The sequence below is a fragment of the Lepidochelys olivacea genome (genome assembly GCF_965140295.1).
Source record: "Lepidochelys olivacea isolate rLepOli2 genome assembly, chromosome: 2".
In the NCBI taxonomy this organism is placed as follows: Eukaryota; Metazoa; Chordata; order Testudines; family Cheloniidae; genus Lepidochelys; species Lepidochelys olivacea.
In genome coordinates this window covers 42,055,255-42,594,180 of record NC_140412.1, presented here as the reverse complement: position 1 = coordinate 42,594,180, position 538,926 = coordinate 42,055,255, and the positions used below count along the sequence as shown (strand labels likewise).

The following is a 538,926-nucleotide window of genomic DNA, read 5'->3' as shown; positions in this document are numbered from 1 at the left end:
AATAATGCAGCATTAATTTGGGAAAACACTGCAAACAGAGTTTATAAACATAAACCATGAGCAAAAGACCCACCCCCAAGTAAGTTGGGCAGTGTCCTTTTCCCCTCAGGTTCTTAAGTCCAGCAACCCAAAAGTCTCTTTAACTTACCCATCCCTTCTCTACACCCCACTCACAGTTGCTGTCCTTGAACAGTGCAGACCCAGAGTTCAGAGGTGCATCTGCAGAGTTCACCTCCCACCCTAGGTGGAAGGGGGGTAAGGAGGCAACTTACTCGCTCTGCTGCTCAAGCACTTGCTCACCACCCTTCTCTGCAGGGTTCTGCTGTGACACTCTCTGCTAGCCACCGTACTGACCATACCTCTCTACCAGCCACCCTACTACCCACTCACCATACCTCTCCACCCACTCCAAGATGTCTTCAGGGCCCCCACTTAACACAGCACACAGTGATTTCAGCTGCTAGTAGGAGAGCCTCACTGCTCTCAAACTGGGTAGTCTCTTGCATCAGAGGCACTTTCCCAAAGCAGGTCTAATACTTAGACCTAGGTAGCAGTGGTTGCAGCTCTGCAGCAGGTAACAAAACTCTCAGTTAGCTCTATTATTACACAATACAGACAGAAAGGATCAAATAACATCAAAAATCCTTACAGACTGACTATATCCTCTCTCAACTCACTGGGCTTTGGAACCCATGTCCCCTGCCTAGTGAGTGCCATTTAGCTGAGGGTGAGTCCCTCAATCGGGAACTGCCAAGTACAGTTCTGCTGCCCTGGATTCACACAACAAGGATAACGACGCTTTATTATTCCTGCCCCAATAACAAGGAGACTGGGAATCCAACACCAGCCAAAAGTGACCATTGGGAAAGCAATCCCATCATGCTGAGCACCTAGGCAGGGTGGGTCTGCCCATGCAAACGAGATCAGCTCCTGAAGTCCTCTTCCACAGCTCATCACTATATGTCAGGGGAGAGCTCATTCAGACTCTGATTACACATGGGTTTGGTTACTCACTAATATGTCAGTCTAGAGCTATTCATCGCCAGCTTGAAACACTTCTACCCACCCAGCAGCTACTCCAAAGGTGTACCCCATCTCTGCTCTGTTGTGTGCTGTTGCTGACACATTTGGGTTTCCTATATAACAGCTGAATTGTTATAAACATCCTAGAATTTGCTGCAGTTGTTGCCAAGAATCCGTGAAAAATCACATACCAGAATACTCAAAAGAAAATGAAAACCATTGATCAAAACAAAATAAAATGTGACAAATCCATCACTTCCGGGACCAATCCGTCACCTCCGGGATCCACTGAGTTGGCCAATCGCACCAGCCCACGGGGCCCCCAAAGACCGCCGCCTCCCATCGGGCCTGGTTGTGATCATAAAAAGTGCAGAGCACCAATAAATCCCAATGAGTGATTAAAAAAGAAAGTGGATTTAATTAACCTTATGCCTAGTTTATATGCTGAAGAAGCTTTCCCAATATGCAGTGTTCTGGGCTCATTCTTAGTGACACACATTACAAACTTTTTCCAATTATTTAGTAGGAATTGCTCATTTTCTTTTATTTCAATTCTACATGATTGGATCAAATGGTGCATGCTCTCCTTGCTTGTATCACAGATTGGCCTAATGTAGTCCAGATGACTCTTTCATCTCAGTTCGTATATATATTTAGTTAACTTTTCTAAAACAAATAAATTCACTTGCAGGCATATATTCATGCGGAAGCAAGAATCACCTCATATCAATACCCAAAGGTTACGTTTTCTTACCACAACAGGTACCATGTATATATTTCTGTTCTTTATTGTCAGGCTGCTAGCCTCAGAAATACAGCCAATTTCTTTAGAGAGTTTACTTTGGCTCTTCCCTGAGTTTAAACAAACTAAATTTATCCTGATTACTGGATTTGCAATATGCACAGATTCTTTCATTGACCTTTCCATTAAATCCTTTTGCAAACTTTGGTTGAGTATTATCAAAGCTGTTACAATGCCCACTGGTTTGACTGTTTGCCAGTGTTATTTCTGATTGCCTTTGACTGTGGGTCAGGTGTCCAGTAGGGCTTGAAGATGGTATCAAATTTATTCTCAGGAAAATGAGAGTATGATGAAGAAAAAGGGAAGTCAAGAAGAGAAGAAGTTTGAGACAATGGAAATTTACAACTTCTTCAAAATCAAGAAGAACTGAAGGATGGATATTAATGTCCGAATTCTATATGACTTACGCCCCACTCATCCCACTGCAGTCAGTTGGATTGCAGGGTGTGTAAGTGAGATCTCAGTTTGGCTTTGTAGTGGGCAGAGAAATACATGGCAGTGGGAAAACAGATACTTCAGGAGTCTGGCAAGAGGATCTGTGCTCATGCAGGGAAAATGTTGGGGTGTGGCAAGGGGGTGTGGGAACGGAATGTTTAGCCTTCTTGGCATTTGATTAGGGTTTTTGTTTCTTGTGGGAAGAGAGACGGCAATTCCACTAGGTGTACTTACCAAGAACATTTGAAACTCCTCTACAGACCTTCATTCACTTCATTTGGTTTTCGTTTCAGTGATTAGCTGTTCAGTTGTCAATGGCAAAACCTAATAGTTGTTGCAGCTTTTCTCTTCTGCAGCTGCTTCTCTAATACACAGTGGCATCTGACTGGCAAGGTTTTGTATTATCCACTCTCCTTTTAAATAATATATTCCATGCCATTCTCTAGAAAGGAGAAGCGTAAGTGTGGAGCTGGCGATTGATTGTAAAAACTGATGATCCACTCCTAGCTCCTTTGGATAAGATGGACACAAAGGGCCACCCAATAAAATTCCAGGGCAGTAAATTATGACCCAGGGAGATAGTGTATTTTTCTCTCTTTAAAATTCCTTAAATCTAGTGCTCATGAAAGGTACCAGATTAAAAGCCTCAGGGCCTGACTCTCGGGGGTGGTTTTTGTTTTACAGCAGTAAATGACTACACCAGGTGCAAGGAATCAGGACTAGAGTGATTTGGAAAATAATTGGGGTATTTTTTTTGTTTTTTGCTTTTTTCTTCTCAAAATTTTTGTTGAAATGGTTTGGTTTTTCATCAAACCTCAAACCCCTGACCATATTCAACAACAACAGATTAACTGTGTTCCACAAATTTCCATTTAATCAAAATGCCATTTTCCAGTTAAAAATGTTGACAGTCAGCTTTAGTCAGGACCCTGGAGTCTTCTAGCCACAGAAATAAGGTAGACAGTAAGAACAAGATTCCTCGCCGTGCCTCAAACCTGACCCAAACTTCAGTGTGGAAATGGTAGTTCATTCTTCTTGCCCATTCTGTCCTTCATCACTCTGCAGGAAAGAGAAACAATTCCACCCTCTTCCCAATCCAAGGGCTTAAATAAAACTGCACCATCAGTCAGGCAGTGAAAACAGACCTGACTACAGAGAAATACGATTTACTGTCTCTCTTACTTTAAAGAAAAACATTGTTATAATATTGAATACTATATTTAATTTTAACATTTTTGCTTCTAGGTGTAATGAGGCCCAAGCAAAAACCCCAGATCCAAACAGCATGGGACTTTAAGAAAGTCCTCAGCTGAATTTCACATGGTGAACCATCTCTGCATACATGGACTTCAATGGACTGAGGAGCTGGCACAAGGTTTTCTTAGTTTATACTTTTTCATCTTCATGTGTCTAATTAATTTTACATCCCAAGGGCATTGAGGAGGTGATGCCTTGTGGCGTGAGCGCTGATGTGGCACTCAAAAGAGCTGGGTTCCACTCCTGGTTCTTCCACTGCTCTGCTTGGACAGGTCATACCTCCTCTGTGCCTCAGTTTTCTCATTTGTGAAATGGGCATAATGATACTGACTTCCTTTGTAAAGCACTTTGAGCTCTGCTGATATAAAGCACTGTACAATAAGGTATATTATATTATTATTATTATATATTGGGGTCCTTTACAGGTGGAACCACTCACACCAACAGGTTAATGCTCCTAATTGCTACTTAAGGTCATTACTTGGAAGGACTTCTGTTATTTTCATCCCCCTTTGCAGTGGGGGATACAACAAAATGGGTATTTAATATATTGAAATACCCATATGTGAATAAAAGAATGATTGCAAAATTCTGTACCATAATCCCTAAATTCCATTCATCCCTTTGAATCCACCCACACAGATTTTACCCTTGAGAAACATTTTACATTTTCACTAGGCCCAGTATTACTGAGAGTTAAAAAGGAACCTTGGCTCTATTTTTCTTTTTAAACACATGATAAACAAATGGGGTAATCAAGAGGAGGCACTTTACAGAGAATTGACCTCATGTTAACTAGAAACAAAGGAACAGTACACAACAGCACTCAACGCTGTGGCCTATGTTTTCCTTCACCAGATAAAGGCCACATGCTTATCAATATTTCCCCCCTACCCCCCAACATTGCCCTTGGGATTTTAGCAGGTTCATGTACTTACTGATCTCCAGCCCTACGCCAGGTCAGAAGGCAGAGCCAGTACAAACTCTTTGTTATCACAAATGGTAGCTGGGCAATAATGGTCTTGCCTACATCATCAAAGAAGAGCAGATAGACAGTGTTTGCTATCTAGAGAGAGAAGAAATAGGAGTGGAGGTTATGAAATAGGGAGGGATTGTGTTCTATTCTTTTAGGCCTTATGAAGCTACTTTGTTTAAGATCCTCTACTTCAAAATGTGAAGCTGGAAGAATTAATTAATGTACTTGAATTCTTGCTCTTCTAATATTTCACAGGTTAACCAAAGTCAGCTTTACATTTTAACCCACTATCTGCCCTTTTGCAGTTTCATTGGCCTGTCCATGACTTAAAGGGACAATTACTTTATCAGCTGTACTGTTATGACCCCCATTGCCATAATAACTGAGCCTTTCACTGTCTTCAATGTATTTATTCTCACACCACGTCCGTGAGGCAAGGCAGTGCTATTATCCCCATTTTACAGATAGGGAATTGAGGCACAGAAGGCCTAAGTGACTTGCCCATGAAAAGTCTGTGTTGGAACAAGAAATTGAACCAAGCTCTCCTGAGTCTCACTCTAGTGCTCTAACCACTTGGCCACCCTTCCTGTCTGCTAGCAGCCTGAAATGTGCATACCTGGTAAGGTGTCCTGATCCTGTCACTACCATATGTGAAGGGAGCCTCTTGTTTGTAATATAACATGAAGGTAACATGTAGGCTATGAAAAAGGCTCTGCTAAAGCTAAACTGCCTCCACTTGTAGAGTTTTAATATTTGCTTCATATTTATTGCATGCACCATCTGCAATATGAATGCCTTCAGTTGCCTGGCCTCATATGTGGTTAAAACTGGGACTTTTACTTTAGTCCAACTTTCTTGATGAACAATCTGTTTTTTCTGAAAAGTGTTTAAATAAAACATTACTACAGAGTTGTGTTTCAAAATTCCTCGCCCTCAAAAAGTGCCTTAGCAATCACTATGGAAATTGTGTGTCTAGTGTGCTGAGAGTTTTCCAAATTACTTTCCAATCGGATCCATTCCAAACCAGTTGATATGTTACAGAGTACAAAGCCGATGAAGCCTGGAGAGCAGTAGAAGCATTTTCAGTAACACACAGGTGTCCATTCATTAAGCGCCCATTTGGAACCTACTGTACCAGCTTTCATTATAAGTATTTCATGTGGCTCACACATATTTCCATAATGGCTCCACTGACATTTAATAACAGTTAATGCAAACTGAAAGTGAAGCCAAATTTCTTACTGTGCACAGCGTTACCCATATTATCCTAGATTTACATGCCTTTATTTCTGTGGTTTTCTTTTCTCTGTTTTAACTCGGCCCTTGAGCCTTCTTCAATCAGGGATTTAATCAGGGTTAGCATTTGTCAGTTCAAAATAACTTTTGTACAATTTCTTTTCATTTTACTTTTAAAATGGGCAGTATATGGGAAGGGGTGAGTGGGCTTTGCCAGCATAGCCAGGCCAGTCAGAGGTGTGGTTCTTTTCTTGCTCCTGACCGATGTAGCTGACAACTGACAACATTTTGTAGTGTAGACTTTACCTAAGAGGAGGGCATTGGTCATTTCTCACTATGCCCTTCGTAATACTGAATACCAGAATCAGAGCCTTCCTAATGCCTTCCTTCTCCTGGCTAGAGAATGGCTTGGAAGGTATCAAGAAGAGGGTTAATTGAAATGTGTGTGAAATGGTAATATTGTTTTGATGTGGGCACCTCTCCACAGATCCTGGACTGAAATCAATATACAAAACATATTTATTCTAACCACAGAAAATGATTTTATAGCTCAGTAGGCACACGGAGAGCTTTGACTGAGAGGCATATTTGATTTGCATGGAGCTTGATTGTTTTGGAAGGTTGAAGTGAGCAGAAGTTGCTGATGTTTTCCCCTTTTTTGGTGGCAGTTACTGAGGGTAGTACAGCAGAGAATTTGTGTTTCCTGTCTGGAAATACATTATAGACCACAGGAAATTGCTCAGCCTAAAAAAATTGGGCTATTAAAAGATAAAATCTCCCAAGACTAGCCTCTCACTTCTTGATCACACTCCCCATTCCATCCTAGTAAACATTTAATTCCAACTATTCTTACATCAGGCAGAGATCCTGCAAATCCCAACTGGTGGGCCCAGGCACCAGCACCGAATCCTACTGACTTCAATAGGACTTCATGAAGGTATCAGTGTTCACCCCTTGGACTCCTTCTGCAGAATCAAAGCTTAGTTGTTGAGCTGCATACTACAAGATTTTTTACATCAGAACACAGGACCTCACCCAATCCTATATGCTCTAAATTTTGAATTGCAACTTCTCCCTTTTTTCGTTTTTGCCATTTTTTCATTTTCCCGTTTCCCTCACTACCAAAATTAACTTCACCCAGTGGAGTTAATCACTCCCAATAAACTAGAAGGTGGTGGTTTTAATTTTCCAGGAATTGGTGGAGCTGAGCACACCTACGTCTGAAATCTAGCCACCAAATGAAATGATCTGAAAACCTTGAAAACACCTTGAAAACACTGCACTTAATTCCAGGATTGTGTTTCACTAAATACAACCTTGGGGGGAAAAGTCTTATGGAGATAAGCACAAAAGCGGGCAATAGCAGCAGTTTCCCACAAGATGAATTAGGAGAATATCACACAGATAAATGTTGATTTTGAAGCTGTTTGGTTCATTGGGTTCCTCTTTTGAAATTAAAATAAGTGAGCAAATATCCCAGAAAATATACATGAAATATACATGAGTTCAGGAATAAAATGACCTCTTTGCTTTTATACTGCGAGCGATGATTAGCTAAGAAAAATGCAACACAGGTTAATATCTAATAATAATTATCATTTGACTATTGTAGCAAACTTTAAAGCACAGACTGTAATGAGCCTGAAGGATGCTCTATGAGCCTGATGAGTGCTGCTGAGTCTAATGAGTCATTCCTTCAGCCTGAGCTTGATGAGTCTTCCCTGAGCCTAATTATCTGAGAGCTTCATGTCAATCAGCCAGGGTTCAGCCAATCCACAAGTGAAGGTCTAACCAGGTGACCTCTGAGCCAGGGATATAGACTTCCAATGAGCATAGCCACTCAAGTCTGCTCAACGTTGCTACCTTACTGGGAGTATCTCCCGCCGCTTGATGGTTCTGCCCAACGGCTCCTGCTCCTTTCCAGCCCCAGCACCAGCACCAGCCTCTGCCTACCTTCTGCTCTGTTCCAACCCTGCTCTTGGTTCCTGATTCCTGCTCTGACCTTGGGCTGTGGTCCCTGGCCTGACCACTGCTGCTTCAACCATTAGGCCTGACAATCCACTTCTCAGTTTTTGACAGTTTGAACAGACTGCCTTCTTTTGTGCCCTGCTCCAGCAGTTGAGATGGAGACCCCCTGGAATGTTCATCACTGAGATGACAGATTTGGTCCACAGCCTTCAGGACCAAGTTGCATCTGGAGAATCCCTCCCTTTGCCCTGGTAATCCCAGTAGAACCTGGCCCAAAGGTTCCACATTGGTACCTTTAGAACCTGGCCCAAAGGTTCCACTGCTGGAAAGATCTGACAGGCATCATCAGGAGTTCTGTGGTTTTCTTAATCAGTGTCACCTTTCACTCCTGTTACGTCCTGCAATGTATCCCAATGGTCAGACCAAAGTGGGGCTTATTATCAGTATATTGACGAGTGAAGCCCTGAACTGGGCCTCGCCACTCCTGGAATGGGTCACCCAATTCTCCGTAACTTTGACGAGTTCATCCAGGCCTTCTCTGTAATATCTGATGATCCAAATGATGCCTGTACCACCAAAGCCACCCTGCAGTTTCTCCAGCAAGGCCATCAGCCTGTCTCAGCCCATGCTGTCCATTTTCAGCGACTGGTCACTAACAGTGTGGAACGAGGCAGCACAGGTTTACATTTCAGCTGGGTGTGATCAACAACATGAAAGATGAATTGGCACAAGTTGAACCTCCCACTAGTTTGGACTCGTGCATCACACTGTGCCTCCAGATTGGCAGTCATTTGTTCAAACGACAACAAGAAAAGAAGAAGTTGTACCCTCAACTCCAGCCTGGTCCTGTTTCATTCCAGCCATCCCCTCAAGCTATCCCCAGAGCTGTAGCCTACACAGACCAATGTGATGTGAAGACTCCTCATGGATCAGAAGGAGTATTGGCAGCAGAATGGTCTTTGCCTGTACTGTGCGAAGCGGGGCCACCTCATGTCAGGGACCTGACCAGCTAGGGCCAGCCACTTATTTGCTCCCTGACTAACTTCGCTGCTAGGCAACCAATGAGCCCATCTGCATGGCCTTGGAACTGACAGAGTGGCCACAGGTCCTGATTGGTTGCTGGTTTAACAGCCCTGCTTATAAGGCTGGCCCCCACAGCAAATTCGTGGCTGCTCAACATGTACCACACCTGCAGCTGCATTTGCCTTTGCTCCAGTCCCTGCTCTTGCTTTTTTCCAGCCCTTGTTCAGTTCCTGCTTCCAATCCCTGCTCCTCCTCTGCTCCAGCCCATGCTCCACTCTGGCTTCAGATGTCTGGCTTTGATCCCCAGCTCTGCCACTTGCTTACAGCTCCAGTTTATCCTCCAGCTCTGGCATTTGGCTTCTGTCCCTCCAGTACTGATCCTCAGCTCATTTCCTGGACTCTGCCCACCCTGAACCCAGCTCTAACCAGTAGGCCTGATCACCCATGACCTGATTGGCTACACTTTTCCACTGAATGGACCCTTAAATCCAGACCTTTGACATACCCGGGGAAACAATCATGTCAAGCCCCATTACAGGATTTGTGGCCGGACATAACCTCAAAGTCAAATCCTCCAATCAGGCCCCCTCTTCTGCCCACATGTATCTTGGCAGCCACATCTGCAGGTCTTGCTTCCTCCCAGGATCCCAACTACCCTCTTCCTCTCTGACACCTGAGATGAATTGCTCCCAGCTTGTGCTAATGTTTTCTGGTGCCTCTAGCAATTCAGGGACACTGGATTCGCTAATGCAAATCAACTTCTGGTGCAAAGGAAGTCTACCCCAGCCCTAGTGGAAATGATCGAAGCTAGTATGCTCTCCCATCAAACTGTACCCCTCCAGGTTGAAATCCAAGATCTTCTAAAGCCACTGCAGTTTAATTTAATTAAGTCACCACACTTTCCGATTATGCTCGGTATTCCCTGGTTCTCAATGCATGATCCAAACATTTCATAGAAGATGCTTGAGACACAATTTGAGACGAGCTACTGCTGACAATCACATCTAGCTAAATCAGGGGACAAGGAAACAAGAACCAGCACTGAGAAGTCCACTGCCTTCTGTGTCCAGCAGATTGAAAGAGCCAATGGTTTATTAATCCCTGCAAAATCTCAAGAGTTTACTGATGTATTTGATAAAAGGAATGCTGATATTTTACCATTGAATGGCTCCTAAGATGCCTCACTGATCTCCAGTCAGGATCTAACATTCCATTCAGACAGATTTACTCTTTATCAGAACCAGAACTCAGGGCCCTCAGAGAACAACTTGATGAGAATCTTGCAAAGAACTTCTTCCATCCATGCTGGTCTCCCGCTGGGGCCCCAGTTTTGTTCATGAAAAAGAAGGATGGTTCCTTGCACCTTTGCATTCACTACCATGCATTGAAAAAAATCACTGTCAAGAACAAGTCTCTTTTGCCTTGAACAATGTGCTGTTGGAAAGAATTGTTTCCACCAACGTATTTGCCAAGCATGTTGCTTACAACCTAGTTTGTATTTGGGAGGGGCGATAAAGGGAAAATAGCATTTCGCACCTGTTATAGTCATTTTGAATATGTGGTTTTGAATTTTGGTCTCTTCAACACCCCTGACACATTCCAGCACTTTGTCAATGACATTTTCAGGGATATTTTAAACCATTTTGTGGTGATCTACCGAGATGACATCCTCATCTTCTTGGAAAATTAAAGTCTTCACGACCTACTTGAGCACTTCCAAGTGAATAGCCTGTAGATAAAACCCAAGAAGTGTGAGTTCAACTACCCTTCTGTCAAATTCTTAGACCACATCATGTCCCCTGATGGAATAGGTATGGACCCCCCAAGAGTGTACACAATTGTGGACTGGCAGCTCCAAGGAACATCCCCAATGTCTAGTGCTTCTTGGAGTTTGCTAATTTTTACTGAAGTTCATCAAGGACCTTTTGAAGATGGTGACCCCAATTATCCAGCTGCTTCAAAAGAACACCACATTTACTTGGACACAGAAAGCCCAATCTGCCTTTGAGTTGTTGAAGGAAACATTCCCATCGGCACCCATCTTGGTACATCTGGACCTGGCAAAACCTTTCATTGTTGAAACAGATGCTTCCGATTATGCATCTGGAGTGGTGTTGTCACAGCAGCATGGGCCCCAGAATGTGCTCCATTCTTGTGCATTTTATTCCTGGAAACTGATGCTGGTGAAACAAAACTATGAAATCTATGACAAAACTACTGGCCAACAAATCCACTTTTGAGGTATGGTGTCATCACCTGGAAGATGCATGTTTCCTGGTCCAGGTATATACAAACCATAACAACCTGGAGTACCTGCAAACTGCAAGGCCTCTCAACCAACATCAGATCTGGTGGTCCCTTTTTTTCTCCAGGTTCAATTTAACCCTGACCTATCATCCGCATACCCAGAATGGTAAATCCAGTGCTCTGTGCCACCAGGGTGAGTACCTGGACAAGAAAAATATGGCTCCAGAACCTGCCACAGTCCTGAAACCCTTCCACTTCATCAATGTGATGGGAACAATGACTTGCTGTCTGTCATATAGCTCCTCCTATCCCACAATCCATTTGCAGAAAACCATATTTCAACCAGTGCAGACTTAACTTCAGACTCAAAATTCTGTCAACAATGGGATTCTCATATTTAAGGACCGGATCTATGTCCCTGATGCTGCAATGCACTTAGCAATACTCCAGCTATGCCATGACTCTGTACTGGCCAGCTATTTAGGTCACTGGAAAACATTGAAACTGGTCATTTGATATCTCTGGTGGCTGAAACTATATTTGTCGACTGAGTCATACATCAACTCCTGTGGTGTCCGTGCTCAAACGAATACCTCCTCCCACCACCACCAAACCCGTTGGTGCTCTGATTCTGCTTCCAGCTCCATCTCAGCCCTGGCCATCCATCTCCATGGATTTTATTGTTGACCTCCCTGATTCTCAGGGCCATATTGAAGTGCTAGTTGTTGTCAACCTACTTATGAAAATGTCTCATTTCATGCCGTGCCTTAAAATTCATACCACACAGGTAACAGGACAACTGTTTTTCATCTCTATCTTCAAACTCCATGGCCTACCATCTAATATTACCTCTGACCAATGATCACAGTTCATTTCACGTTTTTGACAGGAGCTGATCGAGCTTCTGGATGGTGACCTATGTGCTTCCTCAGCTTATCACCCCCAGACTGAGGGACAGACAGAATGAGTGAACTAAATTCTTGGGCAATACCTTCATTGCGCTATCAATCTTCATCAGAATGACTGGTTTTCCCTCTTTCCCTTAGCCAAATTCGCATACATTAATTCTGACCACCAGTCAACCTGCCAGAGTCCTTTTTATGCCAACTATGTGTGACGGGGTCAGGCCAGAAGGCTATAGGAGAGTGATAGAAGGCAGGTATATTAGTCCCAGGATAAGCAGGTCCCTTTTCCCCTGGTAATTGAACAGGATTTACACCAGGTTAATTAGGACACCTGGGGCCAATCAAGGGCCTGCCAGAAGCTGTTAAAAGCCTCCCCTCCAGTCAGATAGGTGCACACAATAGGAGCTGTGGGGAGCAAGCATGCTACTGGAGAGCCGGACAGTGCAGACACTGACAAACACTGGAGACAGACCTCACAGGTACAGAGGTGAAGAGCAGGGGAAACCCTGCCCAACAGGGCGTACAGTCCTTCCAGACCCCAGAGGTTAGGGGAGAAGAGACCCTGCCCCCTGTCAGGGTGGCTGGGAGGAACCCCTGTCCAGACAATGTGGAGGCAGAAAACCCATGGGTGTGGGGAAATTCCCAGGGAGAGAGGAATCCCTCAGCCTGCCGCTAAGAGGAAGCACAGAACCCACCAAGGCGGAGAAGGAGCTCTGCCACATATGGTTTCCACCCTTGATTTCACTCATCCATGCCACAAGCCTCCTATGAACCTGCAGCCCCTGACCTAGTCAAATATCTCCACCATAAGAACATAAGAACAGCCATACTGGGTCAGACCAAAGGTCCATCAAGCCCAGTATCCTGTCCTCTGACAGTGGCCAATGGAAGGTTTCCCAAAGGGAATGAACAGACAGGTTATCATCAAGTGATCCACGCCCTGTCACCCAATCCCAGTTTCTGGCAAACAGGGACACCATTCCTGCCCATCCTGACTAATAGCCATTGATGGATCTATCTTCCAGAAATCTATCTAGCTCCCTTTTGAACCCCACATCCAGGAAGAATTGAAAACTCACCTACAGTCAGCCAGAAAGAGATGACAAGCATTACAGTGACTTTTATCAGCAGGCAACCCCTCAGATCACAGGTGGAGATAAAATATGGCTCTTAGCACAGCACCTTGACTCTACCCAGCCTTCAAGGAAGTTAGATTACTGATATCTTGGGCCATTCTGGGTCATCCAGTGGATCAACCCTATGGCCTTCAAACTCCAACTGCCTAGGGCAATGAAAATGCACCCAGTAATCCACGTTTCCTTGCCGAAAAAAGTATACTGACAGTTCCTTTTTGGATTAATATAACTGCCACCTCCACCCGTCCGGGGCATGGGGAATATTTGGTGGACTAGCTTTTGGACTGCAATGTTCTCCAAGGAAAGCTCATGTATCTTGTTGATTGGGACAGGTGTAGTCCAGCTGATAGTTCATAGGAGCCAGCCAAAAACACACATGTACCTGACCTGCTTTGAACATTCCATCAGTTATATCCCAATAAACCTGGTCCGAAGACACCTAGTAGGCACCTTTTGAAGTGGGGTAGGCGGGTAAGTAATGAGTCATCTCTGAGCCTGGTGAGTGCTGCTAAACCTGATGAGTCATCTCAGCCAGAGCCTGATTACCTGAGGATTCCATGTCAATCAACCAGGGCTCAGCCAATCCAGAGGTGAAGGTCTAACCAGGTGACCCAAGGCCAGGGATATAGGCTCCCAATGAGAGCAGCCACTCCATTCTGCTCAATGCTACTACCCACCAAAAGTATCTCGACCTCCACGCCCCACCCTGCACTGCTTGGTGGTTTTGAGAGACTACTCCTGCTCTACCCTTGTTCCAACCCTACTTTTGGTTCCCAGTTCCTGCTCTGATCCCTGGCTCCAGTCCCTGGCCTGACCACTGAGCCTCATCACTTCAATCACTTCATCCACTAGGCCTGACCATCAACTTCTCAGTATCTGATGCCTACTGACATTAACTGGTTAATTCTCCAACATCACTGTGAGGTAGGTGACTATACTGGTGGAGGAACATGAAGCACAGAAGTTACTGGAGACTGCTGTGATTGGTGATAATGCAGGTTCCTAAGAAAGATATGTTATGTTAAAGGTAACAGGACCTTTAGATCTAGATCAGAGCTGGAAATAGAACCCTGGGATTCCCAGTTCCCAGACCTTTGCTCAGCCTCCTTCCATAGTCATTCTAGGCTAGATTGGGCCTTATGCAGGTGCCTCCCGCACCCATACACAGCCCTCCCAAGGCCCATGCACAGTTGCTAAGGGCAGTGCGAGAGCTGCTACCTCGGTCCTTCCTGGTGGTTGCCTAATGCCCCAACAGAACAGGGAGGAGTGCTGGGGAAACACTACCATGATCTCTGCCCAGCCACAGTGGCCTGCAGGGCTAGAACAGTGCAGAGAGGAAGGGAGCATGCTGCGCTCTGTCAGGGAGTGTAGTGATGCCCCCCTCTTCCTTTACATCCGTGAGCTCTGGTAAGCATTCAGAATGGCTCCTGGTGGTGCTCCCCCAGGGGCAGGCACTTCCACACCATCCTCAGCACAGGGCTGTTAAAGGCACCTGTGCTACTAATAGAAGATGCACTTATTTTTGCCAGACAGCCCAATGATATTGCTTTGCACTGCAAGGCAGGAAATGAGAGTCTGGATCCTACAGCCAACGGTGGCAGTGCATTCAGCCCGAGTGCAAAGGAGGTGCAGCCTTATATCATTCAACAGCAACCTCTCTCACTGAACAGATGCAATGCTGGAGGGCTCCAAAGAGATTCTCTTCCAGCCCTCCTTGGGCTGAAGAATATTGGCCATAACCTGGGCCATCCAAGGTGCAGGATCGAAAAGCAAGGGAGTATGAGGAATTCAGAGGGCTTTGGCAGGTGTGCAAAGACACCTGAGCCCCCTACCAACAGAAAACAAGTCATTTCTGAGTCTTGTTACAAGGCCTGATTTTAACATTGACATCACTGGGCTTTGGATCAGGCTGTCGTTTTATATTCCAACCAAGTTCCATCTGATGGAAGCATCGACTCCAAGTGTTATTCACGTTCTATTTTTATTTCTACAAACAAAAGGGTCATTGCTGCCAAGTGCGTGATGCTATCTCCCAAGTATGAGATGTGCTGACCTATCTAAACATGGACATATTAGTTTGCATTTATTTTCATTGTCCGAAAAAGGAGGAGTGACTACTTCCATTTTTGCTTTACACACGCAGCTGGGAAAGAAAGCTCCCAGTACTGAGTGGATTTCGTATTCACACAAGAGAGATGAACTCCCAGCTGTGCCTTGATAATATTGTCTGTGCTCTGACCCCACCCAGAAAAAATTTCTTCCAGGATATTTGGATTGAGTCCCTTGAGTCATCATCAGCTGTTTTCCAGATGTGAAGGCCCTTTCTAGCTGTGCTTTCTCTAGGGATGGGATCTGATGTGAGTGTAAAGAATGTCATCCCATCTGGCATGAATCTTTCTATCCCTAGGAATGTTTATTTCTGTAGCTCAAATGCATGAATGTAATTAAAAGCTACATCTTATATGTATTTCTTTCAGTGCATTTTTACACAAGACAGCAGCTTCCTAGCTCCCCCAGCTTTGCAGTGCTGCCAGCAATGCCATTGTAAGACATTTTCAGGAGTTTACAATGCGGGTGTTACACAACATACTGGGATGAAAGTTAAAGCTTCATCATAGGAAGTGCTGAGTGCCCTCACCTTGCCCTGCTGTCACTGGGAGCTTGGAATGCTCAGTACTTCACAGGAAGCAACTTCACAGCATTTGTCCATTCAGATCATCCCAATGAAGTCAAGTAGGCCCTGCTAAAGCAATCTGATCTGCACTGATGGATCACTGCCCTCCTGGGGGCACCATTGGACAGTAATGCCTCCCCAAGCTCAGAGCAGTGATACACTCATGAAGATCTGACACCAGGATTCAGTGCCTTAGCTTGTAAGGTTTTCTGGGCAGAGACTGTGAGCTCAGTTCACCATTACCTTCTACCATGAATAGTCATTTAGGCCCCATTGGTGGCTAAACACCGCTGAGGAGCTGGGACTTATTCCTGTGCAAATTAGGAGTCAAATGCTACCTAGTTGAAATGGTAGCTTTCTACGTCTACTTTGGTCTAGTGTAAACGGCTCCTCAGGGTGTAGGGAACTAGTGAATTCGGCCCTGTGCATTCCTATGAGTTTATACAGTACCCAGTACAGTAGTGTCCCAAATCTGAGTGGGGCCTCTGGACATTACCACAAGAGCAATCTAATAATTAATCTAAAAATGTTTATCTCTGGACTTTAATGGGAGCTGGTTCAGATCCTCAGTGCACAAGTTTTCATCCCAGAATTCCAGACAAACCTTTTTATTTGTTTGTTACAAAATTAGTTAAAGCCACGAACTAGTAAATGAAAAGATGTATTTGAATGTAAGATTTTTGTAAAGAGCTCCAGTTATTATTTATTATTTTTGAAAGGCCACTTTCTAGGTAATTTCCATAATTATTGACATTTTTCCTCTTGCTATTCTGTACACTAGCCCTCTGGAAGCTTCACATGGAATTGTTTTCTTCCATTGTTGTTGTCATTCATCAAGGCTCTGAGCCTGTAGCTACATAAGCATGCATAACCTTACTCATGTGAAGTTCATGCTTAAGTGTGTACGTGAGCAGGGCCCAACCACTCCCAGTCACTTACAGTATTATTGAGGGTTGTTTGTGAATGCTAGGAAACACACCGGTGAACATTTTGCTGTGAAAAAGAAAAAATACACACACAAGTTTATGTAGCTGTTGAAAATGTATATAAAAAATATAAGTCAGAGGTCAGGCCCAGCAACTTTGCAAGTGTCCCCTTAACAAAATAGAGTCCAGTCACCCCTTCTGTGCACAAATGCACATAGGAAAGGAAAATTTACTAGGAAGACTCTGTATGATTCACTCTGTATTTTCCTAGTTATCATCCTCTTGGACTCTGCAGTCCGCAGGGGAAGCAGCGGGTGTGGCCTCTTGGTTGCAAGGAGAGCAAGGATTCATGAGGTATCCTGTTAATACACTAGTGCATCTTAAAGCACCCCCACACAGGACCTATCCCTCCTCACTGTTCCCCAGGAGCCTCTCAAGGTCTCCCCCTAGGGAGATGATAAGAGAGCAAACGCATGACAGATGTTTGTCACGTTGTTTAATGCACCACCAGAAGCTGCTCAGATACTAGGATGAGAAGTGTGGTATACGGACCTGCATAGAATAGAATAGAACTAAGCTCTGGCAAGATGGCTTACTCAGGAATTAGACTCCAGTCTTTTGTTCCATGTGCACATGCACCCTACTCACCTCCCCTGCCAGAGGGGCAGTGGGCCTGGAGCAGAAATTAGTGCAGCAATAAACAGCTCTGATTCCCAGTGGAGTTCCCATGGGATTGCCAGGGGATGGTGCCACGTATAGCCACTGTACCTGCCGCTCCTGGCCTCTCAGGTCTCCACCTTCTTCTGACCCAGCATACCAGCACAAAAGCCATTGCTGTCCAGCCATTATATGTTCTCATGGAGGGGTTTTGTGGGGTGCTATGTTGGCTCCACTCCCTGCCTGCTATTGGTTTGGGAACTGATATTATTATTATTATTTGTATTACCGTAGCGCCTAGGCGCTCTAGTCATGAACCAGGACCCCAGCGTGCTAGCTGCTGTACAAACACAGAACAAAAAGTCAGTCCCTGTCCAGAGAGCTTACAGTCTAAGAACCCATTCATTGCACAGTCTGTTCCCTTTCACCCCAAAAGCTAAGAACTAACTAGTTACCATGGTTCTTGCGGGATGTTTGTGTGGGAACATTTTTAGCGTTATGTAACAAGCAGATCATTGGGTTCCAAAACTGCTGGAAAAGAAGCATGTCACCTGAGGCCAGGTGGGTCTCAGAGCTGACTCAAACAACACTGAGAACAACTGACATCCATCAATCCAGCCCAGTCTTTGTTTACTGTCCAGACCAGATCCAGGCTTGAGACAAAAGAATCCCAAGGAAAGACTCTGAAGGGGAGGACCATTAGGACCAAGCTGAAGTTAATGAAATGCCCTGATTACAAAAGAGGCAAAAGCCTGGACTGTAAAAGAGAAGAAAAAAGGGCACACAATGTTATCCTTTATTGAGGAAACATTCTGCCAGGGTGAGTGTCTCCTGAAAAGTGGAGCCCAGCTCTCCAAACTAGACAAGTGTGGTGTGGACTGAATTTTGGGTGAGAAATACCTTATTAGACAGGAAAGTAACTTGTTAAGTGTTGGCTATAGATGACATGGTATGTTTTTCTTTTACCTATAACCTTATGTTTCCAAATCCATTTACTTGCTTTTATGTGAATCTTTAACTCAAGCCCTGTTAAATAAACTTCAATTTGGTTTTTCCATAGACACATCTAAATGTCTTGTGTGAGGGAGAGTGCTGCACTGAGGTGAAGCCAGTAAACTGAGGTGTGCTGCTTTCCCAGAAGCAGTGGATCTGTGTACATTGCAGGTGTCCAGAAGCCTAGGGACTGGGCACTCAAGTGGAAAAAGGTGGGGAGTGTAAATTGCTCACCTGAAGAGGGCATGAGCAGGGCTTGTGGTAGCCAGAATGGAGTGCTTATATTGCCTGCAGCTTGTAGCTTAGGGAGAACGGCCCTCTGCGGGCACAGAAAAGACTCCCTCTTGTTGTGAGCACGTGGTAGAGATTCACCCGGACACCTCAGTTAACCCCAAAAGTGTCACACTAACTCTCCAAAATAGTGTGCCCTGTGTGTGTGCCTAACCCTCAGCATTTTGCTGATGCACAAACACTGGGAAAAGGCCCAGTGCAATTTCTTTTCCCCCAAGGAGTGTGTGTGACAGAAATTGGAAGTTCTGATAGTTTTCCAGCAAACAGGTGGAGCACTGAGCCAGGCTGTGGCCTGGGAAGCCCAGTCAGTCTCGCAGTGTACAGGAAATTCTGTAACACCGTCACGGGGTAGGAAGGGAGCAGAGTGCTAGCAGTAGCTGTTACAATGCTGGGGTGCACCCCACAGTGCCGTTTTCCCTGGTGATGCAAAGCAATGTTGGTTTTGTTGTTCTAATTTTAACCACTGTGCTCAGAAAACCCCAAGAATCAAACGATGAAGAGAAAAAACTGCCTGACTGAAAGACTCTTTCTTTTCATTGCTGACCCAGCTGATTTGCTTTGCCAACTCCAGGGTGCTAATGGGAAGCTCACAAAAATGGGTGGAGAACAGACTGAAAAATATGTATGTGCAGCGTCCATTAAAGCTGGGCAACTTTAGAAGACTGAGTCCCACAAGAAGGAAATTACATTTCCTCTAACTTCTGGCATGTCTGGAACCACTTGTATGTGTACTAAATTCCCTCCAAGAGTTTGGATTAGGTCCCTCATAAATCTGAAGGAGCAAATGTCTACAGTGGAAAACAGTAGTGACAATTTTTTAGTCCTTGCAGAGGAAATGGATCTAGTAAATGGACATTGGAATGACCATTGTCTCTCAGAGGTTTTACCGTTCAAATACACGAGTCATGAAAAGTGGCTATGTCAAAGATAACTTATTTTGCTGAACAATAAGTTAGCTTAATACAACACCAATAGGTAAGGAAAGACTGCTTCTTTCTGTATGTGTCCTTTTAAAAAAAATCGTGTGACGGGTTGGACTCCTTAGGAAGCTACCTGATGTGCTGAGATACCACTGAGTCTACCTGTTCTGCCAGCGTCAGCCCCCTTTAACCGCTCTTGTTGAACCAGGCTCTTAAAACTTCCTCTAACACACACACAGGCAGGGCCACACCCAGCTGTAGATCAACTCTGGGAAGACTCATTTTAAGGTCTTTAAGACTCACTTGCTCTAGCACTCAGATGTCCACCTCCCTTGGAGTACAAACCCAAAGATGTATTATATTCATCTCTTCCCTCAATGTGGAAGAGGGTATGCACAATTTATGCCCCACCCCAGTTAGAAATCCCAAACTGGGTTATATTATAAACCAGAAATAAATGTATTAACTAAACAGGTGTATTTTAAGTAGTTAAGGAGGCAGCAGACAGAACAAGGCAGATTACTAAGAAAATAAAACAGAGCACGCAAACTAAACTTAATATACTAAAGAAACTGGTTACATGTGAGTTCTCACCCTAAAGGTAGTTCTAATAATCTTCTTCACTGGCCAGATGCCCTTCCAGCCTGGGCCCAGTTCTTTCCTCCTGTTCAGTCTTAGTTGTTTCCAGCAGTCATCTTGGGTGGCGTAGTAGGGGAGAATTGACGACCAGGATTACCTCACTCCCAACCCTTGAATAGGATTTGCATAAGGTGAGAGTCTGTTGTTTCCTAGTTTGACCTCCCTTCCCTTACAGTGGAAAGTTATAAGAAGTCCCAGGTAATGTTTTAGTATCAGGTGACAAGACTGCCTGACTCTGTAGGGCCCTTGTAGCCATACTTCACAGGAAGACAAAGCTTTTTTACAGTACATTGTCCTTGTTGATGGGCCATCCACCCTGTCTGGCTTTTCCATTGTTGTATCTGAAGTGCTGGCAGTGGGCATCACCCAAAGTAGCATAGCTGAAATACAGATACATAGTCAATATTCCTAATTTCAGATACAGAAATAATACATGCATACAAATAGCATAATCACATTCAGTAAATCATAACCTTTCCAATGATATCTCACATGAGCCATCTTGCATAAAGTATATCTCAGTTATGTCATATATCATAAACATAGTTTCATAAAGAATGTGGAGTGACACATCACAGATCTATAGCTCAAAAGTAAACTCTCCGTGATCTTCATAAATCAGGACTGTGGTGGGGATAATGGTTATGAATGACCTTGTTTTCTTTGTACAGCACCTTTATATGTGTCTGCTGTCCGCCAGCAGTACCTTCGCTTTGTGTTCAGACACAGAATGCTACTGAGGAGGGTGGGAGTTACACTGGGCCCCTTCCTGGAAACTTTACCCTTGATCTTTCTTGTTTGTTGCTGTTTTCCCTTAATCTAAAATAGATCATTTAGACTGAAACTGTATGATTGTACTTTGTGTATGGAAAACATCACCAGAATAATATTCTTTTGGCTCCAGACACTACAACTGAGTGAACCCAATACTGAAAACTGACTCATCATTTGTAGATGCTGAACATATCAGAATATGAAAATCATTTCGCTCCTTAAAATTACAATGAAAATGTCATTGTAAACGCCATGCTTTTGATGTATGAGCACTATTCCCAGGATCCAATCATCTCAAATAAATTGTTTAAATATGTGACATTTGTATTAGAAGCTATTGGAAGGCAGACAAACAGAAAGGATGTGTTTTAACATGCCATACATTTTTAGAGGGTCTCATCATCTCTTCTAGTTACATATGTGGACACGGATTGTTTATTACTTAGGGCTATTTAGCTTATAAAGAATTTTATTTCACTGTGCATACGGTGTAAAAACACTATAAGAAATGTGTTTAGCTAATGACTTCCTTATAAGGACAGTACAGTTAATAGTTGAGAAGACACACAGCTAAAGAATATAAAATGTAGAGGATTCCATTAAAAACAGACATGCAGGAAATGTCTAGTTCCCAAAACTGATTGTACACATTTGCATGGGAATAAATAAATTTACTGTACTTCATTCTATGATACATCTTTTGAAAGTAATGAAATTCTCTTTGGATCCACACGTCTGTGTATCTGGTACACTGTGCGTGTGCGCATGCATACACCCCCTAGAGAGTGATCTTACACTCATTCAAGACATTGGGAAAACTCCTATTGACTTCAGTGGAACAGGATCAGGCTGGTGGAGTCGGGGGGTGGATTCACCATTCACTTACATGGGTGTGAATTGGGAATAATTGTATAAAGTGAGAGGAAAATCAGACTCTGCATCTTGTATTTAATAACTGACAACAAATTGTTCATGACTCTAGCTTTATTTATTTATTCTGAAATGAAAATGGAGCCTATCCTGCAGTTCGTACTCAGGAAAAACTCCTCTGGGATTGTCCTCTTCCTTGGGAACAGGAAGTAATTGCCTTGCATCCATTTTCACAGCTGATGTTATGGAATTCTACATATTTAGTTCTAGAGCATTTTCATCACCAATATATTTTAAATTGGTGTCAAGGTTTGGAGCAGAAATTATCAAATATAAAAACAAAGCTCGTGGCAGCCTGAAAATTCCTTTCCCACGTTCTTATTTAAAAGGATTCTTTCATTGTAGCTTCTGGGGGCATCAAAGACTCATTTCACTGCTCCTCTCCACAAATCCTGAGACCAAACCTGAAAGCTAAGGAGCTGATTCAGTAACTCAGCCAGAGGTTATGTGTCTATTACAGGAATGGGTTAGGGTTGCCAGTTTCGGTTGGACGTATTCCTGGAGGTTACATCACATGAAAATCTTTAATTAAAGATTAATCTTTAAATCCTGGAGACTCCAGGACAATCTGGGAGGGCTGACAACCTTAGAGTGGGTGGGTGAGCTTCTGTGGCCAGCAATGTGCGGGAGGTCAGATTCAATGATCATGATCGTCCCTTCTGGCCTTAAAGTCTATGATCCCGCAGACCTGTGCATAGAATACTCCTGAAGAAGTCAATGGGAGTTTTGCTTGCACAGAGCCTGAAGAACTGGGCTCATTACTGGGAAGAAAATAAGGAAAGGAAAATAAGATGACTACCTTAAACATCCTCCTAGTAAGGAAGACCATTAGACCATGGAACAAGTTTCCTAAGGGATGCACCATTTCTTGATGCTCAAACCATGATCATGAAAGTATTTTAAAAATGAAACTAGATTGGATAAAGCAGTAGAAATTATACCATAAGGAAAAGTCCTACCCTAGCAGGATAAACGACTACATCTTTACTGCACCTGAAGTCTTTGGTTCTCTAAGAAGAATCGAGTTAAAATGGTGATGATTAAATAGTTTGGGTTTTGACTATAATTATTCATCATATACTAAAGGAACTTTAAAAGATCCTACCTCATTGCTGCTCAGGTGGGATTATATTTGGCAAATATGAGAGTTATCATTTGGATGGAAAATGTATGGGAGATTGAAAGATTGAGATTTCAGAGACAACAATTTGCCTGTGTCTGGGGCCAAAAAGGTCTGAGTGTGTGGAAAAAAAATTTTTATTGTTATACCAATAAGTCAGAGGAAGGGGAGAGAAAGCCACTAATGTAAAGACATGGGTTTGGAAAATAAAATGAAAAATTCCTTTTTCTTTTACTGGGATCTGGCTTTTATGTTGTCGTAAAAAGGATCTGGATACTACAGATGGTTTTATGTAGAACCACAGCATGATGGCTTTCATGTTGCTTGGGAAGAATTAAATTACATTTTAAAATCTAAATTTCCAGTCTACAGTTTTGTGGCAAACATAATTTATGAATAAACTTTTGCTGTAGATTTAACAAATGTTCTAGGCAAGGGATGAATAGAATATGCCGTGCTGCACATATAAATTTACAGATGTATGATATCTTGACTGATACGCAGAGGAATACTACCCTGTTCAGAATAAAAAAAAGTGAGATTAAAATAATCATACTGACATCCCAACTCTAGGTGCCACTGGGACAGAATTAATCTTCCAAATGAAGGCTCCTGTTCTGATGCCCCAGACAGTATTATGAACATTTCATTAGTAGGTTCCAAAGTAGTAAAAGGTCTTCTCCAAAGCCAATTGGGATCTTTCCATTGACTTCAATGAGTTTTGGACCCAGCCTTAACCACAGGACTTTATTGAAAAGCTTGCCACTGCTGTAGAGAACAGAAGGGCATTTTCAAAAGTGCCTTTAATTAACAAGCTTGGGGGAACATTTTAGTGGGAGACTCAAACAGCAGCAGATCTTCATTGAACAGCCTGTCTGTCTTCATGCATGATTGCTATTATTTTGATTTACTATTACTATAGCTCCCCGCAAAGCAATAAGTGCCACTTTTAAAAGTGCCTGATGTACTGAGCACAGTAGGAGAATCCAAAGCAGCAACACCTGGTTTCCCTTTTAGTTTGTAAAAAGAAAAGGAGGACTTGTGGCACCTTAGAGACTAACCAATTTATTTGGGCATAAGCTTTTGTGAGCTACAGCTCACTTCATCGGATGCATGCAGTAGAAAATACAGTGGGGAGATTTTTATGTACACAGAGAACATGAAACAATGGGTGTTACCATACACGCTGTAATGAGAGTGATCAGGTAAGGTGAGCTATTACCAGCAAGAGAGAAAAAAAACCTTTTGTAGTGATAATCAAGGTGGGCCATTTCCAGTAGTTGACAAGAATGTGTGAGGAACGGGGGGTGGGGGGGGTGGGAATAACCATGGGGAAATAATGACAGGTTTCAGAGTAACAGCCGTGTTAGTCTGTATTCGCAAAAAGAAAAGGAGTACCTGTGGCACCTTAGAGACTAACCAATTTATTTGAGCATGAGCTTTCGTGAGCTACAGATCACTTCATCGGTCTGTGTGTCTGTCTATATTCTGTCTTGGCCGGGGATAGACCAGGAATGGAGTCTTAGAACTTTTAGTAAGTAATCTAGCTAGGTACGTGTTAGATTATGATTTCTTTAAATGGCTGAGGAAAGAACTGTGCTGAATAGAATAACTATTTCTGTCTGTGTATCTTTTTTGTAACTTAAGGTTTTGCCTAGAGGGGTTCTCTATGTTTTGAATCTAATTACCCTGTAAGGTATCCACCATCCTGATTTTACAGGGGGGATTTCTTTATTTCTATTTACTTCTATTTTTATTAAAAGTCTTCTTGTAAAACACTGAATGCTTTTTCATTGTTCTCAGATCCAAGGGTTTGGGTCTGTGGTCACCTATGCAAATTGGTGAGGCTTTTTATCCAACATTTCCCAGGAAAGGGGGGGTGCAAGTGTTGGGAGGATTGTTCATTGTTCTTAAGATCCAAGGGTCTGGGTCTGTAGTCACCTAGGCAAATTGGTGAGGCTTTTTACCAAACCTTGTCCAGGAAGTGGGGTGCAAGGTTTTGGGAAGTATTTTGGGGGGAAAGACGCGTCCAAACAGCTCTTCCCCAGTAACCAGTATTAGTCTGGTGGTGGTAGCGGAACAGTGGGGTGGGAGGAGGTATTGTTTCATGGTCTCTGTGTATATATAATGTCTTCTGCAGTTTCCACGGTATGCATCCGATGAAGTGAGCTGTAGCTCACGAAAGCTCATGCTCAAATAAATTGGTTAGTCTCTAAGGTGCCACAGGTACTCCTTTTCTTCATGGGGAAATAGTTTTACTTTGTGTAATGACACTGGATACAATTAACTTAGGCTTGAATAAAGACTGGAAGTGGATGTGTCATTATACAAAGTAAAACTATTTCCCCATGTTTATCCCCTCTCTTCCCCCCACTGTTCCTTACACGTCTTGTCAACTGCTGGAAATGGCCCACCTTGATTATCACTGCAAAAGGTTTTTTTTCTCTCCTGCTGGTAATAGCTCACCTTACCTGATCACTCTCATTACAGTGTGTATGGTAACACCCATTGTTTCATGTTCTCTGTGTATATAAAATCTCCCCACTGTATTTTCCACTGCATGCATCCGCTGAAGTGAGCTATAGCTCACAAAAGTTTATGCTCAAATAAATTTATTAGTTTCTAAGGTGCCACAAGTCCTCCCTTTCTTTTTGTGGATACAGACTAACACGGCTGCTATTCTGAAACCTTTTAGTTTGTGAGTGTTTATTTAGAAAGTATAAGCAATTTTACACATCATTACTACACAAGTGTCACAGATCCTACTGAGTGTCCCTTCCTAACCACCCACTGGAACGGCTGTGAGTGAATCCATACCTCTGTGCTCTGAATCCCCAGGGTGTTTCAAGCTCTACAGCCTGACTGGAGTCCAGTCTCAGGGTCCCTAGGCACACTCGCAGGGCACAGGCTTTCTATCTGGCACCCTCCCCCCCTCTTTGAGAGTTGGAAAACACTGTCCAGCTGCCTTGCCCCTCTGGGTGCAGTGCTGACCCTTCAGACTGCCCTGTACTTAATACACCCCTATCCCAGAACTCACACCCCAAAGGTGTGAAGCTTCTGGTTTTCCATTCATCTCTCTCAGAGGCACACACTAGTTGTGGAGGATATCACACACATCACTTTGTACATGCACTTAATCATGTAAAGCACAGGAGAGTACAGATCATACAAAACAATAAACATCTGATGCTGCAAACATCCCTCACTTTCTAGCTCATCCTTCCCTTAGGAGTCCTTGGGGAACATCGGGGTCCAGGTAGGCAGAATGTCCCCTCCTCATACAGGCTGTTGCATGCTGACTGGTCTCTGCACCTCATGGAGCCTGTGATGGTATAAGGGAGACCTTTCCCCCGGGGGGTCAGAGGCTGGCAGCTGGCTGGCTTATTATCTCTGCCTGCTGCACCTGGGGAAAAAGACCTGCAACTTAACTGGCTGATCCTCAAAAAAGAAGGCAGCAGGAAAAGGAGAAGGGAGCTTCAATACCTGACAGAAAACTGAGGGGCTAGTGGCTGTGTGTGTTTGATAAACTGCAGCAGGCGTAACTGTTCTAAGACACAGATGGGCAGAAGGGAGACTGTGGGAAGTCCTGTTACCACTGAGATAAGAGCCAGGAAATTTGGGGTTGATGAACTTCTGGATGGTGTGAGAGAAAGGCTTGGGGAAAGGACAGCTTAACCTGTGTGGACACTGAGGGAAGAGTCTGTGAAGCTTTCATCTTGGTAAGATGGCTTGAAATAAAATGGGGGTAAAACTCACAACTACTAATCCTGCTGGAAACTGCCTTCCCTGGATTCTGTGAGAGGGCTCCAGACAGAATTTTGCCAGGGAAGAAGCAGGCTCAGCAAGAGCCAACTTGGGGCCTGCAGGACGAGAGTGCTATAAGACAGCCCCCAATCCTTTACAGAGCCCCCTATCCAGCTTCTGTGATCTTGCTCTCTCCTGCCCCACGCCTTTCTGTGTGGCTCACCTGTTCCTGTGTGATTTGCTATTTAAACCCTGGCTTCCTTTGTTCTGTCTTTTTGGTAACTTTTCACTGATCCTGCCTCTTTCCCCCTCAACCCCCTCTTTCAGGGGAGTTAAGTTAAAATTGGTTTTCTAAGGATTCAGTTAGCTCACGAAAGCTTATGCTCAAATAAATTGGTTAGTCTCCAAGGTGCCACAAGTCCTCCTTTTCAGTTCACCCATTGTTCAGGTGTTTGCACCTGACTAGGGATGCTGAGTCCTAAGCACCATCCCCCCATTGTATCTCTGTCTGGTGTGTATGTGCTACAGAATTTGTCAGCAATGCTTGATCCCCAGACATATCCTCACAACACAACAGATTTTCATGACACAACTTCACAATATCAATCAGAATTCATGAGTTGTACAGATACAGACCCATCACAACAGGTAGCAAACAAATGTGCTCACTGCCATTACAACAGTTAATGTTCCCCTTCTTGTTTGAGAGTCACCATCATGCAATGACAGAGCTGAGCTGACCTATTAGGACAGGTATTCCCATGTTAGAGAATAAACCTTCTCACACCAGTGAGGGCATGTTGCTTCTGCAGAATGTCTAACACTGGGGGAAATAATTCTGTTTTTACTCACTAACAGCACCAAGAGGTATTCACTGAACAGCCTTGTCCCCCCTCAATACAGCACCGAGCGTCACTTTCTCCAGTGCCCTTACAAAAAAAGAACACATGTGAGCACATGCACAGCTAAGGAAAGATACAGAGTTCCACGTAAAATGTGGATGTAAATTACTTCTGCAATGTTAGACCTAAAGGGCCAATATCCCTGCTAGTGTAAGCAGGTGCAATATCCCAGGATATTTAGCGGAAATAGACCTTTGTAGTGTCAGAGAGTCTCACTGTGATTTTTGTAGAGTCCTTGGCATCACCTGTAGTACCCCTTTTTTGTTTTGTTTTTCTCCATTCTCTGCACTCTGTTTTGATGTGCTCAGGAGGGAGGCAGCCATTTTACATGTGACTTTTGTATGGGTTGTCCTTCTGGTCCCGTGTGTTATAAACACGCAAGATGCCCGCATTAGTGGGGTCAGGAGCAAAGGGCTGGTGGGTGCTGGGATGGATTGATTCATCACAGCAAGGATTTAGAAAGGAAACTAGTAGTGGTCAGAGCTGAATTGGGTTTGTTACCACAGGTGAGGCTGTGTTTCAGTAATGGCAGCTTGAGGCTCACACAGACTCTGCAACACACTGGCTTTCTCATGTTGCCATTCCAGACTTCAGACTGTGAGCTGCCTGCCCTTCTGGGCCCTTCTCCGCCTCTGGCAGCAGAGTAAGAGCAAACGGAGAAGCAACTCAGAGATCTCCACCCTACCTACTGGTAGTGGAAACTGAGGGGGAGGCAGACTGAGTCCTTCCTTGCAAGTTGGAGAAACAGCCCTGCCTATGGATGTAAGCAGTGTCAGGATGAGCTCCACCCTGACATCTGGTGGTGAGGTGTGGCAAGTTGTGGAAAAGAACTTCAGGGGCAGATCTCATTTGCATAGACACACCCACCACGCCTAGAATGAGACCATAGCTGCCCAAATGGTCACTTTGGCTGCTGTGGGATCCCCAGTGTCTCTGTTATTGGGGCAGGAAGAATAAATTGTTATTATCCTGATTATGGGAACTGTGCTTGGAACTGTATGTGGCCTTTTGTTACGATGGAGGGATTCACCATCATCTAAGTAGCACTCGCTAGGCAAGGGTCATGGGTTCCAAAACTGTGTGAATGGAGAGAGGCTGGGGACAAGTATTAATACTTGGTGGCACGGGCCCCTTGGTGAGGGCCTTACATGCTGATTGCACTTCCTCCTCTCTCCACTGTGGAATATCAGAGCTAATTTTGATTTCATTAGAAGTCTAGTTATAGGCTGCTGAGCTCACTTTGGGCTGACAGTGCCCCAGCACTGGGGCTCCCCTACTATAAGCTGAATTCACCTAAGAGCTGAAATCACTGAGTGTTGTGTTAAGTAGTGGGGGAGCCTGAAGATATATTGTGGAGCAGTTTGCGGGACGGCTGGTGAAGCAGTTCGACACGGAGCAGTGTGTGGATGGCAGGAGCTGCTTGTGGGCCGTGGAGCTGAGTGAAGGAGTTCGTGGGGCGGCTGGCGGAGCGGAGCGCAGCTGAGCGAAGGAGTTCGTGGGGCGGCTGGCGGAGCGGAGCGCAGCTGAACGAAGGAGTTCGTGGGGCGGCTGGCGGAGCGGAGCGCAGCTGAACGAAGGAGTTCGTGGGGCGGCTGGTGGAGCGGAGTGCAGCTGCGCGAAGGAGTTTTGTGGGGCGGCTGGCGGAGCGGAGCGGAGCGCCGCTATGGAGCTATGGGGCGGTCAGCTTCAGATCACGTAAGGTGCCTCTTACCCCCGTCCCATTTCCACCCAGGTTGGGAGGTAAAGCTCCGCCGATAAACTTTCGAACTCTGGGGCTGCCCTGACCAGGGACAGAGACTTTTGGGGCATTGGACTTTTGGGGTTGCTGGACTCAAGAACCAAAGGGAAAAGGGCATGCCCCAATTTGCCTGGGGTGGGGTTGTTTTTGCTCATGGGTTGTGTTATGAATCCGGTTGGTGGTGTTTCCCCAACATAATGCCACATTGTTTCTCTCTGTTATTAAAAGACTTTTGCTACACTCAGACTATGTGCTTGCGAGAGGGGAAGTATTGCCTCTTGGAGGCGCCCAGCGGGGGTGGTATATATTTGTCCCAGGTCACTGGGTGGGGGCTCGAGCCGGTTTGCATTGTGTTATTGGAATGGAACCCCTAGATATTGAACCCGGCCCTTGTTGCTGCCAACTCTGACGGGCAGAAGGGTTACATTTTTGGGGGCTCGTCCGGGATCGCCTGGGTCAGTACCCCTCGCAAGCACCTGTTGAGTGATCCACTACATTGGGAAACAATTTATATATTTTTTTTGTTTGTGCTTATATTTTGAGGAAATTACTGTTTGTATAATGGCTAATATGTCAGGTTTGTTGGGCCCTGGCTCAGCAGCTTCTAGCTCAGAGGCTGCAGCCTCGGCTGATGATTGGACAAAAGCTCTGGGGCAAATATTGGAAAAGGTTGTGCTGCCCCATGCTGAGTCAGACTCTTGTCGTAAGTTAAGATTATTTGCTGGGGAGGAGGAGTTTGAACCCTGGTTAGAGCATACCACTGAAATGCTGCAAGAGTGGGCCGTACCAGATGCAGAAAAGCGAAGATGCCTTATAGAGAGCCTTGGCGGCCCAGCATTAGATGTGATTCGCACCCTGAAGCTCATTGACCCTGGGGTCAGTGTGAAGGACTGCCTAGAGGCCCTTGAACACAACTTTGGGAGCGTAGAGGGCCCTGAAGACAGCTACTGTAAGTTCCTTAATTCCCGACAACAAAAGGGCGAGAAGGCTTCAGCCTACATACAGAGACTGGAGAGACTGCTTCAGAGAGCTGTCATGAGGGGAGCAGTGACTGCTGAGCAGATGGATCAGACCAGACTGGCTCAAATTGTAAGAGGAACTCAGTATCAGAACCCGATTCTACTTCATCTCCGGCTAAGAGAACGACGGGAACATCCCCCAAGTTACTCCCAGCTGATAAAAGAGGTCCGAGAGGAGGAAGAAAGGCAGGCTGCCAGTGAGTTTTGGGAAGCCCAAACATCGGAGCCAGCCAGCACAACACCACTGCAAATGGCCAGTGTACTGATGGTGAGCACCAGAGAGGAACTTGCCCAACAAATGCAGGTCCTGACGGAACGGATAGCTGAGCTGCAAAGTACCGTTGACCGAGTTAAGACTTCTAGGAATAAGAAGCCTCAAACTGTGGCGATTGAGAAGCCCACACTTAGAGCCACCATCCCCCCCAGGCGAAGGGGGAAAGGTCAATTCTTCTGCTACCGATGTGGTCAGGATGGACACAGTGCTGCCAAGTGCCGTAATGAAGAAAACCCCTCCTTAGTGTATGGAAAGCTGAGGATCAGTTGGGAGAGATCCGGTAGCTGCCAGAGGGTCTGGGGACGGGGACCCCCCAGGTCTGCAGGATTTGAAGATTCCCCCAGAAAAGACTGTCCAGCTGGGATCCCTGCAGGACTGATAGGGCCTCGAGCAGAGGTCATGGTGAGGATCGAAGGGGTGGAGTGTAAAGCAGTGCTTGACACTGGATCTCAAGTGACTATTATATTTCAGTCATTCTACCAACAGATGCTTAGGCACCTGCCTATACAGCCACTGACTGGCCTTGGCCTATGTGGCCTCAGCATGGATGAATACCCCTATCAAGGGTATGTCATAGTGCACCTGGAATTCCCAGAGGAGGTTGCTGGGGTAAGAGAAGAGGTAGACACAGCTGCCTTAATATGCCCTGACCCTAAAGGGACTTCTGATGTGTCTGTGCTGATAGGGACCAACTCCAGTCTCTTCAAGGTACTCGCGGATTACTGCAGAAGGCGGGCTGGGGACCAGTACCTGAATACCCTGATGATCCATACGCTTTGTGCTGAAGCCTATAGGAAAATTGAGAGCGCTAAAAGGGACACATCTGAGCTACCGCTTGGGGCACTGAAGTACGCGGGCACAACCCCCTTAGTAGTGCCTGCAAGGACGGAGCAAGAAGTGCTTGTCATGAGTACCTGTCTGAAAGGCAGTAAAGGGACGTTAGCAATGATAGAGCAGCCGATGGGAGGAGAGCTCCCTGAAGGAGTGCTGGTCCCCAGTGGAGTCATAACCCTACCTGCTGAAGCCCAGGAAAGGGTGACTATACTGATTGCTAATGAAACGAGTCGTGATATTTTTGTGAAGCAAGGACAAAAGATAGCAGACCTCTTTGAGCCTGAGTCGATTGTAAAACCCCAGTATGAAACTCCAGTTCCGGCAATAGACCCAGCAAAGTTTGACTTTGGAGATTCACCAGTGTCCGAGGACTGGAAAGATCGCCTGAGGAAGAAACTTTGTGAAAGATCCAAGGTGTTCTCACTGCATGAGTGGGATGTGGGATGTGCAAAAGGAGTAGAGCACAATATCAGACTACATGACTCTCGACCTTTCAGGGAGAGATCTAGGAAGATTGCTCTCTCTGAGATGGAAGATGTGCGACATCATCTTCAGGAGCTGGCTGCGAATGGCATCATTACAGAGTCCCGCAGCCCATACGCCTCACCCATTGTGGTAGTCCGCAAAAAGAATGGGAAAATCCGGATGTGTATTGACTACCGCACCCTAAACAGCCGTACGGTGGTCGACCAGTACACTATGCCTCGAGTGCAAGATGCCTTAGACTGTTTGCTGGGAAGCCAGTGGTTCTCTGTGTTGGATCTTCGAAGTGGATACTACCAGATCCCTCTGGGAGAAGAAGATAAGGAGAAGACAGCCTTCATCTGCCCATTAGGGTTTTATCAGTTCGAACGCATGCCCCAAGGGATTTCTGGAGCACCTGCCACCTTTCAACGTCTCATGGAGAAAGTTGTGGGAGACATGAATTTACTGCAAGTGTTAGTTTATTTGGATGACCTGATTGTGTTTGGAAGAACCTTAGAGGAGCATGAAGAAAGACTTCTTAAAGTGCTTGATAGGTTGGAGGATTATGGTCTGAAGCTTTCAATTGACAAATGCCAGTTCTGCAGAACCTCAGTGAAGTATGTGGGTCACATTGTGTCCCAAGAAGGTGTGAGTACTGATCCTGATAAAATAGAAGCACTCACTACATGGCCACGTCCAAGTAACTACAGAGAACTCAAGACCTTCCTTGGATTTAGTGGCTACTACCGCAGATTTGTGAAAAACTATGCTACGATTGTAAAGCCTCTGAATGATCTTACCAGGGGACATCAGTCCAGCAAGAACAAATCTAAGTCCAAGAATAAGGGGAGGTCCCCAAAGCCTCCTGTGCAGAGACACAATGGCCCCTTTGCACCATTTGGGCCATGGTGGGATGAGAGATGTGAAAGGGCTTTTTGAGAAATCATTACTTGCCTAACTCATGCTCCAGTCCTAGTTTTTGCTGACCCAAGCAAACCATTTATCCTGCATACTGATGCCAGTTTGGAGGGTCTGGGAGCAGTCCTGTACCAGGAAGTGGAAGGCAAATGTAAACCTGTAGCCTTTGCCAGCCGAGGATTGTCTGATAGTGAAACTCGCTATCCCACCCACAAGCTGGAGTTTTTGGCCTTGAAATGGGCCATCACTGAGAAATTTCGAGACTACTTGTATGGTGCTCAGTTCCAGGTGTGGACAGACAACAATCCACTGACTTATGTGTTAACAAGTGCTAAGCTGGATGCTACAGGGCAGAGATGGGTGGCCGCCTTGGCTAGCTATGAGTTCAGCATTCAGTACCGATCAGGGAGAAGCAATGTAGATGCAGATGCATTGTCCAGGCGTCCGCAGGCTCCAGAAGTTGCTGTGATACCCACAGATGGAGTGAGCTATTTGCAGTGTGAGTCGCCGAGAGCCAGAGGCCCGTGAAGACTTTCAGGGATGTGTTGCAGAAGCTTTGGGCCTGCCCCCTGAATGCATGCCTTCTGCTTCGGTGAACTATATTGCATTAGACCAATCTCCTTTGCCCATGCTCAATGCGGCTGACTGGCAAGAAGCCCAGCGGCAAGATATTGACATTCGTGATACACTACTTGCCAAAAGGGAGGGGCGAAGCCCAACTGCGGTTGTCCCACCTAACCCGGAGGGTAAACTACTATTGAGAGAATGGACCAAACTAAAACTGATTCAGGGAGTGCTACACCGAATGACCACTGACCCTTTACAAAAACAACGAGCACAACTAGTACTGCCAAAAAAGTACAGAGCCCTGGCCATGAGGGCCCTGCATGATGACTTTGGGCATTTAGGGATGGAGAGGACCCTGGAACTTATTCGTAGTAGGTTCTATTGGCCCCGAATGGCTGAAGATGTTCGCAGGAAATGTGAGACTTGCGCTCGATGTGTTCAAAGGAAAACTCTGCCCACGAGGGCTGCATATCTCAAGAACATCATCAGCAACAAACCTTTGGAGTTGGTATGCATTGATTTCTTGTCTGTAGAGGTAGACAAGAGGAATGTTGGAAACGTTCTAGTAGTGACTGACCATTTTACACGGTATGCACAAGCATATCCCACACGTGATCAGAGGGCCACCACCGTTGCTCGAGTATTGTGGGACAAATATTTCTCAGTCTATGGATTCCCGGCTCGGATACACTCTGATCAGGGGCGGGATTTTGAGAGTCACCTTCTGAAGGAGGTGCTGAAGATAGCAGGAATTAAAAAGTCTAGGACAACGCCTTATCACCCCCAAGGTGATCCTCAGCCAGAGAGGTTCAATCGAACCCTATTAGATATGTTGGGAACTTTGCGACCAGAGCAGAAGGCAACCTGGAGCCAGCATGTCGCATTTCTGGTGCATGCCTACAATGCCACAAAGAACGATGCTACGGGAGTCACCCCATATCTCTTGATGTTTGGGCGAGAACCAAGATTACCCATAGACTTGTGCTTTGGTGTATCAGAGGATGGAGATAGCTATGAAACTCATCAGCAATATGTATCCCGACTAAGAGAAAAGCTGCGGGATGCTTATCGCTTAGCTACCGCTGCGGCTCGGAAGAACGCAGACCGCAACAAACATCGATATGATGCTAGAGTGCGTTCGCAGGAGCTCCAGCCGGGGGACAGAGTCCTGCTGCGAAATTTGGGTATTGCTGGCAAACACAAGATAGCTGACAGATGGAAGGCAATACCTTACCTGGTGATGGAAAAGCTGGGAGATCTGCCGGTCTACAAGATCAAACCTGAAGACGGTCCAGGGCAAATAAAGACGGTGCATAGAAACCTTTTGCTCCCTGTGGGGGAATTGGTAAGCACCCCTTGTGAGATGGGCCACGGCAGGGCCGCCGGGCAGAACAGAGGTGCTAGACCAAAGCCGCCATCCAACACAGACAGTGGGCCCCCTGCAGCTAACTTACCCCTATTCTGCACATCTGAGAGTGAGTCTGAGGAGGAAGACACAACCCTGGTGTATCCTGGGATGGAGACAAGATTTCAGTCTCGATCAGCTGAACCAAACGAGAGTTTTCCCTCTTCCGCCCTAAACCCAATGGCGGAACTATTTAGGCCCCTTTCTGATACCCCGGTGCTGCTGATGAGACCCCCCTGTGATGACACACACAGGTTATTGGACAATGGGGACAGACAGGTAGAGGATGTCCTGGGCACCTTGGACCCTCCAGCGTTAGAACTAGGAGTGCAGGGGCCTACGCCAGTAGCTGAGGGACCCTCCAGGGAAGCCTCTCCATCCGTCACTCAAGAGGATGTTCCCCTTACTTCGGCAACAGAGATTCTCAATAGACGAGACAGGGTGATAAGACCAGTGAAACGGTTAACTTATGATGCACCTGGGGTGACTAGTGAGGAGCCAATACATTTAGCACACAGGCTTGTGGAAGCTAAAGTGGGCTTCTTGAGGCTCTTTGGAGGAAACCAATGAGTTGGTATAAAGGGAGTGTGATTTGTCGGGACGACAAAGTCTCGGCTGGGGGGAGGATGTAAGCAGTGTCAGGATGAGCTCCACCCTGACATCTGGTGGTGAGGTGTGGCAAGTTGTGGAAAAGAACTTCAGGGGCAGATCTCATTTGCATAGGCACACCCACCACGCCTAGAATGAGACCATAGCTGCCCAAATGGTCACTTTGGCTGCTGTGGGATCCCCAGTGTCTCTGTTATTGGGGCAGGAAGAATAAATTGTTATTATCCTGATTATGGGAACTGTGCTTAGAACTGTACGTGGCCTTTTGTTACGATGGAGGGATTCACCATCATCTAAGTAGCACTCGCTAGGCAAGGGTCATGGGTTCCAAAACTGTGTGAATGGAGAGAGGCTGGGGACAAGTATTAATACTTGGTGGCATGGGCCCCTTGGTGAGGGCCTTACATGCTGATTGCACTTCCTCCTCTCTCCACTGTGGAATATCAGAGCTAATTTTGATTTCATTAGAAGTCTAGTTATAGGCTGCTGAGCTCACTTTGGGCTGACAGTGCCCCAGCACTGGGGCTCCCCTACTATAAGCTGAATTCACCTAAGAGCTGAAATCACTGAGTGTTGTGTTAAGTAGTGGGGGAGCCTGAAGATATATTGTGGAGCAGTTTGCGGGACGGCTGGTGAAGCAGTTCGACACGGAGCAGTGTGTGGATGGCAGGAGCTGCTTGTGGGCCGTGGAGCTGAGTGAAGGAGTTCGTGGGGCGGCTGGCGGAGCGGAGCGCAGCTGAGCGAAGGAGTTCGTGGGGCGGCTGGCGGAGCGGAGCGCAGCTGAACGAAGGAGTTCGTGGGGCGGCTGGCGGAGCGGAGCGCAGCTGAACGAAGGAGTTCGTGGGGCGGCTGGTGGAGCGGAGTGCAGCTGCGCGAAGGAGTTTTGTGGGGCGGCTGGCGGAGCGGAGCGGAGCGCCGCTATGGAGCTATGGGGCGGTCAGCTTCAGATCACGTAAGGTGCCTCTTACCCCCGTCCCATTTCCACCCAGGTTGGGAGGTAAAGCTCCGCCGATAAACTTTCGAACTCTGGGGCTGCCCTGACCAGGGACAGAGACTTTTGGGGCATTGGACTTTTGGGGTTGCTGGACTCAAGAACCAAAGGGAAAAGGGCATGCCCCAATTTGCCTGGGGTGGGGTTGTTTTTGCTCATGGGTTGTGTTATGAATCCGGTTGGTGGTGTTTCCCCAACATAATGCCACATTGTTTCTCTCTGTTATTAAAAGACTTTTGCTACACTCAGACTATGTGCTTGCGAGAGGGGAAGTATTGCCTCTTGGAGGCGCCCAGCGGGGGTGGTATATATTTGTCCCAGGTCACTGGGTGGGGGCTCGAGCCGGTTTGCATTGTGTTATTGGAATGGAACCCCTAGATATTGAACCCGGCCCTTGTTGCTGCCAACTCTGACGGGCAGAAGGGTTACATGAAATAGCAACCTTTCCCTTTCCAGGTGGCTGTGGAGCCGAAACGATTATGCCGGGAAGAGAGAAGCCCTTGTGACACTGAGGAGAGGTTTATGTTGGGCTCAGCTATTAGACTGGGGTTGTTTTCTCTACATATAGTATTAAAGCATCTGTGTTCTATTACAAAGGAGGGAAAACCCTTCATACTTAGTGGCTGGCTTGTTAAATGTACTGGGTGTGTTGGCTTATATCAGTCAGCCAGGCCTCTTTTTAACTGTAGAATTGTCTTTGATACTGGTGTGATGGTTTTATGGAATAGATTATCTTTGTGAGCCAGAGGCTGACCCTGGTAGGTGATTCAGGTGCTTACTTGCCTTAGTGCCAGCCTGGGGCAGGGGTTTAACTTGGTGGGTTTAGTTTGGGGGGATTTGCATTTACACTTGGATACTCGGTGTCAAGATGATGGTGAGGTTTTGAGTAAAGGACGAATTCTGCACCTGTGGGAGCTGCATGTTGTACACTGAGGATTAGTCACCTTAAAGGGAGAAGACAAGACTGCAGGATAGGAATTGCTGATCCAGCCCCCAAAAGGGAAGATGCGGGCATGTCCTAAACCCTAATATACAGAGTCCTGGATTAATACTCCCACTTTGCCTTCCCTCAAGAGGCAGTGAATATCAAAGACTGATGTCACGCTTATTTATGATTGCTAGGATTTGTATATGAAAGGCTGGCCAATACAGAATCCTCCTTTCCTGCTCATTCTTTCCCAGATTCACCTTGTTCATTTCATTCCCAGCTCCTAGATCTGCACAGAAGAAATATGGCATGCTGGGGAAACCTTTAGAGCCCATGACAGGATGGAATAAAGTCCTCTGGAGAAAACGGGCATGACGTAGCCCCTTAGAGTTTTCTGGCTGCACACCCACCTTGCAGGACTACTCACAGACCAGTCACAAATAGGTGACCTTGGTGGTGTATGCAGCGTGCACTTCTCCTCACTTTCATTTTATTTTTATATTCAGATTCTTTTGTCTATAACCCATAAGTGATGAGAGAACGGGATTAGACCAGGAATATAAACATATTTTAAAAAGTGTGGCTACCCCATGAATGACACTGAAGAAGATCAGAAAAATATATCCTAAACCAATAGGTAGGAGCCTAGAACATCTCACCATACAGCTTCCTGTGGGAAATCTCCATGGAGTTCTCCAGTCATCCCATGGAATAGGCTACAGGGTTGGCTCCCGAGCCTTAAGGTTCCTAGGGGATAAGCAGGAGCTTCTGCACCTGTGCCTCCACACTGACAGTGGGTCTTTGGTAGATGCCTCCATTGCTGCTAGAAGCCAGGCTGCAATAGGCTGAGGAAGCCTCCAGTGCTCCACCCTTATAGGAGAATCCCTACTGCCTGGGGTGGGGCACGAGGTCACACAAATGGTAACACCACATCTGGTTCTATCATATTTTTCCCTGGGTTCCACAGGTTTGATAGAAGGATGGTGGACAACATATTCCTCCCTGCAGGCTCCACTGTTGGCCTGCCCCCGTCAGCCCACCTGCCCCCTTCCTCCACATAGAGCTTTGGACACTGGAGAGCCCGCTGTATGGTGCAGCATAAAGGAGGGATGCTGCTACTAACGTAACTGTGGTGCTCCGCTGTGGCTGGGGGTGATCTGAGCACCCGTCAAGCCCTTTGCTACTAAGCATTGGAACAAGATTTTGTGACAGGTCACCAATGGAGAAATAATATTGGACTCTGCCTTTAGTTAGATTGCAAAAATGCCCAGATTGTGGGACTTCAGTAAAAGGGAAGGGTTACCTTAGGGACTATCTAATGAGATTAATGGATAAAAAGTGCCTTAGACCATAAAATAGCTGTGCTGATGCAAATTAGGGGTATGTGAGTCACACAGGTGTACCAGCTGCACCTTTGTGTCTCACCAGCCAAACCAGGCCCCTAGGGGACACATCAGACACTATTCTGGGTAATTGTTTCTGACATTAATGCTTAACATAGGTCAAAACCTCCCCCTGCCTTTTTGAAAAATAAGCTTAATAATTATTAACTTCAGTCTGGCTTAGCAGAAAACAAAAGTTAACTAATAACCTTGATTTCCCAATAAACAATCAATTATTCAATCCCCTTTCTGAATGTCTGCCATGATTGCATTTTTATTTGCTTGAGAAATACTGGGTCTGATGCATCACTGCCTTACTCCAGCTGTACACCAGTGTAACCCTACTGGAATCAGTAGAATTACACAGGTGTAAAACTGGAATAATGCACTGGCAAATCAAGGTCATAGGGTAAAATCCTGGCCCCGCTGAAGTCTCTGCAGATTTTGTCTTTTCAGTGGTGGGAACAAAGATTTCACGCATAGTCTTTTCCTCTGTGAATTTGCCGTCGTGTTGATTTAGCTGTAACTAAACTGATCTTTTTATGACAGGTTTCAGAGTAGCAGCCGTGTTAGTCTGTATTCGCAAAAAGAAAAGGAGTACTTGTGGCACCTTAGAGACTAACCAATTTATTTGAGCATAAGCTTTCCGATGAAGTGAGCTGTAGCTCACGAAAGCTTATGCTCAAATAAATGTGTTAGTCTCTAAGGTGCCACAAGGCCTCCTTTTCTTTTTGATCTTTTTGTGATGCAGTCTGCAGTGCTTATCACTGCCTTAAGGGTTAGAGTGGCATATATCTGGATACCCCTGAGAAAGCTGCATTCTGCCACACAATCACCATCCTCTCCTAAGCCTTGAAGCCAAAGCACCGTGTGAATTGTAGCCTTACTTCTGCACGTGAGGCTTCTAAATTACATTTCGTCAGCCTGCTAACAAAGCAAGATATGAGACCATTAAAATAAGCATTAGTTATATAAGTGTTCATGAATGTCTAAATATTAATGGCTTCACCTAATGGAAGTGCTCTAAATAATCCTCTTTAGCTTTTGTAGCTTAATCTGTATTCATATTTTATCCTCTAGTTACATTTAAATGGCATGTTTCTTCTGATAAGCAAGAGGTTGTGAATAACGCTTACTGAAATTACAGCATTCTTGACTGTGGCATTGAAAGACAAGAATGATACCACAACATTCACAGGACTATTGTCTTGGACATTTTTAATTGCAAGTCAACCCCAAGACCTGCAACAATTTAAATAAAAAATGCAAACATCACTCAACCCATCTCCCTCCTTTGTATATTGTCTGCAGAGTGGTTTACAATCCTAGCCCACTTGCATTATAAATGTTTACCTCATAAAATTCTAGTGGACAGTGTTTTATCGATTTCTAACATTTACCAAATAAATACTGTTTAAATAATGTTGAGGTTCTGAGATTCAGCAACAAAACCCAGGAATTAAAAGCTTACATGCTGTTCCTAACTAGCTGCCACAGTCCACAAGTACTTGACTATGTCAATGAATTGCAGAGTTTGAGATAAGGACACACTGATACATACCATGGGTGTTGCAAAACCAGCTACAGAATCTGAGATAGTTATTAACATTTTTATTTGTTTACAAGGGTATCCATGATGTACCAAATCAGTGTTTCTCAATTACTAGTCTGTGAACTGGTGCCAGTCCTTGAGATTTCCCTGACACAGTTTAGGAAGGTAGCAAGCTGGTCCCTGGTATCAAAAAGGTTGAGAAACACTGAACTAGATGATTTCCAAACATAAAAGAAGGCACAATTCATACCCTAAAAAGCTTACAGTCTAAAAGACACATGGGCAATTGGCAGGGAAATGGGGGTACAATATGTACATGTATATATAAAGAGGTCAAGGTGGTGGTTGACCATGTCATGGTAACAGATCTTTAACAATTGTGTTTTTAGTATAAAATACCATATAAATACATAGATTATCACTAAGTACAAACAACCTCTCTGTAATCATCTGAGCTCTCCATTTCCCAGTGAACACATTTAAAACCTCAATTGCTTAGCTATTAAAAAACCCACAATTCTAACTAGAATATGGCATTCATTTGTCAAATTTTGAAATATGCTTTGTAAACTGTTACATGGTTCCTTTTATTTAGACTTGTGTCACTTTACAAAATTATCTTTTTGTTTTCTTTTGGGAAAGTGATTTAAATACACCACCAACAACTAGAGTGTTCACTCTGTGAGCACTGATTTAGCATAGTTCACTTCTTAGTAAATGCTTATGGCCATGGCGTTTATAAAGAAACTTGTACAATCTAATCCAGACCACCATGAAAGATGTTTCTATATAACTACAGCCAACCAAGAAAGAACTCTTTTTATAAATCAAATACAATTACGTTTATGGGCAAACAAAGGGTGTGGCATAAATACATCTCTTCGGGTTGAAGTGCAATCTGAGGCTATGTCTACACTACGGAATTAGGTCGAATTTATAGAAGTTAGTTTTGTAGAAAGCGTTTTATACAATCAATTGCGTGTGTCCCCACACAAATGCTCTAAGTGCATTTAGTCGGCATTTAGTCGGCGGAGTGCGTCCACAGTACCGAGGCAACCGTCGACTTCCAAAGTGTTGCACTGTGGGTAGCTATCCCACAGTTCCCGCAGTCTCCGCCACCCATTTGAATTCTGGGTAGAAATCCCAATGCCTGATGGGGCAAAAACATTGTCGCAGGTGGTTCTGGGTACATATCGTCAGGCTCCCACTTCCCTCCCTCCCTCCATGAAAGCAATGGCAGACGATCGTTTCACACCTTTTTTCCTGGGTTACCCATGCAGACACCATACCATGGCAAGGATGGAGCCCACTTAGCTCACCGTCACCGTATGTCTCCTGGGTGCTGGCACACGTGGTACTGCATTGCTACACAGCAGCAGCTCATTGCCTTTTGGCAGCAGACAGAGCAGTATGACTGGTAGCCATCATTGCCATACTCCAGGGTGGTCTTTTAGCCGACCTCGGTGAGGTCGGTCAGGGGTGCCTGGGCAAACATGGGAGTGACTCAGCCAGGTCATTTCCCTTTTAAGTTTCGTCTCATAGTAATTCAGTCCTGCCAGCAGTCCTACTAATGAGCAGCCAGGAGACAACGATGGCCAGCAGTCATACTGTACCGTCTTCTGCCAAGCACCCAGGAGATGACAATGGCCAGCAGTCGTACTGCACCATCTGCTGCCAGCAAGATGTATAAAGAGAGATGAAGTGGATCAAAACAAGAAATAGACCAGATTTGTTTAGTATTCATTTTCTCCTCCCTTCCTCCCTCCCTCCGTGAAATCAACAGCCTTCTAAACCCAGGGTTTTGAGTTCTATCCTTGAAGGGGCCATTCTGTTTCTCCTTGATGCAAAGCCACCCCCTTTGTTGATTTTAATTCCCTGTAAGCCAACCCTGTAAGCCATGTTGTCAGTCACCCCTCCCTCCATCAGAGCAATGGCAGACAATCGTTTCATGCCTTTTTTCAGTGCAGACGCCATAGCACTGGGAACATGGAGCCCGCTCAGATCACCGTGGCAATTATGAGCACTATAAACAGCATGCACGTTATCAAGGCAGGATATGCAGAACCATAACCTGCAAGAAAAGTGAAACCAGGCGAGGAGGAGGCGACTGCAGCACAGGTGACGAGAGTGTTGAGGACATGGACGTAGACTTCTCACAAAGTACGGGCCCCTGCAGTGTGCACATCATGGTGTCAATTGGGCAGGTTCATGGTGTGGAACGCCGATTCTGGTCCCGGGAAACAAGCACAGACTGGTGGGACCGTATAGTGTTGCAGGTCTGGGACAATTCCCAGTGGTTGCGAAACTTTCGCATGCATAAGGGCACTTTCATGGAACTTTGTGACTTGCTTTCCCCTGCCCTGAAGTGCAAGAATACCAAGATGAGAGCAGCCCTCACAGTTGAGAAGTGAGTGGTGATAGCCCTATGGAAGCTTGCAATGCCAGACATCTACCGGTCAGTCGGGAATCAATTTGGAGTGGGCAAATCTACTGTGGGGGCTGCTGTGATGCAAGTAGCCAACGCTATCACTGAGCTGCTGATACCAAGGGTAGTGACCCTGGGAAATGTGCAGGTCATAGTGGATGGCTTTGCTGCAATGGGATTCTCTAACTGTGGTGAGGCAATAGCAGAACCCATATCTCTATCTTGGCACCGAAGCACCAAGGCAGCGAGTACATAAACCACAAGGGGTACTTTTCAATGGGGCTGCAAGCACTGGTGGATCACAAGAGACATTTCACCAAAATCAACGTGGGATGGCCGGAAAAGGTACATGACGCTCACATCTTCAGGAACTCTGGTCTGTTTCAACAACTGAAGCAAAGGACTTACTTTCCAGACCAGAAAATTACCATTGGGAATGTTGAAATGCCTATAGTTATCCTTGGGGACCCAGACTACCCCTTAATGCCATGGCTCATGAAGCCATACGCAGGCACCCTGGACAGTAGTCAGCCTGTTCAACTACAGGCTAAGCAAGTGCAGAATGGTGGTAGAATGTGCATTTGGATGTTTAAAAGCACGCTGGTGCAGTTTACTGACTTGGTTAGACCTCAGTGAAACCAATATTCCCATTGTTAATACTGCTTGCTGTGCACTCCACAGTAACTGTGAGAGTAAGCGGGAGATGTTTATGGTGAGGTGAGAGGTTAAGGCAAATCGCCTGGCCGCTGATTATGTGGAGCCAGACACCAGGGCGGTTAGAAGAGTACAGGAGAGTGCGGTGCACATCAGAGAAGCTTCGAAAACCAGTTTCAGGAATGGCCAGGCTACAGTGTGAAAGTTCTGTTTGTTTCTCCTTGACGGAAACCACGCCCCCACCCCCCACCCCGGGTTCACTCTACTTTCCTGTAAGCTAAGCACCCTCCCCTCCCCCCTTCAATCACCACTTGCAGAGGCAATAAAGTCATTGTTGCTTCACATTCATGCATTCTTTATTTATTCATCACACAAATAGGGGGCTAACTGCCAAGGTAGACCAGAAGGGGTGGTGGAGGAGGGAAGGACAAGGCCACACAGCACTTTAAAACTTATTGAATGCCAGCCTTCTGTTGCTTGGGCAATCCTCTGGGGTGGAGTGGCTGGAGTGGAGTGGCCGGAGGCCCCCTCACCACGTTCTTGGGCATCTGGGTGAGGAGGCTATGGAACTTGGGGAGAAGGGCAGTTGGTTACACATGGGCTGTAGCGGCAGTCTGTGCTCCTGCTGCCTTTCCTGCAGCTCAACCATATGCTGGAGCATATGAGTTTGATCCTCCAGCAGCCTGAGCATTGACTCCTGCCTTCTTTCAGCAAGCTGACACCACCTACCATCTTCAGCCCGCCACCTCTCCTCGCGCTAATATTGTGTTTTCCTGCACTCTGAGATTGTCTGCCTCCACATATTTTGCTGTGCTCTGTCAGTGTGGGAGGACAGCATGAGCTAAGAGAACATTTAATCACGAGTGCGTTTTTTTTGCCTTCTAATCTTCACTAGCCTCTTGGAAGGAGAAACATATGCAGCTGGTGGAGGAAAAATAAAAGGGAGAGTAGTAGTTAAAAAGACACATTTTATAGAACAATGGGTACACTCTTTCATGTTAAACCTTGCTGTTAACATTACATAGAATAGCACATGTGCTTTCATTACAAGGTCGCATTTTGCCTCTTATTGAGGGTATGCCGGTTTCATGTGAGAGATCACTCACGCAGGGCCAGGCAGCAGAATTCGGCTTGCAGGAAGTCATGGTAAGCCACAGTCTTTTGGATTCTTTAACCTTCATAACATGTGGGTTTCAAACAGCAGTGCCCTCATTTCCCATACAAAGTAGCCATTGGGTTGGCCATTAAAAATGGGCTGGCAATTTAAAAGGAGGGGCTGCGGTTTCTGTGTTCACATGCAGCAGAAACCTAACTAACCCCCCCCCCCACACACACACACACCCAGTTCTCTGGGATGATGGCTTCACCCCTCCCCCCACCACGTGGCTAACAGCTAACAGGGGAAGATTTCTGTTCAGCCAGAGGCAAACAGCCCAGCAGGAATGGGCACCTCTGAATGTCAGCTTACTAAAACCACCCTATTTCAACCAGGTGACCATGAATGATATCACTCTCCTGATGGTATCACAGAGAGATAAAGAATGGATGTTGTTTGAATGCCAGCAAACACCGGGACCATATGCTGAAATGCTTTGTTCTGCAATGATTCCCGACTATGTGCTACTGGCCTGGAATGGTAAAGTGTCCAACCATGGAGGACGGAATAAGGCTGCCCTCCTCAGAAACCTTTTACAAAGGCTTTGGGAGTACATCCAGGAAACCTTTATGGAGATGTCCCTGGAGAATATCCCCTCCATCCCCAGACACGTTCACAGACTTTTCCAGTAGCTGTACTGGCCGCGAATGCCAGGGCAAATTAATCATTAAACACGCTTGCTTTTAAACCATGTATAATATTTACAAAGGTACACTCACCAGAGGTCCCTTCTCCCCCTTCAAGGTCCAGGAGACTGCCTTGGGTTGGTTCGGGGGGTATTGGGTCCAGGTCCAGGGTGATAAACAGATCCTGGCTGTTGGGGAAACGGTTTCTCTGCTTCCTTGCTGTGAGCTATCTACAGCCTCCTCCTCATCTTCATCATCCTCACCCTCAAAACCCACTTCCATGTTGCCTCCCACTCCTTGCTCTTTCGGTAGGCTTGCCTGAGCTCCTTAATTTTCACGCAGCACTGCTGCAGTTCCCTGTTATAGCCTCTATCCTTTGTGCCATTGGAGATTTTTTCAAATATTTTGGCATTTTGTCTTTTTGAACGGAGTTCTGCCAGCACTGATTCGTCTCTCCATACAGATCCCGTACCTCCCATTTGGTCCATGCTGGAGCTCTTCGGCAATTCTGGGACTGCATGGTCTCCTGGGATGATGAGCTCTGCATGGTGACCTGTGCAGGTGAGCTCGCCATGCTGGCCAAACAGGAAATGAGATTCAAAAGTTCATGGGCCTTTTCCTGTATACCTGGCCAGTGCATCTGAGTTGAGAGCACTGTCCAGAGAGGTCACAACTGAGCACTCTGGGATAGTTCCCAAAGGCCAATACCGTCGAATTGCGTCCACAGTACCCCAAATTCAACCCGGCCGATTTCAGCACTAATCCCCTCGTCGGGGGTGGAGTAAAGAAATCGATTTTAAGAGTCCTTTAAGTTGAAAAAAAGGGCTTCAGTGTGTGGACGGGTGCAGGGTTAAATCGAGATAACGCTGCTCAATTCAACCTAAACTCATAGTGTGGACCAGACTTGAGAATCCAACTGTGAGAGCTACAGTACTATACATAAGAATGGCCATACCTGGTCAGACCAAAGGTCCATCTAGCCCAGTATTCTGTCTTTTGTGGCCAAAACCAGGTGCCCCAGAGGGAATGAACAGAAAAGGTAATCATCAAGTGATCCATCCCCTGTCGTCCATTCCCAGCTTCTGGCAAACAGAGGCTAGGGACACCATCCCTGCCCATACTGGCTAATAGCCATTGATGGACCTATCCTCCATGAATTTGTCTAGTTCTTTTTTGAATCCTGTTATAGTCCTGGCCTTCACAACATCCTCTGGCAAGGAGTTCCACAGGTTGACTGTGCGTTCTGTAAAAAACTATTTCCTTTTGTTTGTTTTAAACCTGCTGCCTATTAATTTCATTTAGTAGCCCCTAGTTCTTGTGGTCTGAGAAAGGAGTAAATAAGACTTCCTTATTTATTTTCTCCACACCAGTCATGATTTTATAGACCTCTATCATATCCCCACTTAGTCGTCTCTTTTCCAAGCTGAAAAGTCCAAATCTTATTCATCTCTCCTCATTATGGAAGTCATTCCATACCCCTAATCATTTTTGTTGCCCTTTTCTGAACCTTTTCCAATTCCAATATATCTTTTTTGAGATGGGACAACCACATCTGCATGCAGTATTCAAGATGTGGTTTTATAGAGGCAATATGGTATTTTCTGTCTTATCTATCCCTTTCTTAATGATTCCCAACATTCTGTTTGCTTTTTTGACTGCTGCTGCACGTTGAGTGGATGTTTTCAAAGAACTATCCACAATGACTCCAAGATCTCTTTCTTGAGTGGTAACAGCCAATTTAGACCCCATCATTTTATATGTATAGTTGGTATTATGTTTTCCAATGTGCAGTACTTTGCATTTATCAACATTTAATTTCATCTGCCTTTTTGTTGTCCAGTCACCCGGTTTTGAGAGATCCTTTTGTAGCTCTTCGCAGTCTGCCTGGGACTTAACTATCTTGAACAATTTTGTATCATATGCAAATTTTGCCACCTCACTGTTTACCCCCTTTTCCAGATCATTTATGAATATGTTGAATAGTTTCGGTCCCAGTACAGACCTCCGGGGGATAGCACTATTTACCTCTCTCCATTCTGAAAACTGACCATTTAATCCTACCCTTTGTTTCCTATCTTTTAAGCAGTTACCAGTTCATGAGAGGACCTTCCCTCTTATCCCATGACAGCTGTAGACAGATCACTAAAAAGAAAGTGAGGTCAAGAAGGGCTGATGGGAATTCACTATGCTATGTTGCCAGCTGATTCAGAGAATAGCATTAGAGTCTGTTTTCTGAAGAAGCTACTGGTATACCAGAGGGTTACCTATTGTGGTCTGCAGAGAACTTGTTAGTGAACTGATCCCATGGTGCTGTTTCTCCTTCCTTGTTTCCAATTGCTACATTGCATTAGAAGAGAGCTGAAAATACATAAATATTTCCTAATATTACTCTTCCATGTAAGTAATTGCAGTAGCTGCTAGTGGAATTTTACTGGACTGCCAATTAGAGGGAAAGTGATCCATTGGGCAATCGCTCTAGCAAGATAAAGTCCACTCTATGAAAAGCTTTGAGAACCCCTAAGTATTCAACAAGCCTGCTCTGTTGGGTTAAGGTTAGATTAGCCTCATCCTCTAGGAAGGGAAAAATGAAACCCCAAAATGAGGTCACTAACAATAAACAAACTAAACTGGAAAGGTACAGTGTTAATTTCAAGTAATAAAAATATTAATTTCACAGTACAATGCTAAAATTGTTGTGTAATGTACAGAATCTCTCTAAATCACAGAAAAGTCAAATTAGGCTTCATTGCATCTGAAAACCCACCACCCATTTCACATGATGTAATTAGTGAAACAACTCTGGGCAAGTGGCAAGGCATGTTTAAGTAAACAACTAGAACAATGCAGTCTCAAAGATTTCTGGCTTGTAGGGAGGGGAATTGCCTAAATAGAGTGTAACTTTTAAAGTGAAAAAATATATTTGGCATGACTTGTGGGGAAGCAGGAACTGAGAATTGTAGCTAATCAAGCATTTTTATGATTATTTGGCTAGACTCCAGAGAAGAAGGAAAATTTATGTAACTTAGTAGAGCAAAGACCAGCATATGGAGACTAAGAATAAAATCATTGAATTTAGTCTAGAAGTAAGCACAATAGAAATCAGGCAAGTAACCTAAAGGTGATTATGGGTAGAATAATACCAGATCCATTGGTCCAAGTTTTGCAAGCAATCGAAAAACAACAACAGGGCATTTTAGGTATGTATGGGAAGAGGTTCTACTATATAGGCTTGGCTAGAATTTCTGACACTACAGGAGATACTGTGAGCTAGATCCTCACTGGAGTAAATCGTCATATAGTTCCATTGACTAGCTATGGCACTGGCTCTGCATATTGTGACGGGGCAAGGCCAGATGGCTATAGAAAAGTAGTGGGAGATAGATATATTAGCTCCAGGCTAAACAAATCCCTGGTACCAGGATAAGTTAAATGGAAGCTGCCCCAGATCAACTAAAACACCTGGGGCCAATTAAGAACTTTCCAGAAGGCAGGGAGAATGCTAGGTTGATTGGGACACCTGAAGCCAATCAGCGACTGGCTGAAACTAGTTAAAAGCCTCCGAGTTAGTCAGGTGGGGGTGGATGTCAGGAGCTGTGGGAGGAAGTTGTGCTGTTGGAGAGACTAAGCAGTACACACCATATCAGGCACAAGGAAGGAGGCCCTGAGGTAAGCGTGAAGTGGAGCTTGAGGAAGTGGGGGCTGCTGTGGGGAAGTAGCCCAAGGAATTGTACTTGTCATGTTTCTAAAAGGTCAGCTACCATAGCTAATACTATTAGGGTCCCTGGGCTGGAGCCCAGAGTAGAGGGCGGGCCCTGGCTCCCCGCTTTGCCCTCCTCCCTGATTAATCACTGAGACTGGGAGACAACAGAGACTGTGCAAAGGAGGATAGCTTCTCCTCACCTCCTTTGCTGGCTTATGATGAAAATGGCTCAGTAGACTGTGACCCTTGTCTCTAGAGAGACAAGGGTTATGTGGAGGGTCACAGTGAGCCTCTGAGGCTAGCGAAATCCGCCAGGCAATGCAGGACCCACAGAGACAAGGACAGAGCTTTGTCACAATATGTACAACTTTGGTCACTTTATTTTCAAAAAGAAAATTGCATAGATTGAAAAGATGCAGCAAATGACCATGGAGGATTTGCAGCTACATACTTGGGATTATTAGCCAGACTTGGCCTATAATTCTAATACATTTCATAGAGGTTTAGAAGATAAGCAAAAGGAAACCCTGAATTCCTGACAATGGGTGGATTGTCATTTTACTTATTCAAAAACAAAAGGTCAAAGACTGAAGTTAAAAAGGGAAGTAAACTAGAAATCAGTCAGGGGGACTGCATCAATATATTTGTGGTGCTATTCCAACTTTGACTGCATGTAACTTTCATGAATGTTAGAGATGCTGGGGCTGATTCTCCTCTCATGAACACCAATTTTACAGTTGCTTGCAATGGATTTATTCCTGATTTACAACAGTGTAACGGAGAACAGAATCTGGCTCACAAACACAAAGACTTATAGAAGTGCTGCATGTTCAAAATGCTTAGTTAATACACACGTATCTCTGGGAGAAGAGTTCTAAGAGAGGTTGAAATATAGAACAACTGCTGAAAATAATATGAGCAAGTAGTATAAACCAGTCCAAGAGAGGGGCTGCTGTTTAAGAAAATATGAACTGCCACTACATAGATTTTTGGGGATTACAGAGAAAGAATAACAGGTTTCAGAGTAGCAGCCGTGCATAGTGTTTTTTCACTTCTGTTCTAATACTAAATAATAATGTTTACATTCAATGAAAGGCTCTCAAAGCACTTCAGGAACATTAATGAATTAATATCAATGATCTCTCTAGGAGGTTCCATAGTAGTTGTATTGCCATTTTATGGATAAGAAACTGTGGCACAAAGAAATTCAGTGACTTGCTTAAGGTCACACTGCACATCATTGTCAGTGCAGGTAATTTAACCCCCAGCTCTTATTCCTAGTTCTCGACTTTAACCATTAGAACGTGCTTCCTGCATTGTAACAAATGGAATGGGACAAGTTCTGTTCTCTTATACCCATGCAAACCAATTGAATTCAGGAGAGTTACTGAATGGCAAGTGAGAGCAGATCTTGTCTCCATGACATTATAAAACGTTCCCTCCCTCCTCACTAGAAGGCTCTTGTTGATACTGTGATGGAAGTCAGCTGGTTCTAACCTACATTAAACCCCTATTAATTCATCATGGTCTATTAGACTGAAGTAGAAGAGTCCTACAAGGAAAGTGGTGGATGAATTGTCACCTTAGACAATTGAGCTAGACTAGAAAAAACTAGGGTTATCAAGCGATTAAAAAATTAATTGTGCGATTAATCGCACTGTTAAACAATAATAAAATACCATTTATTTAAATATTTTTGCATGGTTTTTCTACATTTTCAAATATATTGATTTCAATTACAACATAGAATGCAAAGTGTCGAGTGCTCACTTTATATTGATTTCTGATTACAAATATTTGCACTGTAAAAACCAAAAGAAATAGTATTTTTCAATTCACCTAATGCAAGTACTGTAGTGCAATCCCTTTATCATGAAAGTTGAACTTACAAATGTAGAATTATGTATAAAAAATAACTGCATTCAAAAAGAAAACAATGTAAAATTTTAGAGCCTACAAGTCCACTCAGTCCTACTTCTTGTTCAGCCAATCGCTCAGACAAACAAGTTTGTTTACATTTGCAGGAGATAGTGCTGCCTGCTTCTTGTTCACAATGTCAGCTGAAAGTGAGAATAGGCATTCACATGGCATTGTTGCAGCTGATGTCATAACATATTTACATGCCAGAAGTGCTAAAGATTCATATATCCCTTCATGCTTCAACCATCATTCCAGAGGACATGTGTCCATGCTGATGATGCATTCTGCTCAATAATGATCCAAAGCTGTGCAGACTGATGCATGTTCATTTTCAAAATCTGAGTTAGGTGCCACCAGCAGAAGGTTTGCAAAAAGAAAAGGAGTACTTGTGGCAATAGGAGAGTGGGTTTGTGTGTGGGGGGGGAGAAACCTGAATTTGTGCTGGAAATGGCCCACCTTGATTATCATACACATTGTAAGGAGAGTGATCACTTTACATAAGCTATTACCAGCAGGAGAGTGGGGTGGGGGGAGAGAAAACCTTTTGTAGTGATAAACACCCATTTTTTCATGATTTGTGTGTATAAAAACATCTTCTGTATTTTCCACAGTATGCATCCGATGAAGTGAGCTGTAGCTCATGAAAGCTTATGCTCAAATAAATTGGTTAGTCTCTAAGGTGCCACAAGTACTCCTTTTCTTTTTGCGAATACAGACTAACACGGCTGTTACTCTGAAACCAGCAGAAGGTTGATTTTCTTTTTTGGTGGTTCGGGTTCTGTAGTTTCCGCATTGGAGTGTTGCTCTTTTAAGACTTCTAAAAGCATGCTCCGCAACTCATCCCTCTCAGATTTTGGAAGGCACTTCAGATTCTTAAACCTTGGGTCAAATGCTGTAGCTATCTTTAGAAATCTCACATTGGTACCTTCTTTGCATTTTGCCAAATCTGCAGCGAAAATGTTCTTAAAATGAACAACATGCTGAGTCATCATCTGAGGCTGCTATAACATGCAATATATGGTAGAATGTGGGTAAAACAGAGCAGGGGACATACAATTCTCCCCCAAGGAGTTCAGTCACAAATTTAATTAACGCATTATTTTTTAAACGAGCGTCATCAACATGGAAGCATGTCCTCTGGAATGGTGCCAAAGCATGAAGGGGCACACAAATGTTTAGCACATCTGGCACGTAAATACCTTGAAATGCTGGCTACACAAGTGCCATGCAAACACCTGTTCTCACTTTCTGGAAACATTGTAAATAAGAAGTGGGCAGCATTTTCTCCCATAAATGTAAACAAACTTGTTTGGCTGAGCAAGAAGTAGGACTGAATGGATTTGTAGGCTTTAAAGTTTTGCATTGTTTTTGAGTGCAGTTATGTAACAAAAAAACCTCAACGTTTGTAAGTTGCACTTTCACGATAAAGAGATTGCACTACGGTACTTCTATGAAGTAAATTGAAAAATACTATTTCTTTTGATTGATCACTTTTACAGTGCAAATATTTGCAATTAAAAATAATATAAAGTGACCACTGAACACTTGTATTCTGTGTTGTAATAGAAATCAAAACATGCATAAATATTTAATAGACTACCAATTGAAATTTATTGTTTAACAGTGCAATTAAAATTGAGATTCATGTTTTTAATCATGATTCATTTTTTTTTAGTTAATCACGTGAGGTAATCGACAGCCCTAAAAAAAACAGTGGAAAACATATAAATGGGAAGAATCCAAGACTTGCAGAAGTAGAGGTATAATTCAGAGAATGTGTACTTCGCTGTGCACTTCCATAACTGAATTGTCTGGTATCAGTATCCCTCTTTTTGGAAATATAGTGTGGATAAATATTCCTTATTTCTTTTCAGGGCTTTTGTTGATGGTAATAGCCTGGTTTTAAATGGGATAATACATTTTCCCTCCTTATTATCCTTATTATCTAAGATCTTCAGAGCACCATAGAGTCATGAATTAAGGCAGAAGGAGTAATTAGATCCTATCACGCTGTCTAAATATTATTTGATCTGGAACACAGACATTAAGAAACTCCAAGAAATAAAAATGCAGCTTTTTGACTTGGTATGGCTAGAACTACTGGTTGTTAACAGCAGTAAATTAAGGGCTCCTTCAGAGAATTGACACTGTCATCGGTTATGTTAAACGTTTTTCAGACTATGCACAAGGTTGCAAAATATATTTTCATAGCGAAAGCATAGTATTTGCACAAGGTTAATATTTTCTCTGTGTCTTTGTAACTACTACAGACACTCACAAAAAGTTGCTAAATAGTAAAAGAACCCTAGATGTTTGAATAAAAGCACTGTGTTTGATTTGCTATATCTCTGTGGGATTATATTATTGGATTTGGACAACTGCTTGTTGTCCAAAGTTTCCTGAATTTTAGCACTAACGTTTCTTTGAAACAAAAGTGCATTGGTTGTTCTGTGCTATTTTCTACTGGGTTTTCTCTTTTTAAAATACTTCAATCATCTAATCAGGGAGCAGAAACCACAAAACAGGAATAAGGAATAGTGGATGAAGCAAACAACTTGTGAACAGCTAATCTATAATCTGAAAAATATTTGCCCAAGCAATTCAGTGAACACATATGAATAGCAAATACATTTTAACAAAATCAGCATTGGTTTGTGAATGATCCAAAAATAAGGCTAAATACTAACTAATATATTAAGGCTAGTTGTAATATATGGCATTATATACAAGCGAAATTATTTCATCTAGAAAATAATAATTGGTAATGACCCCTTTATTTTGGTTGCCTAACACCTCTCTTTGTAAAAGACTCTTGCTATCTTTTTCTGAGAAGCTCTAACGCCTCCATTGTACTCAGAGTGATAAATCCCATGCCTGCAGTCCAGAGCAGTTCTGGTGGTGTCTTTCCATGTGGAACAGAGGTTGCCCATAACAAAGATGACTGCCACTACCATTGTTTTCAGTGTGACTGAAGTCAGGTTGTCTGCAGCGAAGACAGCTTGCCCTGATCTTTGATTAGGGGTCTGGACAGGAAACTATGAAGACACAAGAATGAGGCCTCGGGAAGGCATCTGAGACAGGTACAGGAGGGATACTGAGGGCTTGTAAGAGAGATGGAATTCAGGGTTAGGCTGGAGAGGGTGCTGGGGATTCAACCCACTTAAGTGGTTCAATGGAACTACTCCTATGAGTAAATTATTTGCACAAGTAAGGGTTGGAGCTTCAAGACAAACTTCAGACTATGGAAACCTCTCCTTTGTTCATCAATATGTTTTATGTACTGTCTGTTAAAAATACAAGTTAGGAGGGCTTGAACAGAAGGGATGTGGAGCTTCTGAATATATGTTTTTCATCCAACACTGTATGCCAGAAATAGACTTTTTTCCTTGTTGGTTTCCACTTTTTATAAGAAAATAAAGTTTAAGTGATTGCTGAAGACAAAGTATAGTGAATGGTACAAGACTAGGATATTGTGTGGAAGGTAAATGGCAAGTCTGACTTGAAAAACAGCATGAATGTGGATTGCGTAGTACCTTAGGGATCTGAAAAAGTACAATCAATGTCCACACATCACATACTTTCCACTTTCCCAATGGAAAAAAAAGTGCTATTTTCTCTTTGAAATCCTTGGAAAGTCTGCTAAAACACATTTCCTAACTCTGTGTGAACAAGTGTGATTTTTATAATCTTGGTGTTTGCTGTGAGTTGCATTACAAACCTCCATATACTTTCACTTGGAAAAAGGCTTGTGATTCAAATGCATCAAATAGCTAAATACAAATATTATTTACTTTTCTGATTAGATTAACAGCAATTCATTTCAAGTGCTTGTGAAATCAAGAACATCTCATAGATGCACTGAATAGCTACACAGAGTGCATAGCTTTAGGACCTCGAGAAACTGGTCTCTAGCAACCATGTTAATTTGGGTACAAGAAGAAGAGTGTGTATAAAAGACTCAGGAAATTGGATCTTCCATGAGGGGAAAAAAACATATTGTATGGAAAAGACGTACTTGGGTATTAAATATTTCATTGTTTTAAATTTTTAAATGGCCAGATGTTCCCATAAAGCATATTGTATGTAGTCCTAAATTAAACTCTTCGCTATAAGGTGTTTAATAGAGTGACCAAACTACCCTGAGGCAATAGGATAAAAACTTCACATACCCCTTTGGAATTAACAGTGCAGCAAGTTCCTGTAATCTCCTGACTCAGTATGTGGAAAGAGCTCACACAAATTACTCAGTGAACACATTTACAGTGTGTCACTTTTGGTTTCATCAGTCTGTGCAAATGTTTGGCAAACCCAGTTTTTTGAAAATGTATTTCTAGTAGAAAGTACTGTTTACGAAACTACATTTCCCATCTCTTTCTGTCATTTTCCCGCACCTGCTTTGCTTGACATGACTGTAACATCGGTATAGTTCTATGACCACCAAGAAATAAATGCAAAAGACCTTTGGTTTTATATAGCACCTTGAATGTGAAAGGTATCTCAAACAGCTTTGCAAACCTATCGGATGCCGGTAGCAGAGTGACGCTGTAGTGCAGGTAAATAGCACCCATTATTGCATGTTTCACCTTGTTTTACTGAGAGGGTACGTCTTTACTACCGAAAAAGGTGTCTGCTCAAACTGGCATCGAACTCAAGCTGCTAATCTCAGTTAAAAGCTGAGTTGCTGTGTCTTTACTGCAATGTTATCCTGAGTTAGTTAACCTGAGTTGAGAACACATTTATTTTTTGTCTCACTGAAGACATACCCAGAAAAGGAATCTTGACCATATTACTGGGATTAGGAATTGACTATTTCTTTCAGTAGTGCCATGGGATTGAATTTTGACCTGGAGAGCTACACAGAGACCTCAGCCTATAACCTCATTTTATGCAAAGAATCTACCTAAGTAACTGTCAGTGCAACTGCTTACCAGCACTATGTTGTAGTGTGAGCACAGGGTGTAAGCCTGAGGCCAGGCGTGACACTTGATTTTTAGTTGACAAGACAGCTAACAATTAAGCCAGTCTTCAGTAATTTCCTGTAGTTGAACCAATCCAGGGCTCCTCTGTGACTGGGTATGTACCCTACACAGGCCCTGAATGGGCTAATGGGGGCCTGAGAGGCCTTTTATGCTACTTGGCTGCAGCTGGAGGATGGGCTAAACTTAACTGGGGAAGGAGCTGGGAGCTTACTATAAAGGCAGACAATCTGTAGTGGAAAGTTACTGCAGGGAGGGGAAGAAGGAATTCTATGCTCGCTGCCTGGGACTAGGGCAGTTGTGAGACAAAAGCCTTGGGGCAGAGTGCGGCTGGGATCCTTGCCTGAGTAGAAAAGGCTGGCGAATGGCTAGGGCAGAGACAGTGGCTAGCTGAGGAGTGAGCTGCTCTACATGCAGCATTGCCAACCCCAAATGCTCAAAAATCATGAGGCAGTGTCATAAATAGAAAGGGAAGGGTAAACCCCTTTGAAATCCCTCCTGGCCAGGGGAAAGCTCCTCTCACCTGTAAAGGGTTAAGAAGCTAAAGGTAACCTCGCTGGCACCTGACCAAAATGACCAATGAGGAGACAAGATACTTTCAAAAGCTGGGAGGAGGGAGAGAAACAAAGGGTCTGTGTGTCTGTCTATATGCTGGTTTTCTGCTGGGGATAGACCAGGAATGGAGTCTTAGAACTTTTAGTAAGTAATCTAGCTAGGTATGTGTTAGATTATGATTTCTTTAAATGGCTGAGAAAAGAATTGTGCTGAATAGAATAACTATTTCTGTCTGTGTATCTTTTTTGTAACTTAAGGTTTTGCCTAGAGGGGTTCTCTATGTTGTTTTTTAATCTAATTACCCTGTAAGATATCTACCATCCTGATTTTACAGGGGGGATTTCTTTATTTCTATTTACTTCTATTTTTATTAAAAGTCGTCTTGTAAGAAAACTGAATGCTTTTTCATTGTTCTCAGATCCAAGGGTTTGGGTCTGTGGTCACCTATGCAAATTGGTGAGGCTTTTTATCCAACATTTCCCAGGAAAGGGGGGGTGCAAGTGTTGGGAGGATTGTTCATTGTTCTTAAGATCCCAGGGTCTGGGTCTGTAGTCACCTAGGCAAATTGGTGAGGCTTTTTACCAAACCTTGTCCAGGAAGTGGGGTGCAAGGTTTTGGGAAGTATTTTGGGGGGAAGGACGCGTCCAAACAGCTCTTCCCCAGTAACCAGTATTAGTTTGGTGGTGGTAGCGGCCAGTCCAAGGACAACGGGGGGAATATTTTGTACCTTGGGGAAATTTTGACCTAAGCTGGTAAAGATAAACTTAGGAGGTTTTTCATGCAGGTCCCCACATCTGTACCCTAGAGTTCAGAGTGGGGGAGGAAACTTGACAGGCAGGCCCACCAAAAACCATGGGATTGGCTTTAAAATCATGAGATTATGTAAAAGTAATAGATTTGGTGTTCTCTTTATTTGCCTTCTGCTTTTTGAGCTTTTAGGGTGCACTGGGGTCACATTTTGAAGCTTTCTCAACAGCCACAAGGGCTAGAGAAACTTATGTTTTCTTTAAGAAACGAAGGTTGAAATCATCCCATATCCACATGACTCCAGGAGCAGGGGCTTTAAGGAAAAGAACAATAATTCTCATGAGACTCATGAAAGTTGGCAACACTGTAACATGCCATGACTGGCAAGGCAGCAGCGCTCCCACAGTGTGGCCACTCTTGTCCATCCTTAAACGCATTTCCCACCCCCCTCCTTTTATCATTTAGGGCCAGATTTATGAATGTCGTGAAGCTTGTTCTCTGCTCCAGTACCAGTGGAATCTGTCCCTAAAGCCAGTGTAAGTGGCTCAAGCATGATTACCTGAGTGCTCCTTCAGTGATGTGGAGCCATTGTAAGCCACGTATGCCACTCCCCCTCCATGCTGTTGACAAAGGGGGGGCATGGCTGGAGGAAAGGGGATTGGCTTCAGACACCACTGAACTGTAGCAGCAGTGGTTGGGGCCCCTTGGGGTCATTATAACTGGTGTAAGTAAAAGCAGCCTTTAGCTTGTTCCAGTCCTAAGAAGAGGGACCAGCCCTGCATGGCAGCAGCACCAGGAATGGCAGCAAAGTGTAAAAGTGGTCTTAAAATGATGGTTGCATGTGCATTCCTGAACTGTACATGGACCCCCTCCGCTGCTGTCTGAGAAGGGAGCGGGGAGGGGTTAGGCACCTCTATGGCCCTTTCCCTGACCCCAGCAGGGTCTGTGCTGGAGCGTGGGGGTGGACATTGGGTGAACTGGGGTTGGATACTCATCATCTCCACTTTGACCCCACAGCAATCCCCCCGGAAAAGTTAATGTGGACCTAGGGCAGAAAAAGCTATGCTGAGTCTCTGGTACCACAGTTTCAGTGTGGGCCTGGTACCAAGGAGCTGAGGCTGCCAGTTATGGAGTTGCTATGAAGGCAAAGGGTTTACCCATCAATGGCCCTGGCCTTCTATGAATCCCTTTATTTGGTGTGGGCCCTGCATTCATTTCCATGGAAGGACAAACTGCATCTTCTCCAATGGGATGCTATGGGGAATCCCTTGCAGGAGATCCTCACAGAGATCTCTCCCTGGGAGCGCCCTCCAGCAGACTTTACCAAGGAGAGAGTGATCTGTGCCAGGATAGCACCATGAGCATCTAGTCCAAGTCCACAGAAGTTCCTGACTTTCGGTATTACTATCAGACCACTGTCCTGACTATTAGTTTATTGAGCAACTTCTCCAAGCTCATGTGTGATTAAGCTCCCCAATGTAATGCTGTGGCCAAAAGAGCTAATGAGATTCTAGGATGCATAAACAGAGGAATCTTGAGTGGTTGTCTTACCTCTGTAACTGGCATGGGTGCAATCACTGCTAGAATACTGTGTCCAGGTCTGGTGCCCACAAATTCAAGAAGGATGTTGATCAGTTGGACAGGATTCACAAAAGAATCATGAGATTGATTAAAGGCTCAGAAAACGTGCCTTATAGTGAGACTCAAGGAGCTCAATCTATTTAGCTTATCAAAGAGAAGGCTAAGGGATGACTTGATTACAGTCTATAAATATCTACACAGGGAACCAATATTTAATCATGGGCTCTTCAATCTACTAGAGAAAGATGTAACATGATCCAAGGGCTGGAAGATGAAATGAGGCAAATTCAGGATGCAAATAAGGGGTACATTTTTGACAGCCACAGTAACTAACCATTGGAACAATTTACCAAGGGTGGTGGTGGATTCTTCATCACTGACCATCTTTAAATCAAGAGTGGATGTTTTTCTAAGAGATGCTCTAGGAATTATTTTGGGGGAAGTTCAATAGCCTGTGTTATACAGGAGGTTGGACTAGATGATCACAATGTGCCCTTCTGGGTTTGGAATATGCTGAAATATTACTTATTTTATTAGGATAGTTATTGCCAGGCTGCTGTAGACTGGAACTTCAACCCACTAGGCATAACTTTGATGAAAATCCTATAATCCATTCTACCTCTTTCCCCCCCCCCGCACACACACACACTTCCTGCCCAGCACTCTTAGAATGTTTGCAGCCCATTTGGGATTAATCTCAGAACCCCATTAAAAAGACCTACTGCCTATCAGGTATGTTTTTGCCATCTGGTACATCTTACTAATTCTTCAAAGAGCAGGTCTTGACTTGAAATATATAACTTTTGAAGTATAGTACATAAAATGCTTTGGAGCAGTTTCACCAGGGGAGTCATATTCTTGACTTGTAATTTTTCACTTTTTATTATTTAATTTTTTTATTGTGACCGTAAAAACTTTGTAAATTCATACAACCAGTGATAGCTTACAGGCAATGTTACATCATTCACAGTACATAGAAAGCATTCATTCCACAACAGCAGGTTCAGACAGATGGCGTGAGGCCCAACCACAAAGACCATATTTTCATATTATTATGCACCCTGGCAAGAGCAATTCACAGGCTGTCACAATATCAATAGCACAGTAACAAAGGCAACCAAACACACTTTACAGTATCTAGCCAGTATGTGAATGTGAGTGCGTGGAATGTAGTTACATTCCATCTTTACAGAAAGAGAGACGGCTTTCCTGTTTGTTCACAGATTTCCTTGGGGAACGACAAATCTTATGGTGTTAGAGGTTTTATGAACCCCTTAAACTTTATTTGGGAGTGAGTGAGTCACGGGTGTGGGGGTCACGAAAACTCACCAACTTTTCCCCCTGTAATTTTAAAGCAATGCTCTTTTCTAGATGGTAATTCAAATTTAAGACAACCATGTTTTCTAGAAAAAGGGAATCCTCCCTCAACAACTCGTCTGACCTATCCATATAAAGGCCATCTATAGCAAGTCAGTTGGTATAAACTGGGGTAGCCAACCTACATCACTGAGGAACTGGTCCAATGTACTTACTGTTTTACTAGCACTTTCTTTACCCCCACGCTGCTGCTTTTTTTTGAGGGAAGAGTGGGCCTCAGTTTCCCTACCCCAAAGGTTCTGTGGCAGGGAGGGTGAGTTCTGGGACAGTGTGGTGATCCTTCTAAGAAGTCAATAATTATAGCAAAATCAGGTGAGCATCTCCCAGGTTGCAATGCCACTCACTTAAATTTGGCCCAGCCGTCCCTCCGCTGGGGGCTCACAGCGGCTCACAGTCCTGCACTCGTTAAAATTAATGGCAACTTCTATTATCTTCACTGGTTGCAGGATCAGAGCCCTTTATTTAGCTAAAGGCTCATTAACAATGGAGATGGTGGCATCCATATTATCATAACCTGAGCCAGAGATTGATGGGATGTAACATTTATTATTAGCACTCAAATGTGGCCTTCTCGCTATTGTGAGTTGAAAACCCTTGTCCTATAGTCCCCTTGCAGGAGGTTGGTGTAAGCCTCAGGGAAAGGAGCAAAAACTATGGAACACAGCACAGGGCTGAAAGCCGGTTATGTGGTCACCCTGGGCGTTCATCTGGACTCTTTGTTACTGTAAAAAGGGACATCACTGAAAGGTGACCAAGCTGGAGGGCTACAATGTGGAAGATGCTGACTGCAGTAGAATTAAAACAGCAATCAACAGATTGTTAGTTGTGGGGACCCCTGCAATGCACTGACCTAGCACCATGGGGAGCCATGCTAATGTGGGCAACTGATTAAAGTGATCTCCTGTTTGCTATTCCATTCCCAATATCTGTAAAATGGGGGTATTAATGTTTCTCCATTTTTGCAAAGTGTTTTGAGGCTATTTGATGTAAGGTCTACAGGTACAAAGTAGTAATATTAATACACATACTGAATTATATTGTCACCAGGTAAAAACACTGACATGCAGAAAATCAAATTTAATTTCTTGTCAACATTCGTTCTGATTTTTGTAATGTTTTAGCCATGAGGGAAAATAAGAGTCTTGAGAACCCAGTCAATTGCAATGATCTGGTTCCCCAGTTGAGTGGAGGTAAATCCCTAAATACCCCTCAAAAGAAACCAGTCTTAGGGCTGAAGCTATTCCGAACCGTTGCAAGTATGGGACTGAATGTTGGAAACAGTGCTCTTCTTCTACTCCTACAGAGAATTCCATGTTCTCCGTGGCTGGTGGAAAATGTCACTATTGCCTAGTTCTTTGGTGCCCTATCTAAGTGGGCTGGGGATATCAGTCCAGTTCCCAGTAAGAATGCATCTATCTCACAAAAATCATAATTGCTAGCCATTTTGGCAGTGCCACCATAGACTGGGGACTAAATGAGTATGTAGTTAAAATGGCTGTGTATTTATATCATGATCAACCTCCGTACTTCCCTGCATACCTCCATGCTTAACATCACAAAGAGAAAATTCAGTGTTTTAAGCAGATAACACATCAAATGATGGACTTAGCAAACACTGAAATGAATCCCCTGGAATATGAAGTAATATTCAGAATATCCTTAATATGGGCTCTTGTAGGGTCCAATGAATGTGCATGATTTCTTGAAACAGATAAAAATATTTGAATCCTTCAGGAAGGGAGATTCTGGAAACTGTAATAATTTGATTGTTCGTAATAATGGTTGAGTGTTCCTAGAAAAGTGGCTGTGTGAGCGAATAAGGGATTGAACTATGGCAGATGGTGCTATTCTGCAGAAGAAATTAGGTCTTAATACAGATTGTAATAGTGTGAACCAGATGCTCATCTCACACTTTATCTTTGAAAAGACTTGGGAGTGTGCCAAGCAGATCCATGTATGCATCATGCATCTGGAAAAAACATACAGCTGGATCCTGAGAGGCTTATTAAGGGAGGAGTAGCTTTTGCAAGCCACTGAGCTCTTAATTAAAAAAGAGAAACCTGTTAAGATGTGACACTCTGTCAGGAGCTCCCTTTTGTCATTTACGTGGATGGAGAAACATTCCCAGCAGAGTAAGGGCTGCAGTAATCTAGGTGTCTGGGTTTTCAAGGAAAGGATTGACTAAGATATTGATCTAGCAAATCATCACCTTGTGTGTGGACTACACAGAAAATAATCAGGGCTTGTCTGAACTACCTGCTGCATCAGTGGGCAGCAATCAGTCCAGGGGGCTCGATTTATCGCGTCTAGTATAGACAAGATAAATCGACCGCTGAGCGCTCTCCAGTACTCCATCAGAAGGAGAAGTGTAAGTGGAGTTGACAGGAGAGTGTCAGCTGTCAACTTACCGCAATGAAGACACCGCAGTAAGTATATCTAAGTACGTCGACTTCAGCTACACTATTCATGTAGCTGAAGTTGCATATTTTAGATCGACCCCATGCGGTGGTGTAGACAAGCTCGTACTGTCTCAGCTTCCACCACGATAGACAAGGGAGCCACCAGGTATAATATTTTACTTCTTGCAATTGGTACAAAATCACTAATCCTACTGCATGGTCTCACCTGATGCAGCTAGCACCCTCCCCATAACTATCTTAGGCACTATGTGGCCCCCATTCCATAGAATATGAGCACCACACAATCTCCAGTGAAATGTGTGAGGCTGGGAAGTGCTATTTATCCCCATGTTACACATGGGGAACTGTGGCACAGACTAAACACCGATCATCCAAGGTACTGAGGTGCTAAACTTCTACTGAAATCAGTGGTAGTCAGGAACTTAAATACCTTTGAGGTTTTGGAGCCACGTGACTTACCCAGGGCACTTTTGGCAAAGCAGGGAGCTGAATGCCAGTCTCGCAAGACTTAGGTGAGTGCCCTAATCACTGGCCCATCCTTCCTTACAAGCCTTCTGGCACCCTTAAAAAGTAGTTTAAAAAAAAAAATCTTTTAACTATCTCAGGCCTGATTCTCCTTTGCAGTGAAGTTTGTGCAGTTACTTACACCAGTGCAATGGGGGTGTAACTGCTGTCCCATTCTGATGTGGTAGCATTTTACACTCACTTTGCCCTGCATGCTTGCTGCATGCTTGCTGCCTGGGGAGCACAGTTTGAGGCACCATCTTGCATCCAATTCTCTTGCATACCCATGCTAAAGACAGGGATTCTCTGGCCCATACTCTATTCATTTGTGTCAAGATGATTGTAATTAATTATTGTAGTTGAGCTTTTTTCCCTTTTCATGTAGTCAGTGAGAACTTGATTCTAATGACGTTCTCTGGGTTTAATATTGTTTTACCTAATAAAACAGGGGGTGCGTGTGAGAGAGAGTCCGAGACCGTGTCTATTCATAGCATATGCAGCTGTAAAAATGTCAGAGGGTCAAAATATTGCAAACACACCGTGCAGGGCTGTCACGGTTCCTCCCCCACTCTGAACTCTAGGGTACAGATGTGGGGACCTGCATGAAAAAAACCTCCTAAGCTTATCTTTACCAGCTTAGGTCAAAACTTCCCCAAGGTACAAAATATTCCCCCCGTTGTCCTTGGACTGGCCGCTACCACCACCAAACTAATACTGGTTACTGGGGAAGAGCTGTTTGGACGCGTCCTTCCCCCCAAAATACTTCCCAAAACCTTGCACCCCACTTCCTGGACAAGGTTTGGTAAAAAGCCTCACCAATTTGCCTAGGTGACTACAGACCCAGACCCTTGGATCTTAAGAACAATGAACAATCCTCCCAACACTTGCACCCCCCCTTTCCTGGGAAATGTTGGATAAAAAGCCTCACCAATTTGCATAGGTGACCACAGACCCAAACCCTTGGATCTGAGAACAATGAAAAAGCATTCAGTGTTTTACAAGAAGACTTTTAATAAAAAATAGAAGTAAATAGAAATAAAGAAATCCCCCCTGTAAAATCAGGATGGTAGATATCTTACAGGGTAATTAGATTAAAAAACAACATAGAGAACCCCTCTAGGCAAAACCTTAAGTTACAAAAAAGATACACAGACAGAAATAGTTATTCTATTCAGCACAATTCTTTTCTCAGCCATTTAAAGAAATCATAATCTAACACATACCTAGCTAGATTACTTACTAAAAGTTCTAAGACTCCATTCCTGGTCTATCCCTGGCAGAAACCAGCATACAGACAGACACGGACCCTTTGTTTCTCTCCCTCCTCCCAGCTTTTGAAAGTATCTTGTCTCCTCATTGGTCATTTTGGTCAGGTGCCAGCGAGGTTACCTTTAGCTTCTTAACCCTTTACAGGTGAGAGGAGCTTTCCCCTGGCCAGGAGGGATTTCAAAGGGGTTTACCCTTCCCTTTATATTTATGACAAGGGCAATGTTGGCACAATACTAGAGTCAATATCCTAAGAACATGTTTACAAACACAAAAAGGCACTAGGTGGAAGTGCTTCCTATGAGTCTCATCTGAGGTGATAATTGGCTGGTGTAAAAATGTTATTTGCTCAGTATGCTAAAGTCCAGTGCAATCTGAATAGTCTGTTGTGCTCGTCATTTGCAGACAATTAATTTTGACCTTGTTTATCTAAAATAATTATTGACGTAGAAATTATTAAGCTAGATTTTTTTCACAAGATTGAAAAAGCTTTACCCATCTTGCTGGGTTTCATTGCCCATTGTTAAGTCAGCAGTCAGACACCGCTGGATTGTGTCTGAGCATATGGATTCCTCTGAGGGAGAGTCAGAGCTTCCCTGTTGTTCTCCCTCTATAACTTCTCTGACCTTTATTCAGTCCCTGATCTCCTGGCCACCAATCCTTATTTGCCATTTTCAAACTACCTCATGAAACAAATATATTAAGTGCATGTAAGACTACATGACTGCTATGAACCTGTGCTTTGGAGACCACATCACTGTAATCCAATGGGGTATGTAGCTATCAAGCGGTGATGATGCCTTTTGTTTTGTGTGTACTACACCTTTATATTTCTAGGTACTATCTGTGTGGGTAGAATTCAGCAGTCATTTTTACTACCAGAGATCTGGGTGGACTGTTAGAGGAGGCAGAGGTTTTGCCTAAACACAAAAGCTGCACCAGTTTCACTAAAATAAATGTTTAAATCCATCTTATTAAATGGTGCGAACACTGTCTGGACACACTTAAACTGGTTTACAGGTGGCTTATATTGATTGATTTCAACTAAATTGATATTGGCCAGTCAAAAATTGATTTATATGTGTCCACACAGAGGTTTGCACTAGAGTGACAGTTTATGAATTCTGTGTGAGATTATGAATTCTCTGTATGTATCATCAAGCTACAAACTCCATTTTGAATGGGCAGCTTGTTTGTCTACTCTGTGTGGTCTCCTATTCTTTGCCTCCATTTTGGACTAAAACTCTAGCATGGGTAGTGGCAAAGGCCTAACTATAGAATTGTTAAATGTTGAAGATTAGCTGTCTAATGATACAGAAGTGGCTGCTGCCCCGGAGCAAACCAGTTTGGCAAGTCTGAATTCAGGGGGGAGGTTGCCTTGGCAACTGTCAGGTGGCAAAGGTCCATGATAACCTGGGGAGGCTGATCAGGATGTCACCTGACAAAGGAAACTGGAAGTTATAAAAGGGCGGGAGCTGCTCAGGGGCCATTTTTCTGTAGCTGAAGAGGAGATGAGGGAGAAGCCGCCCAGCATGTGGGACCCTGCCTACCTATCTGAACGCAGATGCCATGCCCACGGGAAGGGCAAGCCAGCTTGAAGAGAAATATTTGTAGGGTTTTTTATTATTTGTGTAGATCTGTGTAATCTCATGTAATTAAGAGCAAATAATGTATTAAACTGGGCAAAGCGACTGTGTGTGTTATATGCTTTACAACTAACACATGCCTCCTGTCACCTAGAAGGCTCACACCTCCAGTGGGAGTCTGGCAGAGCGTATCTTTAAGCTACTAGATCTCGGGGCCTAAGGCAGGTAGGCTGAGGGGCTCCATTTCTGTGCAGGTGAAGCAGACTAAGGCTATGTCTACACGCGAAAGCTTACAATGGCACAGCTGCATTGGTACAGCTGTGCTGCTGTAAGCTCTCTAGTGTAGCCACTCTATGCGGACAGGAGAGAGCTCTCCCATTGACATAATTAATCCACCCCACAATGAGCAGCAGCAGCAGCTATGTCAGGGGGCGAAGCTCTCCCACCAACGTAGCACTGTCCACACCAGTGCTTATGTCAGTGTAACTTACGTTGCTCAGGGGGGTGGTTTATTCACCCACCTGAGCGACATACGTTATACCAACATAAATAGTAGTGTAGACATAGCCTAAGAGTCAATGCCTAGGAAATGTGCCAGAGAGGCCAAAGGAGGAAACCATGCTGCAGCTTGCTGAGACAGGAAGCTTAAAACCCCAAGGATTATAGGCTTGTATTCCCCTCACAGCAGTCTGGAGAGTGCTTAAGCAGAGCTGTGACAACTGGTGTATATAAAAGATTGATTTACAAACTGACTTTAATTAAGTCTATTGTGTGGAGACAAGGCCCACTCTTGGAAGAGACATGGGCACTCTCAGAGAGACTATATATATATGTCATCTTGTTTTGTTCTCTGAATCTAAAATAAAAGTTTTTCTCTTTTTCAAATGTGTAAAAGCCTTTTCCATGGCTTTCCCAGACACTTTTCAATAGAATGGAGGCTGAGCAATTATAACCTAGGTAGGAATTACCTCCTTGGGCAAACTATATTTAGAGGTGTCACTGAAAGCCATTAAAAGCACTTAAGTCAATGACCTATATGAGTCATGCTGAAAGTTCTGCTCTGCTAAATTCTCCTTCTGGAAGCAGAAACTAATGCTTTAAAATTTTTGTCTCCTTTTACAGAAAAGAATGGGGGGGAAATGTCATATCATCACATTAGTTTAGAAATTAGGATGAGAAGTGTAGAATTTATTGAATTGTAGCTACAGAAGCCATTTGTATGCAGGTGGGATGTTAAAATTCCAGCTCTCATGTTCTATTGCCAGGGTGCCAAGGCTGCTATTGCAGAGCTAACTTGAGTATTGTGAAGAGTCCCGTGGGATCACTAATGACCACAAATGGTTGGGATCTCAGTCTTAAGTGCCACCTGAAAGACAGCACATGATGGAATCCCCTAGCAAAATACTGGGACATTGGTTCATTCCTGACCCAGAAGAGGAGAGATGCTACCTTGAACTCAGAAAAGTGGTCTGTCAGTTTTTGGGTTTTTTTAAACAAGAAAAACAAATTAATCCCTCAACTACCTATGACTAATTGTTAGCATGGGAAAGAATCAACCTATTACAGTATGTGAATTAAAAATGTTTGGAACTAACAAGACACAATGTTCTTCACTGCTTATTCATGCTAGTTTTTGTTGCCTACCTTTCCCATCCCTGAGTTCATATGATATCTATCAAATTGTGAACTCCACAGAGCAGGACAGTGTCTTTTTACTGGTTCATAAAGTACCTAGCACATTTTATGATGAATAAATAAAATAATATGAATATTAATAGTTTTCTCAGGTATTTAAAAATGTTGTTTGTAACTTTCAGTTTACTTTGCTCTGTGTTCTATTGAAGCAGTCTGCAGCTCTGTTCAGCGTCTATGCCACCATTTTAATATAACATTGGTAGGTAGCTATGCATGTAAGTAACATTACTTGCAGATACAATCCCATTGATGGCAATGGAACACATTGTGTGAATAATGTTATTCACATGGGTGAGTGTTTGCACGATTAGGCCCTTAGCAATAAACATTGCTTTGTGTGATGGCATTTATGACAATGCTTATCACCCAATCTGAAGAAAGAGGGGGAGGAAGAAAGAACACCATTTCATCTTTTAAGTTGCAGGAGACTTTTCCCGCTCCATCACATGTCACTCTTTTTATTTATTTATTTATTTTTAATTCCACACTACTATCCTCCCATTTCCTTCCGCTACTACAAAGCTCTTCAAAGATCAAAGTCATCATTGGCCATGAGTTTGCACAGCATTTCTATTCTGACACTGGATGGGGGCCAGCTGGCATCTGTTAAAACCATCATCAGAATATGCTTAATTAATGCTCCCAATTCAGCAGTTTAATAAAACACTGGAACTGACATGATGCTGACTGGCTGATGCCCAGTGATGGGACACTGCAAAAGCGCAGCCATGACTTTGACGTTAGCAGCTGTTTTAATTTTTCCACTGTTAATCTCCCTATTGTCCATTTAAAGATGCCCTTGTACACACAATGAAAATAAACTTTTGACAATTTCTCTCTTCATTTATTATTAAAAAATCACACAGAATGCCCTATACATTTACATGGTGCTTTACAAGCAAATAACAAGACATGTTCCCTTCCCCAAATTGCTTAGAGATAAATCCTGCCCTGACTTGTATCCAAACATTCCCACTGACCTCAGTGGGATCATGCATGGTGTAACTAAGGACAGAATTCATCCCTTGTAGTCTGAGGCTGCATGCAGAAAGCAACTTCTTACAGTGCAGTTAACTGGTTAGTGGTACAGCTGGCTAAATGCACAGGTCATCGTCACAGTGCAAAATAATAATTTGCAGCCAGTGACTTAGTCCTATGCCACTTCTGCTACCAGCCTCATCTGGCACACAGTTATTTTAGAGTATGGACTGGCACCCCTACCCATGTCATTGTAAAAGATCAAGTCCTTTCCCCTCCTCTAATTGTGCAGTTGGGCAACCTACAGTGTACTTTCCCATGTGCTTTGTGCCTGACCCTGGTGACTCTATCCCCAATGCATAAGCTAACCCAGAGGGCTTACATAGCTTGATGAGGTCTTGACAGTGGTGACTCAGCAGTCAACCACATCTGAACAATGGAGAAGCAAAGACATGGTTTGGGTGGAAGATTAGGACTGCTGCTGGAGTCACATGATGAGCTCTTTCCTTTGAACTCATTTTTCTGCAATGACTACCACAAGCAGAACATTCAAAAGATGGGGGGGGGGAAGGGGAGGTGGACAAGCAACACATTATCCATGTAAATTAATTGATTGACTATATAATTAGATCAGGGTAGCCAGCATTGTAGTTGGTTGTTTCTGGACAGTCCCTCCTGGGCTTGGAGTACCAGAATTGTAGCCAACTACCGCGTAGCTCCTTATTTTTGGTTCTCAGTGTTGTAACTGATGTACAATTAGCAAGGAAAGGATGAGTGCTCAGTGGACAAGCAGAAGACAACTCAGGCTGCAAGGAGGCTGCATGGAATCGTAGAAAGATAGGGCTGGAAGGAACCTCGAGAGATCAGCTAGTGCAGTTCCCTGTGCTGAGGTAGGATCGGGGTGAAAGTAAGTCAAGTGACTTACCAGTACGCTAGGGCCAGCTCTGGCCCCTGGAAGGGGCGGGGCCTAGCACGGAAGGGGCAGGGCTGAGGGGGTCAGAGCCAGCCCCAGCCCACCCTGTAAGGTAAGTGCCCCTGCCCTTCACCGGGGTAGCAGCAGCAGCAGCCCGGGGCTCCAGGGGCTATTTAAAGGGCCCGGGGCTCCCCTGCTTCTACCACCCCTTCTTTAAATAGCCCCCAGAGCCCTGGGGAAGCAGCGGGGCTCCAGCAGCTATTTAAAGGGCTGGGGCAGTAGAAGCAGGGGAGCCCTGGGCCCTTTAAATAGCCGCCGGAGCCCTGCAGCCACTACCCCAGGGCTCCAGCAGCGGGGCTCTGGAGGCAATTTAAAGGGCCTGGGGCTCCAGCCACTGCTGGGAGCCCCAGTCCCTTTAAATTGCCCCCTGGGGAAGCCAGGCTGCCCCAGTACGGTGCACCGGCTCTTGCTGGTACGCCGTACCAGGGCGTACCGGCTTACTTTCACCTCTGGGTAGGACCAAGTAAACCTAGACCATCACTGACGGGTGTTTGTGGAATTCCCGTCATTGGAGGTTTAAGAACAGGTTAGACAATCTCCCTTGGAAGCCTATTCCAGTGCTTAAGTACCCTAATATTTAACCTAAATCTCCCTTGTTGAAGATTAAGCCCATAACTTCTTGTCCTACCAGCAGTGGACATGGAGAACAATTGATCACCATCCTCTTTATAACAGCCTTAACATATTTGAAGATTATTATAAGGTCCTCCCTCAGTCTTTTTTCTCAAGACTAAACATGACCAGGGTTTTGTTTTGTTTTAACCTTTCCTTTAGGTCAGGTTTTCTAAACCTCTTTAGAATTTGAGCTGTAGCTCACTTCAGCTTATGCTCAAATAAATTGGTTAGTCTCTAAGGTGCCAGAAGTACTCCTTTTCTTTTTGCGGATACAGACTAACACGGCTGCTACTCTGAAACCTATAGAATTTTTGTTGCTCTCTTCTGGGCCCCCTCTAATTTGTCCACATCTTTCTTATCAGATCTGGATGCAGTACTCCAGCCTAAACCAGACCTGACTAGAGCATGACAATTACTTCCCCTGTCTCACATACGACACTCCTGTTAATACACCTCAGAACAATATTAGCCTTTTTTTTTTGCCACTGCATCACATTGTTGACTCCTGTTCAATCTGTGATCCACTATAACCTTGAGACGCTATTCAGCGGTACTACTGCCTAGGTAGATATTCCCCATTTTGTAGCTGTGCATTGACTTTTTTTTTGTTCGTAGTGTAGTACTTTGCACACCTTTATTGAATTTCATCATGACCATCTCCAATGTGTCAAGATCTTTTTGAATTCTAATCTTGTCTGCCAAAGTGCTATCAACCCCTCCCCACTTGTCATCTGCAAATTTTATAGGCATACTCTCCGCTCCATTATAGAAGTCATTAATTTAAGTATTGAATAGTACCAGACCCAGGAAAAACCATTTTATATTCAGAACTTTGAGTAATTTTCATGGTCACCCTTGTCCCCCAGTGATTTCTCTGATATTCTCTCTTGTGCATTACTCAGCCTTCCATGCCCTGGGGATGGGTTTAATGATGAGAAAATTTCTAGAGGCTCTTTAGCATTGGTTTGAATAAGCATCAAAGCTTCAAACACTTGGTGAATCCTATCCAAACTTCTGGGATCTGCAAAACTGGGAGAGAAATATTGTAAGACTATGGGTGAAATCCTGGTTTCATTACAAATCAATGGGACTTCAGTGGAGCCAACATTTCATTTTCATACCAGGATTTTTTTGCAAAATTTCCAGTACTTCCTGTTGCTGATCCAGTTGAAAACACTGTCCAAGAAGCTGTTCTAATGGTAAATAAGCTTTTCTTCTTTGGACCCAGTCATACCTGGGATATGAAAGGAAAGACGAGGAGTAAAGTAAACTTTTCCAAAACTTAAAAAATGGGGTTGGCTTGGATTCAGTATGAGATGGACTAAGGTTCAGGTGATTTATTTTAGGTGATTAGTTCTGCCTCTCTGGATGTAGCGTATGGGGCTCATTCCCAGAGAAATTGGACCTTCTGAAATATAGGCTTACAGAATGCTCATCCATTTAGCTATACTTCAGTATTTGCCTTCTCTGTATTCACAAATGTGGAACTAATTCCCTGTATGATAGGGTATTTAATGAGCTTGTCTCCTGGATCCTGCAAAGAACTTAAAACCCTTTTGATGGCATTTTCATTTTAGCAATTAAAGTCTTATCACTGAGCTTTTCTGAGAACAGTGGGCCTGATTTTCCTCTTACACCATTATACACCAGTGAACTGTACTGATTCCAATGGAATTACTCCTGGTCTACACAGTGAGAGGAGAATTATGACTGTAACTTCTATCACTATTTAATTATATACCTTGAACTCATTTTGTCTGTCCTTTGCTTGGAGTATTTCACATAATTAAGTAATGCCCACATTACTGTCAGTAAAGAATTGGTCAGTGTCAGGAATGTCTTCAGCATTCTTTCATTTCAAAATGTCTGTATAGAGTGGAAGTTGCTACCAGTCACTTTCTTCAACTTTGTGGTCTTGATATCATATTGTCATTGATGCTTTTCTAATGTTTATCTTCCTCTTCTGTCTTGTTGCTGATCGTGTTGGTTAAAGTCTTTCATTATCTCAAGTTTAGGTCTACAATTCTGTTTCTCAAATTTAGATGTGTAACCTGTTTATTAGTTGTCCCATCAAAACTCTACAAGTATTAAGGTTTCCTCTAATTTTAAACTCAGAATTAAGAGATTAACTTTGACTATTGATGAAGGGTTCTCTCTCTTCCTTAGTATTAAAAAGAAGTTCTCAAACTATCAGGTTTGCAGGCAATGGATGCCCCTTTCCAGCAAACTCCAATTAGTTCTACCATATCTCTAAGTAGATACAGTATCTTTTTTTGTTCCCTTCTCCCCTATAGAACTCTGAGTTGATGAGTTAATTTTTCTAATACCAGAATTTTCCAAACTTTTTTACATCCGTCAACAGTTTTAGGAGTCTTTCCTCTCTTCTCTTCTTCTCTCCTCTCCTCTACCTTGCTGTGATAATTCTAGGAGCAACTAGGAGATCAGTGATCAGTTCTTTATGGCTTTCATACAACAAGAGTTTTCAGGCATATTAATAAAAGTCCTATGGGGTTATTGACAGCTGACACCTGGTTATCATCCTTATGGACTCGCCAATGGCTTTCCAAAATGCCTTATTTGGGGGGGCATGTCCACCATATATGAAGAAATCCTCCCATTTGATTACCTTCTCTCCAGAATTTGCCCATCCTTATACCATACATTTGTGTAATTTTAACCATTGTTAAAGAACCTTAATGTAGTTTTATTAATGGTTTTTATTGAGGTATGAGGACCATTGCTCCATATATTTTCCCATTCCTTAAGTCTATGCCTATGTCAACTTTCTGTTTATGAACATAATTATTTCCTCTAAATAACAGTTAGAGATTATTTTGTATAGTGGCAGGTAAGTCTTTGTGTTTCATGGATATACTCAGTCCATTTCTCAGTCTCAGTTTCTCAAATTATATCAATTTTCTGCTTAGGTTTGCCTTTTCTCCGAGGTGTCTTGAAAAATGTTTCAATTGTAGATATTAGTATCCTGGAATTTTGATGTCTTTTGCAAGTTGTTGTTTTCCATGAAGTGATCTAAATGGATGGTCTCTAAACAGTTGGCCAAATGTTGATAAACCTGTACGTTCCCAAATGTCTAAACATCTCAGGCTTATTGTGGAGTTAAAAATTCTATATTCTTTACTGTAGACCTGAGAAGTGCTGGGGATGGGCTTAGCTTTCTGAATAAATTATTCCAAATTTCTATTGTTCCTTTCATAAAAGGATGATTTATATTAATGATGACCTCTAAGATTTCTTTATCCAGGGGATCATGTGGAAGTTGATTACACGACAACAACTTTGTTCTATCTCTACCCAATGCTTAATAGGGTTTGGCGTTAATCAGTACATCAAATCTCTAATCTGACTAGTTTGTAATAGTGCTAAATGATAGGTACAGTCAATCCTTACATAAGAACATACGAATGGCCATACTGGGTCAGACCAAAGGTCCATCTAGCACAGTATCCTGTCTTCTGACAGTGGCCAATGCCAGGTGCCCCAGAGGGAATGAACAAGTGATCCATCACCTGTAATCCGTTCCCAGCTTCTGGCAAACAGAGGCTAGGGACACCATCCCTGCCCAAACTGGCTAATAGCTATTGATGGACCTATCCTCCAGGAACTTATCTAGCTCTTTTTTGAACCCTGTTATAGTCCTGGCCTTTACAACATCCTCTGGCAAGGAGTTCCACAGGTTGACTGTGTGTTGTGTGAAAATCCTTCCTTTTGCTTCATACAGTCTTTAATTACATGATCATTCTATATTTTCCTCAGGATCCCCTGCTTCATTTAGTGAATGGGTAGTTATTCAATATATATTTTTATCCTCCTCATTCAATCAGTGGACTTCAAGCCCATTTACTGTATGCCAGCCAAACCCTGCATTGAATACAAATTAATACATTTCCTCATGAGCAATTTTTAGGCTGTCATCACTAGAGTATCTGAGTGCTTCACAACCATGAATGCATTTATTTTCATAGTCCCTCTCTGAGGTGAGGTCATAGGTGCTGGAACTAGGGAAGCGGGGTTACAGTAGCACCCCCTGGCTTGAAGTGGTTTCCATCATATACAGGGTTTATAATTTGGTTCAATGGCTCTCAGCATCCCCATTATGCAAATTGCTCCAGCACCACTGGGTGAGGTGATATCATTATTTATGTATTTATTATTAGTAAAACTACCATCCTTCTGCTCCAATCTATGCCCCTCCCCTGGATGCTGTCCACCTTCTGGCACCTGAAAGCCCCCTATCCCTGCATTCTAACCAGACTACCTCTTCCTCCTCTCACTGCCTGGGCACCATCAGTGGAAGCACTGAGATAACAGGAGAGACAGTCTCCCTGCTCTAGTTCCTGTGCCCAGCTCCACAGCAACCCTCAGCTGCCAAGAGGAGCAGTTTCAGGTTAAAGTACTGTTCTATCCCTGCAGCTTTCGACCAAAGCATGCTCAATAAAATTAGAATCTTTGGACAATTTAGCTGCCAAATTTTAACAAGTCTCTACTGGGGATTTATGAGCTGTGACTTTTGTTTTGTTTTGTTTTGAGAATTATAATTTAGCCAAATAAGGATGAAGTTTAACAGGAATGGCAAAAGGCACATTCCCAATGCCAGGGCCACCCTCCCTGCTGAATTTCAAATCCCTGCTCCAAAGCCTGAAGGTGTTAAAACTTCTGAAAGTGGCTGGAAGAATATACATTGTTTTGCGCATATTAAATTTTTTTTCCTAATCTCATTCTTGGTCACAGCGGATCCATTTTAGCTGAAACTCTGAAGAAAAAGAAATCAGCCTGATGAATTTTAGCCGGAACGGTTAAAGTTTGGCAAAATTAAAAGCAACTGATAATAGGGTCTTTTAATGCGAACTATCTGGCAACTTTAACTATAGGTAGCCTTATCAGTTCCACCTATAATTTGTGAATCCGACACTTCTTAGAGTGAATGGGAATTACTTATGTTCATCAGAAATTGTGAATAGATAGCTCTGTTATTACTTCCATTATTGAGTTAGACCTACATTTGACTGCTGTAGCTAATTGATTTTCATTAATTTCAGCAGTGCACCTGAAAGAAAAGGTCTTTCAGCCAAGCCCTCCTGTATTTTCTTTGATGTGCTACAGGCAAACAATATCCATGATACAATCTTCCATAATAATAAGGTGAACCAACAATGTTTCATTTGTAGGTATTGTCGTGTATGAGGAGGTATGCTAATTTCTTAGCAAACATTGAGCAGTGGTTCTAAATTAAATGTTCAGAAACAAAGAATTCTCTTGTATTTTAAGGGAACATTTTGTGGTTATAAAAATTAAAGCCTAATAGCATTGGTTCTACCCAGGCAGAATGGGTAAAATTTACTCTGTTTGGAAGATAAACTGAACTGATGCATTTAAGTTCTGTGGTATTGACTATCCAGTTTCATAGTCTGGAAGATAAAGTTTACTTTCTATGCTTCATGATTTTTGGTAACTATGGCCACCGGGATACTACTTTCACTATTTCTGTTTTATTTTACTAGAGTCTCCAATGGAACACTTAGGCCCTGATTTAGCAAAGCACTTACGTATGTGCTTAATTGAAATGCATTTAAATGTTTTTCCTAATCAGAATGGAATTAAGCATGGTTTGCAAATAGGGGTTTTAGTGCGATCTTTGTATCTGGATTAGTGAATAGTTTTGATGCCACCCTCATCACAGGCCCAACAACTTTCTAATCTTCCTAATGCCCTGAGAGTATGTATTCATGACCCTTCTGCTGCGTATAGGACAGTATTTCAAAATTTCAGTTATATCACTTGAAGCATTAGCTTCCCCAACTTTGTCCCCCGTCTAACAAAACACTTAAGTATGTGGTTTCTTTAGTCAATAGGACTATTCACATACCTAAAAGTAAATACATGATGACAAACACTTAAGCAACATCTTTGTTCTTAAGTAGACCTGAATTTGCTGATCTTCAAGGCATGCTGCCAAAACCATCTATCTGAGGAGGACTGAGGGCATGGGGCTTTGGGTTGTGGGGGTGGGATGGGATGGGCATATTCTGTTGCATTTACTAGCTGGTATGTTAATTCTCTTTGCATTTTGCAACTGGATCACCCTTCTCTACCACATCAAACACAAACTATTCATCTTCATTTAAGGTTCTTCATAGCCTAAACCCACCCTACTTTTCTCTTGTACACTACTGAGATGTTGACTCTTGCCTCTGCTCTGCCATTGATGCTGGCCTTCATAGTTTATTTGTTAAATTTCATAGGAGCACCTCTGAATTTTCTCCCATGTTGCCCCCCTAAGCATGAGGGGAGCTCCCTGTAAAAACAAAGCCACCTTATAGTCTTCCTTGAAACTCTCTTTTGCCATGATGCCTTTAAAAAAATGGACAGTTAGGGAGCTGGTTTGAAGTGACCACTGCTTTTCATGCTGTCAGGTTTTGTCTGATTGTTTCCTTGTGCCTTCCCCCCGCAGTCTGCTTATTGTATGCCAAAATCTTAACAACCGGTTCCCTATAAAAAGTTCTGATTTAAGGGATGTGCACAGTATGTATTTTTTGTACCAGTAGGGTTACCATACATCTGTATTTTCCCGGGAGGAAATTTTAAAATTTAAAAATTCCTCCCGGACGGTGATTTAAGAACCAAAGAGTATGACATGTCCGGGAAAATACGGATGTATGTTAACCCTACCTAAAGTTCTTTTTTAAAAAGATGGGCCTGAAATAGAAATGAGCTCCGTTTCACATGTGTGGGTCCCCACCACTCCCTGGGGGTGTGCTAGGGTGACCAGATGTCCTGATTTTGGGATCTTTTTCTTATATAGGCGTCTATTACCCCCCACCCCCTGTCCTGATTTTTCACACTTGTTGTCTGGTCACCCTAGGGTGTGCACATGTGTGGGTCCCAGCTGCTTCCTGTCCCCCTCATTGAAGCAGGTGTGTGGGGTTACTGCCCTGGGAACTGCAGAGCACCAGTGGACGTAGGGCCAGTTGCAGTCAGGGGTGTGGGGCAGGGCTAGCTGGAGGCAGAGGGTGTGGGACTGGCTGCGGGCAGGGCAGCAGGTGCGGAGCTGGCTGGAGACAGGAGGGTGCAGGGTTGGCTGGAGGCAAGGGGGTGTGGGGCTGGCTGGAGGCAGGGCAGGGGCTGACTGGAGGTACGGGCTAGATGCAGGCAGGGCTGGCTGGAGACAGGGGGTGTGGGGCTGGCTGGCTTTGGGCAGGGCTGCAGGGGGGTGTGGCAGGGGTTGGCTGGAGATGGGGGGTGTGGAGCTGGCTAGCTTCGGGCGGGGGGTGCGTGCGGCAGGGGTTGGCTGGAGACAGGGCAGGGGGTGTGTGCGGCAGGGGTTGGCTGGATACAGGGCAGGGGGTGTGGCAGGGGCTGGCTGCAGGCAGGGGGTGCGGGGCTGGCTGGAGACAGGGCAGGGCAGGCGGTGCGTGCGGCAGGAGTTGGCTGGAGACAGGGCAGGGCAGGGGGTGCGGCTGGGGCTGGCTGTGGGCAGGGGATGCGGCAGGGGCTGGAGACAGGGCAGGGGTTGCGTGCAGCAGGGGTTGGCTGGAGACAGGGCAGGGGGTGCGGCAGGGGCTGGCTGCAGATGGGGGGGTGTGGGGGTGGCTGGAGGCAGGGGATGGTTGCGGGCAGGGTGGTGGGTGCTCATGGGGAGAGTGGCTCGGAGTGGCCCGAGGAGCAGGACGCAGCCCAAGCCCAGCAGAGCAGCCGGGGACCCACGAGGCAGCAGCAGGAGCCCCAGGGCCAGGGGTCGGGGGAGCAGCAGCCGCACCAGGCCTTGTGTCCAGGGCCAGGCGGCAGCCCACATGGCTCCCGCAGCACAGCGCCCCCAGCGGCCGGACAAGGAATTACATCACTTCTCCGCCGGAGCCTATCAAAGCCTCAGTGCCCCCTGCAGGGAAGCGGGTTAACAACTGGTTCTAAAACTGCTTCAAAATTTAACAACCAGTTCATGCGAATCAGTGCAAACCGGCTCCAGCTCACCACTGCTTAGGTTTCATGCTTATAAGGAAGCCAAAAGAACATTATAGTTCTTGAACACCTTTAGCGTTATTCATATGTTCATAGAGAAGGACTATTTTTGTGGTCTTATAATAAAAGCATGGGACTGGGTAAATTTCACAATGTTATACTAATTCCTGGGTTGTACTGAATTCTGTTATAATAATTCTTGGATTGTATTGAGAAGTTCCACTCACGGAGGGTCAGATAACAGCAGGGGTATTTTTAATCAGTTTACTTCAGATAATTAATTACTTACATTGGCTCAAAAAAAAATCATCTACTTTGTTTCTTGTCTCATACTTTATTCCTCTTTGTATAAGTTATCCAGGAGAACTTATGACCTCTTATTACTTTTAATGTGATGCCAACTCTTTTCCATTCCCAGCGGAAGTAAAGGCACCGATCATTTATACAACAAATGTTGGCTGCAACCAACTACTCTGCACCGCCTCTTTTATTGCTGCTGTGAGGCTTTCAGATCTGCTCTCTATACTTCTCCAGATGCTTTCAACCTGGCATTCTCCAGCTTTTTTATAGTGTTGGCTACATCTTAATAGACAGATTGTACTGTTGGCAGTTCCTTTCCCATTCAGACTTGTACGGATCTCCTCCCCTCCCATTTATAATTGTATAACACACCTGTGGCAACTGCAGCAGTTGACCACATGAAAAATTAATATTAGGAGAGTACTTAGTGACTTTTAAAAGCTATATTTAAATGTGATTCAACGGCTGAAGCTATGCCAGAACCAGGTAACCAGATAGCTCTCTGCGGAGTCCTAGCAAGTGTTACAATTTGGGAACCATTGATCTAAGTCTTTCACCAACTTCCTCCAAAGCCTTGTGTGTCTTTTCACAGTCCCACTCTTTATGCCATCTGTCTCTAACCATGACTATTCACTGAAATACAAGAGAAACCACTTTACATCCTAAAGGAAAAGTCCTTCAAGCCCATGTCTACACTATCAAACAACTGCACTTTAGCCTGGTTTAGGCAGATTAGTAGTTGCTTTGGTTGTACCATATTTTGACTGGCCAATGTGAATGATTCCAAGCCATGAATCCAGGGTTCATGGCCAAACTTTCCCCAAATTCAGGGGTTTGTTCCCCATATATATATATATATGAGAGAGAGAGAGAGAGAGAGATCTCCACCCACCCAAACAATGAAGTTCAGATTTAGATCTTCGTAAGGGTTGGTGTATTGGCCTTATCTCTAGTCTACAATCAGATTTGAAAACACCTTGCTGTAGTCTACCTGGGCTAAGCACATTTTAAAAATGTCTTTAACATGATTTGCCCTTGTCCCTATTAGCCATCCAAACCATGTTATAATAACCTGGTTTGACCATTACCCTTGCTACGATAATACAGATGCTAAGGGGCCTAAAAGAGGAGTGGGTGAACTGTTTTTAACACAAAGGCAACACAGTGATTAATGACTGAGGTTTGGATCCCAAGTGTCCCAGGCCTGCAGCTTTTTCTTGGCAGCTCTGTTATGTTGCCTGTCTCTGGTTACTCTCCCATTGTAGTTCTTATTACACACTTCCTTTGGGTGAAAAACACTTTGTTTCTGCTTCGTGCTGGGCCTCCCTCTTGCCTCTGTCCCTATAAAATCAGGGCGACAACAGGAGCAGGTGCAGGCACAATTGGCTATGATTATGTAGCACAGCTGTTGTGGAATAGGGCCACACATATAAATGTTTTTGTTGCAATATGGATGGAGCTCCGGACAGGATAGTGTTAGGAATGCTGGAAGGCAGCAAGTGACTCTCAGGACATATTTTTGCTACGCCTGTGACTCAAAAGGGCTATTTCTTTTCTTTTTATTTACAGTCACTTTTACCCCCCTTTCATTTTTTTACAAAATTATTTTATATCTGCAATCTTGAGCCCCAATCCTGCAAACACTTATGCACATGTTTAATTTTATGGTTGACTTCAATGGGATTACATGTGTGTGTAAACTTAAGCATGTCCATAAATGTTTGCAGATTTGGGGCCACAAATGCTAAGTTTTAGGCCCCAAATCTGTACTAGACTCTATTGATAGACACTTGGGGCCAAGGAGGAGCCCCATTACTGCAGGGATCTGCCATGAGGAGCTCCTTGCAAGATAAAGGCCTTAGTCAACAGTAGCCTTTGTTTTGGTCTGGAGTGGATTTTAGAACAGAATAGGTAAATCCCTGAGCAAGAAGGATTGGAACAAAAATGCAAATGAAGTTTTTTTTGTGTTTAAAACATATGCACATGAAGGCTAAAATAACCCACCATAGTAACGTTTTTTGTTTTTTTTTAAACAATACTCAGATTCCTTATGGCACTTCCTGCACATGGGTTTTCTTTCTTGCTCTTCCCTCTATGTTGTTTTTGTTTTTAATGTTGTATACTGCTTTTACCATTTAAACATAATGTACAGACATTACTAAGGAACCAGAGAAAATACCTAACAGTCCTGTACTTTAATTGTAGCTCCTCTTTCATCTTGTGCAAATCATTCAGGCCTCGATCCTGCAAGCTGATCCGTGCCGATGGACATTTGCTGCACCGTCAATGGAACTCTGCGTAGGTGTATGGGTTTGGCTGTGTGGATCAGCTCGCAGGATGGGAGCCTTAAACCCTCTGCCTCACTTTCCTCAATTGTAAAGGATAATACCGACCTACCTCACAGGGTTGTTGAAATTATTAATAGTTATACCGCAGTCCAGCCAAGAACTCTGAGTGGACCCCTCCATCTGTACAGAACCCATTGGCTTCATGCAGTTGCAGGGGCCTGCCCACCCACATTACATCACCAGATCAGGGCCTTAATGTTTACTGTGTGCTTTGAAGATGAAGTGATATATTATGCAATCAGTTTTTATTCAGAACTCTCCATTGATTGGTTAATGATTGTACAGCGCAAAGCTCTGAAGATGTAAAAAAAATAAAAAAGGCCAAAGTGAATTTCAGAAGGGAGTGCTATGTAAAAAGTGATGACAAGGTATGTTCTGAAAATCAGTATTTAGATGAGTATTATTACTATTATGTTGTCTCAGGATCATATCCACACACATGGAGGGGATGTGACAGTTACTCTGCTCGGTTGGTATGGAAGGGAGTCGCCCACAGCCCAATTGCCTCAGTTCCTGCCACAGGGGCTCCTCTGTGGATCTATGGGTGAGGAAGGGATTTGGTGGGGGAGGGGCAGCGGTTACATTTGTACTGTGTGAACTTTTGCGCTGGTAGGGGATATGCTCAAGGAAAGCCATGAGACCAGAGAGTAGTGACTCAGTTGAACTGGGCTCCAAGACTTGATTCGTCTGGGGTTTTGTTGCAGTGTAGACACGGAACCGTCCACCACAGGAACCGAGACAAGCATTGCAGGAAATGTGGCTACTCAACGAGACCCTGCCCCAAGTCCTGTGCAGCTGCAAGCCCCACTCCAGAGCCTGGCAGCTGCGCCATGATGCCACCCAGAACCACCTGGTGAAAGCCATCTCACCGCGCCTGGGGGAGATCACTGTAAACTGCGCCATCCTCGGTACTGACAGACAGTTGCAACCTGACATGGTAGTCACCGATGAGGCCCAGAAAAAGATCATCCTCGTTGACGTCACGTTCTCCTTTGAGAACAGGACCCTGGCCTTCCGCGAAGCCCAAGCTCGTAAGCTGGAAAAATACTCCCCCCTGGCCGACACCCTGAGAGCGAAGGGCTATGAGGTGCAGATGGACGCCCTGATCGTCGGAGCTCTGGGTGCTTGGGACCCCTGCAACGAGTGTGTGTTGCGGACCTGTGGGATCGGTCGATGCTATGCATGGCTCATGCGGCACCTCATGGTCTCGGACACCATCTGATGGCCCAGGGACATCTACATTGAACACTTCACCGGCCACCGACAGTACCAGGAGGTGTGAGCCGGTACGACATCGTGCATCCACTACGAGAAAGGGACCGAGAGACTTTTTCCATTACACCATATGAACTGGAACCATAAACTCACTGAACATTAAATCTCACCAAATGAGGGTAAATCCATCCTCATCATCGTATCCACTCATTATACTCCACACCTGAACATAGCCATTATATGAACAACATACCCCCATATCTCAATGTCTGTACTTTGACCTGTTAACCTTTTACCCCCAATCGGGGATATTGCAGATTATGTATTTCTTATGCCACTTGTTCCTAAAACGAACTTCGCACCCCTTGATAATCTGTACCTTATTCCCTGATAACCAGAAACTTCTATGCTTAAACTCTGTACCATTTTCTTTTTATTTTAACATCATCTTAATAAAATTATTATGCCCTCAGCGTCCAAACCATAGAGTGTGGGGAGGAGACACAGGATTTGTGGAAAACTCTGCAAGGAGAACCTCACTGAGCTTTCTTCTCCACCATTCTGAGTCTTTAGAGATTTTTAAGGCAGAAGGGATCATTATGATCAGATAATCTGACCTCCTGCATAATACAGGCCATAGAATGTCAACCATTAGTTCATAGAATCATAGAATATCAGGGTTGGAAGGGACCCCAGAAGGTCATCTAGTCCAACCCCCTGCTCCAAGCAGGACCAATTCCCAGTTAAATCATCCCAGCTAGGGCTTTGTCAAGCCTGACCTTAAAAACCTCTAAGGAAGGAGATTCTACCACCTCCCTAGGTAACGCATTCCAGTGTTTCACCACCCTCTTAGTGAAAAAGTTTTTCCTAATATCCAATCTAAACCTCCCCCACTGCAACTTGAATTAAGTTCCTGAATTAAGTCACATGGGGCAATTTGTAGAAGGGGGTGAAACCGTATGCTTTCCCAGTTGGTATCCAAATTACATTCCATTACATTTACAGGTATCCCATTACAATTACAGGTCCATTACAGTTCATGGATACTGTCTAGTCAAAGTACATATTCATAGGGTGCCAGGTGTTGCAATATTTATGGTGGAGCTCACTGTACTATTTGTCCTTTTTAAAGCCCCAGCTCCTGGATTTTGTATGATTACACCTGAAGCTCAGATTTCATTTTTGTTAAAGTAAATTTCTAGCCCTCAGTCATACAGAAAAGCTTGACAATCTGAACCCCAAAGAGCAAATAAAACGACCTCTAGATGCTAGTCTTCAACAATCTTGGGTTTTTTTAGCCAGTCTCATGATGTTGGAATGGAGTTGGCAATACTGCATGCCATTATGTTAACATACTGTAACATGTAATGAGGGATGGGGTAAGGGAGATCACCGCTCCAAACAAGGATCTGAAAGCATAAAAAAAAGTCAGATTGCAAAGTTATAAAAAAAAAAATCTTTCCAAGTTTATTCTTTTATATCGGCCCAATTCTCACGCTTCAAAGCAAAAACGTGCTGAACATTTCCCCCTCGGTTGCCCCGTGGCGTTGCAAATGCTTTTCATTTGTATTAAAGGGGGCAAAAAATAGAAGGGGGGAGGGCACCAAAACCAAAAGTTGCTTGGATGTGTGCAAGGAGAAAAGAGAGCTGCTGCAAATCCTCCCTCCTCCCACTGGCTGCCTGAGCTGCCAATCGGTGCTGTAATCCTGCAGGAATTTCTCCTGGGTTTAACTAGGAGTCGCACTGCTGCCTCCTCTCACACGCAGAGGCGGAGGCAGGCTCTGGACTGAGGGAGAAGGGAGCAGAGAGGGACCTGCACCGAGCTCTGCTCTCCCAGCCGCTGCCTCCGCGCTCCCAAACTTTTGCTCCCTCATTTATTGATGCAGCTGAAACGGTGTCAGGGAAAATAAAATCCACCCCGGGCAGGAGGGAGACCGACCAACTCCGCCCCGGGTCCCGTGGGATTCCTGCCCGCAGGCAGCCAACAAGTGAGAAGCGGCGGCGCCAGAGGCGGCCGCGGGAGGGAGGGAGCGCCCGGGGTCCCTGCTGCTGGTGCTGCGGGCTCCGGTGGTGGCGAAGCAGCCGGGGGTTGCTCGGCGGCTGGGTTTTGCCTGAAGCGGCAGCTGCCTCGCCTGCACCCCGGGAATAATGCGGAGCGCGTGGATACTGCTCACTTGTGGCTTGGTGGCCTACGTGTCCGGGGAGTCGGTAAGTTGGCTGGGAGTGGGGGACGGGGTTCCCCTGCGGGTGGCAGCCCTAGCCCCGGGTGGCAGCCCCAGCCCCGGGTGGCGTTCCCGGGAAAGCTGCGGACAAACAAGCCTGTATCCCCGCCGGGCACAGTGTAGTTCCGAGGGGGGCAGGAGTTACTCGGCCGAGGTGCAGCGATTCCCCGCTCCTGTTGAGTCTTTGCCGTGACTAGACAAAGTCCTGGGGGAGAGGGAGATTGTGCAGTAATTCCCCCCCCCCCATTCTGGGGGGAGACTTTTGGTGGGGGGTGTGGAGGCAGAGCAGCCTCAAGGCTGCCTGGGGGAGAAACCCGCTTCTTCCATACTGTCTCAGGAAAGGGGCGGCAGGACGAGCTGCTGCTACCTCTGCTGGGCAGGAGACTGCCGAAGGCACTTCGATGATCTGTCCAAGGGGTGTTTTCCCCCTTTGCGCGGGGCTGTACATTATGATTCCGACAGACATCTGGTGGGAGCTGGAGACTTTTTTTTTCTTAACAACAAAAACACAGCCTGGGCCAGCCAGTGGCGGGGGAGGGGAGAGTTGTGTGTGTGTGTGTGTGAGAGACTTGACTCTTCTTGGTGTGACCGTCGCACCCTAGAAGATAAAGTTTGGTGTTTTTCCGGGCTCTGCTGCCGCAGCGTTGTCGGCGGACTGGAGGCGAACGTGATGGGACGGGGCTCAGAATTCACGCAGCCTTGCACTAAAAATAAGTTTGAAAATCGTCTTGCATTTAGATTAACCTCGCTGTGTATAATGATAGGACAGTACTTTCTCTCAGAAGCTATATTTTTGGAGGTTTGTGACTTGCAAAAATGATTGCCTTCTCCTGGTTAATACATTTTGGTGGCGCGGAGAGGGGCATTTGTTGGCACAGTTAGAATGTAGAAAATATGTCTGGCTTGTGCTCTTTCCTGCTTGTTTTCCAGTCACTAACAGCTTTTTAGCTGTAGAAACCACCAGGGATTCCTCTGGGCTGTAACAATGGTGCTCAGGGCAGTGGAAGACTTTTGGTCTTTAAGTGGTTGCACTGCTGTCTCCTGCTTTTCCTCCCTCCTTCTCCCACCCAAGTAGTAGGAGTTTGGTACTCAGTTGACTCCTGTGCTCTGGTTTAAGAACGGTATGTGTTTTCTGATTTGCTCTCCAATAGACTGTCCTGCCTCTCATTCTTTCCTCTGCAGTGAAGGGAATTGTTGCCTTACAAAATAACTCAAATCCCTGTTCCTGAAAATGCCCATGTGAGTTGACGGATTCAGCTACAGCACTTACTTGCCCAAGAAGGCTGCATTTTGTATCTCCACTATCTACCATATGACCTAATTAAGTTATAACTTTTGAGGTAAAAGAAGACTACAAAAAATGCTCCCATGAGGCATGTTTGTGTTCTCTCCTCCCTCCCCCCCTTACTTTGAGGCTAGAAGTAATGTTCTCAAGTTTGTGAAATTTGGAGTCAACATGACTCCCTGGAGGGATTTGCTTGCATTCTGTATTCCCTGTGCAGCTTTCTGTGTAACACTTGCATCACAACTACTGGAAAAAAAATCAATAGCTCAGAAAAGTTGAGGTCTTTTACCCTCATTTCTTTAGCACATAAAGTGATGTTGTTAACCTCAGCTTGCCTCGTTTCATTTAAGGATTTTTTAAATAAAATTGAGAATTTGAGCTTGTCAGACTATTTTATACTTTGAAAAAAGAGCTTCCTAGTGTAGAACGAGTATTTACCCTTGAGAAACATTCCAGGCAATCTGGTATCTAAAATCACAGTCAGGGAAAACAAGAGCTCCTCTGTGAGAGAAACATACAAGTGGAGCCTCCTCAAAACATGGAGAGATTTAAGGATGACTCTTCCGCTGATAACACTTTACAGATGTTTTTCTCTGAGAAGCTTAGTCTAATGTTGCTGTGTATGCTTTCAAAAATCACAAATGTATTTTCACTAACTTTGGCCCTCTAGTTAATTAAGTCAGCTGCAAGGATTTGAATCCCTTGTAGGGAAAGAGTCACTTACCTTCTGTGTCTTACTTTCTTTCTCCATAAAATGGGGATAATAATACCTTACTAGCATTTGAGGCTTTTTCACTAATGCTTGTAAAGTGCTTTGAAATTCTCTGAGGGAAGGTGACTCAGGATTTTTAGGATCTTTAACATTTCTCAATATGAAATTAAGGTACCCTGACAATTCAATTACAATGAACTGCTGCTCCACTGTGGTTAACAATCTTACTCAAGTGCAATATCTTTTGAAAGTGTTTTAGATATTATTTAAATATGAACACAATAAAGGATCTCTTGTTTAGTGGTCAGCTGGTTGTTCATGAAAGCCATTTAAGGCTAATACTTTTTTAAAATAACTAAAAAATGCAATCCAGCATAACTAGTGATTTTAGTTTGTATTATGAAAAATAAAAATTTGATTCAGTTCATTATAGCAAGTCTTTAATGAGGTACAGTATATTTTAATACTTTCTATTTAAATTTTACAGCTATAATTGCTTCTAGAAGTTCCATAGCTGTGAAGTTCTGTGATGGTGTGGTAACCATTAAAATGCCACAGCAATTAGTAAAGTATTAAGTTTTATGTTTTGCCTTAGGACTATTGCCTTCTTCCGCTGTGAGCCATGAGGCCAGTTTGTGGGAATGTATCAGTGCTGCTTGGTTTATGGGTTAATGGAAGTGCAGCATAAAGTATCTAGGGGAGCAGTGCTGGCGGCTTGCCTTTAGTGCAGTGCCTTTGCAGCTGGAAGAAAGTTGTGAAACTATTGTATAAGTAAAGGAGGACTAATTGCTCTTTCACTGTGTTTCTAGTATCTGGCTGTAAGTATGTACTGTCCTCTCTAGTTAAGTTTTTTCTTAGAGCTATCTTTAGGAAAAGATAGAGGAGGATTTTATAAACATAGTTCTTAATAAAATAAAGGAATCTTGGAGATAAGAGGAATTTATATGGATGTTTAAAAGTCTATCAGTTCTCAGGGGGCACTGTCAAGTAGTTGTTTGTAAGTCGTATTCTAGTAGCTTTCTGAAAAAAAAAGAGACAAGAATACACGAGAACCTTTAGCATTCCTTTTTTATGGAGATAAATTTAAAAAGGAGTGATTCTGTTTGCTCTTCACTAGAAATTAACAGTATGTTTTGAATCTCTGCCCTGTGGTTTATTACAAAAAGCCCAAAGATGCACATGATTGGTCTTTAGTTTTTAGTACAAAATAACACTGTACAATGATATATCAACATGAATTTAGTAATCTCTGCAATGTGTTTTCCCTCTTTCTAGTCTGATTGCTGTGAAGTAGACATACAGAACAGACTTTGACACAGTGTGTTTCAGCCATTAGAAGGACAAATATCAGGGCAGTATCCAGTATCATTTGAAAAATATTTGACCTCTTAAGAGCTTGAATCTAAAATCTTTTCCTGTATTGACTTGTTGTGTCCTGGTTGCCCACGAGTTTTGGGCTGTTTGGTATTGAATTGAGAAGAAGGAATGATATGGACTTTGGAGACAGATATCTGAGTGAGAGGGGAGAGGAAAAAATGAAATAATGAGTCACATGTTAGGTTTATCTGGAGAGTGTCCATTTTCAGTAAATTTAGTTTAATCTGCTGGGCTACTCGGAGTATCTCACTGCATTTCTAAACAAAGGTTACTTTTAAATTTTGCTTTTCCTAATGTACATACATAGACTGTAAAGACGCATTGGGTGGACCATATTTACTCCAAACCAGAGGCTGGAGTATTTCCTTATAGTGTCTTGTTAAGTATCTGTTGCATGCTAACATAGTGTGTCAAAGCTGCTCTTTCTTACTTTAGCTACATTTCCGACTAGACCCATCCCAGTCCTTCATCCATGTATGTTTAACAAGGTATTTTAAATATCTGAAATTATTGAACCACTTTGATACTGGCTGTGCTTTGGCAGACTTATGCTGGTGTGTATTTTTAATATATTTTTAGCACCGTCATGTACTTGGAAATATTTTCATTTGTCAGAGGGTAGTTTGGGCTGAGCTAAACCTCCAGGCTTTCCTAGTTCAATACATGGTTTTTAAACTTAAAAAATATTGAAACCAGTTGACTATTTGGCCTTTGGTCATAAACCAATTTCCATTTTGAACATGGTAGCCATGAAGCCAGGATTACATCTAATTTAATACTTGGAAGTCCTTAGGGGCTGAGACATTGTCTTTTATGTCTCTCTAAACTGTAGTCACTGAATAGATAATTATTAGAAAGTAGATGAGAGCCTAATATTCAGGGACAGATTAAGATAAACTCCTTGGTGTTTTGGGATCTGGTCCCACAATTGGATGATGCTTGGACATAGAGGCAGAGATGTTACTGTGGCTTGGCTGCCTGCTGTGGTGGGTTTGGGCTGGCTAGTTGCTTCAAATGGTGTGATGAAGATGGACTTTGACTTGCATGGATCTTCCTCACACCACTGAAGAGCAAATCTGCCTTGTGTGGATCTAGACCTCATAATGATGGCCATAGTGGGTCAGACCAAAGATCCATCTAGCCCATTATCCTGTCTTCTGACCGTGGCCAATGCCAGGTGCTTCAGAGGAATGAACAGAACAGGTAGTCATCAAGTGATCCATCCCTATCGCCCATTCCCAGCTTCTGACAGAGAGGCTAGGGACACCATCCCTGCCCATCCTGGCTAATAGCTATTGATGGACCTATCCTCCATGAATGTATCTAGTTCTTTTTTGAACTCTGCTACAGTCCTGGCCCCCACAACATCCTCCAGCAAGTTGTTCCGCAGGTTAACTGTGTGTTGTGTGAAGACATACTTCCTTTTGTTCGTTTTAAACCTGCTGCCTATTAATTTCATTGGTGACCCCTAGTTCTTGTGTTATGAGAAGTAGTCAATAAGACTTCCTTATTTACTTTCTCCACACCTGTTGTGATTGTATAGATCTCTATCATATCCCCCCAGTTAGTTGTCTCTCTTCAATGCTGAAAAGTCCGAGTCTTATTAATCTCTTCTCATATGACAGCTGTTCCATACCCCTAATCATTTTGTTGCCCTTTTCTGAACCTTTTCCAATTCCAATATATCTTTTTTGAGATGGAGCAACCACATCTTCATGCAGTATTCAAGATGTGGGTGTACCATGGATTTGTATAACACTTCCTGCCTTTCCCCCCAGTTATACATGTATATCACTAAAACTCAAGATGACCAAAACAAGGCCAGACTGGATAGTAGAGGTGTGGATTTTTTAAATCTCCAGCTTGTGTTTTGCATCCTGTTTTCCTGTGGTTTTTAGTGTCTCTGAACATTGGATATTTCTCACTTTTTAACAGTCCATTAAACATAAATCTAATACCATTGCCTTTTAATGCCCTGCCTGGCTCCTGACAGATTCCTTCTTGATTAGAGATCATTTCTTTATACCGATCAGCAAAGACCTCCTCCAGCTAATTAAGAGGAGAGACATCTGAGGGATTCAAAAGACATCCATGATCCAGTCCTTCATCAGAAGAGGATTGCTACCTTAAATGTTGTGTGTAACTTGTAAAGCAGGGAATCTTGGGCATGCAGAGGAGCCTCTTAAAGGGACAAGCAGGAGACCTTAGGAACTAACTGATATATTGAACGGATTTTTTGTATGCCTCTCTCTCTTCATCACCAATTGTCTTAAAACAGCAGCAGTGGCATATGGATGGCATTTATTAATCAGATTATCCTTCCAAATTGACTTTTGCCATTCATTCACTAGTTCAAACATTTTCCTTATGGCAAAGAATTACTAGCTTTATTGAGGCTCAGACTTTGAACAAAGAGTGCTTGTCTAGTTCTGGAAAAGCACCTTTTTGTAATCTTACTAGATTTGACTGACTATATTTTTTTAACAGAGAGATGTTATTTTTTGAGAATGGAAAGCTTATTCTAGACCCCTGTAAGACATTGCTTGTATCTAAGCCATAAAGATGTCTTTTATGCTGTGCCTCTTGTCTTAACTGCAGCAAGCAATAAGTGAGCAATTTGGTCTTGGTTCAAGTCACATTACTAGAGTGGCATGACATGGTTTCCTGTTTGTAGCAAATATGGGAGAATTACTTTAGGCTGTTCTGTGAACAGATTTTGTTTAGTTGTCTTTAGTTCATGCTTGCAAAACAAATGGTAATCTTTACAGATCTGGTAATTTATGCATAGATTACATTGCATTACTGATCTGAGAACATGATTTCTCTTGTTCAGATTGAAACATGATTTGAAGTCTTTTGAATAAAGAGAGTGCATTAATGACGGACCCTGTAACAATAACCATCTCTATTTTGAGTGGTTTTATTTATTTATTTATTTTTTGAATAGCATGGTCCTGAGAGATAATATCAAAAGATATTACAGGCAGCAACCTGAAATGTGTGTGCTCTGCAACAGCAGTGGGAAAACCATTGTACTGGAGGACATACTTACACTGAGTGAATTATTTTTGTCTGGATCTGGAGCAGTGGGTTCATTTAGAGTGAAATAATGACTAATAGTGCAGTGATGAATCTGTGGAATTTGTCCTTGTCAGGAAATAAGCTATTATAATGCCACATAAGCAATGTTTAACTCAAGTGTGAGTTGGGCATTTCATTCTAAATCCCTATTTTAGTGCTATACACAATTTACTCAAATTTCCCTTTTAGGCTAAATTGTTTCAGCCCAAAGGTGAATTTATTTTGGGAAGTTTAGATAAAATCTGTTCTATCTTTTGCATTATGTGCATGAAAACAAATAAACACTCTGTACTCTCTAAAGGCGCAGCACGATTAAGTGATTTGCCCAAGATAAAACCAAAGTTCTGTGGTAGAGCCAGGAATTGAACCAAAATATCCATGAGTATTCCAATCCACTAACCACAAGTCTAGTACCACCTGTATTTTAAATATTATGTGATGTGTCAAATGTTCTTGTTGGTATTATTTCATAGGTTTGTGAAAAAAATTTTCTGGAGGAGTATGTATATAATTGAGGGTTGCTTGTAGTCTTTCAGATCTTTTCATGTATCTAATAACCATCCTTAACTTCTCACTTGCAAGACAATTCAGAAATGTTAAGCTAATGGGCTAATGTAATTTAAAAAATACTGCCAATTGATAAATTATGGGAGTTGTAGCCCTTTTCAGAGAGCATCTGGATGCTTGACCAGCCTGGCTTTAAGGGCATCAGCATCCTAAGTGAAGAATACTTTTGGTACCCTCCCCAAACCTGCATCCGCAAACAAATCAACAAAATGGGTCCTTCATCAATGTAAGAACAGTTTTCTAGAGGTCTTTTTCAATCTTCCTCTCCTTCCATGGGGAATCTGTTTTGTAGGTCACTCTGCCTCCTTCTGCTGCCTGAGTTTTAGTGACGGGTAGGTGTTCAGATTTGACAGTGGTGAGCATGATATAAATGCCTAGCTAGATAAATAGGTAACTTCTGGCTGAATGGAACACCTCAATCGAGGTTTGTGCTGGTCTGAATGTGCTTTATCTCATCTGACTTTAAAAGCTGAGCTTGGTTGGGCTTGATCAGTATTCAGATGGGAGACTGTAGAGGCAAATTACAAGAGAGTGCTTGCAGGCCTGTGGACCATCATTCAAAGTGTGGATTTTCCTTTTGCTCAGTTAAGCAATCCTACTCCTTTTTGGATGGAGAGTTCCCTGGTTCAGAGTGTTCCATAAATTGTTTCCAAACCATAAACATCCCTTTTCATTTAATGTCAGACCATTTTTGGTACGTTTCCATATTGTGTGATCCCACAGTCAAATATGGAGTTATAAATACGTCAGTTTGATGGGTTTTTCTGGTATTTGAAAAACAAAAAATCCTTCAAAGAAGGTATAGGAAAAAATTAATTCAGTGTAATGTAAACATACCATAAGTCAGGAATCCAAAATTTAAGCTTCTCACACTAACATTAAATCTGCCACACTGCACATGCATTTTGAGGCACACATTTAGCATCATAAACAGTAATGCAAAATACTTTGTATGCCTCAATGGGCCAAGCTAACATTGCTGAGTGTACATTACGCTTTGTGAATTTCCTGTGGATTAGGGACATGAAACATATTCTATGATTTTATTGAAGTGGGAATACATATGGGTCTCTTGTATCAATGGTGAAAGTTATCAGTGTAAATTTTTTTGCAGCAAGGAGAGGAAGAGTCCAGGAGTAGGATAGATGCATATAAAAAATTAGTGACATGAATAGATTGCTTACATAAAGTTGATGGTAAAAAGTTCTCCAAAAATGCAGTCGCAGCAGATAATGTGTATGGAGAATACATTTAAAAGGGGAGGGAGGGAACAGAAGAAAACATTGTCTGTCCCAAGGTAGATTAGTACAGAATGTTGGGGATGAGGTTGGGTGTTGCTGCTGCTTTATTAACTCAGTGAACGTTTTATATCTGTCTATTGTATTAAAATGTCATATGCAGCTTCCAGTCTCTGGTCTTCAGTGGGATTGTTTACAATTTCCTCAGCATGTTATTTGGTTATTTCTCAGCAATAAAGCTATGTTTTTGACTGTAACATTGAGTGGTTTATAATGAAGCTGCCATGTTTCTGCAGAAATGATGATATATTCCAGAGAGTGTTTTATATTGTTGAGTGTTGAACTGGCTGTTTGTTACACTCCCACTTGTGGCTCAAAGTTGGAAGCTGTTTTTGTTTTTAGAAATGTAGTAGATCTTTAAAGTACCACAGAAATCCCCCACAGAACATTGGAAAGACAGCTAGTTAAATAAGCCTGGAAAAAACCTGCTTTAAAAAAATTGCTTTTGGTCTTCAAAACTCTTACCTCTAGCATTCCTGGAAGTTAGAGACAGCATGAGCATCTTTCCTTTAATTCCACAAGCTAAATACACTATACACAAAGGGTAATTTCTGAGAATCTTTTATGAGATACTTTTAAAGTTTTGATTAAATTACAATATATATTTAAAAAGTCCTATTTAATTGTATGTTTAAAATGTTATCCAGTCCTGTCGAGTTCATGCTTCTTCTCTTAGGGCAGGCCTACACTACTGTTTAAGTCGATCTAACTTGCATTACTTAAGGATGTGCAAAAGCAACCCCCGATCGATGCAAGTTACAGCAACCTAAGCGCTATCTACCCTGGCACTATGTCGTCAGGAGAGCCTCTCGAAAAGGTGGAGTAAGTATGCCGATGGGAGAATGCTGTAGAGTTACCCCCTTCTTCAACATCACCTCTGCCCTTCTGAACTGTAGTGACAGGATAAGTGTTTCAATTACACACTGGTGAACGTGGTATCGATGCCTAGGTATATAAATAGGTGAACCTCTGGCTAACGAAACACCTCAGAATCACGTTTAGAGTGTAGTTTCTTATGGCTGTACCTGACACTGCCTGGTTGATTGAAAAAACATAACTGGACTCTGCTGGTCTGATTGCTCTGATCTAACTATGTACATCCTGTACCTAATCTCCAACCTACTCTATAATATTTGGATCCTCCCTGGGAACTGTTGAAGACTCTGCAGGGATTGAGGTTAAAGGAGAAGCAATGAGAGCTTCATACAATGGGTACCATTTTAAAAACTAAACACAATCACCACAGTACTCCATTCACAGCACCGTATCACCTAAGAATAGTAATGTACTAGGGTTACTGTGGGCACCTGGGCCTGTACCGGTGGAGTAGGGCAGGGTAAATCACACAGTGTGTCTTATTGGTGGTTGTTTGAGACCATTGACAATACATATTTCAAGGACAATACTGTTTTCCACAATGTAAGATACTTCTACATGTGGCGTCACTAAGGCTCAGATGCTGTACTGACAAGTTCATGGGCAAATCCCTGCACTTACGCCAGTCTCCACTGACGTACATGAAGCTCTGCTTGTGTGAATGCCACTGTAGGATCAGGGCCTAAATGATATGTGAGATCACTCTGTTTTACACTACTGCCAAGCTGAAAATATCACTTACCCCACAGTAATGCTCTGGGGGTATGACCATCTTTTATTGCTGTGGTTCAAATGCAGAAAATCTTCTTGTATCCTTGGCTGCTGCTGGATTCCCAGATATCGCTCTTAACTAATACTGCTGTTCTGCCCCCACGCCTCCCGTCTGGCTAGGAGATCATGATCTTTCTTTTCTGGTGATGAATGTCTGTAACTGGATAACTGGATTATAATTTTGAATTATACTTCTCAAACTTCATCAGGAAGCTGCAATGACTGCATAGGGTCAGATTCTTGTATGCTTACTGATGGAACACCTTATTTCATGAATAGTCCCATTCAATTCAGTGGAGTAAGTTAATGAACACAAGTGTGTCAGACCCTGGCCTTTAGTGAACGCAGCCACTCAATACCTTCTTTATAAGATGTTGAAATATCTTTTCTGTGGTTAAAGTACACTCGTGCCTGTGAACATCTTGAGCTGGTACAGTGGCCATACTCTGCCACCTTCCCATCATCAGTTGGTTTTATTTTTTAAGCTCCCCGTAACCACTTTGGACCTTTGTAGTCTATGGCTGTGCACATCTAACTTGGAGACTTCTTAACTTCTCCAGTTTTACAAGAAGAGTATTGAAACTAAGAGGACTAATTTAATGCATAAATGACTCAATGCTCAGTATGATTTTCCTTTACCGCACCAACCTTTGCCCTTTCTTGTAAGTGTTAGAATTTTATATATTGATATACTAGCTGTGCATGTAGTGACATTTGGTGCGTGGAATCTCAAAGAAGAGTGAGAAATGACCACTTTCAGGAAATGCTGTTTGTTCAGCCAGGAATTTGTAAAGTACATCTTTCTGCAGACTATGGCTGAAAAGAAGGCTGGAGTTGGCACAACTACTATATGATTTAAGAGTAACACATTCCAGTTTTTGTGGTCCCTGAGATTAAACTGTTCTGAGATAGGGTTGTTCAGTAGTTTGTTTTTGTTTCCTCAGGATTTCTCTATGGATCTGTACAGCCTAAATAAATAAATAAAAAATGTAAAAGCTTTATTTCTGCTGAGTTAGCTTAACCAAGTTAGCTAACACAATTGAATTGGGAACCCAACCTAAAACCTCTACAGCTGTGTTAGCCGGTAGTGCTAGGGGATGTGCCAAAAGACAAAACAAAAACAAGCCCAAAGGGTGGTCGGTAACCAGTGGTAGACCTTGTGTGTGTAGAAATAGCTAAGGTTCTCTTGGTGAATTTAACTGTGAATTTTCCTACTTTAAAAATCAGAATTCTAAGAAATTTTAGATCTTAATTCTGAATAGCTTGACTTTGTAATGATCATTGTTTTTATAAAACAATTCTAATATAAATTATACTTTGCTCTAAAAACACTTTTTTCTACAATCATAATCCCTGTTAAAAACCCACCTGTTTTGTCTGTCTGTTGGTATAATTTATTTATTAACTGTCATTGGTGTATTTGGGGCAAAGAATTAACAAAAGCTATCCATAGCTATTCTGTGCAGACGTGAATCTCTATGCATGGATATTGGGAGGAATGAAGACCAAGGTCTATCACTTGAAGGTTAAGACTAATGGCTGTGATCCTGATCTTGTAAACGCTTGTGTATGTGCACAAGTCAGAGGGACGACTTGTTTATGTGAGGTTAAGCATGTGTGCATTTGTCGTATTGGGGTCTGTAATGCATGAGTGGAACAAGGTAATTGGAATATATGGCCTATTGTCCATACTTGTTAGTGGTTGGCATGAAGGATGAGGCTTAGTTGGGAAGATGATGTAATATATAACTTGGTACTTTAGGTATCTGGGAACAGACCTAAATTGGGCTACTGAAGTGTGCTTTATGTGGGGATATCCTTGAAGATTACTCAGAACAGAATTTTGACACTGAATGAAGAAGGGATTCTCCAAATCTCAGTTTTTTTCACTTGATACTTTTCCAAACTGTGTGGTAAGTGAGGCAGGGATCCTGAAGAAATAATAGGATTTGATCATATAATTAAAGACTGCGCACAGGGAGCAGAGATAAGGTGACATGTGTATCTTTAATTTTGACATTTCCTGGCTTTGAACTGTTTACCACAATCTTGATGTGTAGTTTTTTTTAGAGTATATAAGTATATGTTACATACATATTCTTCTCACATATACAGAGGGCATTTAACTAATTTTCCAGTTTTTCTGTGGTAGGTTTCACTCACTCTTTTAACTGAAATGCTGCTTCTTGAATTATGTTTTTTCCCCCTTTGTTGGAATCTGAAATAAATACTACTCTTTGATCCAGTGACTTATTCCGGGGAACTTAGAAAATAGGCCATTTAATTGTCCACAGGTGGAGAAGCAGGCAGCAATATATAATACTAGTAATAATTAGTGGTATATAAATTCACCTCTTAAACTGTTAGTTCTAATCCACTAAAAGGTATTTGATCTGAAGTCTGGTATAGTCTTCAAATGGACCCATTCAAAGCAGTCCTGACCTAGTTTTGTTGAGGAAGTGCGCAAGCCTGCCTTGTCCTGCTAATTTGTTGCAAAAGTTTTTGATGGTAGATTCTTCATTTCTTACACCCCCCGCACCCCCGCAGAGCATTTGAACAGAAGCAGCCATTACAAAGCTAGTGTTAAATATAGCATACAGCTTAACAGGAATGACCTTCAATTAAGTAGAGGCAGTCTCTTATTTTGTACTCTGCAGTTGTCAATTAGCCTTTATTATGAGAGACTTGTTTGCTTGAGACTTTTGTGAATGGAAGCTGAACCTGAAGTGTGGTACATACATGAGGAGGAGGTTTTTTAATGTTGTCATGTTGCTCTTTATTTTAATGAGTCTCTCTGAAAAATGGTAAGTAGTTAAAATAATGGTTACTTCATTTTCCACTGACGCAAAAGCACCAAATTCTGAAATGTTAATTATTTGCAGAATAGGGTCCCCTTTTCTTAGTTTTGTTGCGCATGCTTTAATTTTTTTGACTTCTTGCTAAATAATTAACAACAGATGTGATTTGATTATGTCTCTAAATATTGCTCAGTTAGGCCATGTCTAGAAAATTTTGTCCCACTTTTCAACAACGGCACAGTTGAATCAGTGCCAGAGTTGGCGTAGCTCCTGTATTTGTTTCAAGATGTTTCAAAATAAACACCAAAATCCCAGACTCCTAAACCCTGTCTAAGCATTGGTACTGTTGCTAGTAGCAGTCTAGCTGCCAGGCTGTTGGAAAATTATCACAAAATTTTCCATCATAGCCTCAGCTTTATTGTGGTGCATTGCCTTGGTTTAGGAATGACCAGTAATCCACAATTTATAGTTAGTAAGGCAATATAAATACTTAATTACTGTTTACACTTTGGTGCTGCTTCATATCCAGTTCCTGTGCTCTCCCATTTTTGAAAATGTGCTTACTTAGGATACCATAATCACAAAATGCCATTGCTCTATGGTTTGGCTGTGGGGAGCTGTGAGCTGCTCCCTACTTCTGCCAAACTAATCACTACCAGAATTCAAGGCTGCTCCTTACTGTGCCAGCTCTGTAATATTCATGGGACTGATAGGAGGGAGTTTACAGTGCTCTACCAGATACCTTAACCCTGTTTCAGAATGTCTTCAGTCTTTCTCCTCTTCCAGCTTGACAAGCATGGATATTTGATAGTGTTAAATCCTGTTAAGCAAATTTTTAATCAGAGATGGGTCCCAACAAGATTTGAACACCTTAACCCTCCATCACTGTCCCCTCCCCTGAAAAACTTTTGGAAAACTAGTGTGCAGAGCCAGCTCTGGGTTTATCTCAACTCTTAGGATTTACTGAATAATGACTTTTTGGGGGCTAGGTGCAATGTTTTGGTAGAGATGACATTTTTCAAATGATGCACAACACATTGGGTGCCCTTCGAAACATAGTCTGACTGAACTTGACTGTGTAAAGGATAAAAACAGTAACTGTGATTTCAAGGTAGAAGGCACAGTGTAAATAAAAATTGATTAAAGCAAGACATAGCAAGTTAAGGGTGCCTACTATTCGACACTAACCTCATTGTAAATTCACTTTAATCACAGTTACTATTGCAAGATGGCGGGGGGGGGGGGGGGGAGACAAAACACAAACGTAGAATCCCCTGCAAATTATTTTAATCACAGTGCTTCAATATTGGCAGCATGGTGGTGCAGTTTATTACTTCAGTTTTTCATTGATTATCCTTTTTTCCATGGATTCTGCAAGGAAAAAATGACTGTTACTCTACCATGACAGCCTATATAAACATGCATGTGCACTACAGAACAAATCTAAAAAGAAAAAGATCCTGACTTTCTCTAAGTCAATTCCACACCAGTCACTAGCGTAATGTGTCTGGAACATACAGTCCTACCACCACAGGCTTGCAGCCAAGCAATTTCACTAGCATAGAAAGAAGAAGGGTTCTGTGGCAGAACTCTTGAAGGATTATCCTCAGCTCAGCAGCTGCTATCTGAGAGCTTGCTTATGCACACCCTTCATCATGAGCAACTTATTAACCCTCAGACCCCTCACAGATACTTACACTTACTCTTAAGTGACAGTTTCTACTTTAGCTGCCTAAAAAGACACACTCTTGGAATTCAAGGGTAAAAACTGGGAGGCGCAATCCAAGATAGGATTGACACGCTGCTCTAAAGGATGCTTATTTGAGGAACAATCCTATTTGAGGGTCCATAGATCTTTAAGCTATAATTACATGTCTGAGCCTACGGTGCCCATTACGTGCAGTAGATTTTTAAAGGCATACCATATGCCTTTATATTTTTGTACAAATCACTTAATAGGGAATACCCCTTTAATGACGATGATTAAATGGGTGCACACTTTGCTCTTGTGGCTTTTTTAAGTCCTTGGGAACTGAACCTGTTCACTGTGAAGTTTCAGTTGGAACGCCACAGTTGAGTAGAAAGGGAGGTGCAGCCGTAAACTCTGTTTTTGGTCACCAGCTGCTCACTGCAACAGCAAGCACAGGTAGTTGAACTCCAGCTTTCTTCAAAGAAAGGAAGATCTTCCTCCTGTTCTCCTTGGAAAGTCTATCGCAGTCAGAGAGCGAAAGAAAAAATTAGAGGAAGGAAGGCCGAACTGGAAAACGTGTGTGTGAAGGACTGAGGTATCAGGGAATGGAGGTGAGCTACCACAATCTTCCCATTCATTTTTCAGCAAGTTTAACTCTTTCAGTGTTGTCACTGTTTCTTCCTCAACCCCCGGCTAACTCTGCACACAATGTAATTTGTTCCCTGTCACATCCTATGCACCATTCCCCCTCCTAGCCTAACAAGTTTTGCCAGTCAAACTTGCCAGAGCGAGAAGCTTGTAGCAGTAAGTTTAAATCAAGGCCTTTTATTATCATGCATCAATGTGTTTAAAATACTTTCAGAAAGAGGGAATTTTAGACAAACTATAGTTAATATATTATCATTTTAAAATACATTAGTTTAAAATAATGGAATGGTTTAGTTAATAAAACATGTTGCAAAACCAGGAAAAATCTGAGGTTCATATTTTTCTGCAGAGCCTTAACTCTGACCCTGTCATCCTCCTTATTCATGACTACCATACTCCATCTATATTTCCAATAGACTTCAGATCCTTGCCTCATATTGGCCACAGACCCTTCTCCAGTCAATTTGTGGAAGACCACATGACCTCTCATTTCATTTCTGATCGACAATGTGAAATATTCCCAAAGAGCTACTTTACAATTGAGAAATGTTATTCCTATTAGGCAGAGAGAGTGCAGGGGTACCAGATCAGAGTCAAGGTCTTAATAGACTATGAACTCCAAGTTCCCTGGCTTTCAAACATGTAGTTGTTATAAACATCCAATTTAGCCTTTTGCAGTAGCACCTAAGACAGAACGGTTGAGACACTAGATGAGAAGGTATGCTACCATGAAAGCGAGGATGCTACTTCTGGAGCTATAGTAGTGCAGAAGTTGCAACATCTGAAACGGAGCTTTTGTATCTAAGGAGTTCTGCTCTGCTAAAGGCAGGTTAGCCAGCAACAAACATTCTCTGAAGATGATTAGGAAGCCAGTTTAAAGACTGTAAAAGCAGCACCAATACTTTTATAGCAGGAAATATTTATCTCAGGCTTTTTCTAGGAATGGATGGTGAGGTGTTTTAATCCCTATGAATACAGTGTGAGTACAGTACATTGCTGCCTTTGGAAACTTTTAGTTTACTTACCGTGTGATTAAATCGTCCTGTTGCAAGGCTGGCTTTTCTTGGGAGGCGTTAATTTTTTCCAAGGTGGGAGGAAACAAACACAAGAGAAATGAAGGGGAGAGGAGTTAAATAGGAATATTTTTCTTTCCTCTGGAATTTTTTGTTGGTTTTTAGGAATTGGCAGTAGCAGAAGAGTCTGAATGCTGAATATTTAGTAGATGATGCTGTTTTTGTTGAGTCTGAACTAAAAATGAACAGGTGGCTTGCCCCATGATGAATATTTGCTCCAGAATTAACTCTTTATTTTTTCTAGAAGTGGAGGGACACTTTTTCTTCCAGTTCCACTTCTATTAGAAAAATAATAAAATAGAGAGAGGGAGAGCACGCTTAGGGAAAGAAAGCTGTGATTGAGAAACTGTTGTGGTGGTTTACTGTGAAACTCTTTGTATGTTTGATGTTCATATCATGCTTGTTTTACTGATAGTTTGGAAAAAATCCACAATAAGTAAAAGGAAATACTTTTTGGGGAAGTTGTAAAATGGGTGGTATTTCCCGAAAGAACGGAATGTCTCTCTTGGTGGCGTCATGGTCTAACAAGTAAATATGTATTTTGGTAAGGAGCCTAATGCTGAAAACAACTATTGGTCTGTCCTTAGTGTGTTCCCATAGGTCTCTGATAGATCACAGATGTCATTCTGACCCATTTCCCTATAGCTGCTTTTTATTGGGTGTTTGGCAGCCTGAAAATAAAAAATTAAAATACATCTCTGTTCTATCACCCTGGAAACTGAAACACACTTTGTCCACAACACGTATCAACAGTACAAGTTAGCACAGCTCTGTCAGTGGAACCCAGCATTGTTCTAATGGAACCACGTCTAGGGGTGAGAGGGCGGTTCAGTGTCCATGTCTTTTCTATCCTTGGCCTCTCTTCTGAGACTGACAACAACTGTAACAATTGCAGGGTTCATCTTGGATTGCACACTTGTGACATGGGGATGTACACCAGACCGGTCAAGCATTTTAAACCTGTCTTCTCCCAAATCCAGTCAGAGGAAAACACTAGTTGAACTCTGCCATATGGTGCTAGAAGACCATGCTACTGTTAAGTGCGAGTAGTATATGGGAATAGAGGAGCGCAGTAAGAAACTTGGGTGGTGTTGGGCAAGAGGGGAAGAAGAGAGAACTAGGCAAAAGTGAGGATTTACCACGTGGGAAACAGGCCTTGGAAGTGGGTAGAGCAGTAGATGAGGGCCAGTAGCTTGACCTAAGGTAAGAAATCGTGTCATAACTCTAAATTTTGATCCATTTTTTTCAGTATTTGTAGGCTGGTGCAACTAGTGATCATGTTGGGTTTTTTGTGATTGATTACGAATTGGACTAAGACCCTGTAAAGCAAGTGGGAGTGGTGACCTGAGCTAATTCAGATGAGTAACCTAGAGATGAATTGCTTCATATCAAATTACCAGTCCCCTGAGCCATCGAAATCCTAGAAAAAATAGCTTTATAATGGAAGCTGTTACTAAGGTTTAACTATAGGGTCAACAGCACTACTGTGAAAGATGGGTACAGAGTTAATACTGGATTTTATGTAGGAGTATACAAGATATGGCACTTAAGTCACACAACCAAGTTGAGGATATATGCAAATCAGAAACTATGTGCATCAGTTATGTATGGGGTGGGCAAACTTTTGGCCCGAGGACCACAACTGGGAATAGAAATTGTATGGCAGGCCATAAATGCTCACAAAATTGGGGTTGGAGTGTGGGAGGGGGTGAGGGCTCTCTGTGGGGGTGTGGGCTCTGGGGTGGGGCTGGGAATGAGGAGTTTGGGGTGTAGGAGGGTGTTCTGGGCTGGGACCAAGCGGTTTGGAGGGTGGGAGGGGGATTGGGGCTGGTGTGGGAAGGGGTGCAGGCTCCGGCTGGGGGTGTGAGCTCTGGGGTGGGGTTGGGGATGAGGAGTTTGGGGTGGAGGAGGGTGCTCCAGGCTGGGATTGAGGGGTCAGAGAGGGGGAGGAGGGAGAGGGATCAGGGCTGGGGTTGGGGCATGGGGAGATGCTCGGGGGGGGGGGGGGGATGCAGGCTCTGGGTGGTGCTTACCTTAAGTGGCTCCCGGAAACAGTGTCATGTCCCTTCTCTGGCTCCTATGCAGAGGCACGGCCAGGTGGCTCTGCATGCTGCCCTATCCGCAGGCACCACTCCTGCAACTCCCGTTGGAGCACCAGAGGGGGGCCATACCACGGCTTCTGGGAGCCATGTGGAGCAGCCCTGACCCAGCTCTGTGGCTGGAGTGCCGGAACAGGGCAAGCCCCAGACCCCGCTCCCTAGGGGGAGCTTGAGGGCCGCTTAAAATGGCTGGCAGGCCAGATGCAGCCTGCGGGCCATAGTTTGCCCACTCCTGAGTTAGATGGTAGGAGAGAACCACTTAATTTCAGAGTGAGGAATAGGGCAACAGGTTGTGCTGGATCATTAAGTTGGGGAAAGCAAAGTTTTAGCATTTAGCAAATCTGACTCCACAATGAATATATTTCTGCATAATGTACTTCTATAATAAGAGATGGAAATTAGAGTGGTGATGTAGCTGTGTTGGTCCCAGGATATTAGAGAGACAAGGTGGATGAGGTGATATCTTGGTCCAATAAAAGATATTATCTCATCCGCTGTGTATCTCTTAATATAAACAGACAGGGATTAACTGCTTCAGGAAGTATTCTGTATATACTTGAGCTTACTATGAATCTATGATTTTTTTTTTTTATACACTTGTGCACTTTTCAGTGAGATAATTTAATTTCAGGGACTTGGACATAGTTTGGGCTATCCATTCTGAATGCTTTATTATAGTAAATATTAGCCATCAACATTTGATAGTAGTAAATGAGATTCTTCTAGGTGCAGCGTCAGTTAGGAAGCAATCTCCCTGCATAGTTTTACATAAATGAAAAATACTTCCCACCTGCTGCTTTTTGCCTGAGGTTGGAATTTTTCCTTTTCCTTGCTTGTCAGTTTGAGTTTGGATGGAGATGTGGGTATCCTAGTATTCTCCCAGCAGACAGAAGCTGTGTAGCTCTTCAAGGACAAATCCTCTTAGCAGATGTGAATTCAGTTCATTCACAGTGAGGATTGAAATGGATCATCCATTGAACTGATGAAATAATTGCTTCCCCAGATTTCAAATCCGTGAATGTATAAACTACAAAAAAAATGGTTTAAAACTGGATTTCTGAACGTTTCATTAAAAAAAGATCTGCTTTAGGTCTAAACATTCAGAATTAATTTTTATAGGTTTTTTTTAAGGTTTTTTTAAAAAATATATTCAGAAATTGATTCCTTTAAATTTAAAGAAAATTTGATAGCAATGCAAACTGGATATTCAGTATTGTTAGTTAAACCTAATCTCAGTGGGATGGATTTATTGATCATACAGATTGCATTTTCTAGGATGACCTGAAGGCTGAGCAAGCCCCCATACAGACAGTGGGCATTTATCTGCTTTTCATGAGGGAAACCTAATGTTTACTTTACCTGACAAAACTGAAAAGGTGATTAGTTCAGTTGATCATAATGTAGTTTTGGAGTGATCCAGCTGCAAACAGAAATTGTAGCTGTGGGATTTTTAAAAAAAATAAGATTGTCTAGGACACTGTTTCAATGACTTAACCTCTGACAATCAGATATAATACTTGGAAAACATCATGCCTGAAAGTAGGTAAAACAGATAACTGAACTTCTGTTTATAGTCTCCTTGGGCAACAATGCATCATGTACTGTACCTGTGTTATCTGCTAATGTGATGTCACTGATAAAAGGAGAACCCAGGGGAGAGATCTTTAGTTGAGGTTTAATAAAGATCTCTCCTGGGTTCTCCTTTTATTTTGTAAGCCATCACTTCATAAGTAGATAAAGTTCTGCAAACCTTTTTGAAAATATACATTGTTTACTTCAGTCACACACATATGAATGGGTTCAGAGTAGCAGCTGTGTTAGTCTGTATCCGCAAAAGGAAAAGGAGGACTTTTGGCACCTTAGAGACTAACAAATTTATTTGAGCATAAACTTTCGTGAGCTATAGCTCAATCTTATCCTTCCTATCAAAATTACATTATGATCAACTGATATTCTTTACAGTTAATCTAGTAAAATACAAGAAAGAAATTGGTGAGAACTACTTAAAACATGCCAGCGATATGTAGCATTTTAATATTAGTGTTACCTAAGCTAGTGGTGATATTTTTGATGGCTTCAGTTGTCTTAATGCTTACTAAATATTATATGGTTTCCGAGAGAGAAGTTTTCTCCAAGACTAAAAGATGCAAGGACCCACATATAGAAAACCTTCTCTTGCTTTTTTATTGTTCTCTGGATGCAGAATGAAGCAAGTGGCTGTAGACCAAACTACTTTGTTTTTGTGGCTTCCAGTGAAACAAATGTGTAGGGGGGAAAAAAAACCACCTTATGCCAAAGTGTGGTCTCATTTAGTAAAGCATTTGTTTATGGATCTGTTTTACCCTAGAATACTTTTTTGTCAGAATTTTTGTTGAACTGTTGTCAAAACCAGCCAGACTTTTTAAGGAGTTGTACAAATGTTGGTCTCTATCTGGCACCCCTTGTCTTACGTGAGCATATTCCCAAGGTTACCAGTACAATTTTCCTGGCATTTTAGAGTGTGGTTTCATTCATTCATTTATTTAAGGCAACTGTTTGCTGGTAACTTGGATGGTTGCATGAGACAGGATTTCTTGAACATAAATTTCCCTTCAAAATGAAACCAGGTTATTGGAGTTCACATTTAGAATGCAAAGAAGTATCCTTTTAAACACTTTTAGCAATTCAGGGACTTCCTGTGCTTAGCCTGATCCTGAGACTGAGCACCTGCAGCTTCCATTGCATTCCTGAAGTGTTAGAGCAAGTCCTTGGGATTTATGGATGCTCAATCCCTCTGTTGTACTCCCTGTATGTAAGGGTACGGATAACTTGGCGTAGTGAAATCTTTCTCTCAACGTTCTCTCACCTCCGCCCACTCTTTAAAATAGCTAAGAAACAACTGTTATGTATTCAAGGGGGGAAAATTAGAGAATTGTACAAGATGTAGTGTTCAGCTACTGAAAATTCAATTTGGGTTTCCTTCATCTCTACAAATCCTGTTAAACTATACAGTATAGAGCAGTTTGATCTTTATAGCTGTTAGTTAAAGATTCTTCTAGTCCAGGGGTTCCTCTAACTTCATTGTAGAGCGACCCCCTTCTGATAACAAAAATTACTACACGGCCCCAAGAGGGGGGATTAAAGCCTAAGCCCCACCACCCCAGGTGGAAGGGGGAGTAGGGGAAGGAGGCGAGGCCAAAGCCCAAGCCCAAGGGCTTCAGCACCGGGCAGGGGGCCTGTAACCTGAGCCCTGCCACCCAGCGCTGAAGCCCTTGGGCTTCAACTTCGGTCCTGGGTGATGAGGCTTGGGCTTGGGCTTTGGCCCCAGCAAGTCTGACAGCCCTGGTGACCCCATTAAAATAGGGTCGCAACCCACTTTGGGGTCCTGACCCACAGTTTGAGCACTGCTGTTCTAGTCAATTAACTACATAGAATGACTAAAGTGTTTATTATATAATTGTCACTGTTTTTCAAAAAGTCAGCACTTGCAACATAATCATATTTTAGATATTGCAATTATTCCCCTTTTCTATCTCCTAAACAACTGTTTTGTAGGTGTTGTGGTTTTGATGGTGACTATTGTATATTTATTAAACTTTGATCATTACAAATAATTTTGAAGAATGTAGTTATAATTTACTTAGTTCTCACTACTTTTCACCATCCAAATTTTATTTGTTTTGTAAACTGCATCAATATGTAGCTTTGATTGTCCTTAGAATGAGGCACTACGTACAGCAAAAGTTAATAGTTAAACCAAACTACCTGTTTAAAATTGGCTACCCATTACAATTCATTCATTCCTCTCACCCTGAGGCTTGCATTTATATTTTAAGTCTTTTTTGCTCTTAGAGATTACACCGGGGCTTATGTCTTCAACCGCACATGACCATCTGAACACAATAAAAATAGAAAATGCATAATTCATACTGTGGTTAACATGCATTCACAGCATACAGTATATTTTAATGGTGGCTTTGGAGTATGCTGTGAACTGGTATTCAGAGCCATAGACAAAATGGAATGCATGCTATTGTTAACCCACATTCATAGCCTACACAATGATAGCCTGTAAGTCTTTTCTTATTGCAAGTGCTTTGATGGTATATTGAGGATAATACACAACACTTGACAGCCCTATTGGGTACACATTGATGTTTCTAGATTTGAAGGCATCAGTACTGGATACATGTACATGAAACGTACCCGTTAGCAGAGTGTTCAACAAAGTGAACATAAAACTTGATTATAGCAAAGGGAAATTGTTAAATAACAAAAGACTACACTGAAAATGTTTTTTTCTTAAATGGATTCATCTGTATAATTGATTTAGGTTCTATAGAAAGTGAAGATGAATTGGAACTCGGATGTAAAGTAGTTGCATATTGGATTTTTTTTTTTATAGTGGAATTTCTGGGAAGAGAGTTACTGTAGCCCTTTAAATGGGTGCATTTTGCCTCTTCCCCATCTCACATCTGGGTAGCTACTCTGGCCAGACATTCAGCTACCTGAAGAGGGGTTCTAAAGAGGATGGAGCTAGGCTGTTCTCATTGGTGGCATATGACAGAACCAGGAGCAATGGTCTCAAGTTGCAGTGGGGGAGGTCTAGGTTGGATATTAGGAAACACTATTTCACTAGGAGGGTGGTGAAGCACTGGAATGGTTACCTAGGGAGATGGTGGAATCTCCATCCTTAGGGATTTTTAAGGTCAGGCTTGACAAAGCCCTGGCTGGGATGACTTAGTTGGGGTTGGTCCTGCTTTGAGCAGGGGGTTGGATTAGATGACCTCCTGAGGTCTCCTCCAACTCTAATCTTCTATGATTGGGGATTGACGCAAGACTCCATCCACTCTTAGCCCACTTGCTACCTGGGGGAGTATTTGCAGAGCAGCCTCTGCACTATAACTGGACCCAAAATCTGGGTAGGCTAATCATGTAGATGGTGGCAGGTGGGGTAGGGTGTTGCTTTTCTGCTTAGCTGAGTGAGATAAGGGCACTGTCAAACTCTTGTGAATATTACAGAATTTCATTGCAGATCTTATTTTGAATCTCGACTAGCAGGAGGCTCATGCTTTATTCATCTAGGGTGAAATCAAAATGTTTGAGAGGGGATTGATTTTTCAGTTCTATTTAATCAGTCACACAAGACTATGGAATCCTTTCTCCTCAAGTGCAAATGTTAGTTTAGTCTCTTGTCCTGTACAGCTGTTCTGAAATGTAGGGCATTTTTGGGGGGTGAAGGGGAGGGGGGAACGACACACACTTCTGCTCCTTAGGTGAAAGTGGGATGAAGACATTACTGTCATATTGGTTGGTGTTTTACTTGGAGAGAGCCTGCACACCAGTGGAAACAGTCAGGAACAAAATGACCCAAGGAAAATTGAGAGAACGGAGCATGCCAAACAGCTGGAGATATAGATACTCTAATAAAAAAAAAATTACTTCCTGCAAACCTGTACTGATCGGACTTTGCTTCATATTGTGATTTTATCAGCAAGCAAGGAAGTAGCAAGAATCACCCAGAGGTATAGCCCCCTTCTCATGCAGAAACACACTTCACTGTATTACCCTGAGCTAAATGTCCTCAGGATATTAGCCATTCAATAGATAGGCTTATTAGAAGAATGGCAGCTCTACTCAGGAGAAATTTGCGGTTGCCATGCCCAACAGGGCACACAAATTGAGCAGCACAAGGCAAATAATATATGTGAAAAATATTTCTCTACCGGGATCCAAACAAAATCTTTCCTTTTCATTCTGCTTACGGGATGGGAATACTCTACTAAGGGAAGTGAGCCATATTCTCTGCTCGGTTACAACCATGTAAATCTCAGTGACTTCAGCGAGTTGCATTGTTGATATAAGGAGAGAATTCAGCCCAGTATATGAAATTTCATAGTTCTAGGAGAAAGTCTTTTCATGTTCTAATCTAGTACGTGCTTTTTGTAGAACAATAATATGTCTTTAAAATATTTAACATAATTCAGGTGACTGGTATGCTAGTCTAGAAGGAATTAATGGATAAAATACCATTATCATGCCAAAGCTCCAAATTGTAGGCTGTTAAATCCTTTAACTGAAAATGTTGCTTTCATATCTCCTTGACAAAACCCCAAGTTTTAATTGATGATTGGGAAACAGCCTCTCACTTTAAATTGAGTAAATGTCTTTTTATTTATTTATTTTTTTTAAAGCTACTGTAGGTTGGATTCAGGAGCCTTTACAGGTGTAGGGGAGCACTTACTCAAGAAAGTAGGCCCATTGGCTTGCTTCAGCGGAACCATTCCAGAGAATGAGTGCTTACAATGGTGAGTAAAGGCAGCACGGTTAACCCCCGTGTTAACACTAGTGTGTTGGAACTTCAAATTAAAGAGCTTCCCTGTATCAAGAAAAAAGGATTGGCTAGATGGTGTCCCACCTAATAAGATGCCATTAAGAGTGAGTAAATATATTTTAGGGTGTAGTAAGGCTAATTTACATAGTGGTTTAATTAATTCACTGCAGTAAAATGTGTATTCCCTTTAATAGTAAAATATATCAGCTAGCAGGCTTGTCTGTTCCTATTAAAAAACAGCATCTTGAAAGTCTCTTTTCTGCCTGAAAAAATTCTTACCTGATATTGCTGCAAGTAACCCCTCGAATGATCATTTGATAAGTATTTTTCTCTATTTTTTCATTGTTTGCTTTGGGCACTTGACTGTGTTTTCTCATAATCCGTTTCATTGTTTCAGTATAGACCTTTCTGATTTGTTTGGATCTATAATGTAGCAAGAAAGGAAAGAACAACACCATAAAAACAGGAACATGCTTGTAAAACCACAGAAAGTGGCAGGGGGCCTAAGAAACAGATGAAATTGTCAGTTTTTTTTCTTAGCTGACTACATTTCAAGTCGAATAGTGTGTCCCTTTAGCATAAGTCAGAAAGCCTACCAAGCTTAATTGTGTGGGGTTTTTTGTTTTGTTTTGTTTCACTTTCACCCTTTTGAGGTTTAAAAAGTGGTGACCTAATTATCCTGACATGGAATTCTGTTACAAAAACACTAAATTCACATAGAGCAGAAAAAATCTCCTTCCTTTGTCCAAACTTCATGTTCACTTCACAGATGTGAAGTGATTAAGGAAATTAGAATGTAGGCAATGAATCACTAGGGTTTGATTATTGTAACTTGGGGGAAATACTCTACTTGTGTGGATAATTCACTATTGAAAATGTACAAGAAACATTTGCTCTCTTGTGTTTGTTGACAAACGTTTGGAAATATGTGTGGAATCTACATTTATATACTTTTCCTTAATTACTTCAGTTTAGAGAAATTAAGATTTTCTTTTTACTAATTATTTAAAAAAACATTTAAAACTTGAAATAGAAGAACTTGGCAGTAGTGGATATGTTGTGCAGTAAATGGGTGAAGAGATGTACATCCTTGCAGTAGTCTTTAAACTCAAATAAATAAAATCCTACTGAAAAATTCTCTTCTTTATTGCATGTTTCGTGATGTAATTTCCTTTCTATTTCAATCATTTCCTGGCTGGATATCTTATAATTCCATTTAGTCAGCTTCTTTGACTCTTACCGCCCTTTTTATTTACAGTAATCACTAAGTGTAATTTTGGTACTTGCAGATTTGTCTATCTCTGTTACGTGTGTGATACTTCTCGCTGTGAATAAATATCAGTCATATTTTATTGGTTAAGTCCTAGAACTTTGTCAGTTTGCCAATGAGAAAAAGGACCAGCATAGTTAAGGTCACAGATACGGTCTGACATTTGAATTACTTGCATTTACTGAGCTAGTGTGATGTACATGTCTTTGATAGAAGCTAACACATACTCCTAAAATAAGCTCTGGAACTTCTAACAGCAAGGAATACAGCAAAAATCAAAGTAGGCCCCAATCCTGTGGTGTACAAAGCATGGGCAGACAGCTGTGCCTAGGCAGGACTTCGTTGAGGTCAGTGTGGCCCTACCTGGGCACAGCAGTCTGCCTGGGTACTGTCAGTTGCAGGGGCAGGCCTTAATGATTAGGCAAACTGAGAAAATAGTTCCTCTGTAAGAGGTTGCACCACCTAACCTCTTGAAATAATTTTAAATCAGTTTTGAAAAGTTCTGCTATTGCAATGGAGAAAAAAAATCACAAAGATAACCCCTCCTTGCACTCCTCTTGAATTTTTTCCTATTCAGTGCTTAATTTGACATTGTGATGCTCTTGGATGGCTCAAGAGCTTTCTTAATGGCAGGTAAAAACAATTTGGACTATCTTCCATAACCAAGAGTCACCACATGCAGGGGCTGTAGCTGTATGAGTTGGTGGGCACTGTTCAGTTTTGTGTGTTCATATTACAAAAACATTTGGTTTTCTTGTAGGCAGAAATATTTGATTTATTAATCATAGCAAGAGAGTTTCCTACTCCTCAGAGGTAGGAGCAGAGGTCCCTTTAGATCCCATTATAGCCAGTATAGTACAAGGGAATTTGCACTGTATCACCTCGTTTTAGGGTTGTTGACCCGATACCTTTCTTGAGCCCCAAATTAATCTAAATGAATGAAGAAAATACAACAACACCGTAGGGAGTCCTCAGCTCAGTGAGTTTTGAACTCGGTGAATACCTTTTTTTATTTCTTTTCCCCCCACTAGGACAATTGGAGCAGGACAGCTCCTGCCAGTTGACTAGATTTTACCTGTCTCCTATTTGACTGGAGAATAAACTATTTTGCTCTGCTCTGTACTGCAGGAACATTTAATGCCATTTTAACTGATAACAATGCACTGTAGGCAGTTGAAAAGATGACTCATACTGTAAAACAGAAGAATCTTTTCACTTTATTTTTGTGGCTTCTAATTTAATGTAGTTCCATCTATTTGTGACAAAGGGCAGCTGATAGTTTCCTAGCAGTAGCCTTTCTACGTGAAAATCTATTTTCATGCCTTTTGTTGGGGGAGAAGAGGGAAATGAATGGTGGTGGTGGGGAATAGATTTCAAGCATGATATATAAAGAACAGCAGAGTATATTTTAGTGGCGTCTCAGTGAAGAAGGCAACACTTGGAAATCCAAATACCGTCTTACTGTTTTTTGAATGGCCTGTGCATTTGCGGATTTATGGACCTTAAGTCTGTTGAAATTCACTCCAATGAAAGAAAGATTTAACAGATGTTCATAAAGTGTCATTGACAGGGTGGTCCTCTTAAAAAAAAAAAAAGTCAGCTTTGCTCGCTGTTATTACATATTTGTATCTGAGATGCATTAATTAATCTTATTCAGAGCATTTTTGCAGTGCCCATGGCTATAGTATCTGAGCACCTTGAGAGGAGAGATATAGCAGGTCTCATCTCCATTTAGAATGCTTGATTTTAAAAAAAGAGTATACAGTAGAACCTCAGAGTTACGAACTGACCAGTCAACCACATACCTCATTTGGAACTGGAAGTACACAATCAGGCGGCAGCAGCAGAGACAAATATATATTAAAAAAAAAAAAAAAAAGCAAGTATAGTACAATACTGTGTTAAACGTAAACTACTAAAAAAAATAAAGGGAAAGCAGCATTTTTCTTCTGCATAGTAAAGTTTCAAAGCTGTGTTAAGTCAATTTTCAGTGGTAAACTTTTGAAAGAACCACCATAAGGTTTTGTTCAGAGTTATTAACAACCTCCATTTCCGATGTGTTCGTAACTCTGAGGTTCTACTGTTTATACTACTGACCACCTGATCAGGATGGTGCAGATTGTGAAATGCTCAGGGAGGATAGGTAGGCTACAAAAGCAGAAAGCTCAATAATAATGGGTGACTTCAGCTATCGTTATATTGACTGGGTAAATGTCAACTCAGGGTGTGATGTAGAGACAAAATTTCTAGATTCCATAAATTGCTGCTTTTTGGAGCAGCTAGTCCTAACACCTACAATGGGAAAGACAATTCTTGATTTAGTCCTAAGACCAAAGATGAACCACTTGGTACTCGTGACCATGGCATAATTAAACTTAAAATCCTTGTGGGGGGATAATACGAAAAAACTTCACCAGAGTAACATTTACATTTGAAAAGGGGAACTACACAAGAATGAGGACACTTGTTAGACAGATTAAAAGGACAAGGGTTAAATGCCTGCAAAGCAGTATGGGGTCTATTTAACAACACCATAATAGAAGCTGAGACTAAATGTATACCCCAAATCAGAAAAGACAATCAGGAGGACCAAAAGAATGCCAGCATGGCTAAACAGCCGAGTAATGGAGGCTGTTAGAGGCAAAAAGGCATCCTTTAACATTTGGAAGTAAAATCCTAGTGAGGATAAGAAGGTGCACAAATTCTGGCAGCTTACGGGTAAAAGTATAATTGAAGAGGAACTAGCTGAAGATACAAAAACTAACAGCAAAAATGATTTTAAGTACATCAAAAGCAGGAAGCGTGCTAAACAAAGAGTGGAGCCACCGGACAATCAATGTGCTAAAGGAGCACTCAAGGAAGACCAGGCCATTGCAGAGACACCAAGTGGATTCTTTGCATCGGTCTTCACTGCAGAAGATGTGAGGGAGATTGCCACAACTCAGCTGTTCTTCTTAGGTGACAAACTTGAGGAACTGTCTCAGATTGAGTTGTCAACAGAGAAGGTTTTAGAAGGTTAATTTGATAAATTAAACTGTAAGTCACCAGGATCAGATGGTATTCACCTGGGAGTTCTGAAGGAACTCAAAGATGAAATTGCAGAATTACTAAAAGTAATAGGTAAATTATCATTGAAATCAGCCTCTGTACCGGATGACTCATGGATAGCTAATGTAACACCAATTTTAAGAAGAAGGCTCCAGAGGTGATCTGGCAATTACAGGCCATTAAGCCTAACTCCAGTAGCAGGCAAATTGGTTGAAATTCTACTAACAAACAGGATTATCAGATATCTTTGAACACAATATGTTGGGAAGAGTCCAAATCGCTTTTTTAAAGGGAAATTATGCCTCACCAATCTGTTAGAATTCTTTGAGAGGGTTCACAAACCTGTGGTCAAAAGTGATGCAGTGGATATAGTGTACTTCGGCTTTCAGAAAGGCTGATTAACTGTTGACAAATGAGGAGACACTCATGCTAATACCAGTAAGAGAAGCAAGGGTTATTCAGTAGGCAAGAAAAGGTAACCTTTTTACAACACGAGAATAGGAAGGAAGAATGAGTCAGCGGGTGGTTAAAATTTGTCTTTGGGTATCCACTTCGGACAGTGTGGAAATGCTCACTGATAGTCATTAGTGTTAAGTATGTAAACACCAGCAGCCTAGAAAGAAGCCCAATCTGGTATTTGCCTTAAATCAGCAGCAAGGAGCAGTTAACCCCTTTTAACCTTTTTTTTTTTTTCTTTTTTTTTGGGGGGGTAGGGTGGGGTTGTGTGTGTGATTGTCAACTTTTATTAAGAGTTCTGTGGAATCTTGTAGTAGAAGTATATTGAAAACATACACAAGGCTTTTCAACTTGTTCAATGTGTAGTAAAAACATACAGCATGTGTGTTACTGGGAAGCTGGGGGAACACAGTAGTGTTAAACTTAAATAAATTCTGTGTTCCACTTACAACTGCTTTATTTTCACTTTCTGTGATACTTTATAATCTAGTTCAGTTTAGATGCTGTAAGTAGGAAGAGCACGTGTTAAAAGGAGTTAATGTATACACACCATGACTACTTGAGTAAATGTGTGAGGGAATTAAATTGCAAAGATTAATTTTTAATTAAAATTAAATGTAGAAAACCTGGTATTTTTTGAACATCATGAATCTTTAAAAATTAAAACCTGGGCCTTGACCTCCAAAGACTAATGTACATGCTTAACTTTATGGTGAATAGTCCCACTGGGACTCCGCATTGTGCAAAAATGTGCTTAACTTACACATGATCAACCCTACCATCCTCTGTATTCTACCTAAAACTGTGCACAGTGTTTTTATGATAACATTACCCAGTACCTAAATAAAAATTCATATTGTGAGTAACAAGCTGAGAATGTGAAGACGTGCTCACCAGACTTATATTTTTAACAGTTCTTTAGAATCAGGAGGTTTTTACCCATCTAAGTCATCACAGATGGCACAAGTGGAAAAAAAAATTGTTGCCAATACACTTCAAAGTCCTCATTCTAGTGAGAGAAATGGGGTCAGTTTCCGGCTGTTGGCCTGTTTCAGGCTCAGGAACATCATGCTTTCTTTGATTTACATTCAGTTAGTGTTTTTGAGACTTTGCAGCTGCAAATGCTAGAAATGTCACTTTTTTAGAGCTCAGTCTTAAATTCTAGAGTACAGTACAGTTCTATGGCTAAGGGTTGATTCTGCGGCCACTTAAGGTCTTGGTTATTGGCCCTTTTGTTCAGCACTACCTTGGGTCAGAAAGCAGTTTATCTTATTCCCAGTACTTGAAGCCATCTATCACCCCATCTTATCTACCTGTAATAACTCTGCCATTCTGAACATGCCGTGGGCTTTCACTGTCAGTGTTAAAATTAATAAATTAGGGAATGAGATTACAATGCTACTTGTAGCATTCAGCATGCTGTACAAAGTGTTCCTGTTGAAATAATTAGGGAGCAGTAAGACTTAGGAAAAGAATGATGTGAGCAGAGAAGGAATCCTTCAGACTTCCTATGAAAAGATGGTCACCCACTCTAGTACTTCTGAAGATGGTAATAATATGCCTAAAAGGAGGTGAAAAATAAACTGACTTTTGCATGTGTGTTCCCTCTACAATGAATTCAATGGAGCGACACTTCACCAGCTTGGGATCTGGCATGCAGTGTCTGTAGTGATAACTGAAGAAGAAAGATGAGACTGGTGTTTGCTACAGTAGGTTGGAGATGAATTAGAGACAGGCTTTAGAGAGGAAAAATTAGTGTGTAACTAGAGCATTTTTAAACTTTCTGCTGTGTTGCAAGGAAGGGGACAGGACTTTTAGCATATGTAGTAGAATATTTACATGGAGTACGTCGTAGAAAACCTAAACCTAGTGTGATGTCTTTTAAATGTGACCATTGTGAACTATTCAGACCATTTTATGAGAAATTTTCAGCTAATGTACCTGTTCATCATTGTTGCATGTAGCTGTGGGTATTGAGGTAGGAGTTCCCATCATGGATTTGTATTTTCACAGGCACTTGTGTTTAGTGCCCACTGAATTGAATTTGGTAGCTCAGACCTCAGAGCTATTGTTTCAGGCTTTCTGCAAACTCAAGCCAGCATCGCTGCACTGGTTTACACTTTGATCATGTTGTCAAAGATTTCTTGATAACCATAACAGTTAGGCTCGATTTAAACAAAATCAGCAAGCAAACAAAACAAACAGAAGAGTTGAGGTGCTGGAAAACAAGTTTCAAGCTTGCCAGTGTCTCTTGGCTGGTCATTCTGTTCCTCCTGCCAATCTCTCACACCATTTTGGGAAGCACTGGCTTAATCCTTTGCCCAGAAAAAGTGCTGGTAGCTGAGTAGCACTAATAAATAGTTAATAACATATCATCAACAGTTTTACTGCTGTGATTTCTTCTGTTTGTCTGCACATCAAAAGGCGGTGCAAGGTCTTTCTCTTGGATGCATGAGCAATGAAAATTATCCAGTTTATAGCAGTTGTCTTCGGCACAGCCATATGGCTAGTGTAATGAGTATAACCTTTTCTGTGATCACAAGGCATGGAATAAACACCTTTAAGTTGTGGAATATTGTCTCAGGCTGTGCCTGCCCTGTAATTCTGCATGCCACATAGGACCTTGCTAAGCTAAGTTACATACGTTGGTCCTGGGTGGTGGGGCATGGGCGTCAGACTCCTGAAAGGGGTACAGTAGTCTGGAAAGGTTGAGACCCACTGGCTCAGAGTGACACTAACTGGATATGTCCCCCTCCAATATGGTGAAATTCCACTTTCATGTTTAAAACATAAGTACAAAATTTATTTGATCTGTATAGGAGGGCTGTTACAACATTTTAAAGAAAACATTTCAACAAAACATTTTTATGAATCTTGCTCCTCCCCCCAGCAGTTCTCCATATCAAACTGTAGCCAGATATGAATTAATATATTAGTAAATAACAGAAATTTCTGGATTTACTGTTACTTTGTTACTGAGTTACTCAGTGCTTAATACTGTGGTCTAACTGGGGCAATGGCACCCTAAGGTAGACCTGTGTCTGTACATCTATTTGGTTGCCTTGAATACAGCAGCTCCCTTTACAGTTTGAGTTGTGGGAGGGGCTTGGAGCTAATGGTCTCTCCTGCTCAATCCTAATCTTTCTTGTTCCCTGTTCACCAGACACTGTATTCCACCCCAGAAATGGAGGACTGACAAAGTTTTGTAGATACACTCTCTTAGTTTGTACCTTAAGCCAGTATAAGTTATGTCTCATTCCAAAGGATCCGCAAAAGAACTTTGGACTGTTCTCTCTCTGCTTTAAGGTCCGGCAGATGAATGTGATTAAAAATAGATCTGGCTTCTAAGAGTTTGAACCCCCCAGATAGCTGACTTTCCATGTAATAAGGTTTTCACCATAATTTATCCTCTCAGCCAATAATAGCTGTGAAAGACCTTCTTTCTACAGTTTCAGGATTTTTTCTTGCAGTTGCTCACAGTCTGGTGCCAGTCCTCTTAGAATTAGCAGTTAGTTCATAAAATTTTTTGAGATCAGAAAAACCTTTTGGGTCATCTAGTCCATCTCCTTGGCAAAAGAGGGTTGCGCCCTATTATATATTTTCCAGTGTATTTTTTTCCTTCCCTATCCAGCCCAATTTCAAAGATCTTAAAGTGGTGAGATATCTGCCACATCCCTTTGAAAGGCTGTTCCACAGATATCACCATTAGCAATTGGCTAGCATTTACTTTAGTAAAAGATCAGCGAGTGCTTCAGATCCAAGTTACATAGCCCATTTTGGGCCCACTCTGGAAGGGTTCCCAGCACCTTACATGATTCCTACTGAGCACATCCGCACTTGATTTTGTAGATCTAGACCTCTTCTGAAAGTGCCTTCCCTGGGAAGGAAAGAGGGTGGTGATGTCTTGGAGTTGAAAGAAATGGAGGAGGCTTGATGGTCTGCTGTGTTCTATCTGACTTAAATGTCAACAGCGGAATTGTTTCAGCGTGATCAAGGAGGTCGTGCTTCATGAGTCTTGAAAATCTAATTTTCAGGTGGATGTTAGTACAGTTACTACACTGTGATAAATATATTTTACAGCTTTTCTGGAACAGCAGGTTAATATATGTAAGGGGACTTCAGTTGATGTTTCAGCCTATGGACTGCCTGTTTTAAGAAATGTAAAAGCAGTTCAAACAATACCTTCTTTGAACCATATTTAAAAGACACATTTTTTTTTCATTGAAAATACAAAGTCTCCACCTGCAGGCAACTACATCCTACTTTAGAAAGGGTTCCCACAAAAGGCTTTGCCGGGGTGTGCTTGCCTTACCACTGGGCGCACATAAAATAGTTATGAAAATATGTGTAACCAGGGAAATTGCAATAACTTTCAATAGTAGTAATTGACACACATTCTTAACTATATTTCTGTAACTTCGTAAAGACAGCCTACCTTCTCTACCCTTTATATATATTTCTTTCATGTGTTTTTAACTTTTCTCAATGATTTTTCACTTGTGTGAAATATTGAATGAAAATTCCTCCTGTTTCTTGAAGCATCTTGTCTTTGTTAGGGTATAATGTTTCTTCAATTCATTAAGCTTATAAGAGTTTCTTGGTACTGAATGAAAAGAATTGTAGGTATTTCAGGAATCTATGAATAGCTATTTCATAATAAAGAGCTTATAAGGGGAGAGCATTTTTCTTGGTAATCTGAGTTTCAAGAGATGTGAATACTAAGAGCTCAGTGTTATGTGCTCTTTGGTAAAACTTGATACTCTAACTTTACCAACTATAAAGCTGTGATGTGAAAAGGTAAAAAGTCTTTGACAACAAGATTTAAGGTGAATGTTGAGGTTTAAAAAAAAAAAAAAAGTTGAAAGGGATAATGCTACCAGAAATAAATGGAGACATTAAAATACCCCCCACCCCCAGCAATTTGATAACCAATTTCATTTTAGTTACTTAAACAAATATTTTGCAAAATCTATAATATGCTCTAAAGTCATTATAGAAATTTCTAGTGAGTAGCATAAATTCGTTCTGATTTTTTAAAAAAGCAGCTAGAGTTTTTATTATTCTTTCGAAAACCAAAAATGTTCTCTTAAACTCATGTCTGTTCCATGTAATGAATCCTTGCTGTAGCTAAGAGTTCAGTAACTTTAATGTCTTCCTTTTAGGAAGTGATATTGCTAATAGGAAGTTGTTCAGATAAGTTGGGTTATATCAACTTCTGTCATCTTCTGAACAGCTTGTGCATTTGGCAGGAATTGCTGCATTCCCTCATAATAGATTAGGCGCTCTAATAGTTTATCTTTTTAAAGGAACCACAAATGATAAGGAGAAGGAACCATAATTCTACTTTTTTATTACAGTACTTCATTATATTGTCTTTAAATCACAACGGCTTATTGTACTTCAGTTTATTTGTTTAATTTTTAAACAAAGATTCTCTTGAGCCGGGTGTTCATTTTACTTTAAACCTCATAATAAGTTAATTGTTAGACATTCCTGATTGGATTGTTTAACAAACACGGATTTTCACTGTATCGTGGTTAATATTTTTCTAAGGCTTATTCCTTTTATAATTTTTGTCTTCTGTTAAAATTTAGTATGCTATTAAAACTTAAGGCGTCCCACTATTTTCCAATTCCACAGTTAACATCGATCACATTAGGAAAAAGTTGCATTTTGTGGCATCAGGAAAACACAGGGTTAGGTAAAATGTAACCTTACTGGAATATGTTAAAAAGCCTAAAACTTGTTGAGACTTTATTCTCCCCCAAACACTGATCAATACAAGATTTTTCACAACCCAAACTGGCTGATAACAAGGGAGAAGTTTATACACACACACGTTGTAAGTGACTTACGGGTCAGATGCCCACAAGGAGGGCTTTATTACAAATACCTAGAAAAATAATCTTCAGTTAAGTGTTTCCACAAATACAGTACTCATGCTTACATCAGCAACAGATTTAGGCAACAAAATGTTAGTTTGCTTTGTTACCTCTCTGAAAATGCATCAGAATAATTTTTTTTTAAAGCTCAGTTTCAAAAACTTTTTAAAAGATGCCAGCCAAATAAAGGAAAGCTATTAAAAAAAAAAAAGCCATTTCCCTGCTTGTAAATAGTCATATCCATTAGAATTTACTTGATAGTAAAGATCCTATAATTAAAGGAGCTGATCCTACAAGGTGCTTGGTGCCTCTTGTGAGGTGCAGAGCACCTTCTGCTTCCACTCAAGAGTTTTGGTGAATGGGTGTGCTTACTAAGAAGCATGTCAGATACTGGGAACCTTACAGGATGGGGCCAAAAAGTATATAACTTGGATGTGAAGCATATTTGGATGTACACTCTCATTTACCTTTTACTAAAGCAAGTGTCTGAGTTTAAGTGCTGTGAATCCTCCTTAAAGAGACACTACTCCTTGAAACAGTAGTATTCTAACAAACTCCTACTGTGTGAGTTCATGCCTATATGTTAAGGGATAAAAACATTTATAGGTACAGTATGTACCATGGGTGGGCAAACTTTTTGGCCTGAGGGCCACATCTGGGTATAGAAATTGTATGGCGGGCCAAGAATACTTAGGAAATTAACAATGGAAACATCAGTGTCGCCTAAGCCAACAAGTAGTAGGCACATGGGCTTGCACATTCCAGGCTCTGATGGCGTGTGAGGCACGTTTGGGTTGTGCAGCCAGAGTAATGTGCGTGCCCTCACGCCTGTCACGCAGGTCCTGACCTCCTCCCCCGTGGGAATGCCAGAGCAGGGCAAGCCCCCGCTCCCTGGCAGGACCACTGGGTGAGTGGAGTGGGGCAAGCCCCCAGCCCCACTCCCCGGCCGGAGTGCCAGAGCGGGGCAATGGAGCTCGAGGGTCTGATTAAAAGGTCTGACAGGCTGGATGTGGCCTGAGGGCCATAGTTTGCCCACCCCAGTATATACATTTTATAGATCTAAAGTTCTCTGCTCTTTTTCAAAAAGACCAAGATGTAACTGGAAAATATGGATTCCTTTTTTTTAAAGGACAAAGCACTAATGTAGGCCATGGTGCAATATGCTCGTGACTTTATATAAACTCCTTTTAATTTCTAACTGTTTTGCTTATAACTTCTGTAACATGAAATTACACGGAAATTTTAGAGTTCATTCACTTTTTTAATTAGTAAAAACATTCTGATCCTTAAACCTGTGTGAGAATTTTTCACTTGTATCTTTGTGAAAACCAAAGGACAGTAAATGTATAGGTAGAAAAGGTTACGCATTTACACAGAATTCTATGCCTGCTGGGTGTGGTGCTCTGTCCCCTTTTAGTGGCACGTAGCGGTTCTCAAGACAAATTTTTTTGGTGGAGAGTGCGGCCATCAACTCTTGCTGGTGACCGCTCTCACACTTGTTCCTAAAATGCATACTTAGCTTTAGGGAAAAACCAATAAATATGCGCACATACATGTCCAAATCATTGTCATTTATTTATGGCTAGCTAGTAAGTCTGTTTTGGAAAAGTGATATTAACAACCATACAAGTATCACTTTTCACAGCAGACTTACTCAGCCCTGGCAAGCCTGGGGACAAATTAAGCCCTAGGTGGGGGTGGGCCGGGGAACCAGCCGGGGGGCTAGAGCCTGAAGCCCTGCAGCTGGGGTCTGCTGCCACACGGCCGGAGCCTGGGACTAGAGCCCAAAACCCCACGGCCCAAGCCAGACTCTCCCCCCCCCCCCCCCCCCCCCCCCCCCCGCGGCCATCCCAGGGCTGAATCCCAAAGCCTGGGAAGGTGGGGAACGCACTGGGTGCTGCTCCTCCCAGCGTTGGGCCCTGCCCCACTCTGGAGACACCTGGAGCACAACCCCTGCTGGCAGCCACAGTAATCAACACCAAGGTGGAGCAACAAGGAGGGGGAAGGGGCGCTACTTTGCCCCTCCTCCCCAGCTCCAGAGGCTGTGGCTGCAAGAAAAGTCCCTGGTGGCCGCATTTCAGAAATGCTGACTAGACCACCTAGAGATTGATGAATCTGCTACAGCCTTGGCTAGGAGCCATGTGGCTTTTAGCTCTTGCAGTGGAGGCTCATACACTAAGCTTCAGAGGTCCTAGGTTCAATCCCACCCACCGATGACCCTGGTCTGTCGGCGTTATAAATGCATATTAAGTAGCAAGCTTTAATAGCTTTACTGAGTTAAAGATACCGAGAGTCTTACATATTACTGATATAAAAGTGAACTGCATCTGTCTTAACTTAATCAGCATCTGAAGATTACATAGGAATTAATATTCTGGGGACCCATTTTTCTATTTCATATGTGATATGGATAAAAGGCTACTTATTTTAAAATCCTTTTTGCCCTTTATGCCCTTTTTGCACTTTATAATCATTACAATACAGCAACAAGTCTGTTTTTAGTAGAAATAAATGTAAAATGTAGTAGTTCGGTCGTGCGGTAATTCTTATACTGCTTATGCAAATCTACGGATTGTCATGGTGTACTTGGTTAGTAGGTGATGGTTTATGTTTAAGAAAAATGTCTGTTAGGTGTTTGCAAGAACTGGGAAGGAAGGAACTGGGTAACCTTTCCTGTTAAGGTTTTAGTGCAGCCCTGGTCTGAAATGTCTGGCCTGTAGTATGAGAACAAAAGCATTGTTATGAATTCTGAGTGCCTTGGAATATGCTTCTACCTTAAAATACCATGCTAGGGTTTGTTTTGTGATTTACTAGCGGAGTTCATCAGCACCTTGTTTAGAAGACTGAAACTTACCCCTGCTCCATTATCAAAGCATAACCTAATCTAGCCAGTAGTTAAAAACCATTGCTCAGCACACCTGACCTCTCCAGGTACCACCTAATATTAAACTTTCCATTCCTGAGCCAAGTGTCTTCAGAAGCTCACCAAGAATTTCTTCTGACCTCCATCTATATATTGCCAGTATCCTGGATGATCTGCGTCCTGTGTGTGCCAGATAACCAGGCTGAATTTTATTTGTAATTCTCTGTACTTGGGTATGAAATGCCGCAAACTTGGAGTATTGTTGATTCACAGTAGTCACTGAGAGTACTGCACCCCAGTACTTAGCTCTCTTCACTGGTTCCCCGTTTAATATGGGGATCAAATTCAAGATTTCAGTCCTATGATCCTGTGATTCAAAGTCTTCCATGGAATTGGCTCATTGTTACCTTGTGTGACCATGACCTCTTATAACTGCTGCAAAAGTTAAGGTTGCAAAGTGGAGCACCCAGATATCATGAAATGGCATTCTACACCTTGACTGTCCTCTTTTGTGTATGTTTCTTATGCTTTAGGGTTTCATTATACAGTCATATACTGTTTTTTTTCCAAATACAAAATATCAGTCGTTCATTTTCTATAAACTTAGATACACGCAAAGTATATTTTAATCACACAATGGATTATTGTTATCTTATTTGTATTATAGTGGCACATATGGGTCCCAACCAGTATGAAGGTTGTATAGCGCTGTGCACTATTATTGGGTAGTATAATCTATGCTAGTGTAGATATTTCTACTGCTACCTGTTTTTAGAGATGTAGAAATGAAAATGATTCCTGTTAATTTGCACCGCACGTAAGAGCTCATTGTAAAGTACTTATAATCTAAATATGCAGTGTAGTTGTACCTGTGTTGGTCCCAGGATATTAGAGAGACAAGGTGGGTGAGGTAATATCTTTTATTGGACCAACTTCTGTTGGTCAGAAGGCAAGCTTTCAAGCTACCCCCAGCTCTTCTTGAGCATTGGCAAGGGGTCTCCCAGACAAGTGTACTTCCTGGCAAGTGCTTTTATGTATATTTTTTAATTGATTAGATTTCATGCTGACAGTGTCCCTTTTAATTGTTCATAAACACATGGCTGTTTAAATTATTTAACCAATTATTGAACATGTAGGATAAACTTCTTCAAAATTGGTAGTCATAACATGACGAGCATTGGAAAAAGAAGTTATATGATTATGCTTTGCATGATATACGTGAAGGGCACAAATTGTTTTAGGCTTTACTGGTGTAGAAGTTTTATTTGTCTACATGCATTTTCTCTGTTCTTAAAAAGGGGGGTGAAGGTTTGATATAAAATCTTCAGGGGGCTGTCTTTAGTATTTTCTTTAGCATCTTGGACAGTATTCTTGAGGACTTATTGAGTGACTCCACATTATCTACTCAAAAACTTGCCCTTCCACTCCTGACAGGTTTCAGAGTAACAGCCGTGTTAGTCTGTATTCGCAAAAAGAAAAGGAGTACTTGTGGCACCTTAGAGACTAACCAATTTATTTGAGCATGAGCTTTCGTGAGCTACAGCTCACTTCATCATGCTCAAATAAATTGGTTAGTCTCTAAGGTGCCACAAGTACTCCTTTTCTTTTTCCACTCCTGAGTTACTCAACATTAGAGCAAAGGTTGACACAATATCCTTAATTCGTGTGTTTACGAATGTTCTTTAAAAAGTCACCATAATGTGTGTTTTTTTTATATGATGGCATGTCAGCCTTGACTTGGAATTTACTCATTTGCAGGATTTTTTCATATTTGTCTGAGGTCTGGTAGGCAGGGTGTCTTTTAACTAGCTAGTGGCTGCTCTGGTTGTCAAAGACCCTTTTGCTCTCTACCCTCCCCCCATATTCTCTAACTCCATAGATTCTTTCCTCAGGGTCTAACGACCAACATTTACACACAATGCAGTTCTGCCTGTGTGCATGCTGTACATAGTGGATCCCTCTTTCCAGCAACGCTTTGGGGCTGACAAGGGTGTGTATGCTCATTGTCCAACAGCTGCTGGTGTTGCATAGGTAGGTCTGTGGTGCATGAGCACAGCTGGGATCATGCTGCTTGTAAATGGTAAAGGGCTTTCTAGGTGATTGGAAGAAATGAGGGGAACTTAGCCTAGTGGGATTCTTGCAGGCCAATGCCAATTACAAAACCTTGTTTTATTCATTTTCCATTCATGGAGTGGGATAAAAGAAACATAGCTAATGACAAGTGAGGATATCCTATTTCTAAGAGGGAAAACACACCTCACTCTTAAGGGCTGGCATTCAGTCAACCCCTCTGTTCTCCTGTAATTGATATGTACGTAATTCTTTATGCTCTTACGTCATAGGGCATGCCTCCCCTGTAGCGCCCCTGCTGAGTCAGTGTGGCATTGTGCATGTTCCCTGTCTCAGTTTCCCTTCTCAGGAAGCCAGTGACTCCATTTTTAAGCACTCCTGATACTTGACTTTAAAGCTTGTGGCTTTCAGCATTCCTGCCCTCTAAGCTCTGCTCCCAGTCTCCTCAGGGCTATCTTCTCAGCCTTTATGCCTCTCTTTATGGCAAGAGCCCCTGCATGTCTCCTGGAGCTGGGTAATTCAAATGCTAATTGTCTTAAGACTACCTCTCAGTCTCTGTATCTTTGACTTATGGCAGGCGTCCCTAGCCCTCCTCTTGAAGCTGGGTTGCAGTTTGTCTCCTTCAGCGGGCCCCAGTTAGTCCTCAAGCTCAGGGCCTGGGGTTTGACAGCCTGCCCCTGCTTGCGTTTGCTCTCTGCTAGCTCAGGGCACCGCAGGAGCCTTCTTACCCTTTTCATTGTCTGCAGGCATCTGCCCCGCTATGAGGGCGGAAACGGCATTTATACTGTTCCCATACTCCCGACCCATTGGGGATGAGTTGGGAGAAAGGGGAGTATTGCCCTGCTTTCTCTGCAAGGCTCCTGGCCCCAAACCAGGGTTTCCTCCCTGTTTGTTCCCTGGGACCACTTCCTCTCTCCCAGTATCTCCCAAGTCTTTGTGTCTATAATTGGATCTTTCAGCTCTGAAAGAGCCATGCCAGGTGGTAAGGTGGACTGACCATTAGATCGTACTGTCCTTAAGGGGGAAATGGGTCTGTCACATCTTACCAAAGTTTTACATATTTATTGTCCATCAGGGATTTTGTAAGTAGTAACACAAGTAGGTAGCACCTATAAAATTATGAGAATCAGCACATTCAGTTGTAGCAGATTCCTGTAGCACAACTTGGTTTGATGCTTCTGACCACCAGCAAACTCCATCAGTTTCTCATTTCACATCTGGGAGATTTCTGATGTAAACTATGTTCCATGTGTTGAAGAAGTTGTTTAACTCACATTTGGAGGTCAAGCTTATTACCTTCATTGATCTCTGAAATAAGGTGACATTTCCATGGAAAAAGGAATTTTCATCATGCAGATTTTGCATGATTGACTGGTTTATGGTTCATTGCATAATAGAAATGGGATGTTGAATTTTAATCCTTTGATTATATTTCAAGCTCTTTACATATTAGAATGCTAAATTTGTTTATACAGTCCTCAGGGATTACATAACATAACATTCTTTCCTATTTAGTGTAAACCTAAATAGTCTTCATTTTGTGGATTCTAATGTAGATTAAATTGCAGTATGGGCTTTATAATGCAGCTACTTTCTCTTGCCTTCCTGCATGCATTCTTTATTTACTTTTAAAACCATGCATAAGAATTTTATTTCCTCTAGGCGCCACTTCTTGACCTTCCTAATGATTTGTTTGGGGCATTCTTTTGTGTGCTCAGAGTAGTATTCTTGGTTATTCATTGAATAGCTATATTGGATATAGCAATTGGAGGGTACATTATACTTGCTGAGAACATTACCACAAAGGAACTTTCATAGCAACCACCAAAGAGTATGTAAGTAGCAAAGTGGTAGGTAAAAAGTGTTTGTAGGTGTAGGAAACTTTTTTTTCCCCCCCAGACAGTGCTTTACCACTAATTTTTAACATATTGAATTGGACATCTATGTGTAAGTACTTGCAGTGCAGACATCGCAGTGGTATCTGCGTGCTTGCACACTACATAGCTGAATTAGTTGCAGTGGGCATATGTGATCACACAACCACAAATGTTACCACCTTCTGTTTTTGAAGGTAATAGTTAAGAATTATACCATAATTACATCTTTTCATATTTAAAAAGCTGCCAGAGAAATGAGTGCCACTTTCCAAGTTCAGAGATGATCCAACTATAGTCTGGTTATAATATGTCATTACAGATGAACGGGGGTCAGTTACTGTGTAACCATCAATTTCAAAAATACAGGGCTGTATTCTGAAGCTTTTTTTTTTTTTTAAAAAGTACAGCTTATGTCAGCACTAGGATGCTGAGATTTCTTTTCTGTGGCCACAGTAATTGCTCCGCTTCAGATGTCAAGCTTAGTTGGATGTCTGAAGTGTACATATGCCACTCTATTTCAACCCTCATATGAGACCTGACGGAATTTGTCTTTACATTTTTCACTCAATATCTTAATCTGTATTTGTGTACTTGATTATTTCGCTATTCAACTGACTATTCAATTCATTAACCATTGGTTCATATGTAGTAAAGGGCCAGGAGTGTGTTTGATGCTTGCCATTCCCTACAGCTAAAGAGGGTTCTAGACTTCTGTAGACATAATGAGGCTAAGCAAGGACTGTACAGTATTTTATTTGGATTGACAGTGAGAGTCTGTAAAAGCTCAGAGCCAGATAACCTGTGCCTGGAGTGTCAGGTTCAGAATGGCAAGTGAAAAATATTTATAAAGTATTTACACGAATGTGTGGTTATGTTGCAAGGAAAGTGTGCCATTTCTGTGGCAACTATAGTGTGCTGTTGGTGTCCATGATAAATGGTCCATATTCTGATCAAACAATAGGGTAACCACCCCATTCGTTTACAGACCTTCCTCATACGTCAGGCGGAGGTTATTCATTGCAATTTTAAAAATTAATTAATTTGTAAGTTTGATTTATATTAAAATTATAAACCAAGTGAGGTTTCTAAATATTAAAAGCAACAAAAATCCTTAAGCAGATCCTGATATTCCGAGCAGTCTCAAGGATAATGAATGCGAACGGGTCAGGTGAAAGGGCATAGTAACAGTACTACTAGGGTTTTGTTTCCGTCACCTAATTTCCCCCTCCTTCCCCACAGGTTTTAGTTTTAACCGATCCTGTGTTACTGAAATGGAAGTTACTGATACTCAGCAGTAGATTGTATCTTTATTCAGTAATGCCTTGAGATGTCTTAAAACGCATTCTTAGATGTGTGTTCCACTTCTGCTGAAAGGAGGGAGTAAATCATGTGAACTATAAGCAGCCCTAGGAGCATAGAAACTGGATTTCACTTGAGTCTTTTGTCTGGGTTTTTATGTGTTGCACATTAGCACTAAGGACCGGCTACGTTGAAGTGAATGGTGGGTTTGCCACTGATTTTTTTGTCAGTAGGGCTCTAGATTATGGGGACTCTTGCGTATGTTGCTCACAAAATCCATTATCACATTGTAAGTGTATAGCCAACATCACTCCACTATATTATACCTTCAGATACATAGTAGACAGTTGACGTTTTTGTATTAATCTGCTCTGTAACCCACCCCATGTATAGAAGGGGAGGATGATTTATGCAGTGTTATAGTTTAGCTGGCAGAAGGTTAGCTGAGTCTGACCTCTCATAATATGGTGCCATGGCTCCTTTGGAAGCAAGCTGTCCTGAGCTCTGGCATAATTCCAATGTGAGTCCCATGACTTAACTAGAACAGTGACATCCGCTTCCTAGCGTTAACCCATTTAAAGGAAAACTGGCTCTGTTTTGCTCGGCCCAGTGATATGGAAGTCCACAGAGTAGGTAGCTATTCAGGAGTAAACTGTGGTAAAATTATTTTATACTGCAGATCTATTTTTGTTGAAATGTTAGCATGTCACAAGGATGGACTCTCATTTGAATTTGGCTCTTAGTTTCCCTATCATTTAAATAGGAATACTGCAGCTTACTTTTCTACTTCAAATTAATCACTTGTAAAGTGTCATATATTATTAGTAGTAAAAACTTTAAAATGCAGTTTAGTCTTGGTAGCAAATGCCTCTTACTTTGTGAAGTCTCAGAATGGCAGCGAGCAATATGAATGGAGTTTACTTTTGAACTGGATGGAGAAATCCCGTTGCCCCTCACTTTTAGATCTGGGCTTTTGGAATTGTTTCTGGCTGGGGGAGGATTATGTTTCTTCCCAAGAGCATATACTGACAAAGCCCATATAATCTGTAGCCTCTTGCTGCCACATAAACTGTAAAGCAACACAAAGATCCATAAGTAGAAAACAACTTTGAAGAAATATGGTGGCACTTCTGTAATTGTGAAACAGACAGCATTTTGTGGCTGGGTGCAAGGTGACATTTATTTCATCTTTACTTCAACTGAATTACATGTGTAATAGGAGGCAAAAATTAAATAGTTCTGTCTTCTATCTCCGTACTCAGATGCAGTATGCAAAATAGGATCTGCTTAATTTTTCAAGTGGGATGTCTTCTTTGAGTGATTGCACATGCCCATTCCACTTCAGATGTATGTGCGACCAGTGCAACAGCATCTTCACTGGGCTTGCACACACCTGAAGTGTAATGGATATGTGCCACACATCTTGAACAACAGTTATGGAACAGGTTAGTAAGCGATTTCCCCCTCCACTGCAGAGACATTGGAAACTGAGTTAGGACAAGTTAACCTCCAATTTGTATGTGCTCAATAGCAAGTAGATGGTTGTGGGAGGCATAGCTCAGTGGTTTGAGCATTGGCCTGCTAAACCCAGGGTTGTGAGTTCAATCCTTGAGGGGGCCATTTAGGGATCGGGGGCAAAAATTGGGGATTGGTCCTGCTTTGAGCAGGGGGTTGGACTAGATGACCTCCTGAGGTCCCTTCCAACCCTGAGCTTCTATGATTCTATGAAACTTCCTTGCTAGCATTTCATTAGAAAACTGATAAATAAAAGTAATTGTCACACAATTAGATTTCCCATCTCTTCCAACTTTAAAAAAAAATAGCAAGTAGAGTTGGTTGGAAAACTTTCTATGACAAATGTGACTTTCATGGTGAATTTTTTTTTTTTGTTTAACCAGCTATAGTGGACAAATAATGTGGACAGAGAATTGTTCATTCTTGTTTTAAAGGCAGGCAGTCAGTGGCTTGCCCATAATACCTATTTTAGCACCCTGTTGCCATTCTATTCCATTTTTAGACCTAGACTCTTCTGGCCTATTGTGTATTACATTGTGCCACTCTCTCAGCAGTTGCTGTGAGAGTGACAGGTGGCTTCTGCTGTATTAGACTCCGTAGGAGATTCAATATACCTAACCTTTTCCCTACTGCTGCACAGTATTTTGGAAGTTGAAATAACTTTCATACTGGATTCCAAGCTGGGAAGAATGTTAGACTTAAGAATGTTGCTTTCACTTTTAAAAATATAAATAAACTAATGAAGAAAAATTTGGGTAAAAGTTAGAGCAAGTTCTTACTTTGAATATTCATAGTAGATTTTGAGCAGATGGGATTGTTGACAAATTAAAGTACGTACTGCAGCTTGGTTGCATTATTCTTGGATTCAAATAAATTGTTAGTGTAATTTTTCCTGATAATTCTTTTTTTCCTCAAACTAATTTTAAAAGAATAAAATAGAAGCTGGTTAAGGGTTTTAGTTACATAACCTGCTATATTTGAGCCATAACCAGTAATCTGTGCTTTGAGACCATCACATGTTTCCCCAGGGGATTGTAATGTGAGCATGTGTGTGCATACACATAATTAATGGAGAAAAGAAAATGACTGCTGGGATTAGAATCAGGATCTTTACCTTTCTAAAGGGATGGTGCTCTGCCATTAAGTTAAATGGATAACTTCAGCAAAGTTCAGCTGGAAGCATTAACTTGGACTTCAGTTTATGGAGACCATTTTTTGGTAAAAGAAATGCTATTCTTTATCACCATTAAAGCCTGATGAAATAAATATGTGCAGTATAAGTCTGATATAGGCTTTATTTTTTTGAAGAATAAAGTGCTTTGATAACTTCACCATATCAGAGTGTCCTTCGCTTTAAAAAGAAGGTTAAGATTATTATATTGAAGCAGAAAAAAACCTCTGTGCGACTTTTTGAAAGGACCCTAACTACTCAAATGAATTTTATTTTCAGCAAAGAGTGCTTCATTTTCTCTATCCTCTTCTTGTAGGATTTGTTCTGCTTCATTCATTAATTTTCTTTTAAAGCAGAATATGAAAATGTTTCTGCAGTTTTGCAGGCAATTGGTAGTAGTGAATTGTTATGGGCATCTGTCAAAGATGTTGGATGAATAAGTGTCTCTTAGAACATGGTAGCCAATTGTAGAATATTGCGGATATTTTTTTAAAAAAATCCGATAATATGAAGAGCATTTTATCTACACGGCTTGTGGAGACCTAACCTGCTGTGACAAGTTTAATACTCAAACATAACAAACTGATCTAACTTGTCAAGGAGCTCTTAGCAAAAATCTAATTTTGTTCATTTTATCATGAGGTTGGTCTGTCTTTAACTTCTGGAAAAAAAATTCTGCTATGCTCTTCTAGGTGGGGCTCTATTCCTGCCCAGCTCAAAGGATTTACTATGTTAGATATACCATGGTGCAATGGTACAACGTTAGAACCTACATAGAAGGTTAGCTTTATATATATTTATTATATATATTATTAATATATATTTAGTGTATATATATTGTATATATGTGGAATATGTGTATTTATTAATATATTTCACTTACACACTTGGAATTTTAGGTTTAAGTGTTCCACTCACGTTAATGCTGTCTTGCTCCCATTTGATGTTTAAGAACAAAATAATTTCAGGTTCTTAAATATACATATGCATGTGTATACCACAAAGTAAGTGTGTGCACGTGCGTGTGTGTTTTTTTTTTTTTAAAGTCTGCTATGCAAGATATTCAATGAAACTATGTCAAGTCTAAGCTCTTGTACAGTGTCTGTTAACAGATCCCTTAGGTTACAGCCTTGTGTAGTTTGGTTTGGAACTTTCCTTGTTTTATTTGTTGTTGATCTTTGTGTAGATTCTCAGCTGAACAGGTTTATGTGTATGTCTAATAACTTCTGTTTCTTCTTTGAGTGCTTGCCATTCCATTATTAGGTGTGTGTGCTCCCCACATACACCGGTGCCAGAAGTTTTTCCTTCAGTAGTATCTGTAGGGGACCAGCTCTGGCGCTCCCTGAAGCGGCGTGCACATGCTATGGTATAAGGGATGCTGCTGGCTCCCCCCACTCTCAGTTCCTTCTTGCCACCAGCGATAGTGCTGGAATGTCTGCTGCTTTGGCTAGCTTTTCGCTTTGTTCAGTGTGTCTCTCAAGTGTGTTTTCCTGTAAAGTATTTGTATATAGTTAGCAGTTACCCTTAATGTTAGTTCTAGTTAGTTGGTCCTAGATGGGACTCTGCCTAGCCATGGGGCATGCCCTGGTCCCCAGGCTTTCAGCCATGTGATCATTCTAAGCGGCCTATGCCCATCAGCAACCCACATGTTAGTTGTTTAAGGTGTCTAGGCGAAAGACACATAAGCGACAAGTGTCGCATCTGTAAATCGTTCAAACCCCAAACAAAGGAGGAGAGAGACATCTGTCTCAGGGCACTCCTGATGGAGTTGGTGCTGACCCCGGCACTGGAGCGGAGATCTGGCTGGGTCTCGAGCACTGCAGCCTTGGTGCGGAGTGCCCCACCATCGCTGCCTATGAGCCGGCACCAATCCCTGGCCAAGAAGCCCAAGACAACTGCAAGGGGAAGATCTCTCACTTCCCTTAAGGGAAAGGAGATGGCTGGAGGAGAGCCAAGACCCATGCTGGGCTGTTCAACTCCTCCGTCAGGGAGTCGGGCCCCAGCTCAAGTCGGGCGGTCTAGCCCCTCCTGTACTGTGCCTGCCACACCGGACAGTGACGAGAGCCTCCGTCAGCTAGAAGTCCCGTCAATGCCCGAGGCCCTGCAGGCAGGGCAGAAGATCCTACGCTGCCAGTGCTGTCCACACCAGCTCCGACTGAACCCAAGTCCAGGGGTAAACCAGCCTTGGGACTGTTCTGCGTGTCCACGCCTCAGCGGCATCATTTCCCATCACGGGGGACATCCCGCCAGCACTCACCCGCACGGAGCCATCATGCCTCGGAAGTAGAGAGGCAGGTTTAGAGAAGCCGCCTTCAGTCTCTGGACCCTGGGGACCAGCAGTGGGATTTGAGGCGAGGCTTGCCGGTAACCTGGTGCAGACATGTGGGGGCACGTGCCCCCCAGCGTGAGCATCCATCTCCAATGCCTCTGCACTGATCACACGACCAATCGGTTGAACGGAGCCACTGGTCACCTGCCTGCCGGCACCTGTCACCGAGATGCAAATCCCCACGGTCGGGGAGATCCTCCTGTCGACCGGCCCGCTCTGGCTCCCGGTCCCGCTCTAGGTCCTGGCACCGGTCGAGCAACGCGAGGCGTAGCTCACTGGTCTACCAACGCCGATCACCAAAGATCCCAGAGGGCCCGTGCAAGGGACTTGTCTCTATCAAACAGGTTGAGGCACCGCTGCGATCCAGGAGATTCTCGAAGATGCAGCAGACTCCGCGGCTCAACTGATGATTTCGGCCATTTCCATATGGAGGGCATCCTGGGTGCTCCTCTCGGGTCTGTCGACTGAGGCTCAGCAGTCGAGGCAGGACCTCCCCTTCGACTGCCAGGCCTTGTTTGCAGAGCAGATGGACAGTAAGCTGCATGGACTGAAAGACTTCTGCACTACCCTGAAAGCTCTAGGGCTGCACATCCTTGGTCCAGTCCATAAGCGGTTCAAACTGCAACCATCCCAGGGGCAAGGGAGCCAACCCCAGCAGGAGCTGCCCCCTAAGAAGAGTAGGGGCTACAAATGCTGCCCGAACCACCCACCTCCACCCTCTGCCCAATCAGGCTCAACCCACAATAAGCAGGGGGGCAAGCGAGTGTTTTAAGGGTGTGCTTGAGGGCGACCTACCATACTATACCCTGGATTCATCTTTCCCTCTGTTTTCCAACCACCTTTCTTTTTTCCCCCCTGCTTGGACCACTATAACTTCAGATCGCTGGGTCGTCAATACTGCGGCACAGGATTACACTCTCCAGTTTCTTTCTACCCCCCCCCCCCCCTACAACTACCCTTCCCTGTCTGTCTTCAGGGACCCCTCTCACAAGAGACTTCTTGCACAGGAGGTAGAAGGGTTGCAGCTGGGTGCGGTGGAAAAGGTTCCTCGCAAGTACAGGAACAAGAGGTTCTATTCCTGGTACTTTTTAATCCCGAAGGCCAAGGGCGGTCTATGGCCCATCCTGGACCTGCAAGAGCTCAACAAATACCTAAAGAAGCTGAAGTTCAGCATGGTCTCCTGGCCTCCATCATCCCCTCCCTGAATCCGGGAGACTGGTATGCCACCCTCGACTTGAAGGATGCATATTTCCATTTAGCAGTCTTTCAGGGTCACAGATGCTTTCTCTGTTTCATGGTGGGACTCAACCACTGTCAGTTTGCAGTCCTCCCATTCGACCTCGCAACAGCACTGAGGGTGTTCACTCAGTGCATGTCAGTAGTAGTCGCTTTCCTCAGATGTCGAGGTATCCAACTGGCTCGTCAAAGGCCGCTCAAGTCCCAAGTTCAAAGGGATGTCGTGGTGCTACAGGCCATGTGCTGATCCTTGGGCTTGCTGGTAAATGACAAAAAGTCAGTGTTCGTTCTGGTGCAGAGGATAGGGTTCATCGGAGCGGTGCTCAACTCCACTTGCGCCAGAGCGTTCCTACTGCAGGAGAGGTTCCTGACGATGGTGGACCTCACTGCGAGAATCTCCGCATTCCCCCTTACCATGGCCAGGGTTTGGCTGCGCCTGCTGGGCCACGTGGCAGCATGTATGTACGTCGTCCAGCATGCCAGGCTCAGGATGCGGCCCTTACAGCAGTGGCTGGCAATGGTCTATTCCCAGTCCGGAGATCACCTGGAAAAGGTTGTTACCATCCCACTGATGATACTTACCTCGCTACAATGGTAGATCAATCCTGGAAGGAGTTCCATTCAACAGCCCTTGTCACTTGGTTAAGCTGATATCTGACACCTTGGACCTTTGCTGGGGAGTGCATCACGGAGGCCTCCAGACCTAGGGCATGTGGTCCCCAGAGGAGATTACGTTGCGCATAAACGTCAAGGAGCTCAGAGCGGTATGCTTGGCCTGTGGCGTCTTTCTACCGCACCTGGCAGGAGAGGTGGTGAGAGTGTTGATGGACAATATGACCTAGATGTTCTATGTCAACAGGCAGGGGGAGCACGCTTGTCGGCCCTCTGCCAAGCAGCACTCTGACCTGTGGGATTTCTGCACTGACCACGTAATCCAACTGGTGGCCTGTCACCTCCCCAGCATCAGGAACACACTGGCAGGTAGCCTCAGCAGATCCTTTTCCTCTCTCTACGAGTCGTCACTCCATCCAGAGGTAGCCTGGGCCTTCTTTCAGAGGTGGGGAACTTCCCAAGTGGACCTGTTCACCGCCAGAAAGAGCAGGAAATGTCATCGCTTCTGTTCCCTACAAGGCCTGGGCAAAGACTCCCTCTCAGACACCTTCCTCCTGTAATGGTCGGGGGGGTCTGATGTACAGGGCCTGTGCAACCACTAGGTGAACTAGGCGGTCGCTTAGGGCACCAAGTGGTTGGGGGTGGTGGTGGAGTGGAGGTAAGCTGGGCGGGGAGGGAGGGGGGCCACGGGGAGGGCCACCTGCAGCAAGTAAAGGGGGGATGGGGGGCGGCACACAGGGGAACCGCTCCCCGCCCCATCTTACCTCTGCTCTGCCTCCTCCCCTGAGCCCCGCCCCGCCCTGCTTCTTTCCCTCCCAGTCTTGCGCGCCAAATAGCTGATTGGCGGAACAAGCCTGGGAGGCGGGAGAAGCGGCAGCGTGCTCAGAGAGGAGGCAGAGCAGAGGTGAGCTGGGGCGGGGAGCTGCCGCAGGGGGGCTCCCCGGGCCGAGGGGAGGGAGGGAGGGATTGGGTGGTGGGGAGGTGCTGCGGGGGGGCTCCCCGGGGTGGGGGGTAGGGGGCGGCACAAGGTGGAAGTTTCACCTAGGGCGTGAAACCTCCTTGCACTGGCCCTGCTGATGTACGCGTTCCCGCCGATCTCGCTCATCAGCAGAGCCCTGTCAAAGGTCAAGAGAGACAAGACCCAAGTCGTCATGGTCGCCCTGAGACTGCGCCAACGTTGGTTTGAAACGTTGATGGACCTGGCAGTAGCCGCTCCCTGGCCCATTCCTGACCGACTGGATCTGCTCTCGCAGGATCACGGACATCTCCTACACCCCAACTGTATACAGTGTTCTACAAGGATAAAGTTCAACTGTGACCCCCTCTAGCCTTTCTGCCGAAGGTGGTGTCTTCCTTCCATGTTAACCAGGACATCTTCCTCCCCATGTTTTGTCCTAAGCCGCATACTACTGGGGAGGAAAGAAGGCTGCATGCCCTGGACGTTAGACATGCTCTGGTGTTTTACCTGGAGCATACCAAGCTCTTCTGCAGGTCGACCCAGCTCTTTGTTGCAACAGCGGACAGGATGAAGAGCCTTCCGGTGTCATTGCAGAGAATTTCCAACTGGATCACCTCCTGCATCTGGACCTTTTACAAGCTGGCACAGGTCCCGCTGTCTCTGATTGTGAGAGCCCACTCAACCAGAGCTCAGGCATCCTCAGCGGCCTTCCTGGCCCACATTCCCATCCAGGACATTTGCGGAGCTGCGGCATGATCTTCAGTTCACACATTCACAGTGCACTACGCCACCACTCAGCAAGCCAGAGACAATGATGGGTTTGGCAGAGCTGTGTTGCAAACTACACATCCGTGAATTCCTACCCGCCTCCGTTGGCACTGCTTGGGAGTCATGAGCAAGCACGCGAAGAAGAAAAGAAAGTTACCTTTTCCATAACTGGTATTCTTCGAGATGTGTTGCTCATGTCCATTCCATGACCTGCCCTCCTTCCCCACTCTTGGAGTTTCCAGCAAGAAGGAACTGAGGTTGGAGGAAACATTTGCGCACTGCTCCAGGGGGCACCAGAGCAGGTCCCCTACGGATACCACTGAGGGAAAATCTTCAGGCAACTGTGCATGTGGCAAGCACACACACCTAATATGGAATGGACATGAGCAACACATCTCAAAGAACATCAGTTATGAAACCGATAACTGTCTTATTCTATTTGAGTTAGTCGATCGAATAGTTTAGATCCTTGATGCTTAGGCTGGTGAAACCGTGATTGCTCATTCCATTTCGACTAGTTACACTTTGAAAAATGTAAATGATCATATTAGTCAAGCGGTATAGGCAGGACATAAAACAGCTTTCTAATGCCTTCAATGTACAATTTGTTTTTCCCTCTGGAATGTTATGAGCTAAATTCCTGATTGATATACATTTAAGGATGGCATTTTAATATTCATTGCAACAGCTTTGGACAAAAGCAGTACCGTAAATAATCCTGTGTTTTGTTTGAAAGCTCTGTTTGAAAGCTAACAAATGTAAATTACCTCCCAGATTTAGGAAGCAGAGCTAGGGGAGAAAAAGAGGGCATAGGATAATCAAAACACTTGGAGAGTGTGTGTGTGTGTGTGTGTGTGTTTAATGAGTTTCAGTCTGGGAGAGAGGGGTAGAAGCCATCTCCCTACTCAAAGTGCTGCAGATTTAACCTGGAAAGCTGGATTGTGGGTCATTGCCAGTAGTAGTAATTCTGCAGGGACACTTCAGCCTTCTGTAACCTTTGCCCAACCGTATTTTGTTGGGGGTGGCACAGGTGGAACTGAAGGCATAATTTGATCTTATAGTTAGAACTTAGTTAACAAGTCTGATACAGAAGTCAGACTAGAATCCAGGTTAACTATATTAACAGAGTAACAACTAGTATAAACTTACTTTTGTCACCAAAATTGGGTATGTTTCTTACTCCGCAGAGGCAACTTAATACTGCTCTTTTCGGTAAGAGGGTATCGTTTGAACATAGTCATTTTTCTGAGTAAAAGTACAATTTTAGTATTTGTTTTGAAAACAAAATATGTAGGTTTTTGCAGGCTGCAAAACCAGGGGCCTAAGCTAATTGATTGTCAGGCCTGGTCTACACTACAGAGCTAGACTGAGGTAAAGCAGCTTATGCTGACCTAACTCTGTCAGTGTCTATACTACAGTGGTGCTCCCACTGATCTAGGTTGCCCACTACATTGTCTTAATAACTCCACCGCCACGAGAGGTGTAGCGCTTAGGTCGATGTAATTAGGGCGATGCAGTGCCCATGTAGACACTCTGTTACTTACATCCCCTGTTGGCAGTCAGCCACCCTCTCCCCTGCACTGATCGCCTGAGTTGGGCTGTCAGCCGGGTGCCAGGACTACAGCTGGAGCCCTCCCGCTTCACAGCGCCTTCAGCCCGAGCTGACGACAGGAGTTCCCCACCCTAGGGCTGACAGCCTCAGGGCTCACAGCTGGAACTCCCCTCTGCCCCAGGGCTGACAGCCCCAGCCATGAGCCCAGTGCTGGACTCAATTTCACAAGGAGCCTACCAGCTGTGAAATTGACATTTGTCAGTTTTACAGCTGCAGTTATTTCACATTTGAGCTCCAGCTGTCAGCTGGGGCGGGGGGGACAGGACGGGATGGGACTCCAGTTGTGAGCGCTGCCTGGGGCTGAGAGCCAGAGCTGGAGACCAAATGCGAAATAATAGCACCCATGAAACTGATAAGAATGTCAGTTTCACTGTTGATAGGCTTCCTGCTCTGAAATTGAGCCCTGCGCCTGGCTCACAGCTTGGCAGTCAGCCCCAGGGGGGGGTGTGTGTGTCTCTCTCTCACACACACACACACACACACACACACACACACACACACACACACTCTTGCTCGCGCTCTCTCCCCCCCCCCCAAGTGTTTTGATTATCCTATGCCCTCTTTTTCTCCCATAGCTCTGGAAGTGTGGGGGGTGTCCTCCAGCTGTCAGCACCCCACAATGCCTCACACAGTTAAGTTAGTGGAAACGCTCCTAGTGGGGATGCGCATCACCAACAGAGGGGGTAGTGTGGACCTGAAGCACTGCAGTAATTCCTGTGGTGGCTGTAAGTCAACCTAACTTAGATTGACTTAATTTTGTAGTGTAGACAGGCTTCAGTTTGTAAGTAACCTGAAGGCTAGAATCATACACCAGCACTTTGCCTCTAGTTTCATGATTGAGCTGCACAAATCCAGGAAAGTTGCTGTGGAATGTATGGCAGTATATGTTGGGTGCAAGCTTGTTTTTTGATACCAGGCACATTCCCCAAACTGAAGAGCTTATACTATAAAAAAAATTTTAAAACAAAACAAAGAATAATTGTTTTAAGTGTGAGATGCAGTGCATTTTTTTCCTTACCATTCTGGTAGTGCATTTGCCTATTTTGTGTGTAATGCAAGTACCAGATAATGCTTTGCTTCTCTACAGTGTAAAGAATTGCCTAAAAGACAAAAATGTTCAGAGTGATAGAGAAGGCCATATGTTGGTTTAGTCATATAATTTCTGTCTAACTGAATGTTCTGTGTGATGTATTATTTACACAGAACTTTCATCCACACAGAAGTTAGACAGGATAGGTAGCTTTGATATTCAGCCATATTTCTAACCGCATTTTTGCAATGATCTGTAGAGAAGAGAAGGATTGAAAACTGTAGGCAAGAAATGAACGCCGACAGACCTCTTTCTTGTTGCCCCTGAATAGTTACCTGTTTTGTGTTGTAGTGTAAGCAGGGCTTGTGCAGTGATCTAGACAAAGCCGAACAAAGAGATTTCCTTGCTCACAGAAAGTTGACTAAAATAACTTACTAAGGATAAAAAGGCTGACCAGGTCAATAATGCTGTGAAATCCTCAATGTGTAACAGCTCCAGGAGGGTTGTAGATATCTAGGCTTTAAAAAGATTTAGTCCCTTGATCAGTTAGTGTTGATTGGCTGTGCAGAACACACAGACCTTGCATTGGTAGTGCTGAAACACCTGGTGTGAAATATTTTCAGATAACTTGGAGCTGGGTATATAACTACTGAATTGTTTATCCCTTCAACAGAAGCCTGAGTTTTGAACCCTGGAAAAGTTAAAGTTCTCTAATAGTTATTAAATAAAATTAAAATTTGAAGTTGTTGTTGTGTTTACTTTACACCCTAATGTACAATTGTTGAATATGCTGTCAGTTGACTTTTTTATCTGGATAACCTTTCTTAAAGCCAAATGCAATATGGATACACAAAATACAATATAACTATCTTGAGTTTCATTAATTCAGGGAATAAACTTGGAAAAAAGTGCTCACTCTTTAGTTTGGCTATACATTATTTTCTCTAAAATTAAATATAGAGACGTGCTTATCAATATTTTCATTAACTCTGATTAGAAGGGACCACTCATCGTAGGTGGTAAGTAACTTTGCTATTAGCCCAATAATCTTAAATTGAATATGCCGAATTGCATTGACCTCAGCTTTCAAATTTTACTTTAATGTGTCAAAATGTTTTCCTTTGTATAATCCCAGTGAAACCAGACCTATCAGTCACTGGTAGCAGGGCAGTGCTGAGCCCCCTGGAGCTCCCTCCATTTTCTCTACCTCCCCAGTGCCAGAGGTCTTCTCTGCTGCAAAGCTTTTCAGAGGGAAATCCCAAACTTTAATTCAAATTTCTGACTTAATGGTTTGGCTCAGTGACATGTCCATCCAATTCCTAGCTGTGTCCCAGGGCTGTGTTTGCCATTTGGGAAGATTGTCCCCTCACCCTCTTCTTCTGAGGTGTTTGCAGCAGCCTGGCTGGAAAGGAGCCAGGCAGAATTAGAGTTGCCTGCTCCAGGGCAGGCAGCCCATCCTCCCAATCTCAATGAGGACTGTGAAGCCAAGAGGGCAGGGCGCCAGGTGGAGGATCACACCTCAGTCCCTGTAGCCTGCACCTGCAGCCTCTGACTGTGGAGCCCAGACACTTCTTCCTGTACTGCCTCTCCTTGGGCACTTGATACAGCATGAACACTGATAATATCAGAGAGTGCAGTAAGGGGCCTTTGGGCCCAGCTCTTTTCCCCTGCTGCCACCTCTACAACCTGTGCCTCCCACCCCCAGGTGATCCCTACTGATAGGCAGTTTCTAGGAGAAACACAGACCCATTTGGCCCAGGTGGACCCTATACAATAGAAAGAATAGAGTCTGTGCCTATCCTACACCAAGGTACCTTCCCTGGGAATTCGGTAGGGGAGGCACTATGTCCAGCCTCTTTGAAGGCATGGGAACACTAGCACTTGAAATATTTTTGGAGCAATGTCTGAATCCAGTTTTGCTCCCCCCACTCCAAAGCAGGATCTTAGGAACAAAGGGGAAATCAGCATGTTTTTCCCTGCTCACCTTCAGAGAGTGCAGCAAGAAAATAGCTTCTGGTTTTCCTGCTTACCTTCTTGGAGTGCAGTATAGCAGATTAATGCAGAAAGCACCAAGGCAAATATTTGTGCTGGTTCCTTCGGGTATGTATGCCCACACAAAGAAGAAATAGGGAATTCTTCCTCTGTAGGGGAATAAAGGCAGTTGTCTGAACGAGAGGTAGGAGATCAAATAATCTATATAATAAGATTCCAGGATAGTCACTCTGAAGCCTATTATGTGCAAGTGTGAAGCGATGGAACAGCTCCAAAAGCATGGTTGAAGGCTCTTTTTGTTCGGAATATCACAGCGTTGAATCATCACTGGATTTCATGGGCTGTTACTATCCAGTTTTTAAGTTCTTAGCTATTTTGACTTACAGAATTACACCTGTGTGATGTACAGTTGCAATAAGGCAAGTGTCTGTGCTCTCTAGACCATTGTTATATTAGAAGTAACTCCGCCAATCACCGTCATTCCTCTGTAGCTGATTTTCATGCAACAGTGTCATTAGTTGTGTGAGGGTGACTGCACAGATTGTAGATTACTTGAGCCATCTGCCACATCCATGTGCTCAACTGCCATCTGCACAAATCAACACAGATTTCCTTGCACAACCCGACTATACACACATCAACACAACCACTCCTACAACAACACAACCAGCATACACAGTAACCCCAAACGCACACAGCCCCTTACCACAGCACACACTCCCTCATTTGCCACCTGCACAGATTGACACAACTATCTCAGTACACCCCTTTCTACCCTCAAATGAGCACAGTCCAGCAACACAGTTAGCACACACAATAACACCAGACATCACTCTGAAGCCTATACTGTCTGTTGAGTTAGCATGAAATGATGGAAAGAGCCACAAGCATGATTGAGAGATCTTTGTTTAGAATTTCACTGGGTTCAGTCATCACTGGTATTTGTGGTCTGTTACGTTTCAGTTTTTAAGTTCTCAGCCATTTTGACTTTATGAATTACACTCATGCAACAGCATGGGCTTGTGTGTGTATTCGTGCTCTCTCACACAATACAAAAAAAAAAAACAAAACAAAAAAATAAAGAGGATAGGCTCTTTCAGGCTGAGTGAAACTAAGTTTGGGAGGTCTGCAGCTGCCTTAGATAAGCTAATAGCTATTTATCCCTCCTTGTGTTTCCTGGGAAGATATCATAATAGAAGAATGGGGATTTCTTGCCATACTTAAAGCTCAGTATTGGCTTGTTTTCCCCAGTTACCACTGCGGATTGCTATGCCCCATCTAGTGGCCTGTTGTCCCCAGCTATCACTTTGGGACTCTTCCTGGATTGTGGTAGTATTAATAATGGGTTTAAGGAAAATGGAAATTCACTCCTGGAAAATTCTGCTGACCAGGATTCTGAACAGAGAACACAAGCTGGAATGCATAATGATGGGGTTCCTGGAGTATCTTGGACTCATGGTAAATACGTGCATATGATGCCAGGGAAGTCAAACATAGGCCTAGGATTTGTCTTCAGTGTATTAGTTCAAGGGCTGGTTACACCTCGCATTGGACCTTTCAGTGTCTCTACTTCACAAAGGAGGTCTGCTGTTCCAAAAACCAGTCTTCTATCCAGCACCAGACAGGTTCAAAATAAGATACTTGGATGAAGTGATTATCACTCTAATGGAGTCGAAAAAGAAGTCAACAAATTCTGCTGGCTGAAGCAAAGTCCAAGGTTCAACTAACACATTAAACAAATGAAGCACAGCCTTGAATTCCTCCAGGAAAGCTCTAATGTAAGTGTATGAGATTGTACAAAAGTTGCTTTTCTTGAACATGCTGAAAACATTATATTACAGTGAATTGACCTTTTTGCTTGGACAAATCTTAACATTGAATGCTTCCATAGGGCAACTACCCTGATTCCATCCCCACAAGGTTATAGAGCTTGGAACCTCATTCTTGCCCCCCCAGCACTATCCCAATGACACCTCCTACAGTGGTTTAATACTTATTATCCATGGAAGTACACTCTGGTAAAGTTTTCTGATTGGAAATAGTAGTTATGAAGTTGGGAGTTTTCTCAGATGAAACCTGGTATTGTACATTTAATTCAGACAAGTACTCCTCAGAACTGTTATACCATGTGTTTCCAAAGTAAATTTAAGAAATATTCTTTCTTTTGTCAAAAATCCGATCTGCAGGAGAACTGACAATGTTGGGGCAGAGAAGTCATAGCTCTTATAAAGAGATCAGCTAAGTGGCCACATAGCCATCAATATGTACATTTGCCAAATGCTACGTTAGTTATCCAGTCTTCAGCCAATGCCTTTTTTTCAGTGTAAGTCTTTTCCATGCCTCAGCACTAGCGAAAGATTGAGGATATATATTTCCCCTTGTTTTATATGTCTAAAAGATGATCCCGCTTCCTACCTTGGAGATAGACTGCATGAAAATCCTACTGTAGCAGATCAGTGAACCTTGCATAAGAAGAATAGGTAAATTTATCTATGCTTACCTCAATATTTCCTTTCTTCTTTGAGTGTCCTCTGCATATTCCCACTGTTGGGATATGTTACGCGTGGTGCCATTGAATGGTGCAGCCTTCTCGTAGTAATGCCTATTAAGGCGCTCACACGCACCCCACATTCTTTCCTTCAGCATTCAAGCACATTCTGAGGGCAGGACTATGAAAGGGAGCCCAGCAGCAGTTGCTGCCTCAGTTCCTTCAAACTGCTGACTACAAATGGATGTGAACCGCCTTTGGATTCAAGAGCCTCAGCAAGTTAGATAAGTCCCTTACTCTTTTAATAGTTAATTGTTAATAGAGTTAGTGTTGAGTTTTACAATTAGTAAATTAGCGATGGCGGATCTGAAGATCAAGAAACACTGATTTAAAAGACGGTGTCATGTCAGTTTTCCCAGCATCAGGTGTGGTGATGGGCGGTGTTTGCTGGTGGGATTGTCTAGTGGTTAGGGCACTAGATTTGCACTTTCCTTTCCTCTGTCTCTCTTGGACACTGTCCTGCCCCAGGGCAGTCTGCTGTTTTGTGGGTGTTGAATCAACCCTCCAGTCAGGTTACCAATTAGCTTTATTCCTTTCTGGGGTCACAGAATCTCAAGGAAGATATTGGCTCTTCTGCCCTCCCACTGGGGCTACGGGAGGAGGAGGAGGTATGAACTTTCATCCGTCTATTGACACCTGCGGGTCTCAAGTCCAAGTTGTGGAGTTTAAAAATTCTTTACCCTCCCCTTGCTTCTCCACAGGTGCAAGGAGTCTGGAAACAGGGCAGGGGAGGTTGTGTTCTTTTGTAATGGGTGGTTTGTAGGGGAGCCCGGGGCCTCACACTCCACCAGGCTCCGGCCCAGGGCCCTGGAAGAGGCAACGCTGTCTAGCACCCAGGCACGCTTAAGGCTGCCTCCCTGGGCTACTTCCTATGACTCTCTCCCCTGCTAAAGTCTTCCAGTGTGGCACAAAGTAGTAAAGAAAATGAGAGTAATTGAACCTTCAGCCCCTCTGGGCTCAGCAGGCAAGCTCTTCCTCCCTGGGGAAAGGCTTCTGCAGCACCCTTCTCCGGGAGCTCTCAGGTTAGGTCTCTCTCCTTGTCCTATCAGCCCCTTTCTGAGCTGTTTGGCTCCCTTTTAAGCTCCACCTCCAGCTGGAAAATGCTCTGCAGGTGGGGATGGGTGGTGTCACCTGGACCCAGAGTTGCTCTTTAACCCCTGCAGTTCCAGTGTGGGCTTTATACACCCCACAACAGATGCCCATGCTTAGCACCTAAAATTCTTAGGAGAGAAGCACTCCCCTTCCTGTTGCACTATCTGCTGGACTCCAGACCTCCTTCTGCAAGAAGTCTCATCACGTAAAACCTCCAGAGGCAAGGTTTCTGAGGCTTCTGAAAAGGGAGATAAAGTTCTGAATTGGCTCTGGGACATTCTGGTTTCTGGAAGCCTTCTGGTTCCAAACTATTGGCCTTTGCACTGAGCTCCAGATCCAAAAAGACTGAGTATTCAGTAGCAAAAGCCTTGGGCTCAGTTCCCAGAAGGTACTGATAAGTGAAACAAGCTTGGACAACAGACAGTCTATGCCTGAGGGCTCTGTGGAACTGGGATTTTCAGTCCCAAGAAAAAAGAAGGCAAAGACAACATCTTTTGGTGCTTGGGATTGTTTCCCATTCTGGTGACCCATCGGATCCTTTGGTTTGTGAACATGAAGATCAGAGATCTTAAAAAACCAAATAAAAAAAAATCCCTCCCCAGAAACTATCAGTGGATCATCCACTCTGGGAGGTTCATGAGAAATAGGCAGATCTGAGTATTCTGTTGCCACAGATACCACGTAATGTGGTTACGCACAGGTACATGCGGAACCACATCCCTCGAATCCTCTCAGTTCTTCACCAAAACCAGAAAAAAGATGATTGGATAAGGATCTATCACAATGTTCTCTTCCTTGCAAAAGAAACACGAAGCTGATTTCTCACCATCAGTCCTTGGTCACGTTATCTCCACCTCCTCAGGACCCCTAGGAGAACTCTATCTCCTTGTTGCTGTTGTTGATCTCTACCTCAGCAGTATTCCCAGTTATTTCCTTGTCAGATCCCAGCTCAGATCTGCATTCAGAGGAGGAGCCGGATCCACCCATTTATCCAGAGCCTCAGCTTCGTCAGGGCTTTTCTTTCAAGATGGGCTATTCTAAATACATGTATCCTGCTAACTGACATTATCTAGGAAAGTTGGCAGGAGTAGCCAAACTGGCCAAGTCCAGGGTTTCCATATCAGCGTCCTTCAAAAGCTACAACCTCTGTTCTGCATTGACACAGGGATGTTTCTGTGGATCTGGGGCACTCGGATTCCTATGCCAACAGACCTAATACCAAAAGAGGAGTCCCTTATGCTGATACAAGACATCTTGCATCAGGGCCAGGAATCCATAGGTTGCTCCTCTCCCAATTAAAACGTGGGTGCCATCCTGAGGATTGCATCCAGTTACACAAGTTACTCATCAGAATAGTTTCTACTTTAAAACTACCTTCTGTTTCACTGGAGGAAAAATCCTCATTCTATCTCTGGCATCCTTGGAAATACCTTAACATTTCTCAGCCAGTTCTGGAGGGTCTCTGGAAGCCAGAAAAATCTGAGGGACTAATCCATCTTCCTGTCAACCAATGGTTAAATGTTGGATAAGCGTTATCAGATTCCATATGAGGAGTCTTCTTGTGTCCACATACTTCCTCCCTCTAATTTTCTAATAGTGGTTGTAACAATGCATCGACCAAGAATGGAATATTTGTTCCACTCCCAGTGACAAGGGTGGGAGGGGAAATTCAATTTTTTGGGAGGAAAATTAATTTCTTTATCTTTTTTAAATGTGAGGATAGCTAATTACATAGTCTTCAAGGCAGTTTCACCTGTGGGACAAGATTTCACTTTTTACCAAGAATCTCCGGATGAACACGGCGGACTGATTAATGCCCTTATGGCTCTCCAGCCCAAGGGGCAAGCCATCGTGTATAAAACATTCCGTTTGCAAATAGTGGGAGGATGAAGGGGTGATTACTAGCAGCCAGCATGGATTTACCAAGAACAAATCATGCCAAACCAGCTTGATTTCCTTCTTTGACAAGGCAACTGGTTTGGTGGATAGGGGGAATGCAGTGGACATAATATACTTGGACTTTAGCAAGGCTTTTGACACATCCCACGTGATATTCTTGTAAGTAAGCTGGAGAAATGTGGGCTCAGTAGAACCACCGTAACTGGTTAAACAACCACAAACAAAAAGTAAACTGTTAGTAGAATGATGTCAAATTGCATAGCATGCAAGTCATGAGAGGTGATAGTACCTCTTTACTCAGCGCTGGTTATGCCTTAGCTGGATTACTGTGTCCAATTTTGGTCATCAGTATATAAAGAATGTAGAGAATCTGGAAAGAATCTCTAAGAATGTAGAGAATCTGGAAAGGATTGAGAGGTGAGCAACAAAGACGATCAAAGGGATGGAATGCAAACTATATGAGCAAAGGCTGGGAGGAACTGGGTATGTTTAGTTTGGAAAAGAGGAGATTAAGGGGGGACATAATAGTGGTCTTTGGATACTTGAAAGGGTGCCTTAAAAAAATGGAGAAAAGTTGTCCTCTCTTGCCTCAGATGGTGGGACAAGAGGCAGTGGGTTCAGACTACAGCATAGCAGTTTGAGATTAAATGTCAGGAAAAACTTCCTAACGTAAGAACAGTAGGACAATGGAACAAACTGCCTTGGGAAGTTGTGGAAGCTCCTTCACTGGAGGTTTTCAAAAAGAGGCTGGATAGCAACCTGTCTTGGATGGTTTAGACTAGTAGCTCTCAACCTTTTTAGACTACTGTACCCCTTTCAAGAATCTGATTTGTATTGCATACCTTCAAGTTACACCTCACTTAAAAACTACTTGCATACAAAATCAGGCATAAAAATACAAAAGTGCCATAGCACAGTTGTTCGATTGCTCACTTTCTCATTTTTACCATATAATTATAAAATAAATCAATTGGAATATAAATATTGTATTTACATTTCAGTGTATAGTATATAGAGCAGTATAAATGAGTCATATGACATTTTGGTTTGTATTGACTTTTCTAGTAAAACTAGGCAAATATCTGTATGAGTTGATGTACCCCCTGGAAGACCTCTGCGTACTCTCGGAGATACGCATACCCGTGCTTGAGAACCACTGGTTTAGACTGGATGACCCTTGTGGCCCCTTCTTACCCTGTGGTTCTATGATTCTAACCCTGATTACAGGACAAGCTACACTTGGGTTCAGTGAGATGGTCCCAGTATAAAAAGAGCAGTAAACTGCAGCTAGGGTCTGTAGACACTGAAGGGAGCAAGAAGCTCCTGCAGGGTTCTGAGTTAACTGGGGGGAAGGCTGAAGAATCGGGAGAGAGTTCTCCAAGTGCAGAGGCCTCGGAGAGACCTTGTCCAAGCAGGGGAGAGACTGTCAAGGTTAGCTGGGATGAAGACTCTGAGTTTGTGTTTTGTGAAGTTTTGGGTTAATCAAGCATGAGCGACTGAACTACTTGGGCCTAGAGGGCCAGAGTATGTATCAGAGGACTAATTAAATGGGACCCCTTGTGGAAATTGTTTGAACCACCTTTGAACCATGAATTCTTAGAGGGCCCCGAAGAGGGGTGCTGCAGAGTGACCTCTGACTTGCAATATTATAGGCTGCAGAATGTTGCTAAGCGCATACTGAGTGCACCTTAGATGTATCTGATGCATCTTCAGAATAGATAGCTGCAGAGGTAAGTCTCAGAAGACAAGCATGGTTACGCTCCTTCTCCCTTCCCCCCCAAAACAAGGTCAAAGACTGAAGAAGGGTATGGACTTCTTAGTTCTAAAATGGATGAAGACTTAGAGAAAATAAGACACGAGAAACAGCTAGATCTTTGGGTCTATTGCAGCCTTTTAAGAGGAGAATTCTTCTACCAACCTTTAGGTAGCAATGGCAATATTGTCCACCTTATTCTTTATCTTTGGATTTCAACAAAGGCAGACAACACTACTGGCAGCAACGTCAACATCAGTCCACTGCTTTTCAGCAACAATGCCCCTTTACATTCAAGATAAGACACAAGAATTCATCTTCTACTACTACTTTACCAGCAGTTAGGCCTCAGGTTTGTTGTGACCTTTGAGAGTAACAAACCAACTTTGAATTCTGTTTTTCTAACTATTGGAGATTATTTTTACCCTGTTTACAGAGAGTGGCAAAAGATCACACGTACAGATGGGTTTTTGGCACTATAAAAGATTGAGTTTGAAACCCTCCCTCCAAACTGACCTCCCCGTTCCGCCCTTTTCAGAGTCCCCTCTCATGTGTCTGTGTTAAGAATGGAAATCAATTATCTACTTGAGGAGAGAGCAGTAGAAGAGGAGGTTCCAGAAAAACTCAGAAATTGGGGTTTCTGCTTCTGCTGTTTCCTAATTCCAAAGAAAGATGAAGGTCTTTGTCCAGTCCTACATCTGAGGAAGCTGTACATTTGGAAGTTTTGCTTCAGAATGTAAAGCCTAGGATCCATTAACCCTCTCTTTCCTATCTAGATTGGCTTGCACATCTCAGTCTGAAGGAAACTTACTTTCATGTTTTGACAAGATCATCACACAGGAAGTATCTTTGTGTAACCATAGGGTAGGACCATTTCTGATACATGGTCCTCCCCTTTGCCCTCACTGCTACGCACCAAGTCTTTACAGAATGTCTATCCACAGTGGCAGCTTTTCTTAGAAGACAAGGGATTTTTTTCTTTCTGTGTTTAGATGATTATTCGAGTAATAAGGTCCACAGGGTCCAGTCTACCCTGGAGAAAAATGGATCATCAAGAATACAACTACCCAGTTGATACCCAAAGATTCAACTTTATTTAGTTAGGGGAAATTACCCCATGCTCTGCAGTAGGAGAAATTGTTTTTTTCTTTATAAATGGTGTTAGCTAACTTTAATGTAGGAAAACAAAGTGGAATTAATCTGTCTGTGAAAGTTTTCTTGAATGAGGGGAACTTCAGGGAATGGACTTTCCCCTGTTGTTGGTGCATGCCAGTCCTGATTCTGTCACAAACTGCAAACAGACTTAAGTACCCATTGTAATGGATCTGTGGATCTTACTACTCAAAGAAAGGAAACTTTCAGGTAAACAAATTTTCCTATTGTGCTACAAATTAAGAATTAGAAATGCAAACTTTCAAAGCCGAATCTGGCATATCCTTTGACAATATACAGTTTTTACAATGACCACTGAGATTTAATCAGTATTTAATTAGTGAATTTGTTCAGCTACTCTGGCTTTATTTTTTCCCCCCACTTACGTGAAGGGATGTAACTGGGATTTTTGTAGCTGATATGTGGGTTTTTCTGTTATTTCTCTCTTTACAAAAATATCTTTTAATTTGGATTGTTTCATGTTAGCATAGTCTGGAAAATTGATTCGTGGTTCTTTGCATGGGGTTATTTTCTTGAAAACCATGAACCGGAAAAGAATCAATACAGGGCTTTGAAAACGGTAAATTTTTGCAGTGCCCCAGTACGATTGATTACAGCTGCTTTTGTAAGGCTTTAAAAAGAACAATCTGTATTAAAAACATCATTCTTTGGTATGAGCTTCAGCAGTTCCAAATAGGTTTCCATGGGGGCTGCCCTGTAATTTGACCACTCCAAGGTATTGTAGTAATCGCCAGTGGAGCAGGGCGGTGAGGCAGAGGAAAGGCTATTAGGTGGGGAGTTATTGGCATGCATGCCAAAGAGGTTACCCTGGCAGCTTTAATCATTCAGCCACGTTCTCTAGAGCAGTAAGGAAATATAAGTGTTCTTCTGAACCATATAAAAAGGATCAGCAAAGCCAGAGGAGGGTAGAAAAATTGATGCACATTACATTCAAACCCACTAACTGAAGGCAGGTATGTGCATTTGAGTTATATATAGAAAATTGCCTGCCCCTCTCCCTGGTCTCAGATGGGCACTTTGGTACTATAAAGAGATGTTAGCATCTTCATTCAGTACTTTAAAAGGTATTAAATTAGTGTCTGGGTCACATCTGCACCTTCGATTTTTCCTGTGTGCACAAGGGCTGATCTACATTTTGAAATCTGATTAGCATTTTTGATATGTGACAACAATTTGCATGGTGTGTTTCATTCTATTTTGGGGTGAAACTCATCAGTGCTTTTTGGAAAATGTGCAGAAAATTGCTATGCTAAGTGAGGCAAATCAATCTGACGCATATTGTTGTCTTGGTAGCTGGCTGCTGAAACCATTCAGAGTGCAACTTGTCCTTTAAAATTTCAAACTGGAGTAACACTTCGGAAACTGAATTACAGTTAATCTCTGTAAAGTAGATTCTCTCTAATCTCTGTAAAGTAGCTTCCCTGTTCTAGCTTCTTCAAAGAGGACTGCTCATACTCCAGCCTTGTCAAAGGCACAGTTGAAGAATAAACTTTTCTCAACACTGATTGATGATGGCTTTGAATGAAAGTACTGCAGGGGCTTGGAGCATTTTAATTCCAGGATTGTCAGGGAAACTTAATGTTAAAGTTCTGCTTTTACATGGAATGCTATAATTGTTGTGTTGTATGCTTGGCTGAAAAGCAACCTTAGTTTACAAGGTAAAAGAGACAAGTAAGCTATAGTACTCAATTCTAGGCTCTGTTGTTGTGATTTTAAAAAAATCCTGTCAGTGCAGAATCACTAGAAGTATGAAGAAATGTATTAACATGTATCTTACATCAACAGCTCAACAATGTGATCTATTTCAGTTAATATATTGCATTGCTGTTTCCCTCTAGCACACACAGGTAATTTTTATTTTGCATAGGAAGGCTAATTGATCTTAACCTGTGGGTCTACATACCTAGCTAATAAGGGAAAAAGTGACATACACACACCCCCACACACCCAAGCAAACCAATTAATTTCTGCCTCTTTAGCTGTTGCAAGCTTTTCAAGATTTCCCACCACAGAAAGTTGAAAAACTTATAGTTGTTTTCAATAATAATAATAAAATTTTAAAAAAATATTCTGAATACTATAATCCAATCAGTTTTTATTTGCCTAGTTGTGTAGGTAAGCAGTGGGACTTTTTCCTAGAGGTTCCCCAGCTGGAAGATGAGCCTCTTTCCCTGAGGTGCAACAGCATTTTATAGTGGGTAATAATGGCAGACAAGCACCGAAAAAACTGGGAAGGCAAAGGTTTGCTTCTCTTGCAAATTCCACATAATTGAATGTATGTATGGAGCATCTTCTGCAACACACAGCCAGATCCATATACAGGGTCTCAGACCAGCCAGTCAATGATTGTCAGATAGGCAAACACCAAATTGGGCATAGAGACCAGAAAGGTTATTCAATAGCTGATCAAATTTGCCTAGCTTCAGCAACTGCCAGAAGAGAACAAACATGAGAACAGCCATCAACCTGTGTATAATCTGTTACAGATAATTAAGTCCACTTTATTCCTGAATGAGAGCATCCCTTGGGGGTTTAACATGCTTTATCTTTAGGTGCATTGATTTCACATCTTTAGCTGATTTGCCTTAAATTTCCTGAGTATTCCCATGGAGACATGGCCTTCGAGAAGGACACTGTCTGTTCTTGAAGTCTTAGTGATGACAAATCCCATTGCTAGGATCTGTGCAGGAGAACAGAAAAACTTGTCCGTTCTTACCTGATTGCTTCCTTCCTTCTACTAGGAAGGCCCTAGGATCTCGTCCATCCTGGTCAAATTGACTTTAGAACAAGAGATCAGATTCCTGAACCGAAGTAGAGCCTGTTTGCATTCTCTTCAGCAACTTAGGCTATGTCTACACTTGCAGAGTTTTTGCTCTGTCAGTTTCACCGGTGATAGGGAAAAGAAAAGTACTGGTTTGTGTTCTCACATGCTTCCACAGGCGTCAGAGTGTGTTTACATTTGCAGCGCTGCCATCGCTGATGAGAGCAGCGCACTGAGGGCAGCTATCCCACAGTGCAGCTCTCTATTTTGATGATAGGTCTTGTGGGAAGGGGTGGGTGTGTGATCGCGGGGCATGTTGGGTCCCTGTCCAGCCTCCTCTCCCCAAACACTGATCAGCTCCAGTAGCTCAGCATTGCTCCAAACAGGGGATTGTTTGCTCCATGGAATAGGGGTCAAATGATAAGTGAGCACTTGCCTAGAAAACAGGAAGGGAAGTTTCAAAGTTCTGGGGGCTTTACGGTGGAAGGGTGGATGTCTGTTTACCTGGCATCAGAGCAGCAGAGCCGCTGGCCAGAGCGGTCACCTAGGCACTGTGGAATATCTTCGGAGGCTAAAAGCTGTGTAAACAGGAAGAACGTGTCTTCACTTGCACATCACCGCAAAAGCATTACCAGTAAGAGCTGTACGCCTCTCGTGGAGGTGGTTTTCTTTTTGCGGTGAAACTTCTGAGTTTTACCACAAAAAGTCATTGGCAAATGTAAGGAGGAGTCCGGTGGCACCTTAAAGACTAACAGATTTATTTGGGCATAAGCTTTCATGAGTAAAAAACCCACTTCTTCAGATGGATAAAGTGAAAATTACAGATATAGGCATAAATATATATTAGCACATGAAGAGAAGGGAGCTACCTTACAAGCAAGTGTAGACGCTCCCATGGTTTTTGCGCACAAAAAAAGCCATTTTTCAGCTTTAAATGGCAAGTGTAGAGATGCCCTTTAAATCTAAGTGACACACAGCTTCCCTTCTAGCTGTTTTGGTTCCTTGCTATGTTGGAACACAGTAGCTTTAACAATGGATGTTACCTCATACTGGGCAGATCGTTAGTGGTTGGAGGGGGTGCCCCTTTCTGTCTTCGATGCAGATCTAGTTCTGCTCCCAAAACTGCAAACAGGTCAAAAACCTACTTTCAGGATCTGTGAACTTTCATATGAGAAAAGCAATTGTCATATAAGGATGGATAAATATTATTTCTTTAAGGCCTGTCATTATATAAGGTACTATATAGTACTTATACATTATGGGGAGATTTTCAAAGGCACAAAGGACAGTGAGGTGCCCTAATGCCCTTTTTGCCTTTGAAAAATTTCACCTTAAGTGCCCAAGATCCTTTTGTTGCTGTGTTTTTAATTTGAGCCATCAGATTGAAGAAACTTCGGTGCAGTCATGTTTTTGTTCTGTATTAATTCTGCCTTTATCAACTATACTTCTAGTTCCTAAAAACAATCTGGCAACTGGTTCTGTTCTTTTTTCTATATATTTCATAAAAATAAAACAGAGATACCTGTTTACACACGGTTTTGTGATCATTCAGACTGCATTTAGAGATGTGGTCCAGTTTTTATATTTCCAATCTGACTCCTACATCTTTAAGTCTTTTCCTTTTACCACCTGGAGTGGAACTGGCTTTCAGTAATTCTGTTTATTTTGGGCTCCAAATTTTTTTTTTCAGCAGCCAGAGACAGTCATACTGTTTCTTTATCTGCAGTGAGTGATTCAGGGCTCGAAGCTATAGTTTTTATGCAGCACCAGGAAGTTCTATATTAGAAACAACTAGCGTGAATAATCTTTCTGGCATATTTTCTAGACAATATAGTAACTCTGGACGAGAGAGCCAAACAAGCCTTTAGTCCAAAATACTTCTTTCAGCACCAAGGCTGCGTGCTCATTGCCACAGGCAAATACAAGAGTTACAGGTCTAGGGCTGATGGACATACAAATGCTGAGATATTATTGTGTCATTGCTTACATAAGGAAGAGCTGCAAATGGCCTCCATTTTAAAGCACTTTTAAAATAAGCTCTTCACTCTGTTAAGTCAAAACTTCTTGTCTAATCAGAAGAACTGAGAGGCAGCCTAAAAAATTTAGTACTAGTTCGTGTCACTTTCACTCAGTCAGTGTTTCACTCTTTGCACAGAGATATGGCGTAGTGCTGGCACAGAAAATTAATTGGGCATTGAGAAGTTTTATTAGGGCGTTTATAACGCATTTATTAGGTAAAACTGGTGGATAATAACTGCAGCAGGGGTACAGTAAGTGCAGGTGCAAGCTTCTATATGATATGGGCAAATGTCTATTACTGTAAGACCTGTACCTGTCAAATCTTTGGCTCACTGCTATGAAAAGAATATCTTACTATGACCACAATTCTGCAGACTGTTTGTTCCCCAGAGCAGCCTTATTGTAGCTATTCCAGTGCTTGCCCAGTTATGTAGGGAGGGCGAACAGCTTGACCAAGGGGAAAAAAGTGGAATCTCCGTATGGCGTACTTAAATACCTTGTTTATCTTATTAGTAAAATATTGCAATAAAAACCCAAAGATGCTTCCCCCCCGCCCCCCGTCAGAATCAAAACCCCATTGTGCTAAGCACAGTGCAATACATTCCAAGATGTCCCTGTCTTAAGGAGCTTAAAATCTGTCAATACTTTATGTTCAAGTGGTACTACAAAATGTTTGGAAGATGAAGAAATGAATTCTAATTAGATTTTTGAGGGCTATTCATCCCCTTTAGAAGAGACATTTTTCAGACAGATGTCCTGGGCCTTTGTTGCCTCTGCTCCACAATGTGGAGGGGAGTGAATGCTCAATAAATGTCACTGTGTCTGGAGCAAAGATCTTAGAAGAAGATCATTGCATCCGATGAAGTGAGCTGTAGCTCACGAAAGCTCATGCTCAAATAAATTGGTTAGTCTCTAAGGTGCCACAAGTACTCCTTTTCATTTTCTGTAGTATTCCTCTCCCTTTTGCCTGAGCCAGCTATAGTGACATCAACATTTCAAGGAAATAAAGACATCTGTATGGATAGGACGAAGTTACTTTTAAAGGACAGCACCTCTTCAATGGTTCAAAATCATGCATTTGATACAAATGCAAGGTATAATCATTTGCCTAAATATGGCTAGTAAACAAAACACTTTTCTAATCAAAAGCTGCTTTGTAACTACTCATTGGATATGGATTGTGGAACTTTAGGCATTAAGGGATCTCCTTAAAGTGCAGGGACAGTTTATCTGTAATGGCCTTCTTTTTCAGATGAGCATGTTCCCTGTGTCTCTCCCAAATACCAGGAAATGCACAGTACCTAAGTTTCAATTGGTTTCACAAAATAACTTATTGTATACAAGCGTGTAGAGGACAGACCCCGATGGCCTAAAGTCTGTCGTCATTTTTCTTTTTCTCACACACAATGACATATTTCTAACTGTACTATGACTATAATGCCTGCATCTTTCTAGTGTGTGTGACTTGGAGACTGTGACGTAACATCACTTCTTCAAGCTGTTTTGACCGTGGTCATATGGGATTACATATAAAACACTTCAGTCTGCGAAGAGGAGCAACAATATATCATTCATTAATGTTGCTGCAAACTTCAAATTCTATATCCCATAGTTATACCAAAAAAGAACAGAAATTTGAGTGCATCTGTAAATAATAGTTTTTCCCACCATGTGTCATACTTGCTCATTGCCATAGCACTCAAAGTCCAACGTGCTTTAAATGTTCTAAGACACTAGCAGTCAAATAGAGCTATTGCCTACCTCCAATACATGGGGAAAACTGTCTGCAACACCAGTATTGTAGAAGTGAATGTCTATTAGGATAAGTAGGAAATGTTTTTCATTTCTAATGTCTCTTTATCCTCTTTTCATCTTCTTTCTATTGCTCTGAAGAGCTTTTTTTCAAACTTTACAGCCCTAATTTTGATAAATAAGTGTTCTACAAGAGAAACAATGAACTAGAAAACCCTGTTTTTACTTTCTCTTCTTTGTATCGGGGACAGGGAGAGCATTTTTATCAAATACTTACCTGCCACAATCTGATTCCAATAAAATAAAATAGTTTATTTTTATGTTTCTATTTATTTATTCCAATAAAATAATTTTTAATGATTTATAACGAACTAACAACTTTCAGATTTACAAACTCAACATGTATTTGGAACAGAAGTATCTAGTACAGTGGTGGGCAATCTGTAGCCTGCTGGCCGCATGCGGCCCATCAAGGTAATCCACTCGTGGGCCGCGAGACAGTTTGTTTACATCCACGGTCCGCAGTTCCCATTGGCCGGGAACAGCGAATCACTGGGAGCTGTGGGCGGCCGCTCCTTCGGACTGTCAATGTAAACAAATGTCTCATGGCTGCAGGTTGCTCACCACTGATCTAGTACATGAATTATGTTAATCTATGGTACATTGACTAGTTTTAGATGTGTTCCAGTTTATTCAATAACCAGACTGAGCTCCAATGATCATTGGCTTGTAATGTGTTTAATTATTTAGGCCACAGGGTTTTGTAGCATATATCCTTGGAATATAAACGTAAGTGGGGGTAACAACTGATGGATGGGATCACAATCGGGATTTAATGAGCATTTTCTGTGGCTTCAGGGCTAGATTAAAGACCTGGTAAAAGGAACATCCTTGCCAAGTGTCGTTGCCATTTAATAGTTCTGGAAATGTTGTTGTTGCATATAAGTGACATGTCTATTGTGTAGCCTGGGATCAATGTAGGGTGCAAAGTGCACCTGTCACAAATAAGTGTCATGGATCCACAGGATCTGGGCTATGCCTCAGCTTTTAAACAGTCCCTTGGAACAGCTCTTTCAGTGTGGCAGGCCTCCAAGGGGTCCCACTTCTCCTTCAGGGTAGGACCTGCAGCCTTACCGCTTCCTAGACTGGAGTCTCTGGATTCAGCCGGCTTTACTCTGTGAGCTCTACTCAGCAAGCCCCGTTGAGACAGACTCCTGGCAGAGACTTGTAGGCTCTTCAGGGACTAATGCATCCAAGCAAGTGTTTGGAGTGACACCCAACCAGTGCTTTCAAGACAGTAGGATTTATTAGTCAGCTGGAACACACAGCATTGGAAGTCCTTAGGTTAGCATTGAGAAAAAAAGGTTAAAGCATAGCCCATTCTGGTTAAGCCAGAGCAAACCACCAGCCAAGTTGTAGGGCAGTGGTTCTCAAACTTTTTTTTCCGCGGACCACTTGAAAATTGCTGAGGGTCTCGGCGGACCACTTAATGATCTTTCCAAATGTTGTCTGTACCGTTAGCTAACTATTGTAAAACGCTTTGGATAAAAGTGCTATATTAAGAAAACCCTTAATAATAATTAACGTTTTTTGTGCTCTCTTGCCCCTGCTGCAGCAGCCCCGAGCTGGGGCTGGGAAAGACTGGGCGGTCTCCCCCGCCACAGCAGCCACAGAGCTGAGGCTGGGAAGGAGGGCCATCTCTCCCCCTCAGCCGCAGCCCTGGAGCTGGGGAAAGTCATCTCTTTCTCTGGCCGCTGCAGCCCTGCACGTCCCAAATTCTCTCTCCCCCCCCCGCCCTTCTCACCCCACAGCCCCTTCCCACCTACCTTCTATTCCCCCCCAAGTCTTGACAACCTTTTTATATACCTCTTCCCATTCCACCCACATATATCTGGGATCATAACTGATCAAGTCAAGTCACCTTGCATGTGCGTCTTCTCCAGGGTCCAGGCACCTAATTAGTGGAGCCATGTCTGTGCAGTTCTACTAATTAGGTGAGTGGCCCTTCATTCTCTCGTGTGCAGCTGCCCAGGTGTGCACCTTAGAGGGAACCCAGACCACCTGAATGGAGCTTGCGGACCACTGATGGTCCACAGACCACAGTTTTGAGAACCTCTGCTGTAGTGGATTCCATGTCAAGCTCTGTCTCTCTGTGACTTCTTTAGTCAGTCCCAGATGAGAGCTGCAAACTTCTGCCAGAGCCCAAGCAACTCTATCCTCTCCTGGTCATAGCTCAGTCCTTTATTGCCCAGGCCGGCCCATGCTGTGTTCACAACCCCCCCGGCTGGTGCTTCCCACTGTTAAGTTCATTCATTAGTCATTTGAGCTTGCATTGTGTCTCAGGTCTCTGTGTTGATCTGGGTCGGTTTCAACTAATTCTTTAACAACTCTATTCATTCCACCCAGACAGTGAGGACGGATGAATGGACGGACACACAAGCGCGCACACACATGTCTCTTAGTCTGCCCTGAGAGCAAACTTAGTCCTTCTCCCCCCCCCCCCCCCCACTCCACTGGGTAGCAATGCAAAGTATAGAGGGAAACTGAGGTGCACATGGGATTCCTAAAAACTATTGCAGAAAATGTCCACTTCACAAACAAGTTATTTATTTAATTAAGAAGATGAAGTTGGTGCAGTGTATGCACACAAGCTTTGAACTTTACTTAAAACAGACAAATATAAGTGAAATAATAAAAAGTGTAGATAAGCATAAGAATAAGATAAGTACAATAAAATGGTTTTCTGGATTGTTCATTCTTACTGCGTGTACTTGCCACTTTATGGAGACCACTAGAAACAAAGATGGAAGTAAAATTAAGAAGAGATCACCCCCAAGAGGAAGGTGCTGGGCCAGGCTTCCTACCCGGTTGTTCTGTGTCACCATCTCAGTGTCACAGCTGGTCTTGACAATCTTTTTATACACCTCTTCCCATTCCACCCACATACATCTGGGATCATAACTGATCAAGTCAAGTCACAGCCCCGGATTCAGATCTGGTATTCCGGGAAGTGTTATGGTTGACATTTCTGACCGTTAACCCAAACCTTTGTCAGTCCCTTTTCCAATAGTACACCAAAGCAGGCAGTGAGTTCTTCTTGCAAAAGCCCCTAAAACGCTACCATCTGTTTGTTTGTGGTTTGCCTGTTAAGCACCAGATGCATTTTGAAACAAACACAACATACATATTGCTAAATTTTATTTCCTTAAGTCAAGTTCATCATTCTGTAACCTTTGGTCAAGCAACATGTCCATGCTATCTTATAGCAACTGCCAGTTTCTACCAGGCCTCAGTCTAGGCCCTTAACACTTAATGCTAAAGACCTGTAGCCAGGCCTATTTTTCATACATACATTTTGGTTCTTCTACTTGCTTCTATAGCGTCAATAATTTCCATTATTTCTGTAAGCATGCTTAGCAGATAGATTATATTTTAACCAAAATTGCAAACCCTCCTTGATCAGGTCAGGGGTCAACAATTGTTTCAAATATTAGCCAAGGAAATAGTTACTACAAAGGCCAAACTTTTAAAGGACTAGTGAGATTTGGATAGTACAACTCCGCAATAAGAGGCCTTCGCTACATGAAACAAAACTGTGAGGTGATTGCTGCTTCTGCACTTGACATTCATTTTGGTCACATGAAGTATCTAAGGCATATCAGCCCCTGGAAAAATTATTTTAGCTTTAAGGATAAGTTCTATTTTTGCTAAGTCTAACCTTGATGTTAGTTGCTATACTTTTTTTGCTAGGTATTGAAATTTAAAAATAATGTTTTCTGTGTTTGAATTCTGAGCATGATGCATATAACTATATAGGTAGCTATGTGATCAGAGGAAACCATTTATGTTATGGTGGTCAAGTGAGTGACCCTATCCCGCTCTGCATTTCCTCTTCCTACACATAGCCAGTCCACTTTTAGAAAATCTGATGCACTGTGTTCCCTTGACCTGAGATCCTAGGGCCCCAAGTTAACACTAGGGTAATGGCCTGCCAAAGTTTTATATTAGAGAAGAATTGTTTGAATGGGAAACAATAGCTGGATTAAGAATCTCTTTCCTCATCCAAAACAAGTTGCAGGCCCACACATCACAGAATTTGATGTAAACTAGTCGGGACTCCCTGAAACCTAAAGCTCTTCATACAGCGTGTAGTATTATTACGGGAAACCATTTTTTTCTTTGAGTGAGCTGGTCCAGAACCAGTACTTTCAAAAGCTTACTTGTCATGAAGGTATTGGTGCTCATCCACAAACACTTGAATATCAAGGTGCGTATAATAGAGTCCTTGGTGAATTAGGTGGCCCAGTGATTAGTGTACTTAGTACCCCCTTCTGGTGGGTCCTGGTCTTCTATTCAGAAGTGTGGTGGATAGGCTGTGTGAGCCCCTCCTGTCATGGGGGCAGTGGTAGGGGAGCCCAGTTCCACCCACTCCACCTCTCTGGCCGCTGAAAGTGCCCTCTGAGTTACACTCCCAGGGTCACTTCCCATCGCTGCTTTTCTCTTCTCGCTTTCAGTCCCAGATAACGTGAAGAAGAAAAACAAAAGGTAACCGAACTGTCAGCCACAGCCACGCTCAGCAAATTGCCTTACTCCTTCAGGGAGGCTTCTCCAGTGCTCTTGTCAGGAGCCTTCAGGGCAGGTCTGTCCTCCTCCCCAGCCGCCCCACTTCTGAGCATGACTGCTCCTTTTTCAACCCAGTTGGCTTGTGCTCTGCAGGGCTGAAGGGGTGGGGCTACCTGGCCCCAGTTCTGTCCTTTAACCCTGTCTGGCCTGGGGTGGGGTTTGTATACCCTGCCACAATGCTGAGTATTTATAAGGTGCTTTAGATTGGCATTTCTAGCACTAGCAGAATAAAATATAATGAAGTTAAAATTGCTGCTTAATACTATCTTGCTTTTTTCCATCTTCTCTGCATTCAGATGGTATAAAGCGTTAGCTTCTAGCTGTACTAGTCCTCAAAATATTGGCAGCCAAAATATTATTCCAGGAGGTGGGGGAAGCCATATGGTAATTAGAAGATTTGGTTGGCAAAGCACTCAAATGTTTGAGTGTTTTATATAACATTGGATGGGGTCTGCAAAATTGGGCAGGAAATCTCATCAGAATAAGCTTTTGTGATTGACTTTCAATATTTCCTGCTTCCAGTGAGACTAGAAGCATTAGCAGAACAGCTTTTCTTGCAGAATTGAACTATTTTTGCTTCTGATTTCAGCCAGAACCAGGAAATGAAGTGGGGAATAAAAAATGAAAAATAAGTTACCCACGCTTTTTCTAACGTTAAAAGTTCTGGGCACAAGTTTGGGTTGTTTCTTATTTTATACAAACCAGTTCCCATCCTCTCTAGTGTTGTTTGTTTTTCTCACCTGATTGTTTTGAAAAGAAACCAATTTGTATGGCAACATTTGCCATGTAATAAAGTTACAGGTAAATCTTTAAGTATTCTCAATTTGATGCTGCTGGATTTTTGTACTTTCTGATTTTTTTTTTTTTTAAATAATATTGTGTATATTTTCTGCTGCAGGATTTGTTGCTGCTTAGTCTTAGTCATAGTCATTGGCAGCACTTTCTCTTGAAATATACTGCCACTTTTCTCTAAGATCGAAGAATGGTCTTTTATGCATGGTGGCTTCTGTCTATGGACAGCTGGATTATCACTCAAGCTGTCCCTAGCAGGAGCCAGAACAGGCAGGACAGGCTGATGTTTTTCAAGATGCTTTGGAGTTTGGATGAGCTGAACCTTCCATTGTTTCTCATTCTCCTTCTTGCTACTCGTTCTCCATTCTGCTACTCACACTGTCGAATGTTGTCAGTCGTTACATTGTGCTGCATGGTTTTTGTATTTAATAGAGTGGTATGGCTGAAAAATCAAAAAGAAAGACATATGAAAACTGATCTGTTCCTCTTCGGCAATCATATCAGTAGCAGTATGTGTGTCTGTCTTGTGACAGAGACTCGTTCCTTTATATGAAAGGCAGCTTCAACTGATTCTTATTCCCTCCCTCCCCCCTACCATCTAGGATAATGGCAGTCTGGTGACTTTCCCAGAGACATCTTGGAGCAAAGGAAGTTGTGGTTGTAGGACATACTGTTTCCTCCAGCTTATACACTTGGCTGGTGCAGCTTTAAGTAAATGCCATTTAATTAAAGTGGCTGCTGAGAATAGGTCTTCTACAAGCTGTATTTAAGCACAAATTAATTTGCAAATTCCACAGATAAAAGTTGCAATCCATGGTTCTTGTTTGAGTCCAGTACGACTCCTCTCCTTCTTCCTGGAATAAAAGTAAGATAGCACTCTTCTAGCCTAGATCCTCCAGAAGAATTGTCAGGTAGCTCTAGAGCCTCTGAACATTCATCAGAGGATATGTTTCCTCATGTAGAATTTACCTAAATAAGCCCACCTAGTAAAAAGAATCCTGAGAAGAGCTAGATTGGCTCACATTCTCAAATTTTAGGTGCATTTTCATCCAGGAAAGAGCAGGCACAGAGGCCAAGGTTTTGATTCCTCCTACTCTAAAAGGATCTTTGTGCCATGTCAGGCTGGCCTTTGCACTTTCCTCTAGGAGGCGGATTCTGATATTTTAGCTCAAACTGAAGAACAGTTTGTAACAAAGTAGGTAACCGTGCCAAAAGGGTGCTTGGTAGAGTGGAAGGGGAATCAGTTGCCAAAAGTCTCCTTAAATTAAATAAATAAAACTCCAAAATGTATGCTGCACAGTTTTCCAAAAACAGGCCTGGAAAAATTTGTACTAGAATATTAAAAGATTTTTGGCTTCCAGCAGAATAGAAAAGCACAGCAGTGTGCCTGCTTTTTGCTTTCTGTTCCTCAGTAGTTCAAGAGGGATCAATCAAGTACTTTTGGACTCAAATGGCTAGATAATTATCGTTAGGCCTAAAATAAATGCCAAAAGAAAACTTTAGGGCGCAGACTGGAGCAACAGACTCTGGAATTAAACTACATGACTTAGGTTTGCATTACGCCTTTGTGCATAATGCTTTCCACTGATTCACAGTGAGGTGTAATTTCAGTTTGTAATTGGCAATCAACATTTTGCTTCCTTTCTGTCTTGGCGTCTTCACAGAAGTGCTAGTAGTATTAGCAGTAAGCAACTTTTCTAAATGATCAGAAAAGCTCTTTTGCTAGCACAAACAGCTGTGTACAAAGTGGTGGAAATGTTTCACTATCTGGGGTTTATAGTCAACCTAAAAAAAGTTACTGGTACTTTGTTTCATCATCAAAGCCATTTTACCACCTGATCAGTTTTGGTGAGGAGACATTACATCTAGGATTGGAAAAGATAATGAAAGTTGATGGAAGACCTCAAGAAAACTGAGACAATGGGTATTCTGATGGAGCCAGTATTTAAGAAAGACATGGTACTTAAGGAATCAGAGCCTCTTGTCTGAGCATAATTCTGTAGGCACAGTTCTTGTCTAACCACAAATATCATAATGCTCCATGAACAACCCTGTCTTACTCAATATTTCTAGGTGCAATTCATCTTGCTGACTTTAACCTGTCTTTCTAACTGGAAACCTTTCTAACCTAGGGAGGTTGTGGAATCTCTATTACTGGAAGTTTTTAAGAACAGGTTAGACAGACACCTATCAGGAATGGTCTAGTTATTACGTAGTCCTGCCTTGAGTACAGGAGACTGGACTAGATGATCTATTGAGGTCCCTTCCAGTCCTACACTTCTACAATTCTGGGAATATATACAGCGTACCATCAGCTTTGGAAATAAGAATAAAAGCGAGGAAAACATTGCATTATATAAGTAACTACCTTTTTAATGGTTCGTTCTTACCTATTTTCCAGAGAGCAGAGTTGACCTCTGATAAAGACCTATATCTCGACAACAGCTCTGTTGAAGAAGCATCAGGTGTCTATCCAATTGACGACGACGATTATTCTTCTGGGTCCGGCTCAGGTAAGACATGTCTCTTTACATTTTTTCATCTCATTGTAACGTTTTTTTCTTCTTCGGAAAGTACAAGAATGTCTGTCTAAACCTGAAAGCTATTCATCACCTTGAAATTATTGCTTTAGTTGGGAGTCCAGGGCACTTGGCTCTATACATGCATTGTGCTGAGCATCTCTCCAGATTTATCCCTTATATTTTAACTTTGTGTTCTTATGCTTTTACTACTCAGTTTGTCCAATAGCTATATCATTTTACTGAATTTCCCTGTATCTTGTCTATAGTGTGCTGAGCTTTCTAGAGTTTAGAAAGTAGAGATTTGGGCAGGTGTTCTCTCCCCCATGGGCAGATTTGAATCCTAATTGGGTATCCTAATCTTTGATATTAAATGTTTCTAGCAGGATACTAGTTTAATCCAGTCTTATTTTTCTTGTACACACACACACATTTAGATAAATGTTGTTAATAAATCTATTTACATCTTTTTAATAGAAGTCTAGATATTGCCATACAAATCTGATAGCTTTTTCTGATGTAATTTCTCCTTATAAAGTTGCAGGTACAGACTGACAGGTCTGTTTTGAGGCCTTTTGGACAGATGTAATCAAATGTAGGCAAGGAAGGTTATATTGTATGAATTACATTTGCATTACAGAGAGACTGTGTGGCCAGAAGTGCTCTGTGTAAGCTCAAAGTGTGTCTCTTTCACCAACAGAAGATGGTCCAATAAAAGATACTATCTCACCCACCATGGCTCTCTAATATCCTGGGACCAACATGGCTTCAACAGTACTGCAAACCATTTTAATATAATATAAATATAATATAAAATATAAATATTTTAATAAGTGCATGTGATTAAAGATAAGTAGTCCAAAAATTACAGAGAAGAAAGTAAGTACTAATACTAGAAAATATGACCCAATGAAAGCTGCCCTGTGCTGGTTCATTATATGGGGAAAGTTTATTAGAGTCCACGTTTTACTGAAATCCTCAGTAAATCAAAAACCAGCCACTTAGCTGTGCGCACACACACACTATTATACCCGTAAGTAATAATGTGTGTGACTTAGTGAAGACCAGTCAAATGGCTGTGTGCATTGCCTGGCATGTGGCTTGCTCCCTGATTCAGCAGAGGCTAGTACTTAGGAGGGTGCTGTTTCCTCTCTTCACCCTCAGAGTGCAACAGGGCAGAACTTCAGTGCATGGTTCCCATGCTCAGCTTCACAGATTGCAGCCTAGCAGATCAGTGCTGAAAGACCAGGGCATAGACATTCTGATTCCTCTGGCCATGCATATACACCTTCCCCCCCACCCCTTGTCCTTACTAGACAGGTCTATGCAACCCACATCGGCGCTGGATGGGCAAGACCCTTTCCTGGACCAGTGGGGCCAAGTCCAGAAAATACCTAGTGAGCTCCAGATCAGCTAGCTCCTGAATTGCTACTTCTAAACCTGTCCTACTATGGATTCTAGTAGGGCAGCATGTTCCTCTGAAAACCACAAGAACAGATTCCCTTCAACTGATCAACCCAAGAAGAGTGGACTTTAGGGACTGAAATGGGTGCCACTGGAGGCCTGAAGGAGCACAATACTGGACTTCCAATATTGTCTTGGACACTGAATATAATTACCTCCGTTACTGACATTTTATTTGTCACCATGTGCTATAGCACCATCACATTTGGTGTTGATTACTTGGGCATTATGAACCTCTGCACCACTTATTTTAGCACGCTGTCTCTGTTCTGAGATCATACACAGTACCAGGGGATCTGCAGATTACAACAGAGTCGAAGTTGTTGTTGCTCTCCATGGTGCTGAAAAGTTCTTTGAGTGGTGGCCCTATGGATACTCCACTTTGGCTGCGCGTGCATGCCGGGCACCTTTAATCGGAGATTTTCAGTGGCAGTGCCTGTTCGTCCCATGCATGCACTCTACACATCCTCCTGCACTGCACTAAGGTTACAGAGGGCTGTGCGGGTAAATTGCCCTCTGTTCCTTTTCAGCCACCTTGGCCTGAGGTGGAATATTCAGTATAACTGCGTTTGTCGGTCAAGCGTGCCTGGGCTACTATGTTAGCATTAGAGATTAGATTAGTTTGGTGTTTTATAGTTAGTGTTAGTTTTTATAGAGCATTGTTTTTGAGGATTTTTTGTTTGTCCTTTCAATTCTCTGTCCCCACCGCCTTCGTGGGGAAGTATGCCAAGATCACCAGGATTCAAATGTTTCTTCCTCAGCTTCCTACATCCTCAGCTTAACATTCCCTTAGACCTTCTAAAGTAAAAACTTTAGAGATCTCTGAAAGGGGCTCTAAGAAAAGGAACTCTGGATCGCCTCATAAAGAACACTCACCAAAAAGACTGAAGTCTCCTCATAAGTTGACTATCTCTGAGCCTTTGGGTTCTCAGCCCAGTACTATTGAGTCTCCAGGCTCCCCTGGGAGTGATGGCACAGCCAAGTCTCTGGGCTCCTCTAAAAGCCATGGTTCCAGCCACACTCCAGTAGCTAAAACATCTTTGATAATGTCAGGACATGATCAAGGCATTAGGGAGAGACAGTTTGCTCTCAGCAAACCAGTACTGACCGTCACACTCCAGCCTCCAGTACCCAACATAGTGGGGCCCTTGGTACCTCAGAGAGCTAAGTGGCCACCTCAGCCTATTTTTGCCTCAAATTATACCATCTGCTTCCTCTTCCAGAGGCCTGCCTAAATAGACCTTCACCTTGATACCATTAGTTCATCTGGTACCGCCGGAATGTAGGAACTTCAGGGACCTATCTGTGTCAGAGGAACTGGAGTCTCCCCTATTGAGGGGTACTAAGCCCTTTTTGGTACTGAGATCTGCACAGTTACCACAATTGCACCTTTCTCTGCTACTGCCTGATTCACCACCACTTTCTGGTGAAGCTCTTCCTGTGGATGATGATGAGGAGCACATCTCTCAAATATCTGACCAGGTTCTCCTGTTCACCTCTTTCTGACAGCTACAAAGAAAGAGAAGATGCTTGGGGGAGACATTATGAAGGCCTTCCTGGGTGTATGAGCAGCCATAGATGCCACCCCTTATTCCATGTGGTTCCCCTCAGTGACCATATTGTTAACAATTCTCTAGAGATTCTAGCCTCGCTTGCTGGAACTGCAGAGACTGATAGTCCCCTTCCCATCTCTTTCTCCTCAGTTACCTGAACAGTAGGAGGAAACATTTGAGGAGCCGGAGCTCAGGCTGCAGACCGATATCTCATCTGCCCCTGATGACACTGTCCTGACTCTCCCACTCTCTCTGGCTAATGACTTTAAGCAGTTCAAGACTTGGTAAAATAGGTGGCAGATTCTTTACAGGTACCCTTTGAAGAGGTCAAGGAGTCATAACACAAGCTGCTGGATATTTTACAGGCAGCATTGTCTGCTCAAGTTACCCTGCCCATTTAATGAGGCACTTTTGGATACTGCCAAGACTATCTGGCAAATTCCAGCAATGGTACCACGCACTTATCAGCGGGCTGATAAAAATACTGTATCCCATTCAAGGATTCTGAATTATTTTCCCACCCTTCTCCTAACTTATTGGTCATAGAAGTTGTCAATGAACATGGAAGGCAGCATCACACTTAGTCAATGCTGTATGACAAAGCCCAAAAATGCCTTGACCTTTTTGGACACAAGAGCTACTCCTTAGTGACCCTGCAGTTTAGGATTGCTAATTACTAGGCTCTAATGGGATAGTATAATCACATGAACGGCTCTTAAGTTTCAGTCATTTATTGAACACCTTCTAACTGAGCATCATGAGCATTTTCAGACCATTATAGCAGAAGGCTAGCTGCTCACTAGAATGTTCTTACAGGCTTCTATGGATGCTGCTGGTACTGCCAGTTGTCATGCGGCAGGCATCTTTGGTCCAGCTCTCTGTGTTCCCCAGGGAGATCCAAAAGTACAGTTGAGTACCTTCCCTTTGATAGCTTGAAACTCATTGTGGCCAAGTCTCTACATACTTTGAAGGACTCCAGGGCCACCTTGAAACCTCTTGGGATCTACAGAGCTGTAAACAAACTGAGATATAGTAGATCCCAAACAGCCCAGAAATCCCCGCCCCCCCAATCCAGCTCCCTGTGTTTCAAAGATGTACAGCGCCCCTAAGGAAAAAACTAGATTCCAGAGAAAGAGATCAACCCCTATATCTGGCCTAATCACACAGCCTTCATCATTGTCAAAACACCAGTTTTGACAGGCTGGTCGAGGGTCTGAATTGTCTTTACTTTTTGGGCTTCCAGGTGCAACAGTTCTCCACCTTCCTTCTTGAGCAAATTATTACTGAGTCTTGGAGATTATAAAATCAGGCTACTCCATTCTTTTTGCCTCCCTTCGTCCACCCCACCCATTTCCCTGTCTTTCTTCAGGGACCCCTCTTACAATCACTTGTTGACACAGAAAATCAAACCCTGTTTTAGAGCTAAACAACTTTGAGAGCACAAAAGTTTAGGATGCTCACTCTTGCAGCTGTAGTCCCTTAATTGGAGCTAGGGGCTTGGTTTTCAGCCCTTGATCTGCAGGATGTGTATTTCCATATTGTAATTCACCCAGCTCTGATATGTTTCCTTCATTTTGTGATAGGTCAGGATCAGTTCCAATACTGGGTTCTCCCATTTGGGCTTACCTCTGCTCTGAGAGTATTTTCTAAAGTTTGGGCAGTGGTCACCACCTCTTCGTGCAGTGGCGATAGTCTTTACATACCTCAACAGTTGGCTGATGAAGGAACAGTCTTATGACCAGGTTCTTTCAACTATACTGACAGCCGTGACCCTGTTCCTCAGGCTAGGTCTCAACCTCCAAAATTGAGAAGTCTATGTTGCTTCCTGTGCAGAGAATAGAATCCATAGAGGCATCCCTAGATGCTATAACAGCCAGGGCCTACCTTCCCATGGACAGGTTCATGACACTATCAGATTCTGATCTGAGGATTCAAATGAGCCCACAGACCTTCATGAGAAAATGTCTCCAACATTTGGAGTACGTGACAGCTTGCAGCTTTGTAACAAGTCATGCAAGGTTATGCCTTAATTGTTTCCATAGGTGACCAAAAACAGTCTATCTACCAAACAAGTCTAGACAGAACGGTCTAGACAGACAAGTTTCATATGAAAGATTCCCTCAACTGGTGGAAGGATTCTTGCAACATCTGTGCAGGCATCCCCTTTATTCAGCCACTCCCAACCATTACCATAACAGATGTATCTTCATTGGGCTGAAGGTGGGGGGACACATATAGGGACTCTCACTGTTCAGAGCAGACTGTTGGCCCAGGTCTGCACATCAGCCTTATGAAGCTCAGGGCAGACAGGAATGCCTTCACTTTCTTGCTTTAATCAAGGGGCAACTCTATCAAAATTATGACAGATGACATAGCTTCCATGTTTTACATAAATTGACAAGAGGCAGCAATATGCCCTTCTCTTAGTGCTGAAGCCATACAGCTATGGAATTGGTGCATAGTTAATCATATCCTCATTTTGGCAAGACATTTTCCAGGCATTCAGAACATCAGTGCTGACTCTCTCCGCAGGTGACTGTCCAAGGATTATGAGTGGGAGGTGGATTCTAGGACTTTCAGCCATATATTTGTGACCTTGAGGTTTCCAGAGGTGAACCTCTTCACCACCATCACCAACAAGAAGTTTTGTTCAAGGGGTGAAAGGGTCTTCACACGCGAGAAGATGCCTTCCTCTTAACTTGGATGAAAGGACTTTTGTATACATTTCTCCCAGTGCCCCTAACATTAAAGGTGGTGAACAAGATGAGAATGGACAGACCTTAGGCTTCCTGCTCCCATAGAGCCCTGGTTGCAGATTGGGGTCCAGAGGGCTAGCAGGCTTCCTGCTGGAGCAGCAGACCCTGAAATGCTAGCAGGTTTCCAGTGGATAATCTGCTTGTATTTTGGCAAAATTTTCATTGCATCTGTAATAGATTTGGCAACACATTTCACTACAATAACTCCAGCATTTTCCGACCAGTTCTAAAACCCACACCATGCCAAGTTCCCTTGAAGCAGCTCAAGAAGGAAACAAAGTTGACACCAAAAGATAAAGAGCTGAAAAGCCCTGGCAGCAGGAGTGGTCCATCCGCCAGTTTCAGATTAAGAATTGCTAGCTACCAAGCGCTCTTTGCAAAGTATGAGTATCTCAACTGGCAGAAAAGCTGAGTTTGCCGACAGGCTGCCTCTAGAGCCTGAGGAGTTCAAGTCCCTGATTTCTGAGGGGCAGTAGATAGCTAAAATGTGTCTGCAGGCCTCCTCAGATGCACTGTGGTTCATGGCAACCTTCATTGTCCTGAGGAGAACATCCTGGCATCAGGTATCCGATTGAAGACTTCCCCTTTGAGGGCTCTGAACTTTTTTTAACTGAAAGATGTTTGACTCTCTTCACTCACTGAAGGACTCCCAGGCTATTCTGCATTCACACGGAGTATTTATAGCAGCTCCTAGAAGGAAGCACGGAAGACCTTCATGTTCCAGGCAGAGACCATCCCCCCAGTACTTTCTACCTCTAGAGGTCCACCGAGCCTCCGAAGAGATGTCAATGCGTTCAAAGGAGAAGACTTCAGGCCTCTCCATCAGTGATCTCTCATGCTGTGACCACTTCCAAGCACCCCTTTTGTCAGGCTGGTTGAGGGTTGTGCACTACCAGTCTACAGAACCTTCAATTCTCCTTCCCCCCCCATTTGAGCACCACCTCTGTTTCTTTCAGGAAGTGTGGAATTTCATAATATCAGACTGCTGAGTTCTACAGTCTCTGTGGGAAACTCTTTAGTTTCATACCCTCCCCTCCTGCTTCCCTGTCTCTATTCAGGGGTTCCCCCCTCACAAGAGACTTTGCTTCAAGAGGTGGAATCCCTTCTCACTTTAAGGGCAGTAGAAGAAGTTTCACTACAGTATGGGAGGGATTCCCGTACAGTTTCTATTTCAACTATTTCCTAATCCCAAAGAAAAAGGGGGATGGTGCCCTATCCTGGACTTGTGGAGACTTCATGCCTTTTTTTGTTGCTTCAGGTTCAAAGTGGTAACCTTTGCCTCCATAATTCCATCGTTAACACACAGGACTGGTTTGCAACTCTCAACCTGCAAGATACTTACTTCCATGTCTCTGTCCATGCTGCTCACAGGAAGTCCCTGAGGTTACTGGTGGGACAAGCACATTATCCCACACAAGGTACTACCCTTTGGAGTATCAGCTACATCAGGAGTTTTCATCAAATGCCTAGTAATGGTGGTAGCTCATCTCCAAAAACAAGAGCTAATAGTGTACCAATACCTCCACAATTGGCTGATTTGAGTAAAGTCACCTTAGCAAGTGGAGGTTCGGGTCATCAAATTCTCAGACTCTTCAAGTTAGGGCTGAAGATCTACACAGAGAAATCTTTTTACCCCTGTAACGCTGGGCCAGTGAAGGTTAAACAGTCAGCAAGCTGGCTGACCTGTAAAGAAACCCTTAAGAACATATCAAAATGATATTGCAGTGGTTTATCAGGGCCATTTCTTGTAGATAGTCATCAAAGCCATGTTGAGTAGACTAGAATCTTTAACATGTTTGCCTGTATTGTTCGAGAATCGAAAAGTAAGTGCTAAATATGTCTTTTTACCTGCATCCTATTAGAAATCTAATAATGTGATCTAATTAGCCTATAGATGCTAAATCCTGTTCCTATCTTGTAATGCTTCATTACTGTATTCTATTGACTTGGAGATCAAAAGGGGATATTATTATTTATATGGAACTTGTGGTGTCAGAATATTATTGTCCTAATCTCTCCTGGAAGCTTGTAATTCCCCATAGTAAACTACTTGTGAACTGTCTTAATAGTTTGAATGGCTATTGTTAACTGTATTGTTTGAGAAAGAACCCATTGAATAGAGATCAAACTGTCAGTTCACTTTCATCAAAGCCCACATGGTAGAGTTACCTGTGAGCACCCAGCTTGCTTCAACTATAAAGGAAGCTTTGGGCATGATCCTTTTCATCTCAGGTCATCTTAAACTTTAACAGGGAAGGTCTAAACCCTAAAAACTGAGGCCTCCAGGTGAACCCTGGATCACCCTGGAATTCTCATGGAAGAACTTTAACAAACTGTATACCTGGACTGCCTATTAGATTCTAACCTTCAGAATTGATTCCAGAAAGACTCTTACAAATCAGCAACCTCACCATCTCTGCTATGAAACTGACCTAAGGACTTTTGTATTTGTATGTATATTGATCTCTTAACCATATATAACTCGCTTTTCTTTTATTAATAAATCTTAGGTTTAGTTAATAAGGATTGGCAGAAAGTATGTATTTGGGTGAGCTCTGAAATATTCATTGACCTGGTGCGCAATGTATCTGGTCCTTTGGGATTGGTAGAAATTTAAGTATGGCAAATAAGGTTTTTACTAACCCGTCACTGTATTATACTTGGATGTTTAGATAGGTGCCAAAGGCTGGATTGGCTAAAGGGGACTGTAATTGGCTTCTGGTTAACCAGTGTGGTATTACAGAAGCTGCTTTGTTATTGGCTTGGTAAATCTAATTATAGAATAAATCACCAGTCTTGGATATCATCTGTCCTATTTCTTGCAGTCTGCCCTGAGTTGGCATCTTCAGCGTGGCTCATCCAGGCACCATGGTCACAACCCTACACATAGATTAGAGTTTATAGGGGCAGTGACAGACTCCACGACAGCCAGAGCTTACCTGTCACAAGACAGATTTAAACGCATGACCGCTCTCATCTGCCAGCTGCCAAATCAACTATGCACGTTGGTGAGAATTTGCTCAGGTCTCTTTGAATGTGTGGCTTCCTGTACGTTCATCATGCAGCATGCCAGACTACATCTACGTTGTATGTAAAACTTGCTGAAGTTGGTGAACTACCAAGCGGACATCATCTCGTATATCGTATCTATGCAAATTCCTCCCAAAGCCCTTTCCTCACTGAACTGGAAAGGGGGAGTACTATTCCCTTAATTCTCCCCACCAAGACTCTGGTGATTGATACATCCCTCCTAGAATGGGAAGCACATCCGGACCACTGTTGGATTCCTTAGGGCATCAACCTTATTCCATCCCTGTCAGGTCACAGAGAATAACTTCATTCTGTTCCTTTAGTGCACTACCCAGATGAAACCCAGGCAGACAGTGTTGTCATACTTCCTATCCATTAGAGTAGGCCGCCTGATGGCTGCTATTTCCAATCAGATGGGGGGAGGGGTAGTTGAATTTGGGAGCTTTCTCTAATGAGGCCCAGTATTGTACTGTTAATTCAGACAAGTAGTCCTCACAGGTATCCTAACATTAATTCCATAAGTAAAATCAGGAAATAGTCCTCCAGTTAAGCATGAAAGTTCACTCCTTAGGAGCACTGACAGTCTCAAAGCAAAAGAATCATGTTTCCTGTATTGAGATCTGCTAGACAGCAACTAGGTAACCAAATTATGCATATTGACCATCCAATCTTAGTCAACGTCCCTTTCTCTTGGCAGAAGTCTTCTCCAGGCCATAGTACTAGGGAGAGAAGAAGATGATATTTTTATATAATCTACCTTGTTTTGGGTGTCCATATTTAAAGGATGATCCTGCTTCCCACCCTGGAGGCACTCAGCTACGAAAATACTATCATAACAGATCCGCGGACCTTAGCACAAAGAAGATTATGAAAATACATCAATGCTTACCTGAAAAATTCCTTTCTTTTTCAGTAATAAGGTCCAAAAATCCAGCCTACGCTGGAGACAAATGGATCATCCAGAATAGAGATGAAAATTGATATTCGAGGATTTGGGTTTGTTGTCAGGTGGAATTTAGTAGGAATGTATTTCTCAAAGTGTATTTATCACATTCTGTAATTTAAGTAAGTAGAATTGGAATTAATTTAGCTACGGAAGTTTTCTTAACTGGAGGGACATTCCGGGGGTGGGACAATCCCCTGCTGCCCGTGTATTACAGGCCTGATTCTGCCCTTAAGATGCAAGAGGGCTGAAGTACTTATTGTAGTGTATCTATGGACCGTATTATTTTAAGCAGGGAAATTTTTAGGTAAGCGTGGATACCTTTTCTTATTGGATGCTTTTCCCCTCTTCTTTTTCTTTACAGGGTATTGTTTTCAAATATTTGACCAGTCCTTCATGAAGCCCCATATTGACAACATATTTCATGCAGTCTTTTTCAGAGGAATTGTCTATGCCTTAATTAAGGTGTCGTTTTAGAATTCCCTTAACGTTCTTTCAGAGTGGTGGATTTTAATATACTACATTGCAAGTTAGAATTTATTTTTTTTTAATTCCTTCACTTTTGCTTTTCTTGAATCCAATACCCTTGTACTTAATTACTGTGTGGTATGAACCCGTTCCTTACAATGCTGAAACCAGATAGTTCTTGGTCATGGGATCCAAACTTCCGTCTGACTTTCAGGTTGTCAGTCAGTTCATCTATCTGCCAAGAAGTCATTCTGGGATGACCTTTCTTCTCATTCAGACCTTTACATCTTATATTCTATATCTGTATTCTGAAAGCTCTTCTTTTCTTTTAAAAAAAATATTCAGAGGGTTTTAAACTCTAAAAGCCTGGTAACTGACATAGAGAATGGCAGAAACATTTTGGTAACTACAGTGGATTGTAGCCGTTTATCTCAAATGTTTTGTGGCAAAGCAAGGTTTTTATGAATAATCGTGGGCAGAACATCACTTATTTTTATTGATCGGAACTCTACTACAGTCAAAATGTAATGCATACGGATGATTTTCATGCAGAGATTTCCTGAACCTCATTGTTTTGTTTTAGGAGCTGAAGAAGATGAAGGTAACACCGTGATAGCAACGTCTAGAACACTTCCAAAGATACCATCAACTAGTGATGCGCCTAAAGCTGAGACAACTACACTGAAAACACAGACCAAGATTCCTGCACAAACCAAGGTTTGTGGGCAATTTCTTTTTACTGCAGCAGAGTAATACTTTTTACATGGTTTTAATCAAACATAATTCTGTTAAAAGGTTATTTGAAAACATACTTGGTGAATGGTTATGCCTATAATAATCATAAAAACCTTACCTAATATTACTACACTCTGTTAAATCAAATGTAGAGCTGGCCATAGAGCTTCTAATTCCCAGTATAAAGCCAGTGTACCAACTCTGGATTTCACTTCCAAGAAGAGTATCAAAACCAGGACAGCACATCTTCTCATGAACACACAGGTATATGTGAACATGAAATATAGTCTTAACCTTATTATGTCTCCGAAAGGGTTGCTAAATAAGCCATGTATTAAGCTGCCTCCCCTCACTCGCCCATAAAAAGGATAATTTTGTTCGTTTTTGTGGTACCTTTTGTGCTTTTCTCCAGGTTTCTCTTGAGGAAAATGCCATCCTTAAAATTCTAACATGGTATTTTGCAGTGCTTACTATGTCATTCACCAGTTCCATTGGCACACAGGTAGAAAACAATGTAGATGACAATGGGTAAAACAATAGTTGACAGGTATTCACATCACAGAACCACTATTGTAAGTGAGACACATGCTGAAAGAAGTACCAGAGATGCCAGGATTGAATGCTTGTGACAAGAACTGCTCCTTCATGCTTAGAGATGGTCTTTTAGATCCGAGACTTGTTGGCCTAGTACTATGGGGAAGTTTGTGCTGTTGCTGCCCATCCTATACATCTTCTGTGGCTGGAGAGTCTCAATATTTTCCAAACTGGCTCGTGATTTGGGTGCCTAACTTGACATGTTGAAGAGGATCTGATTTACAGAGGGCACGTGCTCTGCATATCAGACCCTTTTCAAGGTATGTCTAGACACTTTTGAGCATCTTTCCCTTTGGTTGTGAGGGCTGTCAGCCTGTCAGCTTACATAAGGACACTATCTATTATTCTTTGTATAGAGGGAGGAAAAAAGTAAAATAAAATATAAAGAAGGTCATGCAAAAATAAGATTATTAAAACCATTGTTAATAGGTATGCTTGGGCATGCTGAATCCAGTGCTTATTAAACCATGGGGCAGAAGCTTTGAGTATGAATGTTTCCTTCAAAAAAGAAGAGCTAATCACATATACAGCTGTTAGGAAAACGATAAAATAACCAGTTCAATTAGTTTCTGTACTTTGAAAAGATTTTGCTAATGTTTTAATAGCTTATTTCTGTGCTTGGGTGTTTTGTGTATGGACAATAAAATTTAAAAAATACTGAAAGCAATGTGGAAAATACTCTTGGAAAGAGATAATTGCACTTACTATTAAAGTATTTACATGGAGACTGCGTGATACAGAGAAAAGCAAGGAAGGGAAAGATAGCTCTGTGAAGGGGCTCAGAGAAGAGGACCAAAAGCTAGATCTTTCTTTCTTGGTGTATTCTTTAAGTGTGGAATAGAGAAGACTGATCTTTATATGCTGCTGTTTCAGGTTATAGATCCATTCCAAAGACAAACTAGCTGACAGACTTCTAAATCTGAGGGAAAGATTAAAATTTGCTCCCTTATCACTCAGTGAAAAAGGGGTGTCTCACAGTACCACTAATTATCAGGAGTTGAGGCTTGGTATTATTTGAATGCTCTGAAAACAAGGTCCTCTTGAATGATCTAGTCTGTCTTTCTGTATCCTTGCAGAATATTACCCATAGCTTTCTGCAGAATCACATTAGCTCAGTGGTCCATGACTAGGCCTCTTAGGTGCTATGGTAATACAAGTAATAAATATATAATAATCTTGTTTGTTGAGTCAGTCTCCAGTAATGGTGACTCCATGGTCGTCTTAATGAAGTTTCATTGACCTCACTATGATAGTGATTACTAATTATTCTGTCCTCTTGCCTCATTTTAGACCTTTCCTGCTTTTGTAAAAATGTGCTTTGACTACTACTTCCTTCTTGCTAGCCTATGTAATACGTGAGGGATTATCATAAAGACTCAGACTTTTCTCTAGACTGTACAGACTCTGTTCTCTCATCATAATTCATGTTTTCTACACCTTTCGTCACTAGTTGCCTCTTTTAAATTCAAACTTCAAGGTGGAACCTCAAACTGCCTGTAGTATGTCAGATGTAACCTCACAGGTGTTCTACAAAGACGACTAATAATTCTTTGGTCTTGCATATATCATCTTTGATACATTTTATTACAATATTATCACTATTATAATGCTGGGGGGGGCTAGTATTTACACACCCATGATTACTTTGTTTATCAGCATATAATCCATTTTATGTTTGCTAACTTTCAGTCTCTTGTTTCATACATGTGGATAATATTCTCTCTCCCCATGTAAAGCACATTCATCTATCTTTATTAAATCACACTGTATTGATTTCTGCCAAATTCTGTACTGTCTGTAAATCCTGCTGTATTTTTACTCTACCTTCCCTGCGGTTAGCTGTCCCTCCTAACTGGCTTTTCAGTGAAACTGCATTTTTGTTGCTGATCGGTTTCATCAGGGATAACCTGTCCAGGAGAATGATGTCTGAGAATCAAAGCAATATAGATGCTGAATGCTGATCTCACCGTGATGTGACCACTGAACAGATGTAGCGTTTTCATTGACTTTAGTTTTTTTATGTTTAGTAATTCTGTGGGCATTTAGGACTTTTCATCTTGTGACTTAACTCAATGCACTTTTACAGATGTGGAAAATATAATTGCACAGATCTTATAGGTATAGGTTTCATGTTTCAACAAAGACTGTATCAGTTTTATATAAATTTACTACTGCTTCTCTACTTCGTTTTTGTGTTGGAATGTGCATGTTTAGATACGATTTTCTGACTATGTAGGCTAAAGAAGTACCATTTAAAGTGCAGAAATGTACATTTTTGAAATGTGATCATTGCTTTTTTAAATGTACTATAGTCACCTGAAGAAATTGATGACAAAGAGAAAATTCACAAGACTAACTCTAACGCTAACAAAAATAAGAACGACCCAGGTGATGACACTGACGTATTTACTGAGAAGCACTCAGAAAACCTCTTTCAGAGAACAGAAGTACTTGCAGGTAAGGAGCAGCTAGTTAGGGCCTCTTTTATCACAAGGTAATATGAAAAAAATGTAGAAAATACAAAGATGCTACCTGCAGAATAATATAAACATCAAAATTCATATTGTGCCCAAGGTATTACCCTCCACATTGCTGTGGGGTCCCTGAGGATTATATGTTTCTGCAGAGCAGCCAGTATTCCTTTGTGAAGAATTAGATGGGCTTCACCCAGAGTTATTTAATCTATAGCCTACCCTTTTGCTGATTATTTGCAAGGTATTCCATCCCCCAGAAGTTCAGTGCTTCCTCCTGGGGATTCTTAGCTTTCACAACCCAGGAAGGGAGAATTGCAATTTGAACTTGGGTTTCCATGATAACTTGTAGGGCAAAGATCTGTGTCCAACCTGCCTGACCTTCAGTCCCTCCTCCTGGCAGGCGCTATCCTTCTTGAGTGCTGTTTGGGGGGCAGGGGAGATGATGTCCTGGAGGAAGCTCCAACCTCTCTTTCCACTGAGAAGCAGGGATGTCTGTGTATGGAGGGTTATCTCCATGTGTGGACCAGGGAGAGACAAGCTGGCCCCTCATTTTGTGTAGCTTATAGCAGAGCAGCACCAGATAGTGTCACACTAGTATAGCTGTACTGTTTTTCTTATAATCGGCACTGATTTCCAGGAATTTATAACTGTGAAATCCTACTAACGGTTGAAATTTGGCATCCAAACTGTTCTGGAAGTGCATTTATTTTTGTGGCATATACCAAAAAGGGGATGGTGTTTGAGCCATGGATGTGAGCTCATGCCACAAAATTCTGGATCTGAATTTCCCTGAAGCTCAAGGGGTTTGGATAAAAGAAAACTAGCATTGACATAGCATATCCAGTGGAAATATTCATTTTGATAAGTGTAGTTTGAATTGTTAGTTTGTGCACGCTGGCAAATACATGACAAATGTCCTCATTTTTGGGCTACATGAAAGGGATACAGTGTTTATCATCAAGAAATGTATTTTAGGCTTAGGTCATGGTGTAACAGACTGAAGGAGATGTGGCATGAATCAATTTCTTCCTTGGTAAAACAGAGTAGTAATCAAGAATAAATTATATGTAATTTCAGTGTTAGAAAAGTTACTTCCCTTTGTTAAAAGTAAGTTCAGAAGCAGCTAAGATTTTATAGTTACATTTGATCATGTTGTTGCTATGCTCTGGGAGCATTATTAACTTTTTGTTAACTAAAAATATTACTACTTTGAGCTGTACTTTTTAATTCCTTTAGAACTATGGGCCGTATTGTGTCTTTGACTTTTAAACAAAACTACTGAAATGTTTTTCTGTTTAAAAATCTATTTACAATGATTTCTAAAAAAGCCAATCAAGATTGTGACTTAATTGGAGCCAGTTTTTTAAATTTTAAAAGGATACAAAATATTTACTAGTTGTTTGCTATATTGGAAAACAAATTTGGAGCTACGGGTCTTATTTTGGCATATTGTGAATGTTTATTCATTTTATTGCAGCTGTTATTGCTGGTGGAGTTATTGGTTTTCTCTTCGCAATTTTCCTTATCTTGCTGTTGGTATATCGCATGAGGAAGAAGGATGAAGGCAGCTACGACCTTGGTGAACGTAAACCATCCAGTGCTGCCTATCAAAAGGCACCTACTAAGGAGTTTTATGCATAAAATTCCTACTTAGTGTCTCTATTTATGAGATCACTGAACTCTTTTAAATAAAGCTTTTGCATAGAATAATGAAGATCTTTTTTTCTTTAAAGAGCCATTATGGCACCTTTATGATAAAATCCCATTGTATTTAAAACTTTTCATGTATTCCTTTAAAAAAAAATGTAAAATGAAAACTTAACATTTGCCGTGTTCTGTGAATAACAGTGGTAAAGCATTATTTTATAAAACCATTGATGTTCACTGAATCATTTTTAAAACTTTATGCATAAATATAAAATAATGAAAATGATTGTTTTATCCTATGGCTCAATGAAAGTTGTTTAATTTTTGTCAGCATGACTCAGATTGATCTTACAAGTTAGTTTTTATTTCATTAATTTATCTGTTTCCAAAAAATGCCTTTTTGTAGTTGTCATGGTGCAATTTGTCTTCGGATAATTCAGATAACAGTAACTTTTAGTGTATATGTAATTTTTCAGCTATGTAAACTTTAATCTTCACTTTGTATAAATTTGTGTCCGAATATCAATTTTACACTTTGCATTGTTTCTCAATGTAACTGTAGCTTCAGTGAAATTGTAACAGCAAATTAATGTGTAAAATTGGATTATTACTACAAACTGTATAGTCATATCCTTACTAAACAAATCTTTAAGGAAGATTTGAAGTAAGCTACTGACAAGCCTAAGCAAACCCAAAGACTCTAACAGTATTCTGAGAAGTTGCTGCAGATATCTATGGCCACTGTATTTGTTAATTTCTTGCAATCTGAAGTTATAAGTAGGGGTTTAAAAATCAATTTTTGTTCTTAAAAATACATTTAAGTTGTAAACGTCTTTTAAAGCCTTTGAAGTGCCTATGATTCTATGTAACTCGTCGCAGACTGGTGTTAATGAATATATAACAGTAAAAGAAAATGTTGGTATTTTATAAGCACAGCCAGTTCTAATGGTAACTTTTGTAGTCTTACATGGATAGACATAAACTGTAATTTGGGAACATAAACACTACTGAATAAATCATGTGGCCTAATACTGAAATGTCATAGTTATATACTTTTGTACTTTTTTCATCTTATTCCTACTTGGTTGTGTTTAATATCACAAATTATGCCTATTAAATCTTGGAGGATGTTATCTGGAAGCCAAGACCAGAAAAAAGGTATTGATGAAACTCATGCTTTGAACAGAGATTCAGAAGTGGCAGGGAAAACGCTCAATGTTTCTTCGTGTACATGCTTGGAACTTGCCTGTTTAATTATGAGGATTTCAATCTTTGCATTATATTCAATGGCAGCATTGGCACAGACATAGACTTTCTGCAAATGTTAATTTCAGGTTGTAAAACTCCAAGGAGTACGTAGAGTTTCATTTATTATGGATATTATTCTTTATTCATTCTTTTATTCCACCTTTGGAGGACCTCAGCTTGATTCAACTCAGACTCCAGAAGGAGAATTGAGAAGTGGAATATCTTTATATGAGAAGACAGACATGTTCCAAGTAGAAGAGAAAGGGCTCTGTTGGTTAGGATTCAAATAGCTGTGCAACCGATAGACATATGGAGATGACAGCAGCATGCTTGCCTATGTTAGGCTCCGTCCTCAGGTCTGTTAATTTTTTCTTTTCTGATTTCTTAATTTCAAAACTAGGTGGGCAGAAGATTGAGCTGAACAACTACTCACAAGTATATATCTTTGTATATACAATATCAGAGGTCTCCAGAGAAAAGAATCTCATAACTTCTATTTGCTGCTGCCCCAAGTTCAGTGGTCATTTAGGAAAAATTAAAATTATTCTGCACTATAATCGTTGCTTTTTAACTGCTTACACTTCCTGGTAGATTTTCTGAAGCCATAGATCTTCACCAATTAAAACCAGGGTCAGTATTTAACAGGTATACCTCATTGTGCAATATTTAGTGAAATTCAGTCAATAAAATAACTGCTTGAAACAACTGTGCCAAGAAAAGGAAATTTCAGGCAAAGGCTGTGCCACTGCTGTAAAATAAAATATTTGTTAAAGTGCCAAAATCAAGTCTGTCGTGCCTACACTAATATTTCATTTTGTATAGTTTGGCATCCAGTCTTCTCCAAGCCCGTATTACTTTCGGTAGATTGAGTTTTCTTAAAGGTGCAGTGAATGCTATTTAGTTTAGTGGTAAACATTAAATGCGTGACAGGTTGTCTACTTTTTCTTCCTAAGCAGATCATTATTAAACTGCTTGAGTAACCAACCTTTCACTTCTGAATTTCAGATCCTTTGCTTTCCAGCTACTGTAAATATTGTATACAGCATTTTAGCATATATAACATAGATGTTCATTATTTCTGTTAAAATGGTTCTACACAAGTTCTCTATTATGCATATCTCCAATTTGTTTACAACCAGCAGCAATGACTATTTGAGTTCTCTTCTTTCCCCTAGACATCACCCCTTCAAACACAGCCCATAATATGCAGCGGAATTTGGAAAACTTGTAACTGTTTGGGCAGTTTAACAGAGCCCCAAACCCTCCTGAAATGTCATTTGTTTAACAAAGCAATCTGCAGTGGGAATGAAAATAACAACATTATTTATTGCCTTGAGTCACAATCTGACCTTTCCTCCTTTCCACTGCCAATGCCGCACTGTGCTATTAGAACGAAATTCTAACAAAGCTCTCATCTTGATTACAGTTTAGTTTTCATTCATAAATCTAGAGATCAGGCTTCTGTCAACAACATCTGTTTTCTAGCAATGGTATTAAAAAGGAAATTGGCATCTGTGCACCATTTCAGTCTTCTCTTAAACCGAAATTTCCAAGTGTCTTCAGTTTGCTGTCCTTTGTTCTCCTCCTGGATGTGTTCTAGCACTGCAGCCAGCACTCCGGCTCCTAAGGAATGTTGCTTGGCAGCTGCTAGACTCAGATGTCAAGCTATGGAACAGTTTCCCCCCCCCCCCTCCTCCAGCAGTGGCATCTCTATATATGGGTTGGCTTCTTCTAAGGCCTTTTGGCTGGCCCCCACTAGTGCTTTTGTAGCAACTGTGAAACTCCTTAGCAATCTGATACAGCATTTCCTTGTGACTGATAAGTTATAGTGCTTGTCTCAATGCAGTTTTATTGTGACTCAGTCTTGACTATAAAGACCTTGCTTCCTTATAGTTTTGCAGATGAAGTCCTATGTCATTAACTTAAGTGTCCATCTCATGTCATTTCTTTTATGAAAGAATATTAGTTATACTTCTAACTGTTGATATCTTGGAACCTCTGCTTCTCCATACATTTTGCCATTCCATATTTTTAAGTTTTTTCTCTTTTTGGTGAGTGTCATAGTAAAAAAAAGTAATTGGATAAGTAAGAACATGTAAAATGTTCTTCTAGTTTCAGAAAAATTACTTACCGTTTAACTACTGGTAGGTATTTGATTCATTACTTTACGTCATATCTTACCATCAGTTTTTAACAGAACTCCCATTGAAATCAATAGGGAGTTCTGCTTAAACAGAATTTTTATTTTTTAAACAAAGCTTCTGATTCTTTGGAGTGCAGAAACCATTTTGTCTAAGAAAAGGAAGAATTTAGAAAAATATTCCTGTCAAATATAACCTGTTGGTATTGGAAGGATTGTGCTAGAACAGTATTATATATGGAAGGGCAAGTCTACACTACAAAATTAAGTCAACCTAAGTTATGCTGACGTACAGCAACCACAATAATTAAATCCTCACCAGGAGCATTTGCACCAATTTAACTGTCAGTGTGAGGCATTGTGGGATGGCTTCTGAAAAGCAGCAACAGTTGATGTAGGCAGTGCACTGTCTACACTGACACTGCATCGACTTAACTACATTGACCTAAGGGCTACAACTCTCACCGAGGCAGAGTTAAGTCAGTGTATTGGGCAAATTACATTGGTGGGAGCTGTGTTTTAGTGTAGATGCTGCAGAATTAGGTCAGCGTAAGCTGCCTTATATTGACCTAACTATAGTGTAGATTGGGCCTAAGAGAGCAGGGGAGTAGGGGTTGGGGAAAGAACAAGCATTTCTAAATACTAACTAGCAGTTCTGTGACAGGGAACTCTTATTCATATTATGTAGAGGTGTCCAGGGGGAATTAAGGAAACAGGAAAATTATTTTTCTTAAATTTGTAATCAGTTATTTCACTTACCTATGCTTGACCAAACTGAGTTATTAAAACTTCCTGTAAATGCAAGTAACTTTTTTCTGTTGGTTTCAACAACAAGTAAAACGGGGACTCCAAAACTTGAATGTATTCATGCTTTACAACTTGGTTGTCCCTTCTATTTTTAAATGAACTTTCCATTAAATTAATTTTGCTACAATTTTAATTCCCACCCATGCATTATAGGCAACTGATAGAAAACAGATTTACTGGCAAACCATGGCTGGATACTGTAGAATTAGTTTTATGGTAGCATTGTATTGCTCCAATTCTCCTCTGGCCCATGGAGCATTTTTTCAGTAAAAACAAACTGACAGGATGAGTGCCCTTTCCCCCTGTAACTGGGCAGGTCCCGCGACCAGCCATGGCTCCAATAGAGATGCATTGCCCAGAGCTGGAAAGGGCCCCAAGGGGCCAGAGCTGATACTGAGGTATCTGGTTTCCTATTGATTCCTGTGGATCACCAGGTTTGGGGCGAAGGCCATGAGGCCCATTCCAGGGGTTGTGAGGGGTGTGGGCAGGGAGACCCTGTCCCAGCCACCCCACTTGAACAGATTCTCAGTGAGATTTCCTCAGCTGAAGAAATAATGCAGGCCTAAACAGTATCTTTTCTGCATCCGCTCTGTGGGGCTGGAGAAGAAACATGTCCCCTTGCCTTGTTCTCAACCTCCCACAGTCTCCACTCCCTCTTCCAGCATGCAGCCAGACCTGCTGAGCTCGATCCTGGAGATATGTGCAACTGAGATGGCAATCATCCCCCCAACCCCCACCTTTTCATGTCGGAAAGAAGGTGTGGGTGGGTATGGAGGATTACCTGATATGGATTGGAGGACGGAGAAGTGAAATGATTCAGCTGGTGGTTTCGAAGCATACAGAAGAAAGGATTTATGGAAAACATGGGCATCTAACTCTCCTCTGTATTTGGTACGACAGAGTTTAGCTTTTAAAGGTGGTGTGAGAATGATCCCAAAACTGGAATTTTGGGCAAGTAGGAGGAAAGACAAAGGGAGACGAAGTCCTGACAGCCTATGTTCTCCACTGGAAGTTACAAAGCATTCAGTATTTTGAGTTGCTGTCAAACTGAAGTAACTTTCCTTCCCTGGTACTTAATGAAGACAATATTTATGCAGGAGAGTGGGCTGATGTTAGTGCTGCGTACCTTAGAGGATCATTAATCCAGGGAGTTGCTATGTAGAAGGCCAGAGGAGTTGTTGTCTGCTGCAGATACCAACCTTAACTTCTTTAAGCTACTCGCTCTCCCGGATTTGCACAGAAACAGGCCCAATCTCTGAGAGCAAACATGCTGTGGACTTGCATCTCTTGTACCTTTTATCATACGCATGGGAGGGATTATGGGGCATTAGGTATGGTTATGAGGTATTCCATATCTTATTGTTCTCCTACTTTCTAGAGTTTGCATTAGCTTGGGCATGTTTGGCTTAAACACTAATTCCTTTGAAATAATACTTGTTTACAGAGTAGCCTATGGAGTTTGGAGATTTTGAAGTAAAGTGACAGCATGTTGTGGTTGGAAATTGTTGTAAGTAGGCCAGGGTTGAAGACCACAACCTCTCTTGACCAAAGGTCAAGCTGAATAAATTGACGTGGCCCCTAGTTCTGACAACTCACTTCCAACACTGAATGAGAGGAAGTAGGAATGTTTGTTCTAAAAAAAAAAAATCCAGGAAAAATATTACAATACATCTAATTGTTTGTTTTACGTAAATAGACCCTAAATTCACTGTAGGGTGTGATTTTAATGCTCTAAAATTTCTAATGTGGGTGTTCTGTGATTTTTTTTTCTCATAGATCTTTTGTTACTTTGCTGTGTGCCAAGGACATTTTTGGATTAAACAAAAAATAAAGTGCGTCTAACATGGAAGTATATAGAACAATAATTTCCACCAGACAGCAATTGTAATCCAATAGCAGCTTGGGGCTTCTCTTGTTGTGGGAAACTGAGCTTGCTGTTAACTCGGAAACAGAATTTTTCCCTATCCTCCCACTCCATGAGTCCCCTTGCGGTCTGAGGGTATAAACAAACCTTGGTGCATTCTTTTTAGTATTCCTTGGTGGAATGGAAGTGTCTCTCTAAACACAACAGCTTTTAAGAGCTCTAGGAGGATATTTAGGAGAAATGGGAACAGATTATTTTTTGTGTTTCGTCTGTTGTGTCACAACAGTGGTATTAAAACTTGTCTTTATCTCTTAAAAAAAAAAGTGAACAAAGTTGATTTAACAACTTGTACACTAAATGGTATTATCTTTTCCATGATTGTAGTATTCTCCTGGGAAAATATGACTATACTTTAAAATGTTTGAAGCACAGGAAGTGCAGCAATAGTCTTGGTTCAAAGTTCCCTGTGAAAACTTTTTGACACACACTTGTTTCTACTCTCAGCCCTCCCTCGAAGAAAAATTTAAAGTTTGCTTTTTGTCTTTCATCCTTACGATTTCTATTACTACAAAACTAAAGAAAGAGAGTTCATTCTAGAAAGAAAGAAAAGTGGACAAAATGAGCAAGCTTCCTTCTGAAACTAACAGATCAGCCCCGAAGTCAGGCAGCTTAATATTTTGTGGGGTTTTTTAAAAATCCAACTGTGAAGGAATTGCTTCTGGTGACTCAGTCTCCCTTTGCTAGTAATATGTGTTAGCCTTTTGGGCAAAGAAAATGAAACTCCAGCAGAGCAGTCTTTTATCCAGTTCTTCACACTCAGGTCTGCAACCCTTTCTTGGATCTATGTGAACCTTCTTCCCTTCTGTCAGAGTTCTCCCCTCATGGTGCAGGGGCTCAAAATTAGTTCTTCTACCAGATCCTCATTCTCTAAGCTGCACCCCCATCCCAGATCTGTGTAAACCTCCACTTCTATTAGGGTTCACCACTCATGGTGTATAAAATCATCACCTTGCTGGTGCCTTAGTTCCACTATGCTTTCTTTCATACTCCCCTTCTGCCCCCCTTTGCACCAATCTTGTGCACTGTTAGGATGTGTGTTCTCCATGGTGTTGCATGAAGGGAAGGAAGCACAAGGCCTTAAGCGAGGGCAGAGCTCCAGTGCTTTCTTTAAATTCCAGTAGTAGCTGAATGCCAGCATTTGTTGGGGACTTTAGAAATTTCTCTCTTCTGACTGAATTGAAACTGCAAAGACTGACAGAAGGAAATAAAATCGGAAAGCTCAGTTACTTATGGGTCTGTCTATATATACACATAAGTATCTGCCAACCGTAGGAAATGCTTTACATAGAGACCTTTGAAGAGGAAAACGGGGAAACATCTTTTAATGCTATTGAAATACATTGAACCCAGGAGAACTTTTGGAGACACTGTGGAACAAATGGTAAATAATTTATTAAATAGGGATTATCTTTCTACGCAGGGCTAGCTAGCAAATGGGAAATCTGTCCAAGCCTATCCTGCTTACTCTTACTTGTTTGTTTGTTGCTGCCACCGCCTATCACAATTCACAGGAAACAGATTGCTTATCATTCAAAAAACTTTGCTTTTGTTGCATAAAAAACTACACCACACACACACAAATGCTTGGGTGGGCAGGAGTGGAGGCACCAGCAAAGGGCTGACTTTCAGAGCTGTGAGTAAGACCAGCTATCATTTGAAAAGGTGTCCGGTGGGATGAACAGGAAAGTGAGAAGTCCCAGAAAGTGGAAAGGAATGAATGGGTAGAGTTTTGGGAGGATATGGGAAAGAGTTCTGAATGTGCTGAAGGGGAGGGCAAGCACACATCTGCTCTGTCTGGAGCATTATAAGGGACTTCAGCATCTCAGTTTGCTGCTCCATAACTTTAATCATCCCCTTAGTTGCATTCCTAAGGAAGGCCTCATTTTCTTTTGTCCTGCCTTTCCATTTTCCCTACACTGCCTGTGTTCCCTCTTTTCTGCATCTGAGCACTGCAGCATCTCCTGGAAAACTTCTGCGTTGCTCTGTCTCAGGTGCTTTCTTGTCTACAGAGATGCTCCACCAGGGCGTAGGGGATGCCTCTGAAGGATTGTCGAATACCTCAAGGAAAGTTTCCTAGAGATCTCTCTGGAGGATTCCTGTGAAATCTCAGTGTGCATCAACACCCTGTTCTGCCATGCTACTTAGCTGCACAGGGAAATGTCAGCAAACAGAAACGTAGCCAGGTTTGTACATTTCTGTGCCCTCAACCCACCTCCGCAATTCACAAAGCAAAACCACTTACGAGGGGTCTCCTCTCCTGCCTTTTGGTGACAAAACGTTGCAGTGTAGACAAGGCCTTAAGCACAGGTGTAAGTATTTGTAGAACTGGGACCTAGGAGAGTTGCCCGTGTCATACAAGAAGTCTGTGACAGAGCCAAGAATTAAATGCGGGTCTCCTGAATCCCACTCTGGTGCTTTAACCATAACACCATCCTTCCCTTCTTTAACAGTTATGATCCCTAGATGTGCAGAGGAGACAATCAAGTCTTATAACTGCAAATGGAGAAAAAGAGTGTATCATAATATATTTAGCAAGGGACAGTGCAAAATATAGAAAAATATATATGGCAGGGGTTCTCAAATTTTTGTAGTGGTGACCCTTTTCACGTAGCAAGCCTCTGAGTGCGACCCCCCCCCTTATAGATTAAAAACACTTCTTTATATATTTAACACCATTATAAATGCTGGAGGCAAAGTAGGGTTTGGGCTGGAGGCTGGCAGCTCGTGACTCCCCATGTAATAACCTCCCAACCCCCAGTTTGAGGGTATGTCTACACTATGAAATTAGGTCGAATTTATAGAAGTCGGTTTTTTAGAAATCGGTTTTATATATTCGAGTGTGTGTCCCCCCCACAGAAAATGCTCTAAGTGCATTAAGTGCATTAACTCGGCGGAGCGCTTCCACAGTACCGAGGCAAGCGTCGACTTCCGGAGCGTTGCACTGTGGGTAGCTATCCCACAGTTCCCGCAGTCTCCGCTGCCCATTGGAATTCTGGGTTGAGATCCCAATGCCTGATGGGGCTAAAACATTGTCGCGGGTGGTTCTGGGTACATATCGTCAGGCCCCCGTTCCCTCCCTCCCCCCGTGAAAGCAAGGGCAGACAATCATTTCGCGCCTTTTTTCCTGTTACCTGTGCAGACGCCATACCACGGCAAGCATGGAGCCCGCTCAGGTAACTGTCACCCTATGTCTCCTGGGTGCTGGCAGACGTGGTACGGCATTGCTACACAGTAGCAGCAACCCCTTGCCTTGTGGCAGCAGACGGTACAGTACGACTGGTAGCCGTCATCGTCATGTCTGAGGTGCTCCTGGTCGCCTCTGTGAGGTCGATCAGGAGCGCCTGGGCAGACATGGGCGCAGGGACTAAATTTGGAGTGACTTGAGCAGGTCATTCTCTTTAGTCCTGCAGTCAGTCCTATTGAACCGTCTTATGGTGAGCGGGCAGGCGATACGGACTGCTAGCAGTCGTACTGTACCATCTTCTGCCGAGCAGCCATGAGATGTGGATGGCATGCAGTCCTTCTGCACCGTCTGCTGCCAGCCAAAGATGTAAAAGATAGATGGAGTGGATCAAAACAAGAAATAGACCAGATTTGTTTTGTACTCATTTGCTTCCCCCGCTCCCCTGTCTAGGGGACTCATTCTTCTAGATCACACTGCAGTCACTTACAGAGAAGGTGCAGCGAGGTAAATCTAGCCATGTATCAATCAGAGGCCAGGCTAACCTTCTTGTTCCAATAAGGACAATAACTTAGGTGCACCATTTCTTATTGGAACCCTCCGTGCAGTCCTGCCTGAAATACTCCTTGATGTACAGGCACCCCCTTTGTTGATTTTAGCTCCCTGAAGCCAACCCTGTAAGCCGTGTCGTCAGTCGCCCCTCCTTCCGTCAGAGCAACGGCAGACAATCGTTCCGCGCCTTTTTTCTGTGCGGACGCCATACCAAGGCAAGCATGGAGGCCGCTCAGCTCACTTTGGCAATTAGGAGCACATTAAACACCACACGCATTATCCAGCAGTATATGCAGCACCAGAACATGGCAACGCGATACCGGGTGAGGAGGCGACGTCAGTGCGGTCCCGTGAGTGATCAGGACATGGACACAGATTTCTCTGAAAGCATGGGCCCTGCCAATGCATGCATCATGGTGCTAATGGGGCAGGTTCATGCTGTGGAACGCCGATTCTGGGCTTGGGAAACAAGCACAGACTGGTGGGACCGCATAGTGTTGCAGGTCTGGGACGATTCCCAGTGGCTGCGAAACTTTCGCATGCATAGGGGCACTTTCATGGAACTTTGTGACTTGCTTTCCCCTGCCCTGAAGCGCATGAATACCAAGATGAGAGCAGCCCTCACAGTTGAGAAGCGAGTGGCGATAGCCCTGTGGAAGCTTGCAACGCCAGACAGCTACCGGTCAGTTGGGAATCAATTTGGAGTGGGCGAATCTACTGTGGGGGCTGCTGTGATGCAAGTAGCTCACGCAATCAAAGATCTGCTGATATCAAGGGTAGTGACCCTGGGAAATGTGCAGGTCATAGTGGATGGCTTTGCTGCAATGGGATTCCCTAACTGTGGTGGGGCTATAGACGGAACCCATATCCCTATCTTGGCACCGGAGCACCAAGCCGCCGAGTACATAAACCGCAAGGGGTACTTTTCGATAGTGCTGCAAGCTCTGGTGGATCATAAGGGACGTTTCACCAACATCAACGTGGGATGGCCGGGAAAGGTGCATGATGCTCGCATCTTCAGGAACTCTGGTCTGTTTCAAAAGCTGCAGGAAGGGACTTTATTCCCAGACCAGAAAATAACTGTTGGGGATGTTGAAATGCCTATATGTATCCTTGGGGACCCAGCCTACCCCTTAATGCCATGGCTCATGAAGCCGTACACAGGCAGCCTGGACAGTAGTCAGGAGCTGTTCAACTACAGGCTGAGCAAGTGCAGAATGGTGGTAGAATGTGCATTTGGACGCTTAAAGGCGCGCTGGCGCAGTTTACTGACTCGCTTAGACCTCAGCGAAACCAATATTCCCACTGTTATTACTGCTTGCTGTGTGCTCCACAATATCTGTGAGAGTAAGGGGGAGACGTTTATGACGGGGTGGGAGGTTGAGGCAAATCGCCTAGCTGCTGGTTACGCGCAGCCAGACACCAGGGCGGTTAGAAGAGCACAGGAGGGCGCGGTACGCATCAGAGAAGCTTTGAAAACCAGTTTCATGACTGGCCAGGCTACGGTGTGAAAGTTCTGTTTGTTTCTCCTTGATGAAACCCCCCGCCCCTTGGTTCACTCTACTTCCCTGTAAGCTAACCACCATCCCCTCCTCCCTTTAATCATTGCTTGCAGAGGCAATAAAGTCATTGCTGCTTCACAGTCATGCATTCGTTATTCATTCATCACACAAATAGGGAGATGACCATCAAGGTATCCCAGGAGGGGTGGTGGAGGAGGGAAGGAAAATGCCACACAGCACTTTAAGCACAGCACTTTAAAAGTTTACAACTTTAAAATTTATTGAATGACAGCCTTCATTTTTTTGGGCAATCCTCTGTGGTGGAGTGGCTGGTTGGCCGGTGGCCCCCCCACCGCGTTCTTGGGCGTCTGGGTGTGGAGGCTATGGAACTTGGGGAGGAGGGCGGTTGGTTACAGAGGGGCAGCAGTGGCAGTCTGTGCTCCAGCTGCCTTTGCTGCAGCTCAACCATACACTGGAGCATACTGGTTTGGTCCTGCAGCAGCCTCAGCATTGAATCCTGCCTCCTCTCATCACGCTGCCGCCACATTTGAGCTTCAGCCCTGTCTTCAGCCCGCCACTTACTCTCTTCAGCCCGCCACCTCTCCTCCCGGTCATTTTGTGCTTTCCTGCACTCTGACATTATTTGCCTCCACGCATTCGTCTGTGCTCTGTCAGTGTGGGAGGACAGCATGAGCTCGGAGAACATTTCTTCACGAGTGCGTTTTTTTTTCTTTCTAAGCTTCACTAGCCTCTGGGAAGGAGAAGATCCTGTGATCATTGAAACACATGCAGCTGGTGGAGAAAAAAAAAGGGACAGCGGTATTTAAAAAGACACATTTTATAAAACAGTGGCTACACTCTTTCAGGGTAAACCTTGCTGTTAACATTACATACATAGCACATGTGCTTTCGTTACAAGGTCGCATTTTGCCTCCTCCCACCGCGTGACTACCCCCTCAACCTTCCCCCCTCCCTGTGGCTAACAGCGGGGAACATTTCTGTTTAGCCACAGGCAAACAGCCCAGCAGGAATGGGCTCCTCTGAGTGTCCCCTGAAGAAAAGCACTCTATTTCAACCAGGTGACCATGAATTATATCTCACTCTCCTGAGGATAACACAGAGAGATAAAGAACGGATTTTGGTTGAATGCCAGCAAACATACACTGCAATGCTTTGTTCTACAATGATTCCCGAGTACGTGTTACTGGCCTGGAGTGTTTAAGTGTCCTACCATGAAGGACGAAATAAGGCTGCCCTCCCCAGAAACCTTTTGCAAAGGCTTTTTGCAAAGGCTACATCTAGGAGAACCGCAAATGCCAGGGCAAAGTAATCCTTTCACATGCTTGCTTTTAAACCATGTATAGCATTTTAAAAGGTACACTCACCAGAGGTCCCTTCTCCGCCTGCTGGGTCCAGGAGGCAGCCTTGGGTGGGTTCGGGGGGGACTGGCTCCAGGTCTAGGGTGAGAAACAGTTCCTGGCTGTCGGGAAAACCGGTTTCTCCGCTTGCTTGCTGTGAGCTATCTTCTTCGTCCCCAAAACCTGCTTCCGTATTGCCTCCATCTCCATTGAAGGAGTCAAACAACACGGCTGGGGTAGTGGTGGCTGAACCCCCTAAAATGGCATGCAGCTCATCATAGAAGCGGCATGTTTGGGGCTCTGACCCAGAGCGGCTGTTCGCCTCTCTGGTTTTCTGGTAGGCTTGCCTCAGCTCCTTCAGTTTCACGCGGCACTGCTTCGGGTCCCTGTTATGGCCTCTGTCCTTCATGCCCTGGGAGATTTTCACAAAGGTTTTGGCATTTCGAAAACTGGAACGGAGTTCTGATAGCACGGATTCCTCTCCCCAAACAGCGATCAGATCCCGTACCTCCCGTTCGGTCCATGTTGGAGCTCTTTTGCGATTCTGGGACTCCATCATGGTCACCTGTGCTGATGAGCTCTGCATGGTCACCTGCAGCTTGCCACGCTGGCCAAACAGGAAATGAGATTCAAAAGTTCGCGGTTCTTTTCCTGTCTACCTGGCCAGTGCATCTGAGTTGAGAGTGCTGTCCAGAGCGGTCAGAATGGAGCACTCTGGGATAGCTCCCGGAGGCCAATACCATCGAATTGTGTCCACAGTACCCCAAATTCGAGCCGGCAACGTCGATTTAAGCGCTAATCCACTTGTCAGGGGTGGAGTAAGGAAATCGATTTTAAGAGCCCTTTAAGTCGAAATAAAGGGCTTCATTGTGTGGACGGGTGCAGGTTTAAATCGATTTAACGCTGCTAAATTAGACCTAAAGTCCTAGTGTAGACCAGGGCTGAGAACCCCTGATATATGGGATTGGCGGAATGGGAATAACTTCTTTGGGACTGGTAGGTTATTTGTGTGTTTCGAGCCCAGGGACAGATTTTTGTGTGGTTTTGTTTGAAGGAAGTTGGTGTGGATTTCAACCCATGGTTGAGAGAAAACAACAAAACAATTTCATAAAACTGTAGGTTCTGTTGTTGAGTCTATTGGTTGGTGACATCTGCTTGTGGTGCAAACACTTACTCAAAGCTAGCACAGGGAAGGTCAGTATGTTCTCTGGCCCTCTATGAGAATGGACGCAACTTCCCCTTTCTTCTGATCACATGGTGGCAAGGGGAAAAAAAAAGGAGATCCACCATCACTCCTTTCCATTAACTCTTTGATTATGAAAGGACTAAAAGAAAGTGTTAGGCCAGCAAAGGTGAATGGAGAAAGAAGGAAAAAGAGGTTGAGGGAATTAGTAGAAGAATGAACGGAGAAAGTGAGGTGATAAGATCCCATCAAGAATAACTGTGTTGAAGCCCCTCCAAATCCTAAAACTGGTGATGAAAATCACAGGATTGTAATATAGTTAGAAGGCAATTTACATAAATTTACTTAGCTAGACACTAAACATCATGGATTGAACAGAGACACTGGATTTATGGTTTATTACAACAATCTATAACCTACTATCAGTCCCCCCACAACTGCCTTCCACACACCCCTTCCCTTTCTCCTCCCCCTCGCCCACCCATGACTGGAGGGTGTTAACAGGCCACTTCACCTTAAATGGTCCTTTGAAATATGTGTTAACTACTTATGCTAAACAATCTGTTCTACCTTGTATTTAGCTGTGACACTCTGAGTACATTTCCCAGACCTGAAAAAGAGCTGTGTAGCTCAAAAGATTGTCTCTCTCACCAAAAGAAGTTGGTCCAATAAAAGATATAACCTCACCCACCTTGTCTCTCTAATATCCTGGGACTGACAGGGCTACAACACTGCATACATAAAATCCCTCAGGCAGAACTGCCCCACATATCACCTTTAATTGGAAGGAAAGAAGGAAATCGTTCACTGGCAGTTAATTTTAAAGTGCTGTGTGTGCGCGCTACAATCACTCTCTCAGAGAATATTTTGTTGTTTGAGTGGCAATAGGACATTTATGATCTCACTAATCACTATCTATACTCACCACTAAGAGACACTGAACCAGCAGCAATGTGTGACACAAAACTTCTTGGGCAGGATATGCAATGAATACTCAGAAACCACAGGAAACAAACAAGGCGGACAAGAGTCACGACAACAGGTTAGTTTCGTAACATTTTGATTAAAACAGTTACTTCCTTTGCCTAAACAGAATTCTCAAAAACTGTGACAATTTAAATGTGAGAGATGTATTAATGTATGCTGTTTATGTGCAATGTTCCGTATATTGAGGAAGACACAACGTATTACAAGAAATACAAACAAAATAACCAGGTGGAGGGGCCAGTCTGGCAGAGATGGAGTGACTTTTTATAGTAATACCTTCTCCTCTTTCAAATCCCTCCTCAAAACACACTTCAGTGAGGCTCATTAGCATTACTTCCATTCCAACTAGATGATACAATTTATGGGAATCAGAACATAATGTTGGATTGTAGAGGGAAGTTCTTCACCATTATGTATTGGACTGTCATAAAATTGCTTTCTAAGGCTCTGATCCTACAAACACTTGGGCATGTGCTTATCTTTAAGCATGGGGGTAGTCTCAATAATTACATTGGAACTACTCGTGCTTAAACACATGCCAAAGTATTTGCAGGATCAAGGCCTAGGTTTGTCTTCTAAGATCTTGTCTACACCAGTGGCTCTCACCTTTCCAGACTACTGTACCCCTTTTAGTAGTCTGATTTGTCTTGAATACCCCCAAGTTATACATAACTTAAAAATTACTTGTTCACAAAATCAGACATAAATTCAAAATGTCACAGCATACTATTTCTGAAAAATTGCTTACTTATTTTTACCATGTAATTATAAGATAAATCAACTGGAATATAAACATTGTACTTACATTTCAGTGTATAGTATATAGAGCAGTATAAACAAGTCATTGTCTGTAGGAAATTTTAGTTTGTACTGACTTCACTAGTGCTTTTTATGTAGCTTGTTGTAAAACTAGGCAAATATCTAGATGAGTTGATGTACTGCCTGGAAGACCTCTGTGTACCCCAAAGATGCATAAACCCATGGTTGAGATCCATTGCTCTAAACACACAAGCTGCATCAGTATAAGCAAATCTGTTTAAAAACACCCACATTTAGTTAAACCAATGCAACTTTGTGTACACTAGGCCATAGCATAATGAACTGTGGCTGTACATCATAGTTGTCAGAGAGAACCAATGCAAAGACTGTTCAGAGCACCCTGGCAACAATCAACCACTTATATTCTATTATCATTACTGAAAGATTTTGCAAGAAGGATATGAATGCAGAGGAGCTTATTACATAGGGAATTCTGATGTAACATCTTCTGTCATACGTGCTAATTCCATTAAAAGGAGCATCTCTCCGTTGATATAGGTGTTCACTGACCTTTCAAAACTACAGTTATTGAACTAGGCCATTCCAGCAACTCCCTTCATCCAGAAATAAATACTATAGCCATTTTTAACCGTGAAGGTAATTAACCATTGGAACAAATCACCATGGGTTGTGGTGGACTCCCTGTCAGTGCCAAGTTTACAATCAAGGAAGTGCTGCGGCTTGTGTGATGCAGGAGGTTGGACTAGCTGATCACAATGGTCTGGCCTTAGAATCTGTAACAACCCAGGCAAAAAAAAAAAAAATATTTCAAAGGCCAAACTCCCTCCTGGCATAGGCGGTAGGTGAGCTCCCACTTCTGGGCGGTCCCGCCCACCAAAGCCCTGAGCCAGCCCAGCCCTAGCACCAGGCCAAGCCACTGGCCCCAGCACTGGGCTGAGCTACTGCCCCCTCCCCCCCAAGTGCCAGGCTGGCCCCAGCCACCAGCTCGACCCCCCCCTACCACCACTGACCCCAGCACCGGTGCCTAAGCTCAGGGCTGCCAGCTGGAGCTAAGCCCCCACCAGCTTCAGGTAGACCCTCAGGGTGCAACATGGGTGGGGCCACGGCATAGGTCAGGAGAGGCTTAGCTGCCCTGGCCTGTGACACCCATCGCCCATGTTCTTGGTGAACTCTACAGGAGTCAATGGAAGGGCACCAGCAGAGAATGTGACTTTAGACCAGTGCTTAATCTGTAATGAAAGTGGTGCCTAGGGCTCAAGCAATTTTTTTCCATTCATTACCAATGCAGCAAGCCCAGAGGTGCCAGGGCTACGAACCGCCAAAGCTGGCGGTGCCGGGGCCCAGCCCTGGCACAAATTAAGCACTGGGGAAGAGCTTCCTGCTCGCCCACCCGAGCCCCTCACAGCTAGTGGAAGGGCAGCAGCCTGCGGCAGAAGCCGGAGTAGCGGCAAGCAGCGGGGCATGTGAGGAGCCTGCTCCCCGGGCCGGGCCGGGCCGTGTGCGGGCAGGCCCCGAGGGAGAGGCGGCCGAGCTGGAGCTAGCTGGCGTCGGAGAGGGGAGCGGGCCCCCACCCAGGGAGGAGACGGCTGCTTCTCTCTTCGCCCTCCGTTAGCGTCGGCTCTCGCGGCCGGGCAAGGTCTGCCGGACACCCCCGGCGGGCCTCGCAGCGGCTGCGCCTGGCGCTCTGGGCGGGCCCGGCTCTGAGCCCGGCCGGATGAGGAAGCGCAGCGGGGCGCGGGAAGCTCTAGTTAGCGCCGAGCGGCTCCATCCCCCCGCGCTTTGACCTGCAGGGTAGGTGGCGCCGCCTGCAGCGGCGGGCTCCTCTCCGAGCCAGCGCGTCGGGCTGAGCGGCTGCGGGGCTCTGGGAGCGGTGGGTCTGCGCGGAGAAGGTGCGTGAGCCGCTTCTCTCTCCTCCGGCTGCTGTTGCTGCAGCTTGCGGGGGAGGCCGGGCTGCTGCTGCTGCAGAAGCCGGCGCGGGGCTCGGCCTGCCTGCTCGGCCCCTGGGTCGTCGCTGGCCGCTGCCGGGGCTGTGGGCCCGGGCCCCAGTGCTGTCCCGGGAGCGCTGCCCCCCGCCTCCCCGTGACGGGCAGAGCCACCAGTGGTGCCTGCATTGGCGCGAGGGGACCCCCCCTTCCCAGGGCTGCGTGGGCGCCCAGCCGTTGCCCTGCTGCTTGTCTGTGCTCCCTTCGCGGTGCTGGGGCAGGGGGCACGGCCTGCCTGGGGGCGGGGCCGCATTAACCGTTTGTGGGCCTGGTGCCAAACATGTTTGTGGGCCCCCATGGGGGCAATGGAGCATGGTGCGGTGGGGCCAGCCCCCAGAGCAAGGAGCTGGCCTGGGGTATGGCATGGCAGGGGTGGCCCCGCTCTGCCCAGCCCAGTGCGAGGGCACTATCTAATAATTGGCAGTTGCCAGATGCACAGTGGCCCGCCCAGCCCTGTGCTGCCAGCATGCCCCTTTCCCTCACGGGACAGGCCATGCCGAGCCACACAACCTCCTCCCCCAACACTGGAACGCTTCCCCCCCCCCCGGTTCCCTATGGCTGGAGACCCCTCGGTCCTGCCCAGTGCGCCCCCCCCCCCGATCTGCCACAAATGCACAGCGCCCTGCACACCACCACCCCTGTCCAGTGCCCCATTGCTCACAGCCCCACCACAACTGTCCAGCACCCCACTCTGAACCCCCACTGCCTAGTGCCCCAACACACAGATCTTCCCTGCCCCCTCACAACCCAGCACCTCCCCAGAGACCCACTCCTCCATGCCCTGCCTCGTGGCCACACTCATTGGCCCTGCTGGGAGGCGGCTGTGTCTGCTGGGCTGAGCTGCCAGTGCAGTCAGGGCTGGTCCTGGGGCGGAGAATCACTCCGGCCCCCTGGGAGTGGCACAATCAGCCAGGCTGGGGCCTGCCCCAGCCAGCCTCCCTCAGCACCCACTTGCCTAGAGGGGCCCAGACAAGCTCCCCACACTGCCCCCCATCAACTGGCTGAGACTGGGCAGGCTTCTGCACCAGTCCCAGGCGGCTCAGCTCCAGGGAGGCAGGTGGGGCCGCACAGGAGGTGGGAAGCAGAGACTTCCGGCACCGGAAGTGCACTGGGGTCTGGCCAGGGGGCAAAGAGAATCAGAAGATTAGGGTTGGAATAGACCTCAGGAGGTCATCTAGTCCAACCCCTGCTCAGAGCAGGACCAACCCCAACTAAATCATCCTAGCCAGGGGTTTGTCAATCTGGGCCTTAAAAATGTCTATGGATGGAGATTCCACCACCTCCATAGGTAAACCATTCCACTGCTTCATCACCCTTCTAGTGAAATAGTTTTTCCTGATATGCAACCTAGACCTCCCCCTCTGCAACTTGAGACCATTGCTTCTTATTCTGTCATCTTCCACCACTGAGAACAGACTAGCTTCATTCTCTTTGGAATCCCCCTTCAGATAGTTGAAGGCTGATATCAAATCCTCCCTCACTCTTCTCTTCTGCAGACTAAATAAGCCAAGTTCCCTCAGCCTCTGCTCATAAGTCATGTGCCCCAGCCCCCTAATCATTTTTGTTGCCCTCCGCTGGACTCTCCAATTTGTCCACATCCTTTCTGTCGTGAGGGGCCCAAAACTGGACACAATACTCCAGATGTGGCCTCACCAATGTGGAATAGAGGGGAATAATCACTTCCTTCAATCTGCTGGCAGTGCTCTTACTAATGCAGTCCAATATGCCGTTAGCCTTCTTGACAACAAGGACACGCTGTTGACTCGTATCCAGCTTCTCACCCACTGTAATCCCCAGGTCCTTTTCTGCAGAACTGCCGCTTAGCCAGTTGGTCCCCAGCCTGTAGCAGTGCACGGGATTCTTCCATACTAATTGCAGGACTCTGCACTTGTCCTTGTTGAGCCTCATCAGTTTTCTTTTGGCCCAATCCTCCAATTTGTCTAGGTCACTCTGGACCCTATCCCTACCCTCCAGCATATCTACCTCCCGCCCGAGCTTAGCGTCATCCACGAACATGCTGAGAGTACAATCCTCCCGTCATGCAGATCATTAATGAAGATGTTGAACAAAACTAACCCCAAGACCTAAGTTTCCTGTAAGCTGCGCAAAACGTAGCAGCCTATTTAGCACCGCACAGGTGCTCAGGGAACCCTCCTGGAGACCTGCTGTGGCCAGGTACCGGCTGAGGGAGGGGTGCCCCTCCCCCTCTCCCAGCCCCAACCTAGCCAGGCCCCCAACCTGCCACGGCCAGGGCGCCCCTCCCCCAGCCCCAACCTGCCATGGCCAGGGTGCCCGGCCCAGCCCCAGCCGTGGCGTGGACCCAGGAGCGGCCCAGAGCCAGGCGTGGCTGGAGCGGCCTGATCCGGACCCAGGTGTGGCTTGGGGCGGTGCAGACCCAGAAGTGGCCTGGCCCAGCCCAGATCCAAGCATGGATCCAAGGTGCGGCCAGGGCAGCATGGACCCAGGTGTAGCCTGGGCAGCTTGGCCCGGCCCAGATCCAGGCCCAGGTATGGCCGAAGCAGTGTGGCCCATCCCAGCCCTAGCCATAGCCAGGGCGGCATGGACCCAGGCACGGCCAGAGTGGCCCTGCCTGGACCTAGGTGGACCTAGGTGCACCCAGGGTGGTGTGGCGTGGCCTGGCCTGGCCCCAGATGTGGCCAGGGCAGTGCGGCCTGGACCCAGGTGCAGCTGGAGCACCCCTTCCTGGCCCAAACCCAGCCCCAGCCCAGACCTGCTGGGGCCAGGGCAGGGGCGCCTATCCTGCAGCCCCAACCCCAGAGCTGCCGCAGCAGGGAGAGGTACCTCTCCCGCACAGCCCAGGTGTTGGTTCGGGGAGAGAGAGCTGGGGGGAGTCCTCTCGCCTCACGGGAGCTCGCTCCCGCACCAAACCCCTCATCCCCAGCCCCACCCCAGAGCCTTCACCCCCAGCTGGAGCCCTCACACCCCTGCACCTCAACCCTCACGTATCACCTCCATATTGGTGCACATAACCAAATTAATTCCGCACATGGGCGGGAAAAATTAGCGGGAACACTACCCAGGGCCAACCCCGGTGCACTCCAATTGATACCGGCTGCCAACTAGACATCAAGCCGTTGATCACTGCCCGTTGAGCCCGACGAACTAACCAGCTTTCTATCCACTTTATAGTCCATTCATCCGATCCATACTACTTTAACTTGCCAGCAAGAAGCCGGCGGGTGGGGCAGGGGGTGGAGAGGAGCCCTCGGCCAGCTGGTGGGCGAGCCTAGAGAAGCAAGTGGTGGGTGGGGTGGGGGAGCTGGTGGGTTGTCAGGGCACAGTGCAAGCAGAGCAGGCCAGGGCCCCTTCTGAGCATGGGCCCAGCTTCATGGAGCCACTGACACCATTGTAAACCTGGCACTGTCTGGGGGTGCATTAGTGCTGCAGAGAGTCCTTTGCACCCCATCCTTCCTGTGGCTTCTCCACAGGTCTCTGTGCTGTTGGGCCAGGCTGCACTTAGGGTTCTGCTCAGTCACCACCTGGTGCCATTTTTTTAAAAAGCACTTAAAGGGCTCCTGTTCATGGGACACTGTGTGATTATTTGGCTGAATGGCTTCGTTGGTTGCTCTTACCAGCCTGCAGCTGAAATGGTTCTACCAACAAGTCTTCTGTTCACCTGTGGCTTCATATGGCTCATATGGTAAAAATGGTACCGGGCACTCAGTGCCTGCTATCAGTTTGTGCCACTCTGTTGCCTCTTTCACCTGTTCAGTTGTTTTGGTGGTTTGGTGCAAATATTGCTAGCACAGCCCCAGCAGTACATTCAATCTTTCAAGCCCCAGCATACCCAGTATAGCTTCAGCATTGCTCACCACAACTCTCTCACTGTGCCTCACCCCAGTCACTGTAGCTGGGGTGTTTCTCCACCTTGTTTCCTTTCCAGGCCCGGCTCTAGCTCTCCCCCAGCTTACCCTTCTATCGTTCACCAGATCATAGCATTCTCTGGCCCTCCAGATCCAGCTCTCTGGCTCAGAGAGCCAGCAGGCATCTGCTGCTGTTGCTTTCAGCCTTCAGCTCTCTCTGGCCTGGGGAAGTTTGTAGGAGACCCACCCTAACTGTTCTCCTGTCTTCTGCTTTAAGTGGCCTTATCTGGCTCCCCTGCTCACAAGGGAGTTCTTACCTGTGTCTCCTTCATGAAGCTCTCAGTTCTGCTTTTCTCAGTGAGCTCATGTTGCAGCTCCTTCTGTGGGTTCTGAACTCCCCTTATCTTTGGGCTGTCTCTCATTTCTACCTCTCAGGGCAGCTGTGCTCCCCTCAGACTGGAACAGGAGTGCTGGACCCCATTTCGCTTAAGGGGCCTGCTACCATGCTCAAAGATTTCCTTTTTGAGAACTATGCAAAAGAGAGACAAGTATAGAATGGAGAAGAAGAGAGAAGTGACATCAGGATAGTGGAAAGCTAAGGTGCAGCTCTTGGATATAAATGCACATCATAGAATGATTCAAAACCTGTGACTGATACAGAGTGACCCACGTTCTAAGAACGCATTATACAGTTTGGATACTTTTTGTACTTCAAGGAGAATAATTGGAAAACCAATGGTCTTTTGTGAAGCAAAAAATAACCTATTTTCAAAGGAGAGCATGTTCCTACACTTCTGAGAAAGATTAAAGGCAAAATTTTGAAATGCAACCACTGTGGGTTTTTTTTGTTTTGTTTTTTATTTATTTTTTAATTCAACGTGCCCCAAAGGATCTCCAGATTTTTGGAAGTGCTTAGGTACCATTCGTAATGCCAGTTGAAGTTAATAGGAGCCGTAAATAATACTTCTGAAAATCAGGCCCCAGGTATCTTCAGTTGGCCACCCAAAAACTGAGGCACTCAAAATCAGTAGCACTTTTGGAAAAATGAAAAGCAACATTCCCACTGCCTGGTTAGTATGGGCCTGATTTTTCAAAGGTAGCGAACGTGTGCAGTTTTCATTGATTTCACCTGGAGTTGTGAATGTCTAATTATTAGACTCTAATACCTCTGAAAGTCAAGCCTGATGTGCCTGCCTGCCTGTTATAATAATTCACAGATCCTCAGCAAAGGGAAAGTGTGTGTGTTATGCTTTCCTACTCTCTTCCCCCCCCCCACACTTTAATTTCTTTCTTTTAACACCCTGAGATTTGTATCTCCACAAATGTACTTCCAGAATGTACTTCCAGGAACACATGATATGGTATAGCACCTGTGTAATGTGCAGCTCTCGGTATGACCATGAGCAAGACTGAGTCCATGTGTTGGGATGGAGGACTTACTAATAGTCGTAGCAGCATGTAGGTGTAAAGCTAGGGTGAAAAAGGCTGGTCAGATTTTGATTGGGTGGTGTTCGGGTTAGAATACAGGCTCTTATTGGAATTTATTCCTAGGGTGGTCAATTGTCTCAGGTTCTTCAGAAATAACTTTATAATCTGAATAAAAAGCGTCCACTTCATAAAATGTCAGTTATGTATTGTTGGTCTCTTGAAAACTTAAACTAATTTCTTCCAGTGTTGTATCTGCTGTGGCTTAGATGACAGCCATGAGTATTGCCCAGGATACAGTTCTTTAAAGCTGGTTGGACACTGTTTTGCAGATGAGGTTTGTGTCAAATATAGACAGACCCAAGTCTTGGCCAGCAGAAGTTTGCAAATTCACGCCAAATCTTTGGATTGCCTTGGCTAGTTCCTTGGTATTCAAACTATTGTTAACAACATAAAAATAAAGTACCAAGACAGACAAGAACAGGTTGCAAATATGAGCTGGGAAAGAACAACCTACCACTGACCATAGTTGGGAGACATCTGCCATTAGGGCACATGTGAATTCCTCTTATTTGGTTTATAGTATGGTTTTGCACACGTTGCATTCTTTAATGCCAAATAGTAAAGAAAGTGACTTATAAGGCCAAGTTTATTATTGATATAATTACCCAAGCACATAGGTACACTAGGGATTCATTTATTCATTTCTGCTCTAGTGACTAGTAAAATTTTTACTTTCTTTGTTTGAAGGTTGAAAGCTTGGTCTGGTGATTTATGCCATCCCTTCCAGCTGTGAGAGGTTAAAGGAGGAAGATGGCAGCACACTGAAGAAGTGGCAGCTGCAGGGGAAAAAACTTAATTTTGAATTATTGTCCCAGCATATGCAGTAGTCTCTATTAAAATGTCAGCATTTAAAAACAGGTATCACACAGTTTCCTCCTATATTGAGAATAGAAAGCTTATGTGGTAACTGGTAACAACTGGCAAATAGTGATTCTGATATTTTCTACTATACTGTCATAGATGGAGTGTAAAGAGAGAGACAACGTAGGCGAGGTAACATCTTTTATTGGACCCACTTCTGTGGTGAAAGGGACAAGCTTTCCTCAGGTCTGGAGAAGATAACCAGAGGGCCTGTGCTAAATTTATGATGGGACATATTAAGCATGAGGGTTTCACAGATGCCACATAAAAGGAAGTGGACAGTTCAGGGTTAGGAAGCAGCAGGGTATATTACAAGTTTCTGTAATGAGCCACAATGTCTCTGTTAAGTGAATTTTTTTAGTGTCCAGCAGAATTTTGAATGTAAGTTCCCCGGCTTATCTTTTGAAGCTGTGCAGGTTTTCTTTAAGGGCAAGATCTGAGAGCTCAGATATGGAGTGATCACTTTGTGAAATGTGTTTGCCCTTGCCCCATCCCTTGCCCCACCCCTTTCCTGAGGCCACTTCCTCTGTTGCTTGCTCTCCCCCACACTCGCTCATTTTCACTGGTTTGGGGCAGGAGGTTGGGGTGTGTGTGGGGGGGGGAGTGGCGGTGAGAGCTCTGGCTGTGGGTACGGGCTCTGGGGTGGGGCGAGAGATGAGGAGTTTGGCATGCAGGAGAGGGCTCTGGGCTGGGGCAGGAGTGCAGGAGGGGGTGAGGGCTCCAGCTGGGGCTGGAGATGAGGGGTTTGGGGTGCACAAAAGGGCTCCAGGCTGGGGAAGGGGGTTGGAGTGTGGGACAGGGCACGGGCTCTGGACTGGGGGTGCAGGCTCCAGGGTGGGGCCAGAAATGAGGGGTTCAGGGTGTGGGAGGGGGATCTGGTATGTGGTAGGAGGTTGGGGTGCGGGAGGGGGTACAGGCTCTGGGCTGGGGGTGTGGGCTCTGGGGCAGGGCCAGAAATGAGGGGTTCAGGGTCTGGGAGGGGGGTCCGGGATTGGGCAGGGGTTTGGAGTGTATGTGGGGGGCGTAAGGGTGAGGGTAAGAGTTGTGGGTACTGGCTCTGGGGTGGGGCCAGAGATGACGGGTTTGGGGTTTCTGGGCTGAGGCAGGGAGTTGGTGTGTGGTATGGGGTACGGGCTCTGGGCTGGGGGGTTCGGGCTCTAGAGTGTGGCCAGAAATGAGGGGTTCAGGGTGCAGGAGAGGGCTCTGGACTGGGGTAGGGAGTTGGGGTGTGGGCTCTGGGCTGGGCCCAGGGTTTGGGGTGCAGGAGGGGGCTCCAGGCAGGGGATTGGGGTGCAGGAGGGGGTGCAGGCTGCAGGTGGCGCTTAGCTCAGGCGGCTCCCAGGAAGCTGCCGGTATCTCCCTCCAGCTCCTAAGCAGAGGTGTGACCACATGGCTCTACCTCTTGGCTCCAGCCAATTTGCAGAACTGATTGACCTGTGGGGCCAAGGCCTGGGATCCAGAAGTTTAAAAGGACTGACAGTTTAAAAAAGAACACTCTCAGGTGGTGGAGGGATGTTGTTTGAGGGGGACCAGATGGAGACACAGGGTCCTCTGGAGTGTCTGAAGAAGCTTGGTGTGTTTAGACTACCAGTAAGGGAGGGTAAGCCTTTAGGTAAGATAGACATGCATGTATGTTGTTTTAAAATCCCTTTTCTTGAAATGCTTTGTACTTACTGTTAAAATCAACAATACTTTGGTTGTAAGAAGACTGTCTGGTCACTATGCACACGACTGATCACAAACTCCTGAAGGGAAGAACCACAGATACTAAACCCAGTCAAACTTGCAGGATAAGCGTGATTGATATACAGGGTACTGCAGTGTAGCCTAAGACCTGGTCTAAGAGTGGGAGAAATGCAGAATTTATCCTGGAATAGATAAAGGCACAAGGCCTGACACAAGAGAGGGTGTGCTGAGTGAGACCAGAAGGGGGTCAGATGCTACTAGCCCTGTGATGAGGACAATGATTTCATGGTTAAGGCAATTGAAGGATGCCCTGGAGAACTGGCTTCTATCTCTGCCTCTGCTGCAGAGTTCCTCTCTGATGTTGGGCAGGTCACTTAAACCAGGCTTTTTACAGATGGTCACTAATTGTATGTTTCTCATTTTCTGGGTGCCCAACTTGAGACACCTGGGACCTGATTTTCAGAAATGCTGAGGATTGACAACTGCAACTGAAGTAATTAATGGCAGCTGTGCTTTGAACATATAAAGGGCTATATAGTGCCAAGTGCTCTGAAAAATCAGGGCTTAGGGTGACTCACGTTAGGGACCCAAAAATTAGTGGACACTTGATAAGTTTGGCCTTACTTTCTCTGTGCCTCAGTTCTTCCTGTGTAAATTGGGGATGATTCCAATTTACCTCATAGGAGTGCTGAGAAAATTGTTATCAGTACTCAGATACTATGGTAATAAGCACCTATGATGAGAAAAGTCCACAAGGAAATTAATAATTCTGTCTTCAGAGCAGGGTTTGAATAGCGTGCAATAAATAAGACAACTTTATTTCTGACATTTCCTAACTTTTGGGTGCTTGACTTTGCAGCCTTAATAATGTTCTAACAACATAGTGTTTTGGGTTTAGTTTTTAGGTAACACTCCGCTTTTTAAAAAAGCAAACTGAAAAAAACAAATTCCATCAAGTGTCATCCTATTGACATCCATATGGGTCATATCAGCAGGGTTGTGTCAGGAGTGAGCTCCTTCAGCTGAGCCTGAGGACTAGTCAGCCCAGGCTCCTGGCAAATTAAGGAGCTCAGCTGGGTTGCAGTAGGATCACCTGATTGGTTGGCCCACCTGATTGTCTCCAGGGAGCCAGGAGGATTGCTTTTAAGCCCAGGGGCAGGTCAATGGCAGCTCTATGTGTATACCCACAGATGTGATCAATCTTGGGCCAGCCTTGCTCACAGTTTTGCTTCAGTCTGCTCTAGCCCTGTTTGCTTCTGACTCCCAGCTCTAGCTCTGCTTGACCCCTGGCTCCTCTCCTGATTCCTGCCTCTGATTCTTGACTCCTGACTCCAACTCCAACCACTAGGCATGACTGCCAATGCCCCAGTGCTGACAGTTTGAGCAGCCCAAAAGAACCTGGGTTAGCTGCTAGGATGGACCTCATTAAAGCCAACATCTCTTTGGCAGAGCTAGTGGACACCTTGAAGAATCTACAGACTCAGATCAATGCCCTGCAGGTGCATAATGCCACCTTGCAAATTCAAGCTGTGTCACCTGTGACCCAGACCTACCGAGAACTTGAAGAGACCTTTACCCAACAAGCTTTATGGTGACTGGGGGACATTCTGTGGGTTTCTAAACCAGTGTCATCTCCTGTTCCTAATGTGCCTGCAGACATTTCCCACCAACAAGACCAAGGCAGCATTTATCAGCTTACAGACAGAGGGGGCATTGCCCTGGGCCTCCCCAGTCCTGGAAAAGTCCAGTCCCCTTTTGAAGCAGTTTGAGGAATTTGTCCAAGCCATGTTGGTGATTTTTGGTGACCCGAACCACTTTTGCAGGGCAGAGTTTTGCAGTCCGGACCCTAAGGGTTAGCCGATAATTACGCTCAGTGCCATCATTTTTGGCATAGTCTTAATGATGATGTTAAGGATGAGATGGCTCAGATAGGGGCTCTGGCTGGCCTGGTCGTTTTTACTGATCTGTGTGTGATAGGGTGTCCACCCACACAGGACTGGAAGGGGTTAAGGTGGCCAGGTAGGCCTATTAACTCCACAAGCTGCATCTGGAGGAAGGAGCTGGGAATTGATTGCAAGCAGGTTCAGCTGTGCAGGAATAGATGGGGCCTATAAAGCCAGGAAGCTGGCAACAGGCAGGAGCTGCTGCTGGGAAAGGGCAGTCACTCCCTGAGAAGAGGAAGGGAGGGTTTGGAGCTGGTCCATCCAGAGTAAGAAGGGGAACCAGGAGTGGTAGGAAGCAGTCCAGAGAAAGAGCAGAGAGGGCTGGGAGATTAAAGCCCAGAACTGCTGGGTTGAGAGTCCCTGGACTGGAACCTGAAGTAGAGGGCGGGCCCAGGTTCCCCTACCAGCTACTGGAGTGGTACCTGATGCAGTGATGGGAAGGCTGCTTAGGAGTGCTGAAGGAAAGCCTTTGATATACCCCAGAAGGGGGAAAAGCTGAATGATGTAGCTGGAGGGCTGAGTCATGAAGAGGACACTGCGGTTCCTGGGATGAGAGAGGAGCTGCAGACCTGAGAGAGAGGGTGTGATGGTGTGTGACCCCAGGAAGGGGTGTCTGCCTCAAGAACTAATCCCCAGAGCGACCAGGAGGAGGTGGCAGACAAGCAGCAAGTGATGCATCCCATGACACTGTACATTAACATCTGCCTTTCATTGATCTGTGAATTCAAATTGACAAATACCACCAAGAAAGAAAGATGGCGCTCTGAGTCATGCAGGTTTTGACAATCAATCTCCTGTACCCACCTCACAGACTGAACCCATGCAGGTCGATATGGCCTAGACACCCTTTCTGAAGGGGAGAAGTCTCAACGGTGGGTGGGGTGGGAGGTATCCCTGTCCGTATTGTGGACAATTAGGAAATTACATTTCATTCTGCTCATGGAAGGCCCGATTCACATCTTGATCAGAAACATACCAGCCACACTAGAGGAGTCTGGGCGAGACCAGTTTTCCTTCCCTCATTTTAGCATGCAGAGCACGTACCTGTCTACAGGAGCTCTTATAACATCCACCAGTGGCCAACATCCCTCCAGCTTCCGTTTTGTCTGACCATGCAGAAGGTCAGTCTAGAAGTGCTGGTCGATTCCGGCTTCTCTAGGAACTTTATGGACTTGAAGTTTGCCTGGGCACAAGGGGTCCTGACACACAGCAAGGCTGTTCCTGACCTTGTGGAATCTGTTGATGGGGCCCTCCTCTCATCTGGCTTGTCATGCAAGAGATAGCGCCCTTGGAAGTCACAACCCTTCAGGGTCATTTTGAAACCTTTCAGTTTGGCTTAGTTTGCTCCCTGCATTTCCCAGTCACTTTTGGCATCTCATGGCTCACTAGACGTGCTCCGTCTATTCACTAGGGAATAGACATGGTCTGTTTTTGCTTGGCATTTTGCCAGCATTCTTTTTTCCTTAAACTCAGTTCTGTGATGGAGGCCATTTGTAGTTTAAACCCAAAGAAACCCAGCACCCCTGGGGATCTCGGAATAGAGGAGGATCAAGTCAGCAGAACCTCTGTCCACAGCTGCAGCTCCACTGGTGGCCCCAGCTGTACTAACCAAGTACAGGAATCGGGCAGATGTCTTCAATAAGAAGAAGACTGATTTATTGCCACTATGATTGCCCTATTGACCTTCAGCCAGGAGCTGAGGTTCCTTTTGGATGTACCTATTCCCTCTCAGAGCCTGAGCTGCAGGTGCTCCAAGAATACCTTCAAGAGAATCTGGAAAGGGGGTTCACCTGCACATCTATGGCCCTAGCAGGAGCCCTAGTTTTTTTTTTTAAGGCCAAAAAGATGGCTCCTTGTGCCCATGGATAGACTATTGAACCTTGAATAAGATAACCATCCAGAATTGATATACTTTCACTCATCAGTGAGCAATTTGAGAGACTTTGTTCTGCTAAGATCTTTATGAAGCTGGACATCTGTGGAACTTAAAACTGGTCTGTATTTGGGAAGGGGATGAGTGGAAGACTGCCTTCTGCTGATATGGGCACTTCGAGTACTTGGTAATACTCTTCGGATTGTGCAGTGGCCTTGATACATTTAGAAACATGTTGGATTCGTTCATCATGATTTGCCTTGATATCCTTTCTTCTCAGCGAACCAGGTCCTCCATGACTAACATGTGCCATGTCTTGGAAAGCCTCCAACAGAACCGTCTTACTGATAAATTAGAGAAATATGATTTCAGTCAGAGCACAATCAGTTCCTGGGGTACATTATGTCACCTGAAGGGCTGACTATGGATCCACATAAGATATCTACTGTCTCTGAGTGGACAGCTCTGAGGGGCCTGTGGGAGGTACAGTGATTCCTGTTTTGCCAACTTTTACTGACATTTTATCAAAGGGTTTTCCTACCTGATAGCTCCTCTGGGGAAAGATCAGTGAGGGTTGAGAGAGTAGAGCCCAGAACTGCTGGGTTGAGGGTCCCTGGACTGGAATCTGGAGTAGAGGACAGGCACAGGTTCCCCTATCCTCCACTGGAGAAGTGGCACTGGCAGGGCAGTGAACTGGAAGACTGCCTGGGTCACTGTGGGAGTGACAGAGTTCTAAAGGACTGTACCCCAGAACTGGGATGAACGCTGAGTGACCTGGCCAGAGGACTGAGTCATGAAGAGGAGATTGTGGTTCTTGGAACAGGATGGGGCCTGCAGACCAGAGAGAGAGATGGAGTGATGGTGTGCATACGCAGGAAGGGTGTATTGACCTCGAGAGCTAATCCCCCGAGTGACCAGGAGGAGGTGCCAGACAAGGAGTGAGTGGAGCTCCCGGTGACGGTAACAAGCAGGTTGCTGGACCAGAGCTGCTTATCACATAGACACACAGTGCATGCTTGTATGCTGGCTGGGAACATCCGGACAAGGGAGTTATAGCAGCAGAATATTTTAAGGCACCAAGGTTTACAAGGTTACAATGCATCTAAGGTTACTTAATCCTGCCATGAGTCCAGAGCACTGGACTAGATGACCTCTTGAGGTCCCTAACAGTCCTATGATTCTAAGGCAGGTGGTGACACAAGCCCTCACTGGTCTGGATTGCACTGCAAAGTTTGACAGCTGTACAGACGCAACAAACGGGTCCACATAATCCGCTCCACCCACATGCTTTTTATTCATGAAATTAACTCTGGCAGAAAGGAAGTATGACATATGGGGTATCAAGACAGCCTTTGAAGAATGACATCACCTTCTGGAAGGAACCTGGTTCCCAGTTCAAGTCCTTACTGTCCACAAGAACTTGGAATATCTCTGTACAGCCTGAAACTTAAATCAGCATCAGATTGGTCACTATTTGTCCCCTGATGTGAATTTACCACCTGAGTGTTAGAAATGGAAGGGTGGATCTCAGCCCGCAAAGATGAGTACATTGAATCCCACACAGATCCTCTTTTGACAGTCCTTCAACCATCCAGCTTTCCCAACAGAATGGTAGATGAGAGCCTAATGTCCATTATTCAGTCCCTGCTGCCTCATGACCCATTCGCTACCTGGATCTGCCAGGCTGTGGACAATACAGGTACCTAGACTGGTTCAGGTTTCCAGTTACAGAATGGGATTCTTGACCATGGGTAAGGATACTATTTTTTTCTTTGGATCCCCTCCAGGTCTGCCTTTTGTTCCCTCTGCAGTCAAATCAGGCAGCTTCTTCCTCCATGCTACTTGAGCCCAGAGTGGGAAGGAGAGGCACTGAGGGCACAGAAGAGACAGGCTCCCTGCTCTCCGTTCTGGTGCCCAGCCCAAGCATAGCGCACACTAGCTAAGAGCTGAAATGTAGGAAAAGTTCAGGGGAATGAAGCTGCAAAGCTTCAGCAAGTCTCTCCTAAATATGTTCAAGCTATGATTTTTCAAAGGCTTAAAGCTTGGCTAAATGTGGGTGGATTTTCATGGGGAAAACAAAAGGCATATCCCTGACACAAGGGCCACCCCCTGCCAAATTTCAAGTCCTTTTCTCTAAAATTACATGCATGTTACAGCTTTTCAAAGGTAGTCACCTGAAATTTTTAACATTGGAAAAATGTTGTTTTTGTTCTCAAGAACAGCCAAACTGCTTTCTCTAAACTTTTCCCAAAGAACTGTGTCTGAAGCAGATCCCCAGTATGGGAAATCTGATCCCAAATGGTAAATGTTTGGGAAAGTTATAATACTGAAAGTAAGGTCTATAATGGACATGCCAGACACGCTTAATAATAAGTCATGCTATTAACCCAGCCTATAATTAATGCCAGACGGAAGACTACATTTCATTTTTAATTTTTGTTTTATACCTCACTTTATGTTCCTTGAAATAAATGTTGTCCTCCTTTTGTTTGTGCAAGGCTGGGGAAACTGGGACTTCTCGTATGCTCTTTCTCTGTGTGTTGGTGCTGAAATTGAATTGTCTAGAATTTTGGTTTCTGAAGTTCCGGAACTCACGCTGCAATTGATAATTGTTGAATGGGAGTTTTGTAAAAGTGTGTTGGAAGACTGTTATTTGTTTTATAGATAAAACTATGTGTACATATACCATATTTTAAAAACCCATACAAATAATATTAACTAGGGTGGATGGTGTCTAACTTCCCACCCCCAGCCTCAATTGTACCATAAAAGCAACACTGCCCCTTATACTCTTCTATATCCTTTGACAAAAGCCTGAGAAGGTATAAAAGTGAGCTTGCTTCATCCTTCTCTACAGTATGAAAAGTATTCATTGGTGACAATGGGCATCAGCAGTATGGGCAGCTAAAACAGTTGGCTGCAAGCGTCTCCACAAGCAACCACGTTCAGCACCAGCTCAGCTGTACCCATTGGAAGCAAACAGTACTGCCATGTAGACAAGGCTTTGAGCTCTGCACCAAATGGGGAAAGTCAACTTCAGAGTTGAGAGCACCCCAGTGAGGCTGCGTAACCTCCAGAAGTTCACATGTAGGGATTTTGAGCTCCACTTGCAGTGGTAAACATGGAATGAGGTAATCTCGGGTAGCCAGGACCCGCTCTGTATAGGCCTTTATAGATCATTGTTGCCACCTGGAATTGCACTGTTTGGCAAACAGGAAGTCAGTGTTGTTATCAGAGAGAGAGGCCGAAATACAGTTAACTTGACCAAACTGCATTCGTATCCTGCACTGGCTTCTCAAAGGATTGCTCCACGTAGAGTTAATCTAATCTAGATGTCTCAAAAGCATGGATAAATGTGGTGAAGTCCACAGCCAGAGATAAATGTTCCCCATAATGTTCTGCATTATTAGAAAAAGAAAAGGAGCTTTCGTCCACCTGTGAATCTAGGAGCAATCGAAAGTGGGTAAGGCTCTCATGTAACTATCAGCAGTCTAAGGCTGTAAACCTCTTGAATGAAGGATTGTTCACGTACCCTTCTGATGTTTCTCCCAACCTTCCTGCATCAACTCCCCCTTTTTTTGGATTGAGTTTTAGTCAGCTTTTGGTCATCCAAACCCTTATCTCAGCAAGAAACTGAAAAAAGCATGGAAGTTGCATTATTTGGGTTTGATGATGGCAATTGGCAAGGTAGAGGTTGCATTTTGCCTGCATCTTGATAGCCAAAAAGTTTCACTATTCCTCTGCAGTAGAGATCTCATACCCCACCGACTTACTGAGGGGGTGGGTGTTCATGCAGTTCCAGTCTGATGAGCAATTTCTCAAAATCACCAATAGTGTGTAACTAAATTGAAGAGAAGTGTCCAGAGGGAATTGAGTCTAAAACTTTTATTCCCTTAATGGTCATGGGCCAATGGGCCTGGGAAGTCTGATTAACGTAAACTCTAGTAACTGGAAATACTTAAGAGGGTATGTTAAAGACAGCTGAAACTTCAGAGCAGCACTTAGGCCTGGTGTACGCTACAAGTTTGTCAGATTTAGCAGCGTTAAATCGAATTAACTCTGCACCCGTCCACACAACGAAACCATTTTTGTCGACATAAAGGGCTCTTAAAACCGATTAAGAGCCTCCCCGACAAGGGGATTAGTGCTGAAATCGACATCACCGTTTCAAATTAAAGGGTTAGTGTGAATGCAATTCAACGGTATTCGCCTCTGGGAGCTATCCCACAGTGCACCATTGTGACCGCTCTGGACAGCACTCTGAACTCGGATGCACTGGCCAGATGTACAGGAAAAGCCCCGGGAAGTTTTGAATCTCATTTCCTGTTTGGCCAGGCAAGCTCATAAGCACAGGTGACCATGCAGTCCCAGAATCGAAAAAGAGCTTCAGCATGGATCGAACGGGAGGTACTGGATCTGATCACTGTATGGGGAGAGGAATCCGTGCTTTCAGAACTACGTTCCAAAAGACAAAATCCCAAAACATTTCAAAAAATCTCCGAGGCCATGAGGGACAGAGGCTACAGCAGGGACACAACACAGTGCCGTGTGAAACTTAAGGAGCTCAGACAAGTGTACCAGAAAACCAAAGGATCAGACGGATGCTCCGGGACAGAGCCCCAGACATGCCGCTTCTACGCTGAGCTGCATGCAATTCTAAGGGGGGCTGCCACTGCTACCCCACCCCTGTCCGTGGACTCCGATGATGGGGTACTCTCCACCATGCCTGAGGATTTTGCGGACAGGGAAGATGAGGAGGATGAGCTTGAGGAGAGCACACAGCACCCCATTCTCCCCGATAGCCAGGATCTTTTTATCACCCTAACTGAAATACCCTCCCAACCCAACCAAGCCAGAGAAGGGACCTCTGGTGAGTGTACCTTTTTAAATATAATACATGTTTTAAAAGCAAGCATTTTTTAATGATTAAGTAGCCCTGAGGACTTGGGATGCATTTGTGGCCAGTACAGCTACTGGAAAAGTCTGTTAACATGTCTGGGGATGGAGTGGAAGTCCTCCAGGGCAATCTCCATGAAGCTCTCCTGGAGGTACTCTAAAAGCCTTTGCAGAAGGTTTCTGTGGAGAGCAGCTTTATTCCGTCTTCCATGGTAGGACACTTTATCACGCCATGCTAGTAGAAAGTAATCTGGTATCATTGCATGACAAAGCCTGGCAGCGTATGGTCCCGGTGTTTGCTGGCATTCAAGCAACATCTGTTCTTTATCTCTCTGTGTTATCCTCAGGAGAATGATATCGTTCATGGTAACCTGGTTGAAATAGGGGAATTTAATTAAGGGGACATTCAGAGGTGCCCGTTCCTACTGGGCTGTCTGCCTGTGGCTGAAAAGAAATCCTCCCCGCAGTTAGCCACGTGGTGGTGGGGGGGGGGGGGGGCTGGGCATTGGTGCTGAGTTGTTTGCGTTTGGCTAGCAGGGATTTTCCCTGATACCAGCTACGCAGTGGGGTGAGGAGTAAAGCAATCATCCCAGGGAATTGGATGGGGGAGGGGAGGTTAGTTTGGTTTCTGCTGCTGCATGTTAACAGGAAAACCACAGCACTAAATGGCCAACTCAATGTGCTTTGCTTGGTATGGGAGAGGAGGGCGCTGTTGTTATGAAGGTTGCAGAAGCCAAAAGAGTATGGCTTACCATGGCTGCCTGCAAGCCGAATTCTGTTGCCTGGCACTGCGTGTGTGATCTCTAACACCAAAGCCACAGGCTCTCAATATAAGATGCAAAATGCGACCTTGTACCAAAATCACATGGAATCATAGATTGTCAGGGTTGGAAGGGACCTCATGAGGTCATCAAATTCAGCCCCCTGTTCAAAGCAGGACCAATCCCCAATTTTTGCCCCAGATCCCTAAATGGCCCCCTCAAGGATTGAGCTCACAACCCTGGGTTTAGCAGGCCAATGCGCAAACCACTGAGCTATCCCTCCCCCCACATGTGCTTTGTAATGTGAATAGTGGTGTTCACTGTGAAAGAGTATAGCCATTGTTCTGTAAAATGTATCTTTTTAAATACTTCACTCCCTTTTTTTCCTCCAGCAGCTGTAAATGTTTCAGGCCTCCCTCCTCCGTCCCAAAGGCTATCTCAGGTAAGGCAGCGAAAAAAACGCACGCGTGATGAAATGTTCTCTGAGCTCATGCAGTCGTCCAGCACTGACAGAGCTCAGCAGAATGTGTGGAGGAACACAATAGCAGAGTACAGGAAAGTGGCCGATGAATGTGAAGAGAGGTGGTGGCAGGAAGATCAGAGGAGGCATGAGGCAACGCTGGGCCTACTGCAGGATCAAATGGACATGCTCCGGCATCTGGTGGAGGTTCATGAATGGCAGCAGGATCACAGACTGCCACTGCAGCCCCCGTTTAACTGCCCTCCTTCCTCCCCAAGTTCCAGAGCATCCTCACCCAGACGCCCAAGAATGCGGAGGGGGGGGAGGCTCTGGGTACCCAACCACTCCACCCCAGTGGATAGCCCAAGCAACAGAAGGCTGTCATTCAACAAGTTTTGAAGTGGCCTTTTCCTTCCCTCCTCCCACACCCCACCCGGGCTACCTTGTGAGTTATCTCCCTATTTTTATAATTAATTAATAAAGAATACATGTTTTTTAAACAATACTGACTTTATTTCCTTTGCAAGCAAGCTGTGATTGAATGGGGGAGGGCGGGTGGCTTATAGGGAATTTAGAGGCAACCAAGGGGGCAGATTTTCATCAAGGAGAAACAAACAGAAGTGTCACACAGTACCCTGGCCAGTCATGAAACTGGTTTTCAAAGCTTCTCTGATGCGCAGCACTTTCTTTTGTGCTCTTCTAACCGCCCTGGTGTCTGGCTGTGCGTATTCAGCTGCCAGACGATTTGCCTCAACCTCCCACCCCACCATAAATGTCTCCCGCTTACTCTCACAGAGATTGTGGAGCACACAGCAAGCAGCAATAACAATGGGAATATTGATTTCGCTGAGGTCTGAGCGAGTCAGTAAACTGCGCCAGCGACCCTTTAAACGTCCAAATGCACACTCTACCACCATTCTGCACTTGCTCAGCCTATAGTTGAACAGCTCCTTACTACTGTCCAGGGTACCTGTGTACGGCTTCATGAGCCAGGGCATTAAGGGGTAGGCTGGGTCCCCAAGGATAACTATAGGCATTTCAACATCCCCAACAGTTCTTTTCTGGTCTGGGAAGTAAATCCCTTCCTGCAGCCATCTAAACAGACCAGAGTTCCTGAAGACGCGCGCATCATGAACCTTTCCCGGCCATCCCATGTTGATGCTGGTGAAACGTCCCTTGTGATCCACCAGTGCTTGCAGCACCATTGAAAAGTACCCCTTGAGGTTTATGTACTAGCTGCCCTGGTGGTCTAGGGCCAAGATAGGGATACGGGTTCCATCTATAGCCCCACCACAGTTAGGGAATCCCATTGCAGCAAAGCCATCCAGTATGACCTGAACATTTCCCAGAGTCACTACCTTTGATAGCAGCAGCTCAGTGATTGCGTTGGCTACTTGCATCACAGCAACCCCCACAGTAGATTTGCCCACTCCAAATTGATTACCGAGCTGTCTGGCATTGCAAGCTATTGCCACTCGCTTGTGAACTGTGCGGGCTGCTCTCATCTTGGTATTCTTGCACTTCAGGGCAGGGGAAAGCAAGTCACAAAGTTCCATGAAAGTGCCCTGACGCTTGCGAAAGTTTCAGAGCTACCGGGAATCATCCCAAACCTGCAACACTATGCAATCCCACCAGTCTGTGCTTGTTTCCCAGGCCCAGTATCGGTGTTCCACGGCATTAACCTGCCCCAGTAACACCACAATCTCCAAATTGCCGGGGACTGCGGTTTTAGAGAAATTTGTGTTCATGTCCTCATCACCGTGCTGCCATCGCCTCCTCACCTGGTTTTTCAGGTTCTGGTTCTGCATAAACTGCATGATAATGCGCAAGGTGTTTACAATGGTCATAACTGCTGCGGTGAGCTGAACGGGCTCCATGCTTGCCGTGCTATGGCGTCTGCTCGGGCAATCCAGGGAAAAGGGCGCAAAATGATTTTCTGCTGTTGCTTTCACGGAGGGAGGGAGGGTTGACTGACGACATTTACCCATAACCACTTGCAACAAATTTTTGGCCCCATCAGGCATTGGGAGCTCAGCCCAGACTTCCAATGGGCAGCGGGAACTGTGGGATAGCTACCCACAGTGCACCGCTCGGAATGTCAACACTTGCCACAGTACTGTGGATGCACACCACCGAATTAATGTCCTTAGTGTGAACACATGCACTCTACTTTATACAATCTGTTCCTAAAAATCGACTTCTGTAAAATCGGAGTACTTTCGTAGTGTAGAAATGGCCTTAGGCATTGGGGATGAACATTTTTTCCCCTTGCTGTTTTCTTTCCTATTGTACTTGGTTTAACTTAGTTGATCTTGAGGAATACTACTGGTCATGTTTAATGGTAGAACATATCTGTTACTGAAAAGATGGAGGGAAAGGGCTAGCATATATTTGGGGAGGGAGAGAGGGCTTTCTATATACACTTTCACAATCCTTAGTGCTGTCACCAGTGTTGTAAGATATATGGCTCAAGATGGCATATGTAATCCTATAGTCAGCTTTTACTTGCCAAGAGCAGTATCCTCCCATAATGTTTATGACCTGAGTACAGGTCTAGCCTTGTCCTATTAAGACCATGAAACAAATGGATAATTTGGCAGCTGGGACAAGGAAATTGTGAACATTTTTAAGGACTGATTTTGGTTATTATTTTTTTTTAAATACCATGAGGTTCAATCAATGAATCTATTGAGAGAAGATTGTTTCATAGTTTACAAAATTAGCCACGCCCTGGTGAATATTCTTAGAATTTTGGAAAACTCTTCCTTGGTGGACTAAAGCTAAACTTTTTTGGGATTGTAGCTATTCCTACATTGATTGAAAAGCTTTTGTTGGTACCTGTTTTTGTGTTAAAGTAAATTGTTAAGAGATGTATTTCTGCTATAACAGTTGATCTGTATTAACAATATTTAATAAGAGACTACTTTTGTACCATTTTTATATATATTTCTAAAAGATTTTTCCTTTGAGGAAAGTCTGAAAGAAAAGGTATTCATAGGATCTTGCTGTTTGTGAAGCGTTTTGGAAGTCTTGTGCAATAGGACACCAGTTAAGAGCAACAGGAAGTATGATTAAATTGACAAAACAGTATTGTAAGTACATTTTGTGTTTTTCTTTGTAGATAATCCAATATAATAGTATCTTATTGGTTTTAGTTTTCAGTAGACAATATAGTATGTATGACGTGTATGATACTAATATAATACTTGAAATGATTGGCATAATGCTATATTGTTTAATTAAATATCTTGTATGTCTCGCACATAAATGAGATTTAAACTTGTAAAAATGATAATTCAATTACTTCTCATGGCTGGTGCTATTGTGCACTAAGTAATAAATAAGAGCAATCCTCTATTAAGTGTCTTGGAGCCTTAACTCTGTTTAAATCTACTCAGGATTATACTGTTACATCAGGGTTACTCTAGATAAGGGTCTGTCATTTCTAACTCTGCTTTTTCAGTCTGATACCTGGGATTCATAGACATTTTATGTGTATTCTACTCTGCATAATATGCATTCATTTGTGAATAATTCTTTGTGTTCCCCTTCTCATTCCTGGCCCCTAATATTTTAGTGGTTTCAAGCTTACTCTCCAAAGGCTTACATAGCACAGAGGCATCATGTTTGAAAACAAGCAATGCTTAAACTTAATTTTAAATGTTACCTTAGTTCATTTCCATGTGTGAGCAAATATTCCTTGAGAACAAAGATTTAGGGATGTTTATTACTGGGATATATAATGAGTGGCTACAGTTTACATTTAAAAATAATTGCCTTGAAGATTTTTCTTACTAGAAAAATACAAGAGTAGAGTTAAAGCTTGGAACAAAATAATTACATTTTACAACTCAGAATATGAAAGTCAATTTTTAAAAACGCTTTTCAGAAGAGCGATTGCATGACTTAGGAGTTTAGGAATGGGGTCTCGAATCAGGACATGTAAATGGCTAGTCTGACTCTTGCCACAGACAGTAGTCACTAAAGTTGTTAATATCTGGTTGACATTTGGTAGTGTTACTTCATTTTCCAGTTGTGAGTGTCCATATTGTGTCACTGGATGTCATGGGGAAATGAAAGGTGTGCATGTATTCCCAGGCCTGCTCTAATTAATAAAGGTACTAGAGATTCTCAGACAAAAAGTTGCAAGAATTTTTTTATAATGGAAAGTGTGATATGCCCTAAATATAAGAGGTCACTCTCGGTCATCTCACCCTATAATATACATGCATCTTTTTGTCTTTTCTCAAAAATCAGTTCCTTCAAATCCACTCTGTAAATTTATTTCTGTTCTGTGACTTCCCTTAAGTTTGTAAATATCTTGTTAGTATAAAGATTTCGCCCAAAGCTGAATTCACAGTTTGAGGGGTGTTTGCCAACATGGGAGAGAGAGAAAATGTTTCCTCCCTACTCTGTAATGTGATGTATTTGTGTATGCTATCCAAAACTCCACTGATTTTATGGTTGCCTTTTCACACCACTAGCTTGTATCTACTATTAGTCATATCCATTGTAACATTCACATCATTGTGCCTCTTTTAGGATTATTGCTTTACAAATCTTCTCCTCCCATTGAATGTGTTTCATTCAGTTACTTCCTTATTTGAGATTCCCACTTGACTCACATCTTGGTCTTGTGCCTCTAATCCAAAAGAATGACATTTTTCCTTGGCAAGGATTTTTAATCTTGGACACTTCACTGACAGTTATTTCTGCTATTTTATCTCAGCTTTTGTTTGGTTTAAGCATTGCTCTTTGATTAACTGTTGTCCATTTTCTCTTTTTTTTTTTTTGTCTTGGCCTTCACTGTTTCTTGGACAAATTGCAGACTGACCATTGCTGTTATTTCATGGTGTGATTTTCCAGGCTTGTTGTCAACTGTTTTAGTAGCAGCTCATGAGTGAGATGACATCAAAGTATCATACTGAGAGCCTGAGGCTTTCTGTTGAAAAGTTTAGCGCAGTTTTGCCTTTCCACTTCAGTATACATTATACAATGGTACTTTAAATACAGGTATAAAAAGGTTACATTCTTCAACTGGGTAGCAAGCAACAGTACCTGTAACACTTCTTCTAGGCAGTCTCCAAACTCAGATCCCAAATCCTTTTTAAACACTTCATTTCCTATAATGTCCACAGTAGTAATTTTCATTGCCTACAGAGAATACTTAAAAAACCCAACAACCTACAGGCCAGATCCTGAGCTGTTTTAAATCAGCATGGTTCTGTTGAAGTCAATGGAGCTATGCTGGTACACACCAGCTCAAGAGCTGGCCCTATATCTGCTGTGTCAGGCTTCAAGGTCCACATATAGTAAGACTTCCGAGTTGTATCCAGTTTCCTTCCCTCCCCAAGTGCTAGATGCAAAAAAGTTAATGAGAAGGACTCTGTAGTTCAAGTCATAATTTTAACTTTGGCTGGGTGGGTTCCCAGAGCCAAGAGCCTTAACTGATTATTATCTAGGACGATGTTTCATTTGCAAATCTTGGCAACACTGGAGAGCAATCCTGGAGAAATATCTGTTTTACTACTTCACATTTCAGGTTTCTAAGGGTATGTCTACACTACGGAATAAGGTCAAATTTATAGAAGTCGGTTTTTTAGAAATCGGTTTTATATATTCGAGTGTGTGTGTCCCCACAGAAAATGCTCTAAGTGCATTAAGTGCATTAGCTCGGCGGAGCGCTTCCACAGTACCGAGGCTAGAGTCGACTTCCGGAGCGTTGCACTGTGGGTAGCTATCCCACAGTTCCCGCAGTCTCCGCTGCCCATTGGAATTCTGGGTTGAGATCCCAATGCCCGATGGGGCTAAAACATTGTCGCGGGTGGTTCTGGGTACATATCGTCAGGCCCCCGTTCCCTCCCTCCCTCCGTGAAAGCAAGGGCAGACAATCATTTCGCGCCTTTTTTCCTGAGTTACCTGTGCAGACGCCATACCACAAGCATGGAGCCCGCTCAGGTAACCGTCACCCTATGTCTCCTGGGTGCTGGCAGACGCGGTACGGCATTGCTACACAGTAGCAGCAACCCCTTGCCTTGTGGCAGCAGACGGTACAGTACGACTGGTAGCCGTCATCGTCATGTCCGAGGTGCTCCTGGCCACGTCGGCTGGGAGCGCCTGGGCAGACATGGGCGCAGGGACTAAATTTGGAGTGACTTGAGCAGGTCATTCTCTTTAGTCCTGCAGTCAGTCCTATTGAACCGTCTTATGGTGAGTGGGCAGGCGATACGGACTGCTAGCAGTCGTACTGTACCATCTTCTGCCGAGCAGCCATGAGATGGGGATGGCATGCAGTCCTTCTGCACCGTCTGCTGCCAGCCAAAGATGTAAAAGATAGATGGAGTGGATCAAAACAAGAAATAGACCAGATTTGTTTTGTACTCATTTGCTTCCTCCCCTCCCCTGTCTAGGGGACTCATTCTTCTAGATCACACTGCAGTCACTCACAGAGAAGGTGCAGCGAGGTAAATCTAGCCATGTATCAATCAGAGGCCAGGCTAACTTTCTTGTTCCAATAAGGACAATAACTTAGGTGCACCATTTCTTATTGGAACCCTCCGTGAAGTCCTGCTTGAAATACTCCTTGATGTACAGGCACCCCCTTTGTTGATTTTAGCTCCCTGAAGCCAACCCTGTAAGCCGTGTTGTCAGTCGCCCCTCCCTCCGTCAGAGCAACGGCAGACAATCGTTCCGCGCCTTTTTTCTGTGCGGACGCCATACCAAGGCAAGCATGGAGGCCGCTCAGCTCACTTTGGCAATTAGGAGCACATTAAACACCACACGCATTATCCAGCAGTATATGCAGCACCAGAACCTGGCAAAGCGATACCAGGCAAGGAGGCGACATCAGCGCGGTCCCGTGAGTGATCAGGACATGGACACAGATTTCTCTGAAAGCATGGGCCCTGCCAATGCATGCATCATGGTGCTAATGGGGCAGGTTCATGCTGTGGAACGCCGATTCTGGGCTCGGGAAACAAGCGCAGACTGGTGGGACCGCATAGTGTTGCAGGTCTGGGACGATTCCCAGTGGCTGCGAAACTTTCGCATGTGTAAGGGCACTTTCATGGAACTTTGTGACTTGCTTTCCCCTGCCCTGAGGTGCATGAATACCAAGATGAGAGCAGCCCTCACAGTTGAGAAGCGAGTGGCGATAGCCCTGTGGAAGCTTGCAACGCCAGACAGCTACCGGTCAGTTGGGAATCAATTTGGAGTGGGCGAATCTACTGTGGGGGCTGCTGTGATGCAAGTAGCCCACGCAATCAAAGATCTGCTGATATCAAGGGTAGTGACCCTGGGAAATGTGCAGGTCATAGTGGATGGCTTTCCTGCAATGGGATTCCCTAACTGTGGTGGGGCCATAGATGGAATCCATATCCCTATCTTGGCACCGGAGCACCAAGCCGCCGAGTACAGAAACCGCAAGGGGTACTTTTCGATAGTGCTGCAAGCTCTGGTGGATCACAAGGGACTTTTCACCAACATCAACGTGGGATGGCCGGGAAAGGTGCATGATGCTCGCATCTTCAGGAACTCTGGTCTGTTTCAAAAGCTGCAGGAAGGGATTTACTTCCCAGACCAGAAAATAACTGTTGGGGATGTTGAAATGCCTATATGTATCCTTGGGGACCCAGCCTACCCCTTAATGCCATGGCTCATGAAGCCGTACACAGGCAGCCTGGACAGTAGTCAGGAGCTGTTCAACTACAGGCTGAGCAAGTGCAGAATGGTGGTAGAATGTGCATTTGGACGTTTAAAGGCGCGCTGGCGCAGTTTACTGACTTGCTTAGACCTCAGCGAAACCAATATTCCCACTGTTATTACTGCTTGCTGTGTGCTCCACAATATCTGTGAGAGTAAGGGGGAGACGTTTATGGCGGGGTGGGAGGTTGAGGCAAATCGCCTAGCTGCTGGTTACGCGCAGCCAGACACCAGGGCGGTTAGAAGAGCACAGGAGGGCGCGGTACGCATCAGAGAAGCTTTGAAAACCAGTTTCATGACTGGCCAGGCTACGGTGTGAAAGTTCTGTTTGTTTCTCCTTGATGGCTTGTTTCCCCCGCCCCTTGGTTCACTCTACTTCCCTGTAAGCTAACCACCCGCCCCTCCTCCCTTCAATCACCGCTTGCAGAGGCAATAAAGTCATTGTTGCTTCACATTCATGCATTCTTTATTCATTCATCACACAAATAGGGGGATGGCTACCAAGGTAGCCCAGGAGGGGTGGTGGAGGAGGGAAGGAAAATGCCACACAGCACTTTAAGCACAGCACTTTAAAAGTTTACAACTTTAAAATTTATTGAATGACAGCCTTCTTTTTTTTGGGCAATCCTCTGTGGTGGAGTGGCTGGTTGGCCGGAGGCCCCCCCACCGCGTTCTTGGGCGTCTGGGTGTGGAGGCTATGGAACTTGGGGAGGAGGGCGGTTGGTTATAGAGGGGCAGCAGTGGCAGTCTGTGCTCCAGCTGCCTTTGCTGCAGCTCAACCATACACTGGAGCATACTGGTTTGGTCCTGCAGCAGCCTCAGCATTGAATCCTGCCTCCTCTCATCACGCTGCCGCCACATTTGAGCTTCATCCCTGTCTTCAGCCCGCCACTTACTCTCTTCAGCCCGATACTTACTCTCTTCAGCCCGCCACCTTTCCTCCTGGTCATTTTGTGCTTTCCTGCACTCTGACATTATTTGCCTCCACGCATTCGTCTGTGCTCTGTCAGTGTGGGATGACAGCATGAGCTCGGAGAACATTTCATCGCAAGTGCGTTTTTTTTTCTTTCTAAGCTTCACTAGCCTCTGGGAAGGAGAAGATCCTGTGATCATTGAAACACATGCAGCTGGTGGAGAAAAAAAAAGGGACAGCGGTATTTAAAAAGACACATTTTATAAATCAGTGGCTACACTCTTTCAGGGTAAACCTTGCTGTTAACATTACATACATAGCACATGTGCTTTCGTTACAAGGTCGCATTTGCCTCCTCCCACCGGGTGACTACCCCCTTAACCTTCCCCCGTCCCTGTGGCTAACAACGGGGAACATTTCTGTTTAGCCACAGGCAAACAGCCCAGCAGGAATGGGCTCCTCTGAGTGTCCCCTGAAGAAAAGCACTCTATTTCAACCAGGTGACCATGAATTATATCTCACTCTCCTGAGGATAACACAGAGAGATAAAGAATGGATGTTGTTTGAATGCCAGCAAACATACACTGCAATGCTTTGTTCTACAATGATTCCCGAGTACGTGTTACTGGCCTGGAGTGGTAAAGTGTCCTACCATGAAGGACGCAATAAGGCTGCCCTCCCCAGAAACCTTTTGCAAAGGCTTTAGGACTACATCTAGGAGAACTGCAAATGCCAGGGCAAAGTAATCCTTTCACATGCTTGCTTTTAAACCATGTATAGTATTTTAAAAAGTACACTCTCCAGAGGTCCCTTCTCCGCCTGCTGGGTCCAGGAGGCAGCCTTGGGTGGGTTCTGGGGGTACTGGCTCCAGGTCTAGGGTGAGAAACAGTTCCTGGCTGTCGGGAAAACTGGTTTCTCCGCTTGCTTGCTGTGAGCTATCTACAACCTCCTCCTCCTCATCATCTTCTTTGTCCCCAAAACCTGCTTCCGTATTGCCTCCATCTCCATTGAAGGAGTCAAACAACACGGCTGGGGTAGTGGTGGCTGAACCCCCTAAAATGGCATGCAGCTCATCATAGAAGCGGCATGTTTGGGGCTCTGACCCAGAGCGGCTGTTCGCCTCTCTGGTTTTCTGGTAGGCTTGCCTCAGCTCCTTCAGTTTCACGCGGCACTGCTTCGGGTCCCTGTTATGGCCTCTGTCCTTCATGCCCTGGGAGATTTTCACAAAGGTTTTGGCATTTCGAAAACTGGAACGGAGTTCTGATAGCACGGATTCCTCTCCCCAAACAGCGATCAGATCCCGTACCTCCCGTTCGGTCCATGTTGGAGCTCTTTTGCGATTCTGGGACTCCATCATGGTCACCTGTGCTGATGAGCTCTGCATGGTCACCTGCAGCTTGCCACGCTGGCCAAACAGGAAATGAGATTCAAAAGTTCGCGGTTCTTTTCCTGTCTACCTGGCCAGTGCATCTGAGTTGAGAGTGCTGTCCAGAGCGGTCATAATGGAGCACTCTGGGATAGCTCCTGGAGGCCAATACCATCGAATTGTGTCCACAGTACCCCAAATTCGAGCCGGCAACGTCGATTTAAGCTCTAATCCACTTGTCAGGGGTGGAGTAAGGAAATCGATTTTAAGAGCCCTTTAAGTCGAAATAAAGGGCTTCATTGTGTGGACGGGTGCAGGTTTACATCGATTTAACGCTGCTAAATTCGACCTAAAGTCCTAGTTTAGACCAGGGCTTAAGCTTTTATGCTGCTTTCTCTTTCCATGTGATGGAAGAACCCTGTGACTTTTTAAAGGGGAAATCTCCTTCTAATATTGCAAATCTAACTAACTTTCAAACCATCTTACTCCACAGCTGTCACAACAGACTTTCTCTTACGTGTCATTAAATGTATGAGACATCTCTGTTTTTTTAAGTATTCTTTGTAGGCAATGAAAATGACTACTGTGGACATTATAGGAAATGAAGTGTTTAAAAAGGATTTGGGATCTGAGTTTGGAGACTGCCTAGAAGAAGTGTTACAGGTACAGTTGCTTGCTACCCAGTTGACGAATGTAACCTTTTTATACCTGTATTTAAAGTACCATTGTATAATGTATACTGAAGTGGAAAGGCAAAACTGCGCTAAACATTTCTCCTAAGCCTGGGGCTATTTAGTGTAATCTGATGTTATCCTAACCAACTCATGTATTTTAAGATATGTGATTTCCTGCATTCCTTGGAGGACAATCACACTGTACATAGTTGGGGAAACAATACTTCACAGATTTAGAAGACCTTTAGCAATTAAGTGGTTATTATCCTAAACCTATTGTTTCCTTTCCTCATTTCCCATAACCATGACCCTTGTGAACTGTGTTCTTTCTGTCTGTATTTTTTTTCAACTGGGATTTTGGGAAACCTTACCACAGTAGAATAGAAGAGTTTCTCAGACACTTATTCATTTAAGTTTTCTCTCTGTGTTATGCACCAGGCTGTGGGTGGTCTTGCCTAATGGTCATAGCAGGAGGCTGGCCTCGTGGTTGGAGCAGAGGTGACCAGAGCCCAATCAGGAGCTGCGTTACCATGCACAGGGGGTTAGCTGGAGCTGAGAGCCAGGAATCAGGATCAGAGGGTCAGAGCCAGAGTATCAGCTGGAGCAGAGTTCTTGAGCAAGGGCCAGGAGCAAAAAGCAGGACCAGAGACACAGCTGCAGGCATGGAATGCTATTGGGCAGCCAGGGACACAGGGCTGCTGCAAAGTTTAAGAAGGTGCCTGATGGAGTCTTCGGGCAATCAGGAGCCGGGTTAATTTGCTGAATTAGCTGAGGGCAATGAGCTGCATCTGGGTGACAGTACCCCACTCCTTATGGGGTGCCTTCCAGGGGCCCTTGGATCCAGCCTGTCAGGATGGGCCTGGTGGAAAACCCATCGTATGTCTGGGTAGGGTTGCCAACTTTCTGCTCGCACAAAACTGAACACCCTTGCCCCACTCCTTCTCTGAGGCCCTGTCCCCCTGCTCACTCCATCCCCTCTCCCTCTGTCGCTTGCTTTCCTCACCCTCACTCGCTCATTTTCACCATGCTGGCTCAGGGATTGGGGTGCAGAATGGGGTGCAGGCTCTGGGGTGGGGCTAAAATGAGGGGTTCAGGGTGTGGGAGGGGGCTGTGGGCTGGGGCAGCGGATTGGGGTTCAGGGGGGGTGAGGGCTCCAGCTGGGGGAGCGGGCTCTGGGGTGGGGCTGGGGATGAGGGATCTGGAGTGCAGGTGAGGGCTTCGGGCTGGGGGGTTCAGAGTGGGGGAAGAGGGTTCCAGGCTGGGGCAGGAGATTGGGGTGTAGGGGGGGTGAGGGCTCTAGTTGGGGGTGTGGGCTCAGTGGTGGGGCTAGGGATGAAGGTTTTGGGGTGCAGGAGGGTGCTCCGGGCTGGGATCGGGGAGTTCTGAGGGCAGGAGGGGGATTAGGGTTGGAGCAGGGGGTCGGGGTGCGGGAGGAGGTCAGGGGTGCAGGCTCTGGGTGGTGATTACCTCAAATAGCTCCCAGAAGCAGCAGCATGTCCCCCCCTCTGGCTTCTATGTGGAGGTGTAGCCAGGCGGCTCTATGTGCTGTCCCGTCCGCAGGCGCCGCCCCCACAGCTCCCATTGGCCATGGTTCCTGGCCAATGGGAGCTGTGGAGCCAGCACTTGGGGCTAAGGCAGGCTCCCTGCTTGCCATGGCTCCGTGTGGCTCCTGGAAACAGCGGCATGTCCCCCCTCCGGCTCCTATGCCCCTATGCGTAGCCCCGCAGCACCTGCCTTAGCCCCGCTGTGCTGCCGACCGCACTATTAAGGGCCCAGTCAGCAGTGCTGACTGGAGCCGCCAGAGTCCCTTTCTGACCAGGAGTTCCAGTCAAAAACCGGACACCTGGTAACCCTAGGTCTGGGGCATGAATGTTCTCAGGTTCCCAAGATTGTTCATCTGGACTCTAGCCTTACCAATCTGTCGAGTAGAATAGCTTGCCCTGCACCCATTGGAGTATAGAATCTGCTTGACTATATACTTTTCCTGGCCTGGACAGTTACCAGTGCAGGCAGCGGGTTGAAGCAGTCCGGAAATGGGTTTTCTGTGTGTGGTGTCAGGAGAGGGCCATGGAAGGTGGGGTGGATTTTCAGATTCTGGAAGCTATAACTTAAAGGTAGTGGGTTGATTTATTTAATTATTGGGAAGGGACCATTATACTAGTGATCCAATTTTGCTGACGGGCGCTTGGATTTTACATTTTGGGTAGACCTTGTCCCCCACCGCAAAGCCGGGTGTGTCCTGCAGTAGGTGTTTAACCCAGCTATATGCTGCAGGAGCTGGAGAGTCCACAGGGAAGTCTGGATGAAAGCGGGGATGAAATTTGTAATTGGCAAAGAAATGGCTTTGCACTAGGGAACTTTTAATACGTACCAGCAGGGTCCACAGGTACAGTTGGTGCACAATGTGCTGGTGCACACTAGAATTTACACCCCAAGTGGTGCACATCAATGCACCATATGGACAAGTCTTCATGTTTCTATTTTTTTAAATCTCCCTAGTTTCTCATCTTACCTTTGTTTTTCTGTAGTGAAGAGTCTGCAAGTTGGTTCTAACACCCTATTCGAACTCCCTGTTGGAAGCATGTACTTGCTGAACACTTGCTTTGCTTTTTAGTGTCTCATTTTGTAGCCTACGTTCTAACAAAGTGCTGATTTTTGTTTTGAAATGATTGATTAAATATGCTGAGTAATCATTAAGTCCTATGACTGTTAATCTCTCTGGTACAGTTGTTTTCGTTTGCTAAATCTGATTAATATCTGACTAGTGGATTATGTAAGGATCAGCACGTTATTTTCCCAGCCGATTCATTGAAATGCTGAATTTCATTTTCCGTGGACTGAGACAACAGATGCTCTCTTCTCCTTCTGCATAAGGAGCAGAGTGCTTGGTGTATTGTAGTATAACAGAGTATGATGTTACTTTGTCAAGTAATGAGTGATTCCTACAATGTACTAACGACTGACTACATCCTGCTGGGCTGCTCCAGGAGAGCATTATAAGCCTCGCTGTGATCCTTGCACCCTTGAACAAGTTTCAATCATTATTCTTATGCTCCTCCCAAAGGGAGGAAGCAGAGCCGTGAGCTAGACCTCTGCCACGCATGGTCAATGGAATTGCTGGGTCATATGATGGGGAGTATGCTGCATCTGCAAAAGCCTTTAGCCGCACATGTGCTCCCGTTGTGCATTGGGAAGCTTCAAGAGGAATTCTGGGACCTAGATACAATTCTGCATGGAGCTCCCCTTGGGGTGGGACCAGTACAGTAACTCCTCACTTAACGTCTTCCCGGTTGTTACGTTGCTGATCAATTAGTTGTGCAACGCTCCCTTATGGCCTTGTTTGTCCACTGCTTGCAGAAAGAGCAGCCCGTTGGAGCTAGTGATGGGGGCTTGGAACCAGCGCGGACCAGCAGCGGCCCCCGCCTCCCCCATCTGCTCCCCTGAGTTCCCTGTGCGGCAGCCATCCAGCAGGCTAACAATTACCCGCAGTTCAGCTGTCCCTTCCCCCACTGCCATGTGCTGCTCCTGCCCTCTGCCTTGGAGCTGCTTCCCAGAGCCTCCTGCTTGCTGTGCAGGGGTGGGGGGAAGAGGGGTGCTAATGTCAGGGTGTCCCCCTTTCCCCCTGCTTCTGCCCCCCATCTACACAGATGGGGGGACACGACAGGGATCAGGATGGAGGGAGCTTGTTGGCAGCAGCTGCTGTCTCAACTTGCTGATCTACGTAAAAAGGTAAAAAGGCTATGCGTGTCTCTCTCTCTCATACCCCGTGTGTGTCTCTGTCTCTGTCTGCCATGCTGTCTCCCCTCCCTCCATTCGTGCTGCCCTGTAGAGTGTGAGGCTCCATTAACAACAATGGGTTAACCTGAGGGCTTAGCCGAGTGCTAGGTCATCATTTAGCAGTAAGGCATTCCCCGGGAAATATCCCGCCCTCTTCCACCCTTTGACTTCACCACTTCAACCAAGCTTCGCAATCATCATTGCTGTGTACAGTACTAAATTGTTTGCTTAAAACTTATACTGTGCATATATATGTGTGTGTGTGTGTATGTATATGTGTATGTATGTATAAATAGTCTTTTGTCTTGCGAAAAAAATTTCTTTGGAACCTAACCCCTGCCTATTTACATTAATTCTTATGGGGAAATTGGATTCACTTAACATGATTTCACTTAAAGTAGCATTTTTCAGGAACATAACTACAACGTTAAGCAGGGAGTTACTGTAGCAGCAATCTCCTAGTGAAGACTGCATTTTTGAGTTAAGGGGTTCAGTTTTCCAACTAAAAAAATACAGTAAGTTGAAAATTCTGTGTTTCCCATATAAAAACTCCTAACTACATCAGCTTTGTTCAGGGGATTTGCAAACACTAAACCTCCCTGCCCAAAACCTCTCCAATCTTGATGCTAACTCTACTAAATCCTTGTCTTATTCCACATTGCAGAACTTCCGCTTATGGCGAAAATCAGATTAGCTCATTTACTTGTTTGTGGGGATGATAAGCTTGGCAAAATCAGAGGAAAGTGAACAGAGAGGTCCTGCGAAAATTACTAATGTCTCTACCAGAGGGTGGCTAGGACCATGTAATTGATCAGTCCAAGGAGAAGGAACATGGGAAAAACATACTGCTTAGCAATAAAAACACACCAGTATTCTGGCTGTAGTGTAACCATATAATAATAACTAAATCTGTACCTCTGCCTTTATAGTTCCCTCTCTGAATGCCCTGAGGTAATCCTCAAACTCCTCTGCTCTTTCATTCTGTGCCTCTAAGGCCTTTGCACTATCAGCATCCCAGAAGAGATTATGGATCCTCTTCTGGGTCTCAATTTTAAAAGTCTAGTAATTGAGTCTCCCAAAAATGATGTGAGCTGACCTCTTTTATTCCCTTTGATTCCAAGGTCCACAGGCTATGCTACTTTTCCATCTGTTTAGTTATACACATGTTTTCTTTAAGTAGCAAATAGGCAAGATAGACGTGTCCTAAATGCTTACTGACTTACTACTGAAATCATTGCTCCACTTCCTTCTAACATGCTACCAAGCCAGACCCTCCCAATCTAGTGGTCTCCTTACCACAGAGGACCCGATATGGGAGAAAGATGACCCCTTGAACCCTAAACCCTTTCCTTTGTCTCTGTGGTGGATATATGAATGCCAATGTGCTCGTCCTGGAGGGAGTGGAAAAGAGAGGGTCTACATGGGGAAGGAGAATATCCCCTCATAGTTGCTATATGATAAGAGTAAGGTATTGTAGTTTTTATGGTCACTGAGACTGCTCTGGATGGCTATGATTCTGCAGTAAGATCCTGAGAAACATCAAAGTATCTTTATAGTTTGGATACCTTGACTGCTGTGCATTTCCAAATTTTAAAGGGGTCTAGGTTTCTTGTAAGTTTAACACCTGAATGTATTGGGTATCTAATATTTAGAGGGCTTGCTGTTGTTCTTAACTCTGTGGTTCTTGAAAGGTAATATGCAGTCAAGCCAGTGTGTGCCTGCAACCTTCACCTAAACAAAGATTTTTGTGTGGAAATATAAATATACATTTAAAGATGGTGAAACTAATGAAGGAGAAGAAAGGGTTCAGGGCATGAGGAGTAGAAAAAAGAATAGATATGGGGTCAGCAGTAGTCAGATTAAAAAGCACCTTTGGAATGATGAAGTTCTAAGATGGATTTAAAAATAAAAGTGCTGAGAAATGGACCAAGATGGATGTCGAGGAGAAGTGAGTACATCACCATAGGGTCAACTGCAAGAAATGTTTGCTCAGAAAAAGGGTTGAGGAGTTCTTAATTATAGTTTGGGCATTTGCTGTTAAGGGTTTTAAAAACTGAGTATTAGCTTGGTGTATGTCTGACAGCCATCACTTCTACCACTGAATTGTTGTATGACTTTGAGCAACAGGAATATATTCAGGGTTGTCCTATGGCCTGTGTTGGAGGTCAGACTACATGATCACAGCAATCCCTTCTGGATTTATAATCTATTAAGTCATAGAGCCTTGCTGAAAATTTACCTACTGCACAGGGCTATTGAGAATTAATAAAGTAATGTTTTTATAGTGCTTTGAAAACCTGTACAGCAGTATATTTGAGTATTCTGCTGTTTTTACTGGTAACATCCACGTAGGTATCTATGTGTCCATAAAAATTTCTCAAGTCAGTGATGATAAAATGAATAGTACACATATCCAGAAATATTTGTTAAATTGTAGAGGTGAAGAATACCTGAAAATATAATGTGGACAGCTTAAAATAATGCTTTGGCAGTAGAGCCCTTTTTCTCATTTTCAAAGCACTTTACAAACATTCACTCAATTAGTCCCTCACCCCTGCACAGAACAATTATTACCAAGAATAACATCCTTTGTAGAGTAAACTACATTTTGCATTTACAATTAAGGTTTTTCTAAAAAACATGTTTTTTTCTCTGTGAAAAATATAATTTCTTACTACTGGTTATAAAGAGTGCATAAATGTTTGAAAGGAGTATATCAAACCCTTCAGGGACTAATTGGCATCGTATTCTTATTTTTAAAAAGGTCTCTGAACATCTGTAGATTTAGGACCATCTAAAGGGTTTTAATTTTCATTATTAAACTTTTTAAAAGTGTTTAATATCTAAGAGCATAATATTTAGCATTCAGATAGAAGCTCAATTTAAATTCAAAGGAAAGTGTAACAATTCTAGCTTCTTGTGTATAAGAATAAAGAGTTTTACATATTCTGTCTTCCAATGCTTTTATAACAAAAACCACAGAACTAAGAAACTTGCAAGCCTTTCAAATGCTTACAGAAGTTCCTGAGTCAGCTTACTTGTATTTTAGAACAAATGGATATAAACTGGTCATTGGGAAGTTTAGACTTGAAATTAGATGAAGGTTTCTAACCATCAGAGGAGTGAAGTTTTGGAATAGCCTTCCAAGGGAAGTAGTGGGGGCAAAAGATCTATCTGGCTTTAGGATTAAACTCAATAAGTTTATGGAGGAGATGGTATGATGGGATAACATGATTTTGGTAATTAATTGATCTTTAAATATTCATGGTAAATAGGCGTAATGGCCTGTAATGGGATGTTAGATGGGGTAGGATCTGAGTTACCCAGGAAAGAATTTTCTGTAGTATCTGGCTGGTGAATCTTGCCGATATGCTCAAGGTTTAGCTGATCGCCATATTTGGGGTCGGGAAGGAATTTTCCTCCAGGGCAGATTGGAAGAGGCCCTGGAGGTTTTTCGCCTTCCTCTGTAGCATGGGACACGGGTCATTTGCTGGAGGATTCTCTGCTCCTTGAAGTCTTTAAACCACGATTTGAGGACTTCAGTAGCTCAGACATAGGTGAGAGGTTTTTCGCAGGAGTGGGTGGGTGAGATTCTGTGGCCTGCGTTGTGCAGGAGGTCGGACTAGATGATCATAATGGTCCCTTCTGACCTTAGTATCTATGAATCTTTTTAAAGAGGTTGACAACTTGATGGAGATAAAATCAGTTGAGAACATCTAAAGTAGGAATAATGAAGATAGTTGAAAGAAAAGGAGTACTTGTGGCACCTTAGAGACTAACAAATTTATTTGAGCATAAGCTTTCGTGAGCTACAGCTCACTTCATCGGATGCATGCAGTGGAAAATGCAGCGGGGAGATGTTATATATACAGAGAACATGAAACAATGGGTGTTACCATACACACTGTAATGAGAGTGATCAGGCAAGGTGAGCTATTACCAGCAGGAGAGAAAAAAAAACCTTTTGTAGTGATAATCAAGGTGGGCCATTTCCAGCAGTTGATGAGAACATGTGAGGAACAGTGGAGAGGAATAAACATGGGAAATAGTTTTACTTTGTATAATGACACATCCACTCCCAGTCTTTATTCAAGCCTCATGCAATGGTGTCCAGTTTGCAAATTAATTCCAATTCAGCAGTCTCTCCTTGGAGTCTGTTTTTGAAGTATTTTTGTTGAAGAATTGCCACTTTTAGGTCTGTAATCAAGTGACCAGAGAGATTGAAGTGTTCTCCGACTGGTTTTTGAATGTTATAATTCCTGACGTCTGATTTGTGTCCATTTATTCTTTTACGTAGAGACTGTCTGGTTTGGCCAATGTACCTGGCAGAGGGGCATTGCTGGCACGTGATGGCATATATCACATTGGTAGATGTGCAGGTGAATGAGCCTCTGATAGTGTGGCTAATGGCATATGGTTTAACAAAGATAAAAATAGGTACCTAAAACAAATATCACATTTGTGCAAATATCTGGACTCAGACATAGAGATGCTATATTGTGAAATATCTGGTCACCCTCTGAAGCCATGTTCTAAGTGTTATTTGACTGGCAGTGTCAAAGTTCCTTCCCCACTCTGAACTCTAGGGTACAGATATGGGGACCTTCATGAAAACCTCCTAAGCTTATTTTTACCAGCTTAGATTAGAACTTCCTCAGGGTACAAACTATTTTACCTTTTGCCCTTGGACTTTATCGCTGCCACCACCAAACGTCTAACTGGTATATTACTGGGAAAGAGTCCATTTGGAAACATCTTTCCCCCCCAAAATCCTCCCAACCCTTACCCCCCTTTCCTAGGGAAGGCTTGATAAAAATCCTCACCAATTTGCATAGGTGAACACAGACTCAAACCCTTGGATCTTAAGAACAATGAAAAAGCAATCAGATTCTTAAAAGAAGAATTTTAATAGAAGAAAAAGTAAAAGAATCACCTCTGTCAAATCAGGATGGTAAATACCTTACAGGGTAATTAGATTCAAAAGATAGAGAATCCCTCTAGGCAAAACCTTAAGTTACAAAAAGACACAAAAACAGGAATCTACATCCCATTCAGCACAGCTTATTTTCTCAGCCATTTAAAGGAATCAGAATCTAACGCATATCTAGCTAGATTACTTACTAAGTTCTAAGGCTCCATTCCTGTTCTGTCCCTGGCAAAAGCATCACTCAGACAAAGAGATCTGCTTTGTTTCTCCCTCTCCCCAGCTTTTGAGAGTATCTTGTCTTCTCATTGGTCATTTTGGTCAGGTGCCAGCGAGGTTATCCTAGCTTCTTAACCCTTTACAGGTGAAAGGGTTTTTCCTCTGGCCAGGAGGGATTTTAAAGGTGTTTACCCTTCCCTTTATATTTATGACAGGCAGCCTAGAGAATGCCAATATTCAACATCCTAATCAGAAGAGAAGAAATCTTTTGATAATTTTATAATCATTCTTCAGACTACAATAAGAGATTACAGGAATGTGGGTACTGCATAGTGCATACCAGATACCTGGCTGGTATGCATTCCAGATTACTGAATTGTCAAATATTATTCAAGGGTAGAAGTTTGGGTTTTGTGGGCTGAGAAGCCTTGAACTAGTCACATAGGGCCTGATTTTCAGAGGTGCTGAGCACCCCCTGCTCCCATTGACATTAGAAATTCCGGCCCCAAGTGACTGGCTAGGAAACCTACTTCTCAGTTTAACCTCACATCTCTGCAATGGGGAAATTAATTTTTATCTCATGGTGGCTTTGGGATTTATTTAACATTTGTAAATTGCTTTGAAATCTTGATATTAAAAGTACTATATAAAGTGCATATTATTGATTTATAGAGCTGGTCAGTCTGAAACAATTTTATTCACAAGAGATTCAGAAGACTTTTTGTCCAGATGTATTGTGTTCTGACAATAGTAATGCACTTTGTCCTGTGTTGGGTTAGCAGTGGGGACCAATCCTGCTTCCAGTGGAGTCAGTGATAAACATCCCATTGACTTAAATGGAAGCAGCATTGAGTTTTTATTTAGTGCAGAACACTATTATTTAAAGAAATGTTGCATTCCAGTGGGTGAAATGTCTTTTAAAACAGCAATAAAGTTTGTGTCCAGTTGCTTAAGTATCTTTTTGCATTTGTCTTCAATAATTCTGTCTCTAAGTTGAGTTTAGTTCTCTGCCACTTGAGTTTGCTTTGATCAGATTTGTTTTTATCTTAGCCTGCTTAATAAATAACAAGAGTATTTCTGATAGCTGAATGATTTAAAATTGTGTTTTTCCCCCCCTCCAACAGGGCATCTGCGTAAAAGAAAAGGAAGGAAAATGAAATTCCTATTCCTAATAGTTTTCATCTATCTCTTACCACAATGCACCGGGAAACCTTTAATCAGGGATGACTGCCACCAACACACATTCGAAGAAATTAAAAGAGAAATAGCTGGGTATTCCGATATTGCCAAGGCTATTATCAACCTTGCTGTTAATGGCAATGCCCAGAACAGATCCTATGAAAGACTGGCAAATTTTGTTGACACCATTGGACCTAGACTCAGCGGCTCCAAAAATCTAGAGATGGCTATCAAATACATGTTCCGTGTCCTGCAGGAGGATGGGCTGGAAAATGTCCACCTGGAGCCTGTAAAAGTGCCTCACTGGGAGAGGGGAGAAGAGTCTGCTATGATGTTGGCACCAAGGAACCACAGCATTGCAATATTAGGACTTGGAAGCAGTGTTGCAACTCCTCCAGAAGGTAACACTTTACTACATTTTGACTTTATTATCTGTTGCTTTTAAAAACCAAAATGTATAATGGTACGAAAAGAATCCCCCAAATCATGTCAGTAGACAAGCTAGTCCTCTCCTTCTGCCATAAAAATGCTGCGAGCCAGAGAGAACTATTTTGCTGGAACTTTCTGTGTGAGGTGTTACCTTAGGAACTTGCACTGTATTTAACTGGAGTTGATAAGCTCCTTAAATTTAGCCTGATTTTATTATTATTATTAATTTATTATTCTTTGAACACTAAAACTGTAGCCTGTTCTCAAAAGAAGCCATCTCTTTCTGTACCTGTCTGCTTGAGGTTTTGCCATGATTGCCAATTAATGGCAAAATGGTAGTCTGCCTCAGTGACTATTGTGCTTCTGGTAATTTAGAGAAGTTTAGACTTCCTCAAATCAGTTTACTAAACGTGGTGCCTCAAATGCTAATGCCTTGTGAACTCAGCTTTCTAATCCAGACAGAAGGGATGGGGCAGCATTGTCCAGGGAGTCCTACCATATGCAACTGTTGTGTGTTCCTAATATAGTCTTCTTTCCATAATACTTTATGCTATTTAGTATTATCCTCTGTGAAAATAATCTTAGTTATGAAAGCTGATCAGTACATTTTAATAAGGACTGATTTTATTTCTCAAACTGTAAACTCGTCTTGGCAGGAGAGAGGTGTGTGTATGCTCATGGCGCGCCTAGCACATGATGAAAACTACTGAAATACACATTGTAAAAGCAATTTCATTTTTGCTTGGGAAATTTTATATTACAGCATGCAAGTAAGGGACCCAGGACAAATTGGAAATTTAAAATGTAAATGGAATCAGTGTCATGGTTTGGTGTCAGGACAACTTGTAACTATACATTTGTCATTTTTGGAAGGGAAGGGGAGATGATAGTAGGGTTGTCAGGTGCCCAGTTTTTGACCAGAAAGTCTGGTTGAAAGGGGACCTGTACAATGTCCGGTCAGATGTACTGATCAGACATCAAAAGTCTGGTTACAGATGGGGGAGGGAGATGCCGAGTCATCAACCTGCTTCAGCCCCTGCTCAGCTGGGGCCACCTCCTACCTTCATCTCATGGGCAGTTAGTCAGCAGGCTCCACATCAGGCTGCAGGTCCTGTCCCAGCTCCCTGAGCAGAGGGAGCCCAGCTGGGAGTGGGGGTGGGGAGAGAGCAGTGAGAGATGGTGGGAGGGGGTAGAGGAGCAAGCTGGGGGCAGGGCCTGGGGGAAGAGGTAGAGCTGGGGGGAAGGTCTGGTTTTCAGAAATTAGAAAGTTGGCAACCATACGATGGGGATAAACTTGTGTCTAAAACAAAAAACAATTAAGAAACATTAGTAAAATCAGCAAACTAGCCCATAATATTTATAAGGCTTAGTGTTTGTAAAACATATTTTTTAGTGTAGATTCATTAGGTGTTTTAGTTCATTCAGTGTTTTAGGTTTTTTTCATCCATTCCACTTCCCATCCAAGCTACTTAGAAAGAAAACGAAAATGAAAACCGTGTTCCCACTCTCAATCAAGAGTCACTGAGGGGCACTTCAGTAAGAAAACTAGTCTGTGCACAATTTGCCTTCCTCAGTTATTTACACTTGCCTTGTCTTACTTCTCTAGTTTTTCAGGGAGACACTAAGTTTGCACCTTTTTAAATGGGCTCTACCTCTAATCAGGTTCTTCTCCTTCATTTGACTTCAAATGCTCTGACTGTTGAAAGGTAATTGCTGTAGACAATAGTCTGGCTCCCAGCCAGGAGAACTGTTTTGTCGGGAGAGGTCAGCTTGGCAACAAAGTCACCATTTGTGCATGTATGAGGAAGCTGGCAAGAGTGTCACCTGGCAAAGAGAGAGAGTCAGAAAGCCGGAGGACGTGGTCTTTCTGGGGTTATTGGCCATTTTCTTTCTAGCTGAAAAGTAGAGAGAAGCAACCCTGCATGTAGGGGCCTGCATTAGATGTGGGCATGAAGGGGCTGTTTGCTTTCCTGTGCTCAGTTGGCCTCAGGACTCCCAAGAGAAGAAGTCAGAATAGTCAGGGGCAAAGGAAGCAGGCTGACCTAGGGAGAAAAAGACTCCACATTGTAGCCCTCAATCCATGCAGTGAAGCAGAAGTACTCTGGAAAGTCCAAGGGACACTGACTCCCTCCCCCACCCCCAAAGAATGGTGTGGGGAAGAAAATGAGCAGAGAGATGTATAGGGTTTATTTTTCAGTGTGATCTATATTCTCTTGTGCATTATTTGATTAAGTAAAGGAGCAAATGTGTTAGACTTGAGCAAAGATTCTGAGTGTGAGTCATGTGCTTCATAACCACTGCATGCCTCCAAAGGAAAGTAAACTATGAACTAGAAGCTTCAAACTTTTGGGGTGGAGTTCTGGGAACTGGAGTATTTAAGTACAGGGGAGTTGGAGGAGTCCGGATTTTGCCCAGAGGGTCTATGTGGCTGGACTGCCGGTTCCAACTCTCAGGAGGGAGTTAAGGGGTTGTGATTTATGCATTATAGGAATGTGCCTAGGGACCCTGGGATTGGGGTAGTGGCTGGGCTCTGTTCAGGCTTTGTAAGCTGAAAACACCTAGGGACTCAGAGGCTTGGATTCCCCTCACGGCAGTCCAGGGGGTGGCTGAAAGGGGGCACCCAGCCAACTTTAGCTAACGTTATGTCACCCCAAGATCAGTCTGTCTGTTTGGGCTCTGACACTGGGGAAGATATGCAGAATTGCTAAGTATTAGTGAGTGCCTGACCTGCACTGTCTCGGATAGTTGAAGTAACTGCACAATTTAGGAGGTGCCTGGAAGGGAAATCCCCACTGCACAGGGCTCCTAACACAAGCCAACAAGGGGATTTAGAAACTGCTGCTTAGAGAGGTGCCCACCCTAACACGCACCTTAGTTTCAAACTTGAGACTGAAAATATATTGTCAGGTCTGGTCTATACTACAGAGTCAGGTAGAAATAAGGCAACTTACGTTGACCTAACTATGCAAGTTCACTCCCCCCGAAGTAACTGCCTCGCTATGCTGACTTCATAACCTCCACGAGTGGCGTAGAGATAGTTAGGTCAACTGTAATTGCCTTTCAGGAGCCATCCCACAATGCCCCATGCTGACAGTACAATCGATACAAGCACTTCTGGTGAGGACATGCACCACTGACACAAGGAGCAAAGTGGAAACATGCACAAGTAACATGTAATGACTGAGGTGGCTGTATGCCGATGTAAGTTAGGTCAACTTAAATGGTTTCAGACTGTTTTCTAAGATGGTGTTTGTCATTTCTGACTCTTGGGCAATTCATTTCCCAGACCTACTCCCTCTCTCCCAGATAGTGCTGTTTCCTGTGTCCTAATTTCCAGAAAAGAAGGAAGGAAGGAGCTACAGTAAATCAGTTGTGAAATATTCTAATTAGTCCCCTCAGAGATTCATCAGCATTATTGACTTTTCATTTTATCCAAGAAGTTGTGGGAGTAATTCATCCTTTGCTTGAAATACAGTAACTAAAAGTCCGTGAAGAAACATCTGAGTCTTCTAGCATTGAATTGCTATTGGCTCATGGAAATGAGCATTTTAAAGATCCACAAATTTCATGCTTAGCGTCTCTTTGGAAGAGACATTGCTGTAAACCTACAGATTCAGCTATTAGAACTTCCCAATCCGTGTAATGTTGATTTTCTCCAAACTTTTACAGAATAGCTTGTCTGAAGACTCATTTTTTAGGAAATGCATAGAACAATTCATTTGATGTTGGAGCATTCCCAATGTTTTGCCCTGCTGGGGAATGAGCACTTTCACTTAGGATCTGATGCAGTTTGTCAAGAAAGCAGAGCCTTTTTGTCCAAGGAAGATGGTGCAAGGATCAGACCATTTTTGATCTCCAATCTCCATACTTTTTTACACTCTTTCTGTATGAGTAATATAGCTACACTTACTGCTAACCTACTTCAGTGTTGTACTACCTGAGCTAAGTATTATGTCAAGATGCCATGTTTCCAAATTCAGCCTCTTTAAATAAATAAATAAAATAAAAAGAGGTAGGGAGGGAAGGCTAGAATGCTTTAATAAAGAACAAATGTATTTTCACTTTGTGTACTCCAAGATTTTAAGGTGTTTTGCTCAAATGAAAGAATTCCCCTTTGAGCAAAAAGTAAAGATGGGAAAATTTCATCCCCAAAGGTAAATGTTTAGGCAATTATTAGGAGGTTAAAATGGAAATGGTTTTACAGTCTTAAATTGTCCTTTCATTTTTAAAATGTTTTATTGTTATTTTTATAAAGGTTTTTCTGCTCCAAAGCTGATTTTTATAAGGGTCTTCTCAGTTAGTCAGTTTCATCCTTGTCAGAGTAAATAGGGAACAGTAAAATTGACTAGACATGAAATAGAAAATAAACAGCCTGGAAACAATACAGAAACATATTATTTTGTAAGCTTCTTCAATTTCAGTAATAGTGGTGTACTTGTAACAAATAGTAGGTCCCAACTTTCAGAGAAAAATGTTGTTTTTCCCCCCAAGTTGACACAGTTCCCTTTAATTCCTTTGAGGTGCTTTAATTCCTTTGAGAAATCTGTGATTCTGACATTGGTCTGCAGGGCTCAGTTTCAAGGAAAGGCTGGGCTCAATAATGGAGGTTCATCAGAGACCTAGTTTTCACTTTTCCTTTGATCTAGCCATAATGCCGAGATTCTTATGTCTGTATTAGTGAGGCCAAAAAATATCCCTATGAGTCTCCCAAAGAGGTCAGCAGGAGTTGAAAATACTCAGCACCTCATAGGGCTGGGTTCAGAGCTCGTATTTTAAATTGAATGTTACCAAGAGCTAACAAGCTAGAGGATTACCATATTTAGGAATTGTCCCAATCTTATTTCCAGTGCTTCAATATTGGCAAAACATACAGACTCTATATAGAGACTGTGTTGATTTCCAGTAGTACTGATTATACCCTAAAAACTTTGAAGGAAAATAGATATAATTGCTGCCTTGGGGATCCCATAATTGAGTAAAAATAGTAGTTTAGCAGATGTTCTACCATGAAGCTATCAAAGAACTCGTATTTGTGTATGTTAAAATGAATTTTATTTTTCCTGATAGGTATCTTCACTCTGTCATCTCATTTTAGAGGGACACTGACTAGTAGAATAAGCCCCCAAATATAACCTAACTTAAAAAGTTCCTATAGCGAGGAATATTTTCTGATTTCTATTTCTATTTTATTTCAAAGAAACTGAAATATAAAGAGAGGAAGGTATAATATTTTAGCAGAAACTAGGGGTTGATTAATCGCAGTTAACTCACACGATTAACTCAAAAAATTAACTGCGATAAAAAATTAATTCTGATTAACCGCACTGTTAAACAATAAAATACCAATTGAAATTTATTAAATATTTTTGGATGTTTTTCTACATTTTCAAATATATTGATTTCTATTACAACACAGAATACAAAGTGTACAGTGCTCACTTTATATTATTATTTTTTTATTACAAATATTTGCACTGTAAAAAGGATTAGCAAAAGAAATAGTATTTTTCAATTCATCTCATACAAGTACTATAGTGCAATCTCTTTGTCATGAAAGTGAAACTAACAAATGTAGATTTGTTTGTTTGTTACATGACTGCACTCAAAAACAAAATAATGTAAAACTTTAGAGCATGCAAGTCTACTTCTTGTTTAGCCAATTGCTAAAACAAACAAGTTTGTTTTATGGGAGATACTGCTGACTGCTTCTTATTTACAATGTCACCTGAAAGTGAGAACAGGCATTCGCATGGCACTTTTGTAGCCGGTGTTGCAAGGTATTTACTTGCCAGATATGCTAAACATTCATATGCCCCTTCCTGCTTCGGCCGCCATTCCAGAGGACATACTTCCATGCTGATGATGGTCGTTAAAAAAAATGCATTAATTTAAATTTGTGACTGAACTCCTTGGGGGAGAATTGTATGTCTGCTGTTCTTTTTTACCCGCATTCTGCCATTTATGTCATGTTATAGCAGTCTTGGTTGATGACCCAGCACATGTTCATTTTAAGAAAACTTTCAAAGCAGATTTGCAAAACGCAAAGAAGGTACCAATGTGAGATTTCTAAGGATAGATACAGCACTCAACCCAAGGTTTAAGAATCTAAAGTGCCCTTCAAAATCTGAGAGTGACGAGATGTGGAGAATGCTTTCAGAAGTCTTAAAAGAGCAAGACTCCAATGCGGAAACTACAGAACCCAAACCACCAAAAATCAACCTTCTGCTGGTGGCATCTAAGTCAGATGATGAAAATGAACATGCGTTGGTCCGCTCTGCTTTGGATCGTTATTGAGCAGAACCCATCATCAGCATAGATGCATGTATTCTGGAATGGTGGTTGAAGCATGAAGGGACATATGAATCCTTAGCGCATCTGGCACATAAATATCTTGCGATGCCAGCTACAACAGTGCCATGCAAATGCCTGTTCTCACTTTCAGGTGACATTGTAAACAAGATGTGGGCAGCATTATCTCCTGCAAATTGTAACCAAACTTGTTTGTCTGAGCGATTGGCTGAAGTAGGACTGAGTGGACTTGTAGGTTCTAAAGTTTTCCATTGTTTTATTTTGAATGCAGTTATTTTTTGTATATAATTCTACATTTGTAAGTGAAACTTTCATTATAAAGAGATTGCACTACAGTGCTTGTCTTAGGTGAATTGAAATATACTATTTCTTAAGTTTTTTACAGTGCAAATATTAGTAATAAAAATAAAGTGAGCACTGTACACTTTGTATTCTGTGTTGTAATTGAAATCAATATATTTAAAAATGTAGAAAACATCCAAAATATTTAAATAAATGGTATTCTGTTATTGTTTAACAGTGCGATTAATCGCAATTATTCTTTTTAATTGCTTGACAGCCCTAGCAGAAACCAATTGTGGCTGTTTAAAAACACTGTTAACAAACAATTATTGGCTCTGATCCGGATCCTATTGAAGTCAGTGGCAGTTTTGCTACCTACTTTAGTGGGAATAGCCCTATTATTCTTAAAATTGTGTTGACATCTGTAGTGATGCTATTAAGAGTGAGTACATTCGGCTATGCAAAAACAAATTGTCTGTTTAACATTAAGCTTCATAAGCAAATCAACAAAATTATTGGTTTTTCCAAACAAAGGAATCAAATGGGTGAACAACATGTAAAATTTTGAAGAGAGATTACACTAGCAAGGACCCTTCGTAATCCTTATTGCACCTCACTGGGACAGTCCTAATTTGACTCCGGTAAATTCACATGAGGGTATTAAATTAGCAGATCTGTGTTATTTAAAGATGTAAATGTTGGGGAGTTTTTTGGTCAAGCTTCAAGGGAAAGTCAAATATTGTACTGGTTTTCTAGTGAATTTTTCTATGTAGCTTCCAAAGTGTTGTGAAAATGTAATATATTCAAAACCATCTGGAGGTTTAGAACTCAAATGAAAGAGTGATTAACAGTGAATTAAATATTGAATAGCATACAGCACACAAAGTGGTGTCTTTAAATCTTTAAAATCAAATATCCAGATGTCACATTTATTTTTTCTGGCCAAGTGGACACTGAACTGTAAAGAAAAACCTGGAGTGGTACCAATAAATTCATGTTGATCTTGTAATACTGGTATTTCATGCACCACTTTATGCAGTGGTTAACAATAAAAAGTCGCATTTTTCCTACAGTTATCAAAAATCGTAATTCTATTTTTTCTAGTTTTTTTCTAAATATAATGTTTGCAAGTCTCCTTTAGTGCATGATTACTGACATGATCCACAAGTAGATACCACAAATGATGTCAGAAAACATGCATCCGATGAAGTGAGCTGTAGCTCACGAAAGCTTATGCTCAAATAAATTGGTTAGTCTCTAAGGTGGCACAAGTACTCCTTTTCTTTCTCTGACATTAAAATTTACTTGGAAAGTTTTACATTTATGTCTAACAAACTGTAACCATATAGACACACATACTCTAGGTCGAGTAGTAGAAGCCTGCAGTTTGGGTACTGACAATTTCTAGTTCAATCCCTACAGGTGTCCATAATATCTTTATATAGATAGTCATACTCTGTTACTAAATCCCACCAAGATGAGACTTCAGGTTGTGTGAGCATCGGACATGCAGAGCAAGCTTGTTGAAGACAATGGCGTAGTGACCCAGTGTGAATAACACCCTGTTACTTACAGTTAACAACATTATTCTTTTGGCTTACTTGGTGCAGAGCCTTGTGTTTGGGGACAGGTTCAATACCCACTAAAAACTATGCTGGCCATAATTATGTTCTGAATTTGCTTAAACCAAACTGCTACAAGAAGATGTAGTATTTTTGGAAGATGTAAACAATAGTCTTTTTTTATAATGCATAGGGTTTTTTCTTTTTTCTTATTTAAAGACGTGTACAGTACATTTAGTCTGTGAGCTATGCATCATCATAGCCAAACAGCCTCATATCCTCTTGGATACCCTTTCTATGTAATTTTATTTTTATGAAGTAATTCTTCTTGCTGTTCCAGGTGGTAAGTGAACTCTCATTTTCCAAAAGCATCTTTTGATTTTACAGAATCTCTGATAAAAGCCTTCTGCCTCACTGCATTTTCCTACTTTGGTCTGCACTTCCTTCCTCCCATCCCCCTTAAAATGTTTACTCCCTCCATCTCTTTGTAATATAACTATCCTCAATACGTATTTCTTTGTGTTGGCCTAGCAGAGCTGTTTCTGAGGATTAATTGTAAGTATAATTAATTATATTGCAATACATAGTAGTAGTTTTCAGAAGGATAAAATCTAGGATGTGAAACTTTTTTTTTCTTCTTCCAGCAGTTTGACATCAGGTTTAACTTGCCTTATTTCTTTGGAAGACTGAAACCTGGGCCAGATTTGCTGAAAGACTTGCTCAGTTCTGTGGGGCTCTTTGGCATAGCTGAGCTGATTTCCCTTTCAGCTGGAAAGCAACATAGTGAAAAAGTGTCAAATTTCAGCTCTTAATCACACATATCTCTGTCCTTTTATGTCTAAAATTTGAGATAGGAATAATGCTGAGAAAAGAAGGTGTCTGTGCAGCAGAGCTCAAAGCTCAGTAGAAGCAGGGTCCTTTCCCCCACCCAATTTAGGAAACTCCTGGGAGTAGGCCCATTTGAGTGGCTCACCTTCTAAACTCCCTGTCTAAGGTGTGCAAGGGTGAGCCCAACCACCATGGACCTTTTGAGGACTATTGCAGAGCAGCTTTCCTCCTGCTTAGTTTAGGATATACTCAGAAGCAGAGCTTCTCTCCTGTTCCTTCTGTGCAGCAAACTACACAGGAAAGGAGCTCTTTTATTACTTTTTATATTTATATTACAACAGCATCCAAAGACACCAGTTGGGAGTAGGGCCCCATTGTGCTAGGCACTGTGCAAACATATAGGAAGACATTCCTGCATTGAAGGGTTTATAATCTAGGGTGGATCTTAAAATCTGAACAGATAAGACATGGGTTGAGGGACAGGAGTGAAACATACAGAGATATGTCTAACAGATTCCTGGCAAATATCATCCTAGTGGCAGGTTTTAGTTTTCCAGCTCTGCAGGAGGGAGATGGTAGATGGGATGTAACTAGGAGCACTGGAGTTGGGGAAAGAAGGAAGGGAAAGGGTACCCTGATGGGGGTGAAATGGAAGGGAGGCTGGGAAGATGAGGGAGTGAAGAGAATTGGGCCAGCTCTATGTGGTGTGTGTGTGTGGAGCGTGGGGGCTGGGATGGGGCCAGAGAGAAATCTGAGAAAGACTCACAGAAAACAGGCAAGCAGCAGAGAAGGTGTCAAGGTTCCTCCCCCACTCTGAACTCTAGGGTACAGATGTGGGGACCTGCATGAAAAACCTCCTAAGCTTATCTTTACCAGCTTAGGTCAAAACTTCCCCAAGGTACAAAATATTACCCCCGTTATCCTTAGACTGGCCGCTACCACCACCAAACTAATACTGGTTACTGGGGAAGAGCTGTTTGGACGCGTCCTTCCCCCCAAAATACTTCCCAAAACCTTGCACCCCACTTCCTGGACAAGGTTTGGTAAAAAGCCTCACCAATTTGCCTAGGTGACTACAGACCCAGACCCTTGGATCTTAAGAACAATGAACAATCCTCCCAACACTTGCACCCCCCTTTCCTGGGAAATGTTGGATAAAAAGCCTCACCAATTTGCATAGGTGACCACAAACCCAAACCCTTGGATCTGAGAACAATGAAAAAGCATTCAGTGTTTTACAAGAAGACTTTTAATAAAAAATAGAAGTAAATAGAAATAAAGAAATCCCCCCTGTAAAATCAGGATGGTATATATCTTACAGGGTAATTAGATTCAAAAACATAGAGAACCCCTCTAGGCAAAACCTTAAGTTACAAAAAAGATACACAGACAGAAATAGTTATTCTATTCAGCACAATTCTTTTCTCAGCCATTTAAAGAAATCATAATCTAACACATACCTAGCTAGATTACTTACTAAAAGTTCTAAGGCTCCATTCCTGTTCTGTCCCTGGCCAAGACGACTACAGACAGACACAGACCCTTTGTTTCTCTCCCTCCTCCCAGCTTTTGAAAGTATCTTGTCTCCTCATTGGTCATTTTGGTCAGGTGCCAGTGAGGTTACCTTTAGCTTCTTAACCCTTTACAGGTGAGAGGAGCTTTCCCCTGGCCAGGAGGGATTTCAAAGGGGTTTACCCTTCCCTTTATATTTATGACACGCCCCCCAAATCTCAGCTAGGGTGAAACACTGGCTGGGATTTCTTCCTGGAGCTCTAGGAAAACAGAGTTAATAAGACACATGCATCTCTAAATATACTACCAAGTACATAAAGACCAACAATATTTTCCACATCTCAAGGACGATTTTAACCAGTTGATTCTGGGAAACTTTCACGGGAGAGTGCATCAGCCACTTTGTTAGAAGCTCCTGAGATGTGTTGGATGTCGAAATCAAAATCTTGGAGAGCTAAACTCCACCGAAGAAGTTTTTTGTTAGTTTCTTTGACGGTGTGAAGCCACTTTAGTGCAGCATGGTCGGTTTGCAGGTGGAAACGCCGTCCCCAAACATATGGGCGTAGCTTTTCCAGAGCGTAGACAATGGCATAACATTCTTTTTCAGTGACTGACCAGTTGCTTTCCCTCTCAGACAGTTTTTTGCTGAGAAACACTACAGGGTGGAATTCTTGATCAGGTCCTTTCTGCATTAAAACTGCTCCCACACCACGCTCGGATGCATCTGTGGTTACTAGGAACGGTTTGTCAAAGTCTGGGGCCCTTAGTACAGGGTCAGACATGAGTGTCGCTTTAAGCTTGTTAAAGGCCTTCTGACACTTTCCGGTCCACTGAACAGCATTTGGCTGTTTCTTTTTGGTTAGGTCTGTCAGTGGGGCAGCGATTTGGCTGTAGTGCGGTACAAATCGTCTGTAATAACCGGCTAAGCCTAAGAAGGATTGAACCTGTTTTTTTGACTTTGGGACAGGCCACTTTTGGATAGCATCCACTTTGGCCTGTAGGGGGCTGATAGTTCCTTGACCCACCTGGTGTCCAAGGTAAGTCACTCTGTTTAGGCCTATTTGACACTTCTTAGCCTTAACAGTTAGTCCTGCCTCCCTTATGCGCTCAAGGACTTTTTGTAGATGTTCCAGGTGGTCTGCCCAGGAATCCGAAAATATGGCCACATCGTCAAGGTAGGCGACTGCATATTCTCCTAATCCCGCTAGGAGACCATCTACAAGTCTTTGGAAAGTGGCGGGTGCATTTCGCAGCCCGAAAGGGAGTACATTAAATTCATACAGCCCGAGATGTGTGATGAAGGCTGACCTTTCCTTGGCAGATTCATCTAGCGGTACCTGCCAGTACCCCTTGGTTAAGTCCAAGGTAGAGATGAACTGGGCCCGTCCCAGTTTCTCTAATAGTTCATCAGTGCGTGGCATTGGATAGTTGTCTGGGCGAGTTACAGCATTTAGCTTACGGTAGTCCACGCAAAAACGTATTTCCCCATCTGGTTTGGGAACTAGAACCACTGGAGATGCCCATGCACTTTCAGAGGGGCGGATTACCCCCATCTGTAACATATCCTGGATCTCCCGTTCTATAGCAGTTTTAGCTTGAGGAGACACCCGGTAAGGGTGGACCCTAATTGGGTGAGCATTACCTGTGTCAATGGAGTGGTATGCCCGTTCAGTCAGTCCTGGGGTGGCTGAGAACGTTGGCGCGTAGCTAGTGCACAGCTCCTGGATCTGCTGTCGCTGCATATGCCCAAGGGTCATGGAGAGGTTCACCTCTTCCACACCACCAGCACATTCCCCTTCGTAATAGACACCTTCAGGCCACTCAGCGTCGTCTCCTCCCTGGGCTGTAAACTGACAAACCTTTAATTCTCTGGAATAAAAGGGCTTTAGAGAATTAATATGATACACCTTAGGCTTTCGGTTGGAGGTGGGGAATGCTATGAGATAATTAACAGCTCCCAGGCGCTCCTGGACCACGAATGGCCCTTCCCACGATGCTTCCATTTTATGGGCCTGGAGTGCCTTTAAGACCATGACCTGGTCTCCTACTTTGAAGGAACGCTCTCTGGCATGTTTATCATACCAGGCTTTTTGCTCTTTTTGAGCATCCTGTAAGTTTTCTCTAGCAAGGGCTAAAGAGGTTCGGAGGGTGTTTTGTAGGTTGGTTACAAAGTCCAGAATGTTAGTTCCTGGAGAAGGTGTAAATCCCTCCCATTGCTGCTTCACCAACTGCAATGGCCCCTTAACCTCACGGCCATATACAAGTTCAAATGGGGAAAACCCTAAACTGGGATGTGGTACAGCTCTGTAGGCAAAGAGCAACTGCTGCAATACTAGGTCCCAATCATTGGAGTGCTCATTTACGAATTTACGTATCATGGCCCCCAAAGTTCCATTAAACTTCTCCACCATGCCATTTGTTTGATGATGGTAAGGAGTGGCAACCAAGTGATTTACCCCATGAGCTTCCCAAAGGTTTTTCATAGTTCCTGCCAGGAAATTAGTCCCTGCATCTGTGAGGATGTCGGAGGGCCAACCTACCCTGGCAAAAATGTCTGCTAGTGCCTGGCACACACTTTTAGCCCTGGTGTTGCTTAGAGCTACTGCTTCCGGCCATCGGGTGGCAAAATCCATGAAAGTCAGTATGTACTGCTTTCCTCTGGGTGTCTTTTTCGGAAAAGGACCCAGAATATCCACAGCTACTCGCTGAAATGGAACTTCAATGATGGGGAGTGGCTGGAGAGGAGCTTTGACCTGGTCTTGGGGTTTTCCCACTCTTTGGCACACCTCACAAGACTGGACATAGGTAGAAACATCCTTGCCCATTCCCTCCCAGTGGAATGACCCCCCCAAACGGTCTTTGGTCCTGTTCACCCCAGCATGGCCACTAGGGTGATCATGGGCTAAGCTCAAGAGCTTGGCCCGGTATTTAGTTGGAACTACCAACTGTCTCTGAGGATGCCAGTCTTCCTGGTGTCCCCCAGAAAGAGTTTCCTTGTATAAAAGTCCTCTTTCTACAACAAACCTGGATCGATTAGAAGAGCTGAGAGGCGGTGGGTTGCTCCGTGCCGCCGTCCAAGCTCTCTGGAGGCTTTCATCTGCTTCCTGTTCGGTCTGGAACTGTTCCCTTGATGCTGGAGACATCAGTTCCTCATGGGATTGTGGACCTAGGCTTGGTCCCTCTGGAAGCGATATAGGGGATGGAGCTGTTTCTGTTGACTGTGAACCGCTCTCCACTGGTGCACTATGTTGGGATTCAGGCTCCGGCTGAGCCTCTTGTGTAGGGTTATCGGCTGCTGCCAGTTCAGGTTCGGTGGGGCCCTCTGGTGTTGAGGTTGCAAGTACTGGATTCAGTGCTGACACGGGGTCTGGTGTTGGTTGTTTGGCTGGTTCCGGTTCTGGGACTGGTTCCGTCTGGGTCTCCGGGACTGGATCCACTACTGCTGTTGCAGACATTGGCCTGGGGTCCAGGTCCATCACCTCTGACTGGGTCCTGATAGAAGTTTCCGGAACAGAGCTAGGCCTCACGGCTTGTTTAGCCTGGTTGCGGGTGACCATTCCCACCTTCTTGGCCTGCTTCACATGATTGGCCAAGTCTTCCCCCAACAGCATGGGGATGGGATAATCATCATAGACTGCAAAAGTCCACATTCCTGACCAGCCCTTGTACTGGACAGGCAACTTGGCTGTAGGCAAATTGAAAGAGTTGGACTTGAAGGGTTGAATCGTCACTTGGATCTCTGGGTTGATTAAATTGGGGTCCACTAAGGAAGCATGGATAGCTGACACTTGTGCTCCGGTGTCCCTCCACGCGGTGACCTTCTTCCCACCCACACTCACAGTTTCCCTCCGCTCCAAGGGTATCTGGGAGGTATCTGGGCCTGTGGACCTCTGGTGTGATTCCGGTGCAATGAACTGTAATCTGTTGGGGTTCTTGGGGCAGTTGGCCTTTACATGCCCCAGCTCGTTACACTTAAAACATCGTCCAGCTGACGGGTCACTGGGGCGAGGAGGGTTGCTGGAGAACGGGGTGGTGGGACGATAAGGGGTCTGGAGGGTTCTTTGGGAGGTAGGTGGGGCTTTGGGCGGCCCCCGGTAATAGGGTGTGGTCTGGGGTGGTCCCTTCTGGTCTCCGCTCCAACTGCGACCAGTTTTCTTCTTCTCTGCCACCTCCACCCATCTGGCTCCAATCTCTCCTGCCTCAATTACAGTTTTGGGTTTCCCATCTAGGATGTATCTTTCTATTTCCTCAGGAACACCCTCTAAGAATTGTTCCATTTGCATTAGGAAGGGCAAATTTACTGGAGATTCAACACTTGCTCCTGATATCCAGGCATCCCAATGTTTTACAATGTGGTAGGCATGTCGGGTAAATGACATGTCTGGTTTCCACCTTAGGGCTCTGAACCTCCGACGAGACTGCTCGGGTGTTATCCCCATTCTGACTCTCGCCTTGGATTTAAACAGTTCATACTTGTTCATGTGTTCTTTAGGCATTTCAGCTGCCACCTCAGCTAAGGGTCCACTGAGCTGCGGCCTCAGCTCTACCATGTATTGGTCAGTAGAGATGTTGTACCCAAGGCAGGCCCTTTCGAAGTTTTCTAAGAAGGCCTCAGTATCATCACCTGCCTTGTAGGTGGGGAACTTTCTGGGATGGGAAGTGGTACCTGGAGAAGGATTGCTAGGGTTTGTTGGTATATTCTGCTGGGCCTTTATCCTCTCCATCTCCTCCACATGCTTCCTCTCTTTTTCCTTCTCCTCCTCCTTCAGCCGCATGAGTTCTATCTGTCTTTCATGTTCCCTTTGTTTTTCCTCAGCCTGAAATTTGGCTAATTCCAGCTGTAGTCGAGCTGAGGATTTGGCCATTCTAACCTCTCTGTTTTTAACTAACTTTACACCCGAGGTTTAGAAATAAACAAACAAAACTTGGCTGTAAAATTTTGCTGTGCTGGAATAGAATACCTATTCTCTGATAGTGATTGTCAGCCTACAGAAAAAGACAATTCCCTTGTCTCTGCTCTGGGCCCAAATTAAAGCAAAAAACCTCCAACTACTTGGAAACCTGCTTACCCAGCCCAAAGAAGAAAAAAAATTTCTTTTCAAACCTGTGCTCCTTGTAAAACAAAAAAAAAATCAAAATCCTAAAAAAAACCCTGCCACTTTTGTCTCCAGGCAAATGGGTAGAGCACACACCCCCTATTTACTTTTAGGAAGAAAAGAAAAAAAAAAAACCTCTGGGTTGGAAGACTGTGAATTTCCCTGCAGGAGTTAAGTACCCTGCCTCCAGGCAAAGAAAACCTGCAATTCACAAGATAATCCCCTTTTGTCTCTGCTTGGCCACAAAGCAGAGAGAAACCAAGCTGCTTTCAGTTTCAAAGCTGCCTTCTGGACTTCCTAAAAATTCCTTTTTAAAATCTGTATTTCTAGTTCAAAAAATCTCAACTGGATCTCAAAATGATTTCAGGTTAATCCCACCACTGTGCCACCATGTCAAGGTTCCTGCCCCACTCTGAACTCTAGGGTACAGATGTGGGGACCTGCATGAAAAACCTCCTAAGCTTATCTTTACCAGCTTAGGTCAAAACTTCCCCAAGGTACAAAATATTACCCCCGTTATCCTTAGACTGGCCGCTACCACCACCAAACTAATACTGGTTACTGGGGAAGAGCTGTTTGGACGCGTCCTTCCCCCCAAAATACTTCCCAAAACCTTGCACCCCACTTCCTGGACAAGGTTTGGTAAAAAGCCTCACCAATTTGCCTAGGTGACTACAGACCCAGACCCTTGGATCTTAAGAACAATGAACAATCCTCCCAACACTTGCACCCCCCTTTCCTGGGAAATGTTGGATAAAAAGCCTCACCAATTTGCATAGGTGACCACAAACCCAAACCCTTGGATCTGAGAACAATGAAAAAGCATTCAGTGTTTTACAAGAAGACTTTTAATAAAAAATAGAAGTAAATAGAAATAAAGAAATCCCCCCTGTAAAATCAGGATGGTATATATCTTACAGGGTAATTAGATTCAAAAACATAGAGAACCCCTCTAGGCAAAACCTTAAGTTACAAAAAAGATACACAGACAGAAATAGTTATTCTATTCAGCACAATTCTTTTCTCAGCCATTTAAAGAAATCATAATCTAACACATACCTAGCTAGATTACTTACTAAAAGTTCTAAGGCTCCATTCCTGTTCTGTCCCTGGCCAAGACGACTACAGACAGACACAGACCCTTTGTTTCTCTCCCTCCTCCCAGCTTTTGAAAGTATCTTGTCTCCTCATTGGTCATTTTGGTCAGGTGCCAGTGAGGTTACCTTTAGCTTCTTAACCCTTTACAGGTGAGAGGAGCTTTCCCCTGGCCAGGAGGGATTTCAAAGGGGTTTACCCTTCCCTTTATATTTATGACAGAAGGAAAAAAAAAAAATTCTGAATCCAAACTAAAGAAAGCACAGTCTGATATCACTGATGGTGAAGATTTTGGCTAGGCCTCACAGCCTCCAGCCCTTACTTTGCTGCTGTTCATTGTTCCTGTCATTGTTCCTCTTCCTCCTGCTGGGAGAGTCTTTTAGTTTCTGATGGCTGTCTCTGACCAAGGTGAATGGGGGGCCTTACTCTTTCTCCCCTTAGCCCTCCACCGCCGGGGTGGTGGTGTGTGCATCAGGCTGGGTGGCCCTTGCTCTGGTCCTGGAGTGGGTGGGAGTTCTGAGTCCTGGAGCTAGATGTCATTGATTTTTGTATCAATGACATCAATGCTTATATATTGATGTTTGCAGGCAATAGTTTACCTTTGTTTGTTATGTGGTGTAAGTAAAGCTGTGTAATGGACAGGGAAGTTTAATGCAGGCTTGGGTGATGGAATCTGCTGCTTTCTTAGGCCTAGAAGTTTGGCACCCATTCTGAGCAAAAATTGGCTGGTATGTCAATTTATTTATTTGGCAATGAGATTTTGTGTGTCTAGATCAGCAGAATAGCTGTTCCATGGTGTGATTTGTAAAAGAAATCATAATCCCATATTAGCAGAGTTTGAAATAGATGAAGTTGTGGATTGTTTTCAGTTTTGAGCAGCTCACTTGCTTCTAGCTAAAATGTTGTCATAACAATGAGGGTTGCATTTGTTTTCTGGAAGTAGATCTCCAACAGCCTGTCCCTGTTCAAGACAATGACAAAATTCTCATTGAAAAGGCTTTGGGTCCTAATTGAGTAACTAGAAAATTAATAACCCCGGCAATTTTCTTGGCCAGTCCCGGCAATTTAAAAAAGACACACATTCCATTTCACTTCAATACTGCTAACCTCTTATTTGAATACATAATTAGATTGACTGTAATGGACTGTTTTAAATCTGTATATATGTAAGAATAGGTATTTTTTTATTATTATAAATACTCTGAAGAGAGTAGAAGTGAACTAGAACAACAAATCTCTGACAGTTCTGATGCTTAGCACACTGTGAACTCAACCTTGTCTTGCCAGGGAGTTTCTCTTAGAATCAATGATCTGTTGGAAGTGAGAAAATGTCTGTCTATACAGAAGTTGCCATCAGGCTGCCTGGTAGAGATTTGCGAATTCTTGAATTCCTATAATTGGGAATAAACATACCTTTCATTATTACTGTAATCTGAAACTCATTGATGATACAAACAGCTGTCCAGTTCAGGGTACTAGGTGTTGACCCCTACAATGATTTAAGTGGGTAAAGGATTTAACCTTGGGGTGAGTAAAATTGTCTTTTGGGGTAATTCTACATATGTCGATCTGAACTGATCAGCTTCTAGTGTCACATCTGGCAGGCGGGTGCTGGAAGCTGAATCTCCAGATGGAATTTTCATGACAGGTGTCAGACATGTGGTGTTATGACAACTTTGCAGAAATCAGATTTACAGGTAGGATTTGTTTTTTAGCCTTTCCTGGGCTGTGAATGAATAGTTCTAATCAGCCTTCCGGACTAAACAAGGATTTGAGGCTTTGTTAATGCACAGTCTACTATAGTTACCTGTGTGCTGTGGCAAACTTTTGTATTAGCCAGGCTTTTAGCATTAGTTATGAACCTACGTTTGTGCAATGAAATCTTTTGTATAAAAGTTGGCCTGCAGTAGAAGATTGTTTCCAGTCTGTTTATTCCCACTGTTTTCCACTTTCCTCATCTTCCCCCACCCCCATATATAACATGGCCCTAATTATTATTTCACCTGAGCCCCTCGTGAGTTTGAGTGGATTTGGTTGGGTAGTGGCTCACCCCAAAGCTGTATGCCCTACGATTTATGTAATTTGCCTCACAGTGAGTACTTGGTGGAAATTTACTAAGGGTATGTCTGCACTGCAAGTGAAGGTGCGACTGTAGCATGGGTAGGCATAGCCATGCTAGCTTTAATCTAGCTAGAATAGGTAACAGTAGTAGTGAAGATGTGGTGATTTGGGCTTCTGCACTGGTTACTAGTGTCGCCCACAGGTGGGGGGTGCAAAAAGTGCAGTTTGTCGTGGGCTCTCCCAAACTGAGCAGCATTGTGACCTGGTACAAACTTGAGTGGTGCTGCAACCCCATAGGCCAGGTCGCAATGGCACTCATTCAAATTTGGCCCAAGTGTCTCTCCATCATGATGGTGAGGTAGCCAGGCCAAATCTGAGTGGTGCTGCAATCCCATGGGCCAGGTTGCAATGCCTGAACCAGGGAGCTGGGTCCACACCATAGGAGCTGCTGCGGGGGGGTGGTTGCAGGCAGGCTCACTTTCCAACCCCCTCGTGCCCCAGTGTCTCCCTTCAGTAGTAGGTTTGTTTGTTTTTCTGGAGTGTGATTGTTTCAGATTTTGCCCTGGGGGCTAGCAAGACAAGTATGTATGTAGGGTCCCCAGCAGGCTTATACTGGGGTGGCTAGCCCATGCTGAAGCCTGTGCTGCCACATCTTCACTATTGCTACCCGTCCTATTTAGATTAAATGTAGTGCAGGTATGTCTACCCATGTTACAGTCCCACCTTCACTTGTTGTATAGGCATGTGCTGTGTAACGCCAACCAACAGTGTCTAACATGGGGGGCTTCAACCTCATCCAGAGAAAACATGTCTCATTTCTCAGCCCCACAGTACCATCTATTCACTTTTCTTGGCCAGTCTCTGAAAATGCCACTCACTCTTCTTCACCCCCATGTGGTTTTTACTTTATCTGTCCTCTGTAGTATGAGCAGTCCAGCGCCCTCCTCATATAGCTTGTCTGAGCTTATCCACAGTGCAGCTTGTATCTGACTTCTGTGACGGGCAATGGTAGGAATAAGAAATGGATTGAAGAATGTCTTTAAAAATTAACCAAGAAAATGGAGTGGTGAGACACTAAGATTTTAGGAATGGGGGACAGTTTATCACCAACGAATGCAAAGCTTCAGTAAGGCAATAGCCCATTTTTCTGGCAGCAATCTAGACTTGCTCCTCTTTGGTTTAGCCTCTTTGGGATGAACTACTTGGCCTTTGGTCTCATTGTTACCTTCACAGCTGAAACCCTATTGTCTCTGTTTAGTGAAATGCTCCTATTACTTCGTTAATAGATACAATTGATATGCTATAGAATGTGATCTTAATATGCTAATGAGACTGAATTAGTTGGCAGCTACTCAGGAGGGAAGTTGGGTTGTACTGTGGAAAGTATTGTAATGGATACTTAATGTATATCATGCTGCCATTAAGTTAAACATGGAAAGGCAACCTTTGTTTTATTTTGTCGAAGACTAAATAAAGCAAACCTATTTGGGAACAATCAAAAGTGGAAGTATAAGGCTAGAGAATTAAGTTTGTCGTTCTGCATTCTCTTTCTTGGGAATAAAAAATTAAGACTCCACAATACAAAGCTCCTCGATACCTAGCTTCTTTGAGGATCATAAAGGTAATTCTGCATGAATTTGCTTGGGGAGTTATAGATTGCTAGAGATAGCAAGTACCTTGCCTTAAAACAAAAAAAAACAACACCACCCAGAGATGGTATTTTTGTTCATGAATGCAATAAGGCAGTGCCAAGAACAGTTCCATTCCTTGCTTCCCTTGATGAGCAATCAGTAGTATATTGCATGTCATTCTAATGCTTGGTATGGCATCTAAGTGGAGCATTGGGGTGAGTTAGATGGTGTCATTTTCTCTCATCTGTTACAAAAGCTAATATGAAGTGCGGATTGCAGTACCAGCCTGCTGTGACCTTGATTTTTCCAGTGGAAAGTGAAATTTTGCAGATACCTGGCTTTATTTCCAGTGGCACAGTTCCAGACTTCAGAATGATCCTGTCTTAAGGTATACAGTTAAACCTGTTGTTCATTAGAAGCTGCTGGAACCTATCAGTACACTTCACCTTCAAGCCAACTATAACTTCAGTAAAATTTGAAGGTAATACTTTGGTTTGGCCTGTTGTGGCCCTTTTTGTAAAGCTGGAAGTTTGAACAGCTATCCAATTAAAATTTTCACGTTTCACACGAGGGTAATTCTGCAGCTAAAACCCCTGGGGTTTTTTTCTATTTAATAGTTGTTTGCTGCATTCTTACAACTGTGTATTTTAAGAAACAAACTTTTTAAATGTGAAACATTTTCTTTCATGCGTGGAAGGCAATTTATACTGTTTTGACCTTAAAAAAACAAACCCCCAAAACCATAAATTGAGCATTTAACTTGGGTAAATTGATGCTGAGAGACAAAGCAAGAGAGAGATTGAGAGTCATATCAGTGTGCATCAGATAACAGCATTAAGTATTCTTTAGCATATGCAATTAACTTAAACGCGTTTCCAAATAACATTTTAATAATGTTTTAGGGTAAGCTATTTAAGACTTGCAAGGATACCCAGCTTCTTTTTTAATTTTGCGGAACAAACCAAGCTGGCCAAGCATTTGTTATTACTTTCAATTTTTACTGACGTGTTTTGTGGCTTCTCGGTCAAATGTACAGCACTAAAACTCCAGGCATCCATACTGCTTCTATATTTAGCAGCAAAGTCTGGTTCTGGTTGTTAAACAGTTTCCACTTATCGCTGTAACCAATCCACAGGATTGGATCGTAAGCATTGTGGTCATTTTGTGAATGATTTCTCAAAAGCCATGAAATCCATTAGGCTTGGTAGAATTCAATTTTTAAAATAATTTTGACGGATAGTATCTGTTTATTTTTAAGCATTTTTTTTTTAGATTTTGATCTTTTTTTCCTAATTTTCACAGTTACGGGAAATTATGGGAGGGCCAGACATTTATGTAATGGTACTAGATGTTGAAATGCAAATAATTAAACCTTTATAAAAACTGTTATGAACACAAATTGTCAACATAGCATGTCAAAACATACAAAGTAAATATCCTTAAATCAAGAAATCATACCCGTTCTTACTATTTGTTCATTAGTCCATTTGTAACAAACCTAATCCAAAAGTCTAATAACTGGATTTGACTAAATTTTCAAGCACCATTTTTCTTTCTTTGCCTAGCTGTACATATCAGTTCTTACTGATGGAAATATTTTGTCGTGGTTTTGCATGCATGCTGTGAAATCGACATTTACTGATAAAATCTAATCCTTTCAAGCCTAAGGGTAATCTCCAAATGAATGTTCTGAGATGTGGGAAACTTTCTGTGGTATGGGAGAACCTGCTTACTTTTAAATGCCTTTGTTTCCTCAGACAAGGCAATAGGATTATAGCAAATTCAAAATGTTTACAAAATAGTTCATTTGAAAAATATGGTAAATTTTCCTCTGTGATGCAATTAACTTGTACTGTAAATTAAGCATGGGAAATGTTTTTGATTTTAAATATACTACAAAGGGTTTTATAGCAGTTTGTCTTCAAGAATGGTAAATATTCACATTAACCATTTGTGAAAAGCTTGATTCACGGAATGCATCAGTTTCTAAGTGAATCATTCCGAAACTATGTACTTTCATGGGTGTGATAAGAAAAGGAGTACTTGTGGCACCTTAGAGACTAACCAGTTTATTTGAGCATGAGCTTTCGTGAGCTACAGCTCACTTCATCGGATGCATACTGTGGAAACTGCAGAAGACATTATATATACACAGAGACCATGAAACAATACCTCCTCCCACCCCACTCTCCTGCTGGTAATAGCTTATCTAAAGTGATCACTCTCCTTACAATGTGTATGATAATCAAGTTGGGCCATTTCCAGCACAAATCCAGGTTTTCTCACCCTCCGCCCCCCCCACCCATACAAACTCACTCTCCTGCTGGTAATAGCCCATCCAAAGTGACCACTCTCTTTAAAATGTGTATGATAATCAAGGTGGGCCATTTCAGCCTAAGTTGTTTAGCAACATATCAGAACAATTACAAGAGAAGATTAGTTTCAGAGTAGCAGCCCTGTTAGTCTGTATCCACAAAAAGAAAAAGAGAAGATTAAATATTTGTTTTATAAATGCCATAGAAAGTCTTTCAAAATGTTTTTTTGCACTTTAAATAATTGCATTCATGCATTAAAGCCTATTTGGAAAAAGTCTTTTCTCACATCTCCTCTTGCCTTCAGTTTCAATTTTAACATCAGCTGATAGCAGGATTTATATGAAGGACATGGTTATACATGTTGAATAACTTCTGAGGAAGTACTTTACATGCAATCTTTTCCAGTACAAGGTTTTCATTTTGTACAGGGTGTGTATTTTTGTATGTGCCAAAGTGGCTTGGGGATGGTGATAGGATAACACATCTAAAACTACTGTGGTGTTTTCCTCTAGGAATTACTGCTGAAGTCCTAGTGGTCACGTCTTTTGATGAATTGCACAAAAGATCTCAAGATGCCAAGGGGAAGATTGTTGTTTACAACCAGCCTTTCGTCAGTTATGAAGAAACTGTCAAATACAGATTACTGGGAGCAGTTGAAGCTGGTAAAGTTGGAGCGGTGGCGTCCCTTATCAGATCCATTGCTTCCTTTTCTATTAATAGGTAGGAACTTATTACTTACTCTGTACGTGACAATTTGGAGAATCTGACAGGGTACCACTGATGAATTCTGATTGAGATTATTAACTCTGTACATGTCAGTGTCAGGGTGCAAACTCTCTTTGGATTGTAAGGCTTGCCTTTGTCTTCTCAACTGTCTTTGTTTCTCCATATTGAGCTAAAACCCACAGTGGCTAACAGGAGAAATTCTTGCACCTGACCCAGGGCTAACAATAGAGGGTTGTTAAACTGTGATAGTCCGTTCAAATGCCGCATCCTTGGACAAAGAGATGGCTTCTGCCTAGGGCAAGCCAGTTTTTCAAGTCTGAACTCTGGGGTGGGGGACACAGAACAAGGGATCACCTGGTAGGGGACTTTGCTCACCTAATAAGCCTGATTGTTATGTTACTGCTAAAGGAAACAGAAGGTTATAAAAGAAAGGGTCTCTCCCTACCATTTTAGAGGAAGCATGGGCATGGATTGCAGGGGTCAGAGTCGGGGGGGAGAGGCTCCATGATTCAGAGGAGAAGCCATGAACTACAGGAGTGGGTGATTCTGGACTCCTGAGAGGACTGTACCCTAGAATCATAGAATATCAGGGTTGGAAGGGCCCTCAGGAGGTCATCTAGTCCAACGCCCTAAACCTAAAGAACTCTCCAGCATGGCGAGAAAGCTGAGACAGGGAAATGTGAACAGGTGTGTTTATTATTTTGTATAAGGTATATCTTGTACTACTTAAGTAAAGGATAATTTTCCTTAGAATCCTATGCAAAGTCTGTCTGTGCATCTGTCTGCTTAGGCTGTTGTGGATCCCAGAAGAGTTAAACTGTGAACCTGGAGCACCCACAGGGCAGCAGTTGAGAGATGGTGTGCTTAAGTCACTGTGGAGTATGGGGAGCCAGCATTACTCAGAGGGTGTAGGCAGTTGAACCACAGGGCCTCAGCTCTTAGAAAGGGGTGCTAGACAGATATGGTGACCATAGTTCCCAAATGCTGGGGCTGGCATTGCTGCTCGCCCGAGCCCTGCCTGCCCACTGTGTGAGGCTGGGGTGGCGTCGTTGCTTGCTTGAGCCCTGCCTCCCTCCTCCCTCTGCATGGGGCTGGCATCACCACTCGCCTCTATGCTCATTCTTCCCAAACCCCAATTTTTTTTGGCAAAAGTGGGCATTTGGCAACTTCAGGACGCCTGGGACAGGGCTTAAAAAAGGGACTGTCCCAGCCAAAATGGGATGTATGGCCATCCTAAAACAGAGGATCTGCTCTCTGACAGTGTGCTTGGAGACCCTGGTAAGAGACAGTGCTCGGACTCTCTTTTTCAGACTCAGGAGGCTTAAAGCACAGGGCCCAAACACAGCAGCCTGGTGAGCGTCAAGCTAGCAGAGGGAGGTCTACCAGTGGATGTGGGGGGCGTGTGTGTGAGAGAGAGAGAGGGTGGAAGGGACACTGACTCACATTTCACCTTTTACTTTATATGGTTTTGCGGGCAGGCACTTTGTTGTAACATGTGAAGTTGTCCAGTTTCACGCGGGTGTTTGGTTTGGAAACTATTTGTTCCAAACTGCCTCCAGTGCTTTCAACATGTTTTCCTCATCACCACTCCAGATCTTGTGTGATCGCTTTTAAGAGTTTTTCTCTTAAAAAAGTTTTAAGAGTTTTTCACATCCCTGATGCTACCATAAATTTTCTCAAATCAACCAATATACAATACTTCTCTGGTGGCAATATAAGGCAAATTGTCAGGTGATTTTAAGAAATACAGAATTCTGTATGTTTAAGGAGAATAAAGGCATGTTGTTTTAATATTCATGGGCAATCACATAACCCTAAAGTGACATCAGGAGGATGAAGTAAATGTTCACAACTAGTGTAATTATTTTGGTCTCCTATAAATAGGTCTTATAATCTGACTAACTTTAAAAAAAACCCAAGCGCATGACGGATAATAGCTGGTAAGCTTAGCATGAGTCTAGACTGGGGTGGGCAAACACATTGGGGTTGCAAAACTGTATGGAAGGCCGGGTAAGGAAGGCCTCCCCAAACAGCCTGGCCACGCCCCCTATCTGCCCCCGACTGCCCCCCTCAGAATCCCCGACCCATCCAACCCCCCCCGTTCTCAGTCCCCTGACCGCCCCCCCCAGAACCTCCGCCCCATCAACCGCCCCCTGTCCCCTGACTGCCCCCCAGATTCCCTGCCTCTTAGCCCTGCTCCCCGCCCCCTTACTATGCCACTCAGAGCAGCAGGACCTTGCAGCCCCACCACCCAGCCGGAGCTAGCCACGCCGTGGCACTGCCTGGCAGGAGTAGCAGGCCAGAGCGCTGGCGGTGTGGCGAGCTGAGGCTGTGGGGGAGGGGGGACAGCAGGGGATGGGCCAAGGGCTAGCCTCCCCGGGTGGTACTCAAGGGCTGGGCAGGACGGTCCCACGGGCTGGATGTGGCCCGCGGGCCTTCGTTTGCCCACCTCTGGTGTATACTGTTCATTGTTTAAGATATGTTTTCTCTGTAATGGGTTTGTTCTGAATACATCTTCCACTCTGCTTTATGAGGGCTGGGTGGTCACTGGTAAACACTATATTATCACATGGCTACCACCATGTGTGTCAGTTCTGGGGCAACAGCACCCTTAACTCCTCTATGGCCTCCTTGAGGGCACCCCTATTCAGGCCTCTAGACTTTCTCAGAGTGGAAACTTGTGTTCCTCTTCCTCCAGATTGGCGACTTAGGCTGCAGTTTCCTCCTGCAGCCCACTGTGATCCCCATAGAAAGCTGGTGTTTAGTTCAGCGATTGCGATCCTGCTATCTCCTGACATTGAAGATTCAAAATGTTGGGCATGTGCATAACCAGCATTGGAATTTGTAGTAATTACACTCCAGCAATGCCAGATTCCACAGTAGACCCACCCAGTGATCCAGAACACGAAGATACACACTCCCTTTATTGATTCAATAGCCTATGAATATGCTATGTATCTAGTGTGTGGCACATCTCAATAGAGTAAGTCTTGGAAGTTTCCATGCTTACAGCTGTCACAAACAACATAAACTGATAAGCCAATAGCCTGTGGTATATTCGGAACCAACACCATCTTCAAATACACTCTGCTTCTACAAATCAAGAAAACTGAAATGTTTTAACCCGGCTACACTCCTCTTGTGAGGTTTGCAGTTTGAAGTCAGTGGGACTTATGCTCCCAACCCACTTAAGTGCTTTTGAAAATCCCACTGTTAGGTGCCTAAATATGGATTTAGAAATTTAATTTCAGGCTTCTATTCTTTAAAATGTTCACCTGTGTGTACAAAAAACCCCACCCCTTATTTAAACTTTCAGTACATTAACAAACTTTTCATTGGTAATACTGAAGCAATTTTGTTTTTAAGTGAAAAAGATTTTAGGCTGCTAAGAGGCATTTACATGTGCTGTGTCCTTTACTGCTCCTTTGTGATGTATAAAGATGGCAGCATAAGGTTTGTGTGTGTATATATATGTTGAAGCAGTCATCGTAACTTAATAGTAGTACAGGAGGTCAACTTACGCTGTCTTCAGCACGAGAGAAAACGGGAGGAAAGGAACACCCCTCCACTTCTGTGTCACTGTTTATGCACAACACAATCCTGCCTGTCACCCAGGTTTGTAAACTGGGGTCATCTTCCACTCCCATTCTTGTTGCCCCACATTCAGGAAATGTCCATACCTTGCCAGTTCTTCCTACCAAATCTTTCTGTGATCAATTGTTTTCTCTGTCTACGCAATTAAAATTCAGATCCACACCCTCCCCTTGAGTCCGGATCTCTGTAGCCTCTTCTTTGTCACTCAGTAGCTGCCCCACCTCCCCATTCAGACAAAATGCACCCACTAAGATAATCTTATCTCACCAGTCTGACTGCATCACCCTTCTCTCCTGCATCGAAGTCAAGTTTCTTGTAATTACCTTTAAGGCCCTACAATACTCTTCATCTCTCTTATATTCTCTCTTGCTGAGTGCTCCCATTCTCTCATTTCCATCCTTGTTAATACTATAAAACAATAGATATTTTTAAAAAGAAGTTTAAATAACCCATTGAGAGAAGGTCATGTGTGGAACACATACCTATGCTAGACATCAGCTCAAATTCTGCTGTCAGTTACACCAGTATAAATCAGGCACATTTCCGTTTCCTTCATCGTTCAACAGCTTGATCATCAGCTTTTATTTGTCTCTTAGAAAAATCATTGTGTGTTTTGTTTTTTTTTCCTAATGTGATAAATGACTAGTATTTTGTCTGCAGAGTTGTAGCAATGTTAGTCTCAGGATATTGGTGGGAGAAGGTGGGTGAGGTAATATCTTTTATTGGCCCAACTTCTGTTGGTGAAAGCTCACAAGCTTGTCTCTTTCACCAACAGACGTTGGTCCAATAAAAGATATTACCTCACCCACCTTGTCTCTCTAGTATTTTGTTAGAAGGTAAGGAAACTAAAACAAGTATAAACAAATGAGACATGACTTGCATAAAGACAGAATTATTCCAATAACTTTATTATGAAATACTACTTGTTTCAAAAGAAAAAAAGTGCCGTGATAGATCTTAACAGAGATTATAGAGATGTGAGAGAATAACAACTAACGTGAATGCACTTAAATTGCAGTGACAATAGGAAGGTTCCAGTGACTGCTATGTAAGCAGCTGTGATAACAATCAAAGATGACCTATGCTAGAACTGAAAATGCAGACCTACCTTCACCAAATTTTATTCCATGTGAAAACTATGTATCCTCTGGAGAACTTTTTAAGGTTGATGGAGCAGGCAAAAATATATTGATTTAGCAGATCCTCACCACTTTTTGGAATCATGTCCAGTGCCTATTATATTTTATGTTCTCTTTAGGTTTAAAGAAAAGGAGTACTTGTGGCACCTTAGAGACTAACCAATTTATTTGAGCATGAGCTTTCGTGAGCTACAGCTCACTTCGAAAGCTCATGCTCAAATAAATTGGTTAGTCTCTAAGGTGCCATAAGTACTCCTTTTTGCGAATACAGACTAACACGGCTGTTACTCTGAAACCTCTCATTAGGTTTGTGAGGAATGTGATTTGAATTTGTCAAACATTTATCCACAATTTTTTTTTAAAATAACCACATTATCTGTAATATATGTAGGATGGCAAGCACTGAGCACCAGGGCACAGTAGAGCTAATATGGACCATTGTATGGTAACCTTACATAGCAGTTGGGTTATTTGAATGTACAGTGTCCAGTCATGGTATTTGGTGAGAGGCTTCCATGTTTGAATTTGTTCAGGCTAAGAAAGAGAGAGAGAGGAGATGTGTCACAGTTTCAGAGTAACTGCACCTGTATCCCCCTCTGTGGTCCACTCCAGGAATGCCCAGTCAGGTCTCAGATCTCTGTTGGTCACCTGTCTGTGGGCAAGGACCTTTGTACCACTCCCTGCTGATTGTTTTAAGGCTGCACAGCCCCCTGACCTCCACTGTGCTATCTCCAGCAAGCCAGTCTGCCTAAAGCCAGTTATTGTGCATTGCTCTTTCTTTGAGGGCTATGACCACTATATTGCCAGCTGTTACAAGTGACTGCACAGCTCTTTCTAAGCAAGCACACTTATTCTTAAGGTAAAAAGCATTATAGAGAAAACAGATAAAGAATAAAAGTTGCTATACACATGCTAAAAGCTTACCAGAGGTCACCCATGAGCTTTATGGGGGCTCTAGTAGGCCAAAGTCTTTCCAACCCTTCCACAAGGGTTGGGAGCCCCCCTTGAATAGAAGGTCCTATCTGTTTGCTGGATCAGAAAGAAGGCACTGAACCAGTTTAAACTCAGGCTATTTGTACAAAAAGCCCTTTCTTTGTCTGTTAGTCTCTGGAAAACCTTGTTTCAGAAACAACTCTGACATCATAATCAAAAAGGCTGACAAAGGAGGTGCTGTTGTCGTCATGAATAGGTCGGAATATGAACAAGAGGCTGCTCGGCAGCTCTCCAACACGAGTTTCTACAAGCCATTACCCTCTGATCCCACTGAGAGTTACCAAAAGCAACTACAGCATTTGCTCAAGAAACTTCCTGAAAAAGCACAAGATCAAATCCGCACAGACACACCCCTGGAACCCCGACCTGGGATATTCTATCTACTACCCAAGATCCATAAACCTGGAAATCCTGGGCGCCCCATCATCTCAGGCATTGGCACCCTGACAGCAGGATTGTCTGGCTATGTAGACTCCCTCCTCAGGCCCTACGCTACCAGCACTCCCAGCTACCTTCGAGACACCACTGACTTCCTGAGGAAACTACAATCCATCGGTGATCTTCCTGATAACACCATCCTGGCCACTATGGATGTAGAAGCCCTCTACACCAACATTCCACACAAAGATGGACTACAAGCCGTCAAGAACACTATCCCCGATAATGTCACGGCTAACCTGGTGGCTGAACTTTGTGACTTTGTCCTTACCCATAACTACTTCACATTTGGGGACAATGTATACCTTCAGATCAGCGGCACTGCTATGGGTACCCGCATGGCCCCACAGTATGCCAACATTTTTATGGCTGATTTAGAACAACGCTTCCTCAGCTCTCGTCCCCTAAAGCCCCTACTCTACTTGCGCTATATTGATGACATCTTCATCATCTGGACCCATGGAAAAGAAGCCCTTGAGGAATTCCACCATGATTTCAACAATTTCCATCCCACCACCAACCTCAGCCTGGTCCAGTCCACACAAGAGATCCACTTCCTGGACACTACAGTGCTAATAAACAATGGTCACATAAACACCACCCTATACCGGAAACCTACTGACCGCTATTCCTACCTGCATGCCTCCAGCTTTCACCCTGACCACACCACACGATCCATCGTCTACAGCCAAGCTCTGCGATACAACCGCATTTGCTCCAACCCCTCAGACAGAGACAAACACCTACAAGATCTCTGTCAAGCTTTCTTACAACTACAATACCCACCTGCAGAAGTAAAGAAACAGATTGATAGAGCCAGAAGAGTTCCCAGAAGTTACCTACTACAGGACAGGCCTAACAAAGAAAATAACAGAACGCCACTAGCCGTCACCTTCAGCCCCCAACTAAAACCCCTCCAACGCATTATTAAGGATCTACAACCTATCCTAAAGGATGACCCAACACTCTCACAAATCTTGGGAGACAGGCCAGTCCTTGCCTACAGACAGCCCCGCAACCTGAAGCAAATACTCACCAACAACCACATACCACACAACAGAACCACTAACCCAGGAACTTATCCTTGCAACAAAGCCCGTTGCCAACTGTGCCCACATATCTATTCAGGGGACACCATCACAGGGCCTAATAACATCAGCCACACTATCAGAGGCTCGTTCACCTGCACATCCACCAATGTGATATATGCCATCATGTGCCAGCAATGCCCCTCTGCCATGTACATTGGTCAAACTGGACAGTCTCTACGTAAAAGAATAAATGGACACAAATCAGATGTCAAGAATTGTAACATTCATAAACCAGTCGGAGAACACTTCAATCTCTCTGGTCACGCGATCACAGACATGAAGGTCGCTATCTTAAAACAAAAAAACTTCAAATCCAGACTCCAGCGAGAAACTGCTGAATTGGAATTCATTTGCAAATTGGATACTATTAATTTAGGCTTAAATAGAGACTTGGAGTGGCTAAGTCATTATGCAAGGTAGCCTGTTTCCTCTTGTTTTTTCCTACCCCCCCCCCCCCCAGATGTTCTGGTTTAACTTGGATTTTAACTTGAAGAGTGGTCAGTTTGGATGAGCTATTACCAGCAGGAGAGTGAGTTTCTGTGTGTATGGGGGTGGGGGGATGTGAGAACCTGGATTTATGCAGGAAATAGCCCAGCTTGATTGTCATGCACATTGTGTAAAGAGTTGTCACTTTGGATGGGCTATCACCAGCAGGAGAGTGAATTTGTGTGGGGGGGTGGAGGGTGAGAAAACCTGGATTTGTGCTGGAAATCACTTTAGATAAGCTATTACCAGCAGGACAGTGGGGTGGGAATAGGTATTGTTTCATATTCTCTGTGTATATATAAAGCCTGCTGCAGTTTCCACGATATGCATCTGAGGAAGTGAGCTGTAGCTCACGAAAGCTTATGCTCTAATAAATTGGTTAGTCTCTAAGGTGCCACAAGTCCTCCTTTTCTTGTTTGAACCAGTATATGCAAAACCACCCAGAGGGTGGTACCTCTTTTGAGGTGTTTACAGCCTGGGTGATTTGCATTACTAAATACACCCATCCTGTTTTTAGTTCCTGGAGAATCTGTGGAAAACCAGCCCCTGGGAGTTGCATATAATACTGGCTCGCAATGATATGTAAACCATTAATAAATGTAATACAGTATTTTCCTCCAGAGATACTACAGGTGGTTGCAGTATTTGTCACAATACGTGTGGAGCTGTTTACTGTCTGGGAGGCAGATGTTGCTAAAGACGAGCTCAAAACCTAATAATACAATGAAACACAGGCTCAGAGGGCATCACAACAGTCATGATGAAACACTTGCAAGGCAAGCAAATTGAGGCATACAGAGAAAAGGTGACAGGTACATTTTGACTTTAAGCATAACATTTTAAAAAATCAATACATTATTGATGAGCTTGCTGCCTGGAAAATGCTGTGTAGAGTAAAATCTACAGATGGTTGGATGACCCACAGTCTGACAGCTGAGCTGAATTCTAAATATGCAGCCCAGATCCCAGTCCTGCACAGAGAACCATGAAGATGGACCTCTGAACCCATGCAGAACCTCACTGACTCAGCTTACGTGAAGCTAATTGCACAATTGGGGCTTTATTTGAAGTTGGATGCAGGTTTTGCCTACTCATATTATAGTTATTAAATCCTTTCCATAAGGCTTCCTTGAAGAGCTACCTGAAACTTATGAAAGTGAGAAGAGTTTCAGTTTGTAACATTGGCTTCTTTTTGGCTGAGGTGTACCCAAAACATTATAATACACTTATTCCTCCATCTAGTTGCTCGTTGGATGAATAACTAATTTATCAAAAGAGATCTCATTCTGCACATTCATTCACACTGATACAGGAAGTATGCAGACTCTACCATTTCTGATACTTCAAAAAAAAAAAAAAAAAGAAAGCTCAAGAAATGCCAGAAGGCCAATGCTAGCATACGTGTCTTCTGCACAAATGCTGCTGACATCATAGTTCCTGTCATTTTTTCACAAAGATTGGGCAGTTATAAATACAGAAGTGCAAACATGATTTTTTATTATAGCAGCTGTCCACAGAGAAACTGATGAGTGCAAGCCAGAAGATGGCTAGACATTCCTCTGCTGGAGTCTTTGAGCTTCATGCCCTATACAAGGAGCAAAGCTTGGCTATAGCTCTGCTAATTCAGGATACTGTCACATGGTGAAACTCTGTTTAAAATGCCGCCTCGAAAATAAACTCTGTGTGTCCTTCATGATGAGTTAAATACACTCACTGTCTCCATCACTATGGAATCTCTGACACTATGATGATAACTAAAATAATATTAGAAAATACATTTTAAGCAGAACCTATTGTTAAAACTTAAGTAAATGGCTAACAGAGATAGTAATTTGACTTAATATTTTACTTCACATTCCTTTTTTTTAAAACAATAGCAAAACAAATATTATATCTTCAATAGTATCTTATCTGATTTCTCCAAAGAGTATCAGTTGGACACCAAAAGAATGGGGGATACATCTAAGGTTGCCAACTTTCTATTTGCAGAAAACCGAACACTCTTGCCCCACCCCTTGCCTCGCCCCTTCTCTGAGGTCACGGTCCCACTCACTCAATCCGCCCGCCCCATTGTACGCTATTCCTCACTCACTTGCTCATTTTCACCGGGCTGGGGCAGGGGGTTGGGGTGTGAGAGTGGGTGAGGGCTCCGGCTGTGAGCGCTGGGGTGGGGCTGGAGATGAGGGGTTTAGGGTGAAGGAGGGGGCTCCAGGCTGGCGGTTGGGATGTGAGAGGGGTGAGTGCTCTGAGTGGGGGTGTGGGCTCTGGGGTGGGGTCAGAGATGAGGAGTTTGGGGTGCAGGCTGGGGCAGGGGATTGGGCTATGAGAGAAGGTGTGGGCTCAGGGGTGGGGCCAGAAATGAGGGGTTCAGGGTGCAGGAGGGGGATACGGGCTGGGGCAGGAGGTTGGGGTATGAGAGGGGGTGAGGGCTCTGGAGTGGGGCAGAGATGAGAGGCTTGGGGTGCAGGAGAAGGCTCCAGGCTGGGGCAGAGGGTTGGGGCATGGAAGTGGGCTCTGGGCTGACACAGGGGGTTGGAGTGTGGGAGGGGATATGGGCTCTGGGGTCTCAGGGGTGGGGCCAGGGTTTGGGGTGCAGGAGGGGGCTCAGGGCTGGGGCATGGGGTTGGGCATAAGAGCGGGTGTAGGCTATGCACGGTGCTTACCTCAGGCGGCTCCCAGGAAGCAGCAACTTCTTCCTCCGGCTCCTAGGCAGAGGTGCGACCGCATGGCTCTGCGCGCTGCCCGTGCCTGCAGGCACCACCCCCTTAGCTCCCATTTGGCTGTGGTTCCTGGCCTATGGAAGCTGCTGGGGGTGGGAGCAGCATGCAGAACCCCTGTGGCTGTCCTTCCGCTTTGGACCCAGAGGGAGATGCCGGCAACTTCCTGGGAGTCGCACGGAGCTGGGTGGGGAGCCTGCCTGCACCACCAACCAGACTTTTAACAGCCCAGAGCCACCAGGGTCCCTTTTCAACTGGGCATTTGAATGTGAAAAGGAATGAGGCTGTCCCTTCTTTCTTTCTTTCTTTCTTTCTTTCTTTCTTCATTCAGTGCTATTTTTTAAAATATATTTTCCTGTTTGAAGGTAGGTGGTTTGGGCCTAGCCTGTCATTCCTGCCATTTCCTCATGCCTGAATCTGCTCTCCTTGTCTGTGACTGAAAAGAGTTAGTGTGCAGGCCAAGATGCATTTTCTGTCTCCATCACCTCCTTCTGTTTTTTCTCTTACCCAACTCCTGCACCTTTCTTTGTCCATTCTCCTGATGAGCTATGCTGAATGAGCTCTGCTGGATGCATTACCTCTTGTCAATCAGTGTCAGGACCATTGTCCATTCAAGTTGCATTGCTTTTCCTTACTGATTAATGGGAAATGCTACATCAGTGAAGGGAGCAACACATTGGGAGGGCTGGTGGCTACAGGAGAAAAGTCAGTGACAGATTTCTCCTCACTATTGAAAGGGCGGGCCTGTACTTATGCAACTCATACAATGCCCTGCTAATCTCACTAACTTTGTCAGCTGGAACATTTATATCTTGGCCCAGAATATTAAAATATATATACTTATTAATGGCTAATACATTGAATTATAGCAGCCTATCAAAGTCATCCTGAAAATCTGTTTGCCCATGTACAAAATCCACTTGCTTGCTTCTTCCGTGATGATATGAATAGTGGCAATATTTTAGTTGTCCCAGATGAATAGAGGAGTAGCAATTCACAAAGCAGAATTGTGTCTTTCATATTGTAAGTTCATTGAGCTAGGGGCTGTCATTTATTATGTTTGTACAGTGCCTAGAACACTGTGGCTTTTAAGCGATAATGCAATATTAACATAAAATAATAATCATGGGTTTAAAATCAGTACTCTGCAGTAGAGCAACACTTTAAGATTACTAAGGCTCCTTATTAAAGAGTAGCAAGATAAAGACAGACTCAGTAAAATCCCAATGTGGAGTTAAATCAACTTTTTATTTTTCCAGTTTTTCTTTCTCTGCAGCTCCTCAGCTCATCCTTGGTCCATTTAGGGCAAGTAATTGCTAGATTGCTGTTGTCAGAGCAGGATTTATAGTCATAGAATCATAGAATATCAGGGTTGGAAGGGACCTCAGGAGGTCATCTAGTCCAACCCCCTGCTCAAAGCAGGACCAATCCCCAGTTTTTGTCCCAGATTCCTAAATGGCCCCCTCAAGGATTGAACTCACAAACCTGGGTTTAGCAGGCCAATGCTCAAACCACTGAGCTATCCCTCCCCCGTGAAGATGGGACAGGGAGGCATCCCCATTAGCACATAGAATGGAGAACAGAGATTCCAAGGCAAGAACCGCACTGAACTCTGGGACCAGAAAAGCAGGGAAGCACTGCATGATGGGGGATCTCTGCTCCAGATGTTAACAAACCCACGCCCCTGAAGGGTTCCACTGAGCAGGGTTCACAAGGGCTGGTGGGCTTTTGTGGGTGGGGAAGAAGGGTTTGTCACTGCTCTATGTTCAGCAGTGGATGCATGTGGCTTTTTGGGGAGACAGTTAATGGGTGGGTAGGAAGCGGTGGTTACTGTTTGCCACTGCCAGGTTCCCCTGCCCCTCTTGGATGAGCTTGCAGTTGGTTATTTGGTGTGTACTACCACACTGCATGGTAATTCTGTTGCTAAAGTAGGGATCCAAACATATCCCCACACTAATGCATCAGGGCCAAATCATAATCTCATGAAATGAAATGGGATTTTGTAACTTGTTTTTGATGAGGCTTAGACTTGACCTCAGTAGAAAATTGCTGCAATGTGTAGGAAACTTTGTTTGTGAAAACGTTGAGTCTCTCTCTCTCTCTCTCCAACAATCAGCCTTTCTCCCTATAGCAACTTTCATCACCAAATTGTCAACACTTCAGAAGACTTTCAAAGGTGGATACCCTGGGCCAACAGTAACAAAAAAATTGGAAAAAAATAAACCTTTTCATGTAAACAAATATTGACTTAAATCAATAAACAGTATTTGGCTTTTTGGAGAGACCAAATGTTTACTTGTTTTGCCCTTTGAGTAGCTTGACTGTGCAATGATTAATAGACTAATGTAAGGTTCAGAAATTATAAACATGTACAGCAAAGTGAGTGTACAGGAAACCTAATGCAGGATTTATCAGCTGTCAGTGGGTATTTTGTGGCAAAAACACTCCTTAAAAATAAGGTTTAGGAAAGAATTTGTAACTTATAGTAATCTACAAATCTTGAGGAAAATATAAGTTTTAAAATATGATCTCCATAATACAAATATATATAAACTACATCTATATATCTATATAAACTACATCTCTCAGCAGTTGCAATGTTTCAGTGATATTTATGCTAGTTGTTAAAAATAAGATCAAGCACAAAGTTAAAAGAAAAATTCCTCTTTTCTGCAGGAAGAGGAGATTTACACTATATGGTATCATAACTTTATCTAATGATCCCTTTGTGAGCAGTTAGTAGGGGACAAAGCTGAGTGCTTTTCAGGGATTCAAAAAATGGAAAGGTCTATGTAACAGCTAAATGCTAAGAACCAAATGAATCTTCTAAAAATGTTCACTACAGCCTGAAAGCAATGCAAAGTCTTTTGCTGCAACAGTTAAGTAAGCAAGCTGGTAACATGGTGTCCCTAGTCTCTGTTTGCCAGAAGCTGGGAATGGGCAATGGGGTGGATCACTTGATGATTACCTGTTCTGTTCATTCCCTCTGGGGCACCTGGTATTGGCCACTGTTGGAAGACAGGATATTGGGCTAGGTGGACCTTTGGTCTAACCCAGTATGGTTCATAGAATCATAGAATATCAGGGTTGGAAGAGACCCCAGAAGGTCATCTAGTCCAACCCCCTGCTCAAAGCAGGACCAATTCCCAGTTAAATCATCCCAGCCAGGGCTTTGTCAAGCCTGACCTTAAAAACCTCTAAGGAAGGAGATTCAACCACCTCCCTAGGTAACGCATTCCAGTGTTTCACCACCCTCTTAGTGAAAAAGTTTTTCCTAATATCCAATCTAAACCTTCCCCACTGCAACTTGAGACCATTACTCCTCGTTCTGTCATCTGCTACCATTGAGAACAGTCTAGAGCCATCCTCTTTGGAACCCCCTTTCAGGTAGTTGAAAGCAGCTATCAAATCCCCCCTCATTCTTCTCTTCTGCAGGCTAAACAATCCCAGCTCCCTCAGCCTCTACTCATAACTCATGTGTTCCAGTCCCCTAATCATTTTTGTTGCCCTTCGCTGGACTCTCTCCAATTTATCCACATCCTTCTTGAAGTGTGGGGCCCAAAACTGGACACAGTACTCCAGATGAGGCCTCACCAATGTCGAATAGAGGGGAACGATCACGTCCCTTGATCTGCTCGCTATGCCCCTACTTATACATCCCAAAATGCCATTGGCCTTCTTGGCAACAAGGGCACACTGCTGACTCATATCCAGCTTCTCGTCCACTGTCACCCCTAGGTCCTTTTCCGCAGAAAAGGTTGTTCTTATGTTTTTAACATGCATAGCAGGGCCACACTGGAAAATATAGAGCAATCCAGGTACTATCTTTTCATCAGCCCACAACTTGTTGATATGCACACTTTCTCCCAGCCAGGTTCCTCTAAGTCTTATTCTGTCCAAATTTGGCACCCTGTTGCTATTCCCAAGCAGAAACTATTTTGATTAGCTGGCCATCATGAAAAATGACAAGTTGAAGGTTTCATAAGAACGTTTACAATTAAGAGTAGGCTAGGTTTCAGATATTTAGTAACAGTCACAGTCTAGCCCACTGGACATTTCATCCTCCCAACATGAAAAGTAGCCTAGGAAGTACCTTGGATGCAGAGGGAGGAAATCTGTATACCCAAAGCTGAGTGAGTGAGAGAGAGAGAGAGTGTGTGTGTGTGTAAATGTGCAAATGGTGCTGGTAGATTTTAGGTTTATGGTAAAGGTTTTATAGGTCATTCAGTTGTGTATCAAACATTCTGTTTTTAGCATTTAATGTTATTAGATGAAAGCAAGTTAACTTTATTTTATCTCTGTTGCTTTCTCTCTTCTTTTCCCCCTTTCTGTCCCTTCACTCCATTTTAGTTTCTGCTGTTTTTTCTGCTATAGGTGGTACGATGTAAAAGTTAAAACCCTTGGTCTAATTATTCCTTCCCTCTCCCTTTATTCTCTTGCTTTCCCTGTAATGTTCTCTTCCTCCTTCCTGAATGGTTTTCATTCTCTTCCTCCTTCTCTTTCCATATCCCCAATCTCTCTCAAAATTCCCATTTTTTTCGGTGCACGTACTGGTGCCCTGCCCCTGCTGTCACATACAAACACTGGTGTTATTCACCAGCTCCCTTTTGTATACATTCTTGATGCCCCCCCTCCCAGCATTTTGACTGATTCCAGGCCTGTGGGGGAGCATGTGTTGGTGGGAGGATTTTCCTCCTTTTCCTAAAATTCCAGGTCTGAGGCAGAGTAAATGAGTATGAGCTCTGACCTGGGGCTCCATTTCCTGTATCTTCTGAGAGCCAAACAGAGAGCATGTATCAAAGCTCCCACTCTGAAGCAGAAGACTGGCCCTGTAACCCAGCAAGTGGCCTGGATCAACAGGCAGTAGGTCCAGTGGGCTAGACTGTGACTGTTACTAAATATCTGAAACCTAGCCTACTCTTAATTGTAAACGTTCTTATGAAACCTTCAACTTGTCATTTCATTTTTACTTGCAACTCTCAGTTTAGTTTTCTGTAATAAATAACATCATGGTAAATAAACAAGAATACAGTACACACACAACATGAACTGGGTTTGTCATCACTTTTTCTTCAGTAACACCATCTGTTGTGGTCTAGCACTTATCATGCAAACTGATGTTCAGCTGAACAAATTACAGTTTTCCCTAGACATTTGACTTTAACTAAGATTGTACTGTGTATCTGACACCTGTCTAGGAAGACTGAAAGATTTTTAGACACATAAAAGTAAACAGGATTACTAATTTATCCTTTAGCTAGATGTTTGTCTCGCTTAACACCAGGGAGAAAGAACAGATGTAAGTGCTTTTTTAGATGCACAACAAGAGAGTTAACATTTATCTTATTCACACAGAAAAGCTTAAACACTGAGTAAAGAAGCTTGGAAGTAAATAGTTAAAGATTAACTTGAACAGCAGGGCAGGACTGATGAAATTGAAAAGGACACTCAATTTGAAAATTTGGAATGTAGTGCGTTTCAACCAGTGGCTAAAAAATATGGTACCAAACAATACATCAGCCCTTACATTTTTGCCAGTATTTGTGGTAGTACAACCATGCTTGTTGTTTTATTGGTTTCTGTCTTGTTGGTGTCTCGCATGCTGCCATATGGCAAAGAGGAATCTGACTACAGTGAAGTATTGTGTTATACAATGCACATAGAAAATAAACTTTTTAATTTTTTGTTAAATCTTTGGTCTTTTAAGGATAGTAATAGGCCTATCTTGTTAAAATAGTAGGTAAACAATTTGCAGACTTGAGTGATATTTTGTTTTTGTAAGGTATCTGTCTCTTTAATTACTAAATTATTTCAACTAACTAGAATTACTAGGAGTTTTTGTTTTTTAGAACTACCTTCCACAGGCCGCATTCAGCGCATAAGGGTGGTCTGTTGGGCTACTGAAACCTGACAATGTTATGGACACCAGCTGGACAGCCTACCAAATGACTTTAGCAGGTGTGGCTGGTCTGTGAGGGTGTGGGATGTTGGGGCCATGCAAGGGCTGGGGGTTACTCCTGTTTTGTTAAACTGATTTTGTATGTATGTTAATTTCCTAAAATCCTATTCTCTCTTCCTTTTCACAATTCTTCTTTGCTTTTGCCCTAGGCTCCCAAATCTGGAGAAATTGGATGTATTCTAATCCATCTGTGAACTTGTTTCACTGTTTCTTGGTTAATTAAATAATCTTGAGTTTCATTCTCTTGGGGTTTGAGAAGAATTGTACGGTTTGTAGTGGAAAAAGCCAAGATTAATTGTATAGACAATCCAAATCATATTTACACTTTTCAAGTTTCCAAAACACAAATCTTTATGCCAGTAAAAGATTTTCCATTTGAATATCTAATTTAAAAAAAATCATTTCTACATAATACTGCAATTGGATTTTTTCGGTGCAAACAACTGCGAGCCCTTTAGGAAACCTACATGTGCAACATAGTACTTTAATCATGTTGTGGTGTTTTGTCCTCTACAGCAGTCAGATAGAGGCTCAATTTCACAGGTCCATTTCCTAGCAGATGAAGAGATTTCAGTGAAGCTTGACAGCTCAAATGTAGACTTCAATTCCAATATGAAGGCAGGCAGCCAAAATTTAAGCTCTCTACCTGCTAAGGAGAAAGAAACTTAAATGGATCATTGTTGCATGTGAGCAAGTGAATTTACTTACTTTTATTGTATTACTGTAGTGTGCATAAACATGCTTATTGAAATCCTGTAGATAGAAATGACTTATCTAAGTAGAGCTTCTTTTTTTTTAAATCAAATACAAGCATTTAAAAGGCACTTTAACAAACCTGTTGTGCCAGGAAAAATTGTTGAGAGTATTTAATACTTTCCAAAATAAGATACAAGTTAAAGGATATTTGTGGCATTAAACATTTATTTGGGCATAAAGTTATACTTTTTTCTTCTTTCATTTAGTGTAATGCTTCTAACCCATCTACCTTGATTCTTCCTTTCACCTTGCTTTGTCATTGCAGGGCTGGGGATTTTAATACATGCAGTTGTTGCTATTGCTGACACTAACCAGAGTTCTAGAAATCCAGCTACATCTGGCAACTCTGAAAATTTAAATAAAACTTGCTTATATTATGTGATGCTCTCATGTTTTAATTTTTATTTACATATAGGAACTGTTGTGTTGCTCATTGCCACAGTATGTGTGCCTTTTAGTGACTAGTGCCATCACCTTTGTCATACCAAAATATGGGTGTCATGCTTGCGTGGTGTGAAGTGGTACATCCATAAGTAAGGAGATGACAAAGGAGATCCTGGCCGAGTTAAAAGACTCTTTGGGGATAAATGGAGGTGCAATAGGCCTGATTCTTCACTGTATTGCACTTTATGTAGACATTTGCAGCTCTGTAAAGCTGGTGTAGAAATGCTATCATTCTGCTTTGGTAGCACTTTACATCCATCTGCACGGGTGCAATGACTACGTAGTATAGAGAGACTAGAAGGATCATGAGAATTAAATCCAGGAATTTGTTTGTAAAATGGGTAAATACTTAAGCATGTTATAAGGATTAATTTCTGTTTGTGCAGTGTTTGAAGAGGTAAAGGAGTTGTTATTAAAAAGTCAACACTTATCAGATATTACTGTGTGGTAGTATCTGAGATTGTGCAATTATTTCTCTGTATTTGAACTCTGAAATAATCATGCAATCAGATGTCACTGCATGGGTGCTGTTGGTATATATTGCCTTTCAACAGTAACCATGATAAGTGCTGAGTATAATTATTATCGGTGCTTGTGACAGATTAACATGTGTCTGTATATGTCTCCATCTGCATACTCTATTTAGTTTTATAAACACCATTTTGATTGTAAATTGCACTGTGCCTTCACTAGTGCATCTTGGACTGGGATATTCAAGTGTTAGCAGCAACTCTATGTGCCTACTATAGAGGGTTAGCAATAGAGCGCAATCAGTCACGATTAACCTGGATGGTCTTCCATTCAGATGGCAGCAACCTAGAACAATGAGCCCAGGGGAACCAGTTTTCCCAGTCTACTGTTCAGATGAGCTGTAACCAAAAAGCAAATCACCTGACAAGGGACGGGAAACCACTGAGGATCTGCTCTTAGCAAGGGCTCTCTCTCACTGGGCAGGAGCAGACGTCAGCTCTTGGGACTCTGAAAGGACTGACCAAAAGGCTCAGAGCGTGGTTAGAGAGGGATTTTTATGTAGGATTTTTTTTTCAGAGATCTGTGTATCTCTTGTGCTTTGTGTATGAGTAAAATGTGATTTAGTCTAGAAATTCCTTTGCAAGGTCTGGGTGTTCCTTGCTTTAACTGTCATGTAGTCTCCAAAGGGTGAAACCATAATCTAGAGGGTTCTTGGCACTGGAACTTTTGGGAACATGCAATTGCTACTGGCGAGGCTTGGGAGAGCCAGCATTTCCTTCAGAGTCTATACAGTTGGAATGCATAGTTCCCATATTTCAGGAAAGGGTGCTAAATAGAGGATCTGGATTCCGAGACTCTGCCTAGAAGCCCAGAGCTTGAGGAGTGATGAATCTGTCCAGAACTCACTAGCCTAGAAGCAAATGGGATCCAAGTTTTGGGTCTATTACAGCAACCTAGTGAGCATCCACAAAGGGTCACTGATCCAAGGCTGTAACAACATTATATGTCGGGCCCTACCAAATTCATGGCCATGAAATATGTGTCACGGGATGTGAAATCTGGTCTCCTCCTGTGAAATCTGGTCTTTTGTGTGCTTTTACCCTATACTAAACAGATTTCAGGGGGGAGACATTTTCTCAAATTGGGGGTCCTGACCCAAAAGGGAGTTTCAGGGGGGGTCGCAAGGTTATTTTAAGGTGGTTATGTTATTGCCATTCTTACTTCAGTGCTGCCTTCAGAACTAGGCGACCAGAGAGTGGTGGCTGCTGACTGAGGGCCCAGGTCTGCAGGCAGCAGCGTAGAAGTAAGGGTGGCAACACCATACCATGCCACCCTTACTTCTGCGCTGCTGCTGGTGGCAACTCTGCCTGCAGAGCTGGGCTCCCAGCGAGCAGCCACTGCTCTCCAGCTGACCAGCTCTGAAGGCAGTGCTGCAGCCAGCAGCTGTGCAGAAGTAAGGGTAGCAATATCGTAACCCACCCCTACAATAAACTTGTGAGCCCCTCCCCCCCCACTCCTTTTTGGGTCTGAATCCCTACAGTTACAACGTCATGACATTTCAGATTTAAATAGCTGAAATAATGAAATTTACGATTTTTAAAATCTTATGACTGTGAAATTGCCCAGAACGGATTGTGAATTTCGTAGGGCCCTAACTATATGATGCTCCTTCCTTTTCTTCATAATTCATAGTGCTGGAAAGTAGAAGTAGTACAGCCCAGAATGTCAGAGAGAGTTCTTTGTATCAAACTTGCCAAAGACGCTTTGTGACTAGACATACCCATGAGAAAACTAGCATAGCTACTTGGAATAGTGACAGGTTTCAGAGTAACAGCCATGTTAGTCTGTATTCGCAAAAAGAAAAGGAGTACTTGTGGCACCTTAGAGACTAGCCAATTTATTTGAGCATAAGCTTTCATGAGCTACAGCATCCGATGAAGTGAGCTGTAGCTCACAAAAGCTTATGTTCAAATAAATTGGTTAGTCTCTAAGGTGCCACAAATACTCCTTTTCTTTTTGGAATAGTGAATGCAGCTGCAATTTATAATGTTAGAAGCATAACTGTTCTTCAGTAAAACTTGCTTAGGGCTGGATTCCTTTAACCCTTTTCTTACATTGCGTAGTACCTCACTCCACTAACTTCCCATTGAGTCAGTGGAACCACTTAGGTAAGGTAAAAGTGTCACACGCTGGCCCTTAGGCCCCAATCACATTGCAAATCATTGCCTATAGCAGCCTGTAGGCATTTCTTCTTCTGTATGAAGGTTTTCAGAGGCCAGAAAGGGGAGTCCCATTTGTACCTTTGAAAATCTCCCCCTAGTGTATATTAAATGAAGAAAAAAGTTAATGCAACAAAGGTCATAAACTTAAATAAACAAATCAGAAAGCTAAAAGCTAAGTCTCTCATAGTAATACTAACTCATCCGCATGACACGTTTTGTTGTATAGTGAATAGTATGTGCAATGTTGGTGACTGTTATAATGTAGAGCTAGCTGATTATAGAAAACCTGAACTGCGATTAAAAGCATAATGTTCAGCTTGACACATTTCAGACAACTACTGGGTAATAGAGGCGTGAAAGAAACCTGAAAGACTCAAGGATTTTGGCTTGAATGTTCATTTGACTAAAAATTCATACCAGCAGTATGCTGTTTGTCATGTGCTGTACATTCGTTATTCTCTACTAGATCTGGGTAAGCAAGTAAGTAAAATCCATTTATTCATGTCTGACTATTGGTGACATACATCAGAGCAGTATTTTCAAAAGCCTTCTCAATCCATCAGTAGCTTCGAGCACTCAGTAGCTGACCTCCCAATGATCTGCTACGCACCATTTATCCGTCTCTTCGCTGGTCCATCCCTTACTACAATGACCTACCACTATTGCTTCCATGATAACTTTCTTGAAGTTATTTCCATCTCTGTACCTGATGTGACCAAGTTTGTCAAGTTTGTGCCTGTTCATTTTTGGCGGCAGGGGCTGCTTCTCTTCAATAATATTTCTAACATAAGCATTAATTTTCTTTTCTATCCAGAAGATATGCAAGAGTCTTTGCCAGCACTGTATCTCAGAGACTTCAATTTTTTTCTTGTCAGGAGAATTAATTTCTTGATGGTACAAAGATTTGACTGGAGAAAAGCTTAATTTGGGGCGGGGGGGGGGGGGAGCAAAGGGAATGGAGCCCTAGCTCTGAGACAGACTGTCAAGCAGCCAGGCGGGTGAGCTGGCAGGAAACCAGACAGGTTTTTAAACCTGTCTCTCTTCTGTCAGAACTTTGTTGAAATTGAACTGTCCTTGCAAAACATTTCAAGTTTGACAAATCAGCAAATTCAGATGAAAAATGCTTTGATCCACTTGCGTTCTCTAGTTTTGAAATTTTGTCATCCAATTATGGAGTAGAAACAACGTTATGTGACTTGTACGCAATCACACACCACAAATAATACATACGGACAGATGAAACAAACAGTTGAATGAACAGCATAGGCTGCAAACTGTCCCTATAAACTATTTAATGAATACTTGTGAATGATATACATTCAGGACTGACTTGTAGAAATCACAATAGGTTTATGAACAGGAAAATGAACAAAATTTGCGAACAAATATTATTTTCAGAGAATAATTTAGTGAGTTCTACTATGAAGTATTTTTAAGTATATAGTGCAGAATATTTTACAGTGATGGATTTTATTTGATAGCAAGACATGAATTCTGCATATGGATATTTATTTGTAAAATATAGTTGTGCTTCTAAAATTGTAAGTTGCAGCTTCTAAAGTAGACAGTCAAATATCCTCATAAATTGCCTATTCATATTATGCATGAGTGTATATCTGTAACCCTAATGTACCATTAACATAGTTTCTGTATTTAATTTCAGGAGGTAAAAATTGCCCTGCCTACTGTTTCATGAGACTTTAGGTCTTGCACCTCACTGAAGTGAATAGGCGGGGGAGAAGAAAGCTCCACCTTTTGCTTTTGTTGTTTAGCTGGAGAAGTGTTCTGCAGCACTTTGTTCTCCTGATGTTAAACTGGTGCTGTCTTGAGTGTGTGTCTGTGTGTAACTGTCTCATTGGAACACTCTTTCCTTCACTTAAATTTTCCTAGCAGTAGCCCAAGACCAGAAGTCTCTGACCCCCATGTCATGTAGAGAGAATGTACAGTTTTTCTATTTTCCACCTCCACAACTCTGTTATATCAGAATTCTATTAGGCAGGTTGGGCTTTCTCTATCTGACCTACATCTGACAATCTTATCGTGATTTGGAGTTTTTTTTACGCTCCTGTAGGGCATGTCTGGATGGCAATGATGGGATGTGATTGCAACTCAGGTAGACACACCAGAGCTATCTTTAATCTAATCTGCACCAGCCTGCCCATAACCCTGGGTGATTGCTTGCGAAGCTAGTGTCTGCTGATGCAGCTTCACTGCTCCAGGGCCCAAACTAGCTAGATTTGAACATACTGCTTATAAAGATGATGATCACTATTTTACATTCTAATGAAAATCACTAGCCCACCTCATCCTCAGAAAACATTTTCTTCAGCAAGTTGGATGAACAAGTGCATGGAAAGAACATTTCTTTGATTTGGACAGTCTTTTCCTGCTCTCTCTTAACAAAGAAAAATAAATCAAATAAAATTTAAGAGGAGGATTGATACAAGTCCTTCTCCTCCTTCAACTGATGTTGAAGGTTCTAAAGGTCTCAAAGATTAAAAAGGAAGAAAGAACAAAGAATTGTGGTGAAGTTTTTCAATCAGTCTTTTAAAAGAATTATAAAAAGACAAAAAAAGCACCAGAGAATGGCTTCCCTATCCAACAGCAGGGCTTCTTTCCTTTTTGAGGAAGGGAAACTTTCTGACTCTGAGCTTGTGGGCTCGTAGCATGAGGTACATGGTAAGTTGTTTTCTTCTGAATCTTCCAAGACCATGTTATAGGTTATTAGCACACTGGACGTTCAGCCTGAGGCAAAGAAATCAAGAGAAAAGAAAGACAATATGAAAATCAAGTCAGACAGCAAAATTAGAAAGCATTTAGATTCCTTTATTTTCATCCCCTTGTGTAGCCATAGCCACTGAGATGAAATGACTGGATAAGGCCAGAAGACTCAGTAGGAAAATCCAAAAGATCTGCTTAGTAAAGAAAAGGAAATTGAACTCTCTTTCTCCTTCCTAAGATCAGTGCTGTTGTTGTCTCCCTAGTGAGAGGGAGACTGGAGACTGCTGCTTATAGCAGAGTGTTTCTTAAAATGAAATATTGAGATGTTTTCTCTAGCCCTGATAGCTTAAGCACCATCTAAATGCTTTGCAGGGGTTTCTAATCATGGACAAATGATCCTGTTACATAACTACATTCTTTATCGCTGAAAATGAAGCTCGGATCCATCTTGCAGAAAATATCTGCTGTTGTACCTCTTGTTTCGGGTAAGCATTGACTTTTTGGTTTATTTCTAGAGCTTCTGGCCCAAACATAGTACTCAGGAGACATCTGTGGCTCAGGTTGTGGAAGTTACTGACTGCGTCTACCGCTTCCACCTATTGAAGAAAGTGTCTGTCTCAGAAGAAGAAACTTTCAGGTTTTTTCTATATATCTTTTGAATGTTCCCAAAAGAGACTGTAGTTCTCATGATGTCCTAGTTCTGAAGGCTTTGAACACATTTTCCAAAAAGTCCCCAAACCTGATTCACAATGGAAACTGCTATTAGCAGGGAATTTCCTATCTTCTGTAGATCTAGAATTGATCACCACCATATTCACAGGACATTCCTGATGAATCTTTCTCCTTTCTGTCATTTTTACTATAAAATCTTTCTGCTCTTCCCAGTCTTTGCTTAAGCCCATATAGTACTAACTCCAGGGAGACAAGCTCAGTGGAGCAACTATGCTGATCTGGGGAGATCTCTGGGCTTCATCTAGTTTAGAATGTCAAAATTTTAGGAGCAAAATCCTGTCCTCCAACTCCCAAGAGAATGACAAGAAGGAAACTTCAATAGTTCTATGAAACTAGGTGCCTTCTTTCAGTGAAAGGGAGAATGTGGTGCTCGTTCAGACTGGTGACGGAATATTTTTTTTCACTTTGTTCTGCCTGCCATCCTTCCTCACTGCTCAGGATATGCTAGTATTATAAAGAAAGTTAATGTAATACTATAATAGGCTTTAAACAAAAGTTTTGTGTCTAAAAGGAACTTTTTTATTTACAGTAGATTTCAAGGTTTGGACTTTGAAAAGTGACAATAGAAGGGAAAAAAACAGTTTCTAGATTCAATCATTTTATCTAGAGGTAACATATATACTTTAGTGAGATATACTGCAGAAGTTTCCCTGCCTATTACCACGGAATAACTTATCTCTTTATTGAAGAACAAGCTTGTCAAATGTAACATGCAGTGCGCTAAATACTTATATCACCTTAAGCAAATATTGATGATAATTCAAGCATTTATTTCACTCTACCTTACCTAATAATTGAGTTAGTGCTCTTAATGTGGATCAACTGAAGTTTGCTCTTTGAGGGGCAATTAATGGCACACACTCATATAATATGTTTTTTTATTAGAATACGTCATTCTCTTATACTGTAGATTCTTTACCTTACTATAGAGAATTTTGCTGAGATTTTTTTCTTGCTAAATAGAACAAAAATGAGTTTAATATTACATAGAAATGAAAGTATATATCAATGAGGGATGCATTTACAAAACAAAGATATTTGTAATTGGATTGTCTTTTCACAGAACAAAGCAGCCTACATGGATGAGGTTCCGGTTGCTGTTTTTATTTTGTTTACTGCTTGGTGAGATATTAGATATTAATGTAGGCATGAAGGGCCATTTATTAGTGGAACTAGATCTTCAGTTTCCAACCTGTAACTTCAAACACGTGTTCTTCCTCCTAGCTGCTCATTGAAACATAGAGTTTATAAGATCTGATCTTTGCTTTCACTGAAGTCAATGAATATTTTTCCCTGGATGTCAGTAGAATCAGGATTAAACCCATAAATAGTAGGGCATACAAGATCACTGAATTATCTAGTCTTGTGTATATTTTGTACATTTGCTCTATTATTCCCACTAATGGCTGTACTTCCCCTTGTTAAATATCTGCAGTGATGATGCCTTGGATGCTTGGTAGCCTGTTCTACTGCACAGTTCTTATTCTTAAGGACTTTTCCTGTTATCTAGCCTAAACCTTTTCCTTCAGTGTTAGGATATTGTTCTTTCTCCTGCCATCTTGTGAGACTGAAGAATTCCTTTCCTTCATTTATATCGTTACTTTTAAGGATTTTTAGACTGCACTCATGTTCCCCCTGAGTCTCCTGTTTCTCGACTATATATCTCTCCTGGGCCTGCCCACATTCCAGTACCAACCATGTTAGCTAAAACTGTTCCTGAGTGTGTTTCTGCATAACATGGGTTTATGCATCTGCACTGCAGAGCTTATGAAGGGAACACTGACAGTGAATGCTGCTCTGAATCGTGTTCAGTGTGAATGGAGGAGGGGAGAGGAAAAACCCCATTCATTTTCCACCTCAGAGAGAAACCCCCACCAACCAGACCTCCATAGCCCTTTTTCTCTCATTTACCCTCTATTTACCTTTTGAATTGTTCTGATTGGAGGGATCTGACTCTCAGTGAAGTGTAACCCCCTTTCCTGTCAGTTTCTTCAGTGGCACCAAACTAATCTGCTTCCCTTTCAGCTCTTTGAAAGCGGCCCATTCTCCTATCTTTCAAGAGGGTGGGATACCTTATCTGACACTCCCCTCAATACTCTGTACAGTAATTCCTCACTTAACCTTGTAGTTATGTTCCTGAAAAATGCAACTTTAAGTGAAATGATGTTAAACGAATCCAGTTTTCCCACAAGATTTAATGTAAATGTGGGGGGTTAGGTTCCAAGGAAATGTTTTGGGGGCAGACAAAAGGCATTATATACTGTACTGTACTGTACTGTGGTTGGGAAGTGCCCCTGGCTTACCCCACATAGGCACAGCCCGCTGCAGGCAAGGATGCTAGGAAGCACCTTTGCAGCAGCAGTGGAAGCTTACCCAGAGAAGAACAGGCACTGACTTTGCTGGGGGATGCTCCAGGCCCGCCTCTTCCCGTCCCCACTCCACTGCAGGCCCACGTCTTCCCACCCCCACTCCACCTCTTCTCCGAAGCACGCCGCATCCCCGCTCCTTCCCTTCCCCAGAAAGTCCTAAGCGCCACCCAATAACAAGCGCTTGTCCTAAGCACTTGTTGTTTGGTGGCGCTTAGGACTTTCTGGGAGGGAGGGGGAGGAATGGAGACATGGCACTTCCCCACTCCTCCCCCTCCCTCCCAGTGCTTCCCCACCGCCAAACAGCTGTTTGGTGGTGCTTAGGACTTTCTGGGAGGGAAGGGGAGGAGTGGAAAGACAGCGCTGGGAGGGACGGGGAGGAGGCAGAGAAGAGGAACTTGTGCAATGCTCCCTTGTAAAGTCGCTGCTCTTCCACAAAACCTTACATGCAGTGGACAGAGCAGGCAGCCAAACGACGTTATAGGGGAGCATTACACGAGTTTAAACGAGCATGTTCCCTAATTGAGCAGCGACCTAACTTTGAAACAACGTTAAGTGGGAGGACGTTAAGTGAGGAGTTACTGTACCACACAACAGGGGGACTCAGATGCCAAATATCCCTCTGTTAGTGTCTATATGCTTTACTATAGGAAACCTTGACCAAACCACTTGTACCCTTCCCCCCATTGGCTGGTGTTATCCACAACCCCAGTGCAGATCTGAATGTGGGAACATAGGAATGTGTCCCTATGTGGTGGAAGCTGTGTTTTCTCTATCCATTTGTCCATCTCTGGAGCTTTTGTAATATGGTTGCCCCCTATCCATAGTAGTGAACTTTGTTAAATGAAGATGATACTGAGGACCCTGTGCTATAATAGTTAAGCCTTCTAGCTAGCTTATGTTTAGTTTTCTTATGTTGTTAGCCCTATTGGTTGTTAGTTTTTGTCAAACTCTCTGCCATCCAGATACTGAAGATGTCACGCAGTTGTGATCTGTTTATCTTTCTTCGAGGTGTATGACTTACATTTGTTCGCACAGGTTTTTTAATCTGTTCTCCTGTGTGGAGTCACTGAAGATATAAACAAGGATCCTGCATTAGGCCTTGGAAAGCCGAGAGTTAAACAAACAAAAAGTACAGACAGAAGCCTCACAGCTGCTGGACAGTTAAGTCTGTCAGCAGCATTCCCTTCAGTATCCCACCGCTGGTATACCCAGGGAGGGTAACTTTCAGCAGGAAGCTGCATTCCCAGAAGGTGGCAGAGATATAAACTCAGGAGGAAGAAGACTGGTGATAGGAGTCATGATAGGAGCCTGAGGAGGCCAAACAGGTATATTACTTAACTGACTCCCTTAAGGAGTCACTGCTGGAAGATCATCCGAATGACCATAAGATGCAGAAAGCATTATTTGAAGTATGGCTGATGTGAACTTCTATTTTATATTGAAGACTGAAATGGGTTGTGCAGATTTTTCTTCCTCCCTGGTACAACAGTCCTTACAGTTCCAGTACTGACTCCATGTGATATGGTTCCCATTTGGCAGCTTTACCATTGATAATTGCTCTCTGCTCCTTGTTTGTCAAACCATATCTAATCTATGCTGTAGCTTTTAAAAAAAATCTATCTGGTTTTAATTTCTTTGGTTTATGTGGCACTAAAGAAAATGCTTTAGAGAAATACAAATATGTATTCACCGCATTCCCTTTGTCTAGTAAATCAATAATTATGTCAATGCTGTTGGATTTGATTGGCAGAGCCTAATTTTAATGAACATATAGTGTTGGATACATGTATGCTTCCCAAATCTTAATCATAATGGCATCCATGTGGTAGAGGAACTGATACCCTACTCTTTCTGAAATGAAACTTTTGCCTGCTTAAGGTCTATGAGATCTAGCCCTGAGTATCTCATACTGTTTGTTAGGATTTTCCAAATACTTTCACAGATACTGCATCAATCAAATGTTAGTTCAAAATAATCTTGAAAGGGTTATGTAACATGCAGTACAACATGAGTAATCAGTCTCTGATAACAGGAACCATTACCTTCGCACATGGTAGTACAAGAGTCTTATTATTTATTTTAGCAACCAGTAATCTGCTGCAATCAAAGTGCATTGTGGGGAAATGTCACATGTTTTGGAACCAGGAAGCAATTATAAACATATTAACATCTTCACAAGTTTATAAATGGAGGCAAAATTGGGGCCTTCAACTAGAATTTATTAGCAACTCTGCACATGTAAGAAAGGAATCCCATAGCTGTTCTGTAGTGCTAATGGTAATAAAAAATAGTAAAAGCTTATTTTTGTGCTCTGAAGTCAGCAGAGAAGACTCAGTATGTATAGACAGAGCAGACCTACTGATTGAGACCAGTCAAAAATATACAAAAGTATTTTTGTTAGTTTTTGAATTTGTCTGTTACAATTTCAGCAATTTTTTTAAAAAATTGTATTTTTCAGTTATGAAGATTTTTGGTTTTGTAAAAATCCCATTTTGTCACTAAGCTGACAAATCAAACCTGACAAAACCCAATGTAGAAACAACCTCCAATTTCAGTAAATTAGAAAAATTAACAAATAAATGAAAAAGCTGCCCCTGTAGCCCACATGAGAAATGGTGACTACTGAACACACACACACACACAACTAGCAAGCAAAATTTTTCTCTCAGAATCTCTGTCAAATGTTCTAAAAAAGAAATCAATTATTTTTTTCTATTTTTTTCATGAACATCTTTGAAGTTTTTTTTTAAAAAGGACATTTCTCAGTGAAAAATGCTTTTATGTGAACAATTGGCTATCTCTATTGTTGCATAATATGACACTTAGGCCATTCTAGCCAGGACATGTTTCTGGGGTAGGGGAGAACATAGGCCATTCTCCATGGGATGCATATAGCCGGTGAGCGGGCTCCCTTTTACAAGGAGATCCCAGATTGGATAGTTAGTCTTGCCTGTAGGAGGAACTGAGATTGGCTGCCTGTGGGTTGGAGCAGTCTGAAGAGAACCTGCAGGCAGGAAGTTGGTCTTCTTTGCTTCTCTTGCATTCCACACTTCAGATTTTGCTGCTTAATTTGTTGAAATTCTGTTATTTTGACTGATGCACCCTATGCCTGCCCAATATTAGGTTAGGTCTTTTCTGGGTTATCATTACTACGTGTTTGTTTTCTGCACCTTCCATCCCTCACAAAATGCAGGATCTGTAATGGAGAACTGCAGGCACTAAAAGGGTATGATCCCATCAATGAGAACTGATGTACTTGCTATGGGAATAGGCAACTAATTTACCATTTATTCTTCTCAAGATTTTTTTTAAATTAACTCACTAATAATAATAATTGTCATGCCCCTTTGTGTAAAGTTCTAGGCCAGCTATTTTATCACTAATTTCTGTGGGACTGCCATATTGAATGAGGGTAAGTTCCTGCGAAAAAAAAATAGTATGTGATCATGTAATTAGACTGTATTACAAGGCATATACAGAAAGGGGCCGAATTGAAGGGGTACAGGCAACCTTAATTCTGGCATTTCCTAACTTCTGAGTGCTTGACTTTGCAATCTGAATGTTTTTCACATAGTTGTGTGTATAATAGCCAAAATAAATTCTTGTAAACATTCCAGTGTTCATTCCAGTCGTCAGTTTGTTTCCTTCTACAATCTTAGTGGAGTTTTTGTAAAGACACATCTACCCTTCTACCTAGGGTATGGCGTTATAAGGCCTTGACTTGAGAGGCATTTTCTTTGGCAGCATCTGATTGAAGTTAAAACAGCGGTTTCTGTGAAGCTTGTTTCTTGGGCATTTTAGGTTGCTCTTGGAGATAAGGATTAGCAATCAAGAAACAAAGTAACAGGGCTGTGGAAGGTCAAAAACTCCAATACAAATTGTCAGAACTGACTTCTGCAAGGAGCACTGCAGCAGCACATCTGTTTTTCCTCATGCTTTAGTGACTCCATATTGGTCTATTTTACCCGGAATGGACAGCAGACTAATTGAGTGGCAGTTTCTTTTTCTTTTTTGTTTTGTTCTTTTTGGGTTTTTTTCCTTTCTACCATTCTTTTGATATGTGCCATGTCTGTCTTTTTCTAGTTACATTTCCTTATACTCATGTAGTGAAAATTATTGTCAGAGCCTCCTGAATTTCCGCTGCTAGTTTGCTTAACCCTCAAGCATCTCATAATTGGTATGTGTTTGGATTTGTTTAAAAATTCTTTCATTTTTTGTTTTTTCTTAGCTCGTTCTTGTCAACTGTTCAGGATTCTCATGCATATACTGAGTGAAAAGCATGACTTTATATTACTTTTATTGGGTTTGTAAAGGACAAATCTTGCTAGATGCACTTACCTTCATTTACTAATTCTAACTACAAAAAAGAAATTAACTGGATAGATCTAACATCTTAGGACTTACAGTAATCTATCAATAAAGCACCTATCATAGTGGTATCTAAGTGCTGCAGGAGTTAATGTACCATAGACGCTTACAAAAATAATTCCTATTTTTCCATTCGGTGAGAGCACTGTCACATTGACTGGACTTGCTGATGGATAATAAACTAAGATAAGATATATGGTAGTGGATCAGTTGAAGGTGAGTGTTGCCCACCTACAAGTAGGAAGTTTCAAGAATTGGTGTTAGTCTGGTTTTGTTTAATACTGTTACTTCTTTGGTTCCAGCAGTTAGCCAATATTCATAGCCTTGCTATGTTGTTTCCATTTTGAGAAGAAATTGATGATAGGTATTTTCTGTGGTGCAATCTTGTTTGTTTACAAAGAAAGTACCCAGAGTCTCATTTCCCTGAACACAACAGAAACAAACAGCACACCATTTTCTTGCTCCCAGCTTCCAAACTTGCCTCTCCAGTGAGTTCTGTGCTTCAGGAAGCTCAGTCTCTCTTTTCCTTCTCAGGACCATTCTCACAACTCACTTCTCTCCCTGTCCCCTGACTTTGTCAGCTTTCTGCCTCACATGCACAGCTTGCTAAACCATCCCATAACCCCTGCATTTGCAGCCAGTCCCAGGGAAACCCTTCTTGTGTTGGTTCTTGCTCTTACCACAATATACCAATATACCAAGGATTGTGGTGGATTCTCTATCACTGACCATTTTTACATCAAGTTTTTCTAGAGGATATGCTCTAGTTCAAACAGGAATTAATACACGGAAGTCCAATGGCCTGTGTTATGCAGGAGACAAGACTAGATGATCAGTGTCCCCTTCTAGTTTTATGTATGCATCTTTGCACACATCTTGCCAGGTAGCCCAGAGCCTTGGGTGATGGCTTGTGCTTTTTCAGCTACCATTATATGAAAGGGGCTTAATTGCTCCTTCCATTTAACCTGAATGAAGCATGCTTTGCACACCCATCGACTTTAACCAGCTCCGTGATTGATTAATAATCAAAGATTTGCTTGATGGTTGCCATTAACACTTTCCAGTCTAACAATATGTTTGATCTAGGATTGGGAGTATACAGCACTGGGGCATTGCCTCATTTTCAGGTTGATGATGCTTCGAGTCCATAACTTGCACTTTTTGAGACAGTAGCAGAGTCTGATACCAACTAGTTGCTTGCCAGGGGATTTCTTGTCTGCCAACAGCAAATTAAGCTTGTTATGTGTACTCTGCTGCTTTAAAACAAAAAAAATTCTTAGCAACACAGAAGTTAGTTGAAAAAGCAAATAGTACCATCTAATATTTTTTTAACAGTGAAGAAAATAGCTTGTGGATGTAGCTTTAACTTTACCTGAAAATGTTAAACTACCCATGAGGCACGAGGATGTATACATCTTAATTTGTCATCTAGAAACTTTAGTCACGCTTACAGAATAACTTCTAGGATGGAGCATCTGAAGGAAATGTAATCACTATTTATATTGGAGAAACAAATATGCTTTTAGTTTTTAGTTGAACATTTGGGAAATCACAGTAGAAGAAAAATCAATACAGGTGCTGATAAAACTGAATTATGACAGTGCAGTGTATGCTGCCTATTGGTGCTAAGAAACAATGCTGCCAGGAAACCCAGGGGAATGGATTCATTAAAATGTGAGGGTTTGGAAATTGTTCTTGATTTTGTATCACTCGTTGCACTGCGTGCTTTCTCAGAATGTGAATAGATATAAGGGGAGTTGTGACTTATCTTTTGTCTGGGTTATTTTTTGGAAACTCTCATCATCAGCATCCTGAGTAAAGCCCCAAACACGCCACAGAATATTAAACATAATTTCTAGCAGTGTGGCTGAAAATTGTTATAATTTGAAAATGTGTTTTTTGTGTCTGCTCATACTTTTAAAATGTATTATTTTTTGTGACATTACAGAATGCTAATGGACAAAACAGAAATAATTATTCAAGGTCTGGGCTAATGAGTCAAAATGAATATATCCTACCCAGAGAGGATGGTATAGTACATTAAACATAGACTTCTTTGGCCATCAATCTGGATTCTGCCAACTTTCTATAATTGCAGAGTACTGAGCCCCATGCAGTAACGCAAGAAGGGCGGTACAGTCCAGTACGCCGTACCAGTAAGATATTTATAGCCGGTACTCCGTCCTGGAAAGACACAGGAGGAGCTGTACCGCCTACAGCCCCTCCAAGCAGCTGTGTCTCCTGAGTGTTGTCTGGGGTCTGTACAGCAGCCCTGCAGGAGGACAGGGCTCGGGGCGGGACTGCTCCTTTTGCTGCTGCGGTGCTGGAGAGCCCTGCGGTTCAGAAGTCTCTGGCACAGCGGAAGAAGGACAGAGCCCTCCCCAGGTAATGTGGGATGGATCATGGGGAGGGGAGGAAGAGAGCGTGGGGCCCCAGGCTATGGGTGGGGTGAGGAGGAGTCATGTGGGGAGGTCACGTGCCCCCACTTTAGCTGTGCAGCGTACCGGTAAGAAATGAATTCTGCTTGCACCACTGGTCCCCTGTAATGTAACTGTGTATATCTTTTCAGATGAGAACTTAAATTGAAATCACGTTAGCTCTACATGGACCTATGAGACCCTGTGGAATTTCTTGTAAGATCAGGGATTTACCTAAGCACCTTTGGCCAAAATACGTTCTTACTTCCTTGTTGTACATCGTGCTGCCTCACACTCAGATGGCTGAAATTTAGTGGTGGGTGAAGTAGCTCTCTTTGCCTATAGGCACAACACTGCTGTTATTACTTAGGCAAAATGCTATTAACTTAGTTTAATCTTTTCAACTGAATACAGAGTTTTGACCGAATAGGGCTGCGGAACTGGGATGGTAGGGTCTGATTCAGCAAAGTATTGAAACGTGCTCTGCTGAATCAGTACCACAGTTTTTGAATAGTATTTTGAGCCCTTTAGGAGAAAGCTACTAAACTGATTGAAAAGGACACCATCAACTTACAAATCCCAGTTCTGTCTGAAAATGATGTACTCACTATAGTTACAAGTAACAATGAAGACTGTTGTAGCTCAAAAAATCCTGAGGACCAATAATTGTGCATTTTACAACAATTTGTGTTTAGTCACTAAAGACAGTCAGTCTCGCCTCGTATTTGTGCAGGTCTCTTATCCCCATTGTGGCATAAAAATATTTTAAAAGAAATAGGAAAATGTGATTAGAAAGGTAAAGAAATTTGGTTGGAGAAGGGGGCCTCAACACTTCTAATACTAAAACTACTTTAGTTCGTTCTAAAATTGATGGTGTTCCTTAAATGTTTGTTCTAAAGGCAGAGTGTTATCAGTGTAGTGTGTTTCATTAGTGTTGTCTAGATTGCAAGAGGCTTTTTTATAGACTTATATGAAAAACATTGAAAAGATCTGTCCAAGTCATCAAGTTAATTCCCTAGCCATTGGAATTTTTTTCCTCAATAGTATTTTCTAGTGTTTTTATCCAGTCTGGAAGAATTTGAGAAAGTAGCATTTCTCTTCTGAATTCTTGCTAAATGTGTGAAAGTGTGAGATTAGTTTAATGTAAACATACTCAACTCTTACAAATTTTATGCTTAATTGCTAAACACAGTACTAACATTTCCAAGAGTGAGGCATTTTTAACATAAAAAAAAAAATACACTACTCAGTAAATGGTCAGTATGTATGTCCATGATCTGGTCTGAAAGCAGCAATAAAATCTGTCCTTCCAACCATACCTTACTAGTTAGGAAGTTCATAGAAACAAGAGTTAGCTTCAGAGTTTTCAGCCTCTTCAGAGTCCTGCCTAATAGTCATGGCAGGGTCTCACTGCAATGTTAATGTTTGTCATTCCAGTCAGCATTGTATAATTGTGAGACAAATAGTTATAAACAGGGACCACTAAGCATCCATATTGTATTTTGCACATTGCTTCAAATGGCTTCTTTGAAATTTGGGAATTCCCAAATACATCTGAAATATAAAGTGCTAAAAGCGCTAGTTACTGATGTACAGTTTTGGTCCATAATGACTCTATTGCCTGGTTCTGTTTTGTTTATTAAAAAATCAGCAATGGCATGAGACAAGATAAGATGTCTCATTCTGGTTTTTGAAAACTTTGAGCAAATTTAACGCTGATGTAAACAGGCACTTCAGTGAAACTATTCCTTGTTACATGAGTCCAGAATTTGTTTTTTGTGTTTGCATTATTTGGTCAGCAGATAGCTAAGTGAAAGAGTTTTATAGCTTACATTGTATACAATATTTAGGGTGTATTGTGTGAGAATTTGTAATTTTTTTTTGTCTAATTTCACATCTTTTGTTGAACTACTTTTGCTTTATAAATGAGTTGAGTTCATGCTACCATTTTCAATAATGTTGTTAATATGATGCTTACGAAAAATGAAGGAGACAAGCATTCTGCCAAGACCAGAGCCAGGCTTTGCTACTTATGTGGAGGTCTAACTTGAAGGTGTTCAGTGAAGTCCATGTAATAAAATGATATCTTTCCCAGACCATTTTATATTACACATGCAAAAACACTACATTAAAAGAACATTATTAAGATTACGTAGTTATCACTCAAAAATTAAGGAATAGCAGAATTAAGATTGCCTGTGCAACCTTAATTCAGCCCCCTTGTGCATATTCATTATGATACAGTCTTTCGTTACATGATCATACTATTTTCTCCCCATACAGGTCCCCTTCCTCATTCAGTGCACAGGATGGATAGTGCTCTGGGAATGAATCAGAGTGGGTTATTGAAGGAGGTTGTTGTCCGTAGGACCTCTGCTTCATTTGTTGCAAAATTTGGATGGTGTATAGTGAATGAGGCAGCGGGTTGCAGACACAGAAAGGATGAGCTCCTGGTGGAAGCAGTAGAATGCTGCCCTGGGTAACTGGATTCTGTCCCTGCCTCTGCTACAGAGTTCCTCTGTGATGTTGGGCAAGTCACTTAGACAATGCTTTTTACAGGCAGTCACTAATGGTATGTTCCTCATTTTCTGAGTGCCTAACATGAGACCCTAGGTTCTGATTTGCAGAAGTGCTGAGCACTCACAGCTGCAACCGAAATCAATGGGAGCTGCACCTTGAACATATACAGTGATATATAATTAAGGCTATGATTTAGTCATGGGTACTTTTAGTAAAAGTCATGGACAGGTCATGGACAATAAGCAAAAGTTTGAGTGCCTGACTCTGCAGCCTTAATGTTCTTTTAACTTTGTGTATAATTTCTTAGGGTTTTAAAAAAAGCAAACTGAAAACACAAATTCCAACTGTGGCATCATATTGACATCCATTTGGACCATCAGCAGACTTGGAACCTTTACATCCACTGTACCACCTCTGTCATATGAGCTAATGCAATAATTGATAGCAATAGTAGATTGTATAGCTCATCCCCCCAAGAGGATGACACTTTGCCACTGAGTTTCAGAGATATTTGCTGACAGCAGAGGAATGGTGAGGCTCAGGAATCTTTGGTTCCATTCATACCCTGTCCTTGTCATGTGTCTTCCCTACATGTGGCTCTTTGTTCCATTCCCACTTTCCTTCCCTAGCCGTGCCCAGTCTCTACTTCTCAGACTTCTCATCCCAGCCCCAATCTTCTTGTCCAATAATCCTAGTTTTTCTCCTGCACTCCGGTTCCTTTTCGCATCTGTCTCCCCTTCTCCTGGCCCCCTGGTTCCTAGTTCCAATGTCTTTGCCCAGCCAGACCAAGTCTCCCCAACCTTCTCATCTCAGTCTCTTCCCCCTTCCATTTGTGTCCTTCCCCATCTCCTTGCCCTGCCTATCCCAGTTTTCCTTTCTCCCAATAACTGCTAAGCTCCTTGTTGTAATCGGTTCCTCCCTCCAGCTCTTCTCTCCTTTGCATTTGAATCAGGTACTTTCTTCCTCCATGCTGCCTTGGTACCACCAGGGCTTGCACTGAGACCACAGGAGAGAGAGTGTCTTTCTGCTGTCAAATCGGGTGCCTGGAGGTGGCCCCAGCAGACCAGAGCTGCAGTTAAAGGGAAAGTCCTGCCTCAGCCCCAGGCAGGAGCATGTCCGCGGCAGATGGAATTTTGGGGGGAATTTAGCTGTAAAGTTGTAATAGGACTCTGTTGAGCATGTGATTTTTTAAAAAGTTTATAATTTGGCCAGATTTGGGTGCATTTTCTCAGGGATGGGGATCTGTAACACATAGGCCGTCTGGCTGCCAAGGTTATGACCCTGCTCCAACTTGTGGGGGTACTAGAGCTCTTCACAGAAAAAGTCACCAGAACGTAACAGGGATAAAATTATGTACTTTTCACTAGTCTCGTTGAAAATGGTGAACCATTTTGGCTGAAATTTTCCACAAAAACCAAACCAACCCACCACTCCCTAAGGCACACACTTGGCATGGAAAATTTCATCCCAAATAGTTAGTATGGCCAAGTTTATAAGCAACCAGAAACAAGGTCTTATAATGGGAACTATGTCCCCTCAGTGCTCTCTTTGATAAAAGAATGAGTAGAAACTCAGAGCTGAAACTTGCAAAGTTTCTTCTCTCCTGCTCAGGAGAGACATGGATGTGCTATTTAGTTCCCTAGAGTCTATTAACACTCATTTTCCCAGGACTCCAGATTGTGATTGGATTCTGAAGTTTTCTGAGACGGACATCATATTTATTCATGGTCTCAGTGTGTTAATTTCCCCTGAAGTCACTCATATGACTGCTCTTCAAAGACGTTCTTGTTTTCCACGCTGATGTTGACATAAATAAATACATAAGGTAGTGAATTTAAATTTCAGTGTCTGTCACTTTTCTGGAAGATTGGAAAACGAAACACTTATTTTTGTGGTCCTGAATACTTTCCACTTTTCTTCCTGGTATAGTAGTCAGCAAGTAGCGATCCTCCAAGAACCCACTCAAACGCAAAGCTTTAGCAGTGACTTGTGCTTCCTATGGATACTCGGGATTATCAGGCACCTTGCTATTACCTGCCCTTAATGTGATGAAGCCTTGTTTATGCCTGCCAGAGGTCAGCTCCCACGCTCCACGAGCAATACAAGTAGTCCCCTCTAGGCCCCCCACTGGCCTCACTGTCTCTCTACAGCCTTGTCTACGTTTGAGGTGGCATGTAGAATGCTCCATGCTGCCAGAGCCTTTCACTGTGGCAGGGGAAGGCTCCAGCAGTGGGGAGCTGCAGAGCCTTTGCCTACATCTGGAGCCTTTCACTGTGTAATGGAAAGGCTCCAGCAGCGGACACTACATTGCTGACTGTAGATGTGGGAGGCACTGCTTGGGCACATAGAGAGCTGTGTTCTGGTGTGTCTGTACTCGCCTAAGCAGTGCCTCACTCTCTACACTGCTATTTATATCCCTGTTATCTGGGTGTGCAGTGTCTGTACTCTACCTTACAGGTTGGCAATAGGCACATTCAAACTCCCGAGACCTCCGAGCATCCCCCTGGAGTGTTCAGCCCCTGGTGCACTGGACACTTACAGTATTCACAGATTCACTACTTACAAAGAAACCGTGCACCCCAGCTTACCAGTTCTACCTCAGATACCCAGGCCACTTAACACACAGCAATTAGATCTGTGAAACAAGTTTACATAAGAAAGTACAGAGATCCAAGTAATAGCAAGTAAAATAGAGAGATCCAAGTAATAGCAAGTATTGGAAACAAATGGTTACAGATAAAAGAAAATCATAACTCATTCTAGACTGGGTAGATACTCTCATATCTTGTAGAGTAACGCTCACCAAAATCCTTGCAGCGTGTTACAGCCAGGTTGACTGATCCTGCTTTCATGAGACACGTTGTCAGCTTGCCTCCTAGGTGAAGGACCCAGAATGTTCCTTTGCTCCCTCCACAAGATGTACAAGTTCCATCCTTTGTCTTTATTCACAAACAGGACACCGCTTGTTGTTGATTTCATCTTGTAGATTTCTCAACCTCTTCTTCTCTGGCTCAATACGCAAGTAGGCCTGCATCCTGAGACATACCATACACAAATGACCAGACCAGGAGATAGGTGTCTGCTACCTCCTGTCTGAAAGGAACATTTCCAAGGTAGATCACCTGGTGCCCTGCATTAACTCCAAGACTTTAAGAACACACAAATTTTAGCATAGGTACATAACTCCATAAGTATTATCCGTACATCCATTTCTGAACGATTATGACAACTAGTGGGCTACTGGCTCTCGGTAGTGACCTCACACAACACCCTCCAGTGAACTATTATGCATATATCTGACCCAGGGGATCCCTGTAAAACCCTATGTGCCCTCTTCCGGTTGGCATCAAGGGTCCCTGGGTCACAGTGACCTTGGCAATGTTAAGTCTAGCCTTGGCAGAATACTTTTTTTTTATTTTTTTGCAATTTTGATGATTAATATCAAATTTTATTATTTTTTTAAATGTTTAACTTTTTACTTTTACAACTGTGGGAAATTAAGAAGGGGTAGGGTTGGGGTTAGGGCAGTACTGATAGTGTGGTGGCCAAGGGTTCCCAGCATTGACCGTGGGCCTGCAAGGGGCTCCCTGCATGACTGAGGGGCCCCAGACACTGGAACACAAGGTGTGGGGAGTCTGTGGTCCTGACCTGGCACAGCAGAGACCCCCAGCCAGGCTGAAAGAAGAACAAGCCTTCAGCTGTGGGGCAGGCCATCCGGCTGCTGAACAGTTCCTGCCTGGTTAGGGATCCCTTCTGCAGTAGAATGGCCTCCCCCACAGTCTAGGGCTCCTCCTCCTTGTAATCCTGGCTGGGGGTCTCTGCTCTGTCCCACCAGGACCACAGCCTTCCTTGTGCTTGCAGGGTTCAAGAGTTGCTGGCCCTGTGGTTGTGCAAGGAGCCCTCTGGAGCGCTACTGTCACAGCCCTATTCACTCACTCCTGCAGAGGGCTCCCTGCCCTGCCACAGGGCCAGTGACACCTGATCCCTGCAGGCACAAGGTGCTCTGAGAAAGCTGTGCTCACCTGACCTTTACAGATGGATTTTTTTCATCAATTTCAGTGTGTTAGCTGAAATCAGTTAGCCAACATTTGTCATTTAAATTGAATTCGGCCACACTAGTTAAGACAGAATAACTTCCCAAGCGAACAAATGTGAGACAGTCAGATGTGCTGATCTATTGATACAATGGTTATAAAAGTATACGAGGTTACCGTTAAAGTTGTGTTAGAGTACAAGTTTGATCGAGTTGGAGTATGTAGAGCTTTTGGATATCTATTGGAGGGGAAGTGAAAGTCTTAAGGAGGGTTGGCATGCGTCATCAGTAGTGTTGTAGGCAATATGAAGGTGGAAAGGAATACATCAATCTTTTCCCTCAACTTCTTATTTCAACCTGCTGCAACCTTAACTGCCAGTGAATATAGTTTTATTTGCTAATAATTAATTACACAAAGTGTGCTCTGTTAATAATCCTAGACTAGTTAAAATTAACTGCAAAATTAGATAATTAACGCAGTCTTTTTTGTTGTTGTAGCCCTCACACTGGGTGGCAGTGGTACCAATCTGATGTGCCAAAGATTCCTACAGCTTGCATTTCAGTGGAAGATGCCGAAATGATGGCACGGATGTCATCCCGAGGCACCAGGATTGTTGTGACCCTGAAGATGGGAGCCAAGACCTATACCGATATTGTTTCGTTTAACACTGTGGCAGAAATAGTTGGGAGCAAGTACCCAGAACAGGTTAGTGTGAATCTGGAAAAAGTGTGACTCATATTTGAAAACTAATAACTTTCATTTGCCGGCCTACTGCTGTCTGTACATCTTGGCTTTATTTGCTTTCAAAACAGCAGGCCAAATTCAGCCTTGGTGTAAGGGAGAGTGTGGTACACCTGCATAAGGACTACTGGGCTCTAAGGTGCGAGAGCTCAGGTAAAATATGGAACTTGAACTGATCCTCTTTATTTTCAGCTATGTCACAAGTTCATCTTTATGAAAGGGGTGCATTCCTTATGTGGATATTTGCCTTTCACAAAAAACAAAACAAAACTGAACTATGTTAACAGAGGTTAAATCCTAATGCTAGTAAAATAAGTTTCAGTATTTTAAATGACAAGTTAGCTGGTGTCAAAATAAAAAACTATATTTGGCCATGTAGTGCCCTTGAACTGCCTTGATCATTTACTGATCTGGTAATCTGCATTAGGTCTTCTAGTCAGTGTGAATAAATGAAGTCCTTCTGTAAGTACAAAATACTTTGAAGAGAGGCTGTAAAGCCAAGCAAAGATAAATATCAGCTATTGAATTAACTTAGTTTTTAACATAAAAAACAATTAGCCCTTTAATGAGCTCATTGGTTCTCATCACCACTGTATTTCAGTGGAGTTACTCCAGTGTAAAACTAGAGTAATGTTCTGGTGAACCTAACTAACTAGCTGCAAGTTCAGTTTAAATGTTGCTGATTTGAAATTGAAAGCTACTATCTTAAGATTTTTTTTCCACTTTCTCTATTTTTTAATTTCCAGTTTTTATAGCTTAAAATCAGCCAAACCAAATTTGTAGTGGTAGAAAACTTGTGCCTGAGATGGGGCCTTTTAATGCCAAGTTACATCATGGGATACTTTTTTTGGTTGTACATTTATAAAGGAAATGCAACCTTTAACTATGGCCGCACTAGAAATCCCTGCTAAAATCAAGCTACGAAGCCAGAATCCTTTTTTAAACTTCAGTTTTCTAATTTTAATTAAATATAGGAGTACTATATCTTTATCATAGTCCTTTAAAAAAATCATACTTGTTTCATATTTTTATTTGCTTTAATACTGTTTTGTCCTTTTAATAGTGTTATAGTTTCAGCTACGGCTTTGAATTATGACAGCTAGGAACCCTGGAGAGAAGTTAGTGTAACCCTTTTTCCTGCCAAATGGTGAAGCTTCTGAAAACTCTGCAATGACCATTGTGGTTGAGTGGTTAATATGCCATCAGTTATGAATTTAGCCACATGAAATGCAACCTTATTGAACAAAGTCTTAACTCTTAAGATTGTTAGCTGTATCCTAATTTATGTCACGTGACTTTTTAGCAACACTTCTGAGTAGCTATTGTATTTATCCTTCCTGAATCATACTTGATGTACATAAAAATTATAGTATTTTACTGCAAGCGTTATAATATCAAAAAATTTTAACCTAAAAGATTTAAAGTAGAAGGCCCATGTATATTCTCTGTGGCTATCTTCACTTGTCTCTTTCACTAGCCCAACAAGAGACATTTCTTGAACTGAGCAGCAAAGATTTTGGTGGAGATTTAGCCACAAGATCCCCGCTGATGTTAATGGGAGTGGTGGCATATACACCTTTAAAATGTAACCCAAGAAACAGAAAATAAAACAAGTGAACATTGAGGGTTTTCAGTACTTGTTTTTCACAGGAAGTTAATGCATGTTTTGCCATACAAATGATACATTGTTACTCTGGTAAAAACTGGAATCATCTAACTATTCATGCAATCAAATGCAATGTAGAATTAAACTCTTAGGATGCACTTCATGCAAAAGAATCTTGGAATGCATTAAAAACTCAATGGAATAGAAAGGTGCTGTTTTTATGAGCCAAAGTCTCAATTAAAGTTTTGCATTAAAACAATAGCAAATTTAGCCTTCTGAACCTGAGTGAGAAATCAACAGTGGGTGACATAAGTATTATAAAAGCTTCTAAAGCCATATGTTTTGAACAGTAAACAGGGACGTTCAAAACACCACCATTAGCAAATGTGCAACTAGTTGGGCACCTAAGGTAGAAAATTTAAGGTATGTATTTGTCTGTGAAGATCACTGCATGATGCAAAGCCAGTCTGATGTTGTGCATTGTAATGTGTATCAGTGTTTGTACATTAGAGATTTTCGTAACAGTAGCTGTGGTATAGACTAGAGTTTAATACAATGCAATGGGAAAAAATGTTAACATAAAGTTAAGGTTGCTTGGCAATATGATACCCCTTTGCAGAACACTGAGTTGAGCAAAACTGAAATTTATGAACACCAGGAGATGTGATGTTAAGGTTGCCCAAGCAATCTTAACTCAGCAATGCCCCTATATGCCCATTAACACGTGTACCTTTACTTCGCCAACCCCACAACTGCTGAAAAGTACAAGCTCTTTTCCTCCTCTTACAACCCATTCATTCTCACCTACAGGATTCCATCTATTAAAAGGACAAAAAAAGGAAAATTTAATTAGGGTGGGTCTGCAGGATGGTTAGGGTGCGTTGGCAGACCTAGAAGAGCAGGAAGGGTGGGCTTCAGGAGGTTGGCATGCAGGAAGGTTGGGATGCAGTGGGGTTGGGGTGCACTGGCAGACCTTGAGGTGCAGGAAGGATGGGCTGCTGCAGGGTGGCTAGGTGCACTGGCAGACCTGGAGGTGCAGGAAGGGTGGGCTTCAGGTGGTTGGTGTGCAGGAAGGTTGGGGTACAGTGGGGTTGGGGTGCACTGGCAGAGCTGAAGAGTACCATATCTCCTTCACTTGAACTCCTAACATTCTCCCCTCTCAAGAAGCATTTACATGTCTAATTTTTCTCCCAAACACTTGGATTACATTCCCCCAGAATGAAATTGCCACCCATTATTCACAAAGTGCAGCCACCTCTAGCCACTCGGTTCAAAACTCTTTTGTCTTACATGGGGGATTGTGATTAGTTTATCCTTAGATACGTTAATTGAAGGGTGAGTTCACAGCCATCAAGATGTTTGTGATTCATCCAGTCATTAGTACCTCTCAGTTTAACAGTACAAGACAACAGAAGAAAACAGGGTTGGTTTTTTTGGAGGGGCACAATAACTTAGGAAACCCTTGGTCAAATGACTTCAAATTTGAATCACTAGCCCTACCCAGAAACCCTTATGAGGCACCCCAATTTTCAAGGCAATCTGAGTAACCGTTTGGATTTTAGAGCAGTGGTTCTCAAAGCTGGTTCGCCGCTTGTTCAGGGAAAGCCCTTGATGTGCTGGACTGGTTTGTTTACCTGCCGTGTCCGCAGGTTTGGCCGATCGTGGCTCCCAGTGGCCGCGGTTCGCTGCTCCAGGCCAAAGGGGGCTGCAGGAAGCAGCGCAGGCCAAGGGAAGTGCTGAACAAGTGGCGGACCGGCTTTGAGAACCACTGTTTTAGAGCACTTATAAAAATTGAGTTTAAAATGCAAAAAATAGCAGGAATGGAAACCCTTTGGCCTTTTTTCCATATTGGCTCTCACACACTAATATATGTACATTTTCTTAAATACCATTCTGAGTTTGGGTCCCCCAAATATTTAGTGGGTGCCATGTACTACCTTGGGTAAAACTTGATAGATTGAGAGCTTTTTGATCCGCATCACTACTAGAGTTTGATCTCTAGCTCTGACCAAACTAGAAACTTTTTAAAAAATTGCTAGGGGAGTTGGCAGCTTTTATCTCCAGAACCCCTGGCTCAAATGACTCCACATTTGGAACATCAACTCTACACTGAACCCTCCTGAGACACTCCAAATGTCAAAGAAATACAATGAAGCCTGTTGATTTTAGAGGACTTAGACAAATCCACTTTTAAGGAGATGATATGATGCCACCTTACCTGTAATAGTGCTCCTGAGCCATTATATAATGAAGTTACAGGTAATAGCTTATTAAATCTTCTCAAAAGATTTGTAGCTTTTTTTTAAAGGGCCACCACAAACCTAAATCATACTGGTTTGAAAATTTTATCTACTATTGTTACATGAAGCTGCGAGAATGGATAAGACAGAGTCTGTTTGGGCCAAAATCACTTTGGGGAAGAAAGCTATTAGAGGTTCCCTTGACATAGTATTTGTGGTGTATGACAGACAACCAGAATCTGGTTTGGATGTGGATAGGAGACCTCTTTAATGTTTTTAATTAAAACAATACTACTGGGAATTGTGTGATTATGGGAGACTAATTTATCAGATATAGCTTGGAGGACAAGTGCTACTAATAACAGTAGGGCCCAGATTTTCCTAGGTGTGATAGCTGGCAGATTTCTTCACCAAATAGTCACTGAACCAACAAGAGGTGAAGCCATTTTAGATTCGGTATTAGTGAGTAGTGAGGACCTCATAGAAGAGCTGGTTGTAGAAGACCACCTTGGTTTGAGTGATCAGGAGTTAATTCAGTTTAAACTAAATGGAAGGATAAACAAAAATAGATCTACAGCAAGGTCCTTGATTTCAAAAGAGCTAACATTAAAAATTAAGGGAATTAGTTAGGAAAGTGGACTGGACTGAAAAAACTCAAGGATCTGAATGTGGAGGAGGCTTGGAATTATTTTAAGTCAAAGTTGCAGAAGCTATCTGAAGCCTGCATCCCAAGCAAGGGGAAAAAAATTCATAGGGAAGATTTGCAGACCAAGCTGGGTGAACAAGCTTGTGAAACAGGTGATTAAGAGAAAGCAGAAAGCCTACAAGGAATGGAAGATGGGGGGAATCAGCAAGGAAAGTTACCTCTTTGAGGTCAGAAAGCATAGGGGGTAAAGTGAGAACTGCCAAAAGCCACGCAGAGTTGGACCTTGCAAAGGGAATGAAAGCCAATAGTAAGAGGTTCTATAGCCATATAAATAAAAAGAAAACAAGGAAAGACGAATGGGAGTGCTAAGCACTGAGGATGGGGTGGAGATTAAAGATTATCTAGGCATGGCCCAACACCTAAACAAATGCTTTGCCTCAGTTTTTTAATGAGGCTAGTGAAGATTTTAGGGGTAACAGCAGGGTGGCTAACAGAAACGAGGGTGTGGCGGTAGAAATGACCGCATCTGAGATGGAAGTCAAACTCAAAGAGCTTAATGGGACTCAAATGCGGCTAGCCGGGGCTCGACTCTCTCCGGGGCGGTGGGGAGCCACACCGGCTCACTACACACAGATAATGTTTGGGGAAATTAGTCTGGCTGCGGGAGTCTCCCTCGGCGGCCCTTGCGGCAACTGAAACAAGCACCGTAAGCCCGGGCCCTATGTCAGGGCGGGGCAACAATAAGTCAGGTGCTCAGGCCCTCCAGCAGGGGCTGAACAGTAGCAAACAGTATATAGAAATAGGCCCAAGCCCTGGGTCAGGGTGGGGCAAGTACATCAGTAGCTCCGGCCCTCAGACAGGGGCTGAACAAATAGTTCAATGTTAGCAGGCCCAGGCCTCTAAAGGACCTGGGAGAGGGGGAGACTGCCACCAATGAGTTGGGTGGCAGGGGGGACGCAGGCCCTCTCACTCCAATGCATCCCAGCCCAGGGCCCTAGCAGCGGCAGAAGACCCGCTGCTGTGTCAGACACTGACATGAGCTCTGGCAGTGTTACAGCCAGACTAGGGTCGGCTGTCCCTGGGCTACTTCCTAATCCCCCCTCTTCGGGTACCTGGGTCCAGGCGGTGTCCTCCAGGGCGTCCAGAACCATGGGTTCCTCAGGGCAGCTGGCAAGCGACAGGCCCAGCAACTCCTCCGGGTAGCGACTGCAGGGCAGGTCCGGCAACTCCTGGCATGCACCTTGGGCCGCAGGGGCTTCCCAGTCGTGGGCCAGAGTGGAGGCATCTGGCCTCTCCGGCAGCTGGGCCCCCACTGAATTCTGAGGACAAGCTTTTATACTTCCGGGTCGTCGCCTGACCCTCTGAGGGGCGAGCTCAGAGCTCCCTGGCTCCACCCACTCCGGCACCCAGATGGGCTTGTCCCTCTCCAGGGCGGTGGGAAGCCACACCGCCTCACTACAGGGACTAAATCAGGGGCCCTGGATAATCTCCATCTAAGAATATTAAAGGAACTGGCACATGAAATTGCAAGTCCAGTAGCAAAGATTTTTAATGAATCTGTAAACTGGGGGGTCGTAATCTATGACTGGAGAATTGCTAATATAATTCCTATTTTTAAGAGGGGGAAAAAAGTGATCCAGGAAACTTACAGGCCTGTTATTAATTCCCTAACCATGAAGATGCAAAATAGTCAATCTACTGAAAAGTTTTCAAAGCAGAGTACTCATAACTTTCCCACATACTCATCCTTTGATAACTTGTGCATACTCTACTTGATTTTCCAGTTAATAAGTGGAGAAAAATGCTTGTCTGAGTACGGTGCAGAGAATATACATTTCAAATGGCTCCTAATTCTGTGATCTAGTATAAATACTGTACAACATAACAGAAGGGTATCATTCGCTTATTTAGGACCATGCATAACAGTTGCAGGACTGCTTCTCCCTCCTTTTTGCGCCTTTGTTTTTACAGAATAAGTGTGGCTCTACTTTGAGTATTACAAGCACAAAATGTATTAATAAATACTTTATTCCACTTAGCCAAATTTTAGATTGGACAGAACTTTCTAAGTGACAAATCCTAGGAATGGCCTGAATTACAGTGATGCTAAGATACTGGAACATGAAGTTCCTTCCCAATAAATGATTGATATAACAGAGTCTGTTCCACAAGGGAAATAGCATTTTATATACTTACGCATTCTTCCTCTTCTCCCTACTTAAAAAAAACAGTCTTCTCCTGCAATTTGCAATACTGGGAAAAACTCCAGGGAATAACAGAACATGAAAAATGTCCATGTTTTGGATCTGATACACATACATAAATGCATGCATGTAAAGACTGGAACCTTTGAAAACAGGGTAGTTCACTGAAGGTATATAACCCTCCTCTTCAGGGTATTGTTTTATGGGCTGTCATCAATTCTAAATATGTTCACAAAATGTTTAACCATTAGCCCTTTGATGTGGCTTCCAGTAATCCATTTGATCAGACCAAATCATGCATATGATAAAAATGTGAGTAAGGACATTTTACAAGTCTGTTGCCATGAAGCTGTGGATTCCATTGTTAAATTTTTGCACTGTGGCTTTCTCACTCCTCTCATTCAGTTACCATATTCAAATGTTTGTAAGCACTGTTTCTAAGCACTGCCATTTGGGCCTCTTTCCTGTAGCAGTATACTGAGACTTTGCCCCTACCTCCCTCTAACAAGACTTTGGCAGTTAATTTCAGTCATCACAAGGAGGTGTGGCTTTTTGAAAGTGCCAATTCATCACTTCATAGAAGGAACAGCCTAATAGCAAGAGGAAGTAGAGATGAAAATGTAACTAAATGAGCTAATATAATCAGGGTTTTTTTAAATTTTTACTTTAAGATTTATGTTCATGTTAATTCCCAATGAAATGAATGGTACCCCTATTTTTTCATTTCTGTGGGACTTGGGCATGTCACCAGGATTAATATGAAGGCAGACAACTAAATATTGACAAATGATATAAGCTCTTGTATACAAATGCAAAAAGTCTAAATACTATGGTGGGTAAACTTGAGTGCCTAGTATTAAATGAGGATATTGATATAATAGGCATCACAGAAGCTTGGTGGAACAATGATAATCAATGGGACACAGTAATATCAGGATACAAAATATATATGAATGACAGAGAGAGTAGGTTGTGCTGGTAGGGGAGTGGCACTATCTGTGAAGAAAGCATAGGGTCAAATATACTAAAAATCTTAAAAGAAGCAAATTGTACCATAGAATCTCTATGGATAGAAATTCCATGTTTGAATAATAAGAATATAGCAGTCGGAATATACTATCGACCACCTGATCAGAATGGTGACAGTGACTGTGAAATGCTCAGGTTGATTAGAAAGAGTACAAAAACAGAAATTTCAGCTATCCACATATTGACTGGAAACATGTCACCTCAGGATGGGATGTAGAGATAAACTATCTAGACACCGTTAATGACTGTTTCTTGGAGCAGCTAATCCAGGAACCCACAAGGGGAGATTTGATTTAGTCCTAAATGGCACACAGGCTCTGGTCTAAGAGGTGAAAGTAGCCGAACCACACGGTAATAGCGACCATAATGTAATTAAATTTAACGTCCTTAGAGGGGGCAAAATATCAAAGAAACCAACCACAGTAGCATGTAAATATACAAAACTATACAAAAATGAGGAGGCTGGTTAAATGGACATTAAAAGGAACAGTCACAAGAATTAAATGCCTGCAAGCTGCATGGAAACTTTTGAAAAACGCCATAATAGATGCTAAAACTATATGTATACCCCAAAGAGTCCCTCCCCCCAGCAGTAATAGGACCAAAAAATGCCACCAGGGATACACAGCAAAGTAAAAGAGGTGGTTAGATACTGTGATGGGGGACTCTACTCACCGCCAGGCTGGCACCTCCTCCAGGCCACTCTGGGGATTAGCTCATGAGGTCAATGCCCCTTCCCATGGCTGCACGCCGTCACTCCATCTCTCCCTCAGGTCTGTAGCCCCTCTCACTCCAGGAACCACAGCATCCTCTTCATGACTCAGCCCTCCAGCCAGATCACCACTTACCTTCTCTTCTTCCGGGGGATTGGGGAGAGTCTCTTCTCTCAAGCAGGCTTAGGCTTATGCAGTGCTCTGCTGGTGCCACTTCACCAGTGGCTGGCTGGGGAACCCAGACCCGCCCTCTACTCCGGGTTCCAGCTCAGGGACTCCAGTCAGCAGTCAAGGTCTGTTCTAACCTGTACCTGCTGCATTTCCCTGAGCCCTTTCCTAACCTTCTGGCTCTCCCTCCCTTTTCTCGGTCTGCCAGCCTCACCACTCTCTCCTCCTAGAGAGCAACTGCAGGCTACATGTCCCTGCAGTCTCCAAATATTCCTCCATCTTCCCCGGGGTGACTGCAGCCTTTCCCAGCAGCCCCCTTCTGTTGCCAGCTTCCTGGCTTATACAGGCCCTGCCTGTTCCTGTACAGATGAGCTTCTTCTAATTAAGGCTTCTCTCATAGTCTTAATTCCCCCCAGTGTGCCACCTACTAGGCTAATTGGTCCCTCTGGCCTGCCTTAACCCTTTCAGGGCAAGTGTGGGGAGAACACCCCATCACAAACACAAAAAGACATTTTAAAAATTGAAAGTCGAATCATACTGAGGAAGATATAAAGGAACATAAACTCTGACAAGTCAGTGTAAAAATATAACTAGGCAGGCAAAAAAAAAAAAAAATTGAAGAGCAACTTGCAAAAGACACACAAACTAACAGCAGATTTTTCTTTTTAATACATTGGAAGCCAGAAGGCTGCCAAGCACTCAGTGTAGCCACTGGATGATTGAGGTGCTAACGGAGCACTCAGGGAAGATAAGGCCATTGCAGAGAAGCTAAATGAATTCTTTGTATAGGTCTTCACTGCAGAGGATGTAAGGGAGATTTCCACACTGAGGTTGTCTTAGGTGACAAATCTGAGAAACTGTCTGAGATTGAGGTGTCATTAGAGGAGGTTTTGGAACAAATTGATAAATTAAACAGTAATAGGTCACTAGGACCAGATGATATTCACCCAAGAGTTCTGAAGGAACTCAAATATGAAATTGCAGAACTATTAACTGTGATATGTAACCTATTGCTTAAATCAGCCTCTGTGCCAGATGACTGGAGGGTAGCTAATGTAATGCCAATTTTTAAAAAAGGCTCCAGGGGCAATCTTGGCAATTATAGGCCAAAAAAACTCTAACTTCAATACCAGGCAAATTTGGTTGAAATTATAGTAAAGAACAGAATTATGATCCAGTTGATACAGTGTATTTGGGCTTTGAGTTTAGAAAGGAGACAACTAAGGGAGGATATGATAGAGATCTATAAAATTATGACTGGTGTAGAGAAAGTAAATCAGGAAGTGTTATTTACACCTTCTCATAACACAAGAACCAAGGGTCACCCAATAAATTAATAGGCAAGTAGGATTAAAACAACCACAAGTAAGTACTTCTTCATACAATGCATAGTCAACCTGTGTAACCTGTTGCCAGGAGATGATGTGAAGGCCACAAGTATAAATGGGTTCAAAAAAGAATTAGTTAAGTTCATGAGGATTGGTCCATCAATGGCTATCAGCCAACATGATCAGGGATGAAACCCCTCAGGGTGTCTCTAAACGTCTGACAGGGAGAATCTGAAACAAGAAGACGGGATAGATCACTCCATAAATTGCCCTGTTCTGTTCATTCTCTCTGAAGTGTCTGGTGGTGGTTGCTGTCAGAAGATAAGATACTGCGCTACATAGACCATTGTTCTGACTCACTATGGCCATTCTTATGTTCTTGTGTTTTTAATATGATGGATCTTATGGGGAAAAGATGGTTTGTGATGACAGTAATGCCTACAGTTCATTTCAAAAGAAGGTTGGGTTGTCACAATAAAAACACCAAGCAGTTGATGTACCGAAGTTAATTTTGTAAACTTGGCTGCTTGAAAAACGTTTTTTTTCCAAACTGCCAAAGGGGCCTAGTTAATTTCAGACTTTAAAAGTACGATAAATTTCATGGTCTAGAGCTTCGCAAAAACATCTAAAACCAAAACTGTCAATTTGAAATTCAAGAGCTAATTGAAACCATTTAAAAGAATGCGTCTGGGTAAGTACTAGTGCAAAGTTTGCCCTGCAGTTGTGAATGGCTTCTGAGTCCCTAAATAGTTTATATTGGAAATATCATATCTATATCATTGTAAGAAACAGTTCTACACGCTAACTGACTTGTTTCAGTGTGGCTAATGCTGTAAAGGGACAATAATAATTAAAACATTTATATTGTTTCATGTGTTTTCCAAACAGTATTATAGATATTGGTGTAACAAACAATGGGTTGTGGCCATTTTGTAATGGTCAGATGGTACAAAGTGTCTGAATTCTGGCTGGAAATGGTCAGTGAAGAATTCCCCCTTGCTGAAGAGAATTTTCTACTGGCACAAACTACTCGGGAGTAAGCTGGGGTGTGTGGAAGAGTGGAATTTTGCTATGCTGATCCTCTACTGCAGAGGTGGGCAAACTACAGCTCGCGGTCCACATCCAGCCCACAGGACCTTCCTGCCCGGCCCTTGAGCTCCAGGCTGGGGAGACTAGCCCCCAGCCCCTCCCCCGCTGCCCCCCTTCCCTGCAACTACGCCACCGCTCTGGCCCGCTGCCCCTGTCGGGTAGCACAGCGGTATGGCTGGCTCCGGCATGGTAAGGGGCGGGGGGGCGTTGGATATGGGGCAGGGGGTCCCGTGGGGCAGTCAGGGGACAGGGAGCAGGGGGACTTGGATAGGGGGTGGGATTCTGGGGGGGTGGTTAGGGGTGAAGGTTTGGGGGGGGTGGTCAGGGGATGGGGAACAGGGCGGGTTGGATAGGCATGGGAGTCCTGGGGGGCCGGTCAGGGGTGTGGATAGGGGTCGTGGCAGTCAGGGGACAGGGAGCAGGGTGGGAGGGTCCCAAGAGGTGGTTAGGGAGGGGGCAGTCAGGGGTCAAGGAACGGGGGGAGGGAGTTGGATGGGTTGGGAGTTCTGAGGGGGGCAGGAAGTGGGAGGGGGGAGATGGGGGGGAGGCCAAGCTGTTTGGGGAGGCACAGCCTTCCCTACCTGGTCTCCATACAGTTGCACAACCCCGATGTGGCCCTCAGGCCAAAAAGTTTGCCCACCTCTGCTGTACTGGCATAAGATCCCTAAGGGACAGTGGCAAAAGAACAGTTACTAGTTACTTTCACGCCAGGGTTATGCTGGGCCAGGATCAGGAGCCATAACTGATTTCCTCACAGCTACCGTCCCCAGTGCCCGGTTCACAATGGCGCCAGTGGTGCCACAGAGCCGGGCCCAAACTCAGAAGGGGCCCCGGCCTGCACTGCGCCCTGACACCCCACCAGCCCGCTGGCTCCCCTGCTGCCCGCCCACCACTTGCTCCTCTCGGCCAGCCCACTGGCCAACCGAGGGCTCCTCTCCACCCCCTGCCCCACCCACCAGTTCTCTCTGCCTTCGGGCCAGACTCCAGTGCACTGCCAGCTCCAGGCAGTCTCTGCTTCCCACCACCTGTGGGGACCCACCTTTCTCCCCGGAGCTGAGCCGCCTGGGACTGGTGCAGAAGCCTGGCTAGTCTCAGCCAGTTGCGGGGGTGGGGAAGGGACAGAGCTGGGGGGCTTGGCTTGGCTGGGCCCCTCCAGGCAAGTAGGTCCCGAGGGAGCCCAGGTGGGGCAGGCCCTGGCCTGGCTGATCTCACCAGTCCCAAGGGGCTGGAGCAATTCCCCACCCCGGGACCAGCCCAGGCTGCACTGGCAGCTCAGCCTGGCAGACCCAGTCACGTTCCAGCAGGGCCGATGAGTGTGGCCGGGAGGCAGGGCATGGGGGAGTGGGTCTCTGGAGAGCCTGGGGGGAGGTGCTGGGCTGTGAGGGGGCGGGGAAGATCTCTTTGTTTGTGGCACTAAGGAGTGGGGGTTCTGTGTGGGGTGCTGGGCAGTTGTGGTGGTGTGCAGGGCACTGTGCATTTGTGGCAGGGTCTGGGAAGGCACTGGGCATAGCGGGTCCCAGAGAAGGGGGGGGGGCTCTGGCTATCGGAAATTGGGGGAGATGTTCTGGTGTTGGGAAGGGGGGCTGTGTGGCCTGACATGGGCCCACCCCTGAGGGGAAGGGGCATGCTGGTAGCACAAAGCCCGGCGGGTCATTGTGCGTCTGGCAACTGCCAGTTTGTAAATAGTGCCCTCGCACTGGGCTGGGCAGAGCGGGGCTGCCCCTGCCATGCCATACCCCATTATCCCTGGCTGGCCCCTCGCTCCGTGGACTGACCCATGCCCCATTGCCCCCATGGGGGGCCCACAAATAAGTTTGGCGCCGAGCGCACAACAGGTTAATCTGGCCCTGACCGTCCCCAACACCAAATAGAGCTTAAATGTTAGAGTGAATTGAGCTCAGTGCTGCAGTCATTCTGCTGTACTTCATTTCACTCTGATACCTTGTAAATGCAGGAGGTTTGCCACAAGGCAAAGCGCTTTCTGGACTTTATCCTTCCTTTCAGACATAGTTGATAACGTGTACATTTCAGCTATCTGCCCATCCCAATTTCTTTTTTTTTTCTTTGAAGCAAGTCAGATTTTCGCCTGCAGCTCCTTGTTAGGGCTTTGCTCCTCCACTCTACTGTCCAGTGTTTAGAAGAGTGTATAGCTCCTACCTTTCCCAAATTACACCAAACTGCTGCAAAAATTGTGGCATTAGAATCTGAAATGTAACCTTGAAGGAATTTATTTTCTTGGCCAGCAAATTTATCTGAGTAGTGCATAGACTTGTAGTCCTGCTGATTGATTGTAAGTGCATAAGCAGATGCACTGTAATATTTTTCTTCCCACCCATTCCTTTGTTGTTTCTACTCCCACACAACATTTGACAGAATTACATTGGGATTTTCCAAACATATGTAGGTTCTACAGAACAATTACAGAAGCTTTGTTTCTCTACCGTTGAAGATTTTTTTATTTTATAAAATTATCCTAAGTCCCTCTTGCATTCTGATATTCAGGAGTAGGTGAGGTCGTTCAGCATTTGGCTGCTGTAACCCTTGCCTGAGGCATCAAAGAGAAAAGAGCAGAACATTATGCTGTATAAAACAGTAACTATATATTTATATAGCACCTTTCATCCTGAATAAATAAGTGCCAGAAATATAAGTGCCAAATGTCAGAGATTAGCTTAAAATATCCACATGCACATACAGAAAGAATCAAGTGGCTATAATAATAAGCTTATGTGGTAAGCACTGACTGTGTGCTTTCACTGTGCAAGATACCAGTTATCAAGAGAATCCATGTTCCAGAGACTTTTTATCTAGGAGATTTTTTTTAATTCATCTTTTTCCCCCACACATGGGAGTCATGGAAGAAGTACCTCTCCGTATTCAAATCTCTTTTAAAGATGATAGTGGGAGGGGTCTATAAAACATGGGTTGGGAGGTTGACGATGCATAGGAGAAGCAATTGAAAAGAACAAAATCAAACCAATACTGGTATTCCTCTTGTCAAAGTCACAGGAGCCCCATATTCTTTTGCAATATCATTTGCAAAAGAATATGGGGCTCTGGCTAGCCAAGTCCACAGGTTCCTGTGACTTTGACAAGAGGAATAGCAGTATTGGTTTGATTTTGTTCTTTTCAATTGCTTCTCCTATGCATTGTCAACCTCCCAACCCATGTTTTATAGACCCCTCCCACTATCATCTTTAAAAGAGATTTGAATACGGAGAGGTACTTCTTCCATGACTCCCATGTGTGGGGGAAAAAGATGAATTAAAAAAAATCTCCTAGATAAAAAGTCTCTGGAACATGGATTCTCTTGATAACTGGTATCTTGCACAGTGAAAGCACACAGTCAGTGCTTACCACATAAGCTTATTATTATAGCCACTTGATTCTTTCTGTATGTGCATGTGGATATTTTAAGCTAATCTCTGACATTTGGCACTTATATTTCTGGCACTTATCACGAGAATCCATGTTCCAGAGACTTTTTATCTAGGAGATTTTTTTTAATTCATCTTTTTCCCCACACATGGGAGTCATGGAAGAAGTACCTCTCCGTATTCAAATCTCTTTTAAAGATGATAGTGGGAGGGGTCTATAAAACATGGGTTGGGAGGTTGACGATGCATAGGAGAAGCAATTGAAAAGAACAAAATCAAACCAATACTGCTATTCCTCTTGTCAAAGTCACAGGAACCTGTGGACTTGGCTAGCCAGAGCCCCATATTCTTTTGCAAATGATATTGCAAAAGAATATGAGGCTCCTGTGACTTTGACAAGAGGAATACCAGTATTGGTTTGATTTTGTTCTTTTCAATTGCTTCTCCTATGCATTGGACAAGCTCCCAACTCATGTTTTATAGACCCCTCCCACTATCATCATTTTATATATATAAAAAGCATTCATAGCTACATTCAGTCTTCATAATGCTGCCTCTGATATCTGTCACAGTCTGTGAGCTTTCAACCACGGTCACTGTAAAGGGCAAGTACCAAGAACATTGTCGAATACTCAAGTGTAAATTGCCTAAAGAAAATCCCTCTGTCACAGTCCATCTAACCATGCATACATTATCACACGGGGGTGGAGATGGAACAGTATTATGTCATGAAACAGAGTGCTCTAGCCTGTACTGATTTAGAAAGTGGAGTTGAGTCAATGCTGCAAAAATCTTTTTGTTTTTTTCCCCCTGGAGCTCTTAAAAATGTTAAATAGAAATAGCATTTTCCTTGTGTTAAACATCTGAACTCAGCAGGGAAAATATTTATGTTGCCTTAGTACTTTTGTATCATTTAGGATTCTGGGCTTTATTTTTAAATTGTATGTCTGGGGCTAATTACCATGGTGCTAAATTTTTGGTTTCAGTGATGTCAACTGGACAAAGATTTACTCATCCCTGCTTGTGCCAAGTGGAAAGCAGTTTAATATGCTGCTTGCAAGAGAAGGTTTTTAATGGAATAACATTTCTGCATTCTAATAGAATTTGTTGATGTAAGATATAATGATAGGTTTAGAGACCTACTTTTGTGATGTGCAGTTCAGTAGATTAGGGCATATGCTACAGTCTGAAATGTGGAAGCAGCTATCATCTGACTTCTTGGCAACAAAATGATCTGTGAAATCAGAGAAATCTCATATGTCCTTGAAGAAGAAGAATTGTGACACAATGTGCTGTTCTTCCTGTCATAGAACATGAAATACTCTTGTTTTTCCCTTTCTATCAAGTAATTGGGAATAGGAGTTCAGATCAAGTTAATTGTGTGTGTGAGTGAGAAGGAAGCAAGAGACCTTGAACTATTGACAGTTATTCTTATTTTGTCTTGTCTGATGAGGGCTTTTTACAGCAGTTGGTTCATTGTGCTGGTACAATTTTGCTTCCTCATATTTTTTATCTGTATTCACAGACATCCTAACTTTTTGGATCTCCATTCCATCCTTTTTCATGTCTTTTGCTTGGTGTCCATTGAGCTTTGCTTATATGCCAAAGTGCTCCAGGGAGCTGTTCATTTTAACGGGCACAATATTTAGAAGATGCTTCACTGTCTCCTTAGCCTGTACTCTGCATTTTTAGAAGTCTGCTGCTGTGATACCACATAAAAATAGGCTATAGCTTATAAGTAGGTTTTGGAAACAAGCCCAAGTCCAAAAACTTCTTTTCATTCATTAATTTTGGGGGGTTAAATCTTTAAAATAAGACCTGTAAAAGAAGAAATAATTGAATTCTGCTCCCATCCACTAAATGTAGCACAGTTTTTATTGGTTAAGTCAGCACTGTTTTAGATATATATGGGTAAGAATGATGCTGGATTTAAGGAAAGAGTGTTTATCTGAAAAGACGACTACAGTTGGTTTGTTCCTCTTACACAAGAGACTGGTGATTCTAGTACTTTGGGTTATATGAAAGTTATGTAAGGTACATGATTTAAAAATAATGTCATGTGACAGAAACAAAGTAATAAAAATAAACCTTTCCTGCCTCTCGCGGAAAGGGTTGGTGGGGGGGGGAGGGTGGTATAGTTTATTCCAGGGTTGAGATGGAGAATGTAATATCATAAAGAGAAGCTAGTGGTTCTGTTTTGACCTGGGAGAGAACAAAAGAAAATATCCCCAGTACTTTTGGCCAAATTCTTTCCTCATTTACATTAGTGTAAATTTTGAGTAAGCTTCACTGGAGTTGTACTAGAGCACCGAGGGCAGTATCTTTTCTTTTGGGGCTGAGCAAAGATCAACGCCAGCTAATAAATTCCAAAACTTCAAAGAATGTTCTAGATATCAATGGCAGAACCTTATTGATTTTGGCAAAAATTGGAAAATCCAAAAGAGGAAAATGGGAGACATATGGAGTCCGTGGCATCTGGCTAGCAGAGCCAGCAGCTTCAACCACCTCTGTAGTTTTCTATAGATTAAAAAGAAAAGAAGAAGATGGAGAGAGACAGACAGAGACGATGTGGGGGGATAAGGATCACAGAGAGAAAGAGGTATCTTGGTATTGGTGGAGCACAAAGATCCCCTAGGGAAGGTGAAAACGGGGAAGGGGGGTGTACACAGAGTTCCTGCCATGTTGGAGAAGGGAGGGATGAGGGGGGGACAAGAGGGGAATGCGGATGTATACAGAACCCTTGGCATAGGGGGAGGATAGGAGCCCTTGGCATCTGATGGGCACACAGAGCCCCTATGTAAAGGGCTGCACTAACTTCAGGTTCACTTCCTTGCAGCTAGATCACCCCATATGGTGCCCCCTGTCATCATAAGAACGGCCATACTGGGTCAGACCAAAGGTCCACAGTGGCCAATGCCAGATGCCCCAGAGGGAATGAACAGAACAAGTAATCATCAAGTGATCCATCCCCAGTCTCCCGTTCCCATCTTCTGACAAACAGAGGCTAGGGACTCCATCCATGCCCATCTTGGCTAATAGCCATTGATGGACCTATCCTCCAGGAATTTATCTAGTTCTTTTTTGAACTCTGTTACAGTCTTTGCCTTCACAACATCCTCTGGCAAGAAGTTCCACAGGTTGACTGTGTGGTTGTGTGAAAAAATACTTACGTTTGTTTGTTTTAAACCTGCTGCCTATGAATTTCATTTGGTGACCCCTTGTTCTTGTGTTAGGAGAAGGAGTAAATAAGACTTCCTTATTTACTTTCTCCACACCAGTCATGATTTTATAGACCTCTATCATATCCCCCCTTAGTCGTCTCTTTTCCAAGCTGAAAAGTCCCAGTCTTATTAATCTCTCCTCATACAGAAGCTGTTCCATATCCCTAATTATTTTTGTTGCCCTTTTCTGAACCTTTTCCAATTCCAATATATCTTTTTTGGGATAGGGCAACCACATCTACACGTAGTATTCAAGATGTGGGCGTACCATGCATTTATATAGAAGCAATATAATATTTTCTGTCTTATTGTCTATCTCTTCCTTAATTATTCCCAACATTCTATTTGCTTTTTTGACTGCTGCTGCACATGAGTGGATGTTTTCAGAGAACTATCCACAATGACTCCAAGATCTCTTTCTTGAGTGATAAGAGCTAATTTAGACCCCATAATTTTATAAGTATAGTTGGGATTATGCTTTCCAATGTGCATTACTTTGCATTTATCAACATTAATTTCATCTGCAATTTTGTTGCCCAGTCACCAAGTTGTGTGAGATCCTTTTGTAGCTCTTCACAGTCTGCCTGGGATTTAACTATCTTGAGTAATTTAGTATCATCTGCAGATTGTGCCACCTCACTGTTTACCCCTTTTCCCAGATCATTTATGAATATGTTGAATAGGTCTGGTCCCAGAACAGACCACTGGAGAAGACTGTTCTTTACCTCTCTCCATTCTGAAAACTAAACATTTATACAACCCTTTGTTTCCTACCTTTTAACTAGTTACCAATCCTTTAGAGCACCTTCCCTCTTATCCCATGACAGCTTACTTTGCTTAAGAGCCTTTGGTGCGGGACCTTGTCAAAGGTTTTCTGAAAATCTAAGTACACTATGTACACAGGATCCCCCTTGTTCACAAGCTGGTTGACCCCCTCGAAGAATTCTAGTAGATTAGTGAGGCATGATTTCCCTTACAAAAGCCATGTTGACTCTTCCCCAACAAATTATGTTCATCTATGTGTCTGACAGTCTTTTTCTTTACTATAGTTTCAACCAGTTTGCCTGGTACTGAAGTCAGGCTTACTGGCCTGTAAGTGCCGGGATCACCTCTGGAGCCCTTTTTACAATTGGTGTCATATTAGGTATCCTCCAGTCATTTTTTACAGAAGCTGATTTAAATGATAGGTTACAAAGTACAGTTAGTAGTTTTGCAGTTTCATATTTGAGTTCCTTCAGAACTCTTGGGTGAATACCGTCTGATGCTGGTGACTTATTACTGTCCAGGTTATCAATTTGTTTCAAAATCTCCTCTGATACCTCAAACTGTGACAGTTCCTCAGATCTGTCACCTAAAAAGAATGGCTCAGGTTTGGGAATTTCGCTCAGATCTTCAGCCATGAAAACTGATGTAAAAAATGCATTTAATTTCTCCTCAATGGCCTTATCGTCCTTGAGTGCTCCTTTAGTATCTCAATCGTGCAGTGGCCCCACTGGTTGTTTAGCAGGCTTCCTGCTTCTGATGCACTTTAAAAAAAATTGCTATTACTTTTTTAGTCTTTCGCTAACTCTACTTCAGATTCTTTTTTGACATTCCTAATTATATTTTTACACTTCATTTGCCAGAGTTTATGTTCCTTTCTGTTTTCCTCTCTAGGATTTAACTTCCACTTTTTAAAGGATGCCTTTTTGTCTCTCACTGCTTCTTTTACTTTGTTGTTTAGCCATGGTGGCACTTTCTTGGTTCTCTTACTATGTTTTTTAATCTGGGCTATACATTTAAGTTGAGTCTCTACTATGGTGTCTTTAACAAGTTTCCTTGCAGCTTGCAGGGATTTCACTTTTGGCACTGTACCCTTTAATTTCTGTTTAAATAACTTTCTCATTTTTGTGTAGTCCCCCTTTCTGAAATTAAATGCTGCTGTGGTGTTTTCCCCACCACAGGGATATTAAATTTAATTATATTATACTCATTATTACCAAGGGGTCCAGCTATATTTACCTCTTGGACCAGATCCTGTGCTGCACTTATGACTAAATAAAGAATTTCCTCTCGTCTTGTGTGTTCCAAGACCAGCTGCTCCAAGAAGCAGTCATTTAAGTTGGCAAGAAACTTTATCTCTGCATCCCGTCCTGAGGTGACATGTACCCAGTCAATATGGCGGTAACTGAAATCCCCCCATTATTATTGAGTATTCTATTTTTATAGCCTCTCTAATCTCCCTGAGCATTTCACAGTCACTATCAATCCTGGTCAGGTGGTCGGTAATATATTCCTACTACTATATTCTTATTATTGGAGCATGGAATTATTACCCATAGAGATTATATGGTACAGTTTGGTTCATTTAAGATTTTTACTTCATTTGATTCAACGCTTTCTTTCACATACTGTGCCACCCCCCGACCAGCACGACCTGTTCTGTCCTTCCAATATATTTTGTACCCTGGTATTACTATCTCCTCTCTCTCTTTGTGACTTGAAATGTTCCCTTTTTATGGCTTGGCCCTCTGGCCAGATCACTGTACAGTCTCCCGTTCTGGGGTATCAAAATCCCACTAGACTACCTGCCTCAGATGTCTTCCATTCCACTCTAGGTCTTGTGCCACTTCCCAGCGATTGGTAGGGGAACCCAGGCCCACCCACAACCACAGGTTCCAGCCCAGGGACCCTATGACTAGCAATCCAGGTCTGCTCAGAGTCACTCCCTGTTGCTCTTTCCCTGGGCTCTTCCTTACCCCTCCTCTCTATTTCTGATCTACCTCTGGGTTTAGTATCAGAGCTTCCTCTGCCCCCATGGGTACCTCAGCATTCTCAGCCTCTTGCTGGACTCACCGCTCCAGGGGAGGACCCCAGAGCTTACTGTCCCACTTCACTTCTTCCTTGTCCCTGATCAACTCTCTTTCCCTCTAGAGAGTGACTGTAGGTTCCTTCCCTACAGCCCCTCCTGCTCTCACTTCCTAACTTTGTAATCCTAGCCCAGCTCCTCCCCCACCAGGGCTTTGTCTGCAATTAGGCTTTATCAAGCCCTGACTCCCTTTTGTGTGCAGCATACAAGGTTAATTGGCTCCTTCTGGCCCACATTAACCTGCTCAGGGCTTGTGTGGAATGAACACCCCCTTCACACCCTTGTGGGGAGGAGACCGGGGGACCCTGGTATTGGGTGGAATGGGGGTCACACAGTGCTCTTGGCATGTGGTGGTATTGGGGTGGGGGGAAGAAACACAGTTCCCCTGGCATGGGTTGCATTGAGTCCCTGAAATAGAGGGTGATGTGAGATTTGGACACGGGGAACTAGTGGGGTGCAATGGAGAGATGCAAAGAGACCATGGTTCACACAATGTGCTTGGCCTACAGAAGCTATGAAGTGTGTAACCCCCTAGTGTACTGTAATTGCTGCAACTCTGAAGTTTCTTGGAAGTGTGCATGGAAAAGAGAGAACTTTGTTTTTCTAATGATCTAAACAGCACCTTTACTATTATAAAAATCTACTCATGCTCTGTGAGCAGACACATCTTGGCCATAACAAACTGTCCATGAAAGTCACTTATTTAAGATTTATCCCATAAAATATAGCGGGGGAAATGTATAATTTGTGCATCCCTCAGAATAAAGTAATATCCTGGGAAGAAGAGATTTTGCCCAATAAATTAAAGTGTGTGCTTAAAGCACAAAGAAAATTCTATTTGAGTTTCCAGTGAAGAAACTCCTATCCAGCTTGGGAAAACTAGATGTAAAAGTGACCTTCCCCCATGAATCTGAGAGTCTCTTATTGCATTTATTTTAGAGATGATCCTCTAGCAGCTAAATAGCTTAGGAAAGAGCAGCTATACAATACTGGATAAAAAGGGCTAACATTAACATTTTTATGGCTTCAATGTTTTTAGTATATAAATAAATACAAGTATATTGTTTTGTAATGGGCTTGCTTTCTTTATAAAAATATCATTTTAATTCAGGTGTATATATTGTCATAATATCCATAGCTTTTCTGCAGGGCTGGTTGAAATTGGTGATAAAGTTACCATGGTATTTTAAATACATTTTGGCAAATCTGTGCAGGGGTGCTTTCCCTACAATCTCATTCAATTAGATTGTGCAATGGCAAATAGCTAAAAGGAGACAAGTTTTTAACGTGATTATATACCAATGCTAGAAGTCTAAATAATAAAATGGGTGAACGAGAGTGCCTTGTATTAAGTGAGGATATTGATATAATGGACATCACAGAAACTTGGTGGAATGAGGATAATCAATGGAATACAGTAATACCAGGGTACAAAACATATTGGAAGGACAAAACAGGTCATGCTGGTGTGAAAGAAAGAGTAGAATCAAATGAAATAAAAATCATAAATGAATCAAACTGCACCATAGAATCTCTATGGATAGAAATTCCATGCTCTAATAATAAGAATATAGCGGTAGGGATATATTACCAACCACCTGACCAGGATGGTGATAGTGACTGTGAAATGCTCAGGGATATTAGAGAGGCTATTAAAATAAAAAACTCAATATTAATAATGGGGGATTTGAGTTATCGCCATATTGACTGGATACATGTCACCTCAGGTCGGGATGCAGAGATAAAGTTTCTTGCCACCCTAAATGACTGCTTCTTGGAGCAGCTGGTCCTGGAACCCATTAGAGGAGAGGCAATTCTTGATTTAATCATAAGTGGAGCACAGGATCTGGTCCAAGAGGTGAATATAGCTGGACCCCTTGGTAATAGTGCATATAATATAATTAAATTTAATATCCCTGTGGCAGGAAAAACACCACAGCAGCCCAACACTGTAGCATTTAATTTCAGAAAGGAGAACTACACAAAAATGAGGTTATTTAAACAGAAATTAAAGGGTACAGTGCCAAAAGTTAAATCTCTGCAAGCTGCGTGGAAACTTTTTAGACACCATAATAGAGGCTCAATTTAAATGTACAGCCCAAATTAAAAAACATAGTAAGAGAACCAAAAAAGTGCCACCATGGCTAAACAACAAAGTAAAAGAAGCAGTGAGAGACAAAAAGGCATCCTTTAAAAAGTGGAAGTTAAATCCTAGTGAGGAAAATAAAAAGGAACATAAACACTGGCAAATGAAATGTAAAAATACAATTAGGAAGTCCAAAAAAGAATTTGAGGAACAGTTAGCCAAAGACTCAAAAAGTAATAGCAATTTCTTTTAAGTACATCAGAAGCAGGAAGCCTGCTAAACAACCAGTGGGGCCACTGGATGATTGAGGTGCTAAAGGAGCACTCAAGGACGATAAGACCATTGCGGAGAAACGAAATGAATTCTTTGCATCAGTCTTCACAGCTGAGGATGTGAGGGAGATTCCCAAACCTGAGCCATTCTTTTTAGGTGACAGATCTGAGGAACTGTCCCAAATTGAGGTATCATTAAAGGAGGTTTTGGAACAACTTGATAAATTAAACAGCAATAAGTCACCAGCATCAGACGGTATTCACCCAAGAGTTCTGAAAGAACTCAAATGTGAAACTGCAAAACTACTAACTGTACTTTGTAACCTATCATTTAAATCAGCTTCTGTAAAAAATGACTGGAGGATACCTAATGTGACACCAATTGTAAAAAGGGCTCCAGAGGTGATCCCAGCACTTACAGACCAGTAAGCCTGACTTTAGTACCAGGCAAACTGGTTGAAACTATAGTAAAGAAAAAGACTGTCAGACACATAGATGAACATAATTTGTTGGGGAAGAGTCAACATGGCTTTTGTAAGGGAAATCATGCCTCACTAATCTACTAGAATTCTTCGAGGGGGTCAACCAGCTTGTGAACAGGGGGGATCCTGTGGATATAGTGTACTTAGATTTTCAGAAAACCTTTGACAAGGTCCCTCACCAAAGGCTCTTAAGCAAAGTAAGCGGTCATGGGATAAGAGGGAAGGTGCTCTAAAGGATTGGTAACTAGTTAAAAGATAGGAAACAAAGGGTAGGTATAAATGGTCAGTTTTCAGAATGGAGAGAGGTAAAGAGTGGTCTTCTCCAGGGGTCTGTTCTGGGACCAGACCTATTCAACGTATTCATAAATGATCTGGGAAAAGGGGTAAACAGTGAGGTGGCAAAATTTGCATATGATACAAAATTACTCAAGATAGTTAAATCCCAGGCAGACTGTGAAGAGCTACCAAAGGATCTCTCAAAATTGGGTGACTGGGCAACAAAATGGCAGATGAAATTAAATGTTGATAAATGCAAAGTAATGCACATTGGAAAGCAAAATCCCAACTATACTTATAAAATTATGGGGTCTAAATTAGCTGTTGTCACTCAAGAAAGAGATCTTGGAGTCACTGTGGATAGTTCTCTGAAAACATCCACTCAATGTGCAGCGGCAGTCAAAAAAGCGAACAGAATGCTGGAAATAATTAAGATGGGGATAGAAAATAGGACAGAAAATATCATATTGCCTCTATATAAATGCATGGTACACCCACATCTTGAATATTGTGTGCAGATGTGGTTACCCCATCTCAAAAAATGTATATTGGAACTGGAAAAGATTCAGAAAAGGGCAATAAAAATTATTAGGGGTATGGAACAGCTTCTGTATGAGGAGAGATTAATACGACTGGGACTTTTCAGCTTGGAAAAGAGACGGCTAAGAGGAGATATGATTGAGGTCTATAAAATCATGACTGGTTTAGAAAAAGTAGATAAGGAAGTGTTTACTACTTCTCCTAACACAAAAACAAGGGGTCACCAAATGAAATTCATAGGCAGCAGGTTTAAAACAAATAAAAGGAAGTATTTCTTCACACAGCTCACAGTCAGCCTGTGGAACTCCTTGCTAGAGGATGTTGTGAAGTCCAAGACCATAACAGGGTTAAAAAAAGAACTAGATAAATTCCTGGAGGATAGGTCCATCAATGGCTATTAGCCAAGATGAGCAGGGATGGAGTCCCTAGCCTCTATTTGCCAGAAGATGGGAACGGGAGACTGGGGATGGATCACTTGATGATTACCTGTTCTGTTCATTCCCTCTGAGGCACCTTGCACTGGCCACTGTCGGACGACAGGATACTGGGATAGTTGGCCCTTTGGTCTGACCCATTAGGACCATTTTTATGTTCTTGGGGGTTATGGGTTTGGGAGTCTGTGGGAAATGTTTTTTACCCCACCCCTAGCACTGACTGGCACTTACCTAGCATTTTACATAACCTCTTTTAATTGTGAAGTAGGTCATCAATGTTACTTACATTTTACATATGGGGAAATAGAGCCTCAGAGACATTAAGGGATTTCCCCACAGTCATATACCAGCACAATGTCATAGGCTCCTGGCTCTGATGTTGTTACATAACCCACCAAATCACAGTCCCTCTCAGGCATGGGGCTTAACCTAAATAATTAGCATTAGTCCCATTTTACAGATTCAAAAACTGAAGCTGATTAAACAATTAAACTGTGGCTTATTGAATTAGATACCTATTACTGTCTCCACTTAGTTAAGGAACTTTGAGTATACCCATTAGGAATCCTGTTTTTTCTGGCATTTTATCTGTAGATCTGTATGGTATCTCAGAGGCATGGATTAGCTCCAACATCATGCCTGCCATTTAAAAATAAATATAATGCAGGTTACAGTACAGTGCAAATATAGTTTGATTTTTAAAGCCTTTGTTCTATGGTTGAAATTGGTGTCGCTGAAGAATGTATATAAATATTGATTAAGATAAATGAGAGAGAAATTAGCGGATGGGAAAACCTAAAATGTTGCAGAGATTACATTTCAGGTAAGCACCCACATAGTTAGATGCTTAACGGAAACTTTGGTGGGCTGGGATAGGTGGTAGTTGTTGCAAAAGCAAACAGCTTCTCTTCCAGTATATTTTCATGGATTTTCTTGTAGGGAATTAAATAATCCTGAAAAGCTATCCAAACATTTTCTTTGAACTGGCAAAAGGTTCGTTTCAAGTTCTGGCCAAAGGTGTGCATTGGTTCTGTTGTTACTGGAAACTTTTTCCTATTCCTACCATAGTACACAAAACACCACATTATGCCTTGAGCTAAAGTGATTCTATATGTAACATACCAAATACAGGTTTCAGAGTAACAGCCGTGTTAGTCTGTATTCGCAAAAAGAAAAGGAGTACTTGTGGCACCTTAGAGACTAACCAATTTATTAGAGCATGAAGTGAGCTGTAGCTCACGAAAGCTTATGCTCTAATAAATTGGTTAGTCTCTAAGGTGCCACAAGTACTCCTTTTCTTTATACCAAATACAAAATCACAAAGGCAAAGAAATAAAAACTTAAGACATCTTAACATGACATATGTTTTTAGTCCTCCACACAGAGATACACATCTCACCACTAGAGCAACCCCCATACCAGAGACAACAGACCACAACTTTAACTTTGCCCCAGTAGGGATGGCAGCCTTCCAGCACCCTGTTCCCCAATCTCCCCACCACCATAAACCGCCAGACTCCCCTACTCTCTGTACTGCACAGTTCTGGAATATCACATTCATGTTTGAAGTAGTGCAGACTTCTTTTTCACATCTCTCTTGACTCATAATACAAAATCTTGCTGTCTGCATACACAGCAGTGGTTCTCAAACTATGGTCTGGAAAGACCCAATGATCCTTGGAGACCACCTTGGTGGTCCATAGTCTTAAATGTTTTGAGAGCCAAGCCATAGAGGGATTTGGACATTGGGGAGAGAGAGGATCTCTTTTTCCCAAGTGGTGTACTGAACAGGAGAGTTCAATAACCACTGCATTTCATCAGCCCTGAAGGAGCTGTCATGATGTATGCCAGGAATGAATATATATGAATATGCACAGCTCAATTTAATCCAGATGGCTGTATTGAAATATCCATGCCAACTTGCTGCTGGAAACTATGTAGTGTCATGTCAGTTTTCTCATCTTTGCCGCCTTCTTCCTGTCATGCAGCAATGCTTCTTGGTAGGGAAGAAATGGTTCCCTTTCATGATGCTCTAAATGTAAACCCTGCCCTGCCACTGCTGAGTCCCAGTATACACAGTGAATGTGTCTTCATCTAGCATGGTTGTTTGTCCTGGGGAGACCCCCATGTGCAGGGATAAATTATAGGGAAGATCGAAGGTAATCAGAGGTGAAGATCCTCCACATGTTGTTTCTAAAGACATTTTTACTTCCCAGTTGATTGCTGACTTGCCACACATTGTTAACTATGTAAAGTTAACTATGCCACACCTATATGAGCCACACCTTGTTAACTATGTAAAGCACGTTTGTTTAATTACAGACTTAAAATAACTGCTCTTTGATTGATTGAAAGGACCTGTAAAGATTTTTTTTCTCCTCTCAGAAAGAAGCTAACAGTAGAGCTACTTGCTGAAAGCTCAGACTAGCAAGGGGAAGGGAGAGGTATTCAGTACATGACTAATTTCAACCTAGTTAGTTTGTACTGTCCTGCTGAGTGCCCCAGAAGGAATGACAGAAGTGTCATTTTGTAGTATTGGAGCTTACCTCTCTGCCCTTCTACATTAACTGTATCTAGAGGGCTGAGGTATGGGGTGTTGTTTTTCTTTTTTCTTTTTTAGTATGGGGTGTTTGTTTTTGTTTTTTCTAAAGGAATATAAAATGTTATAAAACTTCTAAAAATGCCACTTACCCGTTCCTCTTTAGATCAGCTGTTTGATCTAGAAGGGCATGTATTCTGTAGGCTCACCTAGTGTTCCACACGCAACCTGAATCAATAGTAGTTGATGCCCAAAATAACAGGTGGGGCTTTAGATTGCAAGCTTTATTTCCCCACCCCACCACTCCTCCACTACCTGTTACTCTTACATGTAGGTTGATCATAGTTTTGGAGTGGAAAAGTTTGAACACTGATCTGGACCTCACTTTGCAAATATTTGGGTAGGGATTGAAGGAAGCTGGTGGGGAAGTAGGAAGGAAAAATGAGAGGGCTTTCTCCTTCCAGATCCCAAACTGGAGCATTTTATTTAGGTGGGAACAGTATTTATCCCTGTGACCCCAGGCACCTCTATATTCACACCCTACACACTACTGCAAAGATATTGGTACAAAATATGCCTTGTGAGGTACCATTTGAAAATTAATAACACACTGGTTATTAATATCTTTGTCAGATGCATGTGTTAACCTTTTATGTGACATTGTGATTTCCCTCTATATGATGTGATCAGGAACAGTCAGCATGGATTCACCAAGGGAAGGTCATGCCTGACTAATCTAATCGCCTTCTATGATGAGATTACTGGTTCTGTGGATGAAGGGAAAGCAGTGGATGTATTGTTTCTTGACTTTAGCAAAGCTTTTGACACTGTCTCCCACAGTATTCTTGTCAGCAAGTTAAAGAAGTATGGGCTGGATGAATGCACTATAAGGTGGGTAGAAAGTTGGCTAGATTGTCGGGCTCAATGAGTAATGATCAATGGCTCCATGTCTAGTTGGCAGCCAGTGTCAAGTGGAGTGCCCCAGGGGTCGGTCCTGGGGCCGGTTTTGTTCAATATCTTCATAAATGATCTGGAGGATGGTGTGGATTGCACTCTCAGCAAATTTGCGGATGATACTAAACTGGGAGGAGTGGTAGATACGCTGGAGGGCAGGGATAGGATACAGAGGGACCTAGACAAATTGGAGGATTGGGCCAAAAGAAATCTGATGAGGTTCAATAAGGATAAGTGCAGGGTCCTGCACTTAGGACGGAAGAACCCAATGCACAGCTACAGACTAGGGACCGAATGGCTAGGCAGCAGTTCTGCGGAAAAGGACCTAGGGGTGACAGTGGATGAGACGCTGGATATGAGTCAGCAGTGTGCCCTTGTTGCCAAGAAGGCCAATGGCATTTTGGGATGTATAAGTAGGGGCATAGCGAGCAGATCGAGGAACGTGATCTTCCCCTTCTATTCGACATTGGTGAGGCCTCATCTGGAGTACTGTGTCCAGTTTTGGGCCCCACACTACAAGAAGGATGTGGATAAATTGGAGAGAGTTCAGCGAAGGGCAACAAAAATGATTAGGGGTCTGGAACACATGACTTATGAGGAGAGGCTGAGGGAACTGGGATTGTTTAGTCTGCAGAAGAGAAGAATGAGGGGGGATTTGATAGCTGCTTTCAACTACCTGAGAGGTGGTTCCAGAGAGGATGGTTCTAGACTATTCTCAGTGGTAGAAGAGGACAGGACAAGGAGTAATGGTCTCAAGTTGCAGTGGGGGAGGTTTAGGTTGGATATTAGGAAAAACTTTTTCACTACGAGGGTGGTGAAACACTGGAATGCGTTACCTAGGGAGGTGGTAGAATCTCCTTCCTTAGAAGTTTTTAAGGTCAGGCTTGACAAAGCCCTGGCTGGGATGATTTAATTGGGGATTGGTCCTGCTTTGAGCAGGGGGTTGGACTAGATGACCTCCTGAGGTCCCTTCCAACCCTGATATTCTATGATTCTATGATGTTATTAGAATGTGTGTCAGACCAGACAGCCTTCTGATATAGATTTGTGATAAATCTTGGCATACCAAGGAGATTCCAGAAGCCTGGAGGAGTGCTAAAGTTGTGCTAATGTTTGGAGAGGGCAAGCAGGATGTCCTGTGTGGCAGTGGGCCAGTTGGCCTGACATTGATCCAGGGCAGGATGATAGAGAAGCTGATGCAGGATTCAAGAGATGCAGAATTAGAGGATGGGAATACAGTTGATGCCAATCAGCGTGGTTTGTGGAAGACAGGTCTTATCAGACAGGTCAGATTTCATTATCAGACAGGTCAGATTTCAAGTGGCTGCGTGGATGTGGTATTCTTGGACTTGGTACTGCACAATATTGTGATGAGAGGATTGATGCTATGCAGTATCAAAGAAGCACATGTTAAGTGGATTAGGAACTGTCTGGCTGGCAAATCTTGGAAAGTGATTGTGAATGGAAGAGAGTCGTTCTGGTGGAGTTTTGCAGGGATCAGATGCTAGGCCCAATCCATTCAATATTTACATCAATGATCTGAAAGTAAATATGGGGTCATGGCTTGTGGAATTTGTGGATGGCATAAGGATTGGCAGAGTCGTAGATGGTGAGGATGAGCAGCCATACAGTATGATCTGGATCACTTGGTAGGCTGAGCCCATTAGAACAAAATGCTTTTTTAGTACAGTCAAATGCAAAATCTGAGAATGGGGAGTACGGGCCATGCCTGCAGTTGGGAACTGTCCTGAAAAGTATTGGATATGGAAGGGATTTGGGAGTCCTGGTGGATAGTCAGTGCGATGGTTTGACAGGGAGGGTTGTTGTGGTCCTTGGATGTATAGGCCGGGGTTTAGTTTATTGGGTGGGAATAAGGAGGTGGTTTTGCCTCTGTGTGCAGTAATGGGAGTGCTGTGTCCCGTTCTGATGTCCACATGTTGAGGAGGATGTTGGAAAATTGGAGAGGGTGCAGAGAACACTCACAAAAATGATTCAGGGGCTGGAAAACATGCCTTACAATGAGAGATCTAGAGCTCAGTCTGTTTGTTTGATCAAAAGATGATTGAGAGGTGATTTGATTAGTTTGCAAATGACCTTCATGGGAGAAAATACCCAGTACCAAAGAGCTCTTTAATCTAGCAGAGAAAGCTGTAACAAAAACCAATGGCTTCAAGTTGAAGCCAGACAACTTCAAATTAGAAATTAACACAAATTTTTAACATGAGTGTGGTGAGCCATTGCAACAAACTACCAAGGGAAGTCATGGATTTGCCATCTTTGTCTTTAGGTCAGTAAATCCAGGTTTTCTCCCCGATGATGATCAAGGTGGGCCTGGGGTGGGGGGGAACCTGGATTTGTGCTGGAAATGGCCCACCTTGATTATCATACACATTGTAAGGAGAGTGATCACTTTAGATAAGCTATTACCAGCAGGAGAGTGGGGTGGGGGAAGAGAAAACCTTTTGTAGTGATAAACACTCATTTTTCATGGTCTGTGTGTATAAAAACATCTTCTGTATTTTCCACAGTATGCATCCAATGAAGTGAGCTGTAGCTCACGAAAGCTTATTCTCAAATAAATTGGTTAGTCTTTAAGGTGCCACAAATACTCCTTTTCTTTCTATGAGCTGTGTTTCACAGGAGGTCAGGCTAGATGATGTGATCCTCTCTTCTGGCCTTATAGTCAATGAAACCACCTGCAAGTCCCCTGATACATCTTTCCCCTGCTCTGGGGGAGTCTACAGTGGATATAGAGCCATTATGCGCCTGTGACTCACTATAAAGCGGCCAGAGCTCTTCACTTTGATTCACCTGGTGGCCAGTGGGGGAGCCACTGAGCAACAACAGCAAGGAAGGGCCGCAGCCAGTCAGAGCATTCTCAGCTCCCATCGGAGGTGCCCAGAAGCAGTGCCTCTATGTCCTCCCAGCAGTAATGGGGCTTATTCAGAAACTTCAGTTAAAAAATCGCAGTGCATGGCTTAGTGAACTCATTGTCCATTCCAGAGGAACAGATGGAGGTATCTGACATAGTATACAGTTCACAAAAGTTTTCATCTTGGAGGAAGTCATCTTCCACATGAATGAATCCTCTAATATCTGAGCCCAAAACCTCCTATTCAGATTTTCCACCTTTGACCTCAAATCAAGTAATTCCACAGCCCTGTGGTTCTTTTGGACTTCAGTTCTGTTGAATGCCCAAACATGCATGGTAGAGGTAAACTGTTTCTTCAGTCTGCAGCTGACCAGAAGATGGTGCATCATCTAATGGCTAGATCTATGTCAAATGGTGAACCACATATTTGTGACAGCCACATAATTATTGCAACTCCCAGCTGCGAATTAAACCACACACCTTCACAAAGCTTCATCTGGGAGAAGACATAGTGCCCATCTGCCTAGCAGCACAGGTCACTATGAACTCACCATCCGAATGCTCTGTCTGCACTGACTCCCCACTGAATGGAATCCCATTCAAGGTCTCTGTTCTGGTATTTAGCGTCCTATAAGGAAATGGCTGTAGCCTGAGAGATCTGTAGTTTATCTGCAGCCATGCCCTCCATCACATCTACATCTGAGACAAGTAAACTGACAACCAGTAGGTGGAGGGCAGAAGACAGAACTTTCACAGGAGCTAACATAGACTGTGGAGTGCATTCCTACAAGAAAAATGACCAGACCACACAAGCAAACTCATTTCTTTGGTTTAGCTTTCTCTCGATAACGTCTACACACAAGCTCTCTCTCACACACCAACAAGACAAGTCTATAAGCAAATCACTTATTTCTCCTACTGTCTTCTGGGAAAGAAGAATAGGGAAGAGAGATTTCTATTTTCAAAAAAGTTCTTGAATGGTATTTAGTTACTATAGTGATGTGGGCTTTAGCAGTCACTAAAAAGATGGATTCTAAACTTTGCTTTAAAGAGTTTTGTTTAAAATTAATGCCGTAAAAGGTGAATCCATCTTTTCTTGCTAGTTGGAGGTCTTTTGTTGCACAACCTCACTATTAACTCACTTCTGATAAAATCTTAGGTCCGCATGAAAACACGGTTAGCACTGAAATAGAATTGCTTCTATTCACCGAAAGCTGTGCAGTTCACCCATTTGGTTACTCCAAGAGCAATGAGAGAATTGTAAAAGAAATTTTGTGGCTTGGAGTGCTTCGTTGTTTCTGAGTGTTACAGCATAGTGTATGCGATTACATTGTTTCTGGCCATCCGATCATAAGTATGTTTGGTGAGTGTGTTCAGAGCTGGAAATGATCCAAAGCACATTTATAGACCAGTAACTCAAGCCAACCCATTCTTCCTTGAAATTCTAACCTTACGGAACTTCTGATGCTGCTCCAACCTCCAGAATGCTTTACAAGTTGACATTATTGGAGGGTTTTTAAACTGTAACTTATAACCAAAATTATTTCTACAAACTCAGTTTAGTATTGGCCTGTAAAGCTGTTTACTCAACAGCATGTGATGAGGACAATGTGCAGTAACTGAATCAGACATGGATTTAGCCACTAATTCTTTTTCTGTTTACTATATCTTTAGTAATTGAGACACTACACTTACGGTGAATTTAAGGCACTTAGCCTTAGATACTGAATGAGCATGTAAGCAAAGAGTTCATTTTGACTTCTCTCTTGGATTCAAATATAAAACCTTGGTATAAACTGTAATATTGCTGTGGTTTAAAAAAAATTCTCCATTGTGGCTAAGAGTTTAACAAATAACTACCTAAGTCAAGTAATAGAAATCTTTTGACTGCTCTATGATTGTATAATATTGATTAGTATTAGACCAATAAAGACCTATGACACAGACCCTTTGACCCATCAGGTAAAGCAATAGATTTTAAACACAGCCTCCTGAAACCCAGTTATTATATTCAATCTGACGCTTTGAGGATGTTTTCTGGCCTCACCCAATTTCTGGACACATTTCAGGAAAGATGTGGACAAATTGGAGAAAGTCCAGAGAAGAGCAACAAAAATGATTAAAGGTCTAGATGATAGTTTTCAAATACATAAAAGGTCATTACAAGGAGGGAGAAACAGGATTGGTTCTGCTTTGAGCAGGGGGTTGGACTAGATGACCTCCTGAGGTCCCTTCCAATCCTGATATTCTATGATTCTGTGATTGTTCTCCTTAACCTCTGAGGCTAGGACAAGAAGCAATGAGCTTAAATTACAGCAAGGGTGGTTTAGGTTGGACATTAGGAAAAGCTTCCTAATTGTCCGGGTGGTTAAACACTGAAATACATTGCCTAGGGGGTTGTGGAGTCCACATCGTTGGAGATTTTTAAGAGCAGGTTAGACAAACACCTGTAAGGGATGGTCTATAATACTTAGTCCTGCCATGAGTACAAGGGACAGGACTAGATGACCTTTTGAAGTCCCTTCTAGGCCTATGATTCTATGCAGTGGGCTCTCTGGCAGACCTACTTTTTAAGAAGGAGAAAATCACTGTTCCTGTGTTTCTATTATCCATTTAATCCACCCTGCAAAGTAGGGAGAGAGTCTAGAAAGTGAAATTGAAGTGTTTGCAATGTTGAGCATAGTGCATGTTCAAAAACACAACGCAGTGTTGAAAGTATCTTTTTTGTTTGTTTTTGGCTTTTTGTTTTTGTTTAGAATAAAGAGTCTTCCTATGATATGAAGACTATAGCATTATTTTCAACTTCTTCATCTCGCATATGTGGACTCTAAAAATATTGCTACTGAAAGTAGATGCATAACTAACATGAATCATGTTTATTTGATTTATTAGGTATCATTTGAAAGGAATACTCTGTGACGTGTGAGATGGTTTTTAGTGAAAGCAATTACATCCACATACTGTAACTCTTCTAAAAGCCAGCCCTGTCACTAGCTGATTTTTTATGGGGTAAATGGATACCAGCATACCCATGGAAAATTTATTGAGGGGAAAGAACGTATGATTTTTATTCCGTGCATTTTGTGTGGCTGAAATGTGGTTAGTAGGTAGACAGAATGATTAATTACTGATTTATTAACTTGGAGAGAATCCCTTTTGCTGTAACTGATCTGTTAAAAACCTGTTGCTGTTTGCTTTACTCGAGATGATATTTTATAATTGAATGAACTATTTAAAATGTTGCTGCCTTTAATTGAAAGGCAATCTGTCAGTTTGTTAAACGCTAAATCCTCTTACTGTGAGATTTCTTTTTCATACAGATGATGGACATGGGGGAGGATAAGAGTGCCACAAGTGAGGAGATTTGTGGACAGGCAGGTGCCCCTTTCCACTGTCTGGTGAAGTCTGAAATGAGTTTTGAAGTCACCTCAGTGTGCACTTGTTAACCACTGCCACATCCCTGAGGCAGGATATCGGTTTTCCATGGTCAACTCTGTCAAGTACTGTGGAGAGGTGTGTGAATGGGGCCTTAGCACAGGGCCAAGAGGAGATCTATCAGTGTCATTAGCACTATCTCTGTTCCGTGTCCTAGCCTGATTAGGAGAGGCCCAGGATACTGGCAATGTCTAGATCAGGGATCGGCAACCTTCGGCATGTGGTCTGTCAGGGAAATCCGCTAGCGGCTTGGGATGGTTTGTTTACCTGCAGCATTCACAGGTTCGGCCGATCGCAGTTCCCACTGGCCACGGTTTGCCGTTCCAGGCCAATGGGGGCTGTGGGAAGCGGTGCAGGCCAAGGGATGTGCTGGCCGCCACTTCCCACAGCCCCCATTGGCCTGGAATGGCGAACCGTGGCCAGTGGGAGCTGCGATCGTCTGAACCTGCAGATGCTGCATGTAAACAGACCATCCTGGCCCATCAGCCGATTTCCCTGACAGGCTGCGCACCAAAGGTTGCCGATCCCTGGTCTAGATGAAGTAGAAGATAACCCTTTGTGAGCTGCTCTATTAACTTGCTCAGGAACAGAAGATTAATACTAGGTGGTAGGTAGAGGTGCAAATTGTGTTGGTATTTTAAGCACGGCCTGGATTTATGGTGTGCTTTTGGTGGGTGGTAGATTTTTCTCCTTAAAAGAGATGTTGACTATCTCAGTTAGTAGGATATGGACCAAAAATTTCAGGGAACCCAGTACAAAAGCAGACTGGAAAGAGTTCTGTCTTTTGGGCAGAGCTGAGAGCAGTCCATGGAATATCTGTGGATAGAGTTCTGGCTTTGGATGAGGATTGTGTAAAATCCTATTTCTGTTTAGCTTTTGTGTGTAATTGCAATTAATGTACTTTCGCAAGTATAGGATATTTAACAACTGTTACACTGAGACTTCATTTTATGAGCTTGTTTCTGCAGTAGAAGGAAAGTGGGACTCTTCATCAAAGCAGTTCGGCTTATGATATTTAGCGCAAACAAACAAGGTCCCTACAGTTTACTTCTATGTTCAGCAGTTCCGGAACAGAAACCAAACAGCCATATCTGTTTAGACTGCATCCATTCTGTCTGTCCTTTGTAGCGATGCCAAAGTTCTCCACATCACTGAGTTTTGCAGTTAAAAAACAGAGACCACTTTACTTTGTTCATGGGACTGAAAGCTGCTCAGAATATGGGAATCCAGCACTGAAATGTTTTAGAGCAAATTACACTCTCTAGCTAGCAGTTAAAGTAGTCAAAAGTAAGTGAAAAAATTATTTGGCTTGACTTCTCTGATGTTTTTTCAGCATTATGTTCTGTCAGTACATTTCTAAAACCTCAAATATATTTTGATTTAAAAAAACCTAGATGAGTTTTCCCTATGTTTTACAAGCAGGCACTTTGTTTCCTGGATTGTACTGAATATTTTTGTCACATGGCTTTCCAGTGAACTCTGAGGATCAGTTAACTATGAAAACTGGGAAGGACACAGACATTAAAGGGCTACAGTTTCTTAAATGTAGTGGCTGAGGCTGGGAAAATAAATCCAATCTCATTAAAATAAGTTTCTGTACAGGAGGACTAGAGTGCAGCAAATGTTGTACAGTAACTCCACACTTAACATCCTCTCGCTTAACGTCGTTTCGATCTTATGTTCCTGCTCAGTTACAGAACATGCTCCATTGAAAGTTGTGCAATGCTTCTCTATAACGTCGTTTGGCTGCCTGCTTTGTCCACAGTGGCAGCCCCCCTATCAGCTCCCCTATGGCCCCAGCACACAGCACCTCCCTCCCACCGGCAGGCCCCGCAGATCAGTGCCTTCCGCAGATCAGTGCCTCCTGCCCGCAGCAATCAGCTGGCTTGCAGCGTTCAGGAGGGAGGGGGGAGGAGTGAGGACTCAGCGCGCAGGCTCCCCCTTCCCCCGCTGCCTCCCAAACACCGCAAACCAGCTGATTGCCGCGGCAGGCGGCGGGGGAGGCTGCATGCCAAGTCCTCGCTCCTCCCTCCACCCTCCTGCCCCCTGAGCACTGCAAGCCAGCTGATAGATGCGGGCACAGGGGAGGAGCGAGGATGTGGCGCGCCTCCCCCCTCCCTCCCCTGCCTCCTGCCCATGGCAATCAGCTGGTTTGCAGTGTTCAGGAGGCAGGGGAGGGAGGGCGAGCCTGCACGCCATGTCCTCGCTCCCCACCCCACCCCCCGAACACCGCAAGCCACTCAATTGCTGCGGGCAGGAGGGAGGGGGGAGGAGCAAGGACACGGCATGCGGACTAAAGGGGGTGAGAGGGGAAGAAGAGGTGGGTTAAGGGTGGGGGTTTGGGGCAAGGGGTGGAGTGAGCAGGCTGAGGGTTGAGCCCCCCGCCCCTGGTGCTTGCAGAGTAGGGGAAGCTGCCACTGCTCCTGCACAACGTGCTTCTCCTAGCCTACAGCACCTTCAGCCTCCTTGCCTGCCTCATCTCCAGTGCGAGTAGGCTGTGCCTGTGTGGGCTAAGACAGGGCACCTCCCAACTATTGTACTGTACTGTATGGCAAAAAAAAATTTCTGTGGAACCTATCCCCACATTTATATTCATTCTTATGGGGAAATTGGATTCGCTTAACATCGTTTCACTTAACGTCGCATTTTTCAGGAACATAACTACAACATTAAGTGAGGAGTTACTGTACCTATCTTTAAAAATCAGTTGAACAGTGAAGTGGAAAAATTTGGAGATGACACAATATTTAAGTTAGTCAAGACTAGGGAAGACTGTGTGAGGAACTCCAGAAATACCTAGTCCAACTACACAGCATGATGGCCAATGACATCCCTCGGTACTGAGGGATTGTTGGGGGTGACCCTGTGATAAATGATACATGGAAGGTAAATCAGGTATTCCTATGTATTCTTGTAATTAACCTGTGAAATATATAGCTGCAAAATATTATTGAAGCTGAGAGCATAGTAAAATTCAAAATAAGATTACGAATTTGGGTGGGTAACAAGAACTTCCAAAGTTAAGATCAGGGGGCATAAGACATTTTTTGAGAAGCGATATGAAAAATAGATATGTGTCCAACTTTGTGTTAACTAGGAGGGATGGGACTAAGGCACAACTTTTTAAAAAAAATTCTGATACTAGTATCAGTTCTCTGATAAAATTGTGATGAATACTAACTCTGAGTCTGGATAAACAAGACATTACATATCTATATCTAAAATCTCATGTTTGTATATTCAAAGCTTTATTTGGGCCTTCTGGAGGTGCATATCTGTGATGAATATTTCATAGTTAAACATTTCAATAGACATTTGCATAATGGGAAAAATATTGGTTTTAAAAGTGCTGTTTGATCAGTTTTGAAAGCTACAGTATTAGATATTTGGTACAATGTCTTTGTTTTTAGTATTCTAGTTACATGTAGTAGTAACTGCTGAAAACTTTCTACCCGCTGTCCGTACTTAAAATCAGGCATGGAGAGTTTATATTTGAAAGACGAGCTTTTCTGCATTCTATGGGCCAGATTCTGCCGCCATTGCTTTGGGAGAGAAGAACTTCCCTCGGTAAATGGTCTTGATATTCTTTGATGAGAAAGGTACTTCTCTCCCTTCACGAGAGTGGCCCTGTGTCAGAAACCAGCATTTCTCATCAGACATCACTCCCACTTACAGCTAAGAGCCTTTAGGCCATGTCTGCACTGGGAAAATGCATTATGATAGAAACTGTGTTAACAAACATGTTTTAACTAGCACCATTTTGAACACACCATAGCAATTAGTGTACTTGGTAGTTCCTATTCTGTATGATTTTTTATACCACTTTCATCATTGCAGTACCTGAGTGCCATCCAGGAACATACTAAGAAATTTTACTACACATCTGTCATGTGCTGTTTGTCCTTTCCCAGGCGGAGAAGTGGTACAGTAGAGTATCTTGTTTTAGTAGGGTATTTTTAATGTATGTAAATGTTACTGTATGTTATGTTATAGAAAGCAAGGCCAAAGAAGTGCGTCTTGCATTTTGAGTTGAAGGTGGTGGGGTTTGTGATGGTCCTTAGTTTCTGAAGGAGTTCTTTCCGCAGTCTTGGACTGGCCCTTGAGAAAGTTCCATCATCTGTACAGATAAGCTTTAGGCTTATAATAGAGAGTTCCATCGTGTTGGAGGATCATGTTTGACTACTGTCTTCATCCTGGAGCTTCAAGTATTCTTTTATATACTGGATCTGGTCAGGGAGTGCCTTGAAGATAAGGTCTGAGACAGTGAACTTGATCTGATATTCTATGGGAAGCCAGTGTAGATGGCACAAGACAGGTTTTGATGAGTTCATAGTAGCCCATGTTGCTGAGGAGATGCACTGCAAAGTTCTATACTAGTTGGAGTTTAAGCCCTGAAGGCTTCAGGCTCAGGTGTCAAAAGTCTTGCAAGCCAGACACACTGATCTTTGCTTTAAATCCTTAGCATCTGATAGGTTATGAGGCCCAACCAAAAAAGTTTGGATGGTGGTCTCAGCTACGAGTGAGTAACTCATCACTCTTCAACATCATGGCTACTTGCAGGCAAACATAATCACTGGTATAATGTTGCAAGTTTTTATGACATTTAAACAGATTAAAAAAACACTCCCTGGCCTGAAGAGTTTGCATGAGAAGTGAGAGATGAGTGAAGAGGCTAACCACAAATGGGGAAGATGCAAAACCTACTATGTAAAAAGTTTGAAAGTACAGGATTTTCAAATACATGAATAAAGCAGGGCAGAAGAGAAATAGTAGCCCACTGTCATGTGCAGATCAGGTTTGGAAAGCTAGTCAATAGAAGTGGGAGAGTTGAAAGTTTATAATCAGCGAGGGAGATTTAAGAAATGGGGCTGATATGCTTGGGACAATGGAAAAGAAAAGTTATTTGCTGCTTCCTGTTGAAATGAAGTGTTGGGGAGGCCAGGGAGAAGGAAGTTATTATGGTAATTGAGAGAGAACATCAAGGCCATGAACCAGAATGTAAACAATGGGAATTCAGAAGAAGAGGCAGATATTAGAAAAGCTTTAGAGGAAAAAAACCAACGTTTTTGAAATCACAGTATTTGGAGAGGAGCAGGATGGAAAATGGGAGCTGATATATTCCAACAATCTCACTAATTGGCCAAAACCTCCACAACAGCAGTTGGTCTACTTTTAAGAGCCATAACATTTCCTGCAGCCAGTATGAATCTAAGGTCTCTGGACAGTCAGCCTTCCCTGGCTTACCTCTGTGGCTCTGTCTATACTGGCATGCATACTTGGTTACTTGTCTACCTACATGCTTGAGTATATTCCTTATACCTGTGTCAAGTGTCCATTTATGCTGTGTATACCCTTGTCCACACTGTCACTGTGTGTTGTTGGCACATTTCCCTGCCTTCCACATTTGCTGCTGGCCACTCATGTCTCCCCCGTGCCAAACTGGGTGGAAGACGTGAAGCAATGGGATGGTGATATGGTTCTGCTACTGTTCCTTATTGCAGGACTAATGTTTGGGGTGTGGTTGGCAGGTCAGGTGGCTACTCTCAGAACAGGATCTATGTTCACCTGTATTGATCTACAGAGTGCAGCAGAAAGCTGTTCTGATATGGTCAGCACAGCTCGTTAATACTGGTGAAAATTGGGGGACAGGGACCTTTATAGTTTGGGTAAAGGTCAGGAAGAAAAGGGTTCAGTGCATTGTGGAACTGGGGGTGGAGCACTATAGAAACCTGAGATGTGATATACGACTCTTGCCCCCATTCATGCTGCACACTGGCACAGGTACAGGATGTACAGTAAGTACATTCCATAGCCTGAGGAATGTACTTACCCACACCCCTCAGGCGTGCTAGCTTACTCACCTGCTACTTGCCTTCAAAAATGTTCTCAGTGGTAGCAGCTGACAGAACCAGGAGTAATGGTCTCAAGTTGCAGTGGGGGAGGTTTAGGTTGGATATTAGGAAAAACTTTTTCACTAGGAGGGTGGTGAAGTATTGGAATGAGTTCGCTAGGAGGTGGTGGAATCTCCTTCCTATGAAGTTTTTAAGGTCAGGCTTGACAGAGCCCTGGCTGGGGTGATTTAGTTGGGGATTGGTCCTCCTCTGAGCAGGGGGTTGGACTAGATGACCTCCTGAGATCCCTTCCAACCCTGGTATTCTATGATTCTATGTGCGTCTGGGGTTTAGAAGTGGACAGTAGGGTAGCTATGGCACAACCACATACAGAGACACATGTACAGTCACTAGTGTAGACAGAACCTGTGATGCATACTTCTCCTTGATTCTTTGCACGACTGTCATCATTTACAGCTGGATCAAAATTCTAAATACACAGTGCCCTTTTATGCCGCGGAGCTTTTAAGAGCTTCCAGATGTTTAGTTTGTCAGTTTTCTCCTAGCTAACGTAGAATAGCTGTACAAGATTCCCTTGAGCCATCATTGTACATTACAGGGGTTCTGATGTGACTTCATCCAAAATATACTGCATTCAGCTTTGGATAGTATAGGCCAAATGAAGGGAGTTTGGAGGAAAGTAACAAAAATGAAGAGGGGACTGGAGGGACTGACAGTGAAGAAATATTAAAAGTAGCTAGTTATGTATAGCGTGGCTAGGAGACAGTTTTTTGTGGGGAAAGAAGAGTATGCAGAATAAGTAACTATTTGAGATACCAGGAAATACTAGGAGCAATGGAATGAAATTAAGAAAGGGAGAATTTAGGATAAATGTCATCAAAAATGCACCAGATGCACTGGATGTAATGGATAATAATGATATAATAGGTCTTATCCACCTCTAACTTGGAGGCATTTTTGTCATTTAAACCTGCTGTTACTTGGGTAGAACATCCTGTCTTTCCTTTGTTCATTTCAGATAAAGTGTGCTTTGCTTAGCTTTCTTCTACTTGTTTGGGAGCAGCCTTATGATATGCAGAAATCATAAGAATGTAGGACTGGAAGGGACCTCGACAGGTCATCTAGTCCAGTCCCCTCCACTGAGGCAGGGCTATATATTATCTAGACTATTCCTGACAGGTGTTTGTCTAACCTAGTCTTCAAAACCTCCAATGATTAAGCCCATTGCTTGTTGTCCTGACCTCGGTGGTTAAAGAGAACAATTTATCACCCTCCTCTTTATAATAACCTTTTATGTACTTGAAGTCTGTTATCATGTCCCCCCTCAGTCTTCACTTTTCCAGACTAAACAAACCCAATATTTTCATTTTTTTCCTCATAGGGCATATTTTCTATGCCTTTAATCATTTTGTTGCTCTCCTCTGGACTTTCTCCAAATTGTCCACTTCTTTCCCAAAGTGTGGTGTCTAGAACTAGATGCAGTTCTCCAGTTGAGGCCTTTTCAGTGCTGAATAGAGTGAAAGAATTTCTTCTCGTGCCTTGCTGACAACACTCCTGCTAATACATCCCAGAATGATGTTTGCTTTTTTTGCAACAGTTTTACATTTTTGATCCATATTTAGTTTGTGATCCACTATAACCCTCGTATCCTTTTCTGCAGTACTCCTTCCGAGGAAGTCACTTCCCATATTGTATTTGTGCAGTTGATTATTAGAACATAAGAACATTAGGCCATACTGGGTCAGATCAGTGGTCCATCTAGCCCAGTATTATGTCTTCCTAAGTGTAGTCTGTTGCATTTATCCTAATTGAATTTCATCCTATTTAATTCAGACCATTTCTCCAGTTTGTCAATATCATTTTGAATTCTAACTCTGGCCTCCAAAGAGCTTACAACCCCTTCCAGCTTGATATCATCTGCAAATCTTATAAATGTATTCTATATGCCATTATCCAAATCATTTATGAAGACATTGCACAGAACCAGACCCAGGACAGATCCCTGTGGGATCCCACTTGATATGCCCATCCAGCTCAATTGTAAACCATTGATAACTACTCTTTCTGAGTATGGTTTTCCAGGCAGTTGTGCACCCACCATATTGTAGATTCATCTAGGCTATATTTCTCTAATTTGTTTATGGGAAGTTTCACGTGAGATAGTATCAAGAGCCTTACCAAAGTCAAGATTTGGCATCTACTGCTTCCCTTCATCCATAAGACTTGTTACCCTGTGAAAGAAGGATATTAGGTTGGTTTGACATGATTTTTTCTTGACAAATCCATGTTGACTGTTACTTATCTTATCATCTTCTAAGTACTTGCCAACTGATTGTTTGATTATTTGTTCCACTGTCTTTCTCAGTACCAAAGTTAAGCTGACTGGTCTGCAATTCCCCAGTTGTCCTTGTTCTCCTTTTAATAGATAGAGACTATATGTGCTTTTTCCAGTCCTCTGGGATCCCTCCCACCTTCCATGAGTTCTCAAAGATAATCACGAATGACTCAGATCTCTTCCGCCAGTTCCTTTAGTATTCTAGGATGTATTTCATCAAGCCCTGCTGACTTGAAGACATGTAGATTGTTTAAGTAGTTCTTAACTTGTTTTTTCCTGTTTTAATTTCAAATTCTACCCCATTTACACTGATATTTATGATGTTAATTGTCGAATAACTGCTAACTTTTGTGAAAACAAACAAAAAAGACATTTATCAGTTTGACTATTGCTGTGTTTTCCGTTAGTCTTTTCCTCCTCATATAGTAATGGGCCTACCCTGTCCCTGGTTTTCCTCTTGCTTCTCATGTATTTGTAAAATACTTTCTTGTTATTCTTTATGTCCCTAGCTAGTTTAATCTCATTTTGAGCCTTGATCTTTGCAATTTTGTCTCTACATGGTCATGGTGGTTTTTTTAAAATATTCATCCTGTGTAATTTGACCTAATTTCCACTTCTTTTATGACTCTTTTTTGAATTTCATGTCATTGAAGATGTCCAAGTTAAGCCAGGGTACCTTCTTATGATACTTCCTATCTTTCTTATGCATTGTCATAGTTTGCTCTTGTTCCCTTAATAACGTCTCTCGTGGACCTGTGCACCATGATCTACTTAATGCATGCGCCTCAAAAAGTGAGGACTCCTGCCTGAATAGTTGTTTGTGCTTAAGGCTGGTTCTCTATTGTTTCCTTGTGTCTGCTTTGCTTTTTGTCTGACAGTGTAATCTTGTATGCGGCTCCTTCAAGCAAGGCAGATGTCTTTTTAAAGTGAAGTGCCTGATGTTTCCCTGACCTAGAAGAGGCTGGGAGAAAATGCACTAATGAAAAACCGAGGGACTCCCAAAATGTCTGTACGTACGATCTGTAAGAGAATACCCTGTGCCTGGTAATTGGCCACATACAATGTATGTAATTGTATTATATGTGGTAGGACAATAGTTACATAATGATATTGATAACCTGTGTAAAGCGTGTTGAGATCTGTGGATGAAAAGCACTATATAAAAGCTAGGTGGTATTATTAATATCAGCTTTAGGCAGAAAATGCATTTAAAAAATAAGACTTCTTTAACAATCTTTCGGAATTGGCTGAATATGTCCTGGCCTTGCACTTTGAATACTATACATCCTTGATGACTCTCGTTTCTAAGTATTCATATTTTGTAGGTTTCAGAGTAACAGCCGTGTTAGTCTGTATTCGCAAAAAGAAAAGGAGTACTTGTGGCACCTTAGAGACTAACCAATTTATTTGAGCATAAGCTTTCGTGAGCTACAGCTCACTTCATCAGATGCATATCGTGGAAACTGCAGCAGACTTTATATATACACAGAGAATATGAAACAATACCTCCTCCCACCCCACTGTCCTGCTGGTAATAGCTTATCTAAAGTGATCATCAGGTGGGCCATTTCCAGCACAAATCCAGGTTTTCTCACCCTCCACCCCCCCCCCCCCCCACAAATTCACTCTCCTGCTGGTGATAGCCCATCCAAAGTGACAACTCTTTACACAATGTGCATGACAATCAAGTTGGGCTATTTCCTGCACAAATCCAGGTTTTCTCACATCCCCCCCACCCCTAAGGTGCCACAAGTACTCCTTCATATTTTGTAGTTAACCTGTTTTGCTCTTAGCCATCAAATTCTTTAGTCTCTTGTGCTTCAGTGGAATTTAACTCACCTGAATGCTTTGAGCAGCTTTCTGGGGGTGAGGACTCTCTTTCTGAGAGAATCTGTTCTCACCAGGCTTATATCTGGTGTTTGTCATGACTTATTGTAGGAATTGTCTTATTTTTGTCTTTTTCTGACTTTTTCTTCTTGGCAGACCAAACCAAGCCCTTGTGGCTTACATACTCTGTTACTACTACTTCTCCTAATTAAAGCCTCACCTGTGTCGTCAGAAACAGTTTGCTGAACTGTGCTAAAGCAGCTAAATTGTTTTAAACAGTTGGTCCAGCTAGCCTGGGTGGGGGTTAAGGTGTGATTTAACTAATTTAGATATAAGCTTCTCTCATGTGGAGGAGGAATGAATTGTTGTAAGGAGGGAGTGAGTATGAGGAGTTGGGTGTCTGTTGTGTGGTGGCCCGGAGAATTCTGGGAATTTGTGGAGAGTCTAATTGTTGGACACTGATCCTAACTGCTGTTTGTATACTGATGTACATGTAACCAGAACTCATTTTGGAAACTGAAATAAATAATAAATACTCTGAACAGCATTCAGTCTGGCTATGTTCATCTTTGCTAGCCAAAACCATATTTAAACTGTTATTTGGAAGTGCATACAAGGTTTATACAGGGTTCAGTAAATTGTAGAAGGGCCTAAATCTAGCTTCAAAGGATTTAAGCAGACACAGAATTTTTTATGCTTTCTTTCACTGTAGCCCTGAGGAAAAAAACGTGCCTTTCTTTCTCTTCTCACTCAGTTGTCATTAATGTACTTTTTCGCATCATTTTTTCCACACATTATTCCTCCAGTCCTCTCTCACTTATGCTTCTCCTTTCATAACAGGCAAGTTGCTCCCATCCACAATTGTCTACTGCAGACATGCACTTCTAGCTCTGAGCCCTCCATGTCCTGGAAGATTTAAATTATGCAGCAATCTGTAAAACTTTTTTTTTTTCTGTTCAAGTTTACACATTGTAGTTTTGGGGTTCAGGCGATGTTAGTTGATTTGCCATCTACTATGTGATTTAAGTGTGTGGCCGTGGTATGGTTGGATTTAATCTTCATATTAGAATAGTGCATCTGTCTGGAGTGAGAGGGGAAACTACAGAGAAAACCACAAAACATGTAGATGCACAATGGCCTGTTTGTGTGTATGGTTAACATGTTCCATGGTATTTTCAAGTATAAAACCTAACTAATAATAATTCAGTTTATAAAGCATCCTCTGCCAAGGCTCTTGGGGCTTTGAGCTATAATTTAATTCTGTAAATGTATAAGAACATGATAAAAACATTAAAACCAATCTAATAATATACCACCCTCAGAAACGAAAACATCACATTTGTCATCCACTCACTGTGCCAGCTCCCCATAGAATATTGCATCAGGCTCAAGATCTCCGTTCTTTTCAAGGTTATCAATGAGCTAGGCCTGCGATACTTAAAAGATGACCTAAAGCTCTGGGACAAGTAGTGTGGTAGACAACTGCTATCCTTTGGCATAATGGAGATGTGTATACAAGGGTAGAACTTGTGCAGGAGATGAAGCTTTCTTGGGGACTGGTCCAAAACTCTGAATCATTCCAGAATAACAACCATCCCTTCCAAGTGCAAAGTGCCTTTGACTTTGCCTTTACTAATAGAAATGTGCAAAGCATAGTAGTCATTAACTTTTTTTCAACAATTTCCCCCCTGTGGATAGAAACGGAAGAACACCACATGACAGTTGCATACTATTGGAAAGCATTCAGACACCATGGTGATGGAAACTAAATAAAATAGAAGAAAAATCTTAGGTGGCGTGTTAAACTGGAGGGGGGAGGGGGGCTGAAAATGACTTCAAGGCAAAACAAGTTCCAAACCCTGCAAATCATGTTGACCAGCTAAGAGCTTTTTGAAAAAGTTACAAATGACTGAAAATGGGGCAATTAGAATGAAGTATGTTTAGCTCACATGTGCCTTTCCGAGTACTCTGTTTTTTATAATCCATTATCTGGGTCCAAAATATTTAGGGCTGAAATCTGATTGTATAATTTTTATCCCTTTCACATAAATGTGTGCCCATTGTGACTCAGATCACTGATAATGTGGCATTAACCTTAACATCACCATTAACAAATTCTTTAAATATGGTAATAATATAATTGTTTTTGATGTGTTTCAATTCTACTGAAAATACTTCAGGGGAAAACTGATTTTATTTTTTAATTATTATTATTTTTTGCCATGGTTCACCCTTGCTTCTAATGTGAAAGAGAATTGATAGGAGGAAAATTCCTTTACAAATATCTAAGAAGGCTCACTTACTAGATGTAAGAACAGGAGGAGAAGTTATCTTCTATAAAGCCATGAATATTGACACTTGATGTTGCTGCTTTACTGATGACCCATTTTTCATTGCATAATAGTTTGGGACAAATACTTCTCAGAAATAGTTATTGGTTATTTAAGCATAATCAGAGAGTATTTAACGTAGGGTATTTATTTTTCTTTAGCACTTTGTTAGTACTGATCTAGGTGACCTAGCACAATATTTCCTCTTCAAGTATGAGAAAGTTTAATATTTTGACTAGATATAATTCAAAGTGCTGCAGGTTTATTAAAAAAATGTATTTGCTATGAATTTCACAATAGGGAAACCTAAATCTTGTAACACCCAAGAAATAGTACTGTGCTTTGTGTGTGTGTACACATTCCTTATGTTTATAGACTTTGGAAAAATCGTGCTTCTTACTTTATATGTTAGGGTGTTATTGATTCAGATTTTTGAAGCCTTAGGGTTGAATATAAGAAATTTGCTTCTGAAAGATTAAATAGCCTAGAAATGTAATGACTTGAACGTGTACGTATATGCTACAGGAAATGCAATATAACCCTAGTTAACTGAAGGTCTGTTTTAAGAGGTATTTTGGCTGACAAGCTCCTTTCCTGGGTTGCTCAGAAACTCTCCAGGAGCAGACCTTCAAGATTCCCAGAGTTCCCCTTCTCTCCTTGGATCTTGACCCAAGACTGGGTGAAGATTACAAAACTTGCTGTCTGGCTTCTGATTATCTGAATTCCAATTATCCCCTAAGGCCTTGATAATTTATGTTTTACAATATAGTGCTTCATCCTCTCAGAAGAGTTCATTTCCAGTGCTGTCTAAAACTTTTTTAGTAGGCAATAATACCCTAAGCCTGCAGCAATCTGTAAGTCCCACTGTCACATTTTCAAACTTCCTTCATGGGGGAAGCATGATCCAGTGTAAGGCACTGACCTGGGATTTGAGAGACTTGAGTTCAGTTCCCTTCTGTGACACAAACTGACTTTATAATCTTGGATGCATCCTTAGTCTCATAGAAGTTAAGAGTTGGAAGAGATCTCAGGAGATCATCCAGTCCAACCCCCTGCTCAAATCAGGACCAACCCCAACTAAATCATCCCAGCCAGGGCTTTGTCAAGCCAGGCTTGAAAAACCTCTAAGGATGGAGATTCCACCACCTCCCTAGGTAACCCATTTCGGTGCTTCACCACCCTCCTCATGAAATAGTTTTTCCAGATATCTAACCTAGACCTCCCCAACTGCAACTTGAGACGATTGCTTCTTGTTCTGTCATCTGCCACCACTGAGAACAGCCTAACTCCATCCTCTTCGGAACCCCCTTCAGGTAGTTGAAGGCTGCAATCAAATCCCCCCTCACTCGTCTCTTCTGCAGACTAAATAAGCCCAGTTCCCTCAGCCTCTCCTCATAAGTCATATGCCCCAACCTCCAAATCATTTTTGTTGCCCTCCACTGGACTCTCTCCAAATTTTTCCACATCCTTTCTGTAATGGGGGGCCCAAAACTGGATGCAATACTCCAGAGGTAGCCTCACCAGCGCAGAACAGAGGGGAATAATCATTTCCCTTGATCTGCTGGTAATGTTTCTACTAATGCAGCCCAGTATGCCGTTAGCCTTCCTGGCAACAAGGGCACACTGTTGACTCATATCCAGCTTCTCGTCCACTGTAATCCCCAGGTCCTTTTCTGCAGAACTGCCGCTTAGCCAGTCGGTCCCCAGCCTGTAGCAGTGCATGGGATTCTTCCGGCCTAAGTGCAGGACTCTGCACTTGTCCTTGTTGAACCTCAGATTTCTTTTGGCCCGATCCTGCAATTTGTCTAGTTCACTCTGGACCCTATCCCTACCCTCCAGCATATGTACCTCTCCCCCAGCTTAGTGTCATCCACGAACTTGCCAAGGGTGCAAACCATCCCATCATCCAGATCATTAATGAAGACGTTGAACAAGACCGGCCTCAGGACCGACCCCTGGGGCACGCCGCTTGATACCGGCTGCCAACTAGACATTGAGCCGTTGATCCCTACCCATTGAGCCCAACAATCTAGCCAGCTTTCTATCCATCTTATAGTCCAGTCATCCAATCCATACTTTTTTAACTTGCTGGCAAGAATCCTGTGGGAGACCATATCAAAAGCTTTGCTAAAGTCAAGGTATATTACGTACATCACTCTCCCCATGTCCACAGACCCAGTTATCTCATCATAGAAGGCAATCAGGTTGGTCAGGCATGACTTGCCCTTGGTGAATCCATGTTGACTGTTCCTGATCACTTTCCTCTCCTCCAAGTGCTTCAAAATGAATTCCTTGAGGACCTGCTCCATGATTTTTCTGGGAACTGAGGTGAGGCTCTCCACTCTGTAGTTCCCCAGATTCTCCTTCTTCCCTTTTTTAAAGATGGGTACTATATTTGCCTTTTTCCAATTGTGCAGGACCTCCCCTGATCACCACAAGATTTTAAAGATAATGGACAATGGCTCTGCCATCACATCAGCCAACTCCCTCAGCACCCTCGGATGCATTGCATCTGGCCCCATGGACTTATGCATGTCCAGCTTTTCTAAATAGTCCTTAACCTGCTCTTTCACCACTGAGGGCTGCTCACCTCGTCCCCATACTGTGCTGCCCAATGCAGCAGTCTGGGAGCTGACTATGTCTGTGAAGACCGAGGCAAAAAAAGCATTGAGTACTTCAGCTTTTTCCACATAATCTGTCACTAGGTTGCCTCACCCATTCAGTAAGGGTCCCACACTTTCCCTGACCACCTTCTTGTTGCTAACATACCTGTAGAAACCCTTCACATCCTTTGCTAGCTGCAACTCCAGTTGTGCTTTGGCCTTCCTGATTATACCCCTGCATGATTGAGCAATATCTTTATACTCCTCCATAGTAGTCGGTCCAAGTTTCCAATTCTTGTAAGCTTCCTTTTTGTGTTTAAGCTCACCGAAGATTTCTCTGTTAAGCCTGCCATATTTGCTATTCTTTCTGCACATCGGGATGGTTTGTTCCTGTGCCCTCAATAAGGCTTCTTTAAAATACAGTCAGCTCTCCTGGACTCCTTCCCCCCTCATATTTGCCTCCTAGGGGATGCTGCCCATCAGTTTCCTGAGGGAGTCAAAGTCTGCTTTTCTGAAATCCAGGGTCCGTATTCTGCTGCTCTCTTTTCTTCCTTTTGTCAGGATTCTGAACTCTACCATCTCATGGTCACTGCTGCCCAGGTTGCCACCCACTTGTACTTCCCCTATCAATTCTTCCCTGTTTGTGAGCATCAAGTCAAAAGGAGCATGGCTCCTAGTTGGTTTCTCCAGCACTTACAGTAGGAAGTTGTCCCCAACACTCTCCAAAAACTTCCTGGATTGTCTGTGCACTGCTTTATTGCTCTCCCAGCAGAGGAATTATTGAAGTCCCCCATGAGAACCAGGGCCTGTGATCTGGAACTTCTGTTAAGTGTTCAAAGAAAGCCTTGTCTACCTCATCCTCCCGGTCTGGGGGTCTATAGCAGATGCCCACCACGACATCACCCTTGTTGTTCTTGCCTCTAAGCTTAACCCAAAGACTCTCAGGCTTTTCTCCAGTTTCATACTGCAGCTCTGAGCAACCATACTACTGTCTTACATACAGTGCAACTCCTCCATCTTTTCTCCCCCTCCCATCCTTCCTGAACAGTTTATACCCATCCATGACAGTGCTCCAGTCATGTGAGTTACCCCACCAAGTCTCTGTTATTCCAATCACATCATAATTCCTTGACTGTGCCAGAACTTCCAATGCTTGTTTCCCAGGCTTCCTGCGTTCATGTACAAGCACCTAAGATAACTAGCTGATTGCCCTGCTTTCTCAGTATGAATCAGGAGGCCTCCCCTGTTGTACCCTCCTCCTTGTGTTTCCTCCCAGTATCCCATTTCCCCACTTACCTCAGGGCTTAGGTCTCCATCTCCCAGCAAACCTAGTTTAAAACCCTTCTCACTAGGTTAGCAAGCCTGCCTCTGAAGATGCTCTTCTCTCTCTTCATTACTTGGATCCCATCTCTTCTTAGCAATCCTTCCTGGAGCAACATCCTTTGGGCGAAGAATCTAAAGCCCTCTCTCCGACACAATCTGTGTAACCACGCATTTTCTTCTATAGTTCGATGATCCATACCTGGGCCTTTTCCTTCAACAGGGAGGATGGACGAGAACATGACTGGCACCTCAAACTCCTTTATACTTCTATCCAGAGCCACATAGTCTGCAGTGACCCACATAGCAGTACCCATTCTTGGCAGTATCATTAGTGCCCACGTGGAGAAGCAGGAAGGGGTGGGGTAGCAGTCCGAGGGCTTGATCAGTCTTTGCAGACAGTCCGTCACGTCCTGAATTCTAGCTCCAGGCAAGCAGCATGCTTCTCAAGTTTCCTAACGCTGATGGATGACTCAGTCTCCCTAGGATGGAGTCCCTGACCACCACCACCCATCTCCTTTTTTTGGGAGTGGTGGTTGTGGAACCCCCATCCCTAGGACAATGCATCCCATGCCTTCTGATCGATGGGATCTCCTTCTGATCCCTTCCCTCAGATGACTCTTTCAAACCATTCTCCACCGTAGTACCTGTGCAGAGAGCCTGAAAACGGTTTCTTACCTCTATTTGCATGGGAGGTACATGGGTTCTCCTCTTTCTTCTTCTGGAGGTCATATGCTGCCAATTTTCTTCCCTGTTCTGCCCTCTCTGATTCTTCAGCATGCTGTGCCTGCAGTGCCAAACACTGACTTCTATCCAGAAAGTCTTTATTTTCTTTGATGCAACGCAGGGTTGCTACTTGGGTCTCCAGTCCTTTAACCTTCTCTTCCAGTATGGAGACCAGCTTGCACTTCGTATGGATGAAGTCACTTCTGTCCTCTGGGAGAAAGACAAATATGGCACATCCTATGCAGGTCACAAGAGCTGATCACTCACTTTCCAAGAGACACTTCAGATGTTGTATTTACTGCTCACAGAAGCCTGAAAGGCAAAAACTCTGTGGGACCTCCCCCCAGGGGACCTCCCTCTGTTGGCTTCTCCTCTGTTCGCAGCTCTGTAAAATGGAGAGGGACATAACATTTCCCTACTTCACATGAGTGTTGGGAGGAAAAATAGATCAGAGATTGTGAGATGCTCAGATACTATGGTAATGGGAGCCATATAACTACTGCATATAGATAGGGCTTTAGCTCTATTCATGTCCAGCATTTGTTATATAAAAATTGGAACTGCAGCCTCTGAAGAGAGAGCCTCCATATAGTCCTCATAAACCGGTTTGTATTTCCTACCTACCTTTGTGTACTTTCAGTGGCTGACAGTGTAGAATGTAGCTAAAGTGACAACAGAATCATTTGAAAACATGATAAACAAAATATATAATGTGAATACAACAAATTCCTGAAGATGCACGTCTTTCTGAACTGCAAGGTGTTTCCTGGCTCACCTTGCTGATGCCTAAAATTCAAGGGCTGAATTAACTGAAAGGAAATTTTAAGTTGAACATTGGGGGTGGCGAAGGGATGAGACTTTCAATGATAAGATTTATTTGATAATCGAGTAACTTCCCAAGGAAGTGATGAAAGCCCTTAAACTTTAATCTCTGCAGTTTCTGCTTGGTTGTTGAGTTGAGTTTTTATTGTTGTGAATGTGTTTTGTTAGTCTTCTGATAAAACCTCTCTCATTTAGACTGAGACATGGAAGCAGAACTATGTCTTGCGGGGGACAAATGCTTGGTCTGTCGGTTTAACATTAATTCAGAATTTCACCTTGATGTTAAAGGTGCCGAGGCAGCTTAGTGTCTCAGCCTGTGAGCTAGATCCTTGTCCCTCCTGGTTGGGGAAGGCCAATGGGGAAGTACAGCATCCATTGTCCGTCAACATAGTCAGGTGTCCCTACGGGGATGTGGGTACGGGCCAGGTTCCAGCAGCTCTTAAAGAAGCTGTTGTGAGGCACATAACCAAGGCAGCCAAATTAGGTTTTTGATGGAAAGTCACAGACCAATATAACTATGGAGTGACTACAGTTATTACACAATCTCTATGTGTATTCCATCCATCGCCCGCACAATTGCTGCTCAATGTATTTTGAGTTTTCATCATTCTTCATCTTTATTCCCAAAGGAAAGTTAATTCTCTCATAACTACTTGAAAGCTTTTTTTACGACACAGTTTGTAGGTCTTCTCTTTAGCTCTGCTCTTGTTTCTCAGTCTTTCTCCAGAGTTCTTGAGAGGGATTCTTTCCTTGTTAGAAGACTCCACTGTAACCTAATAAATATAGGTTTTGGTTGTGGCAATTCTACCTAACTTATAGTTTCTTTTTTAAAGTTTTTGTGATGCGTTCAGTATTCCATCACAGCTGCAGTAGTGACATCCGCAGAGTAAAGAGCATATGACAAGCTGAAACACTGCCTGCCACTATGTGAGCGTCAAGGCTCGGTTCCCAAGCAGCAATTTCTATATTTCTTCCTCTCAAAGTCTCAAGAGCTGCCCTGAATATATAGTACTGGCAGTGAATCAGGACAACTCTGGGTGACATAAATGATTGTGTCAATATTTTCTGCAGAATTTTACAACAAAGTATTTTCTGCAGTACTCCATTTACCCTACTGAAGTCTTTTGCTTCAGTATTTCTACTACTTCCTAACTTCTTCCACAAAACTTTTAAAACTTACTTTTAACTAGAAATAATTGTGAACTTTTGTATGAGGCATTTTAAGCTTTTGGGTAGTTTTATCTCAGCAGTATATTAAAGAGCAGCTAGAGAGAGAGAAAAATAGCACCTTAACATTCATAGTTATTCTCCCTCAGTGACTTCCATGTCAAATTTATACTCTGTTTGTCAGGACAGGCAATTTTATATCAGTAGTGCTACTGTAGTTGAACCTGGCATCTGAAAATTAAGTTGTGTTATTCCTTCTTTGTCTTTGCTCTAACCATCCCCAGTAATAAAGCTTTGGAAATAGGAACTGAGCTATCAGTTTTACTGATGCATGAAAGAGAATGGGATGCTATACATCTTACTCCATATATATACTTTTTTAGAGCTGACACTAGTAGGATTTTGTTTTTTTTGACAGTAACTAGGCAGCTATGACTCAAAAGCTATGTCTACACTTTGCGCTAGAGATCTAATTTCCAGATCAAGGAGACGTACCTATATCCATAGAGGGTAGCTCTGGCAGTAGGAGGGATTAGCCACCCTGAGTACAGTCCTGTCAAGATAGCAGGCATGTAGTCAGGGCAGTTAGCCACTCACCACCATAGCTACACTTCTATTTTTAGTGTGCTAGTTCAATCAGAGCTAGCTCAGGTTTGTCTCCACAAGCTGGAATTTAGCCTCCGGCCTGAAGTGTAGACATACCGAAAGGTACGGTCACATATCTAGGAAGAAAGAATGTCATTCACATTTACCAAATAGACACTGTATGCTGTAATTCAGCGACACTGAAAATGACTTGGGGTCACGGTAGAAAACGAGTTAAGTGTGAGTTCCCAATGTGATGCTAGCGCTACAGGGGTAAACACAATTCTCAGACACATAAGCAAGGGAATATCAAATGGGTGTAGGGAAATGATACTACCTCTGCATATGGCATTTGTGAGACTTTTAGTAGAATAGTGTGTTCAGTTCTACCGTCCACACTTCAAAAAGGATGCTGACAAACTGGAAAAGGTTCAGAAAAGAATTAAAAGAATGATCAGAGGTCTGGAAAACCTGCCTTTATGGTGAGAGACTTCAAAAAGTCGATATATTTAGTTTACCCAAGAGAAGGTTAAAGACAACTTGATAAAGGTGTACATGGGGAAGAGATTTCTGATAGTAGACGGTTCCTTAATCTACTTGAAAAGGCATAATGAGATCCAATGACTGGAAGCTGAAGCGATAAATTCAGATTAGAAATAAGGTGCACGTTTTTAGCAGTGAGAGCAATTAACTATTGAAACAATTTGCTTTGGGATGTGGTGAATTCTCTGTCACTTGAAGTTTTTAAATCAAGGCTGGATGCCTTCCTTTAAGATATGCTGTAGCTTAAACAGTCAGTGTGGGCTTGGTGCAGATATTACTGAGTGAGGTTCTTTGCCCTGTGTTTAGCAGATCAGACTAGATTAGCATACTTGTCCCTTCTAGCTTTAAAAGCCACGAATCTATGAACATGGATATTTGTGAGGGTGGAGAGCTGTTTCTTTTTTGTGTAAAGCCATATTTCAGTGTCCTCAGGTGTTACCTAGTTTAAAGAAAGAAATGCAGTGTCATCTCAGGTCATCCAACATTCCTCCCCATCCAGATCCGTGCATAAAGGGAACTTTCTGCGCATGGATCTTACCCTCCTGTGCAGAAGATGGTAGGGATGTCAGCCATCTTTCTGGCACAAGTTCTCTCTCAGGCATCCTGGATATTATGGATGGTGCTCCTTGGATCTGAGGTCTCTGCAGGTGAAGGGGGCAGAGTCTGGGTGGAAGGGAGGAGAGGGTAAGCAAGGCTTGGAGATACACGTTGTCCCTTGGTAACTCAGGATCCATCTGATAAGCAAGAGAGAATATATGACACTTGTACTGGGCACCTCTGAAAATCAGGCCCAAGTTTGTCTCAAGATGGACACCCAAGAACTCAGCTGCCCACAATCAGTGGCCGCTTTTTGGAAAATGTTGCTGTACACGAAAAATAGAAATACTGTAATAAAAATACATACTTTAAAATATAAGTGTATTAAAATAATACTGTATCAATCACAATAGAAAAAGGGTCACACTAATGTACATAGTTATTCTGAATTATTTTAATTTCAGATTGCAGGTAGAAATATGGACTGATATTTATCCTTAAATTTGATAGTTACATTATTCATGACTAGAGATATTATAAGGAATACACACATTATATTTATATACTTTATTGTAGGATATGATTGAGGTTTTTAATTATAAACCTTCAACATTCTGATTTTTATACGTTATTAGCTTTTCTCCTATTTTAAGAAATTTTACTTTCCATTTGTATGGAAAAGTAAAATTCTTCAGCTAATGATAGTTTATAGCTAATTCTTTATAAAAATCAAATGGCTATCCAGCTTTACTCTGAACTTGCAAATGTGTTTATGTAATAGTGCGTTGCAAAAAGTATCATACAGGAAAAAAGTGTTAATATTTAACATTATGCTTTCAGTCTTGTCAAAAGTTTATTTTAAAGGATAAGTAATTGTCACACTCAACATCCAAGCATTAAAATATTTTAACAAATAAGGTCCCTTGATATTCTTAGCTAACAGTGCACTTCAAGGTAATTAATCCAATATGTATCAGTTTTGCATATTTCTGTGTTAAATTGTGAAAACTGTAGGTACAAATATTAATATTGCTTCAATAACAGCCCATGAGAACACAGCCTGGGGGTAAAATTAAATCCCTTTTACCACAGAGCATGATATGAAATGAAGGACAAATGGAAGAGGAATGGCAATTTAAGTATACTACAAAAATCTTCATTTAAGAAAACTCAATCTGTGTTGGACCCAACTGTCCTGGCAGAATAAGTCTCTGTATTAAAATAACATTGGTTTTTGGAGGCTGTTGAGGATGGAGGTAATGGCACTCGATATCACTAACATAGGTGCTATCAGAATGTTTAAACTGATCAACAGCCAACATTTAAAAATTGTCTGAAGTTAACATTGCATATTGTGATGGGGCACTCTACTCAACGCTGGAGGGTGCCGTCTCCTGGCAGTACTGGGGATTAGCTCTGCTGGCCAACACCCCTTCCTGCAGTTACCCTCTGCCATATTCTGTCTTTCGCCATCTGTGGCTCCTCTGTCACTCCAGGAGCCACTGCCTCCTCTTCACAATTCAGCCCCCCAGCCAGGTCACTCAGCCTGTTCCTCCCTTCCAGGGTATCAACGTTTTCCAGCATCAGTTGTCTCAGGCAGTCCACTCTCCACTGCTTGGTCTATGCCAATTCCCCAGTGGCTGGTAGGGGAACCCAGTCCTGCCCTCTACTCCAGGTTCCAACTTAGAGGTCCTCTCATCAGCAGCCAAGGTCTGCACTATCCTATTCCTTGCTCCTTTCCGTTTGTCTGGGTTTGCCAGCCTAAACTCCCTCCTCCCAGGGAGTAACTGTAGACTACCCTCTGTCATCCTAAACACACCTTCCTTCTCCCACACAGTGACTGCAGACTGCTTCCCTGAAACCCCCTTCTGTTGCCAGCTTCCTGGCTTTATATACCAGGCCCAGCTCCTCCCCCAAGCTGGACTTCATTAGCCTGTCTGGCTTTCCTCCAGGTGCAATCTATAGGGTAATTGGTCTAATTTACCCCTTCAGGACTTGTGTGGTGTGGACGCCTCATCCCACATGTGGCGTTTGGGGGGGAAAGAAATTAAGTAATAACTAATTTATTACTGCAGCAGCATTAAGTAAAAAGAAAAAAAAATATGTTGGGAGATGAGGTGACTCCAGGGATTCATCATGGGATTTAGAACCTTCCAACTGAAGGTCAGCAGTTCAAATCCCACCTGGAATGGCAGTAGATAGAAGTGATCACTATTTGATAATTCTTTAATGGCCTAGGAAAATAAGTTGTCCACATCACCCAAACCTTCACACTTGGCACTAATTGACACCTTTGGTTGGTCTGTCTGTCTAGATTCTTACCTTGATGTCTTTACCACAGTATTTAAGCAGAGATGCCCAAAACTGAATAAACATGGAGAGTGAACCATCATCTCATATCTAAAGGGGATCTTTCCAAGTCAGGGTTGCTGAAGTATGTTGATGGGATAGTGTGGGAAAACCTGTCTGTGTTACTTGCTAGTGCTGCCCCTAATATGCCTCTCGAGGCAGAGGCCTTTAGTTCCCAGGGCTGTGGATAGACACTAAAAATAATGTACCTAGTTCTCTGGTGGTGTAAATCGGTGCAGCTCCCTTATCTTCAATTTACAACAGCAGGGAATTTAGATCTACATTTTTTAGCACTTTTATATTCATTCTGCATTTTCAAACATACATTTTTCTTCAAAGTATCCCTTTATGTTAAGAAATTATTATCCCACTTTTACAGAAGGGGCAATGGAGGCAGCATAGTTAACAATCTCACCCAAGGCCCCCCAGATGAGAAACACCTGGTTGCCAAGCCTGTGTTCAATCCACTAGACATTTCACAAGTACTGTAGTCATTTATAGAAATATTATATAAAGAAAACTACTGGGGAAGAAAGAATATTCACCTTTTATGGATTTCCAGCTGAAAATTTAATTATGTTGAGATCCTAAAAGTGTGGTTTAGTAAGTAGATAAAAATGTAATTGAGACTGTCTTGTATTTTTCCCTAAATAGAAAATGGCAGCATTTCATGGGCTTTCACTTTGATTTATAAAACAAAAATTCCAAATGCTTCCTAAACTTTGTTGTTTTGAACTGAATTTTAAGACACATAATTCTGCACCACAATAAAGACTACTGTAAGTAGAACTGGGAGCCTGTGATCGCTTCAGTACTGGATTACACAGTAAAAATATTCCAGAGAGACAGCTGCAATTGTACCTTAAGTGCCTGATCTCATAGGGAGGCACTTGGCACCTAGGGCAGAATTGGTCCCTAATTTCTGTACTACTTAACAGCTTTCTTTCACTAACAACAACATTTAGTGTGGAACTAAAAAAAAATGTGGATTATTAATTCTGAAATCAATGTCCTCATTACAAAGGGGCTCCCATTTAAAATATTTTATCATATAAGATAACTTTGACACATATTGGCCTCTATTCAGTTACTCAAAACCATATATCATAGGATAACTGGACTTTTATTGAAAGTGGAATACCACTAATGGCAACTGTGAAATCTTTAGTACAAGACTGCACAGGGGCTAAGTTATTTAGTAATTGCTAAGCTTTCTGACAAACTGCTTTGCCTTTAGTATTACTATGTAGGTCCTGATTCTACTGGAAACAGAAAATGTAAGCTTGATTCTTATGCTTCTGAAATGGCCAGTGATTTTCTGTTACTGGTCATGTCTGACTTAGAAATAGATGAAATTGGGATGCTTCCATTATTATTATTTTCATTCTAGTACTGCCCACAATGTGCTAGGCACCTGCAAAAACAGATGTGAAGACACAGTCCCTGCTGTGAAGAGCTTACAGTGTAAGGAGAGAAGCAACATATAAAGCAGTGGTCCCTTGGCCCACGTGCTTTCTGCAGCCCTCATTGGCCTGGAGTGGTGAACCGCGGCCAGTGGGAGCCGCGATCGGCCGAACCTGCGGACACGACAGGTAAACAAACTGGCCCAGCGCTCCGGAGCTTTCCCTGAACAAGCGGTGGACCAGAGTTGAGAACCACTGATATAAAGGAACAAGGGGTGGGGGGAAGTCAATATAACTAATGTTAAAAAATAATACATATCAGTGATCCCCAATAGCCAGCAGTAACCAAGAAAGCTGATCTTAGCCAGCAGCTTTTTGAGAGGACCTTAGTAGGTTATGTGGGGGTGTGACAGGGTGCTGAGTGAGAAGCACTTAATCAGCCTCTGCCACTCCAGCCCCAATCTAGGGGAATGGATTGGGGCTGGTTGGATAGCCCCGTGTCTGCCTGGTAACAGGCAGCACGTGCCAGCCTTATTAGCCAGGGCTATAAAAGCTGAGAGGAAGCTAGGGGAAAGGGGAGCAGGGGTTGATAAAGGCTAGGCACAGAGGGAGGTGGGAGCCGGGAGCCTTCTGGTCTGTTGCTGGCCAGGCCTGCACTTGGCACAGTTGGCTGCAAAACCTGTACATAGGTGGAAAGTGGTGGTGGGAAAACAACTGTAAATAAAGAACACTGGTGTTGCATCAAGCTGAAGCATTCCTGACTGATTGGAGAAGGCAACAGGGGCCAAAACCAGAGCAGCCCAGCATGCGCCTCCCTACAGGGAGAAAGCAAGGTGAGAAAAAGAGGTTGTAGTCAAAGAGGAGATGATGAGGCCTGGATGAGAACTTTAGCAACATGGATAATGAGATCGTCACTGTAATGGATATGTAAAAGATCTGCCATAGGAATTATTTTGAGGAAGTTTATGACCTGTGGTATATGGAAGGACAGACAAGATTATCACAATGGTCCCTTCTGGCCTTAGAGTCTATTAATCTATGAAAAACATGATAAGAATTTGGTTACAGCAGCGATTTGTGGAGCAAGAGAGGACAAAGTGAGATGGCTCCCAGTTAGGAAGGATGCTGGTGTTGTCAGTAGTGTCAGGGAATGGGGGAAATGGCAGGGCTTGGGAGGAAACACAAGGAGCTTCATCTGTAAAGTGTTTCAGAGTAACAGCCATGTTAGTCTGTATTCGCAAAAAGAAAAGCAGTACTTGTGGCACCTTAGAGTCTAACCAATTTATTTGAGCATAAGCTTTCGTGAGCTACAGCTCACTTCGTCGGATGCATACTGTGGAAAATACGGAAGATGTTTGTTTTTATACACAAAAATTATGAAAAAATGGGTGTTTATCATTTTCTTATCAGTTTCTTTTGGTAACTCTCAGTGGGATCAGAGGGTAATGGCTTGTAGAAAGTGGTCTTGTTCATATTCCGGCCTATTCATGATGACAACAGCACCTCCTTTGTCAGCCTTTTTGATTATGATGTCACAGTTGTTTCTGAGGCTGTGGGTGGCATTGTGTTCTACACGGCTGAGGTTGTGGGGCAAGTGATGCTGCTTTTCCACAATTTCAGCCCGTGCATGTCGGCGAAAGCACTCTATGTAGAAGTCCAGTCTGCTGTCTTGACCTTCAGGAGGAGTCCACCTAGAATCCTTCTTTTTGTAGTGTTGGTAGGGAGGTCTCTGTGGATTAGTATGTTGTTCAGAGGTGTGTTGGAAATATTCCTTGAGTCGGAGACATTGAAAATAGGATTCTAGGTCACCACAGAACTGTATCATGTTCGTGGGGGTGGAGGGGCAGAAGGAGAGGCCCCAAGACAGGAAATCTGCTTCTGCTGGGCTAAGAGTGTAGTTGGATAGGTTAAGAACAGCATTTGCTCAAGAAACTCCCTAAAAAAGCACAAGATCAAATCCGCACAGACACACCCCTGGAACCCCGACCTGGGATATTCTATCTACTACCCAAAATCCATAAACCTGGAAATTCTGGGCGCCCCATCATCTCAGGCATTGGCACCCTGACAGCAGGATTGTCTGGCTATGTAGACTCCCTCCTCAGGCCCTACGCTACCAGCACTCCCAGCTACCTTCGAGACACCACTGACTTCCTGAGGAAACTACAATCCATTGGTGATCTTCCTGATAACACCATCCTGGCCACTATGGATGTAGAAGCCCTCTACACCAACATTCCACACAAAGATGGACTACAAGCCGTCAGGAACAGTATCCCCCATAATGTCACGGCTAACCTGGTGGCTGAACTTTGTGACTTTGTCCTTACCCATAACTATTTCACATTTGGGGACAATGTATACCTTCAAATCAGCGGCACTGCTATGGGTACCCGGATGGCCCCACAGTATGCCAACATTTTTAGGGCTGACTTAGAACAACGCTTCCTCAGCTCTCGTCCCCTAACGCCCTTACTCTACTTGCGCTATATTGATGACATCTTCATCATCTGGACCCATGGAAAAGAAGCTCTTGAGGAATTCCACCATGATTTCAACAATTTCCATCCCACCATCAACCTCAGCCTGGTCCAGTCCACACAAGAGATCCTGGACACTACAGTGCTAATAAACGATGGTCACATAAACACCACCCTATAACGGAAACTTACTGACCGCTATTCCTACCTACATGCCTCCAGCTTTCACCCTGACCACACCACACGATCCATTGTCTATAGCCAAGCTCTGCGATACAACCGCATTTGCTCCAACCCCTCAGACAGAGACAAACACCTACAAGATCTGTATCAAGCATTCTTACAACTACAGTACCCACCTGCGGAAGTGAAGAAACAGATTGACAGAGCCAGAAGAGTTCCCAGAAGTCACCTACTACAGGACAAGCCTAACAAAGAAAATAACAGAACGCCACTAGCCGTCACCTTCAGCCCCCAACTAAAACCCCTCCAACGCATTATCAAAGATCTACAACCTATCCTGAAGGATGACCCAATACTCTCACAAATCTTGGGAGACAGGCCAGTCCTTGCCTACAGACAGCCCCCCAACCTGAAGTGAATACTCACCAGCAACCACATAACAGAACCACTAACCGAGGAACCTATCCTTGCAACAAAGCCCGTTGCCAACTGTGCCCACATATCTATTCAGGGGACACCATCACAGGGCCTAATAACATCAGCCACACTATCAGAGGCTCGTTCACCTGCACATCTACCACCATGATATATGCCATCATGTGCCAGCAATGCCCCTCTGCCATGTACATTGGTCAAACTGGACAGTCTCTACGTAAAAGAATAAATGGACACAAATCAGATGTCAAGAATTATAACATTCACAAACCAGTCGGAGAACACTTCAATCTCTCTGGTCACGCGATTACAGACATGAAAGTTGCGATATTACAACAGAAAAACTTCAAATCCAGACTCCAGCGAGAGACTGCTGAATTGGAATTCATTTACAAATTGGATACAATTAACTTAGGTTACCTTGCATAATGACTTAGCCACTCCCAGTCTCTATTCAAGCCTATTTCCCCTTGTTTTTTTCTACCCCCACCCCAGACGTTCTTGTTAAACCCTGGATTTGTGCTGGAAATGGCCCACCTTGTTTATCATACACATTGTAAGGAGAGTGATCACTTCACATAAGCTATTACCAGCAGGAGAGTGGGGTGGGGGGAGAGAAAACCTTTTGTAGTGATAAACACCCATTTTTTCATGATTTGTCTGTATAAAAACAAACATCTTCTGTATTTTCCACAGTATGCATCTGATGAAGTGAGCTGTAGCTCACGAAAGCTCATGCTCAAATAAATTGGTTAGTCTCTAAGGTGCCACAAGTACTGCTTTTCTATCTGTGAAGTGTTAAGTTTAAGTTGACTGAGATATTTAAGAGCTTTATAGATGCAGGGTTGTTAGGGAGGGAGCTCAAAAATGATGAGTTAGACTAGTGAGTTGCCAGCACAAAGCTGTTGGTTCAGTTTCTCAGAACTATTTAACAGAGTTTAATAAGATACTGTATCTCATAATGTTCCAGGTCACTGATACCTGGGTCCAGCTAAGCTGCACCTGGGGAATTGCCACCACCAGCTCATGCTCCCCGATCCATTAGTTTGGTCTTTCATGTAGATTAGAACAGCAGTTCTCAATCGGGGATCCACAAGCCCTTTCGCAGGGTCTGCAGAGCCCCGCAGCTGAAACCCAGTCCACAAGCGGGGCTGAAGGGGGGGAGCCTGCCAAGCTCCCCTCTCCCCCCAGCTGCAGCCAGGAGCGACGTGGGGCTGAAACTTCAAGCGTTGGAAGGGGGGGGTGCCCCCCCAAACTGCAGTGCCTTACCAAGTGGGGTAGTCCTGGGGGCAGCTCCACCCCCACCTCCTCCTCTCCCCGCGCCCCTCAGGCCCCGCCCTCTGGCCAGGTCCTTGGCAGAAAGCCAGAGCCAGGCAGTGTGAGGCTGCTGCTCTTCTGGCTAGTGGTGCCATGGAATGGGAAGCCGTGGCATTCCCCCATCTGCTGTTGGTGCCAAGGGTTGCAGCTGCTCCTCAGCTCCCAGCCCCCACTTTGAGTGTTCACGCAGCCAGTCAGAGCTGCCCGGGCAGCTCTGAGCCCAGCAGAGCCCTCGGGGAGTAGCCACCGGCACACAGCCCCAGACAGGTGGTGGCCTGCTGAGGTGAGTCGGGGATGGAGGTGGCGCTCCCTCCATGGACCCCACTTTGCAGAGCTGGCCAGAGCCCTGCTGACCCTTGCCCCTTGCTATCCACAAAGCATAAACAGTATGGTCAGAGGCATTGCAAGGGATGCTACCTTGTCACGGTGCCTTCTCCCTGGTTTGGAGGGACCATGTCTGTGAATGTAAGATTAGCTTATTCTCCACGGCCATTAAGTCTATTGCCTCTCTTCTTAGACTGCCTATGTGGGTGACGAGTGTGATATAAACATCTGTCCACTAGGAATTAGACTTGCGACCACACACAGTAGCCAAGCATCCATAATCAGCTAGTAGTCACCACAAACCTGGAGCAAATTCACATCAGTGACTTGTGTGACTGGAGGAGAGAAAGGTATCATATATATCCCTAGAGGAAATTTTTTTTTAGAATTTTGGGGATTAACAGAGAAATTATTGACCCAGACACTCAGGTTACTCTTAACTAGAGCTGATCAAAACAGGAATCCTGGTCACCTTTAGTTAAAACCGAAGTGGTAGTTGCGCCTTTTTGCAAATTAGTTCAGGGATAACTGTTGCCTCTACATGGGGGCATTTGCAGAGTCTCCGTGTCAAGACAGGCTGGACAACTGTCCATCTCTGGATCAGGGGCAGGGAACAGGCTCTGGCTGGAGCGGAAGTAGTCTATCACAACTACCAGGCAGCTGGGCGTATCCCCAACAAGGTAGCAACATTGAGCAGACTGGATTGAGGATGCTTTTTTTTGGAGCCTGTATATGTACCTTGGGGGGGGGGGTGTCACATAGTTACACCATTGTTTGTGGATTGGCTGAACCTTTGGGACCCATGGGTAACTGCCTTAAATGACTCATCAGAACACTCCAGCTCAGAACACTCATCACACTCTGCTTGTGCTAATCCTTAAATTGGGAGCATGAGTAATATGTGGCTACTGGCATTTCTGAATGAGAGAAAGTGTCTCACTTCTGTGATATTTCCTTTATGATTAGTTGTTTACTACTAAGATGTTATTCTTCATACTATTCCCAGACAAGGCGGTATTTAAAATGGAGTTAACTGTGTAAACGTCATGCCTTTTGGAAAAATTATCTTTAAAACAGTGTTGATGTCATAGAGTTTAAGACCAGTGGGGACCACCAGACCATCTAGTCTGACCTCCTGTATATCACAGGCCACCCACACCACCCAATCTTTCTGAAACATGAGAGCTCTAGGAAATATTGAGTTAGGCAACTATAAACTTTAAACTATGTTAAGCATATGGAAATAGTGAGGTTTAAAATCCAGCATTTAATGGGAAAATGGTAATAATTTTAAGTAGAAATTCCATCTAGTCTCTGTCTTGTTATCTTTACTTAAGCTTGAAAGGATTAGATTTTTGTCAGTAAGTGTCATTAAAAATCAATTTCACCATATACCAACAGAAAAAATATATTTCTGTCGATGATAATCAAAATTTACAATTAGGCAAAGTAAGAAAAATCTGCTTCAGAACTTAGAGTTTGATCTAAGGATACTTACTTTGTATATTGTAATACATGATGTTGACCATTTGTGTTTTGATGGTGAAAGCTCAACACCTAGTGTCACTAAATAATTATTTTCTGACCCCCTCCATAATTTCCCACAGCAATGAAAATTTAAATTGATTTAAAAATTTAAAATGCTTAAACAAACAAAATATCTGTCAATATTATATTTTAAAAAATCAAATTCTGCCAACCCTATCTTTACTGCATGTCCCTTATCAGCTAACAGCTTCTAATTAGACAAATTTAGATTAATTTTCTCCCAGACCTTCCCATTTGTCACAAATGGTATCAGCTCAGTGTTTTTGAGATTCTCTTTTAATAGGGTTAAGAAGAGGTTTAGTTACAATATTTTATGGGAAAAGTATACTTTCAGGTAGCACCAGACTTCAAATCACTTCATGTTTTGTAAACTTCAACATACAAAATGAGACGCTTTGAAGGTTAGTCAGCTTCTTAGCAGTAATGGTTTTTGATTCTTGTGCAACCGAGTGTGTCATTTCTGTTTCACGAACAGAAATGTCATTTAATCAGGAGCCTGGAAGCTGAGATTTATTACACTGGATATTAAATAGAATAGACAGGGTTTTTTTTATTTTAAGCATTTTTTTCTTTCTGAACATCACCGTATCTGTAGGACTGCAAATTGGTTAAGACAGCTAGGCTGATTGTTTGAAAGCCATTCTGAATGCTTGTGAAATTTAATAAAAGGGGCTATAGGGTGAAGTCATATTATTTGGAGACCAAAGCAGAAAACTGAATTTGAAGGAAAATTTGTTTTAGATACAAATAAAATCAATTAAATTTTAATGTTCTCGATTTACAGTTAGGGCATGTCTTCATTAGACTTTTTTACTTGAGTAAACTGCTAATTAATTCAAGCTAGTTAACACCTTGTAAATCATAGTGTGGACACTCACCAAACATTTGTTCCAGAGGACAAACATTTGTGATTTACCCTAGGCTGACCCCCAGGGTAAATCACAAATGTTTGAAGCCTGTAACAAACAAGTGAAGAATATCCAGGGTGGCCTTTATAAAAGAGTTATTTACCTTGAGTTAATTGGCAATTGATTAACTCAAGGTTAAAAAACAAAACTAAAAACTAAACAGCCACCCTTTATGGGCTGAATTTATCCACGGAAGTCAATGGAATTACATTGTGGATGAATAAACCAGGTTTTAAATATGTCTAGACAAGGTCTTTCTCTAGTAGTAGCTTATTACATTACTCTGCACAAGGTAAGGCAATGGAGAAATGAGCTCATGTATGTTTTGACAAGTATGTTGTGTTATGATGATCTAGTGATATATGTAATGCTGTCCACTAGCAACATATTGTTATCAGCTGCATGAAACCTTGCTATGGGTTGAATTAAAAACTTGTTCAAACTGATGTGTGAATGAGTCCTCCATTTAAGATAGTTGTAAGAGACCATTAAAGGGGCACACCTAAACAAATGCTAATTGAGTCTGCCCAGAAACTAGCACCATGCTGGGAGAGGGAAGGGTTCGACTGGGTATTGTTATTAGGTGTGTGTGTGGAAGGATGGGGATGGGGGATTGGAAAAACACATAAAAAGCTCAGAAAAGAACAGAGAGAGAAGGGGAGGCAAGAAAGGGTTAGACAAAGCCCTGGCTGAGATGATTTAGTTGGGGCTGGTTCCGCTTTGAGCAGGGGGTTGGACTAGATGACATCCTGAGGTATCTTCCAATCCTAATCTTCTATGATTTTATGAAAGCCAAGCAGCAGCAAACACAGTGTGACCCTGGAAAAAGTTAGAAAATGAGAATGAGGTTTTGGGCCTTCTGTTGGCAAAAGAGGCTTGGGGACTACTAAGAAACTACTCCTCTTAAGTTCTTGATTCCCTCTGTGTTCAGGGACACTGGACTCTGTACATTCTTTGTAAATAAAACTGCATCAAAGAAATACCTGACTACCACAAATTTCTATTCTCAACTGGAATATCCCCAAGGCCCCGAAATGTGACCAGCCACTTGGGTCAAAAAGGGACAACAATACTAGTCATAAAATTCCTCTTACACCTTAAGATGTTTAAAATTAAATTAATCTTCTCCAAACTTTGCTAAGAACTACTGATAGTAATGGTGTAGAATGCTGCATGCTTTCAAAAGCAAATATGCTGTCTGTTTGAATGGTCACAATCATTATGCAGCATTTCCTGAAACAGTCTGCTAATAGCGGATGTTTTTTCTTTCATCCACCAATGTCTCTTCTGTTCTTGGAACAGTTAGATTGGTTTCATGAAAGGAAGAACATGCCTGACAAATTCACTTCAAGTCTTTCAAGCACATTATCAGGCTGGAGAAGGATGAAAGAAAAGACCTAATTTATCTGGATTTCAGGAAGGCCTTTGATGGAATAGACAGCTGACTGATTTACAAAATGTCATTGCGTTATACACATAAGGAACTATTGTAATAGAGTTAAAAACTGGTCTGGAGATGAGGAATGTAGGGTATTGTGACAGGAAGTTGTTTTGTATGGATTGAGGAGGGTTGCCGCAATGGGGTAGACCACCTTTAGTTTTGTTTTTTTGGGCAGGGTAAAAGGCTATGCACAAAAAAGCATAAAAAGACAACAGTGTAAACTAACCCAAAATAAGCAGAGGCCATATTTTATATTACAGCCAATAGATTAGGAAATAATTTGAGAGAGAGATGATCATGGATACTACTGTCTATATACTATATTTCAATACAGTACTCCAGCGTTTCCCATATTTAAAGCTACTAATATTATAAATGATATATTCTAAAGAGTGTCTGAGAGCAGTGTCACATTTGTACTCCATGTATATGAAGATGTTGTACTAATTAGAGGACTTTGTTGACTCTGGTGGGCCTAAATGTATCAGTTTTTTGTTGGTAATGCATATAACGTTCTGTCCCTGCTCTTTTGGTATTTCTCATAAACTTGTAGATTACTAAAACAAAGAGAATCCTTGGAGTTTTATAAATTGCAGAAACGTGCCTGCTCACGGTGGCCATACTGGCAGAGTGGACAAATTACCCAGGACACAAGACACTCTTTTTCTTCTCTGTTTGTACAACACCTAGCAAAATGGGATCCTGGTCCATTAATAGGACTCCTAGGCACTACGGCACAAATAAATAATGACACACACACTTTATGCATGTATGTTCTTAAACACACAGACACAATTTGTAAGTGGGTTCCTCCATCTGAGGAAGTGGCAAAGAGTCCATCTGAGGAGTTGTTTTAACAATATTTAAGTCCTAGCTATGAAATACAGTAGTATCATGTTTGGTTTGATTTGTGGAAGGGGGAAGGACTTCTGAAATGGGGGTAAAGAAATTTTTAAGTACTTTTTTGAATTGAATCTAGTGATCTGAATTTTCAGATGGCCTCAAGCTGCCTTCAAAAATTGAACCTGCATATTTTGCATACAAAAAAACTGCATTTGGTGTGCCAATATGGAAGTTACTTCGCAAATTTTCTGATTTCTTGTGGAAGATTCCTGTGGGGAAAAATATGGTAATATAATTAAAGACCTTATTTTAATGTGTATACGACAAGGGGACCAACAATTAAGGTTGCACAAGCAATTCTGGTACTTCCTAAGTTATGAGTGATTGAATTTGCAACTATCACATTCTTCTATTGTAGCTTTTGGTATCTAATTTCTTAGGTTTTTTTTAAAAATCAAACTGAAAAAACTACAGATTTCATCCATTGACTCCAAGATGATACATCAGCATGATTAGAACCTTTTAGATTCACAGCACAGACCTCTGCCTCTTAAGATATGAGAGTCACTGACAGCAGTAGTTGAGTGAGTATATTGATCAGCCACTAAAGGGGGATGAGATATAGTTATGAAACCTGCTGGCACAGTCTATTTGCTGACAGCAGAGGCATGCAGAGACTTGGGACTCCTGAGTTCTATTCCAGGTTCTGAGAGGAGTAACCTCTAATGGTTACAGACCAATGTTCCCTCTAATTTTTTCCATCCATGTGCAGAATGAATTTTATTATGTGCACCAATATCAAGGTAATGTATGGATGTGTGCCACCAGTAGAAACAAAAAACCTAGATATAATAGAAATATTTATTTTTAAAAATTTGTCATAGGGATAATTACTCCAGCCAGGACAAGTTAGGCATTTTAGAACTTAAAACTCAAAGAATTAAATTTAAGCATAAGAGAGAAATAAAAATTATGAAATGCATAGACCAGTCATAAAACTAAAATAACACTCTTTGAAAGAATAAAATTACAGAGAATATATGTGCATTGCAGGAAGTATCAAGAAGTAACAACAACAACAACATGCAAGTGTGAGAGAGAGACAGTGTGTTGTGTGTGAGAGGGAGAGAGACAATGTGGTGTGTGAGAGAAAGAGATGTGTTGTCCCTTTAAGTATGCTGCCCTTTTAAGTAGTTTGGAACTCACCAGTTTGAAGCCTGCTTGTTCAGACAAGCAGCAACCGCCAGCAAGCTTCCTCCATCCCACTCCTGAGCCCTGTCATGTCCCCCTCCCCTGCTGTGCAGAGATAGGGTAAAAGGGCAAAGGAGTGGGGGAGAAGGGTACCCTGACGTCAGCATTCCCCTCCCACTCTGCTCTGCACAGCAAGCAGGAGGCTCCCGGGAGCAGCTGGCCAGGATCTCCAGGATCCGCAGGCAGCGATCAATCCAGCAGGGGTCAATTTATCGCGTCTAGTTTAGACACGATAAATCGACCTCCGAGTACTCTCCCATCGACTCCTTTACTCCACCGCCGTGAGAGACACAGGCGGAGTTGACGGGGGAGTGGCAGCCGTTGATTCACTGCAGTGAAGACACCACAGTAAATCGATCTAAGAACTTCTACTTCAGCTATGTTATTTACGTAGCTGATGTTGTGTAACTTAGATTGATTTCCCTCCCCCCAGTGTAGACCAGGGCTCAGTTACCGACCTGTCTGCCCATGGCCTTCCTGCCCCACTTCCACCTTTGGCTCCTCATCCCAGCCACCCATACATGCTCTCTCCTCATCTAGTCAACCCACTGCATTTCAGTCAGGGTGCCATGCCAGCCATCGCAAGGAAAGTCCTGCAGCCCCATACTGAAGCATGCTCAGTGCAGACAGAATGTTTGGAGAATTTAGCTTTCCAACTCTAACAAGTCTCTACTGAACATGTGTCAACTGAAGTTTTCATGGGGGCAGCAAAAGGCACATCCCTGATATCAGGCCACTCTCCCTCCCCTGCCTAATTTCAAGCCTCTGTTCCAAAGCACGGAGGCTCTAGAGCATTTTAACGAAACTGTAAGAATATTTCAATATGGGCAAAACAATACATTTCCCCCTCGACTCATTCTCAGAAACTGCTGAGCACTTTTAGCTGAAATTAAAAAAAAAAAAAAAAAGGCAGCCTGAAACAGACACAAGGCATGGAAAAACTTCACGCCAAGTGATTGAGCAACCTTAACTTTAGGCATAGTTACCCACATTGCCTAAACTAATGACTCCAGGTAACAGCAGAGTCCCTTCTACCACAACTATTAGAGACACCTTGCTCAAAAAGGAAAGATTTGAGACAAGATGGTAATTGGGAAGAGTATCAGTGTCAAGAGAGGGTTTCTTGAGAGGAGTCTGAAAGTGGCACACATAATGGAAGCTTTTACCTTATCTTCCTACTGGAGACGTTGACATTTTGCTTACAAACAATTTTTGCATAATGACTGGAGTAGGTCTGAGCAAATATGGCATGGAGAATTGTTTTGTAGTGTCATAAGGCACTCAGACGTGGAAAAGGAGAGTGCTCTGATGGATGTATGGCTAGATAGCGATTCTGCCTAGCTTTCATATTAAGTGCAGCCTGATTTATAGGAATTCCGTATATGACTGATAGGCATCTGGTATCAGTCAACAATGCTGGCCTGCAAGAAAATAGAATAACATTTCCTGTGTTTCATTTCTCTTTCCCTACTGCCCTTTATAAGGATTCTGTGGTAGAAAGAAAGTTCCTTCATTGTGAAACTGCAGAAAAGCCAAAGCTCAGACTGTCATGTTGCATGGAAACCTATCTAATCCTAAAAATATCTTTATAGAATTGGTGCATGTAGTCCAGTGCTATTTTACACAGATGTTTGTGGTTTCTCTATTAGTGAAACTGAATAGATTACTTATATCATTGTATCATGCTTACGTTCTATCTGCACCAGCAGACAGTTATATATGGAAATTTGGTGCAAATTTAAAAATCTTTGTATGTATGTACATATACAAAGTATGTAGCACATCTGTGGAGGTGACAGCTATGTGACAAATTGGAAAGGTATGTGACAAATTCATTTATCATACATTCTTGATAGCCTGAACTACCTTAGTCCACAAATGCATCCACAGACCCCTAAGCCACTTCAAATGACTGCCATATTATTTTAAAAGGGAACTCCCTGCAGCAATGTTTCCATCTGTAACCCTTACCCATATGTCTGGATGGGCATATATCAGGATGGCCGGGCATAGTGTTTTTGTGAGAGCCCTGGGGATTGTTTGGTTGGAGAAGCTCTCAGTGGAGGTTGGCTGATAGCTTGAGTTGCTATACATTTTTTGTAACTTATGTCAAAAGTGCCTAAAGCTTTGGTCACCTTTTACAATATATTTTACGAATCAAAATAAATGTGTGTTCATGTGTATAACCATTGAACAGTGCAGAGAGAATTCCTAGAGGGACTCTCCATAACCGTGGTTACTGTAGAAGTAGTTGGTTAAAAGTCAGTTGTATACTGTAAAATTTCTTAGAAGTACACTGATTGCATTTACTTAATTATTCTTGGCATTAGTATAAGTAAAAGTTCATCCATAAAATACTCTGACTTTCTCAATTCACTTGAACCTTAGCCTGTTTTGGCATAATGTTCTGAAGCTGGGAGAGATGCTTTGTGATTAGATTCTGTAATCCAAAAGGGATTATACCATTGTCTCATTCAAAGTTTCCTGCTGTTGCAATATATGTTATTTCAGAGGAATGAGAAGTAATTCCCTATCAGACTCTTGTGTAGAGATTGTTGCCAGGGAACATCATCCTGTGTTAGTGAGGCATTCTTTCACTGCTGAAGTTAAGGCATTACATCTATTACGTCAGTTTTCAATATGTTTTTAAACTTTAAACTCAATTCACTTCAGCCAGAAGTTATATTTCCCAGGAGTGAATATTTATCTTTCCAAAACCAATTGTTGGTTAAAATGCTATGGCCATGTTAAAGTTGTGGCACAGACAATTTTTGACATTCTAGAAAGTTAACATCTCCTTCAGAGCTCTTACATCTCTTCTCTAAAATCTTCTTAGTTTGCAGATCACTGATCCAGTGGACAGTAATGAACCTATGCCAATCTAGCTGCAGTATTAGTTCATGAAGTCTGCATACCAGAGACCCTCGACACTTTTTTTGATGGTCATTGTCACCACATGTACTGCATACCCTATCTCTAAATATGTTGGTGGATACCTTTTTCAGTTGAAATGTTTGAAAGCAATTGTCTCCTGCTCAAAGCTGTTACTCAGGCTTTGTGTAGGGTAGATTTCATCTGCAGTGTGTAGCCAACCTAAGATATTCACAGCTATAGTATATTAGAATTAAATACTTTAGTTATAAGGATCAGAAAGAACTGGATAATATTGACAAATATTTACTTATAATAATTTAAGGGTCTTCCTAAATCTCTAAACTCATATGTTATTTATTTTAAAATTTCCATTTGACTAGTGTAATTATGAAACTACATGGTGCTGGAGGTTGGCACAGTGATGGGGGTAGATGGGTGGTGGTGTTTTATATTGTGGTAGCATGCAGGGAGGGGCTCCAATCATAGACCATGGCCTCACTGTGCTTGGCATTGCACAAAAGTGTTATAAAATCACTGTGTCTGCCTGGGGGACCCTACAATCTAAGTACATATTTACTAGTTACACATCCTAAAATAAGGTTAATCATGGTTTTCATGCTTAAGAGTTTAAATTGATCACTAAAGATTACTAGGCATGCAGTGAGGGGCTAAACCTTTCACTTAGCATTAGTTATTAGTCACTAGCAGATATAGGACACCAGACTTGATTAAACCAATGGTCTGAGCCAGTATGGCAAGTACTGTGGTCCTCGATTTATGCGTGTCTTAAACTAAAAAGCAGAACTCTGAAAATCTTTAGACAACATGGGGCATATCTACCCCATGAATGCTTGTACCACAATAGGTAGAAGCACCTTGTATGACTTATCTAGTTTGATATTTTCATATAACTGTCCTTTTCTGATTGCATTTTTAGGTTGTAGTGGTCAGCGGACATCTGGACAGCTGGGATGTTGGGCAGGGAGCCATGGATGACGGTGGTGGAGCATTTATATCATGGGAAGCATTATCTCTTATTAAGGATCTTGGTAAATATTTATTTAAAGAAATGTTCTAATGTGTAAGGTTCTAAGACTCTCAGTGTAATTTTTTTAAACTGAAGATAGTCATCAGCTCTACCATTCTGAGCACAAATAGTCACCATCCAGAAAAATATTCCTAAAGATTTCCCTCTTATGCCACCTTCTTCAGAAGACTGAACAAATTAGTCACCTTCCCAAAATAAAAAAGAGTGCATAAAGAGTGCTTTGAATATTCATAGCCATCACCAAAATATAATGAAAGTTTGTAAATAAATGTATGTTAGAATAAGGACACTCTGTGATATGTATATTGTTGGCTTGACAGCTCAAATAATTAGAATACAATTTTCTAACTGTGTATGCACCATTTAAGTGGGGGGACAGATCCATTCTGAACAGTAAAACCTACAGTCCCACTGCTGGTAAAGTGAAGGAACAACATTCATGGGGTCTGGCTGTGATTGTCCTGGACACTAAGCTTTGGGAAAGATAGTAAAAAAATGAATGAACTATTGACAGTACCCCAGAGAGAAACTCTATAGTGCTTTACAGTGTTGTTGTAGCTGTGTCAGTCCCGGGATATTAGAGAGACAAGGTGAGTGAGGTAATACCTTTTATGGGAACAACTTCTGATGGTCAGAAAGACAAGCTTTTGAGCTACATGGAGCTCTTCCTCAGGTCTGGGAAAGATACTTAGGCACTACAAAGTTTTGTTGACAAAAAAGTCAGCTTTCATCGACAAAACAGTGGAGTTGTACACACTGCAATGTTCCTTCTGCCAACAAAATTCTCCTGCTTTGCTGACAAAATAAAATGATAGGCATAGAGCTTTTTGCAGCAAAGTTGTACCAACAAAGTGTCCGTGTAGACACTCTGCTTGGGGATGTCGCTATAATTGGCCTCCAGGAGGTGGTCCCACAATGCCCATCCTGACCACTCTGGTCAACAGTTTGAACTTGGCTGCCCCACAGTCAGGTATGCAGGCATCAGCGCCCCTGCTCCCGTACCCCACTTAAAGGCCCAGGAATTTTTGAAATTCCACTTCCTGTTTGCTCAGTGTGGACAGCTCACATTGCATCTTCCCTGCTAACCATGGTGGCTCCACACAGCAAGTGCTCTCCCACTTGGAGCACACCTGAGTTGTTGGATCTGCTGGCACTGTGGAGAGAGGAGGCTGTGCAATCCCAGCTCTTCTCCAGCCATAGGAACTTCAATACCTACAGTCAGCTTTCTCTTGCTTGTTGGATACGGGCTAGGAATGGGACACGCATCAGTGCCATGCAAACATATTGGAGCTACCCACAGTGCACTGCTCTCTGTCAGTGCTAGAGTACCAACTGTGGACATGCTCCACCAACAAAAGGAGCATTGTGTGAACATGCACAGGTGTTGTAATTATACCAGTTTTTGATTGTCTGCTTAACTTGCCTTGACAAAACTCTGTAGTGTAGGCAAAGCCTTAGTATCAGCTAAATGCACTATCAAACAGATAGTTTAACATAAGTAGTTTGAACATATTCTAAGGGACCATTCAGGGTGAAGTGTTAACACCTCTGTAGTCATAGGACAAAGAGGGGAGTGAGTGGTTACAGATTGTTGTAATAAGCCATAAATGCAGTCTCTTTATTAAGACCATGATTTGATGCTATCATGGGTATGTTCCAGAGAGAGTTTAATGGACAAGTGGTGGTGGTTAAAATTTTGGTGGAAATCTATGAGGGAGTTGGTCATCTGTCCAGAGGATGAAAATATCATCGACATATCTCAGGTATATCGTTAGTTTTGTGGTGCATTTTTCCAGAAATCCTTCTACAAGGTGGCCCACGAAGCGCCTGGCATATTGGGGAGCCATCCTAGTACAAAAGTGTTTGTTGTTGAATGTAAAATTGTTGAGAGTGAGGATAAAATGGATGAGTTTGGTGATGTGTTTGGGGTGGATTTCTGAGGCTTGTCCATTGTCTTTTAAATATTTGAGGCAGGCAGCGATGCTGTAATTGTGAGGAATGTTGGTGCATAGAGAAGTGACATCCATGGTGGCAAGGATAGGATGGTGTTCTGAGGGAGGTTGTTTATGTTGCAGAATTTGTGGAGGAAGTTGGTTGTGTCCTGGAAGAAGCTAGCCCTTTGTGTGATGACTGGTTGAGGGTGTGTGGTGGGGGTGCTTTACTCATTGCTAGGATGGAGCCTCCTCTTAGCTGTCCTGGGGATTAGCGACGCCCCTTCCTGCGGTTGCACCCCATCTCTCTGCCTCTCTCTCTGTCTGCAGCCCCTCTTTCGCTCCAGGAGCTGCTGCTGCCTCTTCGTGACTTGGCCCTCTGGCCAGGTCACTCAGAGGTTTCCCCTTCTGGGGTATAACAGTCTCTTAAGAACAGATTCAGGCAGTTTTCCTCTGGTGCGGGAACTCAGACCCATCCTCTACTCTGAGTTCCAGCTCAGAGTCCCTCTAATCAGCAGCCAAGGTCTATTCGCTCCTGGACCTTGCCACTTTCCCTGAGCCTTGCCTACATGTCTGGCTTCCTCCCCACTCTGGGTTTACCAGCCTTCCAACTCCTTCCTTCCAGGGAATAACTGTAGGCTACCTGCTTCTGTGTAAGGGACCGGGGTGTAGGTGGTCAGGCCTAGCAGTAACAGCTGGGCGGAGGTCTGCCCCCCAGGGATGGGAGTTTTGGGGCAGGAGTTGGAGGAATTGCAAGGCCAGGTCCCATAAACAAGAGTCAGGGTCAGAGTCAGGATGGGGTCGGAGATCAGAGGCAGTACCATCTTAGAATCGATAGGGAGGAATCAAGGTCAGAGTCAGGCTGAAGTCGGAGAGTGGATATCAGAGACAGTACGGGGCTAGAATTGGAGGCAGGAGTCTGGATTGAAGTCAGGCTGAAGGGAGAGACTGGAGACCAGGCAAAGTCTGGCATTGCAGCAAGCCAAGGTCTGTATGGCTGCCCACACAACTTCCTGGAGTAACCCCTGTGGTTAAGTAGGGACACTTGACCAGTCAGAGGGCCGCAGGGTACTGACACTCTGGGTCTTGTGGGTGGTACTTCCTGCAGTGCCTACTTTCCACAGTGCTCCCTGGCTGTCCTTCTGCATGGCCTTCCAGTGGCACTGCATGAATATCAGACATCCCAGGCTCTGCAGATCTGGGTTGTAGTTCCTGGGTTCTTACACTCTGTAGCTTCCAAACACACACTCCTTTCCCCCAGGGAGTGACTGGAGCCTACTTCTCTGCTGCCTCCATCTGTTATCAGCTCCCAGACTTTATCAAAGCCCCACCTGTTCCCTCACAGGTGGGCTTCTTTGTAATCAAGGCTCTCTACTCAGCCTCAGTCTTCCTCATTTGCTGCCTAATTGGGTGATTGGGCCCACCTGGCCTAATTTAGCCCTCTCAGGACTAGTGTGGGGAGTATATCCCATCACAGAATGGTTTCTATGAGTCCTAGTATTCCTTCAGTAAGAGTGCTGTGGCCCGATATAATGGGTCGCTTGGGTTCCCTTGTCTGTGTATCTTGGGAAGCATGTAGAAGGTCAGTGGGGTGGGCTTGTGGGGGATGAGGTAGTAGAATTTCTCCTGGAATTGTTTGGGGAAGGATTTGGTGATATCCTTAAATTCCTTGGTAAATTGTGGTGTGGGGTCTTCTTTGAGTTCTTTATAGTAGGTGGTGTGGGAGACTTATTGGTTGGCTGCATTCACGCAGTCATCATGGTTGAGGACTACAATGGTGCCCCCTTTGTTTGCTGGTTTGATCGCTGTCTGGTGGTTAGATTTCAGGGATTGTAGAGCTGTCCTCTTGGAGGTGGTTTTATTTTTTCAGCAGGAGAGAGCTCAACAAAGAGCAGCCACACTGTATATCTCACAGCGACAAGGCGTTAGCAGCACAGCTGTGCCACTGTAAGCTGTGCCATGTAGACATAGCCTGACTCTTAAGCATTCTTCCCAAACCTGAGGCAGAGCTCTGTGTAGCCTGAAAGTTTGTCTCTATCAGCAGCAGAAATTGGGCCAATAAAAGATATTATCTCACCCACCTTGTAACCGTATAGTGCTGTCATTTGTAAAAGATGGTGTTTCTGTGCTTTGAAAACTGTGACATTCCGCTACAACAGAAGTTCTGAGTGCAAAGAAAAGGAAATTATGAAAGTAGCTGTGCCCATGGGTACTCATCTGAAAAAGTGACTCCAAAATGGTGTCTGTAGTTCCACCATTCAAGATACTTGAAAATAAAACAATACAAAATCCCCTTTGCTGAAATGCCCTTACACTACTTCAATCAGGTTCAGTCTCAGAACTGTTGGAAATGTGTTTGTTGTCAGATTCAGAAAGTGCTGTTTAGTTTTATGTATGTAACCCTTCTGCCTGTCAGAGTTGGCAGCAACAAGGGCCGGGTTCAATATCTAGGGGATCCATTCCAATAACACAATGCAAACCGGCTCGAGCCCCCACCCAGTGACCTGGGACAAATATATACCACCCCCGCTGGGCGCCTCCAAGAGGCAATACTTCCCCTCTCACAAGCACAGAGTCTGAGTGTAGCAAAAAGCCTTTTAATAACAGAGAGAAACAAAGTGGCATTATGTTGGGGAAACACCACTAACAGGATTCATAACACAACCCATGAGCAAAAAAACCCACCCCAAGCAAATTGGGGCATGCCCCTTTCTCTTTGGTTCTTGAGTCCAGCAACCCAAAATCACCCAAAGTCCCAAAAGTCCAATGACCCAAAAGTCTCTGTCCCTGGTCAGGGCAGCCCCAGAGTTCAAAAGTTTATCTGCGGAACTTTACCTCCCAACCTGGGTGGAGATGGGACGGGGGTAAGAGGCACCTTACATGATCTGAAGCTGACCGCCCCACAGCTCCATAGGCCTTCACTTCGCTCCACCAGCCGCCCCACGAACTCCTTCGCTCAGCTCCGCTCCACGGCCCACAAGCAGCTCCCACCGTCCCACGAACTGCTCCACCAGCCGGTCCACAAACTGCTCCGCGTCCCACCAGCAGCTCCCGCCGTCCTACAAACTGCTCCACCAGCCTGTCCACAAGGCACACCAGCCATCCCGCAAACTGCTCCACAATATATCTTCAGGCTCCCCCACTACTTAACACAACACTCAGTGATTTCTGCTCTTAGTCAGTTCAGCTCTTTGGTAAATTCAGCTTGTAGTAAGGGAGCCTCAGTGCTGGTGCACCATTAGCCCAAAGTGAGCTCAGCAGCCTGTAACTAGACTCCTAATGGAATCAAAATTAGCTCTGATATTCCACAGTGGAGAGAGGAGGAAGTGCAATTAGCATGTAAGGCCCTCACCAAGGGGCCCATGCCACCAAGTATTAATACTTGTCCCCAGCTTCTCTCAATTCACAGAATTTTAAAACCCATGACCCTTGCCTAGCGAGTGCTACTTAGTTGATGGTGAGTCCCTCCATCATAACAAAAGGCCAAGTACAGTTCCAAGCACAGTTCCCATAATCAGGGTAATAACAATTTATTCTTCCTGCCCCAATAACAAAGACACTGGGGATCCCACAGCAGCCAAAGTGACCATTTGGGCAGCTATGGCCTCATTCTAGGCGGAGTGGGTGTGCCTATGCAAATGAGATCGGCCCCTGAAGTTCTTTTCCACAACTTGCCACACCTCACCACCAGATGTCAGGTTGGAGCTCATCCTGACACTGCTTACGTCCTCCCCCCAGCCGAGAATTTGTCGTCCCGACAAATCACACTCCCTTTATACCAATTCATTGGTTTCCTCCAAAGGGCCTCAGGAAGCCCACTTTAGCTTCCACAAGCCTGTGTGCTAAATGTATTGGCTCCTCACTAGTCACCCCAGGTGCATCATAAGTTAACCGTTTCACTGGTCTTATCACCCTGTCTCGTCTATTGAGAATCTTTGTTGCCGAGGTAGGGGGAACATCCTCTTGAGTGACGGATGGAGAGGCTTCCCTGGAGGGTCCTTTGGCTACTGGCGTAGGCCCCTGCACTCCTAGTTCTAACGCTGGAGGGTCCAAGGTGCCCAAGACATCCTCTACCTGTGTGTCTCCAATGTCCAATAACCTGTGTGTGTCATCACAGGGGGGTCTCATCAGCAGCACCGGAGTGTCAGAAAGGGGCCTAAATAATTCCGCCATGGGGTTTAGGGCGGAAGAGGGAAAACTCTCATTTGGTTCAGCTGATCGAGACTGAAATCTTGTCTCCATCCCAGGATACACCAGGGTTGTGTCTTCCTCCTCAGACTCACTCTCAGATGTGCAGAATAGGGGTAAGTTAGCTGCACAGGGCACGCTGTCTGTGTTGGATGGTGGCTTTGGTCTAGCACCTCTGTTCTGCCCAGCTGCCCTGTCATGACCCATCTCATAAGGGGTGCTTACCAATTCCCCCACAGGGAGCAAAAGGTTTCTATGCACCATCTTTATTTGCCCTGGACCATCTTCAGGTTTGATCTTGTAGACCGGCAGATCTCCCAGCTTTTCCATCACCAGGTAAGGTATTGCCTTCCATCTGTCAGCTATCTTGTGTTTGCCACCAATACCCAAATTTCGCAGCAGGACTGTCCCCCGGCTGGAGCTCCTGCGAATGCACTCAAGCATCATATCGATGTTTGTTGCGGTCTGCGTTCTTCCGAGCCACAGCGGTAGCTAAGCGATAAGCATCCTGCAGCTTTTCTCTTAGTCGGGATACATATTGCTGATGAGTTTTCATAGCTATCTCCATCCTCTGATACACCAAAGCACAAGTCTATAGGTAATCTTGGTTCTCGCCCAAACATCAAGAGATATGGGGTGACTCCCGTAGCATCGTTCTTTGTGGCATTGTAGGCATGCACCAGAAATGCGACATGCTGGCTCCAGGTTGCCTTCTGCTCTGGTCGCAAAGTTTCCAACATATCTAATAGGGTTCGGTTGAACCTCTCTGGCTGAGGATCACCTTGGGGGTGATAAGGCATTGTTCTAGACTTTTTAATTCCTGCTATCTTCAGGACCTCCTTCAGAAGGTGACTCTCAAAATCCCGCCCCTGATCAGAGTGTATCCGAGCTGGGAATCCATAGACTGAGAAATATTTGTCCCACAATACTCGAGCAACGGTGGTGGCCCTCTGATCACGTGTGGGATATGCTTGTGCATACCGTGTAAAATGGTCAGTCACTACTAGAATGTTCCCAACATTCCTCTTGTCTACCTCTACAGACAAGAAATCAATGCATACCAATTCCAAAGGTTTGTTGCTGGTGATGTTCTTGAGATATTCAGCCCTTGTGGGCAGAGTTTTCCTTTGAACACATCGAGCGCAAGTCTCACATTTCCTGCGAACATCTTCAGCCATTCAGGGCCAATAGAACCTACTACGAATAAGTTCCAGGGTCCTCTCCATCCTTAAATGCCCAGAGTCATCATGCTGGGCCCTCATGGCCAGGGCTCTGTATTTTTTTGGCAGTACTAGTTGTGCTTGTTGTTTTTGTAAAGGGTCAGTGGTCATTCGGTGTAGCACTTCCTGAATCAGTTTTAGTTTGGTCCATTCTCTCAATAGTAGTTTACCCTCCGGGTTAGGTGGGACAACCGCAGCTGGGCTTCGCCCCTCCCTTTTGGCAAGTAGTGTATCACAAATGTCAATATCTTGCCTCTGGGCTTCTTGCCAGTCAGCCGCATTGAGCATGGGCAAAGGAGATTGGTCCAATGCAATATAGTTCACTGAAGCAGAAGGCATGCATTCAGGGGGCAGGCCCAAAGCTTCTGCAACACATCCCTGAAGGCTCTCACGGGCCTCTGGCTCTCGGCGACTCACACTGCAAATAGCTCTCACTCCATCTGAGGGTATCACAGCAACTTCTGGAGCCTGCGGACGCCTGGACAATGCATCTGCATCTACATTGCTTCTCCCTGATCGGTACTGAATGCTGAACTAATAGCTAGCCAAGGTGGCCACCCATCTCTGCCCTGTAGCATCCAGCTTAGCACTTGTTAACACATACGTCAGTGGATTGTTGTCTGTCCACACCTGGAACTGAGCACCATACAAATAGTCTTGAAATTTCTCAGTGATGGCCCATTTCAAGGCCAAAAATTCCAGCTTGTGGGTGGGATAGCGAGTTTCACTATCAGACAATCCTCGGCTGGCAAAGGCTACAGGTTTACGTTTGCCTTCCACTTCCTGGTACAGGACTGCTCCCAGACCCTCCAAACTGGCATCAGTATGCAGGATAAATGGTTTGCTTGGGTCAGCGAAAACTAGGACTGGAGCATGAGTTAGGCAAGTAACGATTTCTCAAAAAGCCCTTTCACATCTCTCATCCCACCATGGCCCAAATGGTTCAAAGGGGCCATAGTGTCTCTGCACAGGAGGCTTTGGGGACCTCCCCTTATTCTTGGACTTAGATTTGTTCTTGCTGGACTGATGTCCCCTGGTAAGATCGTTCAGAGGCTTTACAATCATAGCATAGTTTTTCACAAATCTGCGGTAGTAGCCACTAAATCCAAGAAAGGTCTTGAGTTCTCTGTAGTTACTTGGACGCGGCCATGCAGTGAGTGCTTCTGTTTTATCAGGATCAGTACTCACACCCTCTTGGGACACGATGTGACCCACATACTTCACTGAGGTTCTGCAGAACTGGCATTTATCAATTGAAAGCTTCAGACCATATCAACCTATCAAGCACTTTAAGAAGTCTTTCTTCATGCTCCTCTAAGGTTCTTCCAAACACAATCAGGTCATCCAAATAAACTAACACTTGCAGTAAATTCATGTCTCCCACAACTTTCTCCATGAGACATTGAAAGGTGGCAGGTGCTCCAGAAATCCCTTTGGGCATGCGTTCAAACTGATAAAACCCTAATGGGCAGATGAAGGCTGTCTTCTCCTTATCTTCTTCTCCCAGAGGGATCTGGTAGTATCCACTTCGAAGATCCAACACAGAGAACCACTGGCTTCCCAGCAAACAGTCTAAGGCATCTTGCACTCGAGGCATAGTGTACTGGTCGACCACAGTACGGCTGTTTAGGGTGCGGTAGTCAATACACATCCGGATTTTCCCATTCTTTTTACGGACTACAACAATGGGTGAGGCGTATGGGCTGCGGGACTCTGTAATGATGCCATTCGCAGCCAGCTCCTGAAGATGATGTCGCACATCTTCCATCTCAGAGAGAGCAATCTTCCTAGATCTCTCCCTGAAAGGTCGAGAGTCATGTAGTCTGATATTGTGCTCTACTCCTTTTGCACATCCCACATCCCACTCATGCAGTGAGAACACCTTGGATCTTTCACAAAGTTTCTTCCTCAGGCGATCTTTCCAGTCCTCGGACACTGGTGAATCTCCAAAGTCAAACTTTGCTGGGTCTATTGTCGGAACTTGAGTTTCACACTGGGGTTTTACAATCGACTCAGGCTCAAAGAGGTCTGCTATCTTTTGTCCTTGCTTCACAACAACATCACAACTCGTTTCATTAGCAATCAGTATAGTCACCCTTTCCTGGGCTACAGCAGGTAGAGTTATGACTCCACTGGGGACCAGCACTCCTTCAGGGAGCTCTCCTCCCATCGGCTGCTCTATCATTGCTAACGTCCATTTACTGCCTTTCAGACAGGTACTCATGACAAGCACTTCTTGCTGCGTCCTTGCAGGCACTACTAAGGGGGTCGTGCCCGCGTACTTCAGTGCCCCAAGCGGTAGCTCAGATGTGTCCCTTTTAGCGCTCTCAATTTTCCTATAGGCTTCAGCACAAAGCGTATGGATCAGCAGGGTATTCAGGTACTGGTCCCCAGCCCGCCTTCTGCAGTAATCCGCGAGTACCTTGAAGAGACTGGAGTTGGTCCCTATCAGCACAGACACATCAGAAGTCCCTTTAGGGTCAGGGCATATTAAGGCAGCTATGTCTACCCCTTCTCTTACCCCAGCAACCTCCTCTGGGAATTCCAGGTGCACTATGACATACCCTTGGTAGGGGTATTCATCCATGCTGAGACCACACAGGCCAAGGCCAGTCAGTGGCTGTATAGGCAGGTGCCTAAGCATCTGTTGGTAGAATGACTGAAATATAATAGTCACTTGAGATCCAGTGTCAAGCACTGCTTTACACTGCACCCCTTCAATCTTCACCGTGACCTCTGCTCGAGACCCTATCAGTCCTGCAGGGATCCCAGCTGGACAGTCTTTTCTGGGGGAATCTTCAAATCCTGCAGACCTGGCGGGTCCCTGTCCCCAGACCCTCTGGCAGCTACCGGATCTCTCCCAACTGATTCTCAGCTTTCCATACACTAAGGAGGGGTTTTCTTCATTATGGCACTTGGCAGCACTGTGTCCATCCTGACCACATCAGTAGCAGAAGAACTGACCCTTCGCCTGGGTGGGATGGTGGCTCTAAGTGCGGGCTTCTCAATCGCCACAGTTTGAGGCTTCTTATTCCTGGAAGTCATAACTCGGTCAACGGTACTTTGCAGCTCAGCTATCCGTTCAGTCAGGACCTGCATTTGTTGGGCAAGTTCCTCTCTGGTGCTCACCATCAGTACACTGGCCGTTTGCAGTGGTGTTGTGCTGGCTGGATCCGATGTTTGGGCTTCCCAAAATTCACTGGCAGCCTGCCTTTCTTCCTCCTCTCTGACGTCTTTTATCAGCTGGGAGTAACTTGTGGGATGTTCCTGTCGTTCTCTAAGCTGGAGATGAAGTAGAATCGGGTTCTGATACTGAGTTCCTTGTACAATTTGAGCCAGTCTGGTCCGATCCATCTGCTCAGCAGTCACTGCTCCCCTCATGACAGCTCTCTGAAGCAGTCTCTCCAGTCTCTGTATGTAGGCTGAAGCCTTCTCGCCCTTTTGTTGTCGGGAATTAAGGAACTTACAGTAGCTGTCTTCAGGGCCCTCTACGCTCCCAAAGTTGTGTTCAAGGGCCTCTAGGCAGTCCTTCACACTACCCCAGGGTCAATGAGCTTCAGGGTGCGAATCACATCTAATGCTGGGCCGCCAAGGCTCTCTATGAGGCATCTTCGCTTTTCTGCATCTGGTACCACCCACTCTTGCAGCATTTCAGTGGTATGCTCTAACCAGGGTTCAAACTCCTCCTCCCCAGCAAATAATCTTAACTTACGACAAGAGCTTGACGCAGCATGGGACAGCACAACCTCTTCCAATATTTGCCCCAGAGCTTTTGTCCAATCATCAGCCGAGGCTGCAGCCTCTGAGCTAGAAGCTGCTGAGCCAGGGCCCAACAAACCTGACATATTAGCCATTATACAAACAGTAATTTCCTCAAAATATAAGCACAAACAAAAAATATATAAATTGTATCCCAATGTAGTGGATCACTCAACAGGTGCTTGTGAGGGGTACTGACCCAGGCATCCCGGACGAGCCCCTAAAAATGTAACCCTTCTGCCCGTCAGAGTTGGCAGCAACAAGGGCCGGGTTCAATATCTAGGGGATCCATTCCAATAACACAATGCAAACCGGCTCGAGCCCCCACCTAGTGACCTGGGACAAATATATACCACCCCCGCTGGGTGCCTCCAAGAGGCAATACTTCCCCTCTCGCAAGCACAGAGTCTGAATGTAGCAAAAAGCCTTTTAATAACAGAGAGAAACAAAGTGGCATTATGTTGGGGAAACACCACCAACAGGATTCATAACACAACCCATGAGCAAAAAAGCCCACCCCAAGCAAATTTGGGCATGCCCCTTTCCCTTTGGTTCTTGAGTCCAGCAACCCAAAATCACCCAAAGTCCCAAAAGTCCAATGACCCAAAAGTCTCTGTCCCTGGTCAGGGCAGCCCCAGAGTTCAAAAGTTTATCTGCGGAACTTTACCTCCCAACCTGGGTGGAGATGGGACGGGGGTAAGAGGCACCTTACATGATCTGAAGCTGACCGCCCCACAGCTCCATAGGCCTTCACTTCGCTCCGCCAGCCGCCCCACGAACTCCTTCGCTCAGCTCCGCTCCACGGCCCACAAGCAGCTCCCACCGTCCCACGAACTGCTTCACCAGCCGGTCCACAAACTGCTCTGCATCCCACCAACAGCTCCTGCCATCCTACAAACTGCTCCACCAGCCTGTCCACAAGGCACTCCAGCCATCCTGCAAACTGCTCCACAATATATCTTCAGGCTCCCCCACTACTTAACACAACACTCAGTGATTTCTGCTCTTAGTCAGTTCAGCTCTTTGGTAAATTCAGCTTGTAGTAGGGGAGCCTCAGTGCTGGTGCACCATTAGCCCAAAGTGAGCTCAGCAGCCTGTAACTAGACTCCTAATGGAATCAAAATTAGCTCTGATATTCCACAGTGGAGAGAGGAGGAAGTGCAATTAGCATGTAAGGCCCTCACCAAGGGGCCCATGCCACCAAGTATTAATACTTGTCCCCAGCCTCTCTCAATTCACAGAATTTTAAAACCCATGACCCTTGCCTAGCGAGTGCTACTTAGTTGATGGTGAGTCCCTCCATCATAACAAAAGGCCAAGTACAGTTCCAAGCACAGTTCCCATAATCAGGGTAATAACAATTTATTCTTCCTGCCCCAATAACAGAGACACTGGGGATCCCACAGCAGCCAAAGTGACCATTTGGGCAGCTATGGCCTCATTCTAGGCGGGGTGGGTGTGCCTATGCAAATGAGATCGGCCCCTGAAGTTCTTTTCCACAACTTGCCACACCTCACCACCAGATGTCAGGTTGGAGCTCATCCTGACACTGCTTACATCTATGTGCCTCACTTGCAAAAGGATGGTACTTTAGGATTCGCTCAAAGTTGGCCCATAAAAGGTCTATAGCATCACAACTGTGAAAACTAGCTTGTGTAAAATACTTCTGCATTTTGGCCCCAATTCAGCAGACAACTTAAGCATCTTCTTCCGTTCTTATTCAGGGGTCTAAGTCCCAAGTTAAGTCCTTAAGTGTTTTGCTTATCTGGGGCTCTAACCATCAGATTGTGTATACTCTCTGTATAGTGCAGCTTTAAGTAATGGGGGAGAAGGATGTTAAGTGTTCTGTTATGCTATTAGCCACTCATATACTACAACGATGACAAGTGCCAGACACTTCAATAAATAAATAAGCGCATCTTTCCTTTTGCTTATTTGAAACCTTTCTCTCTTGTTTTCCTGGCCGCAGAAAGAAGATTTAAATAGAGTAAAGTCTGTGACTAAAAGTAATTTAGCTTATGGCTTTGGGGATTTTTTTGTTTTTGACTTTGTTTTTTGGGGAGAAGGAGGGGTAAAATCATTTTCAGTTTTTCTATGGGGGAATTCTTAGTTACTTTCAAATTGTTTTTTGTCATCTTTTGTTTGATTCTTGAAAAATCATGTATAGTCCCTCCTCTTCCCCCCACCCCAAATAATATCAAGTTTCTTATTTGCTGACTTTGCTCTTTAGAGTGTACTGTTTTGTATCTGCTAAGGGCAAGTTCTTAGTGACGTCGTATAACTTTTGTTCAGTAGGTTTCCTTTTATGCAAGAATGAAATGCATTGCTCACTCCTCGTTGAAATATTTGATTTCCTCGGGTAGTAGGTTGGGTGGCATTTTTGTTTACTGTAAAACCTGTGGCAAAGTCCTATTTTTTTCAGTCGGGAATTATTAGAGTCTTTGCTGGTGACCTCTGTTCTGGTTTGCCATTACATAAGTTCTTGTTATACCAACATAGTGTGCATTTGACCTTCCCATGCCTGTTTGTTAATGCAAGATTTACAAATTCAGATGCACAGAACAGAATATTCCACAATAAATGACAGCAAAATTCTATATGCATAAATTATGTGACAAATAAATTATTGAACCAAGCTGAGCTTTGTTTAGAATGAAACACACAGAATATGGTTTAACTTTGGGGCTAGCTATAGAACAGTGAGTTCAAACACTACTTTTGAACCATGAAGACCTGCCTTCATATCCAGCTTGGATCCCAATGAAATGAGTTTGTGATCTCAGTCTAGTCCAGAGAGGATATAAAAGCACTGCATAATTTGACTTGTCTGTTTGCACATGCATAAGTTCTATTGCTTACTGTAGATTCCTAATGTGCTGTCTTGGTTCTCTCTCTAGATATAGAAAGCTACATCTCAGCATTGCTTTGTTGGTTTTTTGTAAATTATCATATGTATGAGTATAAAAACTAGCTTTCCAATATCAATGGCAAAGTGAGACTGTTTTAAAGGGAGGTGAGCATTTTGGGTTATGCATTTTAGAATAATTTATTGATTGATTGTTTATATAATGGAGCTGTTGTACACTGTTGATTCTGTTAAAATGAGGCACTTTCATTGACTCTATTACAAAGTTGTTTGAATAATAACACTATGTAAACTTTTCCATTGATCTAACAGAACCTAGCCATGGTACAGTTGTGGTCTTGCATCTGCTGTTGTCACTAATTATATGTGCTAGCTATGGGAAGGCTCTGTATTTATAAAGAAATTTTCAGCTGTTCATTGTGTATATGTGTTTGGCTGATTTGCTTGTTAGCTCCAGTTTGTCTTTTTATTTTTTGGTTTTTTTGGGTTTTTCTGAGGGAAGGGGAAGGTGGAAGGACTGGTAAAACTGAAACAGTTGAGTTACCAAATTCCTGAGGGTAAGATTAAAAAAGATACTTAGAGAATGGCCAAAGGACCAATGTAAAGTAGTTGTGAATCAACTGGCCTCACACAAATATTGAAAGAAAATCATATCAGTTTGTAAACAATTTCCTAAATTTAAAAAAAGGCTAGCTTCATAACAAAATAGTTGAGTGAGCTCTAAGTATGAGGTTAAGTGCTGTTTGTCATATCCTTGAAGCAGCTTTTAACTGTATATACTTTCTGAAAGTATTTGCTAAGTAAACCAGGTATCTCTGCACCTCTTAACAAGAGCCCATGAAATAATAAAATTTATCTGTCAAGTATTTTTATGGCCCCTATCTCCACAGTATCTGAGTGCCTCACAACCTTTAATGTATTTATTTCCTCACAGCACCCTGTGCAGCAGAGCAGTGCTGTTATCCCCATTTTACAGATTGGGAGCTGAGGCACAGAGAGGCTAAGTGACTTGCTCAAAGTCATATAGGAAGTGTGTAGTAGAGGTAGGAATGGAAACCAGATCTCTTTATTTTGTGCAGTTACTGGTCAGGTGGAACAAGTTTGGGAACCACTGATATACACAATTAAGAAAGAAAATATCAACTTTAAAGGGTGTACTGCATACTGTCTTACATATGAGCATGGGCTTACACAAGGAAACTAAATAGGATCCATGGCAGATAGCTGTAGGTGAATACTAATTTCAGAGTGAACTGCATACAATTTAATACAACCATATTACTCCATGTGCTGTCCTGTGCTCCCACAATAACTCACAGTAGTAGTTATATTTACTCCTGGGGGAATTCTTCACCAAGAAATTAGAAATTATGCGTAGAATATTATAAAATTCTGCATATTTTATTTGTCAAAATAACACAATATAATCACACTGGTTTCAATTATTTTGGCAATTTATTTAAACTACAATACAATGGAAGGAGAATGGGTTTGGATCCCCAAATCCCCTCTGTCTAATAGTAATTCACATAAATATAAAGGGAAGGGTAAACCCCTTTAAAATCCCTCCTGGCCAGAGGAAAAACCCTTTCACCTGTAAAGGATTAAGAAGCTAGGATAACCTCGCTGGCACCTGACCAAAATGACCAATGAGAAGACAAGATACTTTCAAAGCTGGAGGGGGGGAGAAACAAAGGCTCACTCTGTCTGGGTGATGCTTTTGCCGGGGACAGAATAGGAATGAAGTCTTAGAACTTAGTAAGTAATCTAGCTAGATATGCGTTAGATTCTGTTTTCTTTAAATGGCTGAGAAAATACGCTGTGCTGAATGGAATGTAGATTCCTGTTTTTGTGTCTTTTTGTAACTTAAGGTTTTTCCTAGAGGGATTCTCTATGTTTTTAATCTAATTACCCTTAAGGTATTTCCCATCCCGATTTTACAGAGGTGATTCTTCTACTTTTTCTTCTATTAAAATTCTTCTTTTAAGAACCTGATTGCTTTTTCATTGTTCTTAAGATCCAAGGGTTTGGGTCTGTGTTCACTATGCAAATTGGTGAGGATTTTTATCAAACCTTCCCTAGGAAAGGGGGTGTAGGGTTTGGGAGGATTTTGGGGGGAAAGACGTTTCCAAGCGGGCTCTTTACCCGTTATATATCTGTTAGACGTTTGGTGGTGGCAGCGATAAAGTACAAAGGCAAAAGGTAAATTAGTTTGTACCTTGGGGAAGTTTTCACCTAAGCTGGTAAAAATAAGCTTAGGGGGTTTTCATGCAGGTCCCCACATCTGTACCCTAGAGTTCAGAGTGGGGAAGGAACCTTGACACATGCAAATAGGATAATCATATTCAGTGAATCATAACTTTTCCAATGACACATTGTAAGACCCATCTTGTACAAAATGCATCACAATTATGCATAATTATATCATAATATTACTAGCATGAATATGGGGTGTAGTGTCACACATATATTAACTATTAACTAAATTTTACTGAAAATACCAGTGTCACTTATTCAGTGCGTGCTACCTCCTCCTCTTGTAGTTGATTTTTGAATGCACTTTAAATTTACCTAGCTAAACATATTCCAATAAATTGCTTCTGGTGTATAGAGGTTACTGAACAATCTATAGGGGGTTGTGTTTTAATGCAGCTCAGATTTCACTTCAGCCTCCAGACATGAGTAATTAAAGTTATGAAAAGATTCTAAAAATGTTAAAAATCACCCTTAAAAACAGTGTCACTGAGTTTGGCAAGGACTAAATTTCACATTGATGGTAATGTTCTGTTATGTACTTTATGCAGCAAGGCTGTAAATGACATTTGAAGGTAGACAAATACAAATGGCAGTTCTATTAATTTTATTTTATTATAATGATTGATGGCACTGGTAAGCTTTGAACTTGCTTAAAAATTGTAAATATATCAATAAAATGTGTTCAACTGATACCTATATATACTATGGCTAGGGAACTAAAGTTCAGCGTTTCATTTTAATCGTGGAAAACATGGATTTTTATGGGGGGGTTTTAATCAGAGAATTATGGGGGGTTTATTATGGAAAACTAGGATCCCTGCGTATAAAGCTTGCGTGCGCTCACTGGCTGTGTGACCCACACAAACTACACAGACAGGTGCAATATATATACACATGTGAGAGACCATGTGTACAATGAGAAATAGCACCGTTTCAGCAATTGGATTAGCTGTAAATGTTAACAAGGACAACCGTGGTCAGCACTGGTAAAACTAAACTCCTGTTTCCTAGTGTGGACAAACCCAGAGAAAACTACACTTGAAAAGAATGTTTTAAAAACATCATGGGCATAAACTGCAAGGTCCTACCTATATTAAAATTTTTGGAACTCACAAGAATGGGAATTGACAGTGTCCCTTTAAGACTTTTTAAAATTGTAATTGAAATTGTTTCCTGAATTATGGCCTTGGCTAATGTGTCTGGAAAACTATAAGTCAGGAAGTATTACATAGAATAGATTTCTGTTCCATTTGCTGTAGCCCGTGTGTCAATTCACATTTCTCTTATTCTTATTCTTATTCTCTTATTTCATATTCGCTGACTTAATACATGAGGACTGAAGCTATCTATTTAAAATGCTTCTTACTGAAGTAATTCCTTTTCTGTTGGTGCAATATTCTATTTCATCTAACATAATTTTAGATTGCTTGCTCTGCTCCACCCACCCTCCTCCATCCCCGCTCTCCTGCTAGTAATAGCTCACCTTACCTGATCACTCTCTTTACAGTGTGTATGGTAACACCTATTGTTTCATGTTCTCTGTGTATATAAATCTCCCCACTGTATTTTCCACTGAATGCATCCAATGAAGTGAGCTGTAGCTCACAAAAGCTTATGCTCAAATAAATTTGTTAGTCTCTAAGGTGCCACAAGTCTTCCTTTTCTTTTTGCGGATACAGACTAACACGGCTGCTACTCTGAAACCTTTTACAATAGTTACTTTTTAATTAAAATATCTGCATCCCTGATATTACCTCCTTGTTCTGACAGACTCTCCCTCCAAAAGTTGCATCTTTTGGTATGTGACTGCTTTTTATATAAGGAGAAAGTAACTTTTGAATCTGCTAAATAGGAAAAATCTTTCCCTGTGCTGCTCTTATTTTAAGTGTGGAAAGTAACTTCATGCTTTCATTTTAACATCCAAGCTGAACTGCACATCTAGAAAATAACAGAATACTTAGTTCCCATGTTAATACAATATACTAAAGGAATGATTATATTTGTGGTCCTACCATAAAGTATTTTGCTGCTTTGGTAAATTTAGGCAAACAGACCCCTATATGCTTATTGTCCTTTCTTCTGATGGCTTCCTCTTCACTGCAAACTCAAATGTACTCACTAGCTTCAAGTGAAAGAACGGCTCTTTATTTATATTTTAAAAAAAAGTCTTAAAAGCTTGGTGCAAGAGGGAAATTCAGCCTTTTCGAAGTGCAAAACCCAATGGAGCTACTGAAATGCAAAGAACCATTCAGAATGAGGTCACTGCATCATCTTGTTCTCATTGTTTGGTGTTTTTTATTTATATATTTTCAGTATAGCCTAGCCTAGCCTAGCACTAGACAGGTGTCTGTGTCATCAAGACTGAGGGAAGATAAAGGCAGTGTGGACTGAGCTGCTTTTCCAATCTACTTTTCGAAAACATAAAGTACAACAGAGGCAAGAGGCAGAGCTGAGACTACTTTAACATCCCAGCCACTCTTCGTAAAGTGTTGGAACGAGAGTGAGAGGACATGGTATTTTCTGCTCTACAAGACTTTTACAATGCTTTCCTGTATTTCTAATAATCTGCTGCTGGAAGAGAGGATGGGAGTCCCCAAATTAGATAACTCAAGCGGAAAAAAATGAACATCACAGGTGGAGAATGTCTCTCTGCTTGTTGCGGTTTGCTCAGGAACCTGGACCTTCCATAGGGGCAGGGAGGTGGCTGAAACAGCACTTCGGTCTTTTATGTGTATAATTTTACTTTGGGGGGGTTGTTTTAAATGTACACTGGCTACTAGTCAGGAAGAGAGAGTAATAGGAAGTATTTGAGGGTGTGAATTGTATTGCTGTTGAGGCACTGCACTAATTGGTTCTCTGTTTAAAACCCCAGATATAGGAAGGCACAGCTACTCAGTATATTGCTCTGTAACACTCACTTAACCTGGCCCTGTAGTCACTGTAAAAAGAGCACCTTAAATAAGCATTAGCTTCAGTGACTCCATTGTTCTGGTTCTTCCCACCATTTTCATTCAGTGTCCTTCTCTTCAGGTGAGATCTCAGGGCTCTGTCCTTGATTCCCTATTTCTCTTCCAATAGTCCCCCTCCCTAGGTGATCTCATTCACATGGCTTTAGCTACCATGATCGGGGTGGATTACAGTTTTGTGGGGCCCTGGACCAGAGCAAGTGGGGGCTTCTCCCCACCCCTTCCGCCTGCAGTCTTTCCCCCCACCAGCACTGCCACCAGGAGAGAGAGTCGGGGTGCAGGGGCTTGCTCTGCTCTGCTCTGCTCGCCTAGCGCTACTGCTGGGGAATGCCGGGCAGACAGAGCAGGTCAGGGCGCAGGGGCACTCCAATTGGCTGGGGCCCTTGGGCACGGGCCCCAGTGGCTAATCCACCACTGACCATGATTACAGATTACTCACAAATCTACTCCTTTGTCCTGTCCAGTCTTGCATAAGGAGCTGCCTTTCTAACATTTCCTCCTGGATATCCCATCACTTTCCAAAACTAAGCATGCCAAAAGTAAGCTTCCCATGATTCCTTCCTAAACCCTCCCCTATCTCTGTTCCCCTTGTTCTCTATAACAAATGACAAATTCATGGTTCCCCCTCTCTCTCGCTGCTTGCCACTGAGCTCACAGTCTTTGGAGTATTCTCCATTTCTCCTTGTCCTTCTCTTCCCACATTCACACTGTAACCAAATGCAGTTTCCCTTCTTCCTCTACATGACTTCTAAAATCCAACCCTCCTGTTCTGTCCGTACTCCATGTACTTTCCTTATCTCATGCTCTGCCTCCTCCTTTCCAGCCTCCTTTCTGAAGTGTATCCAGAATGCTCAGCTGAAATAATCTTCCTGTCCCATCACTCTGACAGTGTAATTTCCTCTCTCTCACCGAACACACACATTATAATCCCGTCACTGGACTCTTCCCAGATCACATTTAAACTTTGTCCTCACTTCCAGAGCTCTCATCAGCACTGCTTATATCTCAGTTTTCACTTCCTCCTTTCCCTCTTTTTCTCCTCTACATTCTGCCTACTACACCTTTGGTGGGGTTTTCCCACTCATGACTCTGCTTCTTTTCAAGTTAACCCATACGACTGCAACAGCCTCCCTTGTTCCTGAGGTCCAAGAATCCTCAGTCTCTTCCCTCAAACCATCTTCAGAATTCACTGCATCTTTGCTAGATTCCTATCACTAATATCTTCTCCAACACTGTCTACTCCTGCTTTTGGGCCTGAACATAACAAAAATAAAATATAATAAAATAACCCACACAAACAAAGCAAAAGCAGCAACAAACAAAGCAACTTGTATGATCTACTTTAAAAAACACACGCATGCTACATTTTTCAACCCAAAAAGGTATATTCCTTTCCCATTTTTTAACTTAACTGGGATATTGGTAATCCAAAGTTGGGCTTTAAAGGATAGGAATATGTAAATGTGTTTTTCCATCAAGTTCTTTCTCTTTTTAATGGTTTTAAATAACCCTTTAAATTTCTCCCTTAATTTTGAAGAAAAAAAATCCTTCTTTCTCCCACCTGCTAATTTTCTGCACAATTATGCAAAGAGACTTTTTAAAATCAGAACAGGTGGGATTTCCAAAAACACCTAGGGTGCTTAGTTCTATTGACTGTCAATGGAAAGCTTCTGTTTTGTTATAGGGTAGGGGCTTGCCATGCAAAAGAATTGTATATGTTGTATAACTTAGTTGAATATTGTCTATCTGTTCTCCTAAAGTTGTCATTCAATCAGGTGAATGCTATTCTAATGTGAGGTTTCAGAGTAACAGCCGTGTTAGTCTATATTCGCAAAAAGAAAAGGAGTACTTGTGGCACCTTAGAGACTAACCAATTTATTTGAGCATAAGCTTTCGTGAGCTACAGCAGCTGTAGCTCATGAAAGCTTATGCTCAAATAAATTGGTTAGTCTCTAAGGTGCCACAAGTACTCCTTTTCTTTTATTCTAATGTGAATAGATTTTTCTCATAAAAGGGACAGTTTCCTAGCCTTCCTGCACCTGCAATGAATTCTTAACTGGTTGTAAGCAAGAGGTTGTGTTCAACTTCAGATTCTAAACACATACCCAGGATCAAAGGATTCCTTTTTAAAATGGGCCACTATCATTTGACAAATATAAATAGGAACTTCCATCGGATGTGCATCAGGCACTTAATTTTAATTGTTGGTATTAGGCTGTTTGAATTAGAGGAATGGCACGATGTACAGCATATTAATTAATAGTGTTGAATCCTCAGCACTATGTGTTTGGGAGAAAATAAATGGGCCCTCAAACTACTAGATACAAACCATTAGACAAGGAGAACATAGGTGTCAACTCTGGGGAACAGTAGAGTGATGATGGGACACAGACGCAAATAGTATGCTGGTGTTAGAGACACAGACTTTTTGCTATGTAAGATTATTATCTTGCTTAACTAATTCAAACTAGTGATGAGTGGAGTTTTTCCTAACTTACACCTTTGTAAATGAGTAGAATCAGGAGAAAACTACTATGAAAACAACTCATTAATATCACAATGAGAACCCTCATAGGAAATCATATTTAGTGTACCATTTAATTTTACTTAGGGAAACCATGCTGGTGCCTGAACATACACAAATCTTACGAATGCATTTGGCACCTAATTCTGAGGCTTCTGTTAACCAAGCATGTAGTCGTACATTTCTTTTTGTGTTTTCTACACAGAGAATTTAGATCTTCCTCTTTTATTGGCATCAGGCATTTTTCAAAGATGTCTCAAGTTTCCTGCCAGGCCTTTAAATGCTAGTGTCATCCAGTGAATCTCTTTATTCTAATGAAACCAGATCACCCTACAAACCTGAACAACATAGAGGATGCAGTAAGGATTTAATGAGTAACAACAATGGAACATGCTGTACATTTTGTATCTTGTTTCAGATACGTAAATGTACTTTATAAAAGCAGACCCAGACAGTAGGCTACTAATGGAAAAAAATGCTAAATTTAACAGTGGGCCAAACTTGAAGCTGGTGTAAGCAAGTGCGGCTCCATGGAAATTTCTGTAACAAATACAGCAGTAGCTTAAACAGTGGAGTAAGTAGTCATGTAGTGTAATTTGTACCAGTTTGGTATTCAGTGGGGACTCAAGTGTTCCATTTAGGCGGAGCCCTGTGGCGGTAGTGGAGCTGCAATACCCCAGAGGGAGCCCTGGGAGGCATCCCAGCTTCCAGAGTTCCCAGGCACAATCTGTACATCTGCTGCTATGCTTTTTTTATTAGGTGCAGCTGACTTCCGCCTGTAATTCTGCCTGGCCCTTATGCTTGCTGTGCAAGAGAGGGAGAAATATCAGTGTGCTCTCCCCACCAATGGAATGAACTCATATAAGTGGCAAGCTAGCAGCCTCCCATGCAACCATTCAACTAAGGCCTGTCTACACGGGCAAGTTACTGTGCAGTAAAGCAGCTTTCTGCAGTGTAACTCCTGACATGTACACACTGCCAAGCCACTTTTGCGCAGAAACTCCCCAGTTGCAGCGTTGCAAAAAAACCACCTCGACGATAGTCGTAAGCCTCAAAGCACAGAGGCTCCAGCGCTGTATTGGCAGTGTAAACACGTTACAGCCCAGAAAGCAATCAATTGGCCTCCGGAAGTGTCCCATAATCCCTCAAGTGGCTGCTCTGCTCATTGTTTTGAACTCGGCTTCCCGGGAGACAGGCACCTCTCCCCTTTCAAAGCTCTGTTTCTGACAGCCATTGCATATTGTGCTCCTGGACACAAAGCAAACCATTAATGTGGAATGCTCGTGCTGTTGAACCCTGAGGCAGGTGTGTGTGTGTGTTGCTTCTTGCCACTGTCTGACCTTAGAAGACAGCATGCTGACACACTCTCTGTCCCCCGAAATACACTGTCTCTCTTCCCCCCCTCCACACACACACACACACACACACACACTCCCTGTCACACACTCTCCCCCGCACACTTCAGTTGAAAAGCAGCTGGCAATGTAGTAGGATGCCCATGGAACTATGGGATTGGGAAACCTGCATCATGTGATGCTGTGCCTTCCCCATGAGGCATTGCAAACCCTTCCCAAAGCACCCTGCGGCCAGTTGCACAGTGGGATAGCTACCACAATGCACTGCTCTCTTTGTCGTTGCAAGAGCTGCTAATGTGGATGCGCTCCAGGGTCATAAGGAGCACAGTGTGGGCACGCAACAGCACTTTAATTCCAGCGCTTTAATGAAAGAGGTATAACTTGTTGCGCAGAAACTTGCCAGTGTAGACATACCCTAAGCGAGCTTGTAACCAGCCAAGCAATTGCTTGATGAGGGACTTGAAGTCACTGAGGAGATTCATCTGACAAGGGCAGAGGCCGGGGGAGGGGGCGGGGAGGATTGGAAATTTATAAAAGGGAGGTGCTCTCGCTGGCCATTTTGAAAGGGGGAGAAGACTAAGATCAGAAGCAGACATGGCTGAGAAGGAGGAGAAGATAAATCCTGAACCCCCGGAAGAGAGACTAACTAAATCCCACATGGCTGTTGGAGAAACTGAGGAAACTGAGGCAGGGATTTGTGTGCAGGTTTTGTTGTTTTTCCATAGACCTGTATGGCTCGTTTGCTGTCTAAGTATATGTGCGTTTAAACATTCCTCTGCAGAGTCGTTGTATTACTTGCTTTTACTGTCATGTAGCCTCTGAAGAGGGAAACTGTAAACCACAGGGTCCGCAGCTTGACTAGAACTCTGTGAAAGTGTAGCAGCTACTGGGGAGGCTTGGAGCAAAAGCAGTAGTTTCAAGGTCTAGGCAATTGGACTCCCAAGAAGGGTGTCTGTACCTAGAGGCCCAGCACCTAAACTCTGCTCAGCTCCACCAAACTAGGAGCACATGGGATCCGTGATTTCGGTCCAGTACAGCAGCATGGTGCATTTTCACCTGGGGAACTAATCCAGGGTTGTAATAACATATATGGGGTAACAATAAGCACATCAAGATATATAATGCATCCAGGTGCAACTCAAGATTAACAAATGGTGCATATATACATGTCTCAATATTTCTAGCAATCAACTTTTCAATTAATTATGGCATAAACACTGCTATTAATGCATTTGGTTGCAGTGTGGGAGGCCACTCAGATCAAAGATAATCTTATAAAACTAACTTTTGTGAATATCCAGCAAACACTTTCAATGTGATTACAGGGCAGGTTTTTAATGGTTCTCATGTACTCATTTGGTTTGGTTATTTGATATTAGGTCTGATCTTGTTCCCACTGAAGTTGGTGCATGCTTTAGGATTGCTTAAGTGAGATAAGAGAACATGACATCAATAAGGATTGCATCTTACATTAGTGATACTGCAGTGTTTGGGGGTGATTACAGTAAAGTACTGTCCAATGAAAGGATGCTGAGGAATGCCGACTAACTGCATTGGCATCTAGGATGTAATAGGACAGAAGTGGTGGCATGAAACTCACACACACCTCTACCTCCAGTCCAATGTTTCCTCTAATTTTTTTACATCCATATGTGGAATGAGTTTGCACCATGTGCACCAATATGGAGGTGATGTGGGGTGGGGGTGGGGTCGAGTGGTTCAGAGTGTGGGAGAGGGCTCAGGGCTGGGACAGATGGTTGGGGTGTGTGGGGGTGTGGGCTCTGGAGCGGGGCTGAGGATGAGGGGTTTGGGATGCGGAAGGGGGCTCAGGGCTAGGGCAGAGGATTGGGGGATGTGGGGTCTGGCGCAGGGTGTGGGCTCTGGGGTGGGGCCAGGGATGAGGGGTTTGGGATGGAGGCTGCCCCAGCGCTGCAGTGAAGAGAGAGGACTCCCCCAAGCACTCTCTCATCTCAGCAGCCCAGGGCCAAAGGAGAGCACCTCTCCCCACCGGGGCAGCTCCAGTGCCGGAGAGAGACACCTCTCCCCGCCTGCGTGGCCCTTGATAGCCTGCTGCACAGCTGTGCAGCTTGGAGGGAACTTAGCTCTAGTCACCCTAAAAATGAGGTAGATTGAAATGGCTTTTAAAATTTATCCTGAGGGCCTGGCCCCTCTATTATTTCTCCTGCCCAGAGTGGGCAATGTGGGTATAGAAACTAGGGGTAAAATAGGGTGTCCAGATAGCAAGTATGAAAAATCGGGACAAGGGGGGCAATAGGCACCTATATAAGAAAAAGCCCCAAATATCAGGACTGTCCTATAAAATCAGGACATCTGGTCACCCCAGATAAAATGCATTTTTGTGACATTTTACCAAGATAGTGTGGTAACCAGGTTGTGTGACAAGCATTTGTACAGTATGGGGCTATTCTCTTACTCTCATTGGGGTAAATCAGGAACAACTCCATTGAAACATGTGATCAGAATCAGGCCCTATGTGTTTGAATAAAGTCAAGGGACTTGTTTAAAATGTGAGTGAATGAACACTTTTCCTAGTTAAAGGTGAGATTCCACACAGTGCAGTTAATTTTCTGCTGTATTGGAACCTGGCTGACTTTTGAATGAATCTGTTCCTAGAGGAGGGTTCTGTGGTTACCTTGGATGTGTTCTTAATTATGCATGATTAAGCAGAGATTATTTATTATTTTGGGTGCCTTCCATCCCCTTTTGGATATCATCTTCGTCTTATCCACCCACATTCTTCCAGTGCTAGACAGTCTTATTTGGATGCGTTACATCTCTCAGAATGAGGAATATTGACTTTGTATGGTTTGAACAAATGTCAGGTTCCTCCACTTTCATTTGAATTGCATACCGGTATTAGGTATACATGGCATCAGTAAGGACACAATAGGATCATTGCATTAATAAATCAAGAAAATAATGTTATAACCAGCTACAGATTGCAATAGTGATCTATTTTATGTTTATATAACATCTAAATAAAAAAATCTTATTTTTCTACTGTCATTATTTAAAGTGTATATTCTATCATTTATCTAGGTGGAAAAGCAGAGACACATTATTTTATTTATGCTTTTGTTCTGTGCACTAAAGCAGTGATTGGCTTGAAGTTTGCCATACAGTTCTCCATATAGTGTACTCTAATCATCACAGAACATGGTTTTCTAGGCTAAATTACATTTTACCAATACTTTTACTAGATGATATTGTGCCTTAATCAACAAAAAAAATCTCTTGCTGTTCTGGTGGATTATACCTTACTAGGAAGCAGTGTTTTAAAACAAAACCCTTATTTAAGCCATAGTAAACTTGATTAACAAGAATGTGCCTTAAACAAATAATTTCCTTTTTAATAACAGCAGGCACAGAGCAGTTTTCTTTGCAATTCTGCTAACTTGTGAATATTGGATTTGTTTGATAGTCTGTGGTCACAAGAGTTATTTTTGAATATCAGGTAGAGAAATATTTGTTATCTTTTTACAGTCTGACTTTTTACAGTCTGATAATGAGGGAATTTAAATTACCTCATCTGTATTTTAAAAATCCCAAACCTGAATAGCTTATATTTTTAACATGTACTTTACAATTCAGTAGAACACACAACCAAATCTTTGTCTCCCAGCAACCTCTTAGGCCTTCAGTGCTAGATCCTTTCTCCCCACTTCCAGGCGTGAAAGGACCCAGATTCAGTGTAGCTACTATTCTTCCACTGCACTGGAGAGGTGGAATGACAGGCCTAAGAAGGGGCCACACACTAGGGTCTCATACTCCTTTTATGCCAGGGAACAGAACACCTCAGTAGCTCATACCACAGCAGTATGAGGGGTGAGCCATTGGAGGGGTGCAGGTTTGAACATGACCACATGAAGCTACTGGCCAAACCCTTCACCCATGTAGTGCAACTTTAGTGGCAGCAGGGGCTACTACAAGTCTCTGCGGTATAGCAGCAGCTGTGCTGGTGCTCCACGGCCTAGGGAGAGAGGGAAAATTCTGGTGCCATCCATCAAGAGATACCCTTGCACAAAGCCCTTTTACATACACTTTATGCAGTGGACGAAGACTTGGCCCTCCGTGTGTAGTATTTTGTGATGTGATAGTTAAGTAAAAACAACCTTTCAAATATCGTATCTAATTGTCACTTAAGTCTTAACCTTCAGCACCCTTTGGAACATGACACACACTCTTCTGATGTGGTTTTGGGGCCAGATAATGATTTATGACTTAGAGTGGCCTTTTTTATTAACCAAGTTGCTGCCACATTTGGTTATTTTGTGGTCATAGTCTTGCTAACTTCAATGTGATATCTATATTATTGTCATAATATGACATCATTGGCCATCTGGCTGATTTGAAATAGGAAGGAGACTAATCATGTGTTGTAATTACTTTGGGGGGGGGCTGTTTTTAAAAAAATGAGGGTTCTTCTGCATTTAGAGTCAGGTGACTTGCATTTAGAAAATGTAGTTTTAATTACTGGATTCTATTGTTTGTACTTCCTGAATTACAGAATAATGGAAAGTGTAAGTTTTTCATATTTTGTTTCTGTTGTCTGTCTTCAATTATTAGGGTCCCTAATGTGTTATTTCTAATAGCAAACCTTTTGCTTCTCTTCATTTATGTTGAAAGTGAACTTTAATGGGGGGGGGGGTCAAATCTGTTTGTATTCCTGATTTCTTTCAGGTGGGGAAAAATGGATGGTGGTGGTTATAATTAGTGAAAGAGATGTGCATGACTATGTTCCAATAACTTTTTCACAACTGGCTTCCCCCTATGCCTTTTCTTGACCATTCTTAAAAATTATACTGTAGGGGAGCTCTAAGCATTTTTTTTTAAGTGTTAAATGTTGATGCACAGAATAAATATAATCATTCATGAACTGATTTACCAGATTTAATTAACTGAATTAATTAACCATAAATCAAAGACCAGAATTTATATCTGCCTGGATCTGTTACAGCAATACCCTCTTTTGCAGGGTAGACTCTACTTTTCTCCTTCTCCTTCTCCTTTCTCATTGCTCTCACAGAATTGTCCTGCACTTGCCTTGCTTTAAAAAGCTTTGCATATGCTCAGCAGCTGGTTGTATGTCAGGGTCTAAAGTACAGCTCTCTCTGCTATTTCATTCTTAGTAATGTGTAATGAATAGCAAAATTATATCCTACTGTCCTTTAGTACTTAAAACCGTTAGAGTTTCTCATACAAATCTGATAGCATATCTTCAATTAAGGTGACGGTAATGAGGATCCTTACCAGCAAGTCCGCTGAAAGCGGTATGATTAGTTGATTGATTTCAGGCATGGCAGGGGAAGTAGTACATGTTGCTATGTAAGAGACCTAGGTAAGGAAGTGACCATGGAGCCTCTGTTGTTCAGGCCTGTACAGATGGCTGTAACACACAGCAGCTTCCCCTGCTACCACACTAATAGTGGCCCCAGCTATACATCTTCTACTCTGCAGCAGTAAAAGTATTAATGCTCGCTTTTTGTTGCGGTCATAGAGCAAAGGTGGCTGTTTGATGGAAATTCATATGCAGCTGCCCTGGGGAAATGGAGGCCAACACATGAATTGTTTAGACAAATAGAACGTTTGGGACTAAAAGCCATATTTAATTTTGTATGTCCTAGGGCTCCGCCCCAAGAGAACTCTGCGGTTGGTGCTATGGACTGCAGAAGAACCAGGAGGGGTGGGTGCTGAGCAGTACTACCAGTTACACAAGGTAAATTATGTAATAAAATGATCCATGTTATAGTATTTGCTTTTTTGACTGAGAATACTAGATTTTCAAAATGTCAGACTCTTCGTCTAACCATATAGGGTCCAGTTCTGCCTGCAGATACATAGGCACAACTTTATGTGCAAGATGTTGTGAAATACTCTGTGTTTTAATATAGTCCTTTTAGAAAAAAAGGAAGTTCCATCCTCTTGTGCTTCTCTTCCATTGGTTTGTTAATGTAACTCTCTGACTCAGACATTCATTTGGATTGCAAAAGGGAAAAATGGTAGGGACTTCTCATTTGAAGGTCAAAAGTTAATGGGTATGATAAGCTCTGCAGGTACTTTACTTGATGTACCATACCATGTCACAAAGCTGTTATGAAGCGAATATTTCATGAGGATATCTGCTGTGGCTTTCAAAAAACAGCTAACTGCCTGCCCTCAAATGGGGTGAGCAATCCATACACTTTGTCAATATTAATCCATTTAATTTACCCTTTACATTTCTGTTTCACTGCATGTTGCATAGTCCACTAAAATGTAATGAATAAACTAGTAAAGAGAGAACTCTCTTTGGAAGCACAGATATATAACATTTTAATGGTGAGTATGATCTAAAATGCTTTCTGCCAATTATTGTTTACTGTATGGGATCAAGGACATTTTAAATGCCATCACTAGCTATTTTTGATTATGCTAAGTAAAATTATAAAACTCCTTTTTAGGACTGGTAATTAGGCTGAAAATATCACATAATATTATTTCCATATTAGCTGTGCACAGTTGTCTCTTCAAAGGATTGCATGACATGAATGATAACTTCATAAAACTGTCCTGGAGCCAACAATTTTCAAAATATAAACATTTTGTAGGAAGCTAACCCTGTAATCATATAACTAACTCCTGATTTTTATCTGTGTTTTGTGATCCCTTATTTGGTAGTAGTTAATCTCAACAATGCTTAAACCTGCAATGCAAAGCCAAGAAATTGATGAAGAAAAATGTGTTTAAAGTTTTTGTTCTACCATGACAGCAGGTTTTTTCAGAATCCATGTCTTGCAATAAAAATTCCTGGCAGAGCGTTTATGATGTTATTGTTGCTCCTTTTTTGACCCAAGTGCTAGTAAAATTTCCGGATTCCATTGATGATCTCGTTGGAAGCAGAAATTAATGGAGTCTGGTATTTTCTTTGATAGAGTTTTATTTATTGACCAAGAAGTACAAAGTCCTGTGTCTCTGAATGCAGGAATTAAATAGCAGGAAACAGCTTCTTTTGCTTACAGCACCGAGAGCACTCTTTTCAGCCTGCACCCTGGCCCAAAAACCTCTCCCCAGGTTTCTTCCGGAGACAGTCATTATGATTTCAGTTGCTCCTTCAGTCTGTTCCTCACTCTGTCATTTTTTTTCAGTTTTTTGTGGGCTGGTCTACTCAGGAAAGCTTATATCGGCATAGCAAAGTCTCTCAGGGATGTGAAAAATACACACCCCTGAGAGACATAGCCATGCTGACCTAATCCCCCATGTAGACAGCGCTAGGTTGATGGAAGAATTCTGTTGACCTAGCAGTCCACCTCCTTGAGAGGCGATAAACTACAACAACAGGAGAACCCCTCCCGTTGCCGTAGTGAGTGTCTATACTGAAGTAGCATTTTAAGTTTAGATGTACCTTCAGTGTTCTCTCCCTTCCACCTGGCCACGATATCCTATCGAACTCTCCACTCACCTGGTGGTAGCTCCTGGGTGGACTTTATTAGGCTTTGTTTTAGATGTAGCCCCTTAACTGTCTGTTACAACTGTCTTAAATGGGGGACCCATTCGCATATCTGTTTGAATGAGGTTTTAACTTAACCTATAACAAAGTTTCACCCATCTCATAACAATACTCCCCACCTGAGCTTTGCCCATCATCTCGATGAGGCCTAAAATGGTGACCCGCAATAACCCATCCCAAACAGAAAGAAAAGAAATAATTTAACAAATTACTAATGATACACACTTACCTATTACATATGTTCAGGGTCTTTCTGTCAAGAAAGTTTCACATCACAAACAGAAAAGGATTGGATTCCCGCCCAAACCTGGCTTTGGGGCTTTTCTCTCCCTGAACTTCTTTTAATTGTGCTCCTGAGGTATGTCTGTTGTTTCTGTGGAACTTGGTGGCTGTAACAGTTCCAAGAACAATTCCTGCTCTTTTCTGTCAGAATGGGGAGACTCATTACAGTCACAACTTTCCCAGCCTCAGCATCCTCAGTTGTCAGATTCAGGGAGCAGCCATGCTGAAATCCTGTCCCCCTGATATCGCCTTAAATGGCCTTTATGGATAACTTTGGGTTTAGTCCTGGGACCCAACTGCATCCTTTCTTTATTTGCGTCACTACTGTATAGGGTCCCTCCCAAGGCTCCTACCCTTCTTAGGGCTCCTACCCTTCTTTCACCAAATAAGGTTCCCTCTTTTAAAAGTTTCCCCATATGACCTTACATCATAGAGTCTCTTCATTTTATCAGAGGCTATCCAAAAATTTTCCGTAGCAAAGGTGTGAAGTTTTTCAGTTTTGTATTGTAGGGTTTCTGTGTAGTCCAAATGGTTCAATTCCTTTTGTTCCTCTTCAGAAACTCCGTACAAAAGGTTTGCTGGGTTCCTTGGCTCCTGCCCAAACATGAAGAGTTCTGGGGCACACTGTAATCTCATTGATGTTCTATAAGCCATCGGAAAGAATGGGATATACTGGTTCCAGTCCCTTTGGTGCTGTTCTACAAAGGTTACCAGCTAAACCCCAAAGTCCTACTGAACCTTTTGCACCACCCCAGACATGCAGAATATAAAGGCATGGTGGAGTTTTGTGGCTCCCCGAATCCCTCAAACCTGTTGAAACACTTTGGATTCAAAGTGAGTACCTCCCCCTGGACCCTAAATCTGGTGAAGAATTAATTCACTAGAACTACTGCTACTGTCACAGCCTCTTAATTTCCTATTAAGTAAGTCTCAGGCCATTTTGTGAATAGTCCATAGCTACCAGCAAATGATGACTGGCTGTCTCTGTCTCAGGCAAGGGCCCAAGAACATGAATGGCAATGCAGTCCATTGGTGTCCCCACAAGATACTGCTGCAAAGGGGTACTCCCAGTGCCTTTCTTTGCAATGTGAGCATCACATTTCCTGCACCAGCTTTCTACATTCTCCCTGAACTTTACCCAATAGAAATTCTCCCTTAGCTTGGCTAAGGTTTTTGCAATCTCAAAATGTTCATCAGTTTAGATCTCATGACATAACCTCAGAACTTCTTTTTTCAATGTATCTGACAACCCACTGGTGCCTGTATCCATCACCCACTGGTTTTTCCCATCTTCTGTACAATATTTCAACTTTAAATTCCAAGTTTTCCCAGTGTGACCAGAACCCTTTTATTGTGGTGGTGTTAGGGGACACTGCATTCTAGGCTGGCTGCATTTGCCAGTTGATTTTCCACTCACACTGTACCACCGTATGAGGATTCTTTCTTTGGGGAAGTTTTAACTGCTCTGGGGTCCATTCCTGCAGCTCCATCCCCATTGTTCCAGGGATGAATTAAGAACATAGGTACTTCTGAAAAATCAAGAAAGAGAGCCACATCCATTACCTTGAGCAACTAATTCCTTGCTCTCCGGCTTGGGACAGTGTTTGCAATTAGCCTCCCAACAAGGCTGTTTGGACAAGGCATCAGCATTACCATGCTTATGACCTAACCACTGTCTGATTGTGAAATCCTAACCCTGACATTTTTCCAACCAACAGTAAAGGCTGTCCCTCAGGATTCCTGAATCTAATGAGCCATTGCAAGGAAGCCTGTCCTGTCCTGCCCAGAAACTTCATCCCATACAAGCAATGATGAAAATTTTCTATAGATGCAACCACTGTTAGGAGTTCCTTTCTGGTGGTGCAGTAATTTCTCTCAGGAGAACTTAGATTTTTGCTATAGTAAGCTCCCACCCTCTCAAGCCCCTTGTTGTCTTGTGCCAATACTGCCCCCAGACTTTAGTTACTAGCATCTGTATCAAATATGAAAAGGGTTTGAAACACAGATAGGCCAAAACAGGAGCGGTCAGTAGAGCCTTTTTTAACTCTCAAAATGCTACATCTTTGCTCTGCTGACCACTGAAATGGTTTCCCTTTCTCACACAACCTATGCAGTATTTTGCAATATTGGCAAACCCACAAATGGACTTTTTGTAACAGGAGCAGAGGCCTATAAAACTCTGCACATCTGTGAGTGTCTGGGAAGTTGTCTGGCTTTTTACATCCTCAGTTTTATTTTTGTCAGTGGACATTCCCTCCTCACTAATTGTGTGTCTGGGGTAGATTAACTTTTTTTGGAACACCTTACATTTCTTTGAGTTCAGTTTCAAATTGTCCATCTTCAGCTTATCACAGGCCATTTGTAAATATTTTAGTTCTTGTTCAAAGGTTTTAGCATGTACCAGGATACCATCTGGGTATAACAAACGGGCTGAGAAGGGCATGCAACATAATACCATCTCTGTTAGCCTCTCAAATGTGGCTTATGCGTTGCACAAGCCAAAAGCCATCGCTTTAAGCCATAAGCCTTGTCCTGCTGTGAAAGCAGTTTTTCCCCCTGTTGTTTGGATCTACCTCTGCTTGCCAATACCCGCTTTTAACATCCATTGTGAAAAACCAGACTGACACTGCTCCTGCATCCCGGGTATCATCTATTTGTGGTAATGGATAAGAAACCTTTGAAGTGATTTCATTTAATTTTTTATAGTCCACACAGAATTGGGTACTGCCATCCTTTTTCTTACCCAGCACTATGGGTGAGGTCCAGGAGCTGGTTGAAGGCTCAGTTATGCCTTCGTGATAAATTTCCTCAATGGCCTGGAGTATCTCTTCCCTTTTTTGTTATTTGCAACTGGTGAGGTGGCTGTTCAATAGGTTGGTTTCCCACAGTATCAGTCTTGTGCTGAATCAGTGCAGTACAACCTATATCTTTATTGGCTCAAGAGAACAACTCCTGATTCTTAACCACAAACTCTTAGACTGTTCTGCTGTTCCCCATTTAAGTGTACAGCACTGCTCAGGAACAAGTACAGTAGAAACTCTGGGAGCTCACCTTTCCCCTTGCAGTTTTCTTCTATGGTAGGATTTAACAGATCCATTGGTTCACATTTTGAGACTGCAGTCCTTTTTTTTTTTTTTTTTTTTACTATTTGCTGCTTGTCAGAAACATTAATCAAACAAACAGGGATTAATTCTTGTTTCGTATCCACAAGAGCTTTAGCAGCTAAGATTCCCCTGAAACTCTGGCTCTCAGAACAGTTTTCAGCCACTCCCCATCTTTCCCTTTCTGGAAAGCTACCACAGCATGTAGCTGTTGTAATGGGTTATGCCCCCGGAGCAGGACAATCCTTTCACTGCAAACCAGTTATCTACAAACCATTGTCCCACCTGGGCCATATCTTTAAAGGGAATTTCCACAGACAGAATCTGTAAGACCCTTTTCCTGACATGGATTACAGTTATCAGCCATAATGGAATCTAAGCCAATTACTAGCTCATCCACTATTTCAGCCACCCAGACTTCTTGCTTAAATTTAAGGTCCAATTGTCAAACCCAATTTTTAGATGGGTGCTGTTGTGCCAGTCATTATCTCCATGTGAGACCAATTAGTTCAGTTCTGGATCCCCTATTCCCTTATCTTTTCATCATGTCTGGTCTAATAACTCTTTTATGATTGAACCTGTATCAACTATCCCTATACACCTCACAGATCCTATTATACACTGTATAGACAAACTCCCATTATTGTTGTTTAACTGTCCAGTCACAAACAAAAACTGTGAGACTGATCCTCGAACCTCCAAGCTTTGCCCCTTCAGCTTGTTTCCTGAACTGGGAGGGAGGCTTTCTCTAGACACTTGTGGGAGGGTACTAGCGTGATATTACCTCAGGTACAATATGGACTGATAGTTGTGTCCCCTCAGTTCTCCAGCCTGCAGTGCCTTTTACACTGGTCTGCTGTATGTAATGTAAATCACTCCCAGCTATACTGTATGAGTGCTATAGCCAGCCATCCATGAATTACACTGCAGGGAAACACCAGCAAACTCCCAGTCTCAGACTTCCCCCAGAAATATGCGTCTTGTACTGCCCAGCACCCTCCTGGACAATACAAGCTCATATAAAGTCTGTCATTTTATTAATAGAAAATGATATTCACAAATCTTGTTATCCCAAATGACGTTTCCTAAATACTTCAATCTAAACACACTGGTTTAGATAAAACAACAAAACAAATTTATTAACTAGAGAAAGACAGATTTTAAGTGACTACAAATTATGAGGCATACAAGTCAGAATTGGTTACAAGGAAGCAAAAGGTAAAATGCAACTTGTAAAAAATTTAACAGAGTCTGTAAAAGGAATGAACTTAGAGGTACAGACTGTCACAACCAGCTTTTAACAGAACTGTTAGAATCATAGAATGTAGGGCTGGAAGGGACCTCAAGAGGCCATCAAGTCCAGCCTCCTGCACTGAGGCAGGCCCCAGTAAACCTAGACCAATCCTGACAGGTGTTGTCCAACCTGTTCTTAAAAACTTCCAGTGATCAAGATTCCACAACCTCTCTTGGAAGCCTGTTCCAGAACTTAACTACCCATGTAGTTAGAACATTTTTCCTAATATCTAACCTAAATCTCCCTTGCTGCAGATTAAGCCAAGTACTTGTTTTCCTACCTTCATTGCACATAGAGAACAATTGATCACCATATTTTTTATAACCGCTCTTAACATATTCGAAGACTGTTGTCAGGTCTCCTCTCAGTCTTCTTTTCTCAAGACTAAATGTGCCCAGTTTTCTTAACCTTTTATCATTTTTGTTGCTAGCGCTAGACAGAGGACAGTTTATCCTGAAAGGCCTTGATGGTATCTGGGTATGACAGGAACACAAGTCTCTGCCAGTCGTCAGCCAGTTCAGGTGGGTTTTCTTCTGTCCTCTCATTCTAGTTTTTAGCTGTGCCCCTGACAGCTTAGATCGATGACTAACTCCAAATTGCATGTCAAGGGCTTGTACTGGATCTGGATAACTCAGTCTCGTTTCTGGTGGTAAGCTCTGCAGTACAGTCAGAGCTGGGCCACCAACGTTGGCTGCTAGTAACCCCTCCTGTTTTAGTCCTTCTTCCCAGCCATTCATTTGAGCTACTGTAGAACACTGAATTGAACCAAATAACCTCCAGGGAGTTTTTCCCTTAAAGATAGTGAGTGGGATTTTGCATTATTTGAGCTGGGACAGCCTGACCTCTCCCCTCTGGGCCTCTGTGAGTAACAAAGGAGGTAGAAAACTGTTGTTAATGTCCAGTCCTAACCCTAATCATCTGATTGGGTCAATTAATCATCCAGGTAGCTGCCATCCACTGTGATCATCGACTCTTTGAATTCCTTATGTATCTGAGTTTTTAGCTCCATAAGTCCTTGCTGCAGCTCATCTCTGTTAGCAAGTTCCAAGTTGGTTGAAACGTGCTTCGTCTCCAGTTTTTCTGGTGTATGACTGAGATAATTTGCTGGTCACCTCATGAATCCATTTTACTGTCCCAGCCTGAGTATTTTGCAGCTGGGTTTCCCAATCTGTCCAGGTACTTTGTAGTTGTTGCTCCAACATAGATCTCATCTCAGCCTACAAATCCTCTCTGAGCCTTTTCCAGGACATCTCCAGCTTTTGTTGCAGGTCTTGTCTGAATTCCTTTTGAAAATTCACCAGCTCTTGTTTTAGATCTTGTTTTAAATCCCACTGGCCATATTTGATTTTTGCAAGCATCTCCATTATTTGTTCCATTTTCGGTCAATAGGAATACCAGCTCACATTCTGTCTCCCTGGAAGCTGGATCCCTCTCTTGACACCTCTCTGCCCCTTTTTGATCCCAGCAGCTAGTTGAATTTCAGGGCTCAGGGGATGTAGAAGTAGATGGAGTCTGGTATTTTTTCTGATGAAGTCTTGTTTATTTAAAAAGAATGCACAAAGTCTTGTGTCTCTGAACACAGAAGGAATCAAATAGCAGGAAACAGCTTCTTTTTGCTCACAGCACCAAGAGCACTCTTTTCAACTTGCACTGTTTTCAGCTTGCTCAAAAACCACTTCCCAGGTTTCTTCTAGTCAGCCACTGTGATTTCAGCAACTCCTTCGGTCTATCTCTTTTTCAGTTTTCTGTGTGTTCTCTCCCCTCTGCACCCGCCTCTTCACACCTGAACCCACCACCACTGACCTACTTTCTGGGTAGATCCTAAAAATTTTTGTTTGAGGTGTGGCCCCTTAACTGTCTCTTACAGCTGTCTTAAATGGGGGATTCATTCACACATCTATGTGAATGAGGTTTTAATTCAGCCCATAACAAGGTTTCACTTAGCTCATAACATTATTTAACTTAAAAGAACAAATAACTGGAAGTTTCATTTTGAGAGGGAGGCACAGAATTAAAAATTCACTGTGAAAAAATAAATGGAATTAAATCAGATTGTATGTAGTGGAAAGCAATGATATAGTGGCTTGAGTTAACATCACTATGGTGCCATATAAGGAACAGAGGGAGTGGGTCCCAATTTGCTTCTTTACTAGTATGCTTTAAAATAGGCATTGGATAATGTGGATTCCTACGCACCTATTATATCAACGCTATTAGGACATTTTAGACTTCTCAAGGCTTGTCAACATGGGAAGGGGGTGGTTTAACCTTCAGTAACATGAGTGAGGCCATGTCTAAACTACACAGTTTTGTTGACAAACAGTAGCTTACTGTGAATTAAACTCCCCATGTAGACAAGCCCTCGGTAGATATGTCAAAGAGGACACTTGGACAGGCTTGCTGTGGTATAATTGGAGGAGATAGTGTCTCTTAAATGCTGGATTGATCACTGACGCTACGGTGTTCAGATGGACTAAGATGTAACAAAACAGGAGACTATATAACAAGATTTTTATATAAATCCTTTACAAAAATTTATGTATGCAGGAGATGGAGACACAGCAGACACACTGTACTGTATGCATGATGCTGGTAAAGGGAACATTGCCAAAACAGATGGTGAAGTTATCACCCATTTTCACTCTATAAAGAGAATAGGATCTGCCAGGGCTAGCCTAGTAGTCTCTTAAAAAAGAAATGTTACCACTATATGGAATCATGTCATTCTGTTCCCATGCTTTGCCAAGAGGTCTGTGCTTGTTTGCTGTGGCTAGTCTTGTTTGGTTTTAGGTGTAGATTGAGAAATATTATCAATGATTACATTTAATAATCAAATTAGTAAATAAAGGGGGTGAATGATACCTAACTCACTTTTAATTTGGCAGAAAAAATTATGTTAATTTTTGTTATGCCAGTGCGGTTCAGCTCTGGATGTTGTTTTATGAAGACTGCACAGTTTAACCTAATATGCATTTAATACTTAATTGGAAAAAATAAGTAAGAATCATATCCTCATTTGTATTTATTTTTCCCCTTCTTGATAATTTAGCTACAAGAAATCCTCATTATACATAGTAACCAAATAAAGCAGATTAATTCTGTACGTTCTATTTGAACATGAAAAATATCTTAACCTTTTAATGATTTATTGTGCTGATTTCGGACAATAGGATTATGATAGCATGAACTACTTCTTGGTGGTTATGATTAAAAGTCAAATAAAAGAAATATTTTAAAGGTGCTGTAAGTCAGCACAGAACAGGACATGGTTTTCTTTGAAATTGAAATGTGTTTGTGTGAGTGCAAATGCACTATTCCCATGTGGCAGGGTAGAATAATGAAGATAACAGAGCTGAACAAGTATAAGTACTGTAGATGTATGATTTTAAAGATTCTGTATGTACAGTTTAGCTGCATAAAATGGAATTGAATAGATTACTTTTTTTGCTTTGTCAATTTAGTTTTCGGTTCCAAGAATATTTATTTTCTGGCAGATAGACCCTTGAAGGGTGACATTACTATAGCGGGAATCGTACAGTTCTGACATAGTTGATGTAGCAACAGAATAAAGATGATATAGCTACTAGGGAGATAATGTTTTAGTAGTAAGTAACTCATAGACCTATGTACAGTTTTATTTGTAACACTCTTAAGTATTTATGTGGCACCCATTATTGCAGTATCTGCGCACTAGATGCATTAATGACGGGGTGTACAGGCTATTTGGTGCTCTATGGAGAGGGTCTCTCACTCCCTTTGCACGCTGACCTAATGGCGACTGCAAAGTAGTGTACTCATCACCTGTCGTGCCCTCTTGTGTCAGGGTGTGATGATACTGGAGGTCCTTGTTTTGGCACCGCCTATAAGCCCATGTCTCTCACTGGGTCTTCTGTGACTCACTCTACTGGCCAAGTCTCACAAAGTTCAGTCCCCTTCCAGAATAACAGAAAGGTCCAACTTGAAAGTTCACAAAGCATCCTAACACAAAAGCGCCTCCCCCCGCACCCCCAGCTATTCCTTGACTTGTCCTTTGGGGACAGTCTTCAGTTCCACCCTAGTTCAATATTTCTTCTCTTGGGCTGGCATGCCCCTTCCTCAGGGGAACCCTCTATTCTGAGTTGTGGCCTAGGGACCCTGTATTAAGGAGCTAGGTCTGCTTTTTCAGATATGCTACTGGTTCCCTTGGCTACTTCCTACCTCCAAGCCCGATGTGCTGCTTCCCCACAGCTTGTGTTTAACTCAGCCTCCCTTTGATTCTCTGGCTTCTCCCTAGATCCTCCAAGCTTCTCCTTTCTTTGCTGGTCTAACCACTCTTCCATACCTCTTGGGCTCTTGTATTCTTAACTGACCCTACCTCAGGGCCTCCTTCACAGGAGGATGCACTCCCTGTGCATCCTCATACCTCAGGGCTTTTGAATATTTTTTAATAGGTGATAGGGCTAAGTCCCATCACAGCATCCCTAAGGTTTTGGCCAGGACACCAGGGTTAACTGCCACAGCATATTTAATATATGAATATAGCTGGTCAGGTGTTGCCTCTGAAAAACAATACCTCCAACAGTGCAGTGTCCCCTTCCAACACCATACTAAGGCACTTGGTCAGTATTGACTCAAAGGGTAGATGTCTGCATACTGAATCACCAGCACCATTGCTCATAAAAGTATTACCAGCTGAAATGGTCATTGCTTTTAGTTGCTACATTTAAGTTGAGACTGATTCCTAGATCTTAAAGAGCCAGATTTTCATTTTCACTGAGGCCCCTTTACTCTGGCAGTTGTGGTGTAAATGAGAATCAGGCCCTGTGATGGGGCATCTGTCCCACACTGGCAGAAAAGGAGTTAAAAGCAGCCCTAGGGAGGCTGTGCAGGAGGCAGCGAATCACAGAAGAGCTTATAGGAGCAGCCAATCAGGGCCGGTCTGGCACATATAAGAAGGAATGCAAGACAGAGCATTTCAATCACTTTCTGGAGCTTGAGAAGGGAGGAGGACTGGCTTCCTTGCAGGCAAAGGGCAGAAAGCACCCTGGACAGAGCACTGAGGCAGAGACCCAGAGAGCTAAAGGCAGCTCCAGACAGGCTACAGGGATCTGCAGACTGAGGCCCTGATGCAAGGGCAAAGAGGGTGCTGGAGCCACTGAAGGAAGTGACTGGACAGTGGACTGCAGTTTGCCACTGAAGGGAGTGGCCGGACAGTAGACTGCAGGTCCCCCCAGAAGGAGGGGAACATAGAGTGTGGCACAGTGGGAGGGCAGGGCCACTGACGTGGACGCCGTGGTCTTGGGAGTGATGTGGGTCCAGGAATGGAGGTGACAGCGGGCGAGACACCACCAAGAGAGGGTGCAGCACTAATTCCCTGGACAGCCAGCAGGAGGCAGCACAGTGATAAGTCGCACCCCATCACAGGCCCTAAGTCTTCGGGGCAGGGACTGGAGTTTAGTGTTTGTGCAGTGTCTAATGCACTGGGGCCCTGATTGTATAGCCCCTAGGTTTTATACAAATAATAAAAAAAAATTCTAAAAACACAAAACATCACAAATACTGCTATTCTTTCCCAATTCCATAGGCTAAGAGGAAGGAACTTGTCATAAGAAGGGTTATCAGCACCCATATTGTGGCTCTTTCTGTAGATAAATTTAAGAAAACATGAGTGGCAAATCATATTTATTTAGGAATAGATGAAAACTCCAAGGGAAACTAAGTATCTCTGCAATTAGAGAGACCAGGTGGATGCGGTCATATCTTTTATTGGACTAACCTGTGTTGGTGAGAGAGACAAGCTTTTGGGCTTACAAATAATTGTTTTTCCTACCTACCTTGTCTCTCTAATAGCCTCTTAGACCAACCTGGCTACAACAACACTGAATACAATCTCTACAACTGGAAAATTCAGAAAATTACAATTAAGAGACAATAGGCCAAATTCATACTCTTGTCATTCCATTGAAATCATTGGAAGCATTACATCAAGTGTAAATTTAACTCAAATCCTCTTAAAGAAAATTTTCTTACAATAACTCTTTGTAGTAGTATTGCTATCTCTAGTTAAGTAATGTAAAACTATTTAGCCCGTAATGCATGGTTGTAACGTTTAGATTAAGACTCAACTGTATCAAAGATACTAATGGGAACAACTTATTTTGATTTACTTTTCTACTTACTAGAAAAAAGATTTCATCTTTTGCCCTACTTGGTTATTTCTGCTAACAGAAAATTTCAAAACTTTGATATCTGAAATTTGGTCCTTATTTGCATGCACGCTCACAAGGGAATCATATGGCTTGAGAGTAAGGAGGATTGCTCTCTCTTGCTGCTGAGATGAGGATAATAGGATTTCTCCTTTTAGGTATTTGATGAAAACTCTAAGAATCTAATAACCCCTGCTTACGAGATGTTTCCTTTCATTAAGAAAGCAGGATGAGTGTGCTATGGATTCGCAATGAGCATGTTATTTCATATCTTGTTGCATAGAAGTGTGTGTTTGTTGTGGTTCTGTACCTGTAAAAACAGGTAGGGTGACTTTTTTTAAAATGAATTGGAAGAGTTTTTTTCTATCAATACATGGCTGCTGCAGTAAAGGAGAAGATAATAGTTCAGGAGAGGAAAAAAGATAAGAATGAAAGACAAATAGGTTTTATGCCTCAGGCTTCAGCTAATTGTTTCTTGAGTGCTTATTTTGGCAATGGTATGACCTCCCTCTCACTTATATTGTCCTATATGTTTTAGGCAAATAATGTAACATGGAGATCTGAATTAGGGAGATCAGTTTGATATCTCTATTTAAGCATTCGTTTGTGAGTCATCAGGATGAGAATGGAAGAAACGGATAAGAAAAAATACTCACACATAAAAAGAAAAGGAGTACTTCTGGCACCTTAGAGACTAACAAATTTATTTGAGCGTAAGCTTTCGTGAGCTACATCGATGAAGTGAGCTGTAGCTCATGAAAGCTTATGCTCAAATAAATTGGTTAGTCTCTAGGTGCCACAAGTACTCCTTTTCTTTTTGCGAATACAGACTAACACGGCTGCTACTCTGAAACTCACACATAAAGATGCAAAAAAGAAAAAGCCACTTCTATTTAATTCTCTACAATCACAGTTAATATTTATTACTATCACTTATTGTGCTAATGAGTTGAATGTAGATATAATTACATGAACAATTATATTTGCATAACAGTGATTTTAGTGAGTTATAATATACGTTTCTTAATATTAAATTGTGATTTTTTTTCCAAAGGAGACATTAATGGAAAAGCAGGCTTTTATAAAACACAAAAAGAGATTGTTTCTCCACTGTACCCAAATGAGGACTGACAAGGAGCCAGTCGTGGCTGTATGATTCTCAGCTGCATAGTCCCAGCATAAATTAAGCAGCATGTGGGCAGTTTTAATTTACATTGCTGGCAAAATGCCCCTCAGGTACTCAAAGCCAGTGAGGAATCAGGTTTAGCAGAACTTCACTCCACCGTGCCTCCTTCCCTCCCCTCCCCTCCTTTCCTCTGACCTGCCCTTCCCCCACCTCCCCACTCCTCTACGCTGTGATACACCTTTTCCCTCCCTTTACTCTGGGTAGCAGAAGCCACCTCAGCTAGCTTTGGACGGGTAGAGAATCCACCTAAACCTGGGGTATTCTCTAGTGCAAGCCTATGTATGCTTTAAATTCACTTTGCGCACAAGTGCCTCAAGATAAACTTGGCAGACTGGAGAATCTGTCCCATAGGCTTCTTATTGTACCACTTTAGTGGGACTTGTACTAACTATATGAGTGCCCTTTCCTGGGTACCCCTGACAAACACTTAAAAATATAAGTAATACCTAGTAGACTGTATCTATTGGCCCCTGGAGAGCATTGCCCAGTAGAACATAAATATAATGAACATTTAATAGGGAATATGTGCTCAATTTGTTTATTGTTCATAAACCTAAGCTGCAAGGAGGACAGCCTCAAAGTGTGTACAAGCAGCCTGTTGATCCCTCTTCAGCTTCCACAGTCTGCAGCTGCCAACACACCCTGGCTCCTTGGAGGAACCATCAAGTCTTCCTCTCCTGCTCTCCCATCCAGAGGCTCACTGGAGTTAACACAGAGACAGCTTTTGAGGATGGATGGCTTTCTGCCCCAAGTTACAAGCAGGGTGATGTAGAGCTACTACTGGGATGTGCATCGGATAAGCATTTACAATGTTTGAAAAACCGATTCTGCCATTGATTTTTCCACAGCTTTGGCTACCATCTTGTCACTGGGAGACATGGGCTGCTTTACAGTTACTTCAGAGCTCCTTTGTCCAGAAGTTGGGGACAGACTGTGGAAAGAGCCAAAGTTTGTCTGTTTGCTAACGAAGAGAGAAAGGGATAGACAGACTCCACCCGTAGAAAGGGGTCTGAGATGACAGAGCTGAAAAGGAACACATGTTCTATTTGCTCCTACTTTGTTTTTCCTCAATACTTTAGTTTCATTTTACTGCATTGGCTCATGAGCAGAACTGATTGAATAATGAAAGTCTATTTTTGCAAAAGATTAGGAAATGTTAAAGTATTGTTTGTTTTCAATTGTTCCAAAAAATCAATTAATTTTATTAAAAATATTATTTAAAATGTTACCAAAATTTTCATTGATTAAAAACCCATGATTTAGGAAATTTAAAAAATTGGTAACCAGTTCGATGTTTTGAATAAAAATTTGGGGGTAACATGAAAAAGCCACAATTTTTTACATTGAAAAACATTAATAATGTTGACAGTATTTTGGAAGAAAATGTTTGTAAAAAGGCCAGTGATTGAAAAAATAACATTCAGAAAATGTTGACTATTTCTACTCCCGCACAATAAAGGGGCTTGCATATAATAAGTATCCAGGTCTGAATAAAAAAATATCTCACTGGCAAAACTCTGTACTATACTAAAATGGTCAAAAGAGAAAAAATGGCCACAAATAAGGCCATGGATAATCTCAGGGTTACTGTATGTAGCATGTTGCTGTTCTTAACGCTATCTCCTTTTCCTTTTGCCGTTTATATCAATTGAGACTGACACTCAAAACACATAACAACAAATTGTATTGTCTGTGAGGGTTGCCAAACTGAGAGAAACAATAGTGCGCTTACAAAACACATAGACATATTGGTAATTTGTGTTCACCAAGCAAAATGGTAATAATTAAGAAAAAGATTATAGGGGAAATCTGGACCTTATTCAAGTCAATGGGAGTTTTGTCACTGAATTCTATGGAGGAAAGATTAGGGTTGCCAACTTTTTATTCACACAAAACTGAACACTCTTGCCCCACTCCCTTCCTTGGCCCTCCTCTGAGGCCTCCCCCTGCCCCGCCCCTTCTCTGAGGTCCTGCCCCCTCTCACTCCATCCCCCCTCCCTCTGTCGCTCGCTCTCCCCACCCTCACTCACTCTCTCATTTTCACTGGGCTGGCTCAGGGGATTGGGGTATTGGAGGGGGTGAGGGTGCCGGCTGAGGGGACAGGCTCTGGAATGGGGCCAGGAATGAGGGGTCTGGAGTGCAGGAGAGGGCTCTGGGCTGGAAGGTGGAGCCAAGGGGTTTGGTATATGGGAGGGGCTCCAAGATGAGGCAGGGGTTTTGGGTTTGGGAGGGGGTATGGGCTCTGGGCTGGGGGGGGGGGGTTCTGGGGTGGGGCCAGAAATGAAGGGTTCAGGGTGCGGGAGGGGGCTCCGGGCTGGGGAGGGATTTGGGGTGTAGGGGGTGAGGGCTTCAGCTGGGGGAGCAGGATCTGGTGTGGGGTCGGGGATGAGGGATTTGGGGTGCAGGAAGGTGTTCCAGGCTGGGACTGTGGGGTTCAGAGGGCACACAGCTCACGCCTCCCTTGACACATTCCCACGCCTCCCTGGGGAGGCCTGCCCATAGTTTGAGAACTGCTGATCTAGAGCAGTAGTTCTCAACCCATGTCCCGTGGGCCACATGTGGCCCAATTAGCACACAGCTGCAGACCAGCTGGGTGCTAAAGGCTGTTGGGTTGTGCGGCAGGTTCCGGGTTCCTAGCTGCCCAGGGCAGCAGGGTGTGGGCTGCCCAGCCTAGCACGTTGGGGGGCTGGGATCAGGGCTGCCAGCTGGCCTCACACAGCAGGGGTCCAGGGCTGCCGTCTAGCCATGTACAGCAGAGGTCCGGGTTTGGGACTGCCACTTGGCCCCGCAGCATCTGAGGTTAGGTCTTCTGCCCAGCCCCACACAGCAGGTGTCTGGGGCCCGGGGCTGTCAGCCATCCTCGCACGGTGGGGTCCAGGATCTGGGGCTGCCAACCCCACGAGGTCGGGATCTGGGCTGCCGCCTGGCTGCCCTACCTCACAGCCGGGTCCAGGGTCAGGGCTGCTGCCTGGACCTGCACAGAGGGGTCCGGGGTTCCTGCCACCCAGCCCCCTGCCCAGGGCTCCACTTCGTGGAGGGATTTCTGGGTGGGAAGCTCTGAATGTAGGGATCTGTGGGAGGGGGTGGGGAGCACACTGTGGTTCTTAATCTGTGGCCCAGGCAATATGCGGCCCACAGTGATAAATAGGTTGAGAACCACTGGTCTAGAGGTACAAAACATAGGTCAAACTAAGTGCAACAGAAAAATCTTTCACCTGACTGTTGAGAGGGGCAAAGAATCCTCCCTGTACAGTGCCTCACAGTAAGGTTCTCCCATTTAATAACAGGGTCACTTGTGTGGAAATTTTCCCAGTCACACTTCCCTGTACTTTTGCAGTTCTCGCTTTTTTGGAGTATGAATTGTGCTTTTGTACTTGTGGTTGCCAGCTACTGTATTCTGAGACCAGCTCATCTCTACTTCCTAACAGCTGTTGTGAATTTTTTCTTCAGTTTCCATGTATGCCATTTTGCTTTATTAACTGAGCTTGGCTAAAAATAGCAACTCAAATTGACATTATAGTGATATATGAGTTTTAAAAATAATCTAATTAGTTTTCTTGTTTTCTTTTTTACCTGCAAGTTACACACTTAGGCTTTTAGCATATTTTCCTACCACATTTTCCGTACTCTTAGTTACCAGGCTAATAAACCTGTAGTGTTGTATATAGTTACTTGACTGAGGTGATTTTCATTTGACTATATCTGGTATAAGACGGTTATTGCAATACTATATTTAGCTCCAAATTGCTTAGGATCAAATCCTGACATACAAGTGTAGGTGTTTCCTAATGCTAAGCGTAATTCAGTAACAGAAATCTTGAGGGAGACTGCCAAACTCACATCACGTCCCATATACTGGAACATATATGTAGCCTGCAAATCAAAGGCAATATTTTGTCATAAAAGAACATTTTAGTGCTTTCCTTGTAAAGCGGTGAGTCTTCTAATTCGGACTGGTAGTAGAACCAGTCAATAACAGCTAAGCCATTGGACTCTTTCTTTCTTTCTTTCTTTCTTCCAAATTATCTTTAAGATTCTCAGATTTATAGAAAGGAGATAAGTGTATTTTAAATAGCCCAAATGCTGCCCAAGCCTTTTCGAACAGCTTGGTCCCCCCGACCCCTGTTTAATCTGGGAGTTTTGGTCTTCCAGTGCTGCAGCTCTGAAAGAGGAAATTCAGTGACTCAAAGTCATGAGACTTTGGGAACATGGTTTGAGTCTTATGCCTGACCAAGCATCATTATCCCTGTTAAGTATTAAGGTTTTTTTTAACTAAACAGTTGGCTTCCTGGCTGACTAAGATTCCCAGTTCCTAGCCTTAGTGGGGCTTGTTACCTTTCTGACAGAATCAATACCTTCATAGACTCATGAGATCCAGATGTTTTGGTTCCTTTTATAGATTGAAAGGACTTGGCTGTGATTTCATGGTTTTAGCTACTTGCCTTATGGGTTGAAAGGGAGGAGGGGATATATGCTTAAAATGTGTTTTAGCTTTGGTTGATAGGAATACATATTTAAAAATAAAGTTGGGAAAATACTGGCAGGGATCAGTCTATTTGCATATGCAAGCAATAAACTCTAAGTTGATGCATTTCAAAGTTTCAGTGTAAGAAATCGACATAATAAGCCAGAAAAAAGTTACCTCTTTTGTGGCAGATTCATCCTGTACTAAATATGGTTTGTGGACAGGATCAAGTCACAGGAATGTAAAGGATAAATGTCCTTCGTGTGCAGAGAGTTAAGCAGGCAACTCCCATTAACAAGGGCCAGTGTGTTTCATTTAATTCTCTGTGCTGTGTACCATGGTGAGAATTATACCATTAAGTATGTTGCATTATTGCGAGTTGCAGCAAATACATTGGTCCCTGACAAAAGTGATTATCTCAGTGGCCTGAGTTTTTAATAAGCTTGCATATGAATTAAATTTTTAGCACAGGGAGAGGTGGAGGGAACAGCTGAGACCACAGTTATTCTGTAATCCTACAGTTATAGTCAACAGTTTACATATGAGAACAAAATGCAGCCTCAGCCTCTTATCTCTGCACCATCTAAAGGAAATAAAGGATAGTCTTACATGAAACATATTTCTTCCCTCATACATAGGAACCTTAGTATCTTATTACAAATGCTAAAGTTGGTGTGGTGAAATCAGCCCAGACCACCTCTTGGGGAGCCTACATTACTGTTGTTTTCTAAATCCACTATGCATATACTTGTAATTACTCATTACATTCTAATGGACAAAATGCTTTAAAAAGGAGAAAGAGCAGTTCTAACCTTTGTGGCCTGTTTCTTCCTCCCCACCCCCATCCCGATCTGGTTTCTCTGTGCAAAGACATTCTGTTTTCATACCCCTCCTGCATGTGCTAATATTTAAACAGTTACAATATAAACGAGGAGGGAAAAGGCAGTGTTGTGTACTGTGGGTGGTTCATTTTGTCAGTTTAATATTGAAAACATATGTGAACATTTATATAAATAGAAAATAATTGAAGAATGCCATATTGTTACTTATAAAATAATTCTACAATGGTTAACTGGTCTTTTCTGCACACGCGTGTTGCTGATATATTGAAGTTTGCTTGGTGTGGCCAATTTTGCCTTTCAGATAATCTTTTTCCCCATATCCTTTCTTCCATTCCCACCAACACTTCACTCTGCCAACCACAGATAGTCTGTCTCAATTCATTTACATGCTATTGATCACTCTTACTGCACTAGAAACCCATTATAACATGAGTAGGGCCCTACCAAATTCACAGCCATGAAAAACGTGTCACAGACCATGAAATCTGGTCTCCCCTCATGAAATCTGTTCTTTTGTGTGCTTTTACCCTATATGATACAGATTTCACGGGGGGACACCAGCATTTCTTAAATTGGGGGTCCTGACCCAAAAGGGAGTTGTGGGGGGGGTGGTATCACAAGGTAATTTTAGGGGAGTTGCGGTATTGTCATCCTTACTTCTGCACTGCCTTCAGATCTGGGTGGCCGGACAGTGGTGGCTGTTGGCCAGATGCCCAGCTCTGAAGGCAGTGCCCCGCCAGCAGCAGTGCAGAAGTAAGGGTGGCAATACGATACCATGCCACCCTTTACTTCTGCACCGCTGCCTGCAGAGCTGGGCAGCCAATGAGTGGCAGCTGCTGATCAAGGGCCCAGCTCTGCAGGCAGCAGCGCAGAAGTGAGGGTGGCAATGCCATACCAGGCCATCAGCCGTTGCTCTCCAGCTGCCCAGCTCTGAAGGCAGTGACGCCGCCAGCACAGTGCAGAAGTAAGGATAACTGTACCACAACCTTCCCCCCCCTCCCCCCCCCCCACACACAATAACCTTGCGCCATCCCCCCCACCCCCATTCCTTTTTGGGTCAGGACCCCTACAATTTCAACACCGAGAAATTGCAGATTTAAATAGCTGAAATCATTATATTCATGATTTTAAAAATCCTATGGCTGACCAAAGTGGACCATGAATTTGGTAGGGCCCTAAACATGAGTACTGTTTTGAGCAGAGTTATTGTTTTGAAGACATAGCCAATGCTTCACAGGCATCCAGCGGAGCTGCTCAAGAGCCAGTGTTTGAAATGCTTCTGTTCCAGGCCAAATAGGATACAATGGTCAGCATTAAAACATTGGCATTTGCCAGTTTGGTGGTATGAATGATACCTAGATTTTTCCCTCCTACACCTAATACAGAAGAGAAATGTGGTTACTGTAGCAAATATTGTCTTTTAACTGGCAACTCTTGTGTGACAGATATTGCAGCCACATGCGGTATCTTTGGGGACCATATTGTATTGTACATAGAAAGCATGAAAGCCTCAAAAAGCCATTATACTGAGATGAGCTGCACAGTTTGAGCTGGTAGAATAGTCCTTTGTACCAATACAAATGTATCTGTGTTTTCCTGGCTCACTTTGGGGTGGAAATAGGGGTGGTTTCCTGTGCTATCTTGGATCACTGGGGGTGGGGTGGGGGATCCAGCGGGATCTGGGATCACTAAGAGGTGATTAATGCAAAATCCCAAGCCTGGCTATGTAGATTCTCCATCTTTTGAAGCTTCTCCTGCTGGAAAAGAGCAGGAGGATCTGGTTTTAACTGTTTTCAGGAGGCTGGAGGATAAAGACAGACTTTTGGTATAAAAGGCTGAGTTTAAACAGACTCAGGGCCTTCCTTTTGGTTCAGCAAACAGGACCTTTGGTTGTAGGGTGGCTCCAACCCTTGCAGAAGGATTGGAAAGACTTTGACCTAACAGACTTCCCATGTAGAAGATGGGAGAGTCCTGGTATGTTTAGTGAGCATTTACATCCTTTTATCATTTTTATATGTTTTTTCTGTGACGCTTTTGCCTTAAAAATAAATGTACTTTGCTTTCTAAGAGCTGTGTGGTCACTGGTAAAAACCCTGTCATTGTTCTGGCAGTGAAAGTAAAGAGCAGGGGGCTGGATACGTCAGAGCTGCTGAGGATATCACTGTGTACGACAGGGGGATGTGCAGCCTTAAAACTCTGGTCAGAAAGGAGTGGGACCAGAGACAGTTGATGGCTTAAGGCCTGAGACCTGATTGGGCACTCCTGGAGCAGACCACAGAGGGGGAATACAGGTGCAATCACCCTGGAACTGTGACACCTTGTACATCTGTGTTCATGCCCCAGGGGACTGAAATGTTTTAATGCTGTCCTGAACACTCTCTCATACTATCTCTGGCAGCTAACCCGGCCCGAAATTTAAAGCTTAGTGTCTTACACATTCTATCAACTATACCCATGGTTTTCAGCCTTTCCAATGCTGTTAGCACGTTGCAACAGAATGCACTTTCTGGTCCTTCTTCTCATTTTGCCATAAGGAAAGGGAGGGTTGTCGTGACCCCAGAGTGAGAACCCATGACCTATGCCATTGCACTGGAGATAGGGTTGAGAGGACACTTCCATTCTAATTCTCTGTTCCCAGTTACTTGTAACTTTTTTACCTTTCTAGAATGAAACCTTTCAGGCTTTTCAACTCAGCCAAGAAGTTAATTATTTTCAAAAATATCTTAATTTGTTTAGCCATTTTGTTGTCCAACAGTTGGGGAGGTGACTTAGGGCTTGGCTACACTTGCAAGTTAGAGCGCATTAAATCAGGCCCGGGCACCCTAACTCCTGAGGTGTCCACGCTGGCAAGGCACGTAGAGCGCCTGGACTCTGCAGCTGGAGCGCTCCTGGTAATCCACCTCCACGAGAAGCATAGAACTTGCTGCGCCCCAGCTGAAACGCCCGGGTGTCAGTGTGGACGACGTGTTGCGTTAGTGTGCTGTGATTGGCCTCCGGAAACGTCCCATAATCCCCTGAAGTCATGTGGCCACTCGTCTCATTCTTTTGAACTCTGCTGCAGGCATGCGGATATCCCCTTTCAAAGCTCTGTTTCTGACAGCTGGCTGCTTATCTGTTCCGGGACAAAGCAAACCCTTACTGTAGAATGCTGCTGCTGTGAGTGTGTGTCAGAGAGAGAGGCAGGGGGAAAAAGGGGGTCTGCTGCTGTCTGAACTTACAAGACAGCACGCTGACACACACTCTGCCTCCCAAAATACACTGTCTCTCCCCCCACATACACACAACACACTCCCTGTCACGCTCCACCCACCCACCCACATTTGAAAAGCACGCTGCAGCCGCTTGCACACTAGGATAGCTCCCACAATGCACTGCTCTTTGTGGCGTTGCAAGAGCTGCTAACGTGGCCACGCCAGTGCGCTTGCAGCTGACAGTGTAAACACATGGCAGCGTTTTCCTTGCTGCGGTCTCTGAAGGCTGGTTTAACTCCCAGCGCTCTACATCTGCAAGCGTAGCCAAGCCCTTAGTCTTTATTTAAGTTGCTTTTCAGACACTTCCGTGTGTTCAGATATCTCAAAGACTTTTCTTTTAAAACTTTTAGCCTACCTATTCCTGAATTAGGAACTCCTATTTTTGCCACATCTGAAATACTTAGATCTTGAAAGAACCAAGATAAGGCAATTAAAAATAGTACATTGAGCATGCACAGCACATTCTGTTGCTGAACTTCAGGAAACCTGTGGCACCAGGGTGACAGGTTTTGAACATTCATTGCTGGTAATATTTGTGTGAGATCATTTTCATAGTTACCAGTGAGTCAATTTCGCATGGGTCTATTATTCATGGGAAGCACTGCCCAATAACACTTACTTATGCTGTCATGAATTTCCCAGACATGTGCATAGAAGCAAAACCTCTAACTTGTGAGGATTGAGTGTGTTCTGTTAGATGCCTTCAAGACAGTTCAGGTATAACTAGTTCTAAACTGTCTCATCAGGGTCGGGTTATTAAGAGGTCTAGTTAGTAGTGCAATGAGTTTGTGCCACCAGATGGGCTATTTTGTGAAAGCCTTCTGTTTTATGACAGGTTTCAGAGTAGCAGCCGTGTTAGTCTGTGTTCGCAAAAAGAAAAGGAGTACTTGTGGCACCTTAGAGACTAACAAATTTATTTGAGCATAAGCTTTTGTGAGCTACAGCTCACTTCATCGGATGCATTCAGTTTTATGTTTTATGTTTCCTCAGGAAGGAGAGACTTATCAGCAATTCATATACGAGGAATGAGGCTTTCTGCTTTATATAGTTCATATACATATATATATATATATCTATATATATCTTGTCTGCATTCTCTTTAATTTTTTGGTATTGCATGCTCTGTCAGTAACATGTAGCTAATGGCAAATATTGGATTCTTACAAAAATAGTCTGCAAATAAATATTAAAATGTTCTTTTCTTATGTGTTCAGGGTAACATCTCCAACTTTGACATCGTCATGGAGTCTGATTCAGGTACCTTCATGCCGATGGGCCTGGCTTTTACAGGCAGTGATAAAGCTCGTGCCATCCTGAAGGAGATTATGCAGCTGCTGCAGCCTATCAATGTTACAAATATTTATGAAAATGGTGGTGAAACAGACACTGATTATTGGGTGAGAAATGGAGTACCAGGTAAGAATGCTGGATGAAGTCATAGACAAAGTGGCTGAGTTGGCCTGGTTGTTTCTGTATGCTGTTACTTCTTAAATTCTGGTTGTAGCTCTATTTGATGTTTGACAACATTTTTAAAAAATCTTTTTCTTGAGTAATATTTGTTAGAGAGGAAATGTGTAAATATTTAAAGACTAACCAAAGAATTAGGACAGAATGTGTGTTTAAGCATCAGTTTAATAAAGATTTAGATTATGCATGGGACAACAGGCCTAAAATCTTCTTTTAGGCTTTACAATTTATATTAATCTTTCCTATACCAGTGGTTTAAAAATAGTAGAGAATTCCCTCAGCTTTATTCTAACACAGGACCCCAGAACAAAAATATCCCTTTGAAATTCAGCCCACTTCTCACTTGTTCTTATTTAATTTCATTTAAAAAATTTAATTGTTTTCAATAAATTTATTCTGTGGGGATTCAGCATTCAAAGACCAAAAGGTGATGATGCACTAAAATCTAGTGAAGGACAAAGCCCTGTAAATGTATTTGAGAAATAGGTTCTACATTTACTCTCAGTGACACTTCTGAGCTTCGTACAAGTAGCAATCTTTTTGCAAAAGTACTGTGACTTGAAACTGGAGCAGGACAAAACTTTTTGGACAAATAGTTTATTTGCCAAAAAATGCATTTTCGGGTTGACAGAAAGTATTTGCAAATTTGACGTGATAGCTTCAGCTGGGGAAAAGTTTTTCAGGGCCAGCAAAGTGTGTGTATGTCCCCTTATAACCTTTAGCCATGTGTGTACCATTCTGTCCCTGTATAACTTTAGCCAGTGGTTAAGGTATTTGCCCAGATATGGGAGACCCAGGTTTGAATCTCAACTCTGGAGCAGAGACTTGAACTCAGATCTCCCCTCTCCCAGGTGAGCATCCTAACAGCCAGGCTATAGGCTTGAAGGATCTGAGACTAACTGAGCTTTTACCATGTTTTCAACACTTGAATAATAGCAGAAGATATTTTTGGTTTTGGTATTTAAAAACAAAACAAAAACTTTCTCTTTATGCTGGTTTACGTCTAAAGTACTTTGTTGTCTATTTGTGATACTGGAATGATACATGTCAGATAGTTTTGGAATCTTTCTGGCTTCTCTCTTCTCCTAACCTTGTGGAAGGTTGATAGGTACTGCAGTGGGCTGTGGAGCATATGCCTCTTACTTTGGGGAAATGTTGTTTGCTTAGGGCTCAGATCTTAGTTGCACTGTTTCTACTCATGGGAGGCTAGGGTGACCAGAGCACAGGAGTAAAATATCAGGACACATGGGGGGGACAGCCACAGGCTCACAGCCCCCACCGGAGCCATGGGGGTGGGGGACGCACATGGGGGCAGGGGATGCTGCAAGCTGCAGGTCGCGGGCCCGGCTCCGGCCCTCCCAGCAAGCCGCAGGTCAGGGGCATACAGCTCTGGCCCCCGCCACAAGCTGCAGGTCACAGGCACACAACCCCAGCTCCAGCCCCCTCCGCAAGCCACAGGTAGGTGGTGCACAGCTCCAGGTCCGGCCCCCACCGCAAGGCGGGGGGGTCTCAGGGCTGGAGCTGGGGGTTTGGGGTGCTGACTCTGGGAGGGAGTTTGGGTGCAGGAGGGGGCTCAGGGTTGGGGCAGGGGTTGAGGTGTGGGGTATGGGCTCTAGGAGGCACTTAACTCAGGTGGTTCCCCAGAAGTAACAATATCTCCCTCTGGGTCCTAGAAAGAGGCGCGGCCAGGCCGCTCTGTACAGAGCCTCGTCTGAAGGGCACTGCCCCTGCAGCTCCCATTGGCTGTGGTTCCAGCTGGCGCTCATGGCAGGGGCAGCATGCAGAGCCCCCTTGGCTATTCCCGCACCTAGGACCCAGAGGGAGATGTCACCACTTCGAGGGAGCTGCGTGGAGCCAGCAACCCTACAATATCAGGACAAATGGCATCCTGATCGCACATTGGTCAGGACAAAGAGTTAAATATTAGGACAGTTCCGATTGTATTGCGACATCCGGTCACTCTAGGGGAGGCTATGCTTCCCCGAACAGCCTGGCGTAGCCCCTCCCATGCTCCGCCCCCAGGCCTACTCCTGCAATTCCCGGCACTCTGCCCTGGCCCAGGCTGGCTGGGGTTGGGCAACGTGCCGCGGGGACTCGGGGAGGCTGGCACAAGGGCCGTGCTGCCCGCCCAGTGCTCTGACTCGGCCACCTGGTGCTCCAGGGCTGGGGGCGCTGCATCTGCGCCACCTGGTGCTCCAGGTAGGGGGCACTGTGACCATGCTGCCTGGCTGTCCGACGCCGGGGCCCATGGTCAGTGTGCTTTGGGCTCCTGCGGGGAAGGGCGGGGCAGAAGGGGAGAGGCCTCGGACTGAAAGAGCGGGGCTGGGGGCTAGCCTCCCCAAGGGCCGGGTCACCAGCTGCTCATGTTTCTGTTCCATGCACAAGTTACTAAGTGGCATGTCAAACTGTTGTAACCCTGTAATTTACACATCCCTGATCCTAGGCTCTAACTGTATATATTTTACAGCAGCATAAACATATGCTAACTTGGGGGATGGGTAAGAGCTGCCAATGGTCAATAACCATGCCACTTCATCTCCCTTTCTTCTGAAAGTCTGTGCATATGTACCACTGCTCCTGGACTTCAGATCTAGATGATCTGTGTATCTGTATAGTCATTGACATATGAGAATTTCCCAGTATATCTGGTGCATGTTTAGAAAATATAAAGGGGCAGAAATGCTGTCATGGTAAAATATGCTTTGGCATATTTGGGAAGAAAGATCCCTTTTTATAAAGAGATGGATTTTTCTAGGGACCAATACACTGCAAAGAAAAGAGAGAGTTTTCCCTCAGCCATGGGGTTGTTACTGGCTGATGAATTCCTCCCTCCACCCCATATTGTCTGTTTCCATGTGTCCCTGACAGATTGGGACAGTGCCCAACCACCAACGCTGCCACCTAACACAGCCTTTACCACCTACATCTGTGGTCATGCCCCTGGTTGCAGAGGTGTGAATGGGTATGTAGAAATATCTGGAACCCCAGCTGTTGTCTGTGATTGGAGCATCAGAGGGGCTGAAGGGGAAGCATTGGGAATATAGAGGAATTCACCTGTTTGTGAGGTGCATGATGAGAGAAACTGTATGGGGGGGAGGGTCTTAAGATTCAAATCTATTTAACCCACTCAATAATTAAACTTAGCTGTTACGTAGCAATTTTCATCAATTGAAATTCAGTTAACCTTTAACATTAAACATTAGGAGCATTAGCTGGTTTATTTCTTTGCTGTCTGAAACTTGGCTTCATTTAACCACCTGCTAAGCGAATCACTAAGTACCCCCACAGTGCAAAGTATGGTGCTTTCCCCTTGAGAGACGGACTGAAAGAATTAACTCCATTAAAAGAACTGCTGCTTCAGACTGTATCATACTGTATCAGAGAGAAGGTTTTAAACATCTTGCAAGCTTCACGCTTTGTCTGCAGTATTCTCACTGTTCAAATGAACACTTATGGTATATGACAATATTGTAACAATCTGAACGTACTATAACAGCTTTTCCGATGTTATCCAATTGAAACAAGCAGTCAAGTATTGACACTTTATCAATTTCATTTACATAGTTTTCTGAAAATACACTTGGCTATTTTGTTTCCATAATGCATTACAGAAAACATGGAATACGTCAGCGATACGAATTTGTGACCCAAAAAATTAAGTTTCTTATAATTTAATTTCTTACTGTATTAATTAGAGTTCAGGAGTAGCTTCTGTTCCCAGTATTAAAATCCACCTTCTCCTTTGAGTTAGAAAACCCCAGTGAAAACATTACTACTTGTGCTTTTTACATTCATTCATTACTACGTCTGGTGAAGGTTTAGATTAGGTTTAGCTAGTCAGGAATTTATCCACAAAAGAATGCTGGCTCTTTTGTCTGGAAGGTTTACTTAATTCAGAGAAGGGACCAACTCTCTGGCCCAATTAATATTTAATTATACAAATAAATAGGAGAGAAAGATCTCTCCAACAGGTGGGATTGACTCTCTAGACCAGAGCACTCACCTGGGATACAGGAGACGTGGGTTCAAGCTGCAGTTCTGAATCAGGTAGAGTAGGGACTTGAACTTAGGTCTCCCACATGACAGGTGAGTGCCCCAGCCACCAAACTACTGGCTATTCTGAGGTGAGTGTCTTTCATATTTTTTCACAAAAATTTCAAAAGATCTCATTTTCATTCAGCATTGGAATGAAACAAAATTCTGAAACCGCAAAATTTTTCACAAAACAGGATTTTTGTTTTCCACCCACTCCTGGTTCAGACTACTGCACTCCTGCTTCTCGGAGTCTAAGCTATTTTCTTTTACATGGGAGTATGATTGAATATTGTATCACTCATTTATCCTTTCCCTTAAATTGTGGAACTTCACAGAGTACCCATATTTGTAGTAATAATAGCGCTAACTACTGTCAAGTGCCACAGATATGCGAAGTGATCTAAAAACATTAATTAAGCGTCCAAACACCACCTATGTGGTATAAGAGGTGGAATCTATGTGGAAGTACACAGCAGTGGAATTTAATACATTATGTAGCTTCTGAATGCTTGAGAGCTTTCCTGCAGTGGTCTTTATATTCAACAATTTGGAGAATAATTTGAACCAAGAATGAGAAATCTCTACAATCATGTGATCTTTGTAAAATCAGACAATATTGTGTTTCTAACATTTGTGGTCTTATAACTGTGTTGCTTTTTCATAAAGCGGTAGACAAAGGCAGTTGAATGCTGTAAAGTCCATTTTAGGATGATCTAGTGATTTGAGATGGCCGTTCGTCTTAAAGAACTAGTTTGTTAATTATTCAATTGTCTTCCAAAATCCTTTATTTCAGTCATTTTTATTACACATTTCTGCTTTCTCTCAATTAAGCTTTATTTCTAAACTCTATATACACATAATGCCTTTTATTACAGCACATATGTTCTACCAAGAGGCTTGGTCAACACTTGCAAGTATACTATATTGTTTCACATGTTGTGTTATAACAGGTTTGTCTGGTCTCTGAACAGGTGGAAAGACATGTACTGACCCTAACTAGACAGATGTTCTAATATTTTAGTCAAGAAAACAAGGTATCTGATATATGAGAGAGGCAGTGTGTGCTTCCTGCACTCCCTTCTTGTTTCTGTCTCTGTCTTTTTCTGGTCTCAGTGCCACTAGATGGGACAGAATACCACATCCAGAAGGTGTGTGGGTTACACTTACGCCCGGCAACTCAGGGTATGCTTGCAGGGGTGGGTCGGAGGGTGGGCAGGCCAGGCCGATTGTTCTCTTCTTTTCCTGCTACATACAGAGTTCCATGCTGGGTTGGTATCGGTGAGTCCTCCCCATAGCCGTGGCTTTTGGAGATAACGCTTTGAAGAGATGCATAAGTTTGTCCCTCCCTCACAGCTATTGCTTCAGGCTGTCTGCAGACACAAGCGGTTGTCACTGAATTGACGACACTTGGATTTAGTTGTCAAGCTTTTCCTTGTAACTACAAGGGCTAAAAACTTGAATTAAAACCAGGATTGATATAATCATGTTACTCCATGAGTCAGAGCTCTGAGCACAGGCCTGCAGCATCTGTGCTTTAGTTGGGCATAGGCAAGAATTGTTTCACTTGAAGGGGAGATTTTTTGAAGGTGGGGAGAGGGAACAGAAAATAAAAGCTTTCTTTAAAAATGTAGAAAACAGCATTCCCCTTTAACTTTTAGTATTTTCATAAATTGCAAAATAAAATATTCAATGTAGGATGTCACACACTATCGCTCTGAACATCAACTCCAGCAACTAAGCAGGAGTAAAATGACTCCTTCTTTCACAGGAGCACATAGCTAAGTGTGCTAAACTCCAAAAATGTCAATCACCGGTCGCCAGAAATAAGCTCTATACATAGATATTTGAGTCAATTATACCATTTGCTAGTTTGTTTATCCCAATTCTGTCTGTTGGCCTCTATATTCTGGATTAGGTCATGTCTATGCTACAAACTTGGTTCAACACAAGTTACATTGGGGTAAAGATGCCAGAGTTAGTATATCATTTATGAGGTGCGTACTTAACTCCTTGCATCAGCACTATGCCATACTCACCAGGAGTGCTTGTGCTGATACACGGTGCAGTGCACTATGAGTAGGTGTCCCAGTTTGCCACTCACCATTGTATCCAATCTTTTGGAAAATGTTGGCAATCCATGGGTGGGGCAGAAACAAGTAATCAGGGATGACTGGAAATAAGGGGTCGAGTTCTCCATCCCACAATGCCATCTATAGTCCACAATTTTCTCACCTTTTTTTTTAAATTCCACAAGCCCATGCAGCATCTTTTGCTGCCCACTGTCTCTGGCAGAAGCATGGAGCCCATACAGTGCTGCGCTGTTGTCATGGGCATTGCAAACACAGGATGAATGATCATCCACTATTTGCAGAGCTGCTAGAAGAAACACAGCAGCAGGGGACATGATGATTTTGTGGAAGACAGATTGCTGGTGGGGAATCCATCAAGTATGGCATGCAGCTCATTGTAAAAGCTGCAGACTGTTGGCGTCCCTGGCCTTCTGGTATGCCTGCCACAGTTTCTTTGCTTTCACTTGGCACTGCTCCTGATCCCTGTGTGACAGGTTCGATCACAGAAACCCCTTTGGGACTGTCACCTGATGTGCTCAGACTACCTCTGAGCCCATTTTCTCTGCCAGTTTGGGCCTCCAGAACCCTGTCTTATTGAACCAGATACGCTAATCTACCGCAGCACAGACCCAGGGTCTGACCGATGCCCCCAAAGCTGCAAGTTCTGCTGTCTCTGAAAATGGCTTAGCAAGTTCTGCTGTCTCTAGCACCCAGACACCCAGCTCCCAATGGGATCCAAACCCCAAATGAATTCATTTTACTCTGTATAAAGCTTATACAGGGTAAACTCATAAATTGTCTGCTCTCTATAACACTGATAGAGAGATATGCACAGCTGTTTGCTCCTCCAGGTATTAATTACTTACTCTGGGTTAATTAATAAGCAAAAGTGATTTTGTTAAGTATAAAAAGTAGGATTTAAGTGGTTTCAAGTAATAATAGACAGAACAAAGTAAGTTACCAAGCAAAATAAAACAAAACACGCAAGTCTAAGCCTAATACATTAAGAAACTGAATACAGGTAAATCTCACCCTCAGAGATGTCCCAATAAGCTTCTTTCACAGACTAGATTCCTTCCTAGTCTGGGACCAATCCTTTTCAGACCAACGTTGTGGTTTATGGCCTGGGTCCAGCAATCACTCACACCCGTGTAGTTACAGCCCTTTGTCCCAGTTTCTTTCAGCATCTCTTTGGGGTGGAGAGGCCATCTCTTGAGCCAGCTGAAGAGAAAATGGAGAGGGCCTTTTATATTCTCTCTCTTGTGGGCGGAAACCCCTTTCTTCTTCTGTGCAAAGTCATAGCAACAAGATCGAGTTTGTAGCCACCTAGGCAAATCACATGTCCATGAATGAGTCAGCTTTTTGCAGGCCAACGCCACTGTTTACATGTTAGTTTGAACGTTCCCAGAAAAGCTCAGATGTGGATTGGCATCTCCCAAAGTCCATTGTCAGTTAAGTGTTTCTTGATTGGGCACTTACTGAGAATAGTCCTTTCTCAAGAAGCTGACCAAATGCTTCACTGAGGCTATTTAGAAGCAAACACATTGAGATACCACTACATAGCCCATATTCATAACTTCAAATAAAAAAAATTTACACACATACAGACAGCATAATCATAACGAGAAAATTACAACCTTTCTATAGACACCTTACTTGACCTCCTTTGTACAAGATTTGGTGCAACTATAGGACCTTGATTGCGTCAATGATCTATACGGTCACAGTTCATGTCAATAACGTCACACCCTGTCATACCCCTTCACCTGAATCCCCCATGCAGTCTGCTCGTAGATGTCCACCTTTCTATGGCTAGTCCGTAACTGTTCCTGCATAGTCTCTTCTCCCCACAGGCCCAGAAGATCCAGTGCCTCCTGTCTATTCTAGGCAGAAATGCATCTGAAGTATGTAGCTGGCATGGTCAGCAGGGCAGTTGCACACAACAAGGGAGAGCTGCAAGTTGTGCTCTACAAGCAGGGCATCGGGACAAGTATTTCAAAAGTACATGGAATTTTTAAAGGTGGGGTGTAGGGAGTGGTGACTTCCAGTCTCTGTGACCCCTGGGCAGTGGAGTTCACAATTGTGACAAGAGCAGTCAGTGTCTGGCATTGTGGGACTGCTGCTGGAGTACTGTCAGGGTCGACATAGGTCACATGGTGTTCACACTTGCACTGCATCGACCACAGTACTTTGACCGTGGCTTAGTGCCATTGGGCAGGGGTGAGGAGTGGGGGTGTTTAACTGTATTGCCATAACAGGGTGCTTATATCGACAGGAGACAAATTTGAGTGTAGAGACTTGTACAACTAGGTCGATACAGAGTGACTTACATCAACCTAACTTAGTAGTGTAGATCAGGCCTCAGTGAATCTGAGACACATCCTGATGCAGCTCTTGCTTAGAGTGATAATGTGGCAGTTTGGGGTTACGCAGTAGTTTATGTACAATCTCCAACCGTTTAAAAACAACTCCTCTCAGGTACATAGATCACATACATCAAGGCCAAGATTTAAAAAAAACCTAGATTCATAAGCCCATGTCTGTCACCTAAATAAGAAGCCAAACATTCAGAAGTACCCCACTGGGCCACTGACTTAGGCTCTGTAGCCATATTTAGGTGCCTATCTTTAGGTACCATTTATTTTTACAAGTAAAACTAAATCTTAGACAAGTGGCATATATTTGTCATATCTTGGCATCAATGTATCAATTTCTGTGAGTCACCTAGTCTCTCTTTTAATGTCTTTTATTGTGGTACAGGAGGAAAGTGTAGTATATGAGCATGTTTCTCAGCAGAAGTCAAATTTTGTGTAACTTGGGAGATATTAAATTAAAGCAGTATGCTAAGAGAACAATTTTAATTGCTTGGCACTTAAAGAACCTGCTATAACTATTACATCTATTAGAACCATTTAAAATCTTTTGATTGAATTTAGAGCCATGAGTATTAACCTGTAAAATAATTCATCTATGGTTTTCATTTATCATTGTCCCATAAAAAATAAGCTTTAGGATTAGGAATTACTGTGCTGTAATTAAATGAAATAAATGTACTGTAACTTTTATAAAAGTGGATGTAGGTTACTTCATAGGGCATTATTAAAATGCTCACTGTTTAGCATAATATCACGTCTATATTAACCTTTCAAAACTTGTCCTATCTATAAGAAAGGCTGTTGTATCCTTGTGACATTCCCTGGGGTGCATTCTGGACTGCTGTGTCTCCTTGATTCTCCAGCCTGGGATGCTTTTTACTCTGCTTTCCTGATGAGCAGCAAACACTTCCAGACTCTGCTCACTCACAGCCACCAGCATGTACTGTCACTCCCAGCTGAATACATGAATGCTATGCCCAGGCATCCATGAATTACATAGAGGGCGAGAGCCGCATATGCCCCAGGCTTGCTCCCCAGAAATGTGTGTCTTATACTATGCAGGACCCTCCTAGAGAGTATAAGCTTATAGGCAATCTGTCATTCCAACAGTGGGTAATGACTATGCGCCAGGCTTGTTGACCTAAGTAGAGATTCCCAAGCACTTCAACCAAAACACACTGGTTTAGGCAAAACAATAAAACAAATGTATTAACTAAAAAAAGACAGATTTTAAGTAATATAAAGTATAGCTGCATATAAGTCAGGATTGGTTACAAAAGAAATAAAAGGATAAACACGCCAGCTAATTCCTAAACTTTACCAAGGCTAATAAGCAAAAAGCTTTCTCTCACCAAAAAGGTTACAGCAGTCTGTGCTAGCTGGAAAGCCTTCCCGCTAGGATCCCTCTCCCCAGTTCAGTTTAGATCAAAATGTGTAGGGAAGGTTTCTCAGGTCCAGGATTGTGGAGAGAGGAGCAGAAAGGGAGAGGAGAGAGCTGTCCCTCCTCCCACCCACCCCTGCCGCCGCCGCCACTAATAGCCTGGTAGTTAGAGCATTCACTTGCAAGATGGGAGACCTAGATTCAAGTTCCCTGTTCTGCCGGGTCTTTCACATCCCAGATGAGTGCCCTGTCACTGGGCTATTGTCTATTCTTGGTCTCTCTCACTCATGTTTTTTCTCAAATAATGTCGAAAGTTTTTGTCTTTGTTCCAATGCAGAATAAAAACAAATTTCAAAACATCGCTACTTTTTCTCTTCTTCAAAATGGGAATAGTTGTTTGCTGGCCATGGCTCACTCACAGAAGTAAGGGGTTTGATGCAGTAGTTGCTGGCTGAGGTTCTGTGGTCTGTGTTATGCTGGTCAGACTAGATGATTGTAATGGTCTCTTCTAGCCTTAAAAATATATAAATCTATAAGTAAATCTCATAAACATTTGATATAAAAAGATGCTTCCTTACTTTTAACTCTCAGCCATCTCAAATATACTTGAGGTTTTCAATATCAAGGGAGCTTTATCTTTTATTATGTGCAAATGTACTACATTTGAGAATCCTAATCAATACAGAGAAAGCGGTGCTGTTAAATTCACCCTTTCTGGAAGAGTTAAACTATAAAATTAAACTGCGTGGAAAGCTTAATTATAAATAGTTGCTGCATTACTTCGATTTTCCTGCTTTATTAATGGCTTTTCTCATTTTTATAATCACTTGCACTGCATTTTAATTGGTAGTGTTTCTTTGGTGGCGATAGACTAAGGAACTACAACACACTGGTTTAACAACGGTATAACATACCATTTATCTTATTAAAGAGAGGAAGCAGCCCTTAAAGAATCTCATATGAATATTTATAAATATTAAATGGACGCATTAGGTTTAACAGTGAAAAGCGGAATTAACAGATTTAAAGACTGTTGTCGTTTCCAGTTGTTCTTGTATCCTTTTTTGTTACTGGATTTGCCTCTATTTTAGCTATGTGGTCACTGTTACTTCTGTGAATACCAGTCCAAATGTTGCATCTTGTTCCCTTGTTTTGGGCTGTGGAAATATGACATGGATTAGAATAAAAACACTTAATGCTAAACACATTAAGCACTTAACCACATGAAGGTCTCAAAACATTTCAAAGGCATCAATTGATTAATACTCAGAAGACCCCTCTCTTTAAGGAAGATCAGATGTGTCTCTTTGAGGGTCTATGTGTCTATGTTAGGTTGACTTACAGCCACCACAGTAATTAATGTGATGGTTCATGTCCATACTGCCCTTCCTCTGTCATTGGTGTGTATCCTCACCAGGAGTGCTTCCATTGACTTGAGGGGCAGTGTGGAGGTGCTGAGAGACTGTGCTCTCAGCTCCAAACGCAGCTTCCTCCTCCCCCCGCCCCCCCTCAGGAGCTATGCTGCCATGAGGCTCTCTGTTGCCCTGAAGCTTATGGCTCCCCGCCAGGAGTACAGCTGCCCCCACGCCCAGATCTTGGCTCCCCGCTGGGTGACTGCTGTGCTCCTGGCGGGAAGCCGAGAGCCCTGGTGGGTGCCGTGTTCCTGGTGGGGAGCTGGTAGCCTCAGGGGAGCAGGAAGCCAGGAGCCTTAGGGCAGCACCCAGGCTCCCAGCAGGGAGTGTGGAGCTGGGAGCCTCGGTGCAGCCGAGCTCCCCGCAGGAAGTGGGGAGTCTGGACAGCAGCCTGGCTGGGAGTGGGGAGCTAGGACCGTGGGGACAGCCTGGTGGGGAGTCTTGCAGATGCAGCCTGAGAGTGGGGAGCCTGGGCAGCAGCCTGGCGGGGAGCGGGAAGCCCCCACCCCCACCTCTCTTTCTTGTCAATTTCACAGCTCTCACATGGAGCCATGAAACTGACAAGAATGACAGCTGACAACTGAAGTAGTAGTCACCCTAACTACATCGACATAACACCTACGCCTCTCGTGGCGGTGGAGTTGTTATTATTTCGGTGTAGTAGGACACTTACATTGGGAGGAGCAAGGCTGGACAGTGTGTACACTGACATAATTAGGTTGATGTAAGCGGCCTTACTTAGTCCTGACTAATACTTAGACCTGTCTTGAGTGCAGGGGACTGGACTAGATGACCTCTCGAGGTTTCTTCCAGTCCTACTTTTCTAGGATTCTATGACCTAACTCCATAGTGTAGACCAAGCCTGAGACACATTGTGGCTCTACTGTTCAGCATACAGGAAACTATACTCTTTATGTGGGAATGGTTATTCATTTAATATGTGATCATTAACTGCTAGCTGATTTTAAAAAGTAACATGCAGTGTCCTACATTAAAACACAATGTTGAGTATTGATGTGCGGCAATGTGCCGTTTAGAAGTAACAAGTTAATAAAACAAACCTTATTCCCTGAACTGTTCCATCTTCATTGAAGCTGAAACACAAATGATGGAATAAATGAAACAAAGCTGTCTTAGTTTAAGCTCCGTAAGAAAGTTAGGGATGGGAAGAAAGAGAGTAGTATTTTCCAAATGGAAAATTATGGAAGTTAAATGTAACTATTTTAATTTTCTTTTCTCTAATTGTTCCCTTTTGGAATATTGTTGTACAAGAAATTAGGTGCATTAATAGTTGGGAGTGCTGAATTTTTCTAGATAAATGTCTGTGGATTCAGAAAGGCTACTTTTAAAGAGCAGCTCCCTATTAATACTTGTGGTATTATTGTTAAGGCATATTAGTGAAGTATTTCATTTCTGGAGCACAAATTGCTTTTACATCAATATCACAGTTCTGGTGTCCACATGTTGAAAGGGATGTTGAAAATTTGGACAGGGTTCACAAAAAAAGCCACAAAAATTGCTCAAGGCCTGGAGAAAATGCCTAACGGCGAGAGACTTAGAGCTCAGTGTGTTTCTCTTGTAGAAAAAGAAATTTGACAGGCTGATCAGTTTATAGCTACCTACATTGGGAGAAAATACCAGGGTTCTTTAATCTAGTAGAGAAAGACACAAGAACCTCCAGCTGGAAGCTGAAGCCAGACAAATTCAAATAAAAAATAAGACACAATATTAATTGAGGGTGCTAACCATTGGAACAAACTATCTTTTGATCTTCAAATGAAGACTGGATGCCTTTCTGGAAGATACTTTAACCAAACACAAGTTATTGGGCTCAATACAGAGGTAATTGTAAGAAATGTAATAACCTGTGACATACAGGAAGCCAAACTAAATGATTTAATGGTCCCTCTGGCCTTAAATTCTGACTGAGTGAGCAGAGATTTCTTTATATACCATGGGAAGATACAATCTCAACACAAACTTGCTGTAGGTTTTCTATATCTTTTCTTTCATTATTTAGGCTATATATAATACTGTATTTGTACTACTTTTTCCCTCAGTGATCCATTATATTCTACCGAAATAAAGTTCATTGATGAATATAATGAAAAAGGGAGTTAAAAACTTTACCCAGTTTAGGTATTAGTAGTTTGTCACATTGACCAAATCTACAAGGACCATTGCTTCTGTGTCCTTTGTTGCTGGAATTTTGCTCACCAAAGGGAGCACTTCCTAAAAAACTATCAAACTGGAAACCACTGTCATGTCACTTTCATTATTTATTAAACACTCAAAAGTTTGCTGGGCATCTTAGAGCAGAGATCTGTCTTACAAGTCCATAAAGATCTTGCAGTCTGAAACTATACAGCAGCCCCTGATCTGAGCAACAAAGGACCCTAAGAGCACATCATCCCAGTGCTCTTTCTTCACAGGTTCAATATGTGGTCACTTTTAATGTGTTGGTCCTTATCTTCAAAGCCCTCCATTATGTTGGTCAAAGCTACTTGATGGGTCTCCTCACCCTCTGTAATTGCGACCTCTTTTGGCAGCTGCATTCCACTGCAGCAGAACTGTCAACAGTAAGAGTGATTAGCCTCTAATTTACAACTCGCTTCAGGAAGATATTGGGAGGATCACAAACCTTGGCTTCTTCAGAACAAAATGCTAAACCAATTTCTTCAACCTAGCCTTCCCCAAAAAACCACCATCCTGATACCTGGAGGGTAGAGAGAGGGAGAGAGATACACATAACCAACACAGACCCATTCTTATGGGTACTACATAAGAATTTAGATAGAAATTGGAGAGGAAGGAGGGTGTTGTGGTTAAGGCACTGGACTGGAATTCAGGAGATTTGTGTCCAGTTTTATCAAAGACTTCCTGTAGGAGCTTGGGCAAGTCACTTAACCAATCTATGTCTCAATACCCCATCTGCAAACTGTGTCCTTCTGGTCTTCCATCTTTCGTCTGTCTTGTCTATTTAGCGACTGTAAGCTCACTGGGGCTGTGTGTGTACAGTGCCTAGCATAATGGAGCCCTGATTTCAGTTGGGGCCTCTAGGTGCCATTGTAATACAAAGAATTAGTAATAATAGATACATAGCAACTGTATGATACACTCTCATTTCCCCTTCATTTTATTTCTGATTTAAGTGGAGCTGCTCAGTAATAATAATATAGTAATATGAGGACCAGTTATTGGGGTGTTTACTATATGCATATATTGGTTTAGTTTATATGGGGGCTGTAAGGAAAAAGCAAGCAGGAAGGAAAAAGAGAGGCTCAAGATAAGCCACTTCTCAGCAAACACCTCAGGGCTGGTAAGTGGCAGGGCCCTAACTGTTTGCTTTGAAGACTAATTTGGTCTGGAAGTGCCAAAGCCTGGGGACCAAGAAGAACAAAAGGACTATGGCAATATAAAAAGGGGTTCTCCATCTCAAAATAGGAGGGAACTTGGGGGAACCAGACTAAGGCACACGCACAGGCTGGGATGTCTGAAGAAGCTAGGCCTGCCCAGGTTACCATCAGGGGATGGACAACCTTTAAGTAAGATAGACATGCATATAGACTGCAGGTAGTTTTAAAATAAACAGTTCTTTGGTTTTGAGAAGACTGTCTGGTCACTATATACACCATTGGTCACAGACTTCTGACGGGAAGATCCACAGGTGCTGAATCCAGTCAGACCTGCTGGGAAGCAGAGTTGACACACAGGGTGATGTAGGCCAGGCTCCAGTCTCAGGGTATATCTTCACTACAAGTGCTACAGCAGCACAGCTGCAACACTGCAATGTAGCCATTTACTATAACAACAGAAGGGGATCTTCTGTCACTGTAGTAAATCCACCCCCTTGACAGGTGGTAGCTAGTTGACAGGAGAATTCTTCCCTCAACCTAGCTGTGTTGGCAGTGGAGGTTAGACCTCACACAGAGTGTGAAATTTTTCAGAGCCATGAGCAACATGGGTAGGTCGATCTAAGTTTTAGGTTTAAGATCTGAGGGGGTGCACTCAGAGAGACCTCAAAGGGAACAGAGGCACAACTAGCCTTTTAATAGTGTGAAACCAGGTGACTGGCCCATTTAAGAAGGAATGGATCCAATTCACCTGTGACTAGTTAGCTACCTCCCAACAGGCCTGATAGAGGGCTGTATTGGTGTGTCTACATACCATTTTGGAATGAGTCTCACAGCCTGGGTCAAGAGACTCAGGCTAGCAGAGCTCATGTTGGTGCTCTAAAAATAACTGTGTAAACAGTGCTTTGGAGTTGCGACTTGGGCTGGAGCTAAGGCTCTGAAGCCTAGGGAGGGCAGTGGGCTTCTGACCCTGAGGAACAAGTTTAAAATGGTTTCAGAGAGAGTCTGCAGCAAGTCCTAAACAGTTAAAAGCTTCTGTTTGAACTCTCGAAGACTGGAGCATTGCAGCCTAGGGTTGCCAACATTCTAATCGCACAAAACCAAACACCCGTGCCCCGCCCCTTCTCTGAGGCCCCGCCCCACACCACTCACAGCATCCCCCCCTGCCTCCATCACTCGCTGTCCCCCACCCTCACTCACTCGCTCATTTTCACAGGACTGGCGGCAGGTCCCTTTTTGACCTGGGCCCCAGGGACTTGGTCCTTGTGGTGGTGAATCTAAGGATATCTCTTCATTGAAACAAAGTGGGTTCTTAACCTGGGTAGCTAACCTGAGTTTGCTAACATGGGTTAAAATAGTAGTGGGGGGGGCGGAATTAAGTTGCAGTATCTTCACTACTACTGTAACCTGAGTTAGCTAACCTGAGTTAAGAACACCCTCTCCCCTCCCAATTAAGACAAGAATCTATGTCAAGCTGTCAGTTTTCTCAGGCTGCTGCAGTCTTTCTGACAGGATCACCGTGCTTTTCAAGTCAGAGCACAGTTTTATGGAGAGCTACACAGGAACTTGTAAGTCATGGAGGGGAAATGAGAATAAAGTCTGTAACCTGCAGTAGAGAGCCATAAAGAGAAGTTTGTGGTCTAAGCACAAGACTGCTAGCCAGGAACTACAGAATTATCATTCCAGCTCTGATATGAACTCCTTTCTTCACCAAGTCTTTTTACTTTTCCTGATGGATCTGTAAAATGGGAGACAGTATCTATCTCACAGAGGTGTTGTGAAGATTACTTTTTCTGTAAAATGCTTGAAAGAGGGAAAGAGCTTTAACTACTAAATTATTGGACTTAGTTCAGCCCTGGCATTAACTGGCCCAGTTTCCATTGAAGTCAGCAAATATTGCATCCATTTACTCCAGGGCTGAATGTAGTCAATGAAGTCTAGTGAAGAGGAGGTGAAGAAATTAGTGATTGACAAGAAATGGAACTCTAAATATAGCCTCTTAAGAGTCTGTGGTAGAGGATACTGAGAAAACAAACCTGTCCAAAAGCAAAAGACAGATATATAAAGAAGCTACAATATATTGCATATACTCCCTGAAGAGAGCCAGAAAACCGGATTCAGACTGATTTTCTCGCAAAGCCACTCTCCCAGAGCCAGCAGCAGTGCTGTGACACAGTGGTGTCTCAATCACTGTGTAGAGTTTGGAAACCCTGTTCCTGTTGTGAGCTGGCTGGACTATATTTTATAAGTGAGTTTAGTTCTATTTAATTATATTAAACGTGAGCAATCACCCTCTGCACTAGTTGACTGGAGGATAACTAATGTAATGCTGATTTTTAAAAAAGTCTCCAGAGGCGATCCTGGCAATTACAGGCCAGTAAGTTTAACTTCAGTACCAGTCAAATTGGTGGAAACTATAGTAAAGAATAGAATTATCAGACACATACATGGACATGATTCATTGGGGAAGAGTCAACATGGCTTTTGCAAAGGGAAATCCTGCCTCACCAATCTGTTAGAATTCTTTAAGGGGGTCAACAAACATGTGGACAAGCATGAACCAGTGGATATAATGTACTTGGATTTTCAGAAAGCCTTTAATAAAGTCCCACACCATAGGCTCTTAAGCAAACTAAGCAGTCATGGGATGAGAGGGAATGTCCTCTCATGGATCAGTAACAGAAAGACAGAAAACAAAGTGTAGAAATACAGAAAACAAAGTGTAGAAATAAGTGGTCTTTCATAACGGAGAGATAAATAGCTGGGTCCCCAAAGGATCTGTACTGGGACCTGTGCTGTTCAGCATATTCCGAAATTATCTGGGGAAGGGTTGAACAGTGAGGTGACAGAGTTTGCAGACAATACAAAATTAGTCAAGATAGTTAAGTCCAAAGAGTTACAAAGATATCTCACAAAAGAGTGCAAAGACATTTCACAAAACTGGGTGACTGGGCAACAAAATGGCAGATGAAATTCAGTGTTGAAAAATGCAAAGTACAGGCAGTCCTTGATTTTGCAATGTCGGACTTAAGACGAACGGCACTTATGACATTTTTGAATTGACACCCTGATTCGACTTATGACCATTGGTTTCGACTTTACGATGCTTGGTCCCGCAATGGAGCATACTGTGGTTCCAAGTTACAACATTTAGACTTACGACGCAATTTTCAGGAAACAATTGTGTTGCAAGTCCGAGGACTACCTGTAATGCACATTGGAAAACATAATCCCAACTATATATACAAAATGATGGGGTCTAAATTAGCCGTTCCCCCAGAGTCCAACCTGTATTGTGGTGGAGGGGATTGCTCATTGGAGCTATGCCATCAGCTCTGAAGGCTGGTCCAAAATATCGCCTTGGATATTATGTGAGGCGGACAAGTCCAATAAGAACCCTGAAAATGATGGCCAATACAAGCGGCGCCTCGTACCTCAGGTGAAGGAAGTCGCTGAGAAAGACTTAATGGCTCGGGTCGCACGGCACGAAGCCAGTACTGGTAGACCAGGAAAAAATTCACCTCACCTCCATCTCATCCCAGTGGGATGAGTTATTCTTTGGGACAATCGTTAGCTGTTGCTAAACATCAGATCAGGTCCACCCGTGACTCCAATCTCTTTGAATAATGAAACTGTCAAGGCAGCCTCCAGCTTTTGCTATTTGGATTCTATACTCACCAATTTCTCCAGCTCTTATATGGAGGTTCTTCACTGGATTGGCTTTGTGCACTGCATAACCATAGCCTTCAGGATTTATTTTTGAAAGATATTTGCAAACAACTCTGTAAGTTTCCAAAGACTATATAATAACTTCAAGCTTTTACTGATGCCTGTAGGGGAACTGCAAGCTACTTCAGAGGCATTCTCTATCTGCAGGGGATTGCTACTTAGGCCAGAGTATTCTGTTATACTGTACTGTGGTATTGTCCCCCATCAAACTGTGCTAGATACCGAAGGCAGAGATCTGAAATTGATCATTTGGCTGACACCTATTTGGACTGTATTGCAGAAACTGAGTCAGGAGGTGATGTGGCATCATCAAGGGCCTTTCTAAGGAGATCACGACAGGCAAATTTGTGGGCATATTGTATTTTGCTGGACTTAATCACCATTGTGGCTAAAGTCGCACTCTTACAAGGAGAGAGTTTTCTGGTGGAGATTGGCAGAATACTAGAAAGTTTTATGCCAAGACTCAAAGCAATGAAGGACCATCCTGGCCCATGTATCTGAAAGGGCCCATGTGTCTTAAGGACAGCCTATGTGAAGGGGTAAATGTTTCTGGGTCTTTGAGGCAAAGCTGAAAAAAAAAATTATCCTTAGTTGTTGTAGATTGTCATAGCATTATTGAAGTCTACAGTGCTATGATAATTCTGCACTAGCTCGGGATCTGCATTGGTATGTTGGAAACTGCCGCTGAACAGCTGGATGCCAGATTCACCAGGCTCCTATTACTACCACTCACATGTTCATTTTTGTTCCATTTCAGAACAGAAAAAAAATCATAATCATTGAATTCTGGCGCAACGGAAAATCCACTTCTTCCCCAGCACTGCCTTTCAACACCAGGCCACCCCTCTCTTAGGATCCCAGTGCAAATGCTGTTCTCACTACTACAGTGGTGGAATGTGATTGCACACAACTAATTTAAACAAACCAATCCACACATGCACAAAGTACGCTCCAGGAGTTGATGCAGATATGAGTAAATACCGCAAATGTAGGTACTGTCTAGCCCCATCAGATTATCCTCTTCTGTCTTAAAGGGGGACCAGGAACAAAACATAACTTTAGGCAGAGTGGCAGTGTATACAAACAGCACCAGCAGGCAGTAATAAGGAAGAACTGGGCTACTGCTATTTTGTTCAATCAGATCCAGATTTCTGATCCAATGACTATTAGGCATATTATTTTAAAATACTAGAATTTTCCTTTGAATTTGAAATAAATTATTACTCAGTCTCAGCTCTGAGTCACAATCTCAGTCTGATGTCAGTGGCATTTTAATTCAGGGTAAACCAAGGACCTAACATGCATGCATTAAGTGAAACACCAAAGCTTACTAAAATGTTGTACTCAAAAATCAGAAAAACACTGCCACAAGATTATCTTCTGAATAATCAACACGTGCATCACTCAGCCCTTCATTCACATTATTCAAATGTAAATGAATGGTAGTGCTCCAGGAATGGGGCTCCATTGTGCTCAGCACTGTATAAACACACAGTAAGAGCCAGTCCTGCCCCCAGAAGTTTCTAATTTAAGGCCCCTATCCTGCAGCTGGCTCTGTCTGGGCAGCTGTGCCTGCAACTGGCTCTGTATGTAAGACCCCATTGCAGGTTCTGGCTCTAATTCAAGGCAAGATGCACAGATAAGGAAATGGAAGGGAAAAGATGAGAGTAACTGTGACAGTATTATATGGTGACATGAACTAACTATGTGCACAACTATCTGCTCTCAAGCCAAAGGGTCTTTTTGTTTGTTATCAGTTTTAGGCTATGAATAAACAAGAATCATTAGTGATATCTGTAATCCCTACTGGCCACCTGCCTAGCTGTTGTTATGTGGTTATTTATTGATATCTCTGCCACATGCTTAAAATGCTAACTGAATTTGCAAGCAAATGAGACACTGCAGCAGTAGAAACCTTGCTTCTAAATTATACACAGATTCCAATAAAAGCAGAATGTGCTTGAAATCGAAGTCTGTGCTGGCAGTATTCCTTCATTTACATTTCAAGGGCAGAATTAAAACCCCTTCTATGTACAAAGTATGTCACTGGAAGAAATCTCATTGGAAGCAAAATGCTGAAGTCTATCCAGCCATTATCTATCTTTTTCTCTCACTCAGACTTTAACAAGTCAAGTCCATCTGACAGGATAGCTCAGGCCCTGTTTATGCTAGGGATGTGCCACAGTTAAAACCATTAGGGATGATTAGACACTAGTGTAGTTGCAGCAATGCAAACCCTACCATAGGCAGAACGGCTATAAGCTGCAATTTGTACTTGTGCAGTTTATTTGAGTTTCAAGCAGGGGTTAGGTACAGCTACATGGATAGATGGCCTCTGGTGGTGAAAATCCCCAGTACAGACAAGGCCACAAAGTTAACTCATGATTCGGTTTTTTTCCATGACAAAAAGTCTAGCGGATTTCATATATTAATATCTAAAGTCTGCTCCAAAAATTTCTGTTTTGTACTTGAACAGTCCAAGACTTGTGTTGCAGATTCCACTGTGCAACCAATCCTGAGCCCTTCATGTTCTAAACATTTTATCTGGAAAACATCACAGATTATGCATCTCATTTTCATAGTAAGTGCTAAACAGGAAGCAGTGAGGAGAGCTAATTAGTCTGCTTCTCTTTCTCTTTCCTAATGCTTGTGGATGGGTTTCCCCTCGTCCACCAAAAAGCTGCTGGCTAGGAATAGCACAGCTGTTTGTGGATAATCATAGTTTGGGACACATAAATTGGATATGGTTTGATTGTGCTGAACACTCTGCATGTACATCTTTTATTTCAGGGTAGTTGGGAGTAGGGAGAAAAGCCATAGCATGGTGAAGAAACATAGTTTTTATTTTCTCTGCTTTCTTCTTAAATTCTCTCTTTAGTGTAGGCTGCAAGGTGGGGGAGTAGCTTCTCTGAGGTCTCAGTTGGGAAACAGATGTGGACACTTTAAAAGCATCACTTCAGTCTTTCTGATAATGGCGTTCTTGATGTTTTTGGAAACTCTTTATTCAGAATACCCTATTTAGTAACTCTACTTCTTAATATCACTTGAACCAAATTATGGCTTTCAGCTACTAGTGATAAGGGGAGTGGAATTTGGAAGGGGCCACACTGCAGTTGAAATCCCCAGAGAAATTGAGCCGGCATTCTTTCTGAGGCTCTGGTAGGTTTATTAGGCAAAAATACCTTGCTTAATAAACCTTGTAAACCTAATAAATACCTTGTAACACAGTGCAGTGCAAGTCTCCCCCGCCTCCATACACTGGGCCAGCTCTGCTGGGTTTATTAGGCAAAAAGGAACGCTGCCCCTCCCCTCCAGTTGGGTCACTAGCCCACAACTGTCAGCATTTCCCACACCATTTGTGTTTCAACCTTGCCTAGGAGTGAAGGGCTGGGGGAAGATTCCTTGCACCCACTTACTCACCAGTCCTTGTGTCCCTGCATAGAGCCTACTAGATCTAACTCCTTGTTGCAGATCTGCATTGCTTCCTTTCAGCTTCTTCAAGCCGTATAAAGAACTTCCTCCTCCTCACATTTCCTGTGCAGCTTGGTTTATGTGCAATTTGATGAATGCGACTTGTCCCCTCTTCAGAAAAATAGGGCAATATCCAATAAGTGGATTTCTTCCTGGATAGCATTATTCCATGTCAGTTGCTTTCTCCCTCTGTTCAATCCTTTTTCTTTTGGTTTGCAATGCTTTTGAAATTAACTGAAACTGAAAACAGTGTGATTGTCCTTTCCCTGTTTCAGGAAAAGGATATTTGACTGCAACATTCACTAAAATAGATTGCTCTAAAAGCACTCTGGGTGCCTCTTCAACTTCCAAATCAGCCCTGGGCCCTAGATATACAGAGCGTGACAGAACCTAATTACTGAAGTAGGTATTGCCTCCTCTGCTGAGCTGGGGTTTTGAAAGCCCAAAGCCACATTTGCAGATCTGGACTCCGCTGACAACTGTGAGAAGTGAGGGCAGTCTCAGGAACAATTTGACTGCACTTAGCTCTAATGCTGTGACTCTTTTGAACTCTCCCTTGTATGTTTTTTGATCCTGAAGACACATGACTTCAGACTGTTATCAGTCCTCCAGGCAATGCATCAATACTTCTTAGGTACGTCTATACTGCAGGTGAAGATGTGCTTGACTGTAACGTGGACTGGTCTAACTTTAATCTAGTTTGTACGGGTAACAATAGGACTAAAGATCTAGCAACCAGAATACATACCGAGGGTCCCCAATGGGCTTGGACTCTGGTTGCTAGTCCCTGCCACTACTTCTCTCCTAGTATTACCCGTGCTAGCTAGAATTAAAGCTAGCATGAATATTCCAACCCCTGCTACAGTCACACCTTCGCTTGCAGTGCAGACATACTCTCTAACATCTGAATTTGCAGAGAGGTTAGTGTTTTTACCTCTCTTTCTAGGCATTCAGTATTAGCTATGGTTGGAAAAAGAATACCAGACAGACAGACCTTTGACTGCTCCATGTATGTCAGTTCCTGTGATCTTACATTTTGCAGAATAGCGTAACAGAGCTCAACTGAGAAACAGACAAGATTATTCTGTATTCATACATGTTAAGACCAGGGAAACCAGTATGATCATCACTTCTTGCATAAACACCGGCAGAGGAACCTCACCCAATAATTTTTGCCTCAAGCCCATGATTTCTGTTTTGAGCTATAGCATATCTTTTAGAAAGACATTCTGTCTTGACTTAAAAGTTTCAAGAGATGGAGTACAAGTATGAAAAGTTACTTGGGCAAAGGATATAATCTTAAAAATGTGTTCCCCAATTGTTTTGTTTTTGTAGGGCAAAATGAACACTTTAAATTGCACTCAAAGGCTAATTGGCAGGTAGTGCAGCTTGTGGTTTTATGGCAGCGTATTCCACTTGATTAAGGCAGATTGTGGTAGTTCATTTATTTCAACTTCTGTGTGGATTTAAAATGTAGCGGTGTGTGCATGCATGCAAAATTTCTGTAAATTTGCACATCTGGGGAGAGGCAAATGTCTTATCTGAAGTTTGCTTTCCATCTCAGGCTGAGAAGCCTGAGTTTATTGATCTTGTGGCTATTTTGTAAGGCCTGTCTATTTAATCAGGCTTTTCTTAATGATGGGAACTGAGTAGAGAGGGTCTCAGCTGGATTGAGAAATATATTTGTGTCTCAAAATTTAGTGTCAAGCTCAAATTTAGGGAGCCAAATAAGGAAGCAAATTCTACTTAAGAACTGTCAGTTTTGTATATTCAGTTGATCTCAACAGCCAGGTTAAAATACAAAGAGGGAGATCATCTCTCTAAAGATACCTAGGCTGCAAACCATAGAGGACCTTCCATATCAAAGTCAAAATATTAAGTCCAATCTGAAAATAAAAACTGGAAGCCGTACAGTCTGAGGTACAATAAGCTGCATATGTGAAATAGCATCACATTTTGTATCAGCGAATGTCTGAGCAATCTTTGAAAGGTAGTTCCACACAGAGAATGCACTGCAATAATCTAAACTAGAAGTGACATGGGCTGCAACTTCTTTTTCAAATGAAAATGATGAAAAGTCTTATCCAGCACACTGCTGTCTGACCATCCAGAAACAGCAGGGGATCCAATGTGGTTTCTAGATTGTGAACCTGAATAACAAAAGGCAAGCATACCTTTTAATGGATGGGTAGATACCATCCACCATTTCTTTGGATTGATTTTTTTTCTCCCCAATCCACCAGCATGACTTCTTTTTTTCATCCAGACTGAGCTTCAACCAGCTAGTTCTTCTCCAAACCCCAGTCTTGACCAGGCATTAGGAAAGTGGAGCAAATGCATCATGAGGATCCCACGGAGAGCTGACTCATCAGTATATTGATGACTCCACAGGAGCCCAGGCCCTCTCACTATGTTCTCTACCAGTCTCACATGCACACTGAAAACTGGGTACGATAGAGCTCTGATACCCCACATGAGAGAGCCATTGCAGAAGATGAGCAATTGCCTCATACTTATCTCTCAGTCCTCTCCAAAAGAGAAGAATGGAGCCACTCAAGCAAAATTTCAGCCATCCCTGCCAAGGTTTGCACTTATGTTAAAAATACTTCACAGTTAATATTGTCAAAGACTTCTGCTAGTTTCCCAGCTAGCCAATGATCTTCATTCATTGACTAAAGGAGATCATTAACCAACAAAACCAACACGATCTCTATGCCTTTCCCAGTCCTCAAAACGATTTAAAAACATGAAGGAACTCAAAACATTTCAGGTGGTGTGATTGTCAGGCCCAGTTTGACAGGTTGCCTTGTTATGACCTTCTAAATAAAGCTTCACAGAAAAGATAGTTTTGTTAGACAGTTCTATGATCTGTACATAATAATCCTTGGAATGAAGGTAAACTGTGAGGTTTCATTTCACAGCTCAAGGTATAATAAGAACTTTTCTCTTGGGATTAGACAACTCCAGAAGTTCTTAAATAAACTTGAAGGTTTTTCTGAGTACAAAAATCTCATGAGAATGTGCCATTATTGTGAGGGAGAAACACATTGCTTTTTGATAAAGGAAGAGAAGAACAGGATAGAAGCGAAGGAGGATGCAGTGTGACAAGAATTAAAAACCGGGAAAGGGCAAAGATGAGGAGGAGAGAAAACAGGTGGTGGGAGGGAAGAGAACAAGAATGGAAATTCTAGAGGGGGAGAGAGGCTACAAGGAAGTGGAAGAGAGGAAGAAAATTAGGAAATGAAGGAAACAGCAAGAAAGAAGAAAGGGGAAAAACAGATGCATTACTGAAAATATTGGACCAGGAGAAGAGGATAATGCAGGAAAGAGTAAAAACAATAGAAGAGAGGGAAGGCCAGATGATGAGGACAGTAGATGGAGGGAAATGAGTTAAATGCAATCTGTTACTTGCAAACCTGTTTCCCACCGTGTCTTAAGATTTAAACAATCAAGTTGAATTTCCCAGATTCCAGTCAAAGTGGACTCTTAATTATGGAGACTTGCTTATTGGAATTATGACTTTTTGCAGTGGGAGCCAAGTCCAGTGATGCATAAATTAAGATTTTTTTAAAGAATGTGTTGAATTACTATCCCCCATCAAAATCTACAGATCATTATTCAATGGTGAGTTTCTATAAAAGATCGAATCACTTGGTGTTCTTACCCATCGTCAGATGTCAATATTAGTCTACTGTGCTTTTCCTTGCATTGTGCATAGATAAAATATTATGTAAACAAAAGTTAAAAATTTTCAGCAACATTTATTTACATTAGATTTTTTTCTTAAATAAAAAATGGGGAAATATCCCAATTAGACTTGCACAGTTAAAAATGACATCCTAGACTTTGGCAGGGTCACAGTACATCATAGGTACTGTAGCAAATGTTTAAACTAGGCAAGGTTAGTTTACTCTGTGTTGCACAAGATAGCCCTGTATTATCAAAATATCTGCTTTAGTTGCATCATAATTATCCTGTAGCAGCTCATGAAAGTTGTATAAAGGTTGTACAGAGCAATGTTAACATGAAATACAAAATTAGGCTAAAGATATTTTTATCCAAAAAGGTTGCCAAATACATATTTTTGCATTGCTTCCTGAATTGTACAATTGTATGATCACAGAGGAGCTGGTAATGCTTTATCTAGGGATAGATTTTCAAAGACACCAATGGGAGTTAGGTATCCAGCTCTCACTGAAAGCCAGTTGGAGTTGGGCACCTAACTGCCCTATGTGTCTTTGAAAATTCCAGGTAATTTAGCCAGTCTGTGTCATAAGAATGTAAGAGCGACCATACTGGGTCAGACCAAAAGTCCATCTAGCCCAGTATCCTGTCTTCCAACAACAGCCAATGCCAGGTGCCCCAGAGGGAATGAACAGAACAGGTAATCATCAAGTGATCCATCCCCTGTCACCCATTCCCAGCTTCTGGCAAACAGAGGCGAGGGACACCATCCCAGCCCATCCTCCATGAATTTCTCTAGTTCTTTTTTGAACCCTATTATACATCCTCTGACAAGGAGTTCCACAGACTGACTGTGTGTTGTGTGAAAAAATACTTCCTTTTGTTTGTTTTAAACCTGCTGCCTATTTATTTCATTTGGTGACCCCTAGTTATTGTGTTACGAGAAGGAGTAAATAACACTTTCTTATTTACTTTCTTCACACCACTCATGATTTTATAGACCTCTATCATATCCCCCCTTAGTCATCTCTTTTCCAAGCTGAAAAGTCTCAGTCTTATTAATCTCTTCTCATAAGGAAGCCATTCCATACCCCTGATAATTTTTGTTGCCCTTTTCTGAACCTTTTTTCCAATTCCAAAATATCTTTTTTGAGATGAGGTGACCACATCTGCATGCAGTATTCAAGATGTGGTTGAACCATGGATTTAGATATATGCAATTTGATATTTTTTTCTTATTATCTATCCCTTTCTTAATGATTCCCAACATTCTGTTCACTTTTTTGATTGCCGCTGCACATTGAGTGGAAGTTTTCAGAAAACTATCCACAATGACTCCAAGATCTCTTTCTTGAGTGGTAACAGCTAATTTAGACCCCATCATTTTATATGTATAGTTGGAATTATGTTTTCCAATGTGCGTTACTTTGCATTTATCAACATGAAATTTCATCTGCAATTTTGTTGCCCAGTCACCCAGTTTTGAGAGATCCTTCTGTAGTTCTTCAGAGTCTGCCTGGGACTTAACTATCTTGAGTAGTTTTGTATCATCTGTCATGAGAGGATAGTGAACATATCATCCTGAATTTGCATCCAGAAAGAATTAGTTTAGTTAGCAATGATGCTTTACTTACTGTTTATTTTCCTAATGTTAGTCTTGTTCTTTCATGTAGATCACTTGGAATTCATATGCAATCAGCAACATGCTACATCCAGTGATCCAAATTCAGAACTGATGTAAGGAAGTTCAAACAGCCCGCCCCTTGCCCTCACCGAATTCACTGAATTGCATTTCTTTCCCCCTTTCTTAATTTGGCTCAGTGTTGCTACATGAATGAATGTAAACAAAAAAAGCTAATGCAATCTGTCGACAATGATGGAGGAGGAGTTTTAATTGCATATAGATTCCTTTTCCATTGAAGTATGTTGGTTTTTTGAAATGTAGCTGAAGAAAAATATACACTTTATAGTTCAGGAATATTTAGGAAGTTAGAACCCACCACTTGCTACCTGCCTACTTCTGTCTGTTCAACTCCACTGAGAGAATTGTGGCTTGTGTCTTAGAAAGGGATAGAGTAACAGCCATGTTAGTCTGTATTTGCAAAAAGAAAAGGAGTACTTGTGGCACCTTAGAGACTAACCAATTTATTTGAGCATAAGCTTTCGTGAGCTACAGCTCACTTCATCAGATGCGTACTGTGGAAAATACAGAAGACGTTTTTATACACACAAACCATGAAAAAATGTGTGATTATCACTACAAAAGGTTTTCTCTCCCCCCACCCCACTCTCCTGCTGGTAATAGCTTATGTAAAGTGATCACTCTCCTTACAATGTGTATAATAATCAAGGTGGGCCATTTCCAGCACAAATCCAGGTTTTCTTCCCCCCCTCCCCCCCCACCACACACACAAACCCACTCTCCTGTTGGTAATAGCTTATCTAAAGTGATCACTCTCTTTACAATGTGTATGATAATCAAGGTGGGCCATTTCCAGCACAAATCCAGGGTTTAACAAGAACGTCTGGGGGGGGAGGGGTAGGAAAAAACAAGGGGAAATAGGTTACCTTGCATAATGACTTAGCTACTCCCAGTCTCTATTCAAGCCTAAGTTAATTGTATCCAATTTGCAAATGAATTCCAATTCAGCAGTCTCTCGCTGGAGTCTGGATTTGAAGTTTTTCTGTTGTAATATCGCAACTTTCATGTCTGTAATCGCATGACCAGAGAGATTGAAGTGTTCTCCGACTGGTTTATGAATGTTATAATTCTTGACATCTGATTTGTGTCCATTTATTCTTTTATGTAGAGTCTGTCCAGTTTGACCAATGTACATGGCAGAGGAGCATTGCTGGCACATGATGGCGTATATCACATTGGTAGATGTGCAGGTGAACGAGCCACTGATAGTGTGGCTGATGTTATTAGGCCCTGTGATGGTGTCCCCTGAACAGATATGTGGGCACAGTTGGCAACGGGCTTTGTTGCAAGGATAGGTTCCTGGGTTAGTGGTTCTGTTGTATGGTATGTGGTTGCTGGTGAGGAGAGTGGGGTGGGGGGAGAGAAAACCTTTTACAGTGATAATCACCCATTTTTTCATGGGTTGTGTGTATAAAAACGTCTTCAGTATTTTCAACAGTATGCATCCGATGAAGTGAGCTGTAGCTCACGAAAGCTTATGCTCAAATAAATTGGTTAGTCTCTGAGGTGCCACAAGTACTCCTTTTCTTTTTAGAAAGAGATTAATGACCCACAGCCTTATTTTAGAGATAGCCTGAAGCAAACCCCAGATCCGAAGAGCCGTGAACCTCAAGATAGGACCCCGATCTGAACTTTGTGGCTCAGGCATATCTCAGTTAAAATTGTTGGTGATGTACTAGTAAGTTGAACACACATTGGTTGGGAGGTCAGATGCATGAGGCATTTTGGCAGCAGTATCCAAAATATTTACATTTATATTAGGAGAGTAATCACCATTGTTTTACAACTCAGGTGTATATTATGTAGTCAGAGTAACAAAACATACTTCTTAATTTCCATTTCAGTAGTGTGTAGTTTGGGGCAGAAATTGTGCAAAGCACTGTACAGTTGTATCTTACAGTTTAGTCTTAGATAAGGATGCAACAAGTTAGTGAGGACAGTCATTACTTTGAAAAATTAAAGAAATTTAAATTTTGGGAGAGCAGTTAGTCAGAAAGATGGTTTGTACAGGCCCCTATCCAGCACAGCATTTAAGGACATAGCATAGGGACAGATTTTTAAAGGCATTTAGGTGCCTAATTCCCATTGATTTCAGATAGGAGTTAGGCACTTAAATACTGTTAAAAATCTGGGCCATAAGCTTGTGAGCAGTACCATTGAAGTCAGTGGGACTACTTACATCACATAGTTCTGTAAGTGCTTTGCTCACTTGGGGCATTGGTAACAACACTTTACTCAGATACATGAGAAAAGTTGTTTGTCACACTGACATTTCCTACCATTAAAACAGTGACTGTAGTTGATAAACTAGTTGAGAAGGGGGGATGGGATGGATTTGTTACCCTGATCAGCAATTACACAGCACCTTTACAAACTGTTAGTTTTTATTTCATAGTCGTTGCCTTTTCTCCTCACAACATTCCACACCAAGTCTTCATTTTGAAGCATTTTTTTGCACCGTATTCTTATAACGAAACAGGCTGAAGATGGTGGGTCAAACATGAGGTCTCATTTCAAGCTGTGCTGTTTGAGATTGAGTACCCCCCGGTTTGGTTTGGTTTTAAATCTGTGCTGATTTAAAACCAGAGGGTGGGCGGAGAAACGGCCTCCAGAACACTTTTAATGTTGCAGCTTAATCTGCTTTTGGTAAATTGGGAGCAGTTTAAGATATGTTGTATTAGATTCCAGTTAACCTATGTTCTACAGAGCAGAACCACTTCCTTTCCTGAGACCTGATTTCATACAATTTAATGCAAGTCTCCCCAGCTGCCACTGTGGCTCTGGAGCAATGAGTGAAAGGTTAATATGCTGTAAAAGTAACTGCAATAATCCTGAACTGTAATTTAGTCTGTTTAGTGTATCCACAGGATTAACGCTCATATACATCAAATAAAACAAGAAATAATGCATACTTCAGTTTTTGTCTCTCTTACATTGTGGTCTCATTTAGTTAGCCAAGGAAGCAATTGACTGAATGCTTTCCTTTTACTTTTCTGTATAAATCATGAATTTTAAAGCCTTTCAAAAGAAATGACTCAAGAGGTAATACAGCATGACGTGATATTATGTATAAGCTCTGTGCTGGAAACTATTTCATCGTCTGTAGCAGTGATGCTCAAGCACCTTACCCTGTAATTTCAGCATTTTAAACTAAATGACAGAACTAATGGCATTGTTTCCCCTCTCCAAACAAATATTAATTTCCTCCATCACCTTTGCTTTATTTGTAAAATTTACCCTAAATTCATTAGATGAAAATCAGCAATGATCTACGGTTTATCCCAGGGAAGAAGCAGCTGATCGGATGCAACATAATGTTTTCAGGGACCAGCTACAATAGGTGGATTTTCATTACAATAATTGTTCTGATGATTGCATTAACCAAAGTCAGGTCAAAAACCATTTGTGGAACACCTACATTTGCAATCTAAATGCTAAATATCACTTGCAATACAATAGATACCATTTTAAAATGGATAACTTTATACCCAAAGTAGCTCTGAAAACACCTATTCTTCTAAAAGTGTAGCTGCCTCAGAGGAGCTGATATTTGTGAAATTCTTGTTTGTCAAAAAACAAGACATTATTACTGTACAGATCTTTTAACAGATCAGTTTTTCCTTTTACTCTTTCTTCACTTTAAAGTTTATTCCTTTGAAGGCAAATCATACATCTCCCCTTCCCTGCATAATTGCAGATGCCCAAGAACGCACATGGGGTCCACCCCTGAAAACTTCCTGTGCACCAACGCACAGGAGTTTGGGGCTATTGAATCTACAACTAAATGGATCCACCAGGTATTCGTCCATGTAGGAATGCCAAGCACAATGTGGAGTGGCTGTGCTCATGCTCTGTGATCTGAGGAGGAAAATTTCCCTTTCCACAGGACCTTGTGAGCTTCCCAGTGCACAGCACAGTTATGCCAAGGCTGAGGTTTCCTCTTTATGTATGTATTCTTATGCTGTGTACTCTGTTTAAAAGAGGTACAGTATCATATGTTTCTACATATCTCATGGTTTACTTCCCAAAAGTTGCATTCCTTTTAGGACTCAGTAGTGTTTGCACTTCTCCGCTGAGTAGCGGCATTAAAGTCAAGGAGAACTTGAGGTTGATGTTCAGGTCTAAAGATTTTCATGTTGTTTTTTTAAAATAATCCTTTGTTTACCGGATAACAAAACTGCATATGTTCAGCATGGTGGGGAAAGCAACTTCATCAACAAAAATTAGCTTTTTTTGAATCCTTGTGCTTGAATTACCAGCTTTCCAAAGGCTCCCTCTGCTGCTATGGGAATGGATGTGAATATGTTCTAGATCCATCTGTATAAAGGTGTTTGGGAGATGTGAGGGGAGTAGCTTTAGCTCATTGTAAGTTGTTCTTTACAGGGTTTATTTTAGCTTTAGATTTTTGGGGATTTTGTCAAGGTCCTTCAGACTTTTGCTTACTGTTTGGGCAAGCAAGCAATGAAAGGTAGCATGGTCTGCTGAATAGGGCACTGCCCTGGGAATCAGGAGTTCTGGTTTCTGTTCCTGGCTCAACCACTCCCCTGCTATCCGACACTGAGGATGTCACTTCTCCTATGTGTACCTCTTTCCCCTCTTCTCCCTCATGCCTATTTAGACTGTAAACACTTCCATGCAGGGACTGTCTCTTAATATGTATATGTACAGTGCCTAACATAATGGAGCTCCTCTGGGAACTATTATAATACAAATAATAATTAGCTGCTTATAAATCTTTAAAAAGAAAAGGAGTACTTGTGGCACCTTAGAGACTAACCAATTTATTTGAGCATGAGCTTTCGTGAGCTACAGCTCACTTCATCACTTGCATCCGATGAAGTGAGCTGTAGCTCACGAAAGCTCATGCTCAAATAAATTGGTTAGTCTCTAAGGTGCCACAAGTACTCCTTTTCTTTTTGCGAATACAGACTAACACGGCTGTTACTCTGAAACCTTATAAATCTTTATCGTTCATTTGCTTAGCAACTTAGATGGACACACCAATGTACCGTAGAAAATCAGTACCCTTCATCTAGCAGGTCTTATTTACAATCTAGAGGTACTGAACCATGAAGATACAATACAAACAACACAGAATATACACTGTGTGGGGAGTATCCATTACAGTTTGAAAGTTTAATGGAATAGCTGGGTTTCAAGAGTTTTCTTGAAGGTGGAGACAGTGGGAGTTTAGTATATTAGTGGGCAGACCATATATATTGTTGAATGGCAAATGCACGCTGAGTTTTAAGTACCCAAGATAGTTTCCTTTGATATTATTTGTATTGCCTTATTGCCTAAGGAAATCACAGTATAAGACAAAAGACAACAGATGGATACAGATTGATGGGGCATACAAAGGAACAGTGAGACAGTATTGGTCAGTGTAATAGCCTGTGGTATCAGCACACTATCAGACTAACTATTGTCAAGGCTTTTTGTGTACCTCTTCTCACTGGCCATGTCTGGGGATTAACTCTGCCAGCCTGATGCCCTCTTCTCGCAGTTCCTCGGTCCGTCATCTCACTCTCTCACTCTGTGGCCCCTCTCTTGCTCCTCAGGAGTTAACGCTCCTCGTCTTCATGGCTTAGCCCTCTAGCCAAGTTGCAGTAGTCCTCCCCTTCTAGGGTACTATCAAAGTCTTCCACATTGTCCCGGACAATCCTTAAGTCCACTGCCATGGCTCTGCCACTGCCTCCATGGCTAGAACAGACAGTCTCCAAGTTCACTGCACAGATTGTGCCACTCATTCTGTGCCTGGTAGGGGAACCCAGGCCCACCTCCTACACTGGGTTCAAGCCCAGGGTCCATATGTCCAGCAGCTAAGGTCAGTACTACCATGAACCTTCCTGTCACTCCCCTGGACTACTTCCTACCTTGCCTATCCCAGGCTTACATTCTCCACTCTTCTAGCTAAACCCCTATCTCCTGGGTCTGCTAGATAAACCCCTGCTCTTGGGTCCAAATCCCTTTGTCTCCCTCGACCCAGTGACAGCAGCCCTCACCGCTGCAGCCTCCTTTCTGCTACAGCTCCCTGCCTTTATAGAAGCCCCGTCTGTTCCTTCACAAGAGAGCTGTCCTTGATTAGAGCTTTCTTCTTAGCCTAAATATCCCCTGGTTTGCAGCCTAATAGGTTAATTGGCCCATCTGGCCTATGTTGTCCCTTCCTTGTCCCTCTTTGGGGACCCTTCTCACAGGGATCTCTTGAGTGAGGAGGTACAGTCCCTCCTATCACTGAGGGTGATCAAACCTGTTCCACTGGACTATATTGGAAAAGGGCTCTATTCTTGATAGTTCCTATTCCAAAAGATAAATGATGGGGGGAAACCATTTGTGGACCTCAGAACTTTGAACACTTTCATCCATGCTCAACAGTTCAGAGTGGTAACCTGAGCAATGAAAAATCCCTCTCTGGATCTGGGAGATTGGTTTATTTCCCTTGACCTTCAGGATGCCTATTTCCATATCGCCATGCATCCCTCATAAAGATGATTCCTATGTTTTGTGGCAGTCAAGAACCACTACCAGTATTATGTCCTAGCCTTCAGCCTTTACACCACACAAACGGTCTTTACTAAGGTCCTATGGGTCACCGCGGCCCATCTTCACCAAACGGGAATAATTGTCTTCCCCTACCTGGACAATTGTCTTCCCCTACCTGGACAATTGACAATGGGTGCTCATTTCTAGAGGCTCAGACAGCAACCAGCAAAACCCTATCTTTTTTTCCACTCACTGGCCTCCACCCCAACATGGAAAAATCTACCCTCGTACCCACTCAGCACATAGACTTTATTAGGGCTACTCTGGACTCCACTGCCAGGGTGTACTCACCCAAGGACAGATTTACCACCAAGTGCAACTTGTTTCAAAGATACAACAAATCCCACGAACTACAGCAGAGGTTTGCCTACAAATTCTGGGCCATATGGCAGCCTGTATGTTTGTGACATCCTTACCAAGACTGTACTTTCAAAGTCTTCAGGCCTAGCAGAGACCCATTTATACTCCCATTAAGCACAGCAAACAGTATGCAAAACAGTTGTCAGTCAGTACCTTGAAGGGTATTCACCTCTCTCAGTTGGTGGAAAGAACCATAAATGGTGTGCTTGGGAGTTCTGTTCCTGCAGCCTCCTCTCCCAAGAATCAGCATTACAAACCCCTCCTTAATAAGCTGGGACACATATTCCCAGGACCTCACAGTTCAAGGAAGATGGACCCCTTAGGAGGCTATCCTCCATAACAACATATTAGAGCTCAAAGCAGTTGGTTATGCTTGTGAACACTTCCACCCACACACTAGGGACCACCTGATCAGAATAATGCTGAGCAACAGAGCAGCAATATATGAATCATCCCGGAGGAGCAAGATCCCAGTCCTTATGTACCTAATCCATAAAACTGTCTAACTAGTGTATATCACACCACATACAGATCTCAACGGTTTATCTTCCAGGACTAAAGTATACAGTGGGGGATTCCTGCACCAGATATTTCAGCATTGATCACAAGTGAGAACTGAACAACGAGGTATTCTGAGAGATATGTCTTACCTCAGACACCCACTGATAAATCTCTTTGCAACTCCATCCAATCCAAAATGCAGACCATTTTGCTTGAGGGGAGGGCATGGATGGGAGGTGCCCTAATCATTCCTTGGCCTTGCATACTGCTATACGCATATCCCCTGACTCCCCTACTGCTCAGGGTTCTGAACAAATTGAAAGAAGAAAAATTAGAGCCATCCTTATAGCACTATCATGGCTGAGAGAATTGTGGTTCCTGGAGCGCGTTCGAATGTCTCCACCGACCGCCTATCTGCCTTCCCCAGTGGTGATACTTCTCACCCAGGAGTTGGGATTGATCATTCATCCAAATCTTTCAGCACTTCACTTTATGGCGTGGCTACTAGATGGCTCTCTGATATAGAATGAGATATACAAATGGTACTGCTTCATAGCAGAAAACCTAAAACAAGGAAAACTTACCTCCAGCAGTGGAAATGCTTCAAGACTTGGTGCAGTCACCAATCTACACCTCCTCTTGTCTCTCATCTAACACTCATTCCCAATTACCTGTTCAATATAAAAGCCTCAGGATTATCGTTGAGTTCCAGCAAAGTTCACCTAGTTGCTATGACAGCTTTTCACTTCCCAAATTGAGGGGTTTTCAGTTTTTGACCACCCAACCACGACAAGGTTTATCAAAGATCTCTTCAACTTCTTCCCTGCTGGTAAGGAATCAACTCCACCCTGGGACCTCAACTTAGTTCTCAACGCACTGAGGAAACCCCCATTTGAACCTATGGCAAACTGTTCCCTCCTTCATCCATTCCCTTAAGACTATATTCCTCATAGCCATCAGCTTGGCCACGAGGATAGGGGAACTTGGAGCCTTATCCACTGTACACAGTGTTCTGTCATGACAAGATGATGCTATGTCCGCAACCTCACTTTCTTCCCAAGGTTTCCTCAGAATTCCACATCAACCAGGAGGTTCAGGTACAGGTGTTTTATCCCCAGCCTCACTCTTCAAGAGAAGAATCAAGCTTTCACACACTGGATGTAAGAACAGCCCTTGCCTTCTGCCTAGATAGGACTAGACCCTTTAGGGCTTCACCCAGGCTTTTCATCTCAGTTGCAGAATGCATGAAAGGTCAGGTGATTTCCACCCAAAGACTGTCCAAATGGGTTGCATGATTCATATTAACCTGTTATGAAACGTTAGGGGGTTGCCCTCCTCCAGGAGTCATTGCTTATTTCACCAGGGCTCAATCTGCCTCAGCAACCCTGCTGAAAAGCATACCCATTTCGAACATCTGCATGGCAGCCACTTGGTCTTTGGTACACACATTTTCCCAGCATTTATCTTTTGTGACTACTTCCGGAGCTGGCATGGCTTTCACCAAGGCTGTTCTATGTTCTGTACGGAATCCTCCTCCTCCTCCTCCTCTTTGATGGAGGTCCTGCTTGGGTGCCTCCTGATGTGGAGCACCCACATGAACGCTACTCAAAGAAGACGGAGAGGTTACTTACCTTGTACAGCTACTGGAATTCTTTGAGATGTGTGTCCTTATCATGCTCCAGTACCCGTCCTCCCTCTCCTCTGCCTCAGAGTCTCTCATTGGACTTTGTGGTTGAGAAGGAACTAGAGTGGCAGCAAGTCCACCCCTCCCTATATGTCCTCATTTTGGAGAATGGAGGTGTCTAGGGCTCAAGCACTGACTCTTGGACAGTGCTGATTAAAATTTTTGATCAAGAGTTCACAGATGTGTGCACATCCTGACATGGAGCACCCCTCAGCAGGGAACTCCAGTTATTGTGCAAGATGAGCAACCTCTCCTATTCAAGAGTGATCTGAAGGAAGATAATGAGTTAACTGTGTGGCATTTACTGGGAGCTCCTCCCAAGCATGAGGGGCGGCAGGCGAGAAAGCATGAAAGCACTTGTTTGGATATTTAACAAGTAGGTGATGGAGGTGACGGCACTGTGGGCCAATCGGAGGCAGGAGTCGACATTTCAATACTGACTGCAAGATGATAGACAGGGCAGGTGTAGACCATAAAGGGCCTTGGAAGTGAAGACAAGCAGCTTATGATATACAGGATACTGGAATAAATTATTAAATGATCAGTTTGTAAGCACCAAGAGGACAATAGGGTGATAGGTAATAGCCAACATGGATTTGTCAAGAACAAATCATGCCAAATCAACATAATTTCCTTCTTTGATAGGGTAATTGGCCTAGTGAGGGAGGTGAGGAGAGATGGATCGGGACAGAGTCACTGGGGCAAGTGGAGGGGTTAGAGAAGGAGAGCGGCTGAGAAACTTCTGCATCTCTGACAGGGGAGGAGAAGGAGGGAGTTGTGGTAGGAGAAGGGGGAAGAGAAGGAAAGTCAAAGGCAGAGAGAAGGGTACATTGTATTTTGTCTATTTTCTCATGGAAGAAGTTGGCGCAATCCCGTGCAGAGAGAGCAGTGAAGGAAGGAGAAGATGGGGGGAGGGTTTGAGGATGAAATCAAAAGTGGCAAAAAGGCAGCAGGGATTGTGGGCATGGATTCAATTAAGTTGGAAAAATAGAGGTTTGTTAGCTAGGAAGGTAGAACCAAATGAGGAGAGAACTAATTTGTAGTGAGTGAAGCCAGCCTGGTCACGAGGTTTCTGCCAGAGACTCTCTGCAGTGTAAGAACTGGAGTAGAGGAAGTGGATGTTGCAGGTGAGCCAGGGCTGGAAGTTGGCAGAGCAGATGTGAGGGAAGGGCAAAAGTTAAAGAGGAGGGAAGGAAGGAAATCATCAGCCATATCAAGAGAAAAGAGAGGTCAGGGAGGAGAAGGCTGAGAATGGACAAGAAGCTGAGTGACAGAGTAAGTGCGGAGAGGGCTGATGGACTGATGCTGAAGGAGAACAGGTAAGAGCGGGGAACTCAGCAGCAGTGAGATCTATCAAGTTAGCGCTCTCTGATATGTAAGAAATGGAGGAGAGTGGAAAGAAGAGCCAAGTGAACACTCTACACATGTTTTTGTGCTATTAAACTTCTAAAGATGTGATGTATAGTAACTTTCCTTTTCAGAGCTGCTTCTGTTTTTAATTAAACTGTCTTTGAAGAGGCCAGTTCAATATCTTGTTTAATAAGAGTGCATTCATATCTGTTTCAGAATGAATCATCTCATAATCAGTACTGACTGTGTCTTTCTCAGACTGCAAGTCCAGAAAAAGGGAAATTGTCTCCTGAATGTGAGCTGTATTTCTTTGCAAATCAGCATCCTTTGGAAAAGGATCAGCAAATAATACTTTGCACTTCTATAGCATCTTCCACATGAAGATCTCAAAGCACTCTAAGTTTTTCAAAACCCCTTGTAAGGCATGTTTGCTATCCTTTTTACAGATAGGTAGCATGAAGCCAGAGAGATGAAGTGTTTTTCCCAATGTCAAGTGGCAAGTTATTGGCAGGTCAAAGAACAGGACACAGGAGGCCTGATTCCACGTCTCTTTCTCTAACCATTAGAAAACACTCCTTGCATTAAGGACCTTCCCTTTGTTAATGTCTAATGTGCTCAGTAGATAATGCCATAATCTAAAGAAATACTTCAGTCAATTCTGTAGGGAACAACAGATTGGGTTAGAAACAGGAAAATGGAGACTTTATGCCCAGCTGGTTTTCTCAGCTTCATTTCTTTTTACTTTCAAGCTGTTTGAAGTGGCGAGATTGGTGACTTCTGAGTGGGTTTTGTTTGACAAACAGAAAAGCTTGATAATAGAGCTGCTATGTTAATACAGATTAAGAGATTCCAGGATTCCTTGTAATCATATCCATATGGAAAAGTTGTGCAGAAAAACATTTTATACTAAAATCTTCATATGTTGTGAATCATTGCATAGAATTTAAGATTATTACCGGTACATCCCTTTTATAAAATTGTATAGGATGATTTTTTAATTAAAAAAGGATAACATCTATAGACATCCAAATGCACATCTTGTAGAACTAAAGGGGTCAGATCTTTGCCTATATCATGATGGCTTTGTGCTGATGGAGCAGCCCAAAATGTTCCTAAAGCCAGTTTACCTGGCCACTGGAGGATTATCTCTGCATGGTGGCCCAGAGGCCCTCCTGCAGCATATGCCCTCCTCATGCATGAAGTGTGACCAAGACATTCCTGCACCACATCAGTCTCTGGCTGCCATAAAGGCCTTTTGGAGTCACTGGCAGCGATAGTGTGAATTTAGAATGGCTCCAGAGTTTGGGGAGGGAGGATATGAAGATGGCTTAGAGCTACATTTGCACTTGCAAGCACTCCTTAACTAGAACTGAGTATTGGACCCATAGCTTGGAAAGTTTTTTCTTTCACTCAGACATGGACATGGATTTTCTCTTGTGTTTCTAGTTATGTATAAAATTGTTTACATAGCTGTTGTCTTAGAGTTTTTCCATTGACCTTATAAGATGCAATTGATCCCTGACTTTAATGATATACAGTATAAGCCATTAAAGAAAAAGCGGTACAGTGAGTGCAATTCGTGTTGTCTTCTCAATATTCTGTGTTCTCTTCTAAAAAAAACACTATCTGCAAGCCCACTTGTCTAATTGTTTTGGTGACAGAGTATTATCATTTTATGATTTTTTTAAAGAAACAAAAAATTAAACGTATCTTAGCATTTATGTGGGTTATACTTTACAAGATGAAAGGTATTTTTCTCTGAATTAAGGAAAACACTATTACATAAACCCAGGATAAAGCACTATTCTATAAACCCATAATAATTATTCGTGGAATGTCTATTATACCTTCCAGGCAAGTAAGTTGTACCCTGGTTCCTGGAAAAGATCTGTTTACAAAGCTATAATGGATTTTCCACAACTGTTTGACTACAAGTGCATCTTTAGTGAAGTATTTTCAGCAGCTAATATATTTACCACAATAACATGTGTTTATATTTTTATCTTAATAAGTACTTGGAGTATATCAAAAACTTTTATAAATCTGCACAAAGTTATAGGACTATATTCAGCACTTATTACCCACCCAGCCCCATTGACTTCAGTGGAATCACACTGGATGTCAGCGGCAAATTTGACTTATACTGCCTATGTATATGGCACAAGTGCCAAAGGAACGTGTTAAAAGGAAACCCAGATAACAGCATGCTTTAGCATTTTTTCTTTTTGTATCTTATGTCACCTTGTAAAGAGGATCTTCCTGTTTGACAGTATTATTAAATTCATTCCCTTTTCTTCCCCTCACCTCACACTCTAAAATAGCAGTGAGAACAAACAATCTCATTTATGAGAAATGTATAACAGAAATTCAGAGCTCATTTCATCAGACTCAGTGACATCCTAATTCAACTCCCATTAAAGTCAATGGAAAGATTCCCATTAACTTCAGTGAGAACTGGACTAGGTGCTGAATTATTATAGGATGTGATCAAAAGATACATATTTCAGCAAGAATAGTTGGGAATATAGAACTGTGCGGAGAGATTTTGCTTTCATTCTCTACAAAGGCATGAGACCTTTCATTGAGACGAAGCAAAATCAGAATAGAAAGCCTTAGAAACATTAATAAAAAGTTTATTGAAGCCCTCATCATTTGATATAGACTGTTTCCAGAGCTCAGACATAAACATCTGAGAAATGTATTCACAAGGTTATACAATCAAATGGCCTTCCATCTGAGGTTTGTCTATAGTGCATCTCAGTGCAGCCTCTAAGCTCTATCTGCATTTCTGATTGGGGCCTCTTCTACCCGTCACGATAGCATTATTATTACTAATGATGTATGATGTACTAATATTACTAATGATGGTGCCTAAGGACCAATCAAGATCAAGCCCCACTGTGCTAGGTACTGTACAAACACAGAGTAGCAGGTTGGAAGCTCTTCAGGGCACAGACAATCTAAATAGATGAATCAGACAAAAGGAAAGGGATGCAGCATACAAAAAGAGCAATCAATGTGATGGTGGCAAATATCATTTTAGAGCCATGGTTTTGTTTTGTTTTGTTTTTTTTAAATTGTGTGAGGTTTCGATAGGAAATGATTAGCTAAATGGAAAGACAAGACAAGGGGATGGAACAGGCTCATTGAAGGGATGGGAGGCCATGGGGAGAGAGCAGGGGAGAAGAGAAAGGAGGAGGGTCTGAAGGTTAGGTGGAGGGAACCTGAAGTGAAGCAGTTGAGTGGATGACTTCCGTGACCTCTGTGACAGACTCGCAGCCTTACTAATAAATACATGATGGTTAGCATCACAGGAAAAGAAGCAGTCTATTTCAAATTCACCAACATTAAAAACAAAAAATTAAAAAACCACCACACTTGGAATAATTATCTGGATTTCCTTAAGTTGGATTCCTGTGTTTTGTATATAGAAATGCATTTATACTACTGCTGATGCAACAGAGATATTAAGGGAACTACTGCCTTTCCCTTCTATGTTAATTCACATGTTTGCTGTTTCTTGTACTCATAACAAGGCTGCTAACATGTAAAATTTGTTTATACTAAAATGCTGAAAAATCCCATGTTCTATGGCTCAGTGAAATTATCATATGAAAACTTACTCTGTTGCATATGGATTTAATGAAGACCAGCACAGGAATAAATTCATGTTTATGTTCATCTTAAAATATATGTATTCACATAATAAGGAATTGCCCATTTTTCTCTGTAGGTGCCAGTTTGCGTGATGACATCAGTAAATACTTCTGGTTTCATCATACTCAAGGGGACACAATGACAGTTCAGGATCCAAGCCAAATGAATCTCTGTGCTGCTGTTTGGACTGTCGTCTCCTATGTAATTGCTGACATAGAAGAGATGTTGCCAAGGTAATAAAAAAACAAGAAAGAAGACTTATATTCTTCAGTCCACTAATGCATGTGGTCCACAGCTGTGGGAAATTCCTTTTCCATCCTGGTTTTTGCTGATTTTTGTTTTTGTTCTCTGACCTCAAAGCACATTCCTTTTACATGGTCTTGTTTACTGATTTAATGCCTTCCATTTGTGATTTTTATTTCATGTTTCTTCTGTTAAGTATTTTTACCCTTTAATCAATGTCTAATGTCTGTCTCCTAAAATTATGGCAGAATAGCCATCTGTAAATAAGTAACCCTGTATAGCAGGAAAATACACTGAATAAATCTGTTGCATCAGAATAGTAGTTTTACTGTGTTTACATGTAATGTGTGAAAGATTTTTTTAGTTTCGATATTAGTATGACATTAGCACTAAAAATGATCTCATGCTTCCATAGCTTTTTAAACTAATACAGTGTTTACATTGTGTTGCGGTTATAGGCCAGGCTAACCCTTGATGTTACAATTTGCTTAATGTCTTAAAGGTGCAATGGCTAAAATACTATAGCTTTAAAAATTTCCAAATCCATTCAAATCATGCTGGTCACCCTTACTGAGGCTTCAGACACAGTACGTAATGAAATCTTACACGCGCTGAGAGATAATGTTGTTCAATTCACACTTCATCTAGGAAAAGCCAAGTCTTACATCATGGAAGGGAAACAGAAGGAATAGTGGGAATTCTGTCAGTACACCCCGGTTGGAGGGAGCTTGTTGGCCATTTGGTTTTAAGCTTCACAACCTGCCTCTGAATGTCCAAGTAACAGCAGTTGCCACGAGTGCTTTCGGTCATTTTCTTTTGGAAAGAAGGCTGTATCCTGTTCTTTCTAATGCAGGTTTCACTGTATGTATCTGCAGTACATTTTTATATGGCTACACTCTCCCACCACACACAGCGTTTCATGCAGAGGACAAAGGAAAGCTGTGTTCTGTGATCTTCACTGCCTGCCAACTGATACCTGGGTGAAATTTAAGGAGTTGGTTTTGACCTGTACAGCTCTAAACATTTCTAGTCCTTGAGCTGTCTCTGTTCCCATGCAATATCATGGCGGTTGGAGTCTAAACCGGAGAGGGCTGGTAGCTGAGAATGAGAAGTGAATTTGGGGATTGACTTCCCTCATCCACTATTGGTTTTCTCTTGCCCAGCCTGGGTGGCCTTCCAGACCCACTGTGTTGAGGCATGGGGTTCTTTTTTTAGAAGAGGAGATGACAGAATTGTGAGAGATTCTAGGGCATGTTTTCCTCTCATGTTCTTTTGGCATATATTAATTATTGTTTAAGCTTTTAAATTTTGCAGCATGCCTACTAAGTTTATTGAAATACACAACTGGGAAAATAGCTAAAGAAAACAAAATAAATGTCACATCAGGTACTAAACTTGCCACTAATCATAGAATCATAGGACTGGATGGGACCTCAAGAGGCCATCTAGTCCAGTCCCCTGCACTCATGGCAGGACTAAGTATTATCTAGACCATCCCTGACAAGTGTTTGTCTAACCCGCTTTTAAAAATCTTCAATTATGGAGATTCCACAACCTCCCTAGGCAATTTATTCCAGTGATTAACCACCCTGACAGTTAGGAAGTTTTTCTTAATGTCCAACCTAAATCTCTCTTGCTGCAATTTAAGCCCATTGCTTCTTGTCCTATCCTCAGAGGTTAAGAAAAAAAAAATTTCTGCCTCCTCCTTGTAACAACCTTTTACATACTTGAAAACTGTTATCATGTCCCCCTCAGTCTTCTCTTTTCTAAACTAAACAAATGCAATTTTTTCAATCTTCCCTCATAGGTCATGTTTTCTAGACCTTTAATTATTTTGTCACTCTTCTCTAGATTCTCTCCAATTTGTCCATATCCTTCTTGAAATGTGGCACCCAGAACTGGACACAATACTCCAGTTGAGGCCTAATCAGCACAGAGTAGAGCATAAGAATTACTTCTCGTGTCTTGCTTACAACACTCCTGCTAATACAATAATCTGCAATAAATTCCAGTTGTTATTGGCCTGTGATGGATTTGAACTGTTGAGCTATTGGGGAAGATTCTGGTATCCGAATGATAATTATCTGAGCTATCCATTTCCTTCCAGCTATTGAGATTTACCACAATAGAGCCCTGATAGTGTTCCTATATTGATTTTTAACTAATATATGCGTTTCACTAATCCTATACAGACACTGTATATAGATATTCTCTCTTCTTTTTTTAAAAGAAATGGTTGAAATAAACTAACCACAAAATTTCTACAGCTTTCAAGAGCAGTGTAGTTTAAAAGTAGGAGAACTGTTTCTTTGATGAGTGCATGGGTGGTGGTCCTCACAAATGGGAGATTTTTGCTGTCGTCAGTCTTTAAATTCAAATCTTTGTCCTGTTTTTGAGACCTTACATGAACTTTGGCACCACATCTTTGTCTATCAAGGTCTGTCAAAGTGACTTTGTTCCTCAGGCATAGGTTTCCAAAAGGAAGGGTAAACTTGGTGTTACAAGCCTTAACCTCTGCCCCACTTGAGCCATTGATAGAGGTATTCTTTTCAATTAACGCATGTTCGTTAGCTGCCATTATGTCAACTGGCAGTTTCTGAGTTGGGAGCACTCCATTGAATGCCATATTGTATTAGGCTTCCAGACCAAGCTGTTCTGCACGTAGCTCCAAGATACATACCAAAGTGCAATTCCAAATTTCACATAGAGATTATTCTTCCCACCTTCTTCCTTAGTCCATCCAAAAGAGAATCTGTAGTACAACTTGGATGTTAAAAGGGCAGTCCACATTTACCTGAACACAACTAGACCAACGAGAAAATTCACCACAGTCTTTATGAAATACCATCAGAGATGCAGAGAGAGCAAAACTCCTATATTTATGATTCCATGGTAGATCATAGCTTGCATGGAAGAGCCTATAAAACTAAGGAAATTACTTCTGAAGATAATATCACTTCTTCCACCAGTCTCATGGACTGAGAGGAATGGATATTCTTCAGGGGAGATTTGCATGCCAGCTTTTTTGACAAACTTTTATGTTTTTCAGTAGACACTGTAGAACTGATTAAACCTGCATCTTCAAATGCCTCTCTTTCAAAGGTCCTACAGGCAGTGGTAAAAAAATAATGAAATGATTTATGTATAGATTTTTCTTTCCATTTCTATTGGGTATTTGTAGCTCCCCTTCAATATTTTGCCTTTATTCCCGCTCAAAGTAGGAGTTATGTTCTTTAGTAGTGATGATGTTTTAGGTGTTAGCTATTAAATTTATACATAGGTTGTTCAGTTCTCTATTTGGAAGCATTTGCAATCACCTATCCAGGTGATTCAGAGATATCTGTAAGAGGACGGGGAATCAGCCTTGATTTCAACTTGTACACTGCCTTTGATCTCTGAGTGAGGACCACCTGTCATACTTCCTTCAGAGACAAGAAATTAAGAGGGGGGAAACCTTTTTATCTTTTCATGTACAGGCAACAAATAGGAAGTCAGGGCTTCTTGTAAATATTATAATGACATGATAAAATAAATGCACCAGATGTAAATTTCCGTCAAGTCAACAAGAATACCTCCAAAATTGCACTGGGATGCCATTTCCTGTGTCGAATCCAAGAAAGAGTGAAGGTATTTAAATGTAATAAAAATATGTGGAACAGTGTCAGAAAATTTAAACATTTTATTTGAGGTGTTACAAATCTCCTTCATCAACTGAGAGGAGGGGACAGATGCAGGCCTGCTTCCTTTCCGTTAGGAGTCAAAGCTTCCAGACTTTTCTTTTGGGCGGGTGGGGGAGGGTCAAATCAGATCCATCATTCATTTGTCTGACTGGACTATCGTGCAAATTGAGATGTATGCCTAATGCAAAGTGGATAAATTTTCCGTTTATAAAGGGAGGGAGTTATAGGATGAGAAATCAGGTTACTGATTTTGTCCTTCATGTGATGGTGATATTTGAAATTTATACTGTATCTTGGAATGATTTAAGTGTATGATCCCTTGGGTTTTTACCTCCCTTATAATAATTAAACAAAGATGAGAAGGACAGTAATTTCCTAGTATTAGAGGTGAAGCTCTGATTCTTATGCATTTACACTACAGACGTTTCTGGCTGCATATGTGTTTAGTATGCTTCCCTCATAATGATCTGAGACACTTACATTTACCATGAGTAAATATCAAACTGATCTCGATATTTTTATCTGTCTCATGAAATATACATCCCATCTAAGTATGCCCAAATGATTAATTTACTGCTATTTAATGATTAGCATAAAAATCTCATCATTACACACGATAGAAATGTTGCCACTAATTGCTGGTTGAAGTGAACGTTGTTTTCTGCATAGAAATTAATGGTGTGTACAGCTCAACTCTCTTGGCTGAACTGGGAAAATTCAAGATTTTCCTGAAGCAGAAGGCACTTGAATTCTTTTCCCCTCTCCAGGCTAGAATTGGAAGCATTTCTATGAAAAATGAAGTGATGTCAGAGCTGATGGTAGATCTGGAAAGAAAGTTTTGTGCACAAAGTGAACCAGCCAATTGTGTCTTCGTGCCATTTTTGTGAAATGCTTTTTATCTTGGCTGGTTTAGCATCCCTTCGCAGTAGGCAAAACAGTCTTCAATGTGCATTTCTCCAGAAGTTCAGACAAATTTCAGTTACATAGTGTTTGACCAATACTGGGTCTTAGATTTATTATAATTATTTAACATTTATCTTATGGTAATGATTAAAGGACTCGATCAAGTGTACGGAGCATTGCACAAACGTAATAAATGCAAGCATGCCCACACTGTCTAAAGTTGGGTGCACAAAATTAGAGGCTATTTTTGCCTGCTAGGCAGTATTGCTGTGAGTTGGTTAGGTAGAGATAAGGCTGAGAATCAGGAGACTTGGTTTCAAATCCTGGTTCTTATCACTGATTCTGTGTGATATTGGGCAAGTCACCTGATGTGATCCTTAGTTTCTTTGTGTAAAAAGGTGACAATTATACCTACCTAGCTCATAGGTGTGTTTTGAGACTTAGAAAACACTTTGTAAAGTGCAATATAAATTCATAATAGTGTTAAGTTCAACCAGTGGCACTAATGGAAACAGAAGTCAGGACTAGAGCTGTGTGAATAACTGACTTTTTGGTTGGCTGGCAATTCTGAAAGGAGAAAAAACCCGTGTGGGGTAGACCCAAAAATAATTTTTCTGAAAATTTCAGAGTTTAAAAGTTAAAAACAATTAATGTCGGGTCAAACAAACCATTTTGCTGGACTCAAAATGAAACATTTTGTTTCAATTTCAAGTACTTGTTAACATATTTTTTTTTAATTGGAGGCAATTTTGAAACAGTCATTTCAAACCAAAAAATCCAAAAGTAATATTCTTCTTCAAGTGATGGTCCCTTTACATATTCCAAATGTGGGGGTGTGCAGGCACGCCATGCGCCGGAGTCAGAAGTTTTAGCAGCAGTTGTCCATTGACGCGCACACGCATCTTACCTTGCCTCATGCTGCACGCGAGGTTATAAGAGGCCGTGTGGGCTGATGCCCCGTCAATTCCCTCTTACCGCATGGTTGTAGTCAGAATCTTCTCTTTGCATGCTCGTAGTCTCTATGAGAATGATAGTCTGTTTGTATATAGTTATTTCGTTCCATTTCTTTCTTTATTAGTTCTGTAAATAGCATAGTTAGTTTAGCTAGTCACGCCATACAGGGCTTGCCCCGACCTGGTTGGGTGTGTCTATGCCCCACGTTCCGGGCTTTAAAAATTGTGTCTTGTGCCCTCGCTCGTTCTCTGAGAGCAACGAGCATGCTCATTGTCTCTACTGCCTAGGAGAGATGCACCTTGCCACCCACCACCTCCCACCCAGATCCAATGGCACCACCAACAAGGCAAAGGAGAGCTGCAAGCACTCCAACTGACGCTGCAGCAGCTCCCTGTTGCAGATTACTGTGATTCACGGCATTTCCTCGCCGAGTGTCGCCCGTTCGGGCGAGATGTCACGTGCAAACCCCACCACTTCACTCCCTAAGGCAGGGGGCAAGGCCAAGTGGAAAAGAGAGGCGCTGGCGCTGACGGCCGCTGCGCCAATTGAGCAACGAGACAGGCCACTGGGACGTGCCCCTCTGCCCTGTCAGGACACACCAGGCTCTGCTCTGCGCACCCCCTCAGTTCAGTGGCCAGCGGGACATGCCCTGGACACTGGGATGGGTGGAACTGTTGTTCCTGGTGACACCCTTCGACTTACTGTACCCACCCTCACCACTTCTCTCTGTTCTCTAGCCTCCTACACCAGCATATGCACCGATCCTCCTCAGCTGGGATCCACCTCTGCCAGTCGCGGCACCGTCTGCATTCACAGCTCCACCACGACTGGAGGTTTCTTTGGACTCTGCGGGCTTCTCGGCAGAAGAGCAGTTCTTCTCCCTAGTCTCCCGACGTAGTTCAGACTCCCAAGCGCATCTGCCACACCAGACAGGGTACTCTCCAGTCCCACAGGGGTGGTACCCATACCTTGGGGGCCCCCAGTTCCCTCAAGGCCCAACCTCCTGGCAGCAATGGCCTACCTGGTACCCTTATTACCAGCTGTACCCACTGTTGATGGTCTTGCACCATTCCACCTGGGCCCCTCTGCCAGAACCAATTGGCTTGGACCCGGAAGAGGACCCAGAGCACGACCTGGTACCGCCAGTTCTGCTGTAGATAATTTGTGCCATCTACGGGGGCTGACTTTCTTTTTTCCTAACCCACCCCAGCCTCGGTAGTGCATGTGGCCATGGAATGGGCATGTGAGCACTCCTCTATATATATAAATATATAGTATTTGCTATATATCTGTATAAAAGCCAGTCAGCCAGTCAGCTGCGAACCAGCTGAGCAGCAAACAGCAGAGCGGCTAACAGAGGGAGTTTGCCTGGGATCTGCCTGAGAGGAGGTACGCTAAGGGTTGCATTAAGGAGGCTGTGTTGATGAGTATCTGAATGCCTGTTGTTGGGACAGTTTGACCCTGTGCTTGATTGGTGGTTTGAAAAGTGTGAATAGGGAGTGCTTTGTTCCAGGTGAGCCTTGAGTGGGCCTGACTGTATAAAAGCCAGTCAGCTGTGAACCAGCTGAGCAGCGAACAGCAGAGCGGCTAACAGAGGGAGTTTGCCTGGGAGTTCGCCTGGGGAGCGCCCACTGAGGCTTACATCTTGCCAGCTTCTCTGAGTAGTTACTACAACTCCTGAGTGAGCTCGTAGAAGGAAGGTAATATGGATGGGGACTGTTCAGCTGTTGTGACCTGCACTGGATGTGCCATGTTTGTCTTTCTTCCACAGGACTGAAGCGACCTTGTCTGTACAAAGTACAAGCTGGTCTCCATATTGGAAGAGAAGGTTCAAGGTCTGGAGCAACAGGTATCAACCCTGCGTTGCATAAGAGAAACTGAAGATTTCCTGGGCAGACGTCAGGATATGCATCTACAGGCACAATGTTCTGAAGATTCAGAGCAGGCTGTGCAGCAGGGACAGGAGGACGGTGAAGAAATTTGGCAGCATGTGACCTCCAGAAGAAGAAAGGGGGGCGCCCATGTACCAGCAACGCAGATACAGGTAAGTAACCGTTTTCATGTCCTCTCCACAGATACTAATGCAGAGAGTGGACTAGATGATACATCTGAGCGAAGGGAACAGAAGGAGACTCTGCCAATTGGAAGGCATGAGATGCACTGTCCTAGGGTTGGGGGTTCCACGACCACCGCTCCCAAGAGAAGGAGGCGAGTGGTGGTGTTCGGGGACTCTTTCCTCAGGGGGACTGAGTCATCTATCTGCCGCCCCGACCAGGAAAACTGAGAAGTCTGCTGCTTGCCAGGAGCTAGGATTCACGATGTGACGGAGAGACTGCCGAGACTCATCAAGCCCTTGGATCGCTCCCCCTTCCTGCTTCTCCACGTGGGCACCAGTGATACTGCCAAGAATGACCTTGAGCGGATCACTGCTGACTACGTGGCTCTGGGAAGAAGGATAAAGGAGTTTGAGGCACAAATGGTCTTCTCGTCCATCCTCCCCGTGGAAGGAAAAGGCCTGGGCAGAGACCGTCGAATCGTTGAAGTCAACGAATGGCTATGCAGGTGGTGTTGGAGAGAAGGCTTTGGATTCTTTGACCATGGGATGGTGTTCCAAGAAGGAGGAGTGCTAGGCAGAGACGGGCTCCACCTAACAAAGAGAGGAAAGAGCATCTTCGCAAGCAGGCTGGCTAACCTAGTGAGGAGGGCTTTAAACTAGGTTCACCGGGGGTAGGAGACCAAAGCCCTGAGGTAAGTGGGGTAGTGGGATACCGGGAGGAAGCAAAGCAGGAGCACGCGAGGGGGCAGGGGTCCTGCCTCATACTGAGAAAGAGGGACAAACAGCGAGTTATCTCAAGTGCCTATACACAAATGCAAGAAGCCTGGGAAACAAGCAGGAAGAACTGGAAGTCCTGGCACAGTCAAGGAATTATGATGTGATTGGAATAACAGAGACTTGGTGGGATAACTCACATGACTGGAGTACTGTCATGGATGGATATAAACTGTTCAGGAAGGACAGGCAGGGCAGAAAAGGTGGGGGAGTTGCACTGTATGTAAGGGAGCAGTATGGCTGCTCAGAGCTCAGGTATGAAACTGCAGAAAAACCTGAGTGTCTCTGGATTAAGTTTAGAAGCGTGAGCAACAAGGGTGATGTCGTGGTGGGAGTCTGCTATAGACCACCGGATAAGGGGGATGAGATGGACGAGGCTTTCTTCTGGCAACTCACAGAAGTTACTAGATCGCAGGCCCTGGTTCTCATGGGAGACCTCAATCACCCTGATATCTGGTGGGAGAGCAATACAGTGGTGCACAGACAATCCAGGAAGTTTTTGGAAAGGGTAGGGGACAATTTCCTGGTGCAAGTACTGGAGGAACCAATTAGGGGCAGAGCTCTTCTTGACCTACTGCTCACAAACTGGGAAGAATTAGTAGGGGAAGCAAAAGTGGATGGGAACCTGGGAGGCAGTGACCATGAGATGGTCTAGTTCAGGATCCTGACACAGGGAAGAAAGGAGAGCAGCTGAATACGGACCCTGGACTTTAGAAAAGCAGACTTTGACTCCCTCAGGGAACTGATGGGCAGGATCCCCTGGGAGAATAACATGAGGGGGAAAGGAGTCCAGGAGAGCTGGCTGTATTTTAAAGAATCCTTATTGAGGTTACAGGGACAAACCATCCCGATGTGTAGAAAGAATAGTAAATATGGCAGGCGACCAGCTTGGCTTAACAGTGAAATCCTTGCTGATCTTAACCACAAAAAAGAAGCTTACAAGAAGTGGAAGATTGGACAAATGACCAGGGAGGATTATAAAAATATTGCTCGGGGATGCAGGAGTGTAATCAGGAAGGCCAAATCCCACCTGGAGTTGCAGCTAGCAAGAAATGTTAAGAGTAACAAGAAGGGTTTCTTCAGATATGTTAGCAACAAAAAGAAAGTCAAGGAAAGTGTGGGCCCCTTACTGAATGAGGGAGGCAACCTAGTGACAGAGGATGTGGAAAAAGCTAAAGTACTCAATGCTTTTTTTGCCTCTGTCTTCACGAACAAGGTCAGCTCCCAGACTATTGCACTGGGCAGCACAGCATGGGGAGGAGGTGACCAGCCCTCTGTGGAGGAAGAAGTGGTTCGGGACTATTTAGAAAAGCTGGAGGAGCACAAATCCATGGGGCCGGATGTGCTGCATCCGAGAGTGCTAAAGGAGTTGGCGGATGTGATTGCAGGGCCATTGGCCATTATCTTTGAAAACTCATGGCGATCCGGGGAAGTCCCGGACGACTGGAAAAAGACTAATGTAGTGCCCATCTTTAAAAAAGGGAAGAAGGAGGATCCTGGGAACTACAGGCCAGTCAGCCTCACCTCAGTCCCTGGAAAAATCATGGAGCAGGTCCTCAAGGAATCAATTCTGAAGCACTTGGATGAGAGGAAAGTGATCAGGAACAGTCAACATGGATTCACCAAGGGCAAGTCATGCCTGACCAACCTGATTGCCTTCTATGATGAGATAACTGGGTCTGTGGACATGGGGAGAGTGATGTACGTAATATACCTTGACTTTAGCAAAGCTTTTGATATGGTCTCCCACAGGATTCTTGCCAGCAAGTTAAAAAAGTATGGATTGGATGACTGGACTATAAGATGGATAGAAAGCTGGCTAGATTGTTGGGCTCAATGGGTAGGGATCAACGGCTCAATGTCTAGTTGGCAGCCGGTATCAAGCGGCGTGCCCCAGGGGTCGGTCCTGAGGCCGGTCTTGTTCAACGTCTTCATTAATGATCTGGATGATGGGATGGTTTGCACCCTTGGCAAGTTCGTGGATGACACTAAGCTGGGGGAGAGGTACATAGGGAAAGTGATCAGGAACAGTCAGCATGGATTCACCAAGGTCAAGTCATGCCTGACTAATCTAATTGCCTTCTATGATGAGATAACTGGCTCTGTGGATGAGGGGAAAGCGGTGGACATGTTGTTCCTTGACTTTAGCAAAGCTTTTGACATGGTCTCCTGCAGTATTCTTGACAGCAAGTTAAGGAAGTATGGGCTGGATGAATGGACTATAAGGTGGATAGAAAGTTAGCTAGATTGTCGGGCTCAATGGGTCGTGATCAATGGCTCCATGTCTAGTTGGCAGCCGGTATCAAGTGGAGTGCCCCAAGGGTCGGTCCTGGGGCCGGTTTTGTTCAATATCTTCATAAATGATCTGGAGGATGGTGTGGATTGCACCCTCAGCAAGTGTGCAGATGACACTAAACTGGGAGGAGAGGTAGATACGCTGGAGGGTAGGGATAGGATACTGAAGGACCTAGACAAATCAGAGGATTGGGCCAAAAGAAATCTGATGAGGTTCAACAAGGACAAGTGCAGAGTCCTGCACTTAGGACGGAAGAATCCCATGCACCGCCACAGACTAGGGACCGAATAGCTCGGCAGCAGTTCTGCAGAAAAGGACCTAGGGGTTACAGTGGACAAGAAGCTGGATATGAGTCAACAGTGTGCCCTTGTTGCCAAGAGGGCCAATGGCATTTTGGGATGTATATGTAGGGGCATTGCAGCAGATCGAGGGACATGATTGTTCCCCTCTATTCGACATTGGTGAGGCCTCATCTGGAGTACTGTGTCCAGTTTTGGGCCCCACACTACAAGAAGGATGTGGAAAAATTGGAAAGAGTCCAGCGGAGGGCAACAAAAATTGTTAGGGGACTGGAACACATGACTTACGAGGAGAGGCTGAGGGAACTGGGATTGTTTAGTCTGCGGAAGAGAAGAATGAGGGGGGATTTGATAGCTGCTTTCAACTACCTGAAAGGGGGTTCCAAAGAGGATGGATCTAGACTGTTCTCAGTGGTAGCAGATGACAGAACAAGGAGTAATGGTCTCAAGTTACAGTGGGGGAGGTTTAGGTTGGATATTAGGAAAAACTTTTTCACTAGGAGGGTGGTGAAACACAGGAATGCGTTACCTAGGGAGGTGGTGGAATCTCCTTCCTTAGATATTTTTAAGGTCAGGCTTGACAAAGCCCTGGCTGGGATGATTTAGTTGGGGATTGGTCCTGCTTTGAGCAGAGGGTTGGACTAGATGACCTCCTGAGGTCCCTTCCAACCCTGATATTCTATGATTCTATGATGATGATTCTCTACCTTCACTTATCCAGATAAGGCGGTGAAGTACCTGGACTCAAGGATCACAAGCTGTACTCCTCCGCAGCCCTGCAATTCTGTATATTGAATTACCAGGCTCTGCTGGCAAAGTATGATTTTAATAATTATGCCAAGCTGGCAGAGTTCTTGGAGGACATCCCACAGGACAAGCAACAGCAGTTCCAGGCCCTGGTGGAAGACTCCCTGGTGTTGGTTTTGGTTTGCTAGTTTGTTTTTCTGATAGCCTGAATTCTATTAAAAACTACAACACTTGTCTAACTTTTAAACATGCAATAGTTTTGTAATTTATAGAGTTGTCACCACATTGCGAAATCACTAAAGTCAAATAATTTTCATGTTCTATATCTCAGCCATTTCAGAGCTGCATCCACACAAGCAGAAACGGCAATGGCTGTCAATAGAGCTCTTGACAATATCTTTAAAGTGAAAGAACCGAGTAAACATTTGCTGCATGTTCCTTGTTAGATATCTATGAAAGTTTTATCCATCTCTTCCACAGCTGCACAGTAATGGACAGAGCAGGCATTCATGATATATACTTCTACTGCCTTTAGTCTGGGAGATGCCACTGTAACGCTTCTAAATCTGTTTGATGTGTAAGATTAAATAAGACATCACTGTTCAGCAAACTTTGCGGACTTTGCAAATACCCAGTTACGCAAGCATTGTTTATCATATACTAATTTTTATTGACACTGTGGGAGATGATCCTTTAAAATAGAGGCATAAGGTTTTTGCATCAGCTGGAGTCATTTTTTAATGTAAAACTAAAACCTTTAAAAAGGTCTCTCTTAAATGTGCATTATGCAGTCAAATTAAATGACAGATTTCCCTTCCCTCCCCCACCCAAACTCAAACCCCTTTTTGTTTCCTCTCTGGAAAAAATGATTAGCACAGTTTAAAATAACTGTAGGATAAGATCTAAAGTTGAAAATAGGCTTGGAATTCTTTTCAATGACACTGCCCTAAAAGTCTGGGAAATACACAAATGAGATGTCAACTCCAGATGAGCATCAGGCAGATTTACAGAGGTGATTTGCTTAAGAAATATTTACAAATGTGGAAAGACAGCATTTAATATTATATATACTGTGCATAGAGCGATCACTCGATCTTCAATTTTTAAAAAATAGCAAACTCCCTCTTCTCATGGGTTCTGAAAAAAGATGGATGCTGCCATTAATTACCAGCTTTCTAACCTAATTTAAATTTGCTAAGGTGTTATAAAAATTTGCTTTTTTGAGAAATCTCTTTTTTACAAATAAACCTGGTCTAAAGTGGTTTGAGCATGGGACAATAAGCCAAGAACTCCCGAGTTCTAATGCCGGCTCTGTCACGGTCTTGCTGTGTGGTCTTGGCAATCCCTAAACCCATACCTGCTCTCTGGTTTTGATTCATCCAAAACTGAAAGGGGGCTATTATTTACATTTGGATGTGGCCAAAACCTTGGTAAATTATCAGTTCTCCCGAGATTTCTGCCACCTTTGGGCCATGACCTGATGGTAACAGCTGATCTTCAGAGTGCAGCTTGTGAGTTCTCAGCATCATCTTGACCTCAGCCCTAGATCCGATTCACCCTTGACATTGAACTCTATCCCAAATGTGAATGAGAGCTGAATTCCAACACCTCGGCCCACCTTTCCTATCCAGCCAGCCCGGTCTGATTAAGAGTTTGGGATGAAAACTGTGTACGGCTTGTTGGTTTGATACGGATTTAACTGCAAACCAGACAAAATGTAGGAACTGTGGAGAATTTCCTATTTGTTCAAAAATAGGCCTGCACTGAACCTCTGCACACTGAAATTGTTGAGATTTCCACAGTTCTTCCCTGCAACTCCTAGGGAAAAGCCACCAAAAAAAAAAAAAAGAAAAAAGAGAGAGAGAAATGTTGAAATGTTTTACTGACAAAAACCCCTAGGTTTAGAAAGAGGAGAAATATGTTAACTTTGAAGTTTTCCTCAGGGGTGAGAGTTAGTGTAATAAAAATATGCACAATAAGTTTATTAAAGTTTCAATTTTGACTTTATCCACAGGTAATCATCATGTTTTCTCAATACTGAGCTCTGCCACAATGAACAGGGAGACAGTTATGCAAATAAAAATAGGTCCCACCCTTGTCCACCATGCTGTACAGCAACTGAAATCAAGGACACACCTTCTCTCTACCTCTGTTCTCTGTGGTTACTGAACTTTTAGCACATATAATGAAGAATCATCCTTCACAAAGCACTTAAGGGTTCGTCATATATCGCAGAATTTCCTGCTGTATCCTATTTTTATTACAAACTCATCCTGCTTTTATTTCATTTTTTTTTTAACTAGGCACAATTAATGACAACGAGAATTTGTCATTATATAAAGTTAAAGTTAAATTCTGAAGTGGTGCCAATGACTGAAGGAAGACTATTTCCTGATAACTTACATTTCAAACTACCAAATATATCAGTTATGTGCCTTTTCACATGCCAATCCATGGCTCTTCACTTGATATATGATATTAATTGCATCTCTTTGCTGAAGGGGAATTGCATCAGAACTTGGCTACAGGAAACTAGTCTAGGTGAAACTAAAACTGTATTTTTAAAACAAATTGTCACTTTGAATTATTTTTATCAAACATTTCCTTTTGGAGATGGCTACAAACATTGTCACCATTAATTTAGATACTTGCAATTTAGCCAGACTTAAGTAGTAAGAGCCAATTTACTTATTCTTTGTACTGAGGCTTTTCTTTGTAATAAGGTTTATGGCTGGGCTTGCTGTCACTCACTGCTGGGTAGCTTGTAAGTTAGCAGTAGTGTGAAATTGGTGCCCTGTGTGCCTAACCAGAAGTTTCAGTCACCAAAAATCTGGCCTTTCTTTTGCCTTCAGAAAAGAGATCATGTTGCTATGAATCCAAATTATGATGCTTTATTTATACAATGTACAGCAACTCTCACAATTAAATTTAAAAAAACCCCACAAGTGTTTTGCTCTCTTTTCTCCCTTTTCAAGGGCACCAACTTTGTGGTGTCACGGCAGCAAGCCGTGAATAATGTATGAAATAAAACCCTCCTGCAGAGAGACTAGATAGACAGTGCTTTTCAGTTGTCTGGACTATTTGCATCTCACTAAATATATCTAGAGAAGCCTTACAGGACTAAAAGTGTGCCTCTCTGCCTTTTTACTTCTGGACAAGATTTTAGAGCTACCAAACTTTAAAAACATCCTAGCCCTTAATAAACTGCTTTATACTTTTTATAAAACCCAAAGCTTCATGTACAATTCTATAAGACAAATAACAGGATTGAAAATGAAAATTGGCAGCAAAGATTCTTTTCCAGTTTACTCTTTAGTAAAGATCATGAAGTAAAAGTTCTCCTGGGCGAAGCAATATATGTTCCAGAGACGAGGGGCATATGGTAAGAGCAATGCCATTCTTGTCAGTGGAATTGTGCCCACTTTCTCCAACAGTGAATTTGACTCAGGAGTATGTCACTGCAGGAAAGCTCTAGTTCCCATTATCATTGAGTTTTAAATTCAGAGCAAATTAAATAGCCAGCCAATTTGCATCTTAAAGGATGATTTGGAACAGAAATAGAATGGAGATCAGAGAAACATGATGTAGCAAGTCCTTTGAAAGTCTCTTAATGTCAGTGAATAAAAAGAACTTATAAATCAATACATGACTCTTCTAGACACCAGTATGAAGTTGTAAAAGTAGAAGTGATATGCTGCAAAGCTGGCATATTTGCAAGAATTCAAGCTATTGCATTCTGGATACTTTGTATCTGGGGAAAGATGTGGTTGCATGCTCTGTAAAGCAAAAGGTTACAATCCTCTTACATCAACAAAACAAGAGCCTTCACAAGAGGTTCAGAATCATTCCACCAGAGTCACAATTTCACCCTCACAATGTCCCACAAATGGCCTTATTGGAAAAACCCTCTCTCCCTGTGTTTAGGCAGGCTAGGGAGGTGCCTGTGTAACCCATGTGCCTAATAGGGAGATATCTCTTTAAGAGACCCATGGCAGGGGGAGGTAGGAGTGAGCTGTGTCTGGGTCATTGTTGTTTGTTTGTTTGTTTTTTTAATTTTAGCCTGGTTTATAGCAGTCAACAAACAAGATACAGACTTATGGAATATTAGTAAGCAAAAAAGCCCCCCCACACCCATTGTCCATCACTCCAAACTTCAGGTAACAGATCTTGATGAGTGTTCAGCCACCAACAATGACGTTGTTGATAGGGATATGGATCAATTTCACAAAGAAACCAATAAATCCCATTATCGCAAAACCTATTGCTGTTGCCATGGCAATCTTCTGGAATTCTTTTCTGTCCGGCTTAGTGCATCTTTTAAAAAGCCCGATGGAATCGTTTACAAAGTGACGGCTGAGCTCAACAAATTGCATTGCTTGATCCATGATTGCCTGAGGCTCCGGGGCCAAGCGAACCGCTCGCGCAGGCAGATTAAGCACTCCATATCCAGAAGCTTTTGGAATTGGGTGTGGTTGTTTTGGGTCTGCTCCAGTAGGTTCCCTGTTGGGTCAGACTCCATGAGGGCAAACAGTCAGGGCAGCTGCTTCGTGGGGGGCCACATGCCCTGTGTGAGCTGGGAGAAGCTGAGCCCAGGAGCAGGAAGCAGACTGTCGTCCCTAACTCTGATGCATTTTGCAGCAGATCAGTGATATTGTTAACCCTTTAACAGGGAAGCAGCGCAATGCTAATTATAGCCAGGGGAAATTGGCAGGGAAAAATAATTTCTTCTATTTTAACTGTACGCTTTAAAGGTTTTGATTTTAGCCAAACTGTTCTAGTTAAATTGTCTCAACTCGTTGGAGTCACCAACTTTTCTTTAAGTGCAGTAATGGGGGAAGAGTCGTTTCTATTTCGCTATTCTCAGTTTTGTATTTTCTTGTAACCAGGTTTTCTTTAAATCTATCCAGGTAACGCAGTGATTGGTTAATGAGTTAGCTGACTGGCTAGCAGGGATTTCAGCAGAGGAAGAGTCTGCCTGGATTCCAATTGAAGATCCCTACATTCAAGTGGAGGGAAGATGTTGTTTTAGACTCATCAGACTGTATAGATTTGGTGATCAAAGACTCTAACTGAGACTTAGGTGTACAAAACCTAAGCTTTTGGGAACTTTCAGTTTCTTCTTCCTGTATTTCTGTGGGGACTGAACTGTTCAGATTTTAATTTGTTTTCTTTATTTCTGTTTATGTATAACTGAAGATAATGTCTATGGATTATAAAATAGCCATGTCATGCTGTAAAAATTAGATTATTTGTTTCATCAGAAGATTTTATAAAGTTATTTAATTAAATTCATTTCTTTAGTTCCTTTTGGGACTTGAACGTGGGGAGGTTGACCCTGTGCAGTCCTTGCTGAAAATCCTGAGAACCTGAAGTCTGGGTCTCCAACTACGCTTCTATGGGAGTTGGGTTTGGTTTTTTTAAGGCACTGGAGAAGGGTAATGAAGTGAACTCTAGCCCACCCAAAGGTTACATGTGAGCTTTCTTGAACTGGCTGTACCAAAAGCTTTATTTTGTTACTGCTTGGCTGAGGAAGAGTGGACAGTACCCACCACTGTCTTCCTGTGTAATGCATGAAATGAAAAGAATCTGCCAGACAGACCAGGGGTTCTCAACATTTTTCTTTCTGAGGACCCCCGTGATGGGTTAGACCCCCTATCTGGGATGCCACCTGATGTTCTGGGGTTTAACTGAGACTCTCCTGCTCCACCAGCCTGGATTCCCTCTCCCTGTTTTACTGAATTAGGCTCTCTGGCCTCTTGCAGCACTCACACACAGGTAGAGACACACCCAGCTGCAGACAGACTGAAATCAGTTCTGTGTGAGAAGGCTCCCCCAGCACTCATGTGAGAGAGAAACCCAAAAGTATGTTGTCTTGCACTGTATAGAAAAATCTGCACAGCCCAAGCTCATAAAAATTCACCCTCTTCCTCAGTGTGAAGAGAGAGATGCATGACTTCTAGCCCCCCAGTTAGAAATTACATAAATTGGGTTTAATAACAAAACAAATTTTATTAACTATAAAAGGCAGATTTTAAGTGGTTAAAGAGATAGCAAATTGAACAAAGTAGATTACTAAGCAAGTAAAACAAAACATGCAAACTAAGCTTGATTTACTAAAGAAATTGGCTACAAATAGTAATTTCTCACTCTAAATATTGTCAGATTACAGAAAGTCTTGAAAGGCAGCTGCACCGGCCTGCAGCTTGAGACCTCAGGTATTATATTACAAGCCAGATGCCCTTCCAGCTTGGGCTCAACCCTTCTCCCCCAGTTCAGTTCTTGCTTCCAGGTGTTTTTCAGTGTCTCTTTGGGTGGGGAGGCAGAGGAGAACCTCGATGATGTCACTTCCCGGCCTTATATAGATTTTGGGTATAGAGGGAACCCTTTGTCTTCCCGTAGAAAAACACTGATGGAGGGGTGTGAGTCCAGTACCAAGTGACCCTGACCATGTCCCTGCAGGCCTGTGGCAGCCATTACTCTCAGGCTGTCTGGAGCATCCACAGGAAGACTAAGCTCTTTCACAGTCCATTGTCTTTGCTAATGGGCCATCAGCCCTGTTTGGCTTTTCATTGTTGTACCTGCAGGGCTAGCTGTAGGTGACACCCAAAGCAGCACATATGAAATACAGATACATGGTCAATATTCCTAACTTCAGATACAGAAATGATACATGCATACAAATTGGATAATCACATGCAGTAAATTATAACCTTTCCAAAGATATCTTACATGAGCCATCTTGCATAAAGTATATCTCAGTTATGTCATATTCATATAATGAGCATATTTTCATAAAGAATATGGAGTGAAACGTCACCCCCCCAACGTGCTATAAAAACTCCACAGCCCACCCGTGCCATAATAACTGGTTTTCTGCGTATAAAAGCCAGGGCCAGCGTTCAGGAGTAGCAAGCAGGGCAATTGTCTGGGGCCTTATGCCACTGGGGCCCACACAAAGCTACATTGATCAGGCTTCAGCTTCAGTCCCAGATGGTGGGCTCAGGGCGCAGGCTTCAACCCCGTGCGGCAGGGTTTGGCTTTCTGCCTTGGGCCCCAGTGCATCTAATGCTAGCACTGCTTGGTGACCCCCTGAAATCTGCTTGCGGCCCCCAGGGGGGCCTCAGACCCCTGGTTGAGAACCACTGAGATAGACTATAGGGTTCCTGGGAATGCAAAGTCATTCACTGTGATGTTTTATTGGTGTTTTATAACATCCAGTCATTCACCTTGATAATATTTTATTTCCAAATTCTTATTGTTTCTCTCAGATGTGGCTGCAGAATCTCACCAAGTCCAAAGATCTCAAAGCAAACAAAAGTTAAAAAAAAACCCAAAACCCACAATAAAACCTAATTACATTTAAAAGTTTTTAAAGTATGATTTGCTTCCCCTTGCAAAGAGCCATTCAAGTACCTCCAGCATAGTCATGGTAGCTCCAACTGTTTTGAGCAAGAGTCTTCCCTCAGTCTTCATTTTCCAATAACACTATCTGGAACCTCAATATTAACTTTAACATATTTCTGAAGTTGTCAATGTTTTGTTTTGTTCTGATCTGAGCTAGCATGTTTTTCATTAGTTAGCAGCAAAACTCGTGAGGTTTCACTTTGCAGGGAATTGTGCAAAGGTTTCTCTTCATATGTGATTTCCTTCGCTTTGAACTTAAATAGCCTTGGATCATCCCTTTAATATTGCTGACTAGGACTTGGAAAAAACAAAGAAGACCTGGTCCCCAGAGAATCCTTCCCAGGCGAGACAGCAACAGAAACAGCCAGGACAGAAATCTGGGAGATGTGCAGATACAGATGTGGTCCTGAAGGATCAGTGTTATGTAGGTAATTAGTGAGTCTCTGTGCTTTGATTTAAGGAGCAACCAGTAAACTGGGGCAGAACATATTTTCCAAGTTGTACTTGCAGTTTTGGACTCAAAGAAGCACCACAAACTTTTCAAAGCAAAACTCAGTTAAAACAGCCACATTTCACCTGCTTTCAAGGTGAAGTTATGGGGAAACCTGAATTTTCCACATGACTTTGTATCAAAGCTGTAAATTGACCCAGTTTCAATTAAAGGCTCCTGAAAGTAAGCAAAGCTTATGATGAACATGGCACAAGTATGAAATTTGTGATAAAACTCAAAGGTTCAGTATAACTGCAGGTTTTGTTGAGAAAATGTGCCACGTTGCATTTCTAGTTGGCAGTGTATTAAAACAAGACTTAGATCTTGAATACGCATAGCTGGAATTGCTATATTGGCTGCCACATTCAGATGTCCAAACTATTAGTCCTTGTCTCCACAAAAACTTGCGCTAGTTTAACACTGTTTTAAACTGATTTGATAAACTGGTGTGCAAAACCCTGTGTAGTCACTGAACCTGGAATGAGAGTATCTGATTAGCATAACCAGATTCTTTACCACCTTTAACTAAACTGAAGTAAGTCACTTTTAAACTGAAATGTGTCTACATGTGGTTTAGTTTAACTAATCATTGTAAAGCCAATTTAAATTAAATCAGTGTGACGTTCTTGTGTAGCCAAGCCCTTAGACAAATTGCCTTCCAGTTGGATGTTTGCAGCCTATGGAACTGTCTGGCCATTTACAGAAAGAAAAAGTATGTGTTTGATCTGGGAACATTGTCTGATAATACTGGGTATGTCTACGCTGCATATTCCTTATGGCGATGTGGAGAGTAGATATGCTACATGTCCCCGAGCACAGGTGTAAATAGCCAGCGAGGCCCTGCTTAGGCGAGTATAGTAAAGACACGCATGAACTCTGTGGGTATGGACTCTAAATGGCTCCCCTTTCTACACTACTATTTTTAGCAGTGTAGCATCCTGCTGCCTTCCCGCATTGATGCATCTAGGTATACAGCACAATGTGGATGCAACCTGCTTTTCACTGTGGCATATAGCTACACATACCTTACGTGCCGCAGTTAGTCGTGTGCAGTGTGGACGTAGCCACTGAGACAACTGTCTTATTCACAAATAGGAAACAAACTGTTTCTGGCAGTGCTGAGCTTAGAGTCATTGGAGAGGGATCACATGACCTGAGAGGGGCAGGAGAATTTTTTCAAGGATTCTTTTCCCACCCTATTCATCTAAACCCTGTCCGAAAAGTATTGTAATGTGAACAGCCCATCTGGGCAGAAAAGGGCTTTTAAAAACAAATGTGTGGTCCAGAGGCCCTGCATTTCAAAGGTACCCAAATGATGCATTTAATTAGTTAGGACTGGAAAAGAGCTGACAGCTTTGTGTGGTCCCAAGAGGATGCACTTACAACTGCCTATGCAACATAAGAAATGGAAAATCTCTGCAGAGCTCAGGGGAAATATATAGACAGTATTTGCTGGATGAAGAGCTACCCTCTCTAACTCCCAATGGCAACTATGGATTTACTGCCTGCCTGCCAAGGGATTTGTTTTTTCAGTTGGAGAGGTGCTGTTTTCACTCCCCATGTGGGCACAGTGACAGCAATTGGCCCTTCCATTAGTTGTGAGATAAACAGTGTCATCACTGTCATAACAGATCATCTGTTAAAATTGGGCAGTTTTAAAAATATAGACAGTACAGAGGTTGCCCCCTCCTAATCTGAATAATTTCCCTCACCAACATAGGCGCCGACTCCGTGGGTGCTCCAGGGCTGGAGCACCCACGGGGAAAAATTGGTGGGAGCTCTGCACCCACCAGCAGCCGAGCTCCCCACCCCGCCCCAGCTCACCTCAACTCCGCCTCCTCCTCTGAGCATTCCGTGTCCCCGCGCTTGCCACCACAAAACAGCTGTTTTGTGGCATAACAAGCTGTGGGAGGGACGGGGGAGGAGCAGGAATGCGGTGTGCTCAGGGGAGGAGACGGGAAGAGGTGGGACCGGGGCAGGGATTTGGGGAAGGAGTCCAATGGGGCAGGGATGGGGTGGAATTGGGGCAGGGACTTTGGGGAAGGGGTTGGAATGGGGGTGGGGCAGAGTCGGGGCGGGCCCGGGGGCGGAGCGGGCTGGGGTTGAGCACCCACTGGCGCCTGCAGAAGTTGGCGCCTATGCTCACCAACATTTCTGTTTTGGCACTACAGAATCACTCTCCCATGACCAACTTCACACCCAGGGAAGTTTAGCAACTGGACACCATCATTCAAGATTGGCCCATAATTTAGATTTTGTGAAACAAGCTTAAACAAAAGCCTAAACCCAGTAAAATACTTGCATTGTTGTTTTGAAACAGCAGGGCTTTTAAAAGACACAAGGTAGGTGAGGTAATATTTTTTAATTGGACCAATTTCTGTTCTAATATCCTGGGGCCAGCACAGCTACAACAACACAGCAAACAATGTTTTTAAACAAACTCTTCCCTGCCACCTAAATCACACCCCCTCCTGCACAAATGAACACTCCTCAAACACACTGGGCTGAGAAGACCTCTTCAGTCAGAAGACTCAGGAGAGGTGCCAAGTACAGTGAAACCTACTTAGTTTTATCGTATGACGGTTCATGCTGTTTATAGCAAAGGACAAGGGAAGTATTACATAGTTCTAATGCCGTGGGGAGCAAGCTGCATTTCTGGTTATAGCAAAGATATTCTGGGCGAGAACTGATTGAGCTTGTTAATGTATATTACAGCACTCTTCGGAGTCTGTGAGAATAGATACTGAATGTGGAAAAGAGGTATTAAAAGGCACAGTAGTCTTGACTTCCAAACCCTGGCATACATAGTTGCCACCTTTGTAACTGCTGGTAACTGGACCCTCAAGGCCCTGCCCCTGCCCTGCCTCCTCCCTTGAGGCCATGCCCCTTTTCTGCCTTTTCTCCCCAGGACCCACCCCCACTGCTCACTCCTATTCTCCCCTCCTCTCATTGTTTATTGGATCGTCTCCACCTCCCTTCCCCCGCCACCAATGGGACTCCCTCTGCTCCGGGGCTGGGATGGGAGCTGCTGCAGCCTGGCAAGGAGCCGTTCTGCAGGTCGAAGGTGGCCCCAGCTGAGCAGGGGCTGGCATGAATTAATGGCCTGGCACCTCCCCCCACCCCATGGTAACCGGGCTTTTGGTGTCCGGTCAGTACATCTGGTGAGACACTGCCAGGTTCCCTTTTTGACTGGACATTCCAATCAAAAACTGGGCACCTGGCAACTCTAAATTGCAGCCATACATAGAAGCCAAAAACTGGACTGACCGGATAAAACCCAGGTGGGTGGCAACCCTAGGCCTACATTGACATGGGACAAAAGAGTTGTAGTTACAAAGACCACCAATCGCACAACTTTCAATGATTCTAAAACATCAAAATGTTGTATTTTTAATAAATATAATTAGCTATTCTAACTACAACAAAACGGAGCCACTATCAGTGGACTGGTTTTTCGGAAGGGACAATGTAGAGAGAATGTAGCAGCAAACACAGAGACATTTGTAGGAGAAGCAACTAAGTGGGTCTTTGAGGCTGGCACCATAGACCAAGAGAGGGGAGTTGTGAGCAGAGACAAGAGGAGATACAAAGGGAAGAGAAAACAGTTTATTTCTACATTTGATGTTTTTCACCAAAGCTATAGACTCTGATATTCTGTTTAAGTTGAATAGGTTCCTATCCTGTATTTCTCCTTTTCACTTTAAAATCAAGATGGTGTTGTGCACTGTAAAACAGTGTTTGACAACATTCACATCATCATCTAGACTGGTAGGATGATACCTTCACCTACAGCCTTTTATGAGAGTTTCCTTTTGACCGCAATGTTGGCTTTGTTTCCCAGTCAAGTATATTTAACATCAGGTACATATAAGCTTTAAAACTGAATACTTGCTTGAGCAATAACTGACACCTAAACGAAAACAAGAGAGCAACTAAAGTGAATTCTTACAGTGTTTCATATTTTAGGACCTGATTCTGCCTGGCAGAAATAGACACATGGGATCTAATCATGAAAGGCACTGTGAGAACCTGCAAGGTGCAGAGTAGAGCTAGGGGACATTTTTGTGGCCAACAATAAATTCACCAAAAATTTACAATTTTTCAGGGCACAAAAACTATCTGTGAATTTAGGTCATGTTTAGCAAAAACTTTTGGCTGAAAAAAAATTGAAAAATGTGGCATGGTTTGTTTTGGCTATTTTGAAATGAAATATTTTGGCTTTTTGTTGTGACATGACATTTCCTTTTGAAATTAGTTAACTTTAAAAAAGGGTGGGTGAAAATGACTCCAGAAGAAATGAAAAATTGAAAAAAAAATCATTTTAGGTTAAATGAGATGTTTTGTTTGGCCTGAATCAGAAAATGTTTCGTAGTTTTTCATTTTGGTGAGAAAAACTAAAAAAATTCACTTTAGGTTCAAACCAAACCCAAAGTTCTTTGGGGTTTTTTTTTTTTGGTGTGACCCCTGAATCAAAAATCAGTTATTCACTCCCCTCTAGAGCTGAGTACCTCCAGCATCCAATACAGCTCTTGGGGCAGGGACTGTCCAGAGTATGCGTTTTTACACAACTAGCACAACAAAGCCCCAGTTTGGTTGGATCCTCTTATAAGATAACTAGTAATAATCCTTAAACCACAGCACCCAAACCCCAACCTTTCTCTAACGCAGGCCTCCAGAATTCAGTAGTTCTCAAAATCCTTTAAACATTCAAAACTTTTGAAGTACCCAACTGATTTCTTTTAAACTATTCTTTGTTTTGTTTTGTTTCAGTAGCATTTACTGAGATCTACAAAACAAGCTAATGTTGAACTTTCTCACATTATTCATGCTTCAATTATCCATGTGCAAATTTTCTGAATAAACCAGATGGGGAAGTTTGTAGAGAGATATCAAGTGCTTTCCCTCTTCTCTCTGTGTGTAAAGTTTATAATTTTTACAGACACACACAAATCCTAGCTCTTAACTAAACTTAAACTAAACTAAACTTCCTTAAATACTTCAAGGAAGAAGCCACAAGTATTTTGTGTGTCTGTGAGGCGCCTAGCACAATTTTGGGTACTGTAACGTTATTAAATATTTACATATATACTTGTGTATAAATTCCACTCAGAAAATTTAACATGAATGTAATGTTGATGAAGGAGAAAGCACACAAAGGATAAAATTGACTGATCAACCTTAACTGTCTCTATGTGTATAAATTTGTCAAAAAATACAATCTTTCATACAAAAAGGGATTTATTATAATAATATTCATACTTATATGTACCATGTTATGATATAGCCTATGCTTATACATTGAAATGAGAATTTGGGGTCAATCCTATTTCCCTAGTTTGACTTCAGTGAAAGTTTTGCCTATGGGAACATTAGCTGAGTAACAGCCTCAGGATAAGTCCTTTTATTTTTAAAGCAAAACAAAATGAAATGTGACCCAAGGTCACGTAGGCTTATGAGGCACCTCACCGCTACCTGCTCTTAGTATGAAGTGGTCTCTAGTGTGTAGCTCAGCACCCTGAAACCAACACCCTCTGGCAACACAAGCACTGGCTTCCAGGCCTCTGCGGGCCTCATTCTCTCTTTGCAGACTGGTGATAGACTGACCCCATAGTCCTCAGAGCGCTCCCTGCAATGTCCAGACCTTAACCACCCGACATTCACAGAAGTTATCAGGTGTTTGAACCCCTAGAGGTCAGCATACACATTAGCTTGTTTGATTCAACTGAGGCTCAACTCCGGTATAACAGCACTGAGATATATTTATAGTGAAAACAGTCATGTTTATTGTCAAAGGTTAAGATTCAAGAGATACTGAGTTAGGTTAATAATGTAAACAGAAATGGTTACATATAACACAAAAAGTTTAACCTAGAGTCTAAAACTTAACTTTAACATGCTAAACCCTTGTCTAAAGTAGTTTATTCCACATAAAGCAATCTCCCAGCATCTCCATCCAGATGGCTGGGATCCTTCATTCATGAATGCAAGAAGTGCTGTCCTTTTTGCTTCCTTGGTGAAGGATCAGGGGATGTCCTTTTGCCTTCTCTTCATATCCCCCCAAATTCATTCTTTTGTCTTGAGTCAGGATGATACCCACCCTGCCCTCTACTCCCGGTTTATTCCCTGGTGTGCTGACTTCATGTTGCCTTCACATCCTTGTGTTGACTTTGTGTGCAAAAGAAGCTTCCATTGTGTTGGCCTACAATGCTTAATTAACATGTGAACCGAGGCAAACAGATGAATATACATCTTTTGTCAAAAAGCTGTTTGAGAACCGTGCTTTGATTCAGACTGGAAAACATATTTTCCACTATACAGACCTAACTCCTTACATAGTGTCAGTACATAATTTCACAACAGTATTAATGACCAGCGTGATCCTGGCTTTCATTTAAAATCTCCCATGACGTTCTTTACAGAGAAATACTATGAAAGCAGTGTGTTCGGTGTAGTGAGTTGGTCAGGCCTGATAAGAATTGTTGTTATAGAACAGTGAATCCTTTACCAGGTGTTATGGAGGAGTCCTTAGGGTCACAATACCTTATATAGTTTTAAAAAAATCAACCAACTTTGTGTGAACTAACACAAGGAGAACTGGCTAGGAGGATGGTATAACCAAATACTGGATATCTACCGCTGGTTTTAACACTATTTCCAGGATGAGATGGGATACCGTGGTGTACAATAACAGCCTCAGATTATGTACTGTGTGACCTATGCAGTGCATGTCTGTAATGTGAAATTGCTATGGAATGTCTTTCTAGGAAAAAATATCTGAATTCCCATGCATCAGTCAGACTCATTATCTCCTCTTATGGGGATATATTGCTCTCAACCAACATAGTGTTGGATCATATTAAAGAAGTTCTGTATTAAAATCACAAATGAGTTAGATTCCCCATAGTTTAAATTCCAGGGTATCACTAATTAAGAGGTCTCTTGGTCTCTTATTTTTACGTTTCTCTCGCTCTCTGTGTGAAACTTGCAAGTTGCTAATTGTGTTAGTACATCCTGAAGCTGAGTCTGTTCTCAAACCAATACTTTGTAACAACTACTCACACAAAAAGAAACTCAAAGCGATACTTTGTAACAACAGAAACAGGACACAGAGAGTCCCCGCCCTTTTGTGTATTTATCTCGCTTTGTTAACAATTGTGATTAAAATAGACATAGAGGATGTATGTGGATGGATGCTTGGTGTGGATAATAACTGAATGATCAGGGAGGTGCCAGCCTAAGAATCCAGTGTCCATCGGCTGAAGAAGACGTCAAACAACCAGAGGACCCCCGGAGGGCAGACTGGAATCCGCCCAACAACCTCAAGAATGGGAGAACCAAAGAACAAGATAACATCTGGCAGCATGGAGCCATCAGGAATGTGCCATCTGCTGATTGATTCAGCAACAGCATGATGAAGCAATTCCCATAGACTGGCATAGGAAGAAATTCCTATAAAAATGGACTCTAGAAAGTGAGAACTTTGGGGTCTGATTCTGCAAACCAACTTCCAGGAGCATCAGATGAGCAACTGACAAGACCCTGTTCCCTCCTCATGTCCAGGCCACCTGGCCAGTGGCTTGGCATGAGCAACTCTAAGGCTGGTAACTATGATAACAACCTTGCAGAACCTGTGTGTGTGTGTATGAATGAATGTGTGAATAAATATGAAATTGAATGGAATGTTATAGCTATAACTAACTGCTTACTATGACTCTTTCTGTATTCACAATAAATGCGCTATTTTGCCTTTTCCCCTTTAATAAGATCCTGCTGGTTTTTATTTTATTGGTATAACAATAGATCCTTTTTCGGTTTGAAATTTCCATATGTTCTTCATAACCAGTTTTTGGTTTTATTTGTTAAGTTATTTCAAGAAGGAGGTTTGTTCATAGGAAAGTTTTCCCATTAGGGAAATACTCTTGCAAGGAGGAGAGGGAAGATGTACAATAAATTGAAACTTGTATCGACTCATATTCTTGTGGGAGAACATCTGAGTTCAGCACCACATACTCTGTATTATACACACACACACACACAATTTTCTTTTAAATGGGTAATGTGTGACAGCTAGTGTTGGCTGAAATTTTTGTCTGGAACACTTTTTCAAGGAAACATGTCTTTTTCTTCCCCAAAGAGAAACATTCAGGAAAAGTCTTTGTTCTCTTCTCGCCCCCCTCCCCCATCCCCAAGTTTCTGTTTTCTAATCAAACCCAAATTTCAATATTTTCAAATTTTGTTTCCTGTTTATTTTAACCCCCCCTTCTCCCCTCCTCCTCTCCCTTTTTCCTTTTCTCACTGAATGTAATAGGTTGAGTGATGTTTAGGGGATTTTTTTTTATTTGATCACTTCTCTTTCTTTCTCTTCATTTCCTCCCCCACTCCCCCTCCCACCAACTGCAACTTTTCAAAAGCTGAGGAAGTTTTCAAAAGGTTAGAGTGGCAAAAGGAAAAGTGAAGAGAGGGTGTAGGTGAGAGAGAGACGGCAATCCTGGATCTCATTCATTCTACTTCATTCAGTAAAAGAAAAGGGTAACCCGAAAAACTGAAATTTCAAAATTTCTCAAACGTTTTGCAAAAGTGTTAAATTTCTTCAGAAATGTTCACCCTTTCCCAACCAGCTCTAGTGACAACCTATTGAGAGGCAGTAGCTAGGTTGATGAAAGAATTCTTCCATTGACCTAGCACTGTCTACACCTGGGGTTAGGTCGGCTGAACTACATCACACGGGGGCTTGGCGTTTTTCACACCCCTGAGCAACGTAGCTAGGTTGACATAACTTTTTAGTGTAGACCAGGCCTAAGAGAATGCAAGTTAAAGGGCATAGGGTAAAATCCTTATCCTATTCAAGTAAATGAGGCTTCAAACCTTTCTCCCAAGAGCTGTGACAATATTCTCCAAGGCTGAATGGTGCTGCACTATTAAGAAGTGCCAGTAGCTGTTTGAAATTTGCAGTCTCCAAACACACCGCATTGCTTCCCGCTCCCGCCCCTCTGTCCCTTCCCTCCCCGCAACACTCACAGATCCATGTCTGCACAAGGATGGAAAAATTCAAGATTTCCCTAGCAGATCTTCTGCATTGCTTAGAAGCTAAACAGGCAAAAACAACATCAGGCGAAAACAACATGCTGGCCCAGAAAGTTTCCATTTTTTTCATGGGATAAGCATAGCTGCCCACCGCATACATCATCCTTCTGTTTCTGCCGATGGTATTTATTTCAGTGTGTTGACTGATGGGAGATGCCTGGCTGCAGCTTGTACACATTTGCCGTTAAAAGTTGAGAAGCAGCTTCCACTCTATGGTTGGTAAATGGCTACAGAAATAAGAGGACGGACCAGAGAAAAAGACAGGACGCTGTGTGGAAGGTCAGACTGGGTCTGACCCTGTGGAAGTGTATGGCATGGAAGGAGGGCGCAAGGAGATTTCCCATTCCTTGCATTTCACAAACCCCTGTGCTCCTGGAGAGCCAGGATTGCCACAATTGCTGCAGGCAGTGGCTACAGGACACTTGCCCCAGCTGCTGCTGCTGCTATGTGGAAGGGAGCCATCAAGAGGAGCCTCAGTGAGGTACTAGAGGGGAACCATGGTGAGTACAGGGGTGCTGTCTGGGTCAGAAGCTGGAAGGGTTCATGAGTCGAGGAGGGAAAAGGTATGAAATGAACAGATTTGGGAGGGACAGAGGGGAAGAGAGTGTGGAATTGATGGATTTTGCATGAGTGAGTGTCTGGGAGGAGGGTGTTGAGAGTATTGCAGGGAATGCTGTGAGCACTGCAGAGGTGGGCATTTTTTGAAGGAGCCCCTTGTCAAAATGTTGGCTGTATGTCAGTGAGGCACTCTGACCCAAGGAATGGAGGTGCCTGGGAGAGCTTTGTGGACAAGTTACTCTTTTAGTTAATTTTGTACTTGGTGCCCAGATATCTGCTATTCATATGAGAAATAGCTGGAGTGCCATGGGCTGGGCATTACAATAAGGAAGGAGGCATAAGAGGTTAGGATGGGTTTTGTGGTTTACACAGATGAGTGAGACTGCATTCTGTTCCCACATCTGTTGCATTTTTCCTGTGTGACCTCAGGCAAGTCACTTAACCTCTTTGTGCCTGGATTTCCCCTTCTGTTAGAAGAAGATGGTAATACTTGCTTCACAAGGGTGTTGTCACATTTTATTCATGATTGTTTGCAATGTGTTTTGAGATGCTTGGAAGGCATGCTTCTAGAAAGGCAAACAATATTATTATGTTGTCTGTAGAGTGCCAGGCACACGTGTTGCTATATAAATAATATTAATGATGGTTGTTATTACAGGCTGACTAAAAGCTTAGGTTATTGTTGCCCAGCAGAAAGTTGTGTCCTGGAGAATAGTGGAGCAGTAACGAAATCATAATTTATCCTACTAATTTTTCACCTCTTTAGTATAATGTACAGTTGTATGTTGCTATTTAAGGATTTATTTTAACAAAACTATTAAAGTTGTAGCTTCATCTTAAAATGCGTCTTTCGGGGGCAGCCATAAGAGAAGAGTCAATCTCCGCCCCACATTGCCACCAGGGCTTTTTAGGGGAGCCTGCAAGTAGTGCCCCTTTCCCTGACACCATCTGATGTAGCTGGAAGTATCTCTATGACACAGAAATGTATGTTCCTTCTGGTAGCACTTTAGACTTCATCACAAGCCTCCTGATGACATATATCCAAGGGGATGCTAGTGGTTGAGACTTGAGTGACACTACCCTGAATGCACCCTAAAATGAAATGAAGTGAGGGAATGCCATGGCCAGCTGTTGTAAGAATGCAGCTGTAGGTCTTCCTGTCCCAATTTAAGCACTGGTGATAGCTCAGTGCATTGTGATCTGTGAAACCACTTAGTGACTTGGCTAAGGGGTGTCTTAATTACAGCCTATAGGCAACTATGTGGGGAGTAAATATTTGATAATGGGTTCTTCTCTGTAGCAGAGAAAGATATAACATGATCCAATGGCTGGAAGTTGAAACTACACAAATTCAAACTGAAATGAAGGTGTACACTTTTAACAGTCACGGTAATTAACCATTGGAACAATTTACTCAGTGTCATGGTGGGTTCTCCATCACTGGCAATTCTTAAATCAAGAGTGGATATTTTTCTAAAAGACGTGCCCTAGGAATTGTTGTGGAGAAGTTTTATGGCCTGTGTTATACAGGAGGCCAGAATAGGTGATCACAATGATCCCTTCTGGGCTAAGAATCTATGAATTTTAGATTTGCCACTTCAAATCCAGGAAGGGTATTAGATTGACATCTTTGGATGCTGAGGTCTTCACTGATCCACAGAACAGATGTGGCCATGTAATCTTCTTCACACTAACTTATCTGTGTGTTTCTCCCTGGCCTAATGAGACCAGCTCTGGGCAAGACGCTAGTTCAGTCTACATACCCATACAATCCTTGGTCTCTCCAGCAAAAGAGCAAAGAAAGTTGCTAATAGCTAATGGCAGTGATGCTTTTGGCAATGGGTTCCTCAGGAAAAGGCAGGATATCCCTTTGCTTTAAATTAGCATAATCTTTACCTACTGCTGGAAACTTGTGCTCAGCGTACATTTGTGTCAGTTTTGTCTACTTATTTTCAGATGTCATCCCAGTCTTCACACATCCAGCAGGAACTGAACTGAGCCTATCAGCTCATTTCATGTAGGTCACCAAACAGCAATCAGTTGGCAGTGATTTTTGGTGACTAACAGCCTGAGCTGCATTTGTACTGGCAAGCTATGGCAGCTTAGAAGCGAGGAGCTCTCTTTCAGTTTACTAACCTCCTGTGCTGGCCAATCCCGCTCTGTCTAGATACCTTTTACCCCTTGGCACTTTTAGCAATAATACGGGCATTAGCCCTAGTGTCCTGGCCAAAATCCAGCGTGGAGAATTCTGCATACCTAAATTCCCCATGTAATTTCAGTTAGACTCTGTATTTCCAACTTCCCTTCCGGCTGTGTTATGCTGTCACATTCCACTCCACAGGTGGCTTTATTTCAGTGGTGGATGAAATAATTCCTATATAACATACATCTAGGGCCTAGATTTTGTTCCATTGATGTCAGTGGTCAGTGGCTCAGGTCCATAGTTTGCAATGTGCTTTGAGATCCTTCATGCTAAAAGGTGCTATGGAAATGAATGCTACCCAACAGCTGCATACAGAAAGCAAAAAACAATACTGGCTCCGTCTGAAATGACAAGGCAACATACGCAAGGGCGGCAGAAAATCATTATTGAATGAGATGTAAGTCTGGGACTCTGAAGCCCATTGTGCTTCCTACTCTTGTTAAAGGTTCCAAAAAGCTGAAAATAAAATATGTATCTTCAAATAACAAGTCACCTCAGTACTATACAGAGTGTTCTCTAGCCATTTTTCTGTCAGTTTTGTGGCGTGTGCACCATCTTTTGTGCCTGTGTTCTGATCCCTTTCATCTTAGAGGACAGAAATTGTTCCTAATTTGTAAATAACGACCAGTGTGATAAAGATCACAAAATCACTGTCCATTAAGAATTGCACTACAATAAAAGATAAGTAAAATGTCAGGCCTGACAATACTGCCCTTTCGATTCATTGCCGCCAAGCACCTGACAAGCACTGTCCAGTCCGTAGCTTCTATTGAACTTATATGAATAGCAGAGTGTTCTATTGTTGGCCACTATAATTGAAAACTTGTTTACCAGCTATTTTTTTTAATGCCATGATCCTCTTTTTGAAAGTTAGCTCTGTTGGCAACTTCTGTCTGAATTCCATGGGATAGTATTTGGCAAATCACATGCTGACATGTTTAGCTTGTTAGCTGTCAAGAAGAGTAAGTATGAGAGCTGAATGCTATCATTCAGCTTGACTGGAGAAATAGCTACCACTCATGAAATCTGACAGAATAAATATATTTTACAAACATGATTTGTCAGATTCATATTAATCCTTTGTGCAGATCCTGTCATGACCGACCTTAAACAGTCCTGTGTTTATTGGCAACGTAACGCTTAGGCCATGTCTACACCAGCGAGCTCCCAGCACCACAGCTCTGCTGTAAGCTCGCTCGTGTAGCAGCTCTATGGCCAATGGACGAGAGCTCTCCCATCGACTTAATAAACCACCTCAACGAGCAGTGGCAGCTATGTCAGTAGGAGAAACTCTCCCCCCAACACAGCGCTGTGCACACTGCCACTTATGCCAGCGAAACTTACATCGCTCGGGGATGTGGTTTTTTTACACCCCTGAGCAACATAAGTTTTGCTGACATAAGCGATAGTGTAGACACAGCCCTAGTTTACCACTTTGTTCAATGAGTCTACGCAATAAAGAAAGAACAAAGGGACGTTGCCTGTTCAGATGTGTTTGGGTTGGCTGCTGCACTGGCATAGATATTTCTGTGTCTTTTACTGTCTAATTACACTGAAGCAACGTGCAGAAGGCTTGTTTTTAGGCTTTAACATGAATCCAATAAAAAGCAATGCAACCATTGCAAGGAAATGATGGCATTTGCACACTCCTGCCGACCTTCCAGGCGGTCATTCGGGAAACCCTCTCCTGTGTTCAAACAGTGTGAGAAAATAGAAAGTGAACTGAACCTGATATCTCATGACACAAATATTTTAGTGTATTAAAAGACCTCAGTGTTAAGAAATGCCTAAAACATCAACACATAGTTTCAGTTTCCTGCTTGACCTATGCTGGACTGGCCAGAGGCAGATTTTGATAACATACGGATTTGTTGTTTTCCAGGATCAAGACTAGCTGTCTACCCAGCTCCATCCCCACCAATATCAAAGCACTTCGTTCACATAAAATAATCAAACTTTGGACCATTTCCATTGCAGTATTTACATAAAGGTGGGGAGGAGAAGTAGACTGAAGTTCTCCCAATCCCTGGTTTGTTTTTGCCTTTGCTTGAGTGGTGGCCTCTTGTTTACATAGTGCAGGCATGTGCCATCCCACAGGAGGAATTTGCAAAGGGGTGACTTGAAAAGTTCAGTGCAAAAGGTACACATGATTGAGTAAGGCACTTAAAGGCCTAGTTCTGTGTTTGGAGGCTGATCATCTTCAGCAGGTAGTTAGGAAGTTAGGTCTGTACAGTAGGATAGCTGTAAGAAATGGATGGTCTAGGAAGACAGAGTAGAGTCACAAAGTGTCCAGACAAAAAGTGCTGTAGATAAATGAATGTGATACTTTAGGCTTTTATATTATTTTTAAAGTGAGGATCAAAGCTCAGCAATCCAGATTTTGAAAAGGGTTATGCTCCATTTTTTTTAATGACAAAGAGAATCAACTTTGTCTCAGAATTTCCCACTAGATTACATTTCATATATGTTATTACAAATAAATTATGTTAAAAGAAAGTTAAGCTTGCAAAGTCAAATACTTAAAAGTTAGGAAATGCCAGATTCAAAGTTGGTTGTGCAACCTTAATTAAGTCCCTCTTGTGCATATGCATTATGATACAGTCTTTAATTATATGGTCACATACTGGTTTTTACTAGACACTATTCAAGTCCTGCTCTGAAGACAGAATTATTAATTTCCTTATGGGCTTTTCTAAGGTGCTCAGCACTATAGTACCTGAGTGTCCCACAGACATTAATTGATTTATCTTCACATCATGCCTGTGAATGATGGGAAACTGAGGCACAGAGTGAGAGATGGTCAAAAGTACCCACTAATTTTAGATGCCCAATTTTGAGATATTGTCTCATTGGGTTTTTTGTGCTCCCCATCTGTATCCATCTGTTGTCTCTTGTCTTATGCTTGGATTGTAAGCTCTTCAGGGCAGGAACTGTCTTTTTCTTCTGTGTTGTTCTGTACAGGGCCAGCTCTAGGTTTTTTGCCACCCCCAAGCAAAAAATTTGCTGTCCCAAGCTCCGAGAGCGCAACTGCCCAAGGGAAAAAAAAGGGGGTGGCCGGAACGCCGCCCCTGGAACTGTGCCACCCCAAGCACGTGCTTGCTTTGCTGGTGCCTAGAGCTGGTCCTGGCTCTGTACAGTGCCGAGCACACGGGGGCCCTAGGCCCAGAGTGGGGCTCCTCGGTGCTACACTAGTACAAATAATGAATAATAATGAGACACTGAGAATTTGATTTTTCAGAGGCATCCTATAGCACGTTATATGTTCAAAACACAGCTCCCATTGACTTCAGCTGCAGCTGTGAGAGCTCAGGACTTCTGCAAATCAGAACCTCAGGGCCTCAAGTCAAGTACCGATACACTGAAGGATACACAACTATTAACCATCTATGAAAAGTTTGGTTTAAGCAGTTTACCCAGCATAACATAGGAACTCTGTGGCAGAGGCAGGGATAGAATGTGGTTCTCAAAGCAGCATTCAGCTGCCTTAACCAGGAGACCACCTTCTCCTTTCCTGCAATTCCCTATGTGGTGCTTCATTCACCACATGCTTTCCAATATCTGCAACAAATGAGGCAGAGGTCCTACACTCAACAGCTTCCTTTACTACACAACCCTGAGTCATCCTCAGAGCTCAGACTGTCTTTCTGTGCACTGAATGAGAGGGGAGTCCTGTAGGGGAAAAATAGTATCTGTTCGTGTAATTAAAACCTGTATCATAGCTCACAAGAGGGCAGAATTAAGGTTGCATGGACAACCATAATTCAGGCATTTCCTAACTTCCCTTGACTTTTGCAATCTCAATATTCTTTAAATGTAGTTGTTGTGTATTTAATAATATATAGTAAAAGAGAGGAAAATCCTCCATGCTGTTCTGACTATAGTATCCATAAAACACATAGAGCTGAGAGGAGTTCAGAAAGACCTTATAGGTTCGCGCCCTTAGTTAACTAAAGCCCCCCAAACAAAGACACTATACCTAGTCTCAGTATGTTTTAAAACAGAGTGAAAAATGTGCAAGGTTTCTTCAGGCGGTGACATGGTGATTACAGCCTGTCCCCCGCTTTCCTACTGACTAGAAAAGGTAGCTAGTAAAATTAGTTTAACTCTGCTTATGATTTGCAAGACCGAACAGCACCTGTAATTTCACATCCTTCAAACCATCTTTTATATCTCATGAAATAAATGCTAGACCCATGTGTGACACTGAATGGGCTAATGGCAGGAAACTCTGACAGGCTGAGTTATGCCTGAAGCCTGCCAAGTAGCTTGGGGCTCAAGTGAAAGAACACGTTGTACTGGGACAAACTTGACAGGAGAAGCCATTTTGTAAGCTGAACTGGCACTGATGTATCTGGCACTGCCTGAAAACCATTCAGTATTCAATCCAAATTAGAGGCTTCACATGGCATAAACAGTAAAGACAATCGTTTCACAAGGGGCTTCATAACTAACATGTTCTTTCGTCTCTTCGAACATGATGACATTTATTCACTTTTAATATCAGGTTATACACATGGGAAAATCCACCCTTATTTCAGTCGTTTATAATTAGCATGTACATCTGACAATAAGACCAGATTTTTAAAATGTATCCTTTCTCTTTCTTCCTTTCTTACTCATTCAGGGATCTTAGAAACTTCTCTAGAGCGATAAAGCCAGCTCACAACCGCTTCAAAGAGCTTCACAACTTCCTAACCATTCTAACCTTTTTAGTTTTTAATATTAAAATCAGCAAAATAATTTTTAAAAATTCTTGGGTTTGATGCTTGGTTCTCCTCTACTGCTGTTCTCTTAGGTTTGCTACACAGGTTTGGATCAGTGTCCAGGAACATATTCTGTGTCCAGCAGTGGCTAATATGCCTTGCTCCAGAGGACCACAAACTCCCATCCACACGTACTCAGTCACCTCACCAGTTTTGCAGTACTGTACATGGACAGATAATGCCTTTCTGATCCTGGTAGCAGTCACAATACACTTGTATGGGGCACCTGGCACTGGCCACTGTCGGAAGACAGGATACTGGACTAGATGGACCTTTGGTCTGACCCAGTAGGGCCATTCTTATGTTCTTATATGAAACTGGGTTAGCCTTATTTTACCCAGGTGACTGACTGAACATGCTTCTTAAAATCACACAGTGCAGCTATTCTAGCCTCCCAGATAATTAACTGCAACTTGAAAAGGAAGGGAAGAGGAAATCCCACCCTTATTCAACAATTATTTTCCTAATGTACTTTATTCTTTAAAGTCCTTTGTAGATGGATGATAAATAATTGATCCCATCTGCAATTATGCATTTATATAACCATCTCATTAATATTCATAACAAAAAACTCCCAGGTAATTATAAACTTACTGTAATAGTCTAGCATTAAAAGAAAACCAAGAGGGAGGACGATTGTTGTGGTGAAGACACTGGATCTGAGTTCAAATCCTGGCTCTGCCACAGACTTCAGTGTGACATTGGGTGAATCACTTAGCCTCTCTATGCCTCAGTTCCCAATCTCTTTAAAAAGATTGGGAAAGTAATTTTTTTTGTCTTCTCTGTTTCAGTTCTTTGGGGCAAGGATTCTCTCTCTCTCTCTCTCTCTCTTTTTGTAAGTTTGTACAATGCCTAACACAATGGGCCATGATCTTGGTGTGGCCAATATGTGTTCCCATCGTACAATAATCAGCAATAATCAGCTGTGGTGTTTTTTTCTCTTTATCCCTGCGGAGTAAGGGGGGTCACTTTAAAAAAATTCATATTTACACACTGGGTCACACATCTGTCTCCGAGACAGATCTGTGAAGGGTTGAGCTCTCTTAACTCCCTTTGAAAGTGCCCAGGCCCTCTCAGAAGGGGCTTGGCACCTTGCAGAATTGAGTGCTCCACAGGAAGCAGGGCTGAAAAGCAGACAGAAGAGCCTGTCTCAGATACCCAGCTGTTCCTGTTAACAACTGCTGAGATTCTCAGTAACTTTCTAGTTCTTTGAACTGCTCTGTCAGTGCTGAAACTGCATCATCTGTCCAAAAGAAACTGCAGAGTCCTGATCTAACTGTGGGGTCCAGTACATTTCAGAAAGAAGCAGTTGCCACGGTCTGTTGCATTTATTTGGCTACCAAGTAGATGCTGCTTGCCAAAAATCTATTTAAAATGTACTGTAATCAGGCAATTGTACAGAAGCAAATGGTGTTTTTTTAAAAACCTGCTGGAATATAATGGTTCCTAACAGGGTAGTTACTGTTTAGTGTTACACTCTTGCTTATTTAGCTGAATTTGGACTCTGAGTCTGTAAAATCTGCTTTGGCAAGTCATATTAATCCATCTGCTGCCATGAATTTATACTAACTCCACTATCTAAAAAATTTGGGATATTTTCATTGAAAATCTGGTACAAGACAAAGTAATCCATTGACTTTCTATTTGTTCCAAATTTGAGGGACTAATACCAACATTTTCACAAGTGGTCTCTGATTTTGGGTACCTCCATTGTTTAATGCCTAGCTTCTACTATTGTACAAAACTATAGAAAGTGTTGACAAAAATGTGACACCCCTCAGGTCTGATGTTCAGAGGCACTGAACGTGCACAGCTCTTATTGGAAGCAATGGGAGATTCAGGTGCTTATCTCTAGAAAACCAGGCCTGAGAAGTCTCAAGTTGGGCAACCAAAAACTGAGTAATCCAAAAATCAGTGCTTCTTTTGCAAACATGGCTTGTTGATGCTGGCTCTTGCTACCATTGAAGTTAATGACAAAATTCAGACTAAATTCAGTGGGAGCAGGGCTGGATCCAAATAGCCTGGAAATTGAATAGTGAACTGACGCAGGTAAAATAAGAAATAAGCTTAACACTTGTTGGTGAATCTGAACGTCACTTAGCTATGGGGGAGTCTGATCCAGAACCAAACATTGTAGGTTGGGTCTATTTGTAGCTGGAACTGAGCCTATGACAAATCTTCTGGGATGGGCTTCATGTCTATTTACTCAATGCTTAGAAATCAGCACGTCAACTTGAGATGGCCTCAGGAAATAGTATATAAATTAGCCATAGGCGAAAACTCTGGCAATGTGTTTATCGCCTCCTATGTGATAGACAAAAGAGGCTGGGGTGCCCTATATTTGCTGCTCTATCCCCATCACAAGTTCGTATAGCTGAAACTGATGCAACTTTATAGTGGGCAGTCCTGATACCTAAAAAAATAGCTAGGGGACAGTTCATTAGACACTACTACTAACATATTTGTTAGCTATTAAGGCTTCGGAAACTAAACCAATTGCTTTAATCTCTCATGCTATCAATTTTACAGGAAAAAAGTACCCACCCCAGCACCCCATAAAGCTTTTCAGAATTTCAGACTGCACCCACTTCAAAAGGATTGGGAGATCCATTACTTTAATTTGTTCCCTGCTATGCTCGCCTAACTTTTTCTTGTGTACAGGATACAGGATCATGTTATTCTTGAGGTTTGGCAATGATGTTGGTATTTCCTTTCAGGATAGAAAAAAAGCAACATTTTATTTCTGATATAGCTCAGACAGCACAGGCCCAGAGATAAAAATGTATTTACTTGGAAATAAAATTTTGCCTCTTTATATATAAATACCACCATTTTGTTTCTCACTTAAACTCTGCATGGTGGCGGATAGAAAAAATGCATCTCTTACACATATGAAATAAAATTTTGCCTCTTTATATATAAATACCACCATTTTGTTTCTCACTTAAACTCTGCATGGTGGCGGATAGAAAAAATGCATCTCTTACACATATGATGATGCTTTTCTTGTTGAACCCTGTAGTTCCTGGACTGAATAATTTGCTCATGCTTATGGGAGAAAATATTGTCATTTAAGCGCTCTATCAAATTGGTTGGTTGGGTTTTAAGTGGTTCCGATTCACCTCTTAATGACACCCGTGTTAAACCCGTGTATACGACACTAGTGTTAGGCCCTGCAGGTCTTAAATCCGGGCCCGTGGGGGTTCTGGAAAGCAGCACACTCTAATCACCCACCTGGCAGCGCACAGACAGCAGCTGCGACTGGGGTCCATGAAGCCCAACTAGGGCACTAGCCCTGCCCCAACACTCTGATCAGGTGAGATCTAAGCTCCTGATTGGCTTCAGCCCTATTTAAGCCAAAGGAGGAATCAGGAAGTCGTGTGCATAACTGAGCTCCGCCCTGCCCCAGACTATTTGCCTGGTGTTTACCTGTTCCTATCCTCTGATCCAGACTTCCTGGTACCCTGTCTAGTCCTGACACTTGGTAACTGCCTCCTGGTTCCAACCCTCTGGGTCCATCAACAGATCCTGACCTCATGTTATCCTGACTTGGCCTGATTCCTAGTGACTGCATCCTGAGTCCTGACCTGTGGTATGTCTCTCAGCTCCGATCTCCTAGCGTTCCAATCCGACCTTAGTCATGATAATTAGCTCCTAACCCTGCCCTTGGATTATGCAGACGTGTTTGAAACAAAGAATGTGGAAAACCTCCCTCCACATTGAGCCTACATGTGCCCCATAGAATTACAGACAGAGCCAAGTGCCATTCAGGTGCCATGTCTGCACCTGAACTGGCTGTGCTCCAGGAATACCTTCTGAAGAATCTGGCCTGAGGGTCTAGCTGGAAATCAGCGTTCCTGGCTGGGGCCCCAGTCCTCTTTGTTAAGAAAAAAGATGGCAGTCTCCAGTGCTGTATCATTGACCATGCCCTAAATCAAATAACAGTAAGGAACCGGTACCTGCTGCCCCTGATTCCCAAGCTACTGGATAGCGTAGGAGCTGCCTGTATATTGACTAAGTTGGACTTCTGGGGATCCTATAACCTTGTGTGCATTAGGGAAGGTGATGAATGGAAGACCACCTTCTGAATGCGCTATGGTCATTTTAAATACCTGGTGATGCTGTTCAGCCTGACCTATGCCCTGGCTACCTTCCAACGCTTCATAAATAATGTGTTTCAGGACATATTGGACCACTATATAGCAGATGACATCCTGGTCTTTTCAGACAATCTTGAGCCGCACACTGGTCATGTTCAAGTGGTCCTTGAGCATTAATCGCAACATGGACTCTATGCTAAACATGAGAAATACATGTTTGACCACACTTTCACAGAATTTCTGGGCTTTATTCTGCTCTTCTAGGGACTCAAGATGGATCCACACAAGGTCCAGGCCATCCTGGACTGGACTGGATCACCCCCCTGCATGACCCACAACCTGCAACATTTTTTGGGTTTGCCAACTTTTATTGGTAGTTTATCCCACATTTCCTAAAGCAAACTAGACCCCTCACTGCTCTGCTCTTGAAGAATATGCAGTTCCAGTGGTTCCCCCAAAATCGAGCATACATTTTATCAGCTGAAACTCACCTTTATCACTACATCCATACTGGCCACTCAGATGCCATATGAGCCTTTCTTGTAGAAGCTCATGCCTCTAGTAAGGCAATTGGGGCCATTGACTCCCAGTGACATGGACCCAAACAAATATTACACCTGTGTGCCTATTATTCATGGAAGTTTGCCCATGCTGAAATGAAGTATGAGATCCTGGGTAAGGAGCTCCTAGCCATGGCAGAAGAGAAGAATGAGGGGGGATTTGATAGCTGCTTTCAACTACCTGACAGGTGGTTCCAGAGAGGATGGTTCTAGACTATTCTCAGTGGTGGAAGAGGACAGGACAAGGAGTAATGGTCTCAAGTTGCAGTGGGGGAGGTTTAGGTTGGATATTAGGAAAAACTTTTTCACTAGGAGGGTGGTGAAACACTGGAATGCGTTGCCTAGGGAGGTGGTGGAATCTCCTTCCTTAGAAGTCTTTAAGGCCAGGCCTGACAAAGCCCTGGCTGGGATGATTTACTTGGGGATTGGTCCTGCTTTTGAGCAGGGGGTTGGACTAGATGACCTCCTGAGGTCCCTTCCAACCCTGATATTCTATGATTCTATGATTCTAAGGTGGCCTTTGAGGAGTGGCAATGTTATTTGGAAGGGGCTCACTATCTGGTTCAAGTATACACTTATTAAAAAACCCTGGAATATCTGTGCAGGGAGAAGGCAATAAACCAATGGCAGCTGCGAGGGTCTCTATTCTTCACTATCACATATCATGCTGGAACCAGAAACAGCAAGGCTGACGTTTTGTCCTGAAGCTTTGATACTGAACCCTGTGACCTAGCCAGGAACTGGCCCACATTCTCAAGCTCTGCAACTTCCTGAACGCTGCTTTTAATCAAGACCCAGTCACACTGCTCTATTCTCCCTCTGCCTTAAGAATTCCACCTGACAAACTAGCTGCTATGGACAGGAAACCACACAATACTTGGGAAGAGGTCACTTTCATGAATAACCACATTTACGTTCCTCGGGGATAGGTGAGAATGGCAGCCTTACAGCCATGTCGTGACTCTCTCCTGGCAGGACATCTGTGTTGCTCTAAGCCTCAGACACTGATGTCTGGTCTTTCTTTTTGGCCCCAAATGTGCCCAGAGCCTTCATTACATCCTGCAATGGGTGTGCTGGAGGCAAGATACCATGCCGCAAACCCTGCAGTCTACTTCAGCCTTTAGACACCCTGTCCTGACCCTGGGTCTCTATTGCATTTGATTTTATCATGGAGCTTCCAGGGTCTAATGGGTTTATGACAATCTTGATGGCATCCAAATGACCCATTTCATTCACTGCAATGGTTTATGCTTTGCTGAACAGATAGCCCATCTGGGGATTAGCCATGTGGATTAGTCTTCAAGGCCTACCAGATTGTGTCACCTCTGATTGAGGGTCACAGTTGGCCCAATTCTGGTGCAAGGAACTATGTCTTCAGGGAGTCCAGACAGACAGAGATGACTCATGTCTGCTGATATTGGGGAGGGGCACAATGTAAAGGGGGGACAAGTGACTGCCCCACGTGTTGTCTTTGAGAGGAACTTCCAGCCCCACCATCCTGGGCCAGGGCAACCAATCTCGTCGGCACTGGAATGAGGGGGCTGGGGCCACAGGAGCAGGAAGCATGTGCCTCTGGGCCAGGCCAGGGCCAGCTTTGGCCTGGGGAGAACAGCTCTACAGTGTCTCCTGGGAGCTCTCACACCCTTGTGGACACCTCAGCAGAGGAGGCATGGGGCGCAGGCAATGCCCCTACCTCTGGTCAAGCAGAGGCCAGGGAACCTGCTTCCAGCACCTTCCCCAGCGATCCCCAACCCTGCACTCAGCCCAGGGTCACCATGCTCTCCAGCTCTGAGTCACACTGCCTTTGTGCAGTGTGGTAGCTGCCTGAGATAGAGCCTGTTGGGGAAGCAGTAGCAGCTTGTCCCCTCCATTCCCCACCCAAAATGTGGCGGAGAGGAGGAGGGGCTCTGGCTTGCTTGGTCCCTGTACCCGGCTGGGCCTGGGTGGGGAGTGGAAGGGGTGGGTGGCCGCCACCTCCCCAGACAGGTTCTAACAGGCAGCAGCCACACTGTACTGTGCAGTGACCCTAAGCAGCCACCCTCACCTGGCACAAGAAGCAGCTCATCCTGCCCCTTCCACTCCCCGCCTGAGCCCATCTTACAGGACAGGGGCCAAATGTGCTGGGGGGAGGCACAGGAGAAGGACAGAACCCCTCTCACTCTCCCACTGACAGGCCTAGCAGAGCAGCCCTGCAAAGGCAGCTCAGTGCTAGCAGAAATCTTGGGGAACTCTTGACCCCAAATGCCTCCCCTACGTGTCTCCTCCGCAGACAGATCTCTCCTCCACTTATCACCCCCATTTGGACTGCCAGATGGAAGTCAGTCATATTTTACAGCAATGCCTATGATGTTATATTCACCACCACCAAAATGATTGGTCCTTGCTATTACCTTGTGTAGAGTTTGTGTACAATAACACAGATCACGCATCCTTAGGTAAAAGCCACTTCTTTGCCAAGTATGGGTCCCACCCCTGAGTCCACCAACAGCTACCTTTGACCTCTCCTAACCAAATCACCTCAGACTTAGTGCAAAGGATTAATCAAATCCAGGAAGAAGTAAAGCAGCGTTTCCTCTAATTTTTTCCATCCATGTGTGGAATTAATTTTGTTATGTGCAACAAATTATCGAGGTAATGTGTGGATGTGCGCCACCAGTAGAAACCAAAAAACCTAGATATAATATATATATATTTTAAAGAGTTACCATAGGGATAATTACTCCAGCCAGGACAGGTTAGGCATTTTAGAACTCACTATTCAAAGAATTAAATGTAAGCACAAGAGAGGAATAAAAATTATGAAATGCATAGACCAGTCAAAAAACTAAAATACACTTTGAAAGAAGTAAAAAGAAATAACAATAACAACAACAAAAGTGTGTGTTGGGAGGTGAGTGTGAAAGACAGTGTGTGTGACAGAGACACACACCATGTGTGTGTGTGTGTGTGAGACGGAGACACGTGTTGCCCCTTTAAGTACGCTGACCCCACTTTAAGTACATTGTCCTTTTAAGTAGATTGGCAAGTTCAGACACAGCAGCAGCTGCCAGCAAGCTCCCCGTGTCTTGAGCCCTGTTGTGTCCCTCCTCTGCTCTGTGGAGACACCCCAACATCACCACCCCTCTCCCCCACACCCACTGCACAGCAAGCAGGAGGCTCCTGGGAGCAGCTCCAAGGCAGAGAGCAGGAGCAGCACATGGCAGTGGGAGCAGGGATATCTGAACTGTGCGGCACTTGATAACCTGCTAGGCGGCCGCCCAGCCACGCAGCTTACAGGAAACTTAGGTAAGGGGCCACCTGGAAAAAGTGAAAGCCATCTACAAGCAACATGCACACAAACATTGTCAGCCGGGCCCTGCCTAGTCCCTGGGATAAAAAATGTGTCTCTCAGCCCTCCGCCTGAACAGACCTTTGCATACTTTGGACTTCCAGTTCCTTGGCCCTTATTGAATTCATTGCCAAGTTAACCCAGTGCCCGTTGAACTACACCTACCACAATCTCTCAAGAGATCCCTCCTGAAACCCATCACTGAGCATTTTTGTTTCCACACAGGACCCAACTGCCTCCTCTACCCAGTGCACATACAAAGCCATGAGGAAGTATATTGTGCATGAGATCTTGGTTTCTAAACATTGGCTGGGTAAACTTTTATACCTGATTGAGTGGGAAGGCTATGGCCCTGAGGACCATACATGGGAGCCAGAAGAAAACTTTTATGCTCCTGCCCAAATATAAGCCTTCCATGAAACAACCCGGATCAACCTGCACTCCAAGGTCCTCCCCACTCTCTGGGTTTCAGAACCTGGGCTTCCGCCTGAGCCCAAATGTCTGCACTGCTACTTTTAGCCTCTCAAGTCTAAGTCAATTCACCTGGGCTCTGAAACTCAGCGCTGTTCATTTTTCTTTGCAGTGTAAACATATCCAGAAGTGCCGAAATAGGCAGCCAAGCCAAGTGCCAAGGAAGATCATAGACTCATAGCATCGTAGGACTGGAAGGGACCTCGAGAGGTCATCTAGTCCAGTCCCCTGCACTCATGGCAGGACTAAGTATTATTGAGACCATCCAAACATCCTACTTACTGAATCAAAAAGGAACACTCAGAGAAGTCAACTACTTTGTATATTACAGCATTAGCCAGTTAGTATTTTCTCCAAGAGTGACCTCATTTTTGGAATTCCTACTCTGGCAGCAATGCCTCTAGACATCAGCACCTCATAAGCAGTAGTACACACTAGAGAGAGGGTTGCCACCCTAACAAAAGGTGCTGGAGCACCCTCTAGGAACAGGGGCTTAACTCCAGTTCACCTTCCTCCACCCTTTGCACAGCTACCCAGGGGAAGGTCATAAAACCAGTTGAGCCTCAAGCTAGGGATTTTTTCCTTTCTCTATTTAAATCTCCTCTTATAAACAATTCTCACCTGCACAAATAAAACTTGAGGAAGAACTCTCGTTAAGAGGTGTCTTCTGTTTCTTTGGGTTTTAGTTTTGCCCGTGCTCCATGGAATACTCTGAGTTGTCATGATTCCACCTCCTGCCATGCAAGCTTAGCAGTAAAGTTAAAAACACCTGGCCTTCTGATTTTCTATCCCAGTGCAGCAACCCACTGTGACTTTGCTTATTCTTGTCATAGCATTAGGGTAATACATGATGATAGGTCAGAACATGCTGATGCGGTTTTGTCATGAATTGATGCAACCACCTGATGTGAAGGGTCTAAAAGTGATTATTTTGTGCTCTGTGACAAATGTCATTACAATCTTATCCTGAGGCTGGGAAAGCAGGTAAAATGCATGACTTGCCTACAGGTGTCTGAACACCTGCTGGTTGAAAGATTCTGAACAGATTCAACCCATATAAATACATTTTCCTTGGCAATCATCATCTTTAGTGAGCCACGGATAGTTTCATTGTGCTAAAGAGTGTGCTTTAGAAACCAAGCCATATTTTAGCTCTAAAGTAAAGGCATATTTTGGCAGTTTTTAGCCCCTGACATCTGATTCTTCAGGGGGCCCAGAGTTAGAAAGTCAAACAAACAAGAGCACAATCCTTTCTTCAAAGACTATGGGTTGTGGTAAATGGAAAAAGTGTAGTCTGCAATATATATGTCCTCACTTGGCCAAGTTCTACATTTCGTCGGAGGCAGCAATGTCGGGGTGAAATCGTGATCTCTTTAAATTGTGCACTGTATTTTCAGCAATTACTTGTAACAGTGTCCTGGGTATTAGTTAGTGCCAAAGCCCCCAACAGATTCAATGAATGGGGATAGGGAATCTTTATATGTGTAAGAAGGAATTAACATAAGTATTAGGAATCAGGGCTTGCGGCAGAGCCAGTTTCCAGGTAACCTAATGAGTGCAGCTGGCCTGTAGTAGGCTGCCTGATTGGCTACGCTGCCTGATTGGTTGGAAGAGTCAGCAGACCAGCTCTGAAGTCCACCAGCAGGGGTTTGGCAGCTGCGCAAAGCATTTGCCCACTGTTGCAATAGCTTCTGTGCTTGCTTGTTACCCACCTTTTTCCAGCCTTTCCTCTCTTGCCTCACTCCAGGTAAGTCAGCTCTGACTTTCAGCTCTGATTCCTGACCTCTGACTTTGGTTCTGACCTGTGCTCTGGCATCTGGCCTTTGACTCCAGTTCTGACTGTCAATTCCAATTCCTGCCTATCAACTCCTGCTCCAACCACTAGGCATGACTGCCCAGGTCCCAGTCTCTGACAATATGGTTTTCGTCAATGACCAAAAAATATCTAGTTTTGTCACATTTTATTTCCCCCGTTGGAATAAAAGGCTGACTAAACTAATTGTTAATTGCTCTCTTGGGGCAGGGGAACAATGAGAAATATGTTTGACTTTGTAATTTTTCAGGAGAAAATGGTGTCAGTAAAGCACTAAACAAATGTAGCACATCCGTATATGCTGACCAAATATTACAAGTATCTTTAGCTTGTTTGCAGAATATCCATGTCTTATATTATCAAGTCCTGTTTCTGCTCCCATGAATGCGGAAAACACTGGTTTTGTTTGTCTCTCCATTTTAGCTTCTGCTTGGTTAGTTGTATCACAAGATATGAAGTAGGGGAGGTAGAATCCAGCAATGCAATGTGTAGAAAATATCACATTGCACAGACTAGAAGAAAACTATACAGCATGTTTTTGACCCTTGAAGAGTGGAAAGTGGGGAGAAAATAACAGCAACCATTCTACTGTAAAAAGAAAAGGAGTACTTGTGGCACCTTAGAGACTAACCAATTTATTTGAGCATAAGCTTTTGTGAGCTACAGCTCACTTCATCGGATGCATACTGTGGAAAATACAGCAGATGTTTTTATACACACAGACCATGAAAAAATGGGTGTTTATCACTACAAAAGGTTTTCTCTCACCCCACCCCACTCTCCTGCTGGTAATAGCTCATCTAAAGTGATCACTCTCCTTACAATGTGTATGATAATCAAGGTGGGCCATTTCCAGCACAAATCCAGGGTTTAACAAGAACATCTGAGGAACAGTGAGGTGGGGGGGAAGGAATAAACAAGGGGAAATAGCTTACTTTTTATAATGAATCAACCACTCCCAGTTTCTATTCAAGCCTAAGTTAATTGTATCCAATTTGCAAATTAATTCCAATTCAGCAGTCTCTCGTTGGAGTCTGTTTTCGAAGTTTTTTTTGTTGAAGGATAGTCACTTTGAGATCAGAAATCGAGCGACCAGAGAGACCCTAACCCAGGGGTCGGCAACCTTTCAGAAGTGGTGTGCCGAGTCTTCATTTATTCACTTTAATTTAAGGTTTCACATGCCAGTAATACATTTTAACATTTTTTAGAAGATCTCTCTCTCTAAGTCTATCTATTATATAACTAACCTATTGTCATATGTAAAGTAAACAAGGTTTTCAAAATGTTTAAGAAGCTTCATTTAAAATTAAATTAAAATGCGGATCTTACGCCACTGGCCCGCTCAGCCTGCTGCCAGCCTGGGGTTCCATTCACCTAGGCCGGCAGCAGGCTGAGCGGGGCCTGTGGCCGGAACCCCGGCTGGCAAAGGGCTGGCAGCCAGAATCCCAGACCGGCAGTAGGCTGAACCGGGACCCCAGACCGGCAGTGGGCTGAGCGGCTTAGCCCGCTGCCACTAAGCCCACTGCCAGTCTGGGATCCCAGCCCTGCCTACATAGAGTGGGTACCTACCTTCTCCCTGGTTCTAGCCCATTCCCTTCCTCTCTCTCTCTTCACTGAGCTGAGGGTGGAAGTGCACTGAGCACAGGGCTGGGGGTGAAGGGGCAGGCTGGGGGTTGGGATGTAGGGCCTGGCCAAGAGCTAGAATGAGGGAGGGGGCTCAGGGTTGGGGGAGGAGGTTTGGGTGTGGAGTGCTTACCTGGGCGGCTCCCATTTGGTGCACGGGGTGCTGGTGGGAATGTAGGGATGTGTGTGCAGGAGCTCCTGTTTGGTGCTAAGGGTGGGGGTGGGAATGTGGGGGTGCAAGAGGCAGGGCACGGGGTGTGGCGGGTGCAGGAATCAGGGCAGAGGGCTGGGGGCATGTGAGGGGGATGCAGGAGTCAGGGCTGGGGTTGTGGGGTGTGCAGGGGTCAGGGCAGAAGGCTGGGAGTGTGTGGGGGGTGCAGGGGTCAGGGCAAGGGGTTGGGAGTGTGTGGGGGGGTGCAGGGGTCAGGCAGAGGGCTGGGCCTGCTCTCAGAGGGCCTGCTCTCAGCCCCCTGCCCAGAGTGGCTCACAGCGGGGGGCTGGAGGGGATATGCCCTGATTCCACACCCCTTCCCCAAGGCCCCGTACCCACCTCTTCTCCGCCTCCTCCCCGGAGCAGCGAGTGCTCTGCGGCTCCCCTTCTCCCCCTCCCTCGCAAGGGCCATCAGCTGATCGGTGGCAGAGAGGGGGTGGGGCAGGAACCCAGCACACTGGGGGAAGAGGCAGGGGAGGAGGAGCTTGCCTGCCCTGCAGCAGTAGCCGGCAGAACTAAGCTTCTTCACCCTGCCCCCATGGGGAGGCGGGGGGGGGCACGGATAAGACTGGGCCAGGGCGGGCAGGATTTTTAATGGCTTGCTGGTGCCTGCCGGGGTCCCGGCCTGGGTTCGGCAGCAGGCTGAGTGGGGCCGGCAGCTGGGACCCGGCAGGCAGCAGCGTGCCATTAAAAATCGACTCGCATGCCGTGTTTGGCACGCGTGCCATAGGTTGCCGACCCCTGCCCTAACCTATTTCTGATCTTTTCTATGTACAGTGGTGGGTGTTGTTGCAGCTAACAAATGTATGCTAAAATATAGATGCCTTTCCCTTCTTTTGGGAAATAATACCCTATTTGCTTCCTAATTCAACTCAACTACAAGATACGAATAAAACAAGTCCCCAGTGCTAAGTCTGTAGTATTCCTGAATGGTTTTGGATTTGTTCTTAGATCTTATGTGAGTGGAGTAATCCAAAGAGACTATTCGCTTTATAGCTAAGAGCTAAAAAGTGGGTAAATGAAGCATTACCTTATGGCTTAAGGAAAAGTACCCACATAATTAAGAGAATTGTTGACCCTAATTTGAATATGGCTGTAAAAAGATGTGCTGATTAGAAGGGGTTATCAGCAGAGAATCTGTAATGTTTACTGTAAGAGCACGCTGAACCTTTAATAAGCAGAGGTCCTGTGGGTTAAAAAAACACTTAATTTTAAAAGTGTCACACTTGTTTTGAAAATATTGCTGTTTACTTCTCCAATGGTAACAGCAGAATTGTCTCTAGTTCACAACTTAACATTTCCGCTATTCAAAAGCCAATATCTCTGATTGCACTAACAGATTCTGAGGTGTGACTAATAAATTCATATTGATTTAATCTATACCTTGGTATTTTCACCAACACCTATTTATTCAGAAAATTCAGTAGGCAAAGGACTTTGACTTTTGAAGATATAGCATAAGGGAGTGCATGACAATTTGAAAATCATATTGCCTTTGCAGTGTCAGGCAGAATAAATAGAGACACACACTTCCTGGATACATTCTATATGCATCTTTAAAGATGAATGCATGCAGAATGTGTGTCAAGAGCTTTTTGAAGTCTCTGTGTATAACCAACACCACTTCTTAGAGTCATAGGCATAGAGTTCAAGGTCAGAAGGGACCATCAGATCATGTAGTCTGACTTCATGTCACTCATAGGGCAACTCCCAAACCCCACACGCTAAACCCAAGAACCAAAATTGGACCAAATTATTACATCCTTTAGGAGACTAAACTACTTTGTGTCACACGCAGAGAATAGGAAGAACCAATGTGCACCAGTGCCCAAGGCCCCCATAATGACAGGAAATTAAGTGAGATATATGTAGATGATCCCAGCGAGTGACCCTCACCACAAGCTGCAGAGGAAGGCTAAACCCCTTCGGTCACTGCCAATCTGACATAGGGAAAAAAGTATGAGGATCACTTAGACCCTGATCATGTGAGCAGGAACCAGCCAGCCAAGCACTTGACGGAGAGAAAGCTGGGTGCCACCTAAGAGCCTTGGTACACCCCACTCCAGCTCTGGCCATCCTTGATGTTTCAAAGGAAGGAGACAAAAACAAATAAACAAAATATGAGAATACATGGGAAGGAGAGGGGAATCCCTTCCTGGCCCCTGCAGGTGACTGGCTTTAGCCTTGAAGCATCAGATTTTAGAAACATAAGATATAAACTGGAAAGGATCCCCAGGGCTCCTAAGCCCTACCCCCTGCATCATCACAGCAGTAACCCCATCCTACAATCCTATTCACAAATTTGTCCATCTCTCTCTTAAAACTAATTAAGTCGTTTGCCCCCACAGTTCCAGTTGGGAGGCTGAAATTAGAACCTCACGCCTCAGGTGGTTAGAAACCGTCTTCTAATTTCAAGCCTGAATTTTTTCATGGCCAATTTATATCCATTTGTTCTTGTGCCAACATAGTCGTTTAATTTAAACAGCTCTTCACCCACCCTGGTGTTTATACCCCTAATGTATAGAGAAAGAGCAGTCATATCCCCTCTCAGCATTCATTTTGCTAGGCTAAAGAAGCCAAGCTCTTCCAGTCTCCTCTCATAAGACAGGCCTTCCATTCCCCTGATCATCCTAATAGCCCTTCTCTACACCAATTCCAGTTTGAATTAATCTTTCTTGAACATGGGTGACCAGAACTGTACACAATATTTCCGATGAGATCTTACCAGGGCCTTGTACAATGGCATTAGTACTTCTCTATCTTTATTGAAAATGCCTTGCCTGATACATCCTAGGATTGCATTTGCCTTTTGGGCAGCTGCATCACACTGGTGGCTCATAGTTGTCCTGTGATAGACCAAGAGACCCAGGTCTCTCTCCTCCTCTGGTGTTTCCACCTGATGAGCCCTCAGCTTTATAGCAGAAATTTGTATTATAAGACCACAAGTGAATGGCCTTGCACTTTGCACTATTGAATTTCATCCCATTTCTGTCACACCAGTCTTCAAGGTCATTCAGATCTTCCTGAATAATATTCTAATTCTCCTCTGTATTGACAATGCCTCCCAATGTGGTTTCATAACCCCTTTTCATTAACACACTCTTATTTTTTGAATAAGATTGGTCCCAAGACTGATCCTTGAGAAACTCCACTAGTATCCTCTCTCTATCTGAAAGTTTACTTTCAGCAAAACCTGTTGCCTGCTCCCCTTTAGCTTGTTCTTTTCCCACCTTACAATTCTTTATTAATCCCCATCTTCTTTAATTAATAATTTCCCATATGGATGTAGTACCAAGTCCCAAATGCTTTCCTGAAATTCAAATATATTGGATCTACTGTATTTTCCCTTACCTAATAAATCAGTTACTTTTGTCCCTTACCTAATAAATCAGTTACTTTCTCAAAGAAGAAAATCAGGTTAGTCTGCCACAATCAACCTTTGGTAAATCCATGTTGCAGTACATCTCCTTTTTCCTGTTTGCCTCTGAATTTAATTATTCTTTCCTTCACAATTTGTTCTAAAGCCTTGCATACTACTGAGGACAGACTAAGGGTCTATACTTGCCTAGATCACTTTTTGCCTTTTCTTACATACAGATATGATGTTAGCTATTCTTCAGCCATATGGAACTACCTCTAACTAGATAGAATTGTTATAAATCCTTGCAAATGGAGTAGCAGTCTCATGCACCAGTTCTTTCAATATTCTGGGATGGGAATGATCTGGTTTCCCTCCCCCCAAAGTGAGTGCATTAAGTTCATTTTCTTCCACTTCAGATGTGTTAATTTCCATTTCTATACTCTCATTTCCATCAGTCCTGCTGCCTTCATGCTTGTGTTCAATCTTATCAGTCTTATTGAAAATCGAGGCAACATTTAGTGTGAGGGCCATACTTAGATTATCTTTAATCTCCTTCCATCCATATTGCACAGCGGACAGTCTTCATTCTTCCAAGAACTAAGTCAGCTTGAGGTTTTGCGATTCTTTTTTGAGGTGGTTATTCATCCTGTTGGGTCTGGATCCTTTCCCTTCATGTTTTTTCCCCTTACTTGGGATGCAAATTGCAGCTAGTTTTTGTATACTTGAGTTAAAGAAATTCTAAACATCCTCCACATTTAAGTCCTTGAGTTCTTCAGTCTAGTTGATTTCTTTAACTAATTCCCTTAATTCCTCAAAGTCAATCCAAAACTGTAGTTAACAACCTGGTTTTGGTTATCCTTCCATTTAATTTACACTGAATCAGCTCATAATCACTCATTCCAAGGTTATTTCTTACAACCAGCTCTTCCATGATGACCTCACCACTTACCAAGTCCAAGTAACTTGGTTAAAACTTCATTACCTCTCGTTGGTTCAGTGACTGTTTGATGAAGAAAGCTCCCTTCTATCATGTCCAGGAACAGTTGGGCCCTACCAACATTAGTAGATCTCCAATCTATATCCAGAAAATTATAGTTTCCCATCATGACACAATTATCAGTAGCATAGGCACCAACTCTGTGGGTGCTCTGGGGCTGGAGCACCCACAGAAAACATATAGTGGATACTCAGCACCCACCAGCCACCTGGCCGATCAGCTGTTTGTCCACCTGCTGCCAATCAGCTCTTCGGCCGCTACTCTCCCCTCCCCCTCACCTTTCCCTTTATTTCTCTCTCTCCCTCCTAACAGCATATACCCTTCAATACCTGTATTACAATCATGAGTGCTGTTCCACCATGTTTCTATAATCCCTGTCTGGTTTGACCTCCTGCACCAGTAGTTCCAGTTCCACCTTTTTATTGCCCAGGCTTCTTGTATTTGTCTACAAGCATCTCATGTGTTTCCCTTGGATCTCACCCAGTTTTCTAGCTGGATTAGGTATAGGCTTTTCACTAATTGTGCCACCTACCTGACTGCTACTCCAATCAATATTTTACTTTCTTTATCATTGCTGTCTATATTCTTATCTTCTGCTGCTCTTTTATCCCTTACTGTATCTTCATTTAGCTAATTTTCTTCCTCCTTGAAACAGAATATTTTGATTTTTTTTTTTCTGAAATGAAACCTAGTTGAAATCGATCTGTTCCTGCAGAACATTTTGACTTTGTAGACTCAGCATTTTCTGATGGAAAATTGCTATGTAGGAAATTTTTCAACCAGCTCAGCTCCTGACTTTATGGAGGGTGAGCAACTAGTGAGTGTGTTGATTGTATAAAACTGAAAGCTTTGCAAAGGTTGCTGCACTAGGATCAGAGAACAAGACCCATCATCACACACATCACATGGACGCTTGTAACTTGTCAGAAGTGTTCAGGTGGGTACTTTTGTTTGAGGCTCAAAGACTCCTTACACTGCTAGATCATGTCACCCAACCTCACTTCTGATGGCCTGACTGCCTGTCCATAATGGCGATAAATTACATTTACTAAAAACAGCATACCTGGGGGATCCCTTTTAGTTCAATCAGAGTGTGGCATGAGTAAAGGGCAGAGCAAGGGCTCTAGGATCAGGCCCTGGGAAATCATACACTTCGGCCTCTGTTTTGCAAAGGAAACCAGGTATTTTCTGCTGGCCAAGTGTACTTTGTTTTACTCTTTATTGGCACCATCTTCAGAGAGCTCAAGGTATTACTGGAAATGGAACCACTTGCTGCTGATACATTCAAAGCTCAGGTGTCAGGGAAGAAAACATTCCGTTTAGTCCTATCTTGTTGTGTTTTCTGGCTTCTTAGAGACATTTTCCCCAAAGATCAGCAAAGTCCTGGGGGTAGTATATGAAGGCATCGGCACCACTATTACAGTGAATTCACAGTGAAATGAATGGAAGGTTGCCTAGACAGAGGAACAAGAGACTCTGACAGAGACGTTTTTTTCTGGAAGTGTTGAATCCCAAGTTTTGGGCATTTTCATCCAGAAAATGTTTGCAGGCAGAATGCAGCCTGGAAACATTAAAAAAAAAAAAAAAAAAAAAAAAACGAAAGGAACCATTTCCTGTTTTTCCTTTTGTCTTTCTTCCATTGGAAGGTAACTAAGGGCCTGATTCAAAGCCCACTGAAGTGAATAGGCTTTGGATCATGAATGCATGATAGACTTAGGCCAACAGCCGGTGGCCAATCCTCCTCTTCCTCCTCTCTACATGAGCTTCTGTGGAGAGGAAGACTAGCATGGTAGCCCTACCCCCCCCAGAACTGGGGGGACATTAGTGGGGAACATTTCTAAGCAATATGTAAAGACACCTCTGAGTACAAGAGGATTGTGGAGCTATAGTTTGAAGGGTGAGGTCTCTCCACTATCACTGATACAAAGAAGAGGGAGCTGGAGGTGGGGATGGTCAGCTAGTACCCTCTGAAAAGCCTGAGAAATTGTTTTGGGGCCCCTCCCAGTCTCCTTTACCCTTGCAGTCCTCACTCACAAGTGCCCTGGGAGGAGGGAGCTGGTGGGGTCAGGATAAAGTTCTAATTTCCACTTCTGAACCACAGAAGCAAAGATTGACCTTTTTTGTGGATCTAGTTTGAGCTGAAATTCAGAAAAAGTAGCTCAAATGTGTTCAGATACAAAATTCCAGTTTGGGCTTGCATCTAATTAAATGTGAGCAAGCAGATGGTTGAAAATAGTCTTGTGATTCATGCATAATGGACAAGAAGTGATCTAACCAATAGCTACCTTTGTATTTACAATGCGAGCTGAAGAAATTTAAGAATATGATGGACAGAACAGCAGCAATAACCCAGACAAGTGATAACACATTTGCAGAAATCCCAACAGTCAAATTGTATTAGCAAAAGAGGCATTTGTATCCATTTTCCCCTTAAAAAAATAAAAGCATTAGCTTTTTAGGGTTTTGTTGAGAAAGAACACTGTTTCAAATTTTCATCTAGAAAATAAAGGAATGATCAGTGACAGAAGGTACTCAGGGGATGCCCATTGAATTAGTGTTTGGGTTGAAATTATCTTTCTGCTGATTTTTCTCAGCCTGCTACAAAAAAATGTAAATGGCATTTCCAGGAACTGCAAATTGCATGTCATACTGATGCTCAGGTCCCAAATCAGTGATTAAAAGATATTTGTGTGTGCCAGGAAATGGAAATCTTTTTTTTTCTATCTTTGTTTGAGAAACACAGTAAGCTAGTTGTTTTTGTGACTGTTAAAAGTAACTTGCATGAAAATGTTGCTTGCAAAGCTGGCTGCAGAATTGATGGAAAAACCTTAACAAAAGCATGTACTCTCAAGTGGATTAAAGTGCCACAGAAACTGCTAGATGTAACATAGTCCAGAAAGCTAACGGCTGGTTCTTCAGACTGTAGGGCCAAGGTTGTAAATCTCTGATTCTTTTACCAGTTCAGTTGCGAGAGGTATCTTAATCTAGTGGATTGAACAAAATGGACTAGGAGCAGTTGTAATCCTGGCTTTGACACTGACTTGTTGCGTGGCCTTGGGCAAGTCATGGAACTTTTCTGGCCTCTATAGTAACTAAATTACACTGCAGCTGAATCAGCAGTATAGATAGGACTTGGGCATTTTAATCGCTCTGATGTTTAACTCCATGGTTAGACCATTCAGGAGCCACTCTGTGGTCTGTGAATGTGGTTAAATGATGTGTTAGTAGAAATGCTAGAGCCCTATTGACGCTACACCAGTGGACCTGCACCAGTATACTATGGATCTGAAGTTAGTTAATGCTGATGCATTACAGTTTTCCAATCTGTAATTCTACTGCTCTATCTAGCTCTTCATCTGCCACTGCTCTATGTTTTGAAAACAAAGCACCTAGCAGTATTACTAACCATGTAGGTATCTCTCTGTTTACAAAATAATAAGCACAACACTGTCTACCAGCAGATAAAGAACAAAGGGGGGAAATAAACCAGTACATGGGATGTACTCACTTAGGGCCTGGTTCTGCCACTCTTACTGTGTTGAATAATGATGAGCACTTTCTTCCTCGAGTAGCCAGGTTGACCTGTCCCAGCATACCCTGCCTGTAGCATACCCTGCTACAAGGGGTCTAGTTAGAATGGAATTGCAGTCAGATGAATTGTGTTTAGTGGTGGTACACAGCTAATTCCCTCCTCTATAACAGGAAATATTGATCTCATGTACCTCTCAGGGCTTGGCTACACTTGCGAGTTAGAGCGCATTAAAGTGGCCCCGGGTGCCCTAGCTCACTCCCCGTTCACACTGGCAAGGCACATAGAGTGCTCTGACCCCACGGCTAGAGTGCTCCAGGTACTCCACCTCAGCAAGAAGATTAACACTTGTTGCACCTTGGCTGTAACGCCCGGGCATCAGTGTGAATGAGGTGTTGCATTACTGTGCTCTGATCAGCCTCCGGAAATGTCCCATAATCCCCTTAAGTCAAGTGGCCACTCTTGTCATTGTTTGGAATCAGCTGCAGGAATGCGGATATGCCCTTTGAAAGCTCCGTTTCTGACAGCTGGCTGCTTATCTGCTCCGAGACAAAGCAACCGTTACTGTGGAATGCTGTGTGTGAGAGACAGAGGCGGGGGGAGGGGGAGTCTGCTGCTGTCTGAACTTACAAGACAGTATGCTGACATGCTCTCAGTGCCCCCAAAAACCCACACTCTCTCCCCCCACATACACACAACACACTGCCTGTCACACTCCACCCTCCCATTTGAAAAGCATGTTGCAGCCACTTGCATGCTGGGATAGCTACCACAATGCACTGCTCTCTGTGGCCATTGCATGAGCTGCTAATGTGGCCACGCCAGTGCGCTTGCAGCTGTCAGTGTGGATAGATTGCAGCGCTTTCCCTACTGCGCTCTACGAAGGCTGGTTTAACTCAAAGTGCAAGTGTAGCCATGCCCTCAGACTTAGGGCCACTTGACTTAAGGGGATTATGGGATGTTTCCAGAGGCTGATTAGAGCACAGTAATGCAACACCTCGTTCACACGGACGCCCAGGCGTTGCAGCCAAGGCACACCAAGTGTTAACCTTCTCGCCGAGGTGAAGTACCAGGAGTGCTCTGGCCGTGGAGTCAGAGCGCTCTACGTGCCTTGCCAGTGTGGATGGGTAGGGAGCTAGGGTGCCCAGGGCTGCTTTAATGTGCTCTAACTTGCAAATGTAGCCAAGCCCTTAGTAATGACAGGATGAGCTAAGGCTGAAGCCTTAATTCTGAAGTGCCTTGCTTCTCAGCCTTTAGTACCACTTTTAATGTTAACGTAGATATTTGTTGCTTAATTAGGGTTGCCAACTTTCTAATCACACAAAACTGAACATCCCTGCTCCTTCTCCAAGGCCCTGCTCCCACTCACTTCATCCCCACTCCCTCTGTGGCTCGCTCTCCCCCACCCTCACTAACTTTCACTGGGCTGGGGCAGGAGGTTGGGGTGTGGAAATGGAGTGAGGGCTCCAGCTGGGAGTGTAGGCTCTGGGGTGGGGCCGGGGATGAGGGGTTCAGGTTGCAGGAGAGGGCTCTGGGCTGGAATAGGGGGTTGGGGTGCAGGGGGTATGAGGACTATGGCTGGAGGTGCAGACTCTGGGGTGGGGCTGGGGATGAGGAGTTTGGGGTGCAGGGCTCTGGGCTGGGGATGAGGGGGTCTGAGTGTGAGTGGGTGTGGGTTCTGGCTGAGGGTGTGGGCTCTGGGGTGGCACTGGGGATCAAGGGTTTGGGGTGAAGGAGGGAGCTCCATGCTGGAGCTGGGGGTTGGAGTGCGGGGGGGTGTGAGCTCTAGCTGAGAGTGTGGATTCGGGTGGGGCCAGAGGTGAGGGGTTTGGGATACAGGAGTGGGGTGGGGCTGGGGCAGGGGTAGGGGTTTGGGGTGTGGGCATGGGGAGGGGTTTTGGGTGTGGGAGGGGACACTGGTCTTGGGAAGGGGCTGGGGGTCCTGGCAGTGCTTACCGCAGCTCCCAGGAAGCGGCTGCCAGGTCCCTGCAGCCCCTAGATGCATGGGCAGCCAGGGAGGCTCTGCACACTGCTGTCGCACCTGCAGGCACCACCCCTGCAGCTCCCATTGGTCACGGTTCCTGGTCAATGGGAGCTCCAGAGCCATGGAGCCTCCCTGGTCTCCCATGAGTCTAGGGACTGCAAGGATATGATGGCCACTTCTGGGAGCCGCACAGAACTAGGGCAGACAAGGAGCCTGCTTTAGCTCCAGGCCCCTGGCAACCCTATGCTTAATAATTATAGGGCTTACTTCATCTATATGGGTATGTCTCTTTTCTGATGGAGCCTGTAGTTCTGTAAGTAAACATTACTTGGTTGGGAATTTTATTCTGCAGGCTGAAGTGTAATAAACCAGAATGAAATTCTTTTGCAGACTTTGCAGTTTTATTATAATCTTGACTTCCTTTCAATCTCCCAGCAAACTAATTTGCATAACACTGATAGTCTGCTTTCTCCAGGCATCCCTGGCTGCTCTTATCTTTGTTAAGCTGAAGGTCTTTTCAGAGTGCTTTATATGTTTTAGATGTGTGAAGTCCCTTTACTTCTTGTATTTTATTTTCTCCTGGGAGTTAATATATGTCCTACAGTAAAGGTAGCAAGATTGAAAAACTACAAAAGAATGCCAGACATGCTGTGGGTTATTTACTGTTGAAAATACAGTCTCCCAGAATCCAGAAATGGGGGTCAAATTCAGTCCCTGTGTAATTCCATTGACTTCAATGCATCTCTTAAACCAGAGATGAATTGTGCTAGCTAACAGGCAAAAAGGCTGAGACGTTGATAAAGCTGAAAAGCCAGCAGGTAGCTATCAACTGGCTTGCAGGAGAGAGGGAAAAATCAGTGTCCAGTTGCTAGGTGACAGATTTCTAGCTGGTAGTTCTCTGTTCTTAAAAGGCCAGCACTGTGTTTTTGTTTTGGAAAACAGGATTAAATTTTTCAAATCAGAGTACTTGCACACAGACTTCACTCTGATTTTATTCATCTGCTGATTGATGAATTGATAGGCTGTCAACTTCATGCTATTTGACTTTGCAGCCCAAACTCACCCTTTCCACACAGTATCCCACAGTTAATGAAGATTTAAGTAAGAACTTGGCAGATACAGAACAGCAAGCCTTTCATAACATACAGAATTGAGTTTGTAAGACAGGCCAAATTCTGCCCATTGACTTCAGTTTTCAAGGGGGGGGAAGTTGGCCCAGTTATGTTCTCGTTCTCTCTCTCTCTCCTCCTCCTATCAAGATATGGTAACTTCCCTTCTCTCTACTAATTTGAGAATAGTTGTGAATTTCTTGGACATTATTCCAGATGCTGGAAATTGGCACTGGTAGCTTCAGTCTTCAACAAAATGAAGAAGCTTAGAAAACATGAACGATGAGACAAGAGGTAATCAGATTAGTTTGCAGCAAAGGAGATTTAGATTAGATATTAGGAAAAACTTTCTAAATCCAAGGATAGTTAAGTACAGGAATAGGTTACCTAAGAAAGTTGTGGAATCCCTGTCACTGGGAGTAGGGTTTCAGAACCGGTAAGACAACCATCTGTCAGGGATGGTACAGGTAAATATTTAATCCTACCTGAGTGCAGGGGGGTGGACTTGATGACCTCTTGAGGTCCATTTTATCTCAGATTTCTATGAAACAATATGTTCTAATAAACTCGGTGTCTTCTTTGCCTTTTGTATTTATTTCTAGATTTAGATCTCCCAGGGTTCTCTTATTTTTAACTACCTTAAGGAATAAGATTCCTGACCATTCTCAGGTGGTGATTCCCAGCAAAGTTCAGAAGGCTCCTGTGACATTCTTCACAGTGACATTATTATGATATGATTATGGCATAATTATGATGCATTTTGTACAAGACAAGTCATGTGAAGTGTCATTGGCAAAGTTATGATTTGCTGAATATGATTATCCTATTTTTATGCATGTATCATTTTTGTATCTAAAGTTAAGAATATTGACTATGTATATGTATTTCAATTGTGCTTACGCTGGGTGACACCCACAACTAGCCTTTCTGGTACAATAATGAAGAAGCTAGATAGTGTTGATGGCCCATCAGCAAAGACAATTGACCCTGGAAGAACTTAACCTTCCTGTGAACATTCCAGACAGTTTGTAAGTAATGGCCACTATGACTCAGCAAGGTATGCAAGGGCATGTAACCAGGCCACATGACTCTGGACTCCATTTTGGGATGTCAGTGTTTTTCCACAAACTGAGTTTGGGACAAAGGATTCCCCCATACGCTAAAGCTATATAAGTCAGGGAGTGACATCATCTGTTGTTCTTCACTCCCCACACAAGAGGACTTCTGGAAACACCTGAGGACCAAAGACTAAAGTGGGGGAAGTGCTGGACCAGGCTAATGGGATTTCTAGCCTGTGTATGAAAAACCTGGGGATTCCAAGCTGCAAAGCAAAGGTAGCTTGTGCCCTAAGAATCTGAAATATGCTTGTATCATCAGCCAGGGTGAGAGATTGTTAATTCAAATCCTATATTTCTAGTATGGTAAGATTAGTTTGCATTTTTGTTTATTTGCTAGGTGATCTGCTTTGATCTATTTGCTATCACTTAAAATCTATCTTTTTGTAATTAATAAACTTATTTTATGTTTTAATCTAAACCAGTGAGTTGCAGTGAAGCGCTTGGGAATTCTAGCCCAGCAGGCTGTTGCATTTCCTCTCCCCATTGAGGGGGAGCGAACTGGATAATAAATTCATACTGGCCAGGGTTTGGACCAGGGCAGGATGATACAGCTCTGGGGTCCTAGGCTAGGAAGCTGGTAGCCCCTCTACTGTTAGTTCATGCAGTGGCTGGTCAGAGAGCCTTCATCTAACTGCAGCTGGGTGCATACTTACCTGTGTGAATGTTGGTGGAAGTGTAAGCCCAGGAGTGAGTCTGCAGCTTCTCACAGCAGCACAGTGTGAGAGGGAGCCTAGGCTCAGTGGTACCCCAGTTCCAGGTGGCACCCCGAGGGGAACCTGTCACAGCTCCATAATACACTTACATTTTACGATGCTGCTCACACAACTCAGATAATTGAAATATCATCACAATTTATTGGGATCTTTCTTGTTAAATTCTCCAAAAGCACTTATCAGCTTTTCAAATTACAGAATACTGCTACACTTTTTTTAAAAATGAGCTTTTTCTGTGCATGCAGATAATTTAATATACTGTAGAAGGATAAAGCATGACAGAGAAAGAGGGAAAACTTCAACCTTAACCAAGACCCCTCCACAATATAGAAAATTAACCAAAACTCTTGGATTTTGACCATATCAGTGTGTTCCTTAATTTCTGTATGTTCTTATCTTACAGCTTGTCTACATGTGGGTTTAAAAATGGACTAAGTTGAGTTAAACCAGTTTGAAAATGCTTGTGTACACATTACACAATTCATTATAGTGCACTCATTCCATATTTATTTCGAACTCTGAAGTCCTCTCTGAAAGTGAACTAAGTCTGATGTGAACTGAGCTTGTTTGGTCTTTTGTTTGTGTGCATGCAACATTGCTGCAAGCTACTGTGCCAGTCCCCCAACTGCTATCCCATGCTGCTTTTCAGGTGACTTTTACTGACCTGTCTGCTTACCTGTGTGCCCTCCACAGCTCTGGGGTCAAGTTGACCAGATGTCCCCTCCTCTGTCTAAAAACTGGTGCAGGGCCAGAAGGAACCTCCATAGGTCATCTAGTCCAGTTTCCTCCATGGAGACAGGACTAAATATTATCTAGTCCATCCCTGACAGGTGTTTGTCTAACCTATTCTTAAAAACCTCCAGTGATGGAGATTCCACAACCTTCCCATGCAATTTGTTCCAGTGCTTAACTACCCTGACAGTTAGGAAATTTTTCCTAATGTCTAGTCTAAATCTCCCTTGCTGCAATTTAAGCCCATTGCTTCTTGTCCTGTCCTCAGTGGTTAAGGAGAACAATTTATCAACAGCTTCTTTATAATTACTTTTTTCATACTTGAAGATTGTTATTATGTCCCCCCTCAGTCTTTTCTCCAGACTCAGACAAACCCACTTTTTTCAATCTTACTTCATAGGTCATGCTTTCTAGACATTTAGTCATTTTTGTTGCTCTTCTCTGGACTTTCTGCAATTTGCCCACATCTTTCCTGAAGTGCGGTGCCCAGAACTGGACACAATACTCCTATTGAGACCTTATTAGTGCTCAGTACGGTGGCAGAATTACTTTTTGTTTCTTTCTTACAATACTCCTGCTAATACATCCCAGAATGATCTCTTTTTTTGTAACAGTGTTACAGTACACTGTTGACTGATATTTAATTTGTGATCCACTATAACGTCCAGATCCTTTTCTGCAATGCTCCTTCCTAGGCAGTCATTTCCTATTCTGTATTTATGCAATTGATTATTCCTTCCTAAGTGGAGTACTTTGCCTTTGCCCTTATTGAATTTTATCCTATTTATTTCAGACCATTTCTCCAGTTTTTCAAGATCATTTTGAATTCTAATCCTGTCCTCCAAAGTGCTTGCAACCCCTTTCAGCTCAGTATCATCCACGAACTTTATAAGTGTACTCTTCATGCCATTACTGAAATCATTTATAAAGATATTGTATAGAACCAGATCCAGGCCAGATGCCCTTCTAGCTTGATTATTATCCATTGATAACTACTCTCTGAATATGGTTTTCCAACCAGTTGTGCACCCACTTTATTGTAGGTTTGTCTAGGCAATATTTCCATAGGTTGCTTATGAGGTCATATGTGACAGTATCAAAAGTCTTAGTGAAGTCAATATATATGACATCTGCTGCTTTCCCCCAGGGGTGAAAGTAAGTTAGAGGACTTACCGGTACGCTGGAGTCCTGAGCAGGGAGCGTGGCCTCAACTGGAAGAGGTGTGGCCTGAACCAGAAGAGGCAGGGCCTTGAATCCCTGGGCCCTTTAAATCTTGATTTAAAGGGCCAGGGCTCCAGCTGCAGTAGTGGCAGCTGGGAGCCCAGGGCCCTTTAAATCACCCTGAGCTACCAGCTGCAGAGGTGGCTGGGAGCCCCGGGGCTCGGGGGCAATTTAAAGGGCCCAGGGCTCCAGCTGCCACTACTGCAATGGAGCCCCAGGCCCTTTAAATCACTGAGGAGCCCTGGGGGCTCCTGGCTGCCACTGCTACCCTGGGGCTCTGGGCTCTGGCAGAGCTTTAAAGGGCCTGGGCTCTGCTCTGGTAGCAGCTGCCGGAGCCCCGAGCCCTTTAAATCCCCACCTGAGCCCTGCTGCCCGAACCCTGGGGTAGCGGTGGCCGGGCTTCATCGGGGATTTAAAGGGCACCAGGGCTCCAGCCGCCACTACCGCTCCGGCCCTTTAAATGCCTGCCGGAGCCCCACCACCGCTACCCCAGGGCTTCGGCAGCAGGGCTCCGGCCGGGATTTAAAGGGCCAGGGCAGTAGCGGTTGCTGGAGCTCCGGGGCTCTTTAAATCCCCGCCAGAGCCCCCCGACCCCTACCCCAGGGCTCGGGCAGCAGGGCTCAGGCAGAGACTTAAAGGGCTTGGGACTCCAGCCGCCGCTACTGCCCCGGCCCTTTAAATCTTCTCTGGAGCCCTGCCACCACTACCCCAGGGCTTCGGCAGCAGGGCTCAAACGGGGATTTAAAGGGCCCCGGGAGGGTAGCGGGGGGCTGGAGCTCCGGGGCCCTTTAAATCCCTACCAGACCCCCACTGCTGCCGCTACCCCAGGGTTCGGGCAGCAGGCCTCAGGCGGGTATTTAAAGGGTCCCGGGGCAGTAGAGGCGGCTGGAGCTCCGGGGCCCTTTAAATCCCCGCCAGAGCCCCGCAACAGCTACCCCAGGGCTCGGGCAGCAGGGCTCAGGTGGGGATTTAAAGGGCCCCGGGGGGGTAGCAGTAGCTGGAGCTCTGGGGCCCTTTAAATCCCTGCCGCGGCCCTGCCACCGCTACCCCAGGGCTTTAAATTGCCCTCTGGGAAAGCCGGTCCTGGTATGGCGCACCGGCTCTTACCGGTACACCGTACCAGGGCGTACTGGCTTACTTTCACCTCTGCTTTCCCCGCATCTACAAGGCTTGTTACCCTGTCAAAGAAGCATACTAGACTTGCTGACATTTTGTTCTTGACAAATCCATATTGACTATTACTTATTACCTTATTATGTTCTGGGTGCTTACCCTTGTTTGATTATTTGCTCCATTATCTTTCTGGATATCAAAGTTAAGATGACTGGACTATAATTCTCTGGGTAGTCCTTATTCCCCTGTTTATAGTTAGGTACTATATTTTCCCTTTTCCAGCCCTCTGGGATCTTGCCCACCCTCTATGAATCCTTAAAAATAATGCTAATGGTTCAGAAATCTCTTCAACCGGTTCCTTAAGTATGCTAGGATGTATTCTTGTAGTTTCCCTCTTGGCTTTTGAGGGGGTTTCCAGTTTATTCTCTCCCTGCCCCAGACTCTAAGTAGGCTGGGAAATGATGTCCAGATGCTTTGAAGCCATTGTTGTTGTAGTCCATAAGATAGGTCCCTTAGAAGCTCAGTCCAGCATTCCAGGAGCTGACAAAGCCCAAAAGGGTTACATTTAAACGGTCCCAGCACTGATGAGTAGTATCCAAGTATGTGCTGAAGATACTGGCAATGGGAAAGCAGTGTTGCTAACCCTTGTGATTTTTATCATGAATCTAGCAATATTTTATATTTTTCTTAATGTGTCAAGTGATTCCAAGGGAATCTCAGCTCTTGTTAAAAAAATTGTACATTTCTAGCTGTCATGGAGAGAGGAGGTTGTGAATGTGACCTGAGTACCCAAAGTGACCCTCAAGTCCCAAAAATCAGAAGGCAAATAAAAAGAGGCCAAAATGTACTGTTTGATGGCGGTGGTTGTTGTTGTTATTTTTAACTAAAACTCACAATTTTAAGGTAATCATGATTTTTTGGGACTGGACTCTTGAATTTTGAATGTTTAGGGTTAGCAATATTGGGAAGGGAGAGGCCATCTGGGCCCAGGCAGAGTTGATCCCTCCAGCAGCCTTTTGATACTTGGAGTTGGGATTTGAGTTAGAAAGAAAGAAAGTTCTTAAGATGAAATGCAATGAACATTTTCATTTTGAATCAAGTTGAAACCTCCGGCAGGAAAAATCAAAGAGAAACGTTGAATGAAAATTTTTCATTTTAAAATAATTTCTCAAGGGAAAAATGTCAGTTTTCCGACAAGCTCTAGTTCCAAATCTCACAATATTGTCACATGTATCTTGTTTATCCTGAACTTTTGTCTATAACAGGAAAGATGTAAGCTCCTTCCTTTAGTTGTTAAAAGAGTGGTTGTTTTTGCCTGGACTATGCACACATTAAGCACTTGTCTCTTTGCTCATGAGTGAAAGCCTTCATTTTGTACTCAAAACTCCCAGCAGCTTGAGAAAGACCTGCAAGTTTAGGTACAGTAGGATAATATTTTGTGTTAATATTATATTAATTATAATAATAATTATATTAACTATATTATATATTAAATAATAACTATATTAATTATAGTAATAATATTTACTCTGAAACCTGTCAATATTTTGTGTGGGACTGATTCTGACTGATCGATACCTACAGCCAGTAGCTCCAGCTAGCACTGAAAACTTCTGCTAACAGTTCCCGAATTGAACGTTTTTATTGTGTTTCTCACCAAATGCAACAAATACGAGTGAGTTTCGGCTGAATCAGACCTTGTTCTCAACTTCCTTCTGTAACAAAACCAACAGGCCTTCAGTCTGAATTTTGGCAGCTTTAGTTCACCTCTTACTTTTTTGTTGGATATAGCCAAACCATATGACTTAGCCTTTCTTTACACCAAAGATTCTTTGTCCCCACTGTCCCTTTCCCTTCCAGCTGAAGCTATAATCCATGGTTGTGGAGGCCAGGACTTTTATTAGTGTAAATTAGATCGGTAAACCCAAAATATGCTATGAAAGCTGCATATTACTCTGTGTTTTTGTCAAGGCATCCACAACTTTTTCCTCAATTGCTTTTTCCATTGGCGAACACAGAGCCACAGAAAAAAGTATGTCGACACAGTAACTAGACACCCGCGGCTGGTCTGTGCCAGCTGTCTCGGGCGCTTGTGGCTTGGACTGTGAGCTGTTTCATTGCTGTGTAGACTTCCAGGCTCAGGCTGAAGCATGGGCTCTAGGACCCTGCAAGGAGGCTATCTATTGTACCAAAGTTAGAATGGGTCAGGGAAACTATCCTAAGAGACTTATCAAAATGAATTAATCTCTTTAAGATGATTGTATCTGAAAATTCCAGAAAGAGACCTAAATATTTTTCTTAGCAAGGTAGCTGATTTATGAAAAGTTCATATGGTTTTCAATAATACAATATTCTTTTGTGTATCGAATACTCTGAAAGCACTTTGGGAGGGGAGGTCTATATAGAAGTACAAAAGCGTATTGAATATAAAGCAAACATAATTAAGAATAACCGCATGAACTTTCACACTACAAGAGCAAAGAGAGGGAGCTCACCATGGGGGGAGGGAAAACGATAAATATGGAGGTGAGCAGCGATCATAACTTTAAAAAAGAAGCCTGAAGGGGGAGTTCAAAGTGGGGAGAGATTTGCAAGATAGATAATGAGGGGGCAGTGAGTTCTATACCCACATGAGAGGAAGTGGTGAAATCCCTGAGAACAGATGGTGTCTGAGCATATACCCATCAAAAAGAAACTCAGTGAAAAGGCTTATGTATTATGATAGACCCAGGCCAGTTGGGTACAGCAGAGTAGCCAAAGGCAGATATACTGGCCACTGGATTAGCAGTTTTCTGTTCCCTGACTGACCGGAGCAAGGGCTGCTCCAGGCTAATGAGAACACCTGACTCCAATTAACCTGCAAAAAGTCAGGTGAAGCCATTAAGGTAATGTGAACACCTGAGTCTAATTAAGGCCCTTCTGATACTATAAAAGGGCTCACTCCAGTCAGGCTGAGGAAAGCCTGGGAGCCGAAGTGAAGCGCAGCTGAAGGGCTGGTTAATGACGACACCCTCAAGCCATCAGTAAGGGAGCGCTAAGGTAAGGGTGAAGAAGAGAGAAGCGGGAGAGCTGTGGGAAAGTGGCCCAAGGAAATGTAGCAACTCTGGCAGTGAAAGCCAACAGCTGCTACCATTAGGGTCCCTGGACCGGAACCCAGGATAGACGGCAGGCCCGGGTTCCCCCTTAACCTGCCACTACAGAAACACCTCCTGGAAGGGGAAGACAGGCCCCTGTTAGGACAGGAGGCTAAACTATTCTGAAATAAGCCCCTAGGGACAACAGAGACTGTGGGAGTTCTCTCACCAACCTCCTTGCTGGCTTATGATGAAAAGGGCTTGGTAGACTGTAACCCTGGCTCTAGAGAGAGAAGGGCTATGTGGAGGGTTGCAGTGAGCCACTGAGGCTAGCATAAACCACCTAGAAGTGCAGGACCCCAGGGGACAAGGTCAGAGCTCTGCGACGGTATATAAAGTAACTCACCTGTGGTAGAGTAGGGGGTAAAATTTGCCTCCCTCTATGCCATTTGAATTCACCCCTGGGAGAAGGCAGGCAATGTTTGCACCCCAGAGACTGTGTGAGGAGAAGTCAGCTTTAAATTGCACTGGAGACCTCTGCTTGGTGGAGCATGCACAGGAGTTGTGCTGAATCAGACATTCCCCAGTCATTCTGATTATATATCCCTGAACAGCAATCATGATTAGCTGTGCTAATTGGCTTCAAGCTTCCTAGAAGAGTCAAAGAAACCTTAGAACAATGCCACCCACCTCCGGGGAGATTTTCCACCACTGGGAACCATACATTCTGGCTTGTGCCAACAGCATCCTATCCCCAAACTGAATCAAGCCATGAAGAGGTAATGTAATAAAAACCCAAATCCTTTCTGGCTGCAATAGAATGATGGCCTCAAATGATATTACTAATGACCACGTTGTTAGAACATCTATACACAGTTCTAGGCCAGATGAGCATTTGTTTAATTTGATTGATTTGGTTTGTAACTTTGTACCATTTTCATTTATCAGCAAGGTGTAATACAGTTAATGGAGATTTCCTAAAATATGCATATGTCAATAGTCACCTGTGATATTAACCCGTGATGCAGAGGACCTGCATGGGCTCTCCTGCCACTCAAGCCCCAACTGTGCAGGAGACATGCAGAAAGGGTGCCTGTATATACCCTGTCTGCTGTGGAGGAGAGCTGTACTCTGGCCCTGATCCAGCTAAGCACTTAAACATGTGCTTTATTTTTTGAAGCATATGAATAGTACCATTGACTTCAATAGGACTTCTCACATGCTTAAGTGCTTTGCTGGATCAGGTCCAGAAGGCTCAGCATCATGTCAGATCTAGTCCAAGATCCACATGGGCTATTGCTGACAACGGTTAAGGGGCGTGGCAAGGGGCATGTAAATCCAGCACACTGGGGGCCAGGGCCATTTCTCCCTCCCCTAGGATGGAGTAACACCTGCCCTTTTGTGCTCTGGCTTTGGGTTTAGGGGGGTGAGTTTCACCTTCCCAGCTTTCTGACACATCATCTGCATCAAAGCCAATTAGCTGGACAGAGTAATACACCCATATTGATGTCACTCGGTGTATAAAGAGGTTTGCTAATTCACTGGCATAAATAACCATTACCTTGCTCATAATGATAATTTGTTGCCCTTTATCTAGGAACAGAGGATTTAATTTCACTCAATCTATTTCTGAAGAGGAACTAAGATAGTTGATATTTGCCTGTGGTAGCAGGGGACTTGATGACCCTGGAGGTCCTATGCCCATTTAAAAAATCTGTTTAAATTTGCTTTAGTGATTCTTGACAAAAAGAAAATGGACAGTGAAGGAAAGATTCCCTTTCTTTTGGGTACAGATGAAAGACTGGCTGATCTATTAAGTTTTCGTGAGCATAGTTCAGTTCTCAAGACTTACGATACAAATAAATGTATTTGAATATGTAATTTTTTTATGCTGCTATGCCATTTTATTGTAGCAATAGATCACAACCAGAGTGAATGGAAAAGCAAATAGCTATTGTTCTTCTACAGTGGAAAGCCAAGTGTAAGCAATCCCATAAGTGGTACTTGTATTTCCCACAGATATTGAATGCACAGCTTGAAAGGTTGCTTGACAAAACATCAAACAGCTCTCCTACAGCAGAGGAAGACTGTGATTGTGTTTAATTCATAAAATAATTTGTGACCCCTGGGAATAGCTGTTGTGATGACTGAGGTATTGGGCCATGTTTTAACATAGGAAAGGAACAGTTCCCATACCCATAGAAACATTTCAGTGGATAATTTCTTACAGGGAAGCTCCACTCATGCCACTGACCACTAACCTGCCACATCCAGAGTTGGCCTCTTGCAATATTGGCCATGGAAGTAATGAAAAACTGGTAGACTTACTGGTGAGCCAGAGACCTCCCGAAGACAAAATATTCCACTCTTTTCCAGCCTTCTCTTTGCACTAGATGAGCTTAAGAGGCCCCCTGCTTCCTGAACATGGCACCTCCCTCTCAAGGAATGGAGGAAAGAAGGAGGAAAGGCAGAGCTTCTCCAGAGCTGTAGTGCTTGGTTGCTTGACTTACTTTGATTGCAAACTTCCTTCTTCCTATTTCAAACTTTTAATTGTGGAAAAAATACATTTGGGAGATAGCAGCTGGTATCCTGACACCATGACCACTCAGCCCTGCACTGTCCCCGATCATCACTTAGCTAGGGAAATCCCATTCTCCCCTGAAGGGACTAAGTGAAGGCATCATCTTCCTCCCAGAAATTAGGCTCCAGTGAACCCACTGCCATGTATAGTCATATCTAATAAAGGGGAAGAATCTCAGACTGTGCCTCAAAGGAGGGAGCATGTCTGAGGTCTGTGGATGTCCCATGCTCTGGAACTGCACTACACTTTGTAAGAAGAGGATCTAACTGGGCCATGGCACTCGGGGCAGGCCTCGTGTCTGCAGGGCAGCAGTGTCAGAGTGTGGCCCTTTGGGTCACATGCCTTGGGCACTTCTAGAAAGTTCTAGCTGGAGGTGGGTCAATTATTTGTCCCCTGCTCCAGCAAAACCAAAACTAAAAAATGTGTGAGAGAATCAGTTACACAAAATCTGCCTAGCTCCCAGCACTGGGCTCAATCTAACATGCCCTCCTGCCTTTAGGGGCTCACCCCTTCCTCTTTTTCCTCCCTTTGTAAACTCCCCTGCAGGTGTGAATTTTTGAGTAATTGTGGCTTTTTTGGGTGTGTGTGGATGTTTCAGTAAGAAACATTTCCAGTTGAAACATCTGTGGGAAAAAATTAATATTGCGGGTACAAAATCTCATGAACCAAAGTGCTGAAAACTTTCCCTCAACTTTTGACACAACTAATGTTACTCCAGGAAAATTAAAAGTTACAGTATATGTCCTTGCATACACAATATGGCCACATTCATAGCAAACAGGACACAGAAGAGGGAGTGACTTGAGGCTGGTGGGTAGAACACTGCACGTCGACACTTAGGCAGCTGCACTGATGCAGTGTTTTAACTGTAGCATTTTAATGAGGACGCGCTAAGTTGCTGGGAGAAAGCTCTCCTGTTGGCATGGTTAATCCATGTCCCCAAGCGGCGATAGCGATGTCTGTGGGAGACATAGCACTGTCTACGTGGGGGCGGGGAGGGGGATTAGGTCAGAATAACAACATGGCACGGGAGTGTGAAAAATCCATAGGCACACTGATATAGATCTGTAGTGTAGACCAGATCTTAAGCTAGAGAGCTGTATTGCTGGAGGAGTACATGCACCTTTTCTCTAGCCTGAAGCATCTTTGGAGACAGATTAATGACGGGGGCATGAAGGAAAGGACAAAACTGGAAATACTTCTCTCACCATATGACAAACAGCAAAGAATCACAGAACGAATTGCTTTCTTCCAACACTGAGCAAGAAACGTGATTAGAATAAGGAAAATGATATTCTCCTTAAGGCCCGCCTTTCTCTCTCTCTCTCTCTCTCTCTGCTTCACTGCAGAACTTCTGCTTAGAACTTTCCCAGCCTCTCCTGCCTGGTTTCCTACTACAGTTGTAAAGCACCCAAGCACACACCCTTCCAGCTCTGAAGCGTAAATGACAGGGTTCTTTCTCCCATGTAGGGTTTAATAAACTTTTGACTTCTTGGCCTTCAACACCTGTGGCTGATTTCTTAAAAAAACCACTGACACCTGCTTCAACATCTGTCTCTTCAGGGCCGCCTTGCAGCTTATACAATTTCAGATTCTTGGCTTTAAGGCAATGGACCATGTAAGCCAAAGCAGAGGTGCTATCATTTAAACAATTATTTATACTTACTGTAATTGCCATCTTGGAATTTTCATTTTAGAGAGTATTTTGGAGGTTTTTTTCTTTGTATTTTGCCTTTTAAAACAAAACAAGGGAATTGTTATTATGCTGTGATAGTAAAAAGGATATTTGCAGCCTGATATATAAAACGCTAATGGAAAATATTTATCCCAAAGGGCCTTTCTTACATTGTCCAACCTTCAGCGGGAAGGTTAACACACCATTCTTAATTTACTCCAGGGACTGCAGTCCTTTCAAAGGTCTTTAAAAATGCGTGATCTTACATAACACGTACAACAACATGAAATGGATTGCATACAGCTTT

General features: G+C 43.1%; 3 protein-coding genes, 2 long non-coding RNA genes and 1 pseudogene across 10 annotated transcripts; 3 read left to right on the top strand and 3 right to left on the bottom strand.

Moving 5' to 3' along the window:
* Positions 1–83,598: 83,598 nt before the first annotated feature.
* SDC2 (syndecan 2) lies at positions 83,599–180,281 on the top strand. Of its 2 annotated transcripts, none has more exons than XM_084620040.1 (5): positions 83,599–84,059; positions 163,463–163,574; positions 174,378–174,511; positions 177,436–177,580; positions 179,075–180,281. In XM_084620040.1, the coding sequence occupies exons 1-5, from the start codon at positions 84,000–84,002 to the stop codon at positions 179,236–179,238; spliced, it is 615 nt and encodes a 204-aa protein (XP_084476166.1). In that variant the 5' UTR covers positions 83,599–83,999; the 3' UTR covers positions 179,239–180,281. The 2 variants fall into 2 exon arrangements, with proteins under 2 accessions (XP_084476166.1, XP_084476167.1); XM_084620041.1 differs by lacking the exon at positions 83,599–84,059 and adding an exon at positions 108,617–108,635.
* A 7,320-nt stretch (positions 180,282–187,601) lies between these two features.
* LOC311515876 (uncharacterized protein) lies at positions 187,602–193,561 on the bottom strand (the record flags this gene model as incomplete). Its single annotated transcript, XM_084619325.1, has 3 exons — positions 191,984–193,561; positions 191,313–191,390; positions 187,602–187,822 (listed from the first exon to the last, which is right to left on the bottom strand). Exons 1-3 carry the CDS (start codon positions 192,540–192,542, stop codon positions 187,602–187,604), a joined length of 858 nt encoding a protein of 285 aa, XP_084475451.1. The 5' UTR covers positions 192,543–193,561.
* Positions 193,562–196,544: 2,983 nt separating this feature from the next.
* Positions 196,545–467,412, top strand: CPQ (carboxypeptidase Q). Of its 3 annotated transcripts, none has more exons than XM_084619637.1 (8): positions 196,545–196,697; positions 235,379–235,834; positions 259,066–259,273; positions 299,248–299,455; positions 372,791–372,902; positions 401,612–401,703; positions 425,294–425,495; positions 466,929–467,412. In XM_084619637.1, the coding sequence occupies exons 2-8, from the start codon at positions 235,408–235,410 to the stop codon at positions 467,087–467,089; spliced, it is 1,410 nt and encodes a 469-aa protein (XP_084475763.1). In that variant the 5' UTR covers positions 196,545–196,697; positions 235,379–235,407; the 3' UTR covers positions 467,090–467,412. The 3 variants fall into 3 exon arrangements, with proteins under 3 accessions (XP_084475763.1, XP_084475762.1, XP_084475764.1); XM_084619636.1 differs by having other exon boundaries at positions 196,545–196,795; XM_084619638.1 differs by lacking the exon at positions 196,545–196,697 and adding an exon at positions 225,216–225,323.
* Positions 430,335–450,049, bottom strand: LOC311517075. 2 transcript variants are annotated; one of them, XR_014710572.1, is made up of 4 exons: positions 449,546–450,049; positions 437,880–437,912; positions 432,683–436,563; positions 430,335–430,951 (listed from the first exon to the last, which is right to left on the bottom strand). It is a non-coding gene; the product is annotated as an uncharacterized lncRNA (long non-coding RNA). The 2 variants fall into 2 exon arrangements; XR_014710573.1 differs by having other exon boundaries at positions 430,335–436,563; positions 449,546–450,035.
* A 5,636-nt stretch (positions 467,413–473,048) lies between the features above and the next one.
* On the top strand, positions 473,049–484,017 carry LOC311515483. Its single transcript, XR_014710158.1, has 4 exons — positions 473,049–473,566; positions 474,404–474,676; positions 478,779–478,973; positions 483,712–484,017. It is a non-coding gene; the product is annotated as an uncharacterized lncRNA (long non-coding RNA).
* On the bottom strand, positions 482,119–483,513 carry LOC311515482 (protein transport protein Sec61 subunit gamma pseudogene; annotated as a pseudogene). Its single transcript has one exon. The product of its transcript is annotated as a protein transport protein Sec61 subunit gamma pseudogene (transcript).
* Positions 484,018–538,926: the final 54,909 nt, after the last annotated feature.

Coding starts and splice junctions, on each gene's coding strand:
- SDC2 (XM_084620040.1), top strand. CDS start 84,000: ATGCGGAGCGCGTGGATACTGCTCACTTGTGGCTTGGTGGCCTACGTG. Junction 84,060..163,462: donor CCTACGTGTCCGGGGAGTCG/GTAAGTTGGCTG, acceptor CCTATTTTCCAG/AGAGCAGAGTTGACCTCTGA. Junction 174,512..177,435: donor AGATTCCTGCACAAACCAAG/GTTTGTGGGCAA, acceptor AATGTACTATAG/TCACCTGAAGAAATTGATGA.
- CPQ (XM_084619637.1), top strand. CDS start 235,408: ATGAAATTCCTATTCCTAATAGTTTTCATCTATCTCTTACCACAATGC. Junction 259,274..299,247: donor GCTTCCTTTTCTATTAATAG/GTAGGAACTTAT, acceptor TTGTTGTTGTAG/CCCTCACACTGGGTGGCAGT. Junction 372,903..401,611: donor ATCTCTTATTAAGGATCTTG/GTAAATATTTAT, acceptor TGTATGTCCTAG/GGCTCCGCCCCAAGAGAACT.